The 410000-nt window shown below is 35.9% G+C and overlaps 14 protein-coding genes, 2 long non-coding RNA genes and 1 other non-coding gene across 57 annotated transcripts; 11 read left to right on the top strand and 6 right to left on the bottom strand.

The window, feature by feature from the left end:
• Positions 1-182: 182 nt before the first annotated feature.
• On the bottom strand, positions 183-254 carry Trnah-gug (transfer RNA histidin (anticodon GUG)). The gene has a single exon. It is a non-coding gene; the product is annotated as a tRNA-His (tRNA).
• Positions 255-26678: 26424 nt separating this feature from the next.
• On the top strand, positions 26679-256555 carry LOC138310974 (uncharacterized). 41 transcript variants are annotated; one of them, XM_069252349.1, is made up of 122 exons: positions 26679-26996; positions 67264-67336; positions 75016-75095; positions 79178-79735; positions 80293-80370; positions 85103-85675; positions 86290-86322; positions 89258-89824; positions 90242-90313; positions 91027-91062; positions 93981-94571; positions 95087-95137; positions 96415-96960; positions 97268-97327; positions 97621-98169; positions 98341-98412; positions 98840-99400; positions 99810-99890; positions 100282-100833; positions 101466-101567; positions 101885-102451; positions 102675-103841; positions 105194-105220; positions 105819-106002; positions 106629-106996; positions 108386-108445; positions 108995-109036; positions 110042-110077; positions 155707-155721; positions 157787-157822; positions 159372-159935; positions 161765-162337; positions 162742-162792; positions 163389-163430; positions 163808-164371; positions 164710-164763; positions 165330-165920; positions 166520-166567; positions 167730-167768; positions 167974-168537; positions 168877-168942; positions 170107-170679; positions 171053-171100; positions 171595-171633; positions 171856-172419; positions 172731-172784; positions 173406-173996; positions 174691-174738; positions 175256-175294; positions 175444-176007; positions 176402-176467; positions 178001-178573; positions 178874-178921; positions 179409-179447; positions 179653-180216; positions 180556-180609; positions 180880-181479; positions 181952-181999; positions 182447-182485; positions 182679-183242; positions 183585-183650; positions 184199-184771; positions 185167-185214; positions 185660-185698; positions 185892-186455; positions 186830-186895; positions 188164-188736; positions 189101-189148; positions 189373-189411; positions 190000-190563; positions 191374-191439; positions 192514-193086; positions 193525-193572; positions 193973-194011; positions 194214-194777; positions 195094-195147; positions 195404-195994; positions 196573-196620; positions 197194-197232; positions 197430-197993; positions 198508-198573; positions 199606-200178; positions 200572-200619; positions 200988-201026; positions 201221-201784; positions 202082-202135; positions 202397-202987; positions 203377-203424; positions 203784-203822; positions 203994-204557; positions 204878-204943; positions 206804-207373; positions 207961-208011; positions 208693-208710; positions 208992-209555; positions 210263-210310; positions 215477-215518; positions 221268-221843; positions 222144-222221; positions 224235-224267; positions 224531-225100; positions 225883-225921; positions 226966-227055; positions 228001-228225; positions 228603-228665; positions 231176-231196; positions 231582-232250; positions 239325-239399; positions 240550-240867; positions 241183-241431; positions 241887-242000; positions 242514-242706; positions 243264-243631; positions 243993-244106; positions 245421-245652; positions 247185-247372; positions 247771-247908; positions 248468-248581; positions 248988-249320; positions 249999-250232; positions 250596-250709; positions 254328-256555. In XM_069252349.1, exons 2-122 carry the CDS (start codon positions 67284-67286, stop codon positions 254903-254905), a joined length of 30825 nt encoding a protein of 10274 aa, XP_069108450.1. In that variant the 5' UTR covers positions 26679-26996; positions 67264-67283; the 3' UTR covers positions 254906-256555. The 41 variants fall into 41 exon arrangements, with proteins under 41 accessions (XP_069108450.1, XP_069108461.1, XP_069108470.1 ...); XM_069252360.1 differs by lacking the exon at positions 67264-67336; XM_069252369.1 differs by lacking the exon at positions 79178-79735.
• On the top strand, positions 111361-117419 carry LOC138310985 (cartilage matrix protein-like). Its single transcript, XM_069252398.1, has 5 exons — positions 111361-112558; positions 113600-114175; positions 114465-115043; positions 116172-116225; positions 116394-117419. The coding sequence occupies exons 1-5, from the start codon at positions 112072-112074 to the stop codon at positions 117038-117040; spliced, it is 2343 nt and encodes a 780-aa protein (XP_069108499.1). The 5' UTR covers positions 111361-112071; the 3' UTR covers positions 117041-117419.
• LOC138310982 (cartilage matrix protein-like) lies at positions 119030-120957 on the top strand. The gene has a single exon (XM_069252394.1). It carries the CDS (start codon positions 119361-119363, stop codon positions 120198-120200), a length of 840 nt encoding a protein of 279 aa, XP_069108495.1. The 5' UTR covers positions 119030-119360; the 3' UTR covers positions 120201-120957.
• On the top strand, positions 121969-127234 carry LOC138310981 (cartilage matrix protein-like). The gene is made up of 5 exons (XM_069252393.1): positions 121969-123671; positions 124207-124266; positions 124609-125175; positions 125420-125440; positions 125637-127234. Exons 1-5 carry the CDS (start codon positions 123308-123310, stop codon positions 126233-126235), a joined length of 1611 nt encoding a protein of 536 aa, XP_069108494.1. The 5' UTR covers positions 121969-123307; the 3' UTR covers positions 126236-127234.
• On the top strand, positions 127374-135333 carry LOC138310980 (collagen alpha-4(VI) chain-like). The gene is made up of 12 exons (XM_069252392.1): positions 127374-127628; positions 127941-128507; positions 128953-128982; positions 129360-129926; positions 130245-130304; positions 130572-131144; positions 131380-131469; positions 131812-132378; positions 132917-132949; positions 133233-133799; positions 134102-134161; positions 134300-135333. The coding sequence occupies exons 2-12, from the start codon at positions 128018-128020 to the stop codon at positions 134992-134994; spliced, it is 3732 nt and encodes a 1243-aa protein (XP_069108493.1). The 5' UTR covers positions 127374-127628; positions 127941-128017; the 3' UTR covers positions 134995-135333.
• On the top strand, positions 140319-142034 carry LOC138310984 (cartilage matrix protein-like). The gene has a single exon (XM_069252397.1). The coding sequence runs from the start codon at positions 140412-140414 to the stop codon at positions 140916-140918; it is 507 nt and encodes a 168-aa protein (XP_069108498.1). The 5' UTR covers positions 140319-140411; the 3' UTR covers positions 140919-142034.
• On the top strand, positions 142226-146987 carry LOC138310757 (cartilage matrix protein-like). The gene is made up of 3 exons (XM_069252097.1): positions 142226-143019; positions 143989-144654; positions 145714-146987. Exons 1-3 carry the CDS (start codon positions 142314-142316, stop codon positions 146460-146462), a joined length of 2121 nt encoding a protein of 706 aa, XP_069108198.1. The 5' UTR covers positions 142226-142313; the 3' UTR covers positions 146463-146987.
• On the top strand, positions 153817-155601 carry LOC138310983 (collagen alpha-1(XII) chain-like). The gene is given in 2 exon segments (XM_069252396.1): positions 153817-154723; positions 154932-155601. Coding segments are annotated over 2 exon segments (693 nt in total). The 5' UTR covers positions 153817-154659; the 3' UTR covers positions 155561-155601.
• LOC138310756 (keratin-associated protein 12-2-like) lies at positions 215732-216347 on the bottom strand. The gene is made up of 2 exons (XM_069252096.1): positions 216210-216347; positions 215732-216096 (listed from the first exon to the last, which is right to left on the bottom strand). The coding sequence occupies exons 1-2, from the start codon at positions 216345-216347 to the stop codon at positions 215776-215778; spliced, it is 459 nt and encodes a 152-aa protein (XP_069108197.1). The 3' UTR covers positions 215732-215775.
• A 6813-nt stretch (positions 256556-263368) lies between the features above and the next one.
• On the bottom strand, positions 263369-269041 carry LOC138310471 (small ribosomal subunit protein eS26-like). Its single transcript, XM_069251700.1, has 4 exons — positions 268944-269041; positions 266827-267004; positions 265907-266040; positions 263369-263512 (listed from the first exon to the last, which is right to left on the bottom strand). Exons 1-4 carry the CDS (start codon positions 268944-268946, stop codon positions 263405-263407), a joined length of 423 nt encoding a protein of 140 aa, XP_069107801.1. The 5' UTR covers positions 268947-269041; the 3' UTR covers positions 263369-263404.
• Positions 269042-272416: 3375 nt separating this feature from the next.
• Positions 272417-279673, bottom strand: LOC138310459 (uncharacterized). Its single transcript, XM_069251687.1, has 5 exons — positions 279214-279673; positions 277694-277840; positions 277194-277389; positions 276013-276042; positions 272417-275573 (listed from the first exon to the last, which is right to left on the bottom strand). The coding sequence occupies exons 2-5, from the start codon at positions 277826-277828 to the stop codon at positions 273418-273420; spliced, it is 2517 nt and encodes an 838-aa protein (XP_069107788.1). The 5' UTR covers positions 277829-277840; positions 279214-279673; the 3' UTR covers positions 272417-273417.
• A 2254-nt stretch (positions 279674-281927) lies between these two features.
• Positions 281928-358873, bottom strand: LOC138310401 (titin homolog). Its single transcript, XM_069251613.1, is given in 23 exon segments — positions 281928-284701; positions 285090-285584; positions 287938-287955; positions 289383-289568; positions 291511-291603; positions 291882-292703; positions 293224-293345; positions 293774-293914; positions 294345-294515; positions 295093-295284; positions 295749-296149; positions 297656-297688; positions 298469-299616; positions 299886-299987; positions 302513-302616; positions 302852-302935; positions 303278-303415; positions 307907-308059; positions 338603-338737; positions 347137-347246; positions 347981-348102; positions 348105-348204; positions 358511-358873. Coding segments are annotated over 22 exon segments (4983 nt in total). The 5' UTR covers positions 358639-358873; the 3' UTR covers positions 281928-284701; positions 285090-285104.
• On the top strand, positions 350155-352362 carry LOC138310402 (uncharacterized). Its single transcript, XM_069251614.1, has one exon. The coding sequence runs from the start codon at positions 350609-350611 to the stop codon at positions 352190-352192; it is 1584 nt and encodes a 527-aa protein (XP_069107715.1). The 5' UTR covers positions 350155-350608; the 3' UTR covers positions 352193-352362.
• On the top strand, positions 352369-353653 carry LOC138310413 (uncharacterized). Its single transcript, XR_011206424.1, has 2 exons — positions 352369-352664; positions 353559-353653. It is a non-coding gene; the product is annotated as an uncharacterized lncRNA (long non-coding RNA).
• A 3196-nt stretch (positions 358874-362069) lies between the features above and the next one.
• Positions 362070-370302, bottom strand: LOC138310845 (uncharacterized). Its single transcript, XM_069252169.1, has 2 exons — positions 370240-370302; positions 362070-364646 (listed from the first exon to the last, which is right to left on the bottom strand). Exons 1-2 carry the CDS (start codon positions 370300-370302, stop codon positions 362070-362072), a joined length of 2640 nt encoding a protein of 879 aa, XP_069108270.1.
• Positions 370303-378926: 8624 nt separating this feature from the next.
• On the top strand, positions 378927-380601 carry LOC138311024 (uncharacterized). Its single transcript, XR_011206509.1, has 3 exons — positions 378927-378975; positions 379516-379800; positions 380432-380601. It is a non-coding gene; the product is annotated as an uncharacterized lncRNA (long non-coding RNA).
• The last annotated feature ends 29399 nt before the right edge of the window (positions 380602-410000 follow it).

Here is a 410000-nt window from a genome sequence, read left to right as displayed (position 1 = left end):
CCTTTTGTCTTTCTTTTTCAATCCATGCTCTGAAATACAACTTTGTCAGTCGCGAATTTTGTGTACTTTTTCCCCCATTTGAAATCTGAAATAAAGTTTGAACTAGTCAATATGTTGTTCTGAAACAAAATTAAAGAAAAAAAATAATCCACCGTGCCGTAACAGCGACTGACACAGCTCGCTGCTGTGACCAGGATTCGAACCTGGGTTGTCGCGGCCACAACGCGAAGTACTAACCACTATACGATCACAGCTATATTGGCGGATATGCTACGAGGCAACAATGAATACACTTGTTTCTGTACAATAAGATAGCCAAACATGTAGATTATTACATCTACTTTACCGAACCTGTTTTATCAACATAAATATGCGGAGTCGAAGATATAACTATTTGCAAGACACTTTCGATAATAAGAATAAAATATCTTAATTGTTTACTTCTTTATTTAATGATAAATCAAAAAAATTAGATTTATTTCAACTAAAACGTAATCAAATCGACCAATCAATTAATTATTAATTAATATTTTCCCAAGAATTTACCTGGTTGTTCAAAAGGTGATGACCTTAATCACTTGATTAGTGAAATTTTCATTTCCCCTTTACGGCACCCTATTTTAATGAAGATATATTTGTATCAGTGGTCTTACAAAAATTGTGAGAAGTGAGGTTTTCAAGAAATGTCTTTATTGATAACCAACTTTCTGTTGCGGCAACTATATTATGTGATTTCAATTTCAAAATTTGTTCGTGAAAATTAATATTCATGAATTTGAAAATTGACTGGCGATTTCTATTAATATCAATGATATAGATATTAATTCGCGGAGATCAACATTCACGAAATTACTTGGATCGCGAATTCGTGAAAATTAATATTTCAGGAAACAAAATTGATTTTCAGTATCTTGATTTAATCATTGTTGCTATGAGACTTTCCACCTTATGAAGAACTAGGTCCACGTCACAAGGTTGTGGCAATCACGGGTCATTAAAGTCTCCTTCACTCCGTACGGCCGGGTAATGTTACGGTTAATGTCCGTGCCAACAGGACACAAGCCTGACGAAGTGTTATCGGTCACACGACACCGAATAGTAGTTTATATGTCGACAAAAGGTCACACTTTAAACAAGTGTTGTATTGTAACGGTCGCGTGGAGGAGTATACTACTGCTACTATTTTCTTAAACTACTACTGTAGTAGCTTAAAAACTTATGATTATAACTATATGTTACCGACAATATATACTGGACAATAGCTATTCTATGAGACTCAAATTACTACCGGAATCTTATTCATTTACACCTGGTAAATGTATCAACAAATCACCACCAACACTTAGTCTACCAAATCTTATGTAAAATTTACATTAAAAAATACTGTAAACAAATTAATTTTCCTGGGGACTTAATTTCGCGTTTTCAGTACAAATATTTTTCACGGCGATTTAATTTAGCTAGTAAGAATGTTTTTTTTCTGTATATATGCTTGACACATTTATTCATGTCATTAATTTAATTGCGTTTTAACAACTGGGCGCCTGATCCAATCAACAAAATCGTACCCGTTCACATGTGATAGTTAATAGATCATACATATAGTATCACACTGTACTACTGAGCGCATGGTCTAAATACCAAATAGCTACCTGGTTATCATGCTTTGTCAATATGTCGCTCTGAACTGCCAAATGCCTGGTCTAAGTATCAAAAATTTACCCCGTTACCATATTTTCGTCCATACGTCGCCTTGTACTGCACCGTAACGTAAACCACGACAACCGGTAAAATAAATGAAATCACATTAGAACCTTAAGTCATTATCTCTTAATTAAACTAGTGATATTTGGTACGACTCCGTTTTGAGTTACATTAAATAGTTTCGCCTACATATGTCAGATATTTTAACACTGTTTAAGCTCATGAATTTATCGTAACGTACCAGGAGAGGTTATTGTATGGAAAATCTCAATGATAAATGGTCAAAATAATTGGAATATTCAGTTTTATATGCACATATCACCACATTTCAATCATTGTCCTAACTTCAAGCATAAAAGTGATACTTTTATATGTAATATTGAGTACTGTGTAGTCAGCAGAATTTCGATCTACATAAAAGGTTTCAATAGGAACTGTGCAAGCAGTGGGCATGGAAAATTTAAAATTTGGGATGAAAATGAATCATAATAAGAGATGATTATACATCATCATTTAATTTAGCCAGAACGTCTGCTCAATTCCAAGCCAAAATTGTTCGAGGTAGATTTCAGTAAGTGCTTTTGCCTGTATAAGCAGAACTTGAAGTATTCAACTCTACAAGCCACAATGAAATACTTAATAAGAAAACAATCACCCACCTTTACGTTAGTCGTAGGGAAAGACAAACTCCCAGATTCGCAAATGCATGCTATTCGGGGGTTAATAGAACGGAAGGTATCAATTCGGGTCGTTTTACCGTCACTAAGCGATAAGCAAACTACAATGCATGAAGATACTTTATGTTCATTATGGTATGTTATTCAGAACATACGATTGATGATTCTATCATAAGACAAACTTAAGTAACTTAAAAGCATGATTTAAATGAGGAAAATCAAGAAGATGCTTAGCAGACAGAATATTTTGAGGTAATGACGTTGCAATTGTTATCTAAAGACTGACCATGCTTGTTTCGGAAACGTTACAATAAAATTTACCAGGCAATTACACCAGAAACACAATATACAGTGTAGATACAGCAGTCGTTCTTATCGAAATGTAATACAATATATATTTTTATCGTACCAAAGTGCTATGTTATTGTAACATAACGTTTTGCTATCTTCATAAGACCTTTCTTAGGGCCCAAAACGTGTCCTAAACAAGATTTTAAAGTTATAAATAACAATGATAAAGCTACAGAATCCATATAAATGGCATAAGATGATATAACAGTGCTTAACAAATACAATTTTTCCGGTTAAATATATTTCAATAATGAAAGTTCATTTTATTAAAATTTGACGCACTGAATAATGATACTTCACAGTTACTCGCTAGAATGCTGACAAGTCAGGAAAGGCCCTGCTATATGACTGACCCACCAGGGTATCAGACTCTACCACAAGTCAGAAAGGGCACTGATGGATGACTGACCCACCAGGGAATCAGATTCTACCGCAAGTCAGGAAGGTCTCTGTTTTATGACTGACCCACCTGGGTATCAGACTCTACCTTATTATGAAAAACTTCCTTTCATAATGTTATCATTCAATGATTGTCAGCTAGACAGCATTTTTTCTTCTTAATGTTTAAATCCAATATGGCTGCTGAATCCATTAATCCCAAAAAGTTTACACAACAGCCATTTTGAAATTTGAGAATGATACTCCACTTGCTTCCATCATAATTGTAAAAAAACCCACACAAATTAAAAAAACAAACAGACAGATAGACAAACCAGTAACGATATAGGGCACCCGTACCATGACGATGTCAGGTACTATAAGTCGACCCTATCATAATAACAAAATATTTCATTTATTCACAAGTTCCTCAGAGAGTGATCATATGAGTAAAATTAACGATAAAAGCTTTTTATACTTTATAAATTTTCAAACTTTTCTTATCAAGCTTTACATTTAAAAAATAAAAGCTGTTTTGGTTAAGGTATGTACCTTTAAATACCAGATAAGCAAATAACATACGCGAGAGCGTGAGACTATATGGGGGAATGGATGAAAGGAAATGAAAAACAGTTTATAAATTTGTTATCAAAGAAAAGCCTAATTCTATATGCATGCACACAAATATCTTTATGGGTATCTATATGTCTCGAATGTAGTGATGTGGGAGATTGCAACGATGATGGAAGATACAAATCCAGGAGAAAAGAAGAGCAGAAAGTGAAGAAATGATGTTTTGTCATTTTTGATGCAATACTGTTTAATGTAGCATACTGAGCTATCTTTAAGTAAAAAAGTCATCATTTATGATCTGACCAAAAATTTCCCCCGTTTTTGCATATTAGAAATGTACAAAGTTATCTCCCTTGCCAGTAGGTATCGAATGTTACAGCGTTCGTCATTATTTTCTGGGTGAACATTTGTTTTGTGAAGAAAATGACGTAATACGCACAAAAACGTGACGCAGACGGAAAGATAACTTTGTACATAAAGAAATATTCTTATACAGGAATATTTTAACATAAAGAATGTTGACAATATTACGCTGGCCTAATGAGGTATAACAACAACATGAACAAAGTATACCACTGACACAGGTAGTGAACTAGTTCACATTGACAACAATGAGAATGGATAACAGGGCTAAATCGCCTGTTAAAAGATCTTTGAATTTTCATCTAAGACGTCGAAGAGTCTTGAAGGTAAAGCAGTGATAATATAGTTTTAGATAATATATTTATTAATTTTACTTTTATTTATACAGAAATTATTATACTTTCAGTCTGTACTGTATCATACTCTATCATTCTCGATATTCCATTGGTTATGATCATTACCATCCCTGGACTATGTCATATTGAAACTGAAGACAGCCCAGGAGAAAATAACTGACCAATCACAGGCCTGTCCAGAGACTTCATCTAAACATTACAGAGAACGATGTCCAACTTCCAAGTCATAAAGTACATCATAGTGTATCGTTATTAAAATGTTTTGGTATATACTAAAATCCCAAACTACCTGTATCATCTGTCGTTCACAGAGCGTTATTTTGCTATGGCATAGTCCAGGGGTGGATATGACGATAGTGATAGTAACCCCTCGAATATTGAGTTTGGTACTGCATTGAAGAGCATAACAAAGATTATTGAAATCTAGTTAATTTTCGAGAAAACATAAATTCGTTATGAAGTATATGTAATATTGCTTATCATATCCTTATGTGTGGTCCATCGCAAATCTTCCTTTCCGTAAACAAACTCATCGGGAGCCTTCGACACTCTCCGTCAGTAATATCTCGTTCAGAACAAGTGCCAATTTTCTTATCTCAGAGACTGATAACACCCGACATATACATATCAACAGATAGAAACCATACATATATTTATTATGCATTAGGCGATAAAGTGATGATTATATAAATTCATTAATGTCTTTTGATGGTGTTTTATTATTTATTACTTGCAGATTTTGAGCAACAAAAACTGAACAAAGGATATCGCAGCTGAATATTGTAAACACAGGAAGTGTACCAGCCTATTTCCATATAATTATTATAAAGGTGTGAATTACCGTCCTCTGGGGAAAATGGGACTTAAAGTCTTGTCATTATCATACCCTGTACAAGGATGGCAAGTCGTTTTGATCTTGTCGATGAGTTTTATTTAATTCGTATAGAAATCACTCTTAAAAATAATTTATTTTAATGTAACTGAAGATGTACGATTATGTTTGATTTTAAAATTATCCATCTGAAACAAACTATCATTTTCAAAATTGTTATTGATATAATTCGATTAACTGTTCTAGTATTATACTTGTGTGCAGTAATAAAGTCTGTTCAGAGTAGGTTCGCTTAGGTACCATAAAGCCCGAGTTGAGTATTATTACGGAGAAACTGGTACATTACATGCACGTATGTGAAACATGTGCTGAAATAAACAGTTGCTAGTTCGACAGTCTGCCGATCGTCCATTCTAGAACAAGGTAATTGAATAATCCTCTTTCATACAATTTTGTACATCCTAGAGCGTCAAGTTGAGGATAATAAAGAAGTCAGGTCTATTGTATAAAAAGACATTGGCTATGTATCAACACCTGAGGTATCCGTACGACCTTCCTATCCATTGTGTATGTGCATGCACTTTAAATCCACGATCGAGAAAACCTAGACAACCCGCATCCAATTTCCCTTCCTATAAATCATAAACAACAATTTTCTGCCTACTTGCTACATATAATAAACGCTATAAAATAAAAACTAAAATGAAATTAAACTGCCTGCTCTGTTCTGTATAAAGACGCTTGTGCTAGTGTTGTTAAAGAGTTTACCTAGTGTTAAGAGCGCCGTTGAACTGTCAGAATGTTGGCAAGGAATTTACTTATAAAGTTCTACGTTAATGTTATTATACAACAAACTCCTTACTTTGATATATTAGTTTATAATTTACTGGACAAGTTCATCTCAACTCGGACAGAGAACCACTGGATGTATGCAGTCTCTTCATGTAAATTTTATCCTATTAACAAAATATCAAAACACTACTGACAAGATACAGTAAACCTGCTTCAGCGACCACCTCTTTAAAAAGACAACCTGAATAATAGACATGTCTGTTGTACCTCTTTACATAATTGCCCCTCTCTCCTTTTTTATGGTGCCATTTCATTAACGTATGTCGCCAGTGACACAAATTGACATGGGTACAAAGACCAATTTTCTTGAGTCTTCGTTTGTTTAAATTTGCAGATAGTTACCATACGCGTTATTTTGGTCCATATATGAAGTTTCATTCTTTGGTTGTATTGGTGGTCTTTGGTGATAGGATATTAATGAAAAATCAGGAAAAACTTAACTGAGATTTAATATCAGATTTCAGATTAAATGTTTACCCAGTATTGTAACTCTTCTAGTTTACATTTACGGTTTTGTGTTCATGACAAATATGCATTAAAATCGTATGAGTTTTACTTCCAGTTTAATTATTATCTTTTTAATTAACTTAACATTTTAAGGCATTGATTTATCAGAAAAGATATCAACAAATGCCCAAAGTTTATAAAGATTAAACAACAAAAATTAGTTTATCGCAAAAATAATTCACAGTCTATCCTACATTACATGTGCTGTAATTATAATATTTGTATAACACATTGCTTTATGAATAGAAAGGAAAACTTAAAAGATATGCAATTCACCAAAGAACATCTATACAGAATGAAATATTTGTATTTCTTTTAGTCAATTTAATCATGATAAATTATTTAATGACCAAGAAAAAAAAACCAACAAAGTCTATTATACAAGTGACGAGATTTCATAGAACGATGCGACAAAAATCTCCAACATGAATTATAAAGATGAGTGGGACAACTTTACATAAATCACGTCATGTCAGTTTTGTATTTAATGGTTTTTCTAAACATTAAACTGTCTGCCAGATCTTTACAAAAGTGCAGAATATGAAGGATTTTTGTTGTGTTTTATCCAATATCCTGTGCTAATTTTCTCATAAAAACGTTTTAAATATGATAAAAATTCTGCCATGCGCATAATAGGCCCGGTTTGATGTTTAACTGCTACGATTCAGGTCTAGTCTGGGTCTATTTGATGTATTTGTCGCTTGATAATCACGCTGCACAACTGACACATTCCAATTTGGTTATGATAAACATTTCCCATTTTGGGCGGGATCCACATCAATTACCGAAAATGAAATTAAACTGCCTGCTCTGTTCTGTAATACATCAATAAGTATTTTATATGTAGAAGAGTGCAAGGAGGTTTTCATCATCTTCTTGATACCCGTGATTATTTTCTCGCATCGTTATTATGACGTTCAAAATTCACAAATCGTCATTTATGACATCTGTAAATCAAATCGTCATGCATAACGTCTAGCAGTCACATATCGTCATATCTATATGCTATCCCCACCTTGAGCTCACAACACTATTCCAATTTTATAGTCTAGAGTATAAGACTCTTCCATACGTGTATATGAAGGATAGGGATATTCTACCCGAAAGTCGCAAAATGTTGTAAAAACTGAGGCTTGCCCTAGACCAGCCAGTACACGTGTAGGTATGAGAGAAATTACTCTACTACCCCAACTAAGTATGTAGAGTTGATTACGCTATTCTATGACAGCCTGAATCGGACCGTGAAAAAGTCTTCGTCTATTTTCCTTAGCCTATGACCTAGGACGTAAGGTTTTGCAATGTCATTTGTGATTGGCAAAATTTAAACTTCAGACTGTTTCAGACTTAACTGTATTTCGTGAACTTTAGGCCAGGTTCACGATGTCTTCTAACCTAGCGTCTAGAGCTGACTATTCTGTTCTCTGAATATACTCCTAACTCAAGAGTTTGGCACAATATCACCGATTTAGGGTCAGGAGCTTACCACATCATCCCCACATCAGGTCCTTGAGTGTAACCGCACGCTCTCCAATGACCAAGCTTACCGCGTTACCATTCATTTCAAGGTCATAAGTTAATGACACTATCCCCCACTTAAGGACTTAATGTTACCAATACCAATCTTATGAGCTGGCCAAACACTCCCTGACGTAAGGTCACAATTGTACCGCGTTCTCCCGATCCTGTTAACCCTCCCCACCCTACGGTCACGACGAGGCATTAAATCAGTAGCAATTATGAGGCCTGCGGTTTATGACATTTCCTTCAAGACTAGCTTTCACCACAGAACAAGTCATCCCATTATTTGAATTGTTCGTAGAAAATAAACAGGTTTTACAAAACAAAACTTTATAACAGCTTTGAATTGTTGCGCTGTCGCTTCTTCTTCAAATCTTCATGCCAGTTTCTGGTTTTTTTCTTTCTATCCTACTGTGTCCTCTAAGACTATCTGTTAATCTGAAAGTGTATACAATATGTAAAATGTATAATTTTAGATATTCCATAGATCTCAACACACTCATATAGAATGCATAATCTGTTGGTAACAAAAGCTGTGCAAGCTATCTAACAAACCCATCATCTTAACTGATGATACAGAGGAAAACAGACAGATCTCTCGATAAACTGCTGAATATGAAAGCGATGGCTGCAGGTTGTTGTCTGCCGCACAGGTGGGGGATAACACGGCCCGCAGGTGATTAAAGATACCTCTAACCTCCGGATACATCTTCTCTCCGGTAATGATGTAGTCGCCAAAAGAAAGTGATGAATCATTAAATTGGTTCGCAGATTCTCCGTTTTGATATTTAGGTCTTAAGGTATAGAGATGTAAGCATGAATAGATGTTATTGACGTTGGGATTTGGGAAACAGACAAATCTGAACAAGCCTTCGCCCGGATATATCGACAGAACATAGGGCACAGATGTCTGTGGGATATTATATAATACAAGTATATTTTCTCTTTCGTCTTGTATTGTTCAGTACTCGCATGACTCGTAAATTTAAACGAAAGAATTCAACAAAAGAATATGTTTATATTATTGATATTTAATCAAAGATTGGAAATTTGTGTGATGAACAAAGCCCAAACTACAATGTACCGGCAATGCGGTCGCCTGCCAATCTAAAGTATAAAGCCTCGAACAACCGACACTGTGGTCGACTGCCAACCTGAAGTATACAGGCTTGCAAACCCCGAACAGCCGACAATGTGGTCGACTGCCAATCTGAAGTATAAAGTAAGAACACCCCGAACTACCGGCAATGAGATTTGTTGCCGACCTGAAGCATAGAACTCTCACATCCCGAACTACCGGCAATGTGGTGGACTTCCTATCTGAACTGCACTGCCCGCAAATCCGGGAGTATCGACAACGAAGTATAGAGCCCGCACATCCCGAACTACCGACAACGCACGTAATCGGCTGCCGACGACGCGTACACAACCCGCACCACCCGAACAACCGCCAATGTTGTCGGCTGTTGACCTGCAAAGTACATAGCCCTCACATCCGAACTACTGAACTAATAGCAATCTACAGCTGTATCGAAATAGATGATTGGCATCAGAAATGAAAAAGTTGCCATTTTACAGATAAATCTCCACTTTCTCCAGTATCGCGGCCAGCGAGGATTACGAAGATGAACCAAAATATATGAAACGCCTTAATAATTGGATCAGACATAATGAACGGTGCCACAAAACGGGATTTAGAAGCAATAAACTATCCAGGCTATCTGAATAATCAAAGTATCTGGAAACGCAAAGACGCGTATGATATTGAGGGCTTTTGCTCGGTGCACTATCGTCATTTTTGAGGTAATGAAGTTAGTTTTATAAAATAGACCAACGCAATATACTGCACGGAATCGTTGAACACTTTACTCATTTCTATCAAGCATATAAACAGTTTTTTTTTTTTTAATTTAATGAAGAAATTTCATGCCATATAGGGTATAGTGTCATGAATTTTTTGTGGTTTCAATTAATTATTGTAAATACTTTGATACTGAAGTAAAACAATTTTTTCTACGATGGTAAGTGTAAAGTAGAGAACTTTTGTTACGGAAGAAAGAAAACTTATTCACCTGTCACTGTTTTGATTGAGAAAATATCCATTCGTCGATGGTATAACATCTTTAATAACACCGCAACACTTAAATTTTCAGCATGGATATATTTTACTTACGTATAAGTGTTTACCATCAGGTAACATCATATTGCCATTGGATAGAAATGACAAACGATGGAAGTATGTATACATTAGATATAACAGATAAGATATGCTTACTGCTTTAGAGGGAAAAACACAGGCTATAGAGCGACCATTGGCTTGTATCAGTCGGGAGGGGGAGGGGCGAGTGGGATGAGAGGGGGACGAGAGAGGGACGAGAGGGGGAGGGGATGAGAGGGGGACGAGAGAGGGACGAGAGGAGGGGGACGAGACGAGGGGGGACGAGGGGGACGAGGGGACGAGGGGGTACGAGAGAGGGACGGGAGAGGGACGAGAGAGGGGTGATGATGTTGTGTCTTATATGATAACAAGGATGGGATAGACGAAACGTTAAATGACGAAAAAAAAGTTTTTAAAGAAAACTGTAAAAAATCTTTAATACTTCAGGGATGTATCATGCTATCCGCTCAAACTTAAAAAGGTGAGATATGGTACAGACAAATTCAAAGACCTGGAGAAATATCATTAGCAATATTTCTAAAAATAGAAAGATACCAGAACACGCGAAAAATAAAAGAAATAAAAATATAAAAACTGACAAATAAGATAAAATTTACAAGGATGTGGGAACAGTCAACAAAACTGATAAATTATAAGGAAATATAAACTAGAATATGTGAACAAACCGCAAAGAGTTACACCGAAATACAAACATGTAAAATATATAAGGTACAGTAGATTGTAATAATCACTATGAAGTGTCAATTTATACGGACTTGCGAACAATACAAAACGGCTAAATAAAACGGAAATACAAAAAAAAACATAAAAAATCAAAACAAACCTATAAAGTTCAGCAATCAGTACTTATTGACTTAAGAGGACAGCTACAAATCTGGAAGTTGACGCTAAAAGCTAACCATACAATCAGTTATCGATTGGATGAGCAATAAGGCATACAACACACGTTTTCAGTGACCACAACTTTCATTTATCAACAAAGAAATCCGGCATTATTTTTTCGCAAACTTTTTTTTTGTGGTAAAAAGTATGATTTTGTATAATTATTTATTGTATATCTGGTTGCAAAATTAACGTTAAGATAAATTATATGATTTTGTATAATTATTTATTGTATATCTGGTTGCAAAATTAACGTTAAGGTAAGTTATATGTCGTTGCAACAAGATAGATATACAAACTTACACTAAAAAAACCCAAAATAGTTTAGAAATAATACAGGTAAATTGTATTTAAAACATATTTTATAGGGATAGAACTCCAACTTAGTGACGCTCTCTCCCTTAGAAAAATGACACTTTTAGTCACTGTAGTCGGAAAGAATATCCCTAGCCTTCATATCCAAAATATGAAAGAGCATTCTTTTATTATAACTCGACGTTTTATTACAATTTGACAACAATAATATCCTGCCATTTTGCAATAAATTAAAAGAAAACCGCGACTGTAAGTAAGTCAATTTTTCATACATGAAACTTGCGTGATATTTTCGAAGCAAATACCGATGTTTGCATCTATAATGTTAAAACCAGCCTATGTTCTGAAATTTTAACCAAGAAAATGGTAACTTTGTTGACTCCGTTCCATCAAAATGATGTTTAGCATGGGTAGCCATTTAATATAACCCCAGGCAGCATTAGTGACACCAGACTAGCCAGTATTACTCCCGTAGGTAATGAGAGAGAAAAGAGGATATGTGAACACAATCAGAATCAATCAATTTCCCATTGACTTATCTTTGTTTCGTTGTTTGTTCATCAATCAGCTATGTGTTTGACTGTCGTTAGATAAACGATTTCAATTTCCTTCCTTCTAATTATAATTTCATCACGTGTTGGTGTATATTGACTACCTTAAGATTTACCGAGCGATAATGCAGTGGAGAGTAAGACTTGTAAGTAAAGGAAATACTACCCTAATGTATATCGAGGCTATCGAGTGTAATGTACCATATCCAGCACGTGCAGTGTTCATTTCAGCAGCATTTTGCGCACCTACGCCTAGGGCTGCGTTGTATTTCCAGATTCACGGGTTACCGGAACGATTAAAAAGTCATTAATAATCAAAGCGTAGCAATGTAGAATAATGTTTCATTCACATAAATGAGACCATTGAACATGGTTATTTTGAAGTAACGCTAACCGAGCTACGGTACTTGATAAGGTTGTACAATTGTGCTTAGGGAAGCAATTTTTATCTGAAATTTATATTAAAGTCATATATGAAGACATTAAGTTGGTAAAATAATACGTTCTTATCTACAACTATGCCGTGTAATGTCCATAGAAATGAAATTACACATCTTCAACTCACAAACCATGGCTCAGCATATCACAATAAAGTCTGCATGTGCATGTAAATCATATGGAAAGAGAAAGAAACAAAAAAAATATGTGGAAAGGCAGACAAAATATACAACGTCAACAAGTAACGAGAAATTATCCCACTCTATCAACGCACGAGGACAAAAATAGAACAAGGTCGATATTGACAACATACAGAGGTATACTACTTTTGTCAACACAAAATAGCCAATTATATTACACAAGACTGTAATAGATTGGGTTTTTTCAAAACCCTCGCGAAAGATTTTTGCAAACCAGCACAAGGTTATACATATGCAATTGAGTCATACACGATTAACAAGATCTTACATGGATCTGCTACTGTGATGAAGATAGTTGATCCGGAGTGAAAGATGTAAGCAGCACGAAGCTTGACGTGTGCGGGACCGCCAGTATCTGTCATAAGAGTTTAGACTTTTGAACATTTTCCACTCATACTAGAAGAGAAAATATGAAAAATCTACTGTATACCTGTTCATTTTCGCGTATTAAATATTTTGCGTCTTTTACAGCATATTTGAGAATACATGAATTATCGATCTAGAGCCCTAATTGACAATCGTTCGTGTTTATACTGTCAATGTAGAAATTTATGCGAGGGGTAAATTTACGCTAATTAAGCGACGGCCACTTGATCGTGTTTAACACAACTTATCGTGTAAAATTAAAACGCTTGGTCGAACTTACGCGAACATTTGTATTTTTCGAAAATAATGTAGTTCACAATATCGCCGCGTGTAACACACAAAGTCTAGAAATAGTCAAAATAGCCAAAATGTGTCCAATATGTGAAGGTAAAATATATGCATTATACATGTATAGTTATATTTCATGTGACATTACTGTATTGTATGGGAGCATTGTCTTACCCTCTTAAATAGATATAGACAGAATGTCAGGTTTCGAAATATTTTCACTGTGACAAGATTAGTGCCAATTTGACTACATGTCAAAATTAATGATGTTATCAACAATAAACGCGACGGAAATTATTATCAAGTATTCGGTGACAAAGCCGTGAACGGCGGAAAGACAAACTCACTACAGAGGTCATACGAACACAGAGGTCACACAAATCATAACATTGTACCGTATACCGAACTCCAGTCGCTAGACGCTGTAGGTTTTCACCACGAGTAACTCTGGTAAAATGGACACTAGCTAGTTATCATACTATATTTGTTTGCCGAACACTATCCTTACTTCGATGATTTAATATCTTATACAGATATCGTGCGTTTGCTGACATGTCATTGTAATACATATTAAATGTAGTATTTTATATTTGCTAATCTGTTTGACAAACACTAACTTGACTTTGATTTCTTCATCTTATTATGTAATTATCGTACAATTGCTTACATGTCATTGTAATACATATTCATGCAGTATTCTATTTGTTTATACGTGTGCCGAACAATATCTTAATGTCGATAATTTAATATTTTTATACTGATATCGTACATTTGATTGCATGTCTTTGTATTACGTATTTATGTAGTACATTCTATTTGATCATTTGTTTGCCAAACACTAACTTTACGTCGATGCCTTAATTGTATTATACTAATAATTCAATTTTGCTTGTTACGAGCATTTCCATTGGCTTAAAACTTTACTTTATCAGCCCATAAAGGAAAAAATGGCGTCGCCGTTTGTAACGTCGCTTCTGATTGGCTGAGATGACGGCGTAATAATTTCATAGACAAAAGAGTCCCAAAATGAATTTTAAATGTTGAAGAGATTATCTTTAGTAAGATGAATTATAAGGATTATTTTGAATAGATTTTTTATGTTATGGAGATATAACACAAAAATCTGAGTGTTTAAATATCGTACATTTGACGCCATGTAATACATATTCATGTAGTATTCTACTTGCTTATTTGTGAGTCGAACACTTACGTTACTTCGATGGCCTAATATTTTACTATACTGACATAATTCATTTAAGCGTTAGGAATACACAATGACATTGTTTGAAGACACCATAATAAATGTTTACAGGCTAGTCTCAGCTTACCAATAATGTCAACTGAATACGAATACTCACATTTTATTTTAATACATACATTGTATTCATATCTTGGAAATGATATTTCAACAACCTCAAAAGCGACTTTAAATCTACGACAATAATTCTGTTCCGCGTTTAGCTGTTATAACTTTGATAAAACTAAAACATTACATGATTGGAAAGCATTACTAGATATATTTCCCGTAAATTTGTCGTAATTTTGACGTGTTCACGAGAGCGGTATGTTGAGACGAACAAGTGTTATTGTACACTTCACAAAACACTGATAACATTTTGAATTATTTTCCGAAAATTCTTCAGATGTTAATCGCTCCTTCCAGCCAAAAATATTCCGTATGACTTGATTTTCAACTTTGAAGAACATTTGCAAGCTAAGCAATATACACAATGCGGTTGTCGTCCATTATATTTCTCGCTAGAATCACTCAGATATGCATCAGCCACCACCACGATTTACAACCCCCTCTTTCGGGGTATCGCTTTTCAGTTGAACGATCTATGGTATCATAATCGTAAATTTCAATGTTACGGTGGGTTGGTTCATCTTCTTCATCCCAGCGAGCATGTCAGTAAGGCCTTTAACTGGAGGTTCATCATTCATTCTCGGCCAACTGACTCGTAACAATGGAGAACGTGTATCGCCTATACTCCGGCTTATAATTACAGAGCAAACATATCGGGTACACTCGCACTCGTGATGGTTGATTTTTATAGCAATACTGATACTTGTGGTAATATTGGATATATCATATTGTCTTATCTAATTAACCCTTTTTTTAAATCGGTGTCTATTGAATTTATTTTATATGCACATATGTCATGTAATGTATTATTGTGTTTAAAATTTGTGACACTATAAAAAGTATAAAAATGAAAACAAAAATGTATACATAATGTAAATATAACAGTGGCCCAAATATTTTCGCCACTCATCATCAAATCGCCTCTGATTCATAACAAATGAGCAGAAATATCGTCCATACTCGGTCATTGCACCTGTCCCTATTGACGACACAAATAGAAAAATATCATATAGTTTCGGTGAAGAAATAACTCTTCACCTTATATTTCAAAAGATGCAAAACATCTCGGTCAAAACTGTATAGCGCTCTTAATTCGCGGGACGCATATTTCGTGATTTCATTAACGGAAATGGTTTTCACTTCGCGATACATCGCATTCACAATATGCAATATAACTAATGTTGAATACCAGCAATGAAATTCAAAATGTTTCGCTGGTATTTTGGATATAGCTTAAATTCACCTGCTATATAGTAGAGTGCTGCTCTCAAACGCAGTCAAATGTCACATGATCGCATACCCCTCTTCACGATAACATTGGAATGGTAAACATTTCCGGTACATGTTACTCCTCCACTAACAAAAGAATTGGAGAATACGAGCAAGTTGTGCCATTTTGGGGCAAAATACATCATACATTCAGAGGTTGTCCATGAATGTTCATGAATATTTATAAGAATCGTTGTCACTCGAAGTTAGATAATGATCATTTTCATGAGCAAATAAAGAGTTTAATACGAATTTCATCCCATTTGGTACAAAATTGCCATTTCTTTTATTTTGCGATAGTTAGGCAGGAAATTAAGATTACAAGTACATCTAAGAGCGAATTAGACAGGGATACTGTTAAATATTTTTAATGGTTATTAGAAAACTAAATGTAACTTTCCAATATTATTTATGCTTCAGGCAAGAATAAATATGGAATCTAAAATAGATTACCTATCTCGACAATGTTCACAGGTGTTAGCTTGTGTTTGTGTACATGTATCTATGGCCAATTGCCATATCAGCTTAAAACAGACAGCAAATGCACGGGGAGCATACAACTGCCCTTCATAGATTTACTATTTCCTAATATCATAATCTGTAACAAGACTGATTTCGTCCTGTTGAACATTGTAGCATACATCACAGACATTCGGGAACACTTTATGAAGCATAAACCGGTATCAGGAAATGATTCTCAGTTTTATTTCATGTGTAATTTTGAAGAAATTGATGTTAATTTATAACTTGAAACAGTATGTACATATGTAGTTCGGGTTGTTGTACATATGTGATAAAGTATATTAAATTTGGGTTAATTCAGTATATTTTTTTATAAGATTCGTCTCAAAGGCTCGCAAAACAAACCTTTCTTAAAATTCCTATGAAATTAACACTTATTTAAGATCCTGTATATACATGATGTACATTACCTATATGTATATTATTTATATCATCTGTAGTTCCTGTTTTTTATTTAAAATTGCATCTGCTAGTTCCATATTATGTTGAGTATATTCCTTCCTATTACATGCAAGCTACATTATATTGCAAATGGTTTATTATGGAAATAACCATATGTAAAAATTAAAATGAAATAAAGTAAATATTAGTGATTTATACTTTAAAAAAAATAATGGAAATAAACATTCTCGTAATTCATGAATGACAGATGTCTCTTGGGTGTGACCCAATGGGCTATCTATGTTGTTCAGTTCAGTTCTTTATCACTTTGAACCATATGGTTCATTTACAATGGTTCATCAGTGATGGAAATGCACAGTGCAAACAGGAAATAATACACACGAACAACTTACACAAAGTATCCACACTACAGACGTAGTATAGAGAGACGTCTCACGTTTCTGCAATACCTTATCACTCCTGATTGCAGATAACAATGTATACTTACCATCAGTTTTACTGTTGCCAACTTTCTATTTCATCAATTGAACAATAACTGATGTCATGTGTCTAATTAACAAAAAAAAAACATATAAAGAATAATTGATTTTGCTTTCGGTAAATGCGCAGTACTGCATTCCGCTTAGGGCATAGGATGCAATTGATTATTTTCAATATTTTTATCTGGAAGTAAAATAAGAACCTCAAACTTTTTAATGATGGTAATGGTGTAAAGTAAGTAAATTCGTCTGCCTCTGTTTTTGAAAGAGAAAAGATACCGTTCGTCAGCGTTGGAACATCTTTAATTTGTTTTCCGACATTTGGGTTAAATTATTTACTCATTACGACGATACAGTACAAAGGATATCGATATGATTATACATTGACTAGACTGTTTGAGTCATATTTAATTCAATTGATAAAGCCATTATATTTAGAATAACAAATAAACAACGCGCTTAGGTCTTGTCTTCCCGAAATCATCACATTTGCATCTACACAAAATGTTTTTCCAAGATTCATTATTTTTCATTCAATTTGTTATAAATTCATTCAAAAAGGGTATATTTATCGGTAGAATTATTTTTTTCTTCTCATTTTTGAGCACTTAATGTTAAATGTTTCGAAGTTAGTCTATTTTATTTTAAATTTAGAACACATATCCGCCTTAGCAACTCTTCTTATAAACATTTCCAAAACATAAGTGATTTCCTTGCATCAGCGTCCCAATAGGTAGTTTTTATTACAATTAATTACAATGTGAAGCCTTAACCTCTACAGCTAACAGATCGTTTTCAAAGTAATAGTTCTCTCCCAGGGTTACAGATGGCCTTTTTATTAGTCGTAATTAAGAAATTATGTCTGAAATCTGTAGGCTATCCCTGACTCCATAACGTTTCCTCTCAACAAATAAACCGAGTTTTTTTTTTTTTTCACATTACGATGGTAAACATGAGTGCGTTTGAGCTATTGCAGAGAAAAGAAGAGCTTTCTAGCAGCCGAATTGTAATGTATATACTGTATACCAATTATGTGTTGGCCTCTAGCTTCGTATAAATACTGCACATTTTCTCCTACCGATATTCCCATATAACATAAAAAATCAATGTGATTTAAGTAACAGATAAATGTGAAGAAGTGGGGTGGTGGTGTTCTACGAGCATGATTGAGTCGTTTGTGTACGTACAGTATAGTGTTATAATGTGCAGTATGTAAATATAGTCGGTAGTAGCAATTAAGACGTAGGACGAGTCAGAAATGTTGTAATATTAAAATATTGACTAATGCTATTGTGCTAATTTACTCAACTAACCTTTGACTTTTTTTTAAATCCTACTACTTTCTACACCAGGCAATCTACATGTATTTTCTGCTAAAAGTGCACACTTTCTTTAGTGTTTCATAATTCTATTAAACTTTTTAACGTTCGGTCATAACTAAAATAATTATCAATGTACTAAAATCTTTGCATGGCTAAGTTTTTTCATTCCAATGAATAACGAAATACCCAATTAGCATTTTTTATTAATTTATCGACTTTTAACTTGTTATGCATTTTGTTGTTCTGGAAGTCGGTGAAGTACTTTCAAAGTCGTAGCCGAGTGTTTACCACTTCAAAACTAAATAAAATAAAACTTATTTTTATAGTTGAACATCGCTGACAGATTACCGTTAAGAAAGTGATATTCAGTTTTTCGTGCGCAATTGCATACACGGCACGCGTACTTCAAGGCCAAAATTCTAGTGAAAGAACTATATTTTTATGTACGTACATTTGTTTATTTTGAATTGACAAGTAGTGAATGTAGCACGTCTAATATTCAAAGCTCAACGAAATAAGTCTATTTGCATTTTTTATAGGATTTCAACATAAGTTTGAATTCCATGTTTATTTCACAATCTGGAATCGAAATTTTTACTACAGAATGTTTCCTATCTAGCAAACAATTCACATAACTAAACATTGTGGTTAAAATCATATATTTTTAGGAAGTTCATATAAAATCAATTGTTTTGTGCTTTCAGATGTTTGAAAACTCAATAACAGACGAAATACAATGCATATACATGAATGAAATATTAATTTAAAAATATTGATACATTTATACGCATACATTAAGATTTTTCTCCCTGAGTTATATCCATGTTTCCCGAAGGCGAGAGGAGTGGGTTCTGTTTCCCGAAGGCGAGAGGAGTGGGTTCTGAGAGGGACACGTGACGCTGTTAAACCAATCACCGGTACTGTTATATCGACGAGGAGTCATAATATATTTTACCACTGGTCCACATTACAAGGAAAAAACTAATTCACCGACCGTGATAAAGTAGTACGCGGATGAAGTTAAGCTTCGGTCAGCAGAAATCAAACGAGGACTACTAGTCACCATGACTAATACAGTTTATGTTAACTTACTTCACTAGCCTTGAAAGTTTTTGTTTTAACCTCCTTTTGCTAGATTTTATACCGTGATTAATTTTTATCTTTTCAATGGTAGTAAAAATCCGATAATGTTTATCAACTATTTAAACCTGATATGCATTGCATTGTTCCGGAAGTTTTCAAAGTCAAAGAGAAGCTTTAACTATCGTAACCGATACAAGCATTTGTGTGATAAGTCGCTTGAAGTTTTGAATGACTTGTGATAGCAGTTGAAGATCGCTGACAGGTTTATTTTATGTTCTGGTTTAAAAAGGTTGATACCACTTAAACACTGTAATAGCAATTGAACGTGGCATGGAACTGACTTTCGGTATTTTATACGCAGTTTGAGTTTGTGTATTGGCAATACACACACTTCACATCAATGACAACAATAATAGTACAACTCCTACATACATAAACACTAAATTTCGCAATGTTTGGTTTGGAGTGACAATTATTTATTTTCTAAATATACAATATTTAAGCAAAATCGGGCAGTGGGCAGATTAATCAGTTTAAACCCTACATTTATTTCACAATATGCATGTAAATGTCCTTTAAACAGAATGTGAACCATCCAACAAACAATTTAAATACTTTTACATCGCAATTTGAAACTTATTGGTGCAATTGTAAATTCTTCGTTTTTGGCGTATGAGCGTTTGGAAACGAAGGTAGAACTATCTAACAGTATATATTGTTATAACTTTATAAAATACTTTCTATATAAACTCTTTTGACAAAAATGGCAATAAATAATCTGTCGAGCGGTCCAAAGACGTATTGATCGCGAAATCCGCAATGACAGTTGGTCTTCAGCTTCGTACGAACACTGCACATTACAAGCTAATGGTGTTCCAAAATTGTATTCCATATGTAAAAGTCAATGAAATTCACGAAACAACTGAACTGTTTGCATTGGCCATGATGAAGTAATGTTTGGTCGTATAGCACGTGGAAGTTTTGATTGCAGTCTGCAAAAGTCAGAGGTAGGCTTGGAAATAATGATGCAGTATTTCCACATTCACTAACACATGTACTTTTGTGCTAAATAAAAGTATTTGCAAGCTTTACAATATACGACATAAGGCATTTGTTTTCGTTTTGGATACATGTACAGGTATATGGTACTAAAAATATTCAAATGTCATTATCCAAATAGTACTTTTTATCACCCAAAAACTGTTAATGGTACTAAAATGTCAAAAAAATACTTTTTATCATCCACATGTATTTAAACCAGGCATATTTTGTATCGTTCCGCATTTTTTTCAAAGTCAGAGAGGAGCTTGAACCATCGTAACCGATACAAGCATTTATTTGATAAGAAATATAATGAAGCGTTTACCATCATATGCAAATGTAAATCTTTATTATATCTGACAGTTTTATTTAGGTGTTTTAAGGCTGATGTCGCTCAAACACTGTGATATCAATTTAACGTGGCAAGGAAATGACTTTCGCTGTTTCATGCGTAGTTGGAATTTGTGATTTGGCACACAAATATTTACATTTCCATTGCGATTCCACTATATAACCTTACTAAGCGCAGATAGCATTCATCAGCCTATGAACTGTCATCCTCTTATTATGACGTTATTATCATTGTGATGTCACAATTGCCGTGCCAGCAGCGATCACGGAAAATGGCTGTTCAAATCACCGTTCAATTATTGACGATAACGAATTGTTTATTCATAATAGACGCACAGTCTCTTGAGATTTTACCATAGAATTGTTTTAAAATGTAAATATAAGCATTGAACATCCTTCAGTTGGCATTCATAGCAATATGGATCCCAACTGGACAGAGCCAAATTCAACACTAACGCGCTTCATGCAATTTGCTTTTGTCAAGTGCATTCACATTGGCTATGAATGCCAATGAAAGACGTTCTCAATGTTTAAATGAACTTCACGTCAATGACAAAAATAATAATTTGAGTACTAGGTCCATGTACATTAATTTCGTAATGTATTTTTTTTTTTTTGTATTGACAATTAATTTTATTTCAAATATACAATGCCTGAACACAATCGGTCTGTGTGCATAGTCTATGAGATTTCAAACGTCAAAATGAATCACACATTTATTTTATAGTTTGTACATTATGTAAGTTGTCATTTACAACAGAATAATTACCATCTAGCAAACAATTAAACTACCCTTATATAACGATATAAAACTTATTGACGGTTTGAAAATCCTTGGGTTTTTCCGTTTAAACGTTTAAACGTTAGAAAATGAAACTAGAACTCTCTAGTAACCACACTGTAATACAAACATTGTATATCAGTAAAATATTGGTTTCAACTTTCGTATTAAAACCGTACATTATTAAATACTAGTGTCCCGAACTGCAATGCACGTGGGAAAAAAGTCAATGTTATTTAAAAAAATCTATTTCAAAGACTATGATAAAGTCAGTTTTGCAAGTATATTATATAGTACGTGGAAGGTGTGTTGTAGTCAGCAGAAATAAGTCGTTGGACTGAACACAATGGTTCAGTATTTCACATTGACTGATATAATGTTGTTTTTTGTGTTTACTAACCTCCTTACAAGTATTGTGAAAACTTTACAATATACAACATAAGTCATACTAAATATTGTACCATTTGTTTACGTTCATGATACATGTTCATGGTAATACAAATATCGAAATAGTACTTTTTATCATCTATATGTTTTTAACCTGATATAATCAGTATCGTTCCGGAAGTTTTCAAAGTCAGTGAGGAGCTTGAACTATCTTTAAGTATCGCAACCGATACAAGCATTTGTTTGATAAGAAATACACGGCATTATAAAAAATGTAAAACTTGTTATGTAGTAGAATATCGCTAACATAATTTTATTTTATGCTCTTTTTTAAGATGTGATACGACTAAAACACAATGATATAAATTAAACGCGACAAGGAACTGAATTCCACAATAACATTTGTAGTTGGAAATTATTATTTTGACATCCAAATTTACAGTACGTCAATAACAAAAACAATTGTGCAAATATTAGGTACATATACATTAAATATCGTAATGTTTATTTTGGGGAGACACTTAGTATTATTTTCAATATACAAAATTAAAGGAAATCGGTTTTATGGGCTGTTTCCATGGGACTTTTTAGTATCAGTATAAACCCCATATCTATTTTATAACATATACAATTGTAAGCTGTCATTTAAAACAGAATATTTATAATCTAGCAAACAATTAAATGCTTTTACATTGTAATTCTAAACTTGTTTGTGTCTTTGCGAATTCTGAGAGTTTTTGGCGTTTAAACGTTTGAAAACGAAAGTAGAACTTTCTAGCATTCGACGTGAGATAGTGAGATGCAATCATTGTATATCAATTACTAAGTAAAGTAAAAAAAAAAGCTTTCTCCTTGAGATAAAAACTGTACATTATAACCTACTGGTGTTCCCCCCGAATTACATTGTAAACCGAAAAAACAAATAGTAATTCACGAGACAGCTAAACGTGTTTTTATCGACCTTAATAAAGTTACGTTTGCTCCTATAGAACGTGGATGTACTTTTAACTAGTTCCAGTCGGTAGTAGCAAATCGTATCGCGGATGGAGAAGGATTGTTACATATGAAAGTGTATGTATGATCCTACTTGTATATGTTTACAGTATGTACTATAAAATCTTTAAAATAGAATAAATAGGGAGGAGGGTGTAAAAATCCGCATTGAATGAAAAATGTTAGCTAACTTGCTCAACTACTGTTATTGTGTTTTCCTCTTCTTTTTATTGACTATAATTGATTTTGTACAGGTTAGAGTATTCTCCGAAAGATTTACAAAAAATGCAAAATATGCTAAAATATTATTACCACTAAATTATTTACGTTTACTATAACGACCCTTGTGACAAAATGAGAGCTTTTCAACTTAGTGCGTTATGTACCCATAACATGCCCTATGGGCCTCTTTGGTGGAACGCATGGCATAGTCATTAATGTTGACGCCGGATGGCCAGACCGGCAACGGTAACTCGTCGCACCACGAAATTGTCCCGTTTTGCCCATCTTGAAGATGGATAGAAATCACATGATAAGTAAAAGTAGAAATCAGGAACACTAACAATGGAAACATTGTCAAAAAATATCAAAAAGAAATATATTTAACGCAAGGTAACATTGTATAAACTATTACACTACGCATTCTCGAGAATATGTATTACCAAACCCACAGACCACATCAAAAACTGCAATGGAAAATTATCATTTAACGATTTACAGGACTACACATGTAGTTTGTTTGAGGTAAACAATTTATTCAAATTAATTAAAAATAAATAAATCAATATATTATAGACGATCTCTTCAAAATTCAAAATCTATTGAAGGACGGTTTTCTATGAAATCATTACGCGATAGTACCAGCCAATCAGAAGCGACGTTACAAACGGCTACGTCGTTGGTTTCGTGTGTGATGGATTTATGGAAATTCTCGTTAGAAGCAAAGTTAGATCAAAATGGTTAGATGCAGAAATGATACAGCTATTCTGCTTTGCTAGTTATCAAATCGAACTGAAAATCAATTAACTTTCTCTGAATATCCATAAAACTACACTATCCATAAGCAAAACAATAACATCGTGAACGCTACAATGCATATTTTTCTGTTTGTAGGTCTTAGGCCACAATAGTGAAAAAAACATATACCACTGATGTTTGTGAACTGAATAATTAAAGATATGTGCATTAGGAAAATTAATGCGCCTACTATTTTAAAAGATGTACAATATATAAAAATAAAAGCTTTTCGAAGATAAATTGCAAGGATATAAATCATTTTTCGAAATAATGTACTTAACTATGAAACAATTTCTTAAATCCTTTAGTTCTATATGAAAATTTTGTGTTTCTTTTCATGTGTGTGTTGTTTTTTCGTTTTATTTCCTTGCTGTCTGGTTTCATCAAACAGAAAATAACTATGGCCAAACCGATAAACATAAAATCCTGATGAGATGCAAACGTACTCAATAAGCCCTTAAAACCAGTATTTAATGTTGTGCATATGTCTTTTTTATTTTGTTGATTGGTGAACAAAGGAGTTGGTGCAATAAGGGCCACTTTTTGGCCCCAACACAGATTTTCTTGATTATTTTACCAGATTTTGTCAATATATGAGATTGATCAAAAAGATACTACAGAAAAAAATGCAACTCGTCTGCCGTGTAGCATCTTTAAAAGATTCTCTAAATGAATATCAAATATCCATTTTCGAGCTGAAGGAGTTCGCTGATTTGCTTTTCCAAAAAAAACAATTATCATAGATACACAAACCATTTAAAGTCAGCTCTAAAATGTGTAGATTTATAATGCCATATATCAAGCTACATGGACACAACATTCAAGAGTATGCTCGTTCGTTCACCAACATTTTTGAATATCGTACATAATGTAAGTTTGTTAATCAAATCTGACTCATTTTATTATTTAATTAATTTATTTCTATAATGTACATTGGGTATCATCCTCGATATTCCAGGGGTTCCGATCACTTACGATATCTACACCCCTGGACTATTTCATAGTGAATTTGGAGGCAACAGAACAGCACAGGTAATTAAGTCTTTTGTACATCAAAAGAGCCGTATAATGGTACACTGTGGTTGTCACTTCAAAGGAAATCTTTGCAGGCTTGTTATTGGTTCAGATGTTTTCCGCTGAGCTGCCTCCATTTTTACTAAGATATAGTCCAGAAGTGTAGAGATCGTAAGGGATCGGAACCGCTGGATAATCAAGGATCGCTATACGCGACTATACGGCTGGGTCATTTGGGCTGCCGTAGTCAGTTATCAACCCGGTTTAGTGATGGAGAACTTAGTAACTTAGGGAATGGAAATACTGATGTCTATATTCATTGTTCCCTATTCCGTCATTGCTTATTACAGAGTTAGCTCCCTTGCGGGTAGGTATCGATTGTTACGTCATTATTTTGTGTGCGCAATTCGAGTCGTTTTCTCCGAAACGTATGACGTTGTGCTCCCAAACACATGACATCACAATCAATACCTACCCGCAAGGGCAGATAACTCTGTAATATGCAAATAAGAAATGCGGAATAAGATCACAAAAACACATCAACGCGCCATTTTGTACAATGTACTTGCTAATTTACGATTTTGAAATATACAAATGTAGCTTTTCATGTTTGATGCTTTGGTTTCTTGACACTTTGGTGCCTTTTAAAACACAAGTTAACTTCATTTTGAGTTGTCTCGATTTTGCCAAATGACTTAAACGATACCAGATGAGATAACAGTAACAAGCTGCGTTAATATAACTGCCGTAGCTCGATACAGAAATAATGGTTTTCGATCTTGTCAACGGCGTCATGACATCCATTTTAACATTGAAACGCAGTACCAATTTGCGATTTTCAGTTTATGGAGAATGAGTGAAAGGAATAATTAATTGAGTGAGTTCTCTGAGCCCTTTAGAACTACACCTGTTTATGGAGAATGTCCCAAAGGACCCTTACAAGTCTCCCTTTTTCAATTTCTGCAAAGCTCTTCAGAAATGGCTTTGTGGAGAATTAGTGAAAAGGGTTCAGTGAATTGTCCATTTTCCGTATGTTAAGCTCTTGAAAACTACACTAGTTTGCAGAGAATGGGTATAAGGGGCTAAAATATGTTCCCATTTCCGTATGTTTAGCCCTTGTAAACTACCCCATATTGTGTATAGTATAAAAAGGACAGAGCGAGCTCCCGCGTTACATTCGTCTATAACGTACAGAGCGATTTCCCATGTTACGTACGTTTAGCCCACTGAGAACGACACATGAGAACTGCGTTAGTTTGTGGAGAATGAGTGTGTGAGGCTGAGTGAGTTTCTTTACCCAATGTGCGGTAATAAGCGGTCGTTTTACATTTAAGTTAGCACACGAGTGTTAGTGCTGAACACGACTGGTGCCTAGCCTCAAATCACAGGGATTACCTTCTGTGTACCGGAATTCGTACCAGTCTCCATTAATCAGTGATTTGGAAATTAATATTTTGAATAGTTTTGTGAAGTTTTCATAATGCAGTAATTTTCCATCAACAAAAAAAAATCATCATTTTTATCACGGATTCTTTTGGTCTGTATATTTTACTCTGAGTATATATATATATGGAATTATGAGAAGAGTATAGTGTGAAGAAAATTCAAAAGGAGACTTTAAACAGTAAACATTTTGAAGGTAAGTTGCAGAATTAATGTTTATTAATGTAAATATGTAAATAATATTTTACCTGGGCTTACGTGACCAGGGTGGTAATGGGCTAACTAATGCTTTAAGGATTTGACAACTTACCAATATATATATTGAATGACATGTAAAAAGAGAGTAAAAACACTTAAAGTTTCTTTCTATCAAATTTAACGATCTGCCTATCTGACTTGTCAAACTTAAACAATGTCGGTATGTTCCATGCCGGTGTTAAATAGGTGTAATTAAGTGTGAAATCTCGTGCTCACGTGAAATTCAATTGCGAGGTCTTATTGTATGGTTTCTGATTACTAATAATAGGTCGCTGTTACTTACCGAATGTATCTGGTCTAGTTTTTCCTACTTTCTAACCGTCTCATATTTATAATATTTCCATCTTATTATTCATATATCGTTAATGCGTAAAACTGAAACCAGTTTATGTATATCCAAAAATGATTTATAATGTGGATTTTATTCTGTGCTCGACGTTTATATTTTAAACATGCGTCTGTCAGTCTGTTTGTTGAGTTTTCTGTCGATTACCTATAAGATAAATAAATACAGTTTTGTAGTTTAGTTTTGTTATGTGAAGTTGCAATATCGTCTGCTCAATCCTGTTGTTATTACAGAAAAATATATTAACCAATACCACTAACTAAGCGGAAGCGACTTCCGCGGTGTAGTATATACAAGGGCACGATAGGAAATTCGATGTTGAAGAGTGAAATATTTTTTATCTATTCTAACAACCGTTAAAAAGACTGTTTCTAAGTGTCCATAGAAAGTGACCTGTCCCTCTTTATGGTCAGTACATCTGTTTTGAGCTCTTTAGAAACTATTGTATTCTCTCACACTGTGACTACATGAAAAGCTACCTAAGTCTCCTTATAAAGTGTCCTGCCAGTCTGCGGTCCCTGTCACTTCTATACGTTGGTATTATGCTTCATGAATTATTATCTTATGAGTCTCCTGATCAAGTGATTTGTTTGTGGTCTCAGCCGCTAACGTAAAAACGTCGGTATTGTGAGTAAGTGAAGGTCAAGTAATATCTGTCGGTGATCCCGGATACTGCTACCTTCTAGAGGTCAATATTGTGACTAAGTGAAGGTCGATTGATTTGTCCATGGCCTTGGTCACTACCGTACAAACTTCGGTATCGTGACCTTGTGATATATGTCCGTGGTCTCGATGACTCCTGTCTAAACGTCGACAGTATTGTGACAATATGTGAAGGATAAAAACAATGTATTTAAGTCTTATTGTGAAGTCATCTCCTTGAATTGGTCCAATAATAAAAGTCAGTACTGTGACATTGTGGTTAAATGAAGGTCAAGTGAACTGTCCGTGGTCTCGGTCACTCCCGTCAAAACGTCGGAACTGTGACTGTGAAGGTCCGTGGCCTCGGTCACTTCCGTCTAAGTGTCGCTATAGTGACTATATTTGAAGGACTTCAATGTTTTTTTTAAGTTTCCTTATAAAATGAACTGTCTTTGGTCCCATAATAAGAGAAATAAAACCATAGTGGCCTGATCTGAATTCGAATACGTAACACTTCAAACTCTAAAAATGCTGAATTGAGCAATCTGATAATCACAGTTCAGCAAATATTCTGGGCTCCGCTGTATTCTCTCTAATACTTACATTGTGTGAGTGTTAGACACGGTTTAGTTTTCAAATAGTTCTCTTCTACCACATGTTTTCTTTGGCACCGTTTTACATTCATTTGCAGCCTGGAGTTGAGTCGTATTGTATCGCTAGCCTTACGGCACAACGCACATCAACCGATATACATGTATCAGCTTAGCACAAGCGTTACATAACAAATGTGACCAAATTAAAAAATAATAATCTAGTTGATAACATGCCTAAGAAAGTGTTAAATTACCACGGAAAAGGATTACAAAACCACTAAAACTGATGATGTGTGTGACTAAATAACAGACTGCCTTAAATGTCGTTTTCAATTTTGTGTTTTTGAAAGAACGTCGACATAACTGTCACATTGCATAATGTGGTTATAGATATGTAGTGTATGTAAATGTGGAGAAGTCTGGTCGATTCGGACCTGACTTTTCATGATGTATATAATTCGGGTCGATTCGGACCGAACTGTAAATGTGTAACGTATGTAAATGTGAATAAATGTGGTCGATTCGGACCTGACTTTTGATGATGTAGATAATTCGGGTCCATTCGGACCGAACTGTAGATTTGTAGTGTATGTAAATGTGAATACGTCTGATCGATTCGGACATTACTTTTGATGATGTATATAATTCGGGTCGATTCGGACCGAACTATAGATATGTAGTGTATGTAAATGTGATTAAGTCTGGTCGATGCGGACCTGACTTTTGATCGGACCGAACTGTAGATGTGTAACTGCGTATCAACACCGTAAAAATAGCATCAAATCAAAATGAAGACAGAAAATGTTATCACATTTATCATAACTTTCTATCAAAATTGAATGAAAAGGATATATACCGGTATGCAGAGTTGCAGATATTTAGTCTAAGATATTTGATCGACAACTGTTTTTCTTCTCATTTTTAGTATGATCTAATCAGATGATAAATAAAATTCAAGTTGTATTTCATTAATATTATAACGATAAAAAATTGTCATTATAAAAGCTGATCCTCTCATTCGCTTTATAGAAAAAAATGAGAAATTCGGTGTTTTTCTCTGGGTACTCCGACTTTCCTCCAACAGCAAAACCCAATACATCCTCAAGTGATGCTGGTTGTTGTAATAGGACGTCAGACAAAACAGTTTTGGCTTTGGGAAATGGTTTCTTTCATCTTGAAATGCGGCGATGTGCGCCATGCCCTCTCTCTGGTGGGATGTTTTGTCTATTTCGTTGGTAAAAACGTTAACTCGTCGGCTACATCTGTGTAAGATTGATAGGGATGGTGGGACGTACCTGTATTCTGTTGTCACATGTCACCGTGACACAATGAACAGACACACACACAGGTGGGTGTCTACGCTACATCCATGTCGGTCTAATTACACCATACACCCATCTATTATATAACTGTCTACATTTGTTCATTTTAAAGTTTTCAAATTCCTACCTGTCTGCCTTATGTTGTACCTTGGAACGCAGCGTGTCGTCAAAATCGTGGACGTAACGGGGTCAAGATCGCAGCCTTTTGAAATTGATCTAGTTCTTGTGTCAAGTTGTATATGTGTCCGACGGAAATGTACCTGAAGTAATCGCTGATGACTTGACCTTTGTATTGTAAAACTGTTTTATTTTTTCAAGGCTGCCCGCAACGTCTTTTTATCCCATTACCAACGTACATTTGTAATAATGGTCTTGTATATTACACGTTATTACTTTTCATAATTACTTTATAATTAATGGAGCTTAGAGTAAAAAATGGTCTCTAATGAAACAACGAAACTACATTTTTGACTATAGCGTTCAGTATTCTGCGTAACAAGTGAAAGTTATTGCATGACATTCGATTTCGTGTAATAAAGGATTTATTACACCCGAGCAAAACGAGAGGGTAATAGGTTCCGATTTCGAGAATCCTTACAATAGCTGACTTAAAAAAAGACAGGTTGATTGAAAAATTCTCACCTTTTCATCCAGATACCCCCTCACCCATTGTTTTCTGTTTGATATACCTGTACCTATTATACTTGTGAGTACTTTTCGGTACATGGGGTTCCTAGTTCAATGTTAAAACAACAGTTTGTCATTGTCAATCGTAAGGAGCACAGCGATTTTTGCAATCTGAAGAGATAATTTTGACTCGAAGAGATACTGCAACCAAAATATGTTTTGCATATGTACAGTATGAAACAATTGATTTGTTATCAAGCTCTGTTCAACGATTGGAAGTAAATTCCCAAATTAAAAAGGCAAAGAAATAAAATCGTCGGAAACTTTAACTGTGAAAGGAAATAGTATTAAATATTTTCCATCTTTATTTTTAAGTGCTACACTGTACATGTATATAATAATTCCAAAGTGTCATTTGTTGATACAAATATTTATTTTTCATTACGATACTCTGATTAAGGGTTGAATCAACTGTGGTAGCCAATATCTTATCTTTGACAATGTTCGGTATTCTTTGTAACCAAACACATTATCTATCTAGGACTAGCCTAGCATTCTGCGCAACCAAAAACCAATATTTATCTTGACACACCATGAACAATAATGAATTTTATCTTGATCAAGCCAGAAACAATATATTATCTTTGCTAGCGTTCTGTATTCTCCGTAACTAACCAAAACAATATCTATATTAACAAACCAGAAACAATATACTAGCGTTCAGTATTCTTCGTTACTAAAACAATACATTTCTTTAGGAAAACATAAATACTATCTATCTTTGAATAGCGTTCAGAATTCTGACGAGATTGTTTATTGATAATGGCATCTGTTTGCTTTTACAAACAAGAGCTGTTTTGTGAAATAAAAATGGCAATATTTTATTTTGTTATGTAATGGATGAAAAATAGTTGGGACTGAATCTCTCTGCCAGAACAGTCCTGCGAATGCCAAACAGATACAGATGCCGTATTTATAAAACTGCGATACAGCGGAGTTATAAACAGGGATCCTCAGATCGACGGTGATAACGACTTCCACTGTCGGACCATCAGCTAAATCCTAGAGTAGACGGATTCAAGTAGCAAGGGCGTTTAACATGTAATCTGACTATTTCCTCACATATTATTGGCACTTAGGCGACCGACAGTACAGTTACCTTTAGACAAGGGTTTAGTCACGCCCCCTATCGGCACTTAAAGGTCAAGGACTGCACGTTCGGGACGTCTCGGACAGTTAGTAATAACAACGGGTGATGATTGACTCTCTTAGCAACCTCAAAAACTTCACTGAAAATTGAGTAGTTCACTTGAGTGTTTGAAGGTGTGTAAAACACAAGTGTTAGCGCGAACACGTCACGCGAAATATTGTTCAAGTAATTCCTCGTAAAACTTAGTGCATTAGTCATCAATTTGTGAAGGAACAAACACGATCTCAAGCATCCTCGGAGATTTACCGCCAACGATAGCAAGCTCTTCGCTCAAACTAAAATTGCTTTAGGAATTGAATTTATCTAAGGTTGTATGGCTATGTCTGGTATGACCATGGTAAACTAGGCAGGTGGTTAAAAATAAATTGTATTTCTTTTACATCGATTACGAAACAAGTTATACAACTTATGCAAATCACTCTCGATGGCCCGGTTGTAAGCGCGCGAGGGGTCTTAGTGTGCGAGAGTGCACGGAGAAAACCCACGTGATTATGAGGCAGGTGACCACTAACCTTTTCACGTCCGTGCCGGGGATCGAACCACGGCCGGCTAGGTGAAAGGCAAGCGGCTTAACCATCATACCACCCAATCACACAGGTGGTTGGTCTGTTATGACTATGGTAAATTAAAACAGGTGATTGGTCTGGTATGAGTATGGTAAAAATACAAAGGTGGTTGGTCTGGTATGAATATGGTAAGAATACAATGACTACGTTAAGAATACAAAGTTGGTTGGTCGGGTATGACTATGGTAAGGTGGTTGTTCTGTAATGACTATGGTAAGAATACAAAGGTGTTTCGTCTGGTATTTATGACCAAGGTAATTAAGGAGGTGGTTTGTTTTGTGTTATTTTCGTGGTCTTTTTAACCTCACTTTGGTGGAGGTACGAGAACGCTTTATTCATTTTGTAAAGTGTTCGGTTTAAGTTTTTTGTGCGGTGTCATCTGTTTCTTTTGAATTTTGATTTACAGCAGCAGCACCCACTGCCAGAAGCTTTCGTGTACGCCTGATGCGTTTCCGATGAGTTTTCGGTTTGGCGAGATCCTCTGTATTTTGTGAAGTTTTTGGCTTTTAAATGAATTCAATCCGCGTTGTCGACTTTAAACTACATCAATTTTCCTTTCCATTTGGTTGATAATAATTAGGTTTAATCTAGGTCAGTGATGTATAAGTGCTCTTACTCGCCACTCGTATCTTCTTTGAGTACTTTTTTTCTAGATCAGACTTGCAACAGAAATGTACATCTACTGACACGATTACATGAATGTTAAAACGTTATGATGTACTTTTCGCAATTTCTCCATTCATTCTCAAAGTCCTTTTTCTTTGTTTGACCTATATGGTGATGTGCTCGTCTGTACGGGGAAAGTTGACAACTTACTGTAAAACATGTATTTTTCTTTCACGGTTGCTATGTAATCAAGAATATAAAATAAACCCTTTATCCATAGAAATAGTAAAATATTTCTTACAAAGAAATGTTTCTATTCACATATGCATTGTCTGGTGTTCAATCCGATTTCAATTTAAAATTGAAATAAACTTTTGTTGAAATTGATAATTGAAGTAAAAGTTTGTTAGAATTTATTATTGAAATAAAAGTTTGTTGAAATTGATTATTGAAATAAAAGTTGGTTGAAATTGATTATTGAAATAAAAAAATTGTTGAAATTGATAATTGAAATGAAAGTTTGATGAATCGATTATTGAAATGAAAGTTTGTTGAAATTGATTATTGAATAAAAAGTTTGTTGAAACTGAAATGTTTTAATTTAGAAATTTCAATAATTTAGAAATTTCAAACCGCGAAAACAAAATAGCCAGGAATAACAATTTTTAAAGTGTTCAGACACAATGTATTTGGTATTATGTTTAAATGATAACAATCACTAGATGTAACGAGAAGATAAAAGAAGACCCAAAAACCTCTCGCAGTCTCTGCCTGACTTTCGTATCATTTTGTATCATTCAAAACACTCTACATCTTTTTAAAACGTAACTTAAAGGACAAAAACCGATACTGACGTTATTCTAGCGTTGAGGTGTTTTCATTAAACTAGCTTTTTTGAGAAAACTCAAGCGGAAAAGAGAACGAAAAGTAGATAACAAATATAAATAGTTCTTCTTAATTTGTTTTATTACATAGATAATTTACTTGGATTATTAGCACTGAACCTTCTTCTACTAGACCTTCAATTTTGTGCTTAACCATGCATTGGGCTATGTATTATTACCGTATATCAGAGAAAGAATTGTATATACAATGACTTGTTCACAGTCCATGGCTGGTTTTGGTTTTCAATGAAAAATATTTATTTAGCTTCGTTTTTCTTGGCTTGCTTGGTTGCTTATTGTCAGGATAGGTGTAACTTATTCCTCGTTTGCTTATTTAACAAGAAAAGTTTTACTTCAAATTCCCCGGTTTGTTGTGGATGATAATTGACAAGAACTTTACTAATTTTACTTTAATTGACAAGACAGAGGTTACTTCGTATTGTCACGGTTAAGATAACGTTTAATTCATTGCATGGTTGATTATTTAGAATATCGAGATTATCAGTTATTTCTTGGTTGGGTAGGTTGCTTATCAATATCAAGACAAATTCTCATTCTTTTGTTGCTAATTTAACATTGGTTAATTTCCCATTCCTTTAATGGTTTGACTGTTAATTAACAATAGTTTAGTAACTTTTCTTTCCATTGTTGGTTTGGGTGTCAATTGACAATAGTTGGGTAACTTTTCTTCCCATTGTTGGTTTGGGGGTCAATTGACAATAGTTGGGTAACTTTTCTTCCCATTGTTGGTTTGGGTGTCAATTGACAATAGTTGGGTAACTTTTCTTCCCATTGTTGGTTTGGGGGTCAATTGACAATAGTTGGGTAACTTTTCTTCCCATTGTTGGTTTGGGTGTCAATTGACAATAGTTGGGTAACTTTTCTTCCCATTGTTGGTTTGGGGGTCAATTGGCAATAGTTGGGTAACTTTTCTTCCCATTGTTGGTTTGGGTGTCAATTGACAATAGTTGGGTAACTTTTCTTCCCATTGTTGGTTTGGGTGTCAATTGACAATAGTTGGGTAACTTTTCTTCCCATTGTTGGTTTGGGTGTCAATTGACAATAGTTGGGTAACTTTTCTTCCCATTGTTGGTTTGGGTGTCAATTGACAATAGTTGGGTAACTTTTCTTTCCAATGCTTGTTGCGTTGTTAATTGACCACTTTTATTTACTACTCATTTATTGGATTGGTTCATTGCTTATTAATGATTAGAGTAACTTCTCATTCCTCTTTTGTTTATTGAACAATGTTTAGTTTATTCCTCATTACATTGTTAATTTGGTTGTTAATTACCAAACTTTATATACTGTTCATTCGTTATTTACGCTGGTTACTTATCAAGAATCGGAAAACTTATCATTCTTCTTTTACGTATTGAACAATATTCAGTTATTTCTTATTCCTTGGTGGTTTAGTTTTTTTCATTGACAAGAAATATGTAACTTTCACTTCTCGAGACAGTACCCCTTCTCTTTTCTTACATGTTACGCGGGCTTGGCACCGGCTATGTCAGAGATAAAATAGATGTAGGGTAGTTTGATTGTTCAAAGTCACTTCTTGGGTTACAACATCTTCATACTACCTAACCCTTCCTCAACAAGTGATTAAAAAGAAAAAAAAAACAAGTTCCCTCAATTCGTTAAGGGAGTTAAATTAATCAACCTGAGGGCCCATTAACCTATATTTAAAATCTGCATAACGTTGTTAATATGAATTCAAGACGATCTTTTTCTCAGTACACAGTGGCACCGAAATAACAGATAAGAGAAACCCTGAAATAAAGTTTTTCTCTCATCCTTAACACGCCAGTCGACTGGGAAAACTTCTATTTCTCTGGGTTGTCAGTTTACGAGAGTTGTGATATATTGTTCAGGATAGATAACCGATTATAGTTCATGATGTACAGAGTTATGAGATTTTAACGACAGCATCTGTTCATCTTGTTTAAGATGGAGGGTTGGTGACTTCTTTAAAACAATTCTGTGTTTAGTGTTGAGGTTAAGGGGTTGTGACTCTAAAACAAATCAGGGTAGGAACTTCTCTAAAAACAACTCGGGGTAGTGACTCTAAAACAACTCGGGGTAGTGACTTCTTTAAAACAACTTAGTGTTTAGGGTAAGGGGTAAAGTGACTCCTCTAAAAACAACTCGGGGTAAAGATTTCTCTCAAACAACTCGGGGTAGTGACGTCTCTAAAACAACTCGGGGTAGTGACTTCTTTAAAACAACTCGGGGTAGTGACTTCTTTAAAACAACTTAGTGTTTAGGGTAAGGAGTAAAGTGACTCCTCTTAAACAACTCGGGGTAAAGATTTCTCTCAAACAACTCGGGGTAGTGACTACTCCACAACAACTCGGAGTAGGGTTGAGGTTAAGGGATAGTGACTTTAAAACAACTCAGGGTACTGACGTCTCTAAAACAACTCGGGGTAGTGACGTCTCTGAAATAACTCGGGATACTGACGTCTCTGAAACAACTCGGGGTGCTGACGTCTCTGAAACAACTCGGGATGCTGACGTCTCTGAAACAACTCGGGGTACTGACGTCTCTGAAACAACTCGGGATACTGACGTTTCTAAAACAACTCGGGGTAAATATTTCTCTCAAGCAACTCGGGGCGGTGACGTCTCTGAAACAACTCGGAGTAGTGACTTTCCTAAAACAACTCGGAGTAATGACTTTTCTTAAACATTTCGGGCTAGTGACGTCTCTGAAACAACTCGGGGAAATGCATTCTTTAAAAAAAAAACCTCGAGGTAGTGACGTCTCTTAAACAACTCCGGGTAGTGACTCCTCTGAAACAACTCTGGGGTAATGACCTCTCTAAAACAACTTGGGGTAGTGACGCTTATAAAACAACTGGGATTAGTGATTTCCCTAAAATAAAGTTGAGTAGTAGTGAGTCCTCTAAAACAATTTGGTGATTAGGTTTAGGGGTAGTGACGTTTCGAAACAGTCCATTGTTTATTGTGAGGGGCAGTGACTCCTCTATCTGTTTAGGATAAGAAATGATTTCCTGTACACTAGGTAATATACATGACAGGCTCTCTCTCATCTTCACAGCGTGTATCCCGCTACGGTATACATACACTAGTAACAGGTCTTTTAAATAGAAGCTGTGGGATATAATGATGTGCACGTTTCTATCGTTTTGTGTTGATGTTGTGTGAGGGGTCGTGAATATGAAATTGATTTCTTCTCCCTTCTCCTCCTCTCTCCTCCTCTTCTTCCTCCTCCTCTTCCTCCGTCCCTTCCCCTTTTTCTCTCCAGCCTCCTCCTTCATTTCTTAATTTTCTTCTTCTTTTTTCTTCTTCTTCTTCTTCTTCTTCTTCTTCTTCTTCTTCTTCTTCTTCTTCTTCTTCTTCTTCTTCTTCTTCTTCTTCTTCTTCTTCTTCTTCTTCTTCTTCTTCTTCTCTTCTTCTTCTTCTTCTTCTTCTTCTTCTTCTTCTTTCTTCTTCTTCTTCTTCTTCTTCTTCTTCTTCTTCTTCTTCTTCTTCTTCTTCTTCTTCTTCTTCTTCTTCTTCTTCTTCTTCTTTTCTTCTTCTTTAAATTGACACTATCCTATTGATATACAGCATCGTTTGTTAATGAGAGTTGCCACAATGACATATCTTTGTCAATAGGTGTTAGAATTGAGGTATATCTATTTCATCATTTTATGTAATTGTTGGTGGATCATTTTGTCGCTGTGTGTTCATGTTGTGGTACATTCTGCCAATGTACACACAATATACTTTATTTTGTCGCTGTTTAGTTGTGTTGTAAATTTTGTCGCTGTGGTGATATATATGTTTTCACTGTGCTGACCCTTTTTTTTTTTTTTTGGCGCTGTTTAGTACTGCTGGATTGCATATTTTGTCGCTGTATATTGATCATGATGTCGTTATTGTACATTTTGTCGCTGTATATTGATCATGATATCGTTATTGTATATTGTGTCACTGTCTATTGATCATGATGTCGTTGTTGCATATTTTGTCGCTGTATGTTAAAATGTTGCGGAATATCTTTCACTGTGTGTTGAACCCTTGTTACAATTGTATATTTTGTCGCTGTTTGTCGCTGCGGTTATATATTTTGTACATATATTGAATCTGTGTTATATTTTGTCGCCAATTGTTGCTGCGGTTATATATTTTGTACATATATTTAAGCTGTGTTATATTTTGTCGCCAATTATTTCTGCGGTTATATATTTCGTACATATATTTAAGATGTGTTATATTTTGTCGTCGTGTGTTTCTGCGGTAATATATTTTTAACATATATTTAAGCTGTGTTATATTTTGTCGCTGTGTGCATGTATTTAAATTGTGTTATATTTTGTCGCTGTGTGTTGTTGCTGTTGTGCGCTATATATTTTGTCTCTTTGTTCATGTTTTTAAGCTTATAGTGACCTACTTTTCACTGTCTGATTCCACTGTGAAATAGTTTAGCTAGATATGCGTAGTTATTAATTTGTGATTATCCTTTGTAATGACATGGCTTGAATTCCTCGCGAGAGTGTCTGACGCTTTTCAGGCATTACCTTGTACTGTGAATTGCTTACAAAATTCTTCAGTTTAAATCAGTGTTTATTTAATTTGAAAAAGGGAGAATTTTACATTATTACAAGGAAAACTATGTGGTTTTAAAAACAGCTGAAATAGATTAAATCTAGCAAATTTTTACCATATATCAAACATTTAAGCATTGAACGTCTTTAAGTTGGCATTCATAGCCAATATGAATGCAAACTGGACAGAGGCAAATTCCATGAAGCGCGCTAGCGCTTCATGTTGAATTTGCCTCTGTCCAATTTTGTCGCTGTGTGTTGTTGCTGTTGTGCGCTATATATTTTGTCTCTTTGTTCATGTTTTTAAGCTTATAGTGACCTACTTTTCACTGTCTGATTCCACTGTGAAATAGTTTAGCTAGATATGCGTAGTTATTAATTTGTGATTATCCTTTGTAATGACATGGCTTGAATTCCTCGCGAGAGTGTCTGACGCTTTTCAGGCATTACCTTGTGCTGTAAATTACTTACAAAATTCTTCAGTTTAAATCAGTGTTTATTTAATTTAAAAAAGGGAGAATTTTACATTATTACAAGGAAAACTATGTGGTTTTAAAAACAGCTGAAATAGATTAAATCTAGCAAATTATTACCATATATCAAACATATAAAAGTAAATGGTTGTGTAAAGGATGATAAAATCTGTGTGTTCATTCATGCGAGACTCGTTTATACAACAATATACATATGTACTCTCTCTTCCGTCATATCGCCCCTGTGATCCATTCAATGGACAATGGACTCACCCATCCGTGTCATGTCTCTCATCAGCAATTCATTCCACAGGGATCTGAGAATTAGCTATAATTTTTCAAATTATAATTTATAATTTATTTTAATTTATAATTTATTTTAATTTACAATTTATAATTAATGGGACCCATCTTAGAACCCATATACAATTGTTATACGTTTACGGAGTCGAGATAAAAAATATACAAATATCAATAGTATGCAAATATTTTTATCAGCAAATTATAATGGAATATAATTATTCACCTTTTGATAAATTCAAATGACCTTAAAATATATCCATTATATAACAATATCTTGGCATCCTAAATCATTGAAATTAGTTTACTCAACTCCCCCTCCCTGAAAAGCAACTTGTGTAAAGCAAAGCGGGCAAAGCCCTATATAGAAAATACCACTTCCCTCGTGTTAAAAAACCCACTCCTTACAGTGTCCTCCTCCCTCCCCTCCATTTTCTCCCCATGCTTTTTATTGCTATCAGATGTCTGTTAAACTTCTTATCGCTACATCAGCTATCTACCTGTCTTCTAATCTTGGGGCCACGTGCGTGTCTCGCGAGGGTTTGCCCATTTAGTGGCGGTCGGCACTTTTTAATGGCTGCTATACACCGACCGACCGCTCGTTACCCCAAACAACAGGACAAAAACGTGAATATTCAAAAATCTTTATTATATTGAGTTCAACTAATAACACAAAAAGATCAAAGAAGGAATTCTGGCCACACAAAAAACATGTTAAAATTTCGGTGGGTTTAGGGGTACGCCATACTCCATATTCCAGGGGTTACTATCACTGTCGTGAAATCAGAATAATAATTTTCACTGGATATGTATGTATCATCCATTTCGTAGCCTATTATGCTTTATCATTTAGTAACGTCTGGTATCCTTGTTATGCTTTGACTGACCGGAAATCTCTGTGCCCAGTTTCATGAGCATTCCTTAAATTTAATCCCTTAACTTAAAATTCTCCATAAAAGCATTTTAAATTTAAGGAAGGCTCTTTAACTTAGATTGTTTCATTAACTTTTGTAATGCTTTTCTATGGGGAAATTTAAGTTAATGAATTCCTTAAAATTAAGGAAGGTTCATGAAACTGGGCCCAGTTATCTTAAAACATGTTTATCGCGGTATCTGCATACTATAGCGGTGACGTGACATTATGAATAATCAATGGTTATGTGCATCCTCGATATAACATGGGTTACTATCACTGTTGTTTTACCCACGGCAGTGATAATAACCTCTGGACTAACAAGGATCCGCCACGAAAATCACGTGGTGATGTGAAATTGTGATTCATCTTCGAAATGTGAACCCTGCGTTGAAACGTGAAGCATGCATTAAAACGTGAAGCTTTGAAGGTATAAAACTCCTAGACATGTGAAGTCTGCATTGAAACGTGAAGCATGGGTTGAAGTGTGAAGTCTGGGTTGATGTAAAATTGTGAATAACCATGCATACTAACATGAATAATCGTAGATACGTTATTTCCGTGGTGATGTGAAATTGTGAGTGAAACCTGTGTTAATGTGAAATTGCTCCTGTACATGCATGTTGAAGATATACATTTTGTAGATGAGTATGCAAGTATGATATATAGCTTACATATGCAGAAAACTGTGTGTTTCGAGTGCGGACAAATGTACGAATGTGCAAGTTTTTTTAGATGCTTTAGGTATGATTCTTTTGACATACTTACATCCATGTGTAAGACGGAGTTGTCTTTTCTTTAGCAACCACAAGATAACCCTGTCAAGTATTGGAAACATTATTGTTAAGTGTTTTGTGAGTTATGTTCCTATTTCCGACTAATATTTTACTTCACACAATTATATGTTTACTTCGAAATAAACAAAAGTTTAAGTTTTAAGTGAATAGTGATATAGGGAGTCATATCCTGTATCATCAAGTAAGATATCTTATTTTTCCTGGCGGAGATACATGTTGATAGCTAATATAGAATAATGATAACCGAAGATGAATATGCACTGTATATATATGTAGGATAATGTAAAGCATAATACATGAATCGCAATGGTAACGTAAATCGTCAACATGAAATATGATGGTAACATGAACCACCGTGATAACTTGAATAACCATGGTAACATAAATCATTATTGTAACATGAATTATGATGGTAACTGACTCAATATAGTAACGTGAATTATGATGGTAACACAAATCACCATGGAAACACGAATTACCATGGTGACATGAATAATGATGGTAACATGAATCACCATAGTAACGTGAATCATCATGGTAACACGAATCACTATGGTAACATGAACCATCATGGTAACGTGAGTCGTCATAGTAACGTGAATCGTCATGGTAACGTGAATCGTCATGGTAACATGAATCACTATGGTAATATGAATCACTATGGTAACGTTAGACGTCATGGTTACGTAAATCGTCATGGTAACGTGAATCGTCATGGTAACATGAATCACTATGGTAATATGAATCATCATGGTAACGTGAAGAGCCTTGGTAACATGAATCACCATGGTGACGTGATCGCCATGATAACATGAATTATAATGGTAACATGGCGTACCATGAATCACCACGGTAGCATAAATCACCATGGTAACACAAATCAACATGGTAACGTGATCGCCATGGTAACATGAATTATAATGGTGACATGAGTCGCCATGGTAACATGAATTATGATGGTAACATGAATCGCCATGGTGACATAAATCCTCATAGTAACATGAATCACCATGGTAACATAAATCACCATGGTAACATGAATCACCATGGTAACATGAATCGCCATGGCAGCATGTATCACCATGGTAACGTGAATAAGCGTGGCATAAATTTGTAACGTGAATCAGTATGGTAGTGAGGGCAAGTAAATTATCATGAACTATGGTAGCCGTCATGGCACATTTAAGGAAGCTATCGTGGTATCATAACCATCCGTCCCTCTGACACGTGAATCGCCTAGGTAACGTTAAGTCACTATGGTAACGAAGTGATCATACACACACACAAAACATAAAATATAAAAAGTAGAATTGTTTTATGTGTCGAGGATTTAAAACAGATTTCTTGAATAACTGGAAAGGTCGGGAGAAAACTGCGTTTTATGTAGCAAACTCAATTTTTTGGGTCTTTTTGGTCGTTAGAGTGTATATGTAATATGTGAGAAGTCGGTATTAATTTATTTTGGGTATCATATACGAATTCTCTACACCGATCAGTTTCGTACTCACCAAAGTTATCTTCGTGACGATAAGTGCGTTAATATTTGCTTCGAGAACTAGATCGCCGTACACTAGTTACAGAAATAGACTTATAATTATAAATGAGTTTTACGAGATAAAAAAAAACCGCTGATTCATTTGATAGCTCACGAAGCTGGCTGCTGAATGAGCGAGTTTGTCTTTATGGAATCAACTCCAGTGAAATATCTGATTATTTTTAGGGGAGATATGTTGATACCTTTGACCAAAGTGGGAATCATTCAGGCACAATCTTAAGGAAAAAAATAGTGAATTTGTAAACTCTTTTGTGTATAAATATACATACATATTGCTTGATGTTATCTTGTTTCCCATAAAATGAAAAAGAAAATCTATTCTGAAATGCATGTCTGGTGAATATAAAACTCTTTTTAGTAACATATGCTACGCAAACTTCATGTGTGGTACTGCATACATGTAACTTAAAGATACATATGTACATGCACATGTGTGCAAATGTGTAGAAGAGAGATGGCAACTCCGCTATTCGTATGATCGGCAGATTCACCTCTGTATGTGCCTAGGGATTTTTATAAGTCTAGGAATTTTAAGATGATGTGAATGGATGCAATATTTGGAAAAGAAAAAAAATGCTTAGACCGTTTTATCAATAAAAAATCACTTCCGGTTTTCTATAATGATTTTCGAAAAAAAACAAGTAAAAAAGCTTGATTTCATCCTTGCAAGCAATCGTATTTAAATATCTAATGTTTAATATTTGTATGTATGCAAAACTATTATATCTAAATAACGTACTTCACAAAGTTAGTCAAGAAAAATCCCTATACATTTGAGGTACAATAATGCCGACAGCAGAGCGAGGAAGGATCCCGGAGGTTCCTTCCACCTCATACAAATGTACATGTTCCTGGTCCTGTATAAAATGAAATAAAAAAAAAAACACACGTACAAATATAATGATTTAAAACTACATGTGTGGTACTAAGCTATCTCGCTATATACGTGTACATGTGTATCACGTGACATGGGGTCAAAGAAATAATATCATGATCAACACTTACATTCCAGATAACGGAAGATTCTTAAAATGTACAGTACTTGATATGGCAAATATAGGGTAATTTGGAGGGAATTATCAGTCTCGCCGCGACCCCATCATGGCTTAATCAACAAGTACATCTCGGGACGAGTTTCCTTCCTTCATGGTTTCAAAATGATTTGATATAATTATAACATACTTTCAACAACCATTTTCAAAAAAAATGATTGCTTATCCGTCTTCGTTTTTATTGAATTCACATTGAGATTATTATATATCCCGATTTATTTTGCTTTGAGGGTTTTGATTAACGAGACACGCACCCAAGAATTTAAACTGTAGTCGAGTGTCTCAGAAGGTTATAGTTGATACAGCAATCGCAATATCTCTTAGAAATTTCCGGCAATTTCCGGAAATATATTTCCGAACATTGGCGGAACTTATTCATGAGATGATACGATTAGAGCATTCAGGTCGGCGCTATGTTCACACGTACTGCTCAGCATCATGCAAACATATTCATATGAATACCACCCCAAGATGTTTTAATCGCTTAAACAATCTCAAGCTGGAACATATTTTTCACCTTCAAAAAATCGTTTTCCAGACACTTCCACAGAACAATATGTTCTGCATAAGTGTCCATTCACGATTTTCTCGGTATCAAAGAGGAAACCGCAACTACGGCAATTTGCATATATGTTAACTCTTTGGGGTGTGCTAATGGTGTAAACACTCTGTGGTTTTACATATACCAGTAAATACTTGCTTTGAAAGATCTGTCGATTCAGCGAAAAATCATAGTTTGTAGCATTACAGATAATCTAATGCATTAAGGTGCAGTCTTAAGTCTTGTGGTCAAATCTACCACAAAGTATCCATAAGGTTTCCCTCCAGCTTCTTTTAAGTGCGTCATGAAACTTCTAGAAACACCCGAATACATTCGTCGACCGCTAATCAGTACGCTTTTGGCTATAGGAGTCTTGAACAAAACCAAAAATGGCCATTTCACCTCTAGATTGCATCGTTGTTGTAGAATACATTTTGATTTCTAGCAGTGGAGGATAGGTTTCTGCTGTGAAATATTCTTCGGTGAATATATCGTTTATAAGTGGGTCCTTATTAATATGTGTAGAAATGGGATCGTCGAGTAGAAGACGACTCTCAATGGACTTCACTGGTGAGGAGACAGTTGCTCCGATGACGTCATAGAGTGTTCGTCGTCGTTTGTATCTAATCATCAAATGTTTGCGGGGGTGGTGAGTTGAAAAAAATTGAAGACGGTGTTTCAGAACATAGTTATTCCATAAGATATGAGCCCGTATTATAGAGACACCCATTTGAGCCTTTCCATTTCAAAACATTCTTTCTATATTGGCAAAATAAACAAATGATTTGTAAGTACGACGCTACACAATGTTGTAGATGTCTATTGTCTGTGTGATTTGTCAGTACGGCGCTACACAATATTGTAGATGTCTATTGTCTAATTTGTCAGTACGGCGCTACACACAATGTTGTAGATGTCTATTGTCTGATTTGTCAGTACGGCGCTACACAATGTTGTAGATGTCTATTGTCTGTCTGATTTGTCAGTACGGCGCTACACAATGTTGTAGATGTCTATTGTCTGATTTGTCAGTACGGCGCTACACAATATTGTAGATGTCTATTGTCTGTGTGATTTGTCAGTACGGCGCTACACAATATTGTAGATGTCTATTGTCTGATTTGTCAGTACGGCGCTACACAATATTGTAGATGTCTATTGTCTGTCTGATTTGTCAGTACGGCGCTACACAATATTGTAGATGTCTATTGTCTGTGTGATTTGTCAGTACGGCGCTACACAATATTGTAGATGTCTATTGTCTGTGTGATTTGTCAGTACGGCGCTACACAATATTGTAGATGTCTATTGTCTGATTTGTCAGTACGGCGCTACACAATATTGTAGATGTCTATTGTCTGATTTGTCAGTACGGCGCTACACAATATTGTAGATGTCTATTGTCTGTCTGATTTGTCAGTACGGCGCTACACAATATTGTAGATGTCTATTGTCTGTCTGATTTGTCAGTACGGCGCTACACAATATTGTAGATGTCTATTGTCTGTCTGATTTGTCAGTACGGCGCTACACAATGTTGTAGATGTCTATTGTCTGTGTGATTTGTCAGTACGGCGCTACACAATGTTGTAGATGTCTATTGTCTGATTTGTCAGTACGGCGCTACACAATATTGTAGATGTCTATTGTCTGATTTGTCAGTACGGCGCTACACAATATTGTAGATGTCTATTGTCTGATTTGTCAGTACGGCTCTTCACAATGTTGTAGATGTCTATTGTCTGTCTGATTTGTCAGTACGGCGCTACACAATATTGTAGATGTCTATTGTCTGATTTGTCAGTACGGCGCTACACAATATTGTAGATGTCTATTGTCTGATTTGTCAGTACGGCGCTACACAATATTGTAGATGTCTATTGTCTGTCTGATTTGTCAGTACGGCGCTACACAATATTGTAGATGTCTATTGTCTGATTTGTCAGTACGGCGCTACACAATATTGTAGATGTCTATTGTCTGTCTGATTTGTCAGTACGGCGCTACACAATGTTGTAGATGTCTATTGTCTGATTTGTCAGTACGGCGCTACACAATGTTGTAGATGTCTATTGTCTGATTTGTCAGTACGGCGCTACACAATATTGTAGATGTCTATTGTCTGTCTGATTTGTCAGTACGGCGCTACACAATGTTGTAGATGTCTATTGTCTGTCTGATTTGTCAGTACGGCGCTACACAATATTGTAGATGTCTATTGTCTGTCTGATTTGTCAGTACGGCGCTACACATGTTGTAGATGTCTATTGTCTGTCTGATTTGTCAGTACGGCGCTACACAATATTGTAGATGTCTATTGTCTGTCTGATTTGTCAGTACGGCGCTACACAATATTGTAGATGTCTATTGTCTGTCTGATTTGTCAGTACGGCGCTACACAATATTGTAGATGTCTATTGTCTGATTTGTCAGTACGGCGCTACACAATGTTGTAGATGTCTATTGTCTGATTTGTCAGTACGGCGCTACACAATATTGTAGATGTCTATTGTCTGATTTGTCAGTACGGCGCTACACAATATTGTAGATGTCTATTGTCTGATTTGTCAGTACGGCGCTACACAATATTGTAGATGTCTATTGTCTGTCTGATTTGTCAGTACGGCGCTACACAATGTTGTAGATGTCTATTGTCTGTCTGATTTGTCAGTACGGCGCTACACAATGTTGTAGATGTCTATTGTCTGATTTGTCAGTACGGCGCTACACAATATTGTAGATGTCTATTGTCTGATTTGTCAGTACGGCGCTACACAATATTGTAGATGTCTATTGTCTGTCTGATTTGTCAGTACGGCGCTACACAATGTTGTAGATGTCTATTGTCTGTCTGATTTGTCAGTACGGCGCTACACAATGTTGTAGATGTCTATTGTCTGTCTGATTTGTCAGTACGGCGCTACACAATGTTGTAGATGTCTATTGTCTGTCTGATTTGTCAGTACGGCGCTACACAATATTGTAGATGTCTATTGTCTGTCTGATTTGTCAGTACGGCGCTACACAATATTGTAGATGTCTATTGTCTGTGTGATTTGTCAGTACGGCGCTACACAATATTGTAGATGTCTATTGTCTGATTTGTCAGTACGGCGCTACACAATATTGTAGATGTCTATTGTCTGTCTGATTTGTCAGTACGGCGCTACACAATATTGTAGATGTCTATTGTCTGATTTGTCAGTACGGCGCTACACAATGTTGTAGATGTCTATTGTCTGTCTGATTTGTCAGTACGGCGCTACACAATATTGTAGATGTCTATTGTCTGATGATGTCAGTACGGCGCTACACAATGTTGTAGATGTCTTGTCTGATTTGTCAGTACGGCGCTACACAATGTTGTAATGTCTATTGTCTGATTTGTCAGTACGGCGCTACACAATATTGTAGATGTCTATTGTCTGATTTGTCAGTACGGCGCTACACAATATTGTAGATGTCTATTGTCTTCTGATTTGTCAGTACGGCGCTACACAATATTGTAGATGTCTATTGTCTGTCTGATTTGTCAGTACGGCGCTACACAATATTGTAGATGTCTATTGTCTGTCTGATTTGTCAGTACGGCGCTACACAATGTTGTAGATGTCTATTGTCTGTCTGATTTGTCAGTACGGCGCTACACAATATTGTAGATGTCTATTGTCTGTCTGATTTGTCAGTACGGCGCTACACAATATTGTAGATGTCTATTGTCTGTCTGATTTGTCAGTACGGCGCTACACAATATTGTAGATTCTATTGTCTGATTTGTCAGTACGGCGCTACACAATATTGTAGATGTCTATTGTCTGATTTGTCAGTACGGCGCTACACAATGTTGTAGATGTCTATTGTCTGTCTGATTTGTCAGTACGGCGCTACACAATGTTGTAGATGTCTATTGTCTGTCTGATTTGTCAGTACGGCGCTACACAATATTGTAGATGTCTATTGTCTGATTTGTCAGTACGGCGCTACACAATGTTGTAGATGTCTATTGTCTGTCTGATTTGTCAGTACGGCGCTACACAATGTTGTAGATGTCTATTGTCTGATTTGTCAGTACGGCGCTACACAATATTGTAGATGTCTATTGTCTGATTTGTCAGTACGGCGCTACACAATATTGTAGATGTCTATTGTCTGTCTGATTTGTCAGTACGGCGCTACACAATGTTGTAGATGTCTATTGTCTGATTTGTCAGTACGGCGCTACACAATATTGTAGATGTCTATTGTCTGTCTGATTTGTCAGTACGGCGCTACACAATGTTGTAGATGTCTATTGTCTGTCTGATTTGTCAGTACGGCGCTACACAATGTTGTAGATGTCTATTGTCTGTCTGATTTGTCAGTACGGCGCTACACAATATTGTAGATGTCTATTGTCTGATGATTTGTCAGTACGGCGCTACACAATATTGTAGATGTCTATTGTCTGTCTGATTTGTCAGTACGGCGCGCTACACAATGTTGTAGATGTCTATTGTCTGATTTGTCAGTACGGCGCTACACAATGTTGTAGATGTCTATTGTCTGTCTGATTTGTCAGTACGGCGCTACACAATATTGTAGATGTCTATTGTCTGTCTGATTTGTCAGTACGGCGCTACACAATGTTGTAGATGTCTATTGTCTGTCTGATTTGTCAGTACGGCGCTACACAATATTGTAGATGTCTATTGTCTGTCTGATTTGTCAGTACGGCGCTACACAATATTGTAGATGTCTATTGTCTGTCTGATTTGTCAGTACGGCGCTACACAATATTGTAGATGTCTATTGTCTGATTTGTCAGTACGGCGCTACACAATATTGTAGATGTCTATTGTCTGTCTATTTGTCAGTACGGCGCTACACAATGTTGTAGATGTCTATTGTCTGTCTGATTTGTCAGTACGGCGCTACACAATATTGTAGATGTCTATTGTCTGATTTGTCAGTACGGCGCTACACAATATTGTAGATGTCTATTGTCTGTCTGATTTGTCAGTACGGCGCTACACAATATTGTAGATGTCTATTGTCTATTTGTCAGTACGGCGCTACACAATATACACAATGTTGTAGTGTCTATTGTCTGATTTGTCAGTACGGCGCTACACAATATTGTAGATGTCTATTGTCTGTCTGATTTGTCAGTACGGCGCTACACAATGTTGTAGATGTATATTGTCTGTCTGATTTGTCAGTACGGCGCTACACAATGTTGTAGATGTCTATTGTCTGATTTGTCAGTACGGCGCTACACAATGTTGTAGATGTCTATTGTCTGGATTTGTCAGTACGGCGCTACACAATATTGTAGATGTCTATTGTCTGTCTGATTTGTCAGTACGGCGCTACACAATATTGTAGATGTCTATTGTCTGATTTGTCAGTACGGCGCTACACAATATTGTAGATGTCTATTGTCTGTCTGATTTGTCAGTACGGCGCTACACAATGTTGTAGATGTCTATTGTCTGTCTGATTTGTCAGTACGGCGCTACACAATATTGTAGATGTCTATTGTCTGTCTGATTTGTCAGTACGGCGCTACACAATATTGTAGATGTCTATGTCTGATTTGTCAGTACGGCGCTACACAATATTGTAGATGTCTATTGTCTGATTTGTCAGTACGGCGCTACACAATGTTGTAGATGTCTATTGTCTGATTTGTCAGTACGGCGCTACACAATGTTGTAGATGTCTATTGTCTGTCTGATTTGTCAGTACGGCGCTACACAATATTGTAGATGTCTATTGTCTGTCTGATTTGTCAGTACGGCGCTACACAATATTGTAGATGTCTATTGTCTGTCTGATTTGTCAGTACGGCGCTACACAATGTTGTAGATGTCTATTGTCTGTCTGATTTGTCAGTACGGCGCTACACAATATTGTAGATGTCTATTGTCTGATTTGTCAGTACGGCGCTACACAATATTGTAGATGTCTATTGTCTGTTATTTGTCAGTACGGCGCTACACAATATTGTAGATGTCTATTGTCTGATTTGTCAGTACGGCGCTACACAATGTTGTAGATGTCTATTGTCTGTCTGATTTGTCAGTACGGCGCTACACAATGTTGTAGATGTCTATTGTCTGATTTGTCAGTACGGCGCTACACAATGTTGTAGATGTCTATTGTCTGTGATTTGTCAGTACGGCGCTACACAATGTTGTAGATGTCTATTGTCTGTCTGATTTGTCAGTACGGCGCTACACAATATTGTAGATGTCTATTGTCTGTTGATTTGTCAGTACGGCGCTACACAATATTGTAGATGTCTATTGTCTGATTTGTCAGTACGGCGCTACACAATATTGTAGATGTCTATTGTCTGATTTGTCAGTACGGCGCTACACAATATTGTAGATGTCTATTGTCTGTGTGATTTGTCAGTACGGCGCTACACAATATTGTAGATGTCTATTGTCTGATTTGTCAGTACGGCGCTACACAATATTGTAGATGTCTATTGTCTGTCTGATTTGTCAGTACGGCGCTACACAATGTTGTAGATGTCTATTGTCTGTCTGATTTGTCAGTACGGCGCTACACAATATTGTAGATGTCTATTGTCTGTTTGATTTGTCAGTACGGCGCTACACAATGTTGTAGATGTCTATTGTCTGATTTGTCAGTACGGCGCTACACAATATTGTAGATGTCTATTGTCTGTCTGATTTGTCAGTACGGCGCTACACAATGTTGTAGATGTCTATTGTCTGATTTGTCAGTACGGCGCTACACAATATTGTAGATGTCTGTCTGTTGATTTGTCTTCGGTCACAATATTGTAGAGTCTATTTGTCAGTTTGTCAGTACGGCGCTACACAATATTGTAGATGTCTATTGTCTGATTTGTCAGTACGGCGCTACACAATATTGTAGATGTCTATTGTCTGTCTGATTTGTCAGTACGGCGCTACACAATATTGTAGATGTCTATTGTCTGTTGATTTGTCAGTACGGCGCTACACAATTTGTAGATGTCTATTGTCTGATTTTGTCAGTACGGCGCTACACAATATTGTAGATGTCTATTGTCTGATTTGTCAGTACGGCGCTACAGTCAACAATATTGTAGATGTCTATTGTCTGATTTTTGTCAGTACGGCGCTACACAATGTTTAGTGCTATGTCTGATTTGTCAGTACGGCGCTACACAATATTGTGATGTCTATTGTCTGTCTGATTTGTCAGTACGGCGCTACACAATATTGTAGATGTCTATTGTCTGTCTGATTTGTCAGTACGGCGCTACACAATGTTGTAGATGTCTATTGTCTGTCTGATTTGTCAGTACGGCGCTACACAATGTTGTAGATGTCTATTGTCTGATTTGTCAGTACGGCGCTACACAATTTTGAATTCTATTGTCTGATTTGTCAGATACGGCGCTCTAATTTGTAGATGTCTATTGTGTCTGATTTGTCAGTACGGCGCTACACAATATTGTAGATGTCTATTGTCTGATTTGTCAGTACGGCGCTACACAATATTGTAGATGTCTATTGTCTGTTGATTTGTCAGTACGGCGCTACACAATGTGTAGATGTCTATTGTCTGATTTGTCAGTACGGCGCTACACAATGTTGTAGATGTCTATTGTCTGATTTGTCAGTACGGCGCTACACAATATTGTAGATGTCTATTGTCTGATTTGTCAGTACGGCGCTACACAATATTGTAGATGTCTATTGTCTGTCTGATTTGTCAGTACGGCGCTACACAATGTTGTAGATGTCTATTGTCTGTCTGATTTGTCAGTACGGCGCTACACAATATTGTAGATGTCTATTGTCTGTGTGATTTGTCAGTACGGCGCTACACAATATTGTAGATGTCTATTGTCTGATTTGTCAGTACGGCGCTACACAATGTTGTAGATGTCTATTGTCTGTCTGATTTGTCAGTACGGCGCTACACATATGTAGATGTCTACAATGTTGTAGATGTCTATTTGTCTACGGCGCTACAACATGATGTAGTGTCTATTGTCTGATTTGTCAGTACGGCGCTACACAATGTTGCAGATCTCTATTGTCTGATTTGTCAGTACGGCGCTACACAATATTGTAGATGTCTGTCTGTCTGATTTGTCATCACGGCGCTACACCATATTGTGGATGTCTATTGTCTGTCTGATTTGTCAGTACGGCGCTACACAATGTTGTAGATGTCTATTGTCTGTCTGATTTGTCAGTTCGGCGCTACACAATATTGTAGATGTCTATTGTCTGTCTGATTTGTCAGTACGGCGCTACACAATATTGTAGATGTCTATTGTCTGATTTGTCAGTACGGCGCTACACCATATCATAGATGTGTGCCTGTCTGATTAATCAGTATGGCGCTACAGATTTGATGGTACTGCATTGCATGATATCAAAGATGTCAGGAAAAGATATTATGGAATAGAAGGTCCAAATACACATAGATTAGCCGATGCGCTGATTTTGTGCACCGTTTGAGAGTAATCCCCAAATCCTACACAAGCTGCTATAAGATTAGACCGGATTTCGGCGCGACTGCAGCAGATATATCTAAATTACCTTCATAGTCAGTACGCCCTGCCCTTTCGGCACCTGTCGGGGACTCTATTTATAGCTATTATGTGTATTGTTTGTTATATACTGTCAAAACGTGATATTATTTACGGTTATTGTTAGTAAACAATCTGTTATCATCGCTAAGTGTGTATACACAGACCAGCTATCAAATACCTCCCTCATCCACACCTACTTACATCATGTAAACACAGCCGAAAAAGCCTCAAGCATCCGGATATTGAAATCAAAATGAAATTGACATGTCCTCGCTCGTTATTTCTTTCCTTAGAAATATCAAACACTATTATTCAGTACTCTTGATAATATGTTTACGGAAATACTAAGATGTTTTCATAAAATATGCCGAAGTTAATGTCTTATCAAAAAGGATCATAAGCACGCACAGGATTAGGGAAAAAATGCTTCTTGTATCTTGAAATGTAAACTTTAAGTTAGTTTTTGTTTGAGTTGCTAGATAAGTTTAACGTCTTACATGTATCAACAGCAAGGGTCACGTACGTACCAGGTGTATGAGGTGGGGAAACCGAAGTACTCGAAGAAAAAACACCGATCAGCGAACAAAACTTAGGCGCATATGCCCTACACGGGATTCCAACTCGCGACCCATTGTTGGAGGACTTGTGGTAGTAGGTCGGGGCACCTTAGCCACTCGGCCACTGCGACACAAAAATTACGATCCAAAATATTGAACAATTTATATACATATGTACATCGATGTAACTGAATGATATTACTAACTATATAATGCAAATGTGTATATATATCTACGTGCTTGAATACAGGATGAATATAAATTCGAATTATCGGATACGTAAGTTACATGTCATAGCAAACGGGGTTTCATAATCATAAACGAAATTATAGCTACAAATTGAAGTTATACAATAATCAAATCAAGATGTTGTGTTGCAGTTTGTTGTAGCTGAAAATATATGTTCATCCGTGCTAACTGCGTAATGTGTTAAATATAATTATTTGAAATAGGAGAAAATTGCTTAAGCGTTTTAAGTGGTCGGCTAATACGTATGTCATGTAACACGAATCAACATTGTAAATGAATGCCATGGTCTATCGTATAAAAAATATAATGACTAAACAATTTAAGTGTTTGAGAAAGGACTGGCGTATTCAATGGTTCAAACATAAAATAACAAATACTTGTAATCGGCTAAAATATGTCATATTTGATAACATTAAGCAGAGTCAACGTCTTAAGTGGCTGCCCTAGAAATGTTTTGTTTAATGGTGGAATTAAGAAGCAACTAATTATTACAATGGTTGCCTGAGACGTCATAGTACGTGAAAAAACAACAACACTTTTTTTAACGTTATAAGTGATCTCCCAAGAAATGCTACTTTTCATGACGCACGTAATACGCAGCTGATTAGTTAAGTGGACTTCTGAGTTTTTTTATGAATTGTAATACAAGAAACCCTCTGTCAGGAAGTAACAGCCTCGGTAGGGGTTATATAACCCGAGCGAGATTTAATACAGTGTCAGAAAAGGTTGTGTCACGTGCCTCACCCCACGGGGAATTTATCCCGACCCGACGTGACATTATGACACGAATGAAGGTAATTGTGAATGCAATGTTGGCACCTTATAAACATTTGAATCAGTGGTCAGGCCTCGAGCTCCGAACCCCATGGAAAGTTTATAACTCTTGTGAGTGAAGTTCAACAAGCGATTTAGGGATAGTTACATGTAGGTCTACTCATGTCTCCTAAGATAGAGTCTCATATATAAACACAGGCAAAATATACTCAGGTCAAGTTGACTTTAAAACAAAATCAGAAAAATCCACATCAATTTCATGTCAATTTCAGGTCAAGTGGTTTTTACCTGTAATGACATTTTTTCGTACTTTTCAGATAAATTTGACCTTAATGTACAAAATGTCGAGTTAAAAGATCATGAAGACATTTTGCCTGTGTGTTTATCCATTAAGAACGTTGGCTTTCAACACTCGGCAAGCCTCGTGTTAGAAACTTTGAGTGAAGATATCTCTGACCATTGGACAGATTCATGAACTATTTTATTTGTCTCTCCTTAGATTAATGCATTGATGTACGTATAGGCCATTTATGTGTAATTCTTTGTATTCGTCCGCTTGGTGGTAGGTCCAAATATTGAAGAACAAACAAAAACAATTACCATGAAATGAGCAATAGAAGACACGACTGAGAAAGTAATGATTTTCTTCCTCAAAGTTGAGAAATTTATAAAACCAGAACTCTTCTCGATTTGATGGAATGCAATAAAATTTCTTTTGGTAAAAACAAACAAACATGTACCAAATTGATGTCTCAAAAGCTGTAGCTATCTTTGAATGTTTTATGTCTGTTTTGTCATTATGTGTAATCGCCTTGCTGACAGGTACGCTTTAAATAATCAAAGGGACGAAAAACAGAAAAACACAACCAGTTGCCTTAGAACGTTTCTCCTCGTCATCTTAGATGGTTACGTTATTCCCCAAACTAATCGAGAACTTTCGGCACTTTCGCAAACGAGTATTTTCTCGTTTACTGAAAGTTCCGAAGGTTCCCGATTGTTCTCCACATATTTTCTTGTCTTCAGTATTTTTACCTAATCTATTAGAACTGTAGTAAAATACGTATTAAACAAAACAGTTTATATTCTGCTATTGTATTGTTGAACCTATTAGCAAGCTTTCCTATTTTCAATAAAATAGATATTTGACAGGAACAGTTTCTATTCCATCATGATGTAGTTGAACCTATTAGAAAAATTTCGTATTCTCAAGTAAAATAGATATTTGACAGGAACAGTTTCTATTCCATCATGATGTAGTTGAACCTATTAGAAAGTTTTCGTATTCTCAAGTAAAATAGATATTTATCTGGAACAGTTTCTATTGCACCATGATGTAGTTGAACCTATTAGCAAAATTTCGTATTCGCAAGTAAAATAGATATTTGACAGGAACAGTTTCTATTCCATCATGATGTAGTTGAACCTATTAGCAAAATTTCGTATTCTCAAGTAAAATAGATATTTGACAGGAACAGTTTCTATTACACCGTGATGTAGTTGAACCTATTAGCAAGTTTTCATATTCTGAAGTAAAATACGTATAAAACAGCAACAGCTTTTATTCTATTGAAATTCTGTTGAACCTACAATGTATCTGCAAGCTTTCTTCTTCTCATGGAAACTTGATAAATTTTCGAGTGTCTGTATTTCTCGTTTTTACGTATCGCGATATGTCTCTGTCTGAGGTCTTATCTGGTTCTCTGACTAACACAGCCATAAGTTTATAAACTGCTGCAGTATAAAATGCTTAACAGTAATATGACATTAAAGACCAAATTATAGAAATTGTTAGTTACACTTTTTTTCTTCGTCTGGGTCCTGATAACACTTATAGAATTATCAGTAAGTTTACAGCTTTCAAACTCTCTCGGGACCTTGATGTAACATTGTCGGATGACGTCATAATTCCCTGACGGCGGGGTGTTTCACATAAATGTGGTGATGTGGTGATATTAACAGCGAGGAATTGATAATTTTGGATAATTTGATGTAGGAACATAATTCAAATGCGTAGTTTGAATCCGACTCGCTATCAAATCACGGTCATTCGTGTTACTCTATCGCCTAAAATTACTGTGTACTTTAAAAACGCCCTACAAGAAACATTTGCGAACATTTTAGTAAAATAAAGTCAAAGTTATTATATATTTCGTTCAGGTCTACTAACATATCAAAATATTTAAGATGCCGTCTTGGTTGAGTGTGTGATTTTCGTATTTGAAATTTGTTGTGGAGATATCGCTATTGATTTATTTTGCTAGTAAATTAATTGAAAATGATAGCTACTATTTGTGTAACACACGATATAGCTCTATGCGTAAGAAACGAATAGATTTGTTTCAATTTTACTGAGCACATTTGAGAAGACCATAGATTAGGCATTCAGATACTTCAGAGTTACTTCCCTTCGTTTCACTCCGTCATGACTCTACTGACGAAGTGAAACAATGGGACGTAACTCTAGTCAAACAGATTGAGTTTATCCTAGTACTACTGTACCTTCGTGTGTTTTAATGGTGGTTTGTTGTTTTATTCTGCCCCGTCTTATCAAAGCATCCTTTGATATTTCCGTTACTGGATAGTTACCACTCAGCTTTACATCGTTTTAATCTTTATATTTTTTGTGGACATGCTTCCTAATTGTATTTGCTCCATGAATCATAAATACATATATATGGCCTCTCAGGCTGAAGTGGAGATTGCGGTAAAACTATTTGCTTTTCACACAACTATTCTGGTTAACGCTTGAACTCTTTCCGTTATTTGTATTCTTTCCGGATTTCGTACCGGAAGTAGTAATTAGACTCGCCCTCGGATGTTTACGAGAAAGAGACAATAGATTAATGTTATGAATACAATTACAATATTTTGTTTCGTCTAGACACGGAAGTGTTTGTGCAATATTTTGAACTTATTGATAAATTACATTCTGAGTTAACTTACATTCCGTATCCAGACTTTTTGAAGTTTAAAATGTCACGTTGCAATCCGAAACTCAAATGCAACAAGTTAACGGCGGGTTTTTGGTTTTATTAGTTTAAAGTCCTATTAACAGCAAGGGTCATATAAGCACGTGTCAGATTTCTTGGTGAAGGAAAGCAGAAGTGCCCGGAGAAAAATAACAGCCCGACGGTCAGTACCTGGCAACTGACTTATGATTCGAACCCGCGACCCAGAGGTGGAGGGCTTGTGGTAATATGGGGGTGTTAGGGTAGACTGTCAGACACCTTAACCACTCAGCCACTTCAAAAAGAGGTGGACTACTATTTGTATAAAATGTATAACACATTAAGCACTTCGCTAACACAACCTCTTGTTTCACATTTTCATCACCATTCCTCATAGTAATGGAAATATTATCCAGCTTGTGTTAAATCCGATTAAAATACAAATCCTTATTCTTATCTCGCTTTATATAGGGTATGACAACATCATATTAAGGGTCACTTTCATGTGACCTTGACCTTTATACCAACGGTACATACAATGCATCAACTTAGAACGACATTTCGTCTCAGCAAAACTTTGACTGTTCTTGCAAACTTGCTCATGATTCGCCCCCGTCAAGACTTTGAAGGTGGTAATCTGATTGGTTAATTTGAAAGGTCACAAGAACGTGACCTCATAGGGATGTTGCCAGATCCTCTATAAAATGGAGTTATGCGGCTTATGTTTTAACTAAAATGATACAATTAACTGTAATTATTAACGAGGAGACAATTAATGCTTGAATGAGGAAGGTTCAGGGACGTCCATTGCATAAACTATCGCTGTCAGAATAAGTCCGTTTCCACTAAAGCGTATATTGCAGCTCTGAAGACCTACATGTAATATTTTGTTTTCGCTCCTTGAAACCAAGCTCACACGTCATGTTATGGTACACACATGTCGGACACTTTTGTCATTCGGAAAAGACGTTGTAGAATATTAAAAGTGCATGTTGAAGTGGTATTCAAATGAGATGACACATCTTGATTCTGGTACCCCCTACCCCGGCCCTGCCCCCGCCCCCTCCTCCGGTCCCGCCCCCACTCAACGCTGCATATCTGCGTGCATGCATGTATACACAGACCTTCAATAGTTATTTTTCACGCTAATAGTTTTCATAAAATTATTTTAAAACTATTGGTAATAAAACACATTTTCATAATAATGAAAACCGAGATAATATCAGAAACATTCTCATAATATGACTAAGATGTTTTGCAAGCTTTCTTTCTCTGATGGAATCTGTATACGTATATTGTAAGACATCTGAGTTATATAGATTTATGAAGTGAGTGCGAGTCTGTGTGCGTCGTTTCTATGTATATATAGCGATATGCCTGCGTCTGTGCTCCAATCTGATACAGCACTCTGAATCTCTGAGGAGCACAAACGCAAGTTTGTAAACTGCTGCAGAATCTTGACATTGAGGGCCACACTATAGACACTACTAGTTACATAAACTGCTCTTCTTCTTGACACCAGCGTTGGTCTTGATCAATTCATTTTTTTTGTATTTCTATATAGAACCTATACCAAATGGCAAGAGATAGTAAAACACCTGTTGTTGGGAGATATTAGCATTGATTTGGTGTGTTTGTGGGGGTGGGGCGGGGGTTGAGATGGTAATGTGGGGGTGGGGACGGGGGGGAAGGAGATGGTTTTGTGAGGGCGTGGAGGAGGGAGGGAGATGGTTTTGTGGGGGGGGGCGAGGGAGGGAGGTGGTTATGTGGGGGTGGGGACGGGGGAGGAGATGGTTTTGTGGGGGTTGGGACGGGGGTAAGGAAATGAGTTTTGTGGGGGGGGGGTGGGGGGAGGAGAGATGGTTATGTGGGGGTGGGGCGGAGGAGTAATGATTATGTGGGGAGGTGTATGGGGATGTCTGGTGTGTCTGGCATTGATAAGAACACACGTGAACTAATTATTGATAGAATTTCAGAATTTTGACAAGTTACCAAATAGCCCAAATGTTGGATCAGAAATAATTGTCAAATAAATTGAATAATAAACTTTTAAGCATTTAAAAATATTTTACTGGCATTATTTTGTAGTATTATTATTTCAATTGGCAAAATGTAAGTTTAAGAGACATTTTTGAGGGCAGCGTTATACGTAATACACACAGCTTGCCTACCGACTACTATGTACAGAATCTCTTTTTTAAAGATCAAGTGTCTGCATATCTGCATGCACTCGATTTTCGCTCTCAAAATGTATTTTTCCTGGGTGGTAGAAGTTATTACCTATGCGCCGATACTACAGGTAAATTTGTAAAATATTTTATCGTATTAATTAATTTTGACTTCGTTATCGGTTTGAAATAACTTTGAAATAGATATTTTAATTTCTACTTCGAGTTATTTGATAAATTTTGATATAAGCATAACTTATAACTTATGTATGTACATGTACAAAAGTTCATAAAGTATACTTGCACAAAAGTTCATAATTTATACCTATGTAAATGTTCATAACTTGCAAATGTACAAAAGCTCATATCTGATATATGTTCAGTACGTTGTTCATGTACTACCCAGGAAAATAAAAGAATGGAAATTATCTCATTATTATAAATACGCAGAGTGAAGGAGAATTTTATTCATAATTTCGTTCGTAATAAGAAACGTATGAAAGGAGGCTAGGCCAATCCGCGGTCGACGAAATGTACAGAACATGTACGACTCCCCCATCAGTGTATATATATATCCTGTTGTTCCGTAAACAATGCAGTTCTCGCCGATGTATATGATTTATGATATAATCTACACAACATACGGATGTGTACGACAACAGGGATGGAATATTAACGTCTCTTGTACCCGACATATCGCCTATAAATCAGGCTGTGTATCCCTACCCAGGCTGGCATTTTATACCGAATCAACACGTGTAGCTCGCTAGTTATTAAGCGGGAGTGCCGTTCTAGAAGGTGGTTGAATGCGGCATTTATTATTTTGTATGTGCATAGTTATCTGCCCTTGCCGCGGCTAGGTGTTGATGATTCTCTTGCTTTAATTCCCTACTCTCCGCCAGGCTGCGCTCCGCTCACTGTGGTCCTCCCAGTCTATCCCAGGGTTCATTGCGGTCCCAATATCCATGGTAAATGAAGGAATCGCAATGCACCCTGGGAGAGATTAAGGTCCTCCGTGTAGATTCCGCAAGGGAGGTAACTCTGAGGCGTGTACTAGTGTATGTCTTTTCGTCTTAATGTCATACTTTTCAGAAAAAAACGCTCAAATAATAATGACGTCACTATGTATACGACCCGCAAGGGAGATAACTCCCTTACATGCAAAGACTGGATAACGGTTATTTTCAAGGAAATGCTATTTTCGTGATTTCGCGAAACAATTCTATGATGTCAAACATTTGAACCGCGAAATATTGAGAAATAATTACGTCATATCTATACTCTGAAAGCTAGATCGCGAAATTAACAAACCTCTAAAGTTAAATAATCTCGTTTTTAGTGAAATAAAAATTGCGAAAAAATAGCCGACTACAACAACGCATATGGTATATGGTTTCATACTTTCCTATTAATGTTTCTTTCCTCTTCCTGAACATTCAGCTTGTTGTGTTTCTGTATCGTAACGTCTAACTGCGGCTAATGAATATAAATTGGCATATGTTCGAGTACACAGGATATTGTAAAAAAAAATGTCAGCATTACAAAACGATAGTTTTGGTTTATATATTCATAGAATGGGCTTAAATATATCTTAATTATTGTATAATACCAGAAATATGTTGGAAATGATCTAAATATGCGTCACTTCCGGCACGTGCAGTAGACCAATCTCATTTACGTCTCTATTATACATCATGTCGATCCCTCTATTAGTGGGACTGTATAAATGTCCGATTAAGCGCGTAGTTATTTACATTGCGGGACGCATTATACACTCCGGACAATGTAGAATATACTTTGTCCAATGGAACAACAACCATATCGCTGACATTAGAAACGAGAACATTACGACTGCTTTATAAAAATCTTTATGCGACTGCAAATATGATCAAAATGTAGATACACATGTTTGCGAACAAGTAGCAGTAACGCATTCGAGATAATTATGTGGAGGGGCATATTTGGGAGAGTTTGTCATTTTTGTCTGGCGTGGCCAGACATTCTCGTTTCACGTGCCTGCCACACATCACGCGCGGTAGTAAAGTGGCCTTTCTACACTTGGGAGGGTGCAGGAATGTCTCAGACTGGATTCTCTTACAAATCTAATCATCATACTGTTAGCGTCTTATCACCATACTCTCAACGTATAGAATGTCTCCAAACTATGAACGTCTTATATATATAATTACATGTATATCGTCATATTAAAGAGTCTTAAGTCGCTATGCTGTAAAGTCTAAGGTCGTCTTACGGTAAATTCTTATGTCGCCATACTGTGACGTCTAACGTCTTCATACAGAGGAAGCTAATGTCGCCATACTATGGCGACTAACTGTAACGTATAATGTTTCCATACCGTAACGTCTTTTACCGACAAACTGTGATGTCTTATTTAGCCATACTTTAACCTCTATTGTCGCAATAAGGTGGAGTATAATGTCGCTATACTGTTAAGTCGAATGTCGCCATACTTTGACGTTTGATGTCGCCATAATGTGAAGTCTTATGTCGCCATAATGTGAAGTCTTATGTCGCCATACTGTTAAGTCTAATGTCGATATATTTTGACCTTTAATGTCGCCATACTCTGACATCTTATGTCATCTTACTGTGACGTCGTATGTCTCAATACAGTGACGTTTAATGTCGTAATACTGTGAGGTCGTATGTCCCCATAGTGAAACGACTTATGTCGTAATACAGTTAACATCTTATGTCTTTATACATTGACGACTATTGTCGCCATTCTGTGACGCATAATGTCGCCATTCTGCAATGTCTCATGTCGCAATACTTTGACGTCTAATGTCGCAATATTGTGACGTCAAATATCGTCATACTCTGACGTCTAATATTGCCATACTTTGACGTCTAATGTCGCCATACTGTGACGTCTAATGTTGCCATACTGTGATGTGTAATGTCGCCATACTTTGACATCTGATCTCGCCATACTGTGATGTGTAATGTCGCCATATTGTGACATTTGATGTCGCCATACTGTGATGTGTAATGTCGTCATACTGTGATATGTAATGTCGCCATACTGTGACACCTGATGTCGCCATACTGTGACGTCTAATGTCGACATACTGTGACGTCCTATGTTGTCATAATGTGACGTCTATTGTTACCACACTATAACGGCTATAGCTAATGTCGCCATACTCTGACATCTCTGACGTCTATTGTCTTCATACTGTAAAGTCTTATGTCGTCATACTGTGATATTTAATGTCGCCATACTGTGATGTGTAATGTCGCCATACTGTGACATCTGATGTCGCCATATTGTGATGTGTAATGTCGCCATACTTTGACATATGATGTCGCCATATTTTGACATATGATGTCGCCATACTGTGACATATGATGTCGCCATATTGTGACATCTGATGTCGCCATACTGTGATGTGTAATGTCGCCATACTTTGACATCTGATGTCGCCATACTGTGACATCTAATGTCGCCATACTGTGATGTGTAATGTCGCCATACTGTGACATCTGATGTCGCCATACTGTGATGTGTAATGTCGCCATACTGTGACATCTAATGTCGCCATACTGTGACATCTAATGTCGCCATACTGTGATGTGTAATGTCGCCATACTGTGACATCTAATGTCGCCATATTGTGACATCTAATGTCGCCATGCTGTGATGTGTAATGTCGCCATACTTTGACATCTGATGTCGCCATACTGTGATGTGTAATGTCGCCATACTGTGATGTGTAATGTCGCCATACTGTGACATCTGATGTCGCCATACTGTGATGTGTAATGTCGCCATACTGTGATGTGTAATGTCGCCATACTGTGATGTGTAATGTCGCCATACTGTGATGTGTAATGTCGCCATACTGTGATGTGTAATGTCGCCATACTGTGATGTGTAATGTCGCCATATTGTGACATCTGATGTCGCCATACTGTGATGTGTAATGTCGCCATACTGTGATGTGTAATGTCGCCATACTGTGATGTGTAATGTCGCCATATTGTGACATCTGATGTCGCCATACTGTGACATCTGTTGTCGCCATACTGTGACATCGGATGTCGCCATACTGTGATGTGTAATGTCGCCATACTGTGATGTGTAATGTCGCCATACTGTGATGTGTAATGTCGCCATACTGTGACATCTGATGTCGCCATACTGTGACATCTGTTGTCGCCATACTGTGACATCGGATGTCGCCATACTGTGATGTGTAATGTCGCCATACTGTGATGTGAAATGTCGCCATACTGTGATGTGTAATGTCGCCATACTACTGTGACTGTGACATCTGATGTCGCCATACTGTGATGTGTGATGTCGCCATACTGTGATGTGTAATGTCGCCATACTGTGACATCTGATGTCGCCATACTGTGATGTGTAATGTCGCCATACTGTGATGTGTAATGTCGCCATACTGTGATGTGTAATGTCGCCATACTGTGACATCTGATGTCGCCATACTGTGACATCTGTTGTCGCCATACTGTGACATCTGATGTCGCCATACTGTGATGTGTAATGTCGCCATACTGTGATGTGAAATGTCGCCATACTGTGACATCTGATGTCGCCATACTGTGATGTGTAATGTCGCCATACTGTGACATCTGATGTCACCATACTGTGATGTGTAGTGTCGCCATACTGTGACATCTGATGTCGCCATACTGTGATGTGTAATGTCGCGATACTGTGACTGTGACGCCTATGTCGCAACAAAGTGACGTCCTATGTTGCCTAGTTGTGACGTCTAATCTCGCCATGCAGTAACATCTAATGTCGCCATGCAGTAATATACAAAATAGCATTTTGATGAGGTCGATACATGGTTATATCGGCCAAAGAAAAAATATTGACCGAGGACGTAGTCCGAAGACGATATTTTTTTTCTGTGGTCGATATGACCATGTATTGACCGAAATCAAAATGCTATAATTGTTTTATTATTTTACTGGATTTTTTACAATTTGAAATGAGTGTGAAACTAAATGAGCATAGCATTGTAAATTCTGCTTCGTGGTGACAGTTACAATACTATTATTTTTAACAAGTATAATTAAAAAACAACAAATGAAAACAGTATCAATTGATGCACTTCAAGCTTTTATAACATGAACCCGGTGCATGCGTGTTTGTAAATTGCATACATGTACATGTACTCCATTATACATGTAGCTCTATGTCTTAAGGACACAGTCAATTAAATGTATAGTTTGTTCTCCGTTGAAATAATACACTTCGACGTCAAACATAAATTAACAGATTCAGATTGACATTAAGATACATTATCTTATGCTTAGTACTCCATTCCGTAAAATAAAAATCGTATGCATACAGTAGGATTAGCCTAGACCTAATGTTGTAAGTTTTTGACCAATGAGAAGTGACAAAAAATCAAGAAAAATAATAACATCTGATGTCGCCATACTGTGATGTGTAATGTCGCCATACTGTGATGTGTAATGTCGCCATACTGTGACTGTGACGTCTAATGCCTCAATACTATAACGTTTAATGTCGCTTCACTGTGACTTGTCTAATTTCGCCAAACTGAGACGTCTGATGTCGCCATAATTTGAAGTCTAATATCGTCATACCATGACGCCTATTGTCTCCATACTGTGACGTATTATGTTTCTTTACTCTGAGTCTAATATCGCCATACTATGATGTCTGATGTCGCAATACTGTAATGTCCAAGTATGTCGCCATAGTGTGACGTCTTATGTCAAAATACTGTTGACATCTTATGTCGTTATACTATGACGTCTAATGTCGCCATATTGTGACCTTCTATGTCGCCAAACTGCAGCGTCTTATATCGCAATATTTTGACGTCTAATGTCACCATACTGTTATGTCATTATGTCGCTATACTGGGACGTCTAATGTCGTCTCGCCATCATGTAAACGTTTTGTACCAACATACTTTTTAAGTTTGATATATCTCCTTACTGTCGGTTTCTTATTTCGTTATGCTTCTGACATGTATAAAACTATTCTAGTATTCTATTCAGGTAAAATATGAATAAATACGTACATTGGAAACGGTGTGATACGATCAATTGTCGCCTCCACGGTATCACGAAGCCCGCCATTTATAGAATGAATTCTACAACAAATAGCTACCCATTGATTACATATATAAAAACTAAACAGCGTCTAATTTATCACGAGATATCACGATGAACTTGTGACTTACTGACAATGTAGTTGGCGATGGAAATATAAAGTCATGCACCCATTAATATTAAAAAGAAATTTATCTATCATACGGATCTAAGAATTAGTTATGCATATAGTATATATGTTTGCACTCACCAGTTTTTATGGGTGTAGATCAAAATCAAAATACAAAAAAAATCATAGCAAAATAAACAAACAACAACCACCTATATTTTAGTGTGTCTTCACAGAAAAGGATATAATTTCGTAAGAAAGGGGAATATTTTCCGTACACAAACATCCTACACAACTGTACAAAGTGCTGCCATAAGCAATAGCACCCTGGTTGCAACAAAACCGATCGACACAAAATCGCCCTCAATTATTTTGCAATTTGTAAATGCTCAGACTTCTCTACTATCTATAGGTATTTCTTTCTGGGACACCACTTGCACACTACAATGTATTCCATTATCGTCCTGGAGACGTTTAAACCCATTGTAACGTAGATGGGACGACCCGCAGCGACACCTATTAAGCTGCCATCGGTCTTGGCCCTATCTGTCCGTTACAAATATCTCAAATGAAGATGCCAGTACAGAATACACAAAGCCTGTACAAATAGCTCCCCGTTAATTGAATTGTGTGCCGGCAGACGGCCATGTTTTGTGTCTTTTTGTTGTGTAATCATTTTACGCCCATGCCTGCAGAAGGCTATATAATTGTTTGTATCAGGGGAAATCACTCTATATTTATTCTTATACGAGCTAACCCGACTTATCAAGGGAGATCACTCTATCTTTATGACTGCAAGGGTTATAGCTAATCAACTTATCATTTAAATTTCTATGTTTACTGTTTATTGTCAATACACGTAATTGATATTATACCATACGTATGCAACACAAGCCATCGATTTCGATAAATCTGATAATACATTGTTGATATCACAAAATACACCACAATTTAACCAATTGCATCAAGGGATATCACTCTATATCAAGCCTTAAGAGGCTGACTTATCAAGGGAGATTACTCTATATTCTGCTTCTTGTCAATTCACATATAATGGTTATTAGACTGGACATTGAGACTACTGACCGATTGATTTATGTAAAGTGTATATGCCCAGCCCTATGGAAACACACTTATTCTTTATTTACGCAAACGCCATTTGTTTTGGCTAGTATCCACATTGGTGAATTGCGGGACTACATATGTCAACAATAGGAATTGAATCTCGCGAGATTTGGCGAGATTTGCCTGCCAATAAACCCACTTGATCAAAGGTTTGCTTACACAGCGACTAACCGTAGGTCTAATGTTGATGTGCTATTTGAAAAAAAAAATAATAATGTAAAAATGCATGTTTCTGGAAATATTGCAGCTGTTCGGATTGATTTTATTCACCTCTTTCAGCAAACAACCATACCGTTATCCATGTGTATAATATGTTAACTTGTGTCTATATTGCAGGAACTCCCTCCATACGTTTTTCACAAAGGCACATAAGTACATGTATTGAAAACTTTTTGATATTGGGTTAGAAATGACTATCTAGGGGGGAGGGGGGGAGAGAGAAAGAGGGCATAGTTGTATAAAAAGAGAAATAGAGAAATATGGGGAAAATATTATCTACATATTTTTATAAATATACTCAGGCATAGAGGGGAGACACTCTGTATGTGCCAATGCAAACGAACTTTTGATAAGATAGTTTTGTTTCAACTGTATGAGAACTGAGTATATAAATTAAATATAATGGTGAGAATACTATCTACATGATTTTTTTTTTATTAAGATACTCAGGAGGAAGGGAGGATGGAGGATGTTCCTGGAGACCTAAAAACCCCTCTGTATATACCACTGACAAAGTTAGTTCAGTTCAAGTCTACCAGAACAGAATGTATAAATTAATAAAAATGGTGAAAATACTATTTACATCATTTTCAGAAAATTCTCAGGGGAAGGGGATGTTCTTGAAGACCTTAAAAACCCTCTGAATCTGCCACTGCAGATTAACATTTGATAATGTAAGTTCTGTTCAACTGCACCAGAGAATTTATTTATAGGCATGTAAAATACTAGTATCGCTCTATAGATTCACCATGGACATGTTAAAGAAGCTGATGATGGTATCTCGATTTATATTTTTTTGTCGGTGTGGTCGACGCTAAGTGGCTGAAGAGGAGACACTATAGCGTCCACTTACTCCTACGAAACTATTCTATTAACTCATTCACCCCTACAGACACATTTAGACTCTTCTAAATAAAAGACTAGATTATTCCATTATGAAATTTCAGGGGTGATTATGTCAACTTATCTCGTAAATCTGCGTCAGTCTTCTGTCACCGCCCCACCGTGTCTCTACTTCTGGTTTAGTTAATCATGTATACATGTACTTATCCTTAACCCTTTTTATAGTGACATTTCTACTACATTATGTACATAGGATTTCCTAATGGTATGGAAGTGTATATATGTACAACTTAAACCTCATTGTCTTTTAAAATAACTTGCTGTTTAACTATTCAGAAATAAAGTATTTTACTGCTTTTCAGAACATATATTTTCTGAGAGAGATTGAATAGCAAAACATTTCTCTCTGTATTTGTATGTAAATTAATAGAATCAACCATTCTGAACATTAAATGCGATGCGTGATAAAGATGCTCCACCGCTGACAAATGGTATTTTTTCACTATTAAAAACTCGAGCAGACGATTTAGTATTTTTCTTCATGTACAAAAGTTACTTACTTTACACCATTACCACCATTGAAAAGTTTGAGCTTCTAATTTTACTTCAAGTTAAAAATATGAAAAATAATTAATTGCATCCCGAAAAAAAACCGTACCACTATATCCTATATGAAATGAACTACTGAATGCGCATGTTCCAAAGGCAAAATAAATTATTTTATATTATTTTTTGTGTTAATTAGACTATTATATACACGATTAAACACCAATTATTGTTCAAATGATGAATATCATTTTTAGTCTGTCGGCGGTGGAGCATCTTTAATTATGTCTTGTAATAAACTTTTGTAAAATATTGTTCCTCCTTTTAAGTTATAATTATCTATAAAATATCGTTCCTGGTATGTAGTTATTAATGTATACAAAATATCGTTCCTGGTTTGTAGTAATAAATGTCTAAAAAAATATCGTTCCTGGTTTATAATTATGAATGTCCTGGTATGTAGTTATTAATGTATACAAAATATCGTTCCTGGTTTGTAGTAATAAATGTCTAAAAAAATATCGTTCCTGGTTTATAATTATGAATGTCCGTTCATATTTTTCTTGCTTGCAGTATCGGAAGTTTGTAAAAAAGAAAAAAAAACGCATGTTGGTCATTTAACATGTAAGATGATGTTCAATCATTCTTAAGAATGTACCTCGACCATGGTGGTCGCTGAATTCATGAAATACACACGCTAATGTTGAACAGGTGAAGACCAGCGGTGCTCCTAAAAGTTGAGAACTTAGACCGTAAGGTACAGATGTTATAGTAAAAACTCCTGAATGTAGGAAGCTAGTATTTTATGGTCATACCTCTCTCAAGATATTACCGTCGAGTAAAGGGCTCATATATCACGACTCGGTTAAGGTATGGGATAGTTTTTTTTAATATCTCAAGTTATATTGTTAATGGAACAAAATATCAAATATTATTACCGGTCGTGTATGTACAAAAAATCGTTAAAAATGACGCACAATAACAGACGGGTCGAATTAAATTTGTCACCCAATATGGCGGAGTTGTGCCCGCGAGTGACATATCAAATTGATTCTAATAAACTATCATATACATCTTTAATGTCCCTCTCAAACATCTGCGGAAGTGATTCACATTCTTCCTTTGCTATGCCTTCCTTAATTACACGTTTTGCACACACACAAAAAAAGTAAGACAGAACATCCTCTTTTATATCCCAGTTTTTGCCTTGTTCTATCATTGCTAGGATTCTCTTTTTATTTCCCTTGCTCTCTCGTTTCCACCGATTTTCTTTTTCCTTCCTCATTTTTTTTGCATTTCTCATACTTTCACCAATTATCGTTCTGTTCTTTCTTGTTTGTTCCATATTTATTCTCTGATTTGTTTAGTTCTGTTCTCGCATTGTTTTGTTTCTCTCATTGCAACTCTTTCTCATCCTCGATATCCAGTGGTTATTATCACTGACCTTATACCCACCCCTGGACACATAGTAAAATCGGAGGCAGTAGAAGACACAGATAACTTCGTCCTTTGGTATATATAAAAATGAACAACGGTATATTGTGGTTGATTGTGTGAAATCGCTCAATTTCTCTGGACATAACGTCAGTGATAGTAATCCTTGGAGTATCGAGGATGATGTTTTGTCTCTATCCTTTTTCTATCGACATTTTGCCTCCTTTTTCTCCTTTTGTTTACTGCTTTCATCTACCTTCTTCATTCTTTATTTGCTATTGGCTGTCTTTCTTTCTGTTTCGTGCCCCCTCCCCCTCTCCCTCTTCCCCCCTCATAGGCATGCCAATACTGGAGTTCCGTATATGTATGTCAGACAAAAGAATGACTGAATTGGAAAGAATAATGTCCACAACATGTTTTGTATTGTTTCCTATATGTCCGGACCATTTAACCCATCTCTCAAAGCAGGACCTTGAGAGCTACAGCATTGTATAACATCAGCGCCCAATTCACGAACATTCCTCAAGCTAAAGAAATTTCGTAACCTAATTTTCCCATAGGAAAGCATTACACAGGTTCAGGATTGTTTCCCTTACATCTATAATTCCTTTCTGTGTCGAATTTAAAGTTAAGGACTGTTTGTGAATATGACCCCTATATGATATCGATCCAACGGAAATCTAAGACTGAAATATTGTTTTCAGGAACACTGTTCTGAACTTATAAACAGTATTTAGGGTATGCTTGTCATTTTGTTCTGTTCTGACTGTAGTATATGTTTTATCGACTCTATATGCTGTAAAGAATTAATTATCCCCGTGAAAACATAAATAGTTCCAATATATTTCTCCAAGCTCATGTACACCGTGTAATAGTATTTTGACTTCCTGTAGCCAGGTGTTTTCGATACACATCGTTAACCTACATTAAACATTATCTCTGACATCTGTGATGTGAGGTTGTGCTAACGTGTACGTAATTATACTTCACACGAGAATCACTTATTTCTGTTTGTCGACGAATCATTCACAAAAATAAATAATCATTTGTAACCGAACCTACGAACTCAAACAGCAATAAATGACTATTTATATCAGACTGATCAACTAAAATCAAAATACCAAATTCGTTGATGTGACTAAATCGCGTGATTTAAACGTGTTTTATCGACTGTAATTGAACACAGGCTATATATGGACCACGTTTTCAAAATCGTCCATGCGTGAACAATTTCGATTGATTTATTGATTAGGTAAACGTCCTATTAACAACAAAGGTCATATAAGAACATACTAGGTTTATAAGTGGGGGAAACCTGGAGTACCCGGAGAAAACCACTGACCAGTGGTCAGTATCTGTCAACTGCCCCAAATATGGTATTTGAACTCGCAACCCAGAGGTTGAGGACTTGTGGTGATATTCAGGATTTTGTTTTCCAATGATAAAATTATTTTATTTTTTCGATGAACAAGACATTTTGCAATGTAACTTACTTGGCTACACAGCCATAAACGATTGGTATACATTCATGATATAATAGCAAATAAAAAGCTCTGGGTTCTGTCCACTTGCCAAGACAGACTAAAGTCTTATTAAAGTGGTAGTTTCGAATTCTGCTCCTGCTTAACGCTCAGCATACTGAGAGTGGGACGACTGGTTCGCCCGTTGTCAGTATAATGTGACCGGGTGGGATGTGCTGCTTGGTATCTTCGGTAGCATGCTTCAGTGAAAAAGGGCAATAGTTCCAACATATAAGAAGACACAACACAAACATACCGCAGTCTCCTAAAACAAGTACCTCGCACTACACACAAGCTACGCACCGCATACATGGGAGGCTGTCCTTACATGGCCCTGGCTATTAATAGAACTATAATTAAAAAAAAAATATTAACACATTTTACACAATGGAAGAGATATACAGTTAAACATATAAAAGGAAAAAAATCAAGAGAAAGAGAGTGAAATTGTCATTTATATTGATTATACGTTACACAAGTAACGAATGTCGGCAGAATACTTGTTATATATATATTCTCATTTGTTGGTAAGCGATATCCTCGTCATTTCCTTCATTCTTGGATATTTTTTTCTCCCATAACTCACTCACTTGTCACTGGTTTGAGCCAAGAAGTTTCAATCCTATCATCTTACTTTCCTCATGATGCTACTGCACATTACATTACGATGATGTTACTAACCACGAAAGGTGCCAATTACATTTACAATTATGTAATAATGCATCACGTGTTTGATGATACAACTGCAAATTAAAGATGTTCCATCGCCGACAGAACATAGATAATATTTATCATTTTGACAGCAATTGATGTTTAATCGTTTATATATATATATATATATATAATTTATGACTAATTAATTACATATTGTATCACAATGACATAACACCATCGCCGACAGAACATAGATAATATTTATCATTTTGACAGCAATTGATGTTTAATCGTTTATATATATATATATATATATAATTTATGACTAATTAATTACATATTGTATCACAATGACATAACACATATACAATAATTTGTTTTGCGTTTGTTGTCTGTGCAATCAGTGCCTCATTTCATAATGTACATGATGAACATGTAGAGTAAGGAAAAGTGTTGTGGATTTTTATCGGGACGTAATTAATTATTATAAATACTTTAATCTAAAGTAAAATCAGACCTTCAAACTTCTCAATGATTGTAATAGTGTAAAGTAAGTAACATTTGAAAATACTAATTCTTCTGCTCATGTTTTCGATGGATTAAAATTTACCGTTCGTCGGCGGTGCAGCACGTTAAATATGATAGCGTAATTATAATATACATGTACAATGATGTTTTACATACAATATACATATACATTAAATAGATACGGACTAAATATGTTTGTACAATCACAAAACTACATTTTACATGTACAAATATTTTGAAGCAATTTATAGGTGTAATTATATTGCACTCCGTTACATGTACACAACGCTTAACTTCAATTAACTTTTTTTTTTAACAAATCATGTATTCTTTCCTCTTTGATACAAAACTGATATTCCCTCTAGTTTGTGTTAGAATGACAGACAATTTTATTGCTGGGGAACATTGAATAACCAATTACCGTACTTCGCTACGTAACAACATTAGAGAAAATAGGTTTTCAAGATTTGCGCCAGGATTCTTGGCAGTTAGCCGTTGACAGTCAGAAGTGTAAGAGAGTAAACAGAACGACTAGAGAGTTCGGTAACAGTTTGACAATGCACCTAACGTGCTTGGAGGATTACAGCAATATTGAGGTATTTGACACGAACAAATTTTAGAAGGATTTATAACGATGGGGCGTCCCGAGTTAGGCTTGTGATGGATAAGTTAATGTATTGTACAAGTGTTCTTAGTTAAATCCGCACTTATAACGGTGATATATGTACCACGTTTACACGTATATATCCGTCATAACGTGATAATATATATAAGTAAGTATGATTATATTCGAACCATTCTCCCGTTATAAAAAAAAGTTCTTAATAACTTTTCCCCTCTGTTGGATTTCTGCTGAAATCGCAAAATGATATCTTTCATCTAGCACGCACTTGCGTAAACAACCGCTAAACAAGCACTATCAGTATTTTGATCGAATGAGTCAATTGTATCTGATTTTTAAGAGCAAAAATTTTGACGTATTTCGGGAGCGCCATGTTTCGCCCAGTTATCTGTAGATTTACCACATGAGCGATCTGAAATATTCAGTGACCGTAGCCGGTATTCCACGTCTCCTTCACACGTAATGCGCTACATATTCCCGTATGGACTTTATATTACAAATGTATGCAACAAATGCTTTTACCAGGCATGCACTTTTGTTGTTCGTACTTTGAAGCATGCACCATTTTAAAAACTAGAGCGAGAAGGGTTCCTTGCTAGGGAGGGGGTACCTCGTCACGTGCCTTCTGGTCTGTACACTGTCATATTAACGCCTAAATATTGGTACAATTAGTGCCCATCAAAATATCTTTATATAATACAATTTTGTTAATCATTACATAAAGGAAAAAAAAAACCGTTGCCGTTTGTAACGTCAATTCTGATTGGCTGATGTAAGGGCGCAATGATTCCACATAAAAAAAAGAGTCCCAAAATGAAGTTGGACATTTTTGAAGAGATTATCTATGGTAGACAGCATTAAAAGAATTAATTTAACAACATATATTTAGTGTTATATCATCGTAATATAAAAATATATTCAAGTTACTTTCTTGAATATGTTTTATTTATATGTAAATATTGTCATGTAAATTAAAATGTTAATGATTTTACGTGAGTCGTGTCATTGTATGAATTAAATAACTGCAAACAAACAAAGTGTTCACATATGACTTGTGTCTCAATGTGTGTACCATTTGAATAGAACTCCAAAATCTATTCTCGTAGATTGTTTTCCCATATGTACGCTCATGTTACGTATTTATTTTGTATTCATCACATGTCACTATATACACGTACTATTTCTTCGTTAAACTTTCCTTATTTACATATATCGTAAAAAAGTGTTTCCAGTGCCGAAGTGTTAGTTTGCCTTGATATTTCTGGGAAAGGAATTTATATAAGTTTTAAGTTTGTTTTCCAATTCTTATGTGATGTATACATGTATATAAATACTGTTTAAACTATAAGTGTGTTTATGCGTAATGTGTGTGTTACATAACAAACTGGCCACATAATGATATATATGTATATATATATATATATATATATAAGTAAAAAAGAACCATGTTTTATAGTTGTGTTTTCTTTTTATGTATATATATATATATATATATATATAATATCAGTTAAACAGCTGATCATTATCTCATCCCAAACTGTAAACTCATCATCTTGAACACAAGTGATTTAACATTGCCAGTGTCTCTGTGTATCGTACCAACCAGTAGCGTTACAAGGGAGGTAACTAGAATATCTCGTAACAGCTTATCGCGAATGTTCTTGCTCTCCGTCCGTCGTCCCCCGCCGTCCCCCGCCGTCCGTCAAAACTTCCATATAAAATAATGATTTATTTGTTAATTTTTTATTTTAATGTATCTTTATCTTCATGCAATTAGTAGTTAATGTGAAGCCAGGGACGTATGGATTGGATCGGTTAGTTATATATATATACGTACTAAACCCCCCCCCCCCCTGAAAAAAAACCTCGAATGAAGTAATGAAGTAATTAATACATGATAAAATAAAATTTGACTCAAAAGTTCGTAAAGTATTCGCCCTCATTTTGTTTGTTTACTTATAATAGTTTTTCTTCCTGCTGTAGTTATTTTTTCGATTTAAACATTTAATCTCAAATGTTTGACTGAATATTTGTGTTTGTGCTACAGGTACACCATGGCTATGGTGAGCTGGTTGTCATGGTTACTGGTGATTTTCGCGACATGTGGAAAGGTGATAGGCGTGGAAGGTAAGTCATACAGAAATGTTTGGGGAGGGGGTGACAGCTGGTTAGGACGGGGAGTTAGGGGTGACAGGTAGTTAGGACGGAGGGGAGGGGGTGATAGGTAGTTAGGACGGGAGGGGGGAGGGGCTACAGCTAGTTAGGACAGGGATGAATGGGGTGACAGCTAGTTAGGACGGGAGGGGGGAGGGGTGACAGCTTCTGAGGAGCGAAGTAAGGGAGGGGGTGACAGCTTCTGAGGAGCGAAGTAAGGGAGGGGGTGACAGCTTCTGAGGAGCGAAGTAAGGGAGGGGGTGACAGCTTCTGAGGAGCGAAGTAAGGGAGGGGGTGACAGATAGTTAGGACGGGGCTTGGGGAGGGTTTGACAGCTAGTTAGGACATGGAGGAATGGTATGAGTGCTTCTTAGGAGCGAAGTAAGGGAGGGGGTGACAGATAGTTAGGACGGGGCTTGGGGAGGGGTGACAGCTAGTTAGGACAGGAAGGAATGGGGTGACAGCTAGTTAGGACATGGAGGAACGGGATGACAGCTTCTTAGGAGCGGAGTAAGGGAGGGGTGACAGATAGTTAGGACGGGGGTTGGGGAGGGGGTGACAGCTAGTTAGGACGGTGAGGTAGGGGGTGACAACTAATTAGGACGGGGGATAGGGAGAGGGGTGACAGGTAGTTAACCGGGAGGGGGAGGGATGACAGCTAGATAGGGCATGGAGGAAGGGAGAGGGATTAGGACAGCTTCTTAGGAGCGGGTTTAGGGAGGGTGTGACAGCTAGTTAGGATGGGGGTTGGGGAGGGGGTGACAGCTAGTTAGGACATGGAGTAAGGGGTGACAGCTTCTTAGGAGCGGGTTTAGGGAGGATGTGACAGCTAGTTAGGATGGGGGTTGGGGATGGGGTGACAGCTAGTTAGGTCATGGAGTAAGGGGTGACAGCTTCTTAGGAGCGGATTTAGGGAGGGTGTGACAGCTAGTAAGGACAGGGGTTGAGGAGGGGTTGACAGCTTCTTATGAGCGTTTTGAGGGAGGGTGTGACAGCTAGTTAGGACAGAGAGAAAGGGGGTGACAGCTTCTTAGGAGCGGGTTTAGGGAGGGTGTGACAGCTAGTAAGGACGGGGGTTGGGGAGGGGGTGACAGCTAGCTAGGACATGGAGGAAGGGGTGACAGCTTCTTAGGAGCGGGTTTAGGGAGGGTGTGACAGCTAGTTAGGAAGGGTGATGGGGATGGGGTGACAGCTAGTTAGGTCATGGAGTAAGGGGTGACAGCTTCTTAGGAGCGGGTTTAGGGAGGGTGTGACAGCTAGTAAGGACGGGGGTTGGGGAGGGGGTGACAGCTAGCTAGGACATGGAGGAAGGGGTGACAGCTTCTTAGGAGCGGATTTAGGGAGGGTGTGACAGCTAGTTAGGACGGGGGTTGGGGAGAGGGTGACCGCTAGTTAGGACAGGGTAGTAGGAGTGACAGCTAGTTAGGACAGGGAGAGAGGGAGGGGTTACATCTAGTTAGGACGGGATTTGAGGAGGGAAGACAGCTAGTTAGGAAGGGAGGAGGAGGGATGATATCTAGTTAGGACTGAGGGGAGGGGTTCACATCTAGTTAGGACAGAGAGGTAGGGGTGACATCTAGTTAGGACAGGGAGGAAGGGGTGACAGCTTCTTAGGAGCGGGTTTAGGGAGGGTGTGACAGCTAGTTAGGATGGAGGTTGAGGAGGGGGTGACAGCTAGTTAGAACGGGCGTTGGGATGGGGATGACAGTTAGTTAGGACGGGGAGGTGAGGTGGTGATAGCTTGTGAGGATGGAGGGAATGGGGAGGGGATTAGGAGAAAAGTTAAGGCATATAGAAAGGTTGAGTTAGGGATGAGACCTAATTAGTACGGAGGAGGTACCGGTGTTGGTCGGAGGGGAGAAGGGCAGAAGAAGTGGGTAAAACATAATGTACTCGTATGAATTTGGACAGAATTATTAATGGTAGGGTTGGGGTGGGGGTATTTTCTGTGGATATTTCTATTTTGCTTTTATGACGCTTCTTAGTTAGTTATTGTGGGAGGGGTATTGTATGAAGGCCGAGTAGGGTCACAATTAAACATTTTCTTGTCCTATTCGGTTTCCGTACTTTTGCCATTGTTGTTCCGAATACTTAAACACTGTTTTCGCTAAATTCAGTAATAAATGTTATACATATTCATGTTTATATATGTTGGTAATTGTTTAACGATATTTCAAGATTACGACCATTATACTTATGACTTATCTTTGAGATAATATAATATCATATACACTATACTTTCTAGCTCATAGCGTTATTTCTATGATTTATGTACTAACGTCCTATAGGTATACATACCCATCTCCCCTCCTCAGTCCCAAGTTATAATCGTATATAGACTATATTGGTATTATATCGGTATCAAGGACAATCTATCAATCATTTGGTTCCGCCAGAAGGTGAACGGTAATATTGGAAAATCGTAATGGAGAAACGAAGATAATTTGACATAAAAATACCTAGAGTTACTGAAACTGGTTCATTCTGATCTATAAGAGTTATTTCCCTTTGGTGCACTCGGTCAGTATCTAGTAGAGTTACTTCCCTTCGCTGCAGTTCGGCAGTACTGTGTGGGCTGTAACTTTGATACATCAGAACGTGGCTGGTTTCCCGATATGTCCCAGAAATCGATTTGACTGATTATGTTAATTCATTAATGTTGTCTTCATTTAATGCATCGTGATATACCAGAGTTACTTCCCTTCGTTTCGCGCCGTCAGCACTGATGGTGTCAGGATTTCATTTATATATACCCTAGTACTGACAGAGTGTAACAAACGGAGGTATATCATATTGCATTCAAGGAACGCGGAGACTAATGTGGCCATGCTCTGCCGTCTACAAAGAAAGGCTAAAATATTAAAAAGACTTCTTCTCAATAGCCAGCAGGCCTAGAAACCAACTCACTGACTTCATTATGGTGAACAATTACCATGTCGTATAAAATTATATATCTTGACCTTTATTTATAAGATAAAAGAGGTAAAATATGGTTAATTTCTGTAGAAACTTAAATTTCCTTTTTGAATTCAAAGATGTCTTGAAATTAGGCATATAGCATGCATACGGATAATAGAAAAGCAGGTAGGCGATCCTGTCCCTCTTAACATCTGCTTTGATACTAATACAGTTTGTGCGTTTGTCCAATTTTGATGTGATCCCCGTGTATGTGTTACAATATAACAATGTACGTGTGTCTGTGTTTGATGTGATGCATGCGTCCTAGCGTATTACCTCATGTTCAGTCTAGTTCCAATTCCTCGCCCACGCCCATATCCTATAGGACAATAGTATTACCGACAATATTCCATCCTCCGTATCGAACAGCAAGCCTCCTAACGTCCAGCTGCCTTCACATGCAATCTAAATATGACCAAAAACTAGCGGCCAGCCCATATATGGTATTTGCATGGCGACATCTAGCGGCAAATGCTATACTTGGCATCGGCATGGCGACATCTGGCAGCAGATATTTACTTGATCTCCGCATGGCGACACCTAGCGACAGATATTTATTTGCCATCAGCATGGCGACACCTAGAGCAGATAATTACTTGACACCAGCATGGCGACACCTAGCGGCAGAATTGTTTTCGACATTGGCATGGCGACATCTGGCGGCAGATATTTACTTTACTGCGGCATGGCGACACCTAGCGACATATATTTCCTTGATCTTGGCAAGGCGACATCTGGCGGCAAATATTTCCTTGATCACAGCATGGCGACATCTGGCGGCAGGTATATGTACTACATCGCAGCATGGCGAAATAGAGACCAGGAATTACTCTCAGCATGGCTCCTCACCTTCTACCAAGACCTGAAGCAAACGTCTGCGTTCAAAATCGAAGGTTCGGCTGACTCCCATGAAAATAAATTGTATATACTGAACACCCCGATATACCCAATATAGTTTGTCTACACTTCCATCGTCAATCCGAACCTTCACACCATGCATGGTTTGTCAAAACAGGCAAATCATTGATGTTACAAAACATGATATTTCGTCATAAAGCTACCCTTACTAATGATGACAGACGTATTCTTACTTTCAGTGGACCTCTCACAGCCTTTGGATTTGGTGTTTTTGGTGGATTCATCTGAAAGCATAACAGGATCAAACTTTAATAAAATTCTGCAATTTATGGCGGAAGTTGTCGAAGATGCTTCGGTTGATTCCGGTGACGTTCGGGTTGCTGTGGTTACGTTTGGTGATACTACAGTGATACGATTCGGACTGGATGAAGTCACATACAAGGAAGAACTTCTAGAATTTGTTCAAGAAACAACATATGATACCGGAAATACTTTTATAGCTGATGCACTACTTGCAGTGCGGACTAAGGTATTCAATACGCCCGGTGATAGGCCGGAAGCGCGTAATGTTTTATTGATAATAACTGATGGAGTTTTCGACTTGGAGTCTTCGAGAGCGATGAGAGAAGCGGAAACAAGCAGACAACAGGGAATAGATATATATGCCATCGGAATTGGATTGTTTGACGTCAGACAACTAGATCGACTGGTCTCACAGCCACTGGAAAGTCATAGATTCCTTATAGAAAATTTCGGTTGCCTACAGGAGGCGAAGAGCTTTGTATTCATAGAAGAGGGTAGGTCATGGTTGCAAGCACATTAGCAGTTTATGATGCAGACGAAACCATCACTATCGATATGCTTACATATCTAAATGGTTTTTTTTTTTTCATTTGAATTCATTTTTATCTTTCCACAATCTGTATCTAGTTCACCTTATTATCAGTATCTGCCTCTCACGTGTTTCGCTCTGTGTCGTTCCGTATCTTGTGTTCTTCGTATAAATGTATTGTTCCTATATTGTGGTTCACGTTAAATGTCATTTGTACATTTCAGTATATTGTACATGTACCCGAACGATTTGTTTGGTGTGGTTATATTAACCTCCTAATAACATACAGAGTCATATAAGGTCGAACCAGGATGGGAGGGTGGAGAAAAACCGGAGTACCTGGAGAAATCCATCGACCTGTGGTCAGTACATGGCAACTGACCCATATGGAATTCAAATTCGCGACCGAGAGGTAAAGGGCTTGCGACCCCTCTATGGTACGAAAACGACAATAGCGATAATATTATGCGATTCAACTGTCATCTTTTATCTAATATTTCATTTTTCGTGTCCTTTTCATAGGAGATGACTTTCTAGACCCATTTGGAGAATTCGACGAATTTAACCCGGAATCATTTGATGACTTTGATACGTTTGAAGGTAGGTCTTACGTCACTTCCGCTTTGTGTTTTGGAACTTGTCATTGCATTTTGTTATTCATTGTTACTTATTCTTGAATTATGACGGGAAATCACGTGACTTATTTAAAAATAGTTGTGGAAACTACTAATCTTTCGATGGGTTAGAAATCTGAACAACTCGTTCTAGATATGCAGTTACACGTCAAGACCAAAGTTGTGCTTTTTCTGTTTATGTACTTTCGATTTTCTGAACGCTACATAAACCAGCGGAGCGAAACAAAACACACCGGAAAATATACCGGTACATAAAATTATTCAAGATAGCTCTAGCATTCTAAATGTAAACGCTAGGTAAATATTTCTTCCAATAAAATAAATCAGTTAATTGAAATTGATTAAATTTATAGCAGATATTTGTTTTTATATATTTTACCTCTTTGAAGATGGTAGAAACCATTAGTTTCCTTGTTGCACGTGTTTTATGTTGCTTAGGTTTTAAAATTAATGTTTGTTTTTCACTCATGTGATCAAAAACCTGCCAGAACGTGTTCGCAAACAGACAAAAACACAACTATGGCCTAAACAGACACTGAAAGTTCAAGATAGAGTAGGCAACATCTGAGTAATGTGGGAAATAAATCCTGCTCTGTAAGTCAGTAAAAAAATCAAGTACAGTCGCTCCTCAAAAACCTCGTTGGTTATATTTCTAATACAAGATTTTGGGTTTGATCAGAAAACAAAAGGGCGAAATCCGTCTCTAAATCATTGTGCTAATTATGGTTCACGTATAAACTGGAAATGGAAACAGATCTGTTCATCTTTTATCATTTTCAATATATGACGTAAAAAATGATGTGCTTCTCATAAAGAAACGTTTTATTTATAGAATATGTACAGTGTACTCTCTTGGGATATGGTGCCTAGCGGTCACAGATTAATCTAAGGGCGATAACTGATGCTGTTTTTTAATCACGTGATTTTCCATCTCTCAAAACTGATGAATGAACTGTTAGTATGCTAGTCATATATTTTAAATACTTACAGGAACATGTGTTATTGGAAGAATGGTGTTTTGTGGATCTTTAAAAAGAATCTGGCCTACATAATGTTTATAGACATTCCTTGATATTTTGCTCGCTAACCATTCAATTTGCCTGTTGATTGTTTTTGTTACAATGTACATAACATATTGGTATTAATATTGTTTGATGTGCATCATAATATTATATCTGTATCTAATCAAAATACAAACATTTTCAGACTATGGAATTTTTTATAATGTAACAGGTTAAAAGCGCCCAACCAGACAAAATCTATAAATTCTTTTAGTTCATCATTCTATTGTCTCATTTTTAAGTGTTGCTTCGTTCATAATATTTTCTTTCATATTGACTGATGGCATCGGCATTTAATTTTCCGATTTTCCATTCCACAATACGTATAAATTTCTTTTTTATAGCAAACTATAGCCATATATTACCATTACTGACCAAATATTGGGTTAATACTAGAATTTATTTCGCGGAAAAGAAGAAGCTAATATATCTCGTGACCTGCGTATTCATCAACACTGGATACATTTGTAAATAGAGGTTGCCCTACAAGTGACTGTTGTGTATCGTGTTTATCAGACTCCAGTAAGTTAATTTTCAAATTTTGAAAAAAACAACGAGCTTTAACTTAAGAGTTTAGATAAACATGCTAATTAACAGTCACTTGTTAGGGAACTTCTTTATATCATGGTGACATAATTTTATGTAGGGAACCTAATTACCACCATATAACATGTAAATTTTCCGCCATGAAATATAGTGCCTGAATTGAGAGCTATTATTCTTTTGTTCGATACTTTGAATAAACAACTACCTGTTTTACAGTAAATGCAATGTTATTTAAATGAAATTGCACATTGAAAAGAAGTCCGAAGTTTAAAGATGCCCCACCGCCGACAAAGCATAAATGATTTTCATTACTTGAATAATAATTGGTGTTTTATCACGTATATATATGTCTAATTAACACAAAAAATCATATAAAATAATTTATTTTGCCTGTGGTGCATGCGCAATCATTACTTCATTCTATATAGGATATAGTGCCACGGAATTTTTTCAGGATGCAATTAATTATTTTTTGTATTTTTAACTTGAAGTAAAATTAGAAGCTCAAACTTTTCAAAGTTGTTAATGGGGTATGAACGCAATGGGATACAGATATATTCTACATGTGGCGCTAACGCGCTACATTGAATATGTCTATATCCCATTGCGTTCATACCACCTTTAACGCAATCAAAACACTGTTCAATCTATATATATATATATATATGTCTAATTAACACGAAACGTAAAATATAATGATTAATTTTGCTTTTGGTGCATGAACAATCTGTACTTCATGCCATAAATGACATACTGTCAAGGAATGTTTTGAGACGCAATTGATTATTTTGAATATTTTTAAGTCTAAGTTAAGTTAGAATGATGGTGATGGTGTAAAGTAAGTAACTTTTGTAAGTGAAGAAAAATACTAAATCGTCTGCTCCTATTTTTGATAGTGAAAAAACATCATTTGTCGGAGCATCTTTAAAGCCAATCAGAATCAAGAGAGAGTTGCCCAATAGGGTGTGTAAATATAAACGGTAACCAACTGCTATGAAATCTTTCTCACATGTTTTTTACATTGATAACTGTTGTGTCGTTTATTTGCCCCGGGGAACCTGGCCTACATTGGCGCGGTTCTCTTATCATTCCGCACTACAATAAGAAAATACATATATACATGTAAGTCAGGGGGCGGAGGCATTAAAATGGATAAAATATCGATTCCCTATCAAACAACACACACCGTTTGTGATCGTGTGTGAATACCCGTTAACACTCAACGTAAAAATCCAGATTAAACATCTTAGAGTATAACACACACATATGTATGTGAAAACGGAATAAGAATAAATTATTTGCTGTCGTATGAATACAATCGTTAGATACAAGATGCTCCACCGCTGACAAATGTTTTTTTTGTTTCTCTATCAAAAACTATTTTTCTTCAGTTACAAAAGTTACTTACTTTACACCATCACCACCGTTCTAACTTAACTTAGAGTTAAAAATATTCAAAATAATTAATTGCGTCCCAAAACATTCCTTGACAGTATGTCATTTATGGCATGAAGTACAGATTGTTCATGCACTAAAAGCAAAATTAATTATTATATTTTACGTTTCGTGTTAATTAGAAATATATATATATATATAGATTGAACAGTGTTTTGATTGCGTTAAAGGTGGTATGAACGCAATGGGATATAGACATATTCAATGTAGCGCTACATGTAGAATATATCTGTATCCCATTGCGTTCATACCCCATTGCGTTCAGGTATGAACTCAATGGGATACAGACATATTCAATGTAGCGCGTTAGCGCTACATGTAGAATATGTCTGTATCCCATTGCTTTCATACCACCTTTAACGCAATCAAAACACTGTTCAATCTATATATTTACATAAATAAGTCTACTTTTACGTCAAATTTGAAACGGTGATGGTTGCTAAGTTGGGTAACTACAGTAGTCAGAATGACCGAAGATATAGTTTCGATTGTTGAATGTTATAGCTGCAGTTTAGTTTGAAATATAACAATCACACCTTTCAATTATTTTTAGATTTTTTTTTTTCAATTTGATAATAAATCAATAATGTCCATTTCGAATAAAAATTGAGATAACCGAGGCGGAACGACTACCGGTACGGTATCGTTGTCAGGGTAGTGATGCGGTCCGAAGTGGAACGAACCGCCATATTTGATTTTCAACCGAGGAAAGTTACGGTAATATAGCTTATTGATGGTATGACCGTTGAGCTACTGAATGTTTTTCATGTATGTATCGGTCTACGAATGCGATATAGACTAAATTCTTCATAGTCATGACTTTTATTTTATGGTACGGATGATAGACAAGTGTTTGCGTGAGTGCAGGCCTAATTTGAATACTAACGGTGGTAAAGCTGATGATACTGTTTCTGATAGGCTTCCTGTAATGTTTGTTTTTCCGGAAACCTGTATATGATCTGTTAACCTATTGTTCGCTAAGTTGCTCCGAGAATTATTCACCGACAATCAGATCTGTATATTTAGGTGAAATGAGTGACCGTACACAAGTAACTATGGAATTCCCCGAACATTCCTGAGGAAAGCCCTCCGGTTGTAGCCCCTACCAGCGAATCATTTTGTCGTTTATTACCGTTACAATGCTTCAATACATCTTTTGTTTTTATGTCAAATACCTATTTAATTGGATCTAATAAAAACTCTTTATTGTTATATTGAAATCCGTCAACTTATTATGCAAAATCTTATCGAAACGTGAACTAGAAGTAGTCCGAACCTATACTGCGTTTGTATTCATACGTCATTGCGATTACGTTAATTTGAACGCAACTCCCCTCCCGTTGACTATATAGGGGCATATGTAAATATACACCATTAAACACCAATTATTGTTCAAATGATGAGTGCCTTTTATGTGCTATCGGCGGTGGAGCATCTTCAACTTTGGCTCGTTTATAGGAGCCAATCAAATGGGGTGGATTTCAGTGACGAATGCAGCGAACCTGCATGGTCTTCGTTCCTAGGGGTTAATAAACGATACTGCAATATTCACATTGGTCTGAGAATGATCCACTTCTGAAGTTCCATGGTTTTAGTTTCTCATTATACTAGCGTTAGGTTTTCCTTTCATTTTAGGTTGTGGAAATAGGCCCATGGACATAGTGTTGCTTGTTGATACCTCGGAGGCTTATGAACTGAACAATGAGACTTACCGCACTATTAGGGATTTTCTCGTAAAATTCGTCAAATTCACTAATGTAAGTTCAGAGGGTACCCGAATATCACTTGTGACATACAGCACAAGCCCGATGGTTCACTTCCGCCTGGGTGAGATTAATACACCCCAAGGTGTTCAGGATGCTATTAGGTCTGCTCGATTTATGCCCGGCGAGAGAAACTTGGCTGACGCTCTCGACACCCTGAGGCGGAGGGTGTTTTTTGAGTATTATGGCGACAGACCGCAGGTCCCGGATATGGTTGTCCTGGTTACGACGGGGAGATCCAGCAGACGTGTGACACAGAGTTTCCAGTACGCCCAGGCACTGAAGGACATTGGCGTGAATGTCATTGGAATCACATGGAGCGAGGGAGGCAAGCAAGAGTTATCGTCCGTGGTATCCGAGCCGTCCTATGCTAATTTATTTAGCCTCGACTCGATCAGCGAGCTCCACATCATGACCGAGCTTGTGGTCGCACAAGTCTGTGAAAGTGAGTGTACATTCGGTTAATTAATCATTTCCTTATTAGCGCAGAGCGATTTCAACTGGTTCTTGTTCAGATTATTAATTCAGATGTAGTCATGATGTAGTAATATTAAAATACTTTATGCGGAAATTTAACTTCAATTACTACTAGTAGCTTGCTGCAGTCATTTTTTCTTTCTCATTTGTTTCATATTAAACCTACATTTATCAATCTTCCCTGAAAATAGTTTTGGACTGTTCTCAATCTAATACTGGAACAGTTTATTATACATTTTAGGGGCGAATAAGTCTATTGCATTGACTTTCTGACAATTAATCCATAGAAAAACCAAGCCTTTGTACTTCTCTCTCAATCTATCTTCTCTTGAATGTATAATGAAATCTTCTGCCTTATTTGTTCTATTAATTTGTTTGCATTTTCATCAAATGATTCTTTCTCTTTACCTTTGAATGAGAATCGTTAGCGTTTGCCTGGAATGACTAAACATGAAAATGTAATTTTAACTCCAATTAATAATTGATTAATTGTGTTCTTTTAAGCCTTTTTCGGATTATGTTAGCATATCTCGAATGCGCATGCTCTGTGAACTTTGACATGTCACGGGGTTATTCTTCCAGGTTCCGACGCCGCATATCTAACACCCGTGGAAGGTTAGTCTACGAGACGGGTTGAAAGCGAGGCTTACTCATGAATATTTATATTTGCATGTTGACCAATATGCGCACTGCGTCTTCTGTTTTAATGTATTCACATTTGACTATATATACAACTTCTATATCTACCTTGTGTTTATGCACAGTTCATATACAATTGTACACCATGTATTATTCATAAGTATATCATTGTCTAACGGTTTTGTTCAACATCATATGGACAGTGGTCAATTGTTTCAACAGCCTATCGAATTAATTCATTGTTTCACATGTTGTGAATATATAATTGTAACAGAAATAATTAGCGTACTTCTTACAACATGTACACTTATTACAATTAAACAGAGTTATGCGATTGCAGGTGTTCCTTTAATGGTGGAAACAATTCGATCATACTGACTGAAGACCGATCACATACAGGACACATCACATGACACTGACAAGTGTACGAAGGCGACTAAATTTGGGATATTATTATTTTTTATCGCAGTTGCCCTTATGATGAAGACTTTGGGTTCTGTGCATAGGGCAGACCACAGTAAACAAAAGCGATAGTTTCAGCATATAGGAGGTGGGACGACTGGTTTGCCTGTTTCTCATATAACGTGACCGAGTGGGATGTGTTGATCGGTGTATTTTGCGACATGCCTAAAGGAGATAGCACTACAAAGACATCCATGGAGACAAAACAGATATTTCTCAGACTCCCGAACCATACCGACATTTTCACCCCTAAAGATATTGCATACTGGGGAAGCCGGCTTAAATATCTTTAGCTGTTGATAGTATGTAAAGTCAAAACAGCCAACCAATCAACTGGGCAGGTCACATGATATTGACGAGAACACGTGACACTGACCAGATCACGTGACACTGACCAAATCACATGATTCTGAACAAATCCATTTACAATGTTGTGTATTCCTTATACAGCACTGTGCAATACGCACCGCTCCCATATAATGGACAATGTATGTGTGTGATCTTTGACCGAACTGTCTGAAAAATTCTAACGATATTCGCTGATACCGATCTTAAGTTTCTGATTTATTTGATTCTATGAAAAAAATGACTTATTCAATGTTTTGGAATATGAAATTTCGTTAAATAAGAAAAAAACCAATAAAAAAATGATAATAATACATGTAGTAAGTAAATAAATAAAATAGAATAAAAACATTTCGTTCAGATATTATTCAGAAATAGACATCTCGGTCTAAAGGTGCATTTTTAATTTTTGTTTTCGACATTTGTTGTTTTGCGTCTATTTATACATATGAATATTTTTATATGTATTCTTCACTTTGTTTGCACAATTTATCACTTTTTAAAATGTCTTTCTTTTTGTTATACTGCAATTTACATTTAAGATCATTAGCAATAGTGAGATTGTTTTGTTTTCAAAATGATAAATAAAGATTTTTCCATAGATGTACATAATAAAAATTAATATTTTAATAATGTAATGCATATACATAATGTATTTAGTATACCTTATATAAATATGCTATATTAATTATAACTCTGTACGACATATACACAGTATACCGATAATATTTGCTATCAACATTAATTATCATACAGGGCAAAGAAATAATTCTAAAAGCGACTGACCGAAGGCATCATTCAGACAATACGCATCGTCATTATAGTTTATCTATATATTCTACATATATATATATATTCATTGTTTATGCCTTTGTTAACATTTGTGACCTTAATATTTAATTTTTTTACTTGATAAATGGGCAGATTGCCTCGAAAATTTTTGTTCGCACTATTGGAATTATTTCTATGCGCCATATTTACTACTTCAAGTGATTCGTATCCTACAGACATACGTTTATAAAAGTTCAGTGTTATCTGAAATATAATCGTTAACATTACTTCTGAAACCAATATTAATTACAACATTAACACAATATACATGAATACAAAGTTATTTTCTTATGAAAACAAAACGAAAACAAACACCGTTACAGGTACAATTTATGCTTATTTCATCGTATAGCAGACTACTATGCATTAATATTGATGCGCTTTATTCAATTAATATTTTCTGCATAGCCACTTCGATATGAATACCGCGTATTCGTGCGCTAGTTTGCAAACATTTCCTATGCAGCGATGAAATTGAAAAAAATAGATAAATAATACAATGCTGAAAAATACGCATTGTCTTTGATGATAAATTAATATATTTTTGAAGTATTTACTGAAAATTTTGCACAGCCAAAATTATTTCTAATAAGTAACCCCTGCCTGTTTAGTACATAATAGTATTACTTCGTCAGTGAATTGTTTATTTAGATATTGTAAAAATATCACCCCGATTCTGATTCAACCTTTTACGGTTTTTTTACTGTAAGGATTTTGGTTACTTTGTGCGGATATTTAAGATATTCATATTTTTGTTAATATTGATAGTAATTCGCCGTAGCTATTATTTCTGTCTCATATTCAAACTCAGTTTTGCATTTCTTAATTCACATGTACCAAATATACATGGCAGTATTATAAAAAGAATAGACTGAAAAAACCAATCTAGCAACTTTCAAGGTATACAGTTATTACAAGTTATACGTGCAGTATATTGTTAAATTGTTTCTTTGTTAATCACGGAAAATAAGTTTTCAAACCTTGATTTATTTAGCATATATATTCATATTTCTTTATCATTTATTTATTTATGGATATTTGAGTCATATGTTTTAAGCAATACACAAAGTATATAGCCAATATGAGTCATAGATGATATATGTTATTTCTATATTACAAATTGTGTCAGATGGCTTCGCTAGCGTTTAAATTTGGTCGCAAATCATTACAATGTGATTAGCAACTGTAATAAATGACATATTTACAGATCAAGTATCCCAAAATATAAGTTATGCTTTCAACTTACGATCCTCCCACATTCTTTCCAACACAGGCAGTGACGATATGGACCTCGTGTTCCTTGTCCACTTCTCAAATGATCTCACCTCCACCAACTTCGCCAAGATCACCTCCTTCATGGCTGACACTGTTGAAGGAGCAGACATTGACCTAGATTCGGTAAGAGTCGGTGTCGCCGTCTACCAAGCAGAAGGTACGGTGCTTTTTAAACTAGATGCTTTCAGGGGAGATAAGTCCGGACTGATAGATGCTATCAGAAACATCAGTCCACGATACAGATCCGCAGACACTAACCTGGCTGCTGGTTTGAATCTCGTCCGCACCCAGATGTTTGATGTCAACAAAGGCGACAGAGAGGATGTGCCAAACGGCCTAGTTATCATCACAGACGCTAACTCTGAGGCACAGTACTACCCCGAACTAGAGTACGCCGCAGCCCTCGTCAAGGACGCCGGAGTGACGGTATTCGGCGTCGGCATAGACCTGCGTAACACTGACGAGATGAATCTGGTGTCTACTAACCCGCAAATGAGTTACGTTCTAGGCAACGTCGACCAGCTGCCTAGTATGGTGCAGGAACTGAGACAGAAAATGCCCTCACGTAAGTCTTCAATCTGACCATACATTATTCTGTATTTGTATATTATAGAGTTATCTGTCCTTGCAGGTAAATATTTATTTTGATGTCAAGTATTTGTGAGTGTATCGTCATTAGTTTTTGAGAAAACGACGTCAGTTTTTCTCACAAATTAATGACTTTACAATGTATATACAATATAATAATATGTAAAGACTAAATATCATCGATTTTTAAAATCCTTTTAAAATACCAGGGAAATGTTTATGTACAGTGGTTGCTACTTCAAATATCTTATGCTGTCGATCTGTTAATGGTTTTGCCAGATTAACCTCATTAGGTCAGAATGTATATGTAACGAGACAAGAATTCATTTGATTTAGAAAGCAATGCAGTACTATGGAAACTTTTCTTACAATATTTTGATTAATTTCCTTTCAGTGACATTCGTATTGCCAGAAGACATAGAACCATTACCTACAACGGCGGCGCCAACCACAGTACCAACAACAGGTAATTATCATCTGAATTTATTTAATTTCTCTTGTAACAAACTTTTCCATTGGCTTAACACGTTATGTTGCCATCTTATTACGTAAAAAACTGACATATTCGTCTGTTAACACCGTGTTCTGATTGGTTGACTCTTGGCGCATTTATTTTAAACAAAAATAGTCCCTTCAGTTTGGAGTTTCAATGTCTAGATTGCAATCTGACGATTAACTTGAATATTTCTTTTATGTTATGGCTCTATAACACAAAAACCAATGAAAGTGTAATATCATTATAAAACCGCAAAAGGCGGTTTATTTAGAATACACTCTGATTTGTTTAGTTTTCATTTTGTTGGACTATACATTGAAATTAAAGGGCGGAAATATGTCATAGCATGATTTTATGAATAAAAACGTGATTTTATGCATAAAATGGTCATGGAAAATAAAGATAAATAAGCATAATTTGAACATACAATCTACTGCATTCTTATCTAAGACTATTGTTATAAGTGCTAGACATAAAACAATAGAATTAATGCTTCAATCTTCCTTATATGACAGAAATTTTAATTCATAATTTTTTTTCATTTTTGATCAGAAAATCTAGGCAAATGCTTTAAATATCTCAAATATGTTTGAACAGCTTTTATGACGAATATTTTCTATTGTCGATTTTTACATTGATTTGTTTGCTTTGATATTGATTCTCTTGTTTCCTTTCGTAAACAGAAGCGACTACCCCCGCGCCGACCTCTGCCTTGGAGAGTGAGTATTATCTGTAATGGCGGGCTTGTTTGTTGATGTACCTTGTTCGCACTGTTTTATGTAATGAAAATGTACCACCTACTGTACATATACATAAAATATTAATATACCTACTGTACATATACATAACATATTAATATATCTACTGTACATATACATAACATATTAATATATCTACTGTACATATACATATCATATCAATATATCTACTGTACAAATACATAACATATTAATAAATCTACTGTACACACACATAACAGCAAAGCCTATACAAAGCCTTTCCATACTTTATGTTAATGAAGAGGTATCGATAGCCTTAGCAATGAAATTATATAATTAAAATTCACATGCTATTTTTTCTAATTTATTGAAGTGTTTTATGAAAAACGTTTCACGTCACTTTGCGATTCATTTAACATTTACGAAATATGATTTTTATATCAAATAATGTTCAACTATAATTTTTCATAAAATACTGTTTTATAATTCATTTTACATCTGTTATTTTACATTTTATAATTGTTAATTCAAATAGCGATTTACAATATTTGTTTTTATAAATTAAACAGTCTCTTTAAATACATCTAAAACCAACTAGCATTTAACTATACATTGCACATCACGTAGCTTTACACTACATTTGACATCAGAAATTGTTTACAATACATTTTCCAATAAATACTGATTTATTTACAATATACATTGTTCAGATATTGATGTATATTCACACCATTTCACACCAGATACAGTTACCATTGTCTGTTAAACAATAGATATATGACAAAGAATTGTATTTATAGAATATCTGTTTTGATGGTTTATGTGGTATTGCACGCTAGCACTGTCTCTCTCACTTTTGCTGTGATATGCGCGTTTGCATTATGTCTGCTGTGTACTTTGATTGTGACGTCACATTGTTTCAGTGTTGATGACGTTACTGTCTGTCTCACGTTCTCACTAATCTTAGATACCATTTTAAACGTATCCGGTCACATGATGACATGTCTTTTTTTTAATGGATTTTCTTATAAAGTAAATTTCAATAGCTTGTAGAATACACCTACTTATATAATTGTCTCATATGTTCAGAATATTTTTTATTTATATCGATTTCTTAAATGGACGATTTTTCATGCTACATAATTTATCGACATTTCATTCTTTCACAACGCAATAATTGAAATTCATATATAAAAGATACACTAAAAATTGTTTGAATCATCTCTTGACATTAATACTAATTTCATCTAAGGAATGTTTCGGTGAAACATGCTGCTTTGAATATTAAAATTTGTCGAATATATAGCATAAAATGTTTAGCAAAATGACCGAATATGTTTGCCACAATACTGTACACGCAATATCGACATTAACGATATTATAACTAGTTAAGCATCTATCAATTATGAAAATAATGCAAAATTTATTTAGATCTAGATTTGATAAAAAATCTAAAGATTTTTATAAAAATTTATCTTTATTATTATTATTATTATTTTCAAATTCTATTTTCATTCTTAACGTTGTTTTTTTCCGTCTTATTTTTCCTAATAAATCAACAGAAATCTAAACTTGCTGGGTTTTCTCATTAGGGAAATTAAAGTGATAAAAATAAAAAAGAATTCACTTTTATTAATTAATTAATATATTAATTTATTTAGCGATTAATTTATCGCTTGTCTAACATTTTCGCTTTTCAAGAAAATATTTTGTTTTGCGTGGCTTCAAAGCAAAGCAATGTTCTGTTTCAAAACATGTCGCTTTAATTATTCATCGTCTACGTGTTGCTTTTTGTCCTGAATATAATGCAATTTACTGTTTTAACTTTAATTAAATCGTAAAATACTTTTATAATTCTGATCAGGTTTCAGTATTTGTTATTGTAGTAAACAAAATGTAAATATTACAATAATTACCAATGACGTTAAGTTTCTAATCCATGCACCTTGTTCCGATCGCACCCTTTCAGTTAATCAAATGATTCTTTCCTTTTCATTCTGTATCATCTATTTCTGGAATGATAACTGATCATTTCTCCGTCTCATGAAGTACATAACAGTGGGACAATTTGCATGGTTAAATAAATGATAATAAAGTTTGGGAACGAGTCGCTTGCCAGTGTCATTGTGTTTTCTACACTGATATTTCCATTTACATTGAAAGGAAGAAGGAGGTCGCGGAGGAAAAATCATCGCGTTTCCTTTAATGCATCGGTCGAATTAAATTGACTTTTGGGCTGATGCTTATCAGGAAGACTGAAAAAGCAAACACATAAAAAAATGTGTTGTTGATAAAAAAAAAAAGAAAAAAACGCAAAAAAACAAAAAACAAAAAAACAAAAAACCATAAAAATTCGGCGTAATATCAAAAAATATGTATATGAGTTATGTCATTTATATGCAATGCAGCCTCCCGCATTGTTTCGTTTCACCTTGAGCAAACTTCCTTCTGTCTTTCCGATTGTCTGATGTAACGTTCTTTTCCACCTTATTAACATACACGAATCATAGCAGAGTCCTGTTCTGTTATGGGGAATGTTTTGCATCAGAGCATGGATCTCTCTAGCCATAGACTCGCCCATCACCCTAAGGCACGCCTATGATGAAGACGCACGCGCGGTATAGGTAAGACAAACTGTTCCACACCTTTCTGCTTTGTGTGGAGATTACTACGCCGTTCAACGTTTCGCTTACATTTCAGGGAATTGTAATGTGATCATGTGATTTTTATTTTATAAAAAGTAAAAAAAAATAAAATAAATAAAAGCAAAAACGAAAAACAAAAACACAATTAACGATATCGTAATCAAATATTTTGATTTTACATTTAATATTTTGACTTATCGATATTCATTTTCATAGTCATTTTGTTTTTGGATATTTTATGTTTTGTAAAATACATTTTGTTTTGTTTTTCAGGTAGTCGTGAAGCAGATATTGCTGTTCTGTTCCACGTTGGGCATAAAACGAAGCTGAGAGATCTGAACAAAAAACTAAAGATCTACCTGTCTAATCTATTCGCGAAGTCCAAAGTTGGTCCAGATACGCTGCGCGTGGCTCTGGTCAATTACGGTACAAAAACGAACGTGCTATTTGATTTCAATGCCCACACTAGAAAACCCCAGGTACGTAGTGCGATTAAAACGACCATAAAAGGTAACATGAGGAAAAGCCGTGCAAATCTCGGTGAGGCACTAAGTATGATCCGGACTGACTTACTGGTCTCAGCTGCGGGGTCACGGATAGACCAGGGGGTCCCAACGGGCCTCATTCTGGTAACGGACATGGTAGCGTCTAACGATGGATTCGATTTTGAACAGGAAATGACGTCATTAAAACAGATGGGAGTGACGGTGTTTGGAGTTGGTATTGGCTCAAGCGACGTTCATGACGAATTAAGGCAATTGACATCCGATCCAAAGAGCGATTATTTTCAAGGCGTTCAGACTTTTAGTGATTTGCTGGAGACGGCTGATCCAGTTAAAAATATTATCAATCGAGTGAGGGCTAGTAAGTCATGCTAACTTTCCTATTCATATCATACCGGTCAAGGTTACGTTGTATAGAGGATTTCTTTGTAGGACTTTATAATGTGCGGATAAATATTCAACAACTTTTAATTTTTTCGAACTTGTGTAAAATAGAAGAGGAAAATAAGATAACGTCTAACGTTGTCAAAGTTATATGTCAACCAGAATTCAATAAAAGTAATCTATTTTTCATATACTAGTAAATTGGAAAATAATCAGCATTCAGCTGCTGATTTACAGTAAATTTTCCTAATTTATTCATGAGCAAATTTTCCTAGGGTTTTGAAATCTAGATAAAGTTTGGTAATATGATAACAATTATTTCGAAAACAGTTTCTGTGTATAGCCCCTACCTATGGGGTACTATATTAATACCAAATTCATCAAATTGTTGAAGATGGTCATGTTGAAATCTTAATGGTTTTATTAATGTTTAATGAGACGGACATTTGTGATGATCACATAAAATAATGTATGTATACCCGTTAAAATCAGTGGGAGGAAAAGTAAAGCGTCGACCTACCACCATCGCCCCCGCTCTCAGCAGTAAGTAGGGCATGCGTTTACCAGGCGGGAGTTCGTTTATACATGTTATTCTGTTCATGTCTTTCTGTTGCATTTTTGTGTTTTTGTAGCCCCACTGTAGATGGTAGTAACCTTATGGTTCATATGCATGTCGGCACGATATCGAAATATTATCACATATCTTCCAAAATCAATATCATTTATACAAAGACGTCCTTATCTCTTTTGTTCGATAGTATATCCTCGTCCGTTGTAATCAATGTCATTTTTTCCTTGGTTTACCATTCAACTGCTATGATAAAAGTTTTATTTTATGTTTTAGACCAGCATACTGCTATAAATATGAAAATAGTGCATTTTTCATAAATGAAGGTTTTTTTAAGTCATTCTTATTTTAGAGCAATAGTAATTTGTATGCCAGATTTTATACTATATTCAAAAGTGAAATCTTTCTTTGTTTGCTGGTCGGTCACTTATGAAAGGTACTTAACATAATAATAATACAGGTTTTTTTTACGTCATCACGAAATATAAGAACATCTCTGCTTTACAGTTTTTCTGACAGTTATGTATGCAATTATCACAATTGTCATGTCTTCTTTGCCGAGATATGATTCATTTCACTCAGATTATTTATTGACGATTTCTCAGAATGGCATGTCGATTTTCTTTTTGCATAATATAATTTACAATAGTTTCAACCCCATGCAATGTTTGACAAATTTGTAGGTCTGTCATTATCAATCTCTGATATTCCTGAACTATTAAAAAATTAACTTACAGGGTACTTATAATAGGATAGAATATGCCAAAGTCTTATGTTACGTGATATAAGTTTTATGGCTATCAAATGACGTCATATATCGTCAATTTCATCAGTATCCTAATAATTTCCCTGTTATTTTCATTATTTATGCTAGTCACTTCGTTGGCTTTGGTATCTGTTGAAACATCAAGATAAACACGCACGATACTTAACACGAAAGGACAAGTTAGGCACTGATGTCACCTGATATGGTTGTCAAATGACGTCAGATATCTTCTATTTCATCAGTATGCTAGTAATTTTCCTGTTATCCCTATAACTATTTATGCTAGTCATTTCGTTGTGTTTAGTATCTGTTAAAACATCGCTACGGATTGTTGGTTTCGTTTTGCTGTTTGTTTGACCTTTGTTTTCTTTTAAAATACCATCGTTTGTAATAAAAAGAGCATGACGAATATTGCATGTAAATGTTTAGATACAAAATAAAATATTCATAATTAAAACAAATAGGTTAACACCCATTTTGTTTCAGAATATAGAAAATTTCAGTTAGTGCTAGTTTTCCGTTCTGACAACACTGTGCCTACCGCCGATTACTATACGCATCTGCTCCCATTCATGGCAGGATTCCTGGAAGAGAAATTAATTCAGAACGTCGATATTGAAATCGCATTAATCAGCTATGGTGATTCCGTAAATCTAGTGTTTGGATTCCAAAAAATTCGTAACTTGACGGAAATGCAGACATTAATTCTAACGGCACCTGATACACTCCAGTCAAATTATGCGAGATTCGGAGAAGTCCTGCAATATCTCGATCTGCGTGTGTTCCCCGAGGTCACCACGGATACGTCCAAACATGTGGTGTTTATCGCGGACAGAGTCTATGATAACATGAATCTAAAAGTAAAGAACGGCTTATTGAGACTGGCAAGGAAGGGTATAAAATACCACTGGGTGCTTATTGGCGGTCAAAGTAATGTCAGTACCCCGGGGGACACGTACTTGATAAACGACTACCCTAGTCTTACTCACAACTATGACGTCATTGATGACATCACAACCGACGTTTCTCTAGGTGAGTACTATTTGATTATCCTAAAAGCTATAAGCTATGTTCAGATTTCCAAACAGAAATACCAGCAATATAATTTTTTATTCTATACCAGCAATATATTATATTCTATCTACACTTTATGTGTTATGTTTTAGATTAAAGTGATTGGTCTACGTTATAATTATATAATTTGTAATCATATGTAATATAGGGGATATCTTATTATTGATATCGGCTAATTCTTGTGCGTTTTGCAACCATATTCTTAAAGGCATGCAATTTGTAGCTCAGCCAACTGAATAACGATTGAAGTATTCTACACTTTCAGATGACAGTGAATATTCTGAAGCCCTCGTTCCAAAGACAAGCGAATCAGGATCACTGCAAAGTATTTATTTTTCTTTCTATCAAATTGATATTCACCCAAATACAACGACATACTTTTTTGTCTCTACGTAGGAACTTAATACAGTTGCTTTGCCCGTCAGCAAGTCGGACGTAAACATCTCATAATGATAGTGTTTACGTCTAAATTGCCTAAATTTGATTACTGAAATAAATGAGTGGCAATCCTTGCAATTCTAGTACTTCATGCGTATCGTTTTTGTTGAGCTTTTACCTTTAATACGATTATTACTCGATTCCCGACCAATGATCAAATTCAACAATTCACTGTTGCAGATCCACCACCAACAAAGATCCTGATAGTGTTCCGGTCAGGAAGTTCAACATCGCCACCTGATTACTTCACAAAGTTACTGCCCTTCATATCCTCTTTCATTGACCCCGATATTTTATCGGAAGCTAACACCGATATCGCTGTAGTCAACTACGGCAAGGATGTCAATATAGTCTTTGGATTTCAACAGTTAGGGTTTGATGAGATGAGGGACGCCGTGAATGGAATTTCGAAGAAGTACCGGAGTAAATTTTCACGGTTTCCATTACTAATTGAATACATCACCCAGGAGATGTTAGTCCCGCCAGCTGTGGCGGATACGGACGACAGACATGTGATATTTATAGCGGATCAGCTGTATGAGAAACTGAATTCCGGGATACGTAAGGGAATTGAGCATTTAGAGACAAGAGGAATCCACACACATTGGGTAATGATAGGTGACAACAGTGCCATACCGACAACAAGCGTCTCTTATAAAGTGGCCGATTACGAGGAACTGTACAGTCGTCAGGATATAACTATACAAATTCTTGCTCAAATCGCACAAGGTAAACGTTTCATATCCCTGTAGTGACATTTTTTACATATCCTGATATTGTAACTCTCATCTCTCACGTGCAATTTGTTTAATCAGATGATTTAATGAAAATGTGTATATTATTACAATTTGTAGTATACTCTCAGTATGGTTAATGTGAATGTCAATTTTCGATTAACAGGATTGCGTTACACAGACAATGACAATGAAGTAATCTCTACTACCAGAGAACCATTAGAAGCACAAGGTGTAGGTGAGTACCTTCCTTCCTTCCTTCTTTCCTTCCTTCCTTCCTTCCTTCCTTCCTTCATCAATTCATTGAATTTCTTACTTTATAATTCAATTTTGCTTGTTACAAGTATTTTCATTGGCCAGAAAATTAACTTGATTATCCCATTCAGGAACAAATGGCGTCGCTGCTTGTAGCGTGGCTTCTGATTGGCTTAGATAACAGCACGATCATTTCGTAGAAAAAAAAGAGTCCCGAAATTATATTGTGATTTTGAAGAGATTTTCTTTAGTTAATTGAATTATAAAGATTAATTTGAATAGATTTTTATGCTATTAAGAGTACACGCCATATTTCCATAACAATAAAAACATATTCAAGTTAGTCCTTAAATAATCAAAGTGAAGTTGCTACAGAAAATGATATCATTGAGGCATAAATTATGTTGCAGATGATGAACGACATGTGAAAGTGGTAATTGTATTCCGTACCGGAAGTGGAACGTCTCCGAAGGACTTCTTTGGTCATCTTCTTCCTTTCATCGAGAGCTTCCTGTTCGAGACTGCAGCTGTACCGGAAGTGAGCATGGACTTCTCGGTCATTAACTACGGGAAGACTGTAACCAGGATAATAGGATTCAAAGAGTATGACGTGGAAGAACTACACGGAATTATCCTTGGAATATCTAAGAAATACAGATCTAAATTTGCAAGATTCCAAGACCTTCTTTTATATTTGCAAAAGTCTGTGTTTATACCTTCAAACGTGGATCCCGATGATGAGAAACACGTGATATTTATCACAGACAAAGTATATGACAATATGGACGATAGTATTGAGAGAGGAATAGATGATCTGGAGACAAGTGGCGTGATGACGCACTGGGTTACCATAGGAACCGACCAAACAATACCTACACGTGGTCACGTGTACTCTACTCACTCCTACAGCGGTCTATCGGATTATGACGTATTCGCTGCAAATTTTAAGATACTGGCTGATATTTTCACAGGTGATTTTTTTATTGTATCTTTCTTTCTTTTTTGTTCATCTTTCGTGTTTCGTCTTTCTTTCTTTTTGTAAACCAACAACACGTTTCACACTTTAAAATTTACTACATTTTATTCTTTATGCTCTGAGTATATATACTCATTAATAATAAGGTTAAGTGGAAATAAAAAAGAGAATTACTTGCTTTCCATTTTATTTATTGTTTCACATTGTGATATAAATACCATTTATATTGAAGATTCGCCATGCTATTGTCTATGCTTTCAAAGAACTATTACAAGAGTCATTTACAAATGTTTCTTATCTCTAACTAATTCGATGCTATTCTTAAAACAATAAATGTGTGTAACGTCGCATGAAAAATTAATTATGTAGGATTGTTTTAATAGCATTGTGAATTTGTTGCACAGAGCCTGGGGCGAGAAAACATATAGTTACCATGCCAACAACGATTTCTCCTTCGTCAACAGTACCACCGCTGACCACAAAACGTACGTAAAAGTTCTTTAATTCCAATGGTTCACATTCCTATTTTCTAGTAATTGTGTTACATTTGTACATGTTTCATTTTTCGTCATGTTTTACAGATTATATATTTTAATAAACCCAATTACCTTCTTATAAATTCTATATAGAACTGACCTAAACAATGCTTTACATGAAGAAAAATAGGTTGCTACTGCAGTCAGTGTTTTTTTTTTTTTTTTTTTTAATTTTTGTAATTATGGGCATGATTACTTTCCATTTTCAATTGCTTGAATGTTATTCTGATTTCGAATTAATCTGATAACGTTTAAACTTTATTTGTATATGTTGTAATGATGGTAAAGATACCAAAGACGGCGTTAAGGTAAATAAATGATAATGTTTATCACTTTATAGGTACAAGATACGCAAAGATTGTTATAGTGTTCCGATCAGGAAGTTCGACCTCACCGAAGGACTACTTTCAACAGCTTCTTCCTTTTATTGATACCTTTGTGAACAACGTATACACGGATCAAGTAGAGGCGGAATATTCTATGATTAATTACGGTAAAACTGTGTCCCAAATATTTGGATTTAAAGACTACGACCCAGCAGATCTACAAACGATCATCTTAGGAATGACGAAGAAATACAGATCAAAATTTGCGAGATTTCAAGAACTTTTACAATTTCTGCGACAGTCTGTCATAACGCAAATGTCTGATGATGACGAAAAACATATCATTTTTATAACGGACAAAATCTATGAAAATATGGACGACGAAGCTTCAAATGCCTTGAGAGAGATTGAAAATGGCGGCGTGACAACACACTGGGTTCTGATTGGTCACAACCAAGATATTACTACGCGAGGGACAAAGTACCACGTTGGAAACTACAAAGAATTGTCCGATACTTCCGATATCCCTATTCCTTACAAGATCCTTACAGATATACAGTACAACAGTAAGTATATCTAGCTCGCGATTTAAGGTAAAAACGAGAAAATTATATCTGTTGTCGATATTCGAGATATGGTTTTCAGGATCTATATGAGTCAACCATTTAAAAATGGTTTTGCTGACCATCATGATGTCCCGCCAAATTGCGGAAATATTCCCGCAAATATAACTAGCTTTACGGTAGTTTAGCGTAAAGGTACAAAGGGAGATAACTCTTGGAAAAGTCTTCTGAAATTTTGTATTTCATTCATATTAGAAATGACAAACATTTTATTCAATAAAAGAAAGACATATATGCAGACAAGCAAGAGCACAAGAAATGAAAATTAGGTTCTTATTTATTTTTCATTAGAAAAAATCTTATTTAAGTCTTTAATTCGTCGTTGTGAAGACATTGCAAGTTCAACATTTTTAAAAAAGTCATACTTTTACATCCTATCACGTCGTATTTTAGGAGTCGACACCATGAGCAAAATATAATAACTTAATATGACTACTGATCAAGTATTTATAATAATGGAATGATTAAAAATAATATGTCGGATTAGGACTTTTACTTTGAGTCACTTAAAAAAATACGTTTCATGCAGTGGTGTATAATCCCAATTCTTCCAATGATATATGACATTTTTATAGGAGAAACAATACAGCAGGAACGTACAACAGACAGTGTACAAACAACAACGGAAGTAAGGACAACAACAAAGCCTGGTGGTGCCCCTGATCGTACAAGTACAGGTGAGTTTTTGTTATCATTTATGTATTATATGTATGAAGAACTTACGGGATGTTCCGCAATATACTCGAAATTTCATGCGAAATTAAGTTGGATTGCAGTTTAAGATCAACATGTCACAGGAAACAATTCTACTTTTTCTTTAGAAATAGAAAATAATGCAGTAATTCAAGTAGTAATAAATTGTTAATTTCTATTTGTACGAAAATGCTGCATACTTCAAAGGTATCGTATATAGAAAAAATCTAGTTTTTTTTCCTGAATACACATGGAATAAGAAGATTTTTAAAATAAGATAATTCCTTTTATCCTTCTACAGATCCATCATTAGCAGACATAGCATTCCTCTTTCACGCCTCAAATGCAGTGCCGAAGAAAAGCTTTAAGAAGGGATACATAAAATTCCTACTTCGAATGATTAAGAAATTTAAGCTGGACAAGGGAAAAGTGAAAACAGCGCTAGCTACATATGGAAATAAAGGACAACTCCTCTTTAACTTTGACGCGTTCTCAGAGAAGAAACCTGCCATGAAATTTATACGGAAACTTCCAAAGAATCTTCGCTTCAAAAAGGCGGATTTAGCCAAAGGGCTGCGCCTGGTAAGAGAACAAATATTTGTGGCTCCTTTCGACAGACCGGAAGCACCTAATTACCTGATTGTGTTGACTGATAGTCCCACCGATGACGGTGTCGCCGAGGTTCAGATCGAGGCTGACATACTAAAAGATATGGGCGTTTATGTCTACTTGGTTACTATAGGTGACATAGGTGAAGAAGCGGCCATTGTACCGAGTGAACCGTCCGCTGCCAAGCAACTATCAGCATATACTGATCTAGCGAACTTCAAGAAATCTGGCAAATTCCTTACAAAACAAATCCCAGCCCGTGAGTATTTTATTCCAAAAATTTTCTGTATTAAATAGTTAAGATGTTTCTAAATAATTAAAAGAAAACCAGAAGGAAGAAAAAAAAGAAAAATGGAACGAAGAATAAAATAAGTAAAAAAGAGAGATGGAAATAATATTTCAAATATCATTATTTCTCAATACTTCTATGACGAATGACCTCTAGCATACTAGATATAGCTCTTGCTTTGCCTTCTTTTCAGTTAAACTTCTAAAGAAGAAAAATGGAAAGGACAAGAAGAAAAAAACCACGACGATAACTCCGACGAGTACTATCACTACATTATCTACACGCCAATCTGCTATGACATCAGAGAGTAGCAGTATGACGTCAACTGTAACATCAGTTACTGATACGACTCTTGACGAACGAATATCTACCGACCGGACCACCGCAACTTCACCAAGAACCACAACTCTAATGACATCAAGCAAAACGTCATTTACATCCACAACTGATCCACATGTGACGTCACAGGGTATAACATCAACCATTGAAGATGGCGTTATGACGTCGTCGTCAACTTCACATGCACCTGAAGAATCGACATCATGGAACGAAGGTACCACAAAACGTAGGGCCATGACAACAGAGAAAGAATTACTGACTGAACTCACGTCAGATGGGACGGAAATGACAACACCAACTGATGAAGCATTCACTACTGAATCGGTATTTTCTACACCTGGTTATAGCCAAAGTTCAGAACACATGCCAGTTATAAAAACAACGCCAGCTACGCCTTCAGGTACACGTGACGTCAGAACAACAAAGACAACAGATCCAACAACAACACAGAGAACAATTGAAATAACAGATTCAAGGACAGAAGATCAAACAACAGAAAAAACAGTCGATAAAACAGAATCAAGGACAGCAGATCAAATAAGTACGATACCAAACACAAGCGATATAACATCTACGTCAGGAACAGCAAGGTCAACAAGGTCAAACGAAATACCATTTACGCAAGGGCCGCCCCAAACGACACTGCTTCCAGAAACAACCAAAGTCCCATTCGTCTCCACAAGGTTTAGTTCGCCATCTTTACCGGAACGCGTTACATCTTCTAATGATGTTCAGACCACAAGGAAAAGTGACATGGAAACAACAACATCAGCACAAGGGAACAGCGTCGACGAAAAGCAGACAACCGCAGCAACAACATCAACGATGGAGTCTACAACAATTAAGGATAAAGCACCACTTACTACTAAACAGCAGTTGTTTACAACAACAGATATATATGTGAGGAATACAGATGGATTCACAGCCGAAGATACAACAGAAATGGAATCTGTTGCTACAACTATCTGGTCACGTGACGTCAGGACAACGTTGGTAAACAAAGTAACATCAGAAGATGACGGTATGTCCTGTCTCTTGGAATGAGGAATGGATGCATGCCTCCTGATCTATAGACAATCTCAGTATATACGGGGATGCTGAACCTTGTAATATGAACATTGGCGATTCTCTAGTCAAACTGAACTGTGTAATGCTAGAATTTGTTTCTGATAGCGAACATGCTCTTGATAAGCGTGATATATCATTCATCCATCGACATCTTAGTATGACTATGTTATCATCCTTTCCCCTAGCTTTGTTCCCATCTCTAGACCATATAGTCATCCATGGTATTATCTTAGCTTTATCATCGATCTGATTTCGTGATAATGTTTAGCATCATTTCGGTATTTAAAACCAATCCTCTTTACTGAGAAAAAATCAGTCGTTAAAAACGATCTTAAAAGGCTAAGCATTATTACAAAGTCTCTTCTTGCAATGGTGTGTGATTACAAGATGCATTATAAAAACCTGCTTGAATGATGTATATTGAACATATTCATACGCCTAGGAACTTCCATCTCATTTAAACATGTTATCATCATATAAGCGATGTGTTAAAGATTTAAGAAACATGCATAACTGTGATTAATTGAAGAAACATTTCTTTACAGTTTTATATATTGATGTTTTTAGGAATCTTGATATTTTATTGATAAAATGGCACGTGAGTACAGTATATGTTATATTATTTTCGTTTCGTTTCATTTTTTCTTTTCTGATTCTATGTCATGGGCTGCGTAAGTAAACTTGTCGGTTATTATTTTCATTCCAGAATATTTATACCTATTGTTAAAACGTCCATTTTTTCTGTTTTATCATGATAAATCTGTCTCCATGTTTTGTTACACGTATTCTGCTTGCGTCCAACGCCACCTGTGATCATGTGTTGTATAGTGTTATGCACCATGTCAGTCCTCTAGTCTGCATGTCGCTGTGTTTTGTCTCTACTTATATAAAAAAATACTGTGGTAATTGTCAATGTTTTCAGGTACCAAAGCGATGGTAAACCAACAAGACAGATACTTACATAATATACAAAAACCTGCTTTCATCTATTCAACAATTATTATCCTGCGAATTTCTGTAATAATGTTGATTGTCATAATCATATCGTTTGGTTTTAAGCAGTTGCATAATATTTTTGTGATGATAAGTATAATTTATGTCGTAAATCATAACATAAAGTTCACAAATGTTTATCTATCGATTATACTAATAAGTGAAGTCTTTCTTATTTCTTTAAAAACATTTTATAACATATTTCGAAGGTAAACGCATGGAATATGATCAGATTTTGAAATAATTAGCATTTACTTTTGATATCATTGAAATGCCGTTTGATTAATTTTCTGCACTTATCTTCAATTCTAGCAACTGTAGCACCAGTGGCTTTATCAGGTGAGTCTTCAACGTTCTTCTGGTTTTAATTTGTCCATATAAGTGATCATAATCATATTTCTAATTCTTGCTTGAACAGTCTTGTTCAGAAATCAAGGCGTCAGCTAAAATACTTTTTGGTTTAATTTTTCCGTTCAATACGACGTTTTCCAGATACCAAAATGACGTGAGTAAATTACGATTTACCATCAATTAGCCAAATATTCCCGTGATTGTGACGTCAGATTTTTACATGATTTTTGTGACGTCAGTATCACAGCAAGGTGAGACAAATGGAAGGTATACCGTACTTTACCCACCTTGTTTTGGTATCTCAAAAAACCCAATGTTATGATTTATGGTTTAAGTCTATATCCCCGTTCTAGCTCAGTGATAAATACATGAAATCCTTATTGATATCCTGTTGATGTTACCGTTCGGACAGGACTTATATACCGATGGCGTGGAACTAACTATTCGTACCTTGTCTACGTCGTATTTGTATCTCGACCTCCATACCCACCACGTCCTTGAGTAACCTCTACTCTTGATAGGAAATCAAACCTTATAATCACAAATGAAACCGAACTTAGGTTAAGTTCCCTTTGTCTCATTCTAGTGAGCGAGGATGCCGATATCATTATCGCTGTCCACTCGTCCATAACGGCCACGCCTAGCCATTTCACCATGCTGCTGGAGTTCCTTGCCGAGCTATACGAACAGGCTGACATTGACGGTGGACGTGTCAAGGCTGGAGTGATGTTCTACGGATCAGCAGCCACGCCCATCTTCTACCTGGATCAGTGAGTAAAAACAGAATAATAAATGTTTTCTATAGTATAAACTCTCAGACGTTTAAAGATGGTTCACCGCCGACAGAGTATAAACAATATCTATCATTTGGACCATAATTAATGTTTAAACGTGAATATATATATGTCTAATGTCATGTAACAAAAAATATATTTAAATAATTTGTTTAGCTTTTGTTGTCTCCACAATCTGGACTATTCCTTATAGAGCATATTGCCATCGATATTTTCGGGATACAATTTTTCTCTTGGTTAAACAAAATAGCCCAAAATGTTCAATGATGGATATACCGTAAAATTATTGACTTTTTTACTGAAGTAAACTTCGACTGCGTATGGTCATGTTTTGAATAGCTTAACATTACCAATTGTCGTCTGTGTAGCACATTTAACTAACATCGAATGTCCAGTCACCGGTACTATAGTCAATGAACACATACAATGAATACATCATATATATCCGATATATATTCCTTATCACATATTTTCACTTAACATGACAAAGTATAGTTTGTGACCATTCAAATGTTTATTTCATCGTTCTTAAAATTACTTCAAAATATTATAATGATGCATGAGGAATTGTGTTGATAATGAATTTGGCATATTTATTTCAGATTCAACAGTTGGGATGAGGTCTTTATGACAATTTCAAGAACAAGCAATCGTTTACGAAGCAATGTTGTGGACGCATCACGTGCCATGAGGAGGGCGTCTGACATGTTTGGCGCTGCGCGAGGCGGACGAATCCCAAAGGCCCTGATTATGGTCACGGATGCGGCGTCCAATGAAAATTTAGATTTGATCCCAGAAAGGAAGGAAGCTTTGGCCAATCAGGGAGTTTCTATCTATAGCGTTGGTGTAGGTCTACCTGGGAAGGAAGAGCTAGAACTTTTGGCTACAGCCAGCGAGAATGTGTTTAGTGTCATCGGTTATGAACAATTGCCCAGGGCAGCCCAGGACATCAAAAGGAGAATTCGTTCATGTAAGTAAACATGAAACATTATATTGTTTACTAGAATGATTACTGTATAGCACTTTGGGAGGTCCCCATTTCGTGGTTCGTAGACGGAACCTTTTCTCTGAGGTTTAAAGGGGACAATTCACTCAAGCTTATTTTGTTACATAACCAAAAAGCAAAATAAGGCATAAATGTATTGTTCTACATTTCTTTTGAAACATTTAACACAATATATTGACAAATTCCATGTCATTGTTAAGTATTTTAATTGATACCGTTGTAATTACAAATCGTTGATCAATACGATTAAGCAGGTACAGTATGTACTCTGTACCCATACCCGAGCCAAAGTCACGCACGTTAAACAAATGAACTACATAACCACTGAGGATGTAATAAAATCTCGATTTGAGCAGTTCTAGACAAAAGTAGCATTACTCTACGAGCAAGGGACAGGGTTCGGCATACAAGATGTTCGACCACAATGTGTAATGGCGGATAGCGAGCGAGTTTGAAAGTTTCACACGCATTTCACCACCATGGGCTTTTCTAGCATATCACAGCAAAACCGACTGATCTAATTTCCATTAGAACTGGTTTTTCCCGATATATGTACAAATTTTAATGTTCACTTAGATTGAATTGTCCCTTTAATTTCGAAGTGCACCAATTCCTCTAAATGCAATGTAATCGAATGAGAGCTGTGCAATTTTGGATAATGTACATAGTAACCATTGCCCTGACGCTAACGTAGCAATTAATTCGGTAGATTTGATTTTGCATTTGTGAATATCGGACAAACCGGGAAAATAAACCACCCATGAAATTTACTTCCAATTCACTAAATTTTTTAATTAAACTAGTATTTGGTTGTGTTAATGGTTACTGTACCGAGTGGCAATATTTTGAATTTCAAACTTGGCAATCCACTACGTAACACATAAGAAACGTAAATTGTGTCAAATACTTGCTTTAAAATTAAAACAAGCTCCGTGCATATTGAAATATTAGGTGTTAATCCTGTATTTGTTTTAAATAAATACATTGTTAGAAACAATGTACAAAACGAGCACAAGAATTGCCAGTTATTTTTGCAGGTCGAAATGTTTTTTCTTATATGAAGTAAAACCAGAGCATAAGATATTGGCGGTATTACATTTTCGCGATTTAGCATTTGGTATAATTTATATATATATATATATATGTAAGTGAATCAATTATCAATATTGCGATATTCGTTTTCAGAAGAAAGTCCCTCGAAATCGCAATATGACATTCCCGTGAAATATCCTGCTATACGGAAATAATAAAGATGCAGATTGTTAACATTACAATGTGGAGACCATAACACTTGTAAAAATGTCTTGTTTTATTAAGATAAAACTCGTAAAGATCATCTTATATGTATTACAGTGAACACCTTGCCGGAGCGTGTGACCGACCCACCAGAAATCAACACATCGACAGGCAGTCGTAAGTCTCCAACACGTTCTTATCAAATATACCAAAATATCTTTACGAGACTGATGCACTATAGAGACATTTCAAAATGTTTCTATCCGTCCTATGCGTTTATGCTTTCATATTTACATTATAAAATGTACAATGCATTATTTTGATCAAATATGTTTTTGAGCAATGTTTAATGATGAGCAATGAGAATCAGAGCAGTTGCAATAAATCTAACATCGAATACATGTATAAATCGCCACCATCACAGTATCGAGTCTGTAATTCAAAATCATACGGTCAAACCTGTCTATAAAGACCATCCAAGGAACAAAGAAAGTTATCTTTATTACCGAGTGGTCTTTATACACATGTCATATGTTATTGATATTGACTATTTGGGAAATAGACACTGGTCTTATTAATCAGGTGGTGATTATACAGAGTTAGTTGCCAATGAAGCGTGTACTATATGTACACCACCATTAAAATATCCAGCCTCTATTTACGTAACATGGTATCACTTGTATCCCGTCTGTATTTAAATATTTGATATACTATTCTGTCCCGTAGCTCCAGCACCTGTCCGGACAGAAGTGCCTACTAGTGACCCAGGTATGTAACTTACTTTGTCTAAAATCACATTTCCCATCACGCATTTTCGCGCGCTTTCGCTTTTTTAGAATCTTAGAAAAGTTTATTCTTAGATGACTAGATGGTCTGGGAGTCGGTGTCCAGTTTTACCAATGGTTAAATACCAAAATGGTAATTACAATATCATTATGATTTCTATTCGACTGTTTTTCTTATCATCGACAATCTTACAGAACGACAATTTTAAAATATTGTAAATAAATAAATCGAAGAATTTCGTTATGGTGAGAACAAAACATAACAATTATAATGTTGGTACGACCATGATTAAGATATAAAGTTTATAGTTATGTTGTTACGTTTAAGATTAAGAAAATAAGTATTGTTGTTCTTACCAATTAACATTTAGATATAACTTATGATATTATGATCAAGATTAAGAGACAACATTAGTATTTCTGTAACTGCAAGGATTGAAATTCGATTTCAATGATAAAAACATCATAATCTAGATCTGTTTCGATATACATTTGTATCTCTTAACGTCCTCGTCTATTTATTACTGTGAAATAATTAGGAAGATTCAAAAGAAAAAATGACAAAGCAGTAGATGTGAAAATAATACAACTTCGTAATTTTGCTAAGCATATTTTGCTGCTTTTCTAGCAATGGTATTTTGTAATAGAAATAACGTTATGTAACTGTGGTAGCTTTTAGACATTTGTCATACACACTTGCAGGCTTTGTATAGAATATATAACTATGCAGTAGACCCTCGATAATCCGGACTCTAGTTATCCGAAAACCTCACAATTCGAACATAAATGTCAAGGAATGGCTTTGATTATTGAACGATTTTCAGCAATCAAGATAATTCACAATACATGTATTCACAATCCGGAGGAATTGGACATGAGACGTAAGAGTTCGGATTATCGAGGATCCATTGTATATCAATTGAACACATGTATGTATAACAAATCAATGCATTTCGCTCTTGCTTCCGGGAATTCAATTGTATTACAGGTCCAATACGTGTAACATTCCCGTCTCCGGACAGTGGTAAGTGTTTCAATCTTTCTACCATCTATGTACCTCACATCCTTTCCGTCTGACCGCAAGTTTTCTATCCTCCATTAAGAATGTCATTCTCGACTTGATGACCCCGAAAAGCAAAATGAATTATTTACCATTTGTGGCTTATGAGTTTCACGACCTTCCCTGAAAAAAAAAGTGATAAGATTCCCTTTCCACATGTGAAGGTGTCAGGGTAAGTTGTTCTATGCCTCAGAAGGCGGATTTCGTAGCCCCAGAGGGTGGAAAACGAAAACAAAACGTTTCACAATTCGTAAGGTTTTGTATAGAGCTCGATTCACTGAACAAATTTACCTATAGCTACCAGACTTCTGAAATCTGTATCGGATGAATACAAAATAAAATTTTTATTTGTTAAAAGATAATCCAGTTATTGTTGTATATTTGCATGCATTGTGTCGTGCGAGTGTGTGTATGGAAGTGTAACCATAGAAATCCACATTTATTAACCAATCATATCTTACTTGATACTCATGACGCATTTGTGTTGACACATTTGAGTTACTTTTCAGAACTCTTCGGCGATGAAGGTAAAAAAGACATGCACGCCTTGATGGCACATATAGATCATGTATATCCCCGAGGTGTATCCGTATCCATAGCGACGCCATACGACGCCGTATATCAGGCGTCCTTTTCTTCGGCGCATTCGCTTCATATAACCTTGCGTATACAATGTACATTTTTGTCATACGACATCGCTCATCTGCTTTAATTGTATCAGATGTTTTGGTGTTCATGTCTGTGTACATGTATTTATGTATCGAATCATCGGCTTTCATAAATATCAGATATGTTGTCCATGTCATACCATACCGCAAAACTTAGGAATCATTATCAGCTCAAATGAATATAACGAATGTAAGCTTATGTGTTTCCTATAAAAATGCTATTACAATGACCGAGATACTTGGACAGTATATTCGTAGATACCTTCGTTTAAGAGAGTTGATCGAAGCACGGTGGTGGAAGTTGCCCTTTCCCTATCCCAATATATGAAAAAAAAAGTTATATACATGTATATCTAACTCACTCTAATAAACTGAACAGGTTTGAGGGCGAAACAAATGTACATCAATATCATCAATCAGTGTATAGATTAAAAGGTGTTTGAAGCGGGGCCAATTTATATCTATACCTACATCTTTTTATCAAGCTTAATCGGTTTTGACACATTGTCATCTATATTTAATTTATGCTGGATTGGTTTGAGGGTAAACATATTTACACCTGTATTGGAATCTGTGTACTAAGCTTACGTGGTTTAAGGGCGATCAAATCAAATGTACATCCACGGTGTATATTGGTGATGGGGTAGTCGGTGCGCAGAGCTGTGCAGTCGGGTGACGGATAAAGCGCTTATAAGAGATTTGGATATGATTATTAATCATTATTATTAATATGTGTATCGTTTATTTAATGATTTGAATATTGTTCAATGTCTTTACTCGTTTTTGTGTTTGTTTTCGTTAAGAAAGAAATGAATATGGTTGATTTATATGAAAAGAAAACTGAATAGGTTCAGACTTTATTGAGAACTCTTGACTATATTCCGTCTTTGATTTTTTTCAAAGTTATCTCCCTTGAGTTTAGGCACACATTGTGACATCATTATACTATGAACGAAATTTACGTCGTGTTCTCTGAAAATTATAACGTTACTGCTCGCAAACACATGATGTCACAGTCAATGCCTACCTTCAAGGGCAGATAACTAATCAATATGACAATAATAAAAACATGTATTTCAATATGAATCAGTGTAATTAACCTCCGAGTAACGCATTGTGGTGTATGAACCGGTTATTCCCTAACGGAGTACAACATTGTAGCCTGTGTGTCATATAACGTGTCGTGACATATCCTACGTTTCAGCTTTCTACGACTGCTCGTCAGGTAGCGCAGACATTGTCTTTATAGTAGACTCATCCACCAGTGTGGGTGGGAGGAACTTTAGAAAAATGCTCGACTTCATGGTGGATTTTGTCAACACAGTAGACATAGACTCCGGAAACCACCGTGTTGGCGTAGTAGTCTACAACACCGAGATAAGCACCAAGATCTTCCTCGACGACCACCTTGACAAAGCCAGTCTACTGCAGGCAGTCACGAGTATCAGGTACACCTACGGCAATACCAACACTGCCGAGGGGTTACGGGTAGCTAGAGAAGAAATTTTGGGAGCAGCAGGAGATCGCAGAACAGTTCCGAATGTGGTCATACTGATTACAGATGGTATTCCAAACATGAATGTCCGGAGAACGATTCCGGAGTCTGAACTCATAAAGGAAGGAGGGTCTCGCCTGTACCTTATCGGTGTGGGATTAAGTCCGGGTATCACATTGGATGCCGTTCCCACCGAACCGTTAAGCGATAACGGATTCTACATTGACGACTTCGACGCATTGCCTACCATAGAAAACCGACTTTTCTCGGGCATCTGTAAAGGTACATCACGGGGCTTTAGATATTCGCTTTAACCTATAACATCTACCTACAAACACTGTTGTATCCATAATAAAATTTTACCTTTCCACCTTACGGTGTATAGTCTTTCTTCTGCCTCCCTAGGATTTGTAGGTTGTCTTGGTGACGGCTTTTAATGGATGGAACATTCACTTTGTATGATAAAACCGTATGGTGATGGTGTTATACGATTGATAAAGGTGTATTATACAAAAATACGTATATAGTATGGTGATGGCGTAACAATGTTGTTCATGTACATTCATTAAATGGTTAGCATGAAGATGTTCGCTATTTAATGTGAATTGTATTAAATGAGGGGGCTTCACTTGTATTGGGTTTATGATGTCAATATACTGGTGCAATATACTGAAGTGATAATAGCTGGTTGTAGTAATGTTTGAATTTTATTGACAGCATGATATTTGCTTTCTAGGAAAAGCTTCTCCATTTAGGTTGGTTGAGGGAGATATCAAAAACTATTATTGGTTGCAGAAATTAACATATCATGGTGATTGGCTGACAGATTCATTTAACATTTGATGGTTGGTGGTGATTGGCTGACAGTTATAACAAGTCTACGGTGATTGACTGATAGAATCATTTAACATTTGGTGGTGATTGGCCTAGAAATATAAAATATCAACGGTGATTGGTGCTCGATTGACTGAAAAATATAACAAATCAACGGTAATTGGTGTACGCAGTGATCTGTTACAGCGGATTGAGATTCGCACGGTGGTTGGTTTTCTTAATTTGTAAATGTAAATTATCTCCTTTTATTTATATTAACCTGGTGTATGGTTTTGTTTTTGCAACGAAATACAAATAATTATCGTATCATGCATAAAGTAAACTATTAATGTGCTGAATAAAAAAAATATGTAAATGAATTGTCTTTGCTGTAAAATCGTGTTTTGTTTCCAGAATAATTCTAATATATATAAGTTTGTTTTATTTTATATCATATATGTGTCATGTACAATTTGCATGTTGACGTTTGACGACTTAATTGATTTCCAGAAACGATTAAGTGTGTAACTGGGAAGGCAGATATCGTCATACTCATAGATTCATCAACAAGTGTTGGGAAACCAAACTTCAACAGCATGTTGGAATTCACCAAAGACATCGCGAAGTCACTAGACATAGATTCCGGCCGGTTCCGAGTTGGAATTGCCACTTATAACACATATGTTGTCCATAAATCAATGTTGAATGCAGCTCAAACCTCGACCGACCTCCTGAGGTTGATAGATAGCATCCCATATACTTACGGCAATACAAATCCGGCCGATGCCATCAAGTTTGCGAGGTCTACCATTTTCTCCCCACAAGGCGGGGATAGACCGGACGCCCCCAATATAATCATACTAATCACTGATGGTCTAGCCAACATGAATCCGAGGCGGTCCATTCCCGAGGCAGACTTAGCTCGTGATGAGGGAATACGGGTGTTTGTAATGGACATAGGAGTAGGCAAGGCCTCAGAGTTAGATGGCATGGCTAGCAAGCCGCTTGAGCACAACCGTTTTAGCGTCGACGCTTTTGATGAAATGGAGAAAGTGAAGAATGCATTAATGACGGAAATATGCGAAGGTATTCTGATATATAATTATATTGATCTAGCATTGCCATCGAACCACATGTCGAAGTTATCAATTAATGAGTACGAATTTTCTCCTGTAATTAAAGATATGATTGTGGATTTGAAAATATATCCACATTCCCTTAATTCTTTTAAAACAGAGGCACAATTTGGCTAGTCCTTAATACAACACAATTTTATGATAATCTAAAAAGTAAATTGGCGAGAAACGGCAAGTCATATATTAATACCCAAACTTAGAAATTTATATATTCTAGTAACAAATACTTGAACTTTCAGAGAGTCGCATATGCACTGCAGTACCCCGTGATATAGTGTTTGTCATCGATTCCTCCTCAAGTGTGGGGACAACTGGTTTCCAGCAGGTCATCTCCTGGATTTCCGAGTTTGGACGCAATATCGATATAGGCGGCGGTCACTATCGCGTGGGTCTTGTTGTTTACAATACACAAGTCGTTAAAAAGGTTTACCTCAACGAAGCCACGTCCGCAACTGAGCTTGACGAAATACTAGCGGCAACTTCGTATACGTATGGCAATACTAACACAGCCGACGGTATTAGGGTCGCGCATCAAGACCTGTTAGGCCGGGGGGCGGGGAGGAGACCGGGGGTGCAGGGAATGATCGTCCTTATCACAGATGGAATATCAAACATGAATTCACAGCGAAGTATACCGGAAGCTGATAGCGCAAGGGCTGCTGGGATACAGATGTACGTTATTGGTGTCGGGTTGACGGACCGGAAGGAGATTGATGGAATAGCCGACAAACCTCTTTCGGTACACCGTATCCTCATCGATGGGTACGAAGCAATGCCGGCCATTTCTAATCAGTTATTCGATGGGGTGTGTACAGGAGGTATGGTGTTATTTTTCTTAACTAGAAAAGAAAACCTGTATTTTAAAGTTGAATATAGGATAATACAGTAACATGAGAAATATTTATTTATCGTAACTAAATTATTTGTCGTTAATGATGTTTTGTTTTGTTCGTTGGAGTAATGTTTTAATGTTCGTTTCATCATAAGACGTATTCGCTGCAATCATCTCATGCTCTTGTTTTGATGTCTATTGTTTGTCTGGTTCAAATCGCAATCGCTTCTCATTTTAGTTGAAACAACTTCTTAATTGCCAAATTTTAAAAAAAGGCATTAGAGTGCAGGGACATATGATTCAAGATGAATATTACATGATAAAAGTATTATTAATTTAGTTAGCAAACTTAATTTTATCATGAAATATAAGTAAAAGTTTGCTGTATATCTTTTTTTTATTTATATCCCAATTAGACTGCACTTTGTCTCTTTTAGTAATCAATATGGAATGCCATAAACGCCATATGAGCACGATTATGACTGCTCTCACCACAGATACGTTTAGGACTGTTAGCTGGAATGTTTAGTACTAATAAGACTTTACTCTTAACTCGGTACATATATTTTTGAGCATTGTAAGGACTTTCCATTTCATACTCCTGCGCAATATCTGACCACTTTAAGTATTGCTGTCTTTTACTTATCCCAGATTATATTTTAGCAAGAGGATACTCTTAATATGACCAAGGCAATTTCGTAACAATGTCGACTTCTGATGTACTGTTAACTAGCCTATGGGAAACATACTATTATTATTGTACTCGTAGCGGACGCAGACCACGTTTTAGAACTGTTAGAATTGTTGAATGTTAACAAGTCTAGTGTAATATTTGAGTAATATTACTGCTTACCCTCTCCAGAATATGATTTTTAGTCTATTAGATTAATGTTAACCAGCTTCAGACCAATTTGACTGTTGACAAGCGCTATAAAATGACCAGGCAAGGTTAGGTCGGGGCCTTGAACACAGTCCAGATAACATTTGATGACTGTTAAAGCGACTCTGTTACCTCGCTTCAGACTCTATTTGAGCAATATTAAGGTTACTGCTAACGAGTTTCATTGTTTGAGCACTATCGAGTCTGTACTGCTATACTTTGCTGTGTCGACAGGATTGCCTTCTCCTTTGCTACCGTCGGTCCCTCAACCACAGCCTGGAACTGCAGGTGAGCAATACTGCTTCACACATGTCGGATTTTACTCGAATATATCAAAAACAATTTGCATTGAGCAAATTATCAACTATGTGATATTTAACAAAAAATAGATTTCATTTTCAAATCATCATATTGAAAATAGTGTGAAGTATCAGAATTGAAATTTCATATTTGCAGTCATAAAGGAATGTTCGGAGGGACGAGGCGATATATTGTTTATTCTGGATTCCTCAACAAGCGTCGGAGATGAAAATTTTCGAAAGATGCTAAACTTCATGAAAGACATTGTCCGAGCGGCGCCAATCGACTCGGGGCATTACCGAGTTGCGGTGTTGGTCTTCAACTCGAATGTCAAGGTGACACTCTTACTAGACGCCATCGATAACCAAGAAGATTTGCTGACGTACATAGACAATATACCTTATAGTTATGGTAACACCAATACTGCGTCCGCTCTGCAAGCCATGCGTGACACGATCTTCATCCCAGCCAATGGGGACAGACCTGATGCTAAGAATTTAGCAATTGTCCTCACTGACGGCGAATCCAACATCAACTCGGGACGAACCATCCCCGAGGCTGATGCTGCTAAACGGGAAGGCGTGGAGATATATGGGATTGGCATCGGTTTGATGGAGACGTCGGAAATAGACGGCATATCGAGCAAGCCTTTAGATACACATAGCTTCAATGTGGACAACTTCGACAACCTCAACGACATGAAGGCTGATATATTTTCGAAGATATGTATAGGTAAATACATGCACGACCTGCTTATTATAGCTGTTTTTGTACCAAGGTCAAATTTATCTCAGTATCGCTGATATTTCTTCCTTAATAGAAATTCAATTCTTAAGAAATAGTATCAACAAATAACGGTATAGTAACCTGGATAAAAATGTATAATTATTAAAATTGAAATAGTAATGCAAAATCAGTTAATTGTGTTCACAGAAAACGAACCAATTTTATGATACAAATGTGATAATACTTTTCTGATTGTCGTATATTGTTATAAAGGAAATAATTTAACTGTGGCTAAAATTATCTTAAATTCAGAACATAAGATAAATGTAATAACTATGTTCATTAGATCACTATAATTTTATAATATTTGTGAAATAGCTTGGTTGTGGGTAATGCTCCCGGTAATCAGTTCTAAGCAATATACCTGGTGAAGGTTAATTTGTATATTATAATACTAATTTGTATATATAAAAATACATAAAATTGATATATTTTATGATTGGCCAAACTTGAAAAGTCTGCTTTTGCGAAAGGTGCAGATATAGCTTACACGATTATAATTCAATTTATTACATTGCTTCCTAAGTTATGTACTCTACAACATATTTCCTTGTTGCATGTACATATAGTGATTGTACATTTAAGCTATGAAATTGTAGATTGTCGCGATACGTTAGTCCTTCGCGAACTATTCAAGCTTCAAGCTTGAATTATTAGATTCATTGTTCTGTCGACATTCGTGAAGTCAACAGTATGACCGATATAAGTTCGTTTATCCGATGTTATTGTCAGAAAATTCAATCAGAGTCGGAAAGTGCGAAATCCATATTTTTATAAGGAGACATGCAGCCATGATACAGTCAGAATATTGTACTGCTTAAAAACGATGCAACCAAAACGAGAGATTCTTAGCAGAATTTACCTGTTAATCAGACCAAGGTAAGCCGATGTTAATTAAAATTAATCAAGCATTTTTTATTTGTTTCTTTTGTATATGGTATACAACGAAAATCAGTATGTATGATATACACAATATGAACAACATATGTTAAACGTCAGTCATTATACATGTATGATATAGCAGGGTTTTAATATAAATATTTCCAAGAGGAAGTTTTACAAATTTGTTGCAAATGTGTGCAGCAAGTATGTCCATCCGTTATGATATGTTTAAGCCATTTTAAATGTTACATTTCTTTTGATGTTTATTATTTGTTGAAATGTAACATATGAATTCCTTCATTCTAAGACTATTTTGGCCATAACTGGCCTTAGTTGTCGATGGGCTGTAACACTTATACAAACAGAAGTATTCAATAAACTAGTCGTTCTCTGATAATCAATAACTGACAGTGACTATGAAATATGCAATCGTGTTTGTAACGAGTAATTATATTGGCTTATGATATCATCTAATAATGGTAAAATGAATTATATATGTGTAGCGCCGCCTCGGATTGGCGGAAATAGGAAACAATTTTTTTAGTTCGAGAGTAATCTCGTGTTTGATTGGGTGACGGATGATTAGATGTGTTTTATCAGTCTGTCCAGAAATGCTTGATGTTCTCGCCGCTGGATGTAGTAGTAATTACACGGGATTTGCTTTATTGAATATTTTGTGGTGTTGCTTTAATATTACATAAGGGTTTTTGTTTGCTTGTATGTTGGTTTGCTTGGTTCTTCTGTGGAGATTTGACGGCAATTTCGGGATAAGTGTAACTATATGTTTTGTTTGGTGGTGTTATGATTGTGGTGAATGTTCGATCTTTTGTGTTGAGCAATTTAAACGGATTGCCAGATCAAATGTTTACATTTGTTATGTAATGTGATTGATATATAGTAAGTCATAGCTGTAATAAACTCAAATATTAGGATTACATAAAATACAATTGTTTTAGAACGATTACGTGAATATTTTTGCATGCGAGGCGATGGTGAATTGTAGTAGTATAAGCAAAAATGTAGGAAATACATTGTCGAAAGAAATCGAGATAATGAAGTCTTTGCGCATAATGCTTTCCTTTCAGATATACCTGTCCCCGTTACCCCTCAGGCCGTTGAGTTAGGTGAGTCAATCAGGTGTTCTACCGGACTCACTTTATCTGGAAGTCGATATATATAATATATATAATTAATTTTTATACAGTTTTCACGTTTCGGGATCTTTTATGTATTCTTAAGAGGCAAGAAAGAGAATTATTGCGATGCATTAATGATACACCTTATGTTTTTGGAAAACAATTAACAGTTCAAATACTTAAGATATAACATGCACAGAACTGGCGTAAACGGTATATTGCGCATACTTTTGCGAAGAAAAGAACGCATTTTGTTTGCAGTTATTGTATAAACGGTTATTTTCGCGGTCAAAAAAAATCACAATTTGAAAACATTGAAATGGAAAAAAATGGGAATATCTTTTGCGATAAAGCTATATCCGATTTCACCATTTCTATATTTTTCGCGGAATCTTTGCCATCAAAGAATGCCCCGCAAATTCGTGAAAATAAAATCCCTGTGAAAATAACCGGCTGTACGGTAATTCCGCATGCTAGAATTGTTTATTTACAAATCATTGCCTGCATTTTAGCATGCAAGTCGCTGCGACAGGATATAGTCTTCATTTTGGATACATCAACAAGTGTCGGCGTTAGGAATTTTAGGAAAATGCTGAATTTTACGAAGGAATTTCTACAGACGGCAGATATTGATTCCGGAAGTGTCCGAGTGGGACTAATTACTTATAGTAGTTCAGTCACCATACAATTCCATCTTAACACATTCAGCAGCAAGAAAGACGTTTTCTCCGCCATCGACGAAGTAGTTTACCAGTCAGGAAGTACCAATACGGCAGGTGCCCTGAAAGCTTTGACCGTAGACATGTTTACGAGGGATCACGGGAGTCGTGAAGACGTATCGAATGTCACGGTGATTATCACAGATGGGGTCTCCAACACCAACATGAGACAGACCATCCCCTACGCCGAGGAAGCCAAACTAGCTGGTATCTCCATATACGCTATCGGAATCGGTATAAAAGAGACTGCAGAACTGAAGGAAATAGCAAGTACTCCCACCGCAAACTTCTTTTACACCATTGACGATTTTGCAGAGCTGGACCAAGTTAGGGAGAGCCTTTTTGAATCCTTCTGCCTCGGTAACGTTAACGTTATTCTTATCGTCGAAGTGACTTGGAGGAGGTTTCTATCCACTACTGCTTTCGTTCTACTGTTTTAGTTCCCTGTCGTTTGTTAAACATATGATTTTACTGCCTTAGTTTCCTTTCGTTTGTGTTTTCTGCTTCTATTTCGTTTCTTTTGTCTTTTACTTCTATAGTTCCTGTGTTGCACTTTTTTGCTGCCTTGTGCTTTTACTTTGGTTTCAACTGTTTGACTGTTTCCCCTATTGACTCTTGTTTGACTATTTAAGCTCGCTTTGTGACTTGCAGTCTTCCTCTGTAGTTGTGGCATTTGTATTTTACTGCTTTTGTTTCCTCATTTACTGATACGTTTGTCACCAATGATCATCGTTGATGGTAAAGCGTAGTTATATTTTTTTTCGTTACAAACTGCCTCATGTGATAAATGGCTTCATCGTTGTCTATCGCACCGCTTTCTGTGGATCTACTGTTTGTTCCTAGAGATTTTTTAGTTTAGAAATTGTGTTGACTCGTTGTAGCATTTAATATTTAGGAATGCTTTCCTTCCTAAGGGCATAAATGGAATTTCTTCATAAGCGTATTTCTTTCTATGGGTCTGGTGTAAGCTTCTGTTTGCTACTTCTTTTTGTTTAGTGCATATATCTTCATTTATTTAGTTTCCAAGTTATTATAAAGTGTAAGATGAATTATTATTCAATCTGTTTAAATTTAACCAAACTATTTAAGAAAAATATTTTTGATTTAATGGTGGAATACCTGTCTTAAAGACTTCATGTTTAAACAACTGCTTGACTAAATTTAAACAGTTAAGCCATGCTTATGTTGTATTTAATATTTATTTGAATTCGTATGTTCACATGTTAATAACTATAACTCAATGTATATATGGAAAATAAACTTTAAAAATTTTCTTTTTCAAAAAGAAAAATGTTTAAATATTGTTTTCTCAACCTCTAGCGTGTTTCCCGCCACAGCTTGACATCATTTTCATAGTCGACTCATCAACGAGTGTGGGTTCAGAGAACTTTCAACGTGTTCTTAATTTCATCAAAGATTTTCTGGCGTTTAGCGATATTGACTCGGGGAACACCCGTGTTGGTATGGTTGTATATAGTACCACTGTTTCCATCCAGTTTCATCTAAACCAGTATACCTCGAAATCAGAGGTGTTCCGGGCAATCGACCAAATCGACCATTCTTTCGGAAACACATTTACTGCTGGAGGTATCATGACCATGAGAACGGAAATGTTTACAGCGGCGAATGGGGACCGAGAAGGGGTTCCAAATATTGCGGTCATAATAACAGATGGACAATCCAACATACAAACAGCCAACACAATAACGGAAGCGGAAGCGGCTAAAGCGGAAGGAATTGAAATATACGCCATTGGTATTGGTCTACATGAAACATCTGAATTAAAGGGTATGGCTAGTGAGCCTCTGGCTGAGCATCTCCACCTTGTGCAGGATTTCGTCGAACTTACTGGACTACTAGCCAAAATATTTGAAGTTGTCTGCGTCGGTATGCTCATTTGTTTTTGAAAACGCATGCGGCTTTTACGTTCCAAATTTGTAATTTTAGCGCATTTTTAAATTGCATGTTTTAGTGTCGAATAGCGCAACGGTGGGAACATAGATCATAATACTGATTTTTTTGTCAATGTCATACATTACAATCTATGCGAGCGGGCCATATATATTATTATATTTTGAATTGCATGATCTAGTGTCGAAAAGCGCAGCGATGGGTATATGGTACATAATATTGAATTAATAACTATGATAATTTACTACTTCAACACAGGGGTCAGGTGTACTTGTATCATACATAGTAAGTCTATATTGTTTGGTACTCTGAGACGCATGCAGATCCAATATCGACATGTCCTATATATTTTTTTTTTGTAGTTGAAAGTGTTAATTTAGAGGTCTTCTTTTCATTTGCATGTCTTGTGGTGTCTAGTGGTGGTTTGTGTATCCTTTGTTGGGGATTTCTGTCGTCCAGATTGTTCAATTATACTCTCTTCTGTCTCAATAACATCTAAGAAAAAAAATATTTCTGTAATCTACCAACTTGCTTTCGCATCAGATTTTGTTGGCTAACTCACCTGTATTTTCTGTTCAATGTAGCTATGGAATGAATATAAAGTTGATAATAACATGATGTTTAAAACGATAAACGATTCATATACACAACTATATAAAATCATATATGAAAAAAAAAAGAAAAAAAGTATGTCAATATTTTATTCTGTATCTGATAGTGGAAAGATCTTTTCTGATGGAATTGACATCAACATTAATGACGATTTCGTCAAATTATTGTAATAAATACATTTTTTATAATAATTCGTACCACCTAAAACAGAGGAAGGACGTCCTATAGAGAGACCGGCCGCACTCGTTACCCAAAGCCCAGTCGCTGTCGGTGAGTTCAGACTGTGATATAGTTTACCAGGTTATGTTCTATTTTTTAAATTTAGTACTGCATTGAGTGTATTTTTGTAATAATGGTGACTTATTTGAGTCACATAATCATATTGTAGTTATGTTTTTCGCTCAGGAGAATTTCCCAACGTGTCGTTCAAGTCATTACGATACATTTCAAGTTTGCTTGTACCGTGCTTTTTCATTGGCTAAACAATTGCGTTGGCATATCGTAACGTACAATGACGTCGCTATATGTGTCGTCGCATCATATAGGTTGATACAATGGCGTAGTGATATATCAGAGAAAAGAGTCTCACAATTAATTTGGAAAATGTAATTAATTGATTGAGGGGAACATCCCTGTCTGTATGTCGTAATTAACTATCTCATGGATTAGATTGAGTGATAATGATGGATTTGAATAGATTTTAATTTTACCGTCATATCAGTATAAAAATAAATCTATTCAAACTCATCTTTAAACCAAATATGATTTGAATTATTTGATTTAGTTTTCTGTTCATATGCATTTTCTTGTTAATTTCTAAGCATGTGGACAAAGTGAACAAGATATCGTTTTTGTCTTGGATTCCTCTACAAGTGTTGGCTCGGAAAATTTTCGAGAGATCCTGAAATTTGTAAAAGACCTACTGTCGAATGCTGATATAGACTCAGGTCGGGTTCGTGTAGGAGCCCTCATTTATAGCACAGAGGTTGAAGTCAGATTCCATCTTAATGAGTTTCGTACAAAAATGGACGTCTTCAGGGCCATAGATAGCATCCCATATATACTCGGAAACACAAATACCGCTGGTGGTCTCCGAGTAATGAGTACGGAAATGTTCGTTTCTGTGAATGGTGACAGAGAAGGTGTTCCGAATGTTGCATTTGTTATCACTGATGGGCAGTCCAATATTAATGCTGGAGATACTATTCCGAACGCCGAGTCGGCTCGGAAGTCTGGTATTGATATATATGCTATTGGGATCGGTTTGCGGGATACTGCGGAACTCCAGGGAATTTCCAGCAGACCACTGGATGAGTTTCTGTTCACGGTTGATGAATTCTCTGAGTTATCCGGGCTCAAAGAAACTATATTTGAGATCGTCTGTCCAGGTACGACATGTTGTCTGTGTGTTTATTCTCGTTTAGTTCAGGTATTAGACGTTGTCTAATATTCATTTGTTTTCTGAAATTGTCCAAAGGCAGGAAATAGAGTGTCTTACACAAAAATGATTGGGCATATATTTTCTTTAAATGTTGGTACTGCTGATAATTCAAAATATTGCAGATATTGTCATATCTTCATATGAAAAACTTCAGCTGGTCAGAGTCAAAAGAAACTTTTTGACATTCATTGATGTGTCTGTCTTCCGTGTAATGTGAAAAATTGGGTATCGTTACAATTTCATTTCTTGTGATTTCTGTAACAGGATCTGAAACTTTCGTTGCGTTCTATATCGATATATGTACTATATCGATCTATTTTTTATGTGTACTATATCGATGTATGTACTTTATCGATAAGTTTTCAATTATATGGTTATAATTGTACATACTTATAATTTAGTACTTATTATATGATCAAAGTCCACATTGTGATAGATACATTATGTTCTAATTAATTGTATTGTTCATTAACTTTTCAAAGAAACCACTACTCCCACTTTGCCTACAACAACAACCACGTTATCTCCTACCACTGAACCTGGTAGGTACAGTATATATATCTCAAATATATGTGAAGAAAAATGTACGTATCCATGTAGAGTTGAATATAAAAAAATAAAACTCAACGACTTTCCTCTTGTACTTTCGCCATTTATTCCTGAAGAGCCATCACGAAATGATATATCAAATAAATATAATGTTGTCCCCGCCAGTGATCTTACATCTCGTACATTATCTATTGCTCACATTCAATTGTGTCCTGCTTTTCAAACATCTGTAATATGATGAATATCGTGCACAGTAAACGCTATCGTATTATCTATGTACAATGTACAATTTCCATTTTATATTTGTAATTTGCATTTGGTTACCATGGTTTCAGCTTGCTTATCGAATGAAAAGGATATCGTATTTGTACTCGATTCATCCACGAGTGTTGGTGACGACAACTTCCGGCGAATGATTGACTTTGTCAAGTCGTTCTTACATATAGCCGACATAGATTCCGGGGCTTATCGAGTTGCCGTTCTGACATATAGCACGAATGTTCAGATCCAGTTCCTCTTGAACACTTGGACGACCAAAAGCGACATTTTCAGCGCTTTAGACATCATACCGTACGCGTATGGTAGTACAAACACTGCAGATGCAATTAAAATGATGAGAACAGAGGTATTCCAAATTATTCATGGAGATAGGCCAAATGTTCCGAACATTGCTATAATTGTAACTGATGGGGTTTCAAACATAAACGCAAGACGCACCGTACCGGAAGCGGATGAAGCCAAGGCCGTAGGGATAGAGATTTACGCCCTTGGTATCGGCTTGTCTGACGAAGAGGAGCTTAAACAGTTAGCTAGCTCCCCGCTATCGGAGCACCTGTATACTGTAAAGGATTTCTCAGAACTGACACTACTAAAGGATAACATCTTCACTACTTTCTGTCCTGGTTAGTATAATTAATAAAGCAGATTTAAAAAAAAGATATGATGGTACTGAAAATAAAATAAAATATGTTTTATAATATATAGCACTGTAAACCGAAATCCGGCCGTAACTTGATATTATCATAATGTAATGACAGCCATAGCTTAACAAAATTTGTCTGATTTATACATGAAAGACGAATACCGTACGTGGTTTCTTGCGTAACACGACTCAATTGAGCTAATGCCATTCAAATTTGATTTTAGGCCCAACGACACAACTTATGGGTGAGTGTGTAAGAGGTACACTGCTTCGTGATTTTAATATATATATATATGTTTTTTATGTTTTGGTCAATATAGTAATAATTACTTGTATCGTTTTACACAATGTCAGATAATGTAATAACTTAAATTAAATGAATATTTTAACTAATTTCTGGTACGTCAATATTTACTTTATATACATGTGTTCCGTTGATAGTGACATGCGTGGGCATCCCACAAGATTTGGTGTTCGTCCTGGACTCTTCTACCAGTGTAGGCGATGAGAACTTCCGACGAATGTTGGAATTCGTGAAAGATATTCTCCTTCTTGCAGACATCGACTCGGGCAATGTTAGGGTAGGACTATTAATATACAGCTCACGAGTAGAGATACAATTTCATCTAAATCAATACCAAACTCAATCCGAGGTGTTTAAGGCTATAGATAGGGTCCCTTACATACTCGGAAGTACCAATACAGCGGATGGATTAATGGTCATGCGTAATGAAATGTTTTCATTTCAAAATGGCGACCGTGCTAATGTTCCGAATGTGGCTATAGTAGTTACTGACGGTCAGTCTAATATTAACTCTAGGAGAACCATTCCCGAAGCCCAAAAGGCCAAAGGGGCTGGTATAGACATATATGCTATTGGTATAGGACTAGCAGAGACTAGCGAGCTACAGGCAATAGCTAGTGAGCCTTTGACTGATTTCCTGTACACGGTTAGAGGCTTTGAGGATTTACACCATCTCAAGAATAGAATGTTCGAGTCCATCTGTCCGGGTAATATTTCTGGTGGAGGTTATTACTAACATTCTCGTAAACTGCTAACTGGGTTAATGTTCAACTGTTCAGCTGATGTTCACGTGTGTTGGTTATAATATCGACGGTGTTTGACGTTGATCTGTTAATGCTTGTGTCCTTTGGATACTTGTAACTCTCATGTAAATCGGTGGTTTGGTATGCACGTATATAAAAATGGAAACAAGTCCTACACTATTATGTATTCTCATCTATTTCCATATTGGATGTTTTCAGCTAATGTTTTAAATGTGTTGTTGGTCATTAAATGGACGTTGGTGTATAGCTGTTAGTGTTGTGTCATTTGGATTCTTGTAAATACCATGTGCTACGGTGGCTGGGTAAACACGTTGACAGTGTTATGTCTTTGGATACTTGTTATAACATGTACAATGGTGACTCGGTGTACAAGTATACGCTTTGTTGGTATTGTCTTTAGATACGTGTAACTATAATGTACAATGGTGACTCGGTATACACGTATTTGCGTTGTTGGTATTGTCTTTAGATAAGTGTAACTATAATGTACAATGGTGACTCGGTATACACGTATTTGCGTTGTTGGTATTGTCTTTAGACACGTGTAACTATAATGTACAATGGTGACTCGGTATACACGTATTTGCGTTGTTGGTATTGTCTTTAGATAGTGTAACTATAATGTACAACGGTTACTCGGTATGCACGTAAACAGAAATAGATATAAGATAGATATACTTTCACATAACCTCATGTGTTGGTATAAGAAACTTGTTGAATTTTTACGTCGACTGGTCTCATGTTGTTATCAGAAACTGTTTCCAAATGTGAATGTTGACTGCTTCCGCTGATAATCACATACTGGTTTGCATCGGTGTGTTTCAGGCCTTGTCTTGATCTCTAACAAAATGATGTTTTGTATGGTATCGTCACGTGATATGGTATTGTATGCCACGTGATATGGTGTCGTAAGTCACGTGATCAATGTTGTGATCTAACACAAAAAAATGTAATGTTGTGTTCAGTGGCTTTGTAGGTCAATGTGTTTGATATGAAATATATTCGGTAAAGGGTACATGTGTAACGAGGATGTGTATCTCCGGAGAATACAATACATTTATAATATGATAATTGTTAATTTCTGTTTATGTCAAAATAATTCAATATATATATATATTGATATTGTTATGTTAATAAAAATGACATTGCAATTTTGTAAAGATCAATGAATTTTATCATTAATCCTAAAAATAAAATAACTAAAACGATATAAGTAATGATGAATTTTAATAGCAACGAAGTACAAAAATGATATAGGTAATGATATAATTAAAATAGCGGCGACGACAACAACAACACCACTGACAACGACAACAACAACAACAACAACAACGACCACAGCAGCGACAACACCAGAGACTATAGGTCAGTGTCAAGTATAGACATTGTTTATGTAATTCATCATATCATATAAAATTAAAATGGTGCTTGCATCATGTTTCCTTTGATTTGATTTTGATATTGAATTAAAGGGTATTTTATGAAGGAATACTGGTTCCATACGATATTCTTTGTCCGTACTTAAAATAAGACCGATGAAACGCTAAAGTGCCGGTTTTCAGTCATTATAGAGAGATCTGTATATAAGAAACTGATGTTGTCAAAATTGAATGTTTTCCATTTAAATTAATGTTGAAGAATTTTAATATTAGATCAGTGTTCATATAAATATTACAGTCTGCAGCAGTGGGAAACAAGACATTATTATCATTCTGGATTCTTCTACCAGTGTTGGCGATGGAAACTTTATAAAGATGCTTCAGTTTACTCAAAACGTCCTGCAACAGGCTAGTGTAGATTCTGGCCAGGTCCGAGTCGGTGTAGTGTCATATAGTACCGATGTACACATCCAATTCCATCTCAACGAATTCACAAGTCTAGCAGCTGTGTTAGAAGCAGTCGGGGATATACCGTTCACACCCGGAAGCACAAACACTGCCGACGCTTTGCAAACGATGCATTATGGGATGTTCACTTATGAAAATGGCGACCGTCCGGATGTACCGAATGTTGCTATCATTGTTACGGACGGCGTTTCCAATATAAACTCCCGGCATACCATTCCGGAAGCGGAAGAAGCAAGGGAGGATGGGATAGTAATATATGCTCTTGGCATTGGTCTTACCGAGACAACAGAACTGAAGGGAATATCAAGTATTCCTTTGGAGGATTATCTATTTATAGCTGACGACTTCACCCAGCTCGATCAACTTCAGAAAAACCTATTTACGTCTTTCTGTAAAGGTAAATTGTTTATTCTATTTCGTAAATATTATTTATCATATTAATATCATTGAATACAATATGACTTAAAATTTTATCATAATCGAATTTCATAAAAGGTGTTGCACTTTTTATCTAATTATTTCTTATAGTTGTTTATCTGAAGATTTTAGTTAAACAGAATTCATACGATACAATTTTGAAATAGTATGATGAGGTATATACCTCATGTAAATTTTTACATTACCTTAAACCTGAAACAAACAATTATCCACATGATTAAGCATATATGATGTCATTATCACCTAGCACCTTAAATACAATTGAAGTTATATCACAAATATGAAATGCAATCGCCATAGCTGTATTAACTAGTGCTTAATAATAATTAAAAACAAAATTTATTACTTATAAATAAAAATTGCTCAAAACTTATTATTTTTTATGTTAAAACATAAATTTGCAGAAATATTGCCAGAAATAGTTGAACCTGTCGGTGAGTCACACTTTTGTATCTAGCTGTATTATTTCAACAACATATGCATTACTAAGTTGATTTTATTCAAACGTCAAATGAACATATAGCAGAGCATAGAATAACGCTATGTTATAAATTTAAGATTTGATGTAATTTATCCACATTATGGGCGAATTGTCGAATTCCTAACATAAATATCAGGAGTGGGCCTATAGGGACCAACGCAATTACTTCGTTCTAAACATAGTTCGTGACACTCATAATATTACAAACATATTATATGAACTTTTATTGAAATGAAAAAATACGTTATAACCAAGTCAGATCGTTCTAAACGTTTTATGCTGTATTGTTTAAAGCCATGACATCTAACTATATTCCTTGAAAACATTTAGCGTGCCAATCCGATGAACAGGACATCGTATTTGTACTGGACTCGTCCACAAGTGTAGGGACTGACAACTTCCGGGAAATGTTGGATTTCGTCAGAGACATGTTGCTGGATGCTGACGTGGACTCCGGGTCTGTCAGGGTAGGAATTGTATTATACAGCACAGACGTATCCATAGAGTTTCATCTGAACGCGTTCGATAACAAACCAGAACTGTTCCTCGCTATCGAGAACATACGCTACATGTATGGGAACACCAATACAGCGGGCGGTTTGATAGCTTTGACTAAGGAGATGTTTACAAGTAGAAATGGGGACCGGCCTGGCGCACGCAATATTGCCTTTATATTAACCGATGGACAGTCCAACATTCACTCCGCCAATACCATCCCTGCTGCTGAGAAAGCGAAGAATGCCGGGATTGAAATATACGCTATTGGGATCGGTCTGGCTGAGGTCGACGAACTCGAGGGAATATCTAGTCAGCCATTGTCTAAATATCTGCACACCGTCGATGATTTTACAGAATTGGAAGGACTGCGTGAAGATATGTTCAACACGATATGTACCGGTACTTATTCCGTTTACATTAAATGATTGATAAAAACAATAAATAGACAGAAGCAGTAATAATTTTCATATAACACAAATTGTCAATTTAATTTTCAAAATAGATATAAAGCAGATAAAGTAAATAAAAATGTTTCATATTTTAATACCATCTACAGCGACTATTTAATTTATAAATCTTATGTTATGGTTTTGCCATCTAATAAGTATAGTTTCGATTCTATATAACAGTAAAGTGTACTTTTTAGAACCAATGTTAATTCTAAATTGATGTAAATATGTAGCTAATAAAGTTGATGTTTTTTTTGCCACATCATAGAAAAGCCTCCTAAGCCAACCCAGCCAGTTACCACCTTACCTCCACCCACAACCGTAGCCGGTAATACAATTAAGATAACTAAGTTCTAATAATTATTATTCAAATTATGATCGCAACTTGCGTCAAATGTTAACGTAACTAAAAGTTCCCCATCTGTCAACGGAAGTAAAATCTTATTCGTATATTTACATTCAATCATATATGTTGAAAAATATGTATGATGTAATTGTGCCATGCTTTTATCTAAAGATACTTATCTCACTGATGGAAACCATTACTAGTTACCAAAACTGATTAAAATCATTATCTTTTTCCTGCTATGGATAGAATTGTTCTGTGATAATGGGAGACGAGACATCGTTTTTGTCATTGATTCTTCAACCAGCGTCGGAACAGACAACTTTCAGAAAGTTTTGGGTTTCGTGAAAGATTTGTTGCGAGACGCTGACATAGACGCTGGATCAGTACGAGTAGGTGTGGTTCTGTATAGCTCGGAGGTCACCATTCAGTTTCATCTCAACAAGTTTACCACCAAAGTTGATATCTACCGTGCCATTGACAAGATACCCTACCTCTACGGGAACACCAACACTGCGGCAGGCTTGCTGGCGTTGACACAAGAAATGTTCACACCGGATAACGGAGACCGTCCTGGTGTCCAAAATCAGGCATTTGTAATAACGGATGGGGAATCTAACATAAATGCTGGCCAAACTATACCTCAAGCTGAGGCTGCACGGATGGCTGGTATCGAAATATACGCTATTGGAATAGGCTTGACTGAAACTGAAGAACTGAAAGGGATCTCGAGCAAGCCACTGACCACGTTTCTGTATGTCGTCGACGACTTTGCAGATTTGCAAGCTCTTCAGGAAGATATGTTTGAATCTTTGTGCCCCGGTAAATACATTATACCTTATAATTACTAGTTGTACTACTCAAGCGATTCCATTTAAATCATTGAGGATAATTAAAAAAGTACGTTATAACATCAGGTTTTTTTCAATCAGTTATATAATTTAGTACACATGTACAGTATATAAAAAGATGGTACGAGAAAATGAGAATGTATATGTTATGTTTGAAAGAATGTCTAAGACTTAAGTTAAATTTAATTTCTGCATTCATTCGCCAGAGAAACAACCTGAAACAACCACCCTTCCTCCGACTACAACTAGTTCTACAACCACTACCACCACTGTCGCAACAACACCGCAACCAACGGGTAATACTAGCCGCTATAATCTCTACCCGTTAAAACCATTTATTATCATTCTCTACTTAAATCATGGAACAATGTGTGTAACGTTTACCGTTTATAAACCCAAATATATTATTTGTACTTCAATATCAAAACACAATAGGCATTTTTACCGTTTTTAAACTCAAATATATTATTTTTTCATAAGTCTCGAAACAACTGGTGAATGTTATATCTTAAATATTTTAACACAACGGGTAATATATACCTCTTATGTATCCCAATCTAATATTACATTTTACTTTTTTTTATTTTACGGACGTTAATTTAAGTTCTTTTTTTTCTTTCCGTGACGGTAACGTACAGTCTGCAGTGTAGAAAGACGGGATATCGTGTTTGTTCTGGATTCATCCACAAGTTTGGGGAGAGATAATTTCAGAAAGATTTTAAACTTTACAAAATCATTCCTCCGTAATGCAGACATTGACAATGGAGATGTACGGGTAGGTATCTTAACATACAGCAGCGAGGTCAGAATCCAGTTTCATCTCGACACATACTCAACTAAACCATCTCTCATGACCGCCATTGATTCTGTCGACTTTATGCCAGGAAGCACAAACACCGCTGGAGGGATACGGCGCATGCGTATTGACATGTTCACTCAACAGAGAGGCGACCGTGCGCAAGTCAAGAACATTGCAATAGTAGTAACAGACGGTGTATCGAACATAAATTCACGAGAAACTGTACCGGAAGCGGAAGCCACTAGGAATGATGGGATTGATATTTATGCTCTTGGTATTGGAATCGTTGATACTGTAGAATTGGAGCAAATAGCAAGTAAACCACTTGAGGATTATCTGTACACTGTAAAAGACTTTTCAGAGCTGGAACTTATGCAAGAAAAGATGTTTTCGTCGTTTTGTCACGGTAATTAAATTAATTTGTATATTTCTTCCATCATAAATACATAATGTCTTTGATCAGAAAACAAAAATACCCCGTAATTTTTTATTATAAAACGAATATCAAATATTACATGAAATACTTCGTTTCCGCAAGAATTAAAACAATAATGATAACAACTAAATTAAGAACATCCATATGTATGGCCTAAAATAAATTAAGTTATAACAATAGAATGAAGCATTTCCTGATTAAATACAATTAATGTTCATTGTGCTGGTATAACGTATCGATAAACATCGGTAATAAGGACGAATCCTGGAAACGAGTCGCGTTATGGAAATAAATATATAATTAATTAATTAATCAATTAATTAATTAGTAACGAATTATCGAAGACGTGATAATAAGTGTAGCATTAATGCAAGATAATGATTTTTGGAACCCTTCCAATTCTACGTATTTATTTCACAGTTAATTAAAACAAGTAAAACACTAAATTTTCTTCGATTAAGGTGTCTACCTTTCACTATCACAAATAAATATATCGATTGTATTACAGAATCCCTATCTGTCGTAGATGTAGCCCCAGTGGGTGAGTAAGATAGTCGTTGTCATATCAGGAAAAATGGCGTGACGTCATACATCCGAGTCACCAAACGTATATCTAATTTATTACGTCCATTTTAGTAATCAAGTGTCTTTTATTATCTGAAAAGGCATATATCAATATTAAACTATAATCTTTAAAATATTTTAGATAATTGCATTGCGATTGTTAAGCAATGATGTAATTTCGCATCATGACAAAATGTGAATTTATATGTTTTCTGTTCGCTGTTCTGCGGTGTCGTACATCTAGTTTTAAAAATTGACAGGTTGTGGATCTGAAAGACAAGACATAGTCTTTGTGGTTGACTCTTCCACAAGCATGGGACCAGATAATTTCCAGAAAGTTCTAACATTTATGAAAGACATCCTGCTCAATGCTGATATAGACGGTGGATTAGTTCGTGTAGGAGTTGTACTCTATAGTACCGATGTGTCTGTGCAGTTCCACCTGAAGACATATATGTCTAAAGCTGACGTTTTCTTCGCCATAGACACCATGTCTTATATGTACGGTAATACAAACACAGCGTCTGGTCTCCTTGCCCTCACGGAAATCATGTTCACAGAAGCCAATGGCGACAGACCGGATGTTCCCAATATTGCTTTCGTCATTACAGACGGCCAATCAAATATCAACTCGTTCCAAACTGTACCCCAAGCTGAATACGCCCGGTCTACTGGTATAGAAATATACGGTATCGGAGTAGGCTTAGCAGACACCGAAGAACTGAAGGGAATTTCCAGTCTCCCTCTAGACAAATACTTCCATACCGTCGACGACTTCGCAGAGCTACAAAACCTTAAAAAGGATATGTTTCAGTCCCTGTGTCCGGGTAATATACCACATGTAGTATGATCTATACAGGTTCTGTATTTCGTAGTTGCATATAAGTAAAACAAACTAATAATTAAAACGCTAATTGTATATACAGACTTCAAAAAAGGAACTTAAAGATTTTTCAGATTTTGATATTTTCCCTTTTTTAGCTTTTCGCATTATGTCAATACCTAATCTAATTCCAAATAAAACATAACTTGAACATTAACGATATTCCTCTACTTGATTTATGGATAAGAATTGATATAATTCACAAGATATTGTGTCATTAAAGATATTTCTTTTCTATGATGATAGAAACAACTACAACACCGCAACCAACAACAACAACGGTCGCTACGACAACCGTTTCACCAGGTGAATACTCATTATTCTAGACATTTGACGATATTTACCTTTCCATTTAAAAGCTAGATGTGACCTAAGTTTAAAATGTTGGAAATATTAAACTCCACATAAAGTATCTATGGTTAATAAATTGTTGTATTATCTTAGTTTGCAGTAATGCTCCACAGGATATTGTCTTCGTGATAGATTCCTCCACTAGTGTTGGGACGACAAACTTTTTACGCATGCTCAAGTTCGTAAAGGATATCTTAGCCTTTGCTGAAATTGACTCTGGACGCATTCGTGTTGGAGCCATCACGTACAGCACAGGGGTATATATTCAGTTCCATCTCAACTCCTTTACCTCAAAATCCCAAGTTCTGTCCGCCATAGACAATATTCCCTTTACTGGCGGAAGTACAAACACTGCTGATGCTCTTTTAACAATGAAGTCACAACTGTTCACTCCAGCGAAAGGTGATCGTTCACATGCTGAGAATATTGCTTTTGTTATCACGGACGGGGTTTCTAACATAAACAGTCGCAGAACGATACCGGAAGCACAGTCAGCAAAGACTGATGGGATAGTCATCTACGCCATAGGGATTGGGCTAACGGAGACGCAGGAGTTGACAGGAATATCTAGCCTGCCATTGGAGGAGTTCATGTTTTCCGTGGATAATTTCGAAGAACTTAGTGGACTGAAGGAGACGATGTTTAAATCGATCTGTTCTGGTATCGTATTGAACAATACTCGCTATAAGTTACTAACCAACAGCTATCATTGCCATTTTTTAAATTCTGACAACTCGTTGGTGGAGGAATGTTCTGTTGCCATGTTGTCTATCAAGAAATACTCATGAGTATAGGTGGAGGTATATGTCTGTCGGTAACGCCCAGTCTCTGTGTTTTGTCGGGTGAAGGGCCAACATTGTATAATGGCTTCCACATGTCTTTGCTCTGGTACTTAGAAACCTTCATATCATCATCCTTATACAGAGTCGATCTCAATGATGTTGTTTTTTTATTGACGTCGTGCTACCGTCGAAATTGTCTTGTATTAGTAAACACTGTTGTCTTTAAAGTTGCTAGTTGGTGTCAGTTCCGTATGTCCTAAACACTTGAACTGTCCTGTCTTGGTTACAAGTACCGTTCTGTCTGCCGTAAATAAATTATTGATGTTGATTAAATTTGTCCTAAGTCCTTATTGTTTTCTTTGTCTGTTATAAATATCTGGTTGGTGTTTTCTGTCTGTCCTTAATCACGATTGGTGTTTATTCCATGTTTCTAAATATCTGATTGTTATCTATTTGCTTGTGTTTTTTGTTCTTTTTTTTCTATGTCGCTTCGTCCCTTTTGATTCTAGACAGATTTTATTTCTTTATTTCAGACAATGATTGAAGTATTGCATATACGTAAGTAATTTTACATGTGTTGATTATGCTTTCTTTTTTACAGTCAAACCACACTATTAATGCAATAAAACGGGAGTATGTATATTTGTCTTTTGTCATCTGTAACATGTCTTAGTATAAAAATGCTGAAGTTCATCGTGTAATAAACCGTTTGCGTTTTTCGTCATTGACATGTATATCATCCGTATGAAGGTGTTTCTCTATGCTTTAAATGTATTGGTATAAAGACGGTTACTTACACGTAAACCCGAATGCCGTACCGTCATAATTGTATGAAATTCAGTTATAACTATTTGGCACTACCCATTAATCCATGAATATTATTTAATGACACCATGGTTGTCTGAACTAATTAATCGGTATGTCATGAAATGTGTCCATGCTAAGCGACGACTTAACAGAAATTTGAATGTTGAAAGTTAAATTATGTGAACTGTCATCAGAGAACTTTGTATGATGTGTAATTGAGTTTTGTGAAATGTCATCAAATGTCTTTGTATAATCTAAAATTGAGTTCCGTGAACTGTCGTCTGATGCCTTTGTATAATGTAAAGTTAAGTTCTGTGAACAGTCATCAGAGACCTTTGTATAATGTAAAGTTGAGTTCTGTGAACTGTCATCAGAGACCTTTGTATAATGTAAAGTTGAGTTATGTGAACTGTCATTAAAGGCCTTTGTATAATGTAAAGTTGAGTTCTGTGAACTGTCATTACAGACTTTTGTTAATGTAAAGTTGAGTTCTGTGAACTGTCGTTATAGACTTTGTGTAATGTAAAGTTGAGTTATGTAAACTGTCATCACGGTCCTTGTTATAATGTAAAGTTAAGTTCTGTGAACTGTCATCACGGCCCTTTGTATAATGTAAAGTTGAGTTATGTGAACTGCCATTAAAGGCTTTTGTTAATGTAAAGTTGAGTTATGTAAACTGTCATCACGGCCCTTTGTATAATGTAAAGTTGAGTTATGTAAACTGTCATCACGGCCCTTTGTATAATGTAAAGTTGAGTTCTGTGAAATATCATTAAAGGCCTTTGTATAATGTAAAGTTGAGTTATGTAAACTGTCATCACGGTCCTTTGTATAATGTAAAGTTGAGTTATGTGAACTGTCATCACGGCCCTTTGTATAATGTAAAGTTGAGTTATGTGAACTGTCATCACGGCCCTTTGTATAATGTAAAGTTGAGTTATGTGAACTGTCATCACGGCCCTTTGTATAATGTAAAGTTGAGTTCTGTGAACTATCATCACGGTCCTTTGTATAATGTAAAGTTGAGTTCTGTAAACTGTCATCACGGTCCTTTGTATAATGTAAAGTTGAGTTATGTAAACTGTCATCACGGTCCTTTGTATAATGTAAAGTTGAGTTATGTAAACTGTCATCACGGTCCTTTGTATAATGTAAAGTTGAGTTCTGTGAACTGTTATCATGGCCCTTTGTATAATGTAAAGTTGAGTTATGTGAACTGTCATATCACGGCCCTTTGTATAATGTAAGTTGAGTTATGTGAACTGCCATTAACGGCTTTTGTTAATGTAAAGTTGAGTTATGTGAACTGTCATCAGGGACCTTTGTATAATGTAAAGTGGAGTCGTGTGAACTGTCAGCATAGACTTTGTGTAATGTAAAGTTGAGTTCTGTGAACTGTCATCACGGTCCTTTGTATAATGTGAAGTTGAGTTATGTAAACTGTCATCACGGCCCTGTATAATGTAAAGTTGAGTTCTGTGAACTGTCATCACGGTCCTTTGTATAATGTAAAGTTGAGTTATGTGAACTGTCATCACGGCCCTTTGTATAATGTAAAGTTGAGTTATGTGAACTGTCATCACGGCCCTTTGTATAATGTAAAGTTGAGTTCTGTAAACTGTCATCACGGTCCTTTGTATAATGTAAAGTTGAGTTCTGTGAAATATCATTAAAGGCCTTTGTATAATGTAAAGTTGAGTTATGTAAACTGTCATCACGGTCCTTTGTATAATGTAAAGTTGAGTTATGTAAACTGTCATCACGGTCCTTTGTATAATGTAAAGTTGAGTTCTGTGAAATATCATTAAAGGCCTTTGTATAATGTAAAGTTGAGTTATGTAAACTGTCATCACGGTCCTTTGTATAATGTAAAGTTGAGTTCTGTGAACTGTCATCATGGCCCTTTGTATAATGTAAAGTTGAGTTATGTGAACTGTCATATCACGGCCCTTTGTATAATGTAAAGTTATGTGAACTGCAATTAACGGCCTTTGTATAATGTAAAGTTGAGTTATGTGAACTGTCATCACGGTCCTTTGTATAATGTAAAGTTGAGTTCTGTGAACTGTCATCATGGCCCTTTGTATAATGTAAAGTTGAGTTATGTGAACTGTCATATCACGGCCCTTTGTATAATGTAAAGTTGAGTTATGTGAACTGCCATTAACGGCTTTTGTTAATGTAAAGTTGAGTTATGTGAACTGTCATCAGGGACCTTTGTATAATGTAAAGTGGAGTCGTGTGAACTATCAGCATAGACTTTGTGTAATGTAAAGTTGAGTTGTGTGAACTGTCATATCACGGCCCTTTGTATAATGTAAAGTTGAGTTATGTGAACTGCCATTACGGCTCTTTGTATAACTGTGACCACATGTTTTTGTTTTATGTAAAGTTGAGTTATGTGAACTGTCATTACAAATCTTTGTATTTATAGAGCAAAGTTGAGTTCTGTGAACTGTCATTACAAATCTTTGTATGTACAGAGTAAAGTTGAGTTCCGTGAACACTCATCACAGGCCTTTGAATAATGTAAAGTTGAGTTCTGAACTGTCATCATACCTCGCTGATACCCCAATATAAAACAGTATACATTATTTATATTATTGACATATTGATGTAAAATAATATATATTATTTGAATTGTTAATACGCTGCTATACCACATTATCCAATATTTTACATTGTTGATACTCTGATATAAGATGAAATGCATTATTTTGCATTACCCTGATATACACAGTATACATTATTTTGGATTGTTGGAAACCAATCATCGTTATTGTGTGTTTTTCTATGAACGTCTGTGCAAGTTTCATAATTTGCACGGACATGGATCGAACGAATTTTGCGGTTCTACGTTGGATTTTCATAATCTATTGAATGTTGGACTTCATAACTTCTTTTTTATATTTCAGTACGTTTGTTACCATGGAATAATGACGTTTATAAACCCATAATATATAAAAATTTGCAAAGTCTATACTTTTGCGTAATCATAGCCAGTAAACTTGCACACATTTAATAGTTAGTGTTTGGTGACAATGCATTAGTATTTAGTTACAATGCGTTCGTATTTTATTACAATGCGTTCGTATTTGGTAACAATTCGTTAGTATTTGGTTACAATGCGTTCGTATTTTATTACAATGCGTTCGTATTTGGTTATAATGCGTTAGTATTTGGTTACAATGCGTTCATATTTGGTTACAATGCGTTCATATTTGGCTACAATGCGTTCATATTTGGCTACAATGCGTTAATGCGTTAGTATTTGGTTTTAATGCGTTTATATTTCATTGTTTTACAATTCTAATCGCAGACATAGAATCGGAGTTTTGAAGACCGGGTTTTTATAGTTGGGAGACGGGTATATCTGCAGATGAACTTCAACGTTTATCCGGTGTCCAATTAAAACATATGATTTAACATTTAACCTATGATTTAGGGTCTCTATAACCGAATTCACATATCTAACTATTTTTCCTTTTAATATACTTGCGGAATATAAGTGTATTCATCACAAAAGATATAACTACATACAGCACATGTGGTTCATGGTTAACAACAATTGATGTAATATTTATTTTTTTCTATTTGATGTCTGGGGAAAATATGCGTATTAACTACAAAGTAAATGTTTATAAGTATGTACAGCACAATTGACTCATTGTTAACAACAAGAGATCTAACCACGTACAGCACATTTGGTATATGGTTAACAAGATATGTAATAATGTTGTCCAGCACATTTGGTCAATGGTGTTCACGTTTGGACTAACACTCTTGTGTTGGGTTGTGGTCTAACGTCCTTCTGTTGACCTTGAACCGTCTGTTTTTACGTTTATGGTTATGACGTTTCAGTACCACCGACCACGCCGCCCCCTAAAATAGGTGAGCACGTTCTGTCTTGTTTATATTTGACAATTGAACTGTATAGGTCAATCATTTCTAAGATGTTTTATTCAATGATGTCGTATATGCAGGGTTTCATCAGAATGATTCTGAAAATGAGCGAAAATTGCGATCATGGTATATGTTTTAGCACTCTTATTTTCTTGGGGACGATTTATTTGTACATAATTTCTATTCAAAGTGAGCTGATTCAGAATATTGAGAATATATTAACCTAATTCAGGATCAAATAGCCTGAATAAAATGCAATGTACCCAATTAAACTTTTTGCATTATTTTACAGTATTTATATTATTGTGCAATAATTGATAAATCGATGCTCTACATTGAGAGTAATTGGAAAAGTTCCTCATTAATGTTCTATAAAGGGAGTTGCAGTATTATTTTGCAATATATGTTCTAGCAATATTCTGCAAAAGGAGTTGTAATAACGTTTTAAACAATTTTAGCAATATTCTATATGGAGTTGTAATTATGATTTACAATAGTAATATTTCTGTAAAATGAGCTGTAATATGTCTGACCAACTTCTGCAAAATTACTTTTAGAATATTTTACATCAGTATTTCTAACATTAGACTATACAGCGATCCATAACATGTCACCTTTTGCTACTCTTTTACACAGTATGTACACTAGCTAAGCAGGATATAGTATTCGTTCTGGATTCATCCACAAGTGTCGGCCGTCCAAATTTCGACAAAATGCTGAACTTCGTGAAAACATTCCTTCAACACGAGGATATAGAAAGTGGGAAAGTCCGGGTTGGTGTTGTAACTTACAGTACATCAGTTAGCATCCAGTTCCACCTGAATGAACACACAAGCCGACACGACCTGGAAAAGGCAATTGACGGTATCCCATACCAGTTCGGTAACACAAACACGGCTGGAGGTCTTCGTACAATGCATAACGTCATGTTTACAGCGGCTCACGGAGATCGCCCTGATGCGGACAATATAGGGATTATATTGACTGACGGAGTGTCTAACATCGAACACCATCTTACCATCCCCGAGGCCAATTCAGCAAAGGACAGTGGTATTACCATATACGCCATAGGAATAGGATTGACGGAGACTGAGGAACTGGACGGTATGGCAAGTCTGCCGACTGACGCTCACAGCTTTAACGTGGACGATTTTAGTGAACTCGACAATCTCCATGACGTAGTGTTTGATTCAACATGCGAGGGTAAACCCTGCACCTAAATAACCTAGATTAACATTTCTTTACTTGATGGTTTCTATGGCAACCTTTTTGGTATTCTCATATTTTCTTTCTAATTTTATGGCTGTGGTATTTTGATTATTTTTAATTTATTGTCAGTTTCTTATTTGGTTGTGGTATTAATGATTTGCATAATGGTAAATCCGAAGAAATAAATCAATGCTGAAGACGAATCTAATGTATTCACATAAAAACGATTAACAAATGGTTTATCGGGGAAATGAGTGACTTAACATTGCACACAGTATATTTCATAAAACAATTAACGATTGGTTTATCGGTTGTTTTAATTTGTCCCTCATTTACATAAAACAATTAACGTTTGGTTTATAGGTGATTTTTATTTTTTTCTAATTTTTACATGAAACAATTAACGATTGATTTATCAGTAATTTTAATTTTCCTCTTCTTTCCATAAAACAATTAACAATTGGTTTATCGGTTATTTCAATTTTTCTCTTCTTTCCATAAAACAATTAACAATCGGTTTATCGGTGGTTTCATTTGATTGTTTTTTTTTATTCTTGTCTAAGTATTCTTTCGTAATTGAACCACTGTTATTGATGTCACGAGTTGATTAACTAACACCATTCCATTTTAATGTTTTACTTCATTATGTTATGTTGATACGTAAATTTATATAGCAGAATGTTTATTCTGGAATTACCGGTTAACCACACTGTATTATAAACATGTTTATATTTAGCATTTTGGTAATAATGTCTTATTTATTAAGCTGGGTTCTATGCAAGGATAATTAAAAATTATAGCAGTTAATTATTCCGTATTTGCATATTACAGAGTTGTCTTGTAGGTAGATTGATTGTGACATCATTAGTTATTGAGTAAAACTAGTGTCGATTACTCTGAAAAGATGGCGATACGTTCGCAAACACATGACGTCACAATCATATCTACCCACAAGGGCAGATAACTCTGTATTATGCTGACCCAGATAACATTTCTTTGTACTTGATACTGTTTGTTAATATATCTCTCCGTGTTCCAGTTATCACACTCCCACCCACCACTACACCCCAAGGTGAGAAATAACACTACTGACCGGTATGCAATTATGATGTCGAAGAGAATATATTTGGTCGCATTACAGTATTTATCGATACATTATAAGTAACTTCTGAATTCGTTGTACATAATAATATTACTGTTAACGTACACATTTTAGCAATAACCATATTTTTGTGGTTTTCCCACTAGACATTTTGCGCTAGATAGGATTGCACTAATCGTGATTTCTACATAGCGTTCGAATATAAATTATTAAATATTGTTGGAATGCTCTGATGAATCACTGCGCTAACATGTTCAAGATTTTGCGCTAAAATTCAATTTCGCTAAAATGATACCTATTCAGTATGTTCTTTTGTTCTTTTCAAGTGTGCACTGCTGCGAAACAGGATATTGTTTTCATCATTGATATGTCCACCAGTGTCGGCTTCGATAACTTTGATAAGATTTTAGAATTCCTAACCGACTTTTTATTACACGATGATATCGATAATGGAGTCGTCCGTGTGGGTGTGGTGGGATACAGTACTGACGCCATTGTAGAGTTCCACCTTAACAAGTACACGACGACTGCGGCACTGTATCAGGGTATAAACAGTATCAAATACATGCTGGGTAACACCAACACGGCGTCAGGACTGAGGCTCATGAGGACGACCATGTTTACTCTGGAGCACGGAGATAGACCGGACGCTGAGAATATCGCTATCATTATAACTGACGGCGTGTCTAATGTGAACTCCAGACAGACTATACCGGAAGCAAGAACGGCAAGAAATTCCGGAATAAAGATATACGCCATCGGCGTTGCTTTAATAGAAACAACAGAACTACAAGGAATAGCGTCACTTCCTTTAGAGGAGCATCTATTTTTGGCAGATGATTTCTCCGAGCTGAACAGCCTTAAAGATAAAATATTTGAAGGACAATGTCCACAGCCGGCCCCAACACCTACACCCACAACACAAGCGCCTACAACACAGGCGCCTACGACACCAGCGCCTACAACGCCACCTATCGGTAGGATTGCACCAAATACCAATAACTCCACATAAACATAACTTATTGCTTTTTTCTGGTGGTGATGGTTCCAATCTAATTCTCTCTGATTATGGATGGGTCTCTATTTTGTTACATTTTATTGATAAAGTGATTGGTGATTATAGGTATCTCCAATATATAATAAAATGTTCAAATGTTTTAACAGTGCTGATGGGCACTGTATATTAACATATACGTGTGTTCTTAATTCGTTTGGATGTTGGATTCCTTGAGTGCTATAAGGTCAATGACAACAGTGTCGTAAGGTCAAGGACACCAATGTCATGAGATCAAGAATACCAATGCTGTAACTAACATATCACTTCGGATGGGGATCACAACTATATATGTTATGTATTCTGTATTTGCACATTACAGTTGTTAGCCCTTGCGCATAGGGGTTAATTGTGACGTCATTTTTTGTGAGCGCAACATCATACCCTTTACAAAATAATGACGTCACAATGGATACCAGCCAGCAATGCCAGTCACTGCGTTAAGTAGAGACAGGATATACACAATAACCTTGGTGATGCTTTAATTTTCCATTGGATGTATGTCTTTTCGTCAAATTATAACATTAAATATGAAATTAACCATCTATATTGCCGTTATACATACATGTGTCTAACAAAAGGTTAATATGATTTCAGTGGGGTTGTTTTGCGATGTAGTCGTCGACAACATTTCCATGCTGCATTTATTTTGGATTTGTCGCTCATACTCTACTCTATAAGAGATAATTATGATATTACTTTAAGGGATTAATGATGATTATAACAATGTGATAAGCATGTTATGTACACATTAGTTGATTACTTTTTCTTGCAATTTATACAAAAATGTATTGAAATAAGTCTTATACGTCTCAACGCTGTGTCAATGACAGTATCGATATCATCTAGCTATCAAAACCAATATGTAACTGACATCTTGTTTTCCAAGGTATTGAATTTAACCGTGTTTTCCTTTCTCCTTAAGTTTGTTACGGAACCAGACAAGATATCGTGTTTATACTGGATATGTCGACTAGTGTAGGCAGCTCAAACTTCAATAAAGTTCTCGAATTCCTCTCGACATTTCTCCTCCACGATGACGTCGATAGTGGGATAGTACGTGTCGGAGTGGTGGGATACAGCACGGACGCTGAGGTGGAGTTTTACCTGGACCAATACTCTACTTCAGACTCTCTGGACAAAGCTATCAGGAACATTCGATACAGGTTCGGAAACACCAATACGGCGGCCGCCTTAAACCTCGCCAGGACAACGCTGTTCACTGCCGATCGCGGCGACCGAGGCGACGCCCAGAATATCGCTATCATTGTCACTGACGGCGTTTCTAATATGAACTCTCGTCAGACGATACCAGAAGCGGAAATGATGAGGGAATCAGGAATCCAGATTTATGCTATAGGCGTCGGGTTAGTGGAAACCGAGGAATTAACAGGGATCGCTTCTCTGCCTATAGAGGACCATCTTTTTCTGACGGACGATTTCTCAGAATTAAATAATCTCCAGGACAAGGTGTTGGATTCATTTTGCCCTGAACCAAAAGCGACACCAACTCCGACTTCTACGACAACACTGTCACCGACGACAACGTCGCTACCGACGACACCAAAACCAACTACTCCCGAGCCTTATGGTAGTATATCACACTTACACCGGCTTCGGATCGACGCGTTACTAAACTAAGATGTTATCCTTAAACCACGTTCATTGGAATAACAATTTGCTTCTAATGTTTAATGGTACACTTAGCCTACTGGGGTTTCCGTGCACTTATAATGGTGCTTAGCCGTTAATACGCCTTATAACTGAAATTTCAGGTTTAAAATTAATAAGCTTAGCCGTTATCATGCCTCGTTCCTAAAATGTTATAAAAAATTAATTTACTTATTTGTAGCATTTCTTACTTTGCCTTTTTTTCATGTACAGTAATATCATATGTTATTTTTTTGGCATTCTTTGTGGCTAACCCGATACTAGACTCTTTAAAAATATCAAATTTCTAATTAATTAGCTTATCATTTACTAGGCCTTATAACTACAATGTAAGAATTCAAGTTTATTTTTTCATTTTTTTTTCTCTAGCTTTTCGTACTTTGCCATTTCCTTGAATTTGATAATACCGTAACGTTACTTCCTTGACTCTTGTTCTAACATTTTATCATGGAAATTTTATTATTGATATTTGAAATAAAACAGATTAGCTTCAACATACATTTTCTTTAAAAATAGTAGTTGGCGCATATGCATCACGCAGATTTTGCTTTTTATACACAAATTAAATAATACTTTTCATTTCAAATTTTTAAAGGATGCTATGAAATTATTATCAAATGTAATTTGTTTCTTCTTAACTCTTAATGTATTAATATAATCCATTGAAAATTGAAGAGCAAACATTTTCTTTAAAGTGTTTTACAGATTACAATAAGGAATTTCTCCAGTTGTTTTTGAGTTATATTTTTTCCGTTTTGCAACTCACTTTAGATTCTTAAACAAACTATTCGACAGTTTTTGTGATTTTATATTAGATTGTAAAGATGTATAATGCAACTTTCAAGATAAATGATCAATTAATATCATTGTTGATTTTTCTTGATGTATTCGTTCACTTTATACGAAACGAATTTCTCAAATACATTGGAAAAACTACACAAAGGTATTGAATTTAACCGTGTTTTCCTTTCTCCCTAAGTTTGTTACGGAACCAGACAAGATATCGTGTTTATACTGGATATGTCGACTAGCGTAGGCAGCTCAAACTTCAATAAAGTTCTCGACTTCCTCTCGACATTTCTCCTCCACGACGACGTCGACAGTGGGATAGTACGTGTCGGAGTGGTGGGATACAGTACGGACGCTGAGGTTGAGTTTTACCTGGACCAATACTCTACTTCCGACATCCTGGATAAAGCTATCCGGAACATCCAATATAGGTTTGGTAACACTAATACGGCGGCCGCCTTACACCTCGCCAGGACAACGCTGTTCACTGCTGACCGTGGCGACCGAGGCGACGCCCAGAATATCGCTATAATTGTCACGGACGGCGTTTCTAATATGAACTCTCGTCAGACTATACCGGAAGCGGAAATGATGAGGGAATCGGGAATCAAGATTTATGCGATAGGTGTCGGGTTGGTGGACACCGAGGAACTTATAGGAATTGCTTCTCTGCCTATTGAGGACCATCTTTTTCTGACGGATGATTTCTCAGAACTAAATAATCTCCAGGATAAGGTGTTAGATTCGTTTTGTCCTGAACCAAAAACAACACCAACACCAACTACGTCGACAACAGTGTTACCGACGACAACGCCGCTACCGACGACACCAAAACCAACTACTTCCGATCCTTATGGTAGTATATCACGCTTACATTGGCTTCGGATCGACGCGTTACTAAAACAAGATTTTATCTTAACGTCACATTCATTGGAATAACAACTTGCTTCTAATGTGTAAGGCACACTTGTTCTACTGGGAAGCCGTTATCGCGCCTTGTTTCTGAAATATTAGATATAAAATTGTTAAACTCAGCCGTTATTAGCCTTATACCTATAATGCCATAAAAGCCTTTTTTGTTTTATTTATTATTTTAACTAATTTGTAGCATTTCTTACATTGCTATTTTTTATGTAAGTAATAACATTATGTTATTATCTTGACATTCTTTGTAGCTAAGCCGTTACTAGATTCAAATTCCTAATTATAAGCTAATTATTTACTAGATATTATCACTAAAATGGAAGAAGGCAAGTTTTCTTTTTTTTCTCTCGCTTATCTTACTTTGCTATTTCTTTCAAATAAATAATAATGTTACCTATATGACACTTTCTCTAACATTTTGTTCTCGAAATTTTATTATTGGTGTTTGAAAGAAAACAGATTAACTTCAGCATATATTTCTTTAAAATTCGCAATGAGTTTATATACATCACGCATATTTTGTTTTTTATATACAATTTCGATTTTTTTAAAGATGCTATTAAATGATTTACAAATATGTGTTTTGTTTCTTTCCAACACTTAATTTGAAAAAATGATTAGCTCTTATTTGTGATTTTATATTAGATTGTAAAGGTATATAATACAATTTTCAAGGTGTATAATCAATTAATTTTGTTATGTATTTGATCATTTTATAGTAAACGTATTTCTCAAATGACAGTGGAATTACTACATTAAAGTATTGAATTTAACCTTTTTTTTATCTTTCTCCCTAAGTTTGTTACGGGACCAGACAAGATATCGTGTTTATACTGGATATGTCTACTAGTGTAGGCAACTCAAACTTCAATAAAGTTCTCGACTTCCTCTCGACTTTTCTTCTCCATGAGGACGTCGACAGTGGTATAGTACGTGTCGGAGTGTTGGGATACAGTACGGACGCTGAGGTGGAGTTTTTCCTGAACCAATACTCTACTTCCGACTCCCTATACGCAGCTATCCGGAACATCCAATATAGGTTTGGTAACACTAATACAGCGGCCGCCTTACACCTCGCCAGGACAACGCTGTTCACTGCCGACCGTGGCGACCGAGTCGACGCCCAGAATATTGCTATCATTGTCACGGACGGCGTCTCCAATATGAACTCTCGTCAGACGATACCGGAAGCGGAAATGATGAGAGAATCAGGAATCAAGATTTATGCGATAGGCGTCGGGTTGGTGGAAACTGAGGAACTAACAGGAATTGTTTCTATGCCTATTGAGAACCATCTTTTCCTGACGGACGATTTTACAGAATTAGACAATATTCATGGTGAAATATTTATCTCGGTTTGCCAGGAAATAAAACTGACGTCCTTACCGGAACCGGAAGTGCCCACGACACTATTTGTTGGTAGTATACCTACACGAGCATTCCGCCTACTAAGACTCAAAACATTGCTGATAACGTTTTTCTTTCTTTGAACATATGAACACCAAAATCGCTATGAACACTAAACTCGCTGTGATAAATAAAATCTTTTTGTTAGCAACATTTACTAAGACATTACCAGCAACATTTATTATTAACAAAATCTAACCATCTAACTACAACGATAAAGCGGTCTGATATGTATATCACATTGACATTTTTCTTGCACTGAGCGAAATTTGTATCCTAAATACCGTTCAGTTGTCAGTTGCAATGTCGATAACATAACTTTATTGATGTGGTGCATGCATTTTGATGCCTTCAAGGTACTGATGAATATGTATTACAAATATTATAACGAATACCTGCATTATTGGTCAGGTATAAATATAACAGTAACACTCTTTTCAATATCAAGGAGTGAATGTGATACTTTGGTTTAGTCGCTGGAAATCTTAAGACCTTAAATATCCCAATACTAAATCATCCGCTTTTCAAAATGTTCTCAAAGCCAGAACATTAATGACAGTTTTTTGGAAACGTATCTGTTACTTTTATCACCATGATACTAATATTACGTAACCTGCCTTGTTTGGCTATTTTTCGTATACCATTACAATGAATTATTCCGTTTTTGCATATTTCAGATTTTCATCCCTTGTGTGTAGGTGATGATTATGACGTCATTTCTTTACGAGCAAAGTTTCTTTGAATAATATGACGTTATACTCATAACAAATATGATGTAACAATCAGCATCTAGTCGTAAGGGTAGTTACTCTGTAATATGAAAATACTGAAAATACTGAATATTCAGCATTGAAACAAGCTGCATTTTGAATATATATAAGATGGCTTAACGCATTGCACTGTCTATGTGAACTCTCCATGATTAGATTTCCGGGAGAATCGGTGGGAAACTGTTGGTCGATACTTCAGGTTATGGCTTGGATATGTCTTGTCATTGGTCCTGAAGGATTCTGTTACTAGCATATCAGTACCTGCTGTCTACCGTTCGAGATAATCTTAGAGTTTAGAAATACAAATCCGAAATATATCAGATTACTTACAGTTTTGTTTTGAAATTAGTCAAACTTAGTGATGGGCATTGTTTGTTTACTTTTAAAGTAGGTTTTTAATAAACACTTTTTTTCTTTTCTTTTTCTTTTCTTTTAAAGAGTGTAGTGGCAAGTTGCAAGACATCGTCTTTCTTCTGGATATGTCTACGAGGGTTTGGTTTGAGTATTTTTATGAGATGATTCATTTTCTTGAGACCTTTCTATTACACGAAAGTGTTGACATCGGCGCGGTACGATTGGCTGTTGTTCACAGTGTTGGAAGAGTGGAGTTTTATCTAAATTCTTATAAAACAATTTCCGAACTGTACTCTCTTATCTCCCTTATACAAAACGTTGATTATATGGATGGCAGATCCTTCCCGACCGGGGGTCTCGGGCTGGCGAGGACAGAGATGTTTACGTTTGATAACGGTGATAGGCCAGATGCTGAAAATTCACTTATTGTACTGACGGACAGATTATCGACCTCTCAGGACATGATTCTAGACGCCGAACTGTTACGATCAGACGGGGTCACGATATATGTGATAGGGGTAGGGCTAACAGACACAACCCCACTCCAGCATATCACATCACAACCAGCCCGGGACTACTTGTTTCTGGCGGATGAGTTCTCTGTCCTTGATGGTTTCCAGGACATGGTATTTGAATCGTCTTGCCCTGGTCAGACTTCAGCGTCCCTATTTGGTGGTATGTCACCCTAATCTGTATTTTATAGTAGCTAAATCCTAAATCTGACAGTATTCAGACACCTGTTTGGTGTTGGAACTAACGTTGATAGTAGTTAAATCTGACATTATTCAGACACCTGTTTGGTGTTGGAACTAACGTTGATAGTAGTTAAATCTGACATTATTCAGACACCTATTTGGTGTTGGAACTAACGTTGGTTGAAGTTAAATCTGACATTATTCAGACACCTATTTGGTGTTGGAACTAACGTTGGTTGTAGATAAATCTGACATTATTCAGACACCTGTTTGGTGTTGGAACTAACGTTGATAGTAGTTAAATCTGACATTATTCAGACACCTATTTGGTGTTGGAACTAACGTTGGTTGAAGTTAAATCTGACATTATTCAGACACCTATTTGGTGTTGGAACTAACTTTGTTTGTAGATAAATCTGACATTATTCAGACACCTATTTTGTGTTGGAACTAACGTTGGTTGTAGATAAATCTGACATTATTCAGACACCTATTTTGTGTTGGAACTAACGTTGATAGTAGTTAAATCTGACATTATTCAGACACCTATTTTGTGTTAGAATTAACGTTGGTTGTAGATAAATCTGACAGTATTCAAACACTTGTTTTGTGTTGGAACTAACGTTGGTTGTAGCTAAATCTGACAGTATTCAAACACTATTATTTTAGAACTAACGTTGTTTGTAACTTAATCTGACAGTATTCAGACACGTTTTTTTTTAGAACTAATGTGGGTTGTAGCTAAATTCTAAATCTGACATTATTCAGACACCTGTTTGGTGTTGGAACTAACGTTGGTTGAAGTTAAATCTGACATTATTCAGACACCTATTTGGTGTTGGAACTAACGTTGATAGTAGTTAAATCTGACATTATTCAGACACCTATTTGGTGTTGGAACTAACGTTGATAGTAGTTAAATCTGACATTATTCAGACACCTATTTTGTGTTAGAACTAACGTTGGTTGTAGATAAATCTGACATTATTCAGACACCTATTTTGTGTTGGAACTAACGTTGGTTGTAGCTAAATCTGACAGTATTCAAACAATATCTTTTTAGAACTAACGTTGTTTGTAACTTAATCTGACAGTATTCAGACACTTGTTTTTTAGAACTAACGTTGGTTGTAGCTAAATCCTAAATCTGACATTATTCAGACACTTGTTTTTGTGTTAGAACTAACGTGGGTTGTAGATCGATCTGACAATCTGTATTCAGGTTCGTATGTGTTTTCGTCATAGGAGATATGGTGGTTGTGGAACTGAATACATTATATCTGTTTTATTGGTTAACTAACCGTTGCCAATTATATGTGGTCCTATTGTAGCCTCGTTATCACCTCTATCAGGTGGGCTATAGTTTTCTTGTTGTATATTTGTATACTTTTCTGTTTGAATTCACGTTTACCCCGTAACAAAATATAACGATTTCTCTGACAACCGTATGATGCACATGTCATATTCTGACTCTAATATATTAAACAATGAATATCTGCTGTTAATCCAATGTTTCTAACCTCACTTTGGTTTTGCAGCACGTTTTTACATATCACGGTATTTAAAATGTTTTTTTATCTGACAAGAAAATCATTTATCTAAGTAACGACACAATTTTCACAACCGTATGATGCACATGTCATATTCTGACTCTAATATATTAAACAATGAATATCTGCTGTTAATCCAATGTTTCTAACCTCACTTTGGTTTTGCAGCACGTTTTTACATATCACGGTATTTAAAATGTTTTTTTATCTGACAAGAAAATCGTTTATGTAAGTAACGACACAATTTTCACTTGTATATAATATATGCAATTTATGTTTATTTTTTCAGATGAAGTATACTTCTCGATCATTACGTCACTTTATCACGTGACATAATGACGATTGTACACGGTTGGTCAGAAATAGACTAACCGGTGAATGCGTGAAATAACAACTGGGAAATCTTATCCGTATTTCGAGTGACTGTAAATATCATTATTATATGTTTATATATAAAAAAAAGTATTGCGTCGTTTGAATCGGGACAATATATGTATAGCTTTGACATATATCAACATATGCGAAATACATTTTGAAAGCTTTCAGAACCGTAACGTTACAATGTATATTGGTTTGGCTTGCTGTACCAAAGTCTACAGCGGAGTACTACATCATTAGAGTAATATCTACTACTATTAATGGTCATTGCCGATTTGTTACACACAGACTTGTTATGGCAACTCGAACGCAGATGTCTTGTGAGACAGGGGTTGTCTCAAACATTAGTTGTTATATATGCGTTGTAAACCAATAACAATTTAGCTCTTTACACCTCTGAGACGACCCCTAATTTAGCAGTAGTCTGCGTTCGTGTCCGCGTACTTAGTTTGTCTACCTGAAAATCGGAAATGTCTGTTTCTCGTTAAACCCATTAACAACTATGTTTGGGTGATGGGATGTTATCCATTTTGCCTCTGCTGTAAAATATGCAGTTTCATATCGCATATCATGGTTAGATCTTCATAAATATTCTTCATGAGACGTCACTGATACAGATCAATTTTAATTTTACTCGTTATTGAAGGTGAATAATAACCAAATGTCATTATCATTTTCAGATGTCATCGTTTTAAACATCCACGTGATCATATTTAGATTCAAATCCATTGTTAATGATTTGTAATTGTTAAAGAAGACGCGTTTCTTTATAGATAAAAAAAATCATTTTTATGATCATTATTCCAGTTTTAAGATTCATTCTTTTATTCAGATTAATGGCTTTCTTGCCCAGATATTTTGTGATTCATCAGTTCAGATCAAGATACATGCATTTATGTTAAGATTATTTTTTTTCATGCTAATATTCATATTTTCATTTTAAGATTATTATTTTTTATTATTATTTTATTTTTTTTTATATTTTTTATGTTAAGATTTATTTTCTCGTGTTAAGATTAATTTCTCATATTAAGATTCATTTTCTCACGTTAAGATTAATTTTCTCATGTTAAGGTTCATTTCATATTACAGCAACAACTATTCGTCCCGCTCCAACAGGACTACGTGGTAAGGGACAGATTTATATTTCCAACATTTCTCATTTTGTATTCTCATGGATTCTTCTTTGTGAGCGTCAACCCTCAGCAAAGTGTTTAAGACAAATAAGATAGAATACTAAATGTCTCACATTGTTAATGTGGATATTATATATATACTATATGAGAAAGGATTGACATTAATATAACATTATAGTATTGGGTGATACATGTAGTTCATTTAAACTTTGTTAAGCTCTTTCACTTACTCCCCATCATTGTTCTTAAAGGTTGTGGTAAGGGGAAACAGGACATCGTTTTTCTCTTGGAATCCTCGTCCAGTGTTGGTCGCTATGGGTTCAAAAGAATGTTGAACTTCATGAAGGATTTCTTGTATAATTACGATTTCGATGCCGGCCAAGTCCGCGTTGGTGCAGTGACGTTTGGCTCTGACGTCACGATAGTCTTTTTCCTAGACACATTCACACGTCGTGAAATATTGTACGAAGCTATAGACAATATCCCCTATAGTAGAGGAAACAGAAATACGGCAGGTGCACTGCAGGCCATGCACCTCGCCATGTTTACAGAATCTAACGGGGACCGACCGGACGTTGAGAACATAGCCATCTTAATAACGGACGGTTTGTCTAATATCAACCCTAGTCGCACGCAGGCGGAAGCGGAAGACGCAAGAAATGCCGGGATCACTATATACACAATTGGTATAGACCTGGCCGACACAAGAGAAATAGAGGGCATTTCAAGTAGGCCGTCCTCTGAGCACATATTTTTGTTAGAGAGATTCGCCGAACTGCCTGATATACAGGTGGAAGTGTATGAAGCGTCCTGCCCTGGTAACGTATACATAACAAATGTATACTCAATGGTGTCGGGTTCCGCCTGGAATGATTGGTATACAGAACAAATGTATACTCAATGGTGTCGGGTTCTGCCTGGAATGATTTGTTTAATGTCTGTTGTTTTGGTTTTGGGATATTCTCTTTCGGGCTATGGTTTGGTACCTAATCTCATCATATCTACAAACATAGCTCTGGTTTTGGAATATGTATTATCAATAGCAAATGGAAATGGGTCTACGTGTACCTACATATTTTAATTGGTGATGCAGGAAACTGATATGCTTTTGTCTGTAGTTTGTTTATAAAATATCTTACTTTTCAGTGTAAGAAATCATTTTCTAAATGGTATACCACATGGGTATTACGGCACATCGATCTAATATTTCTGTTTCAGCGATTCTATTTCAGCATTGAACTATTTTTCAGGTACACCAATGATATTATTTGTAAGCAACGATTGCTACGACATATAAATTACACGTAATTCCAAATTATATCAAAATTCCTTTTCAGCGATTTGAATAAAATGTTCCATCTGATTCTGAGTTAAATTTTCTGTTAAATAAATTGAATCGCTGCTGGCTTTAACAATGACGCCGCGCAATGTAAAGCGTGTATCATTTTATCTTATACGCTAGAAGTATATACTCCATTACAATTGATTACATGTGTTATTGTCTTTGTAAAGACGTACCCAGAACCGTCCAATCCATACTGATGACAATGTAAGTACTGACACAGCTTACGTTTATACCTTGTAATATACTCAGGCTTTGTCTTAGAATAAATAGTATTTATTGTACCTTTGTATACATTAGTGGATATATTAATATAAATGCTTTAAAGCATTTATAGAAAATACTTATAATGTATGACAATATTTACATTCATATAAACTAAGACTCTCACTTCATTCGAATTGTTTTCTTCCTTTGTTTGTTTGTTGTTGGTTTTTTTTCAATAAACAAAATTTGTACTTTCAAAACTCCATGTGGAGTCATATTATGTTGATGTAATCATAATACACTAAAATTTATATCATTTACCATTTACGCGAGTACGAGAGAGTGTGCGAGAAAGTACTGTTTTGTCATTTGCATGTTTAACATACTAATTGGTTTCTCTATTGCAGCCGATCCCACCGCTCCGAGCACTAAACAAGGTAGCTGATGTTCTTTTCCTAAAACCAATTAAAAATCAATTAAAACAGACATGTTATGGACAGGTTCATTAATTAGAATATATATTTTTTCAAATCATGATAAAATGAAATAACTAAATATGAGATGAATTTGTAAACCATTGTACAGTCTTTCATGTGAACTTTTGCGATATCAGTGTGAGAAGTCTTGCTGCATGTTTATTTCCAGAAGTGTGTAAATCGGGCCGAATTGACCTAGTTGTCGTTCTTGATTCCTCGACAAGTGTTGGAAATGATAATTTTGAGCTGATGAAGAATTTCGTGAAGGACCTAGTTAGTAAGGCTGATATCGACTCCGATCGCGTCCGAGTAGGTGTACTAGTATATAGTTCCGCTGTTAGCATCCAGTTTCAGTTGAATGCACATCGAACTAAAGCCGCAATGTTGGCGGCCATAGACGATATAAAATATAGATATGGCAGTACAAACACAGCGGACGGTTTAAAAACAATGTAGAGTGAGATGTTTACAATAGCCAACGGTGACAGAGAGGGCGCTGATAACGTGGCTATAGTAATTACAGACGGTGTGTCTAATATCAACTCGGCCCGCACAATTCCGGAGGCAGCTAGAGCGAAGAATAATGGTATCCATATCTATACCATTGGTATTGGTCTCCAGGACACGACAGAGGTGGATGCCATGGCAACAGCACCCGCCTCACAAAACACCTTCAATGTGCAATCGTTCGCCGAATTAACCAATCTGCATGAACAAATTTTCTCCTCTTTTTGTCCAGGTACAGCATTTGAATATGGCTACAGCACTGGCTGTAAGTCACGCGAGAAAACTATATGAAATCGACGAAATTGAAAATGTCATCTTTTTTATTTTGCTAAATCGACCATTTTTCAACTTTTTGATATTAAAATATGTTGTTACATTATACCTATATTAATTATTTATTTACCTATCAATAATTAAATGTCCTATTTTGTTTTCAGTCGACGAGGTTGAAGGTATGATATCATCTCCGTGTTTATGTAATAATACCTAATACCTGTCGACATGTTTTATGTTTTAACAAGACAATATAACTTCAACCAGCACCTGTACACTGAAATCAAGCGCACACCACTCTCCTACTAATAGACCTTCACCATAATGGCCTTTACAGTCGCACTATAAACCAGTGTAGCACTCTACCAGTGGCATTATCCTGTTGATGTTGATATTGTTGAAAGACATTGAGTGATAGTTGGGTGATAGTTGGTTATTGTTTTTCTTTCACCTTATTTATTTATTGTTTTGGTTTATTCCATTTTATTATGACTATTTTTGTGTGTTCAAAGAAGACTCAAATGATATTTGATATAGCCGTGTCTTAATAATGTAACTTCAAAAACTGACTAACGAGTGAGAAAAAACTACGATATACAACAAGGGTTCGTGTTGCCCTGTTTCTACCACGATCATATCAGCTGTTCACCAACAGAAATGTTGTCAGTTAAAGATGATTGTGGACAGGCATATGTAAACAAGGTTTAATAGTATTTTCCTTAGTGCAAACGTTTCTTAGAAATCATATCTTGACAAAAGATGTCGCCATCAAAACTTTTGTCAGTTTTTGCTTAAATTTCAATGAAAAATAAAATTAAAATTTCTATAATTATTCTAACAAAACACTAACTATACACGAGCATGTATGTGTTTTGATAAGCATAATCATTAACTGTTATATGAGTCGAATTTCGGTCCCGACAATTTAAGCAATTAATGATTCGTTTAGGACAAATCACTAGTTTTGGTTAAGATGGTGTCGTTAGATTTCTCTGACGTTATCATGATCACGTCATACCCACGCAAGGATAGCATAGGTCAAAGTTCAAAATTTATTTTACAATCAGAATATGGTTGTTCTTATACAGCACTTAGCTCTTTTATTTACAATGACCTATTCTTGATATTCCAGGGGTTATTGTCACTAACGTTATACCCACCCTTGACTATCTCATATAAAATGGAGATAGTTCAGGCAAACCAATTACTGGTCTACAGATGCTTCCATTATTGAAGATTACATTGTATAATTTTGCAATTTCTTTAACGTAACTCAAAGGATCAAATTAACCGTGTTTTCATTTGCCTCCAATTCTACTATGAGATAGTCAAGGAGTGGATATAATGTAAGTGATAGCAACCCCTGGAATATCGATGATGACAATGACCCAGCGTCCATTAATACAGCCTATTAAGGTAGGAATTATACAATAACTTGGTCGTCCACACATCTAATAATTGTCACCGTATACTAACAGAAACGCCAGATTAACTTCACATGTTTTAACATTTTAGCAGGATGCCATTAAATACATTATCCATGTTTTGTATCCTTCGGAAGAGTTTCCATCATTGTCCGTGAGTTTATTCCTGTTTATTCCTGTGTCTTGTTGTCCAGAACGCAGCCACGTAAGTGTTTATTAACGCACGCCATGTACTTGTTTACACATGTGATATGTACTCGTTGACACGTGTAATATGTAACTGTTGACACATGTAATATGTACTTGTTGACACATGTATTATGTACTTGTTGACACATGTAATATGTACTTGTTTACACATGTGATATGTACTCGTTGACACGTGTAATATGTAACTGTTGACACATGTAATATGTAACTGTTGACACATGTAATATATATTTGTTAACATGTAATATGTAACTGTCGACACCTGTTTTAATGTCCTGTAAATATTGTGGTCATCCTACTCTAACCTTTGCCCACTTCGGGTATTAATACTTTAATCAACTTCGTACAAAATTTGCATTCGGCTTCTTTTTTTGTCTACTTTGGATAAGAATTATTAGTTTTGATATTTCATATTGAAGTATATCCCTACAATTTTTTAAGAAATAAATTGTAAACATCTGTTCGGTCAACACTGATATCAAATGAGCGAAGTATTTTATGGTAAATTGTCTTCTGAATCTAAGAGATATTGTATTGATTAATGATATAAAGATTTTTAATTAGTTTAAGTGTGTTTGATGTGATTAATTGATGACATATTTCGTTCCAGCCACGCCAATTCCAGTAACATTACCGTCAGCATCAGGTAATCATCATTCACCTTCAATAACTTTTTATATGGTTAAACATGTAATGTGTACATGTCATTCATGTCTTTTGTGGTGTGCTTTCAGAATTGTTTCGAAAATGGAAATAATGAAGCATTTAATAAAGATATGAAATGGGTGACGTAAGGGGCGACAACTCGTTTATATATGTGCACGACAAATTTTAGCTGTCACTTACAACCTGCTTTTTAAAGTCTGCGATTTGAGTAATAAAGAAATGACGCATTGATTGTGATGAAAATTCGGAACTTAATAAATCCGTGGCGTGACCTATCGACTGAAATAGGAGTGAACTGTGCGGAAAAAATCATTAAGGAGAGATGCTTTGGTTGAAATAGAACTTACAATAATGACCTCAGGTAATATCCATGGTCATTTTTTAATTCTGCTAGGGCGATATAACACCATATGGACCTCATCAGAAGTCATGATTAATAATGATTTTTACATTACTACTGGTATTGATTTTTTTAAAATTAAATTATGTTTACTAGTTAGAATTTCAGCTACTTTTTATGATGTCATTGAATATGTATGATTTTATAGAAACAAAGTTTAACATACTGATAATTTCAGCGATGACAGAAGGTCAATATATTGATAATGTCTTACTTTTTTCACTGTATGTCATAGAACCAAACTCAAAATAACACAATAAAGTTCCAAGTCCACTTAACTTAAGAAAGTCCTTGTGAGTTAAATGAGTTATAACTTATTTATTTAGAACTTCCTATTTTTTTCAAGTTACCCCCGCCCCCTAGTCCCTCTTCCTTGGTTTGAGAGGAAAATCAATCCAAATGTACCTTTCAGGAATACTGGCAGTATTTGACAACACTGTGATTATATATATACTCTATATCCGTAACTAGATATATTATTTTGTTCGTTTTAGCTAGCTTAAAGTGACAAAATATTCCACTGTCTGGTGCTACCAATACCATGTACATTGATTGTAGCTATAAGGTAGCAGCCAGGGTCATTTAAGGAGTTTTTGGAGAAAAGCCGAGTTCCAAGAAAAAAACACCGACTAGCAATCAGAACTTGGCAACTGCCTCACCAGTTTAAAACCAGTACAGCCTCAGGATCATGACACAATTTTTAGTCCAAAACTGTCTTAAGTTAAGACTAAGCCAATCAAAAATGGCATTACATAAAGTTACGTCATTTCTGATTGACTTAGTCTAAATCTAAGTCTAAGATGTGTGCTTCTTAATCCGGTGCGGAAAACGAATTGCAAAGGTTTTTTCTCTCAAATTAATGACATTGGTCTTTATTCACAGAGGTCAAATAAGTTTAAATCTTAAAAGTGTTATTGTCAACAAAGAAAAAACCTTAGGACATAACCTTGGTGATCGTGGCATACTGAGATGAAGGGCTACCAAGTTTTACTTTTATCTTCATATTAACAAGAGTTATGGTGCTTTACGTCGCTCTCATTTCATCTACGGCACGCCTTGCGCTATTACTGCACTAGTAACATTAAAATATAATTTTTATCATGATACATGTATCATTATCTGGTTATAGGTTGTGCCCTATCCAAGGTGGACCTGATCATCATCATCGACGCCTCCACCAGTGTTGGACAAGCTAACTTCGATAAAATGCTGGCTTTCTGTAAGGATTTCCTACAGAACGCCGACATTGATTCCGGTAACGTACGTGTGGGTGCCTTGATCTACAGTTCTGGGGTAGAAATACAGTTTAACTTGAACACATTCTCCAAGAAAGTTGACATAAACCAAGCTATCGACGAAATTCCCTACATCTACGGAAGTACGAACACGGCGGACGCTTTACAGACGATGAGGAACATGTTCAACCCCGCTGACGGAGATCGTGATGGCGTCCCTAACATCTGTATCATCTTAACAGACGGTGTATCTAACATCAATTCCCGGAGAACCATCCCGGAAGCAGACCGAGCCAGGGATGACGATATCCACATCTACGCCATTGGTATTGGTCTTCAGGATACCACCGAGTTGGACGGCATCGCCAACGAACCTTCATCAGAAAACAGCTTCAATGTTCAGACCTTTGACGAACTCTCCGTGCTCAGCGACAAAGTATTTTCTTCATTATGTCCAGGTACGTAATTGTAACTTCATGTTGTTTTCAAATGTTCCGGAAAGCGTCTTAATTAATTTTTGTTATTAAAATATACTTTATATTTAAGTAACTGGTCATAATTGTCAACTACTTCAAACAAATGTTGTATTCCGAGTGCAAATACTATTTGTTTTCACTACACACTTGTGATTGCCGCATCGGAAAGATATCCAGACATACCATAAGCCCTCCACCTCTGGGTAATAAGTTGGAATCTCGTTGCGATGTCTGTTACTGCGAAAAGTGAATAACTTAATTTACGGTCATGCCCGACTATAAATCAAAGTAGTGAAAGTGCTCGTAAAGACAGCATGTATCAAAGTACTGAAAGTACTCTATGGTAGGAATAACTGGGACAGCGCAATTTGTGTAATTGATATTATCGAGTTATGTATCAAAGTACTGAAAGTACTCATAGTCGGCATGGCTGCCGGGCAGAAGACTTTCTAATTTAAGCGTCTGAAAACATATGACAATGATATATTTTTTACGAGAAATAAAAGAACTTTTATCACTTATTTATTTAAGTTGAATCATTGACTTTTCTAAATGAATTTGTTGCTTGATTTTAATGACATACTGTTACCCTAGTAATGTCTTTATTAAGAAGGTCAAGCAGTCGTTATTTTGCAAAACTCGAATTCATCATGTACATGTTCATTGCATTGTCTATCGTGAATATCAGTGTCATTGTTCTGTGGATTATTTTTAGAAAACAATCGCGATGACGTAATTTACGCTGACCTTATTTTGTAAATTTTATGTTCGGAATAAGATGTTCAAGTCAGGTTATTTTCTATTGTCATCTGACAGTTTTACAAAAGGTAGGTCATATTGATGCATTTTTGCAAAATTCTAGTTTAGTTTACATCTCAAATCCTAACTTTTTATACTATGAAAAAATACGAAAGAATTTATTTATTTTGCAAAATTTTAGTTTTTGTCACCTCATTGTTTATGTAATCATTTAAGAATAAGCTTGTCCAATTGACTGAATTTTGTAAATTGTTCTAAGATGTGTTTGAGAGCGTAAGTCGCATTTTTGCAAAGATTCAATTCTTCGGGAACTTAAACGTGTTCCTCTTAGATGACAATCTTCATTTTCTTAAGGAAATTTAAACCGATAAGGCAAACATTTAACTGGCCTAATTTCTCTTAAGATTACCATTTACCATTGATAGGTCATGATGTCATCATTTTCAAACTTTTTTTTTTGTTCAATCCCGCATGCTTTGTGCTTGTAGATATTTACATGTATGTTTCGGTATGATTTAAGGAATCTGTTTTGTCTGAATTTACATTCATGATTAATTTTGTTGAAAAGTCTGGGTTTATATTGCTGTGCGTTGCTTTGTTTTGTTTCACGAGTCTGTGTTTCTCGTAGCAAAATGTGTTTCTCGTAGCAAAATATCGTGTGTGTTTCAATATTTTGTTTTATTCACCACAGCAGGTTTAAAGAAATCTTTGACTACCAATGGGATTGTAGTTCGTATTTTCATAGCAGTTTTTATATTGTTTCCCTGTATGTGATAAATATTGTCTGAAGATATGTTCAGTTCTTTAAAATACAGTTAAACAAAAGCATTCTGAAATATATGTTGAATATATGTTGGATGTGGCTTTATATAAGCTGCATTGTATTTTATATCACTCATGAACCTTCCTAAATAATAAATGTTGTTACCATGTTAAGAATTTTTTTACGTGTACCACATAAACAATAATTACGGCTTTTTCAGTTGAAGAAACGCCTTTAGGCGTGTTTCTTATTATACATCAAAACTTATTTACGGAATTTCTGTGTGTAGTTACAGAAGCCCCCACTCCTGCTCCACGGGCGTTCGATCTCATCCTCGTTCTGGACTCATCTGTTACAAGAGAACAATGGCGATGGATTCAAAGATATGCTGCTACAGTAGTACAACAATTGAGCATAGATAACGAGAAGTTCCGAGTGGGAGCCCTTCGGTACAGCACTAACCAGAACGTTCAGTTTCAGCTCAACGATTTCTCTACCAAGAACGAAGTACTTAGGTCTCTACGTCGCATTCAATACCAGCGTGGGGAAACAAATACTGACGAGGCCCTGGAGTACGTCAGGACTCGCATGTTTACACCGAACAACGGAGACAGAGACTTCGCTAGAAACTTCATCCTTTTGATTACTGGGAATGACGAAAGCACCGATAGGTATGAGGCGTTCCGGGCAGCAGAAAGAAACGAAGACGATGGGAATTATCTATTCACTGTTGGAGTGGGACTCCGAGACCACAGCGAACTGGACGAAGTGTCGTCGCATCCTTTAGATTATTACCAAAAACTATTTCTGCTATCCGACCGCCCAAATGATATCTCTGACGATCTGGCTTTCCTGGAGACATGTAAGTGTAACTATGATATTAGACACAGAATGATCTTTAAAATGATACGCATGGCAGAGTTTTTGTTAAAAACAGCGTTCTTTTCAGTTTGAGGTTACCAAATGATTCGTCCATATTAAGATGTGGTGTAGTATTTTTTTAGGTAGCTCTAAATCATATTACAATGAGAGATTCATATCCTGTTTTGCACATTCAATAGTACGTTACGTGTACAAAAATCAGCGCATTAAATTTCCATTGCGGTGACAGAGTTCAGGTTAATAATTATTCGACCATTACATAATAGAAATGCTTGTTCGAATGTTAGTGTTTGAACATTTGGTAAACCGACCAACTATTGATATATCGTTTTTAATAATATAGTGGAGACATACTTACATGCGATATATTTTTTTCTATTGCAGTACCGGAGTTGCCACCAGATGGATTCCGAGGTCGCCCCTACCCACCGCCAAGTTAGTATACCATTTATCTAATTTACTTGATTATTGCTCAGCTACTTAATGTAGTCATTATCGAAATTTTGAAAATATCGACTTGTCACGAGAGAAAGGCTGCATGGAGAAGTTTAACAAAAGACTTTCCTACCATTTGTGTATTTTTATAATTCTAAGTAAATATACATGTACATGCTCTTATTAGATAAGTGTTTATTTCATATGATATTTTATGACACATTATTAAGATTTTTTTATTTTGATATTTTGCGAGCCTTGTCTACCAACAATTTAAACTTCTTAACTACGAAACTTACATTGTTAAGTATTCCAACGTCTAAAATTGCTGCAAAAGTTCATTTTGTCCTGCTGTTTTCGAATTTCAACGTCACGTCTTTGTTTCTTGCTGAACTTCATTATTTCTATCATGACGTCACAATTGATTTCCTGTCCAACACAGCCAAGGAAAATCGCTCCACGTCATATAACATATGCAAAATTATTACACGAGGAAATTCACTGAATATCTGGCAGATTATGTAATTAACTAGTGTCCTCGAAGTATGTCCGGCATTTCATCCACATATATGTAATAATTGTCTGTTGAATTTCAGCTACCACTCCAATACCCATCACCCTTCCACCATCTAGGAATGGTATGTGATGTTTTCATCATAATTATTGTTAGATTTTCACCTGCTAAACACGGAAAACTAAACGCTATTTTGAGAGTAATCAAACAAGTAATACGAGCTTAACAATTACTGTTTAGGAACATTGTCCTTTTGTTATAACAATGATATTGTGATGAAACTAATGTAATTTAAGCGCCAGAAAATTCGCCATTCTATCGCCAACCATTTTTGATAAGGTCTCCCCCTTTTTCTTTCTAATAAGCTTGATAACGAAAGTACTTTGTACTTCGATGTTAAAATATTCAGCCTTTCTTTGAATGAAACAAACTCACTTTTTTGACTGGTCGACCCAAGTACACGAACAAATTGTTCAATCGTTCATATCCTTCTAATTTCAGATTGTGCTCTGTCCAAAGTGGACCTGATCATTATCATCGACGCCTCCACCAGTGTAGGACAAGATAACTACGATAAAATGCTGGCTTTCTGTAAGGATTTCCTAAGGAACGCCGACATTGATTCCGGTAACGTACGTGTGGGTGCCTTGATCTATAGTTCCGGGGTAGAAATCCAGTTTAACCTGAACACGTTCTCCTCGAAAGCTGACATAAACCAGGCTATCGACGAAATTCCATACATCTACGGAAGTACGAACACGGCGGACGCTTTACAGACGATGAGGAACATGTTCAACCCCGCTGACGGAGATCGTGATGGCGTCCCTAACATCTGTATCATCTTAACAGACGGTGTATCTAACATTAATTCCCGGAGAACCATCCCGGAAGCAGACCGAGCCAGGGATGACGATATCCACATCTACGCCATTGGTATCGGTCTTCAGGATACCACCGAATTGGACGGCATCGCCAACAAACCAACATCAGAAAACAGCTTCAATGTTCAGACCTTTGACGAGCTGAATGCCCTGAGTGACCAGGTCTTTGCTTCTCTCTGTCCAGGTAAAGTCATGTTCAATGTAGATGTTTCTAAATGGTTTCTGATAAATTACGTGTTCTACTTGTACTTGTACTTTGTATCTTTGCCTTCTATCGACATTTTCATGTCCGTTTCATTACTATTCTATGAAACGCTATAGGTGTTATCCATGTTTCATTGTTGATTGTACTTCTTGTAACACTGTTCACTTGTACTATATATCCATGCTCATTATTTATTCTGTATTGTTTTAGCACATTGTTGTCGTTTTATGCACAGTTTGTGAATTGTGTTTTCGTTCATATGTTTCTATTTGTCCTCTGTTCACACGTTTATGTTTGTCTCCAACTGTGTGTCTCAGGCTTCAAACAGGAAGAAAGACCAACTATCAAGTCAACCGCCATTCCACCTAGAGGTAAAACACATGTGAAATAATAAAATCATTTTACTCTGGAGGTCGTGTAAGCTGAAAATTTTGGTATTGCGGTATAAATAAGGTATTCAAACTTTAGCTGGACAATTTATTGTCAGAGTGTTTTGAAAATAGCGTTAATATGTGTAATAAACCGATTAAAATGAAAGATAAAGTGGTTGGTATCACTGTGACCTGACCTGTCTGCAAATGTCCTCTATGGTCAGTATGTGTAAGAGAAAGAATGATTTGCTTGCTGACATTACAAATTGGTGTAGCTACCGGATCGTATGCCGGATACGAACCCACACCAGCTGCGTAAAGCAAGTTATGCATAGGTCTACTGTAATTGTTCATACAGTAGTGTATTTATGTTTTTTACATGCCGGATATTGGTTTAAAGTAACTTTCCCTTATTAAAATTTATAAGAGATGTTCTATATTGTTTTGTGGTAATAGGAACGTAGATCATTTAATCGACCATTTAATAGTGCCATCGTTCATTTTCGCTTTAGGTTTGAATCTCATGTCCATCAAATAATGTCTTTGTTTCGATTGTTTTATTTAAGTCACTGACGCACCGACCACCACTCCTGCACCAACGCCTCCACCCAGAGCCTTCGATCTAGTCATCGTCCTGGACTCTTCTGTAACACCAGAGACATTCGAATGGATCCGGAATTACGCTAAAATGGTCGCTGGTCGACTCAGTATTGACAACGAGAAATTCCGAGTCGGCCTCCTCAGGTACAGTACTGACCAGGCCGTCCAATACCAGCTGGACGATTTCTTAACCAGGGACGGTGTTGTGTCCGCCATGGATGACGTCCGGTACCAGCCAGGAGAGACAAACACCGTGGCTGCTTTAGATTACGTAAGACGGAGGATGTTCCGACCTGAAAATGGTGATAGAGACTTCGCTAGAAACTTTGTCCTTCTCATCACCGGACAAGACGAAAGTGTTGACAGATATGGAGCTTTCCGGGCAGCTGAGAAATTAGAAAATGAAGGTGCCTATATATTCACTGTTGGAGTGGGACTCCGGGACCACAGTGAACTGGACGAGGTGTCGTCACATCCTCTGAAGAAATACCAGCGTCTGTTCTTGCTGTCTGACCGACCCGAGGATATCGACGACGAGTTAGCGTTCATTGATGCACGTGAGTTTAACAATTTGATATTCTTTTATCCTTAATGAATTTTAGACGGATATCATGGTTACTGTATTTGTTTTAAGTGTACAGTAGACCTATCTTTAAAAAGAAATTTTATTCTTAATTAATCTCAATGAAAATAAGTTACATAATATTATTAGTGCGATAGACTGTCGACAATCCGGTAATTTGCGTCCTCATCACAAACTTTGCGGAATGCGAATGTTTTAGACTGTCGAATTTAGTCTATTTAGTCAATAATAAAACCATTTCTTGCCATTTTTGTCCAGATTGTGCGTTTTCTAGACTATCGACGTCCGGATTATCGCGGGTTTAGTGACATTAAAGGAATAATTATCATCAAGGGTGTTTTTTATATAAAACGTGTCAGGACGGAAAATATAGCATTTTATCTCGTATATTGGCTTTTTGATGGTTATATAAAATCAGCATACGAAAGCAGACCGTTCTTTTCCTCGAAATATTGTAAGCGCAACTTAAAAAGCTATGGAAAATTAAAGTAATTTCATATGTGAAAAGGATGTGGTTGAATTAGTGAATTATGTTGCAAATACATAATATAATAAAATGTTTTGTAATTTCAGTACCCGAGGAGCCTCCAGAGGGATACCGTGGACGGCCTTATCCACCAAGTAAGTGTGCGGTATATCTTCTGATGATACGGATACAGTTGTGTATTTGAACTGCATCTTATCAAAAGCTTTGATTTAAAAAAAAAGTTTTTAAAAATCGCCAGTTGAAATCAAAGCTTTCAAATGCGTATGTTCAGATTTCCTCTTCACAGTCCAAGATGAATATTCTGCGCCTAATGTATGTTAATTGTTTTTGAAGACCATTTGCTCATTCTGTAATTAGTTATCTATGACGTCATAGCTGTATCGTTTCGATTACAATACTTCCGGTTGGCAGAATAGTGTATGAACTAATACTGTATTTATGTATCTAAATCAATTTTATTTTTTATCCAGTATAGTGTAAATATAATTATTGGTTATCTGAATTTTTAAATGTATTGATCTGTAAAATATACTGGGCTACTTTTTACACATATTTATTACTATTTTTTACACCTTAGTCAGAAATGTTTAAAATTCTTAAATGGCTGCCTTTTAGCAAAAGGATTTTATACACTAAATTTGTTTTTATGTACAAAATTCCTAACAATCTAGCTTCGCAAAATGTGAATTATCTTATTCGTATATCCAATATCCACAGCAAACATACTATATTTTCAAATTCAAATACTTTTTATCTACCAAATCACTGTACAAGTGCATTTAAACGATCTTTTAAATATAAAGGAGCTTATGTTTGGAACATTTTACCAGACCACATAAGAAATAACACATCTCTTTTATCTTTTAAGAAAGCAGCAAAGGATTTTTGATGGGATAACTTCATTGGACCTGTAGATGTATTTTATATCCTCTTTATGTGTGCTACATTTTTCATTAATGATTATAGTTATTTTTTACATTGTACATACTTTATATTTTATCTTGACCATGTGTAAGACAAGCTACTGAGCTCAACATGTTATCAAGTTTAAATAAAGTCTATTGTTATCATTATTATTACTTGGTATCCTTCAATTGACAGTTGCCATCAGTAGTAAACTACTTATACTTTAAGTATTAACATAAGTTATATCGTCCAAGATAATGATAAACACTGTTTTACATTTAAAATTGATTGAGTTACTTTAATGGAATGTGGTATTTACTGCACGAAAAAAGATTTCTTATATTTATAAGTTACCTTTCATGCAAAGTTATACAATTTTCATAATTCCAGCCACCACGCCAATTCCAATCACACTTCCTCCAGCTACTGGTGAGTCCGTCCTGTTTTTCTTACTCGTAAAACATCTTTACTGCTCCATACAATATCTAATGTTTAGACATCAGATAGAAAAACTTATACCTAAACTTTTTTTTCAAATCAGGAGTTACTACTTTACAAAGATCGAACAGGGTTTCTTAACCACCATCCGTCATACATACCAAAACAGAAAACAACACATTTCGTTGCATTTCAGATTGTGCACTGTCCAAGGTGGACCTGATCATCATCATCGACGCCTCCACCAGTGTAGGACAAGATAACTACGATAAGATGTTGGCTTTCTGTAAGGATTTCCTAAGGAACGCGGACATTGATTCCGGTAACGTACGTGTGGGAGCCTTGATCTATAGTTCTGGGGTAGAAATCCAGTTTAACCTGAACACGTTCTCCTCGAAAGCGGCTATAAACCAGGCTATCGACGAAATTCCCTACATCTACGGAAGTACGAACACGGCGGACGCTTTACAGACGATGAGGAGCATGTTCAACCCCGCTGACGGAGATCGTGATGGCGTCCCTAACATCTGTATCATTTTAACAGACGGTGTATCTAACATCAATTCCCGGAGAACCATCCCGGAAGCAGACCGTGCCAGGGATGACGATATCCACATCTACGCCATTGGTATCGGTCTTCAGGATACAACCGAGTTGGACGGTATCGCCAACAAACCTTCATCAGAAAACAGCTTCAACGTTCAGACCTTTGATGAGCTGAATGCTTTAAGTGACCAGGTCTTCTCTTCTCTCTGTCCAGGTAAATATGATAGCTGTGAACATATCCATGGTTTTATTTGATTATCACTACTGATTGTTGTCGATGGTGTTTCTTCTGATTTAAATGTGATCATTTTTATTGTAATATATATACGTTTAAATCACTTTCATCTCTCTTCACTTATCTAAAAATGTCTATGTCACACAAGTGATATTTGTTATTCTTTCTTGATGTTTGATGTTCAACTATTCTTTTTAATCTATGTAAACGTGCTTTGTTGAATTCTTGTCTCATTCTACTTCTATGCACCAGTAATTTGTATGTTTTCTTCACGATTCTGTACTGTATCTGTTTGTTGTACTTGTCTGTGTGTGACAGTTAAGCGAACCACTGAGCCACCTACGACCACAACTACCACTACAACTCCGGCACCTACTACTACAGGTAACACTGTTGGATCCCAGACCTCTTACCATTTTAGCATGTGCCTATTTTCTTAGCTCATCTGGTTATTCTGGTCCGAAGGGCCATGGTGAATTTAGTCGATATCGCAGCGTTCGGCGTCCGTCGTTTTAGCTGTTTTCATATAAACGACTTCTGATCTGAAACTAAGCATTGGATAATTTTCATGTTGCATATATAGTATTCTTATGGGGTAGGGATCCAAATTTTACAAATGCTGGGCTTGATCCCCGGGGACCTGACGGGCGGGGCCAAAAGTGTCAGTTTGGCTATTTCCATATAAACGACTTCTTCTCTGAAACAAAGAATTCGATAACAATCATATTGAAATGGTAGCATCCTTATCGGGTGATGATTAAAATTGTACCAATTGTGGGGCCAAAAGGGTCAATTGTGCTGTTTGAATTTGTAAAGAGTTTTGATGATAATCACTTAATAAACGAGGTGAGCGACACAGGCTTTCTGAACCTCTTGTTTTATCGATCACATTACATATATACACAGATGCAACATCACACGCATTTTTATTGATATTCATTGCTTTAAATTTATTCTTTCGTTTGTGAATACATCAATAATTTATTGTGGGACATTTTGTGTGAAAGCCAGACATATTACGAATAAATATATTCCTCCGTTCATTTTTATGCACTCAATTTTCACGCATCTCAGATGTGATTAAAATATCATGCATGTTTAGTACAGATAAATTAAAGGTAACATTATGAACAAAATCCATATCGAATGCACCTTTTATTCATGCCAATCCAACGCGACCTTTATCAATATCGAGACTCGTATAATTATGTTTGCGTGACTGGTAATAGCCACATACAAAGATTTGAGATTTCAATATAAGTTGTTAATAAAAAAATAAATGAAATTCTTATGTTTATATTACAGAATTAACAGAAACCAATATCTTTTATCTATAGCTAAATCTAGCTATCAATATATTTTATCTATAGCTAAATCTAGCTATCAATATATTTTATCTATAGCTAAATCATGACATCACAGTTTGATTTCTAGCGTCATTGCGCTTTATATTCTGCATGTTTTGATTTGTTGATTTATATACTGGTTTCGTCACCACAATTGTGATGAATCTTCTTTGATACAATGCTTACTAATTATCGGTAACAGTTACAGACGCTCCAACACCTCCACCTAGAGCCTTCGATCTCGTCATCGTCCTGGATTCTTCCGTAACTCCACAGAAATTCGAATGGATCCGGAATTACGCTAAAATGGTCGCTGGTCGACTCAGTATTGACAACGAGAAATTCCGTGTCGGCCTCCTTAGGTACAGTACTGACCAGGCTGTCCAATACCAGCTGGACGATTACTTGACCAGGGACGGTGTTGTGTCCGCCATTGACGATGTCCGGTACCAGCCAGGAGAGACAAACACCGTGGCTGCTTTAGATTACGTAAGACGGAGGATGTTCAGACCTGAAAATGGTGACAGAGACTTCGCCAGAAACTTCGTCCTTCTCATCACCGGACAAGACGAAAGCGTTGACAGATATGGAGCTTTCCGAGCAGCTGAGAAATTAGAAAATGAAGGTGCCTATATATTCACTGTTGGAGTGGGACTCCGAGACCACAGTGAATTGGACGAGGTCTCTTCACATTCTCTGGAGGAATACCAGCGTCTGTTCTTGCTGTCTGACCGACCTGAGGACATTGACGACGAGTTAGCGTTCCTTGATGCCCGTACGTATATCATATTTCCTTATTGGAGTATATTCCGATAAGTTGGCTGCGACAACTTTTTCACAACATACCTTTGCTATTTTTGTTTGCATCTCCTCTAGGTGTTGGTAGTATATTAATTTTTAAGGTTTTATGCAGTATCTTAAAGCAATGTTAATTGTAAGAACGCAATAGAACAGGGAATTTCGTATGAGGATTAATTCACTCGTGTTAAGGTATGATGTTTAACAAAAACAATACACCAACAGCCAGTGCTTTGCCCTAAGCTCTTCTATCCAAGCCTTACGAAGAACGAGACCGAGAAAGCGAAAAAAACAAAAACTACTTGTACATGTAAGAAACACAGAAATAACCTATAATACAATGTTTTCAGTACCCGAGGAGCCTCCAGAGGGATTCCGTGGACGGCCCTACCCACCAAGTAAGTGTGCAGTATATCATCTGATGATGATTCGAGTTATAAGGATGCAACTTGCAATGTATATGAATCAATGACAATACTGTTATAACATGCTCTGTTTCATTTTTATCAAAACGTTCAGTAGTTTCTACAAAACGACTGGACATTCGGAAACCTGAACAAACTGAGTGGTTTTATAATTTCGTCAGCTAATTTATGAGTAGAAATATAATATAATTTAAAAGTATGATAAAAACATTATACAGTTAATTACTAATGTAGACAATATTAACATGTAGATAATTATATTCTTGGTTACGCTGCATGGCAGAAGGAATATAATAGAATGGAATAATACAATACAATATTGCAAACAAAAGTACTAAAACGCGTCAATATTTGGGTTGGAACCCCGGCCTGGCCGCTATAAGGTCCCAGGTTCGAGCCCAGTCTATTCGCTTTATTTTTTCTTTTCCTGTTAGAGGTTTTTTAACTGAAAATTGTTACTATTCCAGCGACCACGCCAATCCCAATCACGCTTCCTCCAGCGACTGGTAAGTTTATCAAAGCATGTGTTTCCCTACTCGTTATAACATATTTACCACTGTACATTATATTTAATGGATCACAATTAAAGCGGCCAAAATTATCGAAATGAATATTTGTTTGCAAGTCACGATTTTAAACTGTTGTACAAACAATAAATCACGATTAATAACCTCTATCCACCGTATATATCAAAACCAGAAAACATAATATATTGCATTCCATTTCAGATTGTGCCCTGTCCAAGGTTGACCTGATCATCATCATCGACGCCTCCACCAGTGTAGGACAAGATAACTACGATAAAATGCTGGCTTTCTGTAAGGATTTCCTAAGAAACGCCGACATTGATTCCGGTAACGTACGTGTTGGAGCCTTGATCTATAGTTCTGGGGTAGAAATCCAGTTTAACCTGAACACATTCTCCAAGAAAGCTGACATAAACCAGGCTATCGACGAAATTCCATACATCTACGGAAGTACGAACACGGCGGACGCTTTACAGACGATGAGGAACATGTTCAACCCCGCTGATGGAGATCGTGATGGCGTCCCTAATATCTGCATTATCTTAACAGACGGTGTATCTAACATCAATTCCCGGAGAACCATCCCGGAAGCAGACCGAGCCAGGGATGACGATATCCACATCTACGCCATTGGTATTGGTCTTCAGGATACTACTGAGTTGGACGGCATCGCCAACAAACCAACATCGGAAAACAGTTTCAACGTTCAGACCTTTGACGAGCTGAATGCCCTGAGTGACCAGGTCTTCGCTTCTCTCTGTCCAGGTAAAGTCATGTTTAGTGTAGATATTTGTAAAAACTTATGTATTCAATAAATTTATCGACATATTCATTACTATTCCATGATACGCTATCGCTGTTGCTATTTCCATGTTTTCACTGTTGATTGTATTTCTTGTAACACTGTTCACTTGTGTTATACACCAATGCACATTATTTATCTTGTATTGTTTTAGCACAGTGTTGTCGTTGATGCACAGTTTGTGACTTGTGTTATTGTTCATGTTTCTACATGTATTTGTTTTTACATTTGTCCGGTTCATACGTTTATGTTTGTCTCCAACTGTGTGTCTCAGGCTTCAAACAGGAAGAAAGACCAACTACCACGTCAACCGTCATTCCACCTAGAGGTAAAAACCATGTGAAATAATAAAATACTGCAACTTACATAGATTTCCTAGCGCTAGGTCTGGATGTTGTGTAAGCTTAAAATGTTAATATCGCGGCATGAACAACGTAGTCAAATTTTACTGGAAGAATCAAATGTCAGAGTGGATTGGAAATTGCGTTAATATGGGTAATAAATCAATTATAATGAAAATCAAAAGTAGTTTGTATCAATGTGATCTTATCTGCTCGCAAATGTCCTCTCTGGACAGTGTATGCAAGACGAAGTATAGTTCGCTCACCGTCCTTACAAATTGGTTGTATAGCTACCATCTTGTATGCCGAACCGAAACCCACGACAGTTGAGTCGAGCAATGCGTTATATCTCTAGATCTACTGTAATCGTGTGTACAGCATTGTACTTATATCTTTAAAAAATTATTCTTTTCTGAAAGGTAACTTTCTGTGATTGTAATTAATAAAGGTTGAAAAATATTTTTCCTATGTAATAATTTGACTTCACTTTATCGCCCCGTTAATACTAATTTCCGGTCGTGCTCGGTTTCTATTTGCGTCTTAGTTCGTTTTACGTCTTATTTTTTTATTATTCTGGTTTAATGAAACAATTATTAACTTTTTTTTAGTCACTGACGCACCGACCACCACTCCTGCACCAACGCCTCCACCCAGAGCCTTCGATCTCGTCATCGTCCTGGACTCTTCTGTAACACCAGAGACATTCGAATGGATCCGGAATTACGCTAAAATGGTCGCTGGTCGACTCAGTATTGATAACGAGAAATTCCGTGTCGGCCTCCTGAGGTACAGTACTGACCAGGCCGTCCAATACCAGCTTGACGATTACTTGACCAGGGACGGTGTTGTGTCCGCCATGGACGATGTTCGGTACCAACCAGGAGAGACCAACACCGTGGCTGCTTTAGATTATGTAAGACGGAGGATGTTCAGACCCGAAAATGGCGACAGAGACTTCGCTAGAAACTTCGTTCTTCTCATCACCGGACAAGATGAAAGCGTTGATAGATATGGAGCTTTCCGAGCAGCTGAGAAATTAGAAGATGACGGTGCCTATATATTCACTGTTGGAGTAGGACTCCGGGATCACAGTGAACTGGACGAGGTGTCGTCACATCCTCTGGAGGAATACCAGCGTCTGTTCTTACTGTCTGACCGACCTGAGGATATCGACGACGAGTTAGCGTTCCTTGACGCACGTGAGTGTTACATCTTTCTATCATAATGGTATTTAGAATTTAATTTTGTTTAGCTCGCCTTTCAAAGAGGACGGAGGCTTATGGAATCACCCTGGCGACGGCGTTGAAAAACGATCAGGTTAAGGTTTGGGTGTAAGTGTTGAAATACCGTTATCCGTTAAAACACTGACATTGATTTCTACATTTTATCGGTTTGTAAGTGTTGTGATGAGTATTAAAAATCATCTGAAGGACGAGAATGCTGAATTTTGATAATTTCAAGAACCGCAATGAGGGGAAAACAGGCTTTTAGAATTTCAAAAGGCCCAAGGAGCTTGATACAGTGTGTTTTTTTGTTATTTATGTATTTCTAATGCATTTCGTCGGATTTTTAAAATATGTTTTGAGGAAACTAAATCATTTAATGTAAAAGATCTATGATAGAATTGTATCATATGAGGAATTATATGCATATACATGTATATATATTAAAGCCTGTCTCATTTTATAGATTTCAATTCCTTTTTGTGGGTTATCTAAAAGGGAGTATGAATAAAATATGAGCGTTTGAAAGCAACCAGCTCCTTTCTTACACTATTCATAGCACAATTTTAAAATGCTAGGGAAACTGGTTTTTCATATCTGAAAAGGATGTGGTTGAATTAGTGAATTAAGTTGCAAATACTTAATATGATAAAATGTTTTGTAATTTCAGTACCTGAGGAGCCTCCAGAGGGATACCGTGGACGACCTTATCCACCAAGTAAGTGTGTAGTATATCTTCTGATGATATGAATATAGATGTACTTGTGTAATTGACCTGTATATTATTAAACGCTTGGAAATTAAAATTGAAAAAAATGAAGAAAAAAAATTAAAATATTTGCTATTTAAAACAAAAGGTTTCAGCAACTATAGTCACATTGTCTCTTCATAGTGTCAAGTTGAATTACTGAACCAATTTATGCTGTTTCGATTGGTTGTGGTTTCTGTGACGCCAATTATTTTTGTTGTAATAATTGTAACATGCAAATTTCTATACTTGATTGTTAGCTGTTAGATCTATTGTGTCTGGATTAACTGATATTTTACGTACACTTTAAACATTAACATATATAATATCGTCAAAAATACCAACACTTACTACTTAACGTTTAAAACATATGGTGTAAAAATACGTATAATGCCATAACAATATTTGTACGAAGAAAGACTTTTCATCTTGAGGATGTGACCGATCATATTATGATGTCTGACTATTATACATTTTATAATTACAGCCACCACGCCAATTCCAATCACACTTCCTCCTGCCACTGGTGAGTATATCAAAGATTAGTTTTCTTACACGTTATAACTGCTTTATAAACATTGAAGTAGCATTAACTGTATTTTCGTCAAAGTTACTTAACCTTCATCCGTCATACAAACCAAATGTGGAAAATATAATGTTTTCGTTCCATTTCAGATTGTGCCCTGTCCAAGGTGGACCTGATCATCATAATCGACGCCTCCACCAGTGTAGGACAAGATAACTACAATAAAATGCTGGCTTTCTGTAAGGATTTCCTAAGGAACGCCGACATTGATTCCGGTAACGTACGTGTGGGTGCCTTGATCTACAGTTCTGGGGTAGAAATACAGTTTAACTTGAACACATTCTCCAAGAAAGTTGATATAAACCAGGCTATCGACGAAATCCCCTACATCTACGGAAGTACGAACACGGCGGACGCTTTACAGACGATGAGGAACATGTTCAACCCCGCTGACGGAGATCGTGATGGCGTCCCTAACATCTGTATCATCTTAACAGACGGTGTATCGAACATCAATTCCAGGAGAACCATCCCGGAAGCAGACCGAGCCAGGGATGACGATATCCACATCTACGCCATTGGTATTGGTCTTCAAGATACCACTGAGTTGGACGGTATCGCCAACAAACCAACATCAGAAAACAGCTTCAACGTTCAGACCTTTGATGAGCTCAATGCTCTGAGTGACCAGGTCTTCGCTTCTCTCTGTCCAGGTAAATATAGTACCCTTCAATGTTTCCATGATTTTATCTCATTCTGTGCAATGTTTTGTTTTCTACTGGTCTCGGATTGTTAATATAGTTTAAATATGGTTTATTTTCGTTTAAAGGCATTTTTATCCACTCGTAATCTATATCGAAATTTCGTTTTGTCGCACATGTGATGTTCTGTTTGTTGTTCACTCTTAAACTCTGAAGTTTCACAATTGTTCTTAATGTATGTAAGAGTGCTTTGTTTATAATTGATGTCCAACTATTTTGTTCTCTTTTTATGTCAAACTGTTTTGATGAATTATCGTCTCGTTCTACTTCTATGCATCAGTATTTTGTATGTTTTCTTCACGAGTCTGTAATGTATCTGTTTGTTATACTTGTCTGTGTGTGACAGTTAAGCGAACCACTGAGCCACCTACGACCACAACTACCACAACAACTCCGGCACCTACTACTACAGGTAACACTCGTGGAACCCCGACCTCTCTCCATTTAAGCATGTGCTTTTGATTTACGAGTCATTTCCTTATCTCATTGATGTTTCTTACGTACTTAGGGCCCTATCTGGCTGGCTGTCGTCCATGATTATTGTTTGTAGAAACCAATAGGTCCATTGTTTTAAACCCATTTATGTTATAACTTGATACTATATAGACGTGCAATAGACGGTCGAAATCCCACCATTATCCCTAAATATGTCAACATAAAAATAGATATACAAGGATTTGGTGTCCTATTTGTACACTGAGTATTGTGGTTATACTTTTGAAAAAGGTCTGGGAATCTACAATGGCTGCTGTGGTCACTAAAGGGTTCAAAATGTTTTAAATTGTCCGATTTCAAAGAAAAACCAATATACAGGTTTTTTTTTCGGAACAACGAATGCAATGGATATAGATTTGAAGAGATCTGGAAATCTCATTAGTTATTTACTGCAGTTTCGTCTTTGCATATTACAGAGTTAGCTCCCTTGCGGGTAGGAATCCATTGTGACATCATTATTGTGTGGGCGTAAATCACGTCGTTTTCTCGGAAAAATATGACGTTTCGCTCGCAAACATGTGACATCACAATCATTTCCTACCCGCAAATACAGAATAACAATAAACTCATTAAACTTAGCGGGGTTTATTGTATATATAGTGACCATACACAAATCCTACATTATACCGTTTGGTTGATTTGCATCACGTTATGTCTATTCCTTGTGTGTCAACACCTTGATATTTCATGTTACACCATTTTATGTGAAGTTCAGACGAAATGCGGCCAACATTCGCTTGCATACATTGTCTTACTTGTATTACTCATTTTAAGTAAAATTTTGCAGTTGATTTGTGCATGCTAGGATTGCATGTCTGCTAAAGATGAGTAAGGGATAATTAATGCCAATCTTAGGTAACCTTTCCAGTCATAAAACTAATGGTTTAACATACCCGCGACGACTCTATTTACATGAAGTTATGATTAAGAAATCATGAGCTAAATCGGGATCTATTACTTTCAGTTATGGCTTAATATTCGACTATCATGCATGTTGTGAATTGTTTAATTTTATACTCATATAAAATGTTTGAACACCTACAGTATGTGCTTTTCTCTTTGCTCAACCCAGGGAAATTTAAAACAAAATATCTTGCATTTTGTCACCTCTAAAGGATTCCAACCTCTTTTTTTACAAAATATGTCAAAATTATATTTTATTGAACTATTTCGTATAGCTAAATAGCAATTTCTATATCTATACAACCGTACAATATCGACATTGACTATAGATGCATGATATATGTATGCCAAATAACTCTTTTAGTGAAATATTCGTTGTCAAGCATGCATTAGTACAGATTAATCTCTTGTAAAAAATAACGATGATGTATACATTTGTTTAACAAATAACTGAAAAGTGGTAATCCGAGATAAACGTTTACATTAGTTATGGTATTAAATGTATGACGACCTCTATAATCTAATCCTTATTGATTATCGGTTATAGTTACAGACGCTCTAACACCTCCACCCAGAGCCTTTGATCTCGTCATCGTCCTGGATTCTTCCGTAACACCAGAGACATTCGAATGGATCCGGAATTACGCTAAAATGGTCGCTGGTCGACTCAGTATTGACAACGAGAAATTCCGTGTCGGCCTCCTCATGTACAGTACTGACCAGGCCGTCCAATACCAGCTGGACGATTACTTGACCAGGGACGGCGTTGTGTCCGCCATGGACGATGTCCAGTACCAGCCAGGAGAGACAAACACCGTGGCTGCTTTAGATTACGTAAGACGGAGGATGTTCAGACCTGAAAATGGTGACAGAGACTTCGCTAGAAACTTCGTCCTTCTCATCACCGGACAAGACGAAAGCGTTGACAGATATGGAGCTTTCCGAGCAGCTGAGAAATTAGAAGATGACGGTGCCTATATATTCACTGTTGGAGTGGGACTCCGGGACCACAGTGAACTGGACGAGGTGTCGTCACATCCTCTGGAGGAATACCAGCGTCTGTTCTTACTGTCTGACCGACCCGAGGATATTGATGACGAGTTAGCGTTCCTTGATGCACGTAAGTGAAACATTTTATGTTAACTAGATCAATAACATGAACATTTCAATTACATCTTAAAATATACATTTACTCTATGTTTTCTATTCTGGATAAAATTTAACCAAGTGAAGGAATGCAAATGCATTTGAAAAGGTATAAAATGCGCATCAGGATTGAAGATTAAAACCACCTGTTGATGTGTTGATGGTTTTAAGGGGAAATACAATATCATACACCAATAGGTAAGTCTGTTGCTTTAACATAGATCTCCCAAGTATAGTTTATGGAAAAATAAGATGTCTAAATGTTTGTTTTCAGTACCCGAAGATCCTCCAGAGGGATTCCGTGGACGACCCTATCCACCAAGTAAGTGTGACGTATATCTTCTGATAATATAAGTAGATTAGCATATACGTGTATATGGGTCAATTTCAAGTCTATTTTGTAATCTAATGTTCTTGTCGTTTGTCAATCTGTAATCAGGGTCTGCAAGCTTTCCAGAAAAAGGCTTGGAAATTCAAATACTGGAACAACCACATATCAATTATGTTAGTTCTGTAGCTATATTTCAAATATCTTGCAAATTATATACAGAGTAATATTATAAAACTACTTATGTTGTATTTATTTACATACATATATGAACATAGCAAATGTCAGTGACACAACTTATAATAGTATGACATATGTATGACGAAATGTGTGACGTAATACAAAAGAAAATGTATAATGAATAGGTACCACATTAGAATTTATAATTATTGTCAAGACAACGAAACTTATGCTTACAACATTAAAAATTTAGTATTTATGCATAGTTTTCGTATATAGTTATACATTTTCATAATTCCAGCCACCACGCCAATTCCAATCACGCTTCCTCCTGCCACTGGTGAGTCTATCATTTGTTTTCTTCGCTACTTCATACACTATTTAATTGAATCTACACAAAGCGGATAGAAACAGCAAGTACAATTGATGAACTTTTTTTCAAATCAGGATTTACGACTTAACAAACTAACACCAAATAATGTTACGTAATCCTTTTCCGTAACGTATACCAAAAACAGGAAGCAATATATTCCGTTCCATTTCAGATTGTGCTCTGTCCAAGGTGGACCTGATCATCATCATCGACGCCTCCACCAGTGTAGGACAAGATAACTACGATAAAATGCTAGCTTTCTGTAAAGATTTCCTAAGGAACGCCGACATTGATTCGGGTAACGTACGTGTGGGTGCCTTGATCTACAGTTCCGGGGTAGAAATTCAGTTTAACTTGAACACATTTTCCAAAAAAGTTGACATAAACCAGGCTATCGACGAAATTCCCTACATCTACGGAAGTACGAACACGGCGGACGCTTTACAGACGATGAGGAACATGTTCAACCCCGCTGACGGAGATCGTGATGGCGTCCCTAACATCTGTATCATCTTAACAGACGGTGTATCTAACATCAATTCCCGGAGAACCATCCCGGAAGCAGACCGAGCCAGGGATGACGATATCCACATCTACGCCATTGGTATTGGTCTGCAAGATACCACCGAGTTGGACGGTATCGCCAACAAACCGACAGCAGAAAACAGCTTCAACGTTCAGACCTTTGACGAGCTGAATGCTCTGAGTGACCAGGTTTTCGCTTCTCTCTGTCCAGGTAAAGTCATGTTTAATGTAGATGTTTGATACATTTCATAAATTACATGTCATACTTTTGTTTTGTATCATTGCCCTTTGTCGGCATTTTCATATATGTTATATGTGACTTTGATACGATATTGGTGTTACTATTTCAATGTTTTAGTGTTGATGTTTCACTTTGTAACTTTGTTCACATGTTATATACTCATGTAGAGTATTTAACCTGTAATGTTTTAGCACATTGTTGTCGTTTTAGCACATTGTTGTAGTTAATACACAGTTTGTGACTTGTGTTTTTGTTTTACATTTGTCCTCTGTTCACATGTTTATGTTTGTCTCCAACTGTGTGTCTCAGGCTTAAAACAGGACGAAAGATCAACTACCACGTCAACCGTCATTCCACCTAGAGGTAAAAACCATATGTGTATTGGTAAAACGTCGTACGTTTCTTTAAAAACCTATAACATTTTGTTAGAAGTCTCCACCTTTCTAAATCTAGTGCAATAACCTTTTCTTTTAATATTGTATACATGGATATTTCGTATTACCAGAGTAATAACGTTGACTAGTCTATTAACAGGACTTATATCGACGATATTCAATTTGGCCTAGCCTTTCAATTCCAGGTAAAAAAAATAGATAAACTATTTAAAGAAATCAATTATTATTGTTTAATTAGTCACTGATGCACCGACAACAACCACCACCACTCCTGCACCAACGCCTCCACCCAGAGCCTTCGATCTCGTCATCGTCCTCGACTCTTCTGTTACCCCGGAGACATTCGAATGGATCCGGAATTACGCTAAAATGGTCGCTGGTCGACTCAGTATTGACAATGAGAAATTCCGTGTCGGCCTTCTTAGGTACAGTACTGACCAGGCCGTCCAATACCAGCTTGACGATTACTTGACCAGGGACGGCGTTGTGTCCGCCATGGACGATGTCCGGTACCAGCCAGGAGAGACAAACACCGTGGCTGCTTTAGATTACGTAAGACGGAGGATGTTCAGACCTGAAAATGGTGACAGAGACTTCGCTAGAAATTTCGTCCTTCTCATCACCGGACAAGACGAAAGCGTTGACAGATATGGAGCTTTCCGAGCAGCTGAGAAATTAGAAGATGACGGTGCCTATCTATTCACTGTTGGAGTGGGACTCCGAGATCACAGTGAACTGGACGAGGTGTCGTCACATCCTCTGGAGGAATACCAGCGTCTGTTCTTACTATCAGACCGACCCGAGGATATCGATGACGAGTTAGCTTTCCTTGATGCTTGTAAGTGTAACATATATTACAATAATGGAGTATATCCCAATCTGTTTAAATAATATCATCTCAACCTTTATCTACTATTGTTCTGGATTGATTGCATCTAATTTTCCTTAGTGCCTTGATATCCAATTGTTTTCGATAACTATGAATATTATAAAGCAATATTAATTGTATGTAAAACGTAAATAACTCTTTTCATAATTGTGGATATTTCAATATATTTCAATATATTTGGCATACGGATTTTAATTTCCCGTTTTAACAGTTTTTTTTGCCAAATACAACATACCACAAGCCAGTCATTTGCCTTAATATATCATGCCCATTTGCTTAATATATCATGCCCATGCATAACAAAAAAAATAATCTAAAGGAACAAACAAATACATAGTTTCGTATGTTAAAGGAGAAGTAGAATAATCACCGAATTCTGTCATTATCCGAACTATATGATGAAAAAATTTGCGTGTTTCAGTACCCGAGGAGCCTCCAGAGGGATTCCGTGGACGACCTTATCCGCCAAGTAAGTGTGCATCTGATGATAATACGACTGGATAAATATGTATACTAGGCTTACAAAGCAAATGCATTAAGGTTAATGCTGAATTATAATCTTATTTATCTTTAACATGGTCAAACCTGAAATACGTGCTGAGATACGAAGTTTTTTACCAACCTTCGAAAATTCACAAATGTGGGGAAAAACTGAATACTGCTGCAATTTATTAACAAAATTAAGACTTCATAAACGATTCAACAAATGATGAACGAGATAAATTAATAATAAAGGAAATTTTAACATGTATTCCAATTTTCAGTGACGCCACCTTATGCTAGTATGATTTATGTATGGCGTATTGTATTGAAATTCGACATAACAAGTATAATTTGGACAAACACACGTTCCCCTTTACAATGTCATCGTTTATGTAAAGTTTCTGACAGAATTATACAATTTTCATGATTCCAGCCACGACGCCAATTCCAATCACACTTCCTCCAGCCACTGGTGAGTCTATCATTTTGCTTTCTTACTCGTATAGTGGAATTTTGACAAAACGGATAGAAACCGTAAAACTTATTCATGAACTTTTTTTTTCAAATCGGGAATCACTACTTTACAAAAATACTAACAAAGTTACATAACCTTCATCCGTCGTACACGCCAAAAACCAAAAACAATATATTTCGTTCCATTTCAGATTGTGCCCTGTCCAAGGTTGACCTTATCATCATCATCGACGCCTCCACCAGTGTAGGACAAGATAACTACAATAAAATGCTGGCTTTTTGTAAGGATTTCCTAAGGAACGCCGACATTGATTCCGGTAACGTACGTGTGGGAGCCTTGATCTACAGTTCTGGGGTAGAAATACAGTTTAACCTAAACACATTCTCCAAGAAAGTTGACATTAACCAGGCTATCGACGAAATTCCCTATATCTACGGAAGTACGAACACGGCGGACGCTTTACAGACGATGAGGAACATGTTCAACCCCGCTGACGGAGATCGTGATGGCGTCCCTAACATCTGTATCATCTTAACAGACGGTGTATCTAACATCAATTCCCGGAGAACCATCCCGGAAGCAGACCGAGCCAGGGATGACGATATCCACATCTACGCCATTGGTATTGGTCTTCAGGATACCACCGAGTTGGACGGCATCGCCAACAAACCAACATCAGAAAACAGCTTCAACGTTCAGACCTTTGACGAGCTGAATGCCCTGAGTGACCAGGTTTTCGCTTCTCTCTGTCCAGGTAAATATAGTACCCTTCCATATATCCATGATTTTATCTCATTCTGCACACTGTTTTGTTTTCTACGGTATAAGTCGCAAATTTTGAATATTGTTACCAGTTGGTTTTGTTTTAAGGCACTTGTATGAAGTCATAAACTCTAATGAATAATTCGTATTGTCGCACATGTGATGTTTTGTATGTTGTTCACTCTTAAACGTTCTTGTTTCATTATTCTTATCTTTGTGATAGTGATTGTTGAATTATCTTCTCGTTCTACATCTATGCACCAGTAGTTTGTATGTTTTCTTCACGAATCTGTACTGTATCTGTTTGTTTGTTATACTTATCTGTGTGTGACAGTTAAGCGAACCACTGAGCCACCTACGACCACAACTACCACAACAACTCCGGCACCTACTACTACAGGTAACACTCGTGGAACCCCGACCTTACTCCACATTTGCATGTGTCTACTGTTTTTGTTATGACATAAATACACCGTTGGATATTACAAATGCCCATGTGCCTTTTTATTACATGATATCGAATGACATACATTGATTTAAATTCATTGTGTCGCGTTGATTTTAATAGGTTCTTGCAGAATATGTTGTGAGAAGTTGAATCCATATATTGATACATTGTACATTCAATTTTACTATTTTTGTTACCCAAATTATTATTTTCATTTTTTCATATTTTAGTCCCATCGTTGAAGGCATCATTTATTTTGTTGAAAACAAATGGAATAATGATATTTCATATCTTTATATTGTTAAATATATAAAAATGTATAAATAGATAGATTAACAGAAACACATATGCTGTATCTGTTACTAAATCATGATATCTCATATTGGCGTTTTGCTTTGTACACAATTATGATGGTGTGATTTATAATTTATACACTTATATCGTATACACAATTATGGTGAATCTTCTTTGATATAATGCTTATTTTTTATCGGTAACAGTTACAGACGCTCCAACACCTCCACCTAGAGCTTTCGATCTCGTCATAGTCCTCGACTCTTCCGTAACACCGGAGACATTCGAATGGATCCGGAATTACGCTAAAATGGTCGCTGGTCGACTCAGTATTGACAACGAGAAATTCCGTGTCGGCCTCCTCAGGTACAGTACTGACCAGGCCGTCCAATACCAGCTGGACGATTACTTGACCAGGGACGGCGTTGTGTCCGCCATGGACGATGTCCGGTACCAGCCAGGAGAGACAAATACCGTGGCTGCTTTAGATTACGTAAGACAGAGGATGTTCAGACCTGAAAATGGTGACAGAGACTTCGCTAGAAATTTCGTTCTTCTCATCACTGGACAAGACGAAAGCGTTGACAGATATGGAGCTTTCCGGGCAGCTGAAAAATTAGAAAATGAAGATGCCTATATATTCACTGTTGGAGTGGGACTCCGGGACCACAGTGAACTGGACGAGGTATCGTCACATCCTCTGGAGGAATACCAGCGTCTGTTCTTACTGTCTGACCGACCCGAGGATATCGATGACGAGTTAGCGTTCCTTGATGCACGTGAGTGTAACATCCTCTACAATAATGGAGATATACCAAAATATTAAATTAATTTAATCTCAACCTTCATTTACTGTTGTTCTGGATTGCTACTGATTTCCCTTAGCAATGTTTATTAAAATAGTGTAAAGCAATATCAATAGTGTGTAAAACGTAAACCAGTCTTTCCAGAATTGCGAATATTTCGATATATTTCGCATGCGGGTTTAAAATTCTCGTTTTAATGGTTTTGTTTTGCGAAATACAACATATCATCAACCAGTCATTTGCTCTTAGATAACCAAAAATAGTCCAATGGCACAAAAACATAGTTTCGAATGTGAAAGGAATATTGGAATAATCACCGAAAATTGGCATTATCCCAAACTATATGATAAAATATTTGCGTTTTTCAGTACCCGAGGAGCCGCCAGAGGGTTTCCGTGGACGACCTTATCCGCCAAGTAAGTGTGCAGTATAATATCTGATGATAATACGACTGGATAAATATGTATACTGTACATACAAAGCAAATAAATGAAGGTTAAAGCTTTTGTATAATACAATAGTTTTTTAACATGGTCAAATCCTAAACACGTTCTGAGATACGAAGTTTTAAAACTTTCGAAAATTCACAATCGTGAGAAAGAACTGAATAGTGCTGCAATCTGTTAACTAAATTGAGACTTCAAATAGGAAATGATAAACAAAATACACTACTGATGTAGAAAATATTAACATATATCCCAATTTTCAGTGACGCCAACGTGTGCTAGTATGACTTATGAATGGCGTATTGTATTGAAATTCGACCTAACAAGTATTGTTTGGACAAACACACGTTCCCCTTTACAACGTCATTGTTTATGTAAAGTTTCTGACAGAGTTATACAATTTTCATGATTCCAGCCACGACGCCAATTCCAATCACACTTCCTCCAGCCACTGGTGAGTCTATCATTTTGCTTTCTTACTCGTATAGTAGAATTTTGACAAAACGGATAGAAACCGTAAAATTTATTCCTGAACTTTTTTTTTAAAATCGGGAATTAGTACTTTACAAAAATACTTACAAAGTGACATAACCTTCATCCGTCGTACATGCCAAAAATCAAAAACAATATATTTCGTTCCATTTCAGATTGTGCCCTGTCCAAGGTTGACCTGATCATCATCATCGACGCCTCCACCAGTGTAGGACAAGATAACTACGATAAAATGCTGGCTTTCTGTAAGGATTTCCTAAGGAACGCCGACATTGATTCCGGTAACGTACGTGTGGGTGCCTTGATCTACAGTTCCGGGGTAGAAATCCAGTTTAACCTGAACACGTTTTCCTCGAAAGCGGATATAAACCAGGCTATTGACGACATTCCCTACATCTACGGAAGTACGAACACGGCGGACGCTTTACAGACGATGAGGAACATGTTCAACCCCGCTGACGGAGATCGTGATGGCGTCCCTAACATCTGTATCATCTTAACAGACGGTGTATCTAACATCAATTCCCGGAGAACCATCCCGGAAGCAGACCGAGCCAGGGATGACGATATCCACATCTACGCCATTGGTATTGGTCTTCAGGATACCACCGAGTTGGACGGCATCGCCAACAAACCAACATCAGAAAACAGCTTCAACGTTCAGACCTTTGACGAGCTGAATGCTCTGAGTGACCAGGTCTTCTCTTCTCTCTGTCCAGGTAACTATGATAGTAACAAAAATTCATATCTGATTTTATCGAATATTCACTACTGTTTCTTGTCGATGGTATATTCCAATACGGATATGTTATTACTGTTAATTGTGGTATATTTTCTATTAAAAACATTTACATATCTTTCTTTATCTAAAATTGTCTTTGTCGCACAAATGTTTGTTTGTTATTCACACTCGATACTTGATGTCCAACTGTCGTTTATATTTGATGTCCAACTATTGTTTTGTTTCAATTTGATGTCAAACTACTCGTTGAATTATCGTATCTTTCTACTTCGATATATGCACCAGTAATTTGTATGTTTTCTTCACGAATCTGTACTGTATCTGTTTGTTATACTTGTCTGTGTGTGACAGTTAAGCGAACCACTGAGCCACCTACGACCACAACTACCACAACAACTCCGGCACCTACTACCACAGGTAACACTCGTGGATCCCTGTCCTCCCTCCATTTTAGCATGTGCCTATTTTAGCTTACCATCATCAGATGGTGGATTATTCAAATTGCCTTTCGTCCGTGGGCCGTCGTCTGTCCTTCAATAATACTTGTTTCTTATGAAGTAGTCCACTGATTTTTCTCACATTTTACATGTATGGTTTCCATGGTCCAAAAGAGTGTCATGGTGATATTCAAACTGATTGGAAAAACAATATGGCCGCCAGGCAGGCATCTTGGATTTTGATAGTTGAAGTTTGTTACCGCTATTTCACAGAATTTACTGTCTCAAATTACATATGTAGGTTGCTCTAGGGTACTAATAATGCATAATGCATTTTGGGACTGATTGGTGAACAAGATGGTCGACTGATCACCATCTTGAATTTTGCTATTTGAAGTTTGTTGCCGCTATTTCCTAAAATGTACAGAAGGAATTTGTTTCAAATTCCATATGTAGGTTCCGTTTAAGCATTAGTTGTGCATATTGCATTTTGGGAGTGATCGATCAACAATATGGCCGGCCGCCATCTTTGATTTTTGTATTTGAAGTTTGTTACCGTTATTTCTGAGAAATTACTAAAGGAATCTGTCTGAAATTTCATTTTGTCTGGTGCATATTGCATTTTGGGTGACATCGGTCTTCTAATGGCCAACTGACCGCCATCTTGGATTTTGATAATAAAGTTTGAAAAGTAGAGAAAAGGTCTGTTTTTCCTTTGTCAGATGTAAATCATTCTTTGGTGGGTGCAAAGATCCCCTTGTGATCTCTTGTTGTTTTACATAACGTATATATCTATATGCAATATTACACATTTTTCATGTGCCTCATTTTAATTAGGTAACGTCACATAATTGTGCAATACTACACGTTACCATTGATATACATTGCTTCAAATTCATTCCATCGTCTGTCTATACATAAATAATTGCTTACAAACTATGTGGTGTGAAAATGAATATATATAATGTTACATCCATTTTTATTCTTTCCGTCAATGTTTTTTTAAATTCACATTTTAGTCCCGTTTAATGTTGAGCGAATCATTTTTGTTGTAGAATAAATGGAAAATGATAAATAAACAGACACTAATACGCTGTCTTTAGCTAAATTATGATAATCCAGATGGACTTTCCGTTTTGTACTCAATTATATTATACATGTAGTGATTTGTTGATTTATATACTGAAATCATATGCACAATTATTATGAATCTTCTGTGATCTAATGCATACTAATTATCTGTAACAGTTACAGACGCTCCAACGCCTCCGCCCAGAGCCTTCGATCTCGTTATCGTCCTTGACTCTTCCGTAACACCAGATACATTCGAATGGATCCGGAATTACGCTAAAATGGTCGCTGGTCGACTCAGTATTGACAACGAGAAATTCCGTGTCGGCCTCCTCAGGTACAGTACTGACCAGGCCGTCCAATACCAGCTGGACGATTACTTGACCAGGGACGGCGTTGTGTCCGCCATGGACGATGTCCGGTACCAGCCAGGAGAGACAAACACCGTAGCTGCTTTAGATTACGTAAGACGGAGGATGTTCAGACCTGAAAATGGTGACAGAGACTTCGCTAGAAACTTCGTCCTTCTCATCACGGGACAAGACGAAAGCGTTGACAGATATGGAGCTTTCCGAGCAGCTGAAAAATTAGAAGATGACGGTGCCTATATATTCACTGTTGGAGTGGGACTCCGGGACCACAGTGAACTGGACGAGGTGTCGTCACATCCTCTGGAGAAATACCAGCGTCTGTTCTTACTGTCTGACCGACCCGAGGATATCGATGACGAGTTAGCGTTCCTAGATGCACGTGAGTGTGACATATTTCTGTGTCAACTAGATTAAAATTTGGTGAACAGAAATGCACATTTGCTATTTGTTTTCTATTCTAGTTTATTTCTGGTCGTTGGTTCATCCTCGATGAAAGTATATCCAATTAAGAAATGTATTTATAAAGTAATATAATGTCTGCCAAGATTGCGAATATTTCACTCAGTTTCATGTCAAGATAAAATAGTACCATTTTGAGAGTGAATAGTTAGAGAGAGAAAAAGAATAATAATTCACAGCAATCTGTATGTGTTTTACTTCAATTCCTACCATAATAATATCAAGGTAAAACTTATTTTTCAAATTCCACGTTGATTAAAACGTTTATTTATTTTCGCTTTCAGTTCCAGAACAGCCTCCAGAAGGATACCGTGGACGACCTTATCCACCAAGTAAGTGTGCAGAATATCATCTGAAGATGGTGCGAGTTCGAAGTGATGTACCTTGCAAATAAATCAAAATTAATGTTGTTTTTAACCAAATATACATAGTTTTTGTAAATCTTTGAAGACGTTCTTAAGTGACAAATTCTCATTATATGCTTGATAGTTCAAAAATATTCAGCATTTTTATGACGTTGGCTATCAGAGACTAACACAATATTTTATTATTCCAGCAACGACGCCAATTCCAATCACGCTTCCTCCTGCTACTGGTAAGTTTATCAAAGCATTTTTAAAGCCGTTAATGACTGAGCCAAGTGGCTTTATTAAGATAGGTGCGTGTTGAAACAATCTCCAGTTGATGCGTGCGCATCTGCTGACTTCCGGTATTGACAGTTCGCCAGATAGATAAGCGTATCTATATCTCTGATGTCACCAACCTGTCCATAATATTATAATTACTACTTGATATATTTGCAGTTCACAAATAGAAATGGGGTTTTCTTGATGCATTCTTCTGTAGTATTCGTGCATTTTACGGTCGGTATGCGGCTAAAGAACTTGACCTAGATTTAGAGCTGACAGTAGATTTGTTGTAGTCCTACACTTTGTGAAAATAAGGCATATGCTTTAGCGGGGTATTCAACACACGTGTTTCAAAAGTAACATCGGATCTGTAGGACAGATTGTTTTTAAGATGAAACTATCAAAATTTGTTGTTGCAACGGCTTTTCATGTCATACTGATATAATTCTAGTTCTAATTGATAAAGAGGTCTTTCCTGCACAAAATAAATTCCTTGTCAAGATAAATATCAAAACATAAAATCAGAAAACCGTATTTATTCCGATCCATTTCAGATTGTGCCCTGTCCAAGGTGGACCTGATCATCATCATCGACGCCTCCACCAGTGTAGGACAAGATAACTACGATAAAATGTTGGCTTTCTGTAAGGATTTCCTAAGGAATGCCGACATTGATTCCGGTAACGTACGTGTGGGAGCCTTGATCTACAGTTCCGGGGTGGAAATCCAGTTTAACCTCAACTCGTATTCCACAAAAGCTGAGATAAACCAGGCTATCGACGAAATCCCTTACATCTACGGAAGTACGAACACGGCGGACGCTTTACAGACGATGAGGAACATGTTCAACCCCACTGACGGAGATCGTGATGGCGTCCCTAACATCTGTATCATCTTAACAGATGGTGTATCTAACATCAATTCCCGGAGAACCATCCCAGAAGCAGACCGAGCCAGGGATGACGATATCCACATCTACGCCATTGGTATTGGTCTGCAAGATACCACAGAGTTGGACGGCATCGCCAACAAACCAACATCAGAAAACAGCTTCAACGTTCAGACCTTTGACGAGCTGAATGCTCTGAGTGACCGAGTCTTCTCTTCTCTCTGTCCAGGTAAATATAGTCCTCTTTATTGTATCCATGTTTTAACGTGCTGTTTATGTTTCAAATTGTGAACATTGTTTAAACATGGTTTATTGTCGTTTGAAAGCACTTTCATTCATTCGTTAGCTATAATGAAATTTCGTTATATATCACATGTAATGTTTTGTTTGTAACTCACTCTTACACTCTGATGTTTCACAATTGTTCTTAATCTATGTAAGAGTGGTTTGTTGAGTGTAAGTGTGTTTTGGTAAATTATCGTTTCGTTCTATATCTATACACCATTAACGTGTTTGTCGAAATTTTGGTTGCCATAGTCACCAGGTGACTATACACAGGTGTCAAATTTTGTCCGAACAACTCCTTCTTAACAACTCGATCGATTTTAATAAAACTCGGCAGTAATGTTTGGGACCATGTCAAAATGTGCTTGCATGTTTGCGTTTGTTGAATTATTTGGTGCCATTGTAACCAGGTAACTATACACAGGTTAGAATTTATTTTGATATGAGGAATTATATAATGATACAGGATAATGCCTTGTGTATTATATATCGTATGTTACATGATTTTTTCAAGAACAAATCCGACACCTCTAATAATTCCCTCGTAAACTATATTGGAATTTCGTTTTGTCGCACATGTGATGTTTTGTTTGTTATTCACTCTTAAACTCTGATGTTTCACTATTGGTCTTAATATATGTCAAAGTGTTCTGTTGAATTTTCGTCTCGTTCTACTTCTATGCACCAGTAATTTGTATGTTATCTTCACGAATCTGTACTGTATCTGTTTGTTATACTTGTCTGTGTGTGACAGTTAAGCGAACCACTGAGCCACCTACGACCACAACTACCACTACAACTCCGGCACCTACTACCACAGGTAACACTCGTGGATCCCCGACCTTACTCCACTTTAGCATGTGCAATTTACAATTTTCAGAATCTGCCTTTTTCCTCTTTGCATTGATCCATATCTTGACCCTCGATATTCCAGCATGAAATTGACCTCGGATGATTTAAATGTGTTTTGTGACGTCTCAATATACGTCACAATACATAGAGTCAGAGTCGCGTGTTTTGCCGCTTATGCTCTGCAAAATTGAAAGATGTTCGTAAAAGTTAAATACTATCCTTTAAAGTATTTACCTGAAAAGGAGACCCATTATATCCCACACTATTTTCATAACACTTTTGCATTTTACTAACTTCTGATTGTACATGGTGAGGACTAAAGTAGCATTGATCTCTAACCCGCAGAAATGGCTAAACACTTCAAACAGGAAAAATGAAAGCAATGATGAGATTAATACAAAAGTCAATCGTTTCCTTCATATTAGATTCATGATACTAATTTTGATTTGATTTCCATTTTTGTGAGCTTTAATCTCATGGCATAAATCCCATACAAGGAAACAAATTTCAGATCACATGTATTCGTAAATGAAACAGCAAATTATGTTGGTTCCTCTTTTTGTTTTCTATTCGTATATCTGTGGCATGTTGTGATATGTTGATTTATATATTCGAGTGATATAAAAATTGTATGTTTCATTTCTTTTATTCTTTACCCACAGAAAAGTAAAACTAATTCTGCATGCTCTGATATTTTATGAATCCAATTTTTTTATAAATTATGTTAACAATGATTGTAATGAACTATATAATAATTACCGATTTTTGTTTTCCTGTCCCACTTAAATATAAACATAGACTCTCCATCATATATTGATGGATGCTTGGTATATGTATATCTCAATTCAACCTATCACTTTATACCAATTACGTCTCGAATATTTATCAAAAAGAATTCGTCTCATACACATGATTGTTGTACAGCTTGTAATTGAATTGTTAAACAAAAAAATAAGAATATTTTATGTGTGGCAAATGTTTCAGAAGTATTAATATTATGGCGGCTTTCGTGATCTAAATGCATAATTATTATCGATTACAGTCACAGACGCCCCAACACCTCCGCCTAATGCCTTTGATCTTGTCATCGTCCTGGATTCTTCCGTAACACCAGATACATTCGAATGGATCCGGAATTACGCTAAAATGGTCGCTGGTCGACTCAGTATTGACAATGAGAAATTCCGTGTCGGCCTCCTCAGGTACAGTACTGACCAGGCCGTCCAATACCAGCTGGACGATTACTTGACCAGGGACGGCGTTGTGTCCGCCATGGACGATGTCCGGTATCAGCCAGGAGAGACAAACACCGTGGCTGCTTTAGATTACGTGAGACGGAGGATGTTCAGACCTGAAAATGGTGACAGAGACTTCGCTAGAAACTTCGTCCTTCTCATCACCGGACAAGATGAAAGCGTTGATAGATATGGAGCTTTCCGAGCAGCTGAGAAATTAGAAGATGACGGTGCCTATATATTCACTGTTGGAGTGGGACTCCGGGACCACAGTGAACTGGACGAGGTGTCGTCACATCCTCTGGAGGAATACCAGCGTCTTTTCTTACTGTCCGACCGACCCGAGGATATCGACGACGAGTTAGCGTTCCTAGATGCATGTGAGTTAAATATTATTCTACCTTAATGAAGTATGTACCGATAATTTGTTTATTATAATTTTTGCGCATCGTGCATTTCCAATCCATTTTTTATTTTTGTACTTATTGTCGGCTTTTCAATTGCATGATATCTTGATTAAAATAAACAATATCTAAATATGGATTATATTAAAGGAATCTTAATTTGTATATTGAAATTTTAAAATGTGTGTATTATAAGATTAAAACACCCATTTAACGTTCAGTTTTCTAAGAAAAACAATACAGGAAATCAGCCAGTTTGTCTTTTGACAAAGGATATTTATTCCTAGCAGAATCATTTCGAACGGTCATGGGTAAATAATAAACATGTTTCATATGTAAAATGAGGTGTAGCGAATCATATCCGCAGATTAAGTTCAAAACCTTACGAATGATGAAAAATATTTGCGGTTTCAGTACCCGAGGAGCCTCCAGAGGGATTCCGTGGACGACCTTATCCACCAAGTAAGTGTGTACTGTATCATCTGATTATGGTACGAGTTGATAAGAATATACAATATACAAATAAATCAAAGTTTCGTTTTGGTATAAACAAATTTAATTCATTTTTGTCAATCGTTAAAGGCGTTCATAAGTGACGAATGATCATCATATGCTCGCAACATATCAATATTTATTGATTTTTTTTAAACCTGGCAAACCCAATTACGCAACACTTATTAGATATATATCAAACACATTCAGGGATTACAGCAAATCCTTGCTGACGTTAAAACGCATGTCGTAATTATGATAGATTACGACACTGCACTGCCCTATCAAAAATTGCAATCTTCAAACGCCACTGTTTATCTTCAGTTATATAAGACTAACATAAGACTAACACTACTTTTAACTATTACAGCCACGACGCCAATTCCAATCACACTTCCTCCTGCCACTGGTAAGTTCATCAAAGCATTTCTTTCTAATTGGTATAGACCTCTTTCCGGCACAACATACAATACAATGAGGTACATAAATAGTGGGAATGAAGGCACGGTGCTCAGATTTTTTCCTTGTCAAGATATGAAACTATCAAACCACCAAAAACCAAAATACATGTACCAAAATCAGAAAACATAATCTATTCCGTTTCATTTCAGATTGTGCCCTGTCCAAGGTCGACCTCATCATAATCATCGACGCTTCCACCAGTGTAGGACAAGATAACTACGATAAAATGCTGGCTTTTTGTAAGGATTTCCTAAGAAACGCTGACATTGATTCCGGTAACGTACGTGTGGGAGCCTTGATCTACAGTTCCGGGGTAGAAATCCAGTTTAACCTCAACTCGTATTCCAAAAAAGCTGATATCAACCAGGCTATCGACGAAATTCCCTACATCTACGGAAGTACGAACACGGCGGACGCTTTACAGACGATGAGGAACATGTTCAATTCCGCTGACGGAGATCGTGATGGCGTCCCTAACATCTGTATCATCTTAACAGACGGTGTATCTAACATCAATTCCCGGAGAACCATTCCGGAAGCAGACCGAGCCAGGGATGACGATATCCACATCTACGCCATTGGTATTGGTCTGCAAGATACCACTGAGTTGGACGGCATCGCCAACAAACCGACATCAGAAAACAGCTTCAACGTTCAGACCTTTGACGAGCTGAATGCTCTGAGTGACCAGGTCTTCTCTTCTCTCTGTCCAGGTAAAAAACCATGTTTATGTGAAAAGAAAATATAATGGACCTATAAGTTTTATGTCGTGTCAACGCCTTTTATTCGATTAATTATTACTATTTAAGGCCAATCTTCCTTTTGTCAATGTTTTCAATGTTCGTTTTACTTTTTGTAACACTGTTCACTTGTACTATATATCAATGCACATGATTTATGTTGTATTGTTTTAGCACATTGTTGTCGTACCAGTTTGTGACTTGTGTTATTGTTCATGTTTCTTCATGTATTTGTTTTTATATTTGTCCGGTTCATATGTTTATGTTTGTCTCCAACTGTGTGTCTCAGGCTTCAAACAGGAAGAAAGACCAACTACCACGTCAACCGTCATTCCACCTAGAGGTAAAATACCTGTGAAATAATAAGAAACCACACAATTCTTTCAAAGCCTACATCATTCATAGTATTCTCCATCTTCCTAGCATTTTTTTAATATCGTATAAGAGGAGCATTTTGTGTAAAACAAGCAACAACATGAACTAGTTAAATTGTCAAAATATCTATACCGGTGATGTTCAAATTGTTGTGTTCGGATCTGTGTACATATTCTGTTTATTTACATCGCTGTGTTTAAAGAAATAAATTGTTAACTTTTTAGTCACTGACGCACCGACCACCACTCCTGCACCAACGCCTCCACCCAGAGCCTTCGATCTCGTCATCGTCCTGGACTCTTCTGTAACACCAGACACATTCGAATGGATCCGGAATTACGCTAAAATGGTCGCTGGTCGACTCAGCATTGACAACGAGAAATTCCGTGTCGGCCTCCTCAGGTACAGTACTGACCAGACCGTCCAATACCAGCTGGATGATTACTTGACCAGGGACGGCGTTGTGTCCGCCATTGACAATGTCCGTTACCAGCCAGGAGAGACAAACACCGTGGCTGCTTTAGATTACGTAAGACAGAGAATGTTCAGACCCGAAAATGGTGACAGAGACTTCGCTAGAAACTTCGTCCTTCTCATCACCGGACAAGACGAAAGCGTTGACAGATATGGAGCTTTCCGGGCAGCTGAGAAATTAGAAGATGACGGTGCCTATATATTCACTGTTGGAGTGGGACTCCGGGACCACAGTGAACTGGACGAGGTGTCGTCACATCCTCTGGAGGAATACCAGCGTCTGTTCTTACTGTCTGACCGACCCGAGGATATTGACGACGAGTTAGCGTTCCTTGATGCTCGTACGTTTATTATTTTTCCTTCTTAATGAAGTATATAGCGATAATTTGTTTATTTTAATGTCTTCGCATCGTGCTTTTGCTATTTATTTATTCTTTTATATATTACTAGAAATATTTGTCGGTGTTTTTAATTTGAAAATATTTTGATTAAATTTGACGATGTAAGTTAAAAGGCTAAGGGAAAAAATAAATAACATGTTTCAAACATCTTTCCTGAGATATCCCCTAGCAATGATGATACCGTATCCATGGAAGTTAGTAGACGATTTGGATGTTTGTATGGAAACCATTGCTTGACCGAGCCCTATATAAAGCACGAGAATCGACACACCTATGTTCAATCTAAACATAGATGGCCTCAGTTATACCTGCCTCGATAACCTATAAAATATGGCCGATTTACTAAGACAAATACTGGAAAACAGCTAGTTTGTGTTTTGCCTTAAGATATTTCTTCCTAGCACAACAAAGAAAAAAGTTTTCGAAAATAACAAACAGATTCATGTTTACGCACAGGCGTAGAATAGTCAGCAGATTATGTTAATCCTACAAATGATGAAAAATATTTGTACTTTCAGTACCCGAGGAGCCTCCAGAGGGATTCCGTGGACGCCCTTATCCGCCTAGTAAGTGTACAGTGTATCATATGATGGTGGTACGAGTTCGTAAGGATGTACAATGCAAATAAATCAAAGTTTCATTTTTTGTGAAACAATATAATTCATTCTTGTCTATCTTTAAAGACGTTCTTGAGTGAGGAATTTTCATTATATGCTCGGAACACATAAATTTATTTCATTGAAGCTAAATTAAAGTAAAGAAAGTACAAAGTATGGTAAATTATCTTATCAAACTAAAATTGCGATCTTGCTGCAAATTATGCTGAGTATCTTGTCATTATGCATAATGGGCAGATATTCAGTACAATTTGCTGTAAGGATAGGGTCAAAATAATTTACTTTGAAACAATAATATGTTTCGATAATTATTGAGGATTTTCTAACGACTTTTGTTAACCTTATTATGCAACAATTATTAAAATATATATCAAACAAATGTCATGGATATCACCATATTCTTGCTAAAGTTAAAACACATTTCACTGCATTGTCCTATCGCAGAAATTTCAACCTTAAAACGCTACTTTTGATCTTAAGTTATATGACATGAAATGATAACAATACATTTTATTATTACAGCCACCACGCCAATTCCAATCACGCTTCCTCCTGCCACTGGTAAGTTCATCAAAGCATTTTTTCTAATTGGTACAGATTTCATTCCTGCTCAAAATACAATTCAATGAGGTACGCAAATAGTGGGAATGACGGAATAGTGCTCCGATAATGTATTTTCCTTGGCGAGATAATAAAGTACCAAAGCACCCAATAATAGACCAAAATCAGAAAACATAGTCTATTCCGTTCCATTTCAGATTGTGCCCTGTCCAAGGTGGACCTCATCATCATTATCGACGCCTCCACCAGTGTAGGACAAGATAACTACGATAAAATGCTGGCTTTCTGTAAGGATTTCCTAAGGAACGCCGACATTGATTCCGGTAACGTACGTGTGGGTGCCTTGATCTACAGTTCCGGGGTAGAAATCCAATTTAACCTCAACTCGTATTCCAAGAAAGCTGACATCAACCAGGCTATCGACGAAAGTCCCTACATCTACGGAAGTACGAACACGGCGGACGCTTTACAGACGATGAGGAACATGTTCAACCCCGCTGACGGAGATCGAGATGGCGTCCCTAACATCTGTATCATCTTAACAGATGGTGTATCGAACATCAATTCCCGGAGAACCATCCCGGAAGCAGACCGAGCCAGGGATGACGATATCCACATCTACGCCATTGGTATTGGTCTGCAAGATACCACTGAGTTGGACGGCATCGCCAACAAACCGACATCAGAAAACAGCTTCAACGTTCAGACCTTTGACGAGCTGAATGCTCTGAGTGACCAAGTCTTCTCTTCTCTCTGTCCAGGTAAATATAGTCCTCTTTATTGTATCCATGTTTTTAATGTACTGTTTATGTTTCGAATTATGAACATTGTTTGAAATTGGTATATTTTTGTTATGAGGCACTTTCATTCATTCGTAAACTATACTGTATATGCAAATTACAGAGTTACCTGCGCTTACGTGTAGGTATTGATTGTGACGTCATGTATTTGCGAGCGTAACTCCATACTTTTCACAGCAAACGATGTGAATTTCGCTCACAAAAGAATGTCGGCACAATCAATACCTACATGTACGCGCAAGAAAGGTAACTATGTAATATGCAAAGACGTAATATGGAAATTTCGTTATGTCGCACATGTGATGTTTTGTTTGTTATTCACTCTTAAACTCTGATGTTTCACTATTAGTCTTAATCTGTGCAATAGTGATTGTTGAATTTTTGTCTCGTTCTACTTCTATACACAAGTAATTTGTGTGGGTTTTTTCACGACTCTGTTCTGTATCTGTTTGTTATACTTGTCTGTGTGTGACAGTTAAGCGAACCACTGAGCCACCTACGACCACAACTACCACTACAACTCCGGCACCTACTACCACAGGTAACATTCATGGATCCCCGACCTCACTCCATTTTAGCATGTGCTTTTAATTTACGAGTTTACAGAATCCGTCTATTTCTTTTTTGCATTTATCCGTCTATTTCTTTTTTGCATTTATCCATATCTTGACCCTCGACATTCCAATATTTGATATACGTCACAATATGGCGTGTGTTATGTCGCTTATGCTCTATAAAATTAAAAGATTTTCTTAAGAGCTAAATAACAACCAATAAGATGTTAACCTGAAAAGATGTCCCATTATTTCTCGCACTACTTGCATGACTGACTCATGCTTTTGACCAAAATCTGATTTGACATGACGAGAAATAAAACGGCATTGATCTCTGTATCAATCAAATGCCAGAAAACCCAGAACAGGAAAAACTGAAAGCAATTATGAGATAAATGTAAACTGTCAAACGTTTCCTGTATATTATATTCATGATAATAATTTTGATTTGCTTTCAATTTTTAAACTCGTGGCATCAATCCTAATCCCATACAAAAAGACACTGATTTTAGATCCTATGTATCGCTTACCCAAACAATATATGTTGGTTCCACTTTTTATTTTTTATTCAAATATCTTTGGCATGTTGTGAAATATGCGAGTGATATAATAAGTACATCTTTCATTTCCTCCATTCTTAATCCACTGGAAAGTAAAACTAATTCTGCATGTTGTGATATCTTATGAATCCAAACAATTTTACAAATTATATCCATAATATTCATTTGAATGAACCATTTACATAATTACATATGTACATTATACATTACCGATATTATATGTGACGTATTGTATATGTTTTCCGACCCGCGTTAAATATAATTTCGACTTTCTATCATATTCTTGATGGATGGTTGGTATATGTATATATCAATGTAACCTACCACTTAATACCAATTACATCTGAAATATTCATTTATAAGCATTCGTCGCATATACATGATTGTTATATAGCGTGTGATAAACCTTTCATAAGTTGTAGTGTAATATTAAACGCTTAATATTACTCTTGGTTACAGTTACCGAAGCTCCGACACCTCCACCTAATGCCTTTGATCTCGTCATCGTCCTGGATTCTTCTGTAACACCAGATACATTCGAATGGATCCGGAATTACGCTAAAATGGTCGCTGGTCGACTCAGTATTGACAACGAGAAATTCCGTGTCGGCCTCCTCAGGTACAGTACTGACCAGGCCGTCCAATACCAGCTGGACGATTACTTGACCAGGGACGGTGTTGTGTCCGCCATGGACGATGTCCAGTACCAGCCAGGAGAGACAAACACCGAGGCTGCTTTAGATTACGTAAGACGGAGGATGTTCAGACCTGAAAATGGTGACAGAGACTTCGCTAGAAACTTTGTTCTTCTCATCACCGGACAAGACGAAAGCGTTGACAGATATGGAGCTTTCCGGGCAGCTGAGAAATTAGAAGATGACGGTGCCTATATATTCACTGTTGGAGTGGGACTCCGGGACCATAGTGAACTGGACGAGGTGTCGTCACATCCTCTGGAGGAATACCAGCGTCTGTTCTTACTATCTGACCGACCCGAGGATATCGACGACGAGTTAGCGTTCCTAGATACATGTGAGTGTAGCATTTTTCAATGTCAACTAGATTAATAGTTTGGTTAATATTATTTCATCTAAAAAATGTATATAAACTCTCTGTTTTTTTTTAATTTATTTTGGATCGTTTCTTGCCATAGCTTTATTCTCGATAAAAGTATATCCAGTTAAGGAGTTTATTTAAAAAGTAACATATTATTGCCGAGATTGCTGATATTTCACCCAGTTTTATGTCAAGACTAATTCACCTGTTTTTTATAGGTGAATGTTTAGAGAGGGAAAAGAGTAATACAAAATGTGGTATACATGTATATTTTTCTTTAATTGCTACCATGATTGATATATAATATTAAGATAAATCTACGCGCTATTTTTCAATTTCTGTGTAGAATAAAACGTTTAACTATTTCAGTGCCCGAGGATCCTCCGGAGGGATTCCGTGGACGGCCCTATCCACCAAGTAAGTGTGCAGTATATCATCTGATGATGGTACGAATGAATAGTGTTGTATAGACAAATATCATTCATTTTTGTCAAACTTTAAAGACATTCAAACATGACAATATTTCATTATATGCTCTCTAGTTCGAAAATTTCAGCTAAAGTGAGGACTTTCCTCTCATTTTGCTGACCTGACAATCAATTATTCAACAGTTAATATGATATATATTATACAAACATTAGAAATAATGGTGTCTTTAAAACGTGTGATGTAACTATGATATATTACGACATTGAATTATTGCCCTATCGAAGAAATTTCATTTTTAAAAGCCACTTTTGATCTTAAGTTATATAAGAGACTAACACTTCATTTCATTATTACAGCCACCACGCCAATTCCAATCACACTTCCTCCTGCCACTGGTAAGTTCATCAAAGTATTTGTTTTCTGATTGGTAAATACTTCTTTCATGCACAAAATACAATCCCATAAGGTGCATTAATAGTGAGAATTAAGGGATGGTGCTCAGGGTTTTTCCTTGTCAACCAATAAAACTACCAAAACATCAAAAATCAAAAGATCAAAATAAAAAAAAATACATTTTTTACCATTTCAGATTGTGCCCTGTCCAAGGTGGACCTGATCATCATCATCGACGCCTCCACCAGTGTAGGACAAGATAACTACGATAAAATGTTGGCTTTCTGTAAGGATTTCCTAAGGAACGCCGACGTTGATTCCGGTAACGTACGTGTGGGTGCCTTGATTTACAGTTCCGGGGTAGAAATCCAGTTTAACCTAAATGAGTATTCAACAAAAGCCGAGATAAACCAGGCTATTGACGAAATTCCCTACATCTACGGAAGTACGAACACGGCGGACGCTTTACAGACGATGAGGAACATGTTCAACCCCGCTGACGGAGATCGTGATGGCGTCCCTAACATCTGTATCATCTTGACAGACGGTGTATCTAACATCAATTCCCGGAGAACCATTCCGGAAGCAGACCGAGCCAGGGATGACGATATCCACATCTACGCCATTGGTATTGGTCTTCAGGATACCACCGAGTTGGACGGCATCGCCAACAAACCAACATCAGAAAACAGCTTCAACGTTCAGACCTTTGACGAGCTGAATGCTCTGAGTGACCAGGTCTTCTCTTCTCTCTGTCCAGGTAAAAAACATTTTGATGTGAAAAGAAAATATGATGGAGCTATTAGTTTTATGTCGTGTCAACGCCTTTTATTCGATTAATCATTACTATTTAAGGCCAATTTTCCTTTTGTCAATGTTTTCAATGTTCGTTGTTCTTTTTGTAACACTGTTCACTTGTGTTATATATCAATGCACATGATTTATGTTGTTCTGTTGAAGCATATTGTTGTCGTTGATGCACATTTTGTGACATGTTTTTGTTTTATATTTGTCCTTTGTTCACACGTTTATGTTTGTCTCCAACTGTGTGTCTCAGGCTTCAAACAGGACGAAAGACCAACTACCACATCAACCGCCATTCCACCTAGAGGTAAAACTATATGTGTAATTATAAAATACCCTACGTTTCTTTAAAAGCCTTCACCATTTATAGTTTTCTCCACTTTTCTGCATTTTCTATCAATTTCATATAAGAGGAGCATTCTATATAACCCAAGCAACAACATTTACTAGTGAAATTGTAACAATATCTATACCTGTGATGTTCAATTTTGCTTAGCGGTTCGGATATGTGTAAAATTCTTTTTTAGATCCTTGTGTTTGAAAAAATAATCAATTATTAACGTTTTAGTCACTGACGCACCGACCACCACCCCTGCACCAACGCCTCCACCCAGAGCCTTCGATCTCGTCATCGTTCTTGACTCTTCCGTAACACCAGAGAAGTTCGAATGGATCCGAAATTACGCTAAAATGGTCGTTGGTCGACTTAGTATTGACAACGAAAAATTCCGTGTCGGCCTCCTCAGGTACAGTACTGACCAGGCCGTCCAATACCAGCTGGACGATTACTTGACCAGGGACGGCGTTGTGTCCGCCATGGACGATGTCCAGTACCAGCCAGGAGAGACAAACACCGAGGCTGCTTTAGATTACGTAAGACGGAGAATGTTCAGACCTGAAAATGGTGACAGAGACTTCGCTAGAAACTTCGTCCTTCTCATCACCGGACAAGACGAAAGTGTTGACAGATATGGAGCTTTCCGAGCAGCTGAGAAATTAGAAGATGACGATGCCTATATATTCACTGTTGGAGTGGGACTCCGGGACCACAGTGAACTGGACGAGGTGTCGTCACATCCTCTGGAGGAATACCAGCGTCTGTTCTTACTGTCTGACCGACCCGAAGATATCGACGACGAGTTAGCTTTCCTTGATGCACGTGAGTTAAATATTTATTAAAATTTTTCCACATCGTGCATTTCCTATTTATTTCTGAAAATAATTTTCAGCTTTTCGATTGCAAGATATCTTTATTAGAATAAAAAAATATTAAACATGTATTATATTAAAGGAATCTTAATTTGTATATTGAGATTTTAAAATTCGTGTTACATAACATTAAAACATCCATTGCAAGTTCAGTTTTATAAGAAAAATAATACAGGAAATCAGCCAGCTTGTCTTTTACATAGGATATTTATTCCTAGCAGAATCATTTGGAACGTTCATGGGTAAAAAATAAACATGTTTCATATATAAAATGAAGAGTAGCGAATTAATAGATTAAGTTAAAAACCTTACAAATAATGAAAACATTTGCGGTTTCAGTACCCGAAGAACCCCCGGAGGGATTCCGTGGACGGCCCTATCCACCAAGTAAGTGTGCAGTATATCATCTGATGATGGTACGATTGGATAAGGATGTACAATGCAAAAAAAATCATATGTGTATAAAAAAAAATATTGTCAAACGTTAAAGACATTCTTATGTGACTATATTTGCTCGCAAATTTTCGGCTTAAATGAGAACTTTTTATGATTTTGGCTAATCTAATTATACAACAATTATAACGATATATATCAAACAAACAGAAATATCAGCATATCCTTTCTAATGTTAAACGCATGACTAATTATAATAGAATACGAGACTGCATTAAAGAAATTGTAATCTTAAAACGCCACTGTTTATCTTCAGTTATATGAGAGACTAACACTACATTTTATTATTCCAGCGACCACTCCAATTCCAATCACGCTTCCTCCTGCTACTGGTAAGTTTATCAAAGTATTTGTTTTGTAATTGGTAAAAACCTCTTTCCTGTACAAATACAATTTAATAAAGAACATTAACAGTGGGAATGGAGGCATGATGCTCAGATTTTCTTTCAAAACAAATCAAAACACCAAATGCTTAAACCACAATATATTCCGTTCCATTCTAGATTGTGCCCTGTCCAAGGTTGACCTGATCATCATCATCGACGCCTCCACCAGTGTAGGACAAGATAACTACGATAAAATGCTGGCTTTCTGTAAGGATTTCCTAAGGAACGCCGACATTGATTCTGGTAACGTACGTGTCGGTGCATTGATCTACAGTTCCGGGGTAGAAATCCAGTTTAATCTTAACGAGTATTCCTCGAAAGCTGATATCAACCAAGCGATTGACAAAATTCCCTACATCTACGGAAGTACGAACACGGCGGACGCTTTACAGACGATGAGGAACATGTTCAACCCCGCTGACGGAGATCGTGATGGCGTCCCTAACATCTGTATCATCTTGACAGACGGTGTATCTAACATCAATTCCCGGAGAACCATTCCGGAAGCAGACCGAGCCAGGGATGACGATATCCACATCTACGCCATTGGTATTGGTCTTCAGGATACCACCGAGTTGGACGGCATCGCCAACAAACCAACATCAGAAAACAGCTTCAACGTTCAGACCTTTGACGAGCTGAATGCTCTGAGTGACCAAGTATTCTCTTCTCTCTGTCCAGGTAAATGAAGTCCTCTTTATTGTATCCATGTTTTAACGTACTGTTTATGTTTCAAATTGTGAAATTGTTTATATATTTTTTACTTAATTTTGATGCACTTTCATTCATGCGTTAACTATATTGAAATTTCGTTTTGTCGCACATGTGTTGTTTTGTTTGTTATTCACTCTTAAACTCTGATGTTTCACAATTTTTCTTAGTCCATGTAAGAATTTCTTTGTTGAGTTATCGTCTCGTTCACATCTATACACAAGTAACTTATATGTTTTCTTCACGAATCTGTACTGTATCTGTTTGTTATATTTGTCTGTGTGTGACAGTTAAGCGAACCACTGAGCCAACTACGGCCACAACTACCACTACAACTCCGGCACCTACTACCACAGGTAACACTCGTGGATTGCCGACCCCATTTGTTTTAGCATGTTTTAAGTTACGAGTTTTCCTAATCCCCCTGTTCCTCTTTCCATTGATCAATCTCGCTTTTATATCAATATCAAGATCGAAAACACCTTTATACATTACAATCCAATATTTCCTACCTTATTTTTATTATAGGGTACATATATATGAATGTATAAAATTATGCATTGAGAATGATAAACGTTGGGCTATACCGTTTCTTTGTGTTTGAAAAATCAATACTGACACCCTCCGCTATGAAGTTAGGGGTATACTTGAATCTATAGACAAAACTTTGTGCGGCAAACACCTAAATTATAGACATATTTTGATAAGATTTGGTACACAGAACCCTGATACAAAAGAGGAGTTGGGTAAACGATATAGGATTCTGCAATCTCCAATATTAATGGAGGTATTACAAAATTTGTGCTGCGGTATATTAGTCGTCCGGTCTGGCGACAATTCTAGTTTCTGGTTGATTACTTTAAACATACATATTTTAGCGGTGAATTTATTTCAATGTTTTTCGCTCAAGAAATTTTGCGATAGAATATGATTGCGCTAATTTTGTTTTCTGTATCGTTTATGTAGTCATGGTGATGAGTACGCGAATTCATCACTGGGGTTACCTTTTCAAGTTCGCGTTTGCGCTAAAATCTTATCACGCAAAAAGAAGTATGTTTAAAGTATTTCGTTTGACGATTAAATACAAAACATATCCCCCTAACCATCTGTACATTATATTACTCATTTTATGTCGAATCTCGCAAATAATTGATGCATGATAGAGTTACATGCTTTGTTAAGATCAGTCAGATATAACGAAATGTTGTCTTTAGAATTATAAACGTAATCCCGATTTGATATACAATGTATTCCATTTGTTCATTTTATTCAACCCTTTTTCTATCACTCATGTATCTCATTGATGAGAATTAGAATGGCGTGATACTCATTTCGTTTGAAAGATTTGCATGTATTATTATGATTACAAAAATAAATTAATATATTTAGTTTAAAAGAAACCCATTTGTTCCCGCACCATTTTCATAGCGATTTTGTATTTTACCAAAGTCAAGGTTTTAATAGTACATTGCGGCCAAAACGGCATTAATCTCCGAATCAATCAGATGATTAAAAACTCCGAAAAGAAAGAAATGCAAACAATGCTAAAACAAAACAGAATATCATTAATTTACCTTCATTCAAGATTCATGATACAATTTTGTATTTGTGTTCCCATTTTTGTGAATTTAAAACTCGTAATATCACTCTCATACAATGAGAAATTAATTTCAAATTATTTGTGTTTATAACTGAAACTGTATTTTGTCGGTTCTACTTTGATTTATTCTGTGATGTTTAGCATGTTGTGATTTGTTGATATTCATTAGATATAATCACCTACCTTTGTATTTTATTTACCCCATGCTTATCTAAAAAATAAACTGATTCTGCATGTTGTGATATCTTATGAATCCAAACAACTTTACAAAAAGACGTCATTCATTTATTATAAAGACGAACTACACACATTTATATATATGTGCATGACCAATATTTGATTTATACCCCATTTATATAACAGTGGTTCTCCGACATATCAATGTTGGATGCATGGTATACATATCAAATCACCTAAACTCTTAATACCAATTAAGTCTCAAACATTCATCGGTAAGTATTTTTCTCTTGACAAAATACATGATTGTGGTAAATGTAAGCCTTGTATTTGCTTACCAAAACCCATACAATAGGTTACATGTGTGGTTAACCGTTTGATACGTTGTAATGTAATGGTGGCTTCAATTATCTCAATGCTAAATCACTATTGGTTACAGTTACCGACGCTCCGACACCACCTAATGCCTTCGATCTCGTCATCGTCCTGGACTCTTCTGTAACACCAGAGACATTCGAATGGATCCGGAATTACGCTAAAATGGTCGCTGGTCGACTCAGTATTGACAACGAGAAATTCCGTGTCGGCCTCCTCAGGTACAGTACTGATCAGACCGCCCAATACCAGCTGGACGATTACTTGACAAGGGACGGTGTTGTGTCCGCAATGGACGATGTTCGGTACCAACCAGGAGAGACAAACACCGTGGCAGCTTTAGATTACGTAAGACGGAGGATGTTCAGACCTGAAAATGGTGACAGGGACTTCGCTAGAAACTTTGTCCTTCTCATCACTGGACAAGATGAAAGCGTTGACAGATATGGAGCTTTCCGAGCAGCTGAGAAATTAGAAGATGACGGTGCCTATATATTCACTGTTGGAGTGGGACTCCGGGACCACAGTGAACTGGACGAGGTGTCGTCACATCCTCTGGAGGAATACCAACGTCTGTTCTTACTGTCTGACCGACCCGAGGACATCGACGACGAGTTAGCGTTCCTTGATGCACGTTAGTATCACCGTACATGTAGTACATCTTATCAATCGTTTCAGATTCTCTTTAAAGTTAATAGTTGGGCAAAGACAACCAGTCTAAATGCGTTCATTGGCATTCCAAAAGTCCTTACAGTCCAGTTTTGGTTACGTTGTCCAGTTTTGACCATTAAAATAATAAAAAAGCCCCCTGTAAATTTAGCATTTTTCTAAAAATAACTCTTTGAAAGCGAGGCTGCCTGGAAAGTCAAGACAGAAGCCGGAAGGACATGTTTGGATTATTATAATATAAATTAAATTCTTCGCATACAGAGCGATTTTGACAGAAAATTGTATTTTTCTATTTCATAAGATATTATACTGGATATATTAACACCATTTTCAGCGACTTTAGCCTTCCTTTACCCGACTATTCACTTCAATATATATGGTAGTAAATATAATATATATGTTTGTATTCCATGATTCGATATAGCAATAGTTAATTAAATTTTGTAAAACATTTATCGTAACAAGGAATATGAGTGTATTTTCAAATTGAAATGATATTATTACATTGGCTGGTGTAATCACCGTATTGATAAATTGATTTGTACATTTCAGTGCCTGAATTACCACCAGAGGGATTTAGACAGAGACCTTACCCAGTAGCAAGTAAGTTTCTCGACAATTGACTCAAACACAGGAGTAGCAGTAAATTTTTCATTACACTTTTTGCCATCGAAATTTAGAAAATTAGTCAAAAGTGATCTGTAAAGCGTTACCTTTGCATCCCATTAAAATCTGTAGGTATTTTGTAGGTATTAGTTCATAAGATCCGTTTTTATTGATATTTTTTCCCCGGAATATTCATGTCGACTTTATATTTAAAACTCACTTTTTAACACACATGTTCTCCATTTTATTTATATTTGTTCCTATTGTTCTGGAGTGTGACTTCGCAATGTACGACGTCAATGACCATGCTGCTAAATCCTTCGTTTTTGAAATGTAGACATTTCCATTTCAATCGAATTTGAAATAAAATCAATAAATAAAAATGAAATTTTTGAATAGCTGTCAGTTCACTGTTTAATTGATTTCATGACTGTGCGAAGATAAATTTAATAAACACATTTGAAGTAGGAACGTGACATTATATCACGGTCAACTACAAATGATTTGATACTTCGAAAGAAGCATTGCTCTATCGGGTTTTTTTGTCTTTAAAAAGTTCTTTTATTAAATGTAGTATTTTTTTTATTATCTTAATGTCTGCATTGGAAACAAAACTGTTAACACCTTTTATTGCTATTGCCCATTCCGTTTTTAATATTTCTATTTTTTCTTTTACAGCAACTGCACCACCATCAGGTATGTTGAAGACATTATTAGAAAAATTGATTCTGCCTCAGTGGTAGTAAATCTTGTATTTATAATACTCAACTCTTAATATCTATTGATAAAACAATATAAGAGTATATATTGTATTGATAAAATAATTGATTTGTTGTAATTTTATACCTGCAGCGGACCTGATCGTGTTGATTGTAATCATAGACTGTGGACTATCTAACGTTGACCTAACTACATTGTTTGATTTTAGACTTTGAACTAGCTAAAGTTGACCTAAATGTTGTAACTGTTGATTGCAGACTGCGGATTATCCAAAGTTGATCTGATCATTATTTTGGACTCATCAACCAGCGTGGGCCAAGATAATTATAATAAGATGCTGCAGTTCTGTAAGGATTTCCTCGCAAATGCTGACCTTGATTCAGGCAGTGTTCGTGTGGGCATGCTTATATACAGCTCAAACGTAGAAATCCAGTTCAATCTTAACACTTACACCTCCTCGGCGGAAATATTTGATGCCATTGACAACATTCCGTATATCTACGGAAGCACGAACACGGCAGACGCCATACAGACGATGAGGAACATGTTCAACGCTGACGATGGAGACAGAGACGGGGTACCAAACATCGGCATTGTGGTGACTGATGGCGTCTCGAACATCAATTCCCGGCGTACCATACCGGAAGCTGACGGAGCGAGGGGTGACGGGATACATGTTTACACAATTGGTATCGGACTGACGGACACCACAGAAGTGGACGCTATAGCGAACCAGCCTCCGGAGGAAAACAGCTTCAATGTGCAGAGTTTTGATGAGTTACAGGGTCTTGATAAAAAAATATTTTCAGCATTCTGTCCAGGTAAGTTATTTCAATTCATCATTTTATCCAGATTTTTATTTTTTTAATTTTCAGTTCTGTTGACTTGAATGTTTACTAATTTCACCGTTATATAGATATACGCAGCACTGTATAGCTTATTTAATATTGTATCCCTCGAGTACCGCATTCCTTTGTAGGTTTATGTAATGTTGTTACGTGTTAAAGTCACTGTCTTTATATCTTATATGTAATCCTCGACTGTCCTGTTCATTTGTAGGTTATATAATGTCATTTCGTGTTAATTCATTGTTTAACGTCTTAATCAGAACTATATCTCGTCCTTCTTTCTTTTCAGGTTTATGTCATATCGTAAAACTCGTATTATTATTCCTAACACTGTATACCTCGAGTTAGTCGAATAATGCCTATTCTTTTCCAGGTTTTACGTATGACTTTTAAACTCCCTGTTTCTTTATCATTTTGACTTGTCAGTGTTACCTCCCCTCGTTCAGTCCGTCAGTATCAAGCTGTCAGTATTGACGGAGAGAAAAGAAGGGAAGTAACTCCGTTACATCACAATGCATATTTTTCTAATGCGGTAATCCGCGAGTATCGCGTTCCTTTACATGATTTTGTTGATGTTGTTTATTGTTCAAGTCATTGTTTTTGTTCCGTTTTTGTGAATATGTGTGTTTTGTATATTATAACATGTATGTGGTGTTTGTATTTGTGAATTCACGACACAGGTTCCAGAGTCACGGAAAAACCGACCAAGAAACCACCCAAGAAACCAGGTAAGACTGTTTTTATACTACTATATTGTATAGTTGCTAAATTTCGCGGGTTGGGAAATTCACGAATTTCACTTTGATACAAACTCATGAGTAGAAATACTTGCGCAATGTTAATTTCATGCGGTAATAAGCCAAACAGGATTTCATTTTATTCGCGTGTTTTGTTGGTTTTCCCGAAAACAAATTCTTTTATTCCATTTAAGATATTTTTATACATGTTTACTAACTGTGGGACCCTATATTAATAGTTAAGTCATTTCGCGGCTTTCAAAATCTGACAAAATAAATTTGAAACCCGAATGTAACAAAATATAATTCCACGCGAAAAAGCAATTATATATACATCTTTTATTATCTTTGTTTTTGAATCTGAAGTTTTTAGTGGAAGTTTATATTTATTGTTATTGATAATCTTTTTGCATCCTGCTGTTGTATGTCATATGTGAAAAATTAGTAGTCTAAATATATATATAAATATTCTTGTAAGATAATTTTGATGCGTTAGACACTGTTTGGTAAAAAAATAGCATGACATATTTTGAATCACATATGTGTCACTTACGACCAAGTAAAAAATATAATATAAGGTTGGGATATCCCTGTCAACTTGACAGACACATCTATTTTTTGCTTTCTCTCATAATTTAATGGATAAAAATAGAATTCTGGTTGTGTAGACGATAATATAAGGTTTGAATATCCATGTCTACTTGACCAATATTTCTTTTTTTCATTCTCTTATAATTTATATGGGGATATGGAATTCCAGTTGTTAAGGCGCATTTTCACCACGCCGTTATGACAGTTACGTCGATTGGCGTATACATGGTAAAAATTGTCGACATCGCCGTTGACGGCGGCAAGACTGGTTTCCTCTTTTATATTAGAAATGACAATGAAATACAGTACTGTATATAATCGGAACTTGAGGCTATCTTCTTAATTGATTCTTAGTCTATAGATATTTTTTTTTATTTTCATTTACTAAAAAATATAATTAAAGGCGTATATGATTTCAATTTCAATTCCTATTCAATCTCATGAATATTCATAAAATGAAAATCAGTAACACCTGTTCCACTGTAGATACCTGATCTTTTTATTCGGCTCGTCAGTTGGAAGAAAAATTCAATTGGATTCACTTTTGAGCTGTCACTCTTTATTATGATACTATAAATGCCGTCTTCGTCCGAGATTAAACGTTGTGCCAAGCGTGACAATACTACAAAAGAGGATTTTGTAGATAAGAAATTATCTACACATTTGAAGCGATGAAGAAGCCACCGATCGGTATCTCCGATAAACACTTTATATCTTTCTTATACAATTATACCATGTAGTTTTAGTAGGAAATATATGTTTATTCATACACATCAGACAAAAACATAATCTCTAAAATGAATTATCATGTGTCTTTAAAACAAACTATTACCGCCCCTAATGTTGCTATTCATTATATACATTCAAGTAATGTATCGCAATAGTATCTATATTTTTAATGGCATTTCAAAATTAATTGATATAACAGGTAAAACTCCATCAACTGTAGTGGCCAAAATGAGTATCTTACCTATACTAGACATATATACGGCCTCTATCCTATATAACACTGTAGATATCTCACCTATACTAGACAGACATACGACCTCTATCCTATATAACACTGTAGATATCTGACCTATACTAGACAGATACACGACCTCTATCCTATATAACACTGTAGATATCTGACCTATACTAGACAGATACACGACCTCTATCCTATATAACACTGTAGATATCTGACCTATACTAGACAGATACACTACATGAAACCTCTATCCTATATAACACTGTAGATATGACCTAACTAACAATAACAGACCCTCTATCTTATATAACACTGTAGATATCTGACCTATACTGATAGACACATCACCTCTATCCTATATAACACTGTAGATATCTGACCTATACTAGACAGATACACGACCTCTATCCTATATAACACTGTAGATATCTGACCTATACTAGACAGATACACGACCTCTATCCTATATAACACTGTAGATATCTGACCTATACTAGACAGATACACGACCTCTATCCTATATAACACTGTAGATATCTGACCTATACTAGACAGATACACGACCTCTATCCTATATAACACTGTAGATATCTATAACACTGTAGATATCTGACCTATACTAGACAGATACACGACCTCTATCCTATATAACACTGTAGATATCTGACCTATACTAGACAGATACACGACCTCTATCCTATATAACACTGTAGATATCTGACCTATACTAGACAGATACACGACCTCTATCCTATATAACACTGTAGATATCTGACCTATACTAGACAGATACACGACCTCTATCCTATATAACACTGTAGATATCTGACCTATACTAGACAGTAACGACCTTTCTATAAACTTAGATATCTGACCTAACTAGACAGATAACGCTCTATCCTATATAACACTGTAGATATCTGACTTACTAGACAGATCCCTATCTGACACTTACTAAAACACTTAGATGACTATCAGACAGACACCTATCCACGAGAATCTATCCTATACTAACAGATACACTGTATCCTATATAACACTGTAGATATCTGCTATACTAGACAGATACCGACCTTATCCTATAACACTGTAGATATCTGACCTATACTAGACAGATACACGACCTCTATCCTATATAACACTGTAGATATCTGACCTATACTACTCATACTAACAGATACACGCCCTCTATCCTATATAACACTGTAGATATCTGACCTATACTAGACAGATACACGACCTCTATCCTATATAACACTGTAGATATCTGACCTATACTAGACAGATACACGACCTGTATCCTATATAACACTGTAGATATCTGACCTATACTAGACAGATAACACACTCTGTATCCTATAAACACTGTAGATATCTGACCTATACTAGACAGATACACGACCTCTATCCTATATAACACTGTAGATATCTGACCTATACTAGACAGATACACGACCTATCCTATATAACACTGTAGATATCTGACCTATACTAGACAGATACACGACCTCTATCCTATATAACACTGTAGATATCTGACCTATACTAGACAGATACACGACCTCTATCCTATATAACACTGTAGATATCTGACCTATACTAGACAGATACACGACCTCTATCCTATATAACACTGTAGATATCTGACCTATACTAGACAGATACACGACCTCTATCCTATAAAACACTGTAGATATCTGACCTATACTAGACAGATACACGACCTCTATCATATGTAACACTGTAGATATCTGACCTATACTAGACAGATACACGACCTCTATCCTATATAACACTGTAGATATCTGACCTATACTAGACAGATACACGACCTCTATCCTATATAACACTGTAGATATCTGACCTATACTAGACAGATACACGACCTGTATCCTATATAACACTGTAGATATCTGACCTATACTAGACAGATACACGACCTCTATCCTATATAACACTGTAGATATCTGACCTATACTAGACAGATACACGACCTCTATCCTATATAACACTGTAGATATCTGACCTATACTAGACAGATACACGACCTCTATCCTATATAACACTGTAGATATCTGACCTATACTAGACAGATACACGACCTCTATCCTATAAACACTGTAGATACCTATATAACACTGTAGATATCTGACCTATACTGACAGATACACACCCTATCCTATAACACTGTAGATATCTGACCTATACTAGACAGATAACACCTCACTATTAACACTGAGATATCTTACCTATACTAGACAGATACACGACCTCTATCCTATAAACACTGTAGATATCTGACTATACTATACACACCTCTATCCTATATAACACTGTAGATATCTGACCTATACTAGACCTCTATACACTAGATACACGACCTCTATCAGATATACACCATCTATATAACACTATAGATATTTGACCTATACTAGACAGATACACGACCCCTATCCTATATAATACTGTAGATATATAACCTTACACTTCACAGACACACGTCGATCTCTATCCCATTCGTCTTCGCATATTACATTCTTTCGGGTAGGTATCACATTGTGACGTCATTTTTTGTGGGTGAACCTAACGTCGGTTTTTTCTGGAAAATACGACGTTACGCTCGCAAAGAGATGAATATTTATCCGCAAGGGCAGATAACTCTGTAATGTGCAAAAACGGAATATAACATTGTAGATATCTGACCTATACTAGACAGATACACGGCGGTCTCTTTCTTATCAACATTATCAACATGTTTGGAATATATCAAATTTTTATTAATGCATTAGGTACACCAGTCACGTGCCGTCTTTCCGTAAACAAATAACTGCTCTAGAAATCTTGTTGAGAAATAACAATATGAAAGCTACCTTGATACAGTCCGTGGATTAACTAATCTTACCGCTGTGATACTTAACGTATTCCCTCCCTAGTGTTCGACTGGACTATGTTAATGTCTACGTTCAATCGACGTGGGGATAATGCTGACGGATTTCTGTATAACTCAGATGTGATAGGAATATGTGTTGGGTCAGTACATGATTAAACACCGACACCTAATTACGTAACACATGGCCTGTGTTCTGTAGGTAGATCCGGCAAAATGGTGTACAGCTAATCACACGAAATGACAAATTGTGGATGGCGCAAGCCTTTTATCTCTTGATCGGTGACGCGAGAATCTTGGGGGCACTCTGCTGCAGTAATATATTGTGTACGGAATTTTACCTCGTCTTTACAGTTTATACGTTGTGTATTATGTCTGTGCTTTCCCGATAAGTTCCAAGGATGAAGACGTAAAAGCAGAATTTTTACAAAAAAAAACACAAACTTTGTATAAATGGGAATTTACTTTCACATGCGTCGGTCTCTGTAACCATTCAGTGTGTGATTTCAGTTAGAACGGGTGTTGTTTGCGCCTCTCGGATTTATAGCATTCTCCGTATGGATAGCAGATACCCACTGTGCTTACACGGCCGCCTAATTTATTCTGTTATGATATGAAAATATTGCGATAAACTATGTGACGATGCCGGTAACATGTAATGCAAATATTGGATTATGTATGTTTATTAGAGTGAACACTTTTCTTTCAGTTACGACACCATTGCCGCCAACAGTCCCACCCCAGACTCAAGGTAAGATGATATTTTCATATGTTATCTGAAAACAGACACATCTAAACCATGAGACCGATAGATATACCCACACCTGGAGACACACGGAAAGATATCATGAGATAAACAGACAATTTCTAAAAGACAGGCATAGAAACACAAGAGGACGAACAGACATACATACACTAGGAGACATACAAACATTGGGAAACGGACAGACATACAGACCCCAGGAGACGGACAGACACAAAGATACCAGAAGACGGACAGACACACAATTATTGGGAGACGGGCTGACAAAGATAGTGGGAGACATACCGACACACAGATATTGGGAGACATACAGACACGCATACATTTGGAGATATACAGACAAACAGACATTTGGAGACATACAGACACACAGACATTGGGAGACATACAGACACACAGACATTGGCAGACATACAGACACACAGACATTGGCAGACATACAGACACACAGACATTTGGAGACATACAGACACACAGACATTTGGAGACATACAGACACACAGATATTGGGCGACATAAAGACACACAGACATTGGCAGACATACAGACACACAGTCATTGGTAGACTGACAGAGAAACAGACTTCAGGAGACGGAGCGACACTTAGGCACTAGAAGATGAACCGACACATATACATTTAGAGACGAACAGACACAAAATTATTTGGAGACGGACCGACACAGATATTGAGAGACACACAGACACACAGACATTTGGAGACATACAGACACACAGACATTGGGAGACATACAGACACACAGACATTTGGAGACATACAGACACACAGACATTTGGAGACAGACAGACACACAGACATTGGGAGACATACAGACACACAGACATTGGGAGACACACAGAGACACAGATATTGGGAGACATACAGACACACAGACATTGGGAGACATACAGACACACAGACATTGGAAGACGGACAGACACACAGACACTAGGAGACTGACAGACATACAGGCATCAGGAGACGGAAAGACATACAGGTATTTTAGGAGACGAACAGGCGCAGGGACATTAGGATCCTGACAGACATACAGACACCAGCGGACACAGACATATATATGAAGACACACATAAACATACACACATCAGACATTTAGTAGAAATTTGATATATTTATGCAAGTATATCGGCAGGATTTTATTGTAGACAGGTAGACATTAATGATCAAAATGGGAGCTGTTAAACTGTACATGAAAGTGAAATATATGTGAACAACAGACGAATCTATCAAATTTACAAACACACAATAAACGAATCAGAAACATAAATGAAATAGAGATTTGATGCAAATAATGTAATTGGACTATCAGAGAAAATCATTTAGGTATGGAGGAACATGTTATCCACCATTGGTATAATAAGAACAAACAAAATAATGTAGGATGGAAGTTTATGACATAAGCGATCGGACTAATAGGGAAATATTAATGCGTTATCAGAGTGAATACCATTAACTAGCGGACTTGCAGGAACAAATGAATAGACTACGTAATAAAAACATGATTAATAAGATTTAAGATGTATTTGTGTAGATGTAAATAGGATACTATTCCATTCCTTTAGAAAACGAAACGATACGTGCAACCTGTAATAGAGTAACAATATACTTGTATTATTCTCATGCCAGGAAAGATGTTGTTAATGCAGTAATCTTCAATTTCAACTAGTGATAACATAAATGATATGCAAATAATGCTTTATGGCTGAGATCATACTATTTCATATAATTTTTTATCGGTTGAAACATTTTCGCGGTATTACTGTTTTAGTGATGTTAACAATATAGAGGTGAAAATATGTTTACAGTAATTTTATCATTAATGAAATTAAGAAGGTTAAGATTAATTTTTGGTAATAATGTTTTACGAATATTAGTATTTTAACCCTTTGGACAATTTCTGTGATGATGTTTAATCGATATTATGGTATTATAGTATTATATTGTATTATTGTTTTGCGAGTACCAGTATGTTAGCGGTAGTCATAATCTAGCAATAATAATGTTTTAGCGGCAATAATAACATCGCGATAACGATATTTTAGCGGTAATAATAAATTAGCGCTAATGCTATTTAACTGTAATAATAAATTAGTAATCATGATATTTAGTGGTAATAACAAATTTGCGATAATGATATTTTAGCGGTAATAAATTTTAGCGATAATGAAATTTGAGTGGTAATAGATGTTTGTACATTATGTATAATTACAATATGATAGCGACACAACTACAGATCAACCTATAGTTATTTAATCTCCCAGGAAAACATTTAATCTTAATCTCGCAGTAGAACATTTCGCCGTCTTTTGCTTTTTACGAGGACAAATGTTCACATGATTTCAAATTTTAAAGAATAATAAACCATACTGCTTCCCTTACTCTTACTTTTTCCATTTTATTTGAGAGAATTTAAAGATGCTCCACCGCCTACAGAGCATAAATGATATTCATCATTTGAACAATAATTGGTGTTTGATCGTGTATATATATGCCTCATTAACACAAACAATGACATAAAATGATTTATTTCGCCTTAGGTGCATTCGCAATTATTACTTCATTCCATATAAGACATAGTGCCACAGAATTTTTTTCGGGATGCAATTAATTATTTTTCATATTTTTAACTTGAAGTAAAATTAGAAGCTCAAATTTTTCAATGGTGGTAATGGTGTAACGTAAGTAACTTTTGTACCCGAAGAAAAATACTAAATCGTCTGATCCTATTTTTGATAGTGAAAAAATACCATTTGTCAGAGGTGGAGTATCTTTAAGTGCGGGAAAAGTACATTTACCACAAACACAGTAAAAATATTCCCTCATGAATCAAAGAATCTATACAGTAATTTAACAACACTGGGAATGTACATGGTAGTTGATACGACTACATCATCCAGATGTATCTTTAGCTGGTCTGCCTATTCGTATCAAAGAGTAAAACACTTCATTATGTTTACTTTTCGGTTTTGGGACCCCTGTAAAGTTGGAACTAAAAATTGTGTATTTGTAATCATAGTCTTTGCTAAGAGTCTGTCTGACGCAACATTCTGATATTCCCAGGGAGATATCTGACGACAAGGAAAATTTATATACCGACCGATAATTAATAAGTAATTTCAATATGGTGTTCGATCCCTAAGTCTAGGGTGTAAACCAAAAACCAATATCAAACTCAGTTACTGTTTGTGTCCGGGTCTGTGAAAGAGATTACCATTTCTGACATTAACTGATGGCTCCTGAAAGTTGTATTTAGTGGTTATTTTTGTATCTACGTCGTTCATGGACCCCAAATGAAATGCTCGATATAAATTGTTATATCTACCTTGCTATTTGCTAACCACACCCATGGCTTATTTTTGGCAGCAAATTTAACGTTGAGGATTGTTGTATCCACGATAATGTAATATCTGTAGCGCTGCACAATTAGAGAAGGCGGTAACAGAGTCGAGGAAACGGCTCATGTCAGCAACACACTCAGTAGCCATACTATAAACATGCATATTTTCGCGTTCAGATATTTTCGCTTAGTCAGCTGTCAATCTGTTTACGGCGTGATAGTTTTCGAACTGTGGAACAATAGTTTTAGTATTCACATGTCACATTTACTCTTATATTCGCACGGAGATACCATATAAACGGTTATTTCCGTGATTCAAAATTTTTGCGTATTTGAACTCATTTGAGAAAATTAAATGTTCGCGAATGTAAATTTCGTGATCATTTGATAAGAGTATATAATAGTTTAACGATTACTTATTTTTTCGTGGAATAAATTTTGCAATCTCTATAGCGACCCCACGAAATTCATTTGTTATACGCTATATGTATTCGCGTAGATTTACTTTAGGCGAAATAATGGAAAATTTTCACGCCGCAAAGAATTCCGCTTTTACAGTATATCGTTACGAATCTTTCTACTGCTGCATTACGCACGAAAACTAATGTTTCGATCAAGGTGGTAATGCCTAATGCAGGGATCTTCAAAATGATAAGGATACATTTTGACGTATGGTTAGGGCTGGGGGGGGGGAGAAAATGTTGACATATTTTTATATTAAATTAGGAATTAGAGAAAAAAAATTATGACACGTTTTAATATTTTGTTAGACCAAGAAAATAATTTTTGGACATGATTTTATCTTTAATTTTAGGGTTTGATTTCATATTTTGATTGGGCCGAGAAAGAAAGAGACAGTTTTGAACATGTTTGATGTGAGTTAGAACCGAGAAAGGAAACGTTTAGAACGTTGTTTAATATTTAGTAAGGAACGGGAAATATATTTTAGGACACGTTGTGGTGTTAGTTAGGGTTGTAAAAAGAATTATAAGACGGTATGAATCCCACCGATGTCATACAATGATTTGACACTATTTATAATAATACCTACCACGTATAAACACATTCTTACTAAAGAAGCTTGTTAATCTATACACTCTATCGATGAAAAATGTCAATACATAGTTGTATACCTATAAAATGTGGAATTTCGGAAACAGATACACCTACATAGACATTGATGATACTGTATGAGTGAATGAGAGTCACGCTACCTCATTTTAAAATCAATAGTGTCACGTGACCTCTTACATTGATATACCTCTGATAAGGATACACCTTAACCAAATTTGTTTTTATTTTCCTACTTCACAGGAATACCTTCACTCGTAGTTTTCACATTAAACAGATCTGCCGGTTTTAATATCAAAGACTACCGCACATTAAGATAAATATTTACATTCCCTCTGTAATGATACTTTTTAACAGTACCGAGATCTTATAAGACAATAAAACAGTCGGAATAATACTTGAGTAAATGGTTGTGATTAACCTATCTTTGGGACGTCTTTTGTTATTATCTTTTCCGTTGTGACATCATCGAATGTCACGCGAAGAGGCTGTTCCGTGCTGTTTCTTCAATTGAACAAGCTTTGCTATCGATTATTAGTATATTCTATACTTACGGAACTTGAGCTTATTTTAAATGTAAATATACGTATTGAACATGGTTCTGGTTAAAACAATGACCAGAATAGTTTATTTCTTAAAGGTCTCCACCGCCGACAGAGCATAAACGATACTCATCAATTGAACAAAAATTGGCGTTTGATCATGTATAAATATGTCTAATTAACACAAAAAAATAATTAAAAATTTTGATTTTGGTGCATGCGCAATCAATAATTGATTCGAATATAGGACATAATGCCACAAATTTTTTCGGGATCCAATTAATTATTTTTCATATTTTTGTCTTTGAGTAAAATTTGAAGCTCAAACTTTTGTAACTGAATTAGAAAAATGCTTATTCGTCCGCCCTGTTTTTTAAAGAAAAATATCATTTGTCAGCGGTGGAACATCCTTAAAAACTATAAGTCACTTTTTCCCGAGAAACAAATCAAATGTTTCGCAAATGGTTGTAAAAGCGTAACTATGACTACATGATAATCGGTAAGAGCACTCGATAACATACTCGCGAATATACTTAAACAATGACGCGACATATTAGATACCTAAAAATAAAATGGTTTGTACGATATAAATTAGGACCTTACTGTACATTATACACCATCCACACCCCTGCGATAGGTCTATCGTATTATTGCTTTTACCAGGCACCGCTGTTTATCTTCAGAGAATTATATAATTTTGATAGGCCTTGTCATGATTGCGATACGATAAACCTTTGAGATAGCTTAAACTGTATTTGTTTTTCGTTCCAGCTCCATCATCATGTGGTCTGTCGGATGTCGATTTGGTATTTGTGGTGGATTCATCGACAAGTGTCGGGGAGGAAAACTTTGGTAGAACTTTAAATTTCCTGAAATCTTTTGTAAAAGACGCCGATATCGATAGTGGCAGTGTACGGGTAGGTGTATTATTGTACAGCAGTGGGGTTAACGTGCAATTCCACCTCAACAGTTACTCCACAAAAGCTGACGTCAATAACGCCATAGACAACATCGAATACCAATATGGCAGCACCAACACGGCTGGCGGTATTAATGTCATGCGCACTCAGATGTTTACATATGGACACGGCGACCGGCCCGACGTTAAAAACATGGCGGTCATCATCACCGACGGCGTGTCAAACATTAATTCCACCAGAACAATACCGGAGGCCGTCCTGACTCGAGATGAGGGGATCCATATATATGTTGTTGGTATCGGCCTGGTCGATACCAGAGAGTTAGAGGGCATGGCTTCTAAACCTATAGAAGATAATGTATTTAATGTCCAAAGTTTTGAAGATCTCGAAGGCCTTGACCAACAAATATTTTCATCGATCTGCCCAGGTATATCTGTCAATCTTCGTCTGTTTCATCAGATTCATATCTACTCGCTAATCATATCCAAAATAAAAGTTAGTTTACATCTCAACCCGTTTTTTATATTATCTATGACTTTTCCCCGGTATTTGACCGGTTGAGTGTTTATCTAAAAAAAACATTAATGTTCATATGACAGTGTAGTTTATATATGTTAATTATCTAATCCAATCCCCACCGATTAATGTTTATATATTTATTATCAATTTTTGTTTGAGATATATGTTCAGGTTTGTTTTGTACACATTTGTTTTATGTGATGTACAGTGTCACCACGTCCGCGTCCTACTACTACAACTGCGCCCTCTACTTCCGCCCAGACCTTGCCTCCAGTCACTGAAACAGGTAACGCGAGACCACGTGCGGCCCTGGTTGTTGTTTTCTGTGCATACATGTACAGGTGTTATGTGTGTTTCTTGTTAATAACAGGAATGTTGTACTCCGAAACATTCATTATATCTCCCACTGTTAATGATTTTCTTACAGCTTTGTTCGCATAAGTTATTATATCAAACCATATGATTTTTGCTATGTGCTTACTTGTAGTAGTTTTTAATCAAACATTATAAACATGTACTTTACGATATAGAGATTTGTACCACAATTAGTATGTGTTTCGTTCTATACTTAGTCGATCACTGCTATTTGTTTATTTACAACGTAGAAAATGATCGTATGTAACGTCATCTCTGTTGGCGTAACGATTTCCGAGAGAAAATAGTCCCTCAAGAAATCTGGAAATTTACCGAATTAAATTCATATATATTCTATACTCACAACATAAACGGATTTGAGATGTATTTGACTACACTCTGGGTGTTGTGTAATACTTGTATAATCCTTACAAATTGTGTTTTATTTGTTCTGTGTGAACACCCTATCCCCTACCAACCCTATATGTGGCCTTGCACGTCATCTGTCATGATTTGTGTTTAATATGTCTAAAACTTTACTACAAATAACACGTGCTATACATATATGCTGCGTCAGACAAGTTTTAGACATAAATGTTTTAATATATTTAAATTTTTAAATAATATATATATGTGTGTGTATTGTGTCGGACAAACGTTACATATTAATATTAAACATGTTGCAGTTATATTGTTATTATACACTGTACTTTAACAGTAAGTGTACCGTATATAACCGTTTCTCTGATAAATACAAAGAATAATCCCGTAAAATGCATGTGCGATTGATATCTGGTTGATAACTGACATGTGTACATGTTTTATGTGTTTGTGAGTGCGCGTGTGGGTGTTGCTGATATCACAATGTAATTTCTCCGACATATGATACTACCGAACTTTCAATATCCGGGTTTCGTACAGAACCGCGGTTTTTATTTTACCCCTTTCGCGTGTTTTTTAAGTCGCTTGCTTTTGAAATTCGAATCGTTGATTTTTTAATGCAGTGAAGAGTCTAATGGAGTTCTGCTGATTGTTTTATATCAAAAGATATAGATTCAGAGTCTGGACTATAGGAAATGTACATGTGAAATGTATTCATTGTCTTATAACATATTGTATCTATTAATTGGAAATATGTCGTCTGATGCTATTTCATTTCAGAGAAATGTCTCTTTCACATCATCTTAAGAATTATGTGATATAACCAGTTAAATGTTCCATGTATATCTCGTTAAATTTATATAACTTTGTATGTAACCTAACTTTTAATGGAGAGTTTCATCATTTGTTTTATCATTATTAATTGGTGTTTAATTGTGTACATTTTGTTGTTTGTTTGTTTATCATTGAGATCGATGTGCCGTTGTTTTCTAATCACACTACCTACACCATTACCTGTTATTCCTGTGTCTCAGTACCACGTATCGTCTAAGTGTTCTGCTTTACATAACACCCCGTGTATTTGAACTCACACGCTGTAGGTTACTGCACAAACATACTCACATCTTATTGTTTATCAATAATCTTATGATAATTATTTTACCATCTATGATAATTGTAAAATATTGCGCCATATTATGAATTACATGCTGATATACTTATAATATAATTTAATTCTGAAACGGATTTTTCATATAACGATATGTACTTGTATAAATAATTGATATTTAGGATTTTCGTGAAGTCTATATATAGCATATTTTTTAAAAATCATAATAAATAGAGTGACAAATAACAGAATATGACTGATTTAATATTACCGACGTTCTCCTTATCATATAACACTTTACATGATAATTTAAAGTAGATAATTATAAGATATAATTTGTTATTAAGTTAATTATCATATAACTGCTATGAAATATTATACGCAATAATTTTTAATAAATTATTATATAATATGTTGTTCATTGCTATATAACCGTTATTCTCTTTATCGCACCAGAAACGCCCAAACCCACACCTACTCCCACAGTCAGTAAGTTTCAATGTGACGTCATCTGAATGTCGTAATGGATAATTCAACGAAAGTCTACAACGTCATTTATAGAATAAATTAACATCATTTTGAAATTTTAAATAAGAGTGCTGAAGATTTAATGGAAAATACACTTTGAGATATCTTATATTTTTGAGAGGTATTGAGACTTATAGAGATGCTATGGGATCAGATATTCATTCATATATGATCCTTGTATGATTGTTAGAATATTATTTTGATATATAATATCGGTCATTTAGGTAGCTGTGGTTTGGCCAGAGTGGATATCGTCTTCGTCATCGACTCGTCGACAAGTGTAGGAGAGGAGAACTTCAGAAAACAGATAAACTTTGTCAAACAGCTCCTGTCCAATTCTGATATTGACTCTGGGGCCGTTCGGGCGGGTGCTCTCATCTACAGCACAGGGGTTGAGGTTCAATTCCAGCTGAACGACTACACATCTAAGGCGGACATGTTTGAAGCTATCGATAACATCCAGTATATCTACGGCAGTACAAACACAGCCGATGGTCTGAGGACGATGAGACAGGAAATGTTCACTACTGCCAATGGCGACCGACCTGACGTCATGAATATCGCTATCGTCATCACTGACGGTGTCTCCAACATTAACTCCCGCCGAACCATACCGGAAGCAGAGTCTGCGCATGACGATGGAATCTTCGTATACACGATCGGAATCGGTTTGTTGGATACGACCGAACTGGACGCTATAGCGACGCCTCCAGCTTCCAGCAACAGTTTCGTCGTAGACAGCTTTGACGAACTAGAAGGATTCGAGCAGAAAGTTTATAAGTCACTATGTCCAGGTCAGTAGCATTTTATTGAAGTAATATTTAAACTTCGTTGTTTTATGTCTTTGTTTAATATATATTGCAGACGATGTACACCACTTAACATGTAATATCTATCAAAATACCACTTCATGTATTAATTTCACGTTGTATGTGTAGCATGTTCAATATTAATGACATTGTCTGGTCATCATAACTCGAGATAACTTGCATGAATTTATTGTATAAATCGAAAGGCGACCTTGTTTTCCTGCAACTAGCATTGGCAGTGTTCTATTTTATCAACCAAATATATTTGGCGGTATTCGGCGATAACTTAAAAAAAGTTTATTTCGGCCTATCCTCTTATTCGACTGACTGACTATCATCCGAGGATGAAAGACAGAAATACTTGCAACATTTTTGACATCTCTGAACAACAATATTGATGAAAGTTGCAGGATAAAAAGTGTACATGTTCAGTGTCTTCAAATGTAAGCCTTTTTTGGCTCGGGTCAGAAATACAAAAGTGACACGCCTAAGTCTTACCACTTTTGTCGTCCGAAACCTGCACAAAAAGATATCTTATATTTTAAGACACTGATCTTATCACTGGTTATCGGTCTTATTTATTTTTTATCAATAATCAATAATCATTTTATCTCTAAATTATTATATATTTCTAAATCATTAAATCTCTAAATCATTATCTCTAAATCATTATATCCATTCGTCAAATATTTTAAGATCACCAACGAAATGTACTAACTGTCAGGGTTTACTTCAGCTGATTTATGAATAATTTGTCGTTTCTGTAGAAGAAAGAACATTACCCACGAGAAGGCCAACGACAACAGGTACACCATTCTTATTCCTTTGGGTCTATCTTTATCCATCTGACAAGTTACCGTACTATATAATATGAAGTACACCCCAAATTAGTTCTTGTTACCTTGTTACGAGCATTTTTATTGGCTCAAAAGATAAGATTCCATAACATGACGTAAACATTTATAACATCACCACTTATTGGTTCCTAAAACACATAATGATTTTTTACAAAAAAAACTTGAAAATATTTGAAAATTTACAGAATATAAGAAATAACTTTAAAAAATTGTTTTACGGTCTAAAATTTTAATAGAAAGATTCCTATACTTTATATCTCAATAGCATTAAGAATTTTTAAGCTTTCTTAGCTACTCTCAATTAATATCCAGCTTATGTACGCGATAAAAGAATAGATATCTAAGATCTCAACTAACAACTAAACATTCCATTGTGCGTGCGTCTTATCATCCAAATATTGACTAATATTTCAAGTTTGCCTGTACTAAGTATTTTTTGGCTTGAAAATCAACTTGTATTATTTCACTGAAGTAACTCCACAAAGGGAAAAATGTTTCTGATTGGTTAATATAATGGTGTAATGATTTCATGGAAAAGAATAGTCAATCTTTCAATTTGGAATTTTGATGTAATAATATGTAGAAGGATTAAATTTGATAGATTGTTTTATGTTTTGGTGCTATAGCACAAAACTGTGTGTGCTTTCATCATAAACCGCATCGCCGTTTATTTAGGATACACTAAAATTTGTGTGTTATATCTCTCTGCTACTAATCAGATATCAATCAGGAGTTTAATAGATCCACGACAAAGACTGTTTCCTGTCGTTTTTGTTCTTTGTAAATATCCTTTATGTTAAACTAATGCAAAGTCTTTGAGTTCACTTGTAAAATATTTGTTAAAATGTAAAGTCCACTGGTCTAACTCATGTTAAATTTTGTATTCACTCGAAGAATTAATTTGTGTTCGTTTGTATTTCTTGTTTAACATTTTGTCATTGTCATCTATGTTCGTCCATCACTACACTTGGTATATATGCTGAACGCGTTCAGCGAAACCAGTCACGCCCGCTCCAACTAAACCAACCACGCCTATTCCAACCACTCGGGCTCCATGGACTCCACCACCGACTACAACACGAGGTATATCCAGCACACCATTTATTTATGGTTTTATTTAAGTCATCCTGCCTCAGTTCACTTATGAAGCATATCTTTGTTTATCACTGGTGTGAATGCCCAACCCTTCTTTTTGCTTGGTTAAAGCACGCCAAGTTTTGTATAATATTCACATGTAAGCAGTTTTTCGGGTGAAAACACATGGATATCTTCATTTTGCTGCTTATCTACCATGATTCTTCTTTGCATTTTGATCATAAAAGGTTGTTAACAAAAGAGATTAATTTGGTTCGTTTCACTTCTGCTATTATAGAAAATGCCTTTTAATTTTAAAGGTCTGTTTTGACCATTTTAGGAAATATTTTGGATTGAAAGAAAATCAAAACAAAATAGAAAAAAAACAAATTAATAACGTGTTTTTCGGTAGAGACCACGCAATATGCAAACAGCAGCAACTGATTAGGAAAATACTGAATTTGGTTGTTTTCTGACAGTAAGACGTACTGCTTAACCAAAAATTATGTAAAAAAAAAACATCTAACCATTGTTTGATAATAGATCGAATTTGTAAATGTAATCAATACAAATGTTGGGTTTTCGCTTCTTATTTTACCAAAATTGGCACATGTTGGACCGTTGTAATAAGAATTGAAATGAGAGAGACAAAAACAAGTTTAAATGTAGTGTGTTTTGTTACATGTTCATTCCGTTTTGATAAACGTATCTCTACTAGAAAATTTATGTTTCGTTCTACGATTGCCTTAAATCGCAACGCTTCACGTCAGTCAACTGTTGTTTTGCTGTATTTTTTCTGTTTCGTTAACGTATTATCTTTGTTCACTGTTTTGTTTCTGTTGTATCTATTTTGTATGTGTTTTGTTTAATATTTGTTTTGTCTTTGCTACTTACCTCACTGCACTGTGCCGTCTGTGTCATGCACATCTTGTGACGTCAAATGTGTCATAAAAGGTAGAACAGCTCGTCCAACATATCCTCCTACAACGCGACGGCCTCCCCCTACAAGATACCCCACACGTCGGCCTCCGACGCAACGGCCTCCCCCTACAAGATACCCCACACGTCGGCCTCCGACGCGACGACCTCCCCCTACAAGATACCCCACACGTCGGCCTCCGACGCAACGGCCTCCCCCAACAAGATACCCCACACGTCGTCCTACGGATAGCGGGAGAGGTATTAACAGCCTTCATTCCATGATTGGGAGTTTATCAACTTATTTCATCTGAATATGATAGACTATTTATAGTTTAAGGATAGAATAATATGCAGAATGCAGTAGATCTGTGGATTAACTTCTGGAATTGTCTGCAATGCCTTTTTGTCGGCACATCCGTCTCCGTTTAATTGCAATACGTTGAAAAGGGAATATTGTATTGCATGATTTGTTATTCGCTAAAACGGGTGATCATCTGTTTACTTATATTGTGCATGTACTTATACTTATTTTCACTGTCTGTCTGTTTGCACTTAATTATCTCGACTTCACTACTTACGTCACCATGTTGTATATTTGTCCTGCCCGTGCTGTGACGTCATATGTGTCTTTGAAGGAACTCCGCTACCTACGGGACGTCCAAGGCCTACCACAATGCGTCCGACCAGGAGACCCACAGGTACTGTGGTATCACACCACGTGACAGTCACAATAGTTTTAATTGGACGATCATATAAACCAATCAAATATCTTATTACAAATATGTTTTAGTCAATGTGATTATATATGTTAGAATTACCTAAATTGTACAACGATTACAGGAATGCTATCATTATACGTGAAACATATAAAGGCTATTCTCTACGACTTTTGCAAAATGAATTCCTATTATTTTGCCGTCCGATTTGGTTTTTTATTATTATTATCATTATTTTGTTTGTTTGTTTGTTTTATCTCAACACAAGCTATATATTAAATCAACACCTGTCGATCCACAATACATAAGTGCTAATATCACCCAACAAAATTTATTTATTTACTAAATCTCTGTATGAGTGCTAGCAACACCTCAAATCTACATGGTGGTAACGAATGTCTTACGAAAAACAAAACACCGTTAATGATCAGTTAGGTTCTCGTGCGAGGCAAATCTTAACAACGCATCTCTCACCCACGAGAGCCCACCTGTCGGCTAAATAAAGCAACACACAGTGATAGTTGTTTAGATACGTTAGAGTGCTGGGTAATCTGTATGTTATTACGGTGCTTTCACCATTTCGTCTTTTCGCCCAGGAAAGACAGAAATAAAAAATGAAATAAAAAAAGTTCATTTTTTTTTCGTATTTTAGTCCTGAAAATACGCAAATTAATAATCATAAATAATATTTAGTTTCCGATTTTTCTCCAAAACGTAAGACATTGTAGGATTTAACAACATATCTTTCAACACTTCGACGATCACTGCTGTTTAGAAAATCGGACACAGGATATCAAAAATTCATATTAAATTGTTCAAATCACAAAGCACCATGATATACATAGTGACCTGTTGGTCATTTTACACTTAAACAATTACTTGACCAGGTGTTGTCAAAATGATCCGGGGAAACATTTCCTGTTGATTTAATTATCTATATATTTATAGAGGACTACACACAGCTGGAAGGCTACTAAACATATCCCTTTAACATAAATCAAAATAACACGTTATATAAATTACATAATGTATTACAAATATCATTCATAATCTTTCTTGTTTTATCTTTGAACGCAAATGCAGTGCAGTAAAGCGTTCTTAAATTTAAAATCGTGTCGTAGGTTTTTTGTCTTCACTCAAACATACATGATAACGCAAGAGGTAAAAATAAGTTCAATGTTTTTCATTTGTTTGAACCCAATGCTTCTAAGGAAATATTAAAATAGGTATTAAAAAGCCTATAAACAAGTTCATGAAATATAAAACATTGCCATAAACATAATTTTATCGTAGATATATGATGGATTTTGCCTTCTTGCAAGAAAATAATAGCACGTGTATCGTTGATCGTGTCTCGCTATCAAAATTCTTAGTGTACAGCGCTGGCCTCTTTATGACGTTATAAATACAAATAGTCTTTACGGAGATAATTAGTTATTATATCTTTCAGCATTATGGAAATGTTTGCGTTTGCACTTTCATTATAAAAATCAACTCGATAAATATAGAAGATAATCAGTGCGTTCTACATATGAAAAGGTAGCTAAGGAAATATTTGGCATCCATCACATACGAGCGAAATGTATAGCATGTTATATCGTAAACTCGCCGGATTGATAACATACTCTATAGCATTATATCATATACAGGAAAAATAAATATGTTACAGTATTTAAAGCTAGATTAAGTAAATAATGAGGTATGAAATACTAAATATCGTATAATTGAAAAAATGCTAAATTAATTTTTCGAATTCAATTTTTTTTCTTTACGCAATATTGCCCTAGGTTAGCAATGAAATTTTATTTTACTATATCAATCAATGCACAATGTTAATTCAAATGTATTTTGAACAAAATCAAATTATTTGACATTAATAAATTGCCTTACCTATCATTACATTATGTTATGTGTATTATACTGGGTTATAATTATCCATTCATTTAAAATGGGGAGAGAGAAAAATCACATCTGTAATGTATTTTCTAATAACACATAATGATTTAACTTTTGCGTATAATTTGAATCAGACTCTTATCAAAAACGAACCTCGATGACATATACACAATATTTGTTGAGCATTGTTTCATTTCCTTTATATATTTTTCATTCTTTTGTTCTTGTTTATGTACCAACCAAGAGAACAATAACATGAAATATAGCAACACCGTATCACAATCCATTACAGATACATATAGCATCTTAACTTGCTTCAATATAACTTGTTGTGTTCTAAGCTATTGATATATTATCATATTATAATGCATAACTTGTTTCGGTGAAAACTGTCTTCCATTGTCTTTCTGAGATATATACATTTGTATCTAATATTTAACACAATGCATCAGTTACACTATATGTTTTTTATCTAAAGCTTAGATTTTTATTTTTGTCGTACTGTTCTCGGTTGATGTATACTTAAAATATTTGATGTAGTATGACTAGTAAAGTTACTTATACCATCTTTTTGACTCCATCTTAATTTCTTTCAGAATCGACCTTACCACCAAGAAGTAAGTAACATTTTGTTTTTCCAACGATTCGAATTGGGCTTAAATGAAAATGTAGGGAAATTTCTGGATCAACAAACAACAATATGTTTAAATTATATAATACTTTGATGTCAACTGATGGTTTAGATTTCAAGTCCAGAACCTCATTCATCGTCGACATAAATTCGTTGGTAGTATCCTTCACGTATTGTCGATTCAAACTGTACTAGGCAACACACAATACCTTTCCTTTCTTGTCATTTAATCTGAAATAATCTCGAATATTTAATTTCGGGGAAAATTACGTTGATATCATTATAGCGCAATTATACCCCACGCATAAAAACATTAATACAGTAACTACAGATAGAAGATGTTTGCATCAAATATTGTGTCTTTTTTATAGGGACTCCACGACCAACCACGCCTCGACCAACTCCCAGACCAACCACACCAAGACCAACCACACGAAAACCAACCACACCAAGGCCAACAACAACCACCACGCCCAGACCAACTCGACCAGCGAAGGCTTTCGATCTGGTGGTAGTCATGGATTCGTCTGTCCGACCCGAGGTATTCAGCAAGATGACGGATTACGTAAAGATGGTATCTGGGGAGTTAAGCATAGATAACGAGAAGTTCCGAATGGGTCTGTTACGGTTCAGTACCTACCCTGATATTCAGTTCCAGCTTGGTAACTATAAAAGCCAGAGGAGTGTCCAGAGAGCCATTGACCGTGTCCAGTACCGCCCTGGAGAGACCAACACAGCAAAGGCATTCGATATCGTCCGCACGCAGATGTTCAAACGTAGAAATGGAGATCGTAGTTTTGCCAGGAACTTTATTCTGTATTTGACCGGAAATGACGAAAGTGAGAATAAGTTTGATTCCTTTGCCGCGGCGGAAAGAGCCGAAGACGCCGGTATACAGATATTTACGGTTGGGTTCGGACTTAAGGACACATCGGAGCTCAACGAAATCTCCTCGCATCCGTTATCTGATTTCCAACAACTGCTTTTGTCGGAAGAAGGACCAAGAAACTTTAATGATGTGTTAGCCGTGCTGGAAGCAAGTAAGTCAAATAGTTTACATTTAGCAATGAACATCAGGTAAAATAGTAAAAAAAAATGACCACAGAATGAAATGATATAAGACTATTTCCTTTGTGGAAATGAAGCTAGGAAAATTCTTCCAGAAGATTTTGATATTATTGATATGTTTGTTTTTCAAAATTTAGAATACCTCTATTCTTCATATTCACATAGGAAGTAGTATTTTCTGTCATAACTGAATGCTAACAATGCCGTGAGTGAAAGTTAATTTCCCAAATATAAAAATTGACAACCAACCTTTGCGCAACTTATAACGCTTGTTATTATAACTAATAACTGTATTTTACAGTTATATATTTTTTTACAAACGGAGTGTGATTTCGAGTTAACGGGCGTTCCCGGCAGTGTTTTAGTGACAGACAGCACGGATAACTGATAGAGTATTACATTTAGCCGTGATTGTCTGTCAAAGATTTAAATCATTTGGCACCTTACGTTCCGCGCTCTATAACAAACAGAAATTTTTGTATGACTTTTTTGACAGGCGAATACAACAATGATAAATTTCTTTTTCACATTCTGCGTTTTATCGTAATCGTTTACTGTTCTGAATATGTTACCAGACTGTACAGAATCGCAAAAACCGTCATTACTTTCGTTTTAACGTTACATAGCATCTCCGTCTGCCGTCAGAAATGAGATTATATTGTGTTATTTTGGGCTATAGTGAGAGCGTCTATCATTATTTACTGGTAAACAGTTTTCGAAAAGTTGAAATTAGTCTTAAAGCTTTATATCAAAACAGCTGCATAATTATCCCAATGGAATTATGTTTAAAAAATGACTTATCGCTGCGTATGATCGGTTTTACATATGATATATCAAAATATAATTACACGTTTACTGAGTTTTTAGCGGAGAAAGGGAAGTAAATAAAAACCTTATTTGTTTGCGAAAGCAGTTTCTTTAGATAGTAATTATCACCTACATTATATCAAACACTTACATTCAATACCATCGGTACGTGTAAAACACCGTGATTCCCTGCGTGTTGTATACAAATTAAATGATAGCTTTCATCAGAAGATGCTTTAAGATATGGAAACAAATATCAGCACAACATAATATGCATGTATTGCATTTAATTGCATAGAAACGCAATGCTTTGTAGGCGGACCTACATATATATAATGAATAAGCATCAACTTGGTTGGTGCGGGGCGCGACGCTTTGTTCCTAACGATCACGTGATGCTATAAATAATATGATCACGTGATGTGATCAGACGATATGTAAGTGTAAATGATGAGGTAAAATAGTTGACTTTTTATCTCAGCTCAGTCGAGGTTAAGATGATGTTACTTCACATGAAACACAGGACAATATCCTATAAAGAGGCTATTTATAGTAACACAATAGGTACGGGACAGCCATATTAGAGTGCACACCTGGGTATCAGTCACGAGGGAAGGTTCCGTACGACTGATGGGCGATTGTAATTATATGTACGTTTATGTTCGACATTTACTAAGGTGTCGATATTGAATGTTGTGATTATAAAGTAATAAACCGATAATATTGCACGTGCTATCTTCCCACTGTGCACTCGCTGCCAAATGTTGTCTTTAAAAAGACCATACGATTAATACGATGTCTAGCCATTTTAAATATACACAAGCACAACCTGCTTGTAGATGAAGTTGCTAATTATGAGAGGGAACTTTGTTCAAAACAGTTGCATTATATGTAAAGTGCAACATTAGAGGAGACAATGTAGTGAGCGGGTCGTGGTTCGAACCCGATACCTCTGTACATCAGCCGGATGCTCAACCGATTGAGCTCTCCGATCACCGATGACCGGTCAAGCAACCTCACTAGCCAAGGGGATTGAGTGCAATACTCTTCATGAAAACCTTCGGTGATGTGAATGAGACGTATATAGTGACCTATCGGCGACATTCATCCAGGCCACATAATACCAATATACCATCAAAATGGTCGACATTAAAATAAAATTACCTGCAGTGTATGGCACGAAAGCATTTGGTGCAATTAGAAAATTTATCTTTGCCTATATTGGCACTATCAACAGACTAAACCGGCATGTGTGGACGTCACGCATTAAGTTTTAATTGAGTGGTGGTATTCATAAAGTTCATTTACGTCATCTCTGTTTTTGCCAACTTGCATATTAAAGTTAGATATATAATGTAAGTAAATAACTCACAGATATCATACTAGCACATATGTAAGCCATTGGTGTTGAAGCTAACGCCCTGCTTTGAAACTCAACATTCACATTAACAGTTGAAAGACATCCATGGCACTTTTACAAATTAAGCAATTAATGACTGCCAGGACAATTTCCTTTTTTCATCTTGACAGTTTATGCGATTCTTGATGTGTCTATTGTTTTTTTAGTTAAACGCAAACACATTGTTATTCCGATCTTATGTGTTTTTATATATTAATATAATGTCCACTGGATGTAATTAAGAAAATCAAGCTCCCGTTACAACTATTGTGCAAAATGATCTTAGCCGTTACGTATTTGTAGGCATATATAAATGTGTGAAATTATCATTAATTTTGCAATTTTTTAGATGATCGTTAATGCAATCTCGTTAGGGGATCATATACGTAAACAACCATCTTATAAGTACATGTAAATACAACTTGACATGTGTAAGATTGTCTTGAATGTGAATTCAGCCATTGTTGTAAAATGGCCGTAAATTCAACTATTATGTAAGATGACTGTACATTCAACAGTCGTGTAAAATAATGGTAAATTCAAATATTGTGTAAGATAATCGTAAATACAACTTAAAATGATCGAAAATACTTTTTGTAAGATGATTGATATACAATTTATGAAAAGAATATTTTAAATATTAAACATTTATTCCACAAACGTATCACCTGCCGGACGATATCTACATCAGTAAACGTAAACATGTTATCGATGCGTTGAGGAGGAAGATTTTATCTCATATCTCTGCACTTCGACTGTTAATAAAACAAATGCACTGTTTAATCTTGAATAATAGTCAAATATGTTCATGGCTTTTAGGCATTTGCACCTAACATTAGCTGAAGTAAATAAATTCCATACATAACTTTTGTCTCTGCACGGTTGGATAAGGAAACCTTAAATACTTCATATACCTTCTAGAGTAGACATTTACTGTTGTTAATTTGTCGCAATGTTTCTGTTATATCATATGTATCCCATGTCTTATAATTCAATCAAGGCATAATGGTACTTGGATACAAGCTTGCGCACCTGTTCACATACATCGGCACGACACGCATTCCGGGGAATAATGCAACACAATAGCAAGTCGAATCCTCTGTTAGACTCCAACCGTGGTTACCTTACCTCCTCAAGGTCGACCGTCAGACATATAAACAGACAAAAACGAGTATACTCGCCTGTGTGTAGCTGAAATAACATTCAAGCACTGTAGCATTTGTCCATCTGCCTACGTCACACCGAAAGTAAATACGGTTGTTTATCTACATATAATCATATTAAATCTATAAATAACACATTCATTTACCGATTTATTTTTTGCGGTGACTTCATTTTGCGTTTTTAATCTTTTAAAAACTATTTCATTGTGATCTTATTTCGTGATGTACATTTCTATGATTCAATGGATCTACACTATTTCTATTTGAAAACATATAGACGGTGTTTCGTTTTCGCAAATTCATAACTTCGTGCTTTCCCCAAAATTATTTTGCACGCGTAAAACGGTTGAGCGTTAATGATGTCATGAGTGTAACCAGGCATTTCTTTCCATATGCATTAGTTACAAATATCGACATCCAATCGGAACAGGAAATTGTATGAGTTTTCATACTTATGTAAACCTTTGGACACGATACATAGCTTTAAAATTAAATGAGTTGCTGTGCAGTAATGATGTTATGGGTGTACCCAGGCATATCTTTTCATGCAGAATTCAATCAGTTTTTCCCATAAGCATTAGTTGCAAATACCGACATTCAATCGAAATATGAAAGTGTGTATATGTTTCCAAGTACAAACCTACATAAACCTCTGGACACAATACTTAGCTTTTTTGTAAAACGCAAGACAAATCGCTCAATAAACTAAAAAGACGATATAATTCAATATAACACATGATTATACATGTATACTAATGTAGTATCAGTAAAGCTTTTGATTGGTCGTTCTGGGTCCAGTTTCACAAACATTTCTTAACTTTGTGAAATTCCTTAACTTATAGTTAAAGCATTTAAGATTTTAAAGAAGGTTCCTTATGTTCAGATTATCCCCTATCTTCTGTGATGTTTTCCTGTGGAAAGTCTTAAGTTACGTAATTTCTTTAAGTCAAGGCATGGCAGTTCCGCGAGTATGATATGATGCTGAAATTAAAGATTAATTAAAATTAACTCTCTCTTCCCAGTAACACCCTTAATAGTAGTTTTAGGCCTTAAACAATAGCTTCACTTTACCCGATCATTCTCCTTTACGACTCTTGTGGACATGAACTTAAAGTAACAGCTTTCCTTATCACGGAATGGCAGGACGAAAAAAAAGATTTCCTTGATCCGAAACATCCTCATTGACTCTCATAAAAGTACATATACTAGTAAATGCTATTTTGAATTATTTTTTATATCCTCGACAAACATTTGTTATGAAGTACATTGTACCTCCCAAATCGTCAGGGCTAATAGCGACATTTTATTACCATTTAAGCTAGTAGCTAGCCTACGTGAACTGAAGTGATATCAAAATAAATTCATGTCTGAGTTTGTCGTATTCATTCATATGAAAACATGAGAAAATCTTTTTTGTAGTGGATATTACGGGTATCTCCTTACCGCAAAGCATAATAAATCACATATTATAATATCCACAGAATGTTTTACATAGCTTTTGTTACGGTCGAGTCAGCTTACATAACGGTGCATAAAATTGACATTATTTATAATTATATATATATGAATAAAGTATGTCAGTCTATATTTCGTCGCGTATTGCCGTAAACTTTTGAGAAGAACATTTATAAGCCTACATGCATACTAAAATCTGCACTATACTGTGCCATTAAAAAGCAACCCTATTAGCATTATGAAGAGATGTCTTTCCTTAACACATGTAAATATAATGTTGACAAAACACAAACCCTAAATTCTGCTGATAAGTCCTAATTCTCGGGCCGCGGTGGCCGAGTGGTTAAGATGTCCCGACATATTACCACAAGCCCTCCACCTCTGGGATGCGGGTTCGAATCCTATGTGGGGCAGTTGCCAGGTACTGACCGCTGGCCGGTGGTTTTTCTCCGGGTACTCCGGCTTTCCTCCACCAACAAACCTGGCACGTCCTTATTCTCACACAATTAAACAAAGCCAGTAAATAAATAAAAAAAAATATGTTCAAGTCAATTTGATTGTTTATTAACCTGTCATTCATCTATACAAGCTTGTAAAACATCACTAATCACAATAATATGCGTTAAAATACAAATAAATGCTCGTCCAGGAGTAGTTTATTTGGTACGGACTCGTAGTGCAAATAAAATTGCATAATTCTGCACATACAATCTTTTTGATGGTAACAAATATAGATATTTCAGTCTGAAGTTCTAAAATTATTTTTTATACATAGATATGAATGTCTAACTACATCAGTTACAACAGATAAATAAAGTGTGAAAGGAAAAGCTTAAGCTTTGTTGAGAATAAAACGTTTAATGTACTTTACAAAACATCATAAACAAGGTCCTAAACAATTTGGTTTATTACATATTTTAAAAGTACACATCCTTGAATGCCTTCTCGTTTCAATGGCTTATTTTAGAAAGGAGCTCACTTTCTGTAAATCAGACTCTATCGAATGGTAGTAAGACTTGCAAAACACGAGACAATCAACTAACAGCTGGACATGAGCCAACACCCCACAAAGGTGATAATTCGGAACAATGTACCATTCTCTGAATAGCGCAGGATTTACGTTTAACGATTGGAAGCTGTAATAAAACAGAGCGAAATAAAAAATAGTGTGTATTGCGTAATTTCCAAGAAAGGTAGAAAGCGAATTCCATTTTATCTTGAAGTGTTCCTTGTTTTGAAACTTTACATAAATTGATCAAACTTAATTATTTCACAATTGTTAATATGTTTAAGCTGATATTAAAGCCATGAGTTTTTAATCATACAAACTTTCTAAAATCATGAGTAAAGAGAATAAAAAAGTAAGTTAATTAATCATATTTTTCAATTACATTTAAATTCACGATCCCTTATGATATAAAGATATGTTCTATACGTAGTCTAAGATAGCTATCTACACTTACCTTTTTATCCCGTATGTTTAGATTGTGTGTTATTACTGTGAATGGCATTTATTGTTAGGAAACTAATGTTCATACAATTACTAAATCTATAATATGACCATATATATTCATACTGATATACCTTAAGGTGTAAGGTAATAAAAAAAACTTGAACTTGATTTCTGTGGTCGAGTTTTTACGATAATACTTGCTGCAAAACTATTTCTATGGTCGATTTTTAACGAATACTTGCTTATAACTATTTCTGTGGTCAATTTTTACGATAATACTTGCTGTATAACTATTTCTGTGGCCGATTTTTTGCAATAATACTTGCTGTATAACTATTTCTGTGGCCGATTTTTTGCGATAATACTTTCTATATAACCATTTCTGTGGTCGATGTTTTACTGTAATACTTGCTATAATACCGATTCTGTGGTCGATGTTTTACTGTAATACTTGCTATAATACCGATTCTGTGGTCGATGTTTTACTGTAATACTTGCTATAATACCGATTCTGTGGTCGATGTTTTACTGTAATACTTGCTATTATACCGATTCTGTGGTCGATGTTTTACTGTAATACTTGCTATAATACCGATTCTGTGGTCGATGTTTTACTGTAATACTTGCTATAATATCATTTATGTGGCCAGTGTTTTACGAAAATACTTTGTAATACCGATTCTGTGAATTGTGTTTTGTTATAATACTTCCTATTTTACCAATTCTGTGGTCTGTCATTTCCTATAATGATATCTATATTGGGTTGCAGTGCCAGACAGACCCCCGAAAGCCCGTAGACGACCACGCCCTCCTGTGACTACCCCACGCCCAAGACCAGAAGGACGTAAGTTTACTGTCATCAGACATATCTTCAGAGAGATTTGAATTTGCTCTTCAGAGTCATTAATATCTTCTGTAATTACTTATCGCATATTCTTTAACAGAAAATATTTGTTTTGTAGAACTTTCATTGCTTATATGGATGTAATGAAATCACAGAAACGGTTGGAATCATTGTCCCGAAGTCCTTGGAATGATCCACAAAAATAAATAAAGCACGAATATTTCATGTTATAAACAAATCAAAGCACTCGCGTTAAACGTTAAGATTTGATGGTCGTTTGCTTATTTTGTTTTGTAAAATATTGATGATGGTCGCTGTAATATTAACATCGAAATTGAAAGCGCGTTAAGGATGTCAATAATTGCATCGTGATATTTGTGCGAAAGTTCAGCTATTTTTGCACAAAAACGATTTTTTTTAAATTTATTTCCATCATCTTTTAAGGGTACATGTACCAGATACTGATACCATCCAGCTAAAAAATGTTTACATATAATTATGTCTGAGCAACTATAATTATTATCTTTTTATAAGTAATTTAGCATCGTTTTGAAATTCCATTATATGAACAAGATATGATTGTATCATTCTGATCACCTCGTTGTACCGCCCACGACGTTAGTTCGCGATACTTTGGTGGTACTTTCCCGACGGCGTCGTCACTGTCGTCAGTATTAAGAGTTTGCTTTTAGCTCTGTTTCTCAAACAGTTTAAATCAACCAATCCAAACTTTAAACATAGCTGAAGGCAGCATTATTACCTCAACGCACCTAATTATTGCAGGATTTATTTCAGGCCGTGGAATGCAGAGGCTGTGACACTTAGGGATGCTTAACAATTAACAAGACTTAACTTTAAAGTTTTTCGTTTAGCTACGTTTCTCAAAACCTATAAATCCAATCCTAAGCAATCTTTAAACCTAGCTAAAGGATATCATTATCACCTCAACGCATCTAATTGTTGCAGGACTCAATCAGAGTGTCGGATTCAGATACCGTAGGACATAATTAGTGTGCATATCACTTTTCCTTCATTGTATTTTTCTTTCAAATGTTTTTAAATATTCCATTATATTTATATAAAAAATTAACAATGCGTTACCGGTGATACTTATAATTACGCGTAATTCTTGTTTTTATCGTTAAAATAGCATGTTCTTCTACCGGCGACGTGATCTTCATTTTGGACACCTCTGGCAGTGTGGGCCGGGATAATTTCTACAGGATGCTCAACTTTACCTGGAGTACAGTAAAGGAGTTGGAGGTTGACAGTGGTAACTATAGAGTCGGACTCATGACCTTCAGTGACCGTGCCAATCGGGAGTTCAACCTTAACAGCTACACTAATAAGGAGGATCTAAAGAAAGCCATATCTCGAACGACCTATATATATGGCCGTACCAACACTGCCGATGCCTTCCTAATGGCCAGACAAGACATGTTTGTCCAGTCGTACGGTGACAGGCCAGGTGGGTATCGACCGAATATGAAGTTATGGCTAATTGCCAGATAAAAATGACTTATCGTTGTAGAATGCATTTGATATTAAAAAAAATAAACTGAAACATAATTTGCCAAAAAAGAGGAAAGATTATTTAACTTGATAAAAGTGATGGGATATTTTTATGACTGATATGACGTCATATTGTGACTAGATCTGACAGATGTGACATAACCTTTTGTGACTAAATGAGACGCTTACATTTTCATGAGTAGCTATAATTGAATTGACCCTGACATTTTGAGACTAAATGTGATTGATGTAACCTTTACATTTTGACCAGATGTACCAAATGTCATCGTCGTAATAACGGATGGAGAATCCAACATCAACAACATGAGGACTATACCGGAAGCTATGACCCTAAAACGCGCAGGCGTAACGATCATCACTGTTGCTGTGGGTTACGCCGACAGCTCAGCAGAACTGTTCGGAATAACCTCTAACCCCGTCAGAGACAACTTGATCCGAGTGGAGAACTTTGATTCCCTGGAGTTACTAAAGGATAAGCTCATCACACCCTTGTGTACAGGTACTGTATATTTGTTAAATTAACCGGGTGCGAAACTTCGCGACTTTGGAACTTATTTACTGGAGTTTATATTAGCGAATCAACTCTGTCTTTAAAAGATTAATTAAATTGAAAAAAATCCTCATTTAGCAAACCAAACAATGCGAGGTATATGATGTCACGATTTTTGGGAATCCACAAATTCAGCGAAATTAAAACCACACTAAAATTTAATACATGTATTATCAAATATATATCCTATATAATCAACGCTTACCAAGTTTGGGAGTTTTAAACGTAAATAAATTTTCAACATAGAACGTTACGATATTAATGTTATATACATGGCCTTTGAAATTGTCATACATATATCTTAGATGTCATACGTTTTTTCAAAATCATTTGCTCATATTCAAACTCAGTATGCAACTACAGAATAGATTAAAAACTAAAGATTTACAAATCCTTTTCCACAGATATCAACCTGTGTCTGGAAAACCCCTGTCATAATGGCGCCTTCTGTATTGACGGACTCCGTAGTTATATGTGTGTCTGTACAGAGGGTTACTATGGTGACAACTGTCAGAACAGTGAGTATTCATCTTTATGCTATTTTGATCTACCACAGTTCTCTCCCTTTATTTTATTCCGTGTGTTCACATCAAAATAGTTTCAGTGCAGCATGGCATAACTTCTACAAATACCCAAAAATAGAATATCTTAGAATTCAGTTTAATTGATACTTATCCTAGTTAGTTTAGCCATTTATCGGTTAAGGACATTTCACTCAAGAATACATATAATGTATACATCCTTGGTTTAAGGTTTGCACCTTGACGTTTTCTTTCTGAGTTCCATGCAAATTCTTTTTTTCATATTTAAATCAAAATTATAAGCAAAATTGGAATGAAAATATTTGCTTCTTGAAAAGAAATCTTTCAAAAATAAAAGTTTTTATCATAATATTAGATTCCTGCATCAATATCTTAAAAGTATTATATTCTGGGGAGCGTTACGTTACTGCATGGATTTATAAAATTATAATGTTGTTTTATTGTATTTACTAATTGGTGTGTGCTTACCTGTTTTATCACGTGTTTCAGACTGTGGCCAATCAGCTGATGTCGTTTTCATGTTGGATTCATCCACCAGTATCGGTCAGCCGACTTTCCAGAGAATAAAGACATACGCTGAGGAACTCGTCCGAAAAATGAACATTGAGTCATGTGACATTCAAGTCGGCGTGATGAAGTACAGCTCTGCATCTATGGTTCAGTTCAACATTGGCACATTCAGGTAACTAAAATACAATGTAGATTACTAAATTACATGTTTTGGGGTAACGCAAATGCCTCTATTCAGGTCATTTAAGCACAGTATCATAGAACTTTCCTTGACAGCGTTAGTCCTTGTCATGCCAAAAAATAGAGCTATTAGAATTCGTCGTCATATTTTGACAGGCACTGGTGTTAAGCATACATTGGGTTTTCGTGACCTCTTGAAGGTATTGGTACGTCAGAGCCTACCTGCCAATGTAAATGCTGGCAATTATCATAAATTGGGTTTTTAGTGGAAATATAAAGGCATTATGCAGCAGCGTGTAACTATCAACTATTGAACTCTGGGTCAAAAGGTCGACTATGAAGGTCACTTACTTAGACTTAGAGAGAAGTTTTGATTTTAGCCTTTTAGATTAGGTATGGCTGAACGGAGGCCGACAGGGAACATCTTTACCCAGTATACATGTTCTGTGGTGAATTTAATTAGAAATAATAGCCATCACTTGAAATACACTTAAATAGTAACAATATTAATTCCTTATAGTTGACTAAACCTCATTTTAATATTAACAGAGACACTGAGACGGTCGTCCGGGCCATCGACGCAATCCACTACACTCGTGGTCAGGCCAACATGGCATCCGCCTTTGAGACAGTGCGCACGAACATGTTCAACTCCGGAAGTGACCGACCAAATGTGCGCAACATCGCCTATCTTCTGACGGACGGATCTGTAGAGGTGAACGCTGACTCTACCATGCAGGAAGCCGAGTTAGCCATTAACTCTGGTATTAGGATCGTCCCAGTTGGTATTGACCTCCGTGTAAAGACTGATATAGAAAATATCGCTAACGTGCAAGGAGGCAACACTATAGAGATTAACGGAGCGGACGGACTGCGGAACGGACTAGCGGATCAGGTCCTGAGGCCTGTGTTTGAAGGCAAGCAATGATTTATTCAATGACTGAAGGCTTCTGCAAAGTATTGCTTAAGGCCATGATTCGACATTTTTTAAATGCAATTATATGTAGTTCTCACTGATTCTCACTGATTCTCATCAGCGATATTGTCGACAAAACGAGAAGAAGACACAACAGGCATTACTTTCATGCAGATCGACCGTGCTGAACGAGCATCTTAACTAGCATAACATCTCATTAGATAAAAAAAATATTATCACTGTTTTTAAATTCGCTTCGGATTGGATGATATAACTGAGTGATAATTTCAAGTCCCTTAAAATATTTGTTGCCGTGATGAGTCCTTTTACAATAGTTATAATCATGTTTCTCTATGTTACAGACGAAAGTTACTGTGACACCAATCCATGTGGCAATGGCGGACAATGCCGAGAGAACGGAAATGGATTTGTGTGTGAGTGCATCCCTGGATACACTGGCGACACGTGTGAGAAACGTAAGTGACAACCAATCTACTGTATAGTTGTTAAATTTTGCGTGGAGAAATTTTCGCGAGTTTCTCATTGAAACTGATTTGCGAGATATCGTGTTGGCGCATTATCAAGTAACACAATTCATATAAAAAATTCTTTGATTGTCGAAATCCTCACTTCCATCATTCTCACTATAAAATGTCATCAGCTTCAGTATATTGATAATCCCTTTAAAGTGACAATATAGCGAGGCTAATTCTGTTACATAACCACGAATCAAAATATGACATAAATATATTGTTCTACATTCCTTATGAAATATATAGCAAGAAATATTGACAAATTCCACGACATTGTTAAGTATTTTGATTGATACAAGACATCAGACCACTATGTGTAATGGCGGACAGTAAGCTAATTTGAAAATTTCACATACCTTTCTCTACAGTGGACTTTTCAGGCATATCACAGTAAAACCAACTAATCTTCTTGTCTAAAATAATGTCATCAACTTGTTTCCGATATATATGCACATTTTAATGTACTCTTAGACTGAATTCTCCCTTTAGAAGTCATACATTACCCGCATAAAGCGGGTCAAAAAGTGTGCGACTTTAAACGAGATCTAGGCGAATAGAAAGTCCGTGCGATTGCGACATGAGTATATCTTATTTATCCAATAGCTATTACTTCTCAGATGACATTTTTGCACTTTCAGTCACCAAAGTCTCGTGAAATCGCGAAATGATTCTCCACACAACATTTGCCGACTATACCGTAATATAGTTTGCAGACTTAACACAAAATCTGGGTTAGAACTGTGTTAATGATCCGTTTATACTTTCCGTGATTTAAAGTTTGTTATTATTGAATCGATTCCAATTTTCACTTTGTTTACCGAACAGATAGTGGATTCTCCTATGCGTCGGCGTGTAATTAATTACAATACAATGTAATATTGACAGATACGTGTTACTATAAAAACCTTGGATTTTGAGAATATTTTTATATTGATCCATGACCCTTAATCGCGCATTAGTTCTCAAAGCTTAATTAACTGTATTCACTTTATGGGGAAAAAATCTCATACCATGATATTTGGTGATATTTGGGAGGGCTGTTATTTGGGAGGGGCTGTTGCAGACAAGGTTTGCTATGTTTTCTTTCCGAGATGCACGCCATGACCCTTTAAGATGTCAAAACATTGTTCTTATTAAATTAAAGGTGGTATGCAGTAGCTGTCGGGAACAATGAATATAATGGGTTGTGGGGGGTCATTTGACCTGGTTCCTTTTTGACAGACCCCAGATTTTATCCAATATTTGTTTTTCCCCCAGGATGTGACGCCACAGCAGACGTCGTCTTTGTAGTAGACACCTCACGTTACGTTTCCCGGAAAGAACTCCGCAGCGTCAAAAGATTCATCCGCAGCATTATCAAGAGAATGCAGTTCAAGCGACACAGGTTTAGGGCGGGCATCGTCAGCTTTGCCAAATACTCACGGGTTAAACTGACATTGAGCCAGACGAACAAAAAGAAGTCCATCCTGTCTGTGGTCGCTGGACTGAGGTAATGGGAAACTATTCTCTCATATCTGTCAGACAGGCCTGAAATTTCTTTCAAACCCCTATGAATTTAAAAAAAAAAAGTGACATCAATTTTTATAAATAATTCACTATTTTTCCAGACTTGATCAAATGAAATACAGTTACGAGAACGATCCATTGATTTTGCCAGGGTATAGTAATTTCCAAATCAATACGCAAAGTCATTTTTTTTCTATTGTGACGTCATGTCGAGATCTCGCGCCATTCTCAGATTTTTTTCATAGTAGTATGGAAAAAAATCGCCAGATTTAGTATGAAAACAAATAAAAATTGGTTATTAATGCATCTACTTGTTAATGTAGTCGAATCTTCTTCGCGGTAATTTATTTTCGTGAATTCTAAAAGGGAGGTAAAATACGCAAAAATAAAAAGCACGCGGAAATAAATTAGTTTACAGTTTATCCAGTATTAAGTAGGGCGACACCTGATCTCACCTTCCTATAGAAATACGTTGACCTGAATCTCCCTCACGACAATGTCGTCATGTTTTTTCTTAATCTCCATGTGGCAAACAAACACCTACACAATTTGTGTATCATTTGAAAAACTGAATGAACATTTATCTCTTTTTATTCCGGCTCTGTTTGATGTGTTACAAGCTATACACGACAGGGTCAAAGATCACAATAGTAAGATCATCTTTCACATAAATGGAAAATCGTTCAAACATGACTATGAATTCACAACTACACTGACTAGCGATGTAGTATTTTTACAATTTACGACTGGTTCAAATGCACTCGACTATAACTTTATATCTTTATAAGAATTTAGCTGACACTATAACTATTTAAGTTTTTACTGAATTTTTGTTAGATTTCTTTTATCTCTATTGTGATTTAAGGTTATTTAAGAGGGGAATATGCAGACATTTTGTGAGCAGCAAAACGCTTCATTTTGAGTGTCGCCATACATACTAGGCTTCACAACGATGTCTTGCCATTTTAAAATAAGCTTAAAATTAATAATAACTATACTTAGCAAATGTATATAACCATCTTTAAGATCCTTTCTTAGGAGACATCAGGGTATCGTCACGTGTTATTGTGATAGTTCATATTTTCGTTATACAAATTTACCTGTCTATAAAGACCACCCAAGGGAAAGTCACACCTGTCTATAAAGACCACCCAAGGGAAAGTCACACCTGTCTATAAAGACCACCCAAGGGCACTATAGCCAAGTGGCTATATAGGGGGCGCAATCGCAATTAAATATTTTTAATATTTTTGATTTGAATCAAAATTAGCTCATTTTTCAATGGTTGTAATAGTATAAAGTAACTTTTTGTAACTGATGAAAAATTCCAATTTGTCTTCTCCTGTTTTTGGTGAAGAAAAAAATACTATTTGTCAGCGATTTACCATCTTTAAATGCAGAGATACATTCTGCCGTTCTATGCCTATGTCGGTTTGTGATTTGCTTCTTGGTATGTTGATATTACATTTTCTTTCCTGTTTCCCGATCTTTCATTTGATTTTTTCGATGATACAGGAGTAAGGGGGCCTATGATCCTAACCCGGCGGATGCCCTGAGGAAGGCCAACCTTCGTGTCCTCCCCAGCTCCAGGTCACGTGTTCCCAGATATGTTGTCTTCGTCACAAAGAGCATGCGCGACGAAACCAATGTCATTAAACAAGCCAATAAGATCAAGATGAGAGGAGTCAAAGTTATGGGAATAGGTAAGTATGGATTAAATTATATCACGCTTCTAGCAAAGTTTGCTTCTTCTTTCTTTGTTTGTAGTTTTAAATGACACAGAGCTAAAGTCATCGCATTTTTATAGTGATTTCATAAATATTCTGGTATACTTGCGGTTCATTTACGGATATGCTTATAACGAGATATTAGACAGTCTCTCACCGACGTCCTTAAACCTTTTACCAATATAACTATATGAGAAAGTTTCGAAAATACGTTTTATTGACATATTCAAAAGATTTCCGTTATTTGGTTATTTTATGAAACATAAATACCATTTTTTTTGTCAGATGAGTACCAATGCGAACATTCTGACACTTATATAAAATAACCTATTCCCACCATATTAAGTGAAGTTTGTGTTTTCTGTTTTCTCCAGGAATCGACCTCAGCTCTTCTGACCAGGAATTCATGAAATCTGCTGTATCTATGCCATCTAGCAGGTTTATGCACCTAACAGACAGTGTCGATGGTCTCGCGGCTATCTCCGACAGTTTCATGAGCTTCTTGTGCAACGGTACTATCATTTAATTAAAATAGAATTCCCATGCGTGCTGCTATAGATTCCCTCCGACAGCTTCGTTGAACCCTAATGATATATGATAATATGAATCCACATTTTATTATTTTGACGGAGTTCCTGTTGTTGCGGTATACATGATGTAAGGGATGTAAGCCCTAAAACTCTATTATGTAAAATTTTGAACTGTCTGTCGACCTCTCGTTTGTATATGATTTGAAACCATAGTTTACCTCTACTGAGTTTGCCTACCTACGATATGCTATAAACATTTAGTGCTGTCAAGTTTTAGCGCAAATGCGACAAACTGTAAATAATTATTTTATTGCGGGATATCGGGGGTTCAATACCTGAAATACCCTTTTACAAAATATATCGCTGTACATGAATTAGCACTCCCAAAGACATTGCTAAAAACGCTAAAATAAAGCTACCGCCAGAATGAGTACGTTTACAGTATAACAATATGAAGCCTCATCACCCTCCTGAGTTAAAGTGTTACACAATTAGTAGTTTTCCTCTAAAAAAAAAATTTGTTATTTTTTCTTTATTATAGAAAACGATCCCTGCTCGGACAACCCTTGTAAACACAGCGGTGAATGTGTGAGTGCCCACGGAGATTACTACTGTAAATGTCCCAAGGGATACGCCGGCAAACACTGCGATATTTGTAAGTCTTTTTTACTTTGATATCATCCCAGAGTTTATAACGTACACTGATTTGGTTATGTAAGAATTCATAACAATAGACCAATGTGTGTAAATGTTATTTTGTTGTATTTAGACCAGGGCACAGTTGTTCATAAGGTGATTAGGCTAATCACAGTTTAATGGCGATTTTCATATCAAGATTAAATAATTTCTGGTGACACAGATTTTAAAAATAATGTAGGAGTATTAAGAACTTTCTTTACCTGCTTGTTGATTTTTTCTGGTCACAAATTTTGCAGCAAATGAGAAATGAAAATTTCACTAATCATGTGATTAAGTTATTTATCCTTTGAACAACTGAGCCCATCTTTTCAAAAATCCCGTGCTTCCAGTAAATACAAAAGAATTTTCATTTCATTAAACAGCTTGTCCAGCCAAGGCAGACATTGCTTTCGTCCTTGATGCATCCGGAAGTGTTGGCGCACAGGACTTCCGGCGAGTGAAGCACTTTGTTACCAAGGTGATTGATGAGCTTGCCATTGGATACGACGTGGCCCGAGTTGGCGCTGTATCCTACAGTTCCAGAAGCTATATGGGATTCTACATGGACGAATATCACACCAAAGAGGAAATCAGCAACGCCATAGCCTCCCTCGGTTACGAGTACGGAAACACGAACACAGCAGCGGGACTGCGCATGGCCCGAACTCGTATACTCACGGAGAAGAAGGGTGATAGAGCAAATGTCAAAAACTTCGGTTAGTTTCGCCACAAATAGCTTAATTCATTATCGAGTTTTAAAATGGCAAGAGGCCCAAAGGGTTGAAAGTTATGTAATGACATTGCTATATTTTACAATATTGGTAAATTACATGCAACCTGAATTAAATCAACAAAATTCCAGAGGCGAGCTTTGCTGTACTCAAACAGCTCCTGTATATAAGCGTTCTCAGCATATAATGCGGCTCAATTTCCTGATGAAGAACTGACAAACAATGTATGTCCTTTGTTTCGATGTGCTAGTTCTATTTACTACAAAGCTGTAAATGGTTTATCTGACACAATGTACTGTATACCAACTCGCGGAGTCTTAATTCCGCGTTACCACGCAGAATAGCTCCTTTGCGACAATTTTTTTTACGCTTTACATTTTTAAACTTATTTTACTTATACTTGAACCGTTTTTTCGGCGATATATTTTTGCGAATTCTAATAACTTTAGCTTGCGAATTACACAAAAGTTGATCACACGCGTAGATCAGTTTGTTTACAGTACTTCAAATTCTTCAATCGTGTGTAAAAATGAAAAAGAAACTGAAAATCTATATAACTGAAATTGGCCTTGTTTCCTGTTAAAAATATCATATAAAACGTATCTCATCAATTGACACCTTCTTGCCTTACATTGATGTTGTTAAAAACGTTTTCCCTTGTAGTTGTCGTGGTAACCGACAGTATATCAAACGTGAACCAGGAGAAAACACTTCCCGAGGCCCAGAAGTTGAAGGATACCGGAGCACACGTCTTCAGTGTGGGTATTGGTAGTTTTGACCCGTACGAACTCCGAGCTATGGCCTCAGAACCAGCAGATTCAAACACGTTTGTCTTCAACGACTTCGTCAGCCTGGCTAACTTCTCGCAGACTTTTGTCCGAGCTACATGTGTCGAAGGTTTGTTGTACTTTTAGTATGTACAAGAAAGCAATACAGCGGTCATTGTCGGAGTGGACATTCCAATGTACCCCGCAGTGACAAAAACATAGATATTCTAGAAATAGCTGTTTATTTCATTGGATTGGCCTACATCTTGCTTTACAACTGAAACATCAAAATCTTTCTATAAAATGTATGTCTATCTAGATGCCAAATGTTGGTGTATCCTTAAATGCATTTCATTGTTCATTTCAGTAGAGTAAAACAGTACGATTCTTTGCGTTTTCGATGTTAATGTATGTAGATTTATCCCTTTCAGGATGATGGAAGATTACATTTGACGTTTGTTGTTCTTACACAGTGTGTTGTTTATTTTTGTAGAGTCGGTCCTTTGTAACGTCAACAAGTGTAAGAATGGCGGAGTCTGTGTGCCAGGCGTCAATTCCTTCTCTTGTAAATGTCCTCGTGGATTCAATGGACCAACATGCGAGATGGGTACGAGACTTTACTAACCAAACATCATGTACAGAAAAACTCGAATATAACGAACTCGGTTTTGACGAATATTCAAGGGTAACATAAAATGTGCAGTAAAAGCAAATTTCCTATTTGGCACTTTATAATGCTAGTAATATACAACTTTGATATTTCCTTTACTATGACAGACTTTAATTTTCTTTTTAACATCTTTACAAACTTGATAAGTTCATCGACTTATAACTAACTTGATTATCCCTTATGCTATGACAAACTTGATTATTCCTTATGCTATGACAAACTTGATTATTCCTTATGCTATGACAAACTTGATTATTCCTTATGCTATGACAAACTTGATTATTCCTTATGCTATGACAAACTTGATTATTCCTTATGCTATGACAAACTTGATTATTCCTTATGCTATGACAAACTTGATTATTCCTTATGCAATGACAAACTTGATTATTCCTTATGCTATGACAAACTTGATTATTCCTTATGCAATGACAAACTTGATTATTCCTTATGCAATGACAAACTTGATTATTCCTTATGCTATGACAAACTTGATTATTCCTTATGCTATGACAAACTTGATTATTCCTTATGCTATGACAAACTTGATTATTCCTTATGCTATGACAAACTTGATTATTCCTTATGCTATGACAAACTTGATTATTCCTTATGCTATGACAAACTTGATTATTCCTTATGCTATGACAAACTTGATTATTCCTTATGCTATGACAAACTTGATTATTCCTTATGCTATGACAAACTTGATTATTCCTTATGCTATGACAAACTTGATTATTCCTTATGCTATGACAAACTTGATTATTCCTTATGCAATGACAAACTTGATTATTCCTTATGCTATGACAAACTTGATTATTCCTTATGCAATGACAAACTTGATTATTCCTTATGCTATGACAAACTTGATTATTCCTTATGCAATGACAAACTTGATTATTCCTTATGCTATGACAAACTTGAGTATTCCTTATGCAATGACAAACTTGATTATTCCTTATGCAATGACAAACTTGATTATTCCTTATGCTATGACAAACTTGATTATTCCTTATGCTATGACAAACTTGATTATTCCTTATGCTATGACAAACTTGATTATTCCTTATGCTATGACAAACTTGATTATTCCTTATGCTATGACAAACTTGATTATTCCTTATGCAATGACAAACTTGATTATTCCTTATGCAATGACAAACTTGATTATTCCTTATGCAATGACAAACTTGATTATTCCTTATGCAATGACAAACTTGATTATTCCTTATGCAATGACAAACTTGAGAATTCCCTCCACTACCACAAACTTGATTATTCCTTATGCAATGACAAACTTGATTATTCCTTATGCAATGACAAACTTGATTATTCCTTATGCAATGACAAACTTGATTATTCCTTATGCAATGACAAACTTGATTATTCCTTATGCTATGACAAACTTGAGACTTCCCTCCACTACCACAAATTTTTTTATTCCTTATGCAATGACAAACTTGATTATTCCTTATGCAATGACAAACTTGAGAATTCCCTCCACTACCAATGACAAACTTGATTATTCCTTATGCTATGACAAACTTGATTATTCCTTATGCTATGACAAACTTGATTATTCCTTATGCAATGACAAACTTGATTATTCCTTATGCAATGACAAACTTGATTATTCCTTATGCTATGACAAACTTGATTATTCCTTATGCTATGACAAACTTGATTATTCCTTATGCTATGACAAACTTGAGTATTCCTTATGCAATGACAAACTTGATTATTCCTTATGCTATGACAAACTTGAGAATTCCCTCCACTACCACAAAATGACAAACTTGATTATTCCTTATGCTATGACAAACTTGATTATTCCTTATGCAATGACAAACTTGATTATTCCTTATGCTATGACAAACTTGAGTATTCCTTATGCAATGACAAACTTGATTATTCCTTATGCTATGACAAACTTGAGAATTCCCTCCACTACCACAAATTTGATTATTCCTTATGCTATGACAAACTTGATTATTCCTTATGCTATGACAAACTTGAGTATTCCTTATGCTATGACAAACTTGATTATTCCTTATGCTATGACAAACTTGATTATTCCTTATGCAATGACAAACTTGATTATTCCTTATGCAATGACAAACTTGAGAATTCCCTCCACTACCACAAATTGATTATTCCTTATGCAATGACAAACTTGATTATTCCTTATGCAATGACAAACTTGATTATTCCTTATGCAATGACAAACTTGATTATTCCTTATGCAATGACAAACTTGATTATTCCTTATGCAATGACAAACTTGATTATTCCTTATGCAATGACAAACTTGATTATTCCTTATGCAATGACAAACTTGATTATTCCTTATGCAATGACAAACTTGATTATTCCTTATGCAATGACAAACTTGATTATTCCTTATGCAATGACAAACTTGATTATTCCTTATGCATGACAAACTTGATTATTCCTTATGCAATGACAAACTTGATTATTCCTTATGCAATGACAAACTTGATTATTCCTTATGCAATGACAAACTTGATTATTCCTTATGCTATGACAAACTTATTTTATCTTAAATTGATTCCTATGCAATGACAAACTTGATTATTCCTTATGCATGCAAACTGAATTCCTTATGATTGATTATTCCTAAACAAACTTGATTATTCCTTATGCAATGACAAACTTGATTATTCCCTACACTACCACAAACTTGAGAATTCCTTATGCTATGACAAACTTGAGAATTCCCTACACTACCACAAACTTGAGAATTCCTTATGCTATGACAAACTTGAGAATTCCCTACACTACCACAAACTTGATTATTCCTTATGCTATGACAAACTTGATTATTCCTTATGCTATGACAAACTTGATTATTCCTTATGCTATGACAAACTTGATTATTCCTTATGCTATGACAAACTTGATTATTCCTTATGCTACGACAAACTTGAGAATTCCTTATGCTATGACAAACTTGATTATTCCTTATGCTATGACAAACTTGATTATTCCTTATGCTATGACAAACTTGATTATTCCTTATGCAATGACAAACTTGATTATTCCTTATGCTATGACAAACTTGATTATTCCCTCCACTACCACAAATTTGATTATTCCCTCCACTACCACAAATTTGATTATTCCCTCCACTACCACAAATTTGATTATTCCCTCCACTACCACAAATTTGATTATTCCCTCCACTACCACAAATTTGATTATTCCCTCCACTACCACAAATTTGATTATTCCCTCCACTACCACAAACTTCATTATTCCTTTTACCTGAACAAACTTGATTCATAAAACTTCTACAACTAATTTCAACGACTTTTAAATATTTTTATATGTTCTTACAAACTTAATTATTTCATTTACTATGCATTTTTTTCTAATATAAAGTTGATTATTCCTCTACATGGACTCATTTAATATAACAACTTTTATTTTCCCCAGAACCATAAGAAGTTCTGATTCTCTCTTCGATGCTTAATTTGATATTTTTACTACTATCACAACATTTTAAATGTCTTAATAATTTACTTTTTTCAGAATGTATTTCTAAGAAGGACATCGTGTTTGTCCTTGACTCATCCTCTAGCGTGGGTAAGAATAACTACCAGACGATGCTGGACTTCGTCAAAGCCCTAGTAGAGGAACTGGCTGGTGCGTCCTTCAACAATCGCTTTGGTATGATAGTTTACAGTACTGAGGTCAGGCTCATCTTCAGCTTGGGTAGATACAGAGACGCGGCAACCATCGGAAACGCTGTAGGAGGAACTCGCTACTACCCGGGGTCTACCAACACAGCCAGTGGACTCCGAACGGCATTGGAGATTTTGACGAATGCGTATGGAGCACGGCGAGATGCAGATGATGTGGTCATCTTGATTACTGACGGGTACTCTAATGTCAACTCACATGACACCATCCCGGCCGCTGAGGAACTCAAGAGTACCGGCGCGCGCGTGCTGACCATTGCCGTGGGATTATCTGATTATAGTGAAGTGTCACAAATCGCCTCAACACCTGAAGATGTGTTCAAGGTGTCTAGTTATAATGTGTTGCACGACATCAAACATGACATTTTGGACAGCTCGTGCAGCAACAACGGTTACACAGGCAAATAATGATAACCTCGTGCGTTGTAGACACGTGACAATAAGTTTATAGCTTAGTAAAGACATTTGGATAGAACCGGTACAGAGAGATAGCTGTCGGTTACCAATGTTACAAGTGTTCGCAAGTATAAGCCGGTGCTGTTCAATAGAGTTGTCGTTCTTGGCACGTTGCTATGACAATTTTATTTGACTATTAACATTTTATGTATTATGTTACAAGCTTACAAATGAGTGTATTATTCAAACTAATTCATTTAAACGTGGTACATTTCCCTCATTACAATTTAGCAATTCGTTTACAATTTTGAAAATCCAAATTCAAACTAGAAAAAACAATTTGCGGTTTATTCCTAGTTTTATCGAACGGAAAAGCACTCAAATCCTGATATTTCTTTCTTAATTGTTTGCGAAATCCACTATACATGTATATGATAGTCTTGCTTTTATAAAACAAATATGTAGTTTATAGTTTTCTTTCATTGTTCTATAAGCTGATATAATATCAATCAAAATATCATTTCTCATTGTGTTATATTACATATAGTGTATGATTAACTACATGAATTCCATGAGGTATATTACAACAGGTTTACTCGGAACGTTTATATGTATATTGGTATGTATGTGTTTATACAAGGATGGACTAGATGTTGTTTTATGATGGAAACTCCACTCATATCGAGAGTATGTTTTACTTACATAGTATATATATATACATATATAATATTTAACTTTCTATGTATACACTGTACAAATTTTATCAGCACCCGGATTTTTATCGCACGGTTATGTTTTAAATGAATAAATAAATAGGGGCTTGTCAGAACTATAATAACGTTAGTGTATATTATGATACATTATATCGTTACAATGGTTATACCGTCAGGTTTAGTATTTTATAATTGCATATAACAGAGTTATCTGCCCTTGAAGTTAATTAGAGTTGTCTTCTGTTGAGGATATTAACCTTATGAGTATCATATCATATAAATACAAGAAAATGACGCATTTTCTTTCTAAAGTGACGTCATAATCAATACCTACTCGAAAGGGAAGTAACTCTGTAATATGCAATGCAAAGACGGAATATATTGATTTCTGAACCAAAACAATTCTATCCATGACATTTTATAAACCTATATAAAAAGGAAATTGGCAAAATAGCAACTGTTATCAAAATACTTACCATATTGGAGACGAGCGTCAGATCGCCAGCTAGTATATTCTTACTACTAGCCATAATGATGATAAGCAATCGCGACATCTCGGAGTAATCGTCAATCTTCGGAAATGTTATATTTCCGAAGATTACCGGAAATTTCTCCGAAGGAATCTGATTGGATTATTAGTTCTAGCCAGCCCTGAATAAAGCATTGCTCATTATAACAAACATTCCTGGTTATAAAACAACCTAATTAAATGGAGATCTGCATGTCCATTCGAATTCGTATTCTCGAAATTCTTTATTGTAAAATTGTTAGTTGTGATTTCGCTCCTAAAGATATAAGAATTTTCCAGGACTCGGGACTCTAATGGTAGATTGGCTTGGCCGGGGTGCAGATAAATTTGTCTAACCAATGTCTTACTTTATAAAACAGAAAAAGCTTTAACAGAAAATCATTGTACAGGTTTGTAATAAAAATAATTGTTTAACTAAAATTGAGTTTGTTTACTTCTTTCGGGAAATCACTCTTTTATTTTACATTTGGTTCCCCCATATCTTTTCGTTCAATATTTGTCCGAATCAAACATACTTTATTTTTATTATTATTTTCCCTGTGTTGTACAAGTTATGACCTCGTTAACATCAAACTACTCAAGTCTCGCGGTATTAAAAATATCTACACGTATATTCTCAAAAAATATTTCAAATCTACAATAATCACAAATTTAGTTAAAGATGCTCCACCGCCGACAGGACATAAATGATATTCATCATTTGAACAATAATTGGCGTTTGATCGTGTATGTATATGTCTAATTAACACAAAAAATAATATAAAATAATTTATTTTGCCTTTTGTGCGTGAGCAATCAGTACTTCATTCTATATAGGATATAGTGGCACCGAATTTTTTCGGGATGCAATTAATTATTTTTCATAGTTTTAACTTAAAATACGAAGCTCAAACTTTTCAATGGTGGTAAGGGTGTAAAGTAAGTAACTTTTGTAACTGAAGAACTAGAGGCCCAGAGGGCCTGTATCGCTCACCTGGTTTGTAATGCCAAGTAATGTTCTGAATACAGGTTCATTGTTTCTTTTCTGAAGGAATTTTAATATTAACCTCTAAATCCCTTGTTTCTTTTCTGAAGCTGCCCCCAGGGGGTCAGAGCCAAAGTTTATACAAGTTCTGTTCCCCTTCCCCCAAGGATGTTTGAGGCCAAATTTGGTCACAATCCATGTAGAACTCTAGGACAAGTAGCGATTTATAGGATTTACTTCTATTTCCCCTATTGGGCCCCACCCGTCATGCCCCTGTGGGGGTCGGAGCCAAAATTTATACAAGTTCTGTTCCCCTTCCCCCAAGGATGTTTCTGGCCAAATTTGGTTACAATCCATGCAGAACTCTAGGACAAGTAGCGATTCATAGAATTTACCTCTATTTCCCCTATTGGGCCCCGCCCCTCCTGCCCCCGGGGGGGTCAGAGCCAAAATTTATACAAGTTCTGTTCCCTTCCCCTTCGGGCCAGGTGAGCTAAAAATACTAAATGGTCTGTTGTTGTTTTTGATAGTGAAAGAATGCTATTTGTCAGCGGTGGAGCATCTTTAAGTGATATTTTTTTTCATACTTTTATTGCAATGCCAGAGTTCATAACTTGTACAACTAAAACCAAATGTACAACCTAGGGAAATATAAAGAACAAATGGGCTAAAATTGCAAAAATTAAATTGTTCTGGAAAAAAACCCCGAAATACTCATGCGATCCATGAACAGATTCCTGAAGACATAAGGTGTACAAATCCTCAAAGAAAGCAGAATTTGCTTTCACAATACGAGGTTTACGAAACGAACTGGGAAAAATACTTGAAAAATTATTAATAATCATTTTTGTGAAAAACCAGCACCTAGCTTTGACAGCCTAGGCTAAAACATTTACCTTTGTGACAGCATTCAGTTTTGCTACAACAGATTTTATGGGTGGGTCTACCGAGTGATTGTAACCCCTGTAAAAGATCCCAGGGAGATTTTGGCGCCCACCCAAGAATGGTCTATGTTTGCCAATGGAAAGCGGTGTCTTTTCTCTTGTTTTCCACAACTAAATACCAATGAAATTTCAGAGATTCTTTCGGTACTTTGTGAGAAATAGTAGTAACAGACAAGGGCCCCAGGGGAACCTACATATGTCATTTGAGACAGATCCCTATAGGACTTTCTAAGAAATAGCGGTAACAAACATCAAATATCAAAATCAAAGATGGCAGCCTGTCGGCCATCTTGATCACCGTTTGGTCCCAAAATACAATATGCACGACTAAGGCCACAGGGGAACCTTTGGAATTGAAACGGATCCTTTAGTATTTTCTGAGATATAAAGGTAACAAAATTCAATTATCAAACTCGAAGATGCCAGCCTGTCGGCCATCTTGATCACCGTTTGGCCCAAAACGCAACATGCACAACTAAGGCTTCAGGGGAACCTACGTATGTAATTTAATTGAAACAGAACCCTTTAGGACTTTCTGAGAATAAAGATAACAAAAATGTTAATGGGCGAAAATCTAACTGTCAGTAACTCTTATATATCTTCGCAAACGATTTGGGGTTAAATTGAGCGATTTTGAACATTTACCTGGCTGCAAAGACACATGCTTCTTTTTAACCAGCACTTTGAGCATTTAACATTAAATTCTGATCAGCATCCATCTTTGTAGACTGGCAACCAGTCTCTAGAATATTGAAAAACAAATCACTAAAATTTGGCTTGATTATTTTTGTCTCTACTACATGTCTGATTCCTAAGTTTCAAACTAGGGGGAGATAATAGTATAGCTGTTATCATCTTCGATACTCCAGGGGTTCCGATCACTTACGATATCTACACCCCTTGACTATATCATAGTAAAATTGGAGACAACAGAACAGAATAGGTACTTTAGTCGTGGTACACTGTGGTTGGCTGTCTGGCTTTGAAGTTAGGCGTCTACTCCCTCTGTAGTCTTGAAAGGAAATCTTTGCAGGCCTGTGATTGGTTCAGCTGTTTTCCTCTGAGCTGCCTCCAATTTTACTATGAGATAGTCCAGGGGTTTAGAGATCGTAAGTGATCGGAACCCCTGGAGTATCGAGGATGAGCTGTTATAGATAATAACTGTTTAGAAAGTCAACAATTTAGGGTCTGATGGCCAGTCTACCATCTTTACGTATAACACATTTAAATATCCTTGCCGGTATGTCGATATTGTTGAGTGCAACATTATTAGCTTGCAATTATAATAATTGCAAATAGGGAAAATAACTATATAATATGCAAATACAGAATAAAGAATTCAATCATATATTATTGACCGATGGACGGACACAGAACACCAAGACTGACAATCACATAGTAAAAGCCTGAAAAAATTGATTACCGAATAGGCTTATGTATTAAGATATACTATAATAGATTCTACAGTGACAAGAATGGTTGCTTGTTTTCCTCTCCTTTCTACTCAGCGTAGACCCATGAGGTGATGACTGGAAGCCCTTTACTGGACAGAAGCAGGCCAATGGCCATAGCTGTAGATACGGCCTAACTCGTCTATTATTATAGCACAAAACCCTTTGCAGTTCTTCCAGTTAATGTATATGCGTCATAAGTTTTTTGGGCTTCGTTAGTTAAACATCGTATTAACAGCCAAGGTCATGTAGGGATGTCAGATTTGTTGGTGGAGGAAAGCTGGAGTACCCATAGACAAGAGGCCTATGGGCCTTAACGGTCATCTGACTATAAGCACAATGCAACATAGTCGTTTAAAGATTTAGCCTATTTGACCCCTGTGACCTTGAATGAAGATCAAGGTCATTTACTTACACAAACTTGGTAGCTCTTCATCCCAGCATGTCATAGGCCCAATAACAGGTCACTAGGACTCTTGGTTATTCATAAGAAGTCATTTAAAGATTTTAGCCATTTTGATCCCCGTGACCTTGAATGAAGGTCAAGGTCATTCATTTGAACAAACTTGGTAGCTCTTCATCCCAGCATTTCAAAGGCCCAATATCAGGTCTTTAGGCCTCCTAGTTATTCTCAAGAAGTCTTTAAAAGATTTTTACCTATTTTACCCCTGTGACCTAGAATGAAGGTCAAGGTCATTCACTTGAACAGACTTGGTAGCCCTTCATCTCAGCATGCTTCAGGCTCAATATGAGTATCCTGGGCCTTCTGGTTCTTGTGAAGAAGTCTTTAAAAGATTTTGGCCTATTTGACTCCTGTGACCTTGAATAAAGGTCAAGGTCATTCATTTGAACAAACTTGGTAGCCCTTCATCCAAGCATGCTACAGGCCAATTTCAAATATGAGTATCCCGGGCCTTTCGGTTGTTGAGAAGTAGTTTAAAGATTTTGGCCTATTTGATCCTTGTGACTTTGAATGAAGGCCAAAGTCATTCGTTTGAACAAACTTGGTAGTCCTTTTTTCCAGCATGTCTCAGGCTCAATATCAGGTCTCTAGGCCTCCTAGTTACTCTCCAGTAGTCGTTTTAAAATTTTAACCTATTTGACCCCTGTGACCTTGAATGAAGATCAAGCTCATTCATTGGAACAAGCTTGGTAGCCCCGTCATCCCAGCATGCAACAGTCCCAATATCGGGTCTCTAAATAATTCTCAAGAAGTCATTTAAAGCTTTTAGCCTATTACCCCTGTGACCTTGAATGAAATTGAGGTCATTCACTTGAACAAACATGATAGCCCTTCATACCAGCATGCCACGGGTCCAATATCAGGTCTCTAGTCTCTTAGTTATTCACAAGTCTTTAAAAGATTTTAGCCTATTTGACCCCTGTGACCTTGAATGAAGGTCAAGGTCATTCATTTGAACAAACTTGGTAGCCCTTCATCTCAGCATGCTACAGGCCCAATATGAGTATCCTGGGCCTTTCAGTTCTTGAGAAGAAATCTTTAAAGGTTTTAGACTATTTGACCCCTGTGACCATGAATGAAAATCAAGGTCATTCAGTTGACTACAGGCCCAATATGAGTATCCTGGGCCTTTCGGTTCTTGAGAAGAAGTCTTTAAAAGATTTTAGCCTATTTGACCCCTGTGACCATGAATGAAAATCAAGGTCATTCAGTTGAACAAACTTGGTAGCCCTTCATCTCAGCATGTCACAGGCCCAATATCAGGTCTCTAGGCCTCATAGTTATTCTCCAGTAGCCGTTTAAAGATTTTAGCCTATTTGACCCGTGACCTTGATTGAAGATCAAGGTCATTCATTTGAACAATCTTGGTAGCCCTTCATCCAAGAATTCTACAGGCCCAATATCAGTACTCTGGGCCTTCTGGTTCTTGAAAAGAAGTTGTTTAAAAGATTTAAGACTTTTCGACCCCTTTGACCTTGAATGAAGGTCAAAGTCATTCATTTGAACAAACTTGGTAGCCCTTCATCCAAGCATGTCACAGGCCAAATATCAGGTATCTTGGCCTCTTAGTTATTCACAAGAAGTCATTTAAATTTTTTAGCCTTATTGACCCCTGTGACCATGCATGATGATCAAGGTCATTCATTTGAACAAACTTGGTAGCCCTTCAACCCAGCATGCCACAGGCCCAATATCAGGTTTCCAGGACTCTTAGTTATTCTCAAGAAGTTGTTTGAAGGTTTTAGCCTATTTGACCCCTGTGACCTCGAATGAGGGTCAAGGTCATTCATTTGAACATACTTGGTAGCCCTTCATCCCAACATGCTACAGTCCCAATATCTATACCCTGGGCCTTCTGGTTCTTGAGAAGAAGTTTTTGACCCCTCTGACCTTGAATGAAGGTCAAGGTCTTTCATTTTTACAAACTTGGTAGCCCTTCATCCCAGCATACTACAGGTTAAATATTAGTGCCCTGGGCCTTTGAGAAGAAAGTCATTTGAATGAAAAGTTTACGCACAGCGGATGGCGCATGACAATGGACAGTGCATGATGACAATAGGTCATCCTGGAAAACCAAAGACCAGCGGTCAGTAGCTGGCAACTGCCCCATTTGGGATTCGAACCCGTGACCTAGAGATGGTGGACTTGTGGTCATGTTGCGACATCTAAACCACTCAGCCCCTATGTATATGGCTGCCAAACTCCTTCCATTCAATTACAAGAGATCCCAGAGGGATCTTGGCGCCCACCAAAGAATGATCTATGTCTGATAATGGAAAGAGGGATCTTTTCCCTGCTTTTCAAACTTTTTCAAGCATATTACATATGAAATTTATGACAGAACGCCTCATTACTTTCTGAAAAACAGTGGTGAAATCCAAGATGGCGGCCAGTTGGCCATCTTGTTAACCGATCAGTCCCTAAGGTACTATGCACAAGTAGGGCCCAAGGGGAACCTATGCATGGAATTAGATATTCCTTCAGTAATTTCTGACAAATAGCAGTAACTTCAAACTTCAATTATCAAAATCCAAGATGGCGACCTGTCGATCATCTTGCTGACCGAAAATGCACTAGACCCCTTGAGGAACCTGTACATGAAATTTGAGAAATATCCCTTCAGTACTTTCTGAGAAATAGCGGTAACAAACTTTAATTATCAAAATCCAAGATGGCCGCCATTCGACCATCTTGTTGACCGATCTGTCTCAAAATGCAATATGCACAACTAGGGCCCTAGGGGAACCTATATATGAAATTTGAGAAAGATCCCTTCAACACTTTTTGAGAAATAGCGGTAACAAACTTTAACTACCAAAATCCAAGATGGCCGCCGGTCGGCCATCTTGTTGAGCGATTGGTCCCAAAATGCAATATGCACAACTAGGGTCCTAGGGAAACCTACATATGAAATTTGAGAAAGATTCCTTCAGTACTTTCTGAGAAATAGCGGTAACAAACTTTAACTATCAAAATCCAAGATGGTCCCCAGTCAGCCATCTTGTTGACCGATCGGTCCCAAAATGCAATATGCACAACTAGGGTCCTAGGGGAACCTACATATCAAATTTGAGAAAGATCCCTTCAGTACTTTCTGAGAAATAGCGGTAACAAGAATTGTTAACGGACGGATGGACGGACGACGACGACAAAAAGGCGATTTGAATAGCCCACCGTCTGATGATGGTGGGCTAAAAATTTAATCCTGGCACCATGTCCCTATATGGAATGAAATATTGATTGCACATGCACCAAAAGTAAATTAAATTATTTTATATTTTTTTTTTTGTGTGTTAATTAAACATATTCATACATGATTAGTCACCAATTATTGTTAAAATGGTGGGTTCCATTTATGCACTATCAGCGGTGGAGCATCTTTAAACTCAGAACATCACAACTAAGACGATATTACACTGTCATATTTATTTGTAAGTGGTACAGTGTTTAACGCGGACCAGCTGGAGCACCACCTCCACCGCCTCCGGCACCACCACCACCACCGCCGCCGCCGCCGCCTCCAGCAGCGCCTCCTGGTCGCGGTGCATTACCATCCTGTAACATAGAACACAAAAATCTCACAAATCACATTAAAACAAAGAAATCATTGCAGTAAAACAACTTTCTTTCACAATCAAGGTATACGCAAGAAAGTTTATTTCTGCAAATTTACATCTACAGTGACAGATCGCCTCGAAAATTTGACAATTTTTTATGTCCACACGGTTGGAATTACTTCGTTGTCCCATATCTACAGTATACATACATATTGAAGAATTTCCAGGAAAGTTTTAAATCCTTGAATAATTATCTCCACGAACTTTTTTTGAAATGATAATCATGAAATGCAGCAACCGCGAAAGAAAATCAAATCACATTTACAGGTATTCATCATTTTCATCAAACAACCTTGAACATTTACAAGTACAGTGGATTCCCGATAATCCGGACATCGATAGTCTGGAAAATGCTGTCCTGACAGATATGTTACACACCAGATAGAACACAGAAAATTTGTAATCTTGATGACTAAGACTGGGAAGGAATTCTATTTATTTTATGAAGGAATTCAAATAACATAGTTTTTTTAAGGGAAACTTATATCGCAGAAAATATCAGAAGACAGATTATACTAATTGCAAATGAAAAACGCTACATTGTGGGACTGAAATTCATGTTTATATGGATAATTATGTCAGACCAAAGTGTAAACTCAGGTTATATTGAAACCTGGTTAATTTGAAATAGTTTTCCTTTCCCCGAGGATTTCAATATAACCGAGTTCGACTGAAATTACAATTGTTTCTTTTATTTTGAAGGATTAGTCATATCATTCCCCAGGAGTAGCTTGGTAAAAGCTGAAAACCTTTGACTGTTCCCTCAAAACAATGTAAATGATCAGCCAGCAGTCTATTTATGATATCGGTTTATCAACTGAGCCTCAAATCATAAAATATTGTACAAGACTATATAAACACTACAACAATAAATCACGAGTGTTTTTGTAGAATTAAAAAGTAGAGTAGAAAGTTGAAAGTAGACCATAATGTAGTAGTGTTGTTATACTTGATGAAACATCAGGAAATTGTCAAATTTCGGTTAGATGAAATACTGAATCATACTCATCAGACATTATACAGTAGCTTTACTCTGTCTTTGCACATTACAGAGTTATCTGCCCTTGTGGGTAAGCATCAACTGTGACATAAGTTGGTTTTTTTTTAAATGTGACCTTGATGATGTCCTGTTAATAGCCAGAATCATTTAATACAGGACATCACAATCAATACCTACCTACAAGGGCAGAAAACTCAGTAATGTCAGTCCCAATGAGTAGGATGCAAACAGGGCTTTTTCTCAGTGCTTTGGGAATGGGACCTGTGGCTTTGAATTTGGGAACATGGTAACCAATAGAACGAATATACACACCCGGCCTACTATACCTTTCGGACGGGTACGAATTGGTTCCTATGTGTCGTAGTGGAGCACTGCCTCCGACAATCACTCGGGCACAGTTTTCTATACTTTTTTGTAGGTTTCCAACTATTTTATGCGTATACATGCATTTACATATTATTTTTGCCCACAACAAATATAACTTCCATTCTTAATATCTACCGTACAGCTAACACGACATCAATTTCACAATTTGTAGACTTGCCGTATAAATTCCATTCAGAAAGACCTTCATATGTATCATGTAAAAATATAGAGCTTCGACAAGAATTTTATATTTTATGTGGTTCAGTTTTATATTCTAGTAGGTAAGCGATATCAAACAAGTATGATAAAATGCAAACAAAGGTTTTATAATGGTTTGCATAATCATTACTCTGCTCCATTAGAAGTAATAGGCACCAATTGTAGCTCTAAAGACGAAACGATTTTCTGTCTAAAAGTCTTTTGATCTACAATATTGCAGCTAGGTAACCAACAAAACCAAGATTTGGGAAAAATTATGAAATATGAAATAAAGCATAACAAATAAGATTTCTTATTTTCCAGTGTAGTTTATGTACTTTTCTGAAGCCAATTCACAAATATTTAAAGCCTTAACAATTAAATCCATGCAATATTTTTGGATAGCTTTCAAGAAACTTTGATTTTGGGAAATTTTAGGCTTGAATTGTGAAAAATTTTGAGGTTTTGCCATGGGGAATGGGGCCGGAAATCAGCCCCAAATCATGATGAAAAAAAGCCCAGGCAAATATTATTAAACTAAAGTTTTGTGTGTTGTGCGAGACAAGAGTCTTTGTGAATATCATATCTAGCTGGCAAACTTTGGTTCTTGTATCATGAAACAATCCTAAACTTCTGTTTTTTCTAAGCCAACCAAATCTGGCATAACTTTTCAGTGTGTCTTCTGTGATCGGCTTGGTCAAAACTTGAGGCTAAGGAATATTTCATGATCTTTGGGCAGATATTCTGGTGGGCTAAAATCCTACATACCCTCATTGGCCTAAAGCGTAGCGGAGGAGTACGGTCTTTTCGTGCCTCCCGAGACCTGTTCCTCACGACCTTGGAGTGGATAGCACAGGATACACAGTACAGTAGTTTGGCATACAGCTTGGGGAGGGCATACACTGTAATAATATAATGAAACATTACACATAAATCATTAGCTTTTACATGGCACACAATACACAGTACAGTAGTTTGGTGTACAGCTTGGGGAGGGCATACACTGTAATAATATAATAAAACATTACACATAAATCATTATCTAACTTTTACATGGCACACAATACACAGTACAGTAGTTTGGTGTACAGCTTGGGGAGGGCATACACTGTAATAATATAATGAAACATTACACATAAATCATTATCTAACTTTTACATGGCACACAATACACAGCACAGTAACTTGGCCTACAGCCACTGTAATGGAACAACCATTATACGGCTTCTTAGTCTTCTTCCATAGGAAGTTACACTTACAGTTACAGATGGATTCCTGTGCCCAATTTTCTTTTTTTCACAATTTTATCATTCTTCAAAAATTATCCCAAAATTCTAACTATTGAGTTTTTATTTCTTAATATCATGAGATTTTATGACAGGAGTCTAAAAAATTTCAATTTTGCATGCCTTGGCACAAGTTTCATAAATCTCATGAAATGAACACTCAATAGTCACTGGATGTAGATATCAGGTGTTAAATGGTCATTGTGACTAGCTACCGAATATCTGATACAATTTGACCGATTACTACACAAATTTAGTATTTACATTAAGTTCAAAACCGATAAAAGAGAAAAGTTGAAATGAATGAACATTTTCACAAGAACAAACATTACAGGTTCATATGTGGGAATTCATCTTTTAATTGCAGCCTATTTCCATTTTTTACTTTGATAGGATATTTACCGTCATATACACTGGCATCCGAGATGTCACGAACAGCGGCAGCCTCTACGATGTTCCTGATCACAAATTTCTTGATGGCCTTGTCCTTGGGCACACAACGGGCACAGTTTGTACAGCGGACATGTTTGGTGTGGCCACGCCCCTTCTTACTACGTCCGTTGTTTCGCCTTTTAGATGTCTGAAATACATAAGAATGCCATAATTTAGATATGAAATTTTAACTTTAAAAAAAAGACATTTAGCTCCCCTCACTCGTAAAGATGCTACACCATTGACAAATAGTATTTTTTCTCCATCAAAAACAAGAGCAGACAAATACAGGGGTTTCGAGATCCCAAAACGACGTGGGTAAAGTATAGTTTACTGTCAATTAGTCTCATCCTCCGCTGGTTATCACGTCACGAAACTCACATCAAATGGTGACGTCATAATCACCAGTTGGTGGGGTTAATCGACGGTAATTTGTACTTTCTCACGTCGTTTTGGGATCTTGAAACCCTGTATTGGTAGTTATTTTTTTTCTATTACAAAAGTTAATTACTTTGAACACCATTGAAAAGTTTGAACTTCTAATTTTACTTCAATATAAAAATCATTTAATAACTGCATTCTGAGGAGAAAATCTATGGCACCATATCCTATATGGTGTGAATTACTGATCATGCATGGAAGGGGCTACCAAAAAGCAAAGTAAATTATTAAGGCTGTGGATTGTGAAACAAGTAGCGATCCGATCCAATCCACGATTCAGACCTTACGATTCACAAGACGAACCAAGAATCCCAAGCCAATTAGTATTCAATATAATTTTATAGAAACATAACAATTTTAGACGATAAATAAAATTTGAAAATATCCCGACTGATATTTCCCTATCCTATATTTTTCAATTGTGTAACCTAGCTGAAACATGCATATAATTTTTTGGCCTAAATGTAACTTGGTATTTAAAGATTTTAATTTTAAGTGTTTTTAATACTGTAATTTTTTTACTGTTTTAAAGTCTTGAAAACCCTTTTAAAAATAAGATGACTGCATACATTTTATACCGAATGTGCAACAAGATCTCAGGTTTCCTTAGGTATTTTCCCTAATTATAAGCCTGATTAACTGCTGTATTTTACTTTAACCTATATCTTCAATAGGTGGATATTGAAAAATCCAGGAAAACAACCAACTTGCATTTTATACACAAATTTAGCCTCTAAATATAAGTATAATTGGAGCATGGATTTGTTACTCAAAATTAGTCTATAAGCATTATTTTGGAATTGAATGAAACTTTAAATAGTTTGGTGTTTGTTTAAACTTTATTACCATAAATCCCATGTTGGACACCAATGTAGAAGAACAGGAAAAATACACATGATTCCTGTCGAGTGCCCTGGGTCTGTGGTGTGGAAAACTGTGGCTCTATCGACTGAGCCAAAGAAGTATGCTCGTCAGCTGAGTGACAGTCTGACAGAGACCGTACTGAACACTAAAGTTAAGTACAAATGTTAACATCCTATAACATCCAGTCATTTATTTAAGGACGTTGCCTTTTACAGTTCAGAAAAGCCTCAGTACTCTGAGGAAAACCCATCGATCAGCAACTTCAGAAATATTGCATGCATTCCTTATACCTTTCCGATATGTAAATATATCTATTTTTGTATTTGTGTTACTATTTTTTAGTTGCATAAAGGAGAATGAAGTTCAATGAATGCAATTTATGCTATTTTTAGTAACTAACCCATCATTGGCATGCTTCAATATCGGGATATAATATACAACGTAAGATGGTGGATTTCACCATCTGTCCCTAATTTATGACATGGACATGAAACATATAAAGTGCAGAATATATAATTTGCGCCTCAGCTCGGTCCGGGTACTGCCCGATTCCATTTCTTTCAGAAAACACGTGTCTTAGCCACACACAGTCGTGACTCCCATCGATATGCCGATTATTTTCCTATAATTCGGTATCGTATCAAAATACCATCGCATAAATATCAATTAAGATGTATGGCTATGACTTTAAGTTACGAAAACATATGTTTATTGTCATTTTATTATCCTCATTGTCGCTATAAACACAAATATATTTGGAGAGCACATGTAGTACCACTCACCATCTTGACTATTTCGGCGGAAGAGGGCGAGATTACTACACCGGAACAGAAAGAGATGAAAAATTGAACACATAAGCTTTTCTAAAATATGTAGTCAAACCCTTATTAAATTAATACACAGATATAATACATGCATTTAAATTATAGTCTAAAATGAATTAATAGATGGTTTAATATTGACTTAAATACGGACTATTTTTAATACAGCAGCGACATCTATAATACAACAACGGTCGCTAACTCTGCATGGCGAACGAACACCTGGCGGGGTTGAAATGTGTATCCCTAGCCTATCATGAGCTCATGATTCCGAGCAGGTGCTTGGTTATTTTTGTTTTTCTTATTGCGACGACAATCAACATCTTCTGGGATTCAAATAATGGTTGCAGAATAGAAATAATCATTAATTTCTAACAACCAATTCTTATTTGTACAAAATTGACCTTGTGAACATTTTTTATGTAGTAATGAAAGGGAGACAAATGTTTTGTTTAACTTCGTGTATATTTTGAAAAAAAAAATAAATAAATAAAAAAATGAATAAAAAATAACATTTCTACAACAGTTCCTTTTGTAATGTTTTCTGTTTCAATTTTATTTATATTATGATATCAGAAACATATTTTATAATATAATTTAAGAGAAACTTAATATAATACCATATCATACTACATGTATATAAGACCCTGATAATATTTTCTCGATAGCATGAAACGATCATTGCACTAAATTGTCATATTGAAATGTTTAGGTCTTTTTTTTTTTTATTGTCATATTGAAATGTTTAGGTCTAAGAAAGCGAGACATGCAACTGAAATATAAACAAAGGTTCATATTTTTAATAAGATTAGAAATCACAGATTTCGTTAAGATTTGGTTATTTTGATGTTACTTATATTCATTTAAATCGATATTTATAGTAAGCTAAATCTCTGATTATGCTTAGTTTTATATAGAGCTAGCATGTAATAGACAATGGAGACAAAATAGTTTGTTTGTTTTTGTATTTTTTTTTAAAGAAAATATCTTTTTCGATTTTTTGTGTTTAAAAGTTGGTACCTGTCAAACTATGATAGTTAATGATTAGCCAAATTATTTTACGGTAAAGTTTGGCGCGTACATAATGCATTATTGTTAAGTAAATTTTAGTTTATACCGTTGATATGAATGTCGTCATATTGAACCGAACTAAGTTGTTTTAACATTCAGTTTTGACATACGTTGGTTGGTTGGATGAATCTTACCATTTATTTACCCGTAGCTTTTTAGAAATAAGATTGTCAAATAAATAAATAAATAAATAATAAATAAATAAATAAATAAATAAATAAATAAATAAATAAATAAATAAATAAATAAATAAAAAATGAAAATATAATAAGGGCCCAAGGGTTGAACCTTGAAGAAAATTTACGTTTGTTTTCCTTATAGCTTATGTATCGTTTGTTTCATAAAAACAACAACAAAATCAACAAACAAACAAAGTTGCATGATATCGTCTGTCGGGAAAATGCGGTCAACTAACCAGTATTCTAATTCTTTTGACAAACGATAACAAATAACTTCATTTTCAGCCTCTATGTCATACGGTTGTGGATGTGGCACAGTGGTAGAAGGCGGTGCCGTAGATCCTGAGTTCGAGGCATGGATAGGGCACGAGTCAGTGAATTGTCATGCTTTGTTAAATTCATATTTAATAATACTCAAAATAAACATTTTGGATGTTTTCCCTATGTTTTCAGTTTTACTAAAAGACCACTACCTTTCCGAAACGGATTTTAATTTATAAAATGATAACGCAAAACAAGATTGGTAGTTTTGTAGAGTCGCAAAAGTTATTAGCTTACCATTAAAACTACATATTTATCATTAACTTCAGCACAATCTGTTTAAAATATATTACATTTGTATCTGGTAATTTTCATAACGCGAGTCGTACTTTGTTTTCTCGCCGTCGTCCTAATTACTGCGCGTTAGATGATTATAACTGAGTCAGAAGGTATAACAGCGAAATAAATCTCTCTGTTTTCAAAGATTATGCAGTGAACTTGCATTTTTTATGTTGTAATTCATCTTAGGCCATCGATATATATTTTCTTATGTTATTATTGCTTTTAAGAAACCTTTACTTTTTGTTTCGGAAAGGTAGTGAACTTTTAGGCGCCTTTAAAAAAAAGGTGTATATAATTCACTAATTTCACGGATAAAAATGTCGCGACCATATTAATGTCTCCCAAAATCGCGAAAATGTAATCCCCTTGAATATATTCAGATCGGTATATTAAAATTAGGCATCAGTCATCTTATCATATTGAAAACAAATTAATGGGCCCCTACCTTAGGCCATGGTTGTGTTTTTGTCTGTTTTGCGTCCGAGTGCTGGTAGGTTTTCGGTCACATTAATGGAAACAAAAACACAAACATTTTTTGGGAACCGAACAATAAAATATATGTGCATCAGGTAAGTGATGCTTCTTAGCATAATACTCGTTATTGAATTTGATTCATTATTGCAATGGAACAAATTGTTTTTCAGAACATTTTCTGTAATAATTAGAACCCCCCCCCCCCCAAAGCTTTTCATTATCTATTTCCTTATGAAAAGTTAGTATATAATTCCTTTTTTGTGTTCTTTCATCTTATCTTGCTGGCTGGTAGGTATCCGAAAAGCAAAAGGACGAAAAACAGGCAAAAACACAACTATGGCCTAATAATATGTATCAAAAGTTGAAATAATGACAACGCTGACGTCTGAAACTGCTATTCTTCCAAAAACTGTATTTCTTGATCTTTACATACATATTAATTTACATGCACAACATTAGTAACACTGTATATACAATTCCAAGTTATCAAATTCCTGAGAAATCATGAAGGTTAACCACAAGCCCCACCTCTCACATCCGAATGCATCTCCTAACTATTCTCACACAAATACAAACTAACTAGCTGTCAACGTGCCGAATTTGTCAATTACTAACGCATTCATAATATTGAAATGTAACACATCATGGAACATATCGGGCCTAAAGCTTACTTATCGTTTAAGGTATACATAACAGGAAGAAGTTCACAATACGTTGCAATAAAACAGTTCCTATCAATGTCTAACGACAATGTTCAGTAAGCACTTTTCAGTTATGTAACATATTCTAATCACTTTAATGTCAAACTTTATTCCGTAGTTTAGACATTAAACTTACTGGGTAAATTAGTTACAAAACTTCTACTCAATACTCGATCTCTAATATTCAAAACGACACATGGAACATGGTAATCATTCGGATCCACAATATGCATTGCATCCTCGCAAACTTTCACATCCGCGTCGTTAAATATACATCGCATCCTCTCATACTTCCACCGCCGTGTCGTTTAATATACATCGCATCCTTGCAAACTTTCACAGCTACTTCGTTTAATATACATCGCATCCTCGCAAACTTTCACGACCACTTCATTAAAGACAAACTTCCACAGCCGTTTCGTTAAATATACATCGCATCCTCGCAAACTTTCACAGCCACTTCGTTATATATACATCGCATCCTCGCAAACTTTCACAGCCGTGTCATATAATATACATTGAATCCTTGCAAAGTTTCACAACCGCGTAGTTTATCTGTTTGATGAATAACACAACTTGACATAATAGGACACTTGTGTAAAATGAAGTTCTCTTTGTTTTGTGGCTGACATATGACAACGAATGTAAAATACAATGAAATTTGTTCATAATATCCCGGAATCACCGGCGTTAGGTAGTTATATTTCTGTTCACGAAATAACGGCGAAAGTTCCAAACCATGAAGGAATGTGTGGAATGTTATACAGAAACTAAGTCTATGAGTAAGTCATTTGGCCTGTTACGTAACCGGTCCGTCCTCTACTGACACGTCCGTTATTCCTATATAGGGTGTCTCTATAAATTGCATATACAATGTACCTAATAATCGACCTACTTTATCGTATGGAAGATGGAAGATCATGTCGACACTGGAAATGTGTGGATATGTACTGGGATTATCAGAGAAGAAAGGAAATAACTTTGAAATGACAGACGTGCTTTGAATCAGTCAAGATATGTTGCAATTACAATATCTGCAGAATGTGTGCCCTAGTTTTGAATAGCGAATGAGTGATTTCAGTTCTGAAGTAAGGAGTTTTGGATGCGAGTGTCCAGTGGGGTGTGACTGTGGGTTAGATACATTGCTTTACTTAATGTTGCTGATGATTTTATATACTGTATAACTGTGTTTTTTTCGCGGTTGCTATAGGATCACAAATATCAAAACAACAAACTAAGACGTATACCTCATTATTACTGTTATTTCATCGGCTAACAACAAATAGTTCTATCCGCGAAATTATTTGAAATCTCCAAATCAAATAAGACAGAACTCACGAGTAATTCATGTGATGCAGTAAGTCAGTAACATGACAGACAGACAGACAGACAGACGCTACGTTTAGATCATTCTGTAAAACGTTTTACAATGTAGTCATATAAAGGATTGGTGTCCAACTTCTTGAGTTCTGTCCATTTATTTGCCATGTCTAAGACAGATTCCCTGTCATTTGTCCGTAAGCTTGTGACGTCAAATTTACCCCCTGTTTTCTCTACGTACTGTTTCACGTGACCTTCACACTTGACAAACAAGTCGACATCTGCTGTATGGCGTGCTATGTGATGTAGACAATGCCAGCCGTCATTATCGATACGTACCGTCAACGCTGGGTAAGATTCACACAGGTCTAAAGTCAGCTCTTTGTTTACCCTCCTACAACTCACGTGTAATATCGTCCGTCCTATATTGTCCACTAGCTGAGACATATATTGCCCACATGCACAGTCTCTGTGTACCACACAACCATCTTCTGACACACACATACATCTGTCGTCCTCAACTCTACACAAAGACGTCAGTATCTTTCTCTCCACTATCTTAAATATGGCACAGTTTCCTGTCCGAGCCACGTGGTGCAGTGTGCTTTTTCCCCTACCGTCATTGTCTAGAACCAAGTCAGGGTAGGTGTCACACAACATGGTCACCATCTCCTCTCTCTCGAACAAACACGCCTCATGCAAGACATTGATATTGTAAGGGAAATACCCGAACGTAAAATGCGGGGATCGTGACATCAGCGCCCTCCTTGTGGCAGTGACGTCATACTTCAGTAGCTCACGCAGTAACTTGACACTCCCACCCTTCACAACGCAAAATGGCGTCACCTCATCAGGTGTGACGCCCACAGACAGAAGATACAACGCAAAACATTCTGAACCAATAGAACACGCCCCATTCAACAACGCATGCATGACCATTGGGCACAACCTTTTGTGAACGTCCTGAATATCTAGCCACGTGATAAAGCCGTGCCTGAACAGGGGGTCTGACCATACGTCTAAACTGACCAGATACTCCCATTCACACAAGTACCAGTCGCTAACTGGATCGATACATTTGAATTCTGTCACTGTCCGTTCATACATGGCATTTGTCTGATCATCACTGCACATCCTTATGGTATTCGGTTTGTCTGTTGCCTTCGTTACATAGCTGAGGAACTTTCGAGGACAGTTTTTAATGTACCCAATGGGAGTTTTTTCACCATACAACAATGCAACAGTTTCCTCGATGGAGTCATGATTGAAAACATAACATGGACATCTTTTGCCTTGTTTTTGTATGGAATCTTTCTTCACCAGCCAACCCATGAGACATTCTAACGACTCTTTCACCAATTCAGTTTTCCTACCTCTTTTGCAACCAAGCTCATGTGTTGGGTGAACCTTGATAACATCATTAGCAAATGCTGCTTTCATATTCTCACTTTCTTCAATATTATCATTGGAAGGATCTAAAGAGCTCTCAATCACCCTGCCTCCATTGAGGAACAAATACAACATGCCACCAAACTTCCAGTTTTCTAATCTAGACAACGCCGATTTCAAGTATTGAAAAGGTTTGCGAAAGAAATTCACCCTTTCTGTTTGTAAATTCGGCGTGTCTCTAAATAATCTACAGCACTGGGGAAACCCAATATCAGGGGCTGATTTAACAATACAATTCTTTTCGTCATCTGTCCATTTTACAAATCCAACTTTTGGTTCATAGGATAATAACAATTCTAGCTTTTCGAGTTCGTCAGTATATTTACTGAGATCAACGATGTTTTGTTCGATGAATGGAGCTTCTAAGCTATGTATAGAATTAAGAATCCCACTTCGTGTCGTAATAATCATATAGTTAGCCTCTTTATCATCTCCACAAAATGTGAAGTCGACTGACCTCTCCCGTTTCTCCCATTCTCTCACTTCATCAGGACAAACCACATTCTTTCCAAAGATATCATCTATAAAGATAACTAACTGTGACTTTGGCGCCACCAAATCTAAGTCCTTTATATCATGTAGTTGTAGCGGTTGTCGACATCGATTTTGTTGCACTTGATCCAAGCACAGCAAACGGAGAAGTTCAAGAGCAATGGACGATTTGCCGTCACCTGTGTTCCCCTGGATGATGACGATCTTGTTCTTTAGGAGTTTCTGTTGGATGTCCAGTAGACTTCGTGTTTTGATAAACTGGTAACATTCTTTGTCTTTGTGTAACATACACTTTGTTGTTTCTGAAAAATAACATTATAAGTTTAGAGTCAGGTCATACTGTAAACCAATCTGATTATATCCGGATCTTTATTATCACTACGTTGACGTTGATCTGACAACATCCCATCTGGGGATACGTTCCGGTGTCCTTTGGAAAAGGCCGATCGAATTGCTACCTCTGGACTCTTGAAACTGAATTCCACGGGACGACATAGTTTGAAAAGCTGTCAGAATTATTTTCGTGTGCGTAGTCATTTCGCCATAAGAACGGAATGAAATGGCGTTAATGCAGTTGATCTGAAGTACAGGTGGTATAAAGGTCATCCGAACATGACCCCTTATGGGATGTGGTCAGATCCTCTATTGAACGAAATGGTTATAAGGATTTGTATTTTAATCAGATTGGGGAAGACTTTACTGAAACTGATATTATCCTCAAGTCTCGTTTAACAGACTTACCTATCATCGCTGCCAGCTTCGGATGTCTACCTGCGAACACAAAGATAACACGATTGAGATCAATCTTTTTTGATATGTGAATAATCAGACAATACATATTTGTCACACCACAAATAGATTGAGAGTTGACACTCTATTTTCTATTGCAATGTACAATCATTTACGATCACACACAACAATCAAACGCACCCAGGGACTTCATAAATATTTTCTTACAATTATATGCCATCATAAACATCTAATTCGCAATCATGAACAAAGCTTGAAAACATCATCCTCGATATCCCAGGGGTTCCGATCACTTACGATCTCTACACCCCTGGACTATCTCATAGCGAAATTGAAGGCAGCTCAGCGGAAAACATTTGACCAATCACAGGCCAGCAAAGATTTCCTTTGAAGATTACAGAGAGAGCGACGCCTAACATCAAAGCCACACAGTCAACCACAGTGTACCGTTATACGGCTCTTTTGATGTAATGAAATGACTAAATTACCTGTTTTGTTCTGTTGCCTCCTGTTTTTACTATGAGATAATCCAGGGGTGTAGAGATCGTAAGTGATCGGGACCCCTGGAGTATCGAGGATGGAAAACATGGGATAACAGTAAAATATGAAAGAGATCCCCAACTATACTAGCGATATGTTGTCAGTCTAATACAATAATGTGTTTCTGCTAACTCGTAAAAAACGACTATTTGGGGTCTTATCTTTTATCCAATTCCTAAATTACTTCCTAGTGTCACTTTAGCCTCACTTTAGCATTGAGTTGACCGTTTTCCCCTGTAAGAAAGGTTCTGGGTTCTGTCCCGAAACATATCACAGTATAAAAAGTGGTAGTTTCTGCTCTTGTTCAACGTTTAACAGAAATGGGGAGAGTCGACTGGTTTGCCTTTGCCAGTATACCAATCACTTTGATATGTGGTTGAAGTGCTTTTTTCGGTGTATTTAAGGCATGCTTCACTGTGATAGCACTATAAAATGGTCAAGAGCCCAACTATCACAAGGAGACACAACATGAATATACATCAGCCTCCCAAATCATATAGACATTCACACACACAACACATTGCACAAATATGAGCCGTCTTTTAATGTCCATATCTGTTAAACGAACGTTAAGCCTTATTAACTAACCATAGTAAAACGAGGAGGTCTTATTCTCAACTTGGGCTCCTTACCTGGTTTCTCATCACAGACTGTCTTAGTCGGGCCAGAAGGACTTCTCAACTCCTTTTCCTTTTCCTCCAGAGCGATCGCCAGATGTCCATGCCCAGAGTCTGTCAGACATTTAATAAAGGCGTCATAGGCTGTTGGTCCCCGTCTCTCCAAGGCGTTCAACAACTTCCGCACCTTATCAACCCTCTTCTCCTCCCTCTACACACAGAGAAATAAAGTTAAAGTGCCTTTATGACCGATTGATTAAAATGTTTATAAAAAAAACTTTACTACAACCTTAGTATTTAACATGAATCTGAATAGAGTGAGTCAGATTTTTTTTTTTTTTTTTCGATTTGTTGTTTTTTTGTTTGTTTTGTTGGTTTATTTATTTATTTATTTATTTATTTATTTATTTATTTATTCATTCATTTATTCATTTATTTTTTTATTAGTTTGTTTGCTTGTTTCATTTTCCTGTAATTTTTATATTACATATATATGGGACCTTTGTAACACGTACCTGTATAAGATCGAGCATTTGTGGAGTAAAGACGTCCTCGGCGACCAGCAGGTCCTGTAGCTCGGTACCAACGTCAAGGTCCTGTACAAGTATTGGCCGTGTCTTCCGGAGAACGTCCCTGTGGGTGCGGTCCATTATAGAGGATATCTGAAGAATATTAAACAAAGTGTATAATAAAAAAGAATCGATCTTGACTGTAATGTCATTATCTCATAAAGTAAAAATGGCGTCGCCGTTTGTAAAGCCGACTCTGATTGGCTGAAACAACGGCGCAAAGATTTCACAAAAAAAAGTTCCTCAAGGAATTAAGAATTTCATGGTTAAGACGGAATTATAAGGATGAAATTTAATATGTTTTAAAGTTATGAAGCTATAACACAAAACATGAAATTATAAGACAAAATAAAGATAACAATTACAAAAAATATATGCTAATGATGAGTATAGTTTATAAGTATGAGAATTCCAATGTCCACGTATTTAGGAAGTGGTTTTAATTGACGAATCATCTATCAAACTGACATATGTTTATTTTAAGTATACCTCAAGAGGATATCGCTAAATATGAAATATTCACAACTCACGTGATCTACACGACACAGTCACGAGCTGTGAACGTGGCCGATATGATGTTCCTTTATATATACATAATTGTACTAAAGTCAATGTAGAAAATTGACATTACATATTGACCTCGTAGTATAATGTTCATTTGGATGAAGCCATACAAATAATACACCGTGAATTAATCAAATCTGCATAATTATGATTAAGGTTGCGTGTTTTCACATCGTTGTCCGGATTAGAAAACGAAGAATAGTTAGAATACCCAGAGAAAAAATCACCGACCTACGAGCACGTGATTGTCTGTTAACTTTTACTTATAACACTATCTCGTCCTGATAGCTGATGTTAAGTCGTCCCCAATGGATTACTGATAGTTAATTTACACGTTTGGTTTTAAAAACGTAGGCGATGATCTCAACATTTAAATCCAATTTGACCTACTCAAGATTTTGTATCCGGTCCCATCTCCAGCTCCAGCGCGTGATGACCCTATGACGATATCGAGGTCAATCGTATTAAGGAAGGATGAATGCTCCATATTAAGGGCGAACTTTGTGTTTATGATAAAACTGTGAAAGGATCTTTTACTTTTAACTTTACAGAATATTACATGTCATAATAACTAAAATAGAATATATGCAATTAAACTTCTTGGTGTTCAAAATGCTTCATAATAGTGGGCGAGATGCCACCGGATGTAAAATTAGACGCTACTAAAAGTCTGGGTCGTTATTATGTAGTAAAATTCCATTTCACATTTTGTAACATCAACTGTTAAAACTAGAAGTTAAAGAAAGTGAAATTAACCCTCTTGATTTAGGAGAGGTAAGTGTTAAGATGGCGACGAGAGTGGAAGGGGATACGAGATTTAGGTGTAAACAAAAACGTATATTAATGAATGAAGACTTTATACTTTAGAAAAAACACAATTATTACCAATGTAATCTACTTACCAGTCCCGCTTTATTTGCTGACGTCTGTGAACAAGGGAAGCCAGAGAGGAGATAGATTGGACTTAACGTCCTTGTTCCGGTTATAAACAAGCTTAGGACACAGAGGGGGTAACCCAGAAGCCTTATAAATAGTATTCCGGAAAAGCTGACCTATGATGACCTACAATGACACCAGATCAAGTAGATGTGTTTCTGGCTAAAGTTCAAAAACAGGAAACAGGAAACTTGGAAGTCTGACCGTTCACATTGTTGATTTTATATAACGAATAAATGCGGTCACGGTTGGTCCTGCATGCCCGCCACCTCATGGAAGCGAGTTCAGAACTCATGTGGGTCACATAATGACCGCTGATTAGTGGTTTTTCTCCGGGTAATCCGGCTCTTGCCCACCTCTAAACATGAAATATCATAAAGGTTCATCGCTCTAGGACGATAACAGATAATAACTAGTCACATTAAACTCAGTGATTTTTTTCCGCTTTTTAAAAGTGTACTTGTACAGCGACATTGATATCACCGAGAAAATAAATCAGTTCCCAAACGGTTCTAAATTTCACTTTGTATTTTCAACTTGAGTTATCTTGTCTTCACTCTATGATAGATTTCAACTTACAATATACTTTCATATTTCATGTATTGAAAAAGCAGTATTTAAAGCTTTTTGAGCAATATGTCTATATATAACATAATATTACATCGTATAGTTATAAATAAGGCGATACACGACATAAAAATATCACGGCCCTTCATTCCTTTGTAAGCTATAAAAATGGCGTCGATTATTTTGTGGTATGTTAACTTTCGTTAAAATCGGCATATTTACATCATCAGTAAGAAATCAAATCAGAATTATAGTAAGAATAAACAGTAAAGTTATCCTTTGTGAACTTGATTATGTCTCACAACTTTACATGTATTTGCACCATATTGACCTCTGTTTATATTGAATCGCTCTCTGTCGGTGGTTCATACGTAATCCTTATTTTTGTAATCCTGTTTTCCGAACCTTTTTCAAATTTAGATAGCAAAAGCCCCTCTTGAGTATGGGACGAATTCTGCCATAACATCGCCAATATCGACACCAGAATCCTTCAGGTTAATACCCCAAATATTGTACTGTTGGTGTAGGAGTCAGTAGGTCATTTTGCTTCAGTGAAATGTGATGTTGCTAGCAATATCGGAATATGCAAGAACATATATATAAGGTCATCAACAAGTCGATTATATCGTCTGAAAACAAAGCCAAAGCATTTTGTAGTGCAAAATTTGGGTGTCAGTGTCTTCTCGCAGTTCATACATTTGTATGTGACTAATTGTAATAGGCAGAATTTTAGTTCCTGTTAACACTACTTCTCCAAACATCCTTGAGGGATCTTTCTGAAACTTCATTTTGACAAATGAAGTTTGTTATCGCTATTTCGAAAAGGAATACCCCTGAAATTTCATAGGTACCTCTTGGACCCTCTTTGTTCCTATTTCATTCTGGGGATGCTTCCAAAACCAAATGGCAGACAGACAGCCATCATTGATCTTGACAATTGAAGTTTGTTATCGCTATTTCTCAGAAAGTACTGTTGATATTTATATCTTGTTTATTTTTGTGTTCCTGTAGTTTACTCTTGTTGCCTTCGCTTTTATGGGGTGCGTTTAAGACACGTCAAAAAGGACTAAATTGAGACTTTTTATTGAAATGAAACAACTATGAAATTTCGGGCGAGAGGGGGGGTTGCTGGGTGGTATTGGGGTGTTGTAGGTGAGAAATTGTTCTTTTAAAAAAATATATCACTTTTTTTTCAACACATTGTACACTTTTGATGTGTTTCTAGTTTATTCGGCATGTAGCATGCGTCAATTAAATCTATCTAGTTGTCGAGAAGGACACAAGTTATGTATCAATATCGTCTTGTTTGAACTTTGATTATCAGTCTCTTTAGCCCATTCGGTACGTTTCAAGTTACGGTGAACGTGTATATTTTCGCTTATAGTCAGCTTTTCAATTGCTTGTGGTTTCTAACCTAGTCAAGTTATCGTATTTTCCGGATTATAAGTCGCACCTCAGTATAAGCCGCAAAGGCCTTTTATGATAAATTTTCTAGTTTTTGTACACATATAAGCCGCAATGGAGTATATGCCCCGACCAGAACCGACTAATCTGTCGTTATTATGAAAATATATAACTCGTTGACCCATTATATTCACATTTCACAAAAAAAACAACTACTAGATGATATATTTGGGTGTATATATATTCGCGAAGATTTCATGAATGCGCAAACATTTCCACATCACGAATAATTCCGTTTTTACAGTAAATGTTAAAAGTGTAAAAATGACAAAATTGGCATAAGTGTGTCTATGAATGCAAAATATAGTATAAAGTAGACCTTTAAAGATGCTCCACCGCCGACAGAGCATGATATCCATCTTTTGAGCAATAATTGGTGTTTAATCATGCAAAAATATGCATAATTAACATAAACAAATATGAAATTTAATTCTTTTGCTATTGGTGGATGCGCAATCAATACTTCATTCAATATAGGGTATAGTGTCATGGACTTATTTTTTATCTTGAAGTATAACAAGAAACTCAAGCTTTTCAATGGTGGTAATGGTATGCATATACTAATTCATCTGCTGCTGTTTTGATGGAGTCAAAACGCCATTTGTCAGCGGTGTAGCATCTTTGATGAGTTGAAATAAATAAGATGACAAAAGTATTACAATTTTATTTGATTATAAAATTGTTTCTTTCCAGTGGCATTGGTATTGCACATAAACAAAGTAGTATATAAGTATAGGTTTTTAATATCATAGTTATCCCAGTATATTAATATATAAATGCTTATAAATGAGTCTTGACGTATATAATAATAATATATATATTTATACAGATGTTGATTGGCATTATATAAAGATAATCGTATGTACAAAAATATGCTTTCATAACCAAAATGGAACTATAGACATTGAAATAAATAAATCTAAATGTACCTTTATTTACATGTCCATTGCATCAACATTCTATACAAATTATCAATGTATTGCCATCAAGTACACAACTGCTTGAGGACAGCCATGTATAGTGTATGAAGTTTCCGTGAGTTCCCTCTAGAACAGGTATGAACTCATTGATATCAGCAGACTAATGAGATGTTATTGCAAAAATCAATGCCATTAATTAACCTAAGGAGGTAATCTACTCCTGCTCACAAGCAAAAGAAAAAAATAGAAAGTAAATGAAATAACACAAATATAACATATCTATAGTATTATACTTTGGCTTTTATAAGCCATATTGATGATTTTGATGAAATTCTTCGAGTGTTAGTTTACTAAGACGAATAATGTGAAGGAAAATATCAAATTCTTTCTCACTTGTGCTACTATGTTTAATATAATTGATATATAAACGTCTATAAAATGATATTTTAAGTTTAAATACAGATTTTTTTTATTATGAAAATGAAATTATAATGGTACATACTTAGTACTAATAATTCTGAGAATGGAATTATAACGTAGAAATTGATATTCTGAGAATGGAATTATAACCGTACATACTGATATTCTGAGAATGGAATTATAACGTACATATTGAAATTCTGAGAATGAAATTATAACTGTACATACTGATATTCTGAGAATGGAATTATAACTGTACATACTGATATTCTGAGAATGGAATTATAACTGTACATACTGATATTCTGAGAATGAAATTATAACCGTACATATTGAAATTCTGAGAATGAAATTATAACGTACATATTGAAATTCTGAGAATGAAATTATAACCGTACATATTGAAATTCTGAGAATGAAATTATAACGTACATATTGATATTTTGAGAATGGAATTATAACGTACATATTGAAATTCTGAGAATGAAATTATAACCGTACATACTGATATTCTGAGAATGAAATTATAACTGTACATACTGATATTTTGAGAATGGAATTATAACTGTACATACTGATATTCTGAGAATGGAATTATAACCGTACATAACTGAACATACTGATATTCTGAGAATGGAATTATAACCGTACATACTGATATTCTGAGAATGGAATTATAACCGTACATACTGATATTCTGAGAATGGAATTATAACCGTACATACTGATATTCTGAGAATGGAATTATAACTGAACATACTGATATTCTGAGAATGGAATTATAACCGTACATACTGATATTCTGAGAATGAAATTATAACCGTACATATTGAAATTCTGAGAATGAAATTATAACGTACATATTGAAATTTTGAGAATGAAATTATAACGTACATATTGAAATTCTGAGAATGAAATTATAACCGTACATACTGAAATTCTGAGAATGAAATTATAACCGTACATACTGAAATTCTGAGAATGGAATTATAACCGTACATACTGATATTCTGAGAATGGAATTATAACCGTACATACTAATATTCCGAGAATGGAATTATAACCGTACATACCGATATTCTGAGAATGGAATTATAACTGAACATACTGATATTCTGAGAATGGAATTATAACCGTACATACTGATATTCTGAGAATGGAATTATAACCGTATATATTGATATTCGGAAGATGAAATTAAAATGTACATACTGAATACATACTAAAATTCTGAATGAGAATGCAATTATGCCAGTACATGTATTCTGCAAATGAGATTATCAACTTAAATACAAAATGTATTCTGAGAATAAAATTAAACAATACATTTTTTATGGAATGTATTCTGAGAATGAAAACATAATCGTAATTAATAAGTATTTACTGAAATTATGAGAATGAAATTAAAATCGTATACATAAACTGTATACTGACAATTGAACTACAATCGTTTATTTTATATTCTAAAAGTGAAATTATAAGCTTAAGTACAGAATGTATTCTGAGAATGAAATCATTACCTTATATAAAAAGTGTAATATGAGATTCAAAACGTCTCATCTAATTCAAAGAAAAAAATAATCCAAATCTACCAGATATAAATATTTAATAGTATATAAAAGTTGATGTGACAATATCATTTACACTTTAATTATAAATATGAAATTATTGGGAAGATTTTAGACTTAAGGCGTCATATTTACTTCATTTCTAATTGGATAATGTAAACTTGTTGAAATATTTTGGCAGCATTTTTATCGTTCCACAGAACCTGCATGTATACTCAGGAAAAAGCTGATCATGTGATTACATAATCCAATCAGGAGACAGTATACTGGTCACATGATTACATAACCCAATCAGGAGACAGTAAACTGATCATATGATTACATTACAGTATTCAATCAGGAGACAGTATACTGGTCATGTGATTACATAAACTGATCACATGATTACATAATCCAATCAGGAGACAGTATACTGATCATGTGATTACATAATCCAATCAGGAGACAGTATACTGATCATGTGATTACATAATCCAATCAGGAGACAGTTGCAGCACATGGAAGATAACATTCACCTATAAAGAAACATACAGAAATATGAATATTCATGAGCTAGTTTACAGTTAGACTTCAATATCAAAACAGTTATAACAGTCAAATTTCAAAATATTGATCTCTCTTTTTTTTATTATGTAAACAACAGGTCCATGAGCCCTGTATTGCCCAAAAGAGTTTAGTAACCCTGGCAGGGAATAATGGAATTTTACATCTCTTTAGACATTAAATCAATTTAAAAGCTTAAACTATATCCATTCCTTTTCCTGATTGAAGTCCACAAAATTCATAAAATTCTTTGAGGAGAGAGTATACACATTTTTTATCAATCAACGAGTGAAAAATTTTGGAGCACACTGTACACAGATAATATCAATAGAATTGCGAGACTTTGAAATATCAGTTTACCTCATTCTATTCCAATTATTCTTGAACATGGACGACCATATCGGGAAAGTCCTCCTCTAAAACATCCTGAGGATCCTGAATCTTCTTCTCCCAGAAGTTTGCCCTGGCTGCTATACACCCTGACCGTATCCTTGGCGTTGTCTTTTTCTCCGTTTTTACGGCGGTGCTGACCTCCTGCACATTAGGTTCTGGTACCGGTGCAACCTTCTTTTTCTTAACTACAGGAGACTGTGGTTGAACTTTGACCTGAGATGTAACAGTAGTTTTGATTGGTGCTTGCTTGGACACAGAGGCTGGGAATGTTTCACCTTTAGTTTCTGGAAAGATTTGAGTGGGTTCATCATGGCTTGTGATTTTTGGAGTGGGGGCCAGGTTAACAGACAAATGGCTTCTGCTCTGTTCTCTCTCAGCTGTTTCATCAAAATCAGAAGAAGGCGTTCTACGGAATCGCTCCAACTTCTCTTTCGGCACAGTTCTGGCAGTAATGCTGTGTACCTATATCAATAGATTAAATTAATATTAAACTCTGCATCACCATGCATACATATTACCAAGACAGTTAGCATAACCATCATCCTCAAGGAGAGAACGAACCACACAATTTATGAAGGTTTTTATAACCTCGGTAGTTGAATATTTCAAGGATTTCAACTCAAAATACCAGTAAATTTCTTTCAACAGCTAGAATACTTACCAGTATCTTATATATTTAAGTCATTCACCCCTGGAAGTTCATAATGAACTGTTCCAGCCTTTGATTTAGGACAGTTCAAATGTGTCTTCAGGGGTAATTGAGTTAAAAAAAAAAATTCTGTAAATATTATTTTTTCTTTGTCCCTTGGATACTTGGTCTGTACAGACATGTTTATATGTACACAAATTTTGTGTTCACAGTTTACCCAGTAAAGTATGAAATTGTTGAGAATTACAGATGTCGCTAAATATGATAAAATCAATTAATATTAGCAGTAGATGGCTGTGAGATATTGCAGAGTCTTCCCTCGTAAAACTATCATCATCTGACAAGAGCTATTTTGGCCTTATAATGTTATAATATTGAATTTTGAAAGAAAAAAAACCAACTAGATATTGGAATATATATTAGATATGAATATATCATTTTGTAATATTAGTTGTGATGTAAATGGAATTGATTTGGCTCGAAACATTTTTTTCAATTTGAATTATAAATACAGTAATATACCATTAAATAAAACAATTTTTCTTAACAGAATAAAATACTGATCTTCAGCAATAAAATGACAATAGAATTGAGGAAACTTTTTAACAATTGTTTTATAAACCCTATGAGACAGATGTGCAGTATACAATAGTGGCTGAATTAACAGAGAAGTTATATATAGTGCAGGAAAATTGTTCTGAGGGTTCAGCTGGCAGTCTGTAAGTGTGGCAGAATTATTCGGTAGCGATTAATTCAACAACAACATATGTCTATTTCTTGTTATGATGGACTGTTAAAAGACATCATAAGTTAGATAACATTTCAATGGTGGATTCAAAATTAAAAAAAAAATTTACAAATAAACCTCAGTTTTGATAAGAACAAAGAAACCCAAGTGACAGGATAACTGGAAATAAATCCAAGAGAAAATATGTCCATTATTAAAGATTTTCCCAACTAAATACCAAATGAATCTTTTAGTGAAAGCTTCAGAAAGTCGGTGATGTTTCTAGGATTAAAAAATTATTAATTAGCTAAAATAATAAGAAATGGTATAGATTGAAAGATAAAAATTAGAAATCAGAGACTCTTAGGTAAAGATTATAAGAAAAAAAGATTTTGATGTAATTCAAAGTAATGAATGAAAGAAAGTTACTAAAATTTCCTTCTAATGAAAATAGGTTTAAGAGACAAAATCCGATTTATTTGCACCACAAAGACATATAAAGTTTCATCAAAATTGAAAAAAAACCCAATAAGAATCATACATTATTCATATTGATGAATACAATTCTTTATATCAAGGATATAATTTGTTGCTGAAACATAGGTAAATATGTTTTACTATTTGGACTAGCTGTGACCATAATATTGGATCTAGTGTCAGAGTTAGCTCCCCTGTGTCAGAGTTAGTTCCCATAACTATTTTTACTTCTACACAGGATCTGGGAATGGAGTTAGTTTTATGGAAATATTATAACTACCACACATGATACAGAATAAGTTATCTCCCCTATAAACAATTTTACTACAACACAAGACATAAAATTTGAGTTATCTCCCTTGCTTCTTTTTTACTTCCATGCAGGGTCTGGAATTTATGTAAGTTCATATTGTTTGTAACTTATATCCCCTGTAAATAAAATTATTTTAATTTTTGTTATCACACACACATGATCTATTGTTATAGTTATTCCTAAACAAATATTACTATACTACCTACTAATTCACAGAATTTAGCATAACAGAGTTATACCCCCTTGTTATTAATAATAATATATAGTTATCATACAGGATCTAGAATTGGAGTTATCTCCCCTATGTCTATATATAACATTGTGCTATGCAACACTTGAAAATTAATATGCATTAATATGAAATGCTAGTGGATTAAACATTTTTTTATTACATGGAGGCAACCAGGGAGCCAAATGATTATATTATTGACAAAAATAATGTTAAAATATGGGAATTATACACAGTTAATATGTTGTTGATGTGACAATATATAATTATCAAATAATACTTCAGCAGGTGTATAAGATAGGTTTACATTAACCTATATATGTTACTGAGCTAGCGTTTACTACAGAGAGTGTCTATACAGTTCATGAGGTCAAGGTGAAGGTCGAGCACACAGTGAGTTATAAACCCTCTATTACTTACCGCATCTGGGGTCTCATCCTGCAGTAATCAGAGATCAAAATTGACTGTACTTTCATTTTCCTATTATAATGCACTGCTGCCATTATCTGCATCAATACTGTATATTCTTACTTTCATTTTCGCATCATAATACATGACTTCATCAGATGTTACAGTTTGTTATGTTCTTACTTTCATTCCCCCATTATAATACATCAATACTATATCAATCATTATCTAGCTGCTGTCTTATTTCAAGTTGTATACCTGTTAGTAAATTTCAAAAAAATTAAAAACTAAAAAAAAACAATAATAATTATAAAAAAAATTATTATAAAAATAAAATAATAATAACAATTAACAAAAATAATATTAAAACATAAGGTTTTTATGTTAACAATTGAAATCATTTGATAAATAATTTGTGAAATACAAGCTAACATAAATATTTACAATAAAAGGTGCAGTCACTGAAAAAAACAAAACATTTAAACTAAAAGATTTTTCTTTTATGAAGGTCATAGTTCAAATGTAGGTCACTGTGACCTATGTTTCGCTCCAGTGACATGAAAATCAAAGATTTGTGGTGACAGTGACCTATATTTTGTTACAAAGTACTATCAGCTTTATCGATCTGTATAGAATATGAAATGTTTCGCTGCAACATAGAAGCATTTTTGTGACAAAAAATAATAATTTGGGGAAAATCCAGGAAACTTTCCATGATATATGTTTTAAATTTTTCCCAGGGAATATTAGATTCTAAGTCAGATTGAAAAAATGGAAAGGAAAATTAATTTCTGAAAAATCCAATAAACAAATTACATTTAAGTTTTGCAAACCTAGGTGCACATTTGAGCACTTGTTACACTATATTTATCAAATTTATATAGAAATACAATAAATGTGTGGTACTGTCTTTGTTAGTAACAAAAATACAGTCAAATTTCAATTCATTAATGTTATCTTAGGAAGCAAATAAATACAAAGAGAATCATAAAGGAATAAATAACTTATTTCATTGAAGGAAAAGTAATCACATATCGTCTCTCACTATACAATAATTAAGGTTAACATATTTCATGTCTGTTACGGTGAAATCTGTCTGAAATTTTTGTGCATCAAAAGCTTTTGCAATTTGAAACTAAAACTAAAAAAATTCTAGAATATCAAAATTTTCGTGATCCAACTCCAAGTTTATATATAAATTATTTTTTTTTCTAACATTTCACGGATCAAAACTTTGCGAACTAGATGTTGACCCGTGAAATCACGAAAATAACCAGCTGATCAGTATGCAGTTTAAGTTACTGGGTTATCTACCTGTATTACATGGTATAGTTACAGCAAATCCTGCCTGTATTTACGTATTTGACTGTATCCTAGCTATCTACAGTAGAGTCAGTAATGATATCAGTGTAACACATTCATGCTCCACGACTCACAGACAGTAAAACTTAGCTTACCCGTTTAATTGAGGATTCGTCGGCAGGATTACTGAACATAGCCTTTAACCGATTCACCGAAGGTAGCTCCTTGATCCCCGACTCCTCGTTTAATTCTGTACGACTCTCGGGTAAATCCCACTCACTGGTTTGACCAATAATGGTGGTCGGTGGAGCGCGAAGTTTTATCTGGTTCACTGACGATACCTAAACAAACAAAATTAATTTACATCTGTTGAAATTTATTCTTTGTTTCACGTTAGCAAATATATATATATAGGCCTACAACACATCACTTTTATACCTGTATGATAAAAATTCAGTCTCTAAAGTTATATGTGCCGTAACTGGGCAAAAAATTTGACATGTTATTTTTTTCTTCATAACCTATTGATACCATGAGGCTTGATGAATTAAGCTGTGAAAATCATTAAAATGACTTCAAATACCTTGTTAAAGTTAGTTACAAGACAGAAATTGTGTACTGTAAAAATGTTCGTTTTTATGCCGTATGTACGTTTAGGGGGAAATATACATGAAGAAGTCAGATTTCAATTTCTAAGAACACCATAAAAATGCAAAATGAAGTTGTAGACCACAATTTGTCTTCATGGTTTGACCATATGTACACATTTCATTTCACTGTTGATGTAAATATGTTGATTTTTGGCAGTATAGTGTCAAAATGTTGGTAATTTTGATAATGAATAACATATTAAAAGCTCATCTTGATTTGCGAGTATAAAAAATACGGCACATATAACTTTAATTATCTTCATACAAATTGCAGTCAAACCTGTATACAAGATACCCAATGGGACAACAAAGCAAAGTGCTCTTTATACATAGGTCAAATTTTGTTGAAATAAACCCATTTGAAATCCAAAGTGGTCTTATTAGAGAGGTCAATTATGTAAAGACACTAAGTACTATAATGACATATATAAGGCCTTGATCATGTATAAAATTTCATTGATTTACTTAAATGTAATAACAACATAAATGTAGACCTTGGTCATCTTTAGTAGCAAGAAAACAACATTATACATGCAATTAACTAACCAATGCATTAACAGGTGTATACAGGTAGTTACACAGCAGCAATATAATTTGTATCAATTGACCAATCACCAGGGGTTTTTGGAATCACAGCTCGTGCTAGCACACAATTGTGTACCCGTTCAATGCTGTAGCAAATATCATATATATATAGCATTAAGTCAATATAGAAGCAAATTAAGTCACATGCGGTACCCCGGCAGTTTGATTGACAGCTGGCGATCCCTCGTATACAGCGATATAGTTGATATTATAATAATATAATAACATAATACATGCATTTATAAATATAGCAATATAATGAAATATAATATCATATTAGTCCCTGTCACCATAAGCTTAAAACCATTAATTCCTTAAAGTGGATTAATGAATTCAACCCCTGTCGATACATTTATGATCTTCTAGATCAATGACTAGACTAGTCCATTATGAAATGTTTGGGTGAAGGAGTTAAAAGCGAAGGGGACTGTGGTATGCTGTTGTACTTGGATATGATATAAGGTACAGTTAATATGGAAGTCCGGTGTGTTATTTACATCAGGCAATGAAACACTACATTTACTTATTTTTAAATTTTACAATTTTAGTGCCCAAAATCAGCTTTATTGCTCTGACTTTTACACTTCTTTCCATAAATAATCCTAATATCATATCTGTCCTAATAAAGGGAGATAATTCATCAATAGGTTAATTCATGTCCTAATAAATTGAGATAATTCATCAATAGGTTCATCTCTGTTCAAATAAAGGGAGATAATTCATTAATAGGTTCATCTTTGTCCTAGTAAATTGAGATAATTCATCAATAGGTTAATCTCTGTCGTAATAAAAAGAGATAATTCATCAATAGGTTCATCTCTGATCAAATAAATGGAGATAATTCATCAATAGGTTAATCTCTGTCCTAATAAAAAGAGATAATTCATCAAAAGGTTCATCTCTGATCATATAAATGGAGATAATTCATCAATAGGTTCATCTCCTAATAAAGGGAGATCATTTATGTATAAATTCTCCTCTGTTCAAATAAAGGGAGATCATTCAAACTTGTGTATCTATTCCTCATACAGCCTATTTACAAACTCACGTCTTGTTCTGTATAGTGAACATCAGTCTGAGTGTCCTCAATCTCGTCTATCTCCTTGTGTTCCTTCTCATCTATGCTAGCTGTCATGTCGATCTGTTTGTACAATTATGGACATGCTTTGAGGTCAGATTTTGTTAACCATATTTTATAACTTAAATATTTCAGATAAAAAATAACCTTACTTAATATACATGCAAAGCAGAAGCCAAGCAATAGCCAATATAATGTTGGTTACATAAGCAAATGGAATGGCATCCGAATCAGTAAGACATGCACAGAAAGGATAATATTTACATGATAATTTACGTCATACTTTATATTAAGGCAATGTAAAGCTGAGAATATAGTTGGTTTTACTACTAAAGATGTACCTGGTCTTGTGAATTGTCACGGTTGACCGGAGGGGTAGATGATGTGTACGATGTATTAACGTCCCAATGTTTTCGTGGCATTTTTGGTGTGGTGTTTACGAAGAAGTCCCTGTTAAACTGCGTACTCTCCAACTTCTTTGGGCCCATATTTACCACAGTAACCACTTTCACTTTTGGTTGTCTCGGTGATTGTGGTGATTTTGATTGAACTTCCTGTTGTGGCTCCTCTTCCTGTTGTGGTACCATTTCCTTTTGTAGTTCTGCTTCCTGGTGTGGTTCCACTTCCTGGTGTGTTTCCACTTCCTGTTGTGGTTCCACTTCCTGATGTAGTTCTACTTCCTGTGACTGACCCACTTCCTGTTTAGAATCAGTACTGGAGAGACTTAAAGATTCCATTCTAGTTTGTTCCTTTTGAGAATCACTATGTTTGTATTCACTTATAGAAGATGATGGAAGAACGATTTCGGATTGCACTGCCATATTTTCCGTAGGAGAAACAATTTCGCTACTCACATTCATAGTGTCAGTAGCACTGGCAGACGACGTGTTAGAGGAAGGATACACGTAAGTACTGAAAGACTCTACAGGGTAAGATGGAGAATTGTACCACTTATTCTGTGATACTTGCTCTGGGAGTTCTGATTTTCTGTTTGAGAGTTCTGAAGTTTTTGAGATCTGATCTTGGCTCTGTCCCTCCTGGCGGGGAGTACTTGTTGCTAGGCAACCATCATCTTCTCTGTCAGAGTGAATAGTCTCCCTTGTCAAGTTGAGAACATTTAGTGATGAAGATGTCACTTCACGTATATTTTTGGCTGCATTTTTCTGCAACAAAAATAAAAATACGAAATCAAAATTATTGGTAATAATGGAAAATAAGAATTTTTTGCTTCAGCTTTATTAAATGCATTACCTTACACCAGTAGCTTTGATAAACCATACACTTAGTTACGCAGTAAAATCAGCTTTCATTTAACCTGAATCGTTAACATTATCAGCTAAATTTGAGCTAAATTGATTGATAAAGAAGAAATAGTGACCTTGAACTAGCATCTCAAGTGACCTTGATCCAAAATCAATTGGTGATCTTGAACCATATTTATTCATCGAAAAATTTTCTTTTAATTAGATGACCTGAGTTATCAACTGATTGTAGTTCTCCATTGTAGCAATATATGTGCGAAAAAAATTGTCAGCTACATTTTTTTAAAAACAAGTGGTCATAATGGATTACATATATTACTTGAACACCTGTCTGTCTAGCTCATACAAAGAAAAGTAATGAACTTTTGTGCAGGTAACAAAATAATATAGTCTAACTGAAGGGAGATAATTCCTGAAATACCTCATTTCCCGTAGATAACAGACTCTCAGTCACAGTGGTTGGTTTTCTTCTTCTGTCATCAGAGAACGATGAGGAGAAAGACGACTGAGACAATGTCGTTCTTACCGAGTTAAATGTTTCTTCTGTAAAGGCAAAATAGATTTATAGATCAATTTGAAATAAATACGCACCCCCTCTCCTTGTGAAAAGGTTACATACGATAAATCTTTCCAAGCATATCAAGTGTTTCTGAAGCAATACTGGTATACATCTTTTGCCAGGCCCTACATGCCATGGGACTGCCGATTTACAAAAAAAAATAACAGTGACTTTGATCTGGACAGAATATCCCATTCAGAAACTCAACCTTGTCGTAGATATTTTGATTCTGTATACAGATATGGTAATTTTACATGAAGAAATGAATTTTTTTTTTGACAGTTCCCGTTTGACAGTTAAGCATTAGATTTGCTGCACCTGGCTATTTTGGTTCGACAATCAGCAGAGCACTAGATTTGACCTACCTGGCTGTTCTGGTTCGACGATCAGCTGAGCACTAGATTTGACCTACCTGGCTGTTCTGGTTCGACGATCAGCTGAGCACTAGATTTGACCTCTCCTGCGATGTTCTTTGCCATAACAGTATATTCAGCATCCTCATCCAAAGTGGCACAGTCGATAGTCATAAGGTAGTCACGGTTACCGTATTTTTCTGAAATTACGTAACAATATAGTGTAATATGCCTATTAGGCCAGATGAAAAAAAAATTTGTCTTCTAAATGATATCGGTGAAGTACAATTTACTGTTAATAAGTCCCACCTTCCGATGTTTGTGGCAACTTGATTTGATGTGATGTCACAATCAGCTGAAGGTGGGACTAATCGACGATATTTCACCTGTACATTCTTTATTTGTATAAAAACCCGGTGTCAGAATTTTTCGGTTTTAAAATAAAATTATCAAAGGTTGTTTTATGTAAATATATTTTTTGTTCATTTTTTTTAAATTTTCAGACAGTCAGTACTATTACAAGTAACCAAACAAGTGGGAGTTACTTCCCCTTTTCCCTTAATTTACCATAATTTGGATTTCCTGAATGAATTCTCTTCTGACATTGTGCATAACATGCATGAGGCTTACCTAATTTACAATTAGAGTTACTTGTCATTCTCTTTCCATCTTTGTACCAGATGACCCTTGGCTGAGGGTAACCTTTGACTTTACACCTGAACTTCACATTTTGACCTTCAAATACTTCCACATCCTTGATGCCTTTGAGGAATTCTGGAGCTTTCAGATCTTGTGAATTTTCTGTAATTTAATTGCAATTCAGTCATTAAAACATCTACTTACTTTTTAATTAAATACCCTGTCATAATGTGGTCCTTAACGACTTATATTTGTCTGATATTTTACTAAAGGATACAGAGCCAGATTTGAGGAAATGTTTATTGTAGAACAGTAAGGTAATGTGATGTATATGAAACAGTCATGTACACAGAAAATTAATAAATTTCATGTTCACAGAAAGCACTGTACTTCAAATTAATTCTTGACCTTCAGGAATTAGTCGTGAATCTCTTGAATCAAATATTTGGCATCCTTGTTATTTCCAACATTACCTCCATTCAAGGTCAATGTGTCAAATAAAATCTTTAAATGATTTCTCAGTAGTATAATCGCCAGACAAAAGTAACACCAAGAGTTATCTCCCCTACAAAATTCTCTTCATTTCATCTGCAACACTCCTTCAGGTGTCACCCACTAGTATGCATTCAAATATATGTTTTATATCTACAATAATCTATGAAACAATTGAATTTGTGATTGAACTTGCTCTTGTTTGAAAATTTGTATCTGGCAAAAATAAAGCGGTACTGAAACTTACTTTTTACTTTGAGCACTAGGTATTGACAGCACCGTCCATTCTCGTTGACAGCTATAGCCATGTACTGACCGGCGTCCTGATGGCCAGGATAGTACATCGTCATGTGATGTTTATTTCCGTCCCGTGAAATCTCAAACTGTTCGGATTCCTCAAGTTCCATTAATTCATCCTCGACTTTGTACCAGAAAACATCTAAACAAAACAGATAAATAACAATTGAATTTTAGTATAATTAATTTTCGATGTCTTAAAAATAAATTATTTTACATTTCTAGGGAGGTATTTATTCTATTTTTTAACTTGAATATTTTTTCTATCATACCAAAATTATCTTCTACCACAGTACACATACTACACACTGTATATAAAATAAAATACTACACAATACAGATATTAGTACATGTACATTTTGTATTCTACAAATGTACCTGAAGGATCTGTTCCTGCGATACAACAGGTAAACTTTGAACTTTGACCTTCCTGAAATCACCTATAGCATCTGTTCCTGCAACGCGACAGTGGTGAACTTTATAGTTTGACCTTAAGTGAACTTTGAAATTTGAAGGTTGACCTTCCTGTACTCACCTATTGGATATCTGTTCCTGCCAGATGACAGGTGAACTTAGAACTCTGTAGATTGACCTTTCTGTACTCACCTGTAGGATCTGTTCCTGCAACGCGACAGGAGAACTTCGCCGGTTCACCTTCCGGTACTGTAATACTCTCCGGCGGAATTTCAAATTTCGGATCATCGTTCTCGGCTGGGATCAACTCCTCGATCAACTTTTTGGCAGGTTTAACTTTAGAGTCATCAGCACTACTTTCACTAACTTCAACTTTTGCACTTTGAACTTTGACCCCTGAGTCAGATGCCCATTGTTCTCTAGAAGTGTCAAGGTCAGAATCGTCTGTTTGTACAGACTGTGTATATGAGCCCTTTCTCGTTATCCGGGCAATCTCTTCCGATGTTTTGGCGTAAAATGAAGTTTCTTCATCACTTAAATTGTCCTCGTTTTCTTCCTCGTCAGACAGATCAGAAAAGATATCACTTGCTTCCCTGTGAAAATGCAAATAAAAATTTTATCGAATAAGTTTTTACTAGAAACACATTAAGTGAAAGTGTCTGAGCTGACAATTTTGAGTAGTTACTGTAAAATTAAGACACAATTTTTACGAGTCATGTAAGTTGACACGAAGCCCATAAAATTAGTAATTAAAAAGTTAACGAATTTGAGATTGATCGGCAATAAAACCTGGCCAAACTATACGAAATTTAATGTTGAAAAATTAACTATTCTAAAGATCACCTAACGAAATTCACACTTCCTTGACAAAAAGTTCAAACTTAAATGTCACTCTATACAGCAGAATGGTACATGTATACTTTTCCGCAAAACAATATAATAAATGATAATAGCTGCCCTTAAAAACTAGCACTACATAAACAGATACAGCATGCATGGATATCAATGCTTCAAACACGGTGTTTAAGCTGATCATCTTCCCAAGGATTACACTCCAAAAAGAATTTAAACTTTAAAACTTCCAAAGGCAGAGACCCTTAAATGAAGACGGTGGAAACTTTAAAACTAAAAGAAAGCAAATTTTAAAACTTTGTATAGCCTGATAGAACTGTACACCCAATATTGACCCATTGCCTATTGAGGGAAAAGCAATAATCTATCAAAGAAATGGAAATACAAAATATTTTTTGCAAAATCCAGATTTCATTGTATGATAACATTCCTGCCTGGTACCATTTTAAAAATAGAAACCAGCAAGTTTTAAGTACTGTCAAGAAGACTAAGAAAATTGGAAAATCATGAAGTACGGTACTATGATCCCGAGACATGCAAGAAAAGCAAAAATTTTAAAACAGAAAAAATCTAGCTCTATATATAACTAATAATAAATTAAATGGTCACAATGATTGATAAATAACATTGAAGCAGACATTTCCTACCAATAATGTTAACTTTAAATATATCTCAATCTCTTTTGTTAGTCTGAAGTAAATTTCTGTGTATGTAAAATTATAATAAGTCTGTATTCAAGTCTATTTGCATATTACAGCGTTATCTATCCTTGCGGGAAGGTATTGATTGTGATGTCATGTGTTTACGAGTGTAACGCCATACTTTTCTGAGAAAACGATGTTAATTGCATTCACAAAATAATGACGTAACAATCGATACCTACCCGCAAGGGAGCTAACTCTGTAATATGCAAAGACAGAATACACAACATGCAATGGCTAGTAATTCTGACAGGTCTTTTAAGGCTGTGATTTTAAGCTACCTGAATTTTTGGTTGTTAAGGACTTAAGGCTGTATGATATGTTTATTTATTTCTTCAGAATATAAGTATTTTAAGATTGATCCTAATAGAGTTTCTGCAGAACAAGGGGAATAACTGCGGAATAGCATTATAAAGGGATGGCTATATACGTTTTTGGCAACGGTATAGACTCTTTTAATATGGGAAAGAAAGATCTGAGTCCTGAACATGAAATAAAATTTTGTGAAAAACTAAATATAGACCAAACTTTCCATCCATTCCTTACCCAGGGAAAGTCGGATGTACCGAACTATAACTCCTGAAAAAACACAGCCGAACTTAATATTACAACCTGTCGAAAACTTGTAAGGAAATTATCAACAAAATTAACAACGCCTCTGTAAGTACAAGAGCAAGAAATAAGAATCAATTGTAATGAAAGACTATAACAAATAATTAAAGAAATTAAAAAATACACTGAGATAATTATTAACTGAGCAAAAACATGATGGATAGAAAGTAGAATAGAGAGTTACATAATCAATCTGTTTTATATTATACAGCCTAAAGGCAAAAATATCATATATCAATAATATTTAGCATATTCAAATACATGGTACATGAATTGAATCAGTCCCATTAGAAAATTTAATTTGTGAAATATTAGGAAATTGATTCATTAATAAATAGCTCTTAACATGCAATATTTCAAGTAGTTAATATATTATCCTTGTTTTCATTGAAAAAAAGTTTTCCTGGAAAAAATACCTGTTTTTGATACTTTATATGTAAATGAAATTGTAAAAAAAGGTATTTATTTGTTAATACCTGATAACGTTTTTGCGTGACAATTGTTTCTTTGGTGATAGAGTGACATCAAAAGTTAATGGAAGAAGAGTTATAATTTGTACCATCTCCAATGGAGTGATACTAATCCCGCACAAATGTTATCAGGTATCACATTGTACATGAATTATATTCCCATTCCAATAGATTTAATGTCCTACAAAGATATCATCCCCACAAAAATTAATGGCAGGGGTATTTGAAACAAACTGTTTTTGAATACTGACTCAACAAATTAAGCGCTATTTTTTACCTGTTGCCGACGCGGGGCGCCAATTCCTGATAGGGTTCTGGTATCGTCATATAAATTTGGCCAACCTCCCCGCCGATTTGCTTCTTGCCCATATTGGCATATGGAGACACAAACGTATTTCCCTTAAATATCCAGTTTCCTCGCCAATCTGTGATTTGTTCCTTCTCCTCACCAGAGTCCTCCTCCTCCCCCTCCTCATCCTCCTCTAAAATTGGAGCTAAATTCATTGATAATAAATCGGGATCAATTTCATTAGAATTTAATTCAAAGTCCGACACATCAAAGTCTGGAAGAGATGGGGTGTGTTCGTGTGCGTAATCTATAACAGAACATTTTGTGTAGAAGTCTTGTTGGCTTTCCTCACGATGAACGAGTTCGGGTTCTATGATTGGTTCCTCGACATCACATGTCTCATCCTCTATTGCCACTTCCCGAACACGAGGTCGTGGCGAAATATCACCGAGAAATGATTTGAGTTTTTTAATTTCGTTGAGTGGATCAATCGGAAGCTCTGCACATTCTTCTGTCGTGTTTGTCGTCTCTTCGATATTTTCCTCAATCACATTATCTATCACTTCACATATCTCCTCATTGTCTTCCTGTGATTGGGCAATGTCTTCATTAGCACTTTCAACTTTGACCTCTCTTTTATCACTTACATTATGAACTTTGACCTTTTGGTGAACTTGTTGACCTTCATGACTATTCAACTCTAATTCATCGTTGATTTGATCATCCTCGTACTCTCTTGTCTGTGTAATACTGTCTCGTAATGCTCTGGTTTTATTATGTTCATGACCTCTGACCTCCCCTTCAGATCTATTTTTATCACTATCTAGGTCACTTTGGTGTTTGTAATCTATATCCGTTTGACATTGATGACTTTTGAACTCTTTAATGTCTTGTGTATCCTCCTGGTCAATCACTACAAATGGACTGTGAGGAACGAAATTATCAACATCGTCCTCGTGTAAAGATTCTACCTGATCCTGATCAGTGTCGGAATTTTGTAAAGAGTCTCCGTGACCTTGATCGATAGTGCTTGAACTTAACACAGAATCCTTGTGTCCCCGTTCCTCGATGACGTCGCCTTGGGTTGGCTGTCCCAGTGATTTTAAACCGACTTCTTTTCTGTGATTTTCTAAAACCTGTTAAAAAAGACAGAAACTGGATATTACAGCTATACATTATTGGAACATAATTGGCCATTCTTCTAGCAATAGATGTGAGAGGGTACTATACGAGCTATTTTAATCAATGACCCTTATTTAGACTGGTTCTGAATTCTCTATCTTAGTTTTCTATTCTCTGCCAGTCTGTAAAAAAATATTTTTATGCATGGATATAAACATCATTCATAAATGTTGCTACACACAAACAAAAAGAATATATTTTTTATTCTTTCTTTCTACTGTACCTTAGATATGACTGCCTGAGCCAAATGATCCTCAAACGATTTGTGGGCTTCTGAGTCGTCGTCCGAAAGTGACGATAAGTCAGACACAGCTTCGTCAGATGTCTAAACAGAAATAATAAATTCCTAATGTGATGCGAAATAGTGATCAAGGCTCAAACAGTTGACAGATGTCCTATACCATCTGGTTCAAGTAGGATAGAGGACATATAATACCATTAGGACAGGCTGAGGACTTGTCGCTGAATTTCAGACACCTTAACTACAACAACACGAAAGACCAAAAGAGGAAGGCTAAACATCTAAATTATCAGACACCTTAACCACTCCGCCATGACATATCAAGAGTGGAGGGCTAAACATGTAAGTTATCAGACACCTCAACCACTCCGCCATGACATATCAAAAGTGGAGGGCTAAACATGTAAGTTATCAGACACCTTAACCACTCCGCCATGACTTGAGCACAGTGACCCAGAGCGTTATAAGGATTTGTTAATGATTTCATTTGGACCAAACCAACATAAATTAACATATCATTTCAAATAACTATGTTTACTTAATGTAATTAGATTTGCTGAAATGTAGTCATATTTGCATTCACTTCCAATATAATTACCATGCATACTCACCTTTTACACAGAAATTACATACAGTTTTTTTAACTGTTTTAGATCATTTCCATGCAGCTATAAACATCAATCTAAAATGTGTGCATGGCATCAGTGAGGTGTGCGCTATATATCTTCGCCATTTAACCAGAATTTTGTTGACTTTATATCAATTTAAACGGCACCTGGTCATTATCAGTGGGGTTATAGATAGCCAATTATACAAACATTCTTCTTGACTTGACTGGTCAAAGTGACAGCTAGCCAAATATACAAACATCTACCTGACCTGGATTTTAGAGTCACAGCATGCCAATTATACAAACATCTCTGTGACCTGGATTTTACAAACATCTTTAGAGTCACAGCGAGCCAATTATACAAACATCTCCCTGACCTGTATACAAACGTCTCCCTGATTTGGATTTTAGAGTCAAAATGAGCCAAATATACATGTAAACATCACCCTGATCTGGATTTTAAAGTCACAACGAGCAAAATATACATGCATCTTGCTTACCTGTATTTTAGAGTCAAAACGAGCTTAATATACAAACATCTCTGTGACCTGGATTTAAGAGTTACAGTGAACCAAATATACAAACATCTCTATGACCTGGATTTTACTGTCATAGCAAGCCAAACATACAAGCATCTCCCTGACCTGGATTTTAGAGTCACAGCAAACCAATGATACAAACAATTCTCTATGATCTGAAGGTTAGTCACAGTGAGCCAAATACAAACATCTACCTGATCTGGAAACATCACCCTGAACTGGATTTTAGAGTTCCAGCGAGCCAAATATACAAACATCACCATTCTAACCTTTGGCTCTCTGTAACTCTAACCTGTGTAGCTATCCAAAACTTTCTCTTAATTCATTGCCTATAAATAATATACTCACTAATATTAGTAAATGTAATATCAGCTTTGAATACAACAAAGAGAGAAAGTTGCAGTCAATATTTTCTCATTCATAAATTTGACCACATGCATCTCAGTATACTGTATCCTATATACCAGTAATAGCCACATGCCTGGGTACACAGCTAGACGTCAGTAAAAGTCTGGTATGAATTGTTACTATCCTGGTATTAATGGTCATAATAGAGGCTAACCTCACTAGACCTCTAGATAAACTTGTGTGCGAGATATACAGCTAAGACTTTTGTATATATATCTGTTATCATTAGGGCCTGAATGGTCGCCAACTAACCAAGGTTATATGTGATAGGGAAGCTGGAGTTATTTCCCTTGGTTGTCTCTGTGTAGACAAAGACATTTGTGTTATCTAAGTATTTTCAGTTAACATATACAGTCAAGCCTGTCTATAAAGAAAGATAACTCCAGAATCTTACATAAGCGTGTCATGTAGACAGGGATATCTTAACTCAAGTGAAAGATTTTGGTTTTTCAACCCGAGGCTTGCCAAGAGTTGACGGTGAGAGTCTTTCACGAGGGTTGAGATATCCCTGTCCAATGACAGCTTATGAAAGATTCTTTTTCTCCCATTCGTTAACGAAACATTATGTTAGACAGAGTTATCTTTTCCTGAGCAACCATGAGATAACCTTGTCAAGTATGGCAGAAAAGATGGTCTTTATAGACACAGGTAATGCATGTTACCATGAAATGGCCTAAGCTCAACTCGATTTGCGCTCTTTTAAGAAGAGAAGTCTTCTCAGAAGATCTTCCAGCTCATAGATGGAAGAGCTTCCAGAAGCAGAAAAGCCACAAATCAAGTGAGAGGGAAGTTATAGTCTAGAAGTAGTGAGGGCAAATCAAGTTAAGCTCAGGCTATTAGGGGCAAAAAGATAGTGGTCTTATTAAGCAGGTGGTCTTTATACAGAGGTGGTCACTAAGACTTTCTCATCAACAAATCTACAAGAATTCTTGCACATTTTTTGCATGTGGTGCATTTTTGTAAACAATACTTGTTTTCAGTTCTATTATGTAAGTTTACTGATTAATTGAAATTTTTCAATGGATTTGTTTAACTGGAGAGAATTTACTTACAAAGTCTATGGACTCTCCAAGACTGTTTTCCACGAGTTTTGAAACTAACTGTCGTACTTTATCGGATGTAGCTTCCGTGGAATGGTTGGAATTATTATCAAAACCTGCAGAAAACAAAAGTATAGAAATTTTAATAAAAACCTATAAACCTTTTTATCAAACTGTATAACATCAATTTTGAGGCTAGTGATTGAAGAATTAATATTTCCAATATTCAATTATGTATCACTTTACACAATATTTCTTATTATAAAATGTAATTATTTCATACTAACATCTTAATTGTTCAATCTGTGTCTCTGTGCTAATTAAAAGGTTTTGTTATATCTATATACTTACTTTCAATAGCCAGTTCCAAACGTTGTGATAAACCTACTAAAATCTCCCGTAACCGACTGGTATAGGTCACCATTACACCTCCATCTGTATACAGGTCAAAGGTCAGAGGTCATACATTTTAATAACACATATAAAACATAATATTGGCATTATTATGATATAGATTTATTATACTGTGAGTTTTACCTAAATTTTTTAGAACATGTCAATTTACACATCATTGTTGAAAGTCTTAGTAGTGAGATTATAGGCTCTGATTTCTTAAAACAAATGCATTGATAAGTCAATTTTTTTTTACAAAAGTTGCATAGATAGAAAAACTTCAGCTTTTATGATAAGTCTGCTCTATTTCTGAGAAATCGGGGCCAAACATAATGGACTGTAGGAAACTAACTGTATATAAACAGTGAAATAAAAATAATTTACATGAAGGACTACGGGACACTCCATTGGGAGACTGGTTTTGTAGTGACAGCTGGAGGTCCGACAACAAACCGGTGAACCTAGCCTCAAACCTTTTTTCTTCTGCTTCTTTTGTAGAGAGAAAGGCTTCTTTGTAAATATCTGAAAGTAAATAAAAAAATAATTAATTAATGTGCCAGTGAAACTGGAGATAAAAGCTTCTCTGAATTCATGCAGCTTGTGCTTTTTAAAGAGTTATCTGACCTTGCAGGTAGGTTTTGATAGTGACATCATCAATAATTACATGAGCAAAAATTTTTTTTTTTTTTTTTTTTACAGAAAGCATGTCACGATAATTCAATACTTTCCTGCAAGGGCAGATAACTCTTTAATATGCAAATACAGAATATTTGATCATTAATTACAGAGGTGTCATTGTACAGTTCATTAGACATAACAATTAAAAATCAATTAAGCTAACTAGGTCACCTTAATTAGCCAGCTGCCAAACCTTATAAGGACATGCATGGTCCCAATGTACCAGGGTTGTGATCCTATCTAAGGACCCATTGTGCCCTGGTTCCCGCCAAAACGACATCTCATTTTTATGTTCATATCTATATAAAAGGTTAGTAAAATGTAACATCTGCTATAGGTGTATTAAGAAATGTATTACAGGAAAGTATAATTTTATGAAGGTCAGTTTGACTGTATGAAGGTGTCATTGTATGAATATGTCATTGTATGAAGGTTCCACTGTATGAATGTGTCACTGTATGAAGGTGTCACTGTATGAAGGTGTCAATGTATGAATGTGTCATTATATGAATGTGTCGTTGTGTGAAGGTGCCACTTCATGTATGAAAATGTCATTGTATGAAGGCTTCACTGTATGAAGGTGTCATATTGTTGAAGGTGTCATCATATTAAGGTTCCACTGTATGAATGTGTCGCTGTATGGAGGTGCCACTGTATGGAAGTTTCAGTTGAATGTATATGAAGTACATGAAACAAAATTAATGTAGATTTTGCATTTATAAACTGCAGATCTTAATATTTAACAATAAGGTATTTGAATTCAAAGTAGAAATTAAATATCTGCATGATAAAAGTTCTACCAAACAATTAAGTACCATGTAATACAAATTGACTTAAATGTCAGAGTACATATTATATAATGTTATACATTTAAAGAGCATCTAGGAGCTTGTAGGCTTAATCCTCTATAAGCCATAGATAAAGAATTAAATACATTTAAAAATACCTTTCAAATCCAATTCCTTAATGACATATTGTCCAACCTGATTATCAAGTTTGATGAAGGCCCAGGAATTACTAATTCTTGCATAAAATTGTGGTCTTTCCAAATATGGCTTTTTGTCCACATCAGCTTTGAAAATCCCGAGAAAGTTCCCCATATTTTTACAGGGATTACTCCTATGCCATGCAGCCTGTTTTCAAAACTGTCCAGATTTGAGATCACATGTACCTATTAGGTTGATTCTGATTATAACTTACCAACTCTAATAAGATTGGGGCACCATATGGGATTTTTACAGCCTTAATTTCCAGGTTTTTTATTTAATAAAAAATAGACTGAATAAATAAAAAGGTTTCTGTTAATAAAATTCTAAAAATCATTTTTCTCAAGTTAAAAAAAAGACTGAAAGATTGAATAAAATGTAAGTCATGTTATATTTACACTAAAGATTACCCCCTGTTGGGCCCCAATGTTTACAGCTAACACATACTCTTGTAATTGTTGCTTTTTTTACCTGAAGACCTGCAGGTGGTCATTACCTAATGTTACTAGCATGTGATCCTAACTGGTGGGGAGTCACTTTTACCTGAGGACAGGTGAACATTGGTTGTTACACCTTTCTAGCTAGCCCGTGATAAAAACATAGGTTATAATTGTTCTCCCTGTAGCACACCAAAGTGTAAATTAAATTATGACATAACAGTTTTTTCCGTTATGTATACTATTATATTACTTTGTTAGTATAATTTTTTCTCTCTCAGAGAAGATGTAAAATGGCATACTTATAATTGTTCTCCCTGTGGTATACCTGTGTGAAAATTAAATTATGACATAATTTTTTTTTTACCAGGTATGTATTAAATGAATTTGTTGGTATAGATTTTTCTCTCTCTGAGAAAATGTAAAATATATTTGGCATACAATTTTTTTTCCCTGTGGTGCACCTGTGTGAAAATTAAATTATATGACATAAAATGTTGTTTTTTCAATTAAGTATAAAACTCCTTTGTTAGTATAGATTTTTCTCTCTCCGAGAAAATGTAAAATGTCATATAATTGTTTTCCCTGTGGTACATCTGTTTGAAAATCAAATTATAAGACATAAAATGTTTTTATTTTCATGTATGTATAAAATGACTTTGTTAGTAAAGACTATTCTCTCTCGGAGAAGATGTAAAATGGCATAGTTATAATTGTTTTCCCTGTGGTACACACAACTTACATGTGTTGTTTTTTTTCAGAAAAGTTTTAATTGTAATGATTTTTTTTGGTATTTTTAATCTAAAATTATTCAAATAAATAACAATTTTCAAAATTCAAGTTATATTATATACATATCTCCTATGTTTTTTTCTGTTTCTGTTTATCTTAACTCAATATGATTGAGTGAGAGAATGTCACAGTGAGTACATTGAATTAGAAATTATAACAGAATTGAAAATGTTGGTGAGAAATTCTGTATGATTGCATGTAATTATTATATGCTTATATATTACTGTATTGGTGGAGATGGAATGACAATTTGGAGAAATAAAACAATTACAAAAAAAATAAAATCAAAATTTCTATATTCTAATGCTATTAGTGTAATTTATTAATAAATATATTTAATAAACTATTCTATCATATTATTTTTTTCCCAGTTCTCCAAAAAATTCCTGCATTTGGCCTTGATTTTTAATTTTTTTGAGAAATGATTTTTTTTTTTTAAATAATTTCATTTTTTTTAAATTTCAAATAAGAAGGGGTTTTTGTCCTCTATATATCCATTAATATGGAGAGACTGTTTTTTTTATCTGTACCCAAGTATACGCATATAGCAATTAGAGGGATTAAAGGGGTGTATGTGAAACACTTTGATTAAAATGTCATTATATGATTAAAACTCTGTATAATCAACATTTAATTAAGAATATCTGCAATCATGTTCAAATTTATATGCATTGTAATTAGTTTTTTGAAATGTTATATAATTCATAATAATGCATTTTCATACTTAAATTGATTAACATCAAATGACTATAAAAAAAAAACTTAAATTTCAAACCTATATGATGAAAATATGAACAATTATTACATTTCTAAATATCGTATATAATCATGCAAAATATTGATTATGATAATGAAATTAGTAAACATTAAAATTACCTTTCAAGTTGAGCTCCTTTATAATGTATTGTCCAGCTTGTTTTTTGATAAAAGCCCATGAATTACTAATTGCAAAATTTGTTTGATTATAAATTTGTGTTTTTTCCAAAAATGATTTTTTATCCTCTGTCCTGAAAAATATCCGGAGTACATTTCCCATTTTTGTAGGAAATGTAAATGCATCCAAGGTTTTTCCAAACAAGGACCCTCACTATACAGTCGTGGACAATCCGGGTTTATGTTTCTGGTTAGTTACGGGTTTACTGAAGTATACATGAATCGGTCTATCTGGCTTTGTTTCGCCGAGTAAATTATGTCAGTGTTACAGCTAGCTGTTGTCTGTAAGGTTTTATTTCCAACTAACTTACATAATCTAAATATCTGAATGGTACCTTTAATGAGAGGGATAATTGAGGTACCCCACGGGGTATGCACCATAAATTTCCATGGTTTTTTTTTCTTTTGTCTTTATATTTTGTAAATTAAATCTAAACATAAAAAGAAATTTTTTTAGTGAAAGTTAAGAAATAATTTATTTTTCTGAAGAGAAAATATATTATTTAATTTTTTTTTATTACAGTATTTTTAGTTCCCTATATGGTGCCACTTGTGTACTGTTATTGTGTGTACTCTAAATAAAGGTGTTTTGCCTGTTTACCTGGTGAGGACCCCTTTCTACCTGTAGAGATGACCCGACAGGTGAGTAGAATGGTCACAGTATACCTGTCCATCAGGTTTGTCACAGTTTGACACAGTGACACACTTTTTTATTATCCTGATATATACAACAGTGTAGGTACTAATTGTTCTCCCTGTATTACACCTAAGCGTTAATTAAATAATTACCCAACATGATAGATTGGCAATTCTGCCATTTATATGATAGACAAAGGCAACCCTGCAGTACGTTCTACCTATATGATTTTTTTTTATATACTCCTACACAGTTAAATAATTAATATATAAGAAGGATAAATATCTTTGGTATTAATAAAAGTTCAAAAAATTTTAAATGGTGCAGACACAATTTTTGCAAAAAAAAAAAAAAAAAATTATTTTGACTGACACATAAATTTTTACTTTTTTTTTTCTTCTTTTTTTTTTTCTTTTCTGTATCATATATTAATTTACAAAACTGGAAGTTCATTAAATTTTCTTTTATGAATTAATTTGTATCAATCAAAAAATTCCAGTACATATATATATTTCCGCAAAGGCTAGCTTCCAACTTGGCTGTATCTTACCTCGACTATCATCTTCCTGATTTTCTGTATTTTTATCAACTAATGAAGTGTTTTGATTGGCTGTTTGGATGGGTGTTATGACAACTGGAGCCTGCTGAGGTTTGGTGAATAGATCGCTCTCAAACTGGGGAGGAGGTGGCAACACAGGGTCAACTGTAACATACAAAGAAATAATTAAACATGCATTATACAGGGTTCAAAAATAGTATATATTGGTTTGAATGCTCTAATAATTATAAGCAGCAAAGTCCCTTAGTTCAATCTGAAATGAATTGAAAATTATGTAATAAATCCATTTCATATAAAAAAATACAGCAAAACATGCTTTAGTGAACCACCTCTGTATAAAGACCACCTGCTTAATTAATCAAAATAAGATCACTTTTCTAGGGTCGCAAATGATAATTTTCAGCACAATTATTTCAACTTGCATGTGTATAAAGTTAAGACCACCTGGTTTAATTAATAAAAAAAAAATTTTTCCTCTGTCCCTTGGCCCTTGGGTGGTAGCTAAAGACAGGTCAGACTCTGCTGGAATTCCATAAATTATTTGAATACCAAGCCTAGGTCCATTCATTCTAAATTATAAGTCATTGAGTTGCTCTCTTTTACGATTCAATAGATTATGCTTTTTATATGGTTATCTTAGCAACCAAAATTCTGTTTACAAAATGTTAGGACTATTTTTTTGCTAATCAAACTAACATCACATCAGGTGAAGAGTTAATCATATATAAAAAATTGTCATGGGTGTGAAGAAAAGACTAGAAAAAAATTCTGTAGCTGAGCAATATATTAGACATTCAAGGGAGGTAACTCCAGCGGTATTATTACTAGCTGAGCTGTACTTCAGTAGCTCCAATTATGTACAGTACTTAAGAGATTATTTTATAACTTTAAAACATTTGGTTTATATTTACTTCAATAATTAACAAAAAGTCATAAATTGATCTCCATATTTACTTATCAACAAATTTAATGATATATTTTAGCTGTCTCCACATGATTTTAGTAATTATTTGTCAGATTTACGTCCATTTTAGTTAATGCTTATAAATGTTACTATCGTTTTCCAACTGGTTTCTTATTTTCAAACTTTGTTAAACATCTAAGATTATCACAAAAAATATCATTTTCTTTTTGAAAAACTCTGATTCAATTCATGCTTAAAAAAATCAATTAAGTTGATCAATGTGTTATTCACAAACGTTTTTATTTTTTTTTAATTTGCTTTGCATGCAGATCTTTCTAATGTCAATTAAAATCACAAGTTTGACATAATTTAAAATTGTATTGAAAAATGTAACAAATGTAAAATTAATCTGTTTTAAAAATAGTTTTATGAAACAAGTTTTACCAGAAATCTGTTATGATGCTAAACAACAAATCAAAAATCATTTTGTGGAAGTACTCAAAGAAATATACTCTATATATAATTAGAGAGCAAAATACCGGTATATTACAAGGTAATTCAAGAAATGTCATAAAAATTAATCAAATAAATTTACACTTGAATAAGGGCAGAAATGTTTTGTTTATAAAATTCCAAGCTGTCACAGAAATGTGAAGCATTCCACATATGTTAAATTTATACATCCAAGTGTTATTGTGAATTCAAACATGAAATTTATTCCATCGTTGTGACCTAATTTACATACTTCATCACAAGTTGACCTGGTACAGATCTAGATAACGATCATCAACTAGGAGTGGTAATTAAACGAGGGTTTGACAGGTTCATGTGTCTCTTATTAACTTATCACAGCATAGTTAGGATATATGAAAACATTCACTAAAGTACATGTATATTAGAATTTTACAATACAATACATTGTATTATTGATTGTAATTAATGTTATATTGCATGTAAAGTCAAACCTGTCTATAAAGACCACCCACAAGTCCAAGAAAAATGGTCTGTATTGTGAAGTGGCCTTTGTACACAGGTCAAATTGTGTAAACATTGAGCCTAAAACATTGGTCTTATTAAGCCGGTGGTCTTTATATAGAGGTAGTTGCTATGACATGTTTAACTGGAGTTAAGTGGTGGAGATTATTAGCATTCTTAACTCCTGTCAAAGTCAAAACTCTCATTTTTAACTACAGTTACAGCTACCTTAGCAACCACCTCTGTATAAAGACCACCTGTTTTATAGGACAACTTTTATAGGATCCCAAATGACCATTTTTAACTTGTGTATAAGACCACAGCTTCATTTTTCATGTCCCTAAGGTTGTCTTTATAGACAGGTTTCTATAAATTAACAGCCTTCATTATACAAGGCACGGTTACATTTTAGACATTTAATGTATATATTCTCAGACATGAACAGTCGTGACTGCTAATTTATTATATATGTGAATTTAATTCTGCTGCTCATAACAAATCAGGACTGAGCAAATCAACGATAAATTTTATGGCTGGAAAAAGAATCTCTTATTAAAGGTCAAAGAGTTGGTTAGCTGTAATGACCGCAACACCTGTCCAGCCAGGTAACATAATCATCCTAAACGAACCAATCCTTCATGTTTGCAAACACTATCTACTGGTCAACAGTGTGATTTGTTTACTTGTTGATAACAACATCTCAATACTGTCCACACCATGAGGGTCTCGAAGATAGCAATGTAATGATAAATGCGATTTTCCTGAATCCAGAACTGCAAGCCAATGGCTAAACTAAATAATCGCCCTTTGATAAGATCCCCTGAAATTGTCCCTTTCTATGATCAATAGAATGATTTATCTCCCCCTGAAATAGTCCCTTTACTTTATTAATATTGATCCTTCCCCTTAAATGATCACCATACATTAATCTCCCATTGAATTACCTCCCCTTGATTTAATCACTACAATAAATTACCATTACACTTTTGATAACTCCATTCCTGCTTGATTTATTTCCCTTTTTTAACCTTTACATCCTAATCCCATAAGATGATCTCCCCTTAGATTACTTTTCCATTAAATTATCTCCCCTTTATGAATAATTTTTTTCCAAACGTCACATCCCTTTTCCATTCCTTTCTCCTAAATTGATATACCTGTACTTGTTATATCCTTCTTATTTTAACCCACCAAAGTTATCTCCCTTGCTCTCTATGCTTTCTTTGCCTTAGTTAGTAGTCAAAGATCATTACAATAATAATATACCAGATAAACCCATCAGATGAACCATCAAACTTACTCAAGGTAAACGATTGTTTAATAATCCATCACACATTTAACACTTTAAGGTATTTGGATGAACTTTTTAATGTGGTAGGTAAGGATTTATATGCTCTGATAGTCTGAAAAATGTCAACACAAATATACAGCAGTTAGATTGAAAAACATATTTAAATATCGCTTTGAAGAAACAATCATTATCTCTGATAAGCAAAATTCTGTATTTGAATAACAATTATTTCATTTTATTTATTTTTAATTGATAAAACGTGAAACAAGTGATATCTTATTACACAATTAGCTCCTAAATGTCTGGATTGAAGGTTGTAGACTAGATTGAAGGTCGTAGAGAAACAAAAAATAAATTGACGAGTGAGCAAATACAGTATTCACTGTAGACGTCTCAGACGAACCAAACTGACACACAAAAGGATCAGTTTAACAATGTGCTAGAGTACACTGGAAAAGTCTGGGATCTAACTATCAATTATCACAACATCACACGTTACATTGTCATCAAGAAGCTTGGGAAACTACAGAACAATTTCACTGAAAAGCTTGAGAAATCCACAGAGCATGGTCAATAAGAAGTTTGAGAAAACCCGGAAACATTGTTACTTAAAAGCTAAAAACACATCACTCACATATTATAAAGCATTTTCAATAAAACTATGGCAATTATATTTCCCAAAACCTTCCTATTTGTATCAAAAAAGGAATTTTATACATTCAAGAATAAGAAATCCATTTCATTTTACTGAATGTTTTAGTTTTATACCTTTCATCGAATATTCTTTTCAACTTCAGTTTATCTTGGATAATAAGAGCTATACAATTACTTTTACAGTCGATTCACATGTCAATTAATAATTCATTAAGTGGCAAATTCTACCTGATAAGCTTCGATATGTACTGTAAGTGAGAGATCAATACCTTCTGATGGTTTGTCCACAATAACATTAGTAAACAAGGGCCGCCTTAAAACAGTCTCTTTTTGCAATAAGTGACCTTCTCTGTTGCCTTAGATAAATATAATTAAGATATATATGTCCAAAATGGTTATTTGATAATTATATTACCCTTTTGAGCCCCATGCACTATAAAACATGTATGAAAAGGGCAAATGTTAAATGCAAATTAACTGTAGCTCTACATTCATATTCAGAGTGCAGTAAACCCTGCTTTATAGTGACTACCTCTGTATAAAGACCACCTGCTTAATAAGACCACTTTCTCAGGGTCTAAAATGGTCAATTTCAACACTTGGTAAAATAGCATAAATTTCCTCTGTCCACTGGGTGTTCTTTATAGACAGGTGATACTATATACAGTATATATATAGATGTTAGAGACATAGATATGTCATTTAGATGATCTTTAAAATAAAATATAATGGGATTTTATTTTTGACATTTTAGATTATGGATTCCAGGCCAATGATGTCACTGAAGTTTTTGATATGGAATCATTTAGTTTGTCTATTAGAGTGAAAGAATTTCAATTTATCACAAATGCCAATGAAAAACTCCCTGGCACACTGGTCTTTAAACAATGTCAATTGTATATTGAGTTTTTTTTATATATATATAGAAACTTAGTGAAGTATACATTGATTCACTTTTTTATTGCTGATCAGGATCTGACAACCTACATCATATATATATCATACATATCATCATTGTGTTTGTGAGGATAATGTCATATTTTTCAGATAAAACAACGTGGATGTCACAAAGTAATGACCCCGCAAACAATGCCATTCCACAAGGGAGATAACTCTGTTATGCAACGATGCCTTTCCACAAAGGAGATAACTCTGTTATGCAACGATGTCATTCCACAAGGGAGATAACTCTATTATTCAAAGATGCCTTTCCACAAAGGAGATAACTCTGTTATGCAAAAATGTCATTCCACAAGGGAGATAACTCTGTTATGCTAAGAACGAAAAGGTAATTCAATGAAGAAGCAAACAAAACAAAGTTGTTTTGAAGATTGAGATTTTAATTTAGAGACCTGCATGAATCCTGTTTAAAATGTAATATTTGCTAGGAAATTAATTCTTGTTCCAACATATTGTCACTAGTCCTCCACCCGCTAGATTTGAGTTTGAATCGCATGTTATTATCATTATTATGTGGCGCACTCACTCTCTAGATTATATGGTTTGTTTCTGAGAACATGGCTTTCTTTCATCTCCTAAAGCTAGCATGTCCTTTAATGACCCTGATTGTAAAGTAAAGTAAATACAAACAAAACCCATGATATGCTTTATCTTAACTACAGCATATCAACAATATGCAAATGGCCTATGTCATGTACCAGGGATATAAAACCCTGTATATATGATAAAGTGATAATACCAACGTATGTATAAGGTATAAGTAGTATTTCCTGTCTCTCACCCACTCGATCACATAAAACACACCAGTGATTATAGCCGTTTATGCTTTTATCATCGTTCTCGCTTCACATATCACCGAACTGGTTCACCATATAACAGGTCTGTGAGAACCAGTCAAAGTAATCGGAGATCCGAGCCGTATTAGATTGTCAAACAAATATACATCTCCTGTTCCTGAGTGTTCATCATATCTAAAATTATCAATATCTGAACATATTATCCATGGTACACTCCTTAATCATTTGTTATCTTTCTAAATCAATCTTTTCTGCTTTCATGCTCAATTTGTTCAAAGTAAATTAACTCCATTTCAATCCTTTCCTTTTACTTTACAATGTCTCCTCTCTATCTCTCTTTTATTTTCCTTTTTTTTTCCATAGGTAACTGTCCTCGCATGTTGAATATCTTGTAATATTGCTACTCAAACATAAACTCTTAATTCTATTGACTTGGTTTTTTTTCAGGAGGTCCACTTAATTTGACATCTCTGGACCCAAATTACCTTCATCATTCCTGGGAGCAAATTTGAACTCTTTTAAAACTAGAGCCTCAAAGCATCAATGGGTTTGATTATCATATTGGTCCCAATAAGTGTCCTGATCCCTATAAGCGCCCTTCCCATTTTTATTGAGGCTGACCTAAAATTAAATGCAGACTTATAACATATGAAAATCTTAAGTTTCTTTATTTGATTCCTTTTTACAATCTGACTTTTATGAATGGTTAGTCAAAATTTAGTTCTACTAAGCACTTCCTTTTTTTCAATTTTCTAAGTGCTATTTGGGTAAAATATGGTAACTATGTATGTAATAAATTGACCTCACATTCTTCCTTCCTTTGAAATCTACCACTTTGTGTGTCCTGTCATCTCACATTTGTCAATAGCTTAATTTTAAATCAATTAATTGTTTAATTGCTTTCTCAAATGTATTTACCCTATTTCTCAGCTGTCATTTTCACTAATTGTAGACCTCAAGTATATATACGGAGGTTAATAGTCTGGGCTTTTAAATTCTTTAATCCTAACTATAAAAGTCAATTAAGGGTTCTTACATGTGATGTTTAATTGTACATTTAATATCTCATGATTCTTTACAACATCACGTGTTAACCTCTTAAATGTCAAATATAACCTTACTGATTGAGGAATGTCTATTTTACATATTATTGTTTTAAGATTAAGGTCAAGTATTTTTGATATGTAGTTTTGTTTAATACCAAGGAGATTTAAAGATGTACCAGGTTTAGAATTATTAAAAGAAAGCCAGAGTACCCAAAGAAAAACCACTGACCAGTAGTCAGTATGCCTGAAAATTTCCCAAATTGGGTGAAATGGTTCAGAACTTGCAATGCACTCTTTTTTTCTGGTGATATAATATGTCAGGATATCTTACCCACTCTGCCATCAAGTGACTTTTTAGTAATCAGGTTTGATATAAAGTTTTATTGGTAAATAAGTGATTTCAATACTTTTTTTTCACAACAAGGCTAAAAGTAAATTTACTTAAGATATAATGGTAATTAAATCAGTTTAATTCATATTGCAAAAGAAGCTAAAATACGAGTTGAGGCCAACTTAACACCCAAGACTTCGGTAACACTTAAAATATTTTTGCTGTGCTTAAAGGTTGTTTTTTTTGTGACATAAATAATAAATATTCTTTGATATTATTAATATAAACAAGAGATTTGATACTAAAATAGAGTCTGCTTTATCTCAAATCTGTATTTAACTTTACGTAAACACAGATTCACCCTCCAGCACAGACACTAAGATAGATCTGGTGGTTCAATACCTGTACTGACGAGGTTTTCTCTCACCTGTCTAAGCAGCCATTACACCTGTACAATTGGTCAATCTCGTTAACCTGATAAGTGGCCTTTGATGTCCTCTTTGGCCTAATAGATAATTGAGTAGGCCTGTGTCGGGACACTATTAAAGCCCTTAGTCCGTATTTGGTGCCCAGGTGGTCCAATTAATTGTCTGTGCCAGGGTTTTTTATTATAGGTTTCGGTAAGATTCAAGAATGGTCATCACCTATCTGTTACAGTAAACCAGTAAAACATGCCTTACCAATCACCTCTCTTTATATATATTTACATTTCACTGCCGTCCCACTATGTAACTTTACCAAGCGCAGTTGGCATTCATCAGCCTATGAACTACCATCCCCTGATTATGACGTCATTATGATTGTGACATCACAATTGTTGTGTGAGCAATCACAGAAGATGACTGTTCTATTGAATGTTCCTACTATGATGATAATGAATTATCTTGCCATTTCATTATAAAATTGTTGTGAAATGTAAATATAAGCATTGAACTGCATTCAGTTGGCAATTATGTCAGTATGAATGCCATTTTAATGCTTAAATAAAGACCACTTTCTTAGGTTCCAAAATGTCCTGAATCGACATCATTTAACAATTTTCCTTTGTCCCTTAAAAGGTGGTCTTTATAGACAGGTTTGATTTGACTGTGTATAAAGACCACTTGGATATAAAGACAATTTTCCTTTGTCTCTTAGAAGGTGGTCTTTATAGACAGGTTTGATTTTACCTGTGTATTAATTAAGACCACATGGCTAAGGAGACCATTTCTACAATGTACATTATATTTCTTATCACTTCTTAAACGAAAATAAGAATTCCATGGAAGTGGATGTGTTGCCTGCACAGCATCACAAAAAAATAGTTATTTACAGTTGAAAATATTGTTAATAATTAGGTGAAGTTATCAAGTCCCGTAACTCTTGCAAATATTGATGAATTTTGACCAGTATCAAACCATTCCGAGATCTCATTAATATAAAGCAATATACTAAATTTGGTTGAAAATGGACGATAATTAATAAAGTTATCGAGCAGAATCAATAGACTTATCTGTTTTGATGATTTTATAGTCCCATAACTCTTACAAATATTGGCCGATTTTGACCAATATTGAACCCATTGCATTTCAGCTGCGACACAAAAAAAATGCATATATATATCATGTGTATTCTGATGTTTTTTGAAGACCAACAGACCAACCCTAAGAAAACCACAGAACATTTCATTCCCAGCATGCTTTAAATCTAAACTATACAGATTTAAAACAAATCAGCTTACCTTGAGTATCTATTACGTGTATAAAGTATTAAACCGCTACAATTTAGGACAGGTAAGGATTATTTGCCCTTGGCATTCAGGAGCCGCGATATGGAATGCCGAACAATAGAAAAGAAATGTGGCACATTAACCATCTGTTTACAATGAAAACAGTAACATACTAGTTTATCAGGAGTTTACACGTTAAGGTGAACGTACTAGGTACGAAAACAGCCTCAAGGGAAAGTGAAATTGGATGGAAGACATTTTCTCAGTCTGGCTAATTGTGCAGAAACTCCCATATCTGAAAGTATTTACCCATAGTGTCCATTGGGATCTACAGAGGCACATTCAGGATATTGTGAACTTCCAGTTATAATATTTCCTATAATATTTCAATTAAAAACAAACGGCTGAGATGGTTGTGATATTAAGATGTCAATACTACTACAGCCCCTCCATCTTAAGATTGTGAGTTCGTGGTATGATATATATAAAACCATGTTTTTCGAAGAATTTGAAAAATTTGGGTGAATCTTTGAGTTACTAACAAAATACAATATTAGAAGTGATTGAGACTTGGGGGAGGGGAACTTGATATGTTGTATATAAATCTCATAACAAATTAAGTAGGTAAATATATATATAAGACCTTCTTTCCTCTAAATAAGGTGACCACTTAAAAATTCCAGAGTTTTAGGACAAGGCGTATATACACAGATAATGACCATTAAATCTAGATCATTGGGCCAAATTCCTTCGCCACCGGGATCCCACTCTCAAGGGGACACTCACAATGGTCAGATAATAGGCCAAAGATTTGTCAACCTCTAATTCAAAAACATTTTCTAATAAATACAAAAAAAAAAGTTTTCTAGGGTCAATTCGTATCTTTGATGATTAATAAAAAATGTGATAAAATTAAATTTTACAAATGAAACCTTTAAAATGCTTTAAGATTTGACCTAAATACCTTTTGGTCTTTACTTAAGATGGAGTAATACCTAGAATTGGGTGACGTTTTAGACACAGATACCATTACGCCCACAAACAATAATCCATCTATCGGGGAATCTGCCCTGGACGGCTATAAATGTAATCCTAGGTCAACACACCTCTTTCATTACCTTCCTTCCTATCACACAGGAGCTATAGACCTTATATCTAAATATCATAGTAACGATACAGCTGAAGGTATTCTTTGAACGTTATGAATACATCTAAGGGAAAGGAATTAAGCCCCATATGTGACCAAAAGGTATCGGATCTACATGGCAAATTTCAGGTTCGTTTTAGATTATAAAATTTGTATATATATAATTTCAAGTAAAAACAAACGGCTGAGATGGTTGTGATATTAAGATGTCAATACTACTACTACCCCTCCATCTTAAGATTGTGAGTTCGTGGTATGATATATATAAAACCATGTTTTTCGAAGAATTTGAAAAATTTGGGTGAATCTTTGAGTTACTAACAAAATACAATATTAGAAGTGATTGAGACTTGGGGGAGGGGAACTTGATATGTTGTATATAAATCTCATAACAAATTAAGTAGGTAAATATATATATAAGACCTTCTTTCCTCTAAATAAGGTGACCACTTAAAAATTCCAGAGTTTTAGGACAAGGCGTATATACACAGATAATGACCATTAAATCTAGATCATTGGGCCAAATTCCTTCGCCACCGGGATCCCACTCTCAAGGGGACACTCACAATGGTCAGATAATAGGCCAAAGATTTGTCAACCTCTAATTCAAAAACATTTTCTAATAAATACAAAAAAAAAAGTTTTCTAGGGTCAATTCGTATCTTTGATGATTAATAAAAAATGTGATAAAATTAAATTTTACAAATGAAACCTTTAAAATGCTTTAAGATTTGACCTAAATACCTTTTGGTCTTTACTTAAGATGGAGTAATACCTAGAATTGGGTGACGTTTTAGACACAGATATCATTACGCCCACAAACAATAATCCATCTATCGGGGAATCTGCCCTGGACGGCTATAAATGTAATCCTAGGTCAACACACCTCTTTCATTACCTTCCTTCCTATCACACAGGAGCTATAGACCTTATATCTAAATATCATAGTAACGATACAGCTGAAGGTATTCTTTGAACGTTATGAATACATCTAGGGAAAGGAATTAAGCCATATGTGACCAAAAGGTATCGTACATGGCAAATTTCAGGTTCGTTTTAGATAGAAAATGTGATATATGTTATTAACGTTTTAATGAACCGATTGTTTTGCAGTTCGGTGTCACGTACACACATACATAGCATCCTTTAGCTCCTGGAGTGCAATTACTTTAATAAACAAACAAGTGCAGATTTTTGGTCAGCTTTGATACCATGAATCAAAAACATAGACATCATATAGACATCTATGCCCTTGCGTTAATTGCAAATTTTGACATGTACGTTTACGAAATACAAATTTATACCTGTTCAGCACAACTATGTTTGCTGCTATCCAGCTGCCCGATCACACATGTGTTTTCTCCAAGTACTCTGGTTTCCGACCCCTTGTGCACTTTACATCTGGGCCATTGAAAGTTTGTAAAAGTTATATAACTTAAATGTTTTCCAGTTAATGTTAAAAGAATAAAGCTTATAGTATACTTGATTTTTTTGTTGATTTAGAGTTCATTGAAGAATAAACAACTGAAATATGGTACAGTTGTTTGATAATTCTGGATGAACACAGCAACATTTGATATTTTCCTCATAGTCTTAAAGGTTTAAATAACTCAATAAAGAAATAAATCTGAAGTTCCTGTTTAACATTTTCTTCCCTCTCCCCTAAGGAAATTTTTTTCCCTGAGACTGACGATGACAATGCATTAAAACATATAATTGAGATCAGCACCTGAAACCTCAGGTCAACTTCTTGTAAAGAAACAAAAATTGTTTCCCTAAATTTTGTAGTTACAATTATCATATGAAATCAAATATGCTAAGATATAATATTTCTCAGATAACCACGTCGGTATCCTGTGAATTAAATTTCAAAACAGTGTCATATAAACAGTGTAATATAAATACTTCCCATTTAAAGTGTGTACAGAAGAAGTTTGTAACCCCAGACTCGGGGTACAAAAAACTGGTTTTGTATAGATAATCTATAAATATAGACCTGACAAGGTACCGAAACCACAAACTCTCATTTCAAACATAAGTTTCTGGTTACATTCCTGATGTCTTTATACAACGACCAACCATTGCTTTGTACCTACCGAGTAAGTGACATTTTCACCTCTGGGTGTCGACAGCCAGGTAAAACATCTGTTTAATAAACTTTGTATCGTGTTTCACCGACTTAAAACGTCAAACCCCGAACTGTTCAAAAGCAAACAGCATGGCATCAATGTAAACACTCAGGTGACTTTCAGGACACACACAATCAAGGTTTTCTCACTGCGTCAATTGCTGTCAACATTCTCAATAGATGTAGATAGAGCTAGTATTGAAATCTACCCAACATTAACAGGCCATAACATCAATCGAGGGAAGTGAACCTTGGTAAAGAAAATGTTCGAGGGACAAAGCTGTTCAGGAGTCGTAACTAATGTTCTAGTCTGGGCTACACAGTACCATGCAGTTAAGCTTGACCTGTTCATCAGTAAATCTATAGCCTCCTTTCAACCCAATAGCTTACTCAGGAAAAATTTTCCATTCAGCCAGACAACTTATCCTGAGGAACGTTCCAGTTTGACTGCTTATTCCAAGAAAAGCCTCTGAGCTTCCATTGAGCCTGGCACTAGCCTACTCAGAAAAGTCTCAGTTTACCAGCCTACTCCGAGAAAGGCCTCTGAGCTTCATTGAGCCTGGCAGCTAGCCTACTCAGGAAAGTCTGAGTTTGACAGCCTAATCTGAGAAAAGCCTCAGCTTCTATTGAGCCTGGCAGCCTTCTCAGGAAAGTCTGAGCAGTTTCCTTTCAGTCTGACAGCCTACACAGGAAAGTCTGAGCAGTTTCCTTTCAGTCTGACAGCCTACACAGGAAAGTCTGAGCAGTTTCCTTTCAGTCTGACAGCCTACTCAGGAAAGTCTGAGCAGTTTCCTTTCAGTCTGACAGCCTACACAGGAAAGTCTCAGTGACATTACCACCTTTCATACAACAAAGGTCATTTTACTTGCAATACTTTAAAATGATAAAATACACCGATAGCCCAATAACATCACACAAGCTATCATAAAACCTGCGTTAGCAAACACCTCTGTATAGTGACCACCTGCCAAAAAAGACCACTTTCTAGCTTATGGTTCCAAATGATCTATTCCAACTGTTGGAACCTGTTCTGTTCTTTATTTGCATATGAAAGAGTTAGCTCCCTTGCGGGTAGGTATCGATTGTTACGTCATCATTTTGTAAGCACAATTGACATCGTAAAGTTGAAGAAAAGTATATTGTTACGCTCGTAAACACATGACGTCTCAATCAATACCTACCCACAAGGGCTGATAACTCTGTAATAAGCAAATACAGAATTTCACTACAAGCTAACCTGTGTAAAAAGACCACTTGACCTTAAAAACCCTTGATCATTGTTTTTTGGGTGGTCTTTAAAGACAAGTTTCACTGTATACCTTTTTTAAGGCATAGATATTTTTTCTAACCCCCTCCACAGAAATGAAAATCCTATCCTATTAAGCTTTGAAAATCAATGAATTTTATAACGGACGACATTGCAACAGGTTGTTTGTAGAAGTTTTCTTTTTTTTTTTCATCTTATAAGTATAGTGTCCTAGCTATTAATTAACAGTCAGTGTCACATGCCAGGTTTGTTGGTGAATGAAAGCCGCAGTACCTGGAGAAAAACCACCGACCAGTGTTTCAATACCTGGTAACTGCCCCACATGGGATTTGAACAAGCAACCCAGAAGTAATATGTTGGGACATCTTATCCACTCGGTCCCCACAGCCCGTTTGTAAAAATCTGCTAAAAGCTTCATTCATTTATTATTAAAGTGTAATAAGCTGTAGCTGTAGGTGCTGATATTTTTTGTAAAATCCTACATTCCAGTAAAATGTATACATAATGTTAATTAGTAAATATATATATAAACTTATGAAAAACTTACATTTATGACAACGGAAGCAAATGACGAGATTTGTTGTTGTTTATTTTTTGACATTTATATAACACCACAATAGAAGTCGGCAGTTCATACAACAAACATGTTATATAGACACCGTTATCGTCACCTCGGCCAGCGCCCCGGGGTTTAATGACAACATCGAGGTGCAATTTATTTCTGGCAGATTTTATTGTTCTCCGTTATTACCTAGTGCCCCTAGAACATAAAAAGGCATGATCCTAATGTATTTATAGTCTCCAGGCACATTATGTATTGAGCACCGCTGACCACTGGTCAGTTAACTTCCTGTGAGTGAGTTATCATGTGACTTGCGACTGCCCCAGGTAGGTTTCAAATTTGCAACCTAAAGGTGCAGGAGAAGTAGAGGTCATATGTCGGGAGGTCATATGTCGGGACACCTTAACCACTCGCCCTATTGTAGCTTTACATGTCATGCCTAAAAGTGAATTGCATTTGTTAAATACATCTCTGTCACTAAGCTGACGGAGCATGCATCTTTGGCTCAGTCAGTAAAGCCGTAAGTTATCACCCAGGGACCTGGGTTCAATTCCTGGTCCGAGGACTTGAAGGGATTGTGTATCATTTGACTGTTTTTGTGCATTTGATAATCACCCACATAAAATAATTAAACCACAGAATAGCTTTTAGTGAGAAGCAACGTACGCAGTGAGTGTAAAAGGAGCGGGTCAGTGTCGGTGGTACGTTGTGTAATAAATATGGTCAGGAAATTTGTACATATAAATTTTATATAGTCGGAGATTTGTAAAGATCTCAGGAACAATACAAGATAGTTGATTTGAGAAAACTGTACAAGAGATTTTTTACATTGACATAAAATGTGTACTTGAAGGTACATGCATGTAGTGAGAATGATCAGTCTAAAAAATCTACAAAACTTCTTGTATAGTTATATCAGAAGACTCGATTAAGTAAAACTTAAATATAATTACATCAGAAAATGTGATCTTGAAAAGGAAGAGTAAAACTAAACGTTCTGAATGGTGACGCCACAACTAAAAACTACCAATCGTGGATATATTTGCGAGTGCTTCTTTTTCGCAATTTTGCGTCTGTGTTATTTTTGTGATATATATAGAACTTCGACACTTTGACAACATAGTTTTTATATTCACCAAACTTTTCCCGCAGTGGAAGTTTTCGCAACATAACAACCTTCTTTTAATTGGCGAAACTTTCTTCCTCACATAATTTTCCACTTTTACAATACCCCAACGTAAAACTCAACTCAAACTTTTCTTCAATATTATGGTCTTAAATAGACATGTTAAATTGTGATTGCATGACAATAGCTTCAATAAATCAATAAGTTAAATGTATAAACTTTGATTTTTTTCTCCCATAAGACACAACAAGTTGTAAAATAAGATGTAGCAGGTCCCTATCATTGTTCATCCGTATCAATAATTCAACGTGATCTTAACCGCAAAAACACTGTTTCAGCCGTCCATCTGTTACATCAACACATGCTAGCTACAGTCTTCGTCAGGAGCAGACGGTCGCCATACAAATCAATAACACAGGACTATACCTGGAGTTTTAATGCTGTGGATCGAGGAAGATATCCTCTAATATGTATATACAGATGATTTATGGCCAGGTTCAGAATAATACTAGTGATAGCCAGGTTTTTATACAACAGGCCGAGATTTTCACCAATATTTGCATGGTAGCCTATCTTTCGATACTATGGACACATGTCTTTAGATGATCTATGACCAGGTTAGAATTACAACAGGCCGAGATTTTCCTATGACCTGGTTTCGGAATAATACCAGTTACAGCCAGGTTTTTATACAACGAGAAGTCAGATTTTTACCAATATTTCTATAAGCTGATGTTCAGCAATACTGTATGGTAGCCAGCTTTTTTAATACTATGGATTGAGTATTTCACTAATATTTGCATGGTAGCCAGTTTTTACTGCTGTATATGGACAGCATTTCTATAAAGACGATTTATAACCACGTTCAGTAATACCAGTACAGCCTTTAATACGAGAGACCGGAAATTTCACCGATACATTTCTATAATGATACGTACGTCTATCTGTCAGGCTCAGTATCAGTAACATCTACCGTAGCCAAATCTTTAAAAATATGGACCATAGATTTTCACCAATATCTCTATAAAGATATATACACAAATATTGATTACATAACTTATCGTCGGATTCAGTAATATCTGCATAGTAGCCAACTTTTTAAAAACGTTGATCGGTGATTTTCACCAATATCTCTATAAAGATATATAAATAACTATCGAATACATACCTTTTTGTGGGATTCAGTAATATCTGCATTGTAGCCAACATTTTAAAAATATGGACTGGAGATTACCGATATTTACATGGTAGCCTTTGATCTTTTCAATATAAATGTCATACGGACAGTATTTCTATAAAGATGATATATTAGCCATTGATACATAGCTGTAACTGTTAATCAGCCTTTTTATACTGTGGAATGAGATTTCCTAGCTCCCACATGTACTATTTCTGTAAAGATCCGGTTCAGTAATACCACAAGTATGTTCAGGATCACCGAGCAGTCTCGAAAGTGCTAGCTCAGCAAAAACAAAATAACACCTACATGTTTGTGTTGGCCTGAAACAGACTAATTAAAACGTTTTAACTCAAGTTACATAAAATTAAGTAATTTGTTTAGTTTTTATCTTAAGTCTGCATTTAATTACTTTTACTGCAAGAAAGCACAACCAGAAGTGAGTGTCAGCACTGTTATATCACCCGTAAGCGCTCATCATTCGTTCCTTAGAAAAGACGCCTCACAGCTAAATTTGATATATATAATTCATAAATTCCCTGTTTTAAAAGCTAAATATAATATCCCACAACATCCTGATTCTATTCTTATGTTCACAGCTAAATATAATATACATTCAGAATAATTAATATTTCGCAAATTCCACATTTTATTTTGATGACAAATCATGTGAAGATGATAGTTTAATATTCGTCATGAATGAAACATGACGAGGCGCATTAAATTACAAAGCTGAAGATAGTAGATTGATATGTATGTCTCATCTACCTGGAAAATATGACCATTATGTATAGCAGTGAGGTGCAGCACACAATGCATTACTGCACCTCTCTCCTCACAGGTAAATGTCGTTAGCTACCTGCCCAGGTGAGACTTGGATAATTCATAACTAGGTGTGTCGCATAATCATTCCTTACCTATAATTCATAATCATAACATCTCGGAAGAGTTTGTTTTTTATTTCTTTTTTTTTTTTTTTATAATTTGCATTCCATTATAGAAAAGAGTTGTCAACACATGAATGAGTTAATTAATATTCATGAAGATCGTTTACTGTCAGTTCACCTGTGAAGGTGACATAAATTTGTTTTGGTAGGAGTTTAACCGTCCAAACCTGATGATCTTTTATCACCACAAATATTACTCTTCTTTTTCACGTTGATACTAGAATTGTTGTAAGAATCATCCCTACTCCTCACCCACACTCACCCCCAACCCCTCACCCACACTCCCCCCCCCTCATCCCACCCTCACCCACACTCACCCTCACCCTCATCCCCACCCTCATCCCTACCTCCACACTCACCCCCACCCTCATCCCCACCCTCATCCACACCCCACCCCCATCCCCACCCTCACCCACCCTCACCCCCACCCCCATCCCCACCCTCACCCACCCTCACCCCCACCCTCATCCCCACCCTCATCCACACCCCACCCCCATCCCCACACTCACCCTCACCCTCATCCCCACCCTCATCCCACCCTCACCCACACTTACCCCCCCCTCATCCCACCCTCATCCACTCACCCCCACCCTCATCCACACCCTCATCCAAACCCCACCCCCATCCCCACCCTCACCCCACCCTCATCCACACCTCCACCCTCATCCCCACCCTCATCCACATTCCCATCCCACCCACACACCTAAATTAACACACACGTGCATATTCACTAAAGTTTCCAAAATCAGAGTATTCTGGTGGTGTAGTGGTTTACCATCACCAGTGTTTCGCCAAGCCAAGGTCAGGGGTGGCCTGCCCAATCACATGGGTATTCTCTGGGCAGTCCAGTGTGTAATTTCTCTCACTTTCAGACCCCTCTCGCGCTTCCATCTGAACCATCAAAAGTGATTTTTACAATTTGTATAACTGGTTTTACATTCTAATTATCATATGGTACCAGTACATGAAGTTCTACAAGTAATTGTCATGTATAGTAGATGTCTATAAACATGTAATAATGAACATTTGATGAGGGTGGTGGTGGTGGTGGTGGGGGGAGGGGCAGCCAAATACATGTAACAAATAGCCCTACACCTCTGGGTTTAGAGTTTGAATCCTATGTAATTGCCATATAGATCCTGACTAAAGACCAATGATTTTTCTCTGGGAACTCTGACTTTCCTCCACTTTTTCTACCTGCATGCATGGCATGTCTTTCAAAATAACCCTGCCTGTGTTAACATAACATAAAACAAATACAAACATTGTCCCTTATTGTAACTTAAGACTATGACTCGATTTTTTTTTTCACTTGACTAGAATAATAGCCTGTTTCATTCTGAATTCATACATTCTATTCATAATATTCTACGATAGATATACCAGAACGAATAATAAATATATTGTAATGTTTGAAAACATTAAAGCTTTATTATAAAGAAACGTTCAGAGATTGTATCGTGTCGTGTAGACATACAAAAAGACATAAAGATCATATCGACAATTCCTTTTCACTCTGACCCAGAAAAATTGCTGACCCCATATATCATGTGGCCAATTCAGAATCAGCGATTCAGTTCACTTTGTAGTAAAGAAAGTCAACAGACGTTTTTGATCAGATTCTTTGAAATTGTTGCATGGACATCCATGTGTTTCTGTATCCTAATTTACTTACATTAAACAATTTACACAACTGTCTATAAAGGACAACCCTCTATAAAGGACCCCTCTATATAAAGGACACATGTCTATAATGGACAACTCTATATAAAGGACGTCCTGTCTATAAAGGAAACCTCTATATAAAGGACACATGTCTATAATGGACAACTCTATATATTGGACACTTGTCTATAAAGAACAGACTCATCAACCCCACTTGGATGCAATTTACAACATAATTGACCTCTATATAAAGAACACCTGTCTATAAAGGACAGACTCATCAACCCCATTTAGGGGTAATTTTCTACATTATTGACCTCTGTATAAAGGACACCTGTCCATACTGGATATTTTTGCTATATCTATTTGGTGTCTTTTATAGACAGGTTTAACTCTATTATTACAATACAAAATCACCAAAGACAACTGTGTTTGTGTATCATGCATGTCATTTATATATTGAAAAATCCATTTAAATTTCTGTTAAGATAATGCACAGCCAGTTATACAGAGTTTCTGGGCCAATATTGATGTCAGAAGTTGTAAAGCTATGAGAGCACTTCAATAAAAATGTCTCGTTGATTTTATAACCAGGATTAAATCTACAGCTCCCACAGATACTAATCCCACTTTATCTACAGATACTTATATATATCTATAGGGTACAAATCTGTTATATAACCTATGGGTATCAATCCCTTACTAAACTCATTCACCCTGGAAATTTCATAATGGACTGGTCTAGTCTTTGATTCAGGAGATCCTAAATGTGTCTTCAGGGGGGTCAATGCAGTTAATCCAGAGAAATCTTTTCATTATTTATAGTTGGTGACCTTTGGCTGCTGGTCATTGTTTGTTTTTTCGCCCATTTTTTAATGTATTGTGAGTTTGAACAATAAAAATTATGTCTATATGTCTAAACTAAGTGTATTTGGTTTCAGTACATGTATAATGTCTATCTTTGTGATAAAGCTTAATGATAAAAATCAAACAGAACTTCGGTCTAAATCATTGCCAGTGTAATAGAACTAAGAACAGGTCAATATTATGGTCATTTCTAACTTAAATGGTCAGTGAAGTTCTTCAGTGGTCAGCTCTTAGTAATGGTTAGCAAAATAGAGACCTATAGTAAAGATCAATATTTTGGTCATTTCTTTCTTGATTGGTCAATCAAGTTCTTCATTGGTCAGCTCTATGTAATGGTCAGTAAAATACATTAACCTCTATATATAAGTAAAGATTAATATAAACCTGGTCAGTTCTAATGGTCAGCTCTAACTAATGATCTATAAATATAGACCGAAGTAAAGGTCAATATACCTGGTCAGTTTGAACTAATTATACATAATGGTCAGTAAAATCCTTGTGCCAACAGTGGACACTTCTGGCTATACACAGACCTATTTATGGCATGATTTACTGTTGCGACAAGATTGTCTGGCTGACGGCTTTAATGGATTTTAAAAAAGAGTTACGTAATTCTAACGAAAATGTTTCACACCTTCCTTTGTGTCACTTAAACACCCTCTTTATTTAAGCATTAAGTATACCAAACTTTACATTTTACTCTGCATGATAATAGGTCTTTGTTAATGCTTAGAGAACTTAAATTTGCTTTTAAGATGGTTATTTAAATTAAGCTTTATTCTCAATATCTTTTGGGGTTATGAAGTCATAGACAAAAAACGGAAGGACATTCTTCGCGTCTATGAAAAAGAATATGAAAAAGAATGTCTGTCTGTTTTTTGTCTATGAATTCATAACCCCTAAAGATATTGAGAATAATGCTTATAAGTTAATTCAGATAACTCAATCAGGTACTACTTAGGCATAAATTTCCGTGATTTTACTTGCTTTTACAATAAAACAAATTGAGTTGTGGCGCAGTGATATCTTATCCATTAATTCAGTTTGGCCAATGACTTTGCCGATTTCAAAATTCCCTGCAAACAGTTTTGTATATATAATGTCATAATACTTGACGTACAATTCTTTCGATCAATGGAAAAATAACCTCAAATATCTAACCAATAGAAATGAGTGTAACATATGAAATTAAATTGTAGTTATTTAATTCTAAGAAAATATTTCATGCCTTTCTGTCTGTCTTCTCTGAATTGTAACAGGCTTTTGTGAATACTGAAAAAATCTAAATTTTCTTTAAAGGTCGCGATTTAAACTCCAAAGAAAATGTTTCATGCCTTTCTATCAGGCCATTTAGACTACGTCTGTATTCTAGCAGTATACTAACCTAAACATTATTATCTTCATTGTAATAGGCCTTCGTTAATATTGAGAAAATCAAAATTTTCTCTGAAGGTCGTGACTTACATATAGCTCCAAGGAATTGTTCTCTATGATGCACTTTCCAACTTAAACTCCGTCTTTACTCTAGTGTACCAATTAACATGTTTAGTCATCTCTGATTATCATAGGTCTTCGTTAATTGTTAGAAAATTAAAACTTGCTAATTAGAGAGTTACATAACACTATAAGAAAATGTTCCTCGCCCTTCTATATATGTGAAGGGTCACTGAATCATCTCCCCTTGTAATGTAGGACACAACCAAATGCGTAATTCTTCTCTGCATTTTAATTTTTAAATTATATAATACATGTATTAAGAACATCAGAACTACATCTGGTCGTCGATGATCAACGCTCCAGTCTGATGCCGTTACAAAATTTCTCCCTTCCAAAATCTCAATGACTTTGCCCCTAAAGACACAACTTTTTTACTTCAGTTTGCATATCTTACTGTTAAACATTTAACTCCTAATGCTTGAAACAGGGTTTGGTCTTGCGCACCAAATGTAAGAGGAGCAGAAAATGCAAGGCCATCAAGTGACCACCCTGGCGACCACCAAAACCTCAACAAAACCCTCCAAACACCTATAGCCATATTGATATTGTTGACTTGGGCTCGAGCATTTGTCGCTCAGGATTGGCCCACAAGTTCAATTCTGCTACTATTTAATCAAGTAATAATTGCTGGTTCTTTAAAAATTTCCACATGAAAACTGAAAACAAATATATCCTCACTTAAGATGGTCAGCAAATCCTAAAGTGGACGTAGATGACCACTGAGGTTTTACTCTCTGTACCATTGGCCAGTGTAGAGATGACCACGGAAAATATTGACAAACTATATATTGGCTGGCATGCCACACGCTCGGAACTCTATCTAGGTGAAAAAACATCACCTGGCCTAATTGGATTTTATAAAGGTGTTCTATCTATACAATGAGCTGACCATATATAGAACAATACCTACACAGAGAAAGTGACCCGAGTAAAGATAGCATCGCCACTTAACATATATCTAATTCACCTAGTGACACACATAACATTCACAAACCTAAATCTGTGATTTTTTTTTTAAATCAAACTAAGATGTACAAATCTCCAACAAGAAAATGGGGATACCGTATTCGGTCCAATATTTAGCGCCCAGGCAGTTCAAAAATTGAAAAATGAAGTGACACTTGATAGGATCAAATTTGGACTAACATTTCACAAAATTATTGCACAGTGTAAGCCATTAATCAATTTGAAAAAGAAATGAAAAAGAGAAATCTTAATGGTTTTTATGATTTCAATTTATATTTAAATCAATGTAAGTGAAATTGAGGCCTCAGAAAGAGGGAGGGAACTGATGGGGATGGGGCACTAATTGGATTAAATACGGCAGTTAAATTTTTGAAACACTCAAATGCTGTATTTTATAGATTAAGAGGGTAGAAGAGTCAATAAAGATTATTTATATGACGACAATAAATCTTTGTCTTGGTTGTTTTTCTTATCTTTGATAAACCATTAAAAGCCAATATATTAGGTAAGTCAACACTTCACAGGTCATTTCAAACATTAGCTGTATCTCCTTTGATGATATACATGTATACCTTAACATAATACAATTACCGTAATGTCTTGAAAAAATGTTTGAAAATACACATTTACTTGAAATGATATTCATAAATATTTTCCTTGAAGAGGTGAGTGAAGCATTCAGCCATTTTGTACTCCATCCTCATCCACCACAACTCCTTCCACACCCTTTACTCATTCACCCCTGAAATTTCATAATGGACTGGTCTAGTGATTGATTTAGAAGAGTCTAAATGTATCTCCAGGGGTGATTGTGTTGATATGGTATTACTCACTTTTCAGTAAAACACTGGTGACAGTAATACAAAATTAATTGAAAATTTGTCCGTTTAATGACCTCATCCATAAATTCATTGGCTGTCTTTGTCTATATATATATTGACCCCTCTATTCATAAATTCACTGACCTACATGTTAATTGACCCTGTTAATTCTAAAATATTAATGAACTAACCTATACGTTTTGTAAGGATATAGAAATGTAATGATAATGATTGTCCTTCAGGAAGAGGTCGGTGTTAATTAAGGGTGCAGGCTATTTGTTAGCGGTTCAATTTCAGTTTTACAAATCCTATTGACAGCCAGGGTCATTTAAGGACATGCATGGTTAAGTAGGTGGAAGAAAACCGTAGTACCCGAAGTAAAACCACAGACCTCAAAAGTGGTCAGTAGCTGACACACTTACTGCCCCACATGGGATTTGAACTCATGACACAGAGGTGGAGGACTTGTGGTAATATGTCCTTAAATCTTTGCCACCACATGTACAGCCCCATGTTCACTCGAAGAGAAAGCAAGACTCTACCACAGGACATTTAAGGGGACTGGAGTGCTATTTACAGAAAATATGTATCTTATAAAAAAAAGTTACATGAATGAATGAGTGAATGAATGAATAAATGATCAAATAAATGAATAAATGACTGATAATTTTGAATGAATAAATGAATGAATGAATGAATGAAAGAATGAATGAATGAATGAATGAATGAATGAATGAATGAATGAATGAATGAATGAATGAAAGAAAGAATAAATGAATGAATGAAAGGAGGACATTTTTGGAGACTGGGCTACTGTTTACATAAATGAATGAACAAATGAATGAATGATCGAATGAATGAATTTAATATTACTTATATAAATTTGTTATGGTGTACATATATTTACTGATGAACGATAATTTCCCTGTAGGTCTATAAGATACGGTTCATTTCTTCCCTAATCCCTAAATGCACTTGTTCAATACTTTATACCATAGTTATCCTTGTGTGTTAACCAAATTCCCCCTAATAATCTCCCTCATCTGTATTATACACATCTGACAATAAATCCATCTGGAAATGAAATCTGGATACTTAAAAGATTATTAAACACCAGACTTACCGTGATCAAACCCGATGAACCAGGTGGAGAAATTCTTTCCGTCCTTTTTACCCCGAATCATGGCCGAGAATGTCCACAACAAAGAATATTAATGTGGATAACTATTTACCGCCATCCTTGGGTAGAATCTGTTCTGTGATAGATAGTGTTGAGGAGACATTACTCCCCACATATGGGGTACGATTTTAAAAACTCCAAATGAATAATAAACAGATCCAAGGAATCAAACGGTACGTGTGTATATACCTTACACATACACAAATCAGCACGTGATAACAGGTGTGTGAAATTTTCTCCAAATTAACTTTTTCACCTGCAAATGGTACTCCATGATTACTAGAACATGTACACAATGCCACAAATATTACAGATGTAAACTCCCGAGGGTATTCCTCCACATCTATGTCAGATAGAGGTACTATAACAGTAGGCTAGCCTCTCCGCTTTCTACCTGTGGCAAGCTGTCACTGATGACATCACCAGGGTCAAAGGTCAAGCCTGCAGGTAAATCTGTTAGCAGATAAGATGAGACAGCCAGCCAGGTGTGGTCAGATAAAGTAAGAGTGAGTAACGTCCACTCCTATCTGACCCCTGTCCAGACTGATTTAAATAGACACTGTCACTTTGGTTTAAAACATCGTTACTTTCTCCAATATATCACTATTGTAGGTGGGTACATAGTGGGTGTATAGTGAGAGTGGGACAAGGGAGGTAACTCCTATCAACAGGGTATAAGTTCCTAAATATAGAGTATACATACACTGGATAACCCTAAGAGAAATTAATAATCTCCATATATACATGATACAAAATAGTCATATGATCAAATCATCACAGAAAAACAAGATAAAAGATTTTAATTTGGGTTGAATTGATATAATTGTTTTATTGATTACAAATGCCGTATTTGACCCAACAAGTGTCATGTCTCTATACACTTCTCTCAAACCTTTATAAGCATCCACATGTATATGTCTCCCTGCTTCGACAAGCCTATTCATCTATTAGCCCCTGCCTCTATAAGCCTCTTTCAAACCTCTATAAGCCCTTTGCTCTATAAGCCCCTCTCAAACCTCTATAAGCCCATGTCTCTGTAAGCCCCTCTCAAAACTCTATAAGCCCTTGCCCCTGAAAGTCCCTCCCCCACATCTATAAGCCCTTGGCTCTATAAGCCCCTCTCACACCTCTATAAGCCCATGTCTCTGTAAGCTCCTCTCAAACCTCTATAAGCCCTTGGCTCTATAAGCCCCTCTCACACCTCTATAAGCCCATGTCTCTGTAAGCCCCTCTCAAACCTCTATAAGCCCTGGCTCTATAAGCCCCTCTCACACCTCTATAAGCCCATGTCTCTGTAAGCCCCTCTCAAACTTCTATAAGACCTGGCTCTATAAGCCCCTCTCAAACCTCTATAAGCCCTGGCTCTATAAGCCCCTCTCAAACCTCTATAAGCCCATGTCTCTGTAAGACCCTCTCAAAACTCTATAAGCCCTTGCCCCTGAAAGTCCCTCCCCCACATCTATAAGCCCTTGGCTCTATAAGTCCCTCTCAAACTTCTATAAGCCCTTGGCTCTAACCCCCCCCAACCATCGATAAGCCTGAATCCCTTCCTTAATAAGCCCTTGTATATAAAAGACCCTCTCCTACCACAAATAACATCCAAATCTATATGCCTCCTGTCTCATTAAGCCCTTCTATAAGCCCTTACATCTATAAGCCCCATTTGTCACCTGTATGTGTTCCCGCTATACCCTTTATAAGTCCCCTACAACCTCTATAAGCCCCCTCATATCGGTTTAAGTCCTTTGCAACTGTGTAAGCCCCTTATCCACTAGTAAGAGCCCCCAGCCTTAAGAGCTTCTTCCTGATTTATAAGCTCCCTAATCCACATCTAAAAGCATACCTGATCCCCATATTGTCCTTGTAATCCTACTGTTCCTAAAAGGATCCCCATTTATAAGCCAAATCAAGCTTCTTTAAGCTCACTCAGATTTATGAGCCCCCTCCTGCCATTATAAGCTCCCTCATCCACACCTTTAAGCCCCCCTCCACCACCTTGTCCCGCCTCTTTATAATAAAAAGATCAATTTGATCCTGAACTGCTCAAAAATTAGCAAGTCATGTCTATTCCGACTATATAGAATAATTAATACCTGGTTAATCTGGAAACCTGACTATACCGGCCAAATGTCATTGTCACAGTGACATATCTGTTACAATGTATCAACAGCCAGTGTTATATATGGACATTCCAGGTAAAGAAGGTAGAGAAAATCTAAAGTACCCAGAGAAAAACCACTGACCTATGGCCAGAACATTGTACCTGCAAATGTCCCATGTGGGTTTCAAACTAGCTTCCATCCCATAGTGGGCTACAGTTATTAACATAGCTACAAAAAACACATGAATATAGGACATTTACACACCTACAGAGCTACGACGCGATATCAAAAAAGTTCTATAAATACACTTTTTATCTACCAGATATAGGTAGGACACAGATATATATATATATACTCCTTGAACGTGTATTGACAAATATACATTAATAAATTAACATACCTCTTTGTCAACACAAAAGCTGCAATAAATGATATTTAACTTGCTCTTCTCTCGAACTAATATTTCCTGTTCCACGACTTTGTGTCTATGTACATCTTCTCTGAGTAAGACGGGCTTCGGCCGAGGAAAACATGAATATTTTTGTAAAACATGTAGGAAAGTTGTACTTGTGTGTGCTATTTACCTGTCGATATAGGAGGGGAACAGCCCTGTAACATCTATATATCAATGTGTACTGGTAGGTGTTAACTAACTCAGAGTTCACACCAGGGCATGCACACAGGCTTTCAGTATAAGAGGAGCAGAAAAGCACCGCCAGATCAGGGTTCAAACCCAAGACATCTCAACACTAGCCATTGGTGTTAACTTAAACTCAGAGTTCACACCAGGGCATGCACACAGGCTTTCATTATAAGGAGGAGCAGAAAAGCACCGTACAGATCAGGGTTCAAACCCAAGACATCTCACACTAGCCATTGGTGTTAAACTTAAACTCAAGTTCACACCCAGGGCATGCACCAGGCTTTCAGTATAAGAGGAGCAGAAAAAAGCCGCCAGATCAGGGTTTCAAACCCAAGACATCTCAACACTAGCCATTGTGTTAACTTAAACTCAGAGTTCACACCAGGGCATGCACACAGGCTTTCACCAAATCAATAAATGAGGAGTAGAAAAATGGACTGCCAGAGTTTGAACCCAGGACCTCTGATCAGCCAGATTCTCAACTGAATATTGCGATTTTAGATATCTTGCTAAAACAGCATTTGCTTAAGATTTTTTTTTAGTAAACTCTGGTCAAGCACTGAACTCTATCATAAAAGTTGTGGTGGTAGCTGGAATGAGCCACATGGTTACTAGTCGAGTTAACAAGATTCAGACCTTTTCCCTCAATTTTCAGACTTTGCCTCATTTAATACACAATCCAGTTAACAGGTGTCCCTTTGTAGTCTGTATTTAAAACCAGGACCTCTGAGTGCTGGTGATTAACTTGATCAAGAACCATAAACTTTTCCCTCCCTTTGTAAGTCTTTGCCTCAATGTTTTAAACAGCCCATCTTCAGCCTCAGGTAGTCACTTGCTGTCAGTATAATCTCCTCTCTTGAAACAAGGTTTGGTCACAATGGCACCAAACATAGCAGGGGCAGATAATTGTACAGCAAGACCAGGACTTGAACTTAGAACTTCCAAACACAAGCCGGATGCTCTACAGATAAATTTTGATCATGAGAGGTTGTGTCGGTGATCAACCCAATCAAAAGCTAATAGTCTTAGAATGGTTACATCTCTAATTCGAATTGCTGAACAGTGCTAACACATCAAATGAAGATTTTTGTCAGCAAATCATCGAGATTGGGCTCGAAAAATGGAAAAATTTCATGAGTAAAGAGGTTTTATTTAAAACAATGCATTGATGATTATTACTATAGCAATTCAGCAGAAAAGCAACAAACAGGAGCATTTTAATTCTTGTACAATATATGTATGGCATTGAATCACCTAGCAAGTGGCATTATAAGGAAAATGTTGAATTAAGAACTCCTTGGAAAATGGGAAATCTAGTCAAATCCAGATTTTGAACAGGGATTATAGTTCATTTTAAATTAAGCAGTATTCCAATATAAACAATTTGAAATAAAATGGATTCCACTGAATATATAAGCAATATATAGCTTATTCTACAGGATACTAATTCTGAGTTGCTCCTGTTTTGTTAAGCACTAGATACTGATACAGATTACGCATACAGATAAAACTGCTGCAATTATCATATTTGTATTACGAACTCAAGAATAATGCGTTGCGGATCCCAGGGTGTGACTAATATTAGGATCAGTCAGGCAGAAACATCATTGAACAGGACGATACCTTGATAAACATCTCGATACACTTCAGAGAGGGCTTTAATTTTAAATACAAGAACCCAATTGATTATAAAATTTATTCATTCCAAATCTAATTCAGATTTATCTATCTATATAGATACTATATGTAATATCAAACAGTTGTATTAGTTTTTAATTTTAAGTGTATTCCACTTGAAATAATGAAAAATTACAAACATATTCTTTGTCCTTGGGTATTATCGAGGCATTTTGTATAATTTTCTGTCCACTCAAATTAGGAATAATATACTTTTTTTCAACCGCAAATTTTCATATTGAGAATATATATATACTATTAATTTACTACAGATACATACAAAGGTATCAATACAAGATATATCACAGATGAACAACTTACAGTAAATCAAAATATAACATATATACAGTAAAACCTGCCTTAGTGACCACCTCTGTATAAAGATCACCTTCTTAATAAGACCACTTTCTTTGGGTCGCAAATGACTAATTTCAAGACATAATTTTCCACCTGGCTATAAAGACCATTTTTCTTGGTGTCTTGGGTGGCCTTTATAGATAGGTTTCACTGTAAAGTTATGTTATCCTGTCAAGTTTTAAATCATATGCATTAAAAGTCATTAGAGCTACTACTTCAGTAATCGATTTAACACCTGCATCTTAATTAACATGCATCTTAAAATTCAAGGTATTTTAGTACCTCTATAATTTACAAAATCATCAATCAGGTTTAAAAAGATTGATATCAACTTTCTGAAAAGTTCAAAATAAATAGAGATAATACTTCACCTTCTAATTCCATTTTTCACAAAAGTGGCATGCAAGAATATTTCTGTATGTAAGTTTTCTCATCAACTTGGCCATATTAACTACAGATATTACCAACACAGCTAGACCTTGTTTTAAACTTCACAAATATAAACGAGGGTTATCTCCCCTGGATTACACATTATATTCTGTCTTCTTGTAATAAAGCTGTGAATGAGTTATCATGTAATGGTGATATCAATTAAGACTTATTTGATTAAATAATTCAGTATTTTCCACTTACAAACAATGAATTATAATTTATATCTATATTAATTACCCTTGACAATTATACCATATGAATGTGAATACTTTTGGGGAATTTCTACATTGACAATTTTAAAATTTGATAACTTTGATTATTATAGATATTTACAGTAAAAATAACTTTGGTTTGTGTTATGATATGGACCTATTGCTATTTCGGCCTGCCTAATTATTTTCCATTAGATAACTATCTGAACCATGGCAATCGAATTAAGCATCTAAGTGACACTGATTCCATGTATCATTTGAGGTGACACAGATTCCATGTATCGTTTGAGAAGAGATAACAGAAACAAAAACACTCACCGTTGTTGGGGTATTGCAATACACCACACAAAAAATATTGTACCGCGATACAGTTTACCTGTACCGGTTTTTTACAATATATTTTCTTAGTATCATCATAATTTCATTAATTTAATATAATTAAAAACGTCCTGTCATTAAAACAAAACCAGCAAGTTGTATTTGTTTTCCTTTCCGATAATATGAAGCCATGTGGGTATCCCTTTCGTTTTCATTCGATTCAGATGTCGGTCAAATGTTTGTAACTAACGTGTATAATGTTCAAATGATTCAAACATTTGTATGACGTTGAATATAAACAATATGACATTAGGCTAGATTCTGAAATATTATCAAGCTGATTCGCTCCGTCAATTAACAATACCGGAATATCTAATTCTCTAAACACATTTAAGGCCCGGTGAATACATGGCTGCAGGGATTTTGCCAGCTTTTTCAGGCTTCATCGTCCGCCGCCATTTTCGATTTCCTACACGTGTCAAAACAACACTGCAAGCCGGTCAGCCCTTTGAAGTTTAATCACGATCGTAAGCTTATTTTGCCAGGACAATTGTACGTAAATTTGTTCATCATTAAGGTTCAAAAGTGTAAATATTTGCAGACACTATCATGTTTAGTTATTGCATTATTAGGTTACGATCGTCTGTAACAGTTAGCCTGGCGTTTTCACAAACAGACTCGTATTTTTTTAAAACAAGAACACATTTGAACATTTTTGTTACTCAACAACATGGTTCAAATCGATGTAAAACTACATAACATAGCACTGTATGTTTGTATAATGTAATGGGTGTTTTTATTATGGAATATATACAAAATAGACAACACATATGTTAAGGTCAAAATATTGCAATACATATCACAATACAGTTGTTGTGTATCGCAATATATCGTGGTACGCTTCTGCCGTATCGCGGCAGCCCTACTCACCGTTGTTGTTCTCTTTCGTTTTGTCAGGAAACAGACCGGCCAGGGCGGGACGCTGTCGAACCACAGATTGGAGAGAGGCACTCTTAAAGGACGAGTACAGGGAGGGATCGTATCCACTGTCGCTCTCATTGTCCGCTGTATAATAAACAACGATATAGACATTTACAATAATTCAGAGTCTTCTTTCTGTTAAACAACAAATAACAATATAGACATTTACAATAATTTAGAGTCTTCTTTCTGTTAAACAACAAACAACAACATAGACATTTTTAATAATTTAGAATCTTCTGCTAAACGAAAAAATGGACATTAATGATTATCGAGCGTCTTAAAGAATTCCACTGAACTACAAACAACATTATGGATATTTCATAATATCTTCATCAATAAGTCATCAAAATAGATTTAAGTTTCAACGTGGATCACAATTGCTCTACTTTTTACTTTCATTCACTTTGTATTTTTTATTAATTTCAAAAACACGACTTTATCAGTATCATAATCACATCAAAAGGATTTTTGGATATGCCAATAATTGCTTCACTGTGATTTAATTAAGTTTTTTTTAAATTCAACTTTATGTAATACCGATATTAAAACATTTTGCGTTTTGATCATTATATGATATGCATGAGTATACAAACTTCTTAGTAAACAATAAAACAAATAAAACAATATGAGTATACAACACCAAGAAAATAATAATAGTACTTAACTAAAGGGAGACAACCCCAACATCACTTTATTTAGCAAGATGCAAAACTGAACAATTGTCATAATCATTGCATAATTGCTTTTCATTTGAAGCTGAAATAAAAAAAAAAATATTGACAGACTAACATAGGCTTTTTTTAAAAATCTAAACCATAATGTTTCTGTGACAAAATACACCAACTTGTTTCTTTAAGTGGTAGGCGCTCTGGGAGTCGGTTTCATAAATTATAACTTAAAATGTTTTTTTTCTTATGGTTTATAACTTATAAGATTATTTTACAGAAGAAAGTGAATGTTATTTTATCAACAAGAATTATCTGAAATTAATAAGTGAATTTATTATGTTTGAATTATTGAAGTACACTGTATAACCCTGGTTAATGCTAGTCAGAATATTTCTTTAGCTGGATAGACAAATGATTGTTATACTATAGAAAATGTTTGTTATATACAGGTGTTCTCTATAGACAGGTAAATCTTTTATAGAAAGGTGTACTCTATAGACAGGTATCTTTTATAGAAAGGTGTACTCTATAGACAGGTATCTTTTATAGAAAGGTGTACTCTATAGACAGGTATCTTTTATAGAAAGGTGTACTCTATAGACAGGTATATTTTATAGAAAGGTGTACTCTATAGACAGGTATCTTTTATAGAAAGGTGTACTCTATAGACAGGTATCTTTTATAGAAAGGTGTACTCTATAGACAGGTAAATCTTTTTATAGAAAGGTGTACTCTATAGACAGGTATCTTTTATAGAAAGGTGTACTCTATAGATAGGTATCTTTTATAGAAAGGTGTACTCTAAATACAGGTATCTTTTATAGAAAGGTGTACTCTATAGACAGGTATCTTTTATAGAAAGGTGTACTCTAAATACAGGTATCTTTTATAGAAAGGTGTACTCTATAAACAGGTATCTTTTTATAGAAAGGTGTACTCTATAGACAGGTATCTTTTGTATAGAGATGAACTCTATAGACAGTCAAATTTTGGTACAAAAAGTGGTCTCTACAGATATTTTTGTTATATATTATCAAATGATTTTTTTTATATATAGGGTGTGATCACATTGGACAGGTGTTTGTTATATACAGGTGACCTCTATAGACAGGTGTTTGTTACATACAGGTGATCTCTATAGACAGGTGTTTGTTATATACAGGTGTCTTCTATAGACAGGTGTTTGTTATATACAGGTGATCTCTATAGACAGGTGTTTGTTATATACAGGTGTCTTCTATAGACAGATGTTTGTTATATACAGGTGATCTCTATAGACAGGTGTTTGTTATATACAGGTGACCTCTATACACAGGTGTTTGTTATATACAGGTGGTCTCTATAGACAGGTGTTTGTTATATACAGGTGGTCCTCTATAGACAGGTGTTTGTTATATACAGGTGTTCTCTATAGACAGGTGTTTGTTATATACAGGTGGTCTCTATAGACAGGTGTTTGTTATATACAGGTGGTCTCTATAGACAGGTGTTTGTTATATACAGGTGGTCTCTATAGACAGGTGTTTGTTATATACAGGTGGTCTCTATAGACAGGTGTTTGTTATATACAGTGTCCTCTATAGATAGGTGTTTGTTATTTACAGGTGTCTCTATAGACAGGTGTTTGTTATATACAGGTGTTCTCTATAGACAGGTGTTTGTTATATACAGGTGGTCTCTATAGACAGGTGTTTGTTATATACAGGTGGTCTCTATAGACAGGTGTTTGTTATATACAGGTGGTCTCTATAGACAGGTGTTTGTTATATACAGGTGGTCTCTATAGACAGGTGTTTGTTATATACAGGTGTTCTCTATAGACAGGTGTTTGTTATATACAGGTGATCTCTATAGACAGGTGTTTGTTATATACAGGTGTCCTCTATAGACAGGTGTTTGTTATATACAGGTGTCCTCTATAGACAGGTGTTTGATATATACAGGTGATCTCTATAGACAGGTGTTTGCTATATACAGGTGACCTCTATAGACAGGTATTTTTACCTCTATAGACAGGTGAGAATGTCAATCATTATCTATGTACTTACAGTGATGGTCAATCTCGTATAATATGTCCTCGAACCTCAGATAAATTTCTGCGATATTCATGTTGGTTTATTATCTTATGTTAACCTATCTAATGTTACTTGTTGGCTTCTAATAACAAAAACTCCCATCAGACATCGTCCTGAATATGATAAATATCGACTCAAGCCATTAATGGCTTCATAATATTCCAGAGTCCTCCACCAGTCTGTTACTATATCCATTCCATAAACTGAATCTCCTCTCATCCGGAGGCACAAAGGCAGAAAACTGAACCACCACATATCATTCTCACCCTCACATTTCTAAACCTCGGGTGGCTAATTAAGAAAATTTTAAGTTCTGCCATCAGGCCATTTCCATCACATTTCCAATCCTCTGATGATTAATTCTGAACATTTTGAATCCTCTCAACTGGGCCATTTCAATAATATTTCCATAGAATTTCTAGCTGGTCATTTCTGATTATTTCTAATACTCCAAAAATGCCAATTTCCATCACATTTCTAAATCTCCAAGATGGCCGATTAATCTCCATCACATTTTGAATCCTAGCTGCCACTGACAATAGCACTCACAGCTTAACTGTTTCACTTATTAAACTTTCACATCGGAACCAGTGATCCGGAACCTTATAAATTATTTCTAATATTCATGCATGACTTCATCACAAGCCAGACACTGACTTCAATATGTTGGAGGAAAAAATTCATCAATATGCAATATAAAATTATTTCTTATTAGCCAACAGGTAATTATTAATAAGATATCTCTGATGACCTCAAATATGCAACAAGACGCTGTAAAATATTCAGGAATGTAGATTGATGCATATAATGTATCATTAAATTTGAATGGTGTCAGATTTTGACAGGAGATAACTTATCAAAATCAAATTTAAACTTAGAGAATCCATTGTTTATTTATCCTGCTCTATCTCTCACTAGAAATGTGTCATCCTTCACTAAATTTTGATACAATGAACTAAAAGATCACTCTGAAGTTGTACAATTAAACATTTGTTGTATTCTGGAGTCTGTTAGCACATTTGACAGTTGTAATCTGAGGTTAGCACATTTGACAGTTGTTGTGCTCTTAATTTAGCACATTTGACAATTTTTTATTCTCAAGTTAGCACATAACACATTTGACATTTGTTGCACTCTAAATGAAGCACATATGACATTTGTTGTACTCTTAATTTAGCACATTTGACAGTTTTTTATTCTCAAGTTAATTAGCACATTTGACTGTTGTTGTACTCTAAATGAGGCACATATAACATTTGTTGTACTCTTAGTTTAGCACATTTGACAATTTTTTCACTCTCAAGTTAGCTCATTTGACAGCAGCAGTATACTCTGAATTTACCACATTTGACAGTTGTTGTGCTCTGAAAATAGCACATGTATAGGAAAGTTTTTTGCACTCCGAAGTTAGGCACAAATACTGATATCAAAGTCTGTCTGTGTATCATCACATTGAATTTTTCCAATTATCTCCATCCTATAATGACTTCATTAAATGGACACCAGTTTCTATATATCATATGTGATCAGAGAAATATTACCACAAGACATCCACAGCAAGAACATGCAGTTTTAAATAATCCACATTCATGGTTTGAATCCAACACCTTTTTAACAAGTATAGGTGCATTATACAGCTTACAGAGTGAAATTCCAATTAAAATCCACCACTGTTAAAACCGACATTTAAATGTATTGTGTGTGTTCTCAATGAATATAAATCCCTGCTTTTTATAGCTTGTTCACAACCTACATGGCCATACAAACATCTTTGTATGTAAAATGAATACAACTTACATTCCAGTAGAAGAACGAGCGTTGTAAATATCATGTGGAATACTTTGTACTTCTAATCAGCAGTGTTGGAAGTGAACCTATATTTTTGTTGATTTATTCTCCTGTGCTCCAATTTTCTGTTGATAAAGTTTGTTTTTGTCCGTGTTAACGTGATAAGTGTCGAATATAAGCACCTACTTATCTGATAAACACTGGTGGTAAGAACTGACCCCAAATTTTATGAAGAGTTCAAATGTTTCACTAGATTGACAAAATCAATATTAATGGTGATCAGAACAACATACAAGTGAGTTTTATAGATACTCAAGATTTCAATTTAGTCCTGATATTGAATATATGTCACAGAAGAAATTTCCGTTGATAGTTGAATGCGTTCATAGTTTCATATGTGCTATATCAAGAGAAACACCTATACAAGAATTTCACGGAAGTGGATGTGACGCCTGCACAGCATCACAAAAAATAGTTATTTATATTTGAAAATATTGTTGATAATTAGGTGAAGTTACCAAGTCCCGTAACTCATGCAAATATCGATGACTTTTGACCCATATCAAACCACTCAGAGACCTCATTAATATAAAGCAATAGTACCAAATTTGGTTGAAATTGGACAATAAATACTTGAGTTATTGAGCGAGCGGAAACCATAGATTTATCTGTTTTGACGATTTTAGAGTCCCGTAACTCGATCTTGCAAATAGTGATGGATTTTGACCCTGCATTGTAAGCGACACAAAAACTGCAGCGAAGTCAATATGATGATTAAACTTGTATTTAGGTTATCGTGGATTATGGTATTTTTAGCAACATTTCAGGAATTTATAAAATGAGGGTGTTTTAAGTTCAGAGTGATAACAGAGTGATACAGAACAATTACTGACTTACAACATGCTTCTCAAATGGAAGTTAAAACGTAGGTATGCATGTGAGATTATGAACAAGAGGCCCATGGGCCTTAACGGTCATCTGACTATTAGTACAATACAACATAGTCGTTTAAAGATTTTAGCCTATTTGACCTCTGTGACCTTGATTGAAGGTCAAGGTAATTCATTTGAACAAACTTGGTAGCCCTTCATCCCAGCATGCTACATGCTCAATATCAGTACCTTTCTGGTTCTTGAAAAGAAGTCATTTAAAGATTTTAGTCTATTTGCCGCCCGTGACTTAAATGAAGATCAAGGTCATTCATTTGAATAAACTTGATAGCCCTTCATCCAAGCATGCTACATGCTCAATATCAGTACCCTGGGCCTTCTGGTTCTTGAGAAGAAGTCATTTAAAGATTTTAGCCTATTTGACCCCCGTGACCTTGAATGAAGGTCAAGGTCATTCATTTGAACAAACTTGGTAGCCCTTCATCCCAGCATGCTATAGGCCCAATATCAGTACCATGTGCCTTCTCGGTCTTGAAAAGAAGTTGTTTAAAGATGTTCGCCTTTTTGACCCCCATGACCTTGAATGAAGATCAAGGCCATTCATTTGAACAAATTTGATAGCCCTTCATCCAAGTATGTCAAAGGCCCAATATCAGGTCTCTAGGCCTCTTAGTTATTCACAAGAAGGTGTTTAAAGGTTTTTAGCCTATTTGACCCCTGTGACCTTATATGGAGGTCAAGGTCCTTCATTCGAACAAACTTGGTAGCCCTTCATCGCAGCATGCTGTAAGCTCAATATGAGTATCCTGGGCCATTTAGTTCTTGAGAAGAAGTCATTTAAAGAATTTAGCCTATTTGACCCCTGTGACCTTGAATGAAGGAGCAGGTCATTCATTTGAACAAAATTGGTAGCCCTTCATCCCAGCATGCCAGAGGCCTAATATCAGGTCTCTAGGCCTCTTAGTTATTCAAAAGAAGTTGTTTAAAGGATTTTAGCCTATTTGACCCCTGTGACCTTGAATGAAGGTCAAGGTCATTTATTTGAACAAACTTGGTAGCCCTTTATCCCAGCATCCTACAGGTCAAATATCAGTACCCTGGGCCTTCTGGTTCTTGAGAAGAAGTTGTTTAAAGATTTTAGCCTTTTTGACCCCTGTGACCTTGAATGAAGGTCAAGGTCATTCGAACAAACTTGGTAGCCCTCCATCCCAGCAACCTACAGGCCAAATATGAGTACCCTGGGCCTTCCGGTTATTGAGAAGAAGTTGTTTGAATGAAAAGTTTACGCACAGCTGACGGCGCACGGCGCACAACAACGGACGGTGCATGATGACAATAGGTCATCTTGACCCTTTGGGTCAGATGACCTAAAAATACAATGAAGTACATGGTGAATTGACATCCTCTGACGATGAAAATTTGGTTGATCACCTGACAGGTTAATCAGGTTATATATAAATATCTAAAACATGGGTCAACCCCAGGAAAATCAGGTGAGTTGTCAATTACTGGAAGTATCAAAAAATCATTTCTGAGACACCTCACTTGACTGGCCAACAGACCCTATATTGTTGATAAGACTTTCTTAGACCCTAAGTTGTTGATAAGACTTTCTCAGCAGAGTTCTTCACTAGATTATCTCCCCCTAGACTGACCACCAGGCCCTAAGTTGTTGATAAGACTTTCTCAGCATCTCCCCCTTGACTGGCCACCATACCCTAAATTGCTGATAAGACTTTCAGCAAAGTTCTTCAAAAGATTATCTCCCCTAGACTGGGCACCAGACCCTAAGTTGTTTAGTTTTAAATGTTCAACCTGGCAAACTAAAGCTCTATATGTAGAAACGGGTTTCGGTTTTATGAGTTCAATGTCCTATTAACAGCCAGGGTTATGTAATGATGTGCCAGGCTTGTTGGTGGAGGAAAGCCGGAGTAACCGAGAAAAACCACTGACCAGCAGTCAGTACCTGGCAACTTTCCCACATGGGATTCGAACTCGCATCCCAAAGGTGGAGGGCTTGTGGTAATATATCTGGACAACTTAACCACTCGGCCACCGCAGCCCCACATTAAAAGACAATTCTACATAAAGGAAAATATGGATACATGCGATGGTAAACTAATAACAGCTAGGTATTATAACATGCATTGAACCCAGGTTTGAATACCAATATTACTGAATCTAAGGTTAATATTTGACTAAACTATATGTAAATATGGTAAAAATTGGGTAGTGAGCAGTTATTAGAATTATGAGAATTAAATTAAGGATAGGAAGGATATTCTTGCAAGAATGCTTTTTAAATTTAGGAAAAAAAACCATGAAATTTCAACCTGGAATTTGATAAGCTCGCCATACATCAATTAAAATTAATTTTGCTTTGTCTCACAAACCTATAATATGGCAGGGTAAAGAAGACGGTATTTTAAACCACATCCTAGCTGTGCTAACACTCGCACATGTACTCAATCAATGTGGAAGTAAATGTTGGATAATATGCAATGTAAAATGTAAAGTCAGATGCGGTACTCAGGCAGTGTGATTAACTCTTTCCATACTTTGTTTTTTTCCCAGATTCCTTACCAGAAGTAGTTTTTAGTTTCGCATGCAATAATTATTATGAGAATCATGTAATTTTTGGGTAGAGCGTTTCTAAATGAAAATTTCGAAATTAAAAATTTCTGTGGAAAAGAGAATGACAGATATGAAACCTAAAATAAAAGTTAATTGCCATGAAAATAAATTGGTTGACAGTCAGTAAATGGACACCACAATAGGCCAAGGTTAAAGGTCAAGGTCATCTTCCATGCAGGACAACAACACGATGCAACGGCTATACACACGATGCAAGGGCTATACACACGATGCCAGGGCTATACACACGATGCCAGGGCTATACACACGATGCCAGGGCTATATACACGATGCCAGGGCTATATACACGATGCCAGGGCTATATACACGATGCCAGGGCTATATACGATGCCAGCAGTATACACATGACACATGCCAGAACCTGAAATTATAAATCGACTTACAGTGAAATCGTCGTGACTTACAATCTCCTCGCTGTTTGTATAACGTCCGAACCACTTTGGCACTCCCAAAACGCTTGAACCGTCGGCTGACATTGTTATAGAACCAGTCACAGGACTTCAACTTCAGCTCACTGAAACAGAAACAAACAAATTAACAATAATGAAAAAAACATGGCTGACAGGCAGCCATTTTGGATTTTAAAACAGAAGTTTGTTATCACTACTTATCAGAAACTACTGGAGGGTTCTTCTTTAAACTAAATCTATAGGTTCTTCTTGGTCCCAGTCTGTGTACATTGCACATTGTATTTCTGGATCAATTGGAAAACAATATTGCTGACAGTTGGTTAAAAGTTATTTTGACATTTGAAATTTGTTTCTGCTATGGAGACTAGCTTAAATTGTAGTTTTCTAAAATTAATCAATTTTTTAAAGTGAGAGGGAAAGCAGGAGTAGGTAGAATAAGTGGCATCGATCATACAATGGTGGACTTCAAGGTCCCTCTGAGAGTTCTTGTAGAACAATGGTGGACTTCAAGGTCCCTCTGAGAGTTCTTGTAGAACAATGGTGGACTTCAAGGTCCCTCTGAGAGTTCTTGTAGAACAATGGTGGACTTCAAGATCCCTCTGAGAGTTCTTGTAGAACAGCTAGAAGACTTATTGATGATAAGGTGGTTATAAGCCACTCTCTTTTTTCACCAAGACAGATGAGTATTGACCCGTAGCACAGACATGAAAAGGTCAAGGGTCCACTTGCCTGATTTTGACAGAATTTTTTTCCCGAATTTTCTGACTCTAAGACTCCTCATGTTTTTATAACTTATTTTGCAATTGACGTAAAGGAAAAACTAAAGTTTCAGACTTACTGTTCTTTAACACACACGTTACAGACGAATCCTCCCTTCTCCAGGTCACGGGAGCAGCACGATTTACAGATGTTTAGGTGACATTGAGTACACGTTTGTTTCCGATTGAAGATGAGTCCAAACGTCTCTGGCAGCATCGGATACAAACATTCTCGTTGAGCTTGGTCTTTTTGGCAAGGACTTCTATTTTAGTGTCCTCCTCCTTCAAGTCTTCTTCAATTTTCCTAAGAAAATAAAAATAGGGAAAATGATATTCAAAGGTTATTTTACAGAAACAACAAGGACATAGTCATTCAAATCCCCCGCCAATGGAGATATCAAATCTGAAGTAAGTTTGATTGTGGAGACTTATGTGTATGGGAAAAAAAAAACAAGAAAAAGGAAGTTGAGCTAAAGAAAGATGGAGTATAATTCAAGTAGAGCGGGGCTGCAATTGTTGAATCAGGTATACAGCCTTGACAATTTATATTAGACTATATACACAAAGATAGGTGGAGTTTTGCAAAGTAACATTTACCATTTACCATGATATTTTCAGCAATGTTTCCATGGTAACGGGAAAAAGTGTAAAAAATGAAAACCTAAAAATAGCAAAAGGTACTACTAGAACATAAAAAAGGGAGAAAAAGTGTAGGAAAAAAAGGGGAAGAAAAAGTGTAGGATTCCACTAATCTCCCATCATGATTTTACCCAAACACCATTGATCCAACCCTAAACACCATCTATATACCACCACAATTTCACCCTAACATCATTCAATGCCACCACAATTTTACCAAATCATCATCTGATCTCACCACGATTTCACCCTAACACCATCTGATCCCACCACAATTCCACCGTAACACCATCCGATCCCACCATGATTTCATCCTAACATCATCGGATCCCACCACAATTTCACCCTAACACCATCTGATCCCACCACAATTTCACCCTAACACCATCCGATCCCACCATGATACCATCCGATCCCACCATGATTTAACCCTAAAAACATCCGATCCCACCATGATTTCACCCTAACACCATCTGATCCCACCATGATTTCATCATAACACCATAAAGGTGTAACAATACATTAGACTTTCGATATATTGTGAGTGTATGCCTCTCAACTCGATCAGTCCATGGCAAATTCAACAGGGTCGATAACATTCGCCGATAGTATACCAAGCTATCAATAGTTTCATTAGTCAGATATTTTTCTGTAGCTTGGGTGTACTCACAGAGGATTGATAGAGTAACAGACTAACAGTCACGATAAAATATCACTTTTCCCATGATATTCAATCAAAAAGCCAACACAGACATTGTTCTCGATCACGATTGTCTTTGTGTTTGGGATGTTAGTGACACTTGCAGGTAAAGGGAAGTAACTCTACACCTGACACTGCACTAGATTTACGAAATGACCTGCCAATTCATTGAACAGAATTTAATAGACTTCAGAATACTATTGCAATTGTAGTCTGTCAATAGAATTTATTGTAAACCGTGGTTTACAACGATACATATATGTTTATTTACAGTTACATAGCATCTATAACAGCAATAATAATAAACAATGCATGTTATATTTAACAAGTTTACTCACAGTGGTAAACACGTGTGTATAGTTTAGGAGTTGGAAAGACAGAGAGCGCTTCGCGAGCGCCACGTTACTGCGTCCACGCATATTGGTGACGTCATCCAATCCACGGTTCACAACAAATTACACATCTATAGGGATTTCTCTCTAACATTTTTGACCTGGTTCCAATATTTTCACAATTTCTAAAATATTTGGTAAAAAATATTTTCTTTTACAATAAACGTTTCCTTCTTGAAATACATTTAATTTGTAAAGAATTATTTAATTTTTTTTGTCTTTGATATTTACAACATCAATACATGTACATGTACCAGACAAAAATATTACACTACATGGATTTTAAAAGACTTCATTTATACGTAGATATACAAAGAATCAAAATATCATGTATTTTTCCATGTACATTACAGGTATAACAAACAATACTTATTACCTAATACACATACCCAACAGACAATACACCCCATGTGAACTGTAGGTATTTAAATATCACGGCTTGTAAAGATGATCAAAATTGACCTCTACTACATACGTCTGTCAAACCAGACAAGAAAGTAATAATATCAGATATCACCAGGCCTCAATAGACAGACATTTTGGTTGTTAAACATTTGTTTACATTAGTAACCAATGACAAGGATGGTCTGATACTGTGTGGACACACAAAAATTTCATTTAATGTACAATTTTGAATATAATTACAGAGACTGAATTTTATCTTAAATGGATATTTTCATCAGAAACTGAGAAAGTGACAATTAATCTGCCAGCATGAGAAGAAGGAAGTAAATTCATGGTTGGCTGTAAATTTCGGTGGAAGAGAAATCTGAACAACATTGACTATCATTTAGATTCTGGGGAAGACCAACTTGATTTAATCCCAGGTACCCTGTGTGTGTCATCAGTGAATGCAGTGACTATCAGGTAGTTATTTTCTTGTACCTTAAGTTAAAACGTTGATTGAGAACTGAACTTTTTTATCTTATATAATCAAAGATCTTCAGAAGTTGAATAAACATTCAATCTTCATCGAGATGGCAACAGCAAACGTACCAGTTCGTCCGGAAGGACAGACAACCTGTAACCATCACAACGGGAGACAACTAGATTTTTATTGTGAAAAATGTCAAGAACCAATTTGTCCTAAATGCATTTCAACCATTCATAAAATCCATCCAGTGTGTGAGCTTAGTGAAGTTACTCCTCAGAAGAAACAAGACATAAGAAACTTTATTGACAGAACAGAAAAAAACGATCTGGTACAGATCGGGAAATACATCACCTCTACTGATACACTCCTCAAAGACAACGACAGCATGTTTGAGAAATTATCAAATCAGGTAAAAATGCAAACAGAAAAATTAAAAAAAGACCTTGACAAGCTAAGAGACGAAACACTCACAACATATCAAAACATGAAACACGACAACATCAAACTCATACAGAAATACAAACAAGAACTGGAGATGTGCCACAAACAACTTGCACAACAAATGCAGAAATGTAAGAGAGCACTTCAACAGGGCTCTCACATAGAAATATATGACTATAAATGTGCAATAGATTCCCAAATACATATTCCTCTTAACCCTGTCTTAGGTACAGTCAGCTTCAACCCAAACAATACTCCTAAACATCACCTGAAACAAGCCTTAGGAAAGGTCACCACCTCAGGCCAAAGTCATACATCCACTGACCAGAAACGGTCAGTATCGTTATCAGACGTTCAGCAACAACACTCATCACAACAACAGTCAGAGGATAAAGGTAAGAAAGCAGTGACCAGGAAAACACTACTGACAGAGACCAAGGTGGTGGAGGAGTGGAGGCCTCCATGTGTCATTGGCTCTATATGTCCTACCACTGATGACCAGGCCTGGACCAGGTACAGTAAAACATTAACTCTCCTGGACAGGAAGGGCACAGTGATACAGAAGGTCACACACAAGGCTGGGATCACTGACATCAGTCTATCACCAACTACATACAGATTGTGGGCCTGTGATAAACAAAACAGCATCCTGGAGCTGGTATCAGGACAGTTAACTCAACAATTCACAACTAAAACACGTCCTTACAGCATATGTATTACAGCAAAGAACCATGTCATTGTGGGCATGTCAGGAAACGTCTCCAAATATACCACACAAGGTCAGATGGTACTCACTACAATGGCAGCAGGGACTGGGAAACCATTAGTGTGTACACCACAGAGGATCACAGAGTGTCCTGTCACTAACAATGTCGCAGTGATTGATCACAGTGATAAACGTGATGGTGGTGATGGAAACAAACATGTTGTTGTCATGGATACTGACTTCCAGAAACTGTTTGTATACAGAGGTGACATCCCCAGTACATGTAAACAATCACCACAAACAGGAGGTGAACCATTTCACCCCCGGGGTATAGTGTATGATAGTCAGGGGAGCCTCATCATAGGGGACAGGTACAACAAAAATGTTGTCTTACTGAGTAAAGACAGTAAAGGACTCAGGATCCTACACACAGACAGAGACAGGGTAGGGGCTGTAGGTGTGGGTAGAGATGATTTACTTTGGTTAATGGTTGGGTGCTTTGTACACTGTGTGAAGATGTTACAATACTACAAGATGTGATCAAACTACTACAGTACAGCAGGGTGTGATATCCGCGATAAAACTACTACTGTACAGCAGGGTGTGATAGCTGTGATAAAACTACTACTGTACAGCAGGGTGTGATAGCTGTGATAAAACTACTACAGTACAGCAGGTGTGATAGCTGTGATAAAACTACTACAGTACAGCAGGGGTGTGTGATAGCTATGATAAAACTACTACAGTACGGCAGGGTGTGATATCCGCGATAAAACTACTACTGTACAGCAGGGTGTGATAGCTGTGATAAAACTACTACAGTACAGCAGGGTGTGATAGCTGTGATAAAACTACTACAGTACAGCAGGGTGTGATAGCTGTGATAAAACTACTACAGTACAGCAGGGTGTGATAGCTGTGATAAAACTACTACAGTACAGCAGGGTGTGATAAAACTACTACAGTACAGCAGGGTGTGATAGCTGTGATAAAACTACTACAGTACAGCAGGGTGTGATAGCTTTAAACTATAAAACTACTACAGTACAGCAGGGTGTGATAGCTGTGATAAAACTACTACAGTACAGCAGGGTGTGATAGCTGTGATAAAACTACTACGTACAGCAGGGTGTGATAGCTGTGATAACTACTACAGTACAGCAGGGTGTGATAGCTGTGATAAAACTACTACAGTACAGCAGGGTGTGATAGCTGTGATAAAACTACTACAGTACAGCAGGGTGTGATAGCTGTGATAAAACTACTACAGTACAGCAGGGTGTGATAGCTGTGATAGTACTGTGATAGCTGTGATAAAACTACTACAGTACAGCAGGGTGTGATAGCTGTAATAAAACTACTACAGTACAGCAGGGTGTGATAGCTGTGATAAAACTACTACAGTACAGCAGGGTGTGATAGCTGTGATAAAACTACTACAGTACAGCAGGGTGTGATAGCTGTGATAAAACTACTACAGTACAGCAGGGTGTGATAGCTGTGATAAAACTACTACAGTACAGCAGGGTGTGATAGCTGTGATAAAACTACTACAGTACAGCAGGGTGTGATAGCTGTGATAAAACTACTACAGTACAGCAGGGTGTGATAGCTGTGATAAAACTACTACAGTACAGCAGGGTGTGATAGCTGTGATAAAACTACTACAGTACAGCAGGGTGTGATAGCTGTGATAAAACTACTACAGTACAGCAGGGTGTGATAGCTGTGATAAAACTACTACAGTACAGCAGGGTGTGATAGCTGTGATAAAACTACTACAGTACAGCAGGGTGTGATAGCTGTGATAAAACTACTACAGTACAGCAGGGTGTGATAGCTGTGATAAAACTACTACAGTACAGCAGGGTGTGATAGCTGTGATAAAACTACTACAGTACAGCAGGTGTGATAGCTGTGATAAACTACTACAGTACAGCAGGGTGTGATAGCTGTGATAAAACTACTACAGTACAGCAGGGTGTGATAGCTGTGATAAAACTACTACAGTACAGCAGGGTGTGATAGCTGTGATAAAACTACTACAGTACAGCAGGGTGTGAGCTGTGATAAAACTACTACAGTACAGCAGGGTGTGATAGCTGTGATAAAACTACTACAGTACAGCAGGGTGTGATAGCTGTGATAAAACTACTACAGTACAGCAGGGTGTGATAGCTGTGATAAAACTACTACAGTACAGCAGGGTGTGATAGCTGTGATAAAACTACTACAGTACAGCAGGGTGGGATTGTAAATGCATGTGATATGGATACAATTTTGATGTTAGAGGCATCACATATATGTTATAAAACGTCGTTAAATCCATGGGATGTTTATACATTTTCAAATGCTTCTCCAGAAAAGGGGAGGGGCGTTTATTGGAGGAGGGGTGCTAATTACGGCGAATAATATAGTAGTTCAAATTAGCTTAGATTATATTTATACATTGTCAGAAACAATTCCAATGTTTCTTTTGTTAAAGGTTTAATAGCAGCGTATTAGGCAAAGGTTTGCACAGCGTTCATCTCGTTCCCTCCGTCAACTCTCGGAAGCGGCAGGAGCGAATGAACCAGTGACATATATATCTATATTAAGAAATTCATTATATCAATAATTATAACTAATATTGAAATGGTGTTTCTGATGAGGATGTAACATTTAATTAGGAAGGTACTTGTTAGAACTATATTGTACAGTAGAAACATACTCATACTATGTTGGGGAATCGATGTGCTCTGGTTTGGGATACGTTGATCCTTATATGGTAAAAGGGGGCAGAGTTTGGGATACGTTGATCCTTATATGGTAAAAGGGGGCAGAGTTTGGGATATGTTGTTCCTTATATGGTAAAAGGAGGCGGAGCTGGGGATAAGTTTTGGGGTACGTTATTCCTTATTTGGTAAAAGGGGGCAGAGATGGGGATACGATCGAAGGCTAAAAAAGGCGGGCATCAGCGCCGCAGATCAGTATGGCATTAGATCTGATCTGGAACACACAGGTTCTGTATCACCGTGGTCAATATTGGAAATGTTTCTTCTTTTTAGATGCATTCAATAAGTAACTTGTGGTCATTAATTCCATGCTATTTACTGTATATTTGGAATAATTTAGATCTTAGGAGTGTCGGTCGGCAGTGGGCGTCATCACCACTGTTTATTTACATTCATTTGGGGCGTGGCTTTATTACATTGTTTGTATGGTGGACAGTCGGCGTCATCACCACTGTCTGTTTACATTCATTTGGGGCGTGGCGTTATTACATTGTTTGTATGGTGGACAGTCGGCGTCATCACCACTGTCTGTTTACATTCATTTGGGGCGTGGCGTTATTACATTGTTTGTATGGTGGACAGTCAGCGTCATCACCACTGTCTGTTTACATTCATTTGGGGCGTGGCGTTATTACATTGTTTGTATGGTGGACAGTCAGCGTCATCACCACTGTCTGTATATTCTGTAATCAATTAGGATTGTTGTATAATCTGTATCAATTAGGATTGACCTGTTGTATATTCTGTAATCAATTAGGGACCTGTTGTATATTCTGTAATCAATTAGGATTGACCTGTTGTATATTCTGTAATCAATTAGGATTGACCTGTTGTATATTCTGTAATCAATTAGGATTGACCTGTTGTATATTCTGTAATCAATTAGGATTGACCTGTTGTATAATCTGTAATCAATTAGGATTGACCTGTTGTATATTCTGTAATCAATTAGGATTGATCTGTTGTATATTCTGTAATCAATTAGGATTGACCTGTTGTATAATCTGTAATCAATTAGGATTGATCTGTTTGTATATTCTGTAATCAATTAGGATTGATCTGTTGTATAATCTGTAATCAATTAGGATTGACCTGTTGTATATTCTGTAATCAATTAGGATTGATCTGTTGTATATTCTGTAATCAATTAGGATTGACCTGTTGTATATTCTGTAATCAATTAGGATTGACCTGTTGTATATTCTGTAATCAATTAGGATTGATCTGTTGTATAATCTGTAATCAATTAGGATTGACCTGTTGTATATTCTGTAATCAATTAGGATTGACCTGTTGTATATTCTGTAATCAATTAGGATTGACCTGTTGTATAATCTGTAATCAATTAGGATTGATCTGTTGTATAATCTGTAATCAATTAGGATTGACCTGTTGTATATTCTGTAATCAATTAGGATTGACCTGTTGTATATTCTGTAATCAATTAGGATTGACCTGTTGTATATTCTGTAATCAATTAGGATTGATCTGTTGTATAATCTGTAATCAATTAGGATTGACCTGTTGTATATTCTGTAATCAATTAGGATTGATCTGTTGTATATTCTGTAATCAATTAGGATTGACCTGTTGTATATTCTGTAATCAATTAGGATTGACCTGTTGTATATTCTGTAATCAATTAGGATTGACCTGTTGTATATTCTGTAATCAATTAGGATTGACCTGTTGTATAATCTGTAATCAATTAGGATTGACCTGTTGTATATTCTGTAATCAATTAGGATTGACCTGTTGTATATTCTGTAATCAATTAGGATTGACCTGTTGTATATTCTGTAATCAATTAGGATTGACCTGTTGTATATTCTGTAATCAATTAGGATTGACCTGTTGTATATTCTGTAATCAATTAGGATTGATCTGTTGTATATTCTGTAATCAATTAGGATTGATCTGTTGTATATTCTGTATTCAATTAGGATTGACCTGTTGTATATTCTGTAATCAATTAGGATTGACCTGTTGTATATTCTGTAATCAATTAGGATTGACCTGTTGTATAATCTGTAATCAATTAGGATTGACCTGTTGTATAATCTGTAATCAATTAGGATTGACCTGTTGTATATTCTGTAATCAATTAGGATTGACCTGTTGTATATTCTGTAATCAATTAGGATTGACCTGTTGTATATTCTGTAATCAATTAGGATTGACCTGTTGTATATTCTGTAATCAATTAGGATTGACCTGTTGTATAATCTGTAATCAATTAGGATTGACCTGTTGTATAATCTGTAATCAATTAGGATTGACCTGTTGTATATTCTGTAATCAATTAGGATTGACCTGTTGTATAATCTGTAATCAATTAGGATTGACCTGTTGTATATTCTGTAATCAATTAGGATTGACCTGTTGTATAATCTGTAATCAATTAGGATTGACCTGTTGTATATTCTGTAATCAATTAGGATTGACCTGTTGTATATTCTGTAATCAATTAGGATTGACCTGTTGTATAATCTGTAATCAATTAGGATTGATCTGTTGTATATTCTGTAATCAATTAGGATTGATCTATTGTATATTCTGTAATCAATTAGGATTGACCTGTTGTATATTCTGTAATCAATTAGGATTGACCTGTTGTATATTCTGTAATCAATTAGGATTGACCTGTTGTATATTCTGTAATCAATTAGGATTGATCTGTTGTATATTCTGTAATCAATTAGGATTGACCTGTTGTATATTCTGTAATCAATTAGGATTGACCTGTTGTATATTCTGTAATCAATTAGGATTGACCTGTTGTATATTCTGTAATCAATTAGGATTGACCTGTTGTATATTCTGTAATCAATTAGGATTGACCTGTTGTATAATCTGTAATCAATTAGGATTGATCTGTTGTATATTCTGTAATCAATTAGGATTGATCTGTTGTATATTCTGTAATCAATTAGGATTGACCTGTTGTATATTCTGTAATCAATTAGGATTGACCTGTTGTATATTCTGTAATCAATTAGGATTGACCTGTTGTATATTCTGTAATCAATTAGGATTGACCTGTTGTATATTCTGTAATCAATTAGGATTGACCTGTTGTATATTCTGTAATCAATTAGGATTGACCTGTTGTATATTCTGTAATCAATTAGGATTGACCTGTTGTATATTCTGTAATCAATTAGGATTGACCTGTTGTATATTCTGTAATCAATTAGGATTGACCTGTTGTATATTCTGTAATCAATTAGGATTGACCCATTGTATATTCTGTAATCATAGTTATGGAGTGATAATAAGAATGTGAGAGTATTCTGTAAATGTAACTTGTTATTTTATTGCTGTTTTATCAATAATCAACATTTGTCATTTATATTGGAGTTACTGGTTGTTCCTGCATGGAGTTTATAAAATGAGGGACTATTGAGACACATAGAACCTCATTCTACCAAATATTGACCTATTGCTAGCTGAGAAAGCTTATATAAAGGGGAGATAACTGAGCTCCTTACTCGGGCTGTATTGACAAGCTTCGGGGTACAGAACCTCTACAGCTATTCCTGGTATTTGGTACCAGCTGACATAGTGTCCTACGTACATCTTCAAGGGTATAGTAGACTGTGACTACGACTCAGACTCGTTATATTGACAAGAGAATCCGGACGTGACACCATTGTGCCTTACAGTACTACAAACACCTATACATAGGAAAACATAGGAATTGTGATGGTGAATGAAATCCACTATGTTGTTGTATGTCCATTCACCCCTTTTGGGGTTGTTGCAGCCATCTCGGAATTTCTTAGGGAAATTCAAACTCCAATATTGTACGTCTACATAGTACATACTAGCTATAACAATGTGCAATTTCATAACAAATGGCATATTGGTTTTTTGAGGAAATCTCTAGAAACAACTGTGGATGAACAGACCGACGGACAGACAGATGGACAGACAGACAGATGGAAGGACAGGCGAGCATCGTGATATAAACTACCTGCGATGCAGAGCCCTAATGATGTGGAAGCCACAATTCCTCACTTTAAATTATCATTGTATTATTTGTATTATTATATTATAGGTGAAATAAATAAAATGGACTTACTCTAGCCGTGACTTTTCCTTCTGTCTCAGCTCAAAATCTTTCTGGAGAACTTGTAAGATTTTCTCACATTCCGTAGCACTCAGATGCTCCAAGTTCATTTTCCGTGCGATACCCTTATCAGTCAACATTTTAATTCTCAGACCGTCTCTAGTTAACACTTAAATTACCAGCTGACTATAACATTATTTCATGTTTATCTTGTCGCTAAGTTGATCTTCATTAAAATCTTGATAACACAATGATGTCCGCCGTTCCATGGTCTCCGTGGATTAATTCTGTAGTATATTGATTTGTAAGTGCAGTAACCTCATCAATTATGATAACTGGGTCAGGTTAGAGTCGCTCCAGAGATCAGCTGATCTAAAGCCTATAAAATAAATAGTGTGAATTTAAAGTATAAAGTTAGCCAACAGTCTACAAAATACAAATAAATAGTGTGAATTTAAAGTATGAAGCTGGTCAACAGTCTACAAAACAAAAAATAAATAGTGTGAAATTTAAAGTTATCTTTGAAACTAAGCACTGTTAAAATAATTAAGTCTTTAAAACATGGCTGTGATGTCATCTATTGTTGTAGTTGGAGGTATTGTTGAGACAAAGTTCACCTATATCACTTACTATGGTGAATAGTTTCCACAGTTTACAGTGTCTCTCCTATACTGAATGTAAATATTTCATACCCAAGGTCATTCAAGGTCATATCAGTAAAATATTTCACCTCTAGGGTAATTCAAGGTCACATCAGTTAAACATTTCACATCCAAGGTCATTCAAGGTCACATCAGTTAAACATTTCACATCTAAGATGATTCAAGGTCACACCAGAGTTAAACATTTCACATTCAGGGTCATTCAAGGTCACATCAGTTAAACATTTCACATCCAAGATGATTCAAGGTCACACCAGAGTTAAACATTTCACATCCAGGGTCATTCAAGATCATGCCAGTGAAATATTTTACCTTTAAGGTTATTCAAGGTCACATCACTTAAACATCTCACATCCAGGGTCATTCAAGGTCATGCCAGTAATACATTTCACATCCAAGGTCATTCAAGGTCATGTCAGTAATACATTTCACATCCAAGGTCATTCAAGGTCATGCAAGTTAAACAATTCACATCCAGGGTCATTTAACGCCATGCAAGTAAAACATTTCACATCAAAGGTCATTCAAGGTCATACCAGTAAAACATTTCACATCCAAAGTCATTCAAGGTCATGCAAGTAAAACATTTCACACCCAAGGTCACTCAATGCAAGGTCATGCCAGTGAAACATTTCACATCCAGTATCATTTAAAGTCATGTCATTGAAACGTTTCACATCCAAGGTCATTCACGATCACAACAATTATCAAAGTAAGGAAAGCTAGTAAGAGAACTAGGAGAAAAGTAATCATTGATCCAACTAGACCTTGTCTGTAACCCAGAGACTGACTTACTGGCAAAATGTACTTTGACCACCCCACCCTTTTGACAAAGAGATGGAGTTACTGGAGAATGATAGACACCTTCACCACGGAAACCCAGAGGGAGCTAATGGCTGAATAAACCACTGTGACACAGAGATGGAGGGCTGATACTAGCTGAATGTCAAAGACTTTAAACAATCAACCACTGTGACACAGAGATGAAGGGCTGTTACTAGCTGAATGTCAAAGACTTTAAACAATCAACCACTGTGACACAGAGATGGAGGGCTGTTACTAGCTGAATGTCAAAGACTTTAAACAATCAACCACTGTGACACAGAGATGGAGGGCTGTTACTAGCTGAATGTCAAAGACTTAAATCACTCAACCACTGTGACACAGAGATGGAGGGTAATTACTGGCAGAATGTCAAAGACTTAAATCACTCAACCACTGTGACACAGAGATGGAGGGCTGTTACTAGCTGAATGTCAAAGACTTTAAACAATCAACCACTGTGACACAGAGATGGAAGGGCTGTTACTAGCTGAATGTCAAAGACTTTAAACAATCAACCACTGTGACACAGAGATGGAGGGATTAATGGGGGGAGTGGGGGATCGTAAGCCAGGAGGGGGGGGTTGGGAGTTAGGGGTTAACAGTAAGTTGGGGGGATGGAGGGGTATGAAGAAGTAAGCCTGAGGGAGGGGGGATAAGATTGAGTTGATGGGGAGTGAGGGTGGAAGGTAAGCCTGAGGGAGGGAGGTGAAGAGTAAGAGGGTGGTGAGCGGTTTGTTAAGACGGAGACTGAAGGGGGTTGGGGGATGTGGATGGATAAGTAAATTCAAGGGTGGGGTTGGGAGAGTAAGTCTGAGGGTGGGGGTGGAGAGTAAGTCTGAGGGTGGGGGTGGAGAGTAAGTCTGAGGGGGTGGGAGTGGAGAGTAAGTCTGAGGGTGGGGAGTGGAGAGTAAGTCCTGAGGATGGGGGGTGGAGAGTAAGTCTGAGGGTGGGGGTGGAAGAGTGGAGCAGGGTGGGGGTGGAGAGTAAGTCTGAGGGTGGGGGTGGAGAGTAAGTCTGAGGGTGGGGGTGGAGAGTAAGTCTGAGGGTGGGGGTGGAGAGTAAGTCTGAGGGTGGGGGTGGAGAGTAAGTCTGAGGGTGGGGGGTGGAGAGTAAGCCTGAGGGATGGGAGAGATGGGGTGGAGAGTAAGCCTGAGGGAGGGGGTGGAGAGTAAGTCTGAGGGTGGGAGTTAGTCTGGAGAGGTAAGGAGGGGTGGGGGTGGAGAGTAAGTCTGAGGGTGGGGGTGGAGAGTAAGCCTGTGGGTGGGGAGGTTGGAGAGAAGCTGAGGGTGGGGGGTGGAGAGTAAGTCTGAGGGGGGGGGGTGGAGAGTAAGCAGGAGGGGGGAGTAATTAGGGTGGGGGGTAAGTAAGTCTGAGGGATGGGGGTGGAGAGTAAGTCTGAGGGTGGGGGTGGAGAGTAAGTATGAGGGTGGGGGTGGAGAGTAAGTGAGGGGGGGGGGTGGGGGGGTGGAGAGTAAGTCTGAGGGTGGGGGTGGAGAGTAAGTCAATGAGGGTGGGGGTGGAGAGTAAGTCTGAGGGTGGGGGGAGAGGGGTTGGAGAGTAAGTCTGAGGTTGGGGGACGTGGAGAGTAAAGTGGAGGAAGTTGGGGGTGGAGAGTAAGTCTGAGGGTGGGGGGGGATGGAGAGTAAGTCTGAGGAGGGTGGGGATGTGGGAGAGTAAGTTGTGGGAGGGTGGGGTGGGAGTGAGAGTAAGTCTGAGGATGGGGGTGGAGAGTAAGTATGAGGGTGGGGGTGGAGAGTAAGCATGAGGGGGGGGAGAGTATGTCGGTGGAGTGGGGTGGAGAGTAGAGTCTGAGGGTGGGGGTGGAGGTAAGTCTGAATGGGGGGTGGAGAGTAAGTCTGAGGGTGGGGGTGGATGTAAGTCTGAGGGATGGGGGTGGAGAGTAAGTCTGAGGTTGGAGGGGGAGAGTAGGAAGTCTGAGGATGGGGGTGGAGAGTAAAGTCTGGGGTGGGGTGGGAGAGTAAGTCTGAGGGTGGGGGGTGGAGAGTAAGTCATGAGGGTGGGGGTGGAGAGTAAGTCTGAGGGTGGGGGTGGAGAGTAAGTCTGAGGGTGGGGGTGGAGAGTAGCTAGTGGTGAGGGGGTAGGAGAGTAAGCCATGAGGGGAGTGGGGGTGGAGATAAGTAAGTGGAGAGTTGTTGGAGGGTGGGGGGTGGAGAGTAAGTCTGAGGAGGTGGAGGGTGGTGGAGAGTAAGTCGGTGAGGGTGGGGGTGGAGAGTAAGTCTGAGGGTGGGGGTGTGAGAGTAAGTACTGAGGGTGGGGGTGGAGAGTAAGTCTGAGGATGGTGTTGGAGAGTAAGTCCTGAGGGTGGGGGTGGAGAGTAAGTCTGAGGGTGGGGGAAGGTGGAGAGTAAGTCTGATGGGTGGGGGTGGGGGTGAGAGTAAGTAAGAGGGAGGGTGGGGGTGGAGAGTAAGTCTGAGGGTGGGGGTGGAGAGTAAGTCTGAGGATGGGGGTGGAGAGTAAAGTCTGAGGGTGGGGGTGGAGAGTAAGTCTGAGGGTGGGGGTGGAGAGTAAGTCTGAGGGTGGGGGTGGAGAGTAAGTCTGAGGGTGGGGGTGGAGAGTAAGTCGTCTGAGGGTGGGGGGGGAGAGTAAGTTCTGAGGGTGGGGGGCAGGTGGAGAGTAAGTCTGAGGGTGGGGGTGGAGAGTAAGTCTGAGGGTGGGGGTGGAGAGTAAGTCTGAGGGTGGGGTGTGGAGAGTAAGTCTGAGGGTGGGGGTGGAGGGGGTGGAGAGTAAGTCTGAGGGTGGGGGTGGAGAGTAAGTCTGAGGATGGGGGAGTGGGGGTGGAGAGTAAGTCTGAGGGTGGGGGTGGAGGAGTAAGTCTGAGAGGGTGGGGGTGGAGAGTAAGTCTGAGGATGGGGGGTGGAGAGTAAGTCTGAGGGGGGGTGGGGGGTGGGGGGGAGTAAGTTGGGGGTGGGAGGGGTGGGGGTGGAGAGTAAGTCTGAGGGTGGGGGTGGAGAGTAAGTCTGAGGTGGGGGTGGAGAGTAAGTCTGAGGGGTGGGGGTGGAGAGTAAGTCTGAGGGTGGGGTGTGGAGAGTAAGTCTGAGGGTGGGGGTGGAGAGTAAGTTGAGGGGGGTGGGGTGGAGAGTGGAGTCTGAGGGTGGGGGTGGAGAGTAGTAAGTCTGAGGGTGGGGGTGGAGAGTAAGTCTGAGGGATGGGGGTGGAGAGTAAGGAGGGTAAGTAAGTCTGAGGGTGGGGTGGGAGAGTGGAGAGTAAGTAAGAGAGGGTGGGGGTGGAGAGTAAGTCCTGAGGATGGGAGTGGAAAGTAAGTCCTGAGGGTGGGGGTGGAGAGTAAGTCTGAGGGTGGGCGGTGGAGAGTAAGTCTGAGGGTGGGGGTGGAGAGTAAGTCTGAGGTGGGGGTGGAGAGTAAGTCTGAGGGTGGGGGTGGAGAGTAAGTCTGAGGGTGGGGGTGGAGAGTAAGTCTGAGGGTGGGGGTGGAGAGTAAGTCTGAGGGTGGGGGGTGGAGTAAGTCCTGAGGGTGGGGGTGGAGAGTAAGTCTGAGGGTGGGGGTGGAGAGTAAGTCTGAGGATGGGGGAGGAGAGTAAGTCTGAGGGGGTGGGAGTAAGTCTGAGGGTGGAGTAAGTCTGAGGGTGGGAGTCTGGAGGGTGGGGGTGGAGAGTAAGCTGAGGATGTGGGGGGAAGTGGAGGTGGAGTATGTCTGAGGGTGGGGGTGGAGTGTAAGTCTGAGGATGGGGGTGGTGTCTGAGTGGGGGGTGGAGAGTAAGTCTGAGGGTGGGGGTGGAGAGTAAGTCTGAGGGTGGGGGTGGAGAGTAAGTCTGAGGATATGGGGGTGGAGTGTCTGAGAGAGTAAGTCTGAGGGTGGGGGGTGAGAGTAAGAGTAAGTAAGTCTGAGGGTGGGGGGTGGAGAGTAAGTGCTGAGGGTGGGGGTGGAGAAGTATAAGCCTGAGGGTGGGGGTGGAGACGTAAGTCTGAGGGTGGGGGTGGAGAGTAAGTCTGAGGGGTGGGGTGGAGAGTAAGTCTGAGGGTGGGGGAGAGTAAGTCTGAGGGGGGGTGGAGAGTAAGTGGAGGGTGGGGGTGGAGAGTAAGTCTGAGGGTGGGGGTGGAGAGTAAGTCTGAGGGGGGGGTGGAGAGTAAGTCTGAGGGTGGGGGGGTGGAGAGTAAGTCTGAGGATGGGGTGGAGAGTAAGTCTGAGGGGGTGGGGGTGGAGAGTAAGTCTGAGGGTGGGGGTGGAGAGTAAGTCTGAGGGTGGGGGGGTGGAGAGTAAGTCTGAGGGTGGGGAGTATAATCTGGAGAGTAAGTCTGGAGGTGGGGGGGTGAGAGTAAGTCTGAGGGTGGGGGGTGGAGAGTAAGTCTGAGGGTGGGGGTGGAGAGTAAGTCTGAGGGTGGGGGGTGGAGAGTAAGTCTGAGGTGGGGGTGGAGAGTAAGTCTGAGGGTGGGGTGGAGAGTAAAGTCTGAGGGTGGGGGTGGAGAGTAAGTCTGGAGGAGTAAGTCTGTAGGTCTGAGGGTGGGGGTGGAGAGTAAGGAGTGAGGGTGGGGGTGGAGAGTAAGTCTGGGGAAGTAGGGTGTGGGGTGGAGAGTAAGTCTGAGGGTGGGGGTGGGAGAGTAAGTCTGAGGGTGGGGGTGGAGAGTAAGTCTGAGGGTGGGGGTGGGGGGAGGAGTAAGTCTGAGGGTGGGGGTGGAGAGTAAGTCTGAGGGTGGGGGGGTGGAGAGTATGGAGTCTGAGGATGGGGGTGGAGAGTAGTAGTCTGAGGGTGGGGGGGGGGAGTAAGCCTGAGGATGGGGGTGGAGGAAGGAGCTGGAGGGTGGGGGTGGAGAGTAAGTGCTGAGGGGTGGGGGTGGAGAGTAAGTCTGAGGGAGGGGGTGGAGAGTTAAATGGGTAGAAATATATCGAATAGTATCCTGAGTACAGAATACTTATCTCATCAATACCAGTTTGTATTTCATGGCTATAAAGTATCTATGTTGATATATATCTATGTTACTATAAATAGACATAATGACAGATGTTGAATTCCTTCTGGCATTTCCATAACTTCACTAGGACATGTATACTTACAATTATATATACAGCTTGTATGTATTTCATTTTAATACAACCATGTCTCCTAAATTGAATCGTAGTGTATCATCAATAATTGTGGTGTCAACTTATTTTTCCCATCAGAATATTTGATATCTATATTTCTCTGTGATCTTGAACAAGTGTTATTGGGGGTGTAGAGTAAATATGTACTGATATATGTCTAGGGTGGGGGTCATGAAAGCCAGTGATTGGAGTAGTCTAGGCCTGATGATGGGAATAATTGTAGAATGGATAAATGTACGGGTTGGTGGGTTCAATAAACCATGATTATACCTCAACTAAGCCCAGGTCCCCCCCCCCCATCCCTACAAGTGACCCAGATTTAGCCCCCCTTTTTTGGGGCTTCAATTTTACTGACTTTGAAATTAACGGGGGCAGACTGAAATAAAGAATGTGTTGGTTTTCTATATTTTCTTTGCTAATTGATTTTTGGCTTACTCTGTGTAGAACAATTTTTGTGATATGGCAAGTCCAAGTTTGTTTCCTATTTAATTGGCCATGATTTGCTTCAATACTTTCAGGCTCGAGGACTAACACTTATTGGGTTGAAATATGGTAATAAGTTTGAGAAAAACCATAGCAATCAAGTAAGCCCGAGTGGGAGTGGTTAAAATAAAAAAACAGTGAAAAACTCGGCTTAACTCAAACGAATAGCTGGGGACCAGTGACTTTATCTCAGTTTGGCGTAATATTATTACAAGGAATGTTGGGTATTAGATAGTCTTCAGATGGAAGGTTGATTTCCAATCAACAGGACAATGAATTTACCTTGTTCATGACAATATCTGTCATTCTACCTATTGATATGTAAAATAATCAATGTGTACATCATATTTTCCCTTTTCCATGATGTTATTTTCATACATTTGACATCTAAATTTAGTGTTAAAATGTATTATTGATGTTGTAATTTTTAAATATATCTATGTCACAGTTGTATGAATTTGGGCTGAATAACGATAAATGTAGAACACTCTATTTCTTAAAGATGTTCCACCGCCTGACAAATGCGACTCCCCTTTTTTTGCTCAATTCACTGACAAACTTAAATGCACGAGACAGACGATTTTGGTCTTCTCTTAATTTGATTTTTTTTTTGTCTTATTTAAAAAGTGAATGGCAAACCTACTTGACACCAATACCACCATAGAAAAGTTTGAGCTTCTAATGAGCACTTCAAGCTTATTTAGGGTCGGGAAAGTTACAATAAGGAATGTATGGTATTTGCAGTCACCTCGACTAAAAAAATTGAGGAACGTCTGGGTGAGCCAGTGGCAGACTATGGCGAAATTAATATCAAGGAATTTAGTCGAGTATGATTGACGCACAGACCTAACCAAAGGCATCGGAATATAAATTACTTTATAATATGAAATTGTCTTAATTGACATCATATACCTGTGATCTAATCACCAATTAGTGGTTAAACAAAGAATTACATGTTTGACAATATATCTAATGTCATCGTATGCTCTGTCGAACATATAATGTAACACTGATCTTTAAATGAATGTTCAGTTTCTTATTGGGATTTTTATGAAATGAGTCCTAAAGAAGTTTTTTTTGTGAGCCTTGCATGGCGATCAACAAAAAAAATTAAAAAAAAACTTTGACATGAGTTTCATAAACCTTCAGATGGAATTGAGCACAATCTAAAATACTTTTTATCCCCCTAACTACAAAAACCTACATTTCGAAGAACTCCAATGCCAAAAATGTAAGTTTGCAAAAACACAGCGAAGGCAGACATTGTGTTCCCGCCGTCCTTAAAAACTTGACGTCACTTATTGCTTCTGTTATGACGTTTAAAATGAATTTCCAGCTCTGCACATGTAGTCAATGGAAAACCGCTGCAGGTTATATTACACTAGTGACATATGCAAAATTATTACATAGGTGTAATCGAGTCTTGATATTAGGCTGAGGTTACATTTTTATAAGATGTTGGATAATATCTATTTAGCGAAATACACAATACAAACTGTTTCCTCCTTGAAAAAAAAAATAAAACAATCTAGGACAATTTTATACCACTGCAAATAATAAAAACAGCTTGCAATTTAGTAATGTTACACTCATATCATTTCAGGAATTTAATTAAATTTCCTTTATTGAAATACATACAGGGAAATGATATTGATTTCCCTTTGCAATTGAGTAAGGTGCTCTGAGGTTCAGAATTACTTCAAGCCTTGTTAGCTTTTCGCTTTTACTAATATTTTGAATTGTAAAAAAATTACAGAATTAGACTTAGATTGGAATATACCAAAAGTATTCTGAAACTTACTAACTATACAAAAGCTTTCATTCATGTGCGATTTATTTTCGCGAAGTTGACATAAAGGTAAATCCGCCGAAAACTTATATCACCGCAAAAATGTTTTTGAAACGAAAATTCGAAAATCCAGTAGCCGTGATAGGGATACTTACAATAGTTGCTATTACATTATTACAAGTTAACAAGCTGTAGAAAGAGGAAATCCTTGTTGTTTATTTGGGATTCCTGATTTTTGCCCAAACTGTATTGCAGGACCTGTTGTCTTATACGGTCAATATATTATCTTTTATTTTCAGGACATTTTGTTCTATTGCAATTTCCTGATTTCAGGCTCTCATTTTGTTTCTCATCCTTCCTGGGCTCAGCTTCACGTTCTTTCTTTTAAAATCTTTAAGGAATTCATTTATCTAAAAAATTCCTCCATAAGTAGACAGTTACACTTAAAGTTAAGGAAAACATCTTAAGTTAAGGAGCCTTCCTTTAAAATCTATTATTGGCTTTCACTTATGGAGAAATTTTATGTTTAAGGGATTCCTTAAATCTACGGATATGTTCATTGTATATTGGTAACATCTTTCACATAACACCCCCATATAACTTGATATCTTTACCCACAGTCAATCATCGCTCTACACCCACCCCTAGCACAATAAACCACATCCCCTACCCAGATAACTTGTCTATTGTGTAGGATCCTGAGTACTTTACCCATCTTTACCTCAGCCAGGACTGCAGCATTTTTATTGTTGTTTTGGTCCCCTATGATGAGGCCTCCCCTGACTACAATCATACACGTATAACCATTGGGGTTAAATTTGGTTCACAACTCCCTGTTAGATTGGTGAATGTTTTACATGGTCTTTTGGGTTGATGTCAAACCTCTGTAAACCAAACAGATTCTGGAAGGCAGTATCCAATCGACAACCAAACATGTCTGTTTTCCTCCATCACACCCACCATCACTCATCTTTATCAATGTGATCAATCACTACTCCGACACTCACGTTAACTGCGACATTTGTTAGTGACAGGACACACTGACTTTTTATCATGTATGTGGTGTACCAACCACTAACGGTTTTCCTCTTTTCCCAGTCCCCTGCTGCCATTGTATGTTGAGTACCCTCTGACTTTTGTGTGGTTATATTTTGGAGACGTAATCCTCTGACAACGGATGCCCTAAAAATGACATGGATCTTTGCAGTAAATCACATATACATTTAGGACAATATTTTTAGTTTTGAATTGTTGAGTTAACTTACTGTCCTGATACCTAACCAGGACTCCAGGATGTTTGATTTAGTATATCACTACACACACCAGGAACACAGGTACAGGAAGGGAATGCCCACAATCAGTGTGATGTTGGTGATCATACAGGGATTCAGTGATCACAGCCATGAGTGGTGACCTTCTGTATCACTGTGTGGCCCCTTAATCTCCAGTTCCAGCGAAAGTTAAAATTATTTTGTAGTTAACTGTGTCCCGCGCTGGTCATCCGTGGAAGGACAATATAGAGCCACAATGACCACATGGAGACTTCCATCCAAACTCCTCCACCAACCTTGTTCTCTGACAGTAGTGGTTTTCCTGGCCACTGCTTGTCTATTCCTTCTTCTTACATTTTTTCTTAACCTTTAATAAACCTCAGACTACTGTAGTTGTGATGAGGGGTTGTTGTCTGCTAGACCTACGCTGCTAATGAATAACATGACCGTTTAATAAAGGTCATTGTTGAATGTATGACCATTGCGGCCTTGATGTGTTGAACTTTTTTTTTTTCCTAAGGCTTGTTCCACAAGGTGCCCTTGTCCGTATTAATTGTTTGGAGTGAAGCTGCACTGTAGTCTAACGAGTAGGGGTTTGTACAGGGATATTAATTTGCTGCGGGAATGCTATTTCATATTAGTTGTTTCTGTATATTTGTATGGTGAGAGCACAGCTGAAGTGTTGTCCTTACATTACTGTAATTTTTGTTTAATTTGTTTGATCGAATGATTCTAGTTCTTGTTTTTATTTTTTTAGTGATTTTGGATGTTGTCGACCTTAAGATTTTTGATAAAGTGAGAGTGTCCTCTTCTCTCTATCTCTAAGCAGGTCAAGGGTCTTGTTTTAATTTATCCATTCTTTATGCATCTTCATATATCATGTGACTATAGTTGCTAATCTTAATCCAATATTTTGTCATTGGTGTGCTATTGAGGGAGATTGTATCTGTAGATGTGATGTATTTTGAATCCAATCTGTGCCAGAACATTTTTTTTTCTGTTCTGGGCATCTGGTCGGGAGGTCTGTCCAATAAAATGTCTGATGTCTTGTTTCTGTCTTGTTGTTTTTCTTTTCTATAGGAGAGTTGACTTCCACTAAGCTAACACGCCTCACTACATTGGAATTAGATTTGTGAAAGGTAGAAATGCATTATAAGCACCAATCGGTATTCTTTTCTTTGACATTTATCCACAAAAAACCAATCTAGTAGTCTCCCCTTGTTGATGGGAGTTACAGGTTTGTCAGTACCTTTTCCATACGAACCTGGTAATGTTTGCTGTTGTCAATGTGATGTAAGATTGAATGTTTCTTGAATTTCTTGAAAATTGATTATATTGGAAATCATTAGATTTATTTTTGCGAAAAGCAATTTGAATAATAATTTCAATCGATATGTCACGTTCAAAAAGTTGGACTAAAATCTTTAATATATTGTCCGTCTGATACAAATTAGTTTTAAAAGCAACTAGAAAATAATTACCTGATAATCACTTGCATTCAACCTGATACGGAACACTACACAGGTACCTGGAATTAAAGACTAAGTGAGAGTTCCTGAGCGAGTATCCTTATGATACATGGGAGTGGCAAGTGTTGTTGAAATTGTATTTCTCTTCCTCATAAATACACAGCCAAGTGGGAACTTACTTACTTCCTTCTTCCTCATAACAGCAGATCTGTCACTTTTATCAGTTTTCTGATCGAAAATATCCATTTTAGAATCAAAATCAATATCCCGATAAATTACACAAAAAGTTGTACAATAAATGAAATAATATGTGTCCACGACAGAATAATACCATCCTTGTTCCATTGGTTTACTAATGTAAAACAAATGTTTAGCCGACCAAAATGCTCTGTCTATTGAGGGTCTGGTGATCATCTGATAATTTATTACTTCCTTTGTCTTGTTTTACACACACACAGATTGTAAAGCAGACATAAGATTGTTGTAGTAAGGACACATTATGGGGGCATGATTAACAAACCAGTGGATATTTAAATACCTACAGTTTGACCTTGGGTGAATTGTCTGTTGGTGATATGTGTAATGTGTGTAATATAGTCACACCTGGTACTGTACAATGTACATGTAATAGGTATATAACAGCCTATGGTGTATTGTCTGTGGATGGGATGTGTTTTGTTGTCAACATAGCGAAATACAAGTCTTATTTGATATTTATAGATGTATTTTCTTATAACTCTATTTAGAAATTGATATATATGATTACAGATAGCTAGGTGATATGAACTTGTCCGTGACAGACTTATAGACAACAAAATCAAGAGGTCTTTATACAAATGTGGTCCCTTTATAAATAGGTGGACAAATACCAGATGTGTGTCTTTAAATCAGATGTGGTCATTATACCAGAGGATGGGTACATAAATACAGTAGGTGATGCTTTATACATAGGTGGTTCCTTTGATACAGATGTGGTCCTTTAATACCAGAGATGGTCCTTTATACAGAGTGGACTTTATACATGAGGTGGTCTTTATACAGAGATGGGTCCTTTATATCAGGAGGTGGTCTTTAAACAGATGTGAACATTACTACAGATGGTTGGTTCTTTTTACAGAGTTAGAATCATTATACAGAAGTGATCTTATACAGAGGTGATCTTTAATACAGAGGTGAATCTTTATACATGAGGTGATCTTTATACAAGAGGTGTTCTTAAATACAGCGGAGTGTCTTTATACAGAGGTGTGTATCTTTATTACAGCAGTGTGTACCTTTATACAGAGGTGGTCTTTATACAGAGATGGTGTCTTTATACTGAGATGGACTTTATATCAGAGGTGGTCCCTTTATACAGAGTGTGATCATAATATCAAGAGGTGGATCTATAAACAGAGGTGGTCTTAAAACAGAAATTATCGCTAAGGCAGGTTTTACACTAACTAAAATATACCGTATAGAGACATTTTGAGAAATAATAATTTCTATGTTGTCCTAAATATCCTTTAACCCTCATAATCAATATCATTTTCTAACAAGATAAAAGTGCCGCGGCGTGTGCCGAGTGTGATTAATTAAGATGAGCAACAATTAATCCACAAGCCCTTCCACTCTCTGGGGTCGCAATTTAGAATCACCATGATAGGTGTAGGATTGCCAGGGTTCAGAACCTCTAGTCGTATGTTTTTTTCTCCGGGTACTCCTGCATTCCTCCACCAACGAAACCTTGGCATCCTTAACCCCTATAAGTGCCACACGAGCCTATATAAAGCAGGAGCCACACAAACTAAATAATTTTACATAGACCACAGTTGTTATACTTTGTTAAAGTTTTTTGTGCTGTATGATTAAAACAAAGGAATATTAGTTTAGCTATGAGATGTTCTATAACTACATGAATAGGTTCTCATATAACACTAAATAGAAAAAAAAAGTTGGGGCCTCTCAGCTCAAACTCCAAACCAGGGCAGCTTTAGTGAAATCAAGAGGCGCATTTTGCACTAAAACAATCCAGAAATACTAGATGGTTTTTCATTATCAAAATTGATATTTTGAACCTAGATCTTCATATACAAATTCCAAAGATCATATCATGGTTATCTACTAGAATTAAAGTACCTGTCAAGAAACATTTTTTTACTTTTGAAATTCATAATATAGCCAGCCTATCAGGCGCTGCCTGGGTTTTAAAATTCTAATCCTTGGCCATATCTAAGGTCTTTATTTTAATTATTTGTTGGTTGTTCCCTATAATAATACCCTCTATGAATACTACTAGATGAAGTGTGCCCAAGGGCCTATTTGTAGGCTCTCTGAATTTACTGACAGTTTTAAAAACATATTGATTGACATCATCTAACTATTCTGCAAACGACATTTTCACGCTCCAGAAGGATCGGCACGACGGTAAAATAATGGCGCCTGTGCACAGGGATTGGTTGCCCTATGGGCTTTGTTTTTTTCACCCGAAAAAAACACATAACTATGCTGTTATTAACGACGGATATTTTAGACCAAACTTTGGGTATAACGCTACGAAATTGTCTGCATCTCTACGAGTTCATTTAATTTTCTGAGACTTCCGGATGTTTTCCATTTTCAAAATATCATAATTTTTGCTCCGTTCACGCCAAGAAACTTATTCTTTGTTTTTACAAATTATCATGAAAATGCTTGAACAAAGTACACTCATTACTAAAAATTACACTATTGGCTAAAATTACCTGAGGTAAGAACCTTTCAGAGTAAACAATTAATTCTGAAAGTTGTTGTGCAACTTTTTAAGAATCAAATGAATAAAAAAACTCAGGTAAATACGAAATAACACTTGTAAAAAAACTTGGCAAGTTTGAACCATGTTAAAAAACGTTTCTGCCGTGAATGAGCAATATGAAGTCTATAACCGAAGCAGTAAAATACTTTCAAATTTACAAATGCATCGGAGCTCATAATCCAGCCAAGTAGTTTTCTGAAAAGTCCCAAGTATAAAATGGCAGTAACGTAAGCAGCGGGAATAACTTACTGAGTGATTTAACATGTATGCGGTAAAAAGAAGACAGTTTTACTGACGGCTGATAAAACGACATAGAGAACAAAAAGAACTATAATATTAGCATGTAAAGTTTGCGTTGTATAATTTAATTATTAAGGAATTAATAATGCTTAAGATTGTAGTTGTGGAAAGTCAAGCAACAAAAACGAACATGTCATATACATGTTAAACGCAATATATCAATATTATAAACATACGAGAACAAAGATTGCCAGTGACCATTTTCCTTATCAGTTGAGATAAGACACAGGCACACAAACATGTTTTAATGTAAAATACAATATGTATTCTAAGACAAATAGTCACTCTCTTTCGCATCCTTCATCAATGAGAAACAATACCGACATTTCCAAACGAACGTCAGCCGACATCATCAAGTAATCCAAACAAATCAACTTAAACGAATTAGCCATTGCGAAGAATATTTTTTTCTGCAGTGCATTTTGGTGTAGAATTTTAATAACGTCGCAGTGGGCTTGGCAATAATGACCAGTATATGTCCCTATGATTAATGTAAAAAACTTATCGACATATACGACATAATAAACACGATTATATTCGGACTGTCGTCCGCCTTTATTCATACTTTCTGATAAAAAACAGATTTTGAAAATGCCGAAAGTTTGCAAACCGGAAAAGAACTCCTGGCCATTTGTTTGAAATTGCCTTCCCCGGTATCTTGCAAATGAAGATAATATATTAAAGTGAAGTAATCGATTAAACCTACCTCACTATCTCAATCAAATATTATAGACTATCCCTGTGTTTTTATTTACCGCAATGGGCTTGCAATGTTCGTACGTTGTAATGAAAGTAGTTACGGACCTGACGTACAGAGTAACTTACAAACCCACACGAGCGCTTTAGCTCTAAAGACATGTTTCACTTTTTTTATATATATGACTAGTAATTATTCAGTGACACAGTATAACATTGTATATATACTATAAAGATAGTAGAGAGGGGAAGAGTAGAGAGAGAGATATCTATAGAGCCAAACGCCTGTGCTTATGTCCGCCCAACCACATGAATAAGATCAACCGTTATCTGACATATATTTACCATAAAGTGATATAACAAAAATAAATGTATCTCAGGAGGACCTGACCGTGCTGTTTTGGCCAATATCATACATAGTTTCTTATACATAATTTAGAGCCCTAACAAATGTTGCAAATCCGGGAATGTTCAAGGTATTTTCCGAGAGAGTGATATGTAGAGAGCACACATGTACATGTACAGATTGACGTCACAAAAGAAAAAAATGATGTTTGTGATTTCTTTTTAGGTATCAAATGTCATGTTGAGACGATAGTGCCCTCAAAAGAAGGCGAATAATAGTATAATCAAGTTCAACGTCCATATAATTATTTTTCAAATTCACGTTTTGAATCAAAAAACACCGCTTGGCACTCCCTAAAGAGGATCCTTCCTAGTCTGCACTCAATTAAATGACCCTGGACTGGTTACGGTATACTGTAATGCTAATAGAGTTTAACGCACAAAGGGGTTTGGCTCAAATTTTGCTAAATTCGTGGAAAAAAACGCGAAATTTATATCCCGCAAAATTTTATCCAAAAATCATGGGTTTCATTTCACATAAATAGTATTGTCATAAGAATGCTTACTTTAAAAAGCTCTATAGAAATGTAATTCTCTGTAAAATAGTCCCCCCCGCGAAAAAGTCAAAAAACAGTACAAATTAGCAAAATTTTACACCCAAGAAAATTGAAACAACTATACCATATATAGGACAGTCAAACATAAACAAAACTTCTGTTTAGTTAATACACACAGTGCAATTCTGACCTGTACCCAAAGAACACAAAATATGGGTTTTTATATCCAGGGTGAGGAGATCTTTATAGACAAACGGTGGCTTATTCTCCAACGACTTTATAGACAAGGGAGTGGCTTTATATCCTGTTGTCTTAATATGCCTGGTGTGTCTGTTATGCCTAGATTCAGGTTTCTTCATCTTTAGTATCCTTGTGCAAATCTTTATAATCCAGGTTGTCCTTATATATACTCAGGTGATCTTACATATCCTGGTGGTCTTTAATAGACACTGATTCTCTATATATGACAAGGTGCCCTCTTAATATACGTGTGGTCCTTTATAGACAATACACGTGAACTTTATAGGATCAGGTGGTCTTTATATGACCCTGGACTTGGTCTTTAATAGACAGGTGACTCTTTACGTAGACATGTGCAGGAAATTTAATTTTATACTTATATTATACCAGGTGGTCTTTATAGACAGGTGATCTTTATATACAAGATGGTCTTTATATCTAGGTGATCTTTATATACAGGTGATCTTTATAGACAGGGTGATCTTTATATAGAAGGTGGTATTTATAGACAGGTGATCTTTATATACATGTGATCTTTATATCCAGGTGGTCTTTATAGACATTTATGGTGATCTTTATATCCAGGTGGTCTTTATAGACAGGTGATCTATTTTATAGACAGGTCGGTCTTTATTTGACAGTCTTTATAGACAGGTGATCTTTATAGACAGGTGGTCTTTATAGACAGGTGGTTTTTATATCCAGGTGGTCCTTTATAGACAGGTGATCTTTATATACATGTGATCTTTATAGACAGGTGTCTTTATAGATGGGTGATCTTTATAGACAGGTGATCTTTATAGACAGGTGGTCTTTATAGACAGATGGTATTTATATCCAGGTGGTCTTTTATAGACAGGTGATCTTTATAGACAGGTGATCTTTATTAGACAGGTGATCTTTATGACGGGGTGATCTTTATAGACAGGTGATCTTTATAGACAGGTGGTCTTTATAGACATGTGACATTAACAGTTAGGTGATATTTATATCCAGGTGGTATTTTACAGACATGTGATCTTTATATCTAGGTGATTTTTATTTTTTATAGGTAGTCTTAATATACAGGTTGTCTTTATATCCATTGTGGTCTTTATATACATGTGATATTTATATCTAGGTGGTCTTTTTAGCCAGAAATCAGGTGGGTCTTTTTATATCCAGGTGGTGTTTATATCCAGGTAGTTTTTTATATCTAGGTTAGTCTTTATAATCAGGTGGTCTTTATATCTAGGTGGTCTTTATATCCAGATGATCTTTATAGACAAGGTGATCTTTATTTATCCTGCAACTGCCCCACATACTGACGGATAAACTACTGCCGGATAAACTTGTGCTTTATCCATCAATACAAAATGCTTTATCCGTCAATACAATCTTGTGAAATTGTTTCCACATTTGATGGAACATTTTTCTTACTTGACCCCGAACTTTAACCTTACGGTGAATGAAACGTCATTTAATCCCGCTAAAAAGTGACGTCACATTCACCGGAATTACGTCATTTTTACGATATCGAAAATCTCGTATGGCGGTGTCGTCTTTTTCTGGGCTCATAGTAAAGGTATGTACTGTAAGTAACTCTTTGATGGGTAATTATTGTTTTTCAGTATTTTCACATTGTTTCAGTGATGTTACACACTGAATACAAACACTAGTACTGTTTGCGAATGCGCTTATATATTTCCCACGGCAGTAAAAAGGAGTACACTCTCATTCGGTTTAGTGAATGAATCTTTTCCTGCGCATCAAAGAAGCGTCTCGCTTCGAGCGAAACCACAAGAAATAGCTGCAATTTGCTTTCTTTTGAATGACATAATGATTGCAGGATAAACAGAATACACGGTTAGTATCTTACAATACAAGGTTTCTTTTGGTGCTCGACACAGAAAGCCAAGATGACTCGGCAAAACCTCGTCATCTCGGCTTTCCTAAGTCTCGCACCAAAATAAACCTTGTATTGTAAGATACTAACCATGAATTCTCTATATCTAGGTGGTCTTTATAATCAGATCGTCCTGTATAGCCAGGTGGTCTTTATATCCAAGTGGTCTTTATAGACAGGTGATCTTTATAGATAGGTGATCTGGTTGGGTATAGACAGGTCAGTATAGACAGTTTAAGATTACACAAGTTTTTAATTACTGTATAAAAAAGAGTTGGTCGGTATAGACAGGTTTAAGATAATAAGGTTTTGATTACGGTATATTGCAAGATTTGGTCTGGTATATATAGGTTTTAATATTACGCATGTTTTAATTACTGTAGTAAAAACAAGACGTTCTTTGTCAGTATAGACAGGTTTCAGCTTACACAAGTTTTAATTACTGTATAAAAAGGAGTTGGTCGGTATAGACATGTTTCAGATTAAACAAGTTTTAATTACTGTATATTACAAGAGTTTGTGGGTATAAATAGATTTCAGATTACACATGTTTTTTATTACTGTAAAAAACAAGAGTTGGTCAGTAGTCATCATGCAGGTTTCAGATTACACACAAGTTTTAATTACTGTGTTAACAAGAGTTGGTCAGTATAGACAGGTTTCAGATTACAACAAGTTTTAATTACACAAGTTTTTAAGGACAGGTTTCAGATTACTTGTAATACTGTACAAGAGTTGGTCAGTATAGACAGGTTTCAGATTACACAGGTTTTAATTACAGTATATTACAAGAGTTTGGTCGTATATATATGACAGGTTTAAAATAATAAGAGTTTTGATTACTGTTTCAAGATTACACAATAGTTGAGTTGGTATATAGACAGGTTTCAAGTTTTAATTACACAGGTTTTCGGTAATTACTGCATAAACAATATTACTGTAAAAACAAGTTGGTAGTATAGATAGGTTTCAGATTACACAAGTTTAATTATTTTCTGATGTTTAAAACAAAATAGTTGGTCAGTATAGACAGGTTTCAGATTACACAAGTTTTAAATTACGGTATATTAGAAAGACATGTTTCAGAAGATTTGTCGGTATATTTATGTTTAAGATTACACATTTTTTAATTACTGTAAAAACAAGAGTTTTGTCAGTATAGACATGTTTCAGATTACACAAGTTTTAATTACTGTATAAAAAGAGTTGTGTCGGTAATATACATGTTTCAGATTAAACAAGTTTTAATTACTGTTATACTAACAAGAGTTTGTCGGTATAGATAGGTTTCAGATTACACAAGTTTTAATTACTGTAATATTACAAGAGTTGGTCAGTATAGACAGGTTTCAGATTACACACTGTTTTAATTACTGTATATTACAAGAGTTTGTCAGTATAGACAGGTTTCAGATTACACGGGTTTCAATTACTGTAAAAAACAAGATTTGGTTGGTATCGACAGGTTTCAGTTTACACAAGTTTTAATTACTGTGTAAACAAGAATTGGTAGCAATTACCTGTGCTATAAAAAATACCAATCTCTCTAGAAATAAGTGTAAATGACAAACAATGTTATAAATATTATGAAGTGTGCAAGGCTATAAGATTGTTACTTCCCTTTACTTACAAATTATATGTTTATTTTCTATACACCTATATCACCGCTGGGGCTAAGTGTACAAAACCGGGCTACGCTATTTACGCTCCTGGAAACGCTTCTTTTACATAGAAAAAATGACGTCTTGGGAAAGTGTACGTGATAAATATTTGCTCAGTGTTCAACTCATGGCCAAGAATCCAAAATACAAGTTGCCCACGGAACAGTAGAGTGTTTCACCAATGCGTTTGAAGCAAAATTGATTGAAACACATTATTCGTTGCAAGAAACCAAGACCTAACAAAAACACAACTCTTTCAGAAAATGTCATCAAGCAAAGTTTTCTTGGTTTTTGACTGGGCCATAAAGTTTTTGCCATACAAAATTCAAGGGAAGATCAGAGTGACTGTGTTTGGAAAGAGAGGAATACCATGGCACATCACTATGGGTTTTCTGTAGGAAAGATGATGGGATCATTGGGAGCCTGAGATTTGTACATTTATTTGTAAATCAAATATCACAGGTAACTAATTATATAATAAATACTTGTTTTATTCCCCAAGTTCTTAATAAGATGACTATGAAAATGAATTTATGTATGTGGCTATTATTCACTTCCAGTCTTAGTTATTACTTGTATATATTGTCCAAGAAAAGTTATTTGATTGTTTAGTATTGTCTCAGAATATGTCTAGTGATATGGACCACTAATGATTTCCTGTTACAGCATAGTATATATCACACTTTGTCTGGTATATTGAATGTTAGTTTCCCTTAGATTACATGCATGTCTATATCTGAAAAAAAAAAACCCAGATTGACCAGTTGCCTTTCAATACTTTGCCTTTTCTACATTACTGCATGGACTTTATCACTTGGAATCAAGTCAATAGTCAATATAACATACATTGTCTTTTTGCAGTACATGTACATATATCTAGAAAACAAATGTATACCTTTGGTATGTGACAGTAAAAATATCAATATTATATACAACCCTTTGATTCCAATGCCTAGTGTTGTTTATGATTACCTTATCAATGAAACTTTCATTTCTGTTTAGGACAGTCACGTTACAGTTTGTATCCTAAAAGATGTAATGAACCAAATCAGGAATATCACTGACACATATAACATTTCATCTTTGGTCCGACAATGCCGGATGTTATAAGTCGACAGAGATATGCTGGCAAGCTTGTTCCATTCAAATCTTGTACAGACTTATAATTTCTGGGAGTCACAGAACGGAAAAGGCCCATGTGATAGGACTGCAGCGACAATCAAAGCTGGAATAACAAGATACATCAACAAAGGACATGATGTTCTTTGGGCTTATGTTATGAAGGAGGTTTGTATTTTTATCATGAACACATGGTGGAAGTGGTAACAAATGACATTGATTTAGATATCAATATAGGATTAAAAGTGTTGTCATGGATATGGACAATCAATTTAAGGAAGAAAATGCTGGAGTTTGGTCAATTCAAAGGGCCCAATTAAAATTACCATGTGAAATGCTGATATGAATTTCTGCATAGATATTGGATTTTAAGTTTTGTTATTGGTATGTAATATGGATAGAAAATATAATTTTGGTAATTTCGAGATGCCCAAGAGGCCAATTTGTACTAAACTTTTTACCTACAACTGACATTGATTCCTGTCTTGATAATGGAGCTTAAAATAAAATGTTGTGTTTTTTTATGAATATGGACAAGGATTTCAGGGGTTAAACAGAGGATTTTGATAATTTCATGAGGCCCAATGGGAAGAAAGGTACTGGTATGATATTAATTATACAATATCCAGGAACGTTTTTGAGAGTTAACATCTTTAGCCACATATGTGTATGTCCAATATTGTATTTTTGTTGATATTTGATATTTGCTTGATGTCAACGACTTTGGTAATTAATCTCCCCTTGTTGTCCACTAGTGTACCATAAATGTCAGACTGATTTATCTCCCTTTGTTTTCCAGAGTACCATAAATGTCAGACTGACCAGATTCAGTGTCCTACTGGTCATTGTATCAGTGATAAGTTTAAATGTGACGGTCAACGAGATTGTAAGGACGCTTGGGATGAACAAGGATGTCCACCACGTTACCCTGGCAACCGTTGCTGTCCAGCCAATCAATTTCAGTGTGACAACACGGTATGAATAATCACAAATATTACTTACAACAATAAGCTTAATACAGAAATTTTGATACAAGTTTAAAATAAAAACTGGAATAAAAAAATTCTGAATTTGTGAGAAAGTTTGCAGAAGTATTGTTGTGATCCAATTATACAGTGCATGTGGTTATTTTTGTAAATATATTTTTGCGAGTCAGACCTAAAACTAGAAAATTAAGTTTAAGTGAATCACAATTTTACAAATTGGGTTCAAAGGTATATGAAATTAAACCTAAGAAAATTATTAATATTTTGACCATGACTACCTGTCAAATCACCAAAAATATTGGTGCTATTTTTCAGTGGCAGCTAGGATTCAAAATGTGATGGAGATTAATCGGCCATCTTGGAGATTTAGAAATGTGATGGAAATTGGCATTTTTGGAGTATTAGAAATAATCAGAAATGACCAGCTAGAAATTCTATGGAAATATTATTGAAGTGGCCCAGTTGAGAGGATTCAAAATGTTCAGAATTAATTATCAGAGGATTGGAAATGTGATGGAAATGGCCTGATGGCAGAACTTAAAATTTTCTTAATTAGCCACCCGAGGATTAGAAATGTGAGGGTGAGAACGATATGTGGTTCAGTTTTCTGCCTTTGTGTCTCCTGATGAGAGGAGATTCAGTTTATGGAATTGATATAGTAACAGACTGGTGGAGGACTCTGGAATATTATGAGAAGCCATTAATGGCTTGAGTCGACATTGATCATATTCAGGACGATGTCTGATGGGAGTCTTTGTTATTAGAAGCCAACAAGTAACATTAGATAGGTTAACATGAGATAATAAAGCGACATGAATATCGCAGAAATATATCTGAGGTTCGAGGACATATTATACGAGATTGACCATCACTGTAAGTACATGGATAATAATTGACATTCTCACCTGTCTATAGAGGTAAAAATACCTGTCTATAGAGGTCACCTGTATATAACAAACACCTGTCTAAAGACGGCAGCCATAGATATAAATATGTGTCCTTCCATCACGATATATAAAAAATGTCTGTAGAGACCACTTTTTGTAACAAGATTTACCTGTCTATATAGAACACCTTTCTATAAAAAGATTTACCGGTCCATAGAGAACACATTTCTATAAAAAGATTTACCTATCTTTAAAGAACACCTTTATATACAAAAGATTTACCTGTCCATAGAGAACACATTTATATAAAAAGATTTACCTGTCTTTAAAGAACACCTTTATATAAAAAGATTTACCGGTCCATAGAGAACACATTTCTATAAAAAGATTTACCTGTCTTTAAAGAACACCTTTATATAAAAAGATTTACCTGTCCACAGAAAACACATTTCTATAAAAAGATTTACCTGTCTTTAAAGAACACTTTTCTATAAAAAGATTTACCTGTCCATAGAGAACACCTTTATATAAAAAGATTTACCTGTCTTTAAAGAACACCTTTATATAAAAAGATTTACCTGTCCATAGAGAACACCTTTATATAAAAAAGATTTACCTGTCTTTAAAGAACACCTTTAAATAAAAAGATTTACCTGTCCATAGAGAACACATTTCTATAAAAAGATTTACCTGTCTTTAAAGAACACCTTTATATAAAAAAGATTTACCTGTCCATAGAGAACACATTTCTATAAAAAAAATTACCTGTCTTTAAAGAACACCTTTATATAAAAAAAGATTTACCTGTCCATAGAGAACACGTTTCTATAAAAAGATTTACCTGTCTTTAAAGAACACCTTTCTAAAAAAAGATTTACCTGTCTTTCAAGAACACATTTCTATAAAAAAAATTACCTGTCCATAGAGAACACATTTCTATAAAAAGATTTACCTGTTTTTAAAGAACACCTTTATATAAAAAAAATTTACCTGTCCATAGAGAAGACATTTCTATAAAAAGATTTACCTGTCTTTAAAGAACACCTTTCTATAAAAAGATTTACCTGTCTTTAAAGAACACATTTCTATAAAAAGATTTACCTGTCCATAGAGAACACATTTCTATAAAAAGATTTACCTGTCTTTAAAGAACACCTTTCTATAAAAAGATTTACCGGTCCATAGAGAATACATTTCTATAAAAAGATTTACCTATCTTTAAAGAACACCTTTATATAAAAAAGATTTACCTGTCCATAGAGAACACATTTCTATAAAAAGATTTACCTGTCTTTAAAGAACACTTTTCTATAAAAAGATTTACCTGTCCATAGAGAACACCTTTATATAAAAAGATTTACCTGTCTTTAAAGAACACCTTTATATAAAAAGATTTACCTGTCCATAGAGAACACATTTATATAAAAAGATTTACCTGTCTTTAAAGAACACCTTTATATAAAAAAGATTTACCTGTCCATAGAGAACACATTTCTATAAAAAAAAATTACCTGTCTTTAAAGAACACCTTTATATAAAAAAGATTTTCCTGTCCATAGAGAACACATTTATATAAAAAGATTTACCTGTCTTTAAAGAACACCTTTATATAAAAAGATTTACCGGTCCATAGAGAACACATTTCTATAAAAAGATTTACCTGTCTTTAAAGAACACCTTTATATAAAAAAGATTTACCTGTCCATAGAAAACACATTTCTATAAAAAGATTTACCTGTCTTTAAAGAACACTTTTCTATAAAAAGATTTACCTGTCCATAGAGAACACCTTTATATAAAAAGATTTACCTGTCTTTAAAGAACACCTTTATATAAAAAGATTTACCTGTCCATAGAGAACACCTTTATATAAAAAGATTTACCTGTCTTTAAAGAACACCTTTATATAAAAAGATTTACCTGTCCATAGAGAACACATTTCTATAAAATATTTACCTGTCTTTAAAGAACACCTTTATATAAAAAAGATTTACCTGTCCATAGAGAACACATTTCTATAAAAAAATTACCTGTCTTTAAAGAACACCTTTATATAAAAAAGATTTACCTGTCCATAGAGAACACATTTCTATAAAAAGATTTACCTGTCTTTAAAGAACACCTTTCTAAAAAAAGATTTACCTGTCTTTCAAGAACACATTTCTATAAAAAAAATTACCTGTCCATAGAGAACACATTTCTATAAAAAGATTTACCTGTTTTTAAAGAACACCTTTATATAAAAAAGATTTACCTGTCCATAGAGAAGACATTTCTATAAAAAGATTTACCTGTCTTTAAAGAACACCTTTCTATAAAAAGATTTACCTGTCTTTAAAGAACACATTTCTATAAAAAAATTTACCTGTCCATAGAGAACACATTTCTATAAAAAGATTTACCTGTCTTTAAAGAACACCTTTCTATAAAAAGATTTACCGGTCCATAGAGAATACATTTCTATAAAAAGATTTACCTATCTTTAAAGAACACCTTTATATAAAAAAGATTTACCTGTCCATAGAGAACACATTTCTATAAAAAGATTTACCTGTCTTTAAAGAACACTTTTCTATAAAAAGATTTACCTGTCCATAGAGAACACCTTTATATAAAAAGATTTACCTGTCTTTAAAGAACACCTTTATATAAAAAGATTTACCTGTCCATAGAGAACACATTTATATAAAAAGATTTACCTGTCTTTAAAGAACACCTTTATATAAAAAAGATTTACCTGTCCATAGAGAACACATTTCTATAAAAAAAAATTACCTGTCTTTAAAGAACACCTTTATATAAAAAAGATTTTCCTGTCCATAGAGAACACATTTCTATAAAAAGATTTACCTGTCTTTAAAGAACACCTTTCTATAAAAAGATTTACCTGTATTCATGTTCTGTTTTATCTTTTTTTTTCAGCATATGTACAACAGATTGGACGAGCAGAAAGGGATGGTGAACCTTCAGCAGCTATCTTGTATTACAATGGCAGTGATTTAGCTTAGCACATGTCACTAACACTATGAAAGAATACTGCAAAGGTGAAGAGTGTCGACGAAAGACAATCATACAGTACTTCATGCCTAATTCCCAAGAATCTGAGTCTGGTCTTCCCTCCATATGCTGTGACAAATGTAATGATATTGGTTCTGCATATGTCTATACTGACCCTAGCCTAAAACAACAAAAATGCTGTTCATTGTGCACTAGAACAATACCGCAGTGTAGAGACCTGCACAGAAGTTCATCTGAAATTATCAGATGATGTGATTGACATATTATCTGAAAACTTTAAAAAAAATTCTTGAACTGTGATACCCTTGTGAATAATTTTCCATTTAGTACAGAACAAGCAATAATAATTTCTGGCATATTGAATTCAGTGTCTAGCATTAAAGTATAAAATGTAATCAATGACTGTTTGAGCAATAGATTAACTTGATAAATAGTACCTGTTGCTATTTTCCCCAATAGTTATTCTTAAGAAAATTTGCTGTACAAATAAAATTGCCATTAATCACCTTTTAAACAACAGGACCCTGGAGTAACAATACACAATGAGTTTTGCATAATGCTTAAGTTTTATGTTCAACCTAATTCATGACTTGCTGTTTTTTATGACTTTCAATCCATGAAAAAAGATGTCCCATGTCAAGTTTGGTGATAGGACTTTTTGATACCTTCATACAAGACATACACCTTCCAGGTTTTTACATGAAATGGTTTTAAGTCCAGCAGGTCTTTGCAGATAAGTTGTTCATCTTCGGCAGAACTTGGAACATTGTGTCTGTTATACCTGACAATGACATCCAGGGTGGAGGACAGGTATGTGGAAATTTCCTGCATTCCTGCAAATGCTGAACTTCTAACAGACATACTTTTTGTAAGACTTGTTAGCACACATAGCTCTCAGCTGATCTTTAGTATGGCGTACTTGGTACTCCATTTCCAGGTCTGCAGTTTGAGTCTATTTTGCCCTGTGTATTCACAAACAGACCACACAGACTTTCATGGGCTACTTTCTCCGAAAGTATTGCTGTTTGATGAAAATAAATCTGAGAATTTCCAACGCATACTTAGACCTGTTATTGTGACCGTTGAAAACCAGCATTAAGTACTTTAAACAGGGCAACAATCTGTTCCGGCTTGGTACATGAATAATATCATGGAGCTATTTTATCAGCAATCCTAGTTCAAGAACATTTTTTGCATACAAGTTAACACTGTCAGGTTCTTCACTTGGTAGAACTTGTTGTGTAGGGGTAACTGGAACAGTCAGAGTGTACAGAGTACCATCAGAAAGTGGAACAAAGATCTGTGTATATTGGGGTTAGTTCTGTGTACGCTGGATGTGTTCAAATTATTTCATCAGCAACTTTTCCGAAAGGATAAATCATCCATGTGTAAATTTCCTTTTTGGAAGCCTTAGTGTCGACAGGTGTTGTGTTCACTGTGGGTGAGCTCTGTGTGTCTTCAAAACCAAAATAGGAGCGAACACATTCAATGATATATGCATCTATTACAGATGATGCAAGTTCCTTGCAACTGTCATAATGGTTTTTTACATCTTTGCCATCTGCGTGTCGTCTGTTGAGTCTGGTTTTCTGAGAGTGAAGAGATCCAATATCGGTGGAGTTTTCATTATATAGAACGTGGTAAAATAATGTTAACAGTGCCATTTCAGTGTGGAAAAGCTCAAAGGTGACTGGGTTGAGAATAGAGCACTTTTCATCTTCTGTAAGAGATACAGATCTTAAACGTTTAGCACCAGAAAAGCGTTCACGAGTTAGCTGATCCCCTCCAACATGTACGGTATTTGGAAACTCCACTCCTGCCTGTGTATAGATATCTTTAATAACAGACACATAGCTGTCTAGAATGTCCACTACATCTGTATACTTCTGCTCATTCTTTCGTAGGACAGGCAATGGAACAACACAATTCTTTTCCTTTAAGCCAGTGACATTTTCTTCCTTTATGTGTGTTTGGGTAAAACAGCTTTCAAGAATCCGAAGTGTGGAAAAACTGGCACAACGACCCTAGCTATTAAAATTGCAAAATCACTGCGCAACTGACCTAGATATTCTTGGTCAGGAATGAATGTGCTGCAAGGAAGTGATAAGTCTGTCTGTGGACTTTCATTTGAAAGGTGGTCAAAGTTTGTGTTTTGCACGATGGCAGCTGATCCAAACCAATGTTCCATGTGGCTGTTTGTGGTTGATTTTCGTTCATGGCTAGCATTGGTACGAAAATTGATGTTGATGTTGTCTCCAACAAGTCTGAATCTCTTTCCTTCCACCACTGCTTCAATAAATTATGAATTGAAATGACCACCCACAATTTCCAGTACCTTTAGGGTTCCAGTATAGCTTAGGCATGTCCCTAATCTTTGAAGCAGGTCATAAATCTGTAAAAAAGAAAACAACTATTCATTTTTCTTTGCAACATGTAACTCATTAACATACTTTATTTAATGACAATTTTAAAGAGATCAACAGAATTTATTGAAACAAGGTTACACCATTAAGCTAGTAGGTAATGCTCTGGTTTTAATTGGAGAACTTATCATTAAATACGTATTTTGGGAGGGTAGATACATATGGGGTTTTTGTTATATTAAGACAAGAGCTGCTTTAGAACAACACACCAGGTTTGATGACCTGCAGAGCTTACTAACATGGAATTACATTTATATCATCATTATTGGTCTCTAGAAAACTTCTGTGCCCCATCCCCCTCTCTTATTTGATGATTGTCAATATAGCTATCACCAATTATATGGTTCTGTATTTTAATATAGAAATCAATGATAGGTCACACTCTATAGTCTCACCTCTCTTTGAGAGGCGCGCTAATAAAGGGTTTTTTTCATTCAAGACAAATTTTAATCAAAGTTACCTTTTGGTGCACTTTTTCTTCAGCAAGGAACAAAGATATCATTCTCTGCATGACTGATAACTTCATATTTCTGCATTGCAGCGCACAAGCATAAATGAAGGGTATACGTAGAGCAGCTTTATTCATTTCCTGTGAGTTGTTTAACTTGGTCTTTGGCACACACAATGCTAGCAGGATGGTGATCAGTTGTGAAAAATTTTCAATAAGTTCCTTAACCAGATTTTTAAAAGTTTTCATTTCGTTGAAAGATTCGTTAGACAAAACACTTCTAGTTTTTTTTAGAACTTCTGTTTTTTTTATCCCCCGCCCAACGAAGTTGGCGGGGGATATACAAATGGGTTCCATCTGTCCGTCTGTCTGTCCATCCGTCCGCCCGTCCGTACGAATGGTTTCCGGAGCATAACTCTAAAACCAGTAGAGATATTTCCACGAAACTTCATACACACATTGGTCTTATGGTCTAGTAGTGCCTTTTGCTATTTTTAGGTTTTCATTTTTTGCATTTGTTCCGTAACCATGGAAACATTGCTGAAAATATCATATTTTTGTACCAGGTTCGTTTCCGGTAATAACTCTAAAACCAGAAGAGATATTTCCATGAAACTTCATAGACACGTTGTTCTTATGGTCTAGTAGTGCCTTTTGCTATTTTTAGGTTTTCTTTTTTTGCACTTTTTCCGTAACCATGGAAACATTGCTGAAAATATCATATTTTTGTACCAGGTTCGTTTCCGCAGCATAACTGGAAAACTGGTTGAGATATATGCACGGAACTCCATAGGCACATTAGTCTTATGGTCTAGTAGTGCCTTTTGCTATTTTAAGGTTTTCACTTTTTGTACTCTTTTCTGTAACCATGGAAACATTGCTGAAAATGGCAGATTTTTTGTGTGAGAATCATTTCCGGAGCACAACTCTAAAACCAGCAGAGATATTTCCACGAAACTTCATAGACACATTCTTTTTATGGTCTAGTAGTACCTTTTGCGATTTTTAGGTTTTCATTTTTTGCACTTTTTCCGTTACCATGGAAACATTGCTGAAAATATCATGGTAAATGGTAAATGTTACTTTGCAAAACTCCACCCATCTTTGTGTATATAGTCTAATATAAATGTCAAGGCTGTATGCCCCGCTCTACTTGAATTATACTCCATCTTTCTTTAGCTCAACTTCGTTTTTCCTGGGTTTTTTCATACACATAAGTCTCCACAATCAAACTTACTTCAGCTTTGATATTTCCATTGGCGGGGGATCTTATGACTATGTCCTTGTTGTATTTTGGAATATAAATGTTGAAGCTCCATTTTCTGATCTGGCATACTTCTCAAAAAACACAGCATAGCTTTTGCGGGTTCAGACCATTGTTGTGGCTCCTCATTTGGAAGGAAACTGTCCAAGTTTACAGGTCTGTAAAATATTATGGATATTTTAATTACCATTTAATAACTATTGAAAAATGATTAACATCATTCATGATTCATTAATTGTGAACCTCCAATCATTAATTTGTAAATAATTTAAATGATACACTTGTATGCAAAGCATAGCTGGAGTCTTGTCTATAATTGTTTCACCAATGACCCCAAAATAACATCAGTAAACTTGTCTGTATTAATTAATTTAGAGTTGGTTGTAAAACAGTGTGTACGATACATTGAAGGCCCGCTTTGATACTGAGATAATTTAATCATAAATTTCTGATAACACAAATGGTAATATTATCCATAATTTGTGTTCCATAGAATAATTATCACATTTATAAGAATAATTTTGTATTTTATTTTCTGCTCAAAACAGAACACTTAAATGGTATAAGGTCGAGCTGGAGTTTTTATTACGTGTCGTAAAGCTACTGTTATGTGATATTTCAGTTGTGTATGACTATCAGATTATGTTTAATATTACATGACATGACTAGATTAAAAATGTAATCTCACATGTCTTTTGGAAATGAAATAGCTGTCTGTGTATAGACATCTGTGGTCCTTTCTTCCATAAGTATGTCCATCCCATCATCAAGTTCATTCTCTGTCACGTTCAGTTCAGACCTTATCCTGTTGTACATGAGCCTACATGATGCAGCTGTAAGTTTTGTAAAGAAGACAAAAGAATTCAATAATTTTGTATTACATAGTACAAGTTTAACAGTAACTACTTTCCGGATTAAAAATTGGAAAATAAAAACTCAATTTGCTTATAAATTTGTTTCTCTGTGACTATGCCCTTGTCATTCTCAATATTCCAGGGTTACCATCACTGTTGTTATATACACCTCTGAACTATGATACAGCAAACCTGAAGACTCTGTGTGCGACAACAGATGTGATAGCTAGTTTGATCTTTTAATGTACAGTAAAACAGGTTTTAGTGGACACATTTTTATAAAGGCCACCTGCTTAATAAAATAACTTTTCTGGGGTCCCCAATGACCAATTTCAACACAATTCAACCTGTGTATAAAGACCATCTGCTAAATAAGACCACTTTTCTTGTCCTTTGTTGTGATCTTTATAGACAGGTTTGACTGTGCATCAACAGAATTGAATAATAATACACTGTATGGTATCGAAGTTGAGTACCGTTCACTGTGATTTTCAAATGAGGTATCTGTTAGCCTGTGATGAAGTGTCACCAGTTTTACTGACATGGGTTGATATTTTGACATTGATAGTAACTCCTAAAATATTGAGAATGATGTATATGTCACTAGTATAATGTAACCTTTCGAGAACGTCATGACAAAATGGTAGTCTCCATTGGTCTATGATGATTTCATATAAGATTTTATGAAAAAGGTCTAAATAGTTTTACTTTTTGCTTGTCAATGCTCGGGAAAAAAATCGATTTTTCTTCATCATAAAAACTCGTATCAAATGTATATGTTTTACCCAAGACTAGTCTAACCTGATCTTATAAATCCAGGAATTTTTTTATTTCAGGTGTTCCACACAAGCTTTCCAATCCATGTCAATTTCCTTCCTTCCATAGTCCAGCAAAATTTTTTTTCTCTTCTGTCCATGCTGATTTTGTGTGCTGTATGAAGAATTACAAAATTTATTTTAAAAAATCCCAACTTTAGCTTAATTTGTAGTCTATCATGCCTTATGCTGAATCAAACTATTGGTTATATAACAGATCATGGAGAACTTAACTCCAAAATTGACTGTATGGAAATTCTATAGACTGACAGAGGAATAATATGAATACATATATTTTAAGGAGCAATACAAAACACCTGTGTAATGCACCTTTATTGCCTAACTACATTATACTGAACATGCCTAGCCTGGGGAATATGATATACAGGCTATAGCATATCATGTTATAATTGAAAAAAATATGAATATTACACTCACTCTTTTTTCTTTTTTAAATTTGAAACACTATCTGGAAAAGAGTCTCTAAAACCTGTCTCTCAAAGTATCAATAAATCAATACCCTTAACACTTTTGAATTTGGTGTATATCCAGTGGGGCTCGTTATCGGCCTTGGACGCTGCTTCAGTTTCTTTGGAGTACATTTCTTTGCATTAACAGCATAGGTATGCAGTTCCAGATGTTGAAAACTTGCACATCTTTCAGTAGCTTTGCAATAGCTATGGTCAAATGCCTGCAACAAAAATTCTATAATGTCATAATACTTTTTGGGCATGGAAAATTACACGTGTATAACTTGTCAAAACAGGCCACCATTCATAACTATATGGTATTGATTCACTTGAATAATCCTGGCTATTCCAGCTTTATACATTTGTATGCTGATCACAGTGACATTCGGTTTAGATAAATTACTCTGTATACTGTATGTGTAACTTCACTCATTATCATGGTCAGCTGACTCGTGATAACATTGTATGTCAACATGTATTTCAAAATAATCTTGACTTAAATGTAATTCACAACTTTCTAATAGTAAATCTTTAGCATAAATATGTAAAAGGAGAGGAGAAAATGTAGCGTCCACACCGGGATTCGAACCCGGGACCCTCCGAACACTAGCCAAGTAGGCCATGGGCTAGGAGGGTCCCACATGCAACCCCGCCCCCCCCCCAAACCTCCGAACCAATATTTTTCTTAACCCTTATGACCCACTGATCACAAATCAAAATGTTAACATTACATAAGTTGGGATGAACTTCCGGTTATGACGTCATCAAGATGGCCGCCATCACAAATTTCACTAAAAAAATGAAAAATAGTCATAACATTGATATTTTTCAACCGAAGTAGACAAATGAGGTATCAAAATGACCACAATAGAACACTAAAAACATATCAGGACCAAATAACCAAATGTATGTAGTGATTTTTACGCAGGAAGTGAAAAAATAGGATTTTAAGCTCAAAAAAAGGTGATTTTTTAGTAAATTTTTCATATTTTGCTTGACGCAGCAAAAACTTTTTCCAACCGCAAACTATTATTTCTAATTAGTTTTTTGTCCACTTATAAATCAGTTTAAACAAAAACAAGGAAAAAAAACAATGTTAACATTGTATAAGTTCCGGTTATGACGTCATCAAAATGGCCGCCATCACGAATTTCACTAAAAATGAAAAATATTCATAACATTGACATTTTTCAACTGAAGTAGACAAATGAGGTATCAAAATGACCACAATAGAACAAAAAGTACATACCAGGATCAAAACATCCAATATATGTAGCAGTTTGTACGTAGGAATTGAAAAAATAAGATTTTAAACTCAAAAATGTTAATTTTTCAGCAAATTTTTCATATTTGTCTTCATGCAGCAAAAATGTTTCCCAACAACAAATCATTATTCGTAATCAGTTACTTGATCTCTTATCAATCAATATATCAATGAAAACACCAACAAAAATTAAAATATTTAGAAATGCAAAAGATAATTATTGTTATACCCTCATTAGGTTTACAAAACATCACCAGGTGCGTATAATGGGCATATGCTATTTTTCGAACTCGAAACCGCTGACGCTGACCAGCGTCTCAAAAAAATTTATTACAGCACAACACCTACTGATAGAGTAACAAATGTAACCTAAGCCTGTGTTTTCTGTTTATATCATTTTCCAGATCGTTTGTGGCTTTGAAAATGAGAACATTCATTGTTTATTTCCTATGCATAGCATAGGCAAAATGTTAGATGGTTACAACAGTGTCACATATTTCTTTCACTGGTTTTTAATGATAACCATTATCATTGTACGTGCTTTCTCGCCTCACTGCTCCATCCACTGAAGAGACTCGGCATGTCTGGTAGCTGGTAGTCCAAATTTTCACAATAATCGAGATATCAGTATCAAATTCGTCGAAAGCCATAGCGTTGTCTTCAATGTCGATGAGCAGATGTGACAGTACATTACCATTGTTGTTCTAGCCTGTCATCTTTCATAACCCATCCTTGGCCAGAGTTCATATCAGGAACAATAGGTTCAGAGATGTGGGATCTCCCTCAGATTCTAACATATCGTATATACTGTTCCAGACTTCTTCGGCATAATGGAAACTACACCAGATCCACATCATTCGAATGGTGGAATTGGTTCTCCTTAGCACATAGCTCCATAATTTGTATGAAGTACCATTCATTATCTAGTGGACCGTCGTGCGCCCATAAATGGCACAGGTGATATCATCGAGGTCATTAATGAGGCCATTAATGTTAAATGTTTTTCATTGGTCTGACTTTTCCCACTCTCTTGAAGGTGCTGGTTGTGTCACATCTGGTGTATGCGTAAAGAGACCATTGAAGACTCTCCAGAAATAAAATTTTCTACAGTGCTTTTCAGACTTGGCAAATAGTGGAACTTCACTGCAGACCTCATGTATGACCTCAAAGAATCCACCTGTGCCATCTATGGTCACTGAAGGTTCACAAGAATGAGGAATTGTGCTTCATACGAAATAAGGAGAACCAGCTCAAACCTTCGCAGAATGTGGATCTGATAGTGTGGAACATCATATACGATATTTGAATCACTAGCTTGGAAACAGGAAGAGCTCCCACATCCCTGACACTGATGTTTCTTATGTTAACTCTGGCCATGGACGGTTGACAAGCTACAACCACGATGACAACCCGGTAATGTAATGTCACATCAGCTCATTAGCTCATCGCTATCGAAGACAAAGAACTAATGAAAGAAATATGTGACACTGTTAAGTAACTATCTGACATTTCCTGACGTTATACACAGGAAATAACACTGGATGTGCTCATTCTAAAAGGCACAAAACGTTTCGGAAAGTATCATGGTATTTACTGTATGACAGAATTACCTCAGTTTTAATTTGATACCATATAAAATATTAGCTGGCATTTTGCTGTAATAATTCAGTTTGAGACGCTACTAGTGTACAACATTTCGAACATGAAAGTGAATTATTTTGAAGTCCCACTTAGATATTCAGCCAACCTAAAATTCTTTGTTAAGATTTAAATTTTCAATAGCCACTATTATATTCAGGAAATTCTAAGACACCAGGAAACTGTATAGTCTCGGCGGTTTGGGAAAAATACACTATCATATGACCTGTATATGCAAACGGTGATGCTTTGTAAACCAAATGATGGTATATAACAATAATTCTCTTTTGCATTTTTTACATTTTGTTGTTGTTTTAACTGATTGACAAGAGATCAAATAACTGATTACGATCAATAATAATTGTTGGGAAACATTTTTGCTGCATGAAGAAAAATATGAATAATTTGTTGAAAAATTACCATTTTTGAGCTTAAAATCATTTTTTTCATTTCCTACGTACAAATCGCTACGTATATTGGATGATTTGGTCCTGATTTGTATTTGTTGTTCTATTGTGGTCATTTTGATACCTCATTTATCTACTTCAGTTGAAAAATGTCAATGTTATGAATATTTTTCATATTTTAGTGAAATTCGTGATGGCGGCCATCTTGATGACATCATAACCGGAACTTATACAATGTTAACATTGTTTTTTTTTCTTGTTTTTTGTTTAAACTGATTTATAAGTGGACAAAAAACTAATTAGAAATAATAGTTTGCGGTTGAAAAACGTTTTTGTTGCGTCAAGCAAAATATGAAAATTTACTAAAAAAATTACCATTTTTGAGCTTTAAGGTGGTAGTCACTACATATATTTGGTTATTTGGTCCTGTATGTTTTTTAGTGTTCCATTGTGGTCATTTTGATACCTCATTTGTCTACTTCGGTTGAAAAAATATCAATGTTATGACTATTTTTTTTCATTTTTTAGTGAAATTTGAAATGGCAGCCATCTTGATGACGTCATAACCGGAAGTTTATCCCAACTTATACGATTTTGATTTGTGATCAGTGGGTCATAAGGGTTAAGAAAAATATTGGTTCGGAGGTTTGGGGGGGGGGGTGCATGTGGGACCCTCCTAGCCCATGGCCTAAAGTGCTCTACGGACTGATCATGAGCTACCTGGTCACTGATGATCGACTCAGTCCAATAAGCCTGTGCAATGTATCTTTTGACTGTTATGTTACACAAAAATTATAAAAATTACCAAGTAGTCTCATGGATAGAACCAAAATAACCCCTGGTGATAAATGTTTCTACACGTACGTACATACATGTACTCGTAGATTTTGATAATAAATTACCTATGACATTTTTCCAAAATCAATGTGTTGTCTTTTGCTTGAGCACTACGTACACAATCAGTAGTACATACAAGAAAATGAAATGGTTACCAGCATGGTATATTATAGATCTGAATTCTATATAGTCATAAGGGAAAGGGTGATACATTAATGTAATTGTAATGTGTATAATGACAGCAGCTAGGTTCCCTTGGAATTGAACCAAGTACCCTCATGGATAGAACCACCAGAACCTCTAATAGTATCATTATACACTTATTGGAAACGATTTGCTTATATACACAGATAAAGGTTGTTATTTTCTTGACTCTGTCGTAATTGGTAACGTTCCGAACATGTCATACTGGTAACTGTCAAAAGTAAACAAAACACATAGAGCGATATTAATAATGTATATATTGCACATATGTATCCGACATGACATGCTAAATTAACGCACTGCACTGGTGAAATAGGTGATGAAAGAAAATATATGTCCACCAGTTTCACTATGGGGGTGTTGTGGACCTTTGCCCCCCATTACGTTTGTTTCATCTTCCTACGCCACTGAAATACGAATTTATTCAATAACTTTTCTTTGAATCGGAAGGCAATTTCTGGAGTGTCCGGAAATCGATCCGCAAAGCTCTAGATCTTATCTGATTACAAAATATGAGAAATGGAATTAAGGGTGTACACCTCTGAGAAGTCAAAATTTTCTTGTATTAAACTTTTTTTCTCATATAGATTTTTGGAAAAAGGAGTTCGTACCATAAAAGAAAATGGAAGAAAAACCATATGTCCGTGTGCTCGTTTTTGAGCTTTTGTCACTCGAAGACACCTAGTTGACAAAATATTGGATTTTAAGGGGAATTTTGCCGTTTTGACCATATGAGATAGCGATTAAAGCCATAATTTCCTAATGAGATGTTTGATATGAATGAATGTTTGTAGAATTCATTTTCTAGTAGTCTTCTTTAAAAATATACCAGTTTTGATCAATTAGACTAATATTTTTTCTCAGAATAACAACATATGCTACCCCTACCCCTTAATTTTGAGCTACAAAATGCACCATTTTCAGCCATTTTTTGCCAAATTTAACCCATTATAGGAAAAGTTCTGGTATTAAACTTTTGTTATTATTTTGCATATCAATAGGGAAACGGTAGTTCTTTCTAAATCAGGAAGAAAAATTGGGGGTCCGTGTGCTTACTTTTTTGCCCCATTTTAATTTTTGTTATTTTTCAGTATTTTAAAGTAAAAAATAAAAGTGCCCAAATTACCATTAAATGTAAAAATAAACTCACAAACGTGTATCGTTTCACATATTAATGCTCAATATCTTAATTACTACGAACCTAGTAACGATTTGCAGCAAAAATTAGCTAAATACAGCTAAAAATGCTGGCGCAGTGATGATTTTAGTAAAAACAATTTCAGTAAAAAAATGGAAAAACTGTGGCTCTACTTGAAGCGAAAAAAGACACAATTTCAAAATGGCCGCTAAATGGGCCATTTCTTAAATCCCCTGTATAAAAAAATCTACTAAAAATAGAAATGTAATTTTTGACAAAATTTGCATCTGGCAACTTGCTACAGATACTGATAAGTTATATTGAAAATCGCATAACTTCTTTGATTTATGTTTGAAACGAGACTTCAACGGGACTGAAACCTCAGAAGAATACATCCTTAAATGTTCAATATTGGTGCAATGGATGACACCCGACATGTATAACTCTATTATGGCTTGTCAGTACTAGGAAATCAGCTCATCTTTTGTCTGAGTCGTAAGTGTCATAGTGCTAGTAAAACCAGTTTGGATAATTAACTTCAAAGGTAGATGAGTTATAAAGACAAAATGAATCAATTACAATAACCATATGTGATATGTAGAGTAATTAACTGAAACAGATGTGATTAGATACAAGTACTAAATGTAGCTTTAAATTATATCGTGTCACAAGACGAAAATAAAGTCACGATAGTTTGTGGAAATCAAATTAAATAATTACTGAATTAAAATAGTAACCAATGTTCACAAAATACAAACATGCCAATACTCTTCCCAAATGTCCTGAAGTTTTTGAAAATCCTTAATCATTCCAATAGAGAATGTCCTTACAAAATTTTGTAAGAATCCCAAAATGTCCTAAAGATTTTAAAATCAGTCTGAAACACTGAGAGTATACATATATTTCACAAGGAGTTGAACCTTACTTTTGATTACAAAATATATTAACGTTACGATTTGTTAAGGAATTTATTTAATACCATCTATTTTTTATGGAGTTATGTAATAATTAATTATACCTATGGGTAGGTGTATGGCAAGGAGACCCCTTGTTTCTATACCTTTTGAACAGATTTTTTTTATTACTGTTAATGAACGAGGTTTCATTCCTTATCATAAATCCAATTATTGTAGTAAAGTTTTGGCAATTAAATCGACAAAGAATTGAAGTCCCAAGCACGAACAAAAAAAAATAAAATTTTTGAACGGATAAAACGGAAACATGTTTTTGGACAAACTGATTAAAATACAGATCCTCATGCTCTTTACGTTTCTAAGGATCTGTATTTCAATTAGACTGGTTTCTGGATTCAGTTAATTTAGTTTTGTGTTTGCACGAAGTATTTGGCATCTTAGCAATATAAGTGTGGACAGTTTTAAACCAGTTTAAAAATATACCATAGGTGTCACATTTTAGGAGATTATTTGACAAAAAATCCAAGAAAACACTTTTTTCAGAGGCTGAAATGTGGTCAATAGGATTTTTCGCAAAACCACCGTAAGTGCCTATACAATTTCAATCATAGCTATGGGTATCTTAAGCTTGGAATCTTGTTAAAGGCCAACTACCTTTCCGAAACGGCTTTTAATTTTTAATATGGGAATGTAAAACGAGATAGCTGTCTGGTTCAGTGAAATTCAACTACCGGCGGTATTTAGGACGACGGCGGGAAACATAAGACGACCCGTGTTATGAAAATTAACATTTTATTTATTTTGATCAAATTGTTCAGAAGGTGATGATACGTGTAGTAATAACGGTAGGCTTGTAACTTTTGTGACTCTACAAAATTAACTATCTAGTTTTACATTCCCAGTTTCATAATTATAAAGCCGTTTCGGACAGGTAGTGGGCCTAACTACAATGTAACGTATTTTTGATAGTTGAATCATCTCGTTTATTATATTGGTGTGATATAACCTACCAGTTGCCATACAAATGTAATTTGCATTTGATGGTCAAACAATATGTATCGATGTTTTATATCTTTAAAAAGTCAAATCCGAACCGCTCAGCATGCATGTATTTTAGGAAGACACGGCCCTATAGACAAGATTTTGAGGTTTTTTTTTTCTATTTACTTATTTTTAATTCCCACCCGTCGGAATTATAATAATGTTCATTCTTGATGTTCAACGATTCGCAAATAACCCTTATAATCTACTAGACATACAAGTATATATGTACACAAATAAAGATTATAAGATGAATATGGATAGCAGTGAAAACAAAGTTTAAAACACTTTCGCTATAAAACTTTATTAAACAAAGAATCAAAATGTTAAAAAGCATGTCACCTAGAAAATGTATGACGGTCATTGCGCGCAGATCTCAGAGCGCAGCATTCATTTTCGCGCGCTCTTGTCACGCACAGGTATGCTAACCATGCTTCTGCAGCCCAGCTTTCTATTTTATTGCGCTTAGAAGTCATTCATGCGTGGTCGGCTGTTTCATTATACACACATACAAGTGTATTGTAAGCTGTACCCCGCCTCGTGGTGTCTGATATACACATGACTATTGACTTTCATTTTTAGCCTCAGTCCAAGGATTTCGACTGTCCAGCATGAATTGTGTAAAACTTGAATTACCGACATTTGATGTAGTTCGCGCCTCGATGTTGCGGAGTTTAAAAGTGCATCAACAGCTAGCTTAATGGAGAAAATGGCCCGTGATCAGATTTTGTGTTTTTTTGGGACTGTCCGTCATTTTCTGCAAACACGGTATTCCTGTGGAAATTTAGTTGTGGGGTGTTTACAATCTTGGATATATAACTTCTTCTGAAGGTATGTACTTGTATAGCTTTTTTCAAAACTTCATTGTCCTGCAATCAGAATAGAAAACGCTGTTGCAGTGGGCCTATGAGGAATTTGTTTACTATATTTTTCGGTTAATGTCAATGGCGATATAGAGCTCTCCTTTTGGGGCCCTAATTTTGACTTTTTATGATTTGTATAATTTAATGTTCTGATGTTTCTTCCTGAATGTCTTCCCTATACATTGTACATTGCTATCTCTAGATCTCATCCGTGTTATGTAAAGATATAGATAACTACATGTACTGTGATGTCTCTGATATAACCTGTATATAACGACCACCCAAGAGTCATTATAAAACCTGTCTATAACGACCACTCAGGAGTCGTGATAAAACCTATCCATAGAGACTACACAGGAGACATTATAAAACCTGTCTATAACGAACACACATGAGTCATTATAAAAACTGTCTATACGAACACACAGGAATCATTATAAAACCTGTCTATAAATACCACACAGGAGACATTCTAAAACTGGTCTAAAACGAACACACAGGAGCCATAGAGAAACTGCAAATCAAGTTATCAATATGGACATTGGGAACTACAATTCAGGGGGGTTATTTTGAGCAGGTGCTCTTTATACAAAGATTGTCAATAAGGCAGGTTTAATTCTGTATTCGAAATCTTGAATTACAACCTATATTATGTTCAATGTCTTTCTACATGAAAAAAAAAATTATGTATTGTGCCTATGCATTGTATCCCACTGTAATCTTATATTCTATTATTCTATACTTGTATATTCTGTATGCTATGCTTGTGCATTCTATCTTTTCTATACCCTGCCTTCTATGTATTTTATATCTGTGTATCTATGCATTCTATCATTTCTGTATTCTGTATCCTGTATTCAATGTTTTATAGTCTGTATTTGCTTGCGTATCTTCTCTTTTCCTTTATGTATATTATTTCTGAATTCTGTTTTCATTCCTGTATATTCTATATTTATTCATGTGAATAATTTATTGTATTTATGAATATCCTTCTGTATTCTTTGTTTTCTCCATCAAGAAACCTATCCTATATTTTATGTATCTGTTCTTAGTTATGTATATGTGTATATAATATATTCCATATATTTAGAAAGTGTTATATTTACTCTTTAGCTTCAAATTATATTGCACATTTTTTTAATTTTGTCACTTAAGATGTATATAGTTCTACTGTGTTTACCTGTATTTATAGGCCTATAAGCCTTTTAACATTTTAAACTCGTAGTAAATGTATATGATACTGATCTCGAGTTGTGTACGTTACATTCCGAATCGATGTATATATTACAGGATAAAACCTGTTACCTGTAAACGAAAACACAGATGGTGAAGTCATGTGACACTTTAGTGCCAAGTCATGTGACACATTATATATAATTAGGGCCGCTAATTGTCAGTGTTAAATCGAGATGTGCAACTAAACCTATTACGTTTGTTTGACGCAATGGTAAATCTTGACTAAATGAGATAAAAAACCAGTGAATTTGGATAATTACCGTATTTGACCCAATAAGCGCCCAGAGCATTTAAAAATTTGAAAAAATGAAAAATGCTGATGGGACAAAATGGTTACAAATCTATACAGTTTTGTGTAGTTTTGGTCTTTATTTATGCCTTGGCAATTGAAATCAAGGCCTCAAAAAGGAGGAGGGGCACTTATAGGGACATGGGTGCTTACTGGGTCAAATACGGTAAGATGAGAAACTAGAAATATTTCCAAGGTTCGTTTATGGATCTTGATTATAATGAGATGAAAAGCTAGACTGTTTAAATTTGTTTGAAACTTTGAATTAGCGATAGATCTCGATAATTGAGATAAGAAACTATATATATTAATTAGTTTTGTTTATGGATCTTGGCTATAATGAAATGAAAAGCTAGACAGTTTTAATTTGTTTGAATTATTGAGATGAGAAACTGGACATATTAATTAGGTTTGTTTATGGATCTTGGCTATAATGAAATGAAAAGCTAGACAGTTTTAATTTGTTTGAATTATTGAGATGAGAAACTGGACATATTAGGTTCGTTTGTGGATCTTGGCTAAAGTGAAATGAAAGCTAGACCGTTTTAATTTGTTTGAATTATTGAGATGAGAAACATTAGGTTCGTTTGTGGATCTTGGCTAAAGTGAAATGAAAGCTAGACCGTTTTAATTTGTTTGAATTATTGAGATGAGAAACATTAGGTTCATTTGTGGATCTTGGCTATAATGAAAATATATTAAATATTTACAGTTTGCACTGTCATGGACTCAATAACCATGCTTTCTAGTATTATCATTATCAGTGTATAATGTTAGCACAACATGCGCGGCGATTCTATTGTTTCGTGAATAGTCAATGGTGTAGCAACATGGGGTCATGACCCCACTTTTGGCGGGAACAATATTATGAATGACTCGATTCCAATCAGCTGTTCAATCGAATTCGTTGACAATGACGGGAGAGAAAAAAATATTGGTATTTTAATAAAAAATATGCAACTGCCGCGGGAAAAATAATATTCATTTACTTGAAAAACTGTAAATATAAGGAATAGATGTTTATTTTGTTGAGGTTATGAGGGTATATATAATGATAATGGAGCCCGTGTAAATTTTATGTAACCCGGCTTGTTTGAATTATTGAGATGAGAAACTGGACATATTAGGTTCGTTTGTGGATCTTGGTTAAAATGAGATGAATTTGAGCTAGACTGTTTAAATTTATTTGTTTTAACTGTCGATCTCGATGATTGAGATTAGAAACTAGACTTAAACTACCTATTTTAGCAGTAATTTATTTTTGATCCAGCAATGCTGTTCTAAAACTGGAGATTCACATATTGTATGTTCTGTATACCGGGTATCTGTGAATTCATCATTGCGTATGCTAATTACCTGTTTAAGATCATGCTATCGCTTAAACTAGATAACACCAAAATTAGTAAAGTTTATAATATTGGTTCTGATGTGATGGTGGATCTCATTTCTGTGTTAGAGGCTATACATATATGATATAGTATACTAAATTATTATGTTTTTCAAAGTATATAGTATATACATGTATATATGACTGCTGGAATTTAATATACATGTTTATTGTCGATTTAAACATACCGCATGTTGACAGCTAATAAAATATTTGATATCAATACAACAACCTGGGGAGTCGGCCATAATTACCAAACAGGCAACCGTAGGATATATATTTATCTGATTGCCTCTACTTTTTAGGTCGTCTGACCCGAAAGATCAAGATGACCTCTAGCCATCATAATATGTCCATCGTCATGCGCTGTGTGTAAAAATAAACTTTTCACTTTTCATGTGCCACTATATATAGTGGGGTTGGGCTAAAACTTTTCTTGAATGGTCCTGAAATTGACCAGACTTCAATATTTTGCAGGCCATTCAAAATCCAATATGGCCACCTCAGCAACCATATTGAAAATCATTTTATATTATAGTTTCAATATCTCCAGTTCCACTGGTGTGATAGGTTAATATTTGTTAGGAATATTAGGAAGGGCAGACCATAAATTGTTTTTGACCTTTACTTTTCTGGCCGCAAAAATGTTTCCTTCGCAGCACTGCATATCTGGTAACATGATTGTGCAGTCACAGTTTGGGACTGTATTTAAGGTTCCACCAGTGGGTTTGAGCTGATTCTTGCCTGGAATAATCTGAGTGTTATATATATTTTTTGGGTCTGTCCAAAAATCAAGATGATTTTCACAGCTGCCTTCTTGAAAAATACACTTTAGAATTCTTGTCCAGTTCCACTGGTGAGATGGGTTGAACTGAGAATTGGTAGGGATGTAAAACAAATATAAATATTGCTCTGGGTTATCCAATATCCAAGATGGTCACCATATTAAAAAAAAAATCTTTTCCTATTCAACTGGTACCAATCCTTGAGCCCAGTTTGGTGATCCTTCCTGTGTACTGTTCCAGCCCCTTTGATTAATTCCTGAGCTTTGCTCTAGTCCTTTTGCCCCCTCAGTGGTACCGGTCCTTCCTGTATGCTTTGGCCCTGCTCTTCAATCCCAAATTCCCTTTCTGTATGTCCTGATCCTACTTCCATAGACTGTTGTCATGGTAACTGATTACAATATAGCCCTTTATGTTTTAAAGTGTGACAGATACTGTTCTGTACAATATGGCTGAATTAGAACTTTTCATTTCAGTAATACGTTACCATAACTTTAGTATGCAAATACGCTACCTACACCCATCTTTGTAGCCCCAACAAACATAAGATTTGAGAATCCCGTCTCCCTACCGTACCTCATCTCGTACTCGACGAGAGTAACATAGAGTGGTCTCCCTTCCTCTTTCCTTTACAATGGCGCTACACAGCTCGGACGGCAATTGCATTTGTGTCTATTTCGTTTCGCTGTTAGGTCCATTTATTTGACGTTTTTAGTCAAATTTTTTCACACATTCAGTTGTGTGTGTTTACCCATCTGCCCTGTTTTACATTGAAAAACTGAATTAGACTACTACTATAAAAGTTAATGTTAAAATGTTACCAGACAGACAGAGATGTGGTCCAGCAGGTTTAAACAAGGGTTCAGTGTAAGATGGTTGGTAACTCATTCACACCTAAAGACACATTTGAAATCTCCCAAAACTAAAGCTGGAACAGTTCATTATAAACTTTTGGGATGAATAAGTTAGTTCTGTACCACAAAAAATCCAAATGGGATCTCTCTTTCTGATTTGTTACAAAAACCTGTGATTATATCTTCTCTAAAATTGGCAAAAAGGTAAAGAATGAAACATTTCAAAATGGTATTAGCTAGCTGTTTTAGCAAACAAAATTTTATCTTGATTTGAGGATACATGCACAGGCAATTTCTTCTCTGAGTTTTATGTCCAGAGTATTAACAGCCAGGGTCATTTAATGATTTGTCAGGTTTGATTGTGGAGGGTAACCAGAGTACTTGAAGAAAAACCACCAACCAGCGGTCAGTATCTGGCAACTGCCATACTTGGAATTCAAACTTGTGACCCAGGGGTGAAGGGTTTGTGGTAATATGTCTGTACATCTTAACCACTCAGCCACCGCGGCCCCATGTACATTCAAATCTGTCTATAAAGACCACGTAAATGACAGAGAAAACCGGTCTTTATTGCCACACAATCTTTGTACATTGGTTGATTTAGCAGGTGTTGTCATTTGTGTTAACAAGTGGTCTCATTAAGCAGGTGGTCTTTATACAGAGGTGGTAACTTAGATATACTTTACTGTGGTTATTAAACTGTAATTGGCCAAATATTTCATGATGAGTTTGATCCTTACCTACATTTTACACGTCCGATCCGAAAGTGCGTAAAATTTATGTAAAACTTCAGTAAAATAAAAAACTTATGCAGGTTTTACGCAAATGTGGAAAAATCATTGCGTAAAATCTATGAAATAGTTAACGTCAACAAGAAATCAGACTTTTAAAAATGCTAGATCATGTATTTTAGAGCCATGCAATTAAGTGCACATGGTTGTGTTGTAACTTATATGACTATTGAAAGGAAAATTACTTAAAGTTAATTTTGTAATATATAATAGTTAAAATTTATTTTGTATTCCTGTTTTTGTAACTTTAAGTAGGTAATCAGCTTTGTGATCGCTTGTTTTTTCTTTTGATTACAACACTATGTGTGTCTAAATCCCTGATACACATTGTGTATTGTTAACTGTTCCTAATTCCATTGTATAATTCCCAATATCTAATTGGATTATAAATGATCAGGACTTAAGGTGAAGGCCATAATGGGATAGTTCAGGGTCCCAAACACTAAAGCTTTACTTAGACTCTATACATATAAAATGGACAACCGGTCCGGCAATGTCAAAAAATACTTTTCCGGAGATGCTGAGAGAGATGGATAAATTTTCAGCGCTACCAACAAGTTATTTGAAAATGATCACACAAAGAACTTAAAATGTAGAAATTTCAAGTTAATGAATTTAAAAAAATAAAATAATCTCTGTGGCACTAAATTCACGGATTTAATGGAAGTGCAAATAATGTCCTTACAGAAAATTGGTATTGGGACATCGTCAATATTAGAAGAATTTTCCCCGATAAGGATGAAAAATGTAAGAATGTTGTCCCGGTGGTCGTTTATTATTAGAAAAGTTTAAATCTCTGTTAAACGTGGCTTATAGATAATATAAAGATAATGAAGTTTGCTTTCATAACGAGACAAAGCGTTTTACTGATCATGATGAAAAAGAGAAAAAGTTTGTCATGGCATGACGTTATATTTAAAAGCACACCGAGAAGTTTGGCCCCCTGGGTCAGTTACTCTATATCTGAGAGAGATGGTCTTTGTCCAAAAGAGACAGTTTAAAGATATATATACGGGTTGAGAAAGTTTGGGCCCCTGGAAGAAGGTTAATATAAAAATAGAATTAAAAAGTTTTCTTGCGAGCAGTTAAAAATTCATAACGGGATTTCCCCAGAAAGACAGGTATTAATATATATAAGTCCTGAAGAAAGAAGTTTGGCCCCTGTGGGAAACAGGTTTAATATATATACTGAAAAAAGAGAGAAGTTTGGAATGGAGAAGGTTATAAAAAAAAATATAAGAGAGAGAAGTTTGGTCCACTGTCAGACTGGAGTGGCTATGTGAAACTGGATGTCGCAAATAGAGGATGTGAACATTATTAATGATATATATGACAACAAGGACATAGAGGAATGATTTCTTCGATGACTTTTCAGTCACAAAGCAGATAATTTCATGGGCATCATGATGTATTCCAGAGGAATAGTAGATCAGGAATTTATCACTCTGTAGCAAGATGTTTGGATCATTTATCCTTTGTTTTAACTGTTTCTCCAACTACTTTCCCTTTTAAATCTCGTAACTTTTCCAATCCTGTAAGAAGAATCTAATCATAGAGAATTATCCATGGTTTAATCAACTTACCAGCTGAGCAATAAAATGATTGTAATTTTGTTATCATAGCTTCGCTTGTTATATTTTCCATTATTAAATTCCTTTCCTGTACCATATACACAAAAAATAAAAAAAAAAAAAAACAAAAAAAAAAACAAAGCAAACAAAAACCATGTCAATTTTCAGTCAATATTTTTGGTCTGGTAAAAGAATCAAAAATCCCCTGGGATGAAATGAAAATATTTAAAATATATAATAGGTTAAATTTCAAAAGTTTAAGAGCATTGTCTAAGTAATGGGATAGACAGGGTTAAAGGGTCCCCTGGTTTACATATAATAATAACAGTTTGGACTCTATCTAATATAGGGTATGGAGAGAAGTTTGGTCTTTAACCAGTCCTCCAATGGGAATGTCAGGAAAACTTCTGCAAGAGAGAGAAAATTATAAGGTCTCCCATATATCGAGAGAAGTTTGGTCCCTCAGAACTTTTCTTTATAATTTCAAGTTAAAATATAAATTATAAGAAAATTAATGAATTGGTCAAAAATGGGTAAAATAAGGTTCAGGTTATATATATATATATAACAGACAAGTTTGGCCCCTGGGAGACAGGTTATATATATATAAAGAGAGAGAAGTTTGGCCCTTGGAGACAGGTTATATATATATAGAGAGATAAGTTTGGTCCATGGGAGACAGGTTATATATATATATAGAGAGAGAGAGATAATGTTTGTCCCATGGGAGACAGGTTTATATATATATATATATTATAGAGAGAGAAGTTTGGTCCCTGGGAGAACAGGTTAATATATATAGTAGAGAGAAGTTTGGTCACTGCAAGACAGGTTATATATATGTAGAGAGAAGTTTGGTCACTGCAAGACAGGTATATTTATATATAGAAGAGAAGTTTGGTCCATGGGAGACAGGTTGCATATATATAGAGAGAAGTTTGGACCCCCCCCCCCGCCACCCCCACCCGAAACAAATGTTATGGTAAGTGAAATTCGGGCTAGAGTAATAACTGTTGAAAACAAACACCCCCCCCCCTTTGTAAAAGAACAAATTCCCTCAATTAAGGAAATTAACCCCCCCCCCCCCCCCCCCCCCCCCCACCCCCCCCCCCCCCCCCCCATGATAAATATATAACCCCCCCCCCATACCCCCCCCCCACCAGAACCCCCCCCCCCCCCCCCCCCCCCCCCCCCCAAGTCTTTTGTTAAGTGTGCTAAATTTGTAACAAAGAAAGTCAATTGCCCCCCCCCCCCCCCCCCCCCCCCCAAATACCCCCCCCCCCCCCCTTATGACCACTCTGAACCCCCCCCCCCCCCCCCAATTAACCATTCCCCCCCCCCCCCCCCCCCCCCCCCCCCAAGCCAAAATTGTGTGCCAGCTTTGTTCCCCCCCCCCCCCCCCCCCCCCCCCCCCAACAAAAACATGTAAATATAAACAAGCAGTTTAAAATTACCCCCCCCCCCCCCCCCAAAAAAAATAATTTCAAAAAACTATGGATATTTAAAAAAACACCCCCCCCCTAATAATAGGGCCATTAAAATGTACTACTCATCCCCACGTTTAACATAACTGCAGTCTTTTGTTAAAAACTGACCCCCCCCCCCCCCCCCCCCCCCCCCCCCCCCCCCCCCCCCCCCCCCCCCCCCTCCCCCCAATCCCAAATCATATTTTCCAACCCACACCCCCCCCCCCCCACTTATTGAGTTATCAAAAAAAAACCCCCCCCCCCCCCCCTAAAGTCACTGTGGGAACCCCCCCCAGATCCCCCAAAACCCACCCCCCCAAAAAGCTTTTAAAAACCCACCCCCACAACCCTGGGGAAACAATTTGAACCATGAAAAAACCTTAAATAAATTGTTAAAATAAGCCCCCCCCCCAGTAAAAAATTTTATTTTAAAAAAGTCGTGGTGATCACACCCCCCCTTGGCTAGGTCTATAACGAGCCTTTTTAAAAACATTGTAGTGTCTATACCCCCTCCCAACCCCCCATATATACCCCCCCCCCCCCCCCCCCCGAAAAAATGTGATAACCATTTTATCAACCCCCCCCCCAAATTCAGTAGTCTTTTCTCAAATTGTCCCCACCCCCCTCACCCCCCCTAGATGGAAAGACACATCCTATTCAAGTTTTATTCATGATATTATACCCCCCCCCCCCCCCCCATTCCCCCCCCTGAAAGAATCATTTAAACCCTTCTAAATTAAAGAACCCCCCCCCCAGAGTCAAAATTACCCCCCCCCCCCCCCCCCCCCCTCCCCCCTCCCCCCCCCCCCCCCCCCCCATTTAAAAATTTTGACACCAGACTTCCCCTAAAACCCCCCCCCCCCCCCCCCCCCCCCCCCCCCCCCCCCAAAAAAAAAAAAATACCCCCCCCCCCCCCCCCCCCCCCCCCCTTGAAAAATGAATTACCCCCCCCAAACCCCCCCCCCCCCATTTTTTGAAAATCTTACCCCCCCCCCAAAAAAAACTTTGTTAAAAGGGAACTTTTTTAACCATCGGCATAAAAAAATCAAATAAAGAACTGTTTGTGTGCTTTTAAAAAATTTAATTCAAGTTAATTCACGGGTGATTAAATTTAATTATCAAAACTACGAAATGTGAACCCCCCCCCCCCCCCCCTGTTTTCAACCCCCCCCCCCCCCCAAAAACACCAACACCCATGTTCCAAAAAAATTTTTTTATATAAATCCCCCCCCCGTCCCCCCCGAAAAAATTTTCCCCTCCAAAAATTCTAACTTAATACAATCATTACCTAAAACAACTTTAAAAAAACAGTTAAAAAAATATTTTTTATTTGTGAACGTAACGTAAAAAACCCCCACGATCAGTTGGAAAACCCATGCTTTACTTTTCGGCCGCCATGTTTTGTTTACCAAATGTGCATCAAATAAATTAGCCGCAAAGTTTTCGTATTTTACTCTGGATAAAAAAACCCTTGCTAACGAAAAAATGCAGTTAATACTTGGATTAATATCTGAAATATTAATATCAAAAAATATCCGTATCCCCCCATAAAATTCCCCAACCCCCCCCCCCAAACACAAACCCGCCCCCTACACATGTGTGTACCGAATACCCCCAACCCCATCCTATGTCGGCAAAAAAGTTATTCCCCCCATTTGACTGAGACAAATGTACGTAAATTCTTCTGTCTATGAACAAATTTGATATGTAAACGTTTGAAGTGTTTTTTAGGCCTGAGTCTGAACCCGATCGTCCTTCCAATTCACGGCGATTGATTCACGTGTTTACTAAGACGGAGATGTAGTTGTGATCGTAAACAGTAACCTAATTTTGAATATTTAAAAATAACAAAAAATTATTAAACCTTCTAGATTAAAATGACATTGCTTAAAACCTTTTGTCCCCTTCCCCCCCCCATTCATTGGTGAACCCGCGTGACTAAAATTTGTGCGTTTTCCATTACCCCCCCCCCCTTAAGAATTTTGAGTTTGTCTGATAATATATTATACAATTATCGACCTATTTTCAGGTGGATATGGCGCAGTTATCAAAAAAAGTAAAAGTAAGTGATACTCCCCCCCCCCCCGTAGCCCCCCCCCCCCCCCATTTACGAGGGTTGATAAAACTCCCGTATACCACCTGAAAATAGGTCCCCCCTGTTTTACCCCCCCCACTTACATATATTTACCCGGCTCTTCAAAAAGAATTAACTACAAAAACAGGATGGTATTTGCAAAATTTTCTGTTTACCCCAAAAGTAGCTACATGTAGTATTAATGGTAAATATCCAAATGCTTCTTGCTAACGCTTCCTTCCCCCCCTAACGATGTAGACTGGTAGACTGGTAGACTGGTAGAACTGGAATATTGTACATGTATCAACCCCAGCCCATCTGGCATTCTTGAACGTTTTCCCCCCCGCCCCCCCCCCCCCAAAACCCATTTCTGTTAATCACTGTTGATCGTAGTAAACGTGCCCCCCCTTCCGTCATAATTATGTTAATAATGACGTCACAATAGAC

Source organism: Argopecten irradians, chromosome 16 (genome assembly GCF_041381155.1).
Source record: "Argopecten irradians isolate NY chromosome 16, Ai_NY, whole genome shotgun sequence".
NCBI classification, from domain to species: Eukaryota; Metazoa; Mollusca; class Bivalvia; order Pectinida; family Pectinidae; genus Argopecten; species Argopecten irradians.
This window is presented reverse-complemented; position numbering and strand designations above follow the sequence as displayed.

Excerpts from the sequence above, each read along its gene's own strand:
- LOC138310459 (XM_069251687.1), bottom strand. The coding sequence starts at position 277,828 with ATGGACCGCACCCACAGGGACGTTCTCCGGAAGACACGGCCAATACTT. Across the intron at positions 277,390-277,693 it reads AAATGCTCGATCTTATACAG|AGGGAGGAGAAGAGGGTTGA; the intron begins GTACGTGTTACA and ends CTCTGTGTGTAG. Across the intron at positions 276,043-277,193 it reads AGTCTGTGATGAGAAACCAG|GTAGACATCCGAAGCTGGCA; the intron begins GTAAGGAGCCCA and ends TTGTGTTCGCAG.
- LOC138310980 (XM_069252392.1), top strand. The coding sequence starts at position 128,018 with ATGCTTCAGTTTACTCAAAACGTCCTGCAACAGGCTAGTGTAGATTCT. Across the intron at positions 129,927-130,244 it reads GTTCAACACGATATGTACCG|AAAAGCCTCCTAAGCCAACC; the intron begins GTACTTATTCCG and ends GCCACATCATAG. Across the intron at positions 130,305-130,571 it reads TCCACCCACAACCGTAGCCG|AATTGTTCTGTGATAATGGG; the intron begins GTAATACAATTA and ends TGCTATGGATAG.
- LOC138310757 (XM_069252097.1), top strand. The coding sequence starts at position 142,314 with ATGTTCTTTTGTTCTTTTCAAGTGTGCACTGCTGCGAAACAGGATATT. Across the intron at positions 143,020-143,988 it reads AAATACCAATAACTCCACAT|TTTGTTACGGAACCAGACAA; the intron begins AAACATAACTTA and ends TTTCTCCTTAAG. Across the intron at positions 144,655-145,713 it reads AACTACTCCCGAGCCTTATG|TTTGTTACGGAACCAGACAA; the intron begins GTAGTATATCAC and ends TTTCTCCCTAAG.
- LOC138310402 (XM_069251614.1), top strand. The coding sequence starts at position 350,609 with ATGGCAACAGCAAACGTACCAGTTCGTCCGGAAGGACAGACAACCTGT.
- LOC138310845 (XM_069252169.1), bottom strand. The coding sequence starts at position 370,302 with ATGGATATTTTCGATCAGAAAACTGATAAAAGTGACAGATCTGCTGTT. Across the intron at positions 364,647-370,239 it reads CTGTTATGAGGAAGAAGGAA|ACTTACTCTCCACCCCCACC; the intron begins GTAAGTAAGTTC and ends CCCCACCCTCAG.
- LOC138310982 (XM_069252394.1), top strand. The coding sequence starts at position 119,361 with ATGGAAAAAAATGGGAATATCTTTTGCGATAAAGCTATATCCGATTTC.
- LOC138310974 (XM_069252349.1), top strand. The coding sequence starts at position 67,284 with ATGGAGGATGTTCCTGGAGACCTAAAAACCCCTCTGTATATACCACTG. Across the intron at positions 97,328-97,620 it reads CGAATCAGGATCACTGCAAA|ATCCACCACCAACAAAGATC; the intron begins GTATTTATTTTT and ends TCACTGTTGCAG. Across the intron at positions 207,374-207,960 it reads GTTAGCGTTCCTTGATGCAC|TGCCTGAATTACCACCAGAG; the intron begins GTTAGTATCACC and ends TGTACATTTCAG.
- LOC138310984 (XM_069252397.1), top strand. The coding sequence starts at position 140,412 with ATGCTGAACTTCGTGAAAACATTCCTTCAACACGAGGATATAGAAAGT.
- LOC138310756 (XM_069252096.1), bottom strand. The coding sequence starts at position 216,347 with ATGTCTGTGTGTCTGTCTGTCTCCAAATGTCTGTGTGTCTGTATGTCT. Across the intron at positions 216,097-216,209 it reads GTGTGTCTCTCAATATCTGT|TCTACCAATGACTGTGTGTC; the intron begins GTCGGTCCGTCT and ends TTTCTCTGTCAG.
- LOC138310471 (XM_069251700.1), bottom strand. Across the intron at positions 266,041-266,826 it reads GGATGCCAGTGTATATGACG|TGTATGCCCTCCCCAAGCTG; the intron begins GTAAATATCCTA and ends ATATTATTACAG. Across the intron at positions 263,513-265,906 it reads TACGCTTTAGGCCAATGAGG|GATGGTAATGCACCGCGACC; the intron begins GTATGTAGGATT and ends TCTATGTTACAG.
- LOC138310985 (XM_069252398.1), top strand. The coding sequence starts at position 112,072 with ATGCTCGACTTCATGGTGGATTTTGTCAACACAGTAGACATAGACTCC. Across the intron at positions 114,176-114,464 it reads AATGACGGAAATATGCGAAG|AGAGTCGCATATGCACTGCA; the intron begins GTATTCTGATAT and ends TTGAACTTTCAG. Across the intron at positions 116,226-116,393 it reads ACCACAGCCTGGAACTGCAG|TCATAAAGGAATGTTCGGAG; the intron begins GTGAGCAATACT and ends TCATATTTGCAG.
- LOC138310981 (XM_069252393.1), top strand. The coding sequence starts at position 123,308 with ATGGACGTCTTCAGGGCCATAGATAGCATCCCATATATACTCGGAAAC. Across the intron at positions 123,672-124,206 it reads ATTTGAGATCGTCTGTCCAG|AAACCACTACTCCCACTTTG; the intron begins GTACGACATGTT and ends AACTTTTCAAAG. Across the intron at positions 125,176-125,419 it reads CTTCACTACTTTCTGTCCTG|GCCCAACGACACAACTTATG; the intron begins GTTAGTATAATT and ends ATTTGATTTTAG.